The following is a 576,716-nucleotide window of genomic DNA, read 5'->3' as shown; positions in this document are numbered from 1 at the left end:
CAAAAAACTACCTTGACCAAAAACTTTAACCTAAAGCGGGACAAACGAACGAACGGACCCACAGACCAGAAAACATAATGCCTATCTACTATTGTAGGTGGGGGCATAAAAAATTTAATAAATAACACTCATAATGCTCAGATTTGGTTGTCATCGTGCAACATAGTTAATAACACCATATAGAAAAAACATAGAACTCATTTTGTCATAAGACACTGTCAAACATCCATACATACTATCCACACTCATCTGTGTCCACACTTGTTACTATACTATATATTTATTATATAAATAAATTCTATACATCTTATATGCCTCATGACTTGTGTTTACCTGTTAATTTGTGCAAATGAAGAAAATAAATTTGGCGCAAAGAAATAAAAAAAATAGGCGCTAATTAAGTGCAGATTGGCGCAAATGGCAAAAGCCGAAGCAAATATAAATAAATCTTTTCTCGTATCAAGATTTCAAGATTTTATTCATAACCTCAGACACATACTTGTGTACAAGAGGACAATAATATATACAACCATATTAAAATAATATATAGCGAGACAGGACAAACGAAACACAAATACATAGTATATTTTAAAAGACAATTGGTATAATTAGATTAAGTATTTTATGATTTTCTTCACGAAAATTGATAATTTCCTTTGAACTTGTACGTTACATATAGACAACAAGCCAGTGAATTTCTTCTTGCTTGGATTCATTACATAGTAATTTGGTACAAACTTTGATCTAAGAGCAGAAACATCAGCATTTTTACAGGTAAACAATATATGAAACTCATCCCCTATTCCCTCATTACATAATGTACATATTCTATTTTCCCTCGCGATCCCCGCCCATCTACCCGTCTCAATAGGTAACTTCAAATTCGAGCATCGAAGTTTAGATATGTAATATCTGTCCTTGGGTAATAATCGCAATAGATACGGTTCCAAACCAAACTCGAGTTTGAATAAAGAATAGAATTCACCCCTATCAGATCAAATTGGTGTTTTCTTTCTTTTTTTCGTTCAGTTTCATCTAGTCCATTTGTTCATTTGACTCTGTCTCCATCACGACTAGGATGCATTTTAATTTAAAATGTAAAGTCGTTCAGGTTTTTGTTTTATTATATAAAAAAAAGAAGATATGGCATGATTGCCAATGAGACAACTCTCTTAAAGAGACAAAGTGACACCGGAATTAACTATTAAAAAAAAACTTTAATAGATCACGGTACGCTGACGGTACAGATGTCTGTAAATTCAGAAATTAATGCGAGGTTTTTATTATTGCGACAATTATTAGGCTATAATGACACTCATCGCATTACATATTTAACAATTGCACGCAACATATTTACATTCAAAAATTTGATGTATATTTGACAAGATTAGTTCGTTGAAGTTGCCAAAGATTCTATAATTAGTGTATTATTCTCCCAAGTTTATTTGAAAAGGTATAATTCCTCTATACAAATGGCAAAATCTTTCATAAAATATCCAGTAAGTTGGATAAACGTTTACCAAATCATCCCAAACAGTTTGATTTATATATTCACTTTGCTATTCCGTTCTTGCACAGTGATATAGTTCATTTTGCGTCATCCCATATTCTAGCAAAGGGAGATTATCTAAGCATCACCGTTACATCAGTAATAGCTCTCGTACATAAAATAGTTAGCTCGAACTGTATGATCCTGTGTGAATATGATCTTTATATTAAAAGTGCATAAATGGTTCACATATGGGTCTTATTTAAAAATTAAACAGTATCAAAACAATTAGTGCATTATAATATAACCAAATAGGCATGCAAAAAAGAATCAATAGGCAAAATATGCTTGTCTACCGTCTAATTCTAATTGCTAATATTTACTGTATTGTACATAGCTCAATTCCATTCCATTCCATTCAATTTTATTTATTTTTTAATTTTCAGCAGAAAACAGTATTTCTAACAATTAAATTGAATTAATTTGATATGACGTTGACACACGGTAATCACTCTCATGTTTTTATTTACATCGCTGTCAATCATCCGGTAAAGATGAATATTCATTACTACCCTCGGTAGTTAACGTCCCTCGATGGTTAACTTTAAGTGCCTACCTCAAAATAGAAATAATAAAATATCTTTTGTTGTTTATTTCTAATACCCGTAACGTTGTTATGTACGTGACGTCTAAGAAAATACTTTTAAAATAAAATTGAGGATATGTAAAAGACCATAATGATAGGACATTCAGTATAATAAATTAAATAACACATAGATGAGATGGTTATAGAGCAGATTTGTACCCCTTCGCCGCGGTTGACAATGTTTTCTCGGGGTAACAATATGCTCTATCACCCTCGATCTCAGTTATGTTTTATTTATATAATGGTTTGACTGTGATATATAATAATAGTCTCCCATCCGACAAACAAAAATATTTAAGGCTATAGAGTCAATTTGAACGTACTGGATGTAGAAATACGCAGTCCCGTCCCGTTTAAACTAAGGGAGAATGTAGACATGCTCTCTGCACGTGAAAGAACACTTGCAACAACTATTTGATGGTTCATGGGAAGTCTATTATTTGAATGTAATATAATATTGGAAACACTCCACTCCTTGTCCAACATTTGTTTCTAGTTGTTTATCTATATTCTTCGTCCGTCACTGATCGCTGTTAATATACTTGTCAGAAAATATATCCTTTAAAATGTATCATCTAATTCCGGCACTCCGTGACTCATAAATGTATATGTTTGCATTAATCAAGCGCTATAGATTCGCTAATGAAAGAGACACGAACATCGTGTTAAAAATCTAAAAAAAAAATGTATCTGTTGTAGGCCCCTATCCTTACTTTTCCCCTTTTAATAATGAATTCGTTTTTGCCATTTCAGTTATGTTTCATATGACAGTTGTTGTCCATTCGTTTGGTGTGTTATATCTTTTGATTTTGTCATTTGATTAGGGACTTTCCGTTTTGAATTTTCCTCGGAGTTCAGTATTTTTGTGATTTTACTTTCCACTAATTTGTTTCCTTAACGGTATTGGAAACTCTTATAAAACTTATGTTTACCAATGACGTGTGTGGGCAAAGCGCCAATCGTTGTTTTAAATTTTTTAACATTTGCAAAGAAAGAAAAATGGATATGAAAATGACACAAGATAATCATTGTAAGCATTATCATTTAGATAAATCACCATTAAAATTATTTTCAGCGGAAAACAATCATGGACCCTAGCTATTCCATCCACTATGTGGACTTATTTTTTTCTAATTTTACACAAAAATTGTATGTGGGGACATAGTCAATTATTGGCTTGGTTAGTAGACATTAGAGGTAGCGTCTTCCTTATATTAGTTGTATCATATGTCTCTGGTAAAAACTATATTGAAAGAAAACCTTTAAAGTCCACGACTCCGTGATGCGGCGGCACATGATGGTGGTTGTTCGAGCTCAGTTTGATTACTTTTTACTTTTAATCACATATTTAAAAGCTGCTTTTGGAGCATTTTTCTTATTTTTATTTTTGTTATTATGATTATGATTATATACATATGATACAAATCCGCTTGTAAAACGGTTCCGTAAAAAGAAAAATAACAAAAATACCGAACTCCAAGGAAAATTTAAAACGGGAAGTCCTTTAAAGTTCAAAGTTCTTTATTTTCCAATTAAGGGCCCCTGACGGGACATAATGACAGCAATACACAATACAGTAACATTCTCATTCTTAACACATAAACATGTACAATGAAGATAAAATTAAAATTATAATTCACATGAAGAGGATGAGATAATACTCATAGAATATATATAATCATATAAAATATCCGTGACAACATAAAACAAATAGCAGTAGCAGGTGCAAGTGAAGTTTCACTACTCCTTAATCAGTATCACCATGTTCATGTTTGGCTATAACTTGAGACAACAAATTAAATAAAATTTCATGATCTTCATTATTCATCATCCAAATAAATTTTTCCAGATTTTTTAATTGGGTAAAATTAGGACTATTAAAATGGCAAAATCTAACGATTGGAAAACAACTGTTATATTCTTGACTTGGTAGCATTCCTTTTAAAAAAAAAGTGTTTAAAATGTGTTTTTTCCCCCCATTTTCTTTTTTTCCGGATTTTATCTGCTCTACAACCGGACTTGTTTAAACTTTATACCTGATTTCTTTGTCGCGTAAGTGTTTGAAAAAAGTTATCTTGAAAATGTAAAAACAAGATGTAAATTTACACTGAAGAAAAATAATATTGAAAAAAGCACGAGAGGTCATTCGTAAGTTCTAAACAAGACATTGGTAAATAAAAGCACATATTATGATACACATTGCATAAAGATAAATTGTTTTCTGATAATCGAAGATTCTATATTTTCCTCTTTTTCATCACGACATGAAATAGAATATTAGATAAGAAGATGTGGTAATATGAGCATATCCAGAAATCAACGCCACTTTGCTTATTTGAATATTATACTAAAGAATACGGAAAGTACATTAAAATGATAGGGAATTTTGAAAAAATGTCTGTTTTAATTTTAATTTAAGTGATACAGGGATCTCCATGGATGAAAATTGAACGATGGAGGATCTTTCACCATTACAAACCGTGTCTACGCTGTACAGTGTAGCGCGATCGGAAGTATTTTATCCCTCTATACAAGGAATGGTGAACATGCTAAATAATTGCTTATTTAAATTATATTTATTTGAATTTTCATTAGGGCTATTCCAGAAAAAAATGTATGGGGGGGTTGGAAGGCAGTTTTTGTCAGCACCTGCCACCCAGACAATTGTAATTGAGAATTATAGTGCATTATAGTGTGAAAAGTTGCTCTGATACCCATCACCCATGTATTATTAATACAATGTGCCTTCCAACCCCCCATACATTTTTTTCTGGAATAGCCCTTATAGAATTAGAAGTATCAATATTTTTATTTATTGTCGTTTTTAACCATTCAAATGCCAAGTCTTCATGGTCCCCCCTTAGTCGAGAATGACCAAAAGCTGTCATGAAGGTCCCCATGTAGTTTTCTTGTATTTTTGGTAATTGTTTATATGGGGGTTAAAAATCATATGATGTGGAGCTTATTTTTCATGGACAGTTGTCAAATTCAGAACCCATTACCGGTATTGGCTGATTTGCAACAACAACAAAACGATTCGTACGGGTTATGTGAAAGGTTAAAGAGATTTGTAAAGCAAACATTGACAAATGAAAACGTTTTTAATGACTTTATCTGGCAAATTGATGCTGTGCATCATGCATCTTTCGAGTCTGAATAGAAACCGGAAACGCGGATGTATCAATTTGATTGTAATATACGAAATGAATTCGGAATTACGATACGATATTTCTTTACAGGAAATATTTAAGTTTTTACTTTTTAACTTTTAAAGTAATTCTAAATTATCGTTACAGCAGTACTCCAGTTATTTGCAATGAAATAATATTTACTGTTTTGCGTCTTATTTTGCACTTCTTAAAAAAGGGGGATGCTGATTGCGTAAGTCAAAATAAAGCACGTGCGACTTGTTAAACTGTTTTCTTTGTAACTGGATTATTAATTTATTTATTTAATCTAAATTATCATAATCATTTGCTGAAACTTAGTTGATTAATTCGACAAATGGATCGTCTATCCTCAGATAGTATTCTCCTGTCTGGTTTGTTGATCTACCTGTACAAGCTCAGGTACGAGTGATTAGCGATCTTAATCCGGATATCCCTCGCACGTTAGAACTGTATTGGATTATAAAATAAAAAGCCTAAGGGTTATGCAATTACATGCATTTGATTATAATTGATAAAAAAATGGCGTCGGGCTGCAAAAAACGATGAAGTTTTGAACGATGGCGGAAGACAATTTAACAATGGCGCAAGACAATTTAACGATGGCGCAAGTCATTTAACGATGGCGCTACCCATTTGAACGATGGCGGGGCGCCATCGTTAATCAGGCCATGGAGATCCCTGGTGATAGACAGGTTGCCGGGGCAGAAAATGAATATACACAACAATATACACCATTTGAACAAAACATAATGACTGTTGTTGCAAAAATACAGGTTCCTGAGCTATTTTAAATATCGAAGCGAGAGGCTCTTAACATTGCAGTGTAAAATACAGGCTAAAATGGCTGAAACGTCAAAATTTGCAAACTTCGTGTTGAAAATTGGCTTACAAGGTCATAACAAAAACAGGTTGCCGGGGTGAAATTTGAAACTTGAATTTCCAAAGAATAAGCAAGTCCAAACCTGGTTTGTGTAGTCGTTGAACTTTAGGTTCCCACATAAAGTTAAAATGTCACTATTTCAAGAAGCATAAACTCACGAAAGCACGAAAAATTCACTAAATTCGCGATCATTGTTTTGATTTTGACCGCCTGACAACTTTACGGAAATATCAAAGTGATTGTAAATAAGGACTCTGTGACGGTCAACTTATAATATCCGTGTTTTAAAGATTTTAATGATATCAAGCCAGTCCAGTTCAAACTACTATCACGTGGTTCAATTCTCATTTACATATTATGAATATTAATTAGCAAAACCACTACTAATTTCTGGCTATGGGCAGGCATTACCTGTGAATGGGGACGAAGTCTATGATTATTTTATTTTTTTAATCAACAATGTTTAAAAGAGAAACGGAAATACCGTAACGTTTCCGATTTTGGTTCTGTTGTTAGGGATTTTAGTTGTGACGTTATTTAAGTTATGACGTCATATTCAATGTAAACAAAGAAACGCTGTCATCAGGTAACGTTTTTTTAATAACAAACATTTTTTTTTAAATGAATTAGTATTTAGTTCCTTTCTTAGATTGATAAATATACATTGTATTCAAAGTCTCATGTAAACAAGAACGGAAACAGAAGTAGATTTTTGCGCAGATCAGGAAATTCAAAAACGCGACAAAAAAAAAATAGAATGATTTTGAGTTTATTAGTACAATGAAAAATTCGGGAAATTTTCCCGATTTTTTTTTTTTTTTTTTTTATTGAATTTTCTACTGTAAAAGGGGACTTTGTCCCCATATTAGTCATGCTTATGATTTAATATTGCATTAAAAAAGCACTTACTTAAAATTATGATTCTCAAGTCTTACGAACATGTAATTTATTTATGTCGCTTGCCATTTTAACATTACGTTACTCAGTCTGCACGGTTAGCCACTAGTCCGATGCCCCAGACTAGTAAAATTTCACTCGGACTCGTAAGTTTTTGCAAAATTTTGTTTGGATCAATAAGAAAAATGTCAGGATATTGGTCTTCGGACTAGTAGTTGAAAAAGTTTATGTGCAGACTGGTTACTTTTAAAGTCCCTATATTAATGCTTATATATAAATTCACGACTTGTTGTACATACACTGGTTATTATGGTGGAGGATGTTGTTCATTCATATTTTACAAAAGATTTATTGTGTGTTTTAATGTACAGATATTGTTAACATTTATCAGTCTCATCCCAGTGCTCCTAAACAGGAGGGAATTACGAAAGAAGAAGATTGGCAATGAAACAACTCTGCAATGAGACCAAATGACACAGAAATTAGCAATAATAGGTCTCCATATGGCCTTCAACAGTAAAACCCATAACCGTGCTTAAGTGGATATTGTCAGTCTTGCCTAAATGTTTTAGGATAATATGAGGCAGGCATTACATGAAAGGGGATGAAGGCTGTATGAATCATTTGTTTTAATTCAAAATGGTTTAAAAAGACACGGAAATACCGTAACGTTTCTGATTTTGGTTCTGTTGTTAGGGATTTTAGTTGTGACGTTACAGGGATTGAAGTCCAGTGGGCCCCTGCAAATTTCCAACCCTGCGTTATTTATGTTATGACGTCATATTCAATGTAAACAAAGAAATGCTTACATCAGGTAATGTTTTTTCATATAAAAAAACTATTAAAAATGAAATTAGTATTGTGTTCCTTCTTATGTTTTACTAAACTGATAAATATATATTTTACTCAAAGTCTCCTGGCAAAGAGACCGTAAAAGGAAGTAGATTTCTGCACAAATGCAGGAATTTAAAACAGTGTGAAAACAAAAAAGTTAACGATTTTGAGTTCATTAGTAAAATGAAAATTTCGGGAAGTTTTTTTTTATCGATTTTTTTACCGTTCGTCCTCATATTACTAACATTCATATGAATTCAATTAAAACAAGATCAGTTACTTTTTTTACCGGGTTTAGACCCCTCTGTAAATTTTATTGGCCATTCAGCCATGCTACTGGAAACAATGGTGATGTACTAAATATTTGGACTGAAGAAAATATGAAAAGAAATCCAGAATAAGAACTGGTTCCCTAAATTAAGCGATCGAGACGTGAACAGAAATGTCTACAGGATAATTTGATAAGATAATAAAGGATTTTCTTAATAAAATTATTCAGGACTGACAGATATTTAAGTTGCAGGACCCAGGCTATCAAAACACCTGCCATTGATCTTGCACAAAAGCCCTATTTTCAGGACCTGCTCCAATTATGCACCCCTCAGGCCGTCAGGTTGGGACGATTAGCTGTAACTCTTGGCATAACTCTTTAAAAATGTCGACCATCCACCAATATATGTACATGTACATGTACTTGTCCAAAATATTAATGATTTAACCCATAGTGTAAGTTTAGTTTAATAAATATCTGACAAGAATTGTTCCCATGAAAGTGCTATCGAGACCATTTTCTATAAATTTAATATTTTCAAGGGACATACATGTAACTCTTTAAAAAAATTTTTAATCGTTCACCATTTAAGAACTTGACTTGTCCGACATATTGCTGATATTAACCTATAGTATAAGTTTTGTAAAAATCTGGCAAGAATTGTACCGATGAGAGCGCTCAAGAGGCCATTTTCTATATTTTAGGTCTTTTAAAAAAGTCTGACAAAAGAATTTTTTTTGAAGTGTTGTTTTCATTGTTTACAACACTAGCTATTGGTTGTGTTTAAGATTCATATGAATTATCATTTGACAAAGAATGTCTGTGTTTACACCACAAAATGTAATCTGAATACACACAATCCTTATGAACTTGAACTTGTTAAAGCTTGACAGCAATCCCACTCAAGTTAAAGGGAAATTCCGCGATTTTTTACTTATCATCTAATTATGTTCATCTTAACATAAAAAACACATTTGCAAAGTTTTAAATTTATATTCCTTCTAATAACGGAGAAAATCAAGTATTTTCAACTTTTTTGGTTAAATTCTCGAGTGGGTCGTGACGTATTAGCCCGATTTATTGAATTCTGGGAAAAAATAAAATCTGTTTAACTCTTATAGCTTATCGACAATATACGTAATTAAAAGCGCACAGCTGACGAATGGTCGTAGTTATTAACCGCAATATAAGAATGAACGAAAATGAATATGCATATACCGTTTTGTATTGATTGAATTAAACTCCTATAAAATTATCTCTAGTAAATGTTTTTGAATAAATTTAATTAATTATTGTTGAGATTTTTTTCATAAAATATTTATTGAACATTTTTACTGATATTGAACTGAAAATATTTCAGTTCTGTTTACCGTTATTGTTTTGATAATCATTTCAATGCAACTAATGTGTGAGCAGAGTGTGTATATTATTTTGTAAAGGTCACTGTATATTTCTCGGCTTGAGGTCAATTCGTTTACCTTGTAGCTATTTAGCCGCAGGTGTGAGTTCAAGCGTACACAGGTATAAATGTTGTTATTTGGAAAGGATAAACAGAAAGGATTAGGAAGAGTATGCTGTCACGATGTTAATACACTAAGATTTAATACACAATGAGAATAAAGATACAATAATTAAATTGTGTAAATTAATTGAAAATAAAATTCAGATTCGTAATTCCGAAAGTGTATAAAATAAAAGGAAACAATTTTTGATTACTTTCTTAGCGGCAATTGGCGTAAAGATTCAAATATGAAGCAAACAATAGTAGTTTTAATCTTTAATAAAAACTAAATGCAATATTACCCAATTTGATATACCATTGTACATCTGTTTGATATCATTGACTTTACCGGAATTTCTTAACTTGTATTCAAATCTGGCTGTGTTTAAATGCTAATAAAACTATTGCAATTTTAAAGTTTTTAATTGACAAAAAAATACAACATACAACATGCATGATTTTTTTTAGTTTCTTTTTAACATTTTATTCTTACATAATTAAATTCATTTGACAATCATTTACACGAACTTTTTGTGAAAAGAATACCAATTATCTAAGCTAAGGCATTATTTCTTTTGAGGATTTTTGAGGTTTTTTTTTTAAATTCTATGATAATATTTGTGCAATGTTGAACATGATAGCCGTCATTAAGTAATACAGTAGTTGTAATAAAAGTTATATTTTAGTCATGCATAACTGATATTGACGAATTTAGAATAGTTCGTCCATACATCGTTGTTCTTGAAACAATCATTATTAGTATACATGTAAGTTTATTGACGTATAAGAGCCATTGAGGATGAGCTCCAGAGAAAGCAGACTAGTAGCGTTTCGTTCGTTTGTTTGTTGGGAAAGGAGAGGAAATGCAACCGCTTGTACAGATAAACGACAGAATTACCATACAAGCATTTATAGTCAACACAATCAGAAAGAGTCCCCATCGTTAGACGGGGAATATGAAGCCTTCCAAGAATGAACAAGTGACATGTCTAACTCTGAACAGTTAGAAAACGTACTATCGACATCGACCGCTTGTTCTTGATATTTGAAACTGTATGCATATATATACGTATATGTTTATGATATAGTGATGAGTTCTTGCGTCTGACAAAAACTAAATCCCTTCATGGTTATATCTTGCCATACGTTTATATTGGTTTGTAAGGTGATTACTCAAAATCGTTATTTGAAAATCCTGTTTGTGAGATGTAAATTCATTTCAATACAGAAATTTCGTCTCAGATATATTTCACAAGTGTATAACACGGAGAAGCTCTGAAGGTCCATTACTCCCATTTTGTTTGGGTGTGAACCATCGATGTTTACAGCAATATCAAAGAATAAGATGATGATGGTAGAAAGAACTATGGGCGTCATGTGGCAAATATTACATGCATATCGGACAATGAGTTGTCAATCTGTATGAAAAGATTTCCAATACAACCATATTATTGAGAAGGAATGTTTACATGCTATACTCTCGTACTAGTATTACAGGGTTCTTGTTGCGTTCACCTTAGACACACATCTCAGTGTTTTAACGATGTTTAAAAAAAAAGACAGAACCAATTTAATGTCATATTTCCCTATTTTTTAAATATAACTAAAAGTCTTTTATCTGACAAGAATACCCCTATTTAGCGGACAAGTAATTTATTCTTTTTTCTGTTATTGAATACCAAGAAAGAAAATAAATCCCGAAATTAATTTGAAACTTTGATACTCAAAAGTTTCCCAGCAAAATATTCACATCCCCTGGGGATAATTAGTGTTCGTCCAGTGGCATATATAACAATTGTGATGACGAATTCCTTCCTTTGTTCGAGAACAATCTTATTGAAATATAAATCTGTGATTTTACTAGGTCCACAGCTTCAATGAACCAAAGCAAAAGTTATACACCGACCTGTATTTAAATCAAATTGGTTCTCTTCTTCTTCTGGTATACAATAGTATATCGACATTCGATGATTACATACTGTTGGCATACGTGGAGTAGTCTTTTTACAACACTTTTACACCTATTTATTCAAAATATATGTTTTTTTCTTATGTTCAATGTATACATGTATATATTTTAAATTGCGCTATAGTTCCGTAACTTTCTATCCAGTCGTATAAACGAATCGTCGGCAAGTGCGTACATTTTTTTAAATCAATATTTCTGGTTTGTTCCAATCTGTCCTTCACTATTGACAATGAGTATTTATTACATTTTCCCAAATTCACCCTTGGAAAAAATATTTAAATAGATTTTAATTTCATCAAATCTTATTTTTTGGATATTATTTATATTTTTATGAATATATTTCTTTACACCAGAAATGTTATTTATAAACAAGCGTATGAGTTTAGTAATGACAAGTAAGACAGAGTTGTATATTATACATCTGATAGTTCAAAATGGAAAGTTATAAGTTATAAGTTATCAGCCGTGTACACTGATCAATACCTGCAGAAGTGAAACGATGCATGAACTTGCAAGCCCGACAGGAAATCGCTTGAATACCTGGACGTGTCACCTCACACCCCTCACAATACCTTTGGAAGTAATACATGTACCTTTAGCCATGCTGGTGATCAGATGAGGGAAGATCAAAATATATTTGAAAAAAGTTTATTACTTTAAAGAATTATGAACAAATTAGATTTTCGAAACAATTTTCACGGAACACTTATTTATGATTTCAACTTTGACTTTTCACCTAATTCCAATATCAACAGTTTAAAAACAACAGACCATGGTAATTTGAAAAAAATAAGAATATTTTCCGTATCAAGTTAGTTAGTCGGATAAAACAACCGTACGATTGACAAGATATCGACACGCAATTACGACTACATCGGTTACTGTAGTTTTGTTTCTTTGTGGTTTATAGACATATCGTTTTTATTAATCGGGAAAGAACACAAAATGGCTGACCGCTGAGAATTGATACTCTAAATTTAAAATCGATGGTGATCGCTTATCTAGCGGAATAAAACTTTAATATCTATGAATTTGAGCATTTTTATACAGAATGAACATAATATCAATTTTTGATTTTTTTGCGAAGTTTCCCTTTAACCTTATTTATTATTATTCAGAAGATTATCAAATCAATCAAATCAAATATCTTTCTTCCTAAAAAAAAAAAAGGGCCCATAAAGTTCATACAATATCCACACAAATAACACATGCAATCTACCATACATAGGTATATATATATACTGATTGTTAATAATTAAATATGATTTAGAAAAAATATGGAAACATGATTATAAAAAAAATGTGTACATGATATGAGAGAGCCAGTACAAGAGGAATAACTCTATTAATTTATCTTAGCTTTTGTCTCTTTTTTTCCTGTCTGATCTGAATATTTTTATTTATGTATAGACTAAAATCTGTATTAAAAACAAAATCTTCATTTGTCATTATCCAGATAAAGAGATTTTCTAAATTTATGTTTTTCAGATTTAGAAATTTTTGAAATAAATTTTGTGAAAATTCTAATCGTGATGAGCTATATAGAGCCTAGAGGGCACTCTTAAACAAAATGAAGCTGATTTTCCATTAAATTAAGTGAATACCGGTAGTGTTGATAGAGCCTTTCAAATCAGGAAAAGATTTCATTTTCCTGAAATAATATTTAGTTTGCGTTCATGTCTGTCCCAGTTTCTATTCTCAAACTGTGGTTACTCAGTCTAAATTCTGTTAAGGTTTACTGCTATTTAAATTTTTTATATTTATAAGTAACTTTCGTCATTGAAAGCAAATTTGAATTTAAAATATGTGCTTAGTTGTCTAGTATCATTTGAATGGCTGTTTTTTATGCCTTAGTAGCCATGACTTAATAAAGTTCTACTGGAGACATTTTTGTGAATACAATTTAAATTGTATTTAGGTATAGATTAAATAATCGCAGCAGGTGTGTCAAATAAGCCTACTACATTTTACCAAGAGGATGGTTCACCATCTGGTAGAAAAACAAAGTATCCATCATTGACACAAAATCAGTATCTGCACAACAGAAAAACAAAGGATATGGGAGTATCTATCAATGACACAAAATCATCTAACAGAAAAATAAAGGATATGGGAGTATCCATCAATGACACAAAATCATCTAACAGAAAAATAAAGGATATGGGAGTATCCATCAATGACATTAAATCAGTATCTGCACAACAGAAAAACAAAGGATATGGGAGTATCTATCAATGACACAAAATCAGTATCTGCACAACAGAAAAATAAACCAAAAGCCAATGAACATTTTACTCTTCTTCAAGGACTCTTCTAGTACAGTTTTTGAATTTTGATGTAATCATAATAAAATTTATTTACGAAAATGACACTACACATAGTCATAATTTTAAAGATTACATACTGGTAAGATTAAACATTAATTTGATAACATTATAGTTCGTCTGATTCAAATAATTTAGGGAACAGCACAGTACATGTACTCAAAAAGATACATTATTTACAATGGATATACATGTATAATAATGATAATTTTCTATTCAGTTTTAGAGTATGCTGTAAAATTTGAAATCCACACTAGTTTAATGTGCTGATGCTGAAAAACAGTTGGTAATAGTTTTCACCTGTTCTTTCCAAAGGTATGGTAAACATTCATTTAATTTTTTCTTAGTATCTACATGTAATGCAGTCTTCAACATACCTCACTCTCCTTCTTTCTGTGCCTGTCCTTTATCAGGAGCCTGTAAATCAGTGGTTGTGGTTATTTTCTGTATGCTATACATGTATCTGTTTCATATGCCCACCAGGACGCATTATATGGTTTACACTTTGTACGATGACTCAAATTTGCTTTTCATATAAATTTAACACAACATTTTTAATTGACAGAGGTAAGCTTCTTTTTCGATTTGTCATTCCAGAGTTTTATGAAACCTGGCCCTTAGATTTGAGGCAACTTTTCACAAGTCCCACTCTGACTCCAATATTTCTGAATTGTTTTCCTCAAAACTTTACAGTATTCTGGCAATTGAAGAAAAGAAGCGTTCTCATGATTTTAGATTTTTTTTCTGTTTGTTGTTCCAGAGTTACTGAACTTTAATTGTTACATTTAAGTCAATTTTTATTTCAATTTAAGTAAATAAAATTAGTTGTACAGTGGAATTACAAACTCAGAAAAATCTTTCTCTTGGAAAACCATGATTTAAGGTGTTATGGGTGTCTTCCGCCATATTGGATTGTAAAAAACAGAGAACCTAAGGTCCAGATTTTCTATCAAGTTAGCAAAACTTGATGCAGGAATGCAGATATTTAATGTGAATTTTCATTTAAAAGAACCGGTCCTACTAAAAAGCGCCCGGGAGCGCCCGGGAAAAGAAAAAGCGCCCGGAGAAGGAAAATTAGCGCCCGGAGAAGAAAATTAGCGCCCGGGAGAAGAAAATAATAATATTTTATAACAATTTTTTTCCCCCTTAAAAAATAACTAATCATTGCTTGTTTTGTCCTTAATATAAATGGGGATATGTACGATGCTACATCTAAAGTGTTGTTGCACTTTTACATTTTAGATTTCTAAATTGTATATAAGTAAGTAAATAAATATAAATAAGAGTATATAGAAGAATCATGAAAGACATGGTCCTCGATCAAAATGTATATTTTGTTATTTAAAAATAATCGGTGCCTAAGGTCTAATATTTTCGTAACTGCATGGTGAACACTCTTTTATACAGATGCTGAGATAGATTTATTATATCATTTTATAAAACTAAAACTGCTTCAACATGTTCAATGGCTATGCTTATCAGGGTTTTAATGCTTAGACTTAAATTTTATAAATCTTTTGCATAAACTGTGATCCATTGTTATCAATCTTTCGAAAAGTATTCATATATTATTGTTAAAATTGAAATATTCATACTTGTTTTTGTGCTTTATTACAAATGTCTATTATCTGAATTTGCAAATTAATTGTCTAAAAAAAAAAAAAATCAATTTTCATATCTTAACAAATTTGTCTCATGCCAATAAAATATCTATATATTTTCCCCGGGCGCTTTTTCTGTTCCCCGGGCGCTATATTTTCTTCTCCGGGCGCTTTTTCTTTTCCCCGGGCGCTCCTGGGCGCATTTTAGTAGGACCCAAAAGAACCAATTTATAAGAATATAACTTATAATTATTAATATGTTTACAAGTGTAGATTATTTGTGGTTGTTTTTAAATGTTTTTCAGTTGGCATTTTAAGGGGAGGTACATTTAACTCTAAAACTGCATATTATGAAGGAATCTATATGAAATTTTCCTATTTTGTATTTTAGCCGGAAAAAAAGTACGGTGACCCTATCTTTTCTTTTGATATTTTCAAAGCATTGTCTGAAAGCTATCTTTTCCTAATTTATATTACAATTCTATCATTTTGTTTAGTTTCTAATCACCAAATGGTGTTTTTTCCTGTATAATCCATACAAAATGTGTCATTTTGTCACAACCTGTAGCTTAAAAAAATGCACAGTGACCTATAATTTTTATTATATTTTTCAACTAACATCAATAGATACCACGTTTTGGCAAAGTATGAACAAATTCTATCATTTTTTTTTTTGACTCCCATACCACCTTAAGAGATATGAATAAATGTTTTTATTGGTACTATTTCTTTGAAGCTTTAGGAACTCAATAATATTATTGCATTGCTTACATTCATCCCATATTTCTAAACATCAAAGTTTGAAAAATTAACTAATATAACCTCATGATCCTGTTAAAGTCTTTACTGCAATTATGCAATTTATGGAGTATGGGAACAAGACAACACAATGAAGGTCACATGATAAGTTTTTGCTGTCATCAATAGATATTTGTCTGAGTTCCATTTGATCAGCAATACTTAATTTCACTTGCTTATATGCAGCACCATGCTAAAGTTGGAATGGTACAAACATGTATACTAATTTACATTTATAAATTTTTAGATGCCAAGGATTGCAGATAGAAGTAAATTCAATATAATACGCCTAGCTCTGCATGGTTGTACAAACAGACCTTTCTACCAAATTGTAGTATGTAGAAACAGAAAACCAAGAGATGGACCCTGTATTGAGAGACTTGGAAGTTATGATCCAATGCCAAATAAGTTTGGAGAAAGACATGTAGCTTTAGATGTAGATCGATTTTTTTATAATCTTGCCAAGGGGACGAAGATGACTAAACCAGTAGAAAAACTGTTTGGTAAGTGTTGGTTTTAATTTGAATTTTAGTTATAAGCATTGGTAGGTTTTGTAGAGGTTTACCTTACCACCCATGAAATAATTATGACACTACTAACTATAGATAGAAATGACCAAACAGGACACTTTTAATACAATTCAAGAGGTATTGATAACATCTGTTTAAAAACTACAAGGTACATTTATAAATATAAATATATCTTACATTTAACACTGAAAGAAACATATTTGATATATTATTTTGTTTTTAAGATGTTAGCTCATAAATTGCATAAATGTAAATTTACACTATGTAGGTCCATATGATATATTTGAAAGAAAGTCTTACTTGACAATGGGAGACAACTCTAAGACATTAAAAATTTGCTATTCAAATATTATTTTACAAATTTATAGCCACACTGTAATTTAAACACTTGTCACTATAACACAAAAGAAAAAAAAATTGATGATTTTTTACACATTTAATAAATTTATCGATAGGTCAGTCATCACATGCTAAATTATTTCTTTTGTGACAGAAATGTTTCAGTTTTTTTCCCTTTTTCATTTCCAAAATATACATATAGAGGAAAAAAAATTATTTGGCTAATGATATGGAATCACAAAACAATATAGTTTAATAGTAAACAAATAAACAAATTTAAGAATTACAAAGGTAGAAATTAAAAATTATTTTCAGTACATAAAATTAAACGGCCAAGTCAAATGTCAGCCAAAAGATAAGACTGTATGTTGACTTGTAGATGTCTTTTAAAACAATTGTGTTTCTATCTCAGTGATGTTTACCCTACTTACACATGTACATCTTTTTTATTCATATCCATGGAGTAATTCATTGCTTTAGTTTAAGGTTGATGTTTTTTTTTAAGGTTTAAGTGGACTTTTACCAATACATCCTATGACATATATAGAAGCAGAAAGACTTAAACAAGGAAAGGATCAAAAACGTGCTGGTGTTCTCAGGCACTGGAATATGGATGTTTTTGAATATTATGAAGAACAAAAAAAGAAAGTAGAAAAAATAGAAGCTAGCAAAAAGGAAGCTGCTGAAAAAGCTAAAGAAAATGAAGAATCAGAAAATGACAAAGAGAGTGAAATTTCTTAGCATTAAAATTATCCAAATGAATTTATTGTTGAAGATGAAAAATTCTTATATTTCTGGTAAAATTAAAAAATGCAAAAGGGGGAGGGTTGAGCACTCACAAAAATGTTTAACCCTGCCACAGCCACATTCTTTATTTGCCTGTCCCAAGTCATGAGCCTGTAGTTCAGACTCAAATTCAGTGGTTGTTGTTGGTGGTTCATTTTACATGTAGCCATATTTGTTTTACTTTAAAACTGTTTTGTTATAAATTAGGCTGTTGGTTTTCTCATTTGAATTGTTTCATTATTTTTCATGTTGGACCTTTTATAGCCGACCATACATGATGTTTTTTCCCCCTCATTTTTGAAGGTTGAACATCTGCCTATAATGGCTTACATCAACTTTATTTTAACTTTGGTGAATACTAGTCTCATTGGTTATCATACAACATCTCCTTATACATGTATTTATATGAAGAGAAAATTCATGTAGATGAATTTTAATCAGTAAATTACGAAGAATCAGGGTTATTTAAACACATGAATGGATGTTGTAGTATTTGAAGAAATAAATCTGCTTCAGGGAGTAAGGCTTTTCTCGCACAAGGAGTAAAAGACAAGAGATTTATATACACAAAAAGAACGATGTTACAACCAACAAACCTATGCAAACACAAAATCAGGTCAATTGTAAATAGCATTTAGTAAAAGGACCATATGTAGTGTTAAAATTAGATTGTAATACCATGGAAATAAGATGTGCCAATAGTACTGCATACTATATATCATTAGCCGACTAAAAGTGGTTTCCCTTAGACTGACCTAATCACAATTTTTTAACAAATCAACAACAGAGAAGTTTTAAAGTCAATAGACCTTATTTTAGTGGGAGAGGCCAAATAGAGCTGCACCTTTGCTTTTAGTAATAGTAAAACTATATGAAAAACAGACATAACCATGAAAACTCAATGTTGACCAATGAATCATGACAATGGGGTCATGGAAAAATCAGCCTGAAAAAACATTTACAGATTGCAACCATTTCATCACAAAATATGTTGACTATTATCAAAGAAATGAAATTAACAGGAGAAATTTAATATTGACCTGGGAAAAGTATATATATGTTTCTGCATTGACAATGAAGTATGAATATAGGGGAAAAGTCTGATAAACCATGCCAGTCAAACATATACACCTTACAGTCTAAGTGCAAAATATAGTTATAGTATCTGAGAAACAAACACGAAAATGACCCATGAACTGTGAAAATGAGATGATAGTAAGATGATACACTCACATATCTTTCAATTATTCCTATACATGTATATATCAAATATATATAAAAAAAGAAGATATGGTATGGTTGCCAATGAGACAACTCTCCATAAGAGACCAAATGACACAGAAATTAACACTATATGTCACCATAAGGCCTTCAACAATGAGCACAGCCCATACCGTATAGTCCGCTATAAAAGTCTCCGAACCTGGGACAGTGGTATTCATACTCCATCCTTAATTAGATGTCATGAATATGCATATGTATATTTGATATTAAAACAACATCTGAGAGTATATTTTCATATGAAGGCAAAAATAATTTTAGGGGCAAAAAACGCATTTTTGTATTTTCTAGAAAATTTTCTCAAATTTTTTTAAGGGGTTTATAATTGTGTTTTTTTTCAAATTTTAAATATTTTGAAAAGTTTCAAAAAGAAATCTTTAAATGCACAGTATTATGCAATCGATTTTTAAGAAATTTGACCACATTTATTTTGAGTCAGAAACCTTTATTATGTGGTGTAACAGTACAACATAAAAACGAACTATAAAAATCAGTTGAAAAAGGCTTAACTCAATCAGATGGATAAAAATACAAATACAACGAATACATGTGGACGTATCCGGGTACTTGTACAACCCAATAACAATAAGACACTAAGTATAGATCTGAGAGTACTCGCAGTTACTGACAGCTTGTTCAAAGGCACTAACAACTAAAAAAAATCATGCATCTTAGACTTAATTATCAATCAGTACACATCCAACATCTAATGGATTTAGTGTAAAGACGTCATAAACAGTCAGAGAAAAACATAACCTTGTACAATGCCAAGATACAGGTATCGACAGATTTATAGATCCATGTATGAGTACTTGTATATACACCGTGTAGAACGCCACATGCGGGGTGTCGGCTATGTTTGACATGAGGTGGCAATTTTGAAGCGACGAAAAAGTAACAAGGTAAGTTCAAGCATCAAAATTTCTTATTTTTAGAACTTTCAGTACCATATAATGTATTGCACGGAAGGAACCGCAACATAAACTATTTCCTGAAAGCAGAAGCAGTCGTTTTCAGTGCTCAGTTTTCTCAAACACCTCGCCCTAGTTTTCCGTGTTGCAGATTTTGAGGCTTTATATGCCAATTTGGGTATAAAAACTACTTTACACAGCTAACCTCCGTATCACTTATATAGAATTGTATTCCTCTCATTGACTTATACCAAATACCAGTTTCTTAGTTAAAATCCATTGGTTTTAAAACTGTTATTCATCAAAATATAAAGTGTCGCTCGGGGTGTCAGATTTTGCGTCGCAAGGGGTAGAGGCTTGTCATAAAAAAGAATACATTTTCTTATAAATCGATCTCTGTCTGATACTTTTTAATTCAAACACACATACACTGTTATGATGAAAAATTACAAACTTAAGTTATGTAGTTCTAGCTGGGCGATTACGAACGAAATAACTGTCTTGAATCATATTTTCTTGTAAACCTGTTCCGTTGTATATTTGTGTACAAGTCGTTGTTTTCTCATTGACAATTGTAGTATCATCGTCTTCAGGATTACTTGAAGTTGTGTTGTCATTCGCTGAAAAAGATACCGGTGAGTGTTTCATTGGAGAGAGTGTTCTAATTCTTTTAGGAGTGATGGTTTTTGGCGGCGTGCACGAGTGCTTTTAGATGAACCTGGTGATGAACTATGATGCATTTTGGCTGGTGGAGGCTTCAGGCATAACTTATATTGAGGACTATTTTGTGATTTTCCACCATGTTTTGGTTTATTAAGCCATAGCCTTGCCTTTTTTTACCATGATAGTGACTGAAAAGGAAAAAATCGTTTACCAGCTTGGAAACTAAATATTTTGAGCCATTTTTACTATGAATGAAATCAAAAGCACATGTTTTGTAAGACCAAAAACAGGCAAAATGAAAAACCCTTATTTTGTCATGGTAAAGTAGATGTGAATGAAATCAAAAGCATATCTTTTATAAGACCAAAAACAGGCAAAATGAAAAATCCTTGTTTTGTCATGGTAAAGTAGATGTGTTTGAAATAAAATGTATCATATGAAGGCTAATTTACATGCAAATATGTATTTTTTTATGACAAGCCTCTACCCCTTGCGACGCAAAATCTGACACCCCGAGCGACACTTTATATTTTGATGAATAACAGTTTTAAAACCAATGGATTTTAACTAAGAAACTGGTATTTGGTATAAGTCAATGAGAGGAATACAATTCTATATAAATTATACGGAGGGTAGCTGTGTAAAGTAGTTTTTTTATACCGAAATTGGCATATAAAGCCTCAAAATCTGCAACTCGGAAAAGTAGGGCGAGGTGTTTGAGAAAACTGAGCACTGAAAACGACTGCTTCTGCTTTCAGGAAATAGATTGTGTTGCAGTTCCTTCCGTGCAATACATTATATGGTACTGAGAGTTCTAAAAATAAGAAATGTTGATGCTTGAACTTACCTTGTTACTTTTTCGTCGCTTCAAAATTGCCACCCATGTCAAACATAGCCGACACCCCGCATGTGGCGTTCTACACGGTGATATATAACAATAATATTTAGTAAGCTTTTAATTTACTGATAACAAAATCAATATTCATACCAATAAAAACAATTTTAAATGATCTAATTACAGTGTTGAATTGGTAACCTTTTATAATAAGTTTATTTAAAGGATCGATAAGTTTATCTGTATCGTTTCTACCTTTCCGGGCACGGTAAACAACATTTCCGTAAAAATGTGCTATCCCGTTTGAAATAAGTTTTCTACAGGTACAACCAAATTTTTATATCTATGGAAGAATTTAATAAAGGTTTTAAGTTATATGTGATAACGAAATCCCTGGTTTAATAATTTACCAGTAATACATTGATAGATTACGTTCGTTAAAATCAAAAACGTCACAACAGAAACAGGCATAGCGAACGAGTTGTGAAATATAAACACCGTAAGATGGTGCCAGAAGAAACATCACCATCCAAAAAGGGGGAAATAACCAATAGGGAACAAAAAGTAGTTCCTTTTGTCGTAAATTTTAGTGTGGAGTTTCTCGTTTTAAACCGAAATATATCTAGGAAGAGGACAGTTATTACCTTTTAAATTTGATTTATTTAAAATCAATTCCTTTGGGTAAATTTCGGTAGAAAATTCTTGATTATTTAACGAAAAAATATCATCAAGATAACGGTAAGTGTTGTTAAATTTATCAATAAATGCAATTTAGACTGGTCTTTACTGAGTTTGGTACCAGGACTATTTGTCCGGCCAATACAATGCGCATGTCATTATTTGTGTGTGCGTGTTATATTATCTTCAGCAGCACCAGGGGGTAGCACATATGTTTGTAATCTTTATTGTTAGGGCCTGATCTTGTTACTAGTAATTGAAATTGTTGTTTACTGCATACCAGAATATTGTCCAATCAATGACGAATAATGATAAAAAAAATCATGTATAATATATTCCAAATTTTCAAATAAGTAGAGAGAAAAAATTACTAGTAAAACAAACTTAAGTATTGTTTGACTCAGTAGAGAATTTTAAGTTAACGTAAAGGATTTTGCGTAGCTGAAAAGGGTACAAAATTATTATGCCTGTAGCTGTCAAATAGAATTATAGACCCCTTGACATAAAGTTATCCATATTTTGAGTGAGAGATGGGAGATTTTTCTATAATGCCCCCCCCCCCCCCCAAAAAAAAGAAAAAAAAAGTGAACAACACTGTTAAAATCGTGTTTAGACATTCTAGGTTGGATTTTATTTTATTTACGTGAGGGGTCGGGATGACACGGTGTGCTCCTTTTCCCAAATTACTCTTTTCTTTTTTTCTCCCAATCCCATCTTTGTTGTCCCCTGTATTTCATTATCCCACTTTTTATAATCCTATATCCAACATCCTTCAAGGTTGTAACCTCCCCCCCCCCCTTTCTTTAGTCCCTTTCATAAGATTATATCATTTTTTGAAGTTCATACTATCGTTTTTCATTGTTAAATTCCGATAAAATTGCAAGATTTATCACAAATATTGATATCGCCGTTTTCAGCCATGATCTTAAAATTGAAAATCAGTGATCGGATTACACGCGCCCCCTCGGTGCTACTGAAGATAATATTACACACACTTCCGAAAGCACATTATATGACATGCGCATTGCAATGGCCGGACAAATAGCCCTGGCACTATTCGTCCGGCTAGCCGGACAAATAGCCACTCCGTTAAGTGTATCTAGCATATATTTACCTTTCTCATTGGAGAAGAAGGCTTAAAATGAGTTGCAGCAAATATATTTGCATTCAGATTTACCAAACGACCATTTAATTAAATATATATATATAGGAAAACTTTTGTTTGATAAGATTGTGTGGAAGTGTAGTGTAAAGATAGAAAAGTCAAAACTGCAGATATAAAAAGTTTACCTCTAGCTTGTAGTACTTCCGATGGTCCATGAAATGAGGTAAAGATCTTGGACATGGTAAATCTTGTTTTACAGACATTTGGTAATGATGGTATGATGTTGTCTGCGTCGTTATCCGAAGACGCATTTGGTGTCCGGACAATAACTTTAGTTTAAGTGTATGGATCTCTATGTAAATAATTATAGTATAACTAATCGCCGTATTTGAATATCAAAAATAAGACAACGCGTGACCGAACGACGCATGGATTAAACGAGTGCGCAGCACGAGTTTAATCCATAGCGGCGTTCGGTCAAAAGTTGTCTTATTTTTGATATTCAAATACGGCGATTAGTTATTCTTTTTATTACATTGGCAAATGGCTTTTTTTATGAAATTAATGTAGAAAATGTAAGGAACTATATCTTTTTCCTACGCATTGACAATTTGTTTTTATCCGACGTTATCGACGTCTTGACAACGCCTATTGTTGTATGACGTCAGAGAGTGAAATAACCACGTTTATTTCACATGTGAAATTATCGGATTTTATCTACCTGGGAAATCAATGTAATTCATTGCAACCAATGTAATAAAAAAGTTTAATACCTCAAAAGGAAGGTTGGGATTGATTTTTGGGATAATGGTCCAAACCGTTTTGGAATTAGGGACCCCAAAGTATTTTTCGACTTTCAGGATATCAACTTCAAGTTGTGTAATAGTATTTCAATTGATCTGAAATTGTATCACAATGTTTAATACCACAGGTAAAAGGTTTGGATTAATTTTGGGGGTCATGGTCCCAAAGGTTTAGGATTTAGGGGCCAAAAAGGGGGCCAAAAATAAGCACTTTTGTTGTTTTCAAACAATAACTTGTGTTTAAGTGTAGGAATCTCTCCGAAATTATACCACAAGTTTCCATACCATGGAGGGATGGTTATTAATGACTTTGGGGGTTATGGCTCAAAATATTTTGGAATTAGGGGCAAAAAAAGGGGGGAAATTATGTTTTTGGTCAATGGACAATTAAGACAATTCAGTAAAAGCAGTGTAGGGAGGTAACTCAAAAAAATTTAACATACAATGTTGGGTATGTTCGGATTTACCTACCTTATACTATACTTGTATATTATGTATAAAGAAATGGACTAATTGCAAAAAAAAAAGGGTAGTAGTTTTTTATTTTTTTTCTCCCAAATTTGAAAAGTTTGAAGAAGAAATCTTTAATTGCACAATATTGCACAATAGATTTGTAGGATCTTGACATTTGTTTTGTGTCAGAAACTCAAATTATGTCAAAAATTTGATCACAATCCAAATGCAGAACTGTATCAAGCTTGAATGCTGTGTCCATACTTGCCCCAACTGATCAGGGTTCGACCTCTGCGGTCGTATAAAGCTGCGCCCTGCGGAGCACCTGGGTCTCATAAGTCAGACATTTATTTGACCAAAAAAAAGTAGTTTTAAGGTAGACTCGGTGTTTTTCGTCATTCTTGTATTGTAACAATAGCACTACACAATCAGTCTATTTTTTTTTACCTATATCTGAGAGTTTTGCGATATTTGTAATTTGTGATGTGTAAGGCTGTTTATTTGAATGAAGAAATATGAGTTATTTATATCGTAACAAATATAAAATATGTTGTTTTTTTAAGAATAAATTTTTCAAGTTAGCCATTTAGCTCCAATTGATTATACTGGATTTTCTTAAATATTAAAAAGAAGATGTGGTATGATTGTTCCATGAGACAACTCTCCTCAAGAGACCAAAATGACACAGAAATTAACAACTATAGGTCACCGTACAGCCTTCAACAATGAGCAAAGCCCATACCGCATAGTCAGCTATAAAAGGCCCCGAAATAACAATGTAAAACAATTCAAACGAGAAAACGAACGGCCTAATTGATGTACAAAAAATGAACGAAAAACAAAAATGTAACACATTTAACAAATGACAACCACTGAATTACAGGCTCCGGACTTGGGACAGGCACATATATAGAGAGAGAGAATGTGGCGGGGTTAAAGCATATTATAAACCTATCTTCTTATACATTATATCAAAATTATATCTAAAATATGTCTTTTTATTCACAAAAATGTGTTTTCATGAACAATGTATGCAAATTTGGACAATTTTGCACGACTTTTTGCTATTAAAAGGTGATCCATATACTGTTTGTTTAATTTTAAAAAAGAGCAAAGTAAATTCTTCATTTTTACAAAGTACAAGAAAAGACTAGCTGATGAGATATATACCGACGATCTACCTTAGCAGTCGCTGAACTGATAATGCTATAAGGGCCACATGAGGTCAATATGCCCCATTCATAACATAAGATCAACAGAAGGCATCTGTAGAAAAGGTATTTAGCATCTACCTTCTGAACCTAATACATATAATATAGTATTTTTTTGTAAGTATTAGTTTATGCTTGCTTGTGTTGTAAAATGTTTAAATTTTTCAGATTTCTGTGAATAGGCTTGAGTGTCCTTTAAGCACCTGCCCTTGGTGACTCCTGCATATGAACAACAGCTATTTGCTCATATGCATCAGCCACGAGGAAGGACTTAACTCGAAGTTATTTTTCTATAATGGATGTGATGCTGCTTCTTGTGCATGGTCAATAATCACTTAACATTCAGGTTTTGATATGGGACTACATTTATTATTAACTCAATTTATATTTCATGTTTTTTGTCAAACGTATTTCTATTTTTATTTTTGTTTCTTGTCTATCGCAATTGTGTGATAAAACAATCAATGTACTGATTATGCATGTAATGGATCCACTATTGGAAATAAAATATATCTCTCTCTCTCATATAACTTACATCATCGCCACATCCATATGTGGGTTGCATTCTGAAATTTTTGTCAAACCGTTTACTCATATTTTTCCGAAGTTAAAACAACTGTTCCAACTTCGCTTGCTGTCCGGTGGTGGCCCTAGCGTAATACTGAATGGAAGCTCGCCATTAACAGAGACATATAAAACAATTGTGTAAATTGTATTTGGTCTTTTTAGAAACTGTTCTATTTCGCCTTACTCAGTGCCCTTGTTTATTTTCACCGTTCTTTTCTACAAAAATACAACTTGAAACTGACAGAAATTATTGTACGTATGACTACTTATAGAGGTAATTAGCATGAAAATACTATTTTTACTTATATTTGCCTATGTTATCTCACTTGTAAAACTATGATAGTTGTGAAACAGAACTGAAAACTTTTCCAGTTGAACGAATCATGCTATTGTTTAAAGCAGAGACATATATATGTCTCTGTTTAAAGGAACATCCTATGAAGCACATATATATATGCTGGGGCTACTACGAACAGTCTAAATAGTGTGCCTCCAATGAGGGTCGGGATCATGAGGATCCTTCATTTCTTTTTAGACATTTTTTTCTATTCTTTATTTATCTTTATCCCTTTTCTCATTTCTGTATTTCAGTCTGACCCCTTTATTCTCTATTCTTTATTTTTCTCTCTTCTTTAATTTTTTTGCCATCTATTTCTCTATTTTTCTTCTTCTTTTTACACAGCTTTCTCTGTTCTCTATATTTTAGTCCTTCATTCTGCATTTGTGTCCATTATTCTATATTCTGTAAACCAGTTATATACTAAAATTGAGAATGGAAATGGGGAATGTGTCAAAGAGACAACAACCCGACCAAATAAAAAACAACAGCAGAGGGTCACCAACAGGTCTTCAATGTAGCGAGAAATTCCCGCACCTGGAGGCGTCCTTCAGCTGGCCCCTAAACAAATATATACTAGTCCAGTGATAATGAACGCCATACTAATTTCCAAATTGTACACAAGAAACTAAAACTAAAATAATACAAGACTAACAAAGGCCAGAGGCTCCTGACTTGGGACAGGCGCAAAAATGCGGCGGGGTTAAACATGTTTGTGAGATCTAGACCCTCCCCCTATACCTCTAACCAATGTAGAAAAGTAAACGCATAACAATACGCACATTAAAATTCAGTTCAAGAGAAGTCCGAGTCTGATGTCAGAAGATGTAACCAAAGAAAATAAACAAAATGACAATAATACATAAATATCAACAGACTACTAGCAGTTAACTGACATGCCAGCTCCAGACTTCAATTAAACTGACTGAAAGATTATGATTTCATCATATGAACATCAGGCACAATCCTTCCCGTTAGGGGTTAAGTATCTTACCATCATAACATATATGAGAAGAACATAACCCGTGTCATGCCAACAACTGTTTTTAGAATAATATGTTTAGTTCCGATGCAAAGACCTTATTAGTGACTCAATATTAACGCCAAAATATGCAATCTTTAATGACTTGACAACAGTATCGTAATTATATCCCTTCTTAAGAAGTCTATTCAAAGGTTTTGTAAGTTTCTGAGGTGAATACTGACACCTTTATTTTCCGGAAATAAAACGCATTCAATCCGAGATTGACAACAATTTATAGAAGGGAAAATTTTGGGAAAATCTTTGTTCCTATTTATAGTAACAACATTTTTTTCTGTTCCATGCATCAGGTAAGAATCTTACAATATATGTTTGAACGAATGAAATTGTCAAGCAAACAAAGGCAGTGCTATCAACCACGATCAATATAGAAATTCATTATTTAATTTAGGTGAAAGTAGATTATGAGATCACTCCTGACCTCCAATGATATATGCCGGCTATTTTCGGTTTATTATAAATTCATGATTATATAGATATTAATAGAAGATGTGGCATGGGTGCCAATGAGACAACTCTCTCATTCAAGTAACAATTCAAGTTGTAAAAGTAAACCATTATAAGTCAGACTTGGAACAGTATATTTACAATATATTTGTTCCTGGTCAGGAAGTGGGTACATGTGACAGAATGAGGTCTATTACAATCAATGACACGAGTTTAGACCAACAGTTATGGTGCTTAAGATCTCGGGTTCGGTTCTGACTTGGGGTCGCTGGAATTTCAGGACGAAGGGTGGTAGTTGTTTTCACCCTTGATTACCCTTCCACACAGATCTCTGATACCGCGGATAGAGTTGAAACAAGAATTGGTAATTGATAGCCTCAGACTGTTGAAAAGAATATCATTCTGCAGATGTCTCTTTTGGGTGTCTGTTCAGCTAAGCAGCATGGTGGTTCTCTCGGAGTACTTCAGCTTTCTCCACCTTAATAGCAGACTAACTTGTGTCCTAACACTGACGTCAACTATCCCTTTGTGTCTGGTTGGGAATTGTTTCAAACTGCATGTTGCACTTTTTCAAGTAAGACTGAGTCTGTAAGACTCTGTAAACATAACCAAATCAATTACACAATCACAATTTAAAAAATGTTTTAGAAGACCTTGAGCAATGGACCTAAAATATGTAAATACCAACAGTGTGGAAACTGTCTAAAATTGATTAATTGTTGTAAAACAATTCATAAACTGCGTCTAAAAATATCATATTTTAACAATCAAATAGCAGTGTATACAATATAATTAAAAAGGAAGTCATAAGTTCTTGTGGCAACTGCAAGATAAAAACACAGTTAGTGGCCTTTGAGTTAAATTGATGGTACATGTATTAAATATAGATGCATATGATTGTACCTACATTTATAATTCAAATATTTTCAGATATAATCGAGAATTACTACTGCATTAGTAGAATACACTTACTGGTAAACATACTCATGTTAATATTTTGATTGATGCTAGTTTGCACTGCATTATGAAAATCGCCATGAAACTGCATGCAATATTTGCCAGTGAGTGGACGTCAATCAACAAACAATCAATCAATCAATTAATCAATCGATAAATCAATCAATCAATCAAACAATTCGCAGTTAAATCAATTTGGTGTACATTGCATTAAGGTGGTACCTAACACTACAGGGAGATAACTCTATAAAATCCGCTAAACGTTTTAATCACATTGTGTTGTTTTAATAAGGGAATATTAAGCTTCTCAATGATCAAAATTAGTGTTTGTCAAATTGCTATATAACCAGTGTAATTTTTCTGACAAAACGGTTGGTTCAAATTTTTTCAAATTTTTATATTTTTGTTTATGTGTCAAAGTAAATACTTTGACAAAATTTTATGAAAATTAAACGAGCCAAATTAATTTTAGTGAAAGTGTTGGGTACCACCTTAATGCATGTTTTAAATCGTCTTGGGTTTCTGAAACAACTTTTCATATTCTCTTGAAAACAGAAGAACAAAGATGAGTAAGACAGCACAAAGTGTACATTTAACTTGCAATGATGTCCTTCCTGTAATAGTTTTTGTTCCAATCCTTCCAGTAATAGTTTTTGTTCCAGTCCTTCCTGTAATAGTTTTTGTTCCAATGATGTCCTTCCAGTAATAGTTTTTGTTCCAATGATATCCTTCCAGTAATAGTTTTTGTTCCAATTTTCATCATCAGTATTATCAGAAGTCCTTCACTAGGTCCCCGGTTATGGATTCTGGTATTATAATTAATGAGCAAGGTATCCCGTTTTCATTCTAGCATGACGTGTATTTCATTGTGTTATTTCTTCTCTGCTCTATCAAATTCTACCTTGTTTCAAATCTTTGAAAGTTTTTTTTATAACATGTAGGAAAAAAATTGAAAACAACACGTTTGTTGTATGAATTTTAATTCAATGCTTTACCTACTAAAATCAGCAATATTAATTTACGATGTTATTAAAATGATCATTAATTTTTATGTTAAGTTGAAAATGTAAACGATTAAATGAAACTAGCACTTTTGTGAGATTGAAGCTAACTTCTGTATTACTATAACCATATACGAGGGGGGGCAAGGGGGGTCCCAATAACAGCAAAACAGCAAATTGATTTGGCTCATAACAGATAACAAGGAATTAAAATGGACCAAAAACAGATAACAGTAAATGAAATATTAAAATTATTCGGTCTTTGACAAATCAGTATTTCTTATTACGGATATAATCCTTTGTAATGCATTCCATTTTTTATGACTATGTTTTTAGTATTAATTTATGTATCTAGAATGTGTTTAAATTACTACTCAATATATTATAATATTTTTTATACGCTCGTTTACGGAACGTATTATGGTATAATGTTGTCCGTCTGTTGTCAACATGTCGGACATTAATTCAAAAAACTCTTTAACCATTTGCATTAAACTTTGGGAAATTGTTTATATATATTGACGTGAGCTCCCTTTTTTTTTTTTTTTTTGTTGTTTTTTTTTTTTGTTTTTGTTTTTTTTTTTATAAATTTTAGATTTTAAGTTTCCGGGTAATGGGTTTTTATTCAATAAAATTGGTGTTTTTTTTCCTCAATTTTCTGATAATATCTCAAAAATGCTTTCACAAAGCAAGGAATTTGGGTGAATTGTTTATATCTATTAACATGAGGTAACTTTCAATTTCTATAAATTTTAGATTTTACGTTTCCGAGTGAACGGGTTTTATTAATTAAAAAGGGGTGATTTTCCAGTTTTCAGACATTAACACAAAAATGTTTTCAGCAGTTCTCATGAAACGTTGGTGTATTGTTTATATATATTGACTGAAGCTCCCTTTGTTGCTAATAAAAAAAAGTGACCTAAATCAGTTTGAATATTCTGACTTTTTCTAAATGACCATTTAATGAGGTGTGTGAATTTTTCTTAATAAAACTATGAGGCAAAGTGGTATATAGGGTAGAAAAATCAAAAGCACCAATTATAAGCATGCAATTTATCAAGTACTTTTTGACACTCTAAAAGCAATTTATTCCACTATTTTCAAAGGCCTTATTTGAACAATTTTTTAATCAGCTGAGGTTTTTGATTGTACCAAGTGTACTAGTAAGTAGAATACATAGTTTAGTAGGGAAACAATGGCTTGAAACGAAATAAATCTTTGTTTGTAATGAGTTATGTGCAGCTTCGGACCCAAGTACATGGTTGGAACTTTCATTGTACAATGCATTTGGTTCTGCTTTGAAAAGAATCACAGAGCTGAGTCTATGTACCATATTATATAAAAGGTTAAGTGGTTGTTAGGACCTAGTCCTTAATTGAGATCCTTGTCAGATATTCCTGGCCATATGTTTTCCTCTTTGTCATATTAAGAATTGTTTTAATTTAATATGTTCGTACGGAAAACAAGGAACATTATTCTCATACAAAAAATTAAGATAATTCTAAATACACATTCATAAAAAAAATGGAATTTATTACAAAGGATAATCATAAGATATACTTGAATTGTCCTGGACCACACTTCTGTGATGGGTATATGTTAATGGAATCCTTCTCTGAATACGGAACAAACATATCAGTAGTGGTAGACCCCAATGGCCAATGATCTTCAATTTATACCGAATATTGACTGTCAAAACAAATGCTAACATTCCAATTTCCAATAACAGTTAACAGCAAATACATTATCACAATAACAGATAACAAAAAAAATAAAAGCCCAATAACAGCTAACAAAGAATAAGACAATAACAGCTAACAGCAAATATATTTTCAAAATAACAGATAACAAAGAATTAAATTGCCCCATAACAGCATAACAGTTAAACCCCTTGCCCCCCCTCATATACTGGAACGCTCAAACCCGAATATATATATATATATAATTTTTGAAAGTCCAGGATGTACATTGATAACGCTAGAAGCTATTAGACCAATGGGTAAACATTTCAAATGTTTGTTATTCTGCATCAATGATGCTTTGGTATGTTACAATCTAAATAACTCAGATCTATCTTGGCATGATCACGATCGATTAATCGATTTTAATTTTGTTTTATTTCAGGGCATTTGATATGGAAATGAATTCAAGTGATGATGCACTAGATATTGACATTGAAAATGATGAACGACCGCCTTCAGTGTTACAATCTCTTATTAAAGACCCAACTGATGATCCACCATTTTGTGACATTCCGCCTTTACCAAAATTATTTTTAGAGAAAAACCTAGCTGATTGGGTAAGGTCAATAGATTCACTGTGGAATGAACGTGAAGACAGAATTCGATTCTGCGTTTTGATGTATGCTTTTGCTAACGGTGGCTCATTTTCCATAGATATGGTTCCAAAATCGTTCAAGTGGAGAGATCTTCCGAAAGAATTGGAAGAAGAGGCATGGATACGATCATTTCAATACGTTGCCAAGACTATGGATTTGGAAAGAATGTTTCTGTACCATGATCAGATTAAAACAGCAGCTGACAAACTAACAGAAGTGGATAGTGAAGGCCGTGGACCTTTTTTCTCAAAACCATCAACTGAAGGAGAAAAATATGCTTTCTTAAACGAATTCATCTTAGATGCAGTCACCCATTCTTACTGTGGTAAAAGACAGTATCGTGCGTTGGCTCTAGCAACACCTGTATTTCTGTACCGATATTGCCACACTCGTCCGCAAATCATGAAAATTGATGACTATGGTGATCGAAAAGTATCTGTTTCGATTGGTGAGCATGACGAAGATTCAGTATATGAGATTTTTATTGACGAGATATGTAAAGGCCACGTCTACAATACTCTAGCTAATAGAATGTGGACTGACGACACTTTCTGTAACAAATTCTTTAAGTATATAAGTCGATATGCGGATGAACTGGCAGAGGAGGACAAAGAAAGAAAAATGTTTACCGTTGTTGATTTAAAGTCCACAAAAAAAAGACCTAAATCTTTTCTTTATTGTCTTGTCACACACTCGCCCCCTAGACAAAATATGTTATCTCCGGTGTTGACGTTCATGACAAAATACTGTACTAAAGATTTTATGGAATTGCAGTATATATTGATATTAGAATATTCTTGTAGAAAATCGCTTATTGAGATCTACCTGCTTTTCGCTCCTAGAGTAAAGATATTTCCGTTTTCGTTCATTAGATCAGCCATAATGGGTGGTGATTCAATACTCCTTGACAGAGTGTTATCGCACCAATCATGGACTCAGAAACAACTGGATAAGACCATGCAATGGGTGGCTGCGACCGGGAAGTTTGACGATTATCTCCGACTGAAGCAAGCTGGGGCTGTGCCAGATAGTATCACATTATATGAAAGTGTCATTGGAAAAAATGCATCCATTTTTGAAGATCTGCTTCGCGATGGTATAGACTGCGATGCGGACGTGTATCAAGGGCGAAAGGTTATACATGCAGCCGCTAAAACTGGAAGTACTGAAATCGTCGACTTGTTGATACAGAGAGGTGCAGATGTAGAATCAAAGTCACAAAGTGGAGAATTGCCTTTACACATAGCAATTGACAATTATCATGAAGATTTAGCGGAACATCTTCTGATGCGCGGAGCCGATGCCAATGAACGTGACCACAGAGGTGCTACAGCGTTAATAAGAGCATGTGCAATAGGATTGTATAGGCTTGTCGAACGTTTGATGTATGTTGGGTCCGACACTAGCGATACTGATGAACAAGGTTGTAATATATTACATAAAGCCTATCTTAGTGGAGAAATAGAAATTATAGAATTTGCCAAATCACATGGCTTTAAAATCGAATCCACCGACAAGAACAATAACTCTGTCCTGCATTTTTCTGCACTTAGTGGCAACTTGAAACAATTTGAAGGACTTCTGAACCAGATGCCAGAAAAGATATCAGCATGCAACTCTTTCATGTGGAATCCGGCTAGCTGTGCTGCAGTATGTGGTCGATGGGATGTCTTTAATTTCCTCAAAAGGAATGGAGCAGACGTTCAACAAATAGCTAAAGATGGAAGTAGCATTTTAGACTTGGCTACCAGAGGAAAACAGCTACGACAGCTGAATAAAGTTGGTTATATAGATGAATTTCAAGAGACAATACGATTGGGTTCCATAGAAGATTATAACAATATAATTCAAAGTTTAACTGATTGAATCAATATATTATAAATGGATAGCTACGCGAAATGTTATCAGAAAAATCATATACTTTTACAATTATAACCCAAACCTAACTGAAAGGGCATTTATATAAATATAAAACTGCCTCCTATGCATTTTGTTTTATGAAATTATTGAAAACGCTTGGCATTAACCATTAATAAATTGTGAGACTTGGATTGATAATTCCTTATTTTGTTGTACCCTATAAGCCTTAAACACATTGTATCAAATCGAAAATTTGTTTTGACAAGGATTATTCTGATTTGAATCGTTTTAGTTGTGAGAAATATGTACAACCGTTACTTGTGAAATTTCATTGGCTACAAATTCTCCGAGATCGGACTGGCGTTTACTTTTGTCTTTATGATTATAGCTGTTCTTGTGCTTACTGTTTGTCTGATGACTCTATACATTTTTCAACTATTTTTTACAGTTTTTTCTTTCGTATGTTGAGTGGTTGTGTTGCTCTCATTGTTAAAATACCATACTATACAGTAACTTTAAGTACATCAAAGTAATCTGAACTCTTAAGGAATCAAGGATAGAAGACTCATAGTTAATCATAGAAATCTTCAAATTTTCAAAACACCGATCAAGTTTGAATTTTGGTGGCATTACTTTTTTTACCAAATGTTATGAAACTTATATAAATAATGCTTATTACCACAAACCACAGATCAAGTTTGAATTTTAGCCTTTCTAGAGTTATGCCTTTTACAAATGGAACTCAAAATGCTGATGTTTCGTTTCCGTTTTCTAACTAAAGTTTGCACTAACCAAATTTTATGAAACTTTTACAAAATGTTTATATCAAGAATGAATTTAGGTAAAGTCACTCTTATCGTTCTCGAGTTTTGTCCCTTTATAACGTTGTATGCAAATGTGTCAGAAGGACACAATCCCCATTTAATTTTCTTTCTTTCCAATATTGGCACTTGACAAGCTGAATGAATCGTAACATACGGATTTCAGTATGGGTTTGATCAATATCGACGAAATTCAATCGAATAGTTCAGGATGTTCACCAAACGTCAAATGCCATAATAGAGAAAGCTTCAAAGGGTGTACCTAATCTGACCAGTACTTATACATGTGGTTAGAAATATAAATTTCAGAGGCGGAGAGATGGACGTCAAAAATTGAACTGATGTAAATAGTAAACTGCAAAAACAAAAACCATGCCTAGTTATCTGAGATAGGTTTTTCAGATTCTTTCCCTTTAAACTTTTCTTTCCAAGTTTGATCACATTGTATGACACTTCGCTTTCTTGAGCTTTTTGTTTGTGTTTTGATTTACTTGTAAGTAAAAATTCTGCTATCATAATATATATCTATTTGTCTATTTTATTTACAAATTAAGTTAACTAACTGTGTGTAAATAGTAACTACAAAACAAAGTTGTCGGAAAAGGCGAAAAATAAGAATACAAAAAAAAAAGTTTGTTCCTGATGATCTCTCTTGAAGAAGTTGTCCAAATAATATTAAAATTCCTAGAAGATGTATTATAACCACCAACAGAACTGAGTTGTTGAATCCACGATTAAATTGCTATGCCTCGACTTTTCGACTTCGGTCTCGTGTTGGAATAAAATGCTTCGCTGGGCGCAGCCTGATATGATCGCAGAGGTCGAACCCTGAACAGTTGGGGCAAATTCGGACACAATATAAATTATTCAAGCTTGATACTGTCTGAATTTGGATTGTGATTCAATTTTTGGCATAATTCAGGTTTCTGATACAAAATAATTGTGGTCAAACATTTTTTCAAATCTATTGCGCTATACTGTGCAATTGAAGATTGCTTCTTGAAACTTTTCAGAACTTTGAAATTTGAAAAATTAAAAAAAAAAAAATACGAATCACTTTTAAAAATTGGGACCCCCCCCCCCCACACACACACACTTTTTGAAACGCCCTTGGAGCAATAACCCCAAAATTCAATCCCAGCCTTACGTTTGTAGTATGAAACCTTGGAGTACAATTTCAGAGAGAACCATACACTTAAACACAAGTTTTTTCTGGAAACTAGAACAATGCTGGTGTTTGCCCTTAATTCCTACATGCTTGTGGCAATAAACCCAAAACTCAATCCCAACCTTCCCTTTTGTTATATGGAAAAAGTAAAATCACAAAAATACTGAACTTAGAGGAAGATCAATTTGGAAAGTCCCTAATCACATGGCAAAATCAAATACCTTGTGGTCCAATGCCAGAGAGATCCATACAATTGCACACAAGTTATTGTGGAAATTAGAAAAAAATGCTTGTTTTTGGCCCCTTCTTTACCCTTAATTCCTAAACTGTTGGCCCCATAACCCCTAAAATGAATCCAAACTTTCTACGTGTGGTATCAAACATTGTGGTACAATTTCAGAGATATCAAAATATTTATACACAAGTTATTATCCTGAAACCAGAAAAATGCTTGTCAGTTTGGGACCCCAATTCCTAAACGGTTTGGACCATCATCCCCAACTTTCCTTTTGTGGTATTGAACCTTCTTTAAAAATTTCATGGAAAACCATTTACTTCAATTAAAGTTATTGTCCAGAAATCAAAGGATCTTCGGACGACGACGACATGATACTATTATACGATCCCAAAAGCAGTCGTATAAAAAAACTAATGATAAACCGAAGAAGACGAATTTGTAATCAATGCAGTTGCTCTATTTTACACATCTATAATTGACCAATATATAGTTGTAAATAGTTTTCGTTTGTCATCTACGAAAACTTAATATAAACGTTCATGGTCACTGAACCATGATAAGGAGGCTAATGTGAATGAACCTTGTCAGACAGCAATGTCTCGCCTGTTATTCATATCATTTCATGTTGAATGTCAGGAAAAGGAAAGTTTTTATACAAGCATCATATAAATTGAACTGTTTCAATGTTCTATGAAAATGAGGTCTGAGGAACCATGCCAGACAGACATGCACACCGAACAATCATTCCATAAATCCAAAAAGGCCCATCAAATAATGAATAGTCTTACCGCTTCTAGTAGTACCTGACAAACAGATCAAACTTCCCACTAACCAATGAACCACGAAAACGAGGTCAATGTCATGTAAACCTAGCCAGACAGACATGTAACATGAAAATCGTTAAACATAGTGGCCCTATTTTAAGTATTCGAGCGAATCTCTAAATCTAAACACGTGACCAAAGAACCTGGAAAATTAGTTCGAAGTCATATGAACCACCCAGACATTTTACAATCATTCCATACACCAACTATAAGTTAACCTTTCGCTTAAGTATCTGATAAACGCCAAAATGTCAAAACCTTATCATTGACCAATGAACCATGAAAATGAGGTAAGGGTCATATAAACTATGCCATACAAGACCAGTATTCACGACGAACTCTTAAATGAGGGGGGGCAAGGGGTTTAACTGTTATGCTGTTATGGGGCAATTTAATTCTTTGTTATCTGTTATTTTGAAAATATATTTGCTGTTAGCTGTTATTGTCTTATTCTTTGTTAGCTGTTATTGGGCTTTTATTTTTTTTGTTATCTGTTATTGTGATAATGTATTTGCTGTTAACTGTTATTGGAAATTGGAATGTTAGCATTTGTTTTGACAGTCAATATTCGGTATAAATTGAAGATCATTGGCCATTGGGGTCTACCACTACTGATATGTTTGTTCCGTATTCAGAGAAGGATTCCATTAACATATACCCATCACAGAAGTGTGGTCCAGGACAATTCAAGTATATCATATGATTATCCTTTGTAATAAATTCCATTTTTTTTATGAATGTGTATTTAGAATTATCTTAATTTTTTGTATGAGAATAATGTTCCTTGTTTTCCGTACGAACATATTAAATTAAAACAATTCTTAATATGACAAAGAGGAAAACATATGGCCAGGAATATCTGACAAGGATCTCAATTAAGGACTAGGTCCTAACAACCACTTAACCTTTTATATAATATGGTACATAGACTCAGCTCTGTGATTCTTTTCAAAGCAGAACCAAATGCATTGTACAATGAAAGTTCCAACCATGTACTTGGGTCCGAAGCTGCACATAACTCATTACAAACAAAGATTTATTTCGTTTCAAGCCATTGTTTCCCTACTAAACTATGTATTCTACTTACTAGTACACTTGGTACAATCAAAAACCTCAGCTGATTAAAAAATTGTTCAAATAAGGCCTTTGAAAATAGTGGAATAAATTGCTTTTAGAGTGTCAAAAAGTACTTGATAAATTGCATGCTTATAATTGGTGCTTTTGATTTTTCTACCCTATATACCACTTTGCCTCATAGTTTTATTAAGAAAAATTCACACACCTCATTAAATGGTCATTTAGAAAAAGTCAGAATATTCAAACTGATTTAGGTCACTTTTTTTTATTAGCAACAAAGGGAGCTTCAGTCAATATATATAAACAATACACCAACGTTTCATGAGAACTGCTGAAAACATTTTTGTGTTAATGTCTGAAAACTGGAAAATCACCCCTTTTTAATTAATAAAACCCGTTCACTCGGAAACGTAAAATCTAAAATTTATAGAAATTGAAAGTTACCTCATGTTAATAGATATAAACAATTCACCCAAATTCCTTGCTTTGTGAAAGCATTTTTGAGATATTATCAGAAAATTGAGGAAAAAAAACACCAATTTTATTGAATAAAAACCCATTACCCGGAAACTTAAAATCTAAAATTTATAAAAAAAAAAACAAAAACAAAAAAAAACAACAACAAAAAAAAAAAAAAAAAGGGAGCTCACGTCAATATATATAAACAATTTCCCAAAGTTTAATGCAAATGGTTAAAGAGTTTTTTGAATTAATGTCCGACATGTTGACAACAGACGGACAACATTATACCATAATACGTTCCGTAAACGAGCGTATAAAAAATATTATAATATATTGAGTAGTAATTTAAACACATTCTAGATACATAAATTAATACTAAAAACATAGTCATAAAAAATGGAATGCATTACAAAGGATTATATCCGTAATAAGAAATACTGATTTGTCAAAGACCGAATAATTTTAATATTTCATTTACTGTTATCTGTTTTTGGTCCATTTTAATTCCTTGTTATCTGTTATGAGCCAAATCAATTTGCTGTTTTGCTGTTATTGGGACCCCCCTTGCCCCCCCTCTTAAATCTACAGGCCCGGGGCTCAATTTTTAATTTTTTTTTAGTTAAGATTCTGTTGGCCTGTAGATATAATTTTTACAGGCCCTAGAGCAATTTTACCAGCCTGGGCTGCAACTCAGCGCGAAGACTGCAAGACCATAGAAACCGAAGAAGCGTTTCAATATACCAAACATAATTCACCTAGCTATTGTTTAAAATATCTGAGAAATAAAATAATTTCGAAATATAGTTCAATGAAGCCAGGGTCAGATTTCAACTGACAGATGGACATGAACACCTACAATCCCTTGTTAACCAATACACGAAATGATGTCGAGTTCAAGTGAAAACTGTCTGACAGTCATGAGGACCTGACAAGGTATGATCATACCAAATATAGTAATCATATTACTTTGGTATTCACACGGGAGAAGCTAACATGACAAAAACTTTAAACCTCCTTCCTTAAGTAGTTACGTGAACCTTTAAAATTAGGTCAATGAAAAAGGCCATGACAGATTAAAACTTCAGAATATAAGGCATCTATATACAAAGCATCCAGGTCATCTACATTTGGAAATATTCAGCTTAAAAGTTACTATGTAATGCCTCTTCAGTCGTCGAATCAATATCCCGATCTACCTTTTGTTGTTTTCTGCAACAGAAGTCACAGGCGAGACAAAAACCCAAAAGACGAAAGTGCAGATGAACCTCAATAAGCCGTTTAAAATTATTTCCATATTGAATAAGAATATCTAAGTAACTTGCCCCATATTTGTCCAGTCAACCATGACACATGGTAAGATTGCAACAAATGTAGTTGAATCTATCATTTATAGCTAATAAATAAAATCACTTGCTTAATACTGAAGTAGACATGCTGAAATTTCTTACCTACATACAGATTGCAATCGATTTCTTGGTTGTTGCTATAAATCATTTCAAGGGTTCAAGCGAAATATTTAAGACTTTTAGGCATCTTTAAGGACGACATGGAGTATCAGATCCAATCTAATCAAACTAAAGGTTCTGGTCTACAATATGCTGTAACCCAGTTCTCCTATCGTTTGAAGTAAAAGCTTCCTTATTTTCTAGATTGTAACTTTAATGAAAGCTACAAGTTAACTTGCTCGAGGAACACGACCAGTACCTCATGTGCTTTACCTTCCTGAGCCCCATGTTTTCGGTGGGGGTTTGTATTGATCATGCTTTAGTTTATTATGTGATATTTTGTAATGGTTGATTGTCTGTTAGTCACTATTTTTTTTTTACCATGGTGTAGTTTTTATTAGACTTATCTGAATGACCGCTTGGTATCTCATATGTTTCCAAGCAACAACTTTTTGTAGGGGTTCATCAGGGCAAACTACAAACATTTCCAGGCTAACAACTTGTAACCAAAATAACTTGCATTTTCTCTCCATCAGCCAACTTTTCAGAGCCTTCTTTCTGTATAGTTGAATGGTTCTCATACTAATTATTTTATTGACATATTTGCTACTGTACTGAAGTTCCAGCAATCATTCAATGAATCTTTTCATAACTGTTTAATGAACAGAAATATGGTTATCACAAGGTTTTCTTTAAACAGGCAGTAAAACCAGAGCTAAAGTGAGGTGTAAAATGTTTACTAGTACCTGTGAAACAGTCCAATCCATATACTCTAAACATTGACCAATGAACCTTGACAATGAGGTAAAGGTCATATTCAGTTAATAATTAACCCTGCCAGACTGACATGTACATCTTAAAATCTATATACCAACTATAGTTAACCTTTTTCATATAATATCTTAACTGCCAAAAAAATGAAAACTTATCATTTGAAAAATGCACCATGAAAATGAGGTCAAAATTATGAGAACCCTGCCATACATGAACACCCTATAAAGTTTAATACATATCAAATATAATAAACCTATTTTTTTATCTGAGAAATAGACCACAACCATAATAACTAATCATTATCCATTGAACAATGAAAATGCGGTGAAGGTCAGTTGACACCTGCCAATTTGACATATAAATTTTATAATCATTACATACATCAAATATAGTCAATGATAGTAGACCTATTGCTTATAGTATCTACCTTGATAACTGGTAAAATAAAGGAGGTTTAGGTCAAGTAACAACTATCCGACAAGCATGAGGACCTTGCAAGTCCAGCATCCTCAATTTCGTATCATAGAGATGTGGCGAAAATCTTTGGACAACAATATTTCAGTCAGAGAGGTCAATTTTTGTTATTGTGAGATAAAATTACATCCTGTCTAAAGACAACAAGCCAATCAATAACTTTTAGTCATAGTAAAAATGACAGGAACCTTAAATGTATATGTTTTTACTCTTAATATAGTAATTAAACAAGGTAAGTCCTAAAACAGAAATATTTGACCTTGTAAAAATTTTATGTTGAAACTGTTTATCCTGCTGTTGAAGAACAAAGTTTTACATGACAACATGATAAGTTTCAAGTAAGATGACAATGACATATTATCATACATGATTTAAAAGCACTATCAAACGATGGGAAATATACAACATGATTCTCTTATACAAACATACAATGTGTATATTACACACTTTTTCATGATTACAAACAGAATTCACCACATACATGTATATAATATACAATGTAACCTATGTAATTCACAAATATCAAGTAAACTTGCAAATTAGGCAATTTTACACCATTTTGAAATAAAATAACATGTGCTTCAGGTTTCGCATAAAATATATTACAACAAAATAATTCTCCACATGGATTGTGGAACTCAATAAACAAAAAGATGAAACAACCTAGCAACACAAAAATAAAAGCCACCTTTTTCTAAATATTTTTCCCCCGATTTAAACTTTTGGGCTGTTATTGCATGCGAGTCAAGAGGCACTTTTTACAAATTCAAACCAATTACCATATAAAACTCTAAATACATTTTAAAAGATTTCTTCAACTTTTTCTTACTATTAAGAGCCTTCTGAAATGCTTAAATAATTATTTCTAGACCAGTCCTTATCCAGATTTGTTGAAATCTGAAGCACAAGATATTTCATTTGTCTTCATAAATAAAGTATTTTGATGACTTGTTCTAGACAGTAAAAGAATTACAAGAAAAAAATCAAAGTGCAGTTGTATTATTTTCTACAATCTTTTTATGAAATATATTGAGATCTATATTTCAATACTGTAAATTCAGAATTTAATGCATGCCTTTATTATTGTAAATTGTAAAAAACCTATAAACCCTATAAAGCAAGTTCAATAAAATGTTTCCTGTATATGTCTGTATACTACCAGCAGAAATTAAATGGGAATGTCTATTTAAAGTCAATTTCAAGCGTTCACATTTATTTACAGACCCCCTCCCTTTTACATTGACAAAAACATTGCACAGATTTCTGATTTTACAAAACATTTTACCACATACATAAATTTAAATCCTATTATTGGGAACAAATGTGCAACAAAATGCATTTGACACTCTATGTTCTTTACATCTGTTATTTATAGCAATATTTTGTTTTGTTAACATGTTTATACTAAAAGAATTTTCCAGGCAAATTAAAAATTTGAGTTTGAGCTACCTCCCTTTGTTTGTGATTGTACATATGTAGTTGAATCTATTTTTTAACAGATAAATTTAACATATAAGAAAAAGCTAACCTTTTCTTTCACATCCAATTATTGTCAAATGGACCAGAATTGATTTTTCAAAATTAAGTGGGCTAATGCAAGCACATTTTTATAGAAAGTTTTTTGATTAAAATAATATTTTAGAGAATAGAAAAACTTTCTACATACAAGAAAAACAATAAATCACATATCTTACACACCACTAACATGATTTACATACCATCTCTCAACAATTTACTAACAAATTACAAATCAGAAAGATGGAAAGCATTCTGTTGGACTTCCTAGACTTTATGATCTCTGATGATTAAAAAATAATAACAAAAAAATAAAAATGAAAAAAATAAAAATTCTGACTTAAATGTAGGTAGAAGTATAAAATACCAGAACAAATAAAAATTATTTGATTTTATCAAAATTCAAAAAAGAATCTTTTGCTTTGCTTTGCTTTTCTTTTTTACTTTCCTTTGCAAGTCTGATTTAATGACATTAGCATTTCATAATTGAACAAAATACATGGTTCCTTTTAATAGTCCAAAGAAAATGTGGTGTTGGGTGCTTTTCATCTTTCCAAGTGTATTTAGTTAACAAGCAACAAAATATAACAATAACATTAATACCTATTGAAAGGTCGTCTGAAGGGACGATAATTATCATGATATGGCCTCTTTGGAGGAGGACCACCATAGGGGTCTCTAAAATCAGGAAAATTAGGCTCCCTTCCATACGGACGTTCAAACCTAGGAGGAAATCGTGGATGAAAGAAAGGTTCATGATGAGGAGGAGGTGGCCGAGGATGTCTGTGAAATGGCGGCCTAAAGTCCTGAGGGGGAGGATGATACGGCACTTCCTCATACTGTTCAGCTTCTTCAGGCTGCTGTTCATATTCATTAGCCTCCCCATCATATGCTTCCTCAATAACCTCTTCCATTCCTTCCTCTGGATCATACTCCTCCTCCTGATCAGTATAACCACTAATTGCATTTAATGAATCATTGTTTATTTCCTCTTCTGCGCCATTTTCATTTTCATTTAAGTGATTATGATCTGGTTCATCAAAGTCTACCGGAGTTATAGTTGTTAAATTAGGTCTTGATCTATTTGTAGCAAACATCTTGGGTTTATTGTTATTTTGTACCTCATCAATGACTGGCGGTGAAACAAGGTTTGGTCCTCCCGCTGTCTTTCGCTTTAGTTTCTCTAAAAATTCTCTGTGGTCATCAGCCACTTGACCAGCCGAGTCAGAACCTGGCTTCATAAATTTATTTCGACCTTCAATTGGACTTGGAGGTTCTGAAGGAGGCTCTGGATTAATTGCCATATTGTCATTTTCTACCAAAGAAATTTCCCTCAGACTAGAAGCCCGGTTTCTTAAAATGCTTTTCGGTTGAACTGGAGGAGACACCATCTGAGGTGGTGGCGACTGTAGATTTGTGTTATGCCGTTGATGTTGAAAATCTCCCCACACTTCATGTCCATCATGTGGTTGCAATGGTGGCCTCACAGGGCCCTGAGAATTTGGGGGAGGTGGTCTCCAAGGAGGGGGTGACAACATGTGGTCTCCAGTTCCCATTCGCACTGGGGGTTGTCCAGCAAATGAAGGAAATGGGGGTCTTTGTAGTGGGGCAAGAGTAGGAGGTCTCCAGGGTTCAGGAGGTCCGCCAGGGTTGGAATTAACCGGATTTCCATATGGGGTTGACACTGGACCATAAGGATGCTGCAACTGGGGTCGAGGGTTTGCAGTTGACAATATAGGAGGTGATGAAGGAACATGACTTTGAGATGATATTGGGATCTGGGAGTTGACCATAGGAGGTTGGGAGCGACTCAATGGAGGAGGTTGTGACATAGGAGGTTGAACCATCTGTGGGAACATCGGAGGTGGTAAAATTGGTGGAATAGCTCCTGGCGGCGGCTGTTGTGTTGTATTCTGAGCTTTCCATTCTGCCCATGAACCTGCAGATTGTTCCGACATGATTGGTTGATTGTTCATAGTTGTAGTGTCTTCCTTTTTATGTTGAAATTGTGTTTTGACAGTATTCGTTAATAATGACAAACTTGCCAGGAAATTTGACCCACTTGCTGTTGTTTTGGCTGTATTTGCCAAGATCTGTGTGAGAAAGTCAATAGGATTCTGATGTTGTTTAGCTGGCGGAGGAGAGTCCTGTTTTTCATCCATTACAGGAGTAGAACTGCCTTCATCTTTTACAGGCGTCCCTTCTCCTTCTTCTTTTGACTGTTTAGATAAAACCTTTATAGCACTAGCTTTTGGAGGAGGATTATAGACTGGAATTTCTACTCCATTAGTAGATTTTCTCGGATCATGTCCGTTGTAAGTGGATCCCTGGCTTGGAGCTACACTATGCTGCGATGTCATCATTGACGATATATTCTGTAAAGTATCTGTATCGGCTGTAAAGATAAAAATATTTGAATACTAGGTGCTTGAATTACATGTTATAAATTCAATTTAGCACTTGCTTCTGTAAGGATTCCAAAAGTTTCATTTAAAGTGATATGTGAAAATATGTGAAAATATTAAGCCAGCACAGCTTAAAATATACAACCAACAAAGGCTTGAACCTACAGTAAATGCTCTGTTTACCAGTGTCATGTACATGGATGTGCATCTTTCTATTCAATGTAAAATGTATTCCTTAATTAGCCAATATTAACAATGTCCTTTTTTTTTTGTACAGTAAAAATGTAAATGAAATTCTAAGTTCATGAAAATGCCTCTTATAGTTGGTCAAAACATTTTTAAAGTGTTTTTTCTTGGATTTAATTGGAGGGGAAAGCAATTATATCTTTAATATTTAGAAATAGAAATTTAAGTAGTCCAAAGGTCTGGAATCTAATTTTTACATTACTACTCAAATGAGTATACAACATACCAGTAAATGGTTGTGTGAATTGTGGCTGTGTTGGTAGGTATGGATCAGCTGCAGGATCATAACTCTCGTCAGCATCTTCTAATACCACAGAGGCAGTTTCTGTTATTGTCTTAGCTGTAGAAAAACAAAAAGAAACATCACAAACAACTCTTCTACACTTTATTCACATTTATAATTAATTCATAACTTTAATATGAACGGAACCTTTATAACAGTTATTAGTATACAATAGAAATTGTATTGCAAATGTGCAATGCTTCAAAGGGGAACAACTGTTTACCAAAAGTGCATAAGGACTTATACTTGGTAATTGTAAAATTTGCACAAAATGTAATTAAACTGAAATATTGAACTTTTCTACTTTTAATTCTGTGACACCCTAACAAACACTGCAAAACCTGTATAAAATTTTGGTGGGATGTAATTAATAAAACTTACGTATAATGCTGTTAGATGCTTCATCGTCCAGATCCATATCTACTGATTCAATATTATCGAGGGTATCCTCAGGGGGTGTATTCCCTGGGGAGGGAGCGTCTCTAGATGGTGAAGGTACAGGACTTGGCAAGGACTTGACTAAATCTTCTAATCTCTTTCTTAAATTGTTTATTCTTGTTCCAAAATTTTTGTATGCCTGTAATGTAAAATATATTTTTTTTGTAGAATCTTGTTTTGATCAGGATGTTACATATATTACATGTTCCTCTTCTATGTATAAACCTTGATAAGAAGAACAAAATTAGTACAGGTTATCATGATTACAGTGACAAGTAAGGTTGTCAATTAAAACATGAATAGTTCTAACAGCCTTTGCAATTGAGGTAACTACCTATAGATGAAAATTTAAATATTCCCTTTCAATATATTTTTACTGAACAAAAAGTATTTGAAACCTATCCTTAGATAAGATTTTACAGTGCCTTCCCTGTTTGGGAATGAATGCTTAATAGAACAGCCCTTAATAATGAATTTTCAGCAATGTATGCCTTGCCACTATGCATTAACTTAATAATTTTTTTTTAAATATTTTTATGGGATATAAGTTTCATAAAAATCTGTTAAGAATAGTAAACATAAGAGCACTAACAATGTAATTTTCCATAGAATTATTGTTTCCAAGTGGGCATAACTCTATACCAAATAATTGATCGCCTCTGTAATCAAATTCATCCAAGACATTGCTGAATAATATGATGGATATAAGTTTCATCAAAGCTGGCAAAAATTGTACTAGTGAGAGAGCTAACAAGACTTGACGGACAGATGCTTGGTTTTTCTATTTCCCTCTTCAAGGTATTCGCTGGGGACTACAAACACTCATTAACTGCACTCTTGGTCTGCATCATCAATTATTAGAATATTGGATCAGTCAATAAAACTTAAAAGGACACTAAAAAGTGTTTCCATGGACAGTACATTTATCGGAATACAACAAAGGTGGTTTTTCAACAGACAAAACTTTCATAAACAAGTGAAACTGTGAGTAGAAGCTCGCTGATAATACACCCATCCAAACATTTCAGTAAACAATAAGTTGTGTCATCACACAGTATAGCTGACTTATATAAACCCTGAAATCAAATTTCAGAAATCCTAACGGTATAGTTCCTGAGAAAGATGCCATGAAAATATTCATTGGATGGACTTACTGGTGGATGGAAGGACAGACAGACTGAGGTAAAACAGTATATCCCACTTTTTTTTTAAAGCTGGGGTATAATAAATATCCTCAAGTTACTTACATTAGCCACAATTTTAGCTTCTTTATACTGCTCTTCATAAAACAATTGACTAGTTTCTAACATCTCTATAAGTGCTGCTTTCTCTAGGAGGTCTTTATTGGCACTGGAGACATAATCTTCTAACTTGTTGCACGATTCTTCAAACTGCTTAGAAAACTGGTTACCATGAGCCTTGTCTATAAGTAATTTTAAGTTACAATTATTTTCAGATTTCTAAATATCTAACAAAATATATACAGATGCATACATTTTCTTTTTCAAGGAGAAAGAGATAAGCAAAGGCATTTCAATAGTTTCATGTGCATGATCAGAATTTTGATATGTTATCTAAATTTAGAACAGTTACATTCAAAATATTTCCAATATTTATATAAATTGACCTTTTAGATAAATGCACAGCCTAACTAATGTATGAGTGATGAAAAAAAAATTTTTTTTTTAGAGTGTTCATGGTGTTTGGTGTTTTGATATTTTGGGAATATTCAAAACCCATCCACCAATTGTTGTCTTGTCCAGTTATAGGATTTTAGAAAAAATAGATAAACATGCTGGAGAAACCAATTATCCCCCTAACTTACAATACATTTTTTTTCTTAATAGGTAAATTGTAGATTTATAAAAATCAAAATTATTTTTAACTCTTTCATCCAAAAAATAATCTTTTTTTTTTTTAACATTTTCTATGATGCTTGAGTATATTGTGTTCTCTAATTTCATGTTGCATATTTGTAAAACATGTCAATGTTCAAAAGGATACACAGGAAGTTTATACAAGACAAATCTAATCAATATGGGGTTTATCAAACTTAAAGGGGTACTAGCTACCAGATATATAAAAAATCGAAAAGTATGATTTTTTTTTGTTCAATCAATAATGAAAGTGAAATAGTGAAATAATAATATAATCACTTTTACCAGCCAAAATGGTTCAATTTTGTCAAATTAAGCTAAATAACATTGATAATGAATTATTGACTTGCAAGTAAATAATTCAGCCTCATTAAATTCGTATTCATGTGAACTTCAATTTGACCCCTTAAATAGAGATGGACAATGCATGCATTGTATGTGTACTTGTTATTTAAAGGAAAAGAATGTCAACATTGAAAGTGAAACAAAGGTAAATCGTTTGATGACTGATTCGATCCACAATTTTTTTTCTTATTCAGGTAAAAACGATGAGAAACATATATCATTAATCTATAAAATAAAATTAAAACAGATCTATAAAAGTCTAATAGACCACTTTCGAGTTCATCCGTCACCGGAAAAAACTCGTCAATTATGCGTGCCTTTATGACGTCATTTACCAGATAGAGGGGCTCGCCTGTATCCCTGCAATATTAACGTTCATCAAGCGTCTTAGTGATCGTGGTTGTGCAGGATAAACTAGAAATAATGGTTGTTCTGAAGGTACTTAATGACAATTCCCTAATGACAGCAGTGCTGATTGTCAATTTTGAGAATTCAATTTGCCGAATAATTCGTACAATATAGAATTATAGTTTTCCAACCACGCCCTCAACATTAGAATGGAAGTGACGACGCCCCTAAACACACAAATGACGTTCACTAAAACCAGAGTTTTTGACGGAAATGCACCGAACTCGAAAGTTGTCTATTGCACGAGTTGGCTTAATCTATTTATATCTATATTTATGTTTACATCACTTACAAGGTCATCTGAGGTCAATTTGATAGTTAATTAGAAGGTGTCTGAACTAAAATACACACAAAACGTCACTACATATTATCAACCCTATGCTCTGTAAATTGTTTACTTTAGACTTTTGATAGTTTGGATAAATGTTTAACATTGTTATAAATAAAATATGAGAATTTGAGTCAAATCGCTGACCATGAATTTGACAGCAAGTGCCCCTTTAAAGAAATAATTTTAGCCACCTTGCTGAGTGTTATATAATAAATTCCATCAATGGAAGAAATTACAGTTGTCAGTCTAAATCATCACCTTTTAATTGTTTGATTGCTTCTGTACTGGAGGCATCCAGTTTCATGTTAGACAATTGTTTTCTTTTCAGTTCTACCTCAGCTTCAAATCTCTTGTAGTTGTTGATCTTATCTATTAGACTCTGGGGCTGTAATAAGTCAACAATTTTGAAATTATCTTTATTCATGACAATATAAACAAACCATGACAACAGAAGCTAGCATAATGTGTTAAATAACACAACTTATTTAAAAATAATTGTCATATTACCGGAAGTTAAACTAGATCTATATCTGGAAGAAGAGCAATTAAAAAAAGGCAAGTACAATTTCGTGTCTTTAATTTTTTGAGTAAATGGTGTGCAATTCCAGAACAATAGATCCACAAAATAATTATAAATAAATTGCAACCCTAATTTGGCATGTATTTTTTAGTATAAGTCCACATCACAAAGAACATGTGTACTTCAATGGGTCAAAAACTTTAAACAGAAGGGATGGTAAGTTTCTGTATTGAAATTGTCATGGATACATCTTCAGGTAAATAAATTGTGCATCATTCTTTTTCTTTTCAGATAATTTGGAGACCATTTTTTCTGTTAAGGTTAAGCAGTTCTTTATTCATCAATGTTGTTTTTTCAGTACTCACCTTAAATTCTGCTATAAGCTGAGGATCTATATTGACTGGGTATGTAGCAACAGGTTTAGGAACAGCTACTGGCTGTTGGGTTGCTGTTACTGTGGGAGTACTAGAAGAACTATGATTAGCCACAGGTGTAGGTGTACTGTGTGTAGAACTTTCTTTTGATTCTGAAATGAAATGAGAATATCCATCAATTTTGCAATTCTCACATAATTTTTACTTTGAAATATAAAATTTTAGACTTTTTTAAAAATCTTCTTAATGCTAAGTTTATTCAAAAGATCCCAAAAATATTTTCTTTCAGGGAATTCAGTGTCTATGGCAGATCTTTATTATCTCTTTAAAATTTGTTTACTTCTTGTTTAAATAAAGGTTAACTTTGAGCTTGACACATTGTTGAGACATGTATCTTTTAGTGTAAGACTGTACATTCACATGAAGATGTCTCTTTCTGATGATTTTTTGTGTCTTTGGGTTACTGTAAAAAAAACTATTTTTTTATGACATGATCGGTTTCATAAAAACTAAATAACACATTTAAATAGTGACAGCATCATTTTTGTGAGCAGCATTTCCTGAAATTACAATAACATCAAATTTAAGTTCATAATTACAAAAATTACAATAATAAATGCACACACATTTGTTTTTTTTAGCTAACAGTATCTCATTGATGTTTCTCCCAACATCTTCTATTCCTGTAAGTCAATGTATGTGTGAAGTATTGACTACTAAGATTGATCTTTAACTGTCAGAATTTATACAGTCACAATTCAACAGATTTCTGTTTAAAACAAGTTTTATACAATACAAACCATAAAGTTCTGTAATCTCTGCTAAAAAGTCTTTAGGAAAAATATGTCTTTCTCTCCATATCTTCAATATCCTTGTTACATTTTTAGCAATTGATTCCTCTCTATAAAACACATAGCATATTCAAACATGACACATCTGGATTACTAATAATTACATGTTATTGATAATTTTTACATGGGATATGGGCTCATATTCCATCAAGACTTTATGTCCCTTAAGGGTCAGGCAAAGAGGATATGGGGCACTCACTGACAGGGAACATGAATTGGTTACATAATTTTTTTTTAATCTTTTTTAAATATGTAGTAAAAAAAAAAATCAAATTTCAAATTTTATATAGAGCTTTTGGGCATGCTTCAAGGTGTCTTTAAGTAATTGAAAGAGTTTCTCATTTCTTTCAAAATCAGCAATCTTTCAGGCAAACAATTTTTATATTCTATTGATCATTTTGATAATTTACAAATTTTTAAATGTATAAATGTGATTGCACAAATTGAAACAAGGTCAATAAATACAGCAAATCAATTTACTATAAACTATAAAATATACATAGCTAAAACCCAAATTGAGAAAGATCTTTCCTTAATTTGTCTACCTACTCATAAGCAATGCATGATAATCAGCTTAAGGCATGACATTTAGTTCCCAATTTTTCTGGAATATTCCTCTAGATCATATTAACCCAACTGATTAATCTCCTTCCCATGATGTGTCAAAGAATTCCTACAGTGTTACAAAACGGATATAACAAGTGGCGAAGGATCTCCTAAAACCTCCTGGTATACTGGCAGTCACCCCTGCTTTTAGTAGTTTTGTTTTAAATCTAGTTTTCTGCATAGTGTATTGTGGACTGACCATTCTTCTTTGGTTATAGGCCAAGGTGTCGTGTGCTATTCTTAATAGTTTCTTTTTTTTCTGTTTCTTCTATAAATCATTTTGTGATTGACTTTTTCCAAATAGTTGAAAGTGTTTAAATCTTTTTTGATAGTTGGTAAACAGGAGATTTGATGTTTATCATTGTTAGCATGTACAGTATTAATATTTTTACCACCATCTTTAGAAGGGAGTTAACTCATCTTTCATTTACAGAAAATACAGTAGTCTGTTATTCAGTAAGATCTGCTATAAATTTATCTAACTTTCAGAAAACTTCACAAGGTCATATAGATAAGTAATGAAGCAACCTTCTGCAAATTGATAAACAGCTTATTTATCATACTTATATTTACATCCACTTCATTTGAACTTTGGTACATAGTGTTGGCAATCATACAACATTTTCTTATTAACATCTTTGTAAAGGCATGAAAAAGGGACTTAAAATTAATTTATCCCCCCTTGAATACAACTTACTTGACTAGCACAATAGCATCTCTCAAAACATCCTTATAAACCTCAATGTATACTGAAGCCTTCTTGCGTTTTCCATTCTGGACAATGTCATTACAAAGATTAAATAATGCCAGTTTCTGCTTTGTTTTGGCTGAAAAAATAATAATTTGATGGTTCATTTTCATATATAACTTTGTATAATACAGACTTAGAGAAGACATTGTTGACCTTCAGCTTTTGTGTGTTCAACTGTAAAATCTTTAAAAAACATTTGTTTGTTGAATATGTATAGTTCCTGTTCGTCATGTCTTATTTAATAGGGAGACTATGAAAGTAGGAAGGTCTAATGTCAAACTGAAAAAAATCAAAGTGATGGATATCACTCATGGAAAGATTAGAAGAGTAGTTTGAATTATTTCATATTAAGGTATGGTGTGGAAAAATGAACATTAATAAAGCACTATTGCTGAAAATTGCATTATAACAGCAGGTCTTTAGAAGGAAAAGTGCTTTTACAGTAGGAGGATAAAATGAGCTCAAATCAAATAATATGTCTCTTAATTTGCACAATTTTATTTAAACTGCAGTTTATATCTTATCCAAATAATGTTGCCTGTTCTGAACATGTTTCAAAAAAACAAAAAATTGCAAATCAAAAATTCTTCTAGTAAATGTTACCAACTATACTTGTAAGACATAAAATCTAGACCAACAACTAAGAACTTTAAAGTGTCAACAAAAATAATCTAAATATGTTGTTTTGGGGCATTTTGTTAGTTGAAACAGAGGTTATATGACATTGAAGATTAAAAGTTGTAGAGTGCCTTTTGGTTATTTTTTTGTAAAAGTACTTTTCAACACAGGGCATTGAAAATGTACTTTTTCAACATAAACAAATTAAAAAACTTACTTATTGAAATGTGGATTCTTTCTTGATTGCAAAAATATATACTCACTTCTAATAAAAATTTAAATGACTAAAATAGACATACTGATTGATGGGGGATAACCTAATAAACAATGGTTTGCTATAACTAAAACTTTAAAAAATTTAAAACTGTTTCAAGCAGGGTTTCCCCTGGGTCAATTATTTTTTTTGCCACCTCTTTCGCCAAAGCAATATATTTTTCGCCACTTTATTATTTTTTTCGCCAAGTAACATAAATATATTTTTCCTGTTGTGCCCTTTTGTACTAAGAAGTAATTTTTACATCAAAAGAAAAGCTTTTATCACATGAAATTGATCCCTCATTTCATGTGTAGTCATTACATTGAAGGGTTACTCTCATTCGAGGGGTTGTTCCCAGCCTTTTGGATAGATTTTTTCATAACGACAGTTTTCTTTTCTTGACCATCGTAAATGAAATAGTTGAGACGTACAAATATGCTTGAAACACGTGCATGTGTCACTTAACAACTTTATTAAAGTCAAAGGATAAAAGAATTAAAGTTTTAAATCGGAGATTTTTCTTGCTTTTGAACAATTTTCGTCACAACAACAGCTTTCTTTTCAAAACTATCCTCCTAAAAAGGGAGAAATGTCAAAAGTTTGCTTCAAACACATGCGTCGCAAAGATGTAAATAAATTCTGTATGTGACATTTATAGTGGAAGCCATTTGACCATATCATTTTGTGAAACAATTCAATCAACACCTTTATTAATTAGTCCTTTGTTGTCGATAGCTATAAAATGCAATCAGCTGCTTATTGATTTTCTGTCTAAATCTTAATGAGGTCAAGGTGAATTCCGAGTATTGTCTGATCGGGTAAAGTCCGAGAAACTCGAAAAAAGTAAATAAACAAGATGGAGGAAAATAAATCGGTTTATATATTTCTTTCGCCAAATTCTTTCGCAAATGATGAATTTTTATCGCCACAATTATTATTTTTTCGCAAATTGCGAAAATGGCGACCGCCAGCGGAAACCCTGGTTTCAAGCCAATTCCTGATAAAAAAAAGTGTAAATTGTTCATTAATTATAGATAAATATTGGAAATTTATCAAGTAAATTATAGGCTTTACTTGAATGAATACCTTTTATATATATATATTCATATTTATATTTATATTCATATTTCATTTATTTTAAGAGATCTTGTTAATCCTTAATTAATCATTTATCTTTCAAATAAAATTTACAGAATCACTTTAAGGTGGTATGGGAGTCTAAAATAAAAATGATAGAATTTGTTCATACTTTGCCAAAACGTTGTATCTATTGATACATGTTGAAAAATATAATAAAAATGATAGGTCACCGCGCATTTTCTCAAGCTACAGGACGGGACAAAATGACACATTTTGTATGGATTATACAGGAAAAAACACCATTTTGTAATTAGAAACTAAACAAAATGATAGAATTGTTAAATACTTCAGGAAAAGATAGCTTTTAGACACTGCTTTGAGAATATCAAAAGAAAAGATAGGGTCACCGTACGTTTTTTCCGGCTAAAATACAAAATAGGAAAATTCCTTACAGAATCCTTCAGAAAATGCACTTTTTTAGAGTTACCTCCCATTAAAATGCCAATTTTAAAAAAAAATAGAAACAACCAAAAATAATTAACATTTGCAAAAATATCAATATTTAGAAGTTATATTCTTATAAATTGGTACTTTTAAATGAAAATGTACATTAAACATCTGCATTCCTGCATAAAATTTTGCTAACTTGATGGAAAATCTGGACCTTTGATTCTCTGTTTTTTACAATACAAGATGGAGGAAGACATTACCTTAAGTAATGTAGATCAAAAGTAATAGGCAATAAATAAATTTTCTTATATCAAACATCTAATATATACATTTGTGTATTCAATTATGAGGTCAAATATTTGTTTATTGAGATGTATATTGTACACTGTATATTGCATTGGGTCTGTATATTTATGTAAGACTTACGTTGATAGGTAATGTGGTCAATTTGATTGACAGTTTAGGAGGTGGGGCTTTATAATTAAAGGTGCACCTTGTCTCTGATTGTTTAGTGGTAATGACAGTTGTCAATCAAACTATTATTGTATCAATACTCAATTACTTAATCAAACTAATTAATAAACAGTCTGCAAATGAACACACCTTAATGACATACATTCTTTAAAAATGAACTGCTCCAATAATAAATCCATTTTTCAGTTTATATAAGTATTAGGTGCACATACATGAAAACCATAGGGAACTATATTTCAGTGTGAATACATTTAGTAACAGTAGCTAACCTGTCGTGTTGTTAGGGAGGTTGGTGCCTTAGTAAAGATTTAGAACAAGTTCTAATCTTTCCAAAAACCTGAAGACAATAGTAAGTGTGGTGTCTAAAAATGATTTCATTTTGTATGCTTCAAGTGCATACCTTTAAAGTCATTTTGATACTTTACAGCAATAACACACAGATTTTTTTTAACAAAACTTACTTCTGGATACTATCTTAAACTTCTTATGATCATAAACAATCTCCTGTCAAAGTTTGGTAGAAATCCAGGATAGGTTAAGAAAGTTATTAAAATTTCAAAAACTTAAACCACAGAGTGAATATTTGTGAACACAGTCGACGACGCCAGACTAGGATTGCTATGTCTTGCTTTTTTGACAAAACACTGTAACACAAATGAAATTGATCTTGTTATTGTTTTAGCATTCTGAAGGGATAAAAAAGAATATAATTGATAAGTTCCAGATTAAAATAATAACTGCAATCCCGTGATTTACAATATTTGGCCAATGGCCATTCAAAAAAAATCAGCATCAGATAAAATTTGTTATACTTAAGTCAATTTTTTATCAAATTGAAATAATTTTTGCTCTGCATCATTGGCAGTGTGCTTTGTTTGAATTTAGCTACCTTTTGTAGCAGCAAATCTTTCCTCTATTCAAAATAAGCTATTTTTGGAAAGCATGCACGAAATCACCGGACATTGCAGGAACTCTCAGAACAGGCCAGGGGTTTCCCCAATTTTGGAAACCCATTACACCAGGGTTTCCCCTGGGTCAATTATTCTTTTCGACACCTTTTTCGCCAAAACAATATATTTTTCGCCACTTTATTATTTTTTTCGCCAAGTAACATAAATATATTTTTCATTTAACATTTACCTTTTTCATAACCCCCCCTCCCCTTATATAAGATAATTTTGCCCCATTGTGTCTATGATGATTCTCTCAAACTTTTTGTAAAGTCTACATTTTAATGAATAAACACTAAACATTTAGGCCATAGTTTTTTTATTTTTAGTTTTACGAACCCTCCTACCCTAATTTTTGCCAAATAGGAAAAAAAATAAAATTAAAAATGTTGATTTTTATTTTTTTTTCTCCTCCGACCCAATGTTTTTCGTGCAAAAAAAATAAAATTTTTAGTTCATAACTGCATGAAAGAATCTAAATTTATGCTCTTGGTGATTTAGTAAGTTGTTGCACATTGATTTTCAATTCAAACCTTGTCAAGAAAAAAAAAAATAGTTGTTACACTAGTAGAAAATCTCCTGGTGAAATAAAAAAAAAATATTTTGATATTGACGGTTGGTATTAAAAAAAAAATCAGCAGCAGCAGCAGTTTTTTTTTTTGTTTTTTTTCGTCCTCCTACCCATTGGTTTTGTCAAAAAATTTCGTAAAACTAAAAATATAATAACTATGGCCTTAGTTAAAAACAACAGATTTTTTTAACTTAAAAGGGAAAAATATTCATTGTATTTTAAACAACTTTTCTAAATAAGGGGGCCACTATACTTTTATTAATAAAGAAGATATAAGTCCTGAAATATAACAAAATTAATGGACATGTTTTGATCATATAATACCAGTATATACAAGTTCGTAGGGAAAGTTTCTTTAAAAGAAAAATACTAATGTGCCCTTTTGTACTAAGAAGTGGTTTTTACAACAAAACAAAAGCTTTTATCACAGGGAAAAAAAATTGATCTCTCATTTCATGTGTAGTCATTACATTGAAGGGTAACTCTCAATTTTGAGGGGTTGTTCCCAACCTTTTTGATAGATTTCTTCATAACGACAGTTTTCTTTTCTTGACCATCATAAATGAAAAAGTTGAGACTTAAAACTACAAAAATGTATGTTTGAAACACGAGTGTCACTCAAACGACTTTAAAGAAGTCTCCCTAATCAATTACCTATATTAAAGTCAAAAGATAAGTAAAGTTTTAAGGAGGCTCGAGGGTATAAAAATTTCAGAAAAAAATTAAACATTTGTTTTTCATTACAAATTTTATTTTTACCTTTTGTAGTTGTTACTTTATCATATGGTACAAAAAACATTCAAAACAATTAATTTGTGTTGGCCCAAGATGACTTTTAAAATGTAAACATCATTGAAAAAGTTCCAAATTATCTCCCTTTGGTGGAAAAATGCCATTTTTTGGCTTTAAAATTGAAATATCTCTTTTAACTCATCGGTGACCTATATTTTTTAATATAATTTCGATATATGCTGTACTTAAACTAAATCATTGTAAAATTTGATCGATTTCTGTAATAAATTTCTTTTTTTTATTTCGATATTACCTTTATTTCTCCTATTAGTTCAACAGAAAAAAAAACACTTTTACAAAGATGTACGCTTCTTTCGAAGGCAGATTGTGAGTGTAAATGAACGGTGACCCCATTTTTTTATTTTATTTTTCTATTAACTATAAGATAAAGTTCATTTATAGAAAAATATAGAGAAATCCTATATAAATGATTTAGACCCGCGAACCCCCTTAAATCGGAGATTTTTCTTGCTTTTGAACATTTTTCGTTACAACAACAGCTTCTTTTTCTAAACTATCTTTTTTTAAAAAGGAGAGGAGATATCAAAAGTTGGCTTCAAACGCGTGCATCGCAAAGTGGGAAATAAATTCTGTATGTGACATTAAGCGGAAGCCATTAAACCATATCATTTTGTCAAACTATTCAATCAACACCTTCATTAATTAGTCCTTTGTTGTCTATAGCGATAAAATGTAATCAGCTGTTTATTGATTCTCTGCCCACATCTTAATGAGGTCAAGGTGAATTCCGAGTATTGTCTGATCCGGTTAAGTGCGAGAATCTCAAAAAAAAAGTAAATAAACAAAAGGAGGAAAATAAATCGTTATAAATATTTCTTTCGCCAAATTCTTTCGCACATAACGAATTTTTATCGCCACAATTATTATATTTTCGCAAATTGCGAAAATGGCGATCGCCAGCGGAAACCCTGCATTACACACAATCTTGAGGGTGAAACCCTACAAACTGAGAAGTTTATGAAATAAAAGTATGTTATGAATATATTCATACAATATTATCCAATTATTGGTTTTATCAGTTAAATGAAATGAATACATAAGTCTTAGGTGCGCAGATACACCGGACTGCACCGTATACATGTATGGTGTATGAATCAAAATAAGTTGATTTCTGATGTTGTAATTATTGATCATTTAAACCAGTTTATTGCCCCATACCTTTCTTGACAACCTTCAACCACATCTCCACGATATGTTTTGCATCTGTTTTGTGGTGAATAGCCCATAACGAGAGACTCTGTATGCTGTCTTGTGTATTTGATACACCCTGTAGCTTACGCTCAATATTTTCAACGTTCACGGACGCCATGTTGGCCTAAAATTTGCAAAGTGTTCTCTAAAACCTAGATTTTCTGCTTCAAATGAAGCTGTGGCAATTTAAGACGACAGCAAGGTTATTTTTTGCTTGTTCTTTAAGATGCATTAAGTAAACAAATGTTAAAACAGGTCATATTTTGCAGGAAATATAGGCGACCACATTTCAATGTTTGGCAGCCATTTTGGGACCTCACGTTGTCTCGGGTTTTTATTTTTTTTAATTTGATGTTGAATCATATTTTTAATCTAAGTGAGTAAATTGGTTTTTTTTAGATAAATAAAAACAAATCTTTAAAAAGGATAAATATATACGGTAAAAATTAAAATAATTTTGTCAGTTTAATGAAAACACGCGAAACATTCCGAAAAGTACGGCGGTTGTTGCTTCATCTATACCGGATTACACGTGGATACTTACTCAGTGGCCCGTTTATGTAAGATCAGCGGCAAATATATAATTTGATATACAAGGATCAGATTTATTTCCTCTTTTTTTTTTGGAATTCAATATAAATCTAAAGAAGAACCTTATATCTTATAGTAGGCATATAATTAGTTGCAATATTTAATTTTTTTTAATTTATACTTGGAGTATTTGGGGGAAAAAAGTACACTTGGAAATTTTTTACATATAGACATAACTTTACAAAATTCCGTATCAGTGCTCACGATTTGGAGATTGAGAGAGGAAGGTACAAAAATCTGACAGTATCAGAACGTATCTGTGAATTGTGTGGTACTGAGGTTGTGGATGACTGAATTCATTTTCTTCTTTTGGGCCATACATTTTCAAATATTTGTCTTAACTTTTTAAATGAAATAAAACAACGGTTTAAAAACTTAAGCAGTTTAGAAATCAAATACAATTTATTTGGCTTATGTCTTCTGAAGATATTTTCATGCACCAGAAACTAGGAGAATTATTGGAAACTGATCCTCTCATAGGAAGGTTTCCTTAAATGATAAATAGTTGTAGTAATGCCCAATGACACCCTTTCTTTACCTAGTTATATTATTAACAAGGACTACAATATCAATATCATGTATATCAATACTTTTATTTAAATAATTTCAACATGTATATGTTACAGGCATTTTCTAAATTTAGGCATTTTGTAAAATGACTGAAATTTTTAGGCATTTTCTAAAATGCCTGCATGATTTAGGCATTTTACAAATTGACTGTTTTTTTTCAGGCATTTCATAAAATGGATGAAAACAATTATAAGGCATTTTTCAAAATGCCTAAAAGACTAAAACTGAATGGAATGTACTCAAAATTTAACGACTGGAAATATCAAATAGATAATTTTATTCTACCCTTAAATATAGCATGCAATTTAAACAGTTACATTTACATTAACACTGAAGATGACAATTATTTGTTGCTACATGTAATGTGTGGATGACAGCGACTATTACACATTTGTCCTTACTTTTTGCAAAGACAACGTTTAGTGTTACATCTAGTCTTACCACAAGCACTACATCCACGTTTTGTGTAACCCTGACCATCACACAAAGAAACTTTACTGACAGCTTTTCTAAAGGATATTTCATTATCATAATTTACAGATATACAGATTGAATAGCAATAAAGTTACTGTCAGACAGTTCAAACTGATTCCTGGTGTAAAGTCCACGTAGTATAATATTCCATCTTTAATTCCCAGTTGATAACCATGTTCTTTCCAGTAACAACAGCCATAAAATCAACATGGGGAATATACAACTAACACATTCGCTCCTACATCCACCTCTGTCAAAATTCTTTCTGATAGATTTCTAATCCTGACAGCTTGTTTTGTCATTGAGTCTGATGCATGACTTCTTTCATTTCTGATAACCTCTTCATTTGAACACAGATGACAAGTACTAGTATCAGACATGTTTCCTTTTGAACACAGCTCATGTATGTATTATGCACAAGTCGAACACTGGATATTCGAAAAACATGGATTTTCACACACGGCACACACATGAACATCTAGTTCTGTTTCCTGAAATTCGGATAGATTCAATGCTGCATTAGGCTGACTAACCTCGTCATGCTCGTTTGGCTTATCAGAGCTTAACTCATTTGGCTTGTCATTGCTTATCTCATCTGGATTATCAGAGCTTTGAAGATGCTGAATCAGATCTTCCTCAGTCTGTAAAGACATAAGAATCTCTAGAGGTAGTGATGATGACAATAGTCCTATCTTACCATCACAGCCAAACATTGCCTTCATATATTTCATATTTACACAATTTGCCTGAAATTATTTAAAAGACCAGGCAATTTGTGAAATTTTCATTAAAAATTTCAGGCATTTTACAAAATGACTAGGGTTGTTAGGCCTTTTGTAAAATGCCTGTCAAGTTTAGGCATTTTAGAAAATGCCTAAACATTCAGTCATTTTACAAAATGCCTAAATTTAGAAAATGTCTGTAACATATTCATGTTAAAATCATTTAAATATAAGTATTGATATACATGTTAAAATTATCTAAATATAAGTATTGTCTGCGTTTTGTTAATGACTGTTCTAAGTATCGAGCTGTTTTTCGGACTAACTACTGTGCTTGTTGTATTCTTCTGCTTGCCTCAAAAAATATATTCTATAACATTGTGTCTTAATCATATTGAATCACTTGTAATCATTAGTATGAAATTAATGTTGATTATTCTGTTCCTTTTGGGCGCTGTGATTAACAATAAAATATTTGTTTGGTTTTGTTTGTTTGTTTGTTTATTTCTACTAAATTTAAGGTTTTCGTGTCACTTTAAGTTACAGTGGAGTTTTATAAAGTGTCAATCTGCCTAATAATCAGGCAGTGGTGAAAACATGACAAATGAGAACCTACTCAAGTTGACATTAAAGTATGTTCAAAATGTATAGTGGTTCATACAAGTGAGAGGTTAAGCGCTATAAAAAACAATTTCAATTTGAAAATGCCTGTACCAAATCAGGAATATGACAGTTGTTGTCCATTCGTTTGGTTGGTTTTATCATTTGATTTTGCCATTTGATAAGGCACTTTCCGTTTTGAATTTTCCTCGGAGTTCAGTACTTTTGTGATTTAACTTTTTTTCACGAATACCTTGTCCTTTTCTGAAAATCAGGGAGATTTCTCCAATTAACAGACACACATAAAAGAAAGTCATACCATTCCCATCTCAGGATCAGGGTATTAACTAACTTCAAAAAAGGATGGTTGGGTCGGGTCAGTGGTTGGGTTTTTATTTGTCATGGTTTTTTCTTTCGAAACTGCCGGATTCTTATAAAGAGTCACTAAATAAGAAAACAATAACCGTATACAACACGCTGTAAAATTCCCAAGGGGGGTTATATGGACTCACAAACTAGACTTTAACAGTCACAATTCGACTTTGTTTTCAAGGGGGGGTCGTCCAAACCCCCGACCCCCCATGAATCACACCAACCTTAAGTACTGGTCATTTGTAACATGAAACGGAGGACTTGAGCATTTATTTTTGGGAATGGAAATGGGATATATATATATTTTCTATATTTCAGATGAGATATCGAACAAAATTTACAAGATTTGTATTTCAAATATGCAAAAGTTATAGCTAATTTGACGATTGATTGCTTGTTGATGTTTTTACGCAACTAATGGGTTTAGTCTGTCTTGCTCTCTAGTAGATGTGCAAAACGAATGTTGATAGAACGGTATTATAGCATGGTTTAAACTTTTAAACAGCAATGATATAAAGTTACGTTAAAACTATATATATACTTATTTAAATAAAATTATCAGCGAAAATTGAAAAAAATATATGTATGAATAGTGAGCTTGATGATAAAAGAAGAGAAAAGCAGTATGGATTTAAGATCAAGCCGTACAATAGAAAGAAGGTATGGTATGAATGTCAATAAGACAACTCTTGATAAGCCTGAGACCAATGACACAGAAATTAACAACTGTATAGGTTACCGTATAGCCTCCAACAATGAGCAAAGTCCACACCGCATAGTCAGCTATAAAAGATCCCGAAATGGCAAATGTACAACTATTCAAACCAGAAAAATAACGGCTTAATTTCTGTACAAAATAAAGAACGAAAATAATATGTAACACAGCATCATACGACAACCACTGAACTACAGGATCCTGATTTTGTTCTTCGTTGAATAAAGCTGTATGTAGTAATTTAGAAACATATGACTCAGTGCGTATAATCACCAGACTTTTATGATAAACTTGCAACAACGGTTGCCACCAGTAAATCAGGAATTGTTTACTCCCCCAGAGATGAGTTAAACTCTCATCATTGATGGTGTCGAGTTGATCAATCTTAAGTTTATTATTTATAAAGTGTTTTATAAACTTTTGTTTGTCTCTCTTTTTCTTTTAGACATGGCATTTTCTGTCAGTTTTCGGCTTTTGTTTTTCACTGCCCTTTTTATGATCTTCGTCCTTCTTCTTTTTTTTTTTTTTTTAACTTGCATTAGAAAATTTCAACAAAGACCTATAGTACATAAATTTGGAATTGGTGTCCATGCATGTTTTATAGTTTGAGAAAAGACATATATGGGCGTTTTTCAATAAAAACGTGATTTCTTATCCCAGCCACTTAAAAAAATGTGTTTGGTCTTTACAAGTAATTTTTTTTGTGCAGTCAGTAAATTGAATTAGATTTAACATTTTTAAAGGGATTAATAAGATATTGATTCCAAAATGGTTAAAAATGACCAAAATGGCATGTCCCTAGACCTCCTGTTCAACATTCATACTGTAAAATATTGTAAAAAAAGGTAGAAATAAATGTTATTTTTACTTAATATAAGTTCTTTAATTATTCAAAAGTATGTTTAGAGCCAAAATATTTTAATAAAAGTATTATGACAAAGGATTTTTAAACTTCGAAGGTGTGTCCCTGACATTCCTGACGAAAATGTCCACTACGAAACGAAGTCATTAAATTTTGCTAATAAAAAGTTTTATTAAATCAATGTTTGCAAGAGATACAAACATTAGGGTCTTACAAAAGAAGTGATGCTTTTATAACAGCAGTTAAATTGTTGGCAAAAAAAATGAGCACAGCAAATGGACCAGACTGATATCGTATTTTTGTGAATGTCCATGCACTACGAAACGGGTCAAATCTCCTTCAGTATCTGGTTTTAAAATTATGAAAAAAATATCAGTGTATAGCTTAGTACGTGCTTTGATGAATAGAATAATTCTTGTAACTATTGCAATACATGGATTGTGGGGAAAAATAAAACATGTGAATATATCCACTACGAAACGATCACCTACGAAACAAGTATGGGAGAAAAAACGTTTAATTCGTAGTGGACACTACCACTACCATGCAGTCGTTTTTCCTCTTTTTTCAATTATATTCGTGCAAAACAAATAACAAGGGTTAGTCTCATGTAATTTTCAGTATGTTTTTATTTACATAGAATAGGGTTGATGTCAACTACGAACATTTTTGTCCACTACGAAAGGGTTTTGTCAACTACGATTTATATCCACATAGATTAAGCAGGTATTACTGTTTCCAAAAATATTAAAAATATTCTTTAACTTTTCATAATAGTTTCAAATAATGATACAAATATTACCAAAACGTCAAAAATATGCGTGTCAGACGTAACAAATCATTCGCAAAATCACCTGTGCGGGATTTTTTGTGGTCTAATAAAAAGTTTACAATCCGCGAAAATTCGCATGAATGATAAACGTCTAATATAATTTATGAAGCCATTGCTGTTTTTTGTGTTGATCGAACGGTAAAAATTTATTTTTTCAAAAATGAATAATCCTCGCCATGGTTAGGTTTCTGAAAATGGTAAGTTATCAAAATTTATCGCTTTTTAAAATATCAGATGATATAAAATTTTGTTTTTATAAATTATTCCTACAAATGTGCTTAGATAGACCATTTCAAATCCGGAATTTTACAGCACTCGCACCACAAATAAAAACGCATTGGCCTCGGGAAAATGTCTTGCAAGATTGTCCAATGTCGAATTTCGGCGCTTTTTACAAAAACACTGTCAGTTTCAACGTCATTTTATCAAATATTCAATTTGTAGCATATAAGACAGTGCTTTTTCGTAATTGTGCTTTCACCCCACAATACGATAACATACTTTTTGATAAGCTGTTAAGTCGAAATGACTTCGTTTTTTAACAAATCAAATGTCTTGCAAGTTTGTCCACTGAGCAATTTTCTTTTCGATTCGGGACGCTATACATATGTGTTTTCAAATTATTTCTAAAAGTTTGTTCTTTGTTTTTGTGTTAAACACCACATCATGTATAAGCGACATTTGTTGTATTTTATTGACCTGTCATCAAAGGTAGGAGAAGCCGGACATCAGGCGACCTTAAGTTAAAATAGTTGCAATAACTGTCGATTAGGATCGGAGTCGAACAAATCTCGCCACAAGCGTATCTTAAAATTACCATGCTTTTTATCACTTTATATGAACTCATTGGGCCCTTTTCTTCTTAGGCCATCGAATTTGGAAGCAATTCGTATTATCACATGATATATGAACGATAGTTCATTGTTTTTAAATAACAAGTACGGTTCGATTTTATGTTTTAAGATCAGAGGACAAAACAAAATAACCAAATTACAAATTTCGAAAATAGATAGAATCATAGAAACCACGATAAGAACTGCAATATATAAAAGTAGTTATAATCAAATAGAAAATGAATAATTATCTAAAATGAAAAAAAATTATGGTAATTTGTCAATAAAATAGGTAAAATATTAATTACAGAACAGAAGAATTTCATATCCGAGACAATCTAATTAAAAACCGATCTCTCATCGCTCCTGTTTCTGATATGTCGCGTGGGAGATCTAACGAAACCGGCTTTGAGGTCACATGTGAGTGAACTAAAAGTTATGAGTTTATAAAGATATGCAAATGAGTTGACGACCTATTAATAAGCCAATCAAAAAAGTTTATGAATTATTTTGACTGACGATTTCGTCGTAAATAAAATGAGTTACATCCCTTTGCCTTACGTTAAACTTCCAAGATCGTGGAAGACTCAATTTCATTGGTCGAAAAAGACACACCTACGAGGTCACTCACATGTGACCTCAAAGCGGGTTTCGTTAGATCTCCCACGCGACATATCAGAAACAGGAGCGATGAGAGATCGGTTTTTAATTAGATTGTATCCGAGACAGAGAGAATTAAATATTGTAAAGAGATAAAGAAACTAAAAAGAAAAGAGAAAAAAAAATAAAAGTTACAATAAATATAAAGAAAAATACAACACAAGCCGAATCAGAATTCCGAAAAGTTCATTTGCTTGCGTATCTACCAGTAGCAAATATTTCATACATATTCAAGACTTTGAAGTATCCATATCGGTCAAAAATGATTACAATCAAAACGAACAAAGTATACTCGATTACCGACGTAAAACGTCAAATTGACGTTACCAATTGGGACGCAATATCGTGCATAACGTCATGAGTTGTACCTGCATATGTGAAGTACTGTCTAATCTTTATCGATCAAAAAAATGGTTTACACCACTAAAACAGCACGTCGTTGATCTAGAAGCGGATTTAGAGGATCAGGGAGCCTCCCCTTTTATGAAAACAAATAATGATTGATTATATAGAGAAACACTGAAGCGTGACTGGAGCAGGCCATATTTTAGTCGGTTTGTGCCCCCCCCCCCTCTTATGAAAATTTCTGTATCCGCCACTGGTTGATCCACTACCATTTATTAACTAATTAACAGTCATTAACTAAATGGGATTTTTTTATTCCAAATAGTTGACTCTGCATGAAGCAAAATATCTATATATTTCCACTGTGAAGTTAGCGTTCAAGCAGTATATAACCAATTTGCCCTGAATTCATTTCAAGGAAAAGGGGGGGGGGGGCATTCACAAAAAAAATTACTGAAATTCGTACAACATCAGACAATCACATTCGTTCTACTCAATCAGATTATACTTGTAGAGTAATTTTTTTTAACAGTGTTCTAAATTATAATATATATAAGATGGCGCAAAAGATAAAAAAAAAAAATTCAAATATAGATAGAGTGTGTGATATTAAATCATTGGGATTTGTATAGAATATTTATAATTGTATATAGATGTGCTAAAAATAATGTTTATGTCTTATTTTAGTGACAGTAAATTATACGAAATTAAAGCTGTGGCCAAGAGATAAATTATAATATATATATAAGTGTCCAAGATTACGGTGACAAAATGACTGAAATTGATAGCCTCGTAAATTCTAAATCGATGGCAAAAAGGTTGTGGTGGATAGTTAATCAACTCAAGTTGACTTTGGATAGTTACATAAGCAAGGTAAGACATGACTGACGTTAATTATTCCATCATATAATTGCAGACATTTTAATATTATATGTATATTAGCACATGCAGAGACATATATGATGTGTCTCTGGCACATGTATATAAGTTACAACAAAGTGCAGACATGTACTTTGACGGCTCAGACTAAAACGTTTTTCTTTGTTTTTTTTCATTGCACTTAATGAAAGAAAGATATAAGAAGTTTTGGGAGGTGTAACGATATTTATCTGATGATTTTATTTGTATGCATGTGTTGTCCATTATTTGTACTTCAGACAAAGATATTTGAGACAATTGTTTCCACCCATGTTTTGCAGTACGTCATAGGCTGATCGCAAATCAAATGTTAGATGATAAGTATAGCACGATTGTGTAATTAGGGAAAGCAAATAGATTGGGTGGGATACTTTGGAACGACAGCAAAAGTATATCATCGTCATGGTTTTGGTCCTAACACAACTTATATCATTATCAAAAGGCATGTAGATGGTTGATTTGCATCGGAATGGGTGGTTTATTCAACATAATTTTTCATATCATGACTAGTACTATGATCTACTATTGTAACTAGAACTATTGATTTATAAAGGGACCAGTGCACATTTGGTGTATATATATATTGATAGATTGAGAGGACCTAGAAATTTCAAATTGTATTTTCCATGAATCTTTAAATTGGATACTTTAAAAATGATTTATAATGACACATAATTTATGTATTTAACTTGTTTAACACCATTTGGGTATCGGCGAGTATATTTATTATGTTTAACGCTGCTTTCAGCGATCATGGGTAGTCAATGCCACAGATAGTAGGCTACGTGGATAACCACCGACCTTCGACAGGAAAACTGGCTATTATTACTACATCGGTGTGCACTATATATATATACTCACTATATTCACTTTCATACTTCTTTGGTCTCTTAAGTGCAAGTATCACAGAAAACCATGCAAAATGTTCCGAAAGTACTTTTATCAAAATCAAATGAATTCTTTACCAGACAGTACATATAGAAAGGTTAAATGAAAACACAAAATATTTTTCTAAAATGTTATTCGAAAAAAAAAATGAGGAGGTGAAACTTTACATGTCATTTTACATGTCCAGAAAAAATACATTTAATGAGTCATTCCAACAACAAATTTTTTTATTATCTTGAACAACATTCTGTCAAAATAATTTCACAATATCTATATAAAGGCACTTTGCTCAGAAAGCTAAAATGGCATGAAATGAAACAAGCGTATCTCCATAAATGATGAAAATAAATCAAAATCAACAAACTTTCTATAAACCTTAACTTAAGTCTTATAACATATAAAAAATCAACCCACGGCAAATAATTATGAGATAAATAAAGGAAAACTTTCAAAATTTGGGTACATGTGCACTTAAACGATTTTCATCAAATTTACATAATAAGCTGTTATATCTGTAAAATGCATATACTTCACACATGTAATCCTGTAAAAGGTTTTAGTATATAAAACTATCTATTTTCCAAATGTACGAATGATTAAAATTTGCAGTGTATACCAAAAGGACATTCAGGCCATCAATGGTAAGGCCACTTTTTTGTTGTAGGATTATGTTTGCGTGCATCTATTTTTCTACATTTGAAAATGCCTGTACCAAGTCAAGAATACGACAGTTGTTGTCCATTCGTTTTTGATGTGTTTTGTCTTTTGATTTTTTCATGTAATTAGGGACTTTCCGATTTTATTTTCCTCTGAGTTCAGTATTTTTGTGATTTTACTTTTTTCTATGCTATACTAGTCAACAAAAGAAACGATACACGACTTTGAAATGAAATTTATCAAAAAGTATTAAATATAAAACAAAATGAAATACACTATTTTAAAAAGCTTTCATCTGAAATGTATGCACATGTGATAATGAAAATTAAAACTTGTCGGAAAGTATCTAAATTCCCTCACTGTAAATAAAAGTGTTAAGAATCTGAACACTTTTTGAACACCCTTTTGTAACACTTCTGGAACGCGTAACAGTGTTCTTAATATTAACATTGGTGTTCCAGTTTTTAATAGTATGTGTGCATCGTTCGAACGCTATGTGTGTTATTCTTGAACGGATAGTGTGTACTCCTTGAACGCCGAGTGTTTGAATCTGGAACGCGTAACAGTGTTCTAAATATTAACTTTGGTGTTCCAGTTTTTAATAGTATGTGTGCATCCTTCGAACGCTATGTGTGTTATTCTTGATCGGATAGTGTGTACTCCTTGAACGCCTAGTGTTTGAATCTGGAACATGACCTTGTGAGCAAAATTGTATGCCGTTACGCGTTCCAAGCCTTGTAACACTTCTGGAACGCTCGGACTGTGTTCCAGAAGTATGTGTTAATATCCAGAACACATAGTGTATACATATACATGTATTAGTGGAACACAATTTTACATGTTCCAGAAAAAAGTGTTTTATTCTCTGAAACATAATTGTGGTCTTCTAAAACAAATAATTAAATTGATTAAAGACATCTTTAATTTATTAAAAGAGGCAAAATTAAAAAAAAAAAAGTACAATACAATGTGAAATATTGAAGCAACTTTAAAATGACAAGTTAGACAAATTAAAAATATAACATTTGTAATTTGCAAAAATTAATGTGTCCAAATATTTAACCATAAACAAATTGTTCGTCATATTTAAAATTAGTATGTAACAACAAAGTTTAGTGACTTATGAACACAGTTTAACTCATCGTTTGCAACTTCTCAAGTCAAGCACTGTCCTGAATTACAAAATACTTATGTCAATGACTCGTTTATCACCAATATTTTCGATGATCCACAGCTTTCATAGCACTCAGATAGTCAATATCAAACATAAAATACCCTGTGTATATGCTGCTACTAGTCGAGTCGGTGTTCATGTAACACTGCTACCTTAGGTACTTTTGAACATGATTTGAGTCGTCTACAACTGATTTTGAGCTGCCATTTTTTAGAACATTCGTCTTTTGAGCTTCCATTTTTTAGAACATTCGTCTCCTTGGGTTATAACTACTCTTTAACCTTGTTATCCATCAACTGTGAGTTCTAAAATATGAAATATAAAGTGTATGAGTAAACAAATTATGGATCATGTCGATATTCATTAAGAATTAGAATTAAACTCTTATTTCGTTTTTTTAATTCCATTATACTTGTCAGCATTATTAGATAAGATACATTTGTTAAAGAGTGGTATACATGCATTTTCAAGTATATGGGCTCTCGTGTTCTATAGCTTTTAAAAAAAAGATGGTAGGAAGTGTCCAGCAAATGCTCATACAGTAGGTGTTTTAGGCAAAACTTTGTCGTTAGACTTGTCATTAAACTAACTGCTCACATTTCTAGAAACTAACTACCTTTTGCCTCTTTTTTTTTAAGATATGTAGTAATTTCACTTATGATCTGTATACGGTAATTCCAATTTAAATTGATGTTATTATATCGAATTTAGCTCAAATAGTTTTCTGATTATAATGTACACCAGTGAATGGTGCACATTTTATTGATAAATCTGCAATAACAAAACTTGTAAGAAGTCAATGGGCACTCCTAAAATTCTTAAAGTTACATATGAAAGTACTTTTATGGTGCAAGATAAGTAGTAATCTCTTGAACTGCGAAATTTTCTCTTCATTCTCGGCGAGGTATGCACGAACAATTACCCCTCAGTACTGTAGTTGTGTTTGTACCCTATAAAAGTAACATAAGAATACATAACAATACATGTATGAACGGTGGACATTTGCTAAAATGAATTACTAAGATTTAAGTATTTAAGAATGAGAAAGCTATTAATATAACATATACATAAGAAATTTAAAATTAGTGTTGCAGTATGCCTTTTTACAAACTTCTGTCTTGACATTGGAACACATGGTGTTCAGAGAAAACGATTAGCTGGAACGTTTCATGTTCGAAACTAGAACACATTTACAATAGCAACGATATCATTAAACATTTACGTATAAATTTACATTGGTTATTTTTTTTTTATAGCATGATCATCTAAATATATTCTCTCAACGAACCTCCTACTTTTTAAATCGAATTATGGCATAACAGCACCGTTATGTGTTGACACAAAATGTTCTACTTCCATTTATACTTCAGTGTGTCCTGTGAAAGTAGAAATTTGTTGATTTAATACTAAAAAAAAATGTGTGATAAATATAGATAATTAAACATACCTATTAAATCAAGCTTTGCTGTAATTTTCTTCAGTGAAGCTTCTTCAATCACGATCAAAAACCAAACTTCCGGTACATTAAATACGTCACGCGCTGTTATGTACGCGGGCATGTTTCGAACACATGGCGTTCGGGGGGAAATGGTAAATTTGAACGCATCATGTTCGACGCCAGAACGCTTTTACAATAGCAACGTTTTCATGAGCATTTACACATTTACATTGTAAAAAAATATACCCAAAGAACGTAAGTCCTTTAGAAAGAAGATTTATACTAAAAATCAATCATTTGCACGCTTATATAAATACGCTCTTTCATTTTGTTTTACCAAACTATAATTTGCTTATGTTGATACAGCTAAAATACATTTATCGTCAAATTATAGTGCGAATCATCCTTATTCATCGTCTGTTTGACTCTGAAGCGATGAAATATTTTTTCACTCCCCATTACAATATTAGAACATTTCTAGTGTTCAATTTAGAACACTTGTCTTGAACATGTGCGTTCAAAGACTGAACACAATGTGTTATATTCTTTAACGCTGGCGTTCAATGTGGAACACGAATGTTAATAACTGAACATATTGTGTTTAAAAATGGAACGCGTCTAGACGCGTCAGGCGTCCGCAATATTTGCAGTGAGCTGTAAACGACTATAGGGTGCAAATAAGTTTTGCGGAAAGTTGAATAAAAAATCGACACGTAATTTTCTAAGTACTAAATAAAATTTCAACTTTGTTTAAAAATATTCAATATGCTAATCAAGTTGTGTTTCATGTTGTAACTAATGGGTTGAAATATTGCTTTTTCAAATTTTTGGGAAAAAAAGTGTTTTTTTGAAATCTCAAAAAATGCAAAAAAAAATTTTTTATTTTTGTCTCAAATCAATGCTTTGGATATGAAAACAACACACAGTAAATTTGGAACATTTCGGATTAGTTTTAAGATTGTGACCGCTTTTTGAATATCACTTTACACATACTGTCTATGGTAAATCAGTTGATAATGTATACATTTTAACGCCGTGATTTCTCGTGGGGCCGAACTTTGGTAAACAAATAAACGAAGAAACTGTATGATTTTTAAAAACAAATTGATGGCAAACATTGTCTTTACCTTTAAATGAGAGGTTGGCATCATTAGTTGAAACTTCTGTTTTTCAAATTGTCGTTTTATGTAAATTTTGTAAAAAACAAAAAAAATCGTCAAAAAACATCACGAAAGCAAAAAAAATATTTTTTTTAAACGGATTTATATTTCCATAATGATTAAGTATTACTACCTTCTATATTGGTCCTATAAACGGAAAACTTTGTTATAAATTTGAAAAAAAAGTCTTGTATCGTTTCTTTTGTTGACTAGTATATATCCGGCAAGATCTCATGCAGTACTTTCTAAATTATTTAATAAGGATGTAATATACTCAGAAACTTATATTTAAGGTCCCTGCTATATCTAGAAATAAGTACGTACATGCCTCGTATGATGGATTTTTCATGATTTGCGTAACGTCCAGTGGCAAATAGTTCATTCCATGCCACGTACGCTTTAGTAGTCCTGACCTAATTTGATTTCAGTTTAAGCTGAAATTAATGTAACACTTTGAATTGAAATATATGAACAAATCAGGCAGTTAGTTTTCTCGTCTTAATTATTTTACATTTGTCATTTCAGGCCTTTTATAGTTTGTCTAGTTTAGCTCTCCCCCTTTTTCCAAAATTCGTTTTTTAACTTTTTTTTTTTAATTTCAATTATTTACATATTGTTATGTATATTTATTTAGAACAAATATAATCTTGTACAAAATATATATTATTGTCCCATATATAATATAATGAAAATCTCTGTGGATGGTAAAAAATTAAACTAAGAATTGAAAGTAAATAGCAAATATAGTCATACTATTTTTAGTATATTTAGTTATGTTGAAATTACCAACAAAAAACATGTTTTATGTCCGTCTTATTTAATTTATATTATTTATAATTCTTTCAAACATTTTTATTTTTATCATAAACGAAGGCATTCTAAAACTGGAAGATATAGAAAATTTAAAACAAGCAGACCCTTTTTGACTGGTACAAGATCTATAAATAAAGAAGGGGAAAGGTTTAACATTGATTATAGTACCAGTCTCAACTTTACAACTGGTACCAAAAACTAATATATTTTAAGAAACCAGATCAGAATAAAAATTCGGACGACCTTTGACTTTTAGCCTCCTCACCTATTTTCTCAACGGAAGTAAATGATTTCCATTCATAACGAAACATGTTACTCATTGAAGTGAAAAGCTTTGATATATTTACAGCTAGACAGAATAAGAATGGATAAAATTTACTTAACTTTCTCGTAATGATACGGTAATCTTAATTTTCTTCTTTCATTTTCTAAGTGAAAACTTTATAAGTACATTTATTTATTACAATTTCTCAAAGAACATGATTGTAAAAAGTTTTGCTTTGCATAGTAATGAATAAATAAAAAAAATGTTAAGCCGTCTGTGAACCTATCGACCTTTTAATCAGGCGATTAACGTATGATAACCACAACACAACAATGGGGTATTAGCTTTCTATTTTTTATCTAATGATTTATAACTATTTTGTTGATAAAGTGATTATACAAAGGTAAACAATGAATAAAGATGATTAAAAAACAAAGTTAATTATTTTATCTACTGAGAACATAATACATGATATAGGCCTATTTGAAATGTTTTTCTTGACAGACTTGGTCTTGGGGAATGTGGACCATGGGTAAAAAGAATGGACTGAGGAGACACCATTTTGCTGGAATTGTGTTAGGATTATGCTTTGGAATAATTTTGTCATCTTGGTGTAGACATAAGATATTACCTTGTGCACCATTGGCAGGTAGATGTTGTCGTACAATCCATGTAAACTATCATGTCAACATTGCTGTTGATCACCTTGAATTTCACAATAATCATGCTTTACCAGAAGTTGTAAAGAAATCAAACGAAGGCTTAGATTTAAACAGTTACATCAACAAAAATGACAAAAATTTCCTTCTTATTGGTGTGATTACTGCTAAAAAATATCTTGATACCCGAGCTGTTGCTGCTTTTAATACTTGGACCAATTCTTGTAGTGGAACCTGCAAAGTAATTTTTTTCTCCAGTGAAGGATCAACAACCAAAGAAGAAATTCCACTGGTTAGTTTAGACGGTACTGATGATTCTTATCCACCTCAGAGAAAGTCTCTTTTGATGTTGAAATACATGCATGATAACTATATCAACAACTTTGAGTGGTTCATGCGTGCTGATGATGATGTTTTTGTTAAAGGGGACAAAATTGAAAAATTTCTACGTTCTGTTAACAGCTCTGTTCCCCATTTCATTGGTCAAGCTGGTTTAGGAAAAAAGGAAGAAATAGGGAAACTTTTTTTGAACAGACATGAAAACTTTTGCATGGGAGGGCCTGGAATTCTGTTCAGCCACACTACCTTGAGGCATGTTGGCCCACATGTACACAGTTGTATTGACAACTTGCTGACAACTCATGAAGATGTTGAAGTTGGTAGATGTGTTCGCAGATATACTGGTTCATCCTGCACCTGGGCATTTGAGGTTAGTATAAATGTTACCCATATCTACATTGTAACCAAAACATTTGATACCCTTTGACCTGGCGTTATATGTACTGTGGATTCATTTGTTGGATTCTAATTTTTCATGGATTTCGTGGGTACAGTGGAAAAGCGAATTTATTCAATGAATTACAAACTTTCTAAAGGAATGTACAATGTATACAGACATTGCCAAAACTACAAAATTAAATATCCATGAATATGCAAGTTTTCATCAATGATGAAAATTGGTACCCACCAAAACCGATGAATCCACAGTATACATTCAGTAAATGTCTTATACATGGCCTGGTATTCCCTACATTATACTTTAATATCAATCCCTGTCACTATTTGGAATATTTAAGAGAGATATGCTACAAAGGAGTTATTCTTTTATAGTTTTTGATATCATGAAATGTCTGTTTAAGACCTTCATAATTAATTTTTATCTGACCAAAAACATTAAGAGTGGTTAATTTTCTGCATGTAAACGTAATAAAGAGATAGATATGACAGTACAAATGTACATGATCATTACATGTATAAGACACTAGCTGACTTCAGTACATGATCATTTCATGTATAAGACACTAGCTGACTTCAGTACATGATCATTACATGTATTAGACAAAAGCACCCATGCTTTTTATCTAATTAGTTGTCAAGATGTCTGTTAAATTGAAATTTTTATTACATATTTTGCATTCATTTGTATAAAATTTTGAATACACTGCTTAATCCCATTTCTTTTGAATGTACAATTTGTAAACAGGTCAAATTACACATTGTCCAGACACAATGCCAGAAGAACCATTTTAAATGAATAAAAAAATTAAAATTGTCCATATGGTAAGGGGAAATAACCTTTTATTTAATTTAAAACTTAAAGAATGACTTTAACAATTACATACATGAACAATGTACAAACATATGGTAGATAATTGACAGGTGCTTGTATGTATAAATGTATTTTTACATGTTTTCTAATTAGGAATACCAAAAATAGATTTCCAATTCTACATGTGTCCCGTGCAAATTAATCACCTGTATTGTGGTTTACATGTTGGACCCACTGATACTGTATCTTATTGTATCTACAATACATTGTAATGGGTTCGTTGTCCTGATTGATTCATGAGAAGATACAGAATGTTAATTACATAACTCATTGTAAAAATGTTTTCTTTATTACTACAAACAATAAGTCGCTAATTGATCATCATAACATCATCATTCATTAACATCTCAAACCATGATTCGGCACAATTTATTTTGAAATTTGCAGACCGACCCTATTTAGGCAGACTTCTCTAAAGAACATGTGTCTGACTAAGAGAGCTAGCTTTGCATGTTTTGTGGATAATATACTTTACAAACATTAAGTTAGACATGTATTTCCGTTGTAAGAATTCTGCGTGAATAAATCAAAATTTTATGTCCTTGAGTGAGAAAACTTCACTAAAACTGCCACAATACTCATACATGTTTCAAATTATTAACTTTTAAATTTTTCATAGTGATCTGATGTCCAGATTTTAGACAAAGCTTAGAATATGAACAGTAAAACTTGAATAAGTCAAAAGTGGGAAATACTTGTCTTTTTTGCATAATAACCTTATAGATACACTAACATGAAAGAAGTGGTGCTCAAATACATGTCTTTCCCAAAATTAAACATACATGTACTCTGGATTTCAACTAGTGAACTGCTATCCCATGATTTCAAAATAGTTAAATAGCCCACCAAGTATGATATTAAATTGAATGACTCAGCTCACTATCACTGTGGAAAATCACCACCAAGCTTAAGAGTGATATATTGTAATGACTGACCCACAATTACTGCAAAAATCACCATCAAGAGTGATATTTAATTGAATCACCCAGTCACTGCAATTGCAATGGCATTACGCTGTCAATTTGTCTTTGACTTATGAGTTTGAATATATCCTTGACTTAATGAGATTGAATATATATATCCTTTTGAGTTTTGATAACTTTCCCCTCTCTTTTAAGTTAACTGACTCACTGTCTGTCTGTTTGTACTGTACCTGCGATTACTCTTTGTTTGGATCAACTTTTTTGAACGATTATGTGCCTCATTAGAGTGAATAAGCCCTTCAAAAAAGCTAAGGCATATTTGATCAATGGAAAACCTGTAAATCACTTTTCACATGCACATGATGTACAGTTATTGTTATTTTTTCACTTTTTCTGCATATTAAATGTCAGTTTCTCATAAAATCATAAAGCTTTGTGCACTAATTTGAATTTGATCTATTATAATTCATTTGTATTTTATAAAACATCACACTAACATCTATAAAAAAGTGTAATTTTAACAATTTGGTATACAGCTAGGTTAAAATTATTTTATAATTTGTAAATGATACGTGTATAAGCATATAAATTTGAGTTACAATTAGGTCTGGTCTTGCAATGTGCATTGAAGAGATGAAATGTCAGACATCTATTTGTCTATGTCTCACTATCTTTCTCAGGCTTGAAAGTTCACGCTTTCAGTTTTGATCCGACAATTAAAATTTCCAACAGCACTTCTTATAGCATGTTTATATTTTAAAGGCTGGATCTACAAATTTATCTATATATATATATTGAGAAAGGTTCTCTTTATAAAATTAAGAAGATGTGATATGATGTCAGTGAGACAACTATCCTACAGAGTTTAAATGACGTGGATGTACATGTAGTTAAACAATAAGTCCACAATGGAAAGATTTTGCTCAAAGTGTATTTTCCTCGCGATAAACCATCTTTATATATATTTGAAATACATACATGTCTTGTTTTACAATGTTTTATGTGAAAATAACTTTGGACAATGATTTGTCCATCCCTAAGATTTGAATTGATAACGAAGTCTTAAAAATATCCTCAGGTTAAAGAAAATATTCATGAAAGTATTTATTTATTTTAAACATTGTTAAAAGTGTCATTTTGTCAGGGGGCATTAAGAGGTCATTAAGAATTGAGTGGATTTATGTTTGCTTGTACCAATAGACCATTTCCGAAGATAAATTAAATATAGTTTTTCATATTTCCATAAATATTAAAACCTTGACTTAAAAGAAGGGGTTAAATTATATTGCAAATTATTGCTAACTTGACACCTTTGTCTAGAAAAGGTCTGATTTCCAACTTTTTCAAATTTGAAAACTTAATGGATTGTTAAAGTTTTGGGAACAGATTGTTTCTTGAGTAATTTCAGGTTAAAAGTTTCGTATTTGATGTTGTAATTTGATGAACACTGCATTCATATGGTATTAAAGTTTAGAAATTTACGGAGTTCGAGTTAAAAAGTGGATCATAGAAAGAAATGGTTTGAAGTACATGTAAATTAAAGATGTTAATTTTGATATATGATAATTTTTGATGAGACAGCACTCTAACAACACAATTGAAAAACAACTGATTATCGTTGAATATGAATGAGTAAACAAATTTACTGAGTAATTACCTCTACAGCACATTAAGTAAGAAAACAGTGTCCAGGCAATAACTTCATTAAACTACAGAGTTCTTCATAACAAACCTTTTTAAAAAGATCTCTGATATGTTCGAATTCTGTCAAGAAGCCATTATGTCAACCCAACCCTTGAAACAGTTAAATAAGAATCAAATCCTGATAAGTCATTGGAAATATAAAGCTGCTGAAACAGTTCACTTTTCTTGTTCTTTGATTGTACATGTATTTAAAGACTGAGAAGAAAACAAAATATATAATAAGTTTTCCAGTCATTTATAAAATTATATTGTACAAAACTTTAATGCTGTTTTTACTTGATGTAAATTAAATATCCACAAACTAATCATATGTTGATATTTACTGAAACCTGTCATAACTGCTCACACACACCACCCCACACCAAGGTTTGATGATTCTTTCCATAACTACATCCCACATGGACACAGAAAACCATTTGGGATCAACTTGTGCTAGTGAGGTGGACTGGTTCCATGAATTATCTGAGAAGGGCAGTGATTCCTTTCAAAAATGATTTTATGATTTAAGTTAATCATAAGTTATCCTTAATTTTTCATAACTAAGGATTTTTTTTGCTTTTGATTTTTTTTGTGAAAAAGAGCCTGATTCCCTGCTTAGCACCTTTTGACCTATTATACTGATATACTGACTATCGAATGATCCAATAAAAAACAAGTAGAAACAAGTAGAAACAAGTACAATGTATAGTTACTGTTGATGTATCTCAATGATTCTGAGAAAGAGCCTGATTCCCTGCTAAGCACCCTTCCTATGACCTAATATATTGATATACTGACTATCGAATGATCCAATAAAAAACAAGTAGAAACAGGTACAATGTATAGTTACTGTTGATGTATCTCAATGATTCTGATAAAGAGCCTGATTCCCTGCTAAACACCCTTCCTATGACTTAATTTATATACATGTAGATATACTGACTATCGGATGATCCAATAAAAAACAAGTAGAAACAGGTACTATGTATATTCTCTGTAAGCATAATAAGAGATAAGAGAAGGAGAAGAGTCCCTACTAAGCACCCTATAACCTAATATACTAATCTGCTGACTATCGGATGATCTTATAAAAACAAGTAGAAACAGGTACAATGTTTATACCCTGTAGAGCCATCTCAATGATTCGTAGAAATGATCCAGTAAAAGCAAGTAGAAACAGTTACTATGTATATTCTCTGTAGAGCCATCTCAATGAGTCGTAGAAATAGAAGAGTCTCTGCTGAACACCCTTCCTATGACCTAATATATTGATATACTGACTATCGGATGATCCAATAAAAAAACAAGTAGAAATAGGTACTATGTTTATTCTCTTTAAGCATGGTAAGAGATAAGAGATTAGAGAAGGAGAAGAGTCTCTTCTTAGCACCCTATAACCTAATATACTAATCTGCTGACTATCGGATGATCCAATAAAAAACAAGTAGAAACAGGTACAATGTATATATTCTGTAAGCATGGTAAGAGATAAGAGAAGGAGAAGAGTCTCTGGTTATTAGCACCCTATAACCTAATAATACTAATCTGCTGACTATCGGATGATCCACTAAAAACAAGTAGAAACAGGTACAATGTATATACTCTGTAAGCATGGTAAGAGATAAGAGAAGGAGAAGAGTCTCTTCTTAGCACCCTATAACCTTATATACTAATCTGCTGACTATCGGATGATCCAATAAAAAACGAGTAGAAACAGGTACAATGTATATATTCTGTAAGCATGGTAAGAGATAAGAGAAGGAGAAGAGTCTCTGCTATTAGCACCCTATAACCTAATAATACTAATCTGCTGACTATCGGATGATCCACTAAAAACAAGTAGAAACAGGTACAATGTATATTCTCTGTAAGCATGGTAAGAGATAAGAGAAGGAGAAGAGTCTCTTCTTAGCACCCTATAACCTAATATACTAATCTGCTGACTATCGGATGATCCAATAAGAAACAAGTAGTGACTTGTCATGTACTATGTATATTCTCTGTATAGGTATCTCAATGATGTGATAAAAATCAAGAAAGATGATCATATAACATCCAAATGCCATAACTCTTTTGAAGATTAAGATCTAAGAATAAGATAGTCTGAGAATGTGGATTAACTAATCCTACACAGACCCATAAATCTGCTGTTGTGAGCTTGATGACTTTGCATTGTCTGGTAGGTTCATATAACCTGACAGCTGATTTACTGGAAGAAAAATTACCCAGGGTTCATGTTACTAATATTTTGAAAAAGCATCTGATATGCATGCACAATTTTTTTTAGCTTATCTGTCAATGTGAAAAAATATATATTTGTGACAATTATTAATTGTCAATGTGTTTTATAGTTTTGTTTCCTGCATCTAAATGTCGGATCAAATAAATCATCCTTTATGCATAAATATTTTTATGAATGTAGTCACTAGCAAAAATAGTGAAATTTTAAATTAAAAAATATATAGAAAGACGAAACTTTTTTTTTTTTTTTTTTTAAAGATTTATGCAATAAATCTACAATGTATGTTCTTACATTCTCTTGAAATTTGTGTTGTATAAAAATCCAAATAAAACAAATGTGGAAAAAAACCCTGTTGTGTTAGCCAGACCAGAAAGAAGCAAAGTTGAACATTTTTTTTCATTTTGAACCTGAAACAATTCATTTTTGTATCAAAACAGATCATTAGGATATTTCTGCTTCTCCTGCATCCCAATTTTTTTCAAAAAGCTGGATGAGGACAAGGAAATTTTGTTTTGAAGTTAATAAAAGTTGTATCCATTGAAAGAGTTATTTCAAATGTTAATTATTCAAAAAATTAAAGGAAAAATAATTTCATAATCAATAATAAAAAATGATGTGAAGAAAAGGAGATTATGGGTCTTAATTTCTAGAGACAGTAACTGAACAACACTGAAAATTTTAAGACATATATATAGACAGGCCCAGGTCTTCTTCTTGCTACACCAAAATTAATAGAACTGTTCAAAAGTAAACAAAGTTCCCAGATGGATAAGATCTTAGAAGAAATATTGTGCATGTAAGAACTAGATATGTTTTTAATTTGCTAAATTCTGGCAATTCATGCAGTTTTATCCATTCAAACATTAGGAAATTGATTTAGACTGGATTTAAAAAGTTGAGTCAGGTGTGCACATTTCAGTGGGGTATTGCAATAAGTAAAATCTATCATTTTTTCTTTGGTTTGTTATGTCATAATGACATTGGATTACAGTGTAACTGAGCAACCTCTACACAATAGGCAAACTTCATATTACTGTTAAATAGAACATAAATTTTATAGACATTGATCCACGTCTCACCTTTTCAATGTAAGATTAATGCACTGTAATTTGAATGTTTAATCAAGTTTTTTCCAAGGTTTACATTGCACTTTTTCCTGTTTGCTTTTCATCGTTACTCACCGAGTTTAATTTTATTTTTTAACTTTCACTGACCTATCCTTAAAGTCAGATTGTCCTCAAGAAGGAATACAGATTTTTTTTAAAGGATATATTGGTTCAGCCAGGAATAAAAGTCATCAAAGATACCAGGCTTACAATTAAAAATGTTCAGAGGAAAGCAGAGAATGAAAAACATTTAAAGGCCTTATGAGACATTTAGTAGCTGTAGGGATTGAGCCAAGGCTCTGTTTTCAAGACCGTACTTTGACATATAATGGTTTACTTTTACAAATAGTGACTCAGACTGAGAGTTGTCTCGTTAGCACTCATACCACATCTTCTTTTATCTTTAAAAAATGCAAGAATTCAGCAATGTCGAATATTTGCTGATGTATTTACTCGAATTAAGTCGTTCTATCAATATTACACTTAAAACATTGTAAAAAATGAGAAAATTTAACATCAAAGTATATTTTTAAAATTTTGGCAAAATTGGCTAATAAAACCTTATGTTATTTTAACTAGTGAATTAGTCGTGTTAATAGCTGTAAAAGTCCATTAGTCAGATAGATAAGGCAACCTTTAAGAAGGTATTACATACATGAAAAAGGGGGAGGGGTAAAATAAGAGGTGCATTACAACTGTGATTTACTTTGCTTGTAGCATTTAGTTGCAATGGACTTACATATATATATAATGCATTAGGGTGCATTGTTGCAATCTTAGTTAATTGACTATGTAACTTAATGTATACTTGTATATTTGTATTCTCCTGTATGGATAATTGGTTTGAGGGAAAGCTAAAAACAAAATAGACTTGCTCCTAAACTGGGACAATTTATTTTTCAAGTGTTAAATTGTTAAATAAATCTGAATTGGTTACATGTTTGTGTATGTACATTTGTATGCCTATTTAACATTTGATTGACAGTTAAGTGCATGTAGTTATGATATTTACCATAGAGTTATTGAAAGTGGGGGTTTTATTTTCTTGAATGTCTTTACAAGAAATCAAGGCACATTTTTAATGCCAATGAATCAAGTTTTAGGTATGATTAGTAATAGCTTTGTGTATTTGTGACAGGTTAAAAGAATTCTTATAGACAAAAGTTAAATGTAATTCTCAGGGATAGTATAGAACAGTCCATATATTGAATTGGAAATGTCACTGGTGTTTTCTCAAATTTTGAAAACATTTGTTTTGTTCTGAAAAAAACAACTTGTATTTTTGTCCATCTGATGAGTTAAGCCTTTTTCAACTGATTTTTATAGTTCGTTCTTATGTTGTACTGTTATACCAGTCCACTGTCCCAGGTTAGGGGAGGGTTGGGATCCCGCTAACATGTTTAACCCCGCCACATTATTTATGTATGTGCCTGTCCCAAGTCAGGAGCCTGTAATTCAGTGGCTGTTGTTTGTTTATGTGTTACATATTTGTTTTTCGTTCATTTTTTTTACATAAATTAATGCCATTAGTTTTCTCGTTTGAATTGTTTTACATTGTCTTATCTGGGCCTATTATAGCTGACTATGCGGTATGGGCTTTGCTCATTGTTGAAGGCCGTACGGTGACCTATAGTTGTTAATGTCTGTGTCATTTTGGTCTTTTGTGGATAGTTGTCTCATTGGCAATCATACCACATCTTCTTTTTTATATAACTTACATTTTATCCTAAATAGAAAGATTTTTTTGTGTTAACCTTGGCATTAATCATGTTAATACCCTCTATGCAATAAGCCGTTTTTTGTTTGCTATAAATTTTTGATATGTCCTCTAATATAATTTTAGTACAAGACTATGTTCAATCGAAGTTTTTTTCATTTTTTTTTACAGTGCTTATCCAGTGACCTTTGGGGTATCACAATAGCAATGGCCAAAACAGTTTACCAAATTGCAGTTAGATTTCTTCTTTAACTAACTGATCAACTGGTAAAATGTTTTAGCAGATTGCTCAGGTGAAATGTTGTTAGTATGAAGTGAGTGCTGTGAAATCAAAAGTAATACTTACCATCCAGATCCAGTTAGTTGATATCTTTGTCATTTGTTTAAAACACAAAAATGACTTACTATAGTATAAGTCACTGAATAAGAAGGTCTAATTTTGACATGGAAACTTCTATCATAAATAGATTTTATATTGTGATACCCCAAAGGTCACTGGATAAGCACAGTAATAAAATTGTCATTTAAAAAAATCCATTTTTTTTGTGGTTTTAGACACTTTTAACATAGCATGTTTTTTAAAGATTAATTTTCACAAGCACATAAACTGTGGGAAAATCCCCCCTAAGGAATAGTATTTACAAATCAACAATTTTAATGTAGAAAGTGCACTTTAGGTGATGGTACCTCAGTGCAAAACGTTTATACACTGCAAAAACTATTATCCAATGAAAAGAACCATGTTTATACAATATTTTTGTAAAAACTTCTCCTTTAATATGATGCTACATTTGGCTAAATGTCTTTAAAAATGACATAGCTACACATCTGCTATTAAAACACAACTGCCTCAAAATTTTCCTGAATTGGATTCAGATGTGCTCCTTTAAATTAGAACCTCAGACATAGAGAGGTCAATGCCCTATAATGTTCGTATTATCAGCCAGGACTCTCATCAGCCCTTATAACATTTCTCATTGTCAGTTGACTTTTAGCATGCTTAAAGATCTAGAAATAGCATACAAATTATGACATTATGCTTAAATTCCAGTGGCAAATATTTCATGAAAAAAAGTCGAAGGAACCAAAACATTGCTACTTGACTTAATTTTTATTTCTGAAATATTTTCTCTGATATATTATGTCCTGAAGTTTTGTGTTTATGATGCACTATTGATTATCATATGACATACATAGTAACCTTATATATATGTCTACTTCGTGATCTTCTTGAATGGTTGCAGATTTTAGATTTTTTTTCCCAGCTTCACAACTATTTGTTGTTGTAGTATATTTGGGAAAGTAATAACTAATTTATCATTAGAATCGACTGTAAATTAGGTCAGTAAGATACTTCAGATTAATATTCTTTTTGAAGTACATTTTAAACATTTGTTGTATTTGATCTCAAGTGTAATTATGTATTTTTAATAGATTTCACTATTTTTATTAATAATTCTCATATAAATGACGTAAGGAAAAGTCATAGAACTTATTACACTCTTTATAATTCGGTTGAGTTGTGCATGGAAAATTGATATTTTACTATTTTACTACGCAATTCAATTTTTATACCATTTGGTTTAATTAAGATGTCTTGGTTTGATTTAGATGTCTTCGTTTGTTCTTCTGTTCTCATTGCATGTCCCATAGTCATAAAGTTATTTGATATCTTTGAAGTCTGTTATTGTGTAATTTATTTAGTATTGTTTGCAGTTGAGATGTACTTTATGCTGTCTATACATATACAAATTTTGGGTTCATTCACAAATTGTTTTTAAAAAGAATAATTTGTTGTTGTATAGTTTTGTTTTGTTTGCAGATCTTTGTATGTACTCTAAGATTTGGTAACTGTAATATAATACCTGTACATACACATTGACAAATAAAATATATAAAACTCATTCACAAGTATTTTTTATAAAGAAAGCATATAAGTAAACTCTTGTTTTAAAACTTATTTGTAAACAAAACTTAAATATTAAAAGTATACAGATCATTTTGGTTACAGGTCATGTATACTTTATGAAGTCAAGATACAAAATGTATATAATGCTCATTCACATAATATTTTAATGAATTGTGGTTAATAATTAGTACAAATATCATGATGGTACATGTATATAAGTTCATTTCTCTTGAACCACTTGAATATCAAGATGATTCAACTGTCCAGTTTAGTGTGAACCTTTAATTCCTAGTATATACCAGTTTGTGACTGTCTGTTTATGTATATATATATATTTGTTTATATCTAAGTCAATACTAGAGTGGTTCTTTTTGACTGTTAAGGACTAAATGGATCTTGTCAGATTTTTGCCAGTCTCTATTGAATGCATTAACATATATTGTCTCTGGTTCGGGGTGATTTTAACATGTATGCATGTTTATTGTTGATAACCACATACTGAAATATTTTTGTTTGTCATATGGTGATATTGGGGTTGCTGTTCTACCGGTATATATATTTAACAAACTTGTTTACCAGAGGCAGATTTAGAGGGGGGCACAGTGGGTTGGGCCTCCCCTTTTCTGGGAAAAATTTGGTTGATTATATAGGGAATCACTGAAGCATGACCGGAGCTGGCCCCCTCTTCGGCAGACTAGATCCACTACTAATTTTTAGATCCACCACTGTTTACTGATAGGAAGGAATAGTGAGCAACTGACTTAGGCTCAGTAAGTCGATGATCAATGTCCCAGTTATCCTTCCTGTTAGTCGAATATAGTTGGGTTTTAGATTTTCAAATATTTGTGCCTCATCACCGATGAGACATTATTTACTTAAATATGCATTTGGTGCAGTAAAATCACTGCTGTTAATGTTAACTGAAATCTTCCCTCTGCTTTTACATTTAAAGGAAGTTTATAAAATTCCCACTGCTTTTAGATTGAAGGGAATTTAAAGAAGTCCCACTTCATTTGATTAAAGGGAAATTTAAGAAAAAGATAAACTCAACCTGTTAGCCTCAGGTAAGAGGTTAGGCTCAGGCTATGTTACTTGAATCAAATTCTACTGTGATTAGAATGTCAGTGCTGACTGTTGAGATATTGAAAATGAAATATTTATCAATCATATTGGTCACAAGGTTTACCTTTAAGAAGACCTTTAAGAAAGAGGTGTTAAAACCTTGAGTAGCCCCTGATCCTTCTACAACAATTTAACATTTGTACTTCCTGTCTGTAAGCTTTGTTCATTTCAGAAACATGCTTTTTTGACAATTCATTTTATTGAAACAGCTGAAAAAAGTGATCAGTTTGGATAAGGTGTACATTTTTGGCAGTAACAGATGGAATTTGCAAGCATACATCCTTACTTAGAAATTAAAACATTGAAATGTTTACATTCGTTCAAAAATAACAGGTTATACATTTAAACACACCTGTTTTAAATCTGTCTATTCTTAATTTTTTTATTTGATTATTCAGACCTATTGATAACTGAAGAAAAGGGTAATAATTGTAAATTTATCAAGAAAGCTATTAACCTACTTGATAAAATATTGGGTTAAATGTTTGTGAAGACACTTTCATCTAGTTATTGGCTATATGGTTTATAATAAGGGATTATAATTCACATATATCTAATAATTATGTACCATGGTACTTGAGGTCAAATGACCTGTCATAATGACCTCATTTTATTGGCCAATTTGCATAGTGGATAGAGTTATCTTAATATATTCACCAAATTAATATAAGTGAACCATAGATATAATAGCATATAAATATATCTATGAGTGAACGATAAAAAATATATATATTATAATTTTGTAATTCAATTATTTGTTCTAGTAAAGAAAAATTCAAGGAATCAAGTACCGGTAATGTTAATTAATTATGTAAACATACAGAACTTCAAGTTCTCGGAATATCTGTCAGTTTGTTTAATAGCTAGAAAGTTGACCATTTTACAGAATATATTTATTAGGATGAATGTAAACCAGGTCATAGTTTGATACCTTCCGACTTTATTTGTGGGTGTGTCTGCTTACTTTACGGATAAAAGTTCCTGAGAAAACATTATTTTTTTCATTTCTTCACTATGGCATCATAGCCTTAGACTCAGAAACACTCTTACCTATAGTTATCAAATGTTGATATTTTGATTTTTTGTTGCTTACGTTATGAAATTGTATAAGTAAGACTGCAAACTGTTTAGAGGTGGTTAAGATGTTCTACCATGTAGGTTATACGATGTAGAGAGTGATAACTATAGTAATGATTATGATTTCATTCATATGTTCCCTGCTTGCATCTACAACACCTGTTTAATCCATAAAGAGGTTGCTGTCCTCAGATGATTGATGTTTTCTGTGTCTGTACTGCTTACACAGGTCACTGATTTAACTTAGAGGTCAACTAAGGTGGTGTCTGTGATAATGCGGTCAGACTTCAAAGCATTGTGAACTGTATGGTATTCTTGACCTTTCCTTTTCCACTCTAAACCTCTCCAAAGGTACTAATTAAGTAGAAATACTTACACAATTATTTCACAATAAGGCAGTGATTAAATAAGATAAATCCTGAATTTGCTGAGAACTTATGAATACTTTGCAGTTTTTGACTGGAAGTAAAAAAATGTAGCTGAATCAATGAAAATAGTGTCTTGGATTTCTCTGGTGTTAGTATTGTTTAATGTTGTTGCCGTAAATAAAGTGGGCATAGGTTGAAGAGGGAAAACATTCTCTATGCGAATATTACTTACATAAATAAATTATCATTATAATTATGTTATACATGTATATTAATTTGCTTGTTACAAATTAAATGTATCCTGCAAACATACTTGCAGTTTAATACCCTACTTGAATCTTTAATCTTGCCTTCATTAAAGCTGTCATAACAAAGATCTTTTAATAATTTTTTGATGATTGTTTCTGTATAATGTCTGTATACCTTTATTTCCAATTTGTTTGATTTTGGTATACAAGTGGTGTAATCTGAACAAGTGTTTGTGGTATTGTTGCCAATGAGGCAATTATATATAACATATATAGACTATGATGTACCATAGAACGAAGGAAGGATAAGGATTACTAGATACCAAAGAATGAAGATGATGTATCGCTGCTTATTACATACCATAATTGTTTGTTTCATTTGGCTATTGAACATGTTGCTGCACCTGACTATCTTTTTAAGCCAAATAGATTACATAATGTTTTGTTGTGATGTGAATTTTAGTCTGAACATCTTGACATTAACATAATGAACAAAAAGGAATCTAGTAATTAAACTTGTTTGATCCTTGGCACACGGCCAGTAGATTAAGATTAAATCATTTGTCTGTTATAATGGACTCTGTAATATATGTTTATTTTCTCTCTTGTTTTAAAATTTCCTGTTTAAGTTAACTTTGAAAATAAGTGTATTGTCGCTTTCTTTTAGTTTGATGTAGTGTTCTTTTATGTGTCAGGAAGTAGCTAGTGATTATGTATGATTCCATTAGGATGTCTTTTATCTAGATGTAACAATCAGGGAACCTACCTATTAAGATCACCTAGTCCAAATAGCCTCCATAAACTTTTCAGTTTTACAAAATTCTTCTCCTCTGAAACTATGTATACTGGGCCATTTGACCCAAACTTTGCCATAATCATCCTTTGTGCATCTAGATTAAAAGATATGCCATGATCTCGCCAGTCAACCAGGATGGCATATTTACCTTTTATTTTGACAACTTTAAAATAGACACTATTGTCAGTTGTCTTTTTATAAGAGTTATTGCCCTTAAATGGGATTTTTGTTTACCCTTTTGAGTGGCGGATCCAGTAATTTTAAAAAGGGGGTGCCCACAGATTGCCTCCAGTCATGCTTCAGTGATTCCCTATGTAATCAACCAAAAAATCCTGGGCCTCCACTTATTTCACCTCTGCTTTTATGTGTTTTAGGAAAGGACCAAATAAGATATAGGAGAGGGTAAATAGAAAGAATGATCAGCAATACAAGATCAATAAACAAAGATTTTATTCATGAACTATAGTCTAGTCTACATTTTTAAGAGTGGTAATTGTAGAAGGTGCACCTAGACCTATAGGTAATTAACTCTGTCAAGCCTCTAATAGATAGTAAAGACTATCTTCAAAACTTCATTCCCATATCATATCTCTTTTTGGGTCTAGATGCACTTAGCTAGACCTAGTAAACCAACTCTTTAAAGCTTCTCATTTATAATTATGATTATCTACATCAGACTTCATCCCTATATCATATCTTTTGGGGGATTAAGTTAATGTTTTACTGCCAGAAAACGTTAAAGCAGTCAATTATCAAGTATTATGTAGTGGTACCAGTCAAATTAGAAAAAAAACTACTCCTGAAAATCCTGCATGTAAAAATTACCTTTCTCCACATGGTGAATTGTCACAGCTGGTTGCCATTTGTTCAAATTACCTGAACAAAATCATAACTTTTGAGAACAGTCTGGTAACTTATTCTCATGTTCCTATTGGAAACTGTGAGAGTCTGAAAGATGATGATCCAGATTGCTGTGCACACAGTTTTAGAAAAAGTTTGACATATGAGTAACACAAGTCAGTTACCTACATGATAAACAGCGTCATCATCATTAGGATAAGTAAGATGAGATGTGTTGTCATGGTCTGGTTAAACCATAGTCAGAAGCTGTACCCTTCACATGAACCCATAGTATTAAAAGTTCACAGACATGTAACCTTATATAAATCTTAACAATAATAACTCATTTCCTATAATCTACATAATTAGATGTCCAGGTGTATAATGACCATATCAGACCACTCAGACCACCAGCTGTCATGTGATAATGCCATTATCTATAGGGTTGACCCTATAGCTTTACTATCAGGTCGCTATTTAATGCTTGTTTAACATGTGTTCAGTTTGTCTGGGTGTTAATTGGTGCATTTACATCATAACAAATAAAGCTTGCTGGAATGTAAACACATTAAAAACAGAATATGTTGTGATCGGTGTTGGGTTTAGTTTCTATGATGATAGGAAGACAGGTTCCCATGTTTCTTGATAGACTTAGGATAGATGATCATACATCTAATATAATTCTACTTAACTTCTTTTGATGTACCCTTTGACATCTACCAAGAAAGATTTTTGTAGCTTTCATCTTGACATAGTGTTAGGTAATTTAATTTCAAGATTAAATGACATTTAGTCTTGATTTAATTAGTACAGTTTTTTTTAGACAAAGAAAACATTTAACCTGAAAGACATACATTCTAAACATCTGTCAAACGACCATGTACATTGACCTATAGTTGTTAATTTCTGTGTCATTTGGTCTCTTTTGGAGAGTTGTCTCATTGGCAATCATACCACATCTTCTTTTTTAAATGGGAAGAAAACACTAGAGAATGTAATCAAGATTCAGACCTTCCAATTTACTTTCCATAGCATTGGAAAAGAATGGATATGTGATATTAATTCTTGATACCAAATCCTATAATTTTACATGGGGTTTTCAACACAAAACAAAAGCTCAGCTCATTTAATCTCAAGATGACCCCTATGCACCAATTTTGACAATCATTGATGTCACTCTGACACATTTTATCTATATAATGAAGAAGCACATTATGATTATAGATTTTATTTAAAACCAAAAACTGTTGATTAAAAACGACCTGATCAATATTATTCAAAATTGCTGATATGACTTTCCTGGTATGTCACATACATGTATGACCCAATGCATTGTTGTACTAGAGTTATCTTTCTTGGGACTCACTTAACATTTATAAAATGATCAGCTTAGAAATTCAACAATCCATTCTTTTATATTGTATTGGTCAATCCACATCCTTCTAAAACAGTGCTTTCCCATATAATGTAACATTTTTCCTGAGTTAGTTGATATTGTACATTTTCACTTGTTTCTACATAAAAAATGTTGAAGTTTATGAAATATGACAGTGAAATTTTGGGTTTCAGTGTCAATTACATTACCAAAAGAGTCCCGCTTCAGGTTAAAGTTTTTGGTCGAGGTAGCTTTTGATGAAGTTGAAGTCCAATTAGCTTGAAACTTGGTACACATGTTCCTTATGATATGATCTTTCTAACATTAATGCCAAATTAGAGATCTTCCCCCATTTTCCCAGTCCATTGATTTGAACATAGAAAATGATAGTGAGGATGGGGCATCAGTGTACTATGAACACATTCTTGTTTGTCATGTATTTAATGACTGCGGCAACTCTTTAAAATAAGATTTATGCAACTCATGCTATGATTGCTTAGTAATCTCCTATAAGCCTCTAGTTTTTTAGCTCACCTGGCCCAAAGGGCCAAGTGAGCTTTTCCCATCACTTGGCGTCCGTCGTCCGTCGTCCGTCGTCTGTCGTCCGTCGTCTGTCGTCCGTCGTCGTCTGGCGTCGTTAACTTTTACAAAAATCTTCTCCTCTGAAACTACTGGGCCAAATTACACCAAACTTGGCCATAACCATCATTGGGGTATCTAGTTTAAAAAATGTGTTCGGTGACCCGGCCAACCATCCAAGATGGCCACCATGGCTAAAAATAGAACATAGGGGTAAAATGCAGTTTTTGGCTTATAACTCAAAAATCAAAGCATTTAGAGCAAATCTGACAAGGGGTTAAATTGTTAAACAGGTCAAAATCTATCTGCCCCGAAATTTTCAGATAAATCGGATATCCTGTTGTTGGGTTGCTGCCCCTGAATTAGTAATTTTAAGGAAATTTTGCTGTTTTTGGTTATTATCTTGAATATTATTATAGATAGAGATAAACTGTAAACAGCAATAATGTTCAGCAAAGTAAGATTTACAAATAAGTCAACATGACCGAAATGGTCAGTTGACCCCTTTAGGAGTTATTGCCCTTTATAGTCAATTTTTAACCATTTTTCGTAAATCTTAGTTATCTTTTACAAAAATCTTCTCCTCTGAAACTACTTGGTTAAATCAATCCAAACTTGGCCACAACCATCTTTGGGGTATGTAGTTTCAAAAATGTGTCCGGTGACCCGGCCATCCAATCAATATGGCTGCCATGGCTAAAAATAGAATCTGGGGTAAAATGCAGTTTTTGGCTTATAACTCAAAAACCAAAGCATTTATAGTAAATCTGACAGGGGTAAAATTGTTTATCAGGTCAAGATCTACCTGCCCTGAAATTTTCTGATGAATCTGACAACCCAGTTTTGGGATGCCGCCCCAGAATTAGTAATTTTAATGAAATTTTGCTGTTTTTGGTTATTATCTTGAATATTATTATAGATAGAGATAAACTGTACACAGCAATAATGTTCAGCAAAATAAGATTTACAAATAAGTCAAAATGACCACAATGGTCAGTTGACCCGTTTAGGAGTTATTGCCCTTTATAGTCAATTTTTAACCATTTTTTCGTAAATCTTAGTAATTTTTTTACAAAAATCTTCTCCTCTGAAACTGCTTGGCCAAATCAATCCAAACTTGGCCACAACCATCTTTGGGGTATGTAGTTTCAAAAATGTGTGCGGTGACCCGGCCATCCAACCAAAATGAAAAAAAAAAAATCTGGAGTAAAGGTGTTTATCAGGTCAAGATTTGTCTGCTCTGAAATTTTCGGATGAATCAGACAACCCGTTGTTGGGTTGCTGATCCTGAATTGTTAGTTTTAAGGAAATTTTGCTGTATTTGGTTATTATCTTGAATACTATTATAGATAGAGATAAACTGTAAACAGCAATAATGTTCAGCAAAGTAAGATTTACAAATAAGTCAACGTGACTGAAATGGTCAATTGACCCCCTATGGAGTTATTGTCCTTTATAGTCAATTTTTAACAATTTTCATAAAATTTGTAAATTTTTTCTAACATTTTTCACTGAAACTATTGGGCCAAGTTCATTATAGATAGAGATAATTTTCAGCAGCAAGAATGATCAGTAAAGTAAGATGTACAAACACATCACCATCACCAAAACACAATTTTGTCATGAATCCATCCTCTTCCTTTGTTTAATATTCATAAAGACCAAGGTGAGCGACACAGGCTCTTTAGAGCCTCTAGTTATTCATACAAATTCTGTTGAATGAAATAAATTAGACATTAAATCAAAGAAAATGCTTATATTAAGTTGTTGTGAAAAACCGTTACTTAATTATCTTTAAAAAAAAACATATCACCAGATCACATTAATGCTAAACTATATTTTTATTGCCTTTAATTTTGTCTGATCTGCACATGTTCACAGTAGTATTAGATCTAGATCTTTTCATCTTAAAACATTTGTGCTACTTTATTACTTATTGGGTTAATGCATATTCTGTCTGATTTATGTTATTAATATTCTGTACTTGACAATTATAGGACAAATTATTTTTATTTCCATTGCACTTAAATCAGTCTGATAAATGGTTTCTAAACAACATTTTTGTCTTGTATAATTTGTTAGGTATTCAGTAATGCTTTCTCCATCCTCCCCTGCAAATATCTGAAGATAAGGTTAATTTATTTATTCAATTTTATGTAAATATTTACTTTCATACAATTTATAGCAATTACCTGCATTCTTATTAAGAATAGACTGCAATAAAAGTGCAACTATTGTAGTCTGTGTCACTCTGACCAACTTATTTCCCTGTCAGGATTTTTACCTTGCTACTGGGTCACATGTCTAGCAACTGATCAGGCTCTGACACATTGGACATCTGAACAAAGACTTATCTTTAACTAATTTCTTATTTGACCCCAGTTAACTTTGTACAAACAAAATATTTCAGACTTTCTAAATTCTGCATTCTAAAATACAAGTCGATTTTGAACAGGTATTATTGATGTTCAGTTGAAAATCAATGATGTAAAAAAGGGGATGGGGTAGAAAGAGGGACACACTGAAAAACAAGTGAGGGGCTTAGCAGACTAAAACTAAGAAAATGCTTAAAAATAAATAAATGACCTGGGGCACCCTCCCTCCCCTTTGTCTCATTATCAATGCTATTTTAAGTCAGGCTCAGAAAGATGCTCTTAATGTTTGAAATTTCTTCTATTGAAATAATTTGACTTATATATATTTTCGGCATAAATGTCATGCTGAGCTATTTAAATTGAAATTAGTTATCTTAGATTAAGAGTCTTTTATCTTACAAGTTGTGGAAGAAGAATTAGTTTACTCGTGATTTCTAGCTTAAGAACTAATTTGTACTGTTATAAGTGGTAACACCTTACCAACTGCTAAATATGTATGAGTTAATGGTATTATACAGTCGTGCAGTAACAGTCTACCCTATTTACAGCACAATGCCCCAGATAATTTACTCAATATGTTTGGTAAAAGTTAAAAAACAATGTGGGTAGGGTGAGAATATCATACATACACCAAGTCAATTGACAAATTTTGCTTTAAAATAAAAAAATTAAAAGAATTACAAAGTCATTATGTTCTTCACCATATTCATGACATTACAATTCTCTAGACAAATTATATTTTTAACAAGACTTTTTAACATGGAATTGATATTAAACAACATATCTATGTAGCAGACACTTTTAACCCTGTGGTTTTCACACTTTGATGGTATGTGTTACAATGTGGTTAACAACTAATAAAACATTATGCATTGCAGTAACTTATCAACAATTAAACTGTTAACAGTTCCTTTCTTCTTAGCATTATTTATACTTTTATGGGCATGTAGTGCAGGAGATGATTAATTTATCTGTCTGAAACTATATTTAGGTTTTGTTCCAGACTTTATTGAAAAGACAAGTGAACAAAATTGACAAGATATTTATAGATATGGTAGAAAGGGAAAAAATATTTCTAATGAATTATAAATGCAATTTAAACCTCTTTTATCCTCAATTGGCATTACAGTTGTCTTAATAAACTGACATAAATAATATTTCTAGAAAGCAAAACAGTTAAGATAATTTTAAAAATATTTTTTTTAATGATTTTTTTTTTATTAAAACTTGCCCTCCTTCTAATAATCAGGTGTTTAAAAAAGATATATAGGAAAATAGTTTAGTATGATTTTTATACTGGTCAGATCAGAAGATGTTACAAAGTGATGATACAACAAGAAATATAGCCTACATTTGTCAATACAGCATATATATACACTAGTAAAAAGTGAAATAACAAAAATTCCAAACTCCAAGGAAAATGCAAAATGGAAAGTCCCTAAGCAAATGGGAAATTCAAAAATCAAACAAATGGATAACAACTGTCATATTCCTTACTTAGAACAGGCATTTTCTTATGTAGAAAATGGTGGATTAAACCTGTTTTCATCGCTAGTTAAACCTCTCACTTGTATGGCAAGTGAGAGGTTTAACTAGCATAAAGTTCTATTATATTGACAATGATGTGTGAACAAGACAAACTGACATAATAGGAAAAATGTAAAAAAATGGGAGCAAGTCAGTCAGCATATATATATTGAAGTTTTTCATGACCTTGACTGGCTATACAGCCCTTGTACAAATAGTAGCCTGTATTATTAATCCAAGGAGGTTAAATGACCTTCTTGATTAATTATAAACATTTAATTACATAGATGCAAAAATCACTTTTTTAATACCTTGTTACATTTACTTACAAACAAGTACCTTCACATTTTATGTATTTACTCATTGACAATATATTTATTATTAAAGGAGGTAAGTAAATTATGTATGGTCCTCATCCTCATCCTTTGTTTTCTGATGGATAGTTGTCACATTGTCAATCAAAACACATCACGTTTATTTCATGTACAGAAAAAAATGATGAAATTTTGTATTTATCTTTTTTAGATGCAGAGTTTATTTTATCAGAATTATAAAGAAGAGAAAGGATCATTTAAAACAACCCTTAAAGACAAATCAGTGAGGAAAGCATTAACTCTACACTCTATAAAGGATCCACAACAGCAGTACAGAATACAGAATTATCTTCATTCCTCACATATACAAGATCTCCATCAGAAAGAGCTTTATTTACAAAGAGAGATAACTCAAATTGAACAAAATTTGGGCATTTTGAAACCAACTGATAGTATCACAAGACAAGGGATGATGCCTTCATTGACTAAATATAAGCCAAAAGTAAGAGATGAGGTGTTGACATGGGACTTCCTGTCCAAATCTATTATGTCTCATCATAATCTAAATCCTAAACGTGGTATAAATAAACCATTAAAACATGCTTTAGAAGACAATATTAATCAAGTTTTACAAATCATGAACAAAAATGCACGACAGAAAGGGAGGACAATAGACTATAAAGATTTATGGTATGGATATCGTAGAGTTAGTCCTCTTTATGGCGCTGACTATATTTTAGATCTATTACTTACATACAGGAAGCATAAGGGTAGAAAAATGACAGTCCCAGTAAGAAGGCATGCATATCTTCATCAGACATTTGGAGAGGTAGAATTCATTGAGGATCCTACGACAGCTTCCTCAAACATTGAGCACAAAGCATCAAATTCACCATTTACATTCAGTAGTTTAGGTAAAGGTGGAAAATCATCAGAAATCATTCATTTCATTTTGCCACTGGCTGGCAAAGTTCCCGTATTTAAAAGATTTATGCAAAACTATGAGGAAGTATGTCTCAAAACCAAAGAAGCCACACAGCTTCACATTGTTGTGTTCAATAGTGAGTCAGATTCATCATCAATTAAATCACTGATCAGTATTGTTGGTCAATACCAAAAAAGGTACGGTGGTGCGGACATTGAAGTCATCTATGCTGATGGTCCCTTTGCCAGGGCGAGGGCTTTGGATCTTGGAATGTCTCAGTTGAATGAGGACTCTCTTCTTTTCTTCATAGATGTAGACATTTTATTTGGTAGAGAAGCGTTGTCAAGAATACGTTATAATACAATTAAAGATATACAAGTGTATTATCCTATAGTCTTTAGTCAATATGATCCATCGTTAATATGTTCAAATTCAAACTCATGTGACATTAAGTGGACCAATTTCACATCAGATCTTGGATATTGGAGAAGCTTCGGTTATGGCATTGTTAGTACCTACAAAAGAGATCTTATATCTGTTGGTGGGTTAGACACGTCAATCAAAGGATGGGGAAAAGAAGATGTTGACCTTTATACAAAGTTTGTTGAAAGTAATTTAACGTTATATCGTAGCATAGATCCCCGGTTAGTCCATGCATTCCATCAGGTCATCTGCGATGCTAAACTGAATGATGTACAGTATCAAATGTGTATAGGATCAAAAGCATCTAGTTTTGGATCGCAATGGCAGCTTTCTAATATTGTATATAGTTTACCAAACGTTTTAGACAAGAAAGATGGAAGGAGATAATATTGAGTTGTTTTATTAGAAATTTATTGTTATTTTTTTTAAGGATTTTTAGCAATTTTTATTTCATTGTCATTTTTCACACATGTATACATTCAATTAATATATTTTGTTATGTAAAAAAACATATATGTGAAAATGTGATGATGCATACAGGCTTATGTATTTTTGAAAAAGTAATTTTAAATAATATTGTTTATTTACCATCCAGCATTATCAGTATTTTATCCATCAAAATGTGTATAATAATGTTGTATGATATCACTTCTTTTGTAAATACATGTGTTTTTGTAAACATGGTAAATACATGTGTTTCTGTCATGGTTGATATTTTTATATCATAGCCAAATGTGGTGTATAATGGTTAGTATGCACGAAGCTGCCAAATTATTTTTATTATATTTATTTAATTGTTGAAATATTTTTTATAGTTTGTAGATGATAGTATGTCATTTATAAGAAGGCTTTAATACTATTTTTGATGCTGACACTATCCTTTTGAAATTAAAATTTGTGACTTTACAGATACAATTTACCAACCGTCTTCAAATTGTTCATAACTTAGAAAGCTGACTGACTGGCCTGATTCAGTCCCGCTTCAGTGATTCCCTATTTAATCAACCAAATTTTTTTCCCCTGGATCTGCCTATGCCAAATTTCACTGTAGGAGTAGGCAACTGTAAAGTGTAAGGCAAAGAGACATTTACATTGAGATGATTGACTTGTTTTCCATACTCATGATGGAGTTCAGTCAAACTTTTATCTAATATCAAAACTCTTATGAACAATATTATCAATTCACCAAGTATTTGATTTTCATTATATTTTATTTCTTTTCAACGTCATAATATTTTGGATGATATTCTCCTTACTATTTGATTGACTACACTATGATTGTGTGGTAATTATAAAGTTACATATTATTCACACCATCAGTTTTTATTTTCCATTTTGGGACCCTCAGTGCCTTTAATCTGTATATGTACAGTGAAGTTGGGATTTATTTAGATTGTGTAGTTGCTAGAGCTAGACCAGTTTACCATATGATAGTGTGCATCATGGGAAATAAGTAACTGTTAAATTTTAAATACTGTTCAATTTTATTAAGTTTTCTATTCTTTGACTCAGAAGACATACATGTAGTTAGTTTAAATTTTGAAATAATTGTTCATTTTAAATGTACACTGCTTGGCTTTTAAAAAAAACATTAGATGGATAAAGATAGCCATTTTATTTTTCCGAGAAATTGCAATGCAATATTGAATAATCAGGAAATATACTGGCTGCATGCTGTGATCAGTTTGATAGGACAAACAGTTTATGGATGACATACCAATTAAAACAGTTTATATTTATTTACAACCATATTCTAAAGAAACTGAGACTGGTTTTAAAACTGTCTTATTTAAAACCAAAAATTAGTTGTATACATAGCATCATGTCATGTCAGTGAAATGTCTTGAATAATTGTAATGATTATTTACCAAAAAACAATTGAATTTGATGTGAGAGATTTCTACAATGATCATGATGATTCAAAGCTTGTACATGTGTGTTTGTAAATACAATTGTTTTAATGTGTATGTGTATGTGTGTTTTAGTCAATGCTGTGCATTTGTGTCATGTATAGTATTGTATTGCATAAAGTTTTTTAATTTGTAGACCAAGTATGGTTGTATAAATTAGTAACATGACCTTTACAGAAAGTATATTTTTAATAACGTTTAATTTTTATGAATCAATTTTCTTTATTGTTAATTGTTCATGGTAGTGTTACTCTTCTAACCTGTTTATAAAATATGAATTGTTGAAATCATACTGAATATTCATGAAATATTTCCCATTGGATATAGGCAAATAACAATCAATTATTATTCATTGAAAATAATTCAAAGAATTAAAACAAAGTATCTGAAAGCATTGGTTGACATTTTGAGAACGTTGACTTTAATTTCTTATACATGTATTGTTTTTACCTTGTCACATAGGTTTTAGTCTTTTCTTCCTGAAGTCTTTTTTTTTTTTTTAATTGTTTTTCCTGTCCATGTAGTTGTGTGATAGCCTTTTAAATCAAAAGCTTCCAATTAAATCAAATAGATTTGTATGTATTGATAGCCTTATAGTGAGAACCAAAATTGGTATCAGCTTTATAAAATGAATTTATATACATTCACCTTGCATGAATTTTTGATAGTTTTTAACCATGCAAAAATTGTCTGTTTTTCAATTTGTTATTTTTTACATAAAGATTTTACTGCAATCTTCCAGCATATATCATTAACTAGCTAAATATATAGTGATCAGATGTTTCACCTTTTCAGTTTTCTTTTCAATTATATTTACAAATTTTTAAAAACATATGAGGTATTTTAGAAATGAGACTGAATGATTTGTTACAGGTCCCTTTATTTTCATTTGTAAATTTGACATAGGGTAAACAATATGTCTATTGTATAAGACTTTGTTAACCTTAAGATGATTTTTTGATTCTCTGTGTTTTTAGGTTGCTGTCTCATTGACATTTCCCACATCATCTTTTTATGCCACCAATGCTAAGTGAAAAAGGCTTTATTTTTTGCCCTAGTCTGTCTGTATGTCAATTTATATGCATGTCCCTAAAATTGGTTTCCCTTCTCCAACTTTACTTTGCCTCTACTTAATGTTATGAAATTTATACATAATGCTAAATTCCATCAAGCACAGATCAATTCATATGCAGGGCATATCACTTCTAAAGCAGGGCTTCCAAAAAATATTTGAGCCAGCCGGACATTTTATGTCTGATCCCGATTTTAATCCCTAAGACTAAGTCACAAAAGGCATTTTAAATAAATTATGGTAATCAGATGGCCATCCCAATGATTGACATTAGATTAAAAAAAACCGCTATTACACTTTACTTTGATATGAATTTGATGTTCTGATGTAAACTGTTAAATTGGCAGTGCATCATTCAAAGTGTGCACATCATTGTGCTTATATCTGCCTTTATAGACTTTTTATTTGTGCAAAATGATGTTGTCAAAAACTTTACTTTCGCTTTTAAACCGGATGTTGACATGACAATGGTAAAACATGGACCATACACAGATACGTAAAATCCGTGTACGTTTTTAAAGCATGACTGAGTGAAGAAGCTCTTTCCACATTATTATTTGAACAAAATACGTCAATTGAACTTAAGATACAGGTTTCAATGATGATATTAGCATTTTTGAAGAAATGTAGGATGCATAATTAAACTTTCTACCTGTGCACATGCGCACATGTGTTCTAGTTCATACTACGTAGTTCTGACGATTTTTAATTTAAAACCTCTTTAAATTTTTCATTAAATCATGTTTATAAATGTATTTCTTATAATTTTAATCTTTTAGACTAAATCAATTAGATACAAACAGCTGAAATGTTAAAAAATGATTCTTTATAGACCGATCAATTTATACGATGTCTTCTTCCAAAACAACAAAAAAGTGAAAAAGTATATTTAAACAAAACGCATTTGACTAACAGGTCAAACAACTGATGGTCTTTAACCCTGCTGTACGATGTCCGGTACTGAAAATAGTTTACCTGTTACCTGAACAGGTAGATTTCAGGGTTCACTGATTTCAGCTGTCCAACAACTAATTAGCCTTGATTAAAATTAGAAAATATTGAAGTAGGGGTTGTTTTGATAGTAATTAATCATCATGTCACTTTTATGACCGGAAATGTGTGGCTGTTAAAGTCAAAATATTGGGTCAAAAAGATGGTGAATTATATAAATTATGTAAAAATGACCGAAAAAGCCATGATATCTAAAAAGAAATTTAAGACCGTTTCATGCTTTTTCCAGCCGGACTTTTACCGGACATTATACAATTGTCCGGAATATATGACCGTTTTGGAAGCCTTGTTCTAAAGTTCTTGAGTTATGTCCCTTTATAATCGCTGAATTTACAGTAGATTTAATTACAGGATATCTTTAATTAGTAACGTAACGGTACCCAAATTGCACCTATTTAGCAAAACTAGCAGCGAAAATCTTACAAGATTTCATAGAGACTAAACCATTTGTATTTTTATGATTTGATACTAAGCACATCTTTCAACATAGGTAAAACTATTTAGATATGCACAAAACGTTCACAGTATTTATCAACAGATGAAGTATTTACTGAAAAAGCAAAATGTACTGAAACGTCGCCATGCGACGTCATCAAAACGTCATCTTTTTAAAATGAGCAAATACAATATGTTACAAGTATCCATTTAAAAAATAATGAAGAGTAAGCATGGACTAATATCCAATTGTTCAAAATATTTGAAGAAATTAAACAAAAGCTCTGTTATTATACTTTTGACGATGTGAATTTAAGCATGGATGCAATTTGGGTACTCCTCATTTCAGAATCACTGATGGTTTGGAGGTCAGTTTAGACCAATTTTTCTATGATTCCATATATAATAAAAATCAAATTGGTGTACCTTTATAATAAAGAAGGATACGGCTACAAAATAAACACAGAATGGACATTTTTGTCTTTATCATAAAAAAACGTAGATGAAAAAACTGTCAAAATTGGTGCAATTTGGGTACCGTCACGTTATATAAAAATACATCAAACACTTTTATGAGAGAGAAATCAAAAAATCTGTTTCATTGTTTATTCTAAGCCTGGTTGTTAGAACAAGTTGTATAGATGTTTCTATATAATTACAATTTTGAAGCTGTGTGCAATGCTCTATACCATTTTGTAGATTTTAAATTGAAATATCCCACCAAAGTATTTTTTAGATGATAATTCTTTAGACCCTCTCTGTGATAGATGAATTGCATGAATCTTATTTAATTGTATACATGAACTTACTAGTTTTTAAAAGTCTTTTATCATCCTCAATGTTTTCTACTGTAAAATTATGCTATCCTTCATTCATTGATCATCAATATGAACTTGTATACAAATATATGTACATGTATTTGATTCCTTTCTTTTTTTTACCAGAACAATCATTTAATGGACATTACATGAAGAAAAGGGCACAAAATCTGTTTGTTTTCCTCTTTTACTTGTCTTCTCAGTCTTAATAAGGTGAACATTCTGATTTGTAATATTGAAATAAAAATACTGCCATAAAAATTCAATCTGTTATCAGAAAGAATTGCTTATCATTTTTCATGCTCTTCAATATTATGCATTAAACGTTAACAAATTAATGTAACATCATTGTTTAATCATTATCCAGTGCTTTAGCTAGCTGACATGTTGTTTAAGCGAAAACGTAATTCATTAATAATTAGATTAATTTAAATATCGATTGTAAGAAATACAACATTATTAACTTAAATTTCTAAATGTAAGATCACATATTATGATAATCGATATGATTAGGTTCTATATAAGTATCTAATTAAAGGGAGATAACTTCTTCTTTAGAGGTTACAAAATTTGAAAACTAGGTGCATCTTATTTTAATTTAATTTTAGTGATGTCCATCATTATGATAATATTTAATTTTGCCATTATAGTTTTCAATATGGTATGGCATGTGTTTGAGTATGCTTACAATCAATTTTAGTCACAGGATTTTTTGTGAAATGTAGGCCTTATAAATTATGCATATTGTAAACTAAGATTCTTGATTAAACCAGTGCAATGATGTTTTATGTAAATTATAATTTAGCTAGTGTGAATCTCACTAAATGTTGGCATTATAAGTTATGTGATGACCATGGAATAATATTGCAAGTTTAACGGCTAACATATATTGCTGTTTTTATTTTATTTTTTACCACATGCTATTTATTACAATCTTCCACATGCTTCTTCATGTCAAGTTGTCCACCTCAGAAATAATCATCCTTAATTACTTTTATTTTTAGGTAAACCTTTTGCTTCAACAGTAATTTTAAACTCATGGTCAGCCTATATCATTTGATTACAACTAAAACACTTATACATCCAGACATTAGGTGGAAATTAAAACAACAAATGTTATTTTTAGATGTTTATCCATACAGAAGATGATAAATCAAACCTTATATAAATCACTGAATATTTACAAATGTCTTTAACTGTGTATAATGTTTACCATATTTCAGCAGTGTGAGATTCATATTTGTGATATTCTGCTGAATAAAGAATTTATTTTAGCAATTCATGTTAGTTTCATTTTCTAGTCTAACATTTTTTGTTTCAACTAACGATGAACTTAGGTGAGGTTCAGGAATTTTGTCAAATGTTCAGACTTCCTTGTTTTGTTCCTACAATACAGTGTAAAATATTTTCCTTCATAACACCTATTTTTTGTTTTTCTTAAAATAGTCAAAAAGCGAGACATAGGTATGCTGTTTCCGGCGTTGGCGGTAACGGCAAAGTCGACACTGTATTAGTTTGTGATTAGGTTTATTTTATAGTGAACCACTAGTGGTAGGTCAATGATATTTGGTATGCAGTTGTATTAGCATTGGCACATCTCAGTACCATAGAGATTATTTGACCCCTTTTTTATTGACTTTGAAATTTTGCCTTGTTTTCATGTATTAGTTTGTGTTTAGGTTTGTTTAAAGAGAACTACTTCTGATAAGTCAATGGTATTTGGTATGTAGTTGTATTAGCATTGGCACATCTCATTTCCATGGAGATTGTTTAGCCATGTTCCTTCAGTTATGGTTCATTGTCTTTGAATATTTGCAAAACTTTCATGTTAAAGTGTTGCTATTAAATTTCAACATTTGCATTATCTAAATTATAAAAATGCGAGACATATCTCTGTGATAACAGTTTATCTTTTCATATAAGACTTCAATAGCTCATAAAAGGTTTTTTACTTAAAGAGGGGCGAAAGATACCAGAGAAACAGTCCAATGCATAAATCGAAAATAAACTGACAACACCATGGCTAAATATGAAGAACACTAACAGATAACTAATAGTACACAAGAAACAACATAGAAAACTGAAAACTGAGCAACACGAACCCAACAAAAAACTGGGGGCGATCTCAGGTGCTCCGGAAGGGTAAGTAGATCTTGCTCGACATGTGGCACCAGTCGTGTTGCTCATGCTATGACAAACCCAGTAAATAGTCTAATTCGGAAGGTCACATTCAAGAAAAGGGAAGGGGGTTGTAGTTACGACGCAAGAAACATATCCGATATCATCTGTGAAACGGTTATTCCATAATAATTTTAAGCAGATTGCAGATTGTAGATTTCTTTCCTGTCAATTTGAGACCCATGTAATACCAATGCAAATATAAGGTTAAAGTCTTGAATCAGCCTATTCTTGCCATTTTTGAAAAAAAATATTTTTTCCTTTATAACTAATGCTCTTTTGTGGCTTTGTACTTTATTACTATTTTGGTCTGAGCGTCACTGTTGAGTCTTATGTAAACGAAACGCGCGTCTTGCGTATTAAATTATAATCCTGGTACCTTTTATAACAATTTACACCACTTGGTCGATGTCACTGGTGGTGGATGTTTCCCCCCCCCCCCCAGGGTATCACCAGACCTGTAGTCGCCACTTCAGTGTTGACATGAATATCAACTATATGGTCATTTTTATAAATTTCCTGTTTACAAAACTATGAATGTTTCGAAAACTAAGGATTTTCTTATCCCAGGCATAGAGTACCTTTACCTTGGCACAACTTTTTGGAATTTTGAGTCCACAATGCTCTTCAGCTTTGTACTTGTTTGGCTTGATTACTATTTCATTCTGAGCGTCACTGATGAGTCTAATGTACTGAGCAGAAACACGCGTCTGGCGTATTAAATTATAATCCTAGTACTTTTGATAACTATTTACGATCATTGACTGTTGGTATCAATTTAAAAAAAAAAAATTCACATAAGTACATTATTAATAATTATGTGATTGAATAACACCAAATTTGCAAAATAAAATCCAAAGAAAGAGGGATTCCTCTGTCCCCCCTCCTTGTAGATCTGCCTATGATAATCATATGAAAAACATGTGATATTAGTATAAATGGAAAAATTATATGCCAAGGCTATTACAAATTGAATTTCATTGAGAAGCTTTTTTTTAATTGACAAATTCGCAACCTAATAAATTGTTGACGCTGCTGACATCCAAAACACAACACCAGTCTTGCTTCAGTAATTTCGCATGCAATGCCAAAAAAACAAACAAATAGCATTATTCCTTGTTTTAGTGACTTGCACAAAATCCCTAGATGAACAACAGATCAGAAACAATCAAAAACCAAGAAACCTTCAAGGATGTTAATATCACATGTTTTTCATTATGATTATCATAGGCAGATCAGATACAATCAAAAACCAAGAAAACTTGAAGGATTCTTTGGATTTTATTTTGCAAATATAGTGTTATTCAATCACATATATATTAAAGTGTAATAATTGATATACCTGCCCTGAAATTTTCAGATGAATCGAACAACCCATTGGTTGCTACCCCTTTTAAAATTGGTAATTTTAATGAAATTTTGCCGTTTTTGGTTATTATCTTGAATATTATTATATATAAAGATAAACTGTAAAACAGCAATTTTGTTTCGCAAAGTAAGATCTACAAATAAGTCAATTGACCAAAATGGTCAGTTGACCCATTCATGAGTTATTGCCCTTTATAGTATATTTTACCAATTTTTCGTAAATTTTTGTAATCTTTTACAAAAATCTTCTCCTCTGAAACTTCTAGGATAAAATGTAACCAAACTTGTACACAATCATCATAAGAGTATCTAGTTTTAAAAATGTGTCCGATGACCCTACCCGCGAACCAAGATGGCAGACATGGTTAAAACAGTACATAGGGTAAAATGCATTTTTGGTTCATAAATATCTCTGAAACTGAAGCAAATCTTGTGACAAAAATGTGCACCAGATTTAGATATATCTGCCCTGAAATTTTCAGACAAATCTGACAACCAGTTGTTGGGTTGCTGCCCCTGAGTAAGTAATTATGGAAACTTTGCAGTTTTTTGCTATTATCTTAGATATTATTATAGTATCTAATGGTATCTTATACTATAAATTATGATTTTACATGATTTCCAAAGCATTAGTAAATAGAGGTGAGCGACACAGGCTCTTTAGAGCCTATAGTTTGTCTCGCTTGACGGAGTCAAAGAGCTAGATAAAGGTATGTTGTTTCCGGCGTCGGCGACGGCGACAGTGGCGGCGGCGTCAACGATGTATTAGTTTGTGATTAGGTCTACTTTTTGGTGAAGAACAAGTGGTAAGTCAAAAATATTCGGTATCCAGTTGTATAAGTATCGGCACATCTCACTACCTTGGATATTATTTGACCTTGCCCCATCAGTGTTGGTCTATTGACTTTGAAATTATTTCTATGTTTTCATGGATTAGTTTGTGATTAGGTCAGTTTATATGGAACCACTAGTGATAAAAGAGGGACGAAAGATACCGGAGGTACAGTCAAACTCATAAATCGAAAAGTGAAGATAGTTGTATAAGCATTAGGACACCTCATTTCCATTGAGATTATTTGACATCGCCCCCTCAGTCATGGTTTATTGACTTTGAGATTTTGCTTAGTTTACATATATTAGTTTGTGTTTAGGTTTGTTTAAAGGGAACAACTTATGACAAGTCAATATTATTTGGTATGCAGTGTTATCAGCATTTACACATCTCATTTCCATTGAGATAGTTTGGCCATGTCCTTTCAGTCATGGTTCATTGACTTTGAATATATGCAAAACTTGCATGTTAAAGTGTTTCTATTTTAATTTCAACATTTGCATTATCGAAATTACAAGAAAGCGAGACATATATCTGTGATAACAGTTTATGTTGCTATGTTGAAGGCCTATGTGCATACATCTGTTCATAAAACAGTAAAATTCAACATGAAATATTGATTATTAGACTTCAGATAACAGTTGTTTTGATCCAAATGCCGTAGCAGAGGGACCATTAGGTTTTACCCCCTTCTCACCTGTACGTCCGTCCATACGTTTTGTCCGTCCCAAATTGGTTTTAGCTCTCTCCTTTTAGTTTGACCGAACCAAATGTTATGACACTTATACACAATGATACCTACCACAAAACATAGATAATGTTTGATTTGGGTGGCGTCATTTTTACCTTTCTAGAGTTATGCCCTTTTACAAATACCTTCTGTTCTCTAACTTAAGTTTGACTCAACGAAATGCTATAAATCTCATACACAATGTTTATTACTGAAACACACAGATCAAGTTTGAGTTTGTGTGGCACCAGTTTTGCCTTGCTAGAGTTATACTCCTTTACAAATGAGGAAATTGCAGCATTTTTACGTTTCAGTTCTTCAACTTTAGTTTGCCTCAACCGAATGTAATGAATCTTTTACACTATGCTAATTACCACAAAAACAGATTCAGTCGGATTTCTTGTGGCGCATATATTTACCGTTCTAAAGTAATGCTCCTTTACAAATGGGAAAATTGGAGAATTTTTCGTTTCTGTTTTCTAACGTAAGTTAGTCAGTTATAAAAATCAAACCATTTTCCCTTCTAAAACGACAGCCAGGAGAAACTTATACTCAAATTATGTTCCTATTAGAGCTTTCTTACAAATTGACGAAAGGTACGAACGAACTTAAAGGGAGCACGTATTTCATTTCCACAATAACAGTTAAAAGAGTCTTTGTTTTATCCAGTAAAACAGCATTCTTTTCTAAACCAAGTTTATTTTTCAAAAATAATAATATTGCAAATAATACACGATTTTAATATAATCAAACAGAGAAAAATAGTGTCAAATACACTTACGTCCGATACGTTACTTCCGTAAACCACGAGTACACACATTTCAGCGGGAATTTTTTAAGCACGAGTTTCACGATTAACTTTTCAATGGCATTATTGAAGTACGTTAGATTCACATTTATTTTTATTTTGTATAGTCACTTTCAGCAAATTGTCAAAGTGGAATATCGAGATTTGATAAAAAAAAAAATGATGCTATAATGTTTTTAAAAAGTAATGTTGAATAAATCTAGAAAAACAGATTTTGTATATCAAGAAAATAAATCTACAATTTTGCACCATATACATTGTTGATTTGAATATAATGACGATTTAACAGTACACATATTTGGAAGATAGACGCGAAGTTGTCACTTATCGTCCAGTGGCTAATATTTCATGAATGTTCAGGACTATAGGCAAAACGCAATTATACGCTAAAATATTCGTTCCATTGGTGCGTTGTATCATATATACACATTTAGGGGGGGGGGGGGTTGAATATTACCAGAGGAGAGGCGATGATTCAAAAGTTATTAATCGAGCACCAGCATATGGCAAAGTATGAAGATAATCTTTTTTATTCATTTTCATTTTATTATTTTGAGCGTTGAAAATTTTGGATCTTTTTAGTCTTTTAGGGACATTTTATTCGTCTGACTACTAGATGTATTTAGGATATTTTGTAGTGTTACCTATTCCGACCGACCTGGTGGTATCCTTTTTTAACCTATTGTACGTCCCGAAATTCTAAATATATCTCAAGAAAAGTCCAATTTGATAAGTGTCGTTGCATGTAGGATAATTGTCCGAAATTCCACGACTATTATCTAAATATGTCAAAATAAAGGATCCCTAAAACGAGTTTTACGTATGATTCGTCAAGCATACGTACCTTTCGTCCATTTGTAAGAAAGCTCTAGTGAAACCGTACATCTAGTATATGTAATGACTGTAAGGGTTACATGTCTTTTGTCTGGTTTCATTTGACTGTAATCTTTTATTCATGTTTAATAAGTCAATGTTAAGTTTTCACGGTTTTGTTTGTTTCTCAGATAATATCAGCAAAAGGTCAGCTATTATTGGTGCAAGGAATGATTGTGAGATAGCAAAGTACATCTAAATAAAAAAATAAAAGAATGTAGGGCCATTAGTATTAAATTCCATTGTTAGAAAATATCTTTCACACAAAACTAATTACCTCAATTGACCAAATTGCCACATTAAGAATCATCATCGAGCAAACCATTGAATGGCAGACAGCCCTATACTTAACATTTGAAGATTTCGAGAGGGCCTTTGATAGTATAGACCATCAAAAACATCCTTAGACATTATGGAATACCCGAAAAAATCATAACCGTCATCCAACAGCTCTATGACGGTTTTACATGTCAAGTGAGCCATGCAGAGACTCTGAAAGATCCATTTCCTGTATCAACGGGTGTCAGACAAGGATGTTTACTTTCCCCTCTCCTTTTTCTAATAGTGATAGATTGGGTGAGTCGGAAATCGTACAACACTCCTTTAGGTATTAAATGGACATTACAGTCATGCCTTGAAGACCTGGACTTTGCAGACGATATCTGCCAGCTTTCCCATCGCCATGAAGACTCACAAAAGCAATCAACCAACCTTGAAACAACAGCAAAACAAGTAGGACTATACATAAATGCAAAAAAGACAAAATCAATGAGGGTAAACACAAACCAACTTAACAAAACCAATGTGAGAGATGCTAAAGTTGAAGATGTCAATGAGTTTACATATCTTGGAAGTGTCATAAGTACATCAGGAGGGACAGATAAAGACACCAAAGCGCTCAGAACAAACACCAAAATCAGGATCTTCAATTCAAATGTAAAATCTATTCTTCTTTATGGGTCAGAAACTTGGAGACTGACAGCTGCATCTACAAAAACATTACAAGTTTTCATGAACAGATTGCCTAAGAAACATCATTGGAATCAAGTGGCCAAACACAATCAGCAACAAAGAGTTATGGAAAAGGACAAGGCAAGAGCCAATAGAAAGAACGATAACAACACGAAGATGGAAATGGATTGGACACACTCTTCGTAAAAGCAACACAAATGTAACAAGACAGGCACTAGATTGGAATCCTCAGGGCCATCGTAAAAGAGGGCGACCAAAATCCACCTGGCGCAGAGATTTAACATCTGATCTTCAGAAAATTGGGAAAACATGGGGTGAAGCAAAGAAACTAGCAAAGGACAGGAAAAGATGGAAAGCTACAGTGGTCGCCCTATGTCCCCCATGGGACGAAGTGGATTAAGTCAAGTAAGTAATTACCCCAAAAACAGATCCAGTTGGATTTTTTGGGTGCACATTTACCGTTCTACAGTAATGCTCCTTTACAAATGGGAAAATTGGAGAATTTTTCGTTTCTGCTTTTAACGTAAGTTTATCTCAAACAAATTGTATGAAACATAAACACAATGCCTATAACCACAAAAATCAGATCAAGTAAATTTGGATAGCGTAATTTTTCGCGTCTTGAGTTTAGTCATTTTATAACATTATTAGCAGGGGTATTATCTTTTTTCCATTGCTTTTTTTCCTTATCTTACAAGGTGAAAGTCGGCTTGGTCGAGAAGAAGAAAACAGATTTCAATGTCATTTGTTAGATCTATTTGCAGATCAAGCCTCCATTTTCCACTCTTCATACAACAAAAGAAATGTGTGACAAAATTTAAGTTTTGGTTAAACCTATAATTGGTGATGAGGAACATCGTAACCGATGGATTTCAAATGTGCTGACACATGACAACTCATCACTGTCAAGCTGCAGACCAAACAAAATGTAATTCAGTTGTTGCGGAGAAAAGGATGACAAACATATTTTCAGTTCATTCAATGTATTGAAAACTGTTAAGCTTCATAAAATATTAGGAAAGGATAGGGTACTAATTGTTTTTTTGTTGTTGTTTGTAACTTTAATTAAATTGAAGTGTGTTTTTTTTATAACAGCTGTTTTTCATCATGCCTTTCTTCTATATTAATAAACCCTTAAGCATTTATAAAAATAATTATGTAGTATATCATTTTTCCATTAACAGGAACAAACCCTCTTTAAGGTGTTTTTACCCGCATAGAGGAATATATTAGTTTAGACTGGATTTAAAGCAGAAACTTGCGAAATGACATTTTTGTAGTTATATTTGAATTTTGAAAATAGGCTGTAACCTTTAAAGTTACCTAAATTAGCACATAAAAGAAATCGTGGCGACATGGCCCAAACATTCCAGAAATTGAAAGAATTCAATAAACAATTCCTGGGGCCATTCCTGTTTTGACTTCCGTTACTCATGAACACAGTTTTCAACTTGTAATTCATCAAGTCGTTTTGAACATTTGTCCTAACGAATTATAAACGATTGGAACGGTTAATCTGAAAATGTCGTGTCTGATAACTTCAAACTAATATCCCTGAGTTCTAGTTCTCTTCCAATGAAGAGGTAAACATCTTCAACTGTGGATACTGTGATATGTCTATCACTACTCAGAATTATTTAGATAGGGCATCGTTTATCTAGTGTTCGGAATCTCCCTGCCGAAAAAAACCCCAGCATTATACTCTATCATCAAAACACAATATATACATAGATACAATTATCCCACTTAGTGTGATACATATCTATGAAGATTTTTTTTTTTAAAACAAAACAATTTTCATTTGTAAAGGTCCTTTATTAGAACAGTCATTTTTCAGATCTCCTGTTTGATTGTAAAATACTGTATGTTTTTGTGGCTGAATCTTTGTTCACATGTCTACTATTTTCAAGTCATTTTAACTTAATTTTTTATCCTGAATATGCATGCAACACCTGCCACTGCATATTAAACAGCTATCAATCAATCAAATGAAAAAGTAAATAAATACCCGTATAAAGGCATAGCCATGAATCCTAAATGTATAGTATTTGTTCATGCATCAAACTTTTATATGTTTGCATTACTTGCCAATGGATATTAAACCAATCACTCAATCTTTTGAACTGCTGCACCCATATTTTTGACATATTATGTCTGTTTGTTTTGTTCACGCATCGTTGTCAATATAATGGAATTTGATGCGATTGTCATATAAGTGAGAGGTCTAGCTAGTTATAAAAGCAGGTTCAATCCATTATTTTCTAAATAAGAAAATGTCTGTATTAAGTCAGGAATATGACAGTTGTTATCTTTCGTTTGATGTGTTAAAGCTGTTGATTTTGCCATTTGATTAGGGAATTTCCGTTTTGAGTTTTCCTCCGAGTTCAGTATTTTTGTGATTTTACTTTTTGAAAAAGTAAACACTAATATATGGGTTAAGCAATGAATCCTCAATAAATACCATTTGTTTATAAAACGTACCTCTTCAAAGGCTAATTTTGGATCATGTTCTGGTCCTAGGATATATAAGTTCTCTCTGTTTACAACACCATGTTTACAACACCAATCATCACTCTGACAAAAGCTATAAACGTTTGATCTGGTTCAAGCTCTGTGTTAGAACCAACTGGAAACCTAAAATAATATAAACGTTTTAACACATTTGTTTTGTCATTCTTTCTTTGTCCAAATAAAGACTATTAAAACCTGTTAAAAGATTCTGAAGCTGATGTATAATCCTGTCTGATTAAATTTTTTCTATTCATTAGAATGCAATTTCAAATTCCAGTCAAATTTGCATTAAAATGTCTTCTGAATGGGATGTTACAATAAATTATAGACGAGATTCATATAATTCCAACTGCTATTTTTACATAAAAATATTTTGATACAGTTGGAAGACTCATAGAAGCTACACGACACCAGAAAATTTAAATTCATGAAAATTTAAAGTGGTTTTTGAAGAATATTAATTTTCATGTATAACTGAGGAGATGGGGGAGATAATCCATTTTTTAAAATGACAGCAGATGACATTTTTTTTCGATACCTCTCATTTGAAGTATTGAATTATTAAATACCTCCATTTTCCATTCCCAAATCTTTGGAGGCTTCCTTTTCAGGTTGCAAATTACCAGTAGCCCTTTTCACAAAAAATCTTAGGTGTAACATTTATCTTAAAAAGTCTAAAACATTCCTTAACAATTCAACTACACATTTTTATCTTAAGATTAATTTTACACTTAAGATTTTTTTTGGTGAAAAGGGCATCAGTCCCTTGGGATGGACAGATTTTCCACCTTAATTAAGCAAATCTGAATTCCGAATAATATTCTATCAATAAAGGCATTAGTAGTTTACCGCTGTTCAGTAGTCATAAACCGATTTGACAGCTGGTCACAAACCAAAACTGAGGGACAAACATCAAATATAAGAGAAAAAATAAACAATCCCCCGCCACAATAAAAACCTAACCCACGGAACAGTAGAAACAATGTACTGCTACAAAAACAAACGCCATCATACATAGAAAAGGAATGTTTGATAACAACTGCCATAATTCTGACTTGGAACAGGACATTTTGATAAAAATTATAAGTTGAACCTGTTTTTATGGCTAGCCAAACCTCCGTCTAATACGGCAATGTCTAATAAGTCGCTAAAATGACAAATATTACTTGCCAGGAATACAGTCCAAATAAATGCAGGAACCTCAAGGCAGAGAAATACATAAATTATAATATAATAGTACATTTGAACGTGTAAATCTCGTTTTAACAACGAACACGTAAATTTCTGGCTTTGGGCCTGTTACGATTTATAAATTTTAATCCTATCCTGTATGAACTTAATCATTACATCTCCTTATTTATGGTTTATATACATACTGAAATGTTGTTTTAAGTATGGATAGTGAAATAAGGGGTTGTAATAGAGTTGATATACATGTAGTAGAATAAGAGAAATCGCTGAACATGAATTTGCCAGCTTTGCCCATTGGACAAACAATTTGTATGTATGTATTTTGACATATAAAACAAGTTTCAAGTTCCTTGTTTCATCATACAGGTTAATGATCGTTAATGACTTCCTCGAATTCATTGAAAGGTAGGTGTAATACTGAATTGATATCCTGAAATCTGAGTTTTCAGTTGGTTAATAATAATAACTTTAATTATATTACGTTTATCTAGAATCTAAAAGTTTAAAAACATTGATTGTTTTCTACTGCCAAATTTATAATATAATATTTTGTCATTTTAAGTTTTATAAACATTTCTAATTCTATTGCCCTTTTCTATCAATTTTCTTAATCTGTGCGTTTTACATTGTTTTGCATTTATAACCCTTTGTCCGTCAGTAAACGCAACAAATACTCTCCTATTGCAGTACCAATGTCTAGTTTTAGATCCATCATTGATACTTGCGTTAATGGTCAGAAGTAGTATACCTAAAACGACAAAGTTATTTTTCATTTGCCTATATAATAAAAACCGGTTTTTTTTCAAAAGTAAGATGATAAATATTTCGCGGTAGTGTCTTGCCATGGCTTTGTTTGGACTTGTTTGTTTGCTTTTTGGCCTTGATATTTGTCCCTAATATTTTATTAACTATGAATTTGCATGCAGATATCGCAGATCAAATTTATTCGTTCATAGTGTGTTTATTTACGTTTTTTGATTGAGTTAACAGTTATCAAAGGTACCAGGATTATAATTTAGTACGCCAGACGCGCGTTTCGTCTACATAAGACTCATCAGTGACGCTCAAATCAAAAATATTTATAAACCCAAACTAGTACAAAGTTGAAGAGCATTGAGGATCCAAAATTCCAAAAAGTTGTGCCAAATACGGCTAAGGTAATCTATGCCTGGGATAAGAAAATCCTAAGTTTTTCAAAAAGTTCAAAGGTTTTTATACAGGAAATTTATAAAAATGACCACATTATTGATATTCATGTCAACACCGAAGTGTTGACTACTGGGCTGGTGATACCCTCGGGGACGTAACGTCCACCAGCAGTGGCATCGACCCAGTTAAGCCTTCCAATTGATATTTGATCAGGTGTTTTTCTATGTTGTGATGTTATGCTATTGTTTCAGAAAAAGGATGAAGGTTTGGTACCATTAAAACGTTTAATCCCGCTGCAAATGTTTGCACTTATCCTAAGTCAGTAATCTGATGTACAGTAGTTTTTGTAATTTATACGTATTTTTCGTTTTTCGTTTTTTATATAGATTATACCGTTGGTTTTCCCGTTTGAATGGTTTTACACTTGTAATTTTGGGGCCCTTTATAGCTTGTGGTTCAGTGTGAGCCAAGGTTCCGTGTTGAAGGCCGTACATTGACCTATAATGGTTTACTTTTATAAATTGTAATTTGGATAGAGAGTTGTCTCATTGGCACTCACATCACATCTTCCTATATCTATATATTATGATCTTGAAACAACCCTCGACATCCATATATGTATTAAAAGTAAAATCACAAAAATACTGAGCTAGAGGAAAATCAATTCGGAAAGTCCATAATCACATGGCAAAAACAAATAACAAAACGCATCAAAAACGAATGGACAAGAACTGTCATATTCCTGACTTGGTACAGGCATTTTAAAATGTAGAAAATGGTGGATTAAACCTGGTTTTATAGCGCTAACCCTCTCACTTTGATGACAGTCTCATCAATTTCCGTTATATTTACATTGATGCGTTAACTAAACAGACACAATAAATAAAATAGTCAGAATATGAGTACATTAGTCATCATCGTATTTTAAAAGGCACAATTCAACAATACACAAAAACATCTATCTACAAACACATTCATTGATTTGTGTGTCTGACGTCAGAAAATTTTATACGTCACAAAGATTTGTCGTTCAATGTGCATACAAACAATTTTAAAATTTACCTAGGCAATGTTAGCATACAGGGTTAAAAAATCAAAAGTATGTAAGAATAAATTTCAGAAATAGACCGAGATTTAAACTAGTCCAAAGTTATATATAGAATTGATAAGAATTGTCCTTGTTAAGCAAATAACACGTCAACTAACAATATACAATTACTAACTTTTGATGAGGTTGATACAATGATTTATCAACCCTAGAGATATGATATTCACATAGGCCAACGGCCGAAAGTGAATGTTATATTATATGACTTTTTATCCTTCTATAATTTTCTAGTATTTGCTTAATTGACTGTAAAAACTGCTCCCTGTTTTTATACTATATCTGTTATGTGCTTTTGCAGTTTCTAATTTTCATAAGTCGATAAAGATTACAAAACCATATGCACCAAAAACAAGAAGGAGAGAAAAATTCAGCGAAAACAAGACTACGTGCTACGTGTTCTAAAGAGAGGACGCGTTTTACTAGTTGTTTTTTAATTTTTCTATTTTTTTCTTTAGTGGAATACCTTTGTTCACGTAGTTTCCCATGATGCCAATTTGTCAAGATCTTTCTGTAATGTAGATGCATCAGAATGTTATTGTATTGCCAAATAAATTGTGTCGTCATCTAAAATTAATGCAATAAAGATGTTTTTTGACAGAAATCGAGAATGTTCAATTTATGTTTGGAATCCACTGTTACAAACCCTCATTCAAACCAATACAAAATTACAGCTATAATTTCGGATATTGCAAGTCACAGACTTTTCAAGCCAGTCCGCATTGGCAAAGATGAAAAAGAGAAAAGATCTTTCCTTAATCTTTCCTTTGCCAACAAAAGTATCGATGGCGTCAACTTAGGCAATGTCCTTCATCATAAATTAGTTCAATCGAAAATACCTCCTTATTTCAAAAACCAGTCTGTTCCAATCATTTCTTATACCTATACCAAACCTATTGCAACTAAAATTTTCAATTACAAACACGTTTTGCAGGATCTCGATATTGACGACTTCAAGTCTAAACCTCCTGATTGCACTTGTGCCTTTCCCAATTCACATATAATCCTGCTGGCCACGTTATTATCGGTGACCTCAACATTGTTAATAACACTTCTCTACGAAATGTGTTATCGAAAGGTCCGAAATATCGTGAGCTTAAATCCATCAATTGGAAATACAACTTTAAAATTTTGATGGACTCAGTTGAGGATTATGCCAGGCAATGGGCTAAGCGCGAGAAGGAAGACGTAGACACTCTTTCCGAATGGATTAAGGCAGTGAGGTCGTTGATACAAATCAGAATTAAGAAACTGAATGGGTCTATCAATGCCCATGCTACGTCAATCTTTAAAGACCTAAATGTTGCAAAGCACCTATCCTACCTCCATGACAAATATGTTGTTGTTCCCGCAGATAAAGCCCCAAACAACATCGTTTTTGTGTGTAAAATTCATTGCATTAACTGCTTGATAAACGAATTAGGTATTTACAATTCACTTGGAAACTCAACATATACCCTCACGACACTTACCAAAGAGGAAATCCTGGATAATCATAGGTCTGTTCTGTGTTCCTTTGGAATTTCAACCAAAGATGAAGAACTGGATCTGCCATCACTATATTGGATACCTAAACTACATAAGTGTCCTTACAAATAACGGTATATTGCTGGGTCTTCCAAGTGCTCCACGAAACCTCTTTCGAAATTATTAACATCTATTTTATCAGCAATCAAAGACGGGCTTCAAAGTTATTGTGAAACTGCCTATTCTAGAGGGGGCGTGAATCAGATGTGGATACTTGAAAATTCCAAAGATCTTTTACAGTACATACAATCTAACTCTCTTTCATCGTGTAACAGTATTAAAACATTTGACTTTTCTACTCTTTACACTAGTATTCCACATTCCAAACTAAAAGACAAATTGAAAGAGTTGGTATTGCTTTGCTTCGTAAAAAAGAATGGCCAACGTAGATACAAGTATCTTGTCTTAGGGAGGGATAAATCCTACTTTGTAAAGGATCAATCTGATTCGAACAAAAAATTCTCTGAAACTGAAATTATCAAGATGCTTGATTTCTTGATTGACAACATATTTGTTACGTTCAGAGGACGTGTTTTTCAACAGACTGTCGGCATTCCAATGGGAACAAACTGTGCCCCTCTACTTGCCGACTTGTTTCTTTATTATTATGAGGCTGACTTCTTGCAGGAACTTCTTAGGAAGAAAGATAAGAAGTTAGCAATATCCTTTAACTCTACTTTTCGCTACATAGATGATGTTCTTTCACTAAATAATTAAAAATTTGGTGACTATGTGGAACGCATCTATCCAATCGAGCTAGAGATAAAGGATACTACAGATACAGTTAAGTCGGCCTTATATCTTGACTTACATCTAGAAATTGACAATGAGGGTCGGTTGAAAACAAAACTTTACGACAAAAGAGATGATTTCAGCTTTCCAATTGTGAACTTTCCATTTCTAAGTAGCAACATTCCAGCAGCACCTGCATACGGGGTATATATCTCCCAACTGATACGGTATTCCCGTGCTTGCATTTCCTATCATGATTTTCTTAATAGAGGGTTGCTGCTCACAAGGAAGCTATTAACCAAGAGTTTCAAATGGTGAAGTTGAAATCATCCCTTCGTAAATTTTACGGACGCCATCACGAGTTGGTTGACCGTTATGGAATAACCGTTTCACAAATGATATCGGATATGTTCCTTACGTCGTAACTACAATCCCCTTCCCTTTCATGAATGTGACCTACCGAATTAGACTATTTACCGGATTTGATATCACATAATCAACACGACGGGTGCCACATTTGGAGCAGGATCTGCTTACCCTTCCAGAGCACCTGCGATCACCCTTAGTTTTTTGGTGGGGTTCGTGTTGTTTATTCTTTAGTTTTCTATGTTGTGTCGTGTGTGCTCTTGTTTATTTGTCCTTTTCATTTTTAGCATGGCGTTGTCAGTTTGTTTTACATTTATGAGTTTGACTGTCCCTTTGGTATCTTTCGTCCCTCTTTAAAAGAACAGCACGCTGAGTTGAAGCATAAAGTTTTATCTTCTACATAGTTATCCTGGCTACCAGCTACTCATGTATGTATTTAATTCCATTCATAAGTTCAGTGTATATAGCGGATACCATGGTACCAATAGGCGTATTCAAGATTTGCTTTAACCACGGGTAATAATTATACCTGAACTTCGACATTGAACCTTATAATCAGTTTGACTTTACCAAATGACAATACGACTTCTCAAAGTCCTGGCTAAGAGCAAGGCGTGTATTCTTTAATTCATGTACAGAACTACAAATTGGCGGATATGGTCTAGTCTCGATGACGACCTCCATAACCTATCAATATTTTTAGCTTATTTTGATTACTTTCCTATGCTCTTTCGACTTAAAGTATCAGTTTGAATGGTAGATTTTTTTTAAAATTCCACCTAGAAGCTGCATAATAGTTTTTAAAAGGTTTATATTTTTTTATAGATGCAAAATCTTAAGAAAATAATAAGGATACTGTTATTTTATGTGATGTCCAATTTGTTAAACATACCTTTTCTTAAAATCATTTATTTTGTAATTAAAAATTATTTGATACATTTCGTGTTTTTTTTTATTCGTAACTAAGAATGATTATAACCAGAGCTGTTTTTCTTGTTTTAAAATGATTTCTCCACTTTTGAGAAATGTATATTGTTATTGAATTTAACCGCTTGCAACTGTTTGCCTCTTATTTTTAGTAACCTGACTGTTCATTTCATTTTGTATTGGGTGTTTTTTTCCCGATTCGTTCCAATTTTTCCGTTTCGCACTTTACAGGTACCCCTCTCTTCATTCCTTCTAGTTTTTATCATTTGGTAAAATCAACTTCACAAATATTTCATATTATATAATATATTTTTTATAATAAAAGACACGTTAAAAACTCTTGATTTGCCTTCTTCGGTCTTATCTATAATACTAAAATAACGCGGTCCAATTTGTCAGCCGTCATGGGGTAAAAACGACAAATCAAAGAATTCAACTATATATATTGCTAATATAGGACAATGATGTTGATTAAAAAGTACATTTCCAGACCCTTTTGTTTTCCCAATAATTAATATTGCCAATAATTAACAAGTTCCGGGTCGAATCCGATACCGATACCAAAAGTATATTCACATGTTACCTATACCTTATCTGGACGTTCCGCATCTGACAGGCGCACCACCAAATGGTGTATTTAGGATTTGCTATATACACTGGTTATAATCACAGGGATGAAATAACTAACATCTATCATCGCCACATTGTTTCCTATTGTAGCATTTGAATCAGTATGAATTTAAAAGATGACAATACGAATACTAAAAATCTAGACTTAAAATAAGGCGTATAGGTACAGTTTCCAATTTGTTAGCCGGCATGACACAAAACAGAGAAACAAAGAAATTCAATTCAACTAATATTGGACAATGCTTTTGATAAAAAATTGCTCCATTCCAGGCCCTATTGTTTTTCAAATAATTAAGATTACCAATAATTGATAAGTTCCAGGTCGACGGTTTCAGACAGAAAGATTTTGGAAGTAGAGAAAACTGTGCATCTTATAATCAGCATGACTGTATCAGATGACAATATCAATACTAAATATCCAGGCTGAAATAAGGCTCACACATAGTTATATACTTTAATTTAGTGACGGACCAGCGATTTCACGGGTGTGTTCTAGTGTCTGTTAACTTTTAAAGCGAGAAGAAAATCAGGAGAGATAGAAATTTTCGAAATGTCAAGGTCTCTCTGCTTTCTATTTTGACATTATTATAGTTTATTTATGTAGCCGTTGCCCTTAAACGATTATTTTTACCATGTTTTCGACTTAATATTTACCTTTGCACATTTTAAGATTTTTTATACCAGATTACACGTTTGATCTGTTTTCTATTCCCTAATTTGACTGACTTCTGATTCGCCTAGCAGGTCATGCATGAATAGCAGGATATGATTACCATCGATCCATCTCTAGTATATGCGATACACTCAGATTTAATCTAAATTGCTTTGAATATTAAAAAATAGAACTAACAGCTGTGAACATTAGTAAACAACTGCATGTTTCCTCTTCCTAAGAAACCATTTTAATCAACAAATACATGTAAAATATATTTCAGGATTTACGTTTTCTTTGTTAATTTGTTTAAAAACAAAGAATTGACAATGCCCTTTGAAATCGCCGTATCATCATAATATATGAATTTTGCACCGAACTGTTGTTATTCCATGACGAATGGTAAGTAAGATTGGGAGATTTTTCCTTTTCGTTGACCTCCATACATTGCTATTAAACAGTGTCCATAATGCATCTAAGACGTGATATCAATATTGAAAACCTCTAGAGAGAAACCCAAGCCAAGGATTTAGAAGACGCACGAAACGTAAAAGCAATATTGATAGTATAAAAACATGTACGACGTACAAATGTAATGCCATTAACGGACCTGATGCATTTTTAATACCCATTCTTTTACAAATGAAGATATTCAACGTTTTGTATTTGTACAAGCTTATATATGCCGTCATTGGCTTTTATGTTTTGAAAGGGATTTCGACCAGTAATGTACAAAAGAAGGAAAAAGAACTGGTAAAAAAGGATACGTGAGAATGGAAGTAACTATAGGTCATCGTTAATACGGATAAACGATAGCAGTCCTCTCATAACACAAAACAAAGCAAAACAAACACAAAATTTTTGAAAATAATTTATTAATATACAATATAATGTTTGTCAATGCATGACAGATAGTCGATCGATTCGCTCTCACCCCATCTGAGATTTACTGACCCCACATATACCGTATTAGGTCACTAGCACACTATGTAACTAATAGCATTTTCTAACCATGTAGGTTTTAGTTCTAATTCAAACTGTGTAAAAGCAAATAAATCCTGTGCATTTAGTTATTTATTCTAAAAATCATATAACTGAACTAACTGATTAATTATCTTTACTTTTACATACATATAGAAAAAGAAAACAAAATAGAAAAGTAGAATTAAAACCATAAACGATAAGACAAAAAAATTTATCCAACCATGTTTAGTAAATTTTTTGTTATAAATTTATTTAATTATTTTTCTACGTTGAATGTAAAAAATCAAATATGAGAATTTGATTCAAATAGTTGAACATGAATTTGACAGTTTTGCCCATTGGACAAACACTTTGTTTGTAAGTATTTTGACATCTTAACCATAAATTTCAAGTTCCTAGTTTCATTCTACTAGTTAACGATCGTTAATGACTTCCTCGAAAGGTAAGTGTAATACTGAAGAGATATTCCGAAATCTAAGTTTTCAGTTGGTAAATTATAATAATTCAATTTATATTACGTTTATCTAAAATCTAAAAATTTAAATACATGATTGTTTTTCTACTGCCAAATTTATAATATAATATTTTGTAATTTTGAGTTTTGTAAACATTTCTAATTCTATGGCTCTTTTCTATCAATTTTTCTAAATTTTGGTGTTTTACATTGTTTTGCATTTTATAACCCTTTGTCCGCCAATGAACTCCTCTTCGAAATAAGTCCTTATTGTTTTATATTGTGCTCTATATGCGATTGACAATCAGGAACCCTAGTATAACACCACCACCTGAAATGGCACCCGTTAGGGTAAAGGGTGAAATTTTTGATTACGAAGAGAATGTAAAACTTGACCAAATGATTTTAAGATATCAATGACAAAAACAATATCCAATACGGAATTACGAATAAACATCATAACTTAATACACGAATTTTTATTGAATAAATACCGACATACGTCTAATAGCAATGCGAATTCACGCTCAACAATACAGTCATATTCGGAAGAACACAATCTAAGACGTGGTGAAAATGTCGTAAGTTAGTTTAGACAGAAACACATCGTATAGATCAACCAATCCATGATGGTGTCCATAAACAGTACAGAGTTTCATCTCTAAAATTTCCTTCTCATAAATTATATAATTTGCTTTATGCTATTGTGTGAAAAAAAAAATGGTATTTGATATACTCAGATTCAGTCCATCTAATCCCCTTGGAAATTCCTTGCTATGGGCCTGTTAGGACATATTACAATCCTATCCTGTCTCATTACATTTCCTAATTAGGTCAATGTGCTTGTTTTCTAGATATCAGCCATTGAAATTTTTACTGGAAAGTGTTCTATATTGATCTAGCTTTATCACTAAAAAAATGTTCTCAAAAACCATTAAAAAATAACAAAGATTTTATAAATCTTTACAGATGGCTTATAATTATACATGTAAAAGATTTATTAAAAGAAAAATGGGGGGGGGGGGACAATGGGCAAAAGTTTTTAAGGCATTCAAATGGATAAAACCAGAAAATTCTGAATATCGGTCAAAATATCCAAAACATGACAAACGAACATCCTTAAGTATGGATAGTGGAATAAGGGGTTATAATAGAGTTGGTAAATTCACTCGAAACTACGTGAAACATACGCAGTAGTGCTTGTTAAGTGTTATGAGCAGTGACAATTTAATATTTAAAGCAAAAGATAATTGATAAAAATCGATAAAAACAAAACCGAAAGTTCAACGTCATTGCATCCAAATACATTAAAAAAAATAATATGATTGAAAAGCTTTTTTAACTTACAACTACCGCTCCTATTACGTACGTTCGTCGATAATGTTCTTTTTTTTAATATTTGTTACGAATTTATTTAATTATTTGTGTACGTTTATGAATGTCAGAAATCAAATATGAGAATTAGAGTCAAATCGTTGAACATGACTATGACAGATTATGCCCATTGGACGAACAACTTGTATGTATGAAATTTGACATGTTCCTAGTTTTATCATATAGGTTAACGATCGATAATAACTTTTTCTTCAATTCTTTTGATGTGTAGGTGTGATACTGAAGAGATATTTCTTTATCCGAGTATTTAGTACGTAAATTATAATGTTTCTATTTACTAGTATATTACGTTCATCTTAATTCTAAAAAAATAAAATTGTATGGCATCTGTCATCGGCAATTGATGGTATTCTTCTGCAAAACATTTTTATTTTTATAAACGTTCTTAATCCTATGCACCTCTTTTATCAATTTTCTTCAAAATTTTAACGTTCTATCCGTCAGTAAACGCCATAAAAGATGGAGAAAACTACAAGAGGGACATTCAAACTCATCATGATAACAACAACAGAAACATTAATTATTAGTTTTCTATTTTTATCTAATGATTCATTTTATATGTTGTTGATTGAGTGATAAAAAGGATAAATAATAAAATAAAAAGATGATTAAAAAATGAGTTTAAAATTTTATTTTCTGATATTATTATATGATATAGGCCTATAGGGAATGGTTTTTGTTCACAGAGTTGGTTTCGGAGAAAGAGGACCATGGTTAGTAAGATAATAATAAAAAGAAAAACATTTGCTGAAATTGTGTTAGGATTATGCATTGGAATAATTTTATTATATTTATATAGACATCAGATACTACTTTGTGCGCCATTGGCAGGTACATGTTGCCATACAATCCACGTAAACTATCATGTCAATATTAGCGTTGATCATCTCAATTAAACAATAACCATGATGTACCAAAAGTTCAAGTTAAGAAATCAAATGGAGTATTAAATTTAAACAGTTACATAAACAAAAATGACAAAAAAATCCTTCTTGCTGGTGTGATGACAACAAAGAAATATCTTGATACCCGGTCTGTTGCTGCTTTTAATACTTGGACCAATTCTTGCAGTGGAACCTGCAAAGTAATCTTTTTCTCCAGTGGAGGATCAACAACTGAAAAACAAATTCCCCTAGTTAGTTTAGACAGATGATTCTTATCCACCCCAGAGAAAGTCTCTTTTGATGTTGAAATACATGCATGATAACTATATCAACAACTTTGTGTTTAATGCGTGCTGATGACGATATTTTTGTAATAGGAAACAAAATTGAAAAGTTTCTACGCTCTGTAAACAGTTCTGTTCCCCATTTCATTGGTCAAGCTGGTCTCGGAAAAAAAGAAGAAAAAGGGAAACTGAACAGACATGAAATCTATTGCATGGGAGGGCCTGGAATTCTATTCAGCCACACTACCTTGAGGCATGTTGGTCCACATATAAGCATTTGTATTGACAACATGCTGACAACTCATGAAGATGTTGAAGTTGGAAGATGTGTACGCAGATATACTGGTTTATCATGCACCTAGGCATTCGAGGTTGGTATATGGATTGTTAGCAAAGCCTATGATATCATTTGACCTGGTGTTATGTATTCATTACATTAATATCAATCACTCACGTCTCTATTTAGAATATTTAAGAGAAACTGCATTCTCAAGAGAGTTAATGTTTTTTTTTTTAAATATGTTTACAATAATTGCGCTTCGTGTCAGTTGTATACTCTAAAAGAGGGACGAAAGATACCAAAGGGACAGTCAAAGATATTGAAGTACTATACAAATTTAGCTATCTATTAGTTTATATTAAGACTGAAAATTACACCCAACAGTGTGGAAATTAAAATAATTTGCTGACAAATTTTTGTCCGTCCCTCAGCAGGATTCGAACTCACACCTTTGATGCACTACAGCACCAATCACTCACTATAGACTCTTGTGCACCGCTCTAAATCACTCGACCATAACGCTATATAAAAATATAACTTCAATAATCGTAGTGTTACCTTGTCACGGGAGGTGAATCTAGAGATAGACAAAAGATATAAGTCAATGCTCTTTTTTACGAGAGAACTGGATCGTAACGATTAACGATACATATTCACAATAAATATCATATAAACGCATTAAAAACGTACAAAGCAACACCAATATTAACAAAAGAAAACATTAAATGTAATAATGCATAAATATGTCGGATAATAGATATCCTTCATCAGTATGATTATGATGAAAAATGGATCATATCAATCTATTCTGAATCTACTATAACAGTCTTGAAATTTATACAATTAAACCAATAAAAACAAAACTCAAAATCGCCTAAACAGTTCTCAAATTAAAACAAATTTCGTAGATTATATAACTATTTTCCACAGAAACTGCATATTTATGTTCAAATAAAATAAGTTTTGTGTGATATAAACTGGTACACTTTCAAATTTGTTTGCAAAGTCAGACATCGTTTTTTTCCACATCCCTCGCAAGAATCCACTGACAAAGACCTGTGTTAAAGGCTAAATCAGCTCTCGCCAGCATGTTTTTATTGCTTTGCATCACTGTGCGGAGCTTTTAGTGACAATTGACATACACCCCATATTGAAATAATTACTTACGGTTAAGTAACCGTTTCACAGATGAATCCCCTTCCCAATTCACGAATGTGACCTACCGAATTATATTATTTACCAGATTTGTAATGACATGAGCAACAAGACTGGTGCCACATGTGTAGTTACCAAGTTTGTCTTCATCTCATGGTTTTCCTTCTCGACTGGATGTTGGGTTCCATTTTTGTTGGCTTTTATCTCTTATGAAAAATGAATTGGATGATCAAAATAAAAAAGATATAAAATTCATATTGTAGAAACTTTGAAGTCTAAGCATTGAACAAATATTTATATTGTAATGAAATTTTTGAAATTATGTTTCCTTTTTATGAATACATACTGAATTATAGTATTTATGTTAACTTCCATTCATGTCTATTCTATTAAATTGTCATAACTTTACAGTTACGCATTTTGTTTTATTACTACCAAATCATAGAATGTAACATCCGCTAGCATGCGAAATAGGGAATATTGATTTGACTTTGAAAAATGTAGAAATTAATCCTACATTTCATTACAGTAAAACATTTCTGAGTTATATGAAATTATCTTGTGGGTTTTAAAGTTCAATTCTTTTTTATTTAGTGTTTCTATAACATATTTTGTAAAATTGAGCTAACATAGTTTTCAAAGCTTGTTAACAGGAATGAAAGGGATGAAAATTGGTTAACTTCCAGCATTAATTGTTATTAAATATGCAAAGACATGCATGTGAACTTTGTCTGTAGTGCTGGACAGGATACACATTTAAAGACTAATAAGGGAAAATAATTGTGTTTTTACATGTAATCGATGATTATTAATGACATCAACTTAAAAAATCTGTTTAATTCCATTTGATTAGAGCTCATTTCAAGAATTTACTTTAAATTGACTTGTTATAATATAATGTCATCAATTTACACTAATTTCTATTGTATGGATATTTATATACGTTATTCATTAATTACTGTTTCATAAATGTCTACTACTCATATCTGATGTAATAAAAAAATAGCTTTTTTTTTTAGTAAAACAAAGATTTAATGCCATTTGTTATTCTGTATTTAATATGTGCCCTTTTTATGAATTATCAATTTACACTTGATGAACTTGTACTTTTTATTACAAATTAAACAACTGAAATCAAGAGAACCAAAAATGTCAGATTAATCCTCCTCTGCATGATGAACAGCAACAGACACCATCTGGCAAACTGAAAGGTACATTCAACATAAACGAGTAAATAAACAATGTCATTTATTATAAATTGAATATTAATATGAAACGAAAATATAGATTCCATACCTATAATTTATCTGTATATAGGATGAGGAACGATGATTAGCCAAAATGTCGACTTGAAATTGAAAATGTTACACAAATTAGTCCAAAGTTGTGTTTCCAAACCAATTTTAGTATAGTTAGTAATGTTCATCTTCTTAATTTTATAAACATATTACATTGATACTATTTTGTTGTTCTATTATGTTGTTTTATTTTAGATGCAGAGTTTGTTTTATAAAGAAGAGAACGGATCATTTGAAACAACACTTAAGGACAAATCATTAGATATACACCCCGTAAAGGATCCACAACATCAGTACAGAATTCAGACTTATCTTCATTCCTCTCATATACAAAGTCTACACCAGAAAGAGATACACTTACAAAGACAGATAATTTAAATGGAACAGAATTTGGGTATTTTGAAACCTGCAGATAGCATCACAAGACAAGTGATGTTACCTTCATTGAATAAATATAAACCAAAAGTAAGAGATGAGGTGTTGACATGGGACTTTTTGTCTAAATCTATCATTTCTAATCATAACTTAAATCCAAAACGTGATATAAATACACCATTAAATCATGCTTTAGAAGACAATATCAATCAAGTATTACAACTAATGAACAAAGATGCGCATCAGAAAGGGAAAATAATAGATTTTAAAGATTTGTGGTATGGATATCGTAGAGTTAGTCCTCTTCATGGTGCTGATTATAAATTAGATCTGTTAATTACGTACTGCAAGTATAACAGGGATAAAATGACAGCCCCTGTAAGAAGACAAGTATATCTTCATCAGACATTTAGGGAAGTAGAATTTATTGAAGATCCTTCGACAGCTTCCTCAAACATTGAGTACAAAGCATCAGATTCTCCGTTTACATTTATCAGTTTAGGTAAAGGTGGACAATCATTGGAAATCATTCATTTTATTGTTCCACTGGCTGGCAAAATTTCCGTATTTAAAAGATTTATGCAAAACTATGAGGAAGTATGTCTTACAAACAAGGAAATGACACAGCTTCACATTGCTGTGTTCAATAGTGAGTCGGATTCATCTTCAATTAAATCACTAATGAATATTGTTGGTCAGTACCAAAAAATGTACGGTGGTGCCGACATTGAAGTCATTTATGCAGATGGTACATTTAACAGGGCAAAGACATTGGATATTGGAATGTCCCGGTTGAGTGAGGATTCTCTACTTTTCTTTATAGATGTAGACATCTTATTTGATAAATTTGCGTTGTTTAGAATACGTTATAATACAATCAAAAATATACAAGTGTATTATCCTATATTCTTTAGTCAGTATAACCCATTATTAGTTTGTACCATTTCTGACTCATGTGAGATTAATTGGACCAATTTCACATCTGATCATGGATATTGGAGGAATACCAGTACTGGTATGGTAAGTACCTACAAACGAGATCTTAAATCTGTTGGTGGGTTAAACACTTCTTTCAAGGGATGGGGGAAAGAAGACGGTGCTCTCTATAACAAGTTTGTTGAAAGTAATTTAACAATATGTCGTAGCATAGATCCCGGGATGGTCCATGTTTTCCATCAAGTCATCTGTGATACTAGTCTGAAGAAAGACCAGTATAATATGTGTAAAGGAACAGAAAAAAATACATTTGGATCGCAACGGCAGATTTCTAATATTGTATTCAGTATACCGGATATTTCAAACAAGAATGATAAGGAGATAATGTTACATCAGTTTATTAGATATTTATTTTCTAAGACATAGATCATGCAAGCTATAGATTTGTTTAAACTTTTTACTTAACCTTTATTTGTGAAAATGTGGTGATGCATGCAGGCTGATTTTAAATTTTTTTAGATTTAGTCAAATGATTATGATTTTGTACACAACTATCCAGTCTTATCAGTATTATTTCAATCAAAATGTGAATGAAATGTCTGAAGTCATTGGTTGATATTTTATAACATAGCCGAATTTTCTAAGTGTTGAGGATATAATTAATATGCACAAAGCTGCCAATCATTTTAGTGTATTTATTTAATTGTTGAAGTATTTTATAGTTAGTGCATAAAAGAATACGAGTGAGGATTTCAAATTTACAGTTTACGACTTCTGGGGAGAATTATTTATGACTCAGTAAATTGTAGGCAAATACTTTGGATTTTTTATTTTTTTGTGGATTCCAATCTTCCTTGATTAAAGAGTTATGCCCCAAAAGCAGTTCGATTTTCTTGATTTTAATGATGTACAAGCTAAAATACTATATCTACCACTTTCTGATGATGGAGTTTATGGACAAGGTTTGGAAAACAAATTATGAAAAGTAAAGAGCAAATTGGAATAATTGGTTGATGTGTTACTCTGATTTCACAAAGGCAATAAAAGAAAGACAATGACTGTGATGATAGTTGTTCTAAAAAAATCAAAGATTGCATGTAACTCTGCTAATAGTTCAATAAGTATAAGAAACCGTATTTGATACTGATAAGTCTTTTAAGACAGGTGTCTTTGACAATAAAGGAAAAAAAGACAAATATGCCAATACATCAAACAGTAGTACAGGTTCTTTGGGGTTCTTATAGTATCCCAAATAAACAGTTCAACCGACTCAGAGATACAAGAAATTCTATTTCCAAGTCAAGACAAGATACCAGTTGGGGGTCGTCTCAATTTTTTTTTAGTTGCAATAAAATAAATAAACGGTCAATGGTTTTTGTTTGCAATATATAAGGGTTACAAATTTGATTTCATAAAAGCACTAATTTAGAGGGGGTATAAAACAAACAATATTATCTAAAATAAATTAGAAAGTTTATCGGATATCTTAAACAAAACATTCTAAAGTGAATGCACTGAGCAACGTGAGGAATATAGTAGAAAAAAACCAAGAAGATTGGGGAATAACGCTCCACATAAGAAAAGCGTATATACATGTCGACGTTTCTAAGTCATTTCCAGCATCAAAGATTTAACCTTCATAATCAAGCATTTGAACTCAAAGCTCTGTGTTTCAGTCCATATCTGCCCTAAGAGTCTTTACAAAAATAGTGTCTTGGTTGAACCCTACATGAGAATGAAAAATTTAAGATTAATAGTAAATCTAGACGATTGGTTCATAATAAAACAACAAAAGAACAGCTATGTTTAGATCGAGCAGAATGTCTTAATCTCTTTTTTATCACTAGGGTTTATAGTTAACAAAATAACTGGAACTAGTTCTGCATAAGGAATGATTAAAGAACGGTTTTTAACCTGGAACAGGATAGATATTCCTAACAAAGGAACGAATACATAATTTTAATCTAGCCATTCAAACTATAGTGAAAGAAACTCAAGCGACATCGTTAAATTTTCTTCATTTTCTGACTATAATGAACAAATGCCAAATGTTCATTTGTAAATGAGAAATATTGACCTCCATCACGTCAAGTGTTCAAAACAGAAATCCCAGTTAATCAGCACCTCAAATATCATCCGATATTCGGCTTAAGTGAGCAAACACTCTGAAAGGCCGCTCTTTGCATCCTCAACAGACTCGTTTAACCTGAACTACAGATACTTCAAAACCGAGGGAACATATCAATTATAACAGGAAAACAGCATAAAACAGAAAATTTGAAGTGCAACAACAAAACACTTCAGTAGGTCGTAATCCATATATTGACTTTGGTATTTTTCAAATTCTAGACCGGCAACCACAAAAGTATTACCTGAATGTGATTTGCAGTTACTAATTGGCCGTTTCAAAATCTAATGCATTCTGGGTAATATTTTCAAAAGCGTACACCAAAACGTTGTGATTGGTTTAAAACGTCCCAAACAATGATAATCCATCCAATGACGCGACGTTATTTTCGTTTTGGTGTACGAAAAAAATCCATATTCATGCAAAAACTGTTGTTCCTGCATTCACTACAATAATGAATAAGATCATGTTGCATGTTTGTTTTCAAAATTTGGAGAGGATCAAGGCACTTAGAAGTAGTTTAGATAATAAAAAAAAAGGGAAAACTAATTCTTTCTTTATGTGAAGACATTAAACCTCTTTCTTCACAAATTATATATAATTGATTAATAAGATTATATTTTTTCTTCTTTGCAAAATATCAAGACATATTCAACGAGAACAATTGAACCCTCATGGGAAGAACACAAAGGTGCATCTATACATTCTTTTCTAGAAGACGCTGATCAGACATCATAGTCAACATTTGGAAAAATCTTACTTTGTAAAGAATCACTCTGATTCAAACAAAAAATACTCTGAAACTGACATTATCAAGATGCTTGATTTCTTGATTGACATCATATTTGTTACGTGTGAAGGACTTTTTTTTCAACAGACTGTCGGGATACCAATGGGAATCAAATGTTCCCTCTTCTTGCCGACTTGTTTCTTTATTATTATGAGACTGACTTCATAGAGGACCTTTTTAGGAAGAAAGATAACAAGTTAGCAATATCCTTTAGCTTTACCTTCCGCTATATAGATGATGTTCTTCCAGTAAATTATACAAAATGTGTGACTATGTTGAACGAATCTATTAACTATCCCATCGAACTAGAGATAAATGATACTACATATATAGTTAGGTCTTCCTGCCTCATGTCTTGACTTACATCTAGAAATTGACAATGAAGGTCGGTTGAAAACAAAACTTTACGACAACAGAGATGATTTCAGCTTCACAATTGTAAACATTTCTATGTAGCAATATTTCAGCCGCGCCTGCATAAGGAGTATATATCTCCCAACTGATACGGTATTCCCTGACTCGTATTTCATATCATGATTTCCATGATATATGATTGCTACTCACAAGGAAGCTATTAAACCAAGAGTTCCAAGTAACGAGTTTGAAATCATCGCTTCGTAAATTTTACGGACGCCCTCATGAGTTTGTTGACCGTTATGAAATAACCGTTTTACAGATGATATCAGATATGTGCATGAGGTCGTAACTACAATACCCTTCCGTTTTCACGAATGTGACCTACCGAATTAGACTATTTATTGGATTTGTAATAACATAAGCAACACGACGGGTGCCAGATGTGGAGCAGGATCTGCTTACCCTTCCGGAGCACCTGAGACCAGCCTTAGTTTTTGGTGGGGTTCGTGTTGCTTAGTTGTGTTATCTGTACTATAAATTGTCTGTTTGTCTTTTTATTTTCAGCCATGGCGCTGTCAGTTTATTTTAAATCTATGAGTTTTGCTCTCCCTCTGGTATCTTTCGTTCCTCTTTTGGAAAATTCGTTCTTCAATATTTATCAGTCGACTCATTAGTCAATTAGTAAATTGATCAGATTTTTTCGACGAGAAACATTCCAGAATTTGTTAAAGGTGGAAGTATCTTAAATATGATGATTATATTGTAAACATTATTATAGTGTTGAACTATTTATGTGTTATATATAGATATTTGTTCATATAGTTGAATAGAACATGTTCATATTCGACATTTGACACCGGAATTTTCATTTTTTTCGACAGGTGACCTTTTATTATTAGATCGATAATCTTTTTTGAGAACATATATAGCACTTGTCCTTTCCCACTTATATAGAAATAAAATCTGATACCCCCCTCTCCTTAAATAATATTTAATAAATACAAAAGGAACAGAGGAGGTCAACCAAGCTTTTCCCTATAACCAGACTTCTGAATTTTAAGTTTTGCTAATAGATTCAAAACTTTAAAGCTACCTTCATTGGCACATAGAAGTCGTGTCGACATGATACAAACATTCAAGAATTTGATAGTATTTGATGATTCACCATATGAAAGATGTGCTCCTGTTGCGACTTCCATTACTCTTGGACAGTCTTCTACTTATAAAGCCTCGATGTAAATCATCATTTCTTTTAAGGATTTTTTCTTATCGAATTATAAACTATTCTAACGGGTTACCTGAAAAAATGTAAAATCACAAAAATAGTGAACTCCGAAGAAAATTCAAAGTGGAAAGTCCCTAATCAAATGATAAAATCAAAAGATAAAACACATCAAACGAATGGACAACAAATCCTGACTTGGTACAGGCATTTTTAAAATGCGTCTGCAAGAAGGCAACAGTAGTATACCGGTGTTAAAAGGTCGTAAATCGATTGAAAGAAAACAAATCCGTGTTACAAACTAAACATGAGAGAACACATCAAGTATATTAAGATATAAAAACAAAAGAACAACGGGAACACTGAGTGCAAAAAAAAACCCGCAAGCATATATAGAAATGAACTATTTGGTAACAACTGCTACATTCCTTACTTGGTACAGGAAATTTGAAGAAAAAAAGTGAGTTGAACCTGGTTTAATGGCTATACAAATTTCTCCATTAATGACAATATTAAAAAACGAACATGCTGGAATGACAAAATTTCGTGACAGGAATACAGCACAAACACACGAAGTACATTCATCACAGAGATACGTACAGTAAATAATATTATAGTCGACACAACATGCAAACTGCACAGAAACATCGAACATATTCCATGAATGACAAACACCACAGGATATAAAATGCAGTGACGTGTTTACGTTACTTACATGCAAACTCCAACTTTTTTACAATTGATTTCAGAATACTCGTCCACAGAATTTTGATCACAATAATGATATGGAAGCATTATTCGATATACATAGATTTACGAGTTTTGAACAGCGGTATACTACTGTTGCCTTTATATACAACTTGGTCATTATTGCAAAGATGGTATTGTAACGATAACCGAGCGGTCAAGCTTTGGTGTTAACTATAAATATTGGAACCCTTAGTGTGTTGCTATAAGACTGGAACATATGAACTAAAGTTATAACTGGCGACTCTTCTTTGGTAACGTGGTTCTCTGGTATCGTGGTATTCGGGTAGATCTACAGTTGGTTCTGTATAGGTTTTGTGGTACGTTGTTGTATTCTGATAGATCTTAGTTTGGTTCCGTTTAGGTTTTTGTAAGAATAACAGACTCGTTAAATAAAAATCAACTTGTATTGTATTTTATACGTGCAATACATATCAGCAATTCGTAGACATAATAAATAACTTAAGTAACAGTATTCTAGTTTAACAAATAAATACCTTACTTTATTAGAATATCGTAAAGAAAATGGATAGCGGAACTATAATACATAAATACCTAGAAAGTTTACGAACAAGATAGTTTGGTAATCGGCAAATGGTAACGGAAATTCAATGTCAAAACTGATAACGTTTCTCTCGAGAAGTAATTCTCTAAATACAACTTGTTATGGAACTAACAAGCCAACAATATACGGAAATAGTCTGGTTATTTCTGGTTATTCAATCGCTTGGAATTAGCGTGTGTCACTTGCCCAGGGTAAAGTCGTACTAAAGTCTTATCGGTTTTCTCCACCGTATTTATACTTAGGTAAACCATTTACCGAAATGGTTTACCATTTACCATTTCGGCTTACCATTTTTACCTAAATTACCAAACCAAGAGCCGACGTCATAACAAAAATAGGTTATGACGTCATTGGTGTACTTCATTTGAAGTAAACAATTCACAGCTGTTCCGATTGTAAAAACAAAGGAAAGAATAATAAAAAGTTAACAATGTTTACACAAAGTTGTACAATAAATATATAATAGGAACAGTAAATTTACGGTAAGGTTTTAACAACATCATCACACAATTCTAGGGAAAAACAAGTTCCATTCCAAGGGACCCCCATTTCGTTTCAGTATGTACCAGTTCTAGTGATAAATCATCTACATTAATACTGGTCTTTGAAGAGTATTGATTTTTATGAATTACTGAGGGGGATACTGGAAGATAATCTATGAGGGAAAATTACAGCAGGTGAAAAGTTTTGTATGCCCCTCATTTGAAGTATTGAAATATTGAAAACCTCCACTATCCATTCCCAAAACTTTTCGAGGCTCTCTTTTCAGGTTGCAAATGACAAGTCCCTTGGGATGGACAGATATATCCGGGTGTTCCACTTTAATTTGGTTAATCTGAATTCCGAAATAAACAAAATTTGATGGATCATTACCTATAGAATAGTATTCTATCAATAAAGGCAATAGTAGTACACCGCTGTTCAATAGTCATTAATTGATTTTACTAGCCACAAAAAAAACCTGACACATCAACTACAAGAGGAAAAATAAACAACAAAATAAACGAAACAACAGAAACACGTAACTGATTCAAAAACAAACACCAACATAGATACAAATCGAATGTTTAAGACAACTGCCATATTCCTGACTTGAAACAGAAAATGTTTAGAAAAATAAATAAACAAATAATATAACAGTACATTTCAACATGTAAACCACATAATAACAACGAACACATAAAATAAATTTACTACAGTACACAAATAGAGCACTTTGGAAATATGAACTGTACGTTACACGAATGTATCAACGCCACAGAAAGTGACGTCACAGGTAAATAAATAGAAAAAAAGAAAATAAAATTGGGAGAAAGTTTGTTAAGGTGTTATTTGATGCATTTTCTAACAATTTCAAGAATATTAATGTAGAATTGTGTAAGTAATGGTGTTACTATTTGTATTTTCTAACAATGTCGTTTTTTTCTTCTTCTAAATCAAACTGTGTAAACACAAATAAATCTTTTGCATATAGTTACTTTAAACTAAAAACCATATAAATGAACAAGGTGATTAATTATTTTTACTTTAACATACATATAAAAAAAAAAAAAGAACTAAAACCATAAACGATATGACATAAAACAATATCAACCAGAATTTTAAATGAGAACATTATAACTAAATACACGAATGTTGAATGTATTAATACCGAGACACATCTGATGGCAATGCGAATTCACGTTCATCAATACAGTCATATTCGGAAATATGTCATATTCGAAAGACGTGGTAAAATTCCGTTAGTAACTAGTAGTTCAGACACAGACACATCGGATAGATCAACCAATTCGTGATAGCGTCCATAAAATTTCGGAACTTTATCTTTAATCTTTCCTTCTCATAAATTATATTAATTCCTTGATGATCGATTTGTGAAATCAATAATATTTTAGAGAAATATTATGGGTTGTAATAGGGTTTGTAACTTAACTCGAAACAAGGATTCTTTGGTCATTTTGTACATACATCCTTTCTTATTATAAGTTGTAAGGCTATAAAGTCGTCTTTAATGTCTTTGTCTGCGGTTTTTGCCATCGACAGATGTTGACAGGTATTATAATAAACTCAATGCAATATAAATCCTTTTTTCCCTTTTATTTGTAAAGAAATGTATAGATTTTCCCTTTTTATTATAAGTTGATAGATTTGTTCGTCAGAAACTTGAATATCCATTTATAATATTAAATAGATATATGTTGAAAGATGTGGTATGAGTGCAAATGAGACAACTATCCATCCAAGTCATAATTTATAAGTAAATTATTATAGGTGAAGGTACGGTCTTCAGCCCACATACGATCCGACAACAATAATTTTACAAATTATTTCAACAAATCAAAATTCTGCTTTCATGTCTTTGAAATAGCAAAAGCTATCGGAGCACTCGAGTAAGCCGATGTATGATTTAAAAAAAAACAGCCACATGTGTGTCTTAGATATGTAACATTTTCGGAAAGTTTTAGACGTCTTTCATTTATTTTTGAAAACATTTTTAATATCGGTATATTTTACGCATTACTATCTTTTAAGCATAAGTTGATTGCATCCAATTACTATTTTAAAGTAACATCCAGAAGTTTTAAAAATGTTTGTAAACATACAACTACCGCACCGAATATTCGTTCGTCGAAAATGTTTTTGTTATATTATTACAAATTTATTTCACTTTTTTTGTACGTTGAATATACGTTTTAGAAAGTAATAAATCATATATGAGAATTTAATTCATATCGTTGAACATTATTTTGACAGCTTACTGACGTGTTATTTGATCCACAGGGTCGTTAAAATATGTTCTTTCCGAAATTGTTACATGTTTTAAGATACAACATTGGACGAACAACTTGTATGTTTGTGTTTTGACATCTTAACCAATAGTTAGAAGTCCCTTGCTTTACCAAACCGTTAATAACTTCCTCGATTCCATTGAAATGTAGATGTTATACTGAAGAGATATTCCTAAATCAGAGTTTACAGTAGGTAAATTATAATAACTTTAATTACGTTTATCTAAAATCTTAAAATTTAAATACTTGATTGTTTTTCTACTGCTCAAATTTCCAATATAATATTTTGTCGTTTTCGGTTTTAGAAACATTTTTAATCCTATGCACCTTTTCTATCAATTTTCAAAATTTTGGCTTTTACATTTTTTGCATTTTAAATAACGGCAACAGAAAAAAAAATGGTGGATTGAACCTGGTTTTGTGGCATACCCAACCTTTAACTTTTATGGCAATGTTATATATAACATTAAAATAACAACATTACATGACAGAACTACAATACAAATAAATAAGAGAACATACTGGACAGAGAAATACACGAATAATAGCTAACAAAAGGTACCAGGTTTAAAATTTGATACGTCCGACGTGCGTTTCGTCCACACAAGACTCAGCAGCGACGCTCAGATGAAAAAAGTTGGAAAGCCAAATCAAGAACAAACTTGAAGAGCACTGAGGACCAAACGTTCCCAAAAGTTGTGCCCAATACGGCTACGGTTTTCTGCTTGGGATAAGAGCATCTTTATTATTAAGAATAATTCAAACTTTTGCAAACAGTACATTTTATAAAATGACTATATAATAGATATACATAATAAAACCGAAGTGATGACTAACTACAGAAAAAAACCGAATACATTACATAAAACAAACTAATCCAGCATATAAAAATACATAGCCGAGTTAGCCAAAGCCTAAACGCACAAAGTGACGTCACATTTAAAATTCATAATTTACGTGATGAGCTTAAAGCGATCGTTGACATGCATATTTACACTCAGAAATCCTCAAAAAAAATATTTGGGGGTAATTTGTATTAGTCCTGTTTAATTATTTACTTTACTCGTTGTTATCTTAGGTCATTAATATGAAATAAATAAAATTTCATTCTAATAAAAGCGTAACAAACTTATGGATCGACCTCCAGCTAACCATCTTATTTCAATAGAATTAGCGATAATATTACACAGAAAACGCAAACATTATTGAAATAAAAAGAAAACAAGATAATAACGAATTCGGTGAAAAATAGGCGTAGAACTAACACAAGTTATGTACATGATGTATTGAAGTACAATAGTCTCAAGTACGATTAATGATAGTTTCAGTTCAATCATATATATATGGTGATGCTATCCAATATTTTGTGATCTTTAGTATAGTAAATTTTTAATCTGAAAAATAAATAATGTTTAAAACAATCACAACCTTTTTGACTTGTTCATCTTATATAGAAGATCTGTCAAGATCTGTTTGTAATGTTTCCTTGTATAGTAAAACATCATCAAATTCATTAATTAACATGACTGTGAAAGGTTTTGCTATCTGCCGTCTGTGAACCTTTCATCATTTCAACCAGGCGATTAACATATGATAGCCTCAACACAAAAATAGGGTTTTAGGGTGTTTTTTTTTGTCTCATGTTCATAAATATTTGTTGATTGACTGATAATATGAAGGTTAATAGTATAACAAAAAGATGATTTATTTTTTGATATTATCATACGATATAGGCCTAAACGGAATGTTTTTCTTGACAGACTTTGTCTTAGGAAAAGTGGACCATGGCTAGAAAGATAAGACTTAAAAGAAAACCATTTGCAAAATTTGTGTCAGGTTTATGCATTGGAATACTTTTATCATCTTTGTATAGACATAAGATATTATCTTGTGTGCTTTTGGCAGAGAAATGTTGCCGTACAGTCCATATAAACTATAAGGTCAATATTGGCATTGATCATCTCAAATTTAATGATAACCATACTGTACCAAAAGTAGTTAAGACATCAAATGAAGGTTTAGATTTGAACAGTTACATCCACAAAAATGACAAAAGATTCCTTCTTATTGGTGTGATGACAACAAAGAACTATCTAGATACCCGGGCTGTTGCTGCTTTTTATACTTGGACCAATTCTTGTAGCGGATCCTGCAAAGTAATCTTTTTCTCCAGTGAAGGATCAAAAACTGAAAAACAAATTCCACTGGTTAGTTTAGACGGTACAGATGATTCCTATCCACCCCAGAGAAAGTCTCTTTTGATGTTGAAATACATGCATGATAACTATATCAACAACTTTGAGTGGTTCATGCGTGTTGATGACGATATTTTTTTAAGAGGAAACAAAATTGAAAAGTTTCTACGCTCTGTAAACAGCTCTGTTCCCCTTTTCATTGGTCAAGCTGGTTTTGGAAAAAAAGAAGAAAAAGGGAAACTGTTTTTGCACAGAAATGAAAACTATTGCATGGGAGGCCCTGGATTTCTGTTCAGCTACAAAACATTGAGGCATGTTGGTCCACATGTACACAATTGTATTGACAACTTGCTGACAACTCATGAAGACGTTGAAGTTGGAAGATGTGTTCGCAGATATACTGGTTTATCATGCACCTGGGCAGTTGAGGTTCGTATATATATATTGTAAGCAAGGCATGTGATTTCCTTTGACCTGGTGTAATGTTTTCCTTACTTTAATATCAATTACTCTTGGTCTCTATCTGAAATATTAAGAGAAACTGCATTCCCAAGCGAGTTAATTTTTTAAAATTTGTTTTACAATTACGATTCATATCAGTTGGTCTACTCTTTGATATTGAAGTGCTATAAAAAAAATTTAGCAAACTTTAAGTTATAATTATATACGACGTCTGGATAATAGTCGCCGATCTTTTTTACGAGGGCACTTGATCGTTAGGAGTAACGATATATGTTCACAATACAAAAAAGTGTGAAAAGCAACACAAAAATAAATAAAAAAAGTAAATATTAAATGTAATTATCTATAAATATTTAAGATAACAGATATCCTTCATCAGTATGATTATTATGTAAAATCAAACATATTAATCTTTTCTGATTTAACTATAACAGACTTGAAATTTAAACAATCACAAAGACTGCATATATATGTTAAAAACAAAATAGTTATATGCGATATGAACTGGTACACTTTTAAAGGTGTTTGCATGTCAGACATCGTTTGTTTCTGCATCACTTGCAAAAATCCACTGACGAAGAGCCTGTTTTAGAGGATAAATCAGCTTTCGCAGACACGTTCAATTACCTAACCTTTGCTAAAATTAATTAGTATTATTTTTTATCATTATCAAACTTCTATTTATTTGGGAATTTTAAATAAGCAGTCTCTGTTGTTTTTACTTTACTGTTGTCAAATTGGCAATATTATAACAGCTTATAGACCGGTCAGTGCTGTTCATTTGGATTTTTTTTCCACGCAGTCTTTGTTTTAACATCTTAACTGTCGTCACTTTTGAAATTGTACCAGTTTAGATTGCACATTATTGCGTTTGTTCTTGTATTTGATGTGGTCCAGTCATTCTTTGGTGTGGTTATCACATTACTTAATAAGGTAAAGCTACATGGCCATTTAACAAATAAATAGTTCCATTATCTGACTGATTTCCATATGGATGTTGTTGATGTGATTCGAATGAGCTTCGCTATCTATTTGGTACAAGTTAGAATTAAAGTTCGAGTTATTATTTAGAGTTATTTGGTTTGGAAAAGGGATTGACAGAAAAAATATCTGAAACAAGTACACAAAAGATACAAAATATGTCAGACATACGGGGAATATATCACTTAGTACTGTCGTTTTTCCCCTTAGTTCTAAAATGGAAGTCGTATTATAGTTATTCGCAAAATATTCGACAGCCCTGTGTCCCGCCTGAGATTGCTGCTGTAATTCTAAAAGAGTAATGTTGACAGTAAAACGTCTATTAATTGGTATAACAACTTAATTGATTTTCTCTCGATATAGAAGATTAACTCCTATACATTTTTTTTAACAATTCATGGAGGTTCACAAATTTATCATGACAAAACAAATTGATTTGGTAATTATAAATAAGAAGATGTGGTATGATTGCCAACAAGACAACCCTTAATTACATACTAAATGGCGTAGCAGCTAACACATATATTTCACTGTATTGTCTTCAACAATGAGCAAAGCCCAAACCGTATACTAGTAGTAAGCTCTAACAGGTCCATGCAGATATGGCAATTGTCAAACAATGCAAACGAGCAACATAACGAACTTAATGATGAAGTCGCCGATGACGGAATATAACTTTGGTGTGTCTCACTTCCGAGACATTAATATCAAAGGCTTGACACACATCCCATTACTTATTCTCTATTGTCAACAAATGGGAGGTATCGGACTAAGCGACAAAGCCTCAGTTCTTTGAAAAAAGATATATGTTTTTTGGAATATCTGTTTCACAGTTGACGACAGATATGTTCCAGTGGTAGAAAATACGATTCCTTCCTATTTTCCGCGTAGGTGAATTACCGAATTAAACCAATATCACTGGGCCTGTACTTTTACGAATACGAAGACGAGTGTCACACGTTGAGCAGGATCTGCCTAGTCTTCCGGATCACCTGAGATCACCCCCGGATTTTTATGGATGTATATAGCCCAGTGATACCGATCTATAGAGTTAAGCCAATTACATCTGTTTTTTACTGTTTGTTCTTGTGTTGCGTTGCTTCACTATTCACCGATGTTAAGGTTAGGTTTAGCTCTGGCAGACCTGATTTTTCCCGCCAAGTGTACATTCTTTATGTGAATGTCCCAAGTAAGGAGCCTGTCATTCAACGGTTGTCGTTGTTTCATGTGTGTAATATTTGTTTTTCATAAGTTGTTTAGTTACTAGTAAAATTGTTTACATCTACTGCATTTAAACCCTGGTGAATAGTTGTCTTATTAGCAATAACAACTCTTAATTTCGATTTCTATGTGGTGTTTTTTAAACTGTAACATTGTTTATCTTTTGAACGCATACACCTTAAAAAAAAGTAAAATCACAAAAATACTGAACTTAGAGGAAAATCAATTCGGAAAGTCCATAATCACATGGCAAAATCAAATAACAAAACGCATCAAAAACGAATGGACATGAACTGTCATATTTCTGACTTGGTACAGGCATTTTCTAATGTAGAAAATGGTGGATTGAACCTGGTTCTATAGCGCTAAACCTCTCACTTTAATGACAGTCTCATCAATTTCCGATATATTTACATTGATGCGTTAAATAAACAGACACAATAAATAAAATAGTCAAAATATGGGTACATCAGTCATCATCGTATAACAATTTTAAAAGGAACAATTTAACAGAACACAAAAACATCTACTATCTACGAACACATTCATTGATTTGAGTGTCTGACGTCAGAAAATTTTATACGTCACATAAATTTGTCGTTCAATGTGCATACAAACAATTTTAAAATTTACATAGGAATGTTAGCATACAGGGTTAAAAAATCAAAAGTATGCAAGAATAAATTTCAGAAATAGATCCGAGATTTAAACTACTAGTAGTCCAAAAGTTATATATAGAATTTTTAACAATCCAAAAATAGTTCATTCCACAACGCGATTGAATGATTTTGACGTTTGTGGTTCAACGTATATTGTAATTCATAATAGAAATATATCATAATGACATATAATAGAACAATATCATACTGACTGGATCTTTTAAAGTACAGAGTCACGTTAAATGAAGAAAAGAAATACAAAAAGTCGCATATACAAAACAAACCACCAAAAAATGAAAGCCATGCAATACAAACACATTGACGAGATGTACCGAGCCACGTGAAACGGATATCACATAAAACCATTCAACAGTAAAAGTAATATTATTAATAGAACAAAGACAAATGAAAGAACTATAAAACACGTTGTTAAGATGATAAACAACATCAATACGCAGAATCTATACATCAAGACCATCGTGTATTATTTTTTTGGAAGCTCGAGCAAATGCCCTCAAATCGCGAAAGAATATTCAAGTTCAAACTCATTTTAGATAACTACTCCAAATTCATCACTTTCGAAATCTTAATCTGAATACCACTCAAATCGTACTCGAACTCTACCTCAAACAGTAACTCAAAATCGAAGTTCAACGCAATGCTTACTCGAAGTTTAATTCTAATTATGAACTGAATCTAACTCGAAAAATTACTCTGGGTTCAATTCGAACAGTAACACGAACTTAAATTTGAACTCTTAATCGGTGGATTGCCTTAACTATTCTAGGCAAAAAACTAGTTTTTCCCAAATCGTGTTTTCATCTCATCAAGTAATGTGATAACCACATAAAGAAATGATAGGACCACACCAAATACTGGAACGAACACATCATGTCGTGTAACAATTTGAAACATCATTATGTAATTTTAAAGCCGTATAAGAAATTGGCAAATTATCATTACGAAATAACAAAACCACATCATGAAATGGACCAACTACCTAACGTTAAGCCACAAACACATCAAGTAATGTTAAAACCACTTTAACTAATAGGACAGTCATATTCAATAATGATAAAAATCTATCGAAATATCGTTGAGTAATGACCATACCATATTGATTTATACCACAGCATCATTACATAATGTCAAAACCATTCAAGTAACGACTCGAATAAAGACAATTTCACTTGTATATCAGGTAGAGGGAAATACGTGGTGGATTATATGTGTGTTCCTCATTCCAGGTTATTACTACCCGATCTGTAATCAAGCATTACAATTTTTCCAACTTTTAGGTGAAAGGGGTAAATTCCTAGATCATTCTATTCTATTGGCAGAATTTAAAACATTAACTAACATTTCCGAATATAGTAGTTCGAAAATAGTTAAGTTCAAATGCTTCAGGCTTAAATCGATTCCTAATGACTTTTTTGGGTCTGATATTCGGAAAGCAGCTCTTCAAACTTTAACTCAACGTATTGAAACAACAAGAGAGACTCAAATTCGCGTGGCGGATAATATATATTCGGATCTTTGTACTTTGATAGTCGATGAAATGAACTACAAAATTCCAGTATATGATGCAAGTAGAAAGACAAGAAAACGACAGAAAAGTTCTAAACCTTTCTGGAATGAAGAGATCGGACAACTATGAAACGCAATGCGTCTTAAGGAAAAACAGTTTCTCAGTTTTAAAGGAATATCATCTACCAGAAGGAGATTTCGGGAGGAATTTCAACATGCGCAAAAATCATTTGATAGAAAATTAAGACAATGTGAACTTCATTACCGACAATCTTTTTGTTGGAAATCGATAATATGGTTACATCGAATCCTAATGATTTCTGGGACAAAATTAAAACAAGAGTGCACACGCTGAAATGTCTCGCCTTCTATACTAATCATTGATATTATGTTGATAGTCCTAAGTATAAAGCTAAGCTTTATTACAACTGTCACATAAACTTAACATTAACCAAGATAACTAAACAAAGACCAATGAACCTTGAAAAAGAGGTCCAGGTCAGATAAACCATGTCAGGCAGACAGGTACAGCTAACAATGCTTATATACAACATATATAGTTGACACATTACTTATAGTTTAAGAAAAATAGACCAAAACACAAAAACTTAACACTGTGCAATGAACCGTGAAAATTAGGTCACGGTTAAATAAAACCTGCTCGACTGACATAAAGATCATAAAATATTTCCATACACCAAATATAGTTGACCTATGGCATATAGCATTAGATAAAAAGACCAAAACTCAAAAGCTTAATTTTGACCACTGAACCATGAAAATGAGGTCAAGGTCACATGACATCTGCCCGCTAGACATGTACACTTAACAATCATTCCATACAACAAATATAGTAGACCTATTGCATATGGTATGAGAAAAACAGACCAAAACACAAAAATTTAACTATAACCACTGAACCATGAAAATGAGGTCAAGGTCAGATGACACCTGCCAGTTGGACATGTACACCTTACAGTCCTTCCATACACCGAATATACTAGCCCTATTGCTTATAGTATCTGAGATATGGACTTGACCACCAAAACTTAACCTTGTTCACTGATCCATGAAATGAGGTCGAGGTCAAGTGAAAACTGTCTGACAGACACGAGGACCTTGCAAGGTACGAACATATCAAATATAGTTATCCTATAACTTATAATAAGAGAGAATTCAACATTACAAAAAATTTGAACTTTTTTTTCAAGTGGTCACTGAACCATGAAAATGAGGTCAAGGACATTGGATATGTGACTGACGGAAACTTCGTAACAGGAAGCATCTATATACAAAGTATGAAGCATCCAGGTCTTCCACCTTCTAAAATATAAAGCTTTTAATAAGTGAGCTAACGCCACCGCCGTAGCCGCCGCCGCCGGATCACTATCCCTATGTCGAGCTTTCTGCAACAAAAGTTGCAGGCTCGACAAAAACTAGGACCCCGAAAAATACAAAACATTACCATGGAAGTATACGGTCCAAACTGCGAAATACTAACAGATGATGCTTCAGTGCTAAAGAGATAGAAAACAGATTTTCATAATATTGACAACATGGACAATAGTACGGCGGAGTTTAATGACAATTTTCATTGACCCTTTATATGATCAAAACCTGGAACTGAATACAAACATAACTATCGATGAGATCAGGAGTTAAATACATGGGGCAAAAAATGGCAAGGCTTGTGGAATCGATAGCATACCGTATGAAGTCTTGAAATTTGAATCTGTGATAAGCGTGCTTCATTATCTGTTTCAACTAATATTTGAAACTAGTATTATTTAATCAATCTGGCGACAGGCAATAATTTGTCCAATTCTTAAAGACAAAACATCCGATGAACGAAGTCCGCTTAACTATCGTGGAATAAGTCTGCTCTCTTGTATCTCAAAACTATTTAGTGCGTTTATAAACAGCCGAGTATCTGCTTATTTAGAAACAAACGACATGTTGGCAGACGAACAGAATGGATTCCGTGCGCATCGTTCATGTGAAGACCATATTTTCACATTAAATGCAATTGTGAGGAACTGTCCAAAACCTTTTTTTAAAAAAGGCATTTGACTTTGTTGATAGAGTTATGCTACTGTACTAGATTTTTAATAAAAAAAAATCGATGGGAAAATTTATAACTCTATCAAAAGCATACCGCTTGTATTCGTTTGAATGATACTTTGACGGATTGGTTTAGTCGTAATTCCGATATTCGACAAGGCGATAATCTTTCGCCGACAATTTTCTTCATTTTCATTAATGATTTAGTGCAGGAAGTTAAAGACCTTGACCTTGGTGTTAGCATAGGAAGCTCAAATGTGTCGATACTGTTGTATGCTGACGATAAAGTGTTAATTTCATCCAATGAAAATGACATGCAAGCGATGTTGAACAAAGTCCATGACTGGTGTAAGTGATGGCGAGTACTTATCCACACTGAGAAATCGAAAGTAATTAATTTCCGCCAATCTCGTATTAAACGATCAGAATACAAGTTTAAAATTGGAGGAAATTCATAACAGACTGTCGACAAGTACAAATATCTGGTTGTTATGTTCCATGAATTTAAAGACTATAAAGTGAATGCTGAGAAATTATCGGAAGCTGGTGGGCGAGCACTCAGTGGAATTATTTCAAACATTCATAATCTTAAGAATTTTGGAATAAAGACATTTGAAAAGCTGTTTACATCATGTGTCGTACCGATTTTAGACTATCACTCATCTGTCTGGGGTTTAAAAGACTATGCATGTGTTAACTTGGTACAAAACAAAGCCATTCGTTATTTCTTAGGTGTTCATAAATTCGACCCGAAAGTTGCTACAAATGGTGATGTTGGATGACTACCATGTAAAGGAAGACACTGGTACAATATAATTAGACTATGGAACAAGCTTATTCGAATGGACGATTCACGCGTACGTAAACAGGTGTTCAACTGGGACCTTGAACGGTGTTTATACAATTGGTCATCAGATATGAAACTTATTTTGTCACACATTGACTTGGAAGATTATTTCCACCAAAAACAAACTTGTGATATTTCTCTTGTAAAAGACAGACTTTTCATGTTGTGAACCACTGAATGGGAAAACTCTATTACAAACTTTCCGAAAATGCGGACATATAACACATTCAAATCAGAATAGAAATGTGAAACATATGTTGGATTGAAACTCACTCGTGCTGAACGTTCTATACTGGCACAATTTAGATGCGGCAAACTTCCTTTGAGGATCGAAACCGGACGGTTCGTCGGAGAAGCAGAAGCTGACCGCATTTGCAAATTGGTGACTCACGTGATGTTGAAAATAATCGCCACTTCCTGGTGTTCTGTGTTTTTTACCTAGATCTTAGAAATCAACATATATTGGATATAGAACACGTTTTTAAAGCCATTTCTAAAGATGTACAATTTAAACAGCTTATCAGCAAATATCCTAGAAAAACTGCTAAATTTTTTAACAATGCATTTAATAAGAGAAAACACTTTTGGTATAGGAACAATCAAACACGAATTCTAACTTTGTCCGCTGTGAAATGATTATTATTTTGTATGTATAAATGTTTAAAGTGACTTATAGGTCCAAAGGACCGGGTGTTGATACATGTAATTACAACTGCTTATTGAAATATTGTATATTGTCATAAACACATATCACTATGATAAACAATTTGGTATTGGTATTGGTATTGGTAAAGACAAAGTATCATCATGTAATAATAATAAAATATAACGTAATACCCCATGAGACAGCGTTGACGTTCCATAGTATAGGGTTATTTCATTTTGGACCCACGATTAGATTTTTTTAAGAATGGTGATTGACATTTGAATAAAGATTCAAAATGCATTGGTCTTACTTCAATGAAATAGGAAGAGAGCCACAGAGAAATCCTTTTTTTTTCGCTAAAAAGAGAAGCATTTCCAGAAGTTCTCACATGCATGTAATGGTGGGTTTTTTTTCGTTAACAAGTCTGTGTACATCTCATAGTTTTTCCTTCTTGACTGGATGTTTGGTTTTTTTTTGTTTTTTTTTGGTTTTTTATCTCTTTTAGAAAATGAATTGAGTGATAAAAGGAATAAAACATACAAAATTCATATTGTGGAACCTTTAAAGTCTTAACTTTAAACGAATATTTACATTTATATCTAAATTTTTGGGAATTTTTTTTCCTTTTTAATGAAATACATACTGAGTTATAGTATCTCTGTTTAAACTTTATTGTATGCCTGTTCGTTTGGATTTTCATTACTTTATCTTTACAAATTTTACTCTATAGGTGTAATACTACCCAATCATAGTGCGACACAACAGCGTATGAAAACGGGTCAACAAAATATTCATTTGACTTTGAAAAATATAGAAATTAATCCTACATTTCATTGCAGTAAAACATTTCTGAGTTATAAAGATATATCTTGGGGTTTTCAAAGCACAATTCTTGTTTATTTGGTGTTTCAACAACATATTTAGGAAAATTTAGGTTACATGGTTTCGAAAGCTTATAAACAGGAAAGAAAGGGATAGTAATTATGTTATATGCAAAGAGATTTATGTTAAAATGTTTCTGTAGTACTGGACAGGGTAAAAAAAAACAATAAGGCTAATAGGGGAATAATGGTAGTATTGCACCTATATGTTATCTATATATATAAATTGAACAATTCTGTATAATTCCATTTTTCGGGAGCTCATTTAATTAATTTACTTTAAATTGACTTGTTACACCACTATTCCAGATAAGGGGAGGGTTAAGATCCCGCTAACATGTCCAAACTGATTTTTTTTTTCCTTCAAAATATTTTTTCCTTCAAAATTTCCTAAAAAATGTTTTTTTCCCTCAAAATTTTTTTTCCTCAAATTTTTTTCCCCCTCAAAATTGTTTTTTCCTCAAAATTTGGTTTCCTCAAAAAAAAAATTTCCTCAAATTTTTTTTCCTCAATTTTTTTTCCTCAAATTTTTTTTTTTCTCAAAATATGTTTCCTCAAAAAGTTTTTCTTCAAATTTTTTTTTCGTTTCCTTATTCGTTTTTTTATTCCTTTTTCGATTATCATCCTTATTCGATTTCCATTTCCTTATTCGATTTTCATTTCCTTATTCAGTTTCTTTTTCCTTTTTCAATATTCATTTCCTTATTCGGTTTCTATTTCCTTATTCAGTTTCTATTTCCTTATTGGATTTTCATTTCCTTATTCGATTTCCATTTCCTTATTCGATTTTCATTTCCTTATTCGGTTTCTTTTTCCTTTTTCAATATTCATTTCCTTTTTCGGTTTCTATTTCCTTATTCAGTTTCTATTTCCTAATTGGATTTTCATTTCCTTATTCGATTTCCATTTCCTTATGCAATTTTCATTTCCTAATTAGGTTTCTTTTTCCTTTTTCAATATTCATTTCCTTTTTCGGTTTCTATTTCCTTTTTCGGTTTCTATTTCCTTATTCAGTTTCTATTTCCTTTTTCGATTTTCATTTCCTTATTCGGTTTCCATTTCCTTTTTCGATATTCAAATTTTGAAAAATATTACAAGTCCAAACTGAATTTTTTTTTCCTACAAAATTTTTTTTCCCCAAATTTTTTTTTCCTCAAATTTTTTTTTTCCACAAAATTTTTTTCCTCAAATTTTTTTTTTCCTCAAAATTTTTTTTCCTCAAATTTTTTTTCCCTCAAAATTTTGTTTTCCTCAAAAAAAATTTTCCTCCAAATTTTTTTTTCCTCAATTTTTTTTCCTCAAATTTTTTTTTCCCTCAAAATATTTTTCTTCGAAAAGTTTTTCTTCAAAATTTTTTTTCGTTTCATTATTCGTTTTCTTTTTCCATTTTCGATTATCATTCCTTATTCGGTTTCTTTTTCCTTTTTCGATTTTCATTTCCTTATTCGGTTTCTATTTCCTTATTCAGTTTCCATTTCCTTTTTCGATATTCAAATTTTAAAAAAAATATTACAATTCCAAACTGAATATTTTTTTCTTTCAAAATTTTTTTATCTCAAAATTTTTTTCACAAGACTTTTTTTCGTTTCCTTATTCGTTTTCTTTTTCCTTTTTCGATTTTCATTTCCTTATTCGGTTTCGATTTCGATTTTGAAGTGGCTGCTATTTTGATCGGCTTCTAATAGGCTTTAATTTGGTGTATAATATGAGCAGATGGGTTAAGGCAGTCCGTTCAATTATTCAAAATAAGCCATTTCTCAAAGTTCATGCGTATTTCGATATTTAAGTTCGTCGGTACTCTTCTACTAGAGGTTTCCCGATTTGCTACGTATCTGGTACGGTTGGTACGTAACTCAACGGTTGGTGCTGTTTTGGAGAAATCATTTAATGAATGAGGTCATTTCATTCATCATGATAACATCAAAAGAATTGAAATGCATATCAGCAAAAAACTAGCTTCACGTTTTATTTGATAACGATTTCAACGTTTCTAGAACACTTTGTTTATGATTCCCTATGAAATTATTTAGTGGTACATAAGAGAATGAATCAAACAGACCTTAAGGGGGTAGACCTTGGTTCAGGGAGATAACTCTTTAAATCAGTTGAGCGTTTTTAAAAGTCAAGTTCATCCATGTATTTTAAGCATTTACCTGAAACAGATTGAAAATAATCTATGTAACCTAGAAGCTTAGAATATATTCTTAAAAAATGGTTGACATAAACGTACTGATGATTTTAAGAGTTATTTCCCTTCACCTAGGTCTACCTCCTTAAACGAACTGAGTTGACATGACTTTGATATTCTAAATATAGATTTGCGTTTGTGATTGGTATTGGTATTATTCTTTTGTTTCTTATCTATATTCGTTAACGTGTCAAATTTGTGTTAATTTCATTGTATAATTATTTCTTGCATGATTTTGAAATTAGACATTAAATATTAAACAATAAATTTCAGTCGTTTCATCAAAAGATTTTGTTTTGATGATTGGAAACCTGAGATTTTGCATTGACTCAGTGAGAAAAGGACACTCTTCTCATGTTTTTATTTTATCAACAACTTGAGACTTTTTTTCTTGAAATGCATTCCAAATAAAGTAACTGACAATTTATTGATAAATAAGACATATTTGTCTATTCTGTCGTCGATGAAAAACACCAATATAAAAAGGAAGATATGACATAATTGCCAATGAGACAACTCTCCACCACAGGCACTTGTCTGAGGCAAGTGCATGTGTTCTCCACATGAGACCAAATGACACAGAAATAAACAACTATAATAGATCACCGTACGGCCTTCAACATTGAACAAAGCCCATCCCGCATAGTCCGCTTTAAAAGTCTCCGAAATGTCAAGTGCTAACAAATTTCAAACAAGAAAACTGACGGCCTAATTTATGTACAAAATATGAACGAAAAACAAATATTTAACATAGCAACAAACGAGAACCACTGAATTAATTTACAGTTTCCTGACTTGGGATAGGCATATATACATACATAATGTGGCGGCGTTAAACATGTAACTTTGACAGTGGTGTAACAGTACAACATAAGAGCGAACTATAAAAATCAGTTGAAAAAGACTTAAGCCTGACTTAACTCAGATCATGAGATACAAATAGAAATACACCTTGCTAAAACACAGAGTGTACGTGGCCTGGTACATATCTGAGAGTTTTTCCGGTTATTAACAGCTAGTTCAAAGCAAAAAACAAATAATAAACGAAATCATGCATCCTAGACTAAATAATTAATCATCATAGAATTAAAAAGACTAGAATAATTATTAATTAAATTATACTGACATTGTATTCTTTAAATATCTTATAAACGATCTTTTAATTGAAGCTTTCCTTCCACTTTTATTGGTAAAATATCGCATACGTGTGTATTACGATTTATTTTGAAAATGCTGAAAATATATTGATTGATTGATTGTTGGTTTCTCAACGTTCAGTGGCAAATATTTCATGAATATTCAGGACGAGAACAATTTAACAATAAATACAATAGGTAGGTCTCGTAATAATTGAGGCCAACCGGGATGATGATCAGGGAAATTTTGACTGCCACAGGAAGATGAGGGTATATTGGATAGGGACATGAATTTTGCCTTGCATCAGGTAACCTACGAACCTCTCAAAGAGTTGTTGTAAGGGTTCTTAACGTACAAAGAGCATGACTTTCTCTTAACACGAGGCATCGGACTTAATCTATCTTAAATATGTATTTGTTTCTAATAAAATGCATAGTTTCAGCTTTCGCGTATGCAGTACGCATGTGTTGTACTATGTTTAAGATGAAACTCACAATTGGTTAATGTAATAGACCTTCACAGTCCTTGTTTCACAGTTGTTAAACAACAACTAGAAGTTTTTAACGACCTTGATTGGCAATTAAAACATCCAATTGTTGTATTAGAATTGTGAATTTAAAAGACCTTCACAGTCCTTGTTACACATTTGTATAAAAGGTTTTGTATTTATGTTTATCATAATATACATTTTCAATAAGGCCGATTTTATATGTTAAAATAGCTCTTATTCTATCATGGTTTTGAAAGCCTACCCCAAAAAATTGCCAACTTATTCAATTTAAACTGTTGTATCTGTATAACAGGCGATTATTTGAAAAAAAATGAAAATATTTTATTTTTAGCTTGTTTATGTCTGTGCAATTTCAAGGGAAACAAATCTTAATCACAAACCGTTCGTTGCAACGGTTACTACTTGCAACGGTTGTTTGAAAGCATAATCGAGTACACACAATGTCGTTTGTTATGAACGTTGCGAAATATATTGATTATATACCTTTTGTTCCTCTCTTAATACGCTTTCGAATGGGGTATAAAGTTTATCTGTAAATACGGGCTGAAGGGTCACAGCAGTCCATTCAATTATTCAAAATATCCATTTCATTATTCAAAATTGGCTATTTCCTAATTTTCACGCGTGTTTTGGCATTTAGGTCCTCCGTAACCCCTCTAATGGTCATTGCCGCACATATTGTTTATTATCAGTGTATTTCTCTATCAATAAGCTTTTTATTGGTGTATAATTTTTATCGTAATTAGGAGCTGACGGGTTGCAGCAGTCCGTTCCATTATACAAAATAAGCTATTTCTCAATGTTCACGCGTATTTCGATATCAAGTCCGTCGGTACTCCTCTTATATGCGTTGCGGAACATATTGACTATATACCTTTTGCTCCTCTCTTAATAAGCTTACGAATGAGTTATAAGGTTTATCTATTATTCGGGGCTGAAGGGTAACAGCAGTCCATTCAATTATTCAAAATATCCATTTCATTATTCAAAATTGGCTATTCCTTAATTTTCACGCGTGTTTTGTCATTTAGGTCCTCCGTGACCCCTCTAATGGTCATTGCTGCACAATCAACTTGTTATATCTTTAATCAGAGGATGAAGAATAGCAAAGGTCCAGAGAAAATAAAAAAAGACAACGTAGAGTATTTTAATTTTGATATATATATATATATATGTTTTGGTATTCAGGTTGTCCATACATGGAATTTCTTTTAAAAATAGTTAAGAAAAAGCCATAAGTTTATATCCTCCGAAACTAAATAAATAAATGAAATTAAAGATTTACAGAGTGTTTTTTTATAATAATTTGAATGATCGTTTGATAACACTAAAATGACGAATTTAAAAATACGTAATTTAGCTACAGTGTCAGTTATTTTTATTTCACTATTCACCGCTCCAACTTGAAAAATGAAACCTAAACTATTTCATCATTCATTACTTAACATTGAATAGTGAATAGTGAACTAGTTCATTATTCATTATTGAATTTTGAATAATGAATAATGAATAATGGACGTACTTCAGCGCGGTAAAAATGACAAGTATGATGGTTTTTTTTCTGTGCCCGGTAAAAAGACCACCTACATAATGTAGTGTTCTAGTACTTCCCAGATCTATGGACAAACCGACAGGCAGGACGGAACACTCTTAGTTAATCATATGTACATACCACCTAAAACTTCATTTTTGAGGGATTATATATATACATACAACCTCTAGTAACTTACCCTGTATTTCACTTGAAATATGTCTCGTTTTATACTAATGTATAAGTGAAATAGTCGGGCAATCCATGACAGATTTTGCCAAGTAGCCTTTGCCAGCTGTTCATATTAAATTGTTCATATTGCCTCGCATATGTGTGTCTTCTATGCCACATACAACTGTGACGATATTGACTTTAGCAAACAATTCTGCTCAAACCGGTGCTAGGGACTGTCTTTCAACTTTCATTGAAACGAGAATGATTAAATTTTCTCTGTGTAAAAGATCTCAATGTATTTGTCAAGAGAACAGCAATAAAGACGCTGTTTCTTTACTGCAAATGTATTGTGTATATGTCTTGATTTTGATGTCGGGCAAACTTATGAAAGAAAACGGAAACACCAAAATCAGTATTTTTTTTTTAATTTGTTAAGGCGCATAACCCTAGACTGGTATAAATGACGCCACCAAAATTCAAATGTGATCTGTATTTTGTTGTAATACGGATTGTGTATAAGTTTCTTAACATTTTGTTGAGGCAAACTCAAGATAAAAGAACAAAAACTAATTTCTTGACGTACGGACATACACACAGACAAAGCTGGAAAAACTTAATGCCCCCTCCACTATAAGTCATATTTCATTGAATAACCCGATGTTTTCATCACTTAGTAACGATAATTGCTATCTATATCCTATTCTTTTTTATTTATATAAAGTTCCGGAAAAAATTTCCCTAACCGATATTAATTAGAGTCTTTTAAATAACTAGAAGGAATTCCGATCTATATATAGAAAATTATTGACCTGGCTACTGAGGTTGTCATTTGTCGCTTCTGTACAAGGAGTCAAAAACGGGGCATGTAATATCAAAATCGGGAATACGCTGGCATTTCATAATCTATCATGTATTGTTACGTAGGGACATTTGTTCTTACGAAACAGCTTATAAATGCACATCTTATACAGGGGCAGATCCAGCCATTTTAAAAAGGGAGCGGGTTCAAACTATATGTCCCTGTTCAAATGCATTGATCGGCCGAAAAAGGGAGGTTCCAGCCCCGGAACCCCCTTCTGGATCCGTCACTGTTACAACATTTTGATGTCTCATATAGACTTTCCAGTTCGTTTTTCATTGTATACTAGAAAGATCTAATTTTTGTCTGAATTGGTGAACCCTTTTTTTAACGATAAAGAGTAATAAGGAAATGAAAATTGAATAAGGAAATAGAAACTGAATAAAGAAATAGAAATAGAAACCCAATAAGGAAATGGAAATCTAATATTATAACAATGAAATAAAAACCCAATAAGGAAATAGAAACCGAACAAGGAATGAAAATCGAATAAGGAAAAAGTTACCGAATAAGGAAATGAAAATTGAATTAGGAAATAGAAACCGAATAAGGAAATGAAAATTGAATAAGGAAATAGACACCAAATAAGGAAATAGAAACCGAATAAGTAAAAAGTTACCGAATAAGGAAATGAAAATCGAATAAGGAAAAAGAAACCGAATAAGGAATGTTATTACATTGGTTGCAATGAATTACATTGATTTCCCAGTTAAATAAAAACCGATAATTTCACATGTGGTTATTTCACTCTCTGACATCATACAATAAGTACCGATTATCAGGTTATCTGCATGTTGATATCGTAAAATATCAGCTGCGAGACATAATATGAAGCTTTTTGTCGAGTGAGCGTAGCGAACGAGATCAACAAGCCTTTATATAATGTCATTGCGACAAGCAGCTGATATTTTACAATATCAATATGCAGATAATCTGATAATCGATTTATCGGGCTATATTTGCGTGTTTCGGAAGTGTTTTCTTTGTTTCACCAGCACACAAAAGATGACTTGATAAGTTCGGGTCAAAGTTATTAACGTCGGTTCAAACATTATGACGTCGCTGATATGTCAGGGTCAAAGTTATTAAGGCCGGGTCAACGTATTTGACGTCACAAAGACATGATACGGAATAATATTATTAATTTGTATATTTTAACAAATTTGATTCGTTAAGGGATAGTCACATGTTAAACTATATTTTCGAAGGTAGAGAGAAAACGGCGGATAGCAAAAAGCATATTGCACGGTTATTTTTAGAAAATATAAAAACCGATAAACTTTGTGACGTCATGTATTGAATTTCAGGATATTGTTAAACGATCTTAACGTTTTGAAACAGATGATATCTGTGATCGATTATTTGACGGAAAAAATCTTCAAATACTTAAGATGACAAAAACAAACAAAAAAAAAAGCAATTGAAATAACAACTAATATTTTGTATTGTTAAGGAGACAATATGATATCTATAAAATTCCAACAAAATCAAATGACGATTTTGATACAAATATGGTCGGAAATTAATAATATAACAAATATAGCCTTTGTATGAGGTCAATACAGGATATATCGACTCAAAGAAGTATATCGACCTCGGACTACGTTCTCAGTCAATATACTTCTTTCAGGTCAATATATCCTTGTATCGACCTCATACAAAGGCTATATTTGTATAATATTAAGAGCTAAATAGAGTGATATAGACAGTGGGACGACCGATAATGTGGCGTTGTCAAGACGTCGATAACGTCGGATCAAAACAAATTGTGAATGCGTAGGAAAAACATATAGTTCCTTACATTTCTAACTAACATTAATTTCTTAAAAAAAAGCCATTAGCCAATGTAATAAAAAGTATAACTAATCACCGTATTTGGATATAAAAAATAAGACAACTTGTGACCGAACGCCGCTATGGATCACTGGTGGTAAGCGGATGGTCGTAACTTAAAGTTACGACCATCCGAAGATGGGAGACAACTCTAGGGATACATTTTTCTTTTCCGATTTTCGTGCAGTAAAAAAATGTTTCAGTAATACCGCTTGTCTCATACATACTTATCGTCAGTGCGTTGAGATTGAAACAAAATTTGATACATAAAAACATTCCAATTTTCGTAAAATGATCATTCAATAATTCGAGCATGATGGTCGTAACTAAAAAAACAAAACTGTTCAGGATGGTCGTAACTTAAAATTGTGATGGTCGTAACTCTTTATTAAATAGGACCTAATAAGACAAGTCAATAGTTTTAAACGTGTCTTTTGTTATATGAATATATTATATGATATATTTGTGAAGTTGATTTCACTAAATGATAAAAACTAAAAGAGGTGAAGAGAGGGATACCTGTAAAGTGCGAAAGGAAAGAAAATTGGAACGAATCGAAAAAAAAACCAATACAAAATGAAATGCCCAGTCACTGTTACTTAAAATATAATGTATAAAATCAACCAAGAGGCAACTAAATATAAGCTGTTAAGTTTAATAACAATATAAATTCTCAAAAGTGGAGAATTCATTTTAACACACAGCTCTGGTTATGATCATTCTTAGTTACGAATTAAGAAAAGGCGATGTTAACAAATTTGACATCACATGAAATAACAGTATCCTGATTTATTTTCTTTATATTTTGCATGTATTGAAAAGATAAACTTTTTAAAAACTAGTATGTACCTACTAGGTGGAATTTAAAAGAAAAATCTACAATTTAAAATTGATTTTAAGTCGAAAGAGCATAAGTAAGGAGTCAAAATAATGTTATGAGGATCGTTATCGAGACAAGACCATTTTCGCGAATTCGCAGGTCCGTAATGGAATTAAACAACATACATCTTATTCTTAGCCTGGATTTTTAGAAGTCGTATTGTCATTTGGTATATAGTCAAGCTGAATGATTATAAGGTGCAAATTCGAAGTTCAGGTATAATTATTACCCGTGGTTTTAGAAAATTCTGTTTACGCCTATTGGTACCATGCTATCCGTTATACATCTTTGTCTTTCTTATGGAAAATACCATGAACCCTGGACCACACGTTTTTCATTCCCAATTCATAAAGGGAATGATGCATCCGATCTTAATAACAATCGAGGAATTACAATTACTGATTCATTGGGGAAGCCTTTTTAATAAGATACTTAATACACGTCTTTGTAAATCCTTAGATAAATATCATATCATTGATGAGAGCCAAATTTGGTTTACCGAAAGAAAAAAAAACACGACCATCTGACCATATGTTCATTCTAAAAACTATTATAAATAAGTATTGTAATACAAGAGAAGGTAGAATGTTTGCCTGCTTTGTTGATTTCCAGAAGGCTTTTGATACTGTCATTCACCCAGGGATAAAACTTAAAACTTAAGCTATTGAATATAGTTAGAGAGTATGATAAGAGATCTCTTTAGAACTAAAGTTGGAGTAAAACAGGGAGACAATTTGAGTCCAAACTTGTTTAAATTTTTTATAAATGAACCTCCTGATTGTGTTAAAAGTTCACCTGATCCAGCTGTTGTTTATTCACGACCAGCCTATTCTTTACTATACATATGCTGATGATCTTGCCATTTTTTCAACTACAGCAAAAAAATGTAGATCAGGCTTATCCTAAGATTCTTTCAGAAAGACTACGCATTAAATTTTGTCAATCTTTCTTAACTCGGTAGATTCACTCTGTATTTTGTCATTGCAAAGTCTATGATCAGATACTGGCACAGGCTTGACAATTTGGGATCTTCGTTCCACTACTAGAGGAGGCATATTTAGAGTCAAAATTACTACACGAGTTAAAAAAAATTCATTCACAGTATGGATCCTTAAACTTCTTTCTAAAGAATATGGGGGTCAGCAATTCACATTGTTTACTATATGCTGATGATAATGTATTTTTTTTGAATTTCAGCAAAAGGACTTCAGCAAACAGTATTCATACATAGCTTGTAGCCAGGATAATATTTAAAAGATAGATCTTTATGCTTCAACTCAGCGTGCTGGTCTTTTAAATCTGAGTACATTCATACAATATAAACATATAACATAAATATTATTTTCAGTCTTTTAAATAACTAGAAGGAATTCCGATCTATATATAGAAAATTATTGACCTGGCTACTGAGGTTGTCATTTGTCGCTTCTGTACAAGGAGTCAAAAACGGGGCATGTAATATCAAAATCGGGAATACGCTGGCATTTCATAATCTATCATGTATTGTTACGTAGGGACATTTGTTCTTACGAAACAGCTTATAAATGCACATCTTATACAGGGGCAGATCCAGCCATTTTAAAAAGGGAGCGGGTTCAAACTATATGTCCCTGTTCAAATGCATTGATCGGCCGAAAAAGGGAGGTTCCAGCCCCGGAACCCCCTTCTGGATCCGTCACTGTTACAACATTTTGATGTCTCATATAGACTTTCCAGTTCGTTTTTCATTGTATACTAGAAAGATCTAATTTTTGTCTGAATTGGTGAACCCTTTTTTTAACGATAAAGAGTAATAAGGAAATGAAAATTGAATAAGGAAATAGAAACTGAATAAAGAAATAGAAATAGAAACCCAATAAGGAAATGGAAATCTAATATTATAACAATGAAATAAAAACCCAATAAGGAAATAGAAACCGAACAAGGAATGAAAATCGAATAAGGAAAAAGTTACCGAATAAGGAAATGAAAATTGAATTAGGAAATAGAAACCGAATAAGGAAATGAAAATTGAATAAGGAAATAGACACCAAATAAGGAAATAGAAACCGAATAAGTAAAAAGTTACCGAATAAGGAAATGAAAATCGAATAAGGAAAAAGAAACCGAATAAGGAATGTTATTACATTGGTTGCAATGAATTACATTGATTTCCCAGTTAAATAAAAACCGATAATTTCACATGTGGTTATTTCACTCTCTGACATCATACAATAAGTACCGATTATCAGGTTATCTGCATGTTGATATCGTAAAATATCAGCTGCGAGACATAATATGAAGCTTTTTGTCGAGTGAGCGTAGCGAACGAGATCAACAAGCCTTTATATAATGTCATTGCGACAAGCAGCTGATATTTTACAATATCAATATGCAGATAATCTGATAATCGATTTATCGGGCTATATTTGCGTGTTTCGGAAGTGTTTTCTTTGTTTCACCAGCACACAAAAGATGACTTGATAAGTTCGGGTCAAAGTTATTAACGTCGGTTCAAACATTATGACGTCGCTGATATGTCAGGGTCAAAGTTATTAAGGCCGGGTCAACGTATTTGACGTCACAAAGACATGATACGGAATAATATTATTAATTTGTATATTTTAACAAATTTGATTCGTTAAGGGATAGTCACATGTTAAACTATATTTTCGAAGGTAGAGAGAAAACGGCGGATAGCAAAAAGCATATTGCACGGTTATTTTTAGAAAATATAAAAGCCGATAAACTTTGTGACGTCATGTATTGAATTTCAGGATATTGTTAAACGATCTTAACGTTTTGAAACAGATGATATCTGTGATCGATTATTTGACGGAAAAAATCTTCAAATACTTAAGATGACAAAAACAAACAAAAAAAAAAGCAATTGAAATAACAACTAATATTTTGTATTGTTAAGGAGACAATATGATATCTATAAAATTCCAACAAAATCAAATGACGATTTTGATACAAATATGGTCGGAAATTAATAATATAACAAATATAGCCTTTGTATGAGGTCAATACAGGATATATCGACTCAAAGAAGTATATCGACCTCGGACTACGTTCTCAGTCAATATACTTCTTTCAGGTCAATATATCCTTGTATCGACCTCATACAAAGGCTATATTTGTATAATATTAAGAGCTAAATAGAGTGATATAGACAGTGGGACGACCGATAATGTGGCGTTGTCAAGACGTCGATAACGTCGGATCAAAACAAATTGTGAATGCGTAGGAAAAACATATAGTTCCTTACATTTCTAACTAACATTAATTTCTTAAAAAAAAGCCATTAGCCAATGTAATAAAAAGTATAACTAATCACCGTATTTGGATATAAAAAATAAGACAACTTGTGACCGAACGCCGCTATGGATCACTGGTGGTAAGCGGATGGTCGTAACTTAAAGTTACGACCATCCGAAGATGGGAGACAACTCTAGGGATACATTTTTCTTTTCCGATTTTCGTGCAGTAAAAAAATGTTTCAGTAATACCGCTTGTCTCATACATACTTATCGTCAGTGCGTTGAGATTGAAACAAAATTTGATACATAAAAACATTCCAATTTTCGTAAAATGATCATTCAATAATTCGAGCATGATGGTCGTAACTAAAAAAACAAAACTGTTCAGGATGGTCGTAACTTAAAATTGTGATGGTCGTAACTCTTTATTAAATAGGACCTAATAAGACAAGTCAATAGTTTTAAACGTGTCTTTTGTTATATGAATATATTATATGATATATTTGTGAAGTTGATTTCACTAAATGATAAAAACTAAAAGAGGTGAAGAGAGGGATACCTGTAAAGTGCGAAAGGAAAGAAAATTGGAACGAATCGAAAAAAAAACCAATACAAAATGAAATGCCCAGTCACTGTTACTTAAAATATAATGTATAAAATCAACCAAGAGGCAACTAAATATAAGCTGTTAAGTTTAATAACAATATAAATTCTCAAAAGTGGAGAATTCATTTTAACACACAGCTCTGGTTATGATCATTCTTAGTTACGAATTAAGAAAAGGCGATGTTAACAAATTTGACATCACATGAAATAACAGTATCCTGATTTATTTTCTTTATATTTTGCATGTATTGAAAAGATAAACTTTTTAAAAACTAGTATGTACCTACTAGGTGGAATTTAAAAGAAAAATCTACAATTTAAAATTGATTTTAAGTCGAAAGAGCATAAGTAAGGAGTCAAAATAATGTTATGAGGATCGTTATCGAGACAAGACCATATCCGCGAATTCGCAGGTCCGTAATGGAATTAAACAACATACATCTTATTCTTAGCCTGGATTTTTAGAAGTCGTATTGTCATTTGGTATATAGTCAAGCTGAATGATTATAAGGTGCAAATTCGAAGTTCAGGTATAATTATTACCCGTGGTTTTAGAAAATTCTGTTTACGCCTATTGGTACCATGCTATCCGTTATACATCTTTGTCTTTCTTATGGAAAATACCATGAACCCTGGACCACACGTTTTTCATTCCCAATTCATAAAGGGAATGATGCATCCGATCTTAATAACAATCGAGGAATTACAATTACTGATTCATTGGGGAAGCCTTTTTAATAAGATACTTAATACACGTCTTTGTAAATCCTTAGATAAATATCATATCATTGATGAGAGCCAAATTTGGTTTACCGAAAGAAAAAAAAACACGACCATCTGACCATATGTTCATTCTAAAAACTATTATAAATAAGTATTGTAATACAAGAGAAGGTAGAATGTTTGCCTGCTTTGTTGATTTCCAGAAGGCTTTTGATACTGTCATTCACCCAGGGATAAAACTTAAAACTTAAGCTATTGAATATAGTTAGAGAGTATGATAAGAGATCTCTTTAGAACTAAAGTTGGAGTAAAACAGGGAGACAATTTGAGTCCAAACTTGTTTAAATTTTTTATAAATGAACCTCCTGATTGTGTTAAAAGTTCACCTGATCCAGCTGTTGTTTATTCACGACCAGCCTATTCTTTACTATACATATGCTGATGATCTTGCCATTTTTTCAACTACAGCAAAAAAATGTAGATCAGGCTTATCCTAAGATTCTTTCAGAAAGACTACGCATTAAATTTTGTCAATCTTTCTTAACTCGGTAGATTCACTCTGTATTTTGTCATTGCAAAGTCTATGATCAGATACTGGCACAGGCTTGACAATTTGGGATCTTCGTTCCACTACTAGAGGAGGCATATTTAGAGTCAAAATTACTACACGAGTTAAAAAAAATTCATTCACAGTATGGATCCTTAAACTTCTTTCTAAAGAATATGGGGGTCAGCAATTCACATTGTTTACTATATGCTGATGATAATGTATTTTTTTTGAATTTCAGCAAAAGGACTTCAGCAAACAGTATTCATACATAGCTTGTAGCCAGGATAATATTTAAAAGATAGATCTTTATGCTTCAACTCAGCGTGCTGGTCTTTCAAATCTGAGTACATTCATACAATATAAACATATAACATAAATATTATTTTCAACCTGCATATGTATGTGATAGTTGCCGCAGTACATTTAGTTCTACCTTGTTATATTATCTTAGCTACAAGGCTGGCTATAAACTACTAATATTTGATCTTACTCTTAAATTCAAAGCGTGTATCATTGTAAAATATATACCTGCATATATGTATGCAATATTTGCCACAGTACATTTAGTTCTACCTTATAATATTATCCTGGCTACAAGCCTGTCTACAAACTACTGATATTTGATCTTACTCTTAAATTCAACGCGTGTAGCATTGTAAAATATCTCAACCTTATTCATACTTTCTAGGTTAACACAATGTTCATTGCGACACCATGGATTAAGTTTTTATTCTGAACCGATACTTAGAACAATTATCAATGATATACCGCAAGATCGTCATGTAATCAATAAAAAATAAAGACAACACGATAAAAACACCAGGCATTTGTGGATTTTCATTAATCATGATTCACCAAAAGCCGAATATTTGAAAGCCAATGGTTTATAAAAACTGCAATAGCTGATTAAAAATTAAAGAAGATTGTTCAAAATTGTACGTTCAATAAGGAGACGACCATTTGATATTCTGGGGGGGGGGGGGGGGCAGGGCCAGGAGGATTTTGAAAATAGATAACTCAGCCTTGATAATCAAAAAAATAAATGGTTTGTTCTGTGGTAGTTTGAAAATAAATTACCTGACTTGCAATGTATAGAAAATAAATAACTCAGCAGGTCTAATCGAAAGTATGAGATGGCACCAGATTCTTCATAAATTCATCTTTTTTCCCCAAAAAAATCGGGAAACACTTCCCAATTTTTTTAATAAAAAAAGTATAAATATTATTTAAATATACTTGAAATGTCTGAAAATTGGTTTCATTTAACTTGAAGTATATTGTCTCAGGAAACCTTACCTCACCTTTATTTTAACAGGGCCGTAACTCCATGTAGGACATTTCAAAACCAAATGCTGGTCTCCATATCAAATTGTGTTCACGGCCTTGCAAGAAGAAAGTTCTGTTTTCCCTCAGACTTATAGCCCTGATTTTTCGGGATCAATGTTTCTTATTTTATTTGTCTTTTGTTCATTGATTGCCCTTCTGTATTCTGTTAGTGTTGCATTCCTTTTGTAATCTAGTAATTTTGTTATGAACTTGATCATGAGTTTAAAAAAAAAACCAGCAGCCACAGGCTTAACTATGTGAATTCCATTTTTGCTTTATCATGCACATTGGTCTATTGATGTTTTCCCTAGAATCTTCAGTCTTACACTGAATTTATACATTTTGCTTTGAGACCAAAATATTGTCAAAAAATTATTAAAACAAAACTTCATTTTCAGATTATGAAAGGGTCTTCCGAACACCCAGAAAGCATGATTTTGCATCATTTGTTTTATAGCTTCTTGGGCCTTCAGTGGCTCCAAAACCCTTCAAAAAAATGTTTGCCTCACTCCGCTCGGCGTAGTAGCTTTGCCAATACATTTAAAAGTGCCTAGTTATTACTAAACTTAACACTATGTGTATATGCAATTGGGAATTTAAAAGATTCATTTCTGCAGAGGGGGGTGATTAATCTAATTAAATGGTACATAATGACTTGACTGTACTATATGTATTATTTATAAACATAGTTGTGAAAATGAATAATCAGTCCCTTTCTTTAATGAAAATGAAAAATCTTGCTTCAATAGTGCAGAAAATAAATAATCTGTTCTCTTAGTTTGCAAAAATAAATAACCGATCAAAAACAAATCCTCCTGCCCCCCCCCCCCCCCCCTCCCCAGAATATCAAATGGTCGTCCCCTAATTTCATCTGCCGACATGATTGCAGGAAATAAAAAGTCGTAAATAAAAAAATATCTGAAAGCAAATATTCAACAATTTATGCCTTAACGTACAGTAAAAATATATTAAGGGCATACGATACAGTTACAGGGAAGGTAATGACGTTGTTAACGTAAAATGTTATTTTCGCGACGTCAAACTGTGACATATCGGGAAAAGATGCATTTTCGACTGATTTTTATCCTTCAAACTGATTTAATTTGAAAACTAGTTCATGGACCCCTATTTTTTAAAACAGCAATTTGTTTCATTTTGCAAGGAGATTATGTGACCCAAATTTTATAAAACTGTAAATAGCGTAATTTTTTCAATTTTGATAAACATGCAGCAAAAAATGACGTTTTTTCCTCTATCCATGAACATTTGATAAATATAGAGTTATTTCGGAATAAAAATTGCATAATTTTTAATGATACTTATAAAATACAGAAATTACCGATTATTTAACAAAAACCATTTTGTGTTTATCTTTTAAAACAAAAAAGTTATGTCTTTCTTTCGAAAAAGAAAATACGGACATAAATCTGAATTTTGAGCAAATATACAAAATTTCAAACTCATTTTACTCAAAAAGTAGCCCATGACGGTATATTTTTTATTACATATTTGATTTAAGGAGGTAAAAAATAGCCTATACGCAAATGTTCATCAACTTGTAAATACAGGTTCAAAACTGTATCGTATGCCCTTAATACTCAACCCTAACATACTATTTGGCTTAATACGAGTTGATTAGTTTTCAGTTTCTCCTAAATGATGGTCGTTTAGAACATATCAAAAATGTATGATTGATAAGTTTATTAACATGGTTATGCATGTGCACAGTACTTTTGAAATAGCTTGATAAAAGTTCGTCTAAATACTTGAGTTACGGTCATCTTTCAAAGTTACGACCATCTTCTGTCGGTTACGACCATCATCCAAAATACTATAGTTGACATTACGACCATCACAAGTTAAAGTTACGACCATCATGCTCGAATTTTTGAATGACTATTTTAAGACAATTGGAATGATTTTATGTGTCAAATTTGATTTCAATGAGAATGCACTCACGATATGTGTATATGAGACAAGCGGTTTGACTCAAATGAACCTTTTACTGCACGAAAATCGGAAAAGAAAAACTTATCCCTAGAGTTGTCTCCCATATTCAGATGGTCGTAACTTTTAGTTACGACCATCCGCTTACCACCAGTGATGGATTAAACTCGTGCTGCACACTCGTTTAATCCATGCGTCGTTCGGTCACGCGTTGTCTTATTTTTGATATACAAATACGGCGATTAGTTATACTATAAATAATCGAAAAAGGAAAAAGAAAACGAATAAGGAAACGAAAAAAACTTTTTGAGGAAAAAAATATTTTGAGGAAAAAAAATTTTGAGGAAAAAAAAATTGAGGAAAAAAAATTTTGAGGAAAAAAAAATTTGAGGAAAAAAAAAATTTGAGGAAAAAAAATTTTGAGGAAAAAAAATTTTGAAGGAGAAAAAAAAAATCAGTTTGGATTTGTAAAATTTTTCAAAATTTGAATATCGAAAAAGGAAATGGAAACTGAATAAGGAAATGAAAATCGATAAAGGAAATAGAAACCAAAAAAGAAAATGAATATTGGAAAAGGAAAAAGAAACCAAATAAGGAAATGAAAATCGTATAAGGAAATGAAAATCGAATAAGGAAACGAAAATCCAATAATGAAATAGAAACCAAATAGGGAAATAGAAACCGAAAAAGGAAATAGAAACCGAATAAGGAAACAGAAACCGAAAAAGGAAATGAATATTGAAAAAGGAAAAAGAAACCGAATAAGGAAAAAGAAACCGAATAAGGAAATGGAAATTGAATAAGGAAATGAAAATCCAATAAGGAAACAGAAACCGAATAAGGAAACAGAAACCGAATAAGGAACTAGAAACCGAAAAAGGAAATGAGTATTGAAAAAGGAAAAAAAAACTGAATTAGGAAATGAAAATCGAATAAGGAAATGGAAATCGAATAAGAAAACGAAAATCCAATTTGGAAATAGAAACCGAATAAGGAAATAGAAACCGAAAAAGGAAATGAATATTGAAAAAGGAAAAAGAAACCGAATAAGGAAATGAAAATCGAATAAGGAAATGGAAATCCAATAAGGAAATGAAAATCCAATAAGGAAATAGAAACTGAATAAGGAAATAGAAACCAAATAAGGAAATGAATATTGAAAAAGGAAAAAGAAACCGAATAAGGAAATGAAAATTGAATAAGGAAATGGAAATCGAATAAGGAAATGAAAATCCAATAAGGAAATAGAAACCGAATAAGGAAATAGAAACTGAAAAAGGAAATGAATATTGAAAAAGGAAGAAGAAACCGAATAAGGAAAAGAAAATCGAATAAGGAAATGAAAATCGAATAAGGAAATGGAAATCAAATAAGGATGATAATCGAAAAGGGAAAAAGAAAACGAATAAGGAAATGACAAAAAAAATTGAAGAAAAACTTTTTGAGGAAAAATATTTTGAGGAAAAAAAAAATTGAGGAAAAAAAATTGATGAAAAAAAAAATTGAGGAAAAAAAATTTGAGGAAAAAAAAATTTTGAGGAAAAAAAATTTTGAAGGAAAAAAAAAAATTCAATTTGGACTTGTAATATTTTTCAAAATTTGAATATCGAAAAAGGAAATGGAAACCCAATAAGGAAATGAAAATCGAAAAAGGAAATAGAAACAGAATAAGGAAATAGAAACCAAATAAGGAAATGAATATTGAAAAAGGAAAAAGAAACTGAATAAGGAAATGAAAATTGAATAAGGAAATGGAAATCGAATAAGGAAATGAAAATCCAATAAGGAAATAGAAACCGAATAAGGAACTAGAAACCGAAAAAGGAAATGAATATTGAAAAAGGAAAAAGAAACCGAATTAGGAAATGATAATCGAATAAGGAAATGGAAATCAAATAAGGAAACGAAAATCCAATTAGAAAATAGAAACCGAATAAGGAAATAGAAACTGAAAAAGGAAATGAATATTGAAAAAGGAAAAAGAAACCGAATAAGGAAATGAAAATCGAATAAGGAAATGGAAATCGAATAAGGAAATGAAAATCCAATAAGGAAATAGAAACTGAATAAGGAACTAGAAACTGAAAAAGGAAATGAATATTGAAAAAGGAAAAAGAAACTGAATAAGGAAATGAAAATGGAATAAGGAAATGAAAATCGAATAAGGAAATGAAAATCCAATAAGGAAATAGAAACCGAATAAGGAACTAGAAACCGAAAAAGGAAATGAATATTGAAAAAGGAAAAAGAAACCGAATTAGGAAATGATAATCGAATAAGGAAATGGAAATCAAATAAGGAAACGAAAATCCAATTAGGAAATAGAAACCGAATAAGGAAATAGAAACTGAAAAAGGAAATGAATATTGAAAAAGGAAGAAGAAACCGAATAAGGAAATGAAAATCGAATAAGGAAATGGAAATCGAATAAGGAAATGAAAATCTAATAAGGAAATAGAAACTGAATAAGGAAATAGAAACCAAATAAGGAAAAAGAAACTGAATAAGGAAATGAAAATTGAATAAGGAAATGGAAATCGAATAAGGAAATGAAAATCCAATAAGGAAATAGAAACCGAATAAGGAAATAGAAACCGAAAAAGGAAATGAATATTGAAAAAGGAAGAAGAAACCGAATAAGGCAAAGAAATTCGAATAAGGAAATGAAAATTGAATAAGGAAATAGAAACTGAAAAAGGAAATGAATATTGAAAAAGGAAAAAGAAAACGAATAAGGAAATGACAAAAAAAATTGAAGAAAAACTTTTTGAGGAAAAATATTTTGAGGAAAAAAAAAAATTTGAGGAAAAAAATTTTGAGGAAAAAAAATTGATGAAAAAAAAATTGAGGAAAAAAAATTTTGAGGAAAAAAATATTTTGAGGAAAAAAAAATTGAGGAAAAAAAAATTTGAGGAAAAAAAAAATTTTGAGGAAAAAAAATTTTGAAGGAAAAAAAAATTCAGTTTGGACTTGTAATATTTTTCAAAATTTGAATATCGAAAAAGGAAAAAGGAAAAAGGAACCAACTTGTGTCTGGTTCATTAATAACTGTTTTATAAAAGTCTACTACACATATCTGATGTAATCAAACAAAGATTTAATGCAATATTTTTGTTTGTTCTTTATATTCAGCCCTTTCTATGAATTATTGATTTACAAATTGATGAACTTGTACTTTTATATAACAAATTAAACAACTGAAATCCAAAGAAACCAAAAATTTAAGATTAATCTACCTGAGCATGATGAACAGGAGCTGACACAAACTAGCAATCTGAAAGGTGCATCCATAATAAACATTTAAAAAAATGTCATTTATTACAAGTTGAATATTGATATGCAACGAAAATGTAGATGTGATACCTATTATGCATCTGTATATATGACTAGAATTGAGAACCGGCCTAAATGTCGACTTGAAATTGAACCAAAGATATCATATTGTTAGCCAAATTGTTACACAAAGTAGCCCAAACGTGCATTTCAAAACCCATTTTTTTATAATTAGTTTATTAACGGTAATCGGTAGTCGGTAGAGGTTAGAAATGTATCACGTCATATAATTGTCCTCATGTTTATTCTTTTGTCTCTTGTGAATATTTGTATCCTACCTCATGCCACGTCTTCTTAATTTTATAAAAAGATTACATGCATAATGTTATGTTGTTTTATTTTAGATGCAGAGTTTGTTTTACCATAATTATAAAGAAGAGAAAGGATCATTTAAAACACTTACGGACAAAATTGTCAGGAAGGCATTAACTTTACACCCAATAAAGGATCAACGACATCTGTATAGAATACAGAATTATCTTCTTTCCTCTCATATACAAGATCTACACAAGAAAAAGCGTAATTTACAAAGGGAGCTAACTCAAATTGAATATAATTTAGGCATTTTGAAACAAGCAGATAGTATCACAAGACAAAATATAATACCTTCATGGACTAAATTTAAACCAAGAGTAAGAGGTGAAGTCTTGGCATGGAATTTCCTGTCTAAATCTTTTATTTCTGATCATGATTTATATGATTTAGATTTTTCTAAAAGTGATATAAATACACCATTAAAACATGCTTTAGCAGATAGTATCAATCATGTTTTACAAGTCATGAACAAAAATGCACGTCAGAAAGGGAAAAGAATAGATTTTAAAGATTTATCGTATGGATATCGTAGAGTCAGTCCTCTTCATGGTGCTGATTATAAATTAGATCTGTTATTCACGTTCTTCAAGGATAACGGGGAAGAGATGACAGCCCCAGTTAGGAGACATGTATATCTTCAGCAGACATTTGGGGAAGTAGAATTCATTGAGGATCCTTCGACAGCTTCCGCGAACATTGAATACAAAAAATCAAATTCGCCATTTACATTTAGCAGTTTAGGTCAAGGTCGACAATCATTGGAAATCATTCATTTTATTGTTCCACTTGCAGGCAAAGTTCCTGTATTTAAAAGATTTATGCAAAACTATGAGGAAGTATGTCTAAAAGACAAGGAAATGACACAGCTTCACATTGTTGTGTTCAATAGTGATTCAGATTTATCATCAGTCAAATCTCTAATCGGTATTGTTCGTCAATACCAAAAACGGTACGCTGGTGCCGACATTGAAATCATTTATGCTGATGGTCCATTTAACAGGGCGAGGGCTTTGGATCTTGGAATGTTTCAGTTAAGTGAGGACTCTCTACTTTTCTTTATAGATGTAGACATTATATTTGATAGAGATGTGTTGTTAAGAATACGTTATAATACAATCAAAAATATACAAGTGTATTATCCTATAGTCTTTAGTCAGTATAATCCATCATTAATTTGTTCCATTTCGGACTCATGTGACATTAAATGGACCAATTTAACATCTGATCATGGATATTGGAGAAGCTACGGTTATGGCATGGTTAGTACCTTCAAACGAGATCTCATATCTGTCGGTGGGTTAGACACGTCCATTAAGGGATGGGGAAAAGAAGACGTTGCTCTCAATACAAAGTTTGTTGGAAGTAATTTAACGATATTTCGTAGCATAGATCCACGGTTAGTCCATGTTTTCCATCAAGTCATCTGTGATACTAAATTGAACAATGACCAGTACCAGATGTGTAAAATAACAGAAAAATCGACCTTTGGATCGCAACGGCAGATTTCTAATATTGTATTTAGTATACCAGATATTTTAAACAAGAATGATAAGAAGATAATGTTCAATCAGTTTATAAGATATTTGTTATTTAAGAAATAATTCATGCAAGCTATAAATGTGTTGAAACATTTTGTACAAGTACAGAGTCACGTTAAACGGATATCACCAAAATCAGTCTAGACAGTAAAAACAATATTCATAAAACAAATAAAAGAATGCTATAACACGTTATTAAAATACGTCAGTACCCAGAATCTTACTTCCAGACAGTCGTGTATAATTTGTGAAAATGATACGAAGTACTCATCAACAAGGTCTTGGTACTTTCCGATGAATTTTTTTTTAGAAAAAGGACGATACGTTCTTTGACATACCCAGGGTTCATCAACTTTCTTCTCAGACACTGATTATTTAATTAAGCATATATTTTACTAACAAAGGTTTTTGATTAGCCCAGTATAAATGCACAAGTTGTTGGTAACATGTAATGTGATGTCTTTGGAATCATATTTTTATTTACGAAATCGGATTGTAAAGTTATTGTACGCTACATGTGATTTAAATGCTTACAATCATACAAAAGACTTTTTTCGTTTTGTATTTTTGCCGATTGCATGACACAGAATTAGTCATCCTTAATTACTTTTCTCTGATTATACAAAACTTTAGCTTTAAATTCAGGGTTTATCTATATGATTTCAATACTGATGAAAATCCTGGCTTATTTAGACATTAGAAAGGAATTTATAACAAATGATGTATTTTGTATATCAAAATCTATGTAAAAATGAGTTATTAAACTTTTTATTCACTTCACTTTCGTAATGTTTTATTGTATTGTTTATTTGTGTATTGTCTGTCCTGAATAAGCTTCTATTTATTTGTATTGTAGTCCTGTCATGTTATGTTGCCATTTTAGTGTTAGTTTTAACATTGCCATAAAAGCGGGATGTTTGGCTATCCACAAAACCAGGTTCAACCCACCATTTTTTCTTAAAATGTCCTGAAACAAGTCAGGAAAATGTCAATTGTTATCTTATAGTTCGTATATATGTGTGTTGCATTGTCGTTTGGGTTTTTGTTGGACTTAGTGTTTCTGTTGTTTCGTTGTTTTCCTCTTATATTTATGTGTTTCCCTCAGATTTAGTTTGTTACCCGGAATTATTTTTCTCAATCGTTTTATGACTTTCGAACAGCGGTATACTACTGTTGGCCTTATTTACTTACAAAATGTTTTTTTTTATTTACTGCATAATGTTTACAATGTTTCAGCAGTGAAATAAAGAATTTATTTTTATCAATCCATGTTAGTTCAAGGAACTAAGAATTTGTTCCCTTAAAATTCTACTATTCCTCGTATTTTCTGAAAGATACCACCCTTTACAGTTCCAACTTGCAATTTCTTAATTCTATTTTGAAGACTGGCAATTTTCCTTTTTTTTAATGACGCTACCACCACGAATTTCTAGACTAGGAATAGTCTTAATAATTTTGCGAATGTTAGCTTCTTGCATACGTTCGTGTCTCGTTTTGTAAGGTTCGACGTAAACGTGGCTGTACATTGGATTGTCTTTACGTTTTCTTTTTTTCTTTAGAACGTTTACACGTTGAGTTTCATTATCACAGTGAACAAGAACCGTTTTGTTCTGTTGATTGGTGTTAGATCCTACGCATTGTATGGTTGTCACATTAAAATCCAGTTCGAGGTATGTAATAATACCGTTAATATATGCCTTGAGGGAATCTTCACTTTCACCCGTGTCGGTATTTGGTACATTTTTAAACACTAGCTTAGAGTGAGTAATGGTCTGTGACCCTTGAGTAAATTTAAACCAAGAGTAAGAGATGAAGTCTTGGCATGGAATTTCCTGTCTAAATCTTTTATTTCTGATTATGATTTATATTCTAAAAGTGATATAAATACACCATTAAAACATGCGTTAGCAGATAGTATCAATCATGTTTTACAAATCATGAACAAAAATGCACGTCAGAAAGGGAAAAAAATAGATTTTAAAGATTTATCGTATGGATATCGTAGAGTCAGTCCTCTTCATGGTGCTGATTATAAATTAGATCTGTTATTCACGTTCTTCAAGGATAACGGGGAAGAGATGACAGCCCCAGTTAGAAGACATGTTTATCTTCAGCAGACATTTGGGGAAGTAGAATTCATTGAGGATCCTTCGACAGCTTCCTCGAACATTGAATACAAAAAATCAAATTCGCCATTTACATTTAGCAGTTTAGGTCAAGGTCGACAATCATTGGAAATCATTCATTTTATTGTTCCACTTGCAGACAAAGTTCCTGTATTTAAAAGATTTATGCAAAACTATGAGGAAGTATGTCTAAAAGACAAGGAAATGACACAGCTTCACATTGTTGTGTTCAATAATGATTCAGACTCATCATCAGTCAAATCTCTAATCGGTATTGTTCGTCAATACCAAAAACGGTACGCTGGTGCCGACATTGAAATCATTTATGCTGATGGTCCATTCAACAGGGCGAGGGCTTTGCATCTTGGAATGTTTCAGTTAAGTGAGGACTCTCTACTTTTTTTTTATAGATGTAGACATTTTATTTGATAAAGACACGTTGTTAAGAATACGTTATAATACAATTAAAAATATACAAGTGTATTATCCTATAGTCTTTAGTCAGTATAATCCATCATTAATTTGTTCCATTTCGGACTCATGTGACATTAAATGGACCAATTTAACATCTGATCATGGATATTGGAGAAGCTACGGTTATGGCATGGTTAGTACCTTCAAACGAGATCTTATATCTGTTGGTGGGTTTGACACGTCCATTAAGGGATGGGGAAAAGAAGACGTTGCTCTCAATACAAAGTTTGTTGGAAGTAATTTAACGATATTTCGTAGCATAGATCCACGGTTAGTTCATGTTTTCCATCAAGTCATCTGTGATACTAAATTGAACAATGACCAGTACCAGATGTGTAAAATAACAGAAAAATCGACCTTTGGATCGCTACGGCAGATTTCTAATATTGTATTTAGTATACCAGATATTTTAAACAAGAATGATAAGAAGATAATGTTCAATCAGTTTATAAGATATTTGTTATTTAAGAAATAATTCATGCAAGCTATAAATGTGTTGAAACATTTCGTACAAGTACAGAGCCATGTTAAACGGATATCACCAAAATCAGTCTAGACAGTAAAAACAATATTCATAAAACAAATAAAAGAATGCTATAACACGTTATTAAAATACGTCAGTACCCAGAATCTTACTTCAAGACAGTCGTGTATAATTTGTGAAAATGATACGAAGTACTCATCAACAAGGTCTTGGTAATTTCCGATGAAATCTTTTTTTAGAAAAAGGACGATACGTTCTTTGACATACCCAGGGTTCATCAACTTTCTGCTCAGACACTGATTATTTAATTAAGCATATATTTTACTAACAAAGGTTTTTGATTACCCCAGTATAAATTCACAAGTTGTTGGTAACATAAGTAATGTCTTTGGAATCATATTTTTATTTACGAAATCGGATTGTAAAATTATTGTACGCTACATGTGATTTAAATGCTTACAATCATACAAAAGACTTTTTTCGTTTTGTATTTTTGCCGATTGCATGACACAGAATTAGTCATCCTTAATTACTTTTCTCTGATTATACAAAACTTAAGCTTTAAATTCATGGTTTATCTATATGATTTCATTACTGATGAAAATCCTGGCTTATTTAGACATTAGAAAGGAATTTATAACAAATGATGTATTTTTTTATATCAAAATCTATCTATAAATGATTTATTAAACTTTTAATTCACTTCACTTTTGTAATATTCTATTGTATTGTTTATTTGTGTATTGTCTGTCCTGAAGGATCTTCCATTTATTTGTATTGTAGTCCTGTCATGTTATGTTGCCATTTTAGTGTTATATTTAACATTGCCATAAAAGCGGGATGATTGGCTATCCACAAAACCAGGTTCAACCCACCATTTTTTCTTAAAATGTCCTGAAACAAGTCAGGAAAATGTCAATTGTTATCTTATAGTTCGTATATATGTGTGTTGCATTGTCGTTTGGGTTTTTGTTGGACTTAGTGTTTCTGTTGTTTCGTTGTTTTCCTCTTATATTTATGTGTTTCCCTCAGATTTAGTTTGTTACCCGAAATTATTTTTTCTCAATCGTTTTATGACTTTCGAACAGCGGTATACTACTGTTGCCCTTATTTACTTACAAAATGCTTTTTTTATTATTTACTGTGCATAATGTTTACAATGTTTCAGCAGTGAAATAAAGAATTTATTTTTATCAATCCATGTTAGTTCAAGGAACTAAGAATTTGTTCCCTTAAAATTCTACTATTCCTCGTATTTTCTGAAAAATACCACCCTTTACAGTTCCAACTTGCAATTTCTTAATTCTATTTTGAAGACTGGCAATTTTCCTTTTTTTTAATAACCCTACCACCACGAATTTCTAGACTAGGAATAGTCTTTATAATTTTGCGAATGTTAGCTTCATGCATACGTTCGTGTCTCGTTTTGTCAGGTTCGACGTAAACGTGGCTGTACATTGGATTGTCTTTACGTTTTCTTTTTTTCTTTAGAACGTTTACACGTTGAGTTTCATTATCACAGTGAACAAGAACCGTTTTGTTCTGTTGATTGGTATTAGATCCTACGCATTGTATGGTTGTCACATTAAAATCCAGTTCGAGGTATGTAATAATACCGTTAATATATGCCTTGAGGGAATCTTCACTTTCACCCGTGTCGGTATTTGGTACATTTTTAAACACTAGTTTAGAGTGAGTAATGGTCTGTGACCCTTGAGTATTGGTTGAGCTTCACCTTCAGACTTTGTATTTTTTTTTATCAAACTTAGCAAACTCTATGTTAATTTCGTCTTTCAACGATTTCATTTTACTTGATATTTCTATTTTAAAACTAACTTCTAAATTCGTGATTCGCTGCTCCATGGATTGTCCAAGGGATTCTTGGTTATTACTAACTTTCGTCAATAAATCATAAATGTCATTTACTGACCTTGTACTAGCGGGATTGTCTTGTCCGGGTTCCTTTGCATTAGACAGGTGGGCTAACTGTTCTGAGCTAGACATTTTGTTGGATCGTTTTGCTATTGGTAAAGTCTGTTCCACTTCTGTATCTGACGAAGTACGACGAGCTTTTCGTCATGGTTCTCTAGTATTCAATATCTAGATTGTACACTTGAACATTTTGCAATAGTTTTTGATACTTTTATAACCCAATGATCAATATAATCCTATTACATCACAAGATTTGGTAAGAGCAATTTTTCATACGTCCATTACATGTAACCTCGATTTCATATATGATTCCTTCGTTTGCATACGTTATAAAAGGACAAAACTCAATAACAGTAAAGGTGACGTTACCCTGTGTACTTGATTTGAGTTTTGTAGTAATAAGCACTGTGAATAAGTTTTATAACATTTGATTTTGATTTTGGCACAATGGAATTGGAAACGGAAACGAAAAATGCAACCGGTTTTCATTTGTAAGGGAACCCAACTCTAGAACGGTAAAAGTGACAGTACCAAAATTCAAACTTGATCTGTGTTTTGTTTTAATAAGCATTCTGCAAACGGTGCAAACGGTTGAGGCAGACTTACGGTAGAGATTGGAAACAAATTTTGGGACAAACCTACTTACATGTACATACTGACGAACAAGGGTAAAACTTAAAGCCCCTCCACTATGGCGGTGACATAAAAATGGATTACTGATACAATACCAGATGATTGACAACTGTCGTCATCAACAAGCTAAAACACACCAAGATGAAGTTTTAGTAAGAATAATTATTATGGTCTATCCTCTCTAATGTCAATATTGATTTTATTAACTGTTTTGGCTTACATTTATGTATCTATTTATGTACTTACAAATAGTTGTATAAAACATTTTTTTTCATTAAGAATTTTACTTTTATCGTTCAGTTTAGAGGGATGCCGCCTCCCCAGACCCACTAAATTTATCATCACTGATGATTGTGAGAAAGTGTCAATAAATTGTAATAAAGGGTTAAAGAGGAGTTACAGATTAAAAAACATGAGAACCCCCAAATGTGTATTAAGTGGTCAATATTGTCAAACGAAAGTGAACACCAAAAATCAACAAGAGTCCTCACACTGAAATGTCTCACCTGTTTTACTTTTAATTGAATTCATGTTGAAAGTATGTAACACAAGGTTTTACTACAAGTATCACATAAACTAAACATTATCAATGATTCATGGAAATATGCAGTCACGGTCATTTAAAATTGGAAGAACCCTGCCTCACAGATATGAACACCTTACAATCAATCATTACACCAAATATAGTGCATTATTCCTTATTAGTACCTGAAAAACTGATCAAACCACTACATCTCAACATTGACCAATGAACCAAAAATATGAGGTCAAGGTCATATGAACCATGCAAGACAAAGATGTACACCTAACAATCATTCTATACACCAAACATAGTTGACCTACTGTTTTTTAGTACTAGTAACTAATAAACTGAAAAAGCCAAAAAATAACTATCATTGACCAATGAACCATGAAAATGAGGTCACAGTCATATTAAACCTCTCAGAGACACATTAAAAACAATTATTCCATATACCAAATATACATGACCTATAACTTTAGTGTATCAGATATATAGATCAAACCATAAAAATGAAGTCAAGGTCATATGAAACTCACAATTTTTTCCAGCTTTCATTTTCAACAATCAACATTTGATTTCAATATTTAACATTCAAATAATTTTCTTGTGAAACATTTTTTTTTCAACATTCGTTTCTTTTCTTAGCTGCGGAACCGTAGCTCTTAGGTCCTTATGCTATTTTTTGATTATTTGCGGACCATAGAGCTACGGATTTTTCCTATTTCAAAACGTTCGGAATTGCGACCCAGGTGCAGGTCGCACTTATTTCCCAAAAATTTATTGTTTATAATCAATGCAAAACTTGTCAATATATATAGTTCGTTTCGTCAGATATTTTTCTAGGATATGACGTACCTATTTATGTTTGAATATTCATTTCCTTAACACTATTATCTAATTATTTCCATTTGTATACATTCTCCGCCTATTTTATTCGGCCATATTGAATCTCGTGGTGACGTCAAAAAAATTTCAAAGCAAACGGTCAAATATTATGGGTGATTGAAATAACTGTTAGCTGTAAATGTCCTTCTGATAGATTTCCACCGGGAAACCACCGGCTGATTGTTTAATGCAATCCCTAAAATTTGGCAAAAAATATTTTTCTCTGGCAATTTTATGTAAGACAACCATTGAAACCTCTGATTGCATTCAAATATATAACAAGGATATGTTAGTAAACTAGAGACTCTAAAGAGCCTGTGTCGCTCACCTTGGTCTATGTGCATATTAACAATAAACACAGATAAATTCATGACAAAATTGAGTTTTGGTGATGGTGATGTGTTTGTAGATCTTTCTTTACTGAATATTCTTGTTGCTACAATTATCTCTATCTATAATGAACTTGGCCCAGTAATTACAGTGGAAAATATTTCCTAAAAATTAACAAAAATTAACAAAAATTTATGAAAATTGTTAACAATTGACTATAAAGAGCAATAACTCCTTAAGGGGTCCATTGACAATTTTGGTCTTGTGACTTATTTGTAGATCTTATTTTGCTGAACATTATTGCTGTTTACAGTTTATCTCTATCTATAAGTATATTCAAGATAATAACCAAAATCTGCAAAATTTCCTTAAAATTACTAATCAGGGGCAGCAACCCCACAACAGGTTGTCCGATTTGTCTGAAAATTTCAGGGCAGATAGATCTTGACCTGATAATTAATTTCATCCAATGTCAGATTGCTCTAAATGCTTTGGTTTTTGAGTTATAAGCCAAAAACTGCATTTTACCCCTATGTTCTATTTTTAGCCATGGCAGCCATCTTGGTTGGTTGGCGGGGTCACGCTACAAATTTTTTTACAATATACCCCAATGATGATTGTGATCAAGTTTGGTTTAATTTGGCCCAGTTGTTTCAGAGGAGAAGATTTTTGTAAAAGATTACAAAAATTTACGAAAAATTGGTCAAAATTAACTATAAAGGGCAATAACTCCTTAAGGGGTCAACTGACCATTTTAGTCATTTTAACTTATTTGTAGATCTTACTTTGCTGAACATTATTGCTGATTACATTTGATCTTTTTCTATAATAATATTCAAGATAACCAAAATCTGCAATATTTCCTTCCAATTACTGATTTCGGGGCAGCAACCCAACAACCTGTTGTCCGATTCATTTGAAAATTTCGGGGCAGATAGATTTTCACTTGATGAACAATTTTACTCCATGTCAGATTTGATCTAAATGCATTGGTTTCAGAGATATAAGTCAAAATCTACATTTCACCCCTTTGTTCTATTTTTAGCCATGGCAGCCATCTTGGTTGGTTGGCTGGGTCACGCCACACATTTTTTAAACTAGATACCCCAAAGATGATTGTGGCCAAGTTTGGATTAATTTGGCCCAATAGTATCAGAGGAGAAGATTTTTGTAATAGATTACTAAGATTTACGAAAAATGGTTAAAAATTGACTATAAAGGGCAATTACTCCTAAAGGGGTCAACTGACCATTTCGGTCATGTTGACTTATTTGTAAATCTTACTTTTTTTAACATTATTGCTGTTTACAGTTAATCTCTATCTGTAATAATATTCAGAATAATAACCAAAAACAGCAAAATTTCCTTAAAATTACCAATTCAGGGGCAGCAACCCAACAACCGGTTGTCCGATTCATCTGAAAAGGAGTAGGTCCGGTAAGGTCCGATTTTGGTTCAATTGACGAAAGATTTTGACCACTTTTTAAACACTCAAGTGTCTATTTTAGTTAAATTAATTAGTTTATGTGAAAGATTTTAACAGATTTAGTCATTAAAAACAATCCGATTGAAGCTCAAATATGAAAAATCTACCTAATATGCCGGAAAATGTCACTTTTTAGATGGTTTTTGGTAAAAATGAAAGTGGCCGCATCCGTGTCCATCCTCAACCTTTATATATGTTATGTATTATCATAAAATACAACTTACATTTCAATATTAAGGATGAACACGAATGCGGCCACTTTCGTTTTACACGAAAACTGTCTTAAATTTAACTAAAATACTAGAATTATGAGGATTTCAGTAATTTAGCTTGACTTAATGGTGCTAGTACCGGATATATGTGCATTGTATTGTCAAAAACAGCCCATATTTATGTAGCAGAAGCATTCTACTGTCCAATAAATAACTAAAGGTTTACATTTAAACAATTTTGTAAAACTGCTATATTTTGGGGCCAAAAAGGGGTCTTACTGAACCTACTCCTTTCAGGGCAGAGAGATCTTGACCTGATAATTAATTTCATCCAATGTCAGATTTGCTCTAAATGCTTTGGTTTTTGAGTTATAAGCCAAAAACTGCATTTTACCCCTATGTTCTATTTTTAGCCATGGCAGCCATCTTGGTTGGTTGGCGGGGTCACGCCACACATTTTTTAAACTAGATACCCCAATGATGATTGTGGCCAAGTTTGGTTATATTTGGCCCGGTAGTTTCAGAGGAGAAGATTTTTGTAAAAGTTAACAACGACGACGGACGCAAAGTGATGGGAAAAGCTCACTTGGCCCTTCGGGCCAGGTGAGCTAAAAATTAGAAATCTACAAGATAATAAACTGTCAACATAAAACCTCTATAATCAGAAGTTTTTCCAACAATATAATAACCTAAATCTTAAAAGAATAGTCGTAAATAAAATTTTAATAAGTTACAAAATAAAAATTTAGTACATGAATTTCAAGATCTAAATATTAAATTGTTTGTAATAAGTGAGATCATTTTAAAAGTGAGTCCTCTGTTTTCTGTATACATAAAGTCTTCTATTTAGCGTAGAGTATTTCAATCCTGTGTCATAGCCTGAAGTATTTGTGTGAAGATGTTCACTTATTCTTAGTTAATGTCCGCTGTTTCTCAGCATGTTCCACAATTTTCTTGTCCAGTTTTAGTCCTTTCCTTTTACGTACAGTATTCATGTAGTGATGTGCTCTGTTTTCTGAGTCTGCTTTCTCTCCGTAATGAAGATATTCCTCCTCAGTTGTAGGTATCCAGAATGGATCAATATCTACCACCTGGAATAGATTGATAGATTGATTGTTAGCTGTTTAACAACATGTTATTATTAGTGAGATATTTATATACACTGGTTTGAACTGGATTCTTAACTTTGTTAACAAAAGCACAAATCAGTGCTTGTAAGCATTGAAAGGTAAAGATTGCTTTAATTTGCCAGTGGGAATTTAAATTAAATATTGTTTTGTATAAAGCAATTGGTTGTAGTTGATTCTACTACAATTCTGGAACCAGATGCTCCGCAGGGCGTAGCTTTATACGACCGCAGAGGTTGAACCCTGAACGGTTGGGGCAAGTATGGACACAACATTCAAGCTGGATTCAGCTCTAAATTTGGATTGTGATTAAATAGTTGACACAGCATAGGTTTCTGACACAGAATGAATGTGTTCTAATGAACTTAAAATTTTTTGTTTCTCTTAGAGCAATTCACTATGCTGTTGAATATTAATCCTCTCAAAAAAATGTTTGAAGAAATTTTCTTTTTTATTTATGAAATTTCAAATGAGAAAAATTGAACCCAATTTTTTTAATCACATCCCCCTTTCCCTTATTCCAAAACTAATCTCAATTAAAATTTCTAATGGAGTTTGCAACAATAACTACTCATTTAAATACATCATAAAATATTAAGATGTAAAAAAACTGCTTGTTATCACTGAATGGTAAAGATTATTTTAATTTATCAGTTGGTAGTAAAAAGTGAATATACATTGTATATTGTATATAACAAAGATTTAAGTTGATTCTGGACAAAGAAAGATAACTCCAATTAAAAAAAAATCTTGCTATTGCACAATATTTTGCAATTAGATATTTCTTGCTTACTATTCTGGACAAAGAAAGATAACTCTAATTAAAAAAAAATTTGCTATTTCACAATATTGTGCAATTAGATATTTCTTGCCATTGTGCAATACTGTGCAATTGAAAAGACTTGCTATTGCACAATACTTAATATAATAATTTTAGATCCTGATTTGGACCAACTTGAAAACTGGGCCCATAATAAAAAATCTAAGTACATTTTTGGATTCAGCATATCAAAGAACTTCAAGATTTCAATTTTTGTTAAAATCAGACTAAGTTTAATTTTGGACCCTTTGGACTTCAGTGTAGACCAATTTGAAAACAGGACCAAAAATGAAGAATCTACATACACAGTTAGATTTGGTATATCAAAGAACCCCATTTATTCAATTTTTGATGAAATCAAACAAAGTTTAATTTTGGACCCCGATTTGGACCAACTTGAAAACTGGGCCAATAATCAAAAATCTAAGTACATTTTTAGATTCAGCATATCAAAGAACCTAACTGATTCATTTTTTGTCAAAATCAAACTAAGTTTAATTTTGGACCCTTTGGACCTTAATGTAGACCAATTTGAAAACGGGACCAAAAGTTAAGAATCTACATACACAGTCATGACAGTTAGATTCAGCATATCAAAGAACCCCAATTATTCAATTTTGATGAAATCAAACAAAAGTTTAATTTTGGACCCTTTGGGCCCCTTATTATGTTGGGACCAAAACTCCCAAAATCAAACCCAACCTTTCTTTTATGGTCATAAACCTTGTGTTTAAATTTCATAGATTTCTATTTACTTATACTAACGTTATGGTGCGAAAACCAAGAAAAATGCTTATTTGGGTCCCTTTTTGGCCCCTAATTCCTAAACTGTTGGGACCTAAACTCCCAAAATCAATACCAACCTTCCTTTTGTAGTCATTAACATTGTGTTTAAATTTCATTGATTTCTATTTACTTAAACTAATGCTATTGTGCGAAAACCAAGAATAATGCTTATTTTGGCCCTTTTTTGGCCCCTAATTCCTAAACTGTTGAGACCAAAACTCCCAAAATCAATCCCAACCGTTCTTTTGTGGTCATAAACCTTGTGTCAAAATTTCATAGATTTCTATTAACTTAAACTAAAGTTATAGTGCGAAAACCAAGAAAATGCTTATTTGGGCCCTTTTTGGCCCCTAATTCCTAAAATGTTGGGACCAAAACTCCCAAAATCAATACCAACCTTCCTTTTGTGGTCATAAACCTTGTGTTAAAATTTCATAGATTTCCATTCACTTTTACTAAAGTTAGAGTGCGAAAACTAAAAGTATTCGGACGCCGGACGACGACGACGACGACGACGCCGACGACGACGACGACGACGACGACGACGCCGACGCCAACGTGATAGCAATATACGACGAAAATTTTTTCAAAATTTGCGGTCGTATAAAAAGGAAGATAACTTCAATTTTTAAAGATGACTTTAACAATGGCAACATTCCTACAGCTTGCAAAAGCTATGTAATTTCTTGACAAGTACAACATCACTCTACTACTTATTATTAGTTATTATTTTGTTTGAAATTCATGACAAAGACATCAACTTTCTGAAGCTGGATGGTAATTATTACTTTATATTTCACTACAATCACTTTATAATAACAACCCTTCACTAAAGTAAATTGTAAATTATTTTATTAGTTGATCAGTGTGTGAGAGAAGAATTAAAACTGCAATTTGGTCAACTGTTTGAGACATCATTGCTATTGTGATTCCTCAAAGCCTACTGAATAAGCACAATAACAGCCTAATGATACCAAAGACAACTACTTAGACAATTCAGGCCCTCAGGTCACACCAGCTGTGGACACTGAGTGGACCCACTTTTATCACAATAACAGCCTAATGATACCAAAGACAACTACTTAGACCACTCAGGCCCTGAGGTCACACCAGCTGTGGACACTGAGTGGACCCACAATAACAGCCTAATGATACCAAAGACAACTACTTAGACCACTCAGGCCCTGAGGTCACACCAGCTGTGAACACTGAGTGGAACCACTTTTATCACAATAACAGCCTAATGATACCAAAGACAACTACTTAGACCACTCAGGCCCTGAGGTCACACCAGCTGTGGACACTGAGTGGACCCACAATAACAGCCTAATGATACCAAAGACAACTACTTAGACCACTCAGGCCCTGAGGTCACACCAGCTGTGGACACTGAATGAACCCACTTTTATCACAATAACAGCCTAATGATACCAAAGACAACTACTTAGACCACTCAGGCCCTGAGGTCACACCAGCTGTGGACACTGAGTGGACCCACAATAACAGCCTAATGATACCAAAGACAACTACTTAGACCACTCAGGCCCTGAGGTCACACCAGCTGTGGACACTGAGTGGACCCACTTTTATCACAATAACAGCCTAATGATACCAAAGACAACTACTTAGACCACTCAGGCCCTGAGGTCACACCAGCTGTGGACACTGAGTGGACCCACTTTTATCACAATAACAGCCTAATGATACCAAAGACAACTACTTAGACCACTCAGGCCCTGAGGTCACACCAGCTGTGGACACTGAGTGGACCCACAATAACAGCCTAATGATACCAAAGACAACTACTTAGACCACTCAGGCCCTGAGGTCACACCAGCTGTGAACACTGAGTGGAACCACTTTTATCACAATAACAGCCTAATGATACCAAAGACAACTACTTAGACCACTCAGGCCCTGAGGTCACACCAGCTGTGGACACTGAGTGGACCCACAATAACAGCCTAATGATACCAAAGACAACTACTTATACCACTCAGGCCCTGAGGTCACACCAGCTGTGGACACTGAATGAACCCACTTTTATCACAATAACAGCCTAATGATACCAAAGACAACTACTTAGACCACTCAGGCCCTGAGGTCACACCAGCTGTGGACACTGAGTGGACCCACAATAACAGCCTAATGATACCAAAGACAACTACTTAGACCACTCAGGCCCTGAGGTCACACCAGCTGTGGACACTGAGTGGACCCACTTTTATCACAATAACAGCCTAATGATACCAAAGACAACTACTTAGACCACTCAGGCCCTGAGGTCACACCAGCTGTGGACACTGAGTGGACCCACTTTTATCACAATAACAGCCTAATGATACCAAAGACAACTACTTAGACCACTCAGGCCCTGAGGTCACACCAGCTGTGGACACTGAGTGGACCCACTTTTATCCTAGATCCTACCAATGACTAAATACCACCTTTGGACTAGCTTAACTTCCATCGTAGGTCATACATACCTCCCAGTGACTAAATACCAACTGTGGACTAGCTAACCCACTTGTTTTCTTCCTAATATCATCAGCAAATCCAAAACTTTCTACTACAGGTAGTGCAGCAATGATGTTAAATATTTGTGACCCTTCCCTCATTTCATCTTCAATGACTCGTCCATTTCTTTTACCAAGAACAGCAAACAGTTTACCTGTTAATAAATGTACACATACTTATAGTCAGTAAACATGGTAAAACAGTTTAACAATTACAAATATTACATTTTGTAAGAATAACTAAAGAAGTGTTGACAATACTATAGTAAAATTTATTTTAACATGAAATACATGTGAATGTTGTGCTATGGCTTTTTTTCAAGATCAATTAAAATCTTTTGACAAGTCACATACAAGACACTTTTGATTTCAATTTTGAAGAAAAGTATTCTGCATTAATTTAACTCTCAGGTTTGATACCCGAGATTTTGTCTCTCACATCACTCATTCTCAACATTCATTATTTTATTTCATAAAAGAGGGTCGTAAAAATTCTTGTCAAATGACATGAACGTGTAAAAAATAAATGTACACTTTCTTTTAGACGATGAAAAAATTCCAAATAATTATTTGAGACCTCTGACAAATCACAATAAGCATAATAAGGATATTTTGACAATTAAGGTAAATGCCAGTCTGACAACTGATGGTAAAGGGCATTTCTAACCTCATAAAGGGTATCATACAGATTCGACTATCATCAATATCACAAACTAGTCAAAACATTTACTAAATTTTATCATCGGTATAAGGAAATATTTCGTAAATATAACTCAACATGCAGACATCTTATACGTTCAGGTATTCACATCCAATCTTTCATGGTAATATTCTTTACAAAGCACAAACATGTCAGTATTCACCTCAAAAACTTACAAAACCTTTAAACAGACTTATTAAGAAGGGATATAGTTACAATACTGTTATTAAGATAGTTTTTTAGGTTGTTAATAACTGATAATCAACCTATATACCATTATAAGACTATAATTATTTTCCAATCTCATAAAACACTTCTTATTTGAAAATCAGTTAAAATTATTATAGATCTACTTTTTGTTAACTGATACACTTTCCATTCTTTTGAGAGAAAAAAATTCACAAAGTAACTCTGTCAAACAATGAACTATTAATTTTTACCTACCTAAAACTTCAGCTGTAGCCTGTATATTACATTTATACATTGCCACCACTAATCTTTGAGACTGGGTTTGGAATGCTTTACGGCAGCCATCTTTGATACAAGATATTAACTGTCCAGAGAATTGACCATATGTCTCATTTTTCTTTCTAGATACAGAATCTTCTATTTTATCACAAGATGCTTCATTTTCACTGTTACATTTATTTCCAAAATCTATCTTAGATGGTAACTTTTGTATATTATCTATATCACAATCGTTCACAGAAGTTTTAGAACATTCAGATCTACTTTCTTTTTCAAAGCTATATTTAGATTTTTCTGTCTCATTCATCATTTCCCATTTTTCAATAACAAAACAAACTCCTCTCATTGGTTCCTCACAAAGAGGTCCAGACAATGTTGCTATTTGAAATCCACTAACAAAACTATTATCAAGGTCCCACAATTCACCACTCCCTTCAGACTCATTATCTAAACATGTCCACACAGTCTGTCTTTTGTATTCTGGAATTCTATTTAATAATAAATTTGGTCCAACCCTCCTTGGACCAAAAGCCCATATCTGGTCAATAGCACCTTTCCAAAATTTTCCAGATTCATCAAAAATTTTGCTAAGTTTAGATTTGAAGTCTCTGATGCCTTCCTGTATTGTCAGATTTAAACTAACTATGTCTGATGTTTTGTTTAAATGATCTAAAACTTTCAATAAGTCAATGCTGTCTTCTAACAGTTTGGTAATATCATCAGGAAGAGGCTGAGCTCTGATAACAACACAACATTTCTTATTAGCTGTATAAGTCTGAATAAGTCCAGCCTTTAAAACCTAAAAAAATTAAAAGGAGATTTCTAAATAGGTATCCATAAGTGTTACTATAAATTCAGTAATTATTAATTGCATTTATTATTGAGATTTAAGAAGAATGGACAATAATGTCAGATTGATTATTGCAATTTCAAGAAATTCTGCAAAAAGATGCATATATATATCAGATATCAGAATGGGAGTTCTAATTATTGTGATACTAACCAAGTCGCACTATTTGCATTAATAAAAATCTCTCAATAATTTCTGAATTTACAGTGATCATTTTTTTAGCGTGAAAAAGTTTCAAAACTTACATTTTTTCTGACACCTTACCCTCTATTAGCCATTTTCAATAGAAAACAAATATCATTAAAAAAAGAAAAAAATTTGAAGAAATGTGTGCAAGACAGTTGTCATCAATTTAACCCTTCTTCCCTATAGCATGCACTTAGCATATTTTTGAAACGGTTGGTTATTATTGACGACCCCTTTAATACTACATTCTACTTGTAAACATTTATTTCTAGGTATACTTGTATCTACTTGTGAACTGTTTCTTTTCTCTTCAAGATGTTCATGATTTGTCTACATTAAATACTTTTTATATGTGTAGCTCCAGTTCAATTTTTGTAAAAGACTTTTTTTATAAGCAAAACAGATTGTCTAGGTTTCATGATTTTAACCTCAGTTTTCTATAAAACTATTTTTCTTTCTTTAATAATAGAATAACTAATCGTAGAATTCAAATAGAGAAAAATATTCAATATGTGAGCAAACAACACATTAATTAATGAATGCGCTCAGCACATTACCTTATTATCAGTGTTGTTTCGGTCACAAGTGTAATATTTTTCTCTATTTGAATTCTTTGCTTATTTATTCTTTTTATTACATTGACAATGGGATTTTTGAGGAACTAAAGTAGAAAATGTAATTAGGAACTATATCTTTTTCTACACATTTACAGTTTCTAGTATGCAAAGTCATCGACAACATCTTGACAACACCTATTGTTGTATGACATCAGAGGGGTGACAACATCTTGACAACACCTATTGTTATATGACATCAGAGGGGTGACAACATCTTGACAACACCTATTGTTATATGACATCAGAGGGGTGACAACATCTTGACAACACCTATTGTTATATGACATCAGAGGGATGACAACAAACATCTTGACAACACCTATTGTTATATGACACCAGAGGGGTGACAACATCTTGACAACACCTATTGTTATATGACATCAGAGGGGTGAAACAACAGAGTTTATTTCACATGTGAAATTATTGGTTTTTATTTCACTGAGAAATCATGGTAATTCATTGCAAGCAATGTAATAATTGTAAATTGATATTAATAAACTCTTAAGCATGAATAAAAACTTTGATATATCCATCTTTTGCGGTTTAATATTGTAGACAAAAGTCAAACCTCATCATCATCTTCAAATTCCTTCATCCTGCTAGTCTTAATAACAACATTGGTATCCTGTATAACTTCATTAACCATGTCAACCTTTGGTGGAATTATAATTGTCTCTCGAAATGGTACAATAGCTTCTGATACATTCAACTCTATCTTGGCATACCTTTAAAAAATAAATATTTCTTATATTTATATTATTAGATAAGGATATTCTATATACTCGGAAATTTATAACATGATGTAGTTTATACACTACTTGTGTTCTTGGCTTATGACTTTTGAACATAAAAAACATACAGATTTGTCAAAAGAAACTCATTTAAATAAGATAAACACTTCCCTTGATGATTTGTCCAGTTTTAATAATCACTGATAGACTATGGAAAACAAGAATATGTGGTATCATGAGACAACTAGCTTACAGAGTCCAAAGAACATGACTTACACAACTATAACTAGCTTACAGAGTCCAAAGAACATGACTTACACAACTATAACTAGCTTACAGAGTCCAAAGAACATGACTTACACAACTATAACTGGCTTACAGAGTTCAAAGAACATGACTTACACAACTATATCTAGCTTACAGAGTCCAAAGAACATGACTTACACAACTATAACTAGCTTACAGAGTCCAAAGAACATGACTTACACAACTATAACTAGCTTACAGAGTCCAAAGAACTTACACAACTATAACTAGCTTACAGAGTCCAAAGAACTTACACAACTATAACTAGCTTACAGAGTCCAAAGAACTTACACAACTATAACTAGCTTACAGAGTCCAAAGAACTTACACAACTATAACTAGCTTACAGAGTCCAAAGAACATGACTTAAACAACTATATCTAGCTTACAGAGTCCAAAGAACATGACTTACACAACTATATCTAGCTTACAGAGTCCAAAGAACATGACTTACACAACTATATCTAGCTTACAGAGTCCAAAGAACATGACTTACACAACTATATCTAGCTTACAGAGTTCAAAGAACATGACTTACACAACTATATCTAGCTTACAGAGTTCAAAGAACATGACTTACACAACTATAACTAGCTTACAGAGTCCAAAGAACATGACTTAAACAACTATAACTAGCTTACAGAGTCCAAAGAACATGACTTACACAACTATAACTAGCTTACAGAGTCCAAAGAACTTACACAACTATAACTAGCTTACAGAGTCCAAAGAACTTACACAACTATAACTAGCTTACAGAGTCCAAAGAACATGACTTAAACAACTATATCTAGCTTACAGAGTCCAAAGAACATGACTTACACAACTATATCTAGCTTACAGAGTCCAAAGAACATGACTTACACAACTATATCTAGCTTACAGAGTCCAAAGAACATGACTTACACAACTATATCTAGCTTACAGAGTTCAAAGAACATGACTTACACAACTATAACTAGCTTACAGAGTTCAAAGAACATGACTTACACAACTATAACTAGCTTACAGAGTCCAAAGAACATGACTTACACAACTATAACTAGCTTACAGAGTCCAAAGAACATGACTTACACAACTATATCTAGCTTACAGAGTCCAAAGAACATGACTTACACAACTATAACTAGCTTACAGAGTCCAAAGAACATGACTTACACAACTATAACTAGCTTACAGAGTCCAAAGAACATGACTTACACAACTATAACTAGCTTACAGAGTCCAAAGAACATGACTTCCACAACTATAACTAGCTTACAGAGTCCAAAGAACATGACTTACACAACTATATCTAGCTTACAGAGTCCAAAGAACATGACTTACACAACTATAACTAGCTTACAGAGTCCAAAGAACATGACTTACACAACTATATCTAGCTTACAGAGTCCAAAGAACATGACTTACACAACTATAACTAGCTTACAGAGTCCAAAGAACATGACTTAAACAACTATAACTAGCTTACAGAGTCCAAAGAACATGACTTAAACAACTATAACTAGCTTACAGAGTCCAAAGAACATGACTTACACAACTATATCTAGCTTACAGAGTCCAAAGAATATGACTTACACAACTATAACTAGCTTAAAGAGTCCAAAGAATATGACTTACACAACTATGTCACTTTTCATCCTTCAACAATTAGTCAACATTAAAGTCTCTTACATGACAACTGATTTATGACAAAACAATAAAACAGATATGACAGGCTGGTAAACTGGTGTATTTACCTCTCTCTCAGGTCATCTACACATCTTTGTAGATGGACCTCTCCAGCTGTGACAATCACATGTTCTCCAGTTTCTTGTACCATCACTTGGACACAAGGATCAGCCTGGTTCAATAATTTTAATCCTTGTACAAGTTTCTTCATATCAACTGTAATCATATGAATATCTTTGATATGGGGTGATAAAGGCTTATTGGGGTGATAAAGGCTTATTTTTTAGTATATGTTTGCAATTGTATTTCACATCTTTACTTAATAAATCATATTAAATTTTCCGTTTTCTCTAGAAAAGGCTTATTCCAAAATTAACAGTATTTCTAAAGATTTTTTGTCTCTTTAACTTTTTAATAATTGTGTGAACTTATAAAGGCTGTAATATCTTCTTTCTTCTAATAAGTAACATAATTACCAGCATGTTTTGGCTCTAGAGCCACTCTTACAATGGGTGAGGCATCAAAGTATAAGTCTGTAAAGGCAGGACAGGCTACAGTACTGGATACTGTACCAGACTTCAGGATGTGGTCCTCTAATCCACCTATACCTATAACATTATTTTAAACATATATATAAAGCAATCATCTTCTATAGTTTACTTTTACATTTTCGTCTGTAAATCTTTTTATATTAGCTTCTTAAGCATAAGGGATAAACAACAGTTGATTAAAAAATATGCATATATACATGTACATGCATAACAGTTATTGAGAAGCCTATCAACTATACTGAAGAAATCTTGATAAATATGAATTAAAAGAAATACATCAAATACTGTTTGTTCAGATGATGTTTAACACTAATTTCAGTGCCTTTTGCTATATCATGGGGTTGGTTTTTACTCGTGGGGAAGCCTAAGTACCTAGTGAGTACTACTGCCTTTTGCTATATCATGGGGTTGGTTTTTACTTGTGGAGAAGCCTAAGTACCTAGTGAGTACTACTGCCTTTTGCTATATCATGGGGTTGGTTTTTACTCGTGGGGAAGCCTAAGTACGTAGTGAGTACTACTGCCTTTTGCTATATCATGGGGTTGGTTTTTACTTGTGGAGAAGCCTAAGTACCCAGTGAGTACTACTGCCTTTTGCTATATCATGGGGTTGGTTTTTACATGTGGAGAAGCCTAAGTACCTAGTGAGTACTAATGCCTTTTGCTATATCATGGGGTTGGTTTTTACATGTGGAGAAGCCTAAGTATCTAGTGAGTACTACTGCCTTTTGCTATATCATGGGGTTTGTTTTTACTCGTGGGGAAGCCTAAGTACCTAGTGAGTACTACTACCTTTTGCTATATCATGGGGTTGGTTTTTACATGTGGAGAAGCCTAAGTACCTAGTGAGTACTACTGCCTTTTGCTATATCATGGGGTTGGTTTTTACTCGTGGGGAAGCCTAAGTACCTAGTGAGTACTACTACCTTTTGCTATATCATGGGGTTGGTTTTTACTTGTGGAGAAGCCTAAGTACCTAGTGAGTACTACTACCTTTTGCTATATCATGGGGTTGGTTTTTACTTGTGGAGAAGCCTAAGTACCTAGTGAGTACTACTACCTTTTGCTATATCATGGGGTTGGTTTTTACATGTGGGGAAGCCTAAGTACCTAGTGAGTACTACTACCTTTTGCTATATCATGGGGTTGGTTTTTACTTGTGGAGAAGCCTAAGTACCTAGTGAGTACTACTGCCTTTTGCTATATCATGGGGTTGGTTTTTACTTGTGGAGAAGCCTAAGTACCTAGTGAGTACTACTACCTTTGCTATATCATGGGGTTGGTTTTTACTTGTGGAGAAGCCTAAGTACCTAGTGAGTACTACTACCTTTTGCTATATCATGGGGTTGGTTTTTACTTGTGGAGAAGCCTAAGTACCTAGTGAGTACTATTACCTTTTGCTATATCATGGGGTTGGTTTTTACTTGTGGAGAAGCCTAAGTACGTAGTGAGTACTACTGCCTTTTGCTATATCATGGGGTTGGTTTTTACTTGTGGAGAAGCCTAAGTACCTAGTGAGTACTACTGCCTTTTGCTATATCATGGGGTTGGTTTTTACTTGTGGAGAAGCCTAAGTACCTAGTGAGTACTACTGCCTTTTGCTATATCATGGGGTTGGTTTTTACATGTGGAGAAGCCTAAGTACCTAGTGAGTACTACTACCTTTGCTATATCATGGGGTTGGTTTTTACATGTGGAGAAGCCTAAGTACCTAGTGAGTACTACTACCTTTTGCTATATCATGGGGTTGGTTTTTACTTGTGGAGAAGCCTAAGTACCTAGTGAGTACTACTGCCTTTTGCTATATCATGGGGTTGGTTTTTACATGTGGAGAAGCCTAAGTACCTTGTGAGTACTACTACCTTTTGCTATATCATGGGGTTGGTTTTTACTTGTGGAGAAGCCTAAGTACCTAGTGAGTACTACTACCTTTGCTATATCATGGGGTTGGTTTTTACATGTGGAGAAGCCTAAGTACCTAGTGAGTACTACTACCTTTTGCTATATCATGGGGTTGGTTTTTACTTGTGGAGAAGCCTAAGTACCTAGTGAGTACTACTACCTTTTGCTATATCATGGGGTTGGTTTTTACTTGTGGAGAAGCCTAAGTACCTAGTGAGTACTACTGCCTTTTGCTATATCATGGGGTTGGTTTTTACTTGTGGAGAAGCCTAAGTACCTAGTGAGTACTACTACCTTTTGCTATATCATGGGGTTGGTTTTTACTTGTGGAGAAGCCTAAGTACCTAGTGAGTACTACTACCTTTTGCTATATCATGGGGTTGGTTTTTACTTGTGGAGAAGCCTAAGTACCTAGTGAGTACTACTACCTTTTGCTATATCATGGGGTTGGTTTTTACATGTGGAGAAGCCTAAGTACCTAGTGAGTACTACTGCCTTTTGCTATATCATGGGGTTGGTTTGTACTCGTGGGGAAGCCTAAGTACCTAGTGAGTACTACTACCTTTTGCTATATCATGGGGTTGGTTTTTACATGTGGAGAAGCCTAAGTACCTAGTTAGTACTACTGCCTTTTGCTATATCATGGGGTTGGTTTTTACTTGTGGAGAAGCCTAAGTACCTAGTGAGTACTACTACCTTTTGCTATATCATGGGGTTGGTTTTTACTTGTGGAGAAGCCTAAGTACCTAGTGAGTACTACTGCCTTTTGCTATATCATGGGGTTGGTTTTTACTTGTGGAGAAGCCTAAGTACCTAGTGAGTACTACTACCTTTTGCTATATCATGGGGTTGGTTTTTACTTGTGGAGAAGCCTAAGTACCTAGTGAGTACTACTACCTTTTGCTATATCATGGGGTTGGTTTTTACTTGTGGAGAAGCCTAAGTACCTAGTGAGTACTACTACCTTTTGCTATATCATGGGGTTGGTTTTTACATGTGGAGAAGCCTAAGTACCTAGTGAGTACTACTGCCTTTTGCTATATCATGGGGTTGGTTTTTACTCGTGGGGAAGCCTAAGTACCTAGTGAGTACTACTACCTTTTGCTATATCATGGGGTTGGTTTTTACATGTGGAGAAGCCTAAGTACCTAGTTAGTACTACTGCCTTTTGCTATATCATGGGGTTGGTTTTTACATGTGGAGAAGCCTAAGTACCTAGTGAGTACTACTGCCTTTGCTATATCATGGGGTTGGTTTTTACATGTGGAGAAGCCTAGGTACCTAGTGAGTACTACTGCCTTTTGCTATATCATGGGGTTGGTTTTTACATGTGGAGAAGCCTAAGTACCTAGTGAGTACTACTGCCTTTGCTATATCATGGGGTTGGTTTTTACATGTGGAGAAGCCTAGGTACCTAGTGAGTACTACTACCTTTTGCTATATCATGGGGTTGGTTTTTACTTGTGGAGAAGCCTAGGTACCTAGTGAGTACTACTGCCTTTGCTATATCATGGGGTTGGTTTTTACATGTGGAGAAGCCTAGGTACCTAGTGAGTACTACTGCCTTTTGCTATATCATGGGGTTGGTTTTTACATGTGGAGAAGCCTAAGTACCTAGTGAGTACTACTGCCTTTGCTATATCATGGGGTTGGTTTTTACATGTGGAGAAGCCTAGGTACCTAGTGAGTACTACTGCCTTTTGCTATATCATGGGGTTGGTTTTTACATGTGGAAAAGCCTAAGTACCTAGTGAGTACTACTGCCTTTGCTATATCATGGGGTTGGTTTTTACTTGTGGAGAAGCCTAAGTACCTAGTGAGTACTACTGCCTTTAGCAGAAAAAGGACAATCTTTATTAATTAAGATCAATGTAAAAATACACCTCATCAAGAGCATGATTCAAACTCACAAAATCATTGCTGACTTCTGATAACCAATTATACAACTTGGCCACTGAGAGCCTTGATACATGAATTGGACAAGCAATCCAACAACCAATAAAACAAAAGATGTCTTAATTTCACATCTGAAACCCAATTCTATTTGAAGATTCAAAATTACAGACAATAAATAATGTCATATCTTTTCAAAAAAGTTTAAATTTTATCAATCATGTTCTAAATTCAACTTATGCAAATAAACATTTGAACTATACCAAGTACATTCCCTGCAGGAACACTATCCATCAGTTCTAGTTCTCTTCCCATGAAGAGGTAAACATCTCTAACTGTGGCTACTGTTATATGTCTGTCACTACTCAGATCTTTTATTGACAGGCTATCATCTATCTGATGACCTGAAGTTTCCTGCCAAAAATAAAACAAATTATTGTTAGATGCTTTCATCATAAAAAAACTTATAAATCCTATCATCATTTTGAGTATCATACAATAAATCAACACAATTAAACTTATTTACATTTAAAACTCATCTGGTTTTTTTTTTTTAATTTTTAACATTTTTTGGAAAAATATTGTATTTAGAACACCATAATAAAATTAAAATAAAGCATGAAAAGTTAACATCATAATTGAGTTGTTCATGATGACTTATATGACACATGGTTCGTAATGAATAATCAACTTCTTGGGGAAAGATTAAATCAATTTAAAAATTAGAGAAATAAAGACATCAGATAATACATGGGTTATTGTAATTAGTGTTCTGTATTAGCAGCACATATTGACCTAAGCAACACAAATCATTATTTCTTTTCCATTTAAATTTGCTTGGTTTTAAATAATTCAGAATTCTCCAGTTTACCAGTACACAAATTTTTAAAAGAAAAACTTTTGGAGAAATTTTCTTAAAAATATTGATTTTCTTACAAAGCATATTTTCCTTTTCACATCTTCTTTTTGATAGAATAACTAGAGGCTCTCAAGAGCCTGTATCGCTCACCTGATTCTACTTGGGTTTTTGAAATCATATGAAAAAATATAAAATTTGGCTAAAAGTGACAACACAACCTCATTGATAAGGAAAGGAACATGTTTAATATCATTCAAAAGTCCCCCACTGGCAGCCATCTTGGATGGCGGATCGGCTACAAAGTAACAACACTTGGTCAGCACCTCATAAGGAACATTCATGCCATGTTGGTTTTATTCCATTCAGTGGTTCTCTAAAAGAAGTCATTTGTATGCATTTCCCATAGGGTCCTATGTTAAACTAAGTCCCCTGCTGGCGGCCATCTTGGATGATGGATCTGCTACAAAGTAACAACACTTGGTCAGCACCTCATAAGGAACATTCATGCAATGTTTAGTTTTATTCAATTCAGTGGTTCTCTAAAAGAAGTCATTTGTATGCATTTCCAATAGGGTCCTATGTTAAACTAAGTCCCTGCTGGCGGCCATCTTGGATAATGGATCGGCTACAAAGTAACAACACTTGGTCAGCACCACATTAGGAACATTCATGCCATGTTTGATTTCATTCCATTCAGTGGTTCTCTAAAAGAAGTCATTTGTATGCATTTCCCATAGGGTCCTATGTTAAACTAAGTCCCCGGCTAGCAGCCATCTTGGATGATGGATCGGCAACAAAGTAACAACACTTGGTCAGTACCTCATAAGGAACATTCATGCCATGTTTGGTTTCATTCCATTCAGTGGTTCTCTAAAAGAAGTCATTTGTATGCATTTCCCATAGGGTCCTATGTTAAACTAAGTCCCCCGCTGGCGGCCATCTTGGATGATGGATCGGCTACAAAGTAACAACACTTGGTCAGCACCTCATAAGGAACATTCATGCCATGTTTGGTTCCATTCCATTCAGTGGTTCTCTAGAAGAAGTTCAAAATGTAAATTGTTAACGACGACGACGACGGACGACGACGACGGACGACGGACGCCAAGTGGTGAGAAAAGCTCACTTGGCCCTTCGGGCCAGGTGAGCTAAAAATACTGCATGACTTTGTAGTTTTTTTTTTTCTTTTGTCCTGAATGTGCATTATTACTTGCTATTTGATATAAAACATCAATCAAGCAATCTATTTATCAATCTTTTGAATGAGTAAACACTAGTTCAAGAGAAAAGCCATGAATCCTCAATAAATACCATTTGTTTATAAACCATACCTCATTCAAAGCTACTTCAGGATCATGTTTAGGTCCCAGGACATATAACTTCTGACCTTTCTTCACAACACCACTCATCACTCTGGCAAAAGCTATAAATGTTTGGTCTGCTTCAGGCTCAGTGTCTGAACCAACTGGAGATTCTTTATCTAAAACAAAAAAAGATTATACAAATAACAACCAAATTTTCTATTTGTTCTTAATTTATCCAAAATGAAGAGATTAAATACATGTGTAAAGAGATGATCAAAATATAGATATGTTATGAATGAAATTTTTTAAAGCAAATATATGTATCCTGACTGATTTCAGATTTGACCTTCATCCCAATGTATTTCTAAAGTGCCCGTCAATTTTGCATCTTTTAAAGTGTCTGGCAAATGTGATTATGCACTATGTATTAGAGGAGTTTCATTAAGTTTATCTACTGATTTTACTGATTAACAAATATCAGGTACTGATAGAAGCACTTTAATACATGTGTATTCATACTTCTCTAATTCTATGGAAATTTATCCCTTTCCTAACCCATTGTATAAAAAAATTTAATCAACATGTGGTTGCCGGTGATCTCAAAAGATCATAGGATGATTTTAAGGGTCATAACCTTTTTAGCTAACTCGATGAATCAAAATATGCTAACAGGTGTTAATGAAATTGACAATTTCGTGGAATATGAAAGGCACTTGAAGGGGATTTTCATTTAACAAAAAAAGAAAATTTATTTTTTAATCATTAGAGAAACAGATTCTTACATAGTTACTTGTGGATTATCGGCTTTATCCAATCTCGATAGTTTAATTATAAATTTCAAAGTCCTCACCAAGGCTCGGACTTTAAAATTGATCATTTAAATATCTTGATGGGATAAATCCGATAATTCACTGGTATCAATGTAAGAATCTATATTTATTTTCTCAGCATATTAATATTTTTTTATTTTTTAGGGTGAGATATCCTGTTTGTAAAATTAACAGAAGAAAACACCAGAGGATCTTAAGAGCCTGTGTTGCTCACCTTGGTCTATGTGCATATTAAACAAAGGACACAGATGGATTCATGACAAAATTGTGCTTTGGTGATGGTGATGTGTTTGTAGATCTTACTTTACTGAACATTCTTGCTACTTACAATTTTCTCTATCTATAATGAACTTGGCCAGGAAGTGACAGACGGAAATATTTTGTAAAAATTTACAAAAATTTACCAAATTAATGAAAATTGTTAAAAATTGACTATAAAGTCAATAACTCCTTAAGAGATCAACTGAACATTTTGATCATGTTGACTTATTTGTAGATCTTACTTTGCTGAACATTATTGCTGTTTTCAGTTTATCTCTATCTATAATAATATTCAAGATAATAACCAAAAACTGCAAAATTTCCTTAAAATTACTAATTCCGGGGCAGCAACCCAACAATGGATTGTCTGATTTGTCTGAAAATTTGAGGGCAGATAGATCTTGACCTGATAAATAATTTTACTCCTGTGAGATTTGCTCTAAATGCTTTTGTTTCAGAGATATAAGCCAAAATCTACATTTTACCCCTATGTTCTATTTTTAGCCATGGTGGCCATCTTGGTTGGTTGGCCGGGTCACAGGACACATTTTTTAAACTAGATATCCTAGTGATGATTGTGGCCAAGTTTGGTTAAATTTGGCCCAGTAGTTTCAGAGGAGAAGATTTTTGTAAAATTAACAACGACGGACGACAACTGACGCCAGACGCCAGACGCCAAGTAATGAGAAAAGCCCACTTGGGCAGGTGAGCTAAACAGTAAAACCAGATGCTCCACAGGGCGCAGCTTTATACGACCGCAGTGGTCGAATCCTGAACGGTTGGGGCAAGTATGGACACAACATTCAAGCTGGATACAGCTCTGAATTTGGATTGTGATTAAAGAGTTGACACAGCATAGGTTTCTGACACAGAATGAATGTGGTCTAATGAACTTAAAATTTTTGTTTTGCTTTTGAGAAATTCACTATGCTGTTGAATATTAATCCTCTCAAAAAAAAAATATTTTGAAGAAATTTTCTTTTTAAATTCTGAAATCTGAAATGAAAAAAAAAATTGAACCCTATTCTTTTTTCACCTCCCCCATTCCCTTATTCCAAAAATGATCTTAATTCAAATTTCTAATGGAGTTTGCAACAATAACTACATCATAAAATATTAAAATATAAAATGTCATACAGTCATGGTTAAAATTAATATTAATTAATAGTAACTTCTAAAACAAGTGAAACTGCTAGCTACTGCTCACTGATGATACCCCCGCCGCAAGTGGATAATATTAATTGTGTAAAAATATGCAAGTGTTCGGTAAACAGGAAGTTGTCGAGCGATGAATCTGAAAACGCATCACACGGTATAGTTGACTTATATTAACCCTTAAACCAAATTTCAGAAATCCTTGTATTGTATTTCATGAGAAAAATGTGACGAAAAATTTTCAACTTGGCTAGCATGTGTAAAATCAAACAAGTGTTCGGTAAACAGGAAGTTGTTGAGTGATGAATCTGAAAACACATCACATGGTATAGCTGACTTATATCAAGCCTGAAACCAAATTTCAGAAATCCTGGTAGTGTAGTTCCTGAGAAAAATGTGATGAAAAATATTCATGGGACGGACGGACGGACTGACAGACTGACGGACTGATGGACTGACCGACTGACGGAAGGACAGACAGAGGTAAAACAGTATACACCCCTTTTTTCAAAGCGGTTTCAAAGCGGGGGTATAAAAATAAATGGGGAATGTGTCCAAAGGGACACAGATGATGCCCACGCTAGCATTTAACGTTATAAAAGGACATAACTCAAGAACTGTAAAAGTGAAGCTACCAAAAATTGAACTTAAACTGAGTTTAGAGGTAATAAGTATTATATACACATTTCATTAAATTTAGTTGAAACAAACTTAAGTTAGGAGAACAGAAACTAAAAAAATCTTCAATTTTTTCACTTGTAAAGGGGCATAACCCTAGAATGGTAATCAATGTGCTTGTAATCACTGAATGGTAAAGATTGGTATAATTTATCAGTTGGTAGTAAAGTGAATATTGCATTGTATATTGTATATAGCATTGATTTAAGTTGAATCAACTACTATTCTGGACAAAGAAAGATAACTCCAATTTTTAAAGAAGATTTCATAAAGCATTGGTTTTTGGTGATTCAACAACCATTCTGGACAAAGAAAGATAACTCCAATTTATTGACTTGAAACTACAACCAGATGCTCCGCAGGGCGTAGCTTTATACGACCGCAGAGGTTGAACCCTGAACGGTTAGGGCAAGTATGGACACAACATTCAAGCTGGATTCAGCTCTAAATTTGGATTGTGATTAAATAGTTGACACAGCATAGGTTTCTGACACAGAATGAATGTGTTCTAATGAACTTAAAATTTTTGTTTCTCTTAGAGCAATTCACTATGCTGTTGAATATTAATCCTCTCAAAAAAATGTTTGAAGAAATTTTCTTTTTTATTTATGAAATTTCAAATGAGAAAAATTGAACCCAATTTTTTTAATCACATCCCCCTTTCCCTTATTCCAAAACTAATCTCAATTAAAATTTCTAATGGAGTTTGCAACAATAACTACTCATTTAAATACATCATAAAATATTAAGATGTAAAAAAACTGCTTGTTATCACTGAATGGTAAAGATTATTTTAATTTATCAGTTGGTAGTAAAAAGTGAATATACATTGTATATTGTATATAACAAAGATTTAAGTTGATTCTGGACAAAGAAAGATAACTCCAATTAAAAAAAAATCTTGCTATTGCACAATATTTTGCAATTAGATATTTCTTGCTTACTATTCTGGACAAAGAAAGATAACTCTAATTAAATTTTTTTTTGATATTTCACAATATTGTGCAATTAGATATTTCTTGTCATTGCGCAATACTGTGCAATTGAAAAGACTTGCTATTGCACAATACTTAATATAATAATTTTAGATCCTGATTTGGACCAACTTGAAAACTGGGCCCATAATAAAAAATCTAAGTACATTTTTGAATTCAGCATATCAAAGAACTTCAAGATTTCAATTTTTGTTAAAATCAGACTAAGTTTAATTTTGGACCCTTTGGACTTTAGTGTAGACCAATTTGAAAACAGGACCAAAAATGAAGAATCTACATACACAGTTAGATTTGGTATATCAAAGAACCCCATTTATTCAATTTTTGATGAAATCAAACAAAGTTTAATTTTGGACCCCGATTTGGACCAACTTGAAAACTGGGCCAATAATCAAGAATCTAAGTACATTTTTAGATTCAGCATATCAAAGAACCTAACTGATTCATTTTTTGTCAAAATCAAACTAAGTTTAATTTTGGACCCTTTGGACCTTAATGTAGACCAATTTGAAAACGGGACCAAAAGTTAAGAATCTACATACACAGTCATGACAGTTAGATTCAGCATATCAAAGAACCCCAATTATTCAATTTTGATGAAATCAAACAAAAGTTTAATTTTGGACCCTTTGGGCCCCTTATTATGTTGGGACCAAAACTCCCAAAATCAAACCCAACCTTTCTTTTATGGTCATAAACCTTGTGTTTAAATTTCATAGATTTCTATTTACTTATACTAACGTTATGGTGCGAAAACCAAGAAAAATGCTTATTTGGGTCCCTTTTTGGCCCCTAATTCCTAAACTGTTGGGACCTAAACTCCCAAAATCAATACCAACCTTCCTTTTGTAGTCATTAACATTGTGTTTAAATTTCATTGATTTCTATTTACTTAAACTAATGTTATTGTGTGAAAACCAAGAATAATGCTTATTTGGGCCCTTTTTTGGCCCCTAATTCCTAAACTGTTGAGACCAAAACTCCCAAAATCAATCCCAACCGTTCTTTTGTGGTCATAAACCTTGTGTCAAAATTTCATAGATTTCTATTAACTTAAACTAAAGTTATAGTGCGAAAACCAAGAAAATGCTTATTTAGGCCCTTTTTGGCCCCTAATTCCTAAAATGTTAGGACCAAAACTCCCAAAATCAATACCAACCTTCCTTTTGTGGTCATAAACCTTGTGTTAAAATTTCATAGATTTCCTTTCACTTTTACTAAAGTTAGAGTGCGAAAACTAAAAGTATTCGGACGCCGGACGACGACGACGACGACGCCGACGCCAACGTGATAGCAATATACGACGAAAATTTTTTCAAAATTTGCGGTCGTATAAAAATGCTTGTTTTTGGTTCCTTTTTTGGCTCTTTATTCCATAGCCCTTAAAATATATCCCAACCTTCTACTTATGGTATTAAACATTGTGGTACAATTTCAGAACAATTAAAATACACAACTTATTGTCCTGACACTAGATAAATGCTTGTTTTGGGTCCCTTTGAGCCCCTAATTCCTAAACCTTAGGAACCATAACCCGCAAAATCAATCCCAAGCTTTCTTTTGTGGTTATAAACATTGTGTTAAAATTTTTTGATTTCTGTTTACTTATACTAAAGTTATTATCCGGAAACCATCCATCTTCGGACGACGCTGATGCTGACGACGACAATGTGATACCAATATACGACTTCAAAAATTTTTGCGGTTGTATAAAAAGGGTATATGTTGATATTTAAACAAGCTTGTATTAAATTTTGGCAGCCTTGTGTTCTTCACAAGAGTTTGTTAGTAGGATCTATAGTCGCAATTAACTGATGACTTTAAAAATTTATTTAAGTAGTAAGAACAAAAACTATTCAGCTCTAATTCAAAATAATGTGAGACAAGTTTTCTTGCTTATTGTTATCTTCAACCTTTCACTTTAATTTATCAAACATGGCTTCCAAAATGGTCATTTATTCCAGACATGACCAATATTAATATATTTATATGCACTCAGCCTCAAACGATCAAATAGCGTAGGATTGCCACTTTTTGCTATGCAAGGCAGTTTCATAAAAGTCTTTTCTATATTTACCAACTATTGATTAAGCATTATACTTTATAATTATGGCAATCTATAATAATTACCTGATACATCCTCCTCTTCAATAATCTTTGACCCAGTAGGTTGTTCTAACTTATCTCCACTTTCTGACGAGGTTGTCTGTCCCATGTCAGATGTAGCCATTCTCTGTGCATGTCTTAGTCTTGCTTGCTCTCTCCTTTTTTGTATGTCTTCATCTGTAAGGGGTCTAACATATAAAAAAAATCAAATTCAATTAAACTCCCTTCCTAAAATTATTTTTTACCACAGGTAAATTATTGTTTCAACATAGTAATAAATGGGGAATGTGTCCATGGGACACAGATGATGTCACCGCTTGCCATATCATATAAAGTTATAAAGGGACAAAACTATAGAACAGTAAAAGTGGATGCTACCTAAATTTGTACTTCATCTGAGTATTGTGGTATTAAGTGTATGAGTTTCATTTGGTTAAGGCAAATTTAAAAGGTAGAATACAGAAATTTTCTGAAACGATGATTTTAATCCATTTGTAAGGGGCATAACTCTAGAACAGTACAAGGGACACCACTAAAATTTAAAACTAGATCTGTATTTTGTGGTAATAAGCATTGTGTATAATTTCATAATATTTGAATAAGGCTAACTTAAGTAAGATAAGGGAAACTACAATTTAGCATTTTTTTCAATTGTAAAGGGGCATATCTGTAGAATTGTTAAAGTGACACAACCTAAATTCAAATTTGATCAGTATTTTGTTGTAATAAATATTGTGTATAATTTTAATAATATTTGGTTGAAACAAACTAAAGTTAGAGAACGGAGCAGAAACGAAAAAATTCAGCACTTTTTCCATTTCTAAAGGGTCATAACTATAGAACGGTGTAATTGACTTTACCAAAATTCAAACTTGATACAAATTTTAAGATATTTTACACTGATCTGATATTTAATTCCAACGTACAATATGTGCAGCTTTTTTTAAGGTCAATTATTTTCACTTATGTTATTGATTTCATAAATTGAAAAAGACCTAACAAATTTAAAAGGAAAAATTATCTTCTTTGAATGTACTTTTTTCTTCATATTCTACAATTTTTTTAACCTAGGTGTTTTACATTTCTACTTTTCCTAATAGTTTATTATGATAATATGTAGAATTAGATTTAGATCTCTTTTTAACTTTTTATGTTCATATCATGAAAAAAAAAACTAGAGGCTCTAAAGAGCCTGTGTCGCTCACCTTGGTCTATGTGCATATTAAACAAAGGACACAAATGGATTCATGACAAAATTCTATTTTGGTGATGGTGATGTGTTTGAAGTTCTTACTTTACTGAACGATTTTGCTTCTTACAATTATATCTATAATGAACTTTGCCCATTAGTAACAGCGAACTATATTTGGTAAAAATTTACATAAATTTACCAAATTAATGAAAATTGTTAAAAATTGACTATAAAGGACAATAACTCCTTAAGGGGTCAATTGACCATTTAGGTCATGTTGACTTATTTGTAGATCTTACTTTGCTGAACATTATTGCTGTTCACAGTTTATCGCTATCTATAATAGTATTCAAGATAACCAAAAACGGCAAAATTTCTTTAAAAATTACCAATTGGAGGGCAGCAACCCAACAACCAGTTGTCCAATTCATCTGAAAAATTCAGGGCAGATAGATATTGACTTGATTAACAATTTAACTTCTTGTCAGATTTGCTCTAGATGCTTTGGTTTCATAGTTATAAGCCAAAAACTGCATTTTACCCCTATGTTCTATTTTTAGCCGTGGCGGCCATCTTGGTTGAATGGCCAGGTCATCGGACACATTTTTCAAACTAGATACCCCAAAGATGATTGTGGCCTAGTAGTTTCAGTGGAGATTTTGTAAAAGATTACTTAGATTTATGAAAAATGGTTAAAGATTGACTATAAAGGGCAATAACTCCTAAAGGGGTCAACTGACCATTTTGGTCATGTTGACTTATTTGTAGATCTTACTTTGCTTAACATTATTGCTGTTTACAATTTATCTCTATCTATAATAATATTCAAGATAATAACCAAAAACAGCAAAATTTCCTCAAAATTACCAATTCAGGGGCAGCAACCCAACAACCGATTGACCGATTCATCTGAAAATTTCAGGGCAGATAGATCTTGACCTGATAAACATTTTTATCCCATGTCAGATTTCCTCAAAATGCTTTGGTTTTTGAGTTATAAGCCAAAAACTGCATTTTACCCCTATGTTCTATTTTTAGCGGTGGTGGCCATCTTGGTTGGTTGACCAGGTCACGCCACACATTTTTTAAACTAGATACCCCAAAGATGATTGTGGCCAAGTTTGGATTAATTTGGCCCAGTAGTTTCAGAGGAGAAGATTTTTGTAAAAGATTACTTTAATTTACGAAAAATGGTTAAAAATTGACTATAAAGGGCAATAACTCCTAAACGGGTCAACTGACCATTTTGGTCATATTGACTTATTTGTAGATCTTACTTTGCTGAACATTATTGCTGTTTACAGTTTATCTCTATCTATAATAATATTCAAGATAATAACCAAAAACAGCAAAATTTCCTCAAAATTACCAATTCAGGGGCAGCAACCCAACAACCGATTGACCGATTCATCTGAAAATTTCAGGGCAGATAGATCTTGACCTGATAAACATATTTACCCCATGTCAGATTTGCTCTAAATGCTTTGGTTTTTTAGTTATAAGCCAAAAACTGCATTTTACCCCTATGTTCTATTTTTAGCCGTGGCGGCCATCTTGGTTGGTTGACCGGGTCACGCCACACATTTTTTAAACTAGATACCACAATGATGATTGTGGCCAAGTTTGGTTTGATTTGGGCCAGTAGTTTCAGAGGAGAAGATTTTTGTAAAAGTTAACGACGACGGACGACGACGGACGACGACGGACGACGGACGCCGGACGCCGGACGCCAAGTGATGAGAAAAGCTCACTTGGCCCTTCGGGCCAGGTGAGCTAAAAAAAAGGGAATTGTCAACTGAATTATAAAATATTTTTGTATGCTATATGTATTGTTATATAACCTTATTTCTTCTATGATAGAGATTTGATGTACATGAAATATATAAAACAGTAAATAAAGGACCTTACATGTGTTAACCAATAATCTTACAAATATTCTGTTCCAATTTTTTACAGCTTCATATAATTGCTATACATGCATGTTTAAATGAAAATTGCTCTTCACAAAATCTTAAATCATCCACTAAACAGCTCTTTAAAAACAGAACTAACACTTTAAACAGTTTTAGTCAGCATACATAATTTTGGCTGTAACAATTATTAAAGAAAACATTCTGTTATATGAAAGTTTGAGGTAGATATTAAAATGTTCACCTCTGTTTGTTTTGTGGCAAATCTGTTCTTTCTACTGGAACCATTTTAGATACAAATACTATCACTGGGGCCTCCTCTGTGGCTATGCACTTCATAAAATCTGAAAACATAACACCTATGTTAATTAAACATTTTATACACAAGGAGATCAATTCTGATTCCAACATTTCTTACACATAGATTTGGTAATGGATGAAACTTTTTCAGATGCTATTTCTTAACTGTTGAGTTTCCTAAGGGTGTTAATCAAATATTTACCTCTTAGTATATATTAATACTTGCCTTCCTTTAGCTGTTGAGTTTTCTGAGGAAGTTTATCAAATCTTTTGCCATGAGGACACATTAATTTTTCTATCCTGTCTCCTGTTATCTGAAGAGGAGATGGTAGTTTTTCTACAACAGCTCCTATAATGGAAAATGTTTCTTTACAATGCTAGCTTCACAGTTACAACATGAGTTCTGCAATAACAACAGTACTCAGAAGTAGCAAATTGTCACAGAAATTATTCTTATAATACATGTAAATACAGGTAAACATTAAACCTGGACTATACAGCTAATCATATGGTTGCATGAGGATGCTCCTTATTCTATGACAACTATTGAGGGGTTTTTATTCAGAGGTTCTCATTTTGATATTACATCATCATTGAAAATTTACCTTGATCAGTTGTTTTCTGATTCATTTTAATTTGCTGAAAACTCATACATATACCTGAACCCCAGTTTTTGGTGGGTTCGTGTTGCTTAGTTTTTAGTTTTCTATGTTGTGTCTTGTGCACTATTATTTGTCTGTTTGTCTTTTTCTTTTTTAACCATGGCGTTGTCAGTTTATTTTCTATCTAAGAGTTTGAATGTCCCTCTGGTATTTTTCACCCTTCTCTTATAGTTCTATGCAACATCAATTACAAAAATATTGACCATCAATGAATAGGAAAGAATCAAAGTATATTCATGATAGGGGACATCTTGACAATGTAAAAAGGTATCCCTTCAGCTCCTGTCTGAAGTCCCTCCAACACTGTCAAGAGAAAGAACAACAATAAAAGAAATACGACTTTAATTTATTGTTTTTTCATTTCCTTTTCTAATTTTCATTATTTAACTGCTGAAGGTCCTTGGCCTTGATTAATATACCAACCTAAGACAGCTTCTGATAGAGGGAGCCACTGTGTAGTGATTGCTTTAATCTGTACTTTAGGATCATTGTGTTTTATGTCTCGTGGCGACACCTTCAAATCAAGAGAGTTAACTATCTTCTCTATCATGTCTTTATCTCTGTAAAACATAATAAAAATTCAACAACAGAATATTAACTAAAATTATGAAATACAATTTATACCCCTACATAAAACAGTCTTTGATAAATTAATTAACTATACTAATGTATGCTATGTTTCATGATATCATGTCTTACTGTAACATTCTGTAAATTTCTGTAAATGTACGGGTATATTATTTTTTCTTCGTTAAATAAAACACAGGCAAACATAAAGTAAAATAATAAGTGACAATAACATGGTTGTTTCCTTACAAAACAAAATTCAACAACTCTTGAAACCAAGATGATTTATTTTGAGTCTGGAAAATATCACTGTTTTGAAGAACTTGATTCAGCTTATGATTACAAAAGAATTTTAAATTTATTTTATCATAAATATTTCTCAAATCCCTGCAAATACTTTCCAATACCACAGAATTTAACTTTATAAAATAAACCTACTTTCTGACATAAACAGCTTCGTACACAGACCAGATATTCTCCAAAACTACCTGTACAAACAATGGTTTCTTTCCTTTGGCCTACAAAAATATAAAAAGTTCAATATTTTCATTTTTTACAAAAAAATTTGCATGTGCTACATATACAAATTTTTTTTTAACATTAATTAATCAAGAAATTCTTGTCAAACTGCATATTGGTATTACATTTTTAATATGTATGTTAATACTCCTACAAGCACATTTCCTGTGCAAATATATTGTGTTGTAGCATTTTGATTTATTTTTTATGGTCAGTAATGTGTCTTCAATTAAACTAGGCATTATATACAAATAATTAAAGTAAAAGAGAAAACTGACAACAAGAGGTCTCTAAACAGAATAATTAATCTTTTGTAAAGGTATGACATATTTTAAATTATATGTATCAGTGGGGAAAAAATTATGACAGATAAAAAATAGAAGTTGCAAAAATAAATCATTAATATAGCGTGAAGATGATTCATAACCTGGCCAGCTTCAGTTCTTCATGGACCTTTGCAGAGGCAAAATGATGGATTAATGTGAGCACACTATCTATACAGTGTATGAAAGTTATCTGCTACCAGATGCAGGGTCAACGTATTTGATATCACAAAGCTGTGATTATGCAATTTTATTAGGAGCTGAGCAGAATGATATAGATAGTGGGACCACCAATAATTATCTGTTACAGTAAAACCACATCTTCGTAAGCCAATGATGACCAAACATGTTGAAAACAAACCTATGGTGTTTGAACAACACTTAAATGACAATTTTGTCTTCAGATAGATATGTACCTGTGCCCCTTTCATGATTCTTTTAGTTTTTGAATTCAAGAAGTAATCTCCCCACAGCGTCTTTAACAGGACATCCTTATTGATACCCGTTTTCTTGGAAAATAACTTGGCAAACTGTCCACATCTGTCAATATAACAAGACAAAAATATGGTATTAACCTCTTTATATATATATGTTCTCATGTTTCTGAAATAAATGTTTATTTCAAATTTAAGATTTAAGAGGTTTGATGCAAAACAAGGGAGATAAATTTTGCTTTGTACAGGCTGCACATTATCTCAATCGAAATTAACTTTCCTATAAAGGGATTAAAAGCTATCAAAATAATATTTAGCTCTAGATCTAAAATAACTGAAAAGTAAATAAAGATAGCATTTATATTATAATCAATAATAAAAGAGAGCTAACTATTTTTGTACAATGTTTAGTATGTATGAAGGAAGCTTACTTGATCACTAGGTGTTGTATTTTGAACAATATACCATGGTTTGAATTGTATTTCTTGAAATCGGTTGTCTCCGAAAATTACATGATTTAGCATATTATATTAAATGGCAGTAACTTCCTATGATAAGAAGTAGTATGTCTGAGTATAACAGTCTTACGTGAATCCCCAACCATCTACTGCACTGGCAAAGATTACATTTCCTTGGTCTGGTGAGAAGAAAATGTTTCTTTCTTTCTCAGTGTCGTCAAATGTACTTGTAGTGTCATGTGACTAAAATAGTAAAACAGAACAGAATATTCAAAACTTCATAAAAGTCAGTATGATGTGATATTGAGATCTGATTGGGCAAACTCTTTAATTTTCATTTTTTCTCTTGAGTATTAAAGAGGTACATTCATTCATGTGTAAGAGTAAATGATTTTTATGTATTATTCATTCTAATCTTTTTATTAACTATACATATAAATTTATATCAATGAATATTTTAGATCATTTTGATTTTCAAGATTTTGAATTATATCATGTATATTTCATGTCATAAGGTTTTCTTTTTGTTTGGAATGCTAACCATTTATGATCATAAGGTTTTCTTTATGGACATAATCTTGAGCAGCAAAGTTTTTGATAAGGATGTACTTTCCAAAAGTCCTGTTTGAACTATCATTTGTCCTCAAAATTTAAGTATGTTCGCCACTCTGTTTCAAAGCAACAAGAATTTTTTAAAGACAGTTATAAAATGAAAGAATATGAATAATGGAACTTACAAAGCAGAAATAAATTATGGGTGCCTGCAAGGGTCCGGAAATGGTCATATTTGCCAGTCTTGTCCTAAACTGAAAGTATTATGTCCTTAATGTTTAATTGGGATTTAGGTAAAATTGTATTTTTCAACAGAAATAATTTCGGTCATTTCGTTGAGATCGAGTTTCACAATCGCCATTTTGGACATATTTTTGTTTTGTTATTGATTTTATGTAATTAAACTGCCACTTCAGTAAAGTGTTATAATCCTGAGGGGATCATGAAGTAAATGCTATGCAACAGTGAAACAAGGTTGTTGATGCTACGAGTATGAGCATACTCATGCAGTAATGAGATTTTGACAATCTTTTCTTGAAAAGGGGCACCAACTTTTAAGTTATATGAAAATGACCGAAATTAGGTGAAAAAATTTCCGGATCCTTGGGTGCGTGTGTTTGTTTCAGAGATATAAGCCATTGAAAATTAGGTGGGAAATGATTGGCATCTTAAAAAATCTTTGAAAAAATAGCAAGGATTTTTTAAGATTTTTAAATATTGCTTTTGAAACTATAGGTAATAAGATTATGAGAAGAAACGTAGGGCATAGTCACAATAGTGGCAAAAAATGTTTAATGGCAATAAATGGATAAAACCAGAGGATTCCAAATATCTGACAAAAAATCCGAAATAGGAGGAGCAATCATCTTTCAGTACAATTTCTCTTTCTTTTTTTTATATATCTTTAACAAAGAATCATTTTAGACTGACCTGAAATTCTTCAATGTTAACATTACCATTGCTTTGCTAAAATAGAAAAAAAATACATGATTATTGCTGTTTGGTCCACAACAAACTATTATGTAATTGAGACATACTTAGATTAAGATTTAGATGATGATGATATTAAATTGAATCATGCTTAATACTAGAACATGCTGAATCATAGTTAAACGAGCTAGTTCACCATCCAGGCCAAAGTTCAAAGTTCATTCATTGTTCTAAATGCAAAAATGTTGTGTTCTTAGCAAAAAAACAACAAATTCCAAATTGCTGAGTCTTTTGTTTGACCAAGCCAGGGATGGAAACTCTGCACAATCCCATCACTCAGATACATTTCCATTATAGGCTTTTTTTATCTTTATATCATTGTAAATATGCTGCAATTATTCCATGAGGAATAGTTCAATTAACATTATTTTTAAATCCTTTACTACAGATAGAAAAGCTGTGATATGTCAAGTAAATATCTAATAAAGTTTCAATATATTTTTAAACAAATTGCTTTACTTACATTTGAAGATTTCTCCATTATTTCAGATGTAAACAACTCACTAGTCACTAGGTTAACCTGTTGAAAATAAAAATAACATACATGTGAATAATATTTTACTATATATATATATGAAATGCATCATTCACATTTAAATAAACTTTCCTTGTGTTATTTACCTCAATATAAGAACTATCGGTAAAGTTCTTTGTCTCTTTGTTTTTCATGTTGTTAAGTTGTTGTCTCATTTTCATAAACCACACATCTCCTTTATTTATATTCAAATAAATGATTAAATTAAAATTCATTTTTAAAAATATTTTATCTTTCACAATGGATTCTGTTTCACTTAAATTTGGACAAATTGGCAATCATACCACATCTCATTCATGAAATGTCAGGATACTTGAACACTATAATCAAGAAATATCATCTGAAAAAATTTCATACAATAGTCTAATTGACTGTATAATTTATATCCATTTTTTAGTTGTCTCCCTTAGGATGGATATTTTTTTTTTATTGACAATGAAGAGTTAGTAGAAAGTGCATAAAGAAAGATTCCTTTAAGCTTTTTAAATCTTTTAATTACATTTAATTTGTTTTTATGCTAAATGCTTTAATACCATGAGTTATTTTTCACAAAAAAAATGGTTAAAACACTGATAAATCACTCTCAACTCATCATGCTTTGCATGCCCAGAAGCCAATTTTGACTGGTTGAAAACCAGTCTATGATTTACAAAGGGAAGCTATTTATTTAAAAGTGTGTAAATAGACTATTATTTTCCTGTATTTTACAGATAAATAATTATTTTTTTGGCATGATTCTGGACTTCATATTTTCAGAGGGAGGGACTGACTTATTGTAACTCTTTTTAGAAGTTGTTTCTTCCATTATATCTGTAGATTGGTATCAACAAACTATTCAGGTTTTACCAAGTTTTAATTTATAGTGAATTTACCTGTTCCAATGTTTGTTGTAATTGATAAAACGCTTCAAGTGGGTCCATCTTTAATTCAGCTATTAATCTGTCTATCTTATTCAATACAAGAATAGGTTTGATGTTTTCCAACCAAGCCTGTCTTAGTACTGCATGTGTCTGCAAACCAAAGGATTTCTCAATAAAATTAGTAGATAGGGTACTAAAACTAGAGGCTCTAAAGAGCATGTGTCACTCACCTTGGTCTATGTGCATATTAAACAAAGGACACAGATGGATTCATGACAAAATTGTGTTAAGATGGTGATGTTTTTGTAGATCTTATTTTGCTATACATTATTGCTGTTTACAGTTTATCTCCATCTATAATAATATTCAAGATAATAACCAAAAATATTTCCTTAAAATTACCAATTCTGGGCCAGATACCTAACAACAGGTTGTCTGATTCATCTGAAAATATCAGGGCAGATGGATCTTGACCTGATGACAATGTTACCATATGTCAGATTTGCTCTAAATGCTTTGGTTTCAGAGTTATAAGCCAAAATCTACATTTAAACCCTATGTTCTATTTTAGCCATGGTGGCCATCTTGGTTGGTTGGCCGGGTCACTGGACACATTTTTTAAACTAGATACCCTTATAATGATTGTGGCCAAGTTTGGTCAAATTTGGCCTAGTAGTTTCAGAGGAGAAGATTTTTATAAAAGATTATGGACAACAGACGACTAGTGATGAGAAAAGCTCACTTGCCCCTTTGGGCCAGGTGAGCTAAAAACGCTTTGTAACAGTGAGACATGCAAAAATATAAAGTATCCCTTAGAAATAAAATATATACATATATATAAAAATTTCAAATCTGCGACTTCATTGATCATGCTTTTATTGAAAGGTTTCAGTTTTTCCTATTTTTTTATACATCTAATTAAGTGAGGAAAAGTTAGTTAAATAGATAAAGACATGTGCTTAGCAATACTTTGATGAGGCTAGCCTTTCTAAATCAAAATTTAAAGCATAATCTTATGTTGTGTGCGATACTGTCCCAGGTTAGGAGAGGTGGAGCACACCTAAAGATGCTAATTCCTGCCAGATTCTTGACAAGTCAGGAGCATGTGATTCAGTGTTTGTCGTTTGTTCCTGTATATCATATTTGTTTTTCTTTTTTAGTTTTGTACATACACATAAGTTTTATCATTTGAATTGTTCACAATTGTCTCTCCTGTGTTTTATAAGGTGCTATATAATATGAATTTTGCTCATGGTTAAAGGCCTTACAGCGACCTTTAGTTTCTTACTTCTACTTCATTTGGTCATCATACCACATTTTCTTATCTTCATAATAAAAAAAATACTTACTTGAGGACACACACCTTCCACAACATCAACTACAACAATAGCTCCATCACAGAGTCTGACAGCTGTGGAAACTTCACTGGAGAAATCTACATGTCCAGGTGAGTCAATCAGATTAATGAGATAATCATTTTCACCTGTAATTATAAATACCACAGGTTTCCATTTACATGTTTTAAAATGAAAGTATTAAAAGCAAATGTGATGCAATTGCTTAAAAAAGTCCTCAACGGTTTATTTATTTGACTAATGGTGAAAGATACTTATCATTTCATGTACCAATTATGAAATTACCCATAGTCCTTTAGATCTAGAAACAGTTAATTGCCATATACTAATAGCAATCCTCTGAATCACTGGTAAGAAGGCACCTATATTATTTTGCCTTCAAATCATTTCAAGTAGTGTCTTCGTGTAGATATCTTATCAGTAACATATAATTAAAACAATGTTGACCATTTTATTTTGACTCCACCAGTTCCAATGGTATATTTTATACTCACTGTGTTTATACATCAGAGATATTGCACTTGACTTCATTGTAATTCCTCGTATCTGTTCATCCTCTCTACTGTCCATGTATCTCAGCTGAAATCATCATAGTTAATATATAATATTGTTAGATCATAGAAAACATGTTGTGATTAATGCTCTTACATATTGTTTCAAATGTCCAAAACTTAAAAGTTACCTCTTGATGATATAAATGAGAAAACAAGCAAAATAGCAAGCTACTGCTCACTGATGATACCCTTGTTGCCAATGTTAGTTTTTTCGGTAAACAGAAAGCTGTTAAGTGATGAATCTGAAAACACATCACTCGGTATAGATGACTTATAAAAACCATGAAACTAAATTTCAGAAATCCTTCTAATGTAGTTCCTTACGAAAATGTGACGAAAATATTCATGGGACAGATAGACAGACTGACGGACAGAGGTAAAACAGTATACCCTAACTTTTTTAAATAAAGGGTATAATCAAAAACTTATTTCATAACGTATGAATTTAATTTCTGGTTAGTGCTCCTCAATATTACTCAGATTTTGTAACAGTAATTTTCCAAATGGTTCTGGATACTGACAAAATGAAGTTAAAACTTATCATTCAATGAACTTATCAAATTTTTCACCATCCAACACATCAATTGCAAATGATCAAAAGAAAATTCATATTGGAGTAACAGGCTGGCATGTTTTCTACAGAGAGATCTCAACTAAATAATGAGTTAAGTCTTGATATTAATGCTCATGAGCCTAGAACATGTATGTAAATATCACCAATATGCACCTTTCCAGCCATTCTTTGAGAGATAATTCCATTACTAGCAACCAAACTGTCAGCAAGTGTTGTTTTCCCTGAAAAATAAAATGTGATTTATGTGTATGTTTAGGCTGGAAATAAGCATTGTGTCAAATAAAATATATGACAGGTTTGTCTGTTTTAATTCTTTGTCCAAAGCTACTTGAAATTTAATAAAACCTTCATTATCTGATGGTTAGAAAAAGTAATTAACATTTAAAATATAAATACAAAATGATGTTTCATATCCAACATTTGAATTTATAGTTGATTTTAATATCTGTTATCAAATAATGAATAAAGGGAATTAATAAACAAAAATATTATTAAATAAATATCTCCCCTATCAACATTCCCCGTTCCATGTGAATGTACTGACTATTCATTAATCTATATTGTTGTAATGTTTTCTCTCTTTATAATCATTGAAATATTGTATGAAATTTTAGGCATACAAGTGTCCATGATTGGTTAACTTAAATAATATTAAAAGAATTTATGTTTCTATTAATCATACATGTATCTAAAATAAATTATATATATAACAACAGTGTTCTTTTGATTTGGTAGTATAGTAATTTCACTTGTATCTTACCATGATCAACATGTGCTAAAATGCAAATGTTTCTTATACAGGAAGGCTTCTTCTGTAATGCAGACAGGGCTTTAGTATCCAAGGTCTTCATCTTTTATTCTGAGTAGATAAACAACTAAAGATTAACATTTAAATAGATTTCATTGTGTTACAACAATTGTAGGTCCCACTGACAATAGAATTAAAATCCATCTAGCAAGTGTTGCAAGATTACTTGGGGGGGGAATCCTTTAGAATGATGCTAACTGACATTAACACTATTAAGTTCTCTCCCATTACTTCACTTATTATCCAATTAAAAATTTCAATCAAAGAGCAGATTGCTCTGAGGGATATGATTGCCATTGTTTTCATTGACACATGTATACATGTAGCTGGATAATATTATTTTCAAAACTAATTCAACTGCACATGTAAAATGTAATTTATGTAATCTTAATACATGTAGTTACAAAATAGCCAATCCCGGCTACAAGTGTATGAACAATGTACTTAGGCCTATTGTGTTTTATTTTTGTAGTATCAATTCCAAGTTTACTTTCCACAGCAGTCACTGAGAGTCAGAGTGAGAGAGGGAAATTCGCTTCGTATCTTATCACCTATTTTCCTACGTTAATTCTAGGAGAAACCCCATTTCTAACTCTTTAAATATTTAATTTCCTTCGGGTCAGTGGTCATGACTCCTTTCCATACACATTCCTCGGTTAAAATTGAGATTGATTTTAACATAATACGATGTTTATCGACAGAACGAGTTAATTTTTCTCGACGTATTGTATCGAATTTAGAATTGACAGTAGTTACTTCTGGAAGGGAGACAACTTGAAATGATAATATGGAAGACTCCATTTCGCCTGAAGGGGTGTTGTAGTTACACCTTTACGATGTACAAAATGTAGACTACATTTATTTTAATTTGAATGATGCATATGATTTTAAATTATGCAACAACAATAACCCTCAATAGCAGACATACATAGAAAGGATCCCATGAGTTTTAAATTAGTTAATTGCGTGGGGAATCCAGAGCAACCATTCAATCTAATACCCCTTGAAGTCAAGAAAACAATATACGCATGCACATAATTACCTAAACAAACCCTGGAGAAAGAACATATATTAAATGTTAATTAAACGACCTAGATGGTTCATTATTTCTTTATGGAAGTACAATATCAAATATCAGTTTCATAACGGTGACATATTAGAAAAACTTCACTTCAGTTCTTATATGACAGAAATAGATTTATCAGAATTCAGAGAACTCTCGCATTTTTATCAAAACTAGGGAATTCCCTCTGACATGTTTCTAAATTTACAAAAACACTAAATATAAATACTGCTTAATTCTGATTTTCCGTGTTGTTAAAAACATACATATAAGTCAAGGGAAATATGAAGATTATGAAAAGAACATTATAGAAAAGTTGTTTAAGTAAAGTTCAATCCCTTTGTTTGTTTTTACCTTTTAAAGCAAGACAATCATAAGAATCTGAGATGTTCCTTAATGTTTAGAATAAAACGGTTGACGTGAGGGCATGGCCCTGAGCCAATGGTATAAGTCTACAGATTGCTTGAAAGCAATGGTATCCCAAAAACGAGTATTCAATTTATTATTTCAATTCACATATCAACATGATCATAGGTAAATTCTTTTTGATAAATCTAAATATATAAAAGTAAGTTGAACATCAAACAACAAACACTGTAGCAGCTATAGCATGTAGCGTTTGTATACGGTTTAATTTGCTTAATATTATAAGTAAACAAAATAACACAAATGTGCATCACAGGTTGGAGTAATCAAGAAAAAAAAACTTTTCTGAGAGTACTGAAAAAATTACTGGATTTGACTAAAAATATATATTATGATACAAGTAACTTACCTCCTTATAAGATAGTTGTACTAATTTACTGTGATGTGGAGCTGTAATGAGATATAAATAAATCACACTAATAAAAATAAATCAAAGAGCAGATTGCTCTGAGGGATACGATTGCCATGATTTTCATTGACACATGTATACATGTAGCTGGATAAAATTATTTTCAAAACTAATTCAACTGCACATGTAAAATATAATTTACATAATCTGAATAATTACAAAATAGCAAATCCTGGATACAAGTGTATGAACAATGTACTTAGGCCTGTTGTGTTTTAATTTTGTACTATCAATTCCAAGTTTACTTTCCACAGCAGTCACTGAGACTCAGAGTGAGAGAAGGTATTTCACCTCGTATCTTATCACCTATTTTCCTATGTTAATTTTAGGAGGAACCCCATTTCTAACTCTTTAAATATTTAATTTCCTTGGGTCAGTGGTAATGACTCCTTTCCGTACACATTCCTCGGTTTAAATTGCGATCGTTTTTAATATAATATGACGTTTATCAACAGAACGAGTTAATTTTTCTCCACGTGTTGTATAGTATATTTTGATTCAGAATTCACAGAAGTTACTTCCGGAAGGGAGACAACTGGAAACTATAAAATGGAAGACTCCATTTCGCCTGAAGGGGTGTTGTAGTGACACCTTTACCATGTGGACTACATTTATTTTAATTTAAATGATGCATATGATTTTAAATTATGCAACAACAATAACCCTCAATAGCAAACATACATAGAAAGGATTCCATGAGTTTTAAATTCATCAATTGAGTGGGAAATCCAGAGCAACCATTCAATCTAATACCCCTTGAAGTCAAGAAAACTATATGCATGCGCATAATTATCTAATTAACAAACCCTGGAGCAAGAGCGTACATTAAATGTTAATTAAACAACCTAGATGGTTCTCTATCTCTTTATGGAAGTACAATATCAAATATCAGTTTCATAACGGTGACATATTAGAAAAACTTCACTTCAGTTCTAATATGACAGAAATAGATTTATCGGAATTCAGAGAACTGTCGCATTTTAATCAAAACTAGGGAATTCCCTCTGACGTGTTTCTAAATTTATATAAACCCTTAATATAACATTATAGGAAAGTTGTTTAAGTTCAATCCCTTTGTTTGTTTTTACCTTTTAAAGCAAGACAATCATAAGAATCTGAGATGTTCCTTAATGTTTAGAATAAAACGGTTGACGTGAGGGCATGGCCCTGAGCCAATGGTATAAGTCTACAGATTGCTTGAAAGCAATCGTATCCCAAAAATATTAACAGATTGATGTGATTAAAGCCAAGCTGTATAGATGAAGTTAAATACTGGTCAGGAGTCAGAACTAATATAAGATGATAAACTTCGACTAATATAATGTTCAATGTCATAATTAATATTTATTTTTGATTACTACAACATTATTTGAGTAATCATTTAGTAGTGCTTAAAAAAAATAATTCTTTACTGAGTCTTTTTTCTTTATACATGTACATGTTATATGGCACATATTCATGAAAATTTCTGCAAATTTTCCAAAAGATGAATAGCCATATCTTGATTGACCGAGAAGTTACAAGCCTATGAAAACTTTAATGTAGTTGTCAAAAAAAATCCAGAAAAGACTTATTGTAAGGGTTTGATAAGGGATTCTGTAGCGAGCCAAATCAGAATATCATACTGGACACAGAAACCATAGGGATTGATATATATCATCAGGGATCTCCATGGCCTGTTTAACGATGGCGCCCTGCCATCGTTCAAATGTCTTGCGCCATCGTCAAATGACTCGCGCCATCGTTAAATTCTCTTGCGCCATCGTTAAATTGTCTTCCGCCATCGTTAAAAACTTCATCGTTTCTTGTAGCCCGACGCCATTTTTTTTTATCAATTATAATCAAATGCATGTAATTGTATATCCCTTAGGCTTTTTATGTTATAATCCAATACAGTTCTAACACCTGAGGGATATCTGGATTAAGATCGCTAATCACTTGTACCTGAGCTTGTACAGGTAGATCAACAAACCAGACATGAGAAATACTATCTGAGGATAGACGATCCATTTGTTGAATTAATCAACTAAGTTTCAACAAATGATTATGATAATTTAGATTAAATAAATAAATTAATAATCCAGTTACAAAGAAAACAGGTTAACAAGTCGAACACGTGCTTTATTTTGACTTACGCATTCAGCATCCCCCTTTTTTAAGAAGTACAAAATAAGACGCAAAACAGTAAATATTATTTCATTGAAATAAGTCGAGTACTGCTGTAACGATAATTTAGAATTACTTTAACAGTTTAAAAGTAAAAACTTAAATATTTCCTGTAAAGAAATATCGTATCGTAATTCCGAATTCATTTCGTATATTACAATCAAACTGATACATCCGCGTTTCCGGTTTCTATTCAGACTCGAAAGATGCATGTTGCACAGCATCAATTTCCAGATAAAGTCATTAAAAACCTTTTCGTTTGTCAACGTTTGCTTTACAAATCTCTTTAACCTTTTACATAACCCGTACGAATCGTTTTGTTGTTGCTGCAAATCAGCCATATTGGTAATGGGTTCCGAACTTGACGGTGTCCATGAAAAATAAGCTCCACATCATATAATTTTTAACCCCCATAACAATTACCAAAAATACAAGAAACCTACATGGGGACCTTCATGACAGCTTTTGGTCATTCTCGACTAAGGGGGACCATGGAGACTTGGCATTTGAATGGTTAAAAGCGGCAATAAATGAAAATATTGATACTTCTAATTCTATAATGAAAATTCAAAAAAATATAATTTAAATAAGCAATGAATTAGCATGTTCACCATTCCTTGTATGGAGGGATAAAATACTTCCGATATTAATGCTACACTATACAGCGTAGACACGGTTTGTAATGGTGAAAGTTCCTCCATCGTTCAATTTTCATCCATGGAGATCCCTGTATCATCTCATGCATTGTTGTGTTAATTTAATATGGTTATGTGTCATATGAAACTCTTTACCATCCTTGCTTGTTACATAGAAATCAATTATCCCATTCTTATCAGGAAAATGCGACCTGTACTTCAATAAATCAAGAGTCTAACTCAGACAGACTACCTATCTAGTAGTCATTATCTACAGACGTTAAAGAGGGACGAAAGATACTAAAGGGACAGTCAAACTCATAAATCGAAAATAAACTGACAACACCATGGCTAAAAATGAAAAAGACAAACAGACAAACAATAGTACACATGACACAACATATATATATATATAGAAAACTAAAGAATAAACAACACGAACCCCACCAAAAACTAGGGGTGATCTCAAGTGCTCCAGGAGGGTAAGCAGATCCTGCTCCACATGTGGCACCCGTCGTGTGATAACAAATCCGGTAAATAGTCTAATTCGATAGGTCACATTCATGAAAGGGAAGGGGATTGTAGTTAGGACGTAAGGAACATATCCGATATCATTTGTGAAACGGTTATTCCATAACGTAATTGTGCAGAATTTATAAGATCTGTTCGACTGTTGGCAGTGTTGTTCAGTGTTGTTCTGTTGTTACTACGATTTATATTATTTGAATCCGACTGTGCAAAATAAAATGAATAAAACTGCTTTTACTAGTCATCACTTGTGTGTATGTTTGGGTATAATTCGCAAAAATACACTTACAAAGCTAATCTACATTTCAATATGTTAAAATGTTTACACAAAACGTGGAGAAATCGGTTGCGAAATCCTATTTTTTTTTAATTCAATGTAAGCAAGAAGCATACGAGTGACACCGATATTACCTCCCTATAAACACATTAATGACCCAATAACAGGTAAAACAAAGTACCAAATAATAAATTTGTACAGAAACGCACAACAATATATCCGATTACAAGACTTAGAGCGATAGAAAAAAATGAATATATACCAGTACCAGAGACAAATTATTAATCTTAATCTACCATATACATGTATAGACCGCTTTCAAAAAATTAAAAATTATTAATATGTCACAGAAAGATAACTAACAACAAAACATAGACCCGGGCCGAATAAAATATATATATCATATATATGTGTTGTTCCAGTCTGAGACTACTGTGTTATAGTAGGCTCAGTTCCAGTTAGCCTACCTACCCTTCTTTATAGTCTCATAATAACCTACCCTAAATATTTTATTGCCATTTTTTCATTAAGCACTGTTAAAGTCAGAATGTTGCTCCATGGACTCAATGTAAAAAAAAACATAAAATAAAAAATCCATATCCTAACTTTTTTAAATTATACTGGAACCACACATACTATTCTATTTTGGCCTGAATAATTTTATACAAAAGTTGATAAAGAACAGATATAGAAATAAATACAAAAGATAGTGTACAAAAAGTTTAATGTGACTAGTTGAATTTAATATTGACCGGCACGGTCCGGTTTGAGATGAATAATATGAAAGACCCTACTCAGGATGTTCAATTTATGATTTTGTAATGTCAGATATTTTGTTCCTGTCAGTTATATGTTCAATTGTGTTGGGGAACAAATAGATTCTTTTTTTTAACTGTGTTTTGCATTTACTATGGAAACTGTTCGAATTTAAATGTCTTGTTTGTCTTTTTCGTGTGTGGTGGTCCGTTGATGAGATTAAATTTTATTTCTCCATGCATATGGTTAATAGATGTGAAAATTCTACTTCAATTTTCGAACATTTATCATTCCATAAATTCATATATTTGTTTCAATAAAAATCAATGAACTGATGGATATTGCTGCTTTAAAAACAAATTCAGCACTATTTACAATTGATTTATTATTACATATATATATATAGAAATTTAGTAAAAACTGTCGAGGTAACACCCATGAAACGTTGGTTTTCCTGGTTGAATTGTTTTACTCTTCTATATATAGCTTTCTTTTTTTTAGTTCTTTATAGCTTGCTGTTCGGTGTAAGCGAATACTGTTCTTGACCAATACTTGATTACGTTTTACACATGGAAAGATGTCTGATTGGCATGTGTGGTATAAATCTTATTTCTAAATAACATAAGGATAAAAAAAAGGTGGAAAAATTTGGTATAACATCTTTAAAAAATCCAAAAGGGGTCATGTTCCAAGCGTCTGTGTATAAAATAATGTAACTGTGCATGGGCGTGGATTCAAGTAAAACTAGAAAACTTGTCAAACTGTTCATTTCATGTTGCATAAACTTTTAATTTAAAAAAAAACAATACTTTATATGACGACCAAAAATTAATTTTGAAATCTTTACTCTTAGATGTAAGTAAAACGCGTGAGTGCCAAAGCTAGGCATATTATTTGATTTATATTGATTGATTGTTTGTTGGTTGCTTAACGTCCAGTAGCAAATAGTTAATGCATGTTCAGGACGAGAACAAGTTAACAATAAATACAATAGGTAGTCTTGTAATAGAGACCATCCGGGATGATGTTCGGGGAAATTTGGACTGCCACTGAAAAATGAGGATATATTGGATAGGGACAGAATTTTTTCCTTGCAACAGGCCACATACGGACCCCTCAAAGAGTTGTTGCAAGGGTTCTTAATGTTCAAAGAGCGTGGCAGTCTCTTTATACGAAGCATCGGATTTAACGTCCCCATTCTGACCGGACGTGGCTGCAAACTTGATACATCCCGCACAGCCAAACGGACACCCCACTTTGGCAAGCGTTTTACTGCCGGTCGGAAGAAGACCAATTGACCATATTTCGTTTCCCTAGTTACCCTTGGGGTTTATTTGATTTATAGACTGAGACGTAGAAATTTTATTTATTGTATAAATGAAACTTAATTGAAATTGTTAAATAAAATAAAGCGATGGATTTTAATCGTATCTTATTAATCTGCAGAGAATGGTTCTCATTTTATGTAGTATTGTTTTACAATTTATAAATATCGATTTTGTTTTTGTTTAGCGATGAGACTTTCACAAAACATTGAATTGAATTGAATTAAATTTGATTGAATTGTAATAGTAATTAACCACGAAGGTAATCAATAGGATTTTAAAAGCGAAATTGTTGCCAAGGGCACTATTCCATTCAGTGAACTTACCATGGGAAATGACCGAATCAAGGACTTATATCATTTTTATTTTCTTTTATTAAATAGTATTAAATAATGGATGTTGAACATCATCTAGGGGGGATACTCTTTCAAGTATCTTCAGGATGAGAATATCTCGAAAGGTCATGGAACCATACATAGGATATCTTTGTTAGATTTGGCATTGATTTGAGTTGATTTTGTTATAGAATCTAATGCCTCGTTCACACTTATATTTAATGCGAATCGAATTCGCTAATCGCGTTCACACACTCTTCTTTTTTGATTCGAATTCGCTAAATCGCATTATCCAACTCGCATTAGAAATGAGTTTTTTTTTTCAAGTAATACGAATTAAAAGTTAACGTCGTTCGGACAGTAAACATTGTAAAGCGACTTTGACGCGCATTGCAATTCGAATTAGAATTTTACATTTAGACGTAAAACGTTTTAAATGTGAATTAACTGACTAATTCGAACTAGTTAATCCGAATCGAATTCGAATTAAGTGTGAACGCAGCATCACCAAAAATCCTGTTTATTTGCTTATTCAAATTTAAGAATTCCTTAGACAAATTCGCGTAAATTTTGGAAATTTCTGTTTTTACTTCATGCTCTTCAACCTCGATCTCGTATTTGATTTTGCTTTCAACTCAGTCTTATATACAGTCAGTGTGTCAATATCAATAAGCATTTCTAAGTAAGTAAAGCAGGATTAACTGCCGAATATGTCATCCTAATAAATATACCCACTCAATTCTTCAAGGCATTGCAATTCGCGTCTGAAACACAATTATAAGCCTTTAACCAGGATCAGAATTATACTTACTTAGTTTTAAGTGACTAATTTCTGTACCTATTCGTCCTGTTTAAAAATAATAAACTAGGGATACAAACTAAACAGATATAATATAGTAAGTATACATGTGTTAGCCGGAGAGCATAGTCACTATGCTGTAACGTCACTGTAGTTGAACTAGAAACGTCGTCGCTACATGAAGATGGGTGGACGCTAAGGTAAGAACGAAGCTGAACATTTATTCTTTCTCCACTTTCAATGTGCGCAGTTGCTGCCTCACGCCCGATAAATTTGAATCAACTCCAAATACTCGCCTGGTCCCGTCTTTCCAGTTGTTTTCTCTCACTCCTTAATCTCTTTAACAAATTTCGTCTTATCAATTTCTCTAGGTTGTCAGATTGTCTGTAAGTGTTTTATTCTATTAATGCAATGCATTTGATTCATTTATATTGTCCACATGCTTTCAATCTCTCGGTGTATGAAGTAAAGGAGTAGGTCCGGTAAAGGCCGATTTTGGCCCCAAATTTCAGTTTCATCTAACGAGATATTTAGGACACTTTTTAAACACTTAAGTGTCTATTTCAATTGATTCGATTAGTTTATGTAAAAGATTTTAACTGATTCAGTCATTAAAAACGCTCCGATTGAAGCTTAAATATGAAAAATTTATCAAATATGCCAAAAAACGTCACTTTTCAGCTGGTTTTCGTCAAAAATGAAAGTGGCCGCATCCGTGTTCATCCTCAACCTTTATATATGTTATGTATTATCATCAAATACAATTTACATTTCAATATTATGAATGAACACGAATGCGGCCACTTTCATTTAAGACGGAAACCGTCTAAAATTTAACTAAAATGCTATAATTGTGAAGATTTCAGTAATTAAGCATGACTTTATGATGCTAGTACACGATATATGTACATTGTATTGTCAAAAACAGCACATATTTATGTAGCAGAAGCATTTACTTTCCAAAAAATAGCTAAAAGATTACATTTTCACAATTTTGCAAAACTGCCTAATTTTGGGGCCAAAAAGGGGTCTTACTGAACCTACTCCTTTCTTTTTGCCGAAAAAATATAAACCTTTATTTTATATATATCCTCATTCCATAACGATTATTACCGATCCAATTGCATTAGTTTAGTTAGTGTCAAGTTGATAGTTTTGCTTTAATTGCGATGGCCCTTTTAAATCGTTTAAGTTCCCATGGTGCAGGAGGTTCTTAAAAGTTCGTCGAACCGAAAGAACATGCAGGTTGAATATATAGAAGGATTCTCAATACGTACAGCGATCAAGGCACCCGAGTTTGAGTTTGGATGGATATTAAAGGTCATTATTAGTCCTTTGAGTCTACAATGCACCTATACTATAGATATGTTAAAAAAAACCAACTATATGAATAATCTGTATTGATCTGTATCAACTGTAGAATATTATTACAAAATAACCGAACTGACAAAGCAATACGACAACTGCATGCAAAATAACCATCCTAGAAACACCGATCTATTCCATTTACCACTGGAACTGTCATCAAAAACAAAAATCACCAGAACAATATTTGGACAAGGACAAAGTACTAGCAGACCAAATCATCAAACTTAACTTTAAAGTCAAAGAATTCATTGACAGCATAATCAGGTATTCACTTAAATTCTAAAATGACCTTCAGATAAAATCAAAATATAAAAAAGAGACAACCGAACATCAGGTTCAAGAAAACACTACAACTTTACAAAATATACGCAGTCACCATCCGCCCAGATAATTTGTTGGCTAAAACCTGGTTAATGAAAATCACTGACCAGACACAAACAAATTATTGAAACTAAGATCAACTAACAACTGTCGTTGTTTTCAGTCAGCCCCAGCAGTCAGCACGGGCTCATCCGAGTGAGTTTAAACCAACAGCAGCTTGATATTTATATGATGAAGACATAACCTTTGAAAGAGTTTAATTGAGCTCTTGAGCTGGCATTGTCAACGTGTATTTGTTCCACCTAACAGAGGTTCCAGTGGAAAATTTGTCATAATACCTGTACCTGATGGAACACATATACTATACTATTTATTGCGTTAGGAACATCTACTGTAATATTTATTCCTCTGGAAATAATTTTCCAGAATATTTTTTCCATTTGGAACTTATATTATATATGAAGGAACTTCTATTCCGTGACAGCATGACAGTAACTGCTAGTAGTCTGTTAATTTATGAATCATTAATTTGTCATTTTGTTATTTTCTTTTGTTACCTATTCTGACATCAGAATCGGACTTCTCTGAAACTGAGTTTTACTGTCAGTGTGCGTATTGCAGTGTGTTTGGTTTTTCTACCTTGGCTAGAGGTATAGTGGAAAGGTAGATATCTCGAGTTAACCCAGCATTTCTTCTTCTTCTTCTTTAGGTTTCTAGCGATCCTTCAATTATTGAAGATTATTCGCCGGGCGTCGACTATAAAATTTATAATTTACATTTTAGCAGGGGAAAAAAATCAAAAATAACAATATCAAGAAAAAACAAAATAACGTATGTACATTCAAAAAAATAAATTTTGATAAAACTATATACATTTGATAACAGAATAGTTAGGGATAGAATATGGGGATGAGAGCAGATTCTGTGATCATACTCTTAAATCCCTCTACTGTACTGCATGATACTATTTGTTGTGGCAGATAGTTCCAATTTATAATTGTTCGTGGATAAAAAGAATATTTATAACTGTCTTTAGATGTTTGTATTTGCCTAAATGAGTGCGGATTGCTATGTCTGGTTCTATTGTCTAGTGGTATCAAAAGGTTATGTGCATGCGCGTAGCTACGTTTACGTCAAAACGCCCGGGCGTACACTTGAATTTTGAAAATGAAAACAAAAATAAAATAAAATCAGAAAATCTGGTTAAAAGCACATCAGCCGTGTGATTCTTTTTGCAGAGGATTGTAATTGTGAATAAAAAAGGGACTGAATTTACTTTAATCAACTAGATCCTATTATAGATTTCTTCCAATTTACTGTAAAAGTCTGAATCTACTATGAATTCTGCTTACTTTTCTTATATTTATGCAATTCATTATCTGCTGAGATTCGATATGCGGTTTGCATTTTTTGTCGAGCCTGTGATTTATGTCTTAAAAGCGAGTCAAAGCGTCGTCGGCGGCGTCAATATTAAGATTTCGAATTGATAAAGTGTTTTGAATGGCTCTCCGTGAAATTTTACGAAAGTTGGAAGAAAAATGTTCATGATCAAAAGAGTATCCAGAGCAATATAATAATGCTTTAATTTTCCCGCATTTAACGGATAAAAGGTATTCTTTTTGCAATTAATAAGTGGTCACAGTTTGAGCTTAAAGTTTGTTTATTCTTAATTAAACATTTTACTACTTTGTCAAACCTTTATCGAATTTGATAAAAGTTTGAAAGAGGTTTTTAAAATTTTGAAAGCATTTGTTTACGTTTATTTTCTTTACGCAATTAATTGTTTTTTAATGATCAATTTATAAAACATCATAGATTGTCATGAAATATTAACACACTTAAATATTCTAGATCAAGAAAAAATATAAAAAGAGAATTTTAGTTTTTTTTTTAAACAATTTAAGGGACTGATAAACTGATTCACTTTTTGTGGGAAGAAATCATAGGTGTTCCAGGGAATTTTTATATTGCACCTGTTAGAATTAAATGTGCATGTCCATTAAAAGGTGCTTTTGTCGATTGTATGCTCACTCACGGCTCTCTTTAAACATATTTGAAAGTGATATTGGTTTGGACGTTTTCTCTAAAACCAATGACCACTAGCTTCCAGTTTAACACGATGAATAAGTTAAACATATTTCAAAATTAAACATAAAAATAAACCAATTAGATTCAAAGGTATGTTGCTATTAATGAATTTTTGCTGACAGGAATGGTAGATCTCATTCTCGATAACTCGATAGCTTTCGGGGACTTCGTCCCCTCGAAACCACTACCAGCAGGTGCTTTGACATTGAACGGTTGGCACCCCTTAGACCCTCGCCAAAGCTCGGGAGTACACGTAAAAATGACCCAGCTACGCCACTGATGTGTAGGGACTGCAACAATTTCATGAATAATTTTGTAGAAGAAAACAAGTCTGTAACGTAAGCGCCTAATTTCGAGTGGGTACCAATTTAGGTCTGTCATCATTTCAATAACGGCCGGGGCCGCGCTACCGCTCTCTTTGTATACGACGTCACTGACGTTACCTACTTTTCACTGAGTTCCAATACAAGTAACATATTGCAGTCAGACATCTTTCTTACTTCTCCTTCATGTGTGTCAGATACTACCAATCTACGTTTATTGTGTTTAATGACGGGAACAGCAAATGTAACGGTAAAGTTCTAAAGATTTTTTCAACAGATACTGTATACATCTTAAAAAGGGGGAGGGTATGGTTATTTTCTGAAAAATAATACTACTAGATGTGCGAGACGATATTTTTTTATATACATGTATGTACCATTTGGGAGCCACTGTCGTAAATTGTCTGCTCAAGATAATTGTTTGTTTTTAACAATGGCTGAGCCATAAGAGTTAATGTGTTTGGGCTAATCATCATTGTCATATATTGTATAAACTCGAACAACTTCGTAGAAGTGGAATTTGAACAAGCGATCCTCAGTTTAATAATTTTATTATGTTCAAAATATGCCACTTTTAATATTCTGCAGTGTATTTTTCAGACGGTTATATGTGACAAACTTATTAATATACAAGTGCGTATTAGTTTTACCTTTTCTAAGCAATCTATGTTTTAATTCTGCTATCATTGCTTTGCTTGCATGGCATGTGTATATGTGTGAATGTTGAACCGTATGTGTTCTTGCATGTTTGTCCGGTGTTTAAAGTCAGGGAAAAGTAAGAGTAAGAGGGTTAACTACCTTTTGTTATATATGTACTTTTATTGTGTCGGGATTTTTGTTAACTCGAAAGAGATTATCTTTAATTAAGTGACGGTTTGACCGAGACCACAATAGAAAATGAAGGGCAAAACATATGAAAGAATAGGCCAAAAACGGAAGGAAAAACAAAGAACAGAGGTGCTAATACATATATAAACTGATAAAGAATAGGTTATAGTAGGCTGGCAACACTGAGTATAAAAATTAGAGAACTTCTTTAATTACTCTAAGTTTCATGGTTCATTCATGGTTATAGTTAGGTTAGGGGATGTTTTAGGTTAGGGTCATGTTTTGGGGTTAGGGCTAGTCAACGGTTAGGAATGGGTTAGGGTAAGATTTGGGGTTATGAATAGTTTAGTGTAGCCGTTTATGGTTGGGACCCCTAAAGTAAAAGGAGCCTTTTGGCATATAAAATAAATGAATAAAGAAATGAAAGAATCCGCTCCATCCATGATCCGGCAGACCCTTTTGTATCCTTTTTACAGACTTTTGAATAGACACTCATTTGTTTTTGAATTTGAATTTGAATTTGAATTTGAATTTGAATTTGAATTTGAATTTGAATTTGAATTTGAATTTGAATTTGAATTTGAATTCATTACTTCAGTCTTGCCACTTAATGTCTTGTTTTACAATCATTGTGTATTGTAAATATAATCATTTATTTATCATTGTTTTTCTAACAAGGACGTATTTTTTGCCCTTTTCTACGGCCTGGTTTTCTCAAATAAAATATTGTATTTAGTAATCTTTTATTATAAATCCTTGGCTGATCTTGGTCATGCTATTAAGCAACTTTTTTTCTTTTTTTTTTGGGGGGGGGGGGGTCTCGTCTCATATCTGTGAACTTTGGTTGGATGAAATAACTCAGCGTGGACAGAAAAAATCTTTAAAAAAAAAAGCAAGATTTTAAAATTTCCCGCCAGTCTGTCTTTATATTATATCCCTTTAATATTTTTTCCCTTCCCGACAGGTTTGTCAACAGTTGCCATCCACCATTTTGATAAACACCTGTCAGGTGCGCTTAACGACGTTTGATTGAGGAGGAATACAACTGTGAGGAAGAGAGTCATACGAGTGCAATTCACAAGAAAAAAGTTATAAAAATGACGTCAAAATGTAACGAATGCATATGTGGGTAAGTCATCTGTCAAAAATAATCACCTGACTGTAAATGATATAAACCGTATACAGATCCATACACGTTAAAATTTACAGTTTTTTACATTAGAAAATCACCATGGTTTGTCAATTGTTTATAATACGATAGAGTCCTTATACCCTGCATGAATTCGTGTTTTGAATTATACTTATTTACACAGGAACCAATGAGATATATAAATATCTATATATTATAATATATATATGCGCAAACTAGAACATGTAATTTTATGCCAAATACATGTGTACATGGTGGGCTAAAAAGAATCCGTCCCTGCCAACCCAAAAATTATCCTACTGGTTTACATGCATCAATAAAAAATCTGACTCAGTCTGCAGTGGCGAACCTAGGGAGATCTAGGTGGTGGGTCGGTTAGAACCCCCCCTTTTTTTTTTACATCAACGGTTTTGAAAGGGTATATGGTTAGGACCCCCATTTTGAACTTGAACTATGGTATAACTGTGTGTTGTCATCATAGAATTATTGCTGTGATCAAGTTTTTAAACATTAATAGGCTATTTGCCAATTCCTGTAATTGACCCTGTAATTAGAGATCCCTCTTTCAGTTGTCTCCCTTATGAGGGACATTAATTTTCATTTATATTGGAGAGCTAGCAGAACGAGCAAATTAACCTGTGCGTAATGTAAGTAATCTTTAACGGTTTTCAAATCATTTAATTACATTAATTTGTTGTTAATATGAATACTTTTGACATCAGAAATTAATTTTTTATGAAAAATTAGTTAAACCGCTGATACATCACTTTCAATTCACCCTACTTTGCATTGGCAAAAGCCAATTTTGTCCAGTATTGTCTACGATTGACAAAGAGAAGTAATTTGTTAAAAAAGTGTGTAATAACACAATCAAATCGGTAATTGGCAAATTGACTCTTTGTGGGGGGCAAGACCTTTTTCGAGGCTTCAGGATCAGGCGTTTTTAAGCTCTGAATTTCGGGATGTCAGGATTTAAATTTCTTTAAAATCAGGACCTCAGGATTTCATATTTTAAAGCCAGGGATTTCGGGATCTGGACCCCTCTGACCACCCCCCCCCCCTCCCCATTAATGTACATGTACATCCATTTCAATACAAATATATATATTAGGCTATTTCTGAAATCATGTTTCCATCAGAAAAGATCGTCAATTTTGCATGCCTTTTATTGCATCATTTTCCAGATAGAAGGCGTGCCTGTATCCCTGCTCTATAAAGTATCAAACACTTTCAGAATCATCATTCTGCAGGGTAGTAAAGAAGTAATTTGGGTTTTGTGTAGTACTTAATCTGAATTCCCGTACAACTGAAGGAAGGGAGACCAACTTATTAGATTTTTTTTAAATTTCCAAAATATTTTTTGTAGTATAAAATGAAACTTTTTCACCCATTTGCTCAACATGTGTTGAAAGTGAAAATGCCTACATTTTGGTCATGTGGTGATGCCCATGTTGGAAGTCACATGCCAGATTCAACTAACTACTGTATCCTGCAACTGGTGTATTAATAGATGTCAAATGTATGCGACTTAGGCCAGGAAAATCATGTTGGTTTTCAGGTTTATATACTGAATGAGAAAAAATACACTTTCTTTAAATTTTTTTTACTATCCCCAGAGACTCTGCATGAACATAGCTTGGATAAATGTCAGGGATCTCCATGGCCTGTTTAACGATGGCGCCCCGCCATCGTTCAAATGTCTTGCGCCATCTTATCAAATGTCTTGCGCCATCGTCAAATGACTTGCGCCATCGTTAAATTGTCTTGCGCCATCGTTAAATTGTCTTCCGCCATCTTTCAAAACTTCATCGTTTTTTGCAGCCCGACGCCATTATTTTTATCAATTATAATCAAATGCATGTAATTGCATAACCCTTAGGCTTTTTATGTTATAATCCAATACAGTTCTAACGAATTAATCAACTAAGTTTCAGCAAATGATTATGATAATTTAGATTAAATAAATAAATTAATAATCCAGTTACAAAGAAAACAGTTTAACAAGTCGAACACGTGCTTTATTTTGACTTACGCAATCAGAATCCCCCTTTTTTAAGAAATACAAAATAAGACGCAAAACAGTAAATATTATTTCATTGCAAATAACTCGAGTACTGCTGTAACGATAATTTAGAATTACTTTAAAAGTTTAAAAGTAAAAACTTAAAAATATTTCCTGTAAAGAAATATCGTATCGTAATTCCGAATTCATTTCGTATACATGTATTACCAGATTACATTCAAATTGTTACATCCGCGTTTCGGGTTTCTATTCAGACTCAAAAGATGCATGTTGCACAGCATCAATTTGCCAGATAAAGTCATTAAAAACCTTTTCATTTGTCAATGTTTGCTTTACAAATCTCTTTAACATTTTACATAACCCGTACGAATCGTTTTGGCATTGATATCATAAAACATTTAGATATATACAAACATAATGTTTGGCACAAACCTGTTTGGTCTTTATGGTAACTTTTATCTTTATTATTGACATTAAACACTTGAAGTAATCTAGTGGATGTTTTGATCACCATTTATTACCCAGTGCGGCAGTAGAGTATGAAGCATCATTTAAATTTTTTCTCATCAGTTTGCCAATTATTTGGGTATGATTTACTTTCTTATGGCTAGTTTTACTAGCTTTTATTCATATGTTATATTCAGGAAGCTGCTAACCCAAATCAAAGGTTATATATATCTCTCAGTCTTTCCTAAAGAGTAATATTATAGGACTGAAGTCCCTGGTTGAAGATATGACATCTGACTAGTGGGTTAGCTCCCATTTCACAATTCTTTTAAAAAATTTATTCTTTTAAAAAGATAAAGCTGACTAATTTTCATTACTATATTTAATTTTGACTTTGCCTTTTGATAGGTGGTTATGATTGCAGAGTCCTGCTTGAATTTCACATGTCCTATTTCATATCCACTGGTTTTATTTATTGTTAGTTAAGTGGTTGAGACCTTGACATTGCTTTATACTTGGGCATTTGGCGACTTTGTGGCATGATTTAGAGTTCTATTTTATTTTTTTGGTAAGCAATATATTTATGTAGACAGAATACCAGGCATTGTATGAATAACAATAATTTTAGAATTGTTCTTAAACAGGATGTGTTAGATGCTGGATATATATACAGATGTAGGTTAACTTTGGTATCTTGACCAAAACGGTAAAATTACTCCTGGCATTCCATTTGCCATATTAAAATTGTCTATATTTTATTGACAGATTGTCTTTCTAGGTAGAATTAAGATTTCACAGGGCCAAATAAAAATTCTGGAAATCTGGAAATTGAAACCCATTGTTTTAGTGAGCACTGATCTTGGCTGTGTCACACATGAATTATTTTATTCAAATTATAGGTATCATCATCAGATTGATTTTTTGAATGAGTAAGTAGTTGTGTCCCATGTAAATTGTTTGCTTCAGCAAATGATCAACACACCTCTAACGAATTATTTTAACGTTTAATGTCATGTCAATATATTTGTTTATCCAATATATGATTTGTATATTTTAAACATGTATCTAATGTCAAGAATCATACCCGTAGCCAGGGGGGTTTGGGGGGTTGGGACGAACCCCGCCTTGAAAACAAATAAGGACTGTTAAAGTCATCATTCTGTTCGAATTGTGACATTTAAAGTCGAGTTTTTGAGGCCAAATAACCCCCCTTTGGAAATTTCTGAGCTACGGGCCTGAGAATGCATGACATGTGGATATACATGTACATGTCACTGGCTTTTTTTTCATCTACTTGTAACGTACACATTTGTGGCTCATCTGTTTTATTTATTTATTCATTATATTGTATATTAAGAGTTCAAGTCAGCATTATTCAAACATGTTAAACAAATATCTTTCATAAAAATTATTCAAATATTTATTCATGTTGTTTCAGTTTCATTTTCTTCATCAAAGTAATTTTATAATAATGTACTATATAGAGTAATGTACTTGACTACTACAATGATTATGTACAAATGTACCAATTAAATTTAGATACGTGTAACTGAAATAAAGCCAAATTTAAAATGTTTACAAATATTTGAGAAAAAAATACGGACATAAATGATCAGAAATGGACTTTTTGGTCTCCCTGGCATAATTTTACTAGCTGCAATCATTAGCAAGTAGTCAGTTCAGCTACATTTGGTCATAGAACATGTAGAAGGGTTATTTTCTTAACTTGGCAAAAACTCCTAATAAAAAAAATAATAAACAGAATAATACACACTGGAGTAGGTCTTCTTGCTTCGTTAACTGTAAAAAGTTGTATTTATTTTACGATTTGATTTGAATGTTCTGAGTAAACACTTTGTTTTAAAGTGTGGTCTAAATGACTCTTTTACACCTGATCTTGTAAAACCAATGATCCAAAGCCCTGATTAACATTTAAGGATTTAAATATGTTCCATATATTTAAATAGATATTAACTAGTAGATTAACCTGAATAGAATTTGTTTTGGTTGTATAACTGGAGTTGTTATTAATAAAGAGCTGTATGTGCAGTATTTATATATACATGTATATGCTGTTTGATAAAACATTTTCATTTTTTAAAACTATTGCTGTATTTTAAAATTTGAATTATCTCCCTTTAGTAGGAATGTGAGATTTTTGATAATTCACTTTATTTTAAATATTATCATTCATAATTCATCAGAAATATTTTTACAATTAAAATTATTTGGTTATCAATATTTTTTTCAGTACAATGTATTCCTCATTATCATTACAGGAAAAACTGATCATTACACACATTTTTAGAATTCTGATCTTGTTCCAGTTAATTATACTGTTGTACTTTATGCGATTCTGAATTAGGGATATTTTTTGTTTTTTAGGAAGCATACCAGGCCACATGTACACACAGATGTTATTGGTCGTGGAGACCCCTCCCAGAAATCAACAGAATACAATCAGACATACAAACAGCACCCACTTACGATGAGGGAAAGCTTCAAACCAAATGCAGAGGCTATGCAGGGTGGAAGTTTTGAGGATAGAACCACAAATAGGTATGTATTATATACCACCTCTGGAAGACTTTATTTATATTATATGTACAAAAAGGTACATGATGTAGAACACTATATGTACTCAGCAACTTTCAATTAACTAATGAATTTATAGTGTGAAACTTAGAGTGTGTAGTGATACAAATGTACATGTAGTGCTTTATAAGCTTTTAATGGCGAAGCTTGTAGGGACTATATCACTGCTGTCAATGGACTATAGTTTTTTAATTATGTTTTCCTGTATTTTCCACAAATTTTCTAAATATTAAATTCATTTTCATTGGGCTTGCATACATGTAGCTTGAAAAAAGGAATAAGATTACAGAAAGTTTCAAATATTAATATTTTTTTCATTTTACAAGATTTCAAAATGTTATTGACTTCATTTTCATTTCAAATATCAGGAATACTTATCCCCATCTCTGCAAGTTTTAACAGGTCAATTTAAAAGTAATTTGTCAAGAATATCATAGGTCAATGTTTTTATTCACACTTAATGTATACATATACAGACAAAAGGCCTGACGGTCATTAGTTTGGACATGGTAAGAAAATTAAATGTTAAACAATAGAATGATTTGTTGTTGTCTTTTGGATGTTTATTTAATGTTACTTTTAAAGTTGGAAATATGTAAATACAAAAAAAATCCATTTTTATGGAGTCTAAGTGGCCAAAACAAAACTTAAGAATTTTAAGATTTTAGATTGAGTAGTAAAATTTTAACAACTTTGTGACTGAACACTCTTCTTTAACATTCACATTTTTCAAATTATTAATATTTTTTTTCTTTCTCTTAAATTGAGTTTTATTGATATTTTAAATACAAATTAAAAAAGAGCTGTTATATTACTTTTTGTGAATAGTTTAGTTTGATTTCTAGACAAAATAAAAACAAGTTAGTTAGAGAATCAGCTATATGATAATATGATTTAATTTGCAGACAAGATTACATCAAGCATCCAATGGAGAAACCATTTGTAAGGGTACCAGATCAGTACCAAAGACCTGATGGTGCAATGGATGGAATGACATCTTATAATAAAGATTTCACAAGTAAGTTTTGGTTAAAATAATCATTTATACAATACTCCCAGGGGGGTTACTGACTATCCTTTTGGGTATAACTGTGCAGACAGCACTTGCCAAATCATACCCTGTTCTAACCAGAAACATGGAAAAATATACCCTGTTCTAAACAGAAATATTGAAAAACATACTCTGTTCTATACACTCAGAAAATGTATACCCTGTTCTGGACGGTATAAAATAGAAGCAGTTCTAGACCCGTGTTCTAGACTGTATCTTAAACAGTTAAATAAGCAATCCTGTTCTAGACAATTAATTTGTTTAAAAAAAAAGACCGTTATCACCAGCAAGGCATGAACAAACAACCCTGTTCTAACCAGCAGGACATGAAAAAGTGACCTTGTTCTAACCAGCAGGGCATAAAAAAAGTGACACTGTTTTGCGGCACACACATACCACTAAAAATATAGGAAGTTCCTTTTTTGCTAGTTTTTCTTGTTCACCATTTGATCTAATTAGTACATGTGTCATATCTACTTAGCTTTTATTTTGAACCATAAATTAATTGTTCTAAGCATTTTTAACACAACTTAAAATTTTCAAATTCACATCTTTGATATTTTTTTACAGAGAAAATGGCACCACCTGCCACACAGATTCGACATGATGGTCAGAAGATGCAAGGTGGAAAATTTGAAGGGGAACCAACATATAAATGTAAGTGTATGATTGATTTTAGAAAAAGTTATCTGAATTATTTACCAATCAAACTCTATATCTTATTTATGGATTTGATCTTACAAAAATACAGATTGAAACTACAATAACATATAAAACTTAAAAGTATGTTTTCAATGTTGTATCATAAAATTTGTCAAAATAAATTTTTAAGTAATCAGTAGTTGATTGCAAATTTTGTCTCCAAACAGTTATAGACAATGCATGCAATGGGAACATTTGTATTATTCAATCTATCATAGTAATGAACTTTACATTGTGTTTTATATTATGTCTGTCTGTCCAATGAATTTAAAGAAAACACCAGCATGTTACTTTTTTTTGTATCTAATTTACTTTTTTGATTTCAGCTGATTATAAGAAATGGGATATGTCTGGTCGTCCAGGACCTTATGTTAGTAAAGATGCATGGGTACAACCAACCGCCAGATTTGAAGGACAGACAACTATGAATCATGATTATCGTAAATATGCCCAGCTTCCTCGCCAATCAATGAAACCCCAAGAGGCATCAAAATTATCTGATGCACCATTTGCTGACAATACTGATTACAGGCAATCCTATCAACCACATGCTCTAGGGCCAAAGTTTGTACGGGAAAGAGAGCAGTACAAAGCACCAGGTGTACCCTTTGATGGTGTCACCACATTTAAAAGAGACTACAGGGGACCGGTTGGTGAACTTACAAAAAGTTTCAAGCCAGATAATCAAGCATTCTCGTCAGGTCAGCCATTAGAAGATTTAACAACCAACCGTAAAGATTATATCAAATATCCAGCATCCAAGCCATATGTTCACGTTCAAGACGGTTACAAGAAACCAGAAGGTGATATGTTCATGCAAACTACCCATAATTCAACCTATAGAGAATTGCCATTGGCTAGAAATGCCTTAATGAGACCAACAGATGCTGGAAAAGTTTCCAATGCACCTTTCGATGGTACAACAAATTATGCACAGAACTACAAACAGTGGCAGGTGAGGAGAGTGGAACAGCCTGCTAGAGATGGGTACCATCCCAACAATGCCCCATTTGAAGGCATGTCAACACAGAAAGCCCACTACATTCCACATGGAATGGTACCAAATCGATCCTTCAAACCAGATAACACAGCCCTCCAAAGTGATGCTCCGTTTGAAGATAGTACCATGTACCGTCAAGATTATGTTCCCAAACCACGTCCATTATGCCCATGTTACGACTCCAGTGCTCCTAATGTAACATGCGCTAGACATAATGTAATTCAAACAGTTACTAAATTACCTCAAGGAATGGCTGTCAGAGTAGCATAGACTAGCTTTATTGTACAATGTCTTCATGTTAAAGAATAATAGTAGGTTCAGTTCAAGTAAAAGATGCTTTCTGCTTATATTTGAGATGTTTTTGGGGTACAAGTAGGGTACAAGAATGGATAATATATATATGATATGTGAACCTAACTCATATTTCATAGCTTTGTATTTTCATTAGAAAAAGAAGAATAAATATTTTTGTAGATGAAAAAGGTTTTCTGGGAAAAAAGTGATAATTTTTTGATAATTACTAACATTAAAAACATACGCATATCTTGGGATAGTACTTCAGTCAAAATACTCTTCCTCAAAATGACTGTGTTTTACTTTTAAATTACATTATCACCAGTTTGCAATAAATAGTGCTGCAGTGTATATTAATTGTCATACACCCAAATCATATATTCACTGTCTAATCACAGCTCATAACTTTTTTTTATCTCATCAATTAAAATAATGTTATGATTTGAAGTACACCCATTATGTTTTTTTCTGGGGGAAAAAAAAATCATGGGAAAAATTGTTTGTGTTGAAATCCTTTAGAATAGGTGTTGTATATATAGAGTAGAAAAATAAAGCTCTACAATGCTGAGTCTGTGATATAAATCTGATGAAACATTTTGTATTCAGTTAATACAAACAGAAATGAGACATCGATTTTTGACTTTTTTTGTAAATAATATTAATGATTCATATTAAGAATTTTGTTGTACTTTGCAATTGTTTGTTATACACATAAGATCTATTTTTATTCTTTTAAATCAGAATTCCTGCCAACATTTCAGGTTTTCATTTTATACATGTAAATCCTATTTGTTACAGAGAGCTTTAAGTGTTTTGTATTTGTTTTGTTTTTGTTGAAGCATTATAAACAGATATAGTTTAGTACACACATAATGTGCCAAACTTGTTGTTGTGTTTGTAGATATATATTCTGGATATATGACATTTTGTTGTGATTTCTTTTAAAAACAAAGAAATTTCAACCTCTACAACATTGGCAATAATCTCCTCTTCATTTCATATATATGTAAAGAGAATGTTTGTTATACAAATGAATTAATTAAACTGATTAAAATTCAAATTATCTCCCTTAAATGTTTTTTTGTTTTTGTTTTTGTCAAACTCCTCAGTTACCAGACTAAATATGTAAATTGATGGACATAAAAGTCCTCTGTAATTATTTTTTATGTGCTTATTTATTTCAAAGGACTTAACAGTTGTGATATAATACAACAAGAAACAATCTTCTGCCATATTTTCTTACATATGTGTTTCTCTTTTTGTGAAGCGAAAAATGTAATGTCTTTGTTTTAAATGTATAAGTTATTTGGCCTTATTGTAGATATAATGATTAATATATATATTCAGGTAGTATAATTTATGTTGATTTTTTTTTGTCATTTATTTTAACATTCCATGTGTCTTATTTTTATTCATTAAATCCTTACAGTTCTGTTATGAACAGTATTATATTTATTTGGTTCACAAATTTTTAATAATTCTACAAAATAGTACAATTACAGTTCAAATCTGCTGACCATGCTGACAGTATTCAATGCACAATGACAGTATTGATAGCTAGATTGTTAAGATAAGCTAATCATGAGGAAAACAATGAAATTATCTCAGAAATTTATCACTGGGATAATCATTAAACCATTTTTTACAAATAATTGATGCTGATAACTTGAATTGAAAATTAAAGAATATAAAATTTTCTATGAGTATAAAATGTTAGAATTTTAAAGTATCACCAATTTCATTTAAGCTCATAAGTATTTAAGTGCTATGATATCTTTTCATTATAAGTTTTTTTTTAAGAAACAAAAAGAGTTTAATAAGTCATTTAACATGATGCATTTAATACCACATCTTCACCTGCTAAGTTCTGCTGTGAAAAAGTTTATTTTTGTGGTTTGTTGATCTTATAAACATTCCTCATGTTCAAGTTGTTGCATTTAGCAAAAAAGATGACATCAATTCGAGATAGTGATATATTTTAAGATTATTACAAAAACATTCCTGAATTTCAAAATGATTATTGCTGCATTTTTTTACATACAAGCTGCTTTTTCTAAGTCATTCGCTATATTATTTTTAGATAATATTTATATATTATTTTTGTGATAATTTTACAAGATAAAGCATTTGTATATTTTTTTTATTAACAATCTGTCTAGATTAATTTTAATTAACACCTATGTATTTTTACAACCTATTGATTTTATGATCCTTTACAAATAAAATGTCAGTATATATATCATATGTAGATATTAAACTCTTAAAAAAATGCACTGCTGTTTTTGTTCCTTTAAGATCAATGAACTTTCTAGTTTTTACATAGAACATCTGTATATTGTAGGAAACTCCCATTTTGAAATTATATTTTTAGAATAATCACCCTTTAAACAGCTGCTTGAACCCATTTATGTGGGATAACTAATGCAGAAAGTCAGTGACATTTACATCTAGACCTTAGCTCTGCCTAGTTGATCCTAGTTGCTAGTAATTGTTGTCTCATCTGCACCACAAGACAAGGATATCAATTCATCAGCAGTTTATTGGGCAGTGTTTACTTTCTATAGCTTGGTCTGTTTCTCATATACTATTAACAATAGGATGACCAATGGACTATGAAACCATGGCCATAATCAGATGAACCTTGTCAAACAGACATGTACTCATTCAATTTGTTCAGGGTTTCAGAGAATCAAGAGCTGAAGAGAGATGTCAACAATTCAGAAGATATTGCAATACTTAATATAGCTAACCTTTTGCTTATATTAAATGAACTAAACCCTACACAATTATAAAAAAACCGTTGATCAATGGAGGTCAAGCCATCAAGGTCAAATGAACCATGTCAGAAACATTGCTAGCCTACTAATAATAGTATCTGAGAAATGGACATTATGATGAAACCTTTCTTTGAACAAACCTACAATGCACATTAGGTCAATTTCAGCGAATTGTGGCAAACCAACATGTACATGGGCCTTAAAATCATTATGCATACTCAATAAAGTTTACCTTTTGCCATTGCATTGAGCAATGAACTCAGAAAAACCTTATAGATGGGTCTCAGTTTCAGCTGATATAATTCATGACATTGATGACTGCTTGGATTCTAGTTACTAGTTGTCCACTACACACACAATAAAAAAACCAAGCATATTAACCTATATGAAAAGGCCATACATGATAATTACAAATTGCACACAAGTAAAAAAAAGTTATTTTGTATCTATGTGCTGGATACCAAACTATATATGTGAACTTTGCCATTTGAGTAGGGACTTTCCGTTTAGAATTTTCCTCAGAGTTTTTATTTTTACTATATTTTTTTCGAAAAATGTATGACTAAAATCCTCATATGGTGTGATCAATATTGGAGGTTAGAGAATTGAATGTACATTGGATAACATTCTACAAAGATTGTACCGATTTCTTAACTGATGATGATGAAGTTTCTTTATGGCAAATGTCGCACTACAGACATCATTTTACACATCGGTGATCAGAGAAAACAAATTCAAGGTCAAATGAAACTTTCTTGCCAGCCATGAACAAATCATAATCATTTTATATGTTATGTGGCTGACCCATTGATTATAGTATCTTAGAAATTGATACAATAGGAATGAACTACGAAAAAAAACCCGAGAGAAACCCACCAACTATAAGAGGAAAACAAAGGAACAACAGGATCACCGAAGTGCAACAAAAACAAACGCCAACACCCATAAAAACTTTGAGACGAACATACGCGCATGCTATTAGTCTTAATACCAACTAAATACATACCATAGCAGTTGAATGTCGCTGATTGTATCCGAAAAAAAAACCCCGTTGAGACCACTAAATCATGAGATGAGTTATGTCTTTATGTTACTTTCAGTTTCGTATGAGAAATGAGTATGTACTCACTGACTTACACAGGGGAAACTCTACCAGATTTCTTAGACGGAAACAGCTTATTTTAAGACATTTCCTTTGGTGTCTCCTTTTAAATAGGCGCAAATTAAAATTACTGTGTTTTTAAAAACAATTGGTCCAAATGCATTTGTTCAGTTCATTGTGCAACTTGCTGGTTGTCTATACGAATCAAACGTGGATTAAAACAATATGCTCATATGGTGAAAACAAAATGAAAGTCTTACCTAAAATTGCACACACTGATTTTTTGTTATGTTCATCTTTACCCGTTGGATAATGCGTTATTTCTTATCGTTTTTAGTCTAAATAACTACTAGTATAACAAAAAAATACGATCCCTGTGATGAAAATTGTTCGAAATGGTTTTGTGAAAATAGTTGTATAAAGTTCGAGATTGCATGTTCGTTACGTTACTGTTTATGACGTCATGTGGTGTCTGGCGTTGATAGAAGATTTTGCATTGGTTGTTCTGCGGTTTGCATGTTGTGTCGACTATTATGTTATTTTATAACATTGAGACTGTTTTCTGTTTCTGTAATGAGTGTTCTTACGTGTGTTTGTGCTTTATGTCACGTAGTTAATTTTTTTAACATTGCCATATGAGTGGTTTTAGTTTGTAACGCGGATTTGTTTTCTCTCAATCAATTTATGAATTTTGAATTCCGATATACTACTGTTGCCTTTATTGTACACCTTTAACTTTTCTGTTATAGATTCGAGAGTTTGAAACGTTCACACAAAAATGCAAAACTAAAACACAGTTAAAATCGATATTTCATTGGTATTAAATATGTAAAAAGTTATGCTGAGAATGTTTGCAATGTATACCATTAATCTTACTCCTATAATGTTCAAGATAATTATAGTTTAACGGATTATGGTGATCCTTTTCTTTCGATGATTGTACTGGTAAAAAGAGCCTGTTTAACTGGTGATTTTCGCAATTCGCAATTCACACTTTTAAACTAGCTACTATATCTTTCGAGATACCGATGTAGCAATTAAAGAACTGCAAAAAAGTTCAGAAAACTAAATCAAGCAATTTCTCAAAATGGGTCTACACATTTTTTTTTCAATGTTCAAGGTACATAATACTTGTCTTGATGAAAATTCCTACCCAGTTAGGGATTTTCGCTATGTTCTAAAATATACAAGACATAAAACCAAAACACTTAGATGTATGCGTTTTCCAGAGTGGCCATCAGTTGTTCAATATAATTTGGATGCAAATCAGACAGTTTATATCTGATATCATAAAGATGAAGCAGCTTAACCTTGGTTTCAATCCGCGTTGTGAAATTTCAGACGAAAATATTTTTGAAGAAGAGTTTACCGATGAAGGAAACAAAGTGATGACAAAAGTTCACATCGTCAGTCGGGCAAAAATGGACCTTTGTCTTAAAATATATCGTTAAATACAAACAAAAAACTTCATTCTGAAGTTTTAATAAATGTGCAGTCATTTTGTTGTCAGAATTTACTCTGTCTGAGAACTATTTGAAAGATGAATTATCTTTTTGTTTTATTTTTGATTGTATCATGCATACAATTTTTGTTCACAAATTCTCATGCATACGGGCGTCATCTCCTCAGACAACTGCGTTCATCTTTAAACATGTATTTGCATTTACAAACAATATTTGTGTGTAACAAAGTTTTAAATAACCCAGAACAGATGGTGAATTGTCTTCCTATTCTATAATAGAAATGATGACAGACACAAATAGTGGCAATGTGAACGAACTATTAACAATGCTCTGAAGATTGTTTCTGGTAATTATTTATCAAATGTACCAGGCGTATAATTTAAGACACCATACGCGCGTGTTGTCTACATACGACTCATCAGTGACGCTCAGATAAAAAAAAAGTAATTGTTCAACACACGTGGAACGGCTTAAGCCTTTATGGCGACGAGTTGCCATTATTTCATTTCAATAGACGCATCACTGAAAAGTGCTGCAATGTGATTCCTGATTTCAAACTTATTAACATTGTTCTCCTGCTGTCTGTTTTCTTATATTCAGTCGACAGTCGTGTGGTTCATTTCTTTCCATCTAATGCACATCGATAAACAAATGGTAATTTGACTATCTTGTTATAAGTGAAAACGAAAGACACAAAATTAAAAGCTGGTTGGAACTAAATGTGCTGTGCTTAAATAGCTCTTTCTGTTGATATTAAACTCATCTTTCTGATTGTTGTTTCTTTACATTTATACTTTTCGTTACCGTATCAACAGAATTTACAGATGGGTCCTCGTCAAATAGATTGAATGGTATCAGGCTGAAATGCTGGTTATTATCTGTTGTTGATGTTAGAGGATAGTTTTCTCGGTGCGGTATATGCGTTGCACTAAGGGTTACCCAAGCAACCAGATCCTAAAATAGAAACATTGGTAGAACTGAACCATTTTATTTCAAAAGTTTATGAAGTCACCTAATTACCGGTTATCGATACTACACTGTGAATACAAAATGATCTGCATTCCCGAATGCAAATAAAAACATAAAAATTATCAATTGTTTTACTTTATTGTTCAACTGAGTTTTTCTGCGTTTCAAAACCCTATTGCGACAATGGATTCTGTAATCGGTGTACATCATAATTTGAACTGTGTGACGTATTGCATTTGTCGTACCGATAACCGGTAATAGGTTGTAATTCATGGTCTTACATGGTCAAAATTATTAGTGGTCATCTTGTCAAGCATGTTATGAGTATTATTTTTTATGTTGTCTTTTTAAAATCAGTGGTCAATCTTAAAGAAAGACTAATTCTCCGAATATGTTTTCAAATTTAAAACCAACCAACACAACAAATTGAAACACATGTTTTTTCTTTCAGACACAAATTTAAAAGATATGTTATGTCAGTTGTTATCTTATAGTTCGTTTCTGTGTGAGTTGCATTGTCGTTTGTTTTTTTGTTGCACTTCAGTGTTTCTGTTGTTTCGTTGTTTTCCTCTTAAAGTTGATGTGTTTCCCTCGGTCTTAGTTTGTAACCTGGATTTGTTTTCTCTCAATCGATAAATGAGCGGTATACTATTGTTGCCTTTATTTATGTTATATTTTTGTCGCAACTTTACACCCTTAGAAGATTTTCACATGTAATTTAACGAACATAGCCCTTTTTGATCATATTGTGAGGGAAACAGTTTTAATGAATATAAAAATAAGAAGATATGGTTTGGTTGCCAATGGGACTCAACTAGAGACCAACCTGAGGTAGAATTTATAAACTATAGGCAACCGTACGGCCTTCAACAATGAGCAAAATCTATAACGAATTCGCAACTATATTGAGGGCTCTGAAAATATGTTCATCGATTAAATGCGTTTTGTTCAAGCAAAGTTGAAGTAATGGCCCTTGTTAAAAAAAAGTGGCACAATTGCCAAATGACGTAGGTATACATATATGCACAAAGTGAAAATGCATTTGAATTTTGTGTTTGTCTTAAAAGGAAATCTACTCTTTTGGGGGACCCATTCTTATGGAATAAATATTTCATAACCATCAAAAATGCATTCTAAGTATTCAAATAAGTAATATAAATTATGAGTTAATTCACTTGTAGAGGAACATCCAATAAGTGCCTACCTGGTCAATAATACTTTCATTGTCGTCAATGTAACTTTGGAAATTAACAGTGGTTTCTTTAGCATCCCACGTGGAGTAAATAGAACTACTGCTACGCTCATCTTCGTGTATTTTTGAAACTACCAACATATACCGTTTCCAAGAAACAGAAGCTTCGTTACCAATGTTCTCTGATACAAAATTTGTTTCTTGGCTCCTAACTTGCAATCTAATCGCTTTTGGATCCTTATACAAGGTTAAATGTTCTCTATCATAAAATATGAAAAAGCTGTCCGATTTAGAACAACTTTTAAAAAGTGCTTGGTTTTCAGTCATTTTTAAGGTTCTTGTAAACTTAATCTGTTCATATTTTTCAAATGCTTTTATAACCCAATCACTGTTTTGAATTTTTGGTCCTATATCAAAGGTTTCAAAACGGTTTGTTTGACTAAATACGTCTATGTCCACTTTGAAGTGGTAAGAATGTTGGTGAATATTTGCTACTAGATGTTCATTCAATCTGAACCCATACCGGGTTTCCTCTGGACTATATATTGTCGGAAGAGGATAGCCCGAATACGAAGTTCTGACGTCCATTATACCATTTTTATGGAAGACAAAATCGATAACATGGTCATAATTAAATATTGCCAGGATTGTTCGTAAAACCAAAATGGTATCCTCTGATCCAGAATACGTAGAAGACGAGTAATGCCTCCTCAAAACCATGCCTGTTGGCTGCTCGAACACACAGAACGAATTAGGAAAGACCTTTAAGTCAAATCTTCCTGCAAACACATGTGCACTGTCTACAAAGGTAGACATCTCGGGACAGTCAGCACCGGGGACTAGTTCTCTAGCTTTTGTCCCTAGGAGAAATCCACTATATGTCATGTCAGAATATCTCATCCAACGTTTATAGCCATTATGAAAAATAGAAATTTCTTGAAGACTTACTTCGTAAGCATATGTTACATCACGAAACTTTATATTAAACAATGATGGTCCTCTACTTGTTGACATGTGTATGTCAAATTTCCAACTATCATATTCGATATGATTGTTTCTGACGTTAAATGTTAATAATGGTTGTAATACGTTTGTTTTGTAAATATTATGTCTATTAGCATACATAGCATTTTTGTTCTTTGTCCTTTTTGTGTATGGAATGTAAGATTTTTGCGTTTTTCCTGCTAAATACTCGGCGGCTAGCTGCTCTGAAGAATCATACAGTTTACCCCCATACCAAATATTTTCTAATTTATAAGCGGAACTGTCACTTCCAGTCATATTGACCAACAAAAATAAATCAACTGGATACAATAAATAATCCTCAACATCATGATGAGTCCAGTACCAAACTAATCTGACATCTTTTCCGGAAACAGATGGCGCCATCGGAGAAAAATATTCTGCTTTGAGACAATGGTGTTGGCAATCGTAAAAACTGGCTTCGTAGCTGTTTTGTAGTATAAATCTGATATTGTATTCAACTATTTTCAAAATGTTGTTCATTATGGAATGGTCAAGCTCTGAGAATGGTCTGAATAGAAATGGAACACTTTTTTGGTAATGTTTCGAAACTAGAATTCGATGGAATGTAATATTTCTGAGAGGACCAATTATGTACTCCTCTACACGCGGTGGTTGAAGATCGCCTCGGAACAGCACAGTTCTAGCATACCTGCATGGAGGAGGGTTTTGGTTTGTCTCTATGAACGTTAAAATATCCGATTTATTTGGAAGATAAACTTCGGTAAGGAAAACATAGCACTTGCCCAGAGAAAAGTTTGTATCATTAGTAATATTAAATGCAGGTTGGTTTAATATGTAGTTTCTAATTGCAGTAACTTCATCAGTATTGAGATCACGGAAAAGGGAATGTTGTCCAGATTGTAAAGGAAGGAAATTAGGAGAGTTTTGTTCGTCGCTGGATTGATGTTGAATAATCTCATAATAAATGACAACAGTAGCCATTCCAGCAATCACAAAGAAAGTAAACAACAACAGAAACAAAGCAAAACATCGCCATTTTCTTGTTGGGTCTTCCTCCCTTTTCTGTGGAACTTTGTCCATCCTAAAAAGGATAGAAAATGAAATAATAAACTTCCAGCATAGTTTGACATAACTTGGTATAAGGAATGTTATTAGCTTAATGTAACACAAGAAATACATATAAGGACGAAATTTCAAAACAATTAAGCATGATAACCATGCAACTATATATAAATTGTCAACATACTGATATCACTGTGAGCTTGTTTATTCTGATTTACAGTACAGTAACATTTTTGGTAGTCGATGTATCATAAAAACATTATAAGTGGCTATCAATGAAAAAAATGTTTCTCTGATACAATATACGTGCACTGCTGCGGTGGCAGAACAAAGCATACATGCATAAATTATTTTGGCATTTTACTGGAAATACGTCCTCTTGTATAAAGAAAATGAAAAAATTCCTTAAAACCCAACGAATAAGTAAACAGAGTGCGAATCACTTGCAAATGAAATGAATAGAAATGAGTGCTTACCTTCAAATTGTCTTCAAGATTCACCTCGTTACAAAAAGATAATAAGATGTTATGTAGTGAGACGCATTTGTAACATAATAACATTATTTCATCAAAAGATACAATATTATCTGTTCACGGTTGTAATGTGTCTAAATCAACTGCCACCTGTTTAGTTTCACGATTTATTATTTATATCTGGAATATAAAGATAGTTTTGAAAATTAAATTACTGATTTCACAAAAGATTAACTGTTTTTACTTTTCCTTAGGTTCTATATCATCTCCTCGAAAAGGTTAATAATCTTCATGCAAAAGAACATAAGTTATTCCTGTTTGCACAGTTTGTGGTTTAAAGGTTACACCCTTGATTTAGAGCTAATTTTGTTAAAACAGAATGCAACATAAACCATCGTGAATGTCCGTATTGTTCTACTGATATCCAAACAACAGTTGTTGTAATATTTCAAGTTTATACAAGAAAGCTTTATTATTTTTCACGAAAATGCCATTGCAAAACATGTAAAATGCTGATTTTTTAAAGACTGTAACAGTTGTGTTAAGGAATCTGTTAGGTCAAGTCAAATATAAGCTTGACAACGATCGTACCCTGGTCTAAAGTGTTAAAAACGTATAACATGTATATATATATATAATGATCACCTCAGTCTGACTTTACTGTCTGTGTTTAATACTTAAGTATAGAAATGCTGTATCTACTAAAAATCAACTTGAACTGCCAATTATTGAAAATTACACGATTCACATGATTCATAACTTACCTTTCTTAATTGTTGATTAATTAAGAAATTATCAAGAAACTATAATAAGATTCCGCCGTTCACGCAGGCAAATTGAAATTGCCTTTCTAGGTAGCGTTGTTTTTTCCTTCTAGGTCCCTTTTTGGGAAAAATAGCTGCTCAATTTACCTTGGCTTCACATTTTTGGTTTTAGCGTTAATTCCTGTGCTGACGATATATTCAGAAAAGCACATTAGACGCATCAAGTTAATAAAGTGCTATTTCCACTGATCTTCCGTATTTTACTTTTCCCATAATTTAGACATTGAATCAATAATAAACTAAAAATATAACTACATGTATAAAAGCTTTGATGACATAATTTCACCATCTAGATATTTGCATTCATTAACTATCATATTTTCTGCAATTAAGAACACTAGTTGTATTTAATTTGATTTATACATAGGTTTCCTATCACCCTCTAACTAAAAATAAACGAGACAGTCTCTGTATCTGTCTAGAGGACACGAGTACAAAACAAATGCCAGCTGTTGTTGTAGAAGACCTAACAAAACATAATGTAACATTTCTTCTAGCATATAAAGCTACTTAATGTTTGTACACAGAAGTAAAACGGTGGTACATTTTGTATACTTCGGTATCGTTGCTACAAGCAATGTAGCGACTTTTTCGAAAACATTTAGAATTTGCGCTATTTATAATTCCAATGTCCAATAACTTTTTGTACTAATAACTAATATATGTTCTTTTCCTGGTTTTTGATGTTACAGTTTTACATGGGGGGTCAACATACCAAATTTCGACCAAAGATAGGAGATTATGTTCCTAGGCTATTGTTAATTCTCTCTTATTGCACGGGGACATTATCTTGGTCCCATTTTAATATTCTTGTTTCAGACTCGTTCACAATGCTCGTGTATTAGTGGCGTCAGTTTATATTCCAATAAACGTAAATATGTATGTTACTGTATAACTGCATGGTAATTTCATTTACCGCCAATTACTCAATACTTACATTTTTACTAAATTATTTCAAAGACACAAAGATGTGTTTGAGAAGTTTGACTAGAAACCTTATTGCAAACGGATTATCAAATCCAAATATTTAAAATGGATATTATAGAACCCGTCATATGTATCATCCATGTAAACGTATGGCTCCTTTAAATAATGGTTCTCAAGGGTAAGTAAGATCTTTGAATATGGCTTAAATGGTCCTAATCTCGAACATATTTGATTTTACCTAGCTTTCATTAAGAGTGATCACTCTTAAGATTTGGTACTTGGTATTTTCCCACCTTTTTGCAGTTTACATGGGGAATCACCATACCAAATTCTTTCAAAGACATAGAAAGCTGTCTATACGAGAGTGCAACCCTGCTGGTTGCTTTTAATTGTGCTTCGTGCCAATCTGATTGGTATAGCCTTTTCAGATGTTTCTTACAGTTTGCCTTTGTGTTGAAATGTTAAACCAATATACCAGTTTAGGGCTGAAATTTCTATAACGCATGTGTTATATAGTTCTTAGATTATGAAAAGGGTTAAGCAATTAATCGCAAACACGTTAAATCCTCGCCACATTCTTTATTTGCTTGTCCGAAGTTAGGAGCCTGTAAGCTGGGACAGTATATACTAACTACTATTGAATGTCCCTGCTATAAACCAGTAGTTGTTATTGGTTCCAGTCTGTCATATTTGGTTTCATTTATAGTGTTAGCATGAGTTAGGTCGTCAGTTTGTTTTTTCGTTTAAATCAATTCACATTTTGTCACGCCAGATGCCTTTTATACCTTTCTTTATGGTATTAGCCTTTACATCTATTGAATGCCGTACGATGACCAGAGTTGTGGGACGTCCTTTATAAAGTTGTATCATTTGGAATCGACCCCAGTGCCTTGTCCTTTTATGTTACAGCAAAAGCAGCTACATATATATGTACAGAAACTTTTAAAAGATCAAGAATATTTTAGTTAGTCAAAAACCAACTGTGTATGTGTTACAGTTTTGGTATTGGTGTTACTTGCAAAAAGGAGATTGATCTTATCTTTTAACCTACATGTCTACGCGAATATTCAGAAATGAATCAACTAACAGCTGATCTCCAATTGTGTAGGAATAGTCTCAGCTTTGATAATTTTGATGCATTAACTTCTAAATGGTCTATTGTATAGCATTGCTTTGCTGTATATATATCCAATTAAAGAGATCTATGATATTCTAGACAAGGGAGGTGTTAGGGGCCTTCTTAAACTTGCAGTGAAGTGAGAGTATTTTATCTGTGCTGGACTTTGTGATGAAGAACAGCAATCAAAGCGCTGTTCCTTTGCTTGATGTGTTTTTCTGCTGTGCATGTAGTGATTTTTTGTCATGGATCATTTGTTTTTCTCCATTTTCTTATGTAATGCATTATTCTTTCTACAGATACGATTCAAACCCCATATTTAAATTTTAATGTGCAAGTTAACATCATTGATTGATTGCACACTTTCAACATACTTAGTTTTATCATAGCAGCAAGTTTTTAATTACATTGATTAGTGCAGGAAGCTGCAATACCAGGAGAAAATTACCAACCTTCAGTTTGGGAAATCAGGCATTCCACCTCAAGACAGATATAGGTAAGACAATTTTTGCTACTAGCAGTATTGAACTCACAACCTCATTACTGTAGATGAAATACTAAGACAACTCTTCCACCATGGTTACACCATTCAAGGTAACAGTCTAAAGGAAGACTTGTCAATTTAACCATACACATAATTTTTTCCAAGTGCAATACCCATTGCTGCTGCTTAGTCTTTAGCATGACCTTCTGAATTTGAGATGAGCACTCTACCACAAAATCGTCAAGGTGGTTTTGGAACTGACCATTAAATAAAAAACAATTGTGTACATGTATATTTTTTTTTTTTATTTATGTTCTACTCATACATAATATCCATTTTTCTCCATATTGTGAAATATATAGAATCTGTCTTACAAAGACAATGTCTGATTTATTTACAGTGAGTTACAAAAATTTCTAAAAAGCAATGTTGATGTATTTAATACATGATTTATGAATTGTGGCGTGAATGTATGAATAACTTATATCAAATACCAAGGCTTTGAATAAATTTTACCTACTAATCCATTATTTTCCCAATTCATGTTAAAATTTATGAAGGAGGATTTTCAAATTGCACTTTAAGAGGTTTTCTGCTCAAAAGAAGATTTCATATTTAAGTTAAGACGTACCATTTATCATGATCACTGTCAAAATTAAATTAACTGCTAACTGACGTTGTAATCTGTTAGAGACATTTAAATGATAAAATTAAATCCTTTATCAATCAGAAATAGGAATACACATTTTGTAAAAAAATATCACATAAAAATCTTTACTTTTAAAAAAGTTTCGAAACATTAAAAGTAAAGATTAAGTTTACCAAAGCTACAATTTCAATTATAGCTGAATTTGTTTAAATAAAGAATAAAACAAATAACAGAAGCATAAAAAGAATTTCTAATAACAGTAACATTTGTAAAATAACAAAGTGGAACACATCTGGAAAAATTAGTATGGTTTAGTATAATTTAATTTTGGAGAGGAAATTAAGACAAATTAGCTCCCCTTATAATAATTTTGAAGGTCATAGCAAAAAAAGTTAGACATGAATCAACATAGTTATTTAGGGTAAAAGTCATCAGTTGTTTAAGTTAATCAATTTTAATCAGAGTATGAATGCACTTAGTCTTAGATAAGAAAATAAAGAAGAGAGTTCTTCTTTGGCCTAGTAAACAGTATAAGCCTTAATTGAAAATATTTAAGAAAGTTCAAATTCATACTAGCAAGAGAAGACTATTTATTAACAGGTATATGACCTTGTCTTCAATCTTTTTCAATCATTTTTTTGTTGGAGAAAATGTTTTTGCATAATGCTATAGATACTAAGTATCTATCAATCTTATTGACAACTTATCTTGTAGGTAAAGTTATAAATCTGTACATAAGGATGCTCCAAAATAAAACCAAATAATCAAACAGACCTAAATATGGCAACAGTGAATAAATAAGGCATTTGTTTCTTAACTACCAAAGAATGAAATATAACAAAATGACACTAAAACATACTAACAATATATAAAATATAACTCATAACAGCTGCAGTAAATAATAAAGTGGTGCAATAACAACTCTTATAAATAACAACGGTGAATAGATTAATAAGTAAAAAATCACAGACAACATGAAAAGGACGGATTATATCTTTGTTTAGAAAGCACTATTTCTTTACACTCATTTTTCACATGTCGTGATTGACAGGTAATAATTAAATATTAAAAAGCACTTTTTGAGATATAAATCTTTGAGGCACTGTTTTCAAAACTTAATGGCAGCATAGACCTAAATGAAAAATCATCTAGTCATTTGCTATATATAGTCATTATCAAATAAAATCAAAATCAAGAAAGATAAAGCCCTGTTATAATAAAACAAATATTAATTTCTCAAAACATTGAAATATCAAAATAGAAAAAGAGCTTAAGTTTTTATATATTATCAATGATGTTGAAAGAAATAATAATGAATAAACTCTGTTGAATGCATAATTTTCTAAAAATAGAAATCTTTTGCAAATCTCTGTTTTCCCATGGCAAGTTTATCTACATGTATCACAATTATTTACATCATAAATCAATGTGCTTTATTAAAGCATAAATATGTTGGCACATCACTACCTAAAACTCTAAATCCATTTAGCAAATATTTTCCAGATAAATAATCTACAATTAAAGTCATATGAAATTTCATTCATAGCGGAATTGTTTTTTACCAACTTAGCACAGTCTGTGTCTCGTGCATGATATCTGGACAGATAAGAATGGCCAAAGCTGTGACCTTTCAACAGGGATAAGCAATATTGATTGGTCAAATATGTAAAGTCTCATAGTTAGATGGGGGAGGAGGGGTATACAAATTACTTGCACCATTCTATAAAATTATTTGAAAACTTGCATATCATGCCTTACTAGTGCCATTTAACAGTGCTACTCTAAGTGAGCAAAAACAAATCCAGTAATTATTTTCCACACAATAGGCCTGACTTAAAGGGGCACTAGCTGCCAAATTCATGTTCACTGATTTGACTCAAATTCTCATATTTTATTTATAACAATGTAAAACATTTTTCGAAACTATCAAAAATATCAAATAAACAATTTACAGGACATGGTCTCAATAAGATGTTGCTTTGTTTCGTGTGATATTTAGCCAAGACTCCATCTAATTAACTATCCAGTTGACCTTCTATGACCATATAAGCGATGTAAACATAAACACAGATATAAATAGATTAAGCAACTTGCCCAATTGGATTTTTATAGGTCTGTTAAATTTGGTATTATAGATTAAAAAATTTATGTTTATTGTCGTTTTTACTTTTATAAGAATGATTTCGTGTGGATCGAATCAGTTAATCAAATTATTTACCTTTGTTTCACTTTCAATGTTGACATTCTTTTCCTTTAAATACCCGTACACGGACAATGCATGCGTTATTCTTTCACTTTCTACAGGGTTAAATTGGAGTTCACATGAATATGGATTTAATGAGGTAGAATTATTCACTTGCAAGTGAATAACTCATTATCAATGTTTATTAGCTTAATTTGACAAAATAGAACCATTTTAGCTGATAAAAGCAAATTATTATTTCACCTTTTCAATTCCATTAATGATTGAACAAAAAAAATCATACTTTTGATTTTTTATATATCTCGTAGCTAGTGCCCCTTTAATCAAAACTTACAGTGTCAGGTTAAAGGAAACGACTCAATACATAAAACAGAGGAATATTGCAAAAATTAACAATGGCACTACAAGAATAAATAAACAATAGCAAAAGAGTATTATAGTATAATAAAGGACACTTCTATACCCAAGAAATCTTCAAGACAATTATCACTCTATTAGTGGTATTATACCAAGTACAACCCACAACATCTTTAAATTTTCACTTAATAAGATATGACAAAAACTGCACTTTTGTTTTTATAACTTATTTAAACATTGGCAGAAATCTTAACCAAGCCCTGATGTTTTTCTAACATATTTAAAAAAATCTTTCATAAAATACCATAAATCATGATTTTTTTCAGTGATAATAATTTAAACAACCTGAGTGAAGTTAATTAAAAAATCTAAAGTATACAATATGGAACATGTATTCCGATACAGGACAACATCTTCCCATCCAGAAAATGTCTTTATCACTATAAATTCTTTTCATGTAGATATCATATTATGTAATAGGGTTCAGCAGCATTTCTTTATAAAAATATAGTATATATCACAGACATAAGAAAGATATAAGAATGTTATGCGACAGCCATTGGTGTACGTGCCGACATGGGTAATTTCTGTATCGTTGACATGACAGGTACGTTATGCCTTTCACACATGATCACTCTGTTAGCTGGTAATTGTGGATCATGGCATGGACAAAGTGGCATTTGTTTTTTGGTATAATCAGTTCTGTACATTGTACCATCTTCAAATCTAGCATTGCTCTGGAATGCTGTGTTATCTGGACGGAATGACTGGGTAGGATGAACACCATGAGGTACATAGTGAGCCTTGTATGTGGGCATGCCTTCAAATGGAGCATTATTAGGTTGATATTCATCTCTTTGGTGTGGTTGATTTTTTTGTAATGCCCATTTCTTATAATCTTGAGAATAATTAGTAGTACCATCAAATGGAGCATTTCTTGCTTTGCCAGCAGATGTTGGTCTCATTGCCAAATTTTTTGTTAATGGTAGTTGTTTGTATGTAGCATTATGAGTTGTTTGTGTGTACATTTCACCTTCAGGTTTTTGGTATGCGTCATGTTGATGCACATATGGTCTATCCATTGGCCACTTGATATAATCTTTACGATTGGTTGTTGTATCTTCCAATGGTTGTCCAGATGAGAAAGCAGCATTATCAGGTTTAAAGCTTCTGGTTGGTTGTCCATGTTGACCTTTGTAGTCTCGTCTAAAGGTTGTAAGGTCATCCAGAGGTGCTGATGATGGTTTGTATCCCTCTTGTTGATGAAGGTGTTTAGCGGGGAGAGCATGTTTCTTGTATTCAGCACGATAATCTGTCATGTCAGCAAAAGGTTGGTCTGATCCAATAGCAGCTTCCATTGGTCTTAATGGTTCACGTTTGGCCTGGTTATATTTACGGAAATCATGATGCATGGTACTCTCCCCTCCAAATGGTTGTGTTGGAGCCTGATAGGAATCTCTTAAGCCATAAGGTTCTTGTCGGCTGGTTTCCCATTTTTTGTAGTCAGCTTATAAAATAGAAGATGATATTTTTTTCACATTTTATGAAAGATATAAATTTATTAGATTTATGCCATTACAAAAAAACATGTTGTTAGACCCTTCTAAATGCAAAACCCAGAGTTCAGAAAGTAAACCTCACTATATAGTTCAAATCAATAACTTTTAATAATTTTTATCATTTATGTTCTTTGCAAATTGTATTGTTTTATCTTGCTGTTTTCACATTTGAATTGTTTCATAATAATCATGTTCATGCCTTTTATAGCAGACTTTTGGGTATGGGTTTTTCTAATTGTTGAAGGCCATACAGTTACCTATAGTTACTTGTATCCACTTCATTTAAACTCTGGTAAATATAGTTGCCTCATTGGTAATTATATAACACATCTCCTGATTCTTATAATATATTGGTTTTTTTTTTATTACTTATCTGAATATAAATATGTACCTCTATATGTAGGTTCTCCTTCAAATCTTCCTCCTGGTAGTCTCTGTCCATCATGTTTTATAGCATGCACTCTTTCTGGGTGCTTTTCTGAAAATACAAATATAGAATATAGTTTTTAGTAGTCCTTACAGTTATCTCAGTCTTCCTGAAGATCACAGAAATCATATAAAAACAATGCAAATTTATTTAAATCTAACGCAGAATAAGGACTGTCAGTAGATACAAAAGTTGATATCCAACCATACTCCTCCTCCACCCAAATACACAAAATCTCAGTTAATTTAGATTATACCTTAATTATACCTATAAAAATTACAGGTCTATAGATGATAGAGTATACTGGTTTCCTTAAGCTTTACACAACACATAATTATTACTTTACTTTATTGAATAATGCTTCCCTTTACTAAATTAAAGAGTTTTTTTTAAAACCATAATCTAAATCAAATACATGTATTGTTTTTACTGTTTTCTATCTTTTAAAAGAAATTAAAACAGTAGGATATTATCAATAGCAACTTTTTATAATATTTTATTTTATCATTTTGAGTTACATGTATCTCCCCTTTTCACCAATAGCAACATCATCAATATATCAATATTTACCCAAATCTGATCAACAAAGTAACATTGTTAAGTGCAAGTTAGTCTTTTCTATTCAGCCTTTTAAATTTATAAATCAGTTAAAATTTGTTGTGTCAATATAAATCCATATATCATTTATCAAAAAATCATGAAGTGTATACGGAAAAAGAGAAGTTCAAATATAAACAACAATGATCTTAAGAAAACGTTGAGTAAATCAATTCTAATGGAATTTCTTTGTACCTTTTATCATTAGTCTATGATCAGCATTGAAGAGTTTGACCTCGGACATTGATAACTACTTGTCATATTTTATAAATGAACAAAAGTCATACTCGATATACAGTTCAATGAAAATTAATGAGGAATATTTAATCTTCAAAATTCTGTCATATCTCAATATCTATGTAGAAATATCCACTGACGACACCAGGAGAGATTTCCACAATAATTTAAGCTAACGAGTAAATATATTAAAGGAAAGGCTTTATTTTGCATGATCCAAGAACAAACAGAGATACAAAATTAACAATTTAATTTCAATCTAAGGAAACGAATTGCAATTTCAACACAAGTTTACATAGTCCCTGGATGTTTTAAAACATACCCTTGTTATTTACAATTTGGATTAAGGGAACTGAACTATATAACATAGTGGCTAGAAATTTAGAAGTAATAATTTGCTACCATTCACTCCATATGGACAATAACACCTATTGGTTTAATTATTAAAATTATTAAAGTCAGACCCTAAAATAAAGAGTTACAATGGCCTGTGAGGTAGAAAGCATCGGAACAAGATTAAAAACATATCAATTGTAATGGAATATATTTAACAAAACTGTTAGATTTATCTTTTTAGACTATCGTTAATATCTAACTGAAAGATGTTTAATTCAATTTTTCTTTTAAATTTGAAAATATAAAGGAAATCAAAAATCACACATCACCATCTAACATATATATTCATATGAACTTAAAGTATAAGTATACTTCTAGAACAAAAAGCTTGCAGCACATATAGAGTTATTTCAACAATAAAGAGCTCCCACATATAAGATATATATTCAGAGTTAAATATAAATAGTTACTCAAAGGAGAGGACCAATAAGTATAAGCATATTTATTGAATAATCAATAAAAAGAAAATAATTTCAACCAAAGCTGCAATGCTTTATAAAAGTAAAAAAAAATCAGTTTTAAATTCTACATATATCTCAGAAGATATTATAGTAATTATTTGATTCTAAGGCCAATTTCATACCAACTTCTTTGTTTTTTTCAATCTAAAAGTATCATGTTAAATAGACATTAAAATTTGAATTTAAACCTGTAATCATTGTGAAAAATTTAAGGAACGTGAAATTTCTCAATAAGGTATTCAGCTTGTAACAAAAACTTTGTATAAGTAAAAGTTTAAACAATATCTAATGTATCAAGATAAAGTTATAATGGTGGCTGTTGACAAAGACATACATGTTTATTGAACTTCAAAACAATGTCTATACTAATATCCCTGTTTCTTGCACGTTCTCACGATATCTTTCTTGTTAACGTTAAGATTGTTGTATCGGGTTGAAGTATTTTCCTGTCTTAATAGCACTTAAGGAAAAAAACATACTTGATATTACTAGGATATATAACACAACAGATTGTGAAATCAATTCTTCTTACTTTGGCCCAGATTACAAGCATTGATGATTTAATTTATAAGGATACCTGATTCCTATTTTATTGATTGCACTATAGGATTTCATCAAACATACATATTAAAATTTTAAAATCAGTTGAAAATGAGCATATCAGTAAAAAAACATCTTTTTATTTTATATGACAATGATTTGTCAAAGCAATAGAAACTGAAGCGTAATATTAAAGAACTTAGATATTAAAAAGATAAAAAAAAATGATGGTTTTAATATAAAATATGAATTAAAATTCTTTAAATTTTTAATAACCATAACAAAATACAGGTTCTAAGGAGAAACATCATATCAATTGAAATAAAATCCCAGCAATATCAAAACCAGTTTATTGATAGAAAGACAAAAGTGCAAAACAACAAACAATTATATACATCTAACTAGCAATGGTCATGTGTTAAGAGGAAGACATGTGAATGATTGACAATTCCTTATTGTCCCAAACTTTGTATTGTTTCAATTTACATGTATACCGTAATACAGTTTCTTTTCATGAGAAAAAATCAGAACAGTGAAAACACGAATATCTAAAATAATAATCATATATTTTGGGGAAAAATAAAGATTATTGGAACAGAGCCATTAAACCAACCTACATTTCTTGTACTGATGAAAACTTCCAGGTTTGTAAGTTAGACAATACATACACTCAGAAACCTCTTATATATCAAACATCATTTATAATGAGGATAATTACAAATCATTTGCTTATTGGCTTGTGTGTAATTACATTTTGTTTGCTTGTCTCAATAGATGCTGCAATTACTAAAGATTCAGGTCTTAAGGGAGACAAAAATAATTAGAAAACTTTTCTGTATCAGTTTTATACTAAAACTATCTCAATTTTATAATATTTCGTTGTGCAAGACTAAGCAACTTTTCTGTAATTAAATCCTAAACATTGCTTAATCCAAGTTACTTAAAGATTTTTAAAATGTTACTGATACTACATTTGCATGAAAGCATTTTTTTTATATATACTACATTTGCATGAAAGCATTTTTTTTACATACTACATTTGCATGAAAGCATTTTTTTTATATATATATCAAAATCCAAACATTTGACAAAGAAATAGTTGAGTGTTTCAATTTGGAATAAAATTTGTTGGGATCTCTTGTTTCCAAGTAATGTTTTTTTTTGATTTTGTTGGACACAAATTTAAAAGCATTGAAATCCTCAAAGTGTTTTAATTTTAATTATAGTAAAAATGAAAAATTTGAATTTATTTAGTATTAAACCTAAAATTAACAATGAACTTTGTAGTTGGAAGAAGTAAAATCAAAACAGACTTAATGACAGATATATTTAAAAGCATAATTAAACTAAGGAAACAGTAACAGTTTTTTCAGTTTCAAAAGTTAGAACCAACCAACCTGTATATTCTTTCTTGTAAGACGTCATGCCATCCATATTTCCTTCTGGTCTTTTATATTGCTCAGCCTGTCTGACATATGGCTTCTCAATAGGATGTGGCACATAATCTTGTCTGTAAAGGAAAGGATTAATAATTCATGAGATAAAAAAGGGGGAGGGTTGAGTACACAATACACTATTCATATCCTCCCATTAGTTTATATGTATGTCCAATATACATAGTTTCATCAGTAGATTGTTCTATCTCTTTATGACTTTAGTTCTTAAGAATTTTGTATTGAAGTTGTCATTGTATATTTGGTCAGCCTATTAAGAGGGGGGTCAGAGGGGTCCCGAGGTCCAGAATTAAAAAAAAATAAAATCTGGATATCCTGAATTTCCCGAAAGGGTCAATCCCAAAATCATGAGCTTAAAAACATACAGACATCCCAAAAAAGGTCCTGCCCCCTCGCAATTAACAAAAGTTCCCTGGAAACTGTGCTATAAACAATCAGATAATATCTGTTCCTTTTAGAACAAGTATTCTGTACCCTTTATTCCGTAAGGAACAAAATTTGTAACAATGTCAAATCTTTTGTCATTCCTACCAGAGAAATATAATATAAATTTACCTAAATGTCTCTGTTTCTACTGAATTAATAAACAACTTGACCAGGCTCTTTGTGATTAAGAGGTTTCCATATACTCTGGGTTCATTATTATTCATTAGGAACCAATTGTCCTGGATTTGTAGGTTTCTTGGGGAAAATTTCTCATAGGAAAGGATTTTATGCAAAGTTTTCAACTTTTGGCAAAACCACAAAATCAAGTATACAAGAATATTTACATTTTTCATTTGGGACATGAAAATTGGTACCACTCAATTAATTGAAAAGCAGCCTGGAAGCATTACTATAAGTATAAAATTATATTGGTGCCAAATTTTGATAACTATAGTGTTATGATGCTTTTTAAACACTTTTTTTAAAATACTTTGGCTGCCAATAAAGGGGTCTGAATTCAGCATCATCAAAAATTTCCACTGCACTATCATTTTCTATGTTTTATTGACCATGAAAATGTGAAAAAATCTTTAATTTGAAATTAAAATTAGAAAGATCATATCATAGGGAACATGTGTACTAAGTTTCAAGTTGATTGGACTTCAACTTCATCAAAAACTACCTTGATCAAAACCTTTAACCTGAAGCGGGACAGAGGGACGAACAGATGGACAAACGAATGGACTGACAAACGAACAGACAGACAAACAAACAGACAAGATGGATGAACAGAAGCACAGACCAGAAAACATAATGCCCATAAATGGGTCATAAAAACTATATGTATTATATCAAAGAAGATGGCAGAACACAATGAATCAATGAGAGGACAATCAAATAACAGAGAAAGATTTAACCCAAAGAAATCCAGAGGTCCTTAAACAGCCTTCAATAATAATAAACAGGGATCAAAACAATATGTCTATTTCAAAGCTCTATAGTGTATACCTATGAAATTAAATCGTTCTAAATAAATGGGAATTAATTAAAACCTTGCCACCAACTCCAAGTTCTTATAACTTTGAAGAACTTATAGCAGCCTCAAAAAAGAATTTTTTGAATGATTGTTCAAACGTTTATCTTATGTCATAAAAATAGTCAGATGAACAATTTTATTGATATAGGAGGGAGTTACAAGTGGTCAATTTAAAAAGGAATAAACAAAGCCAGATAATAAAAGCAGCTTTTATATGGGGACGAAGTCCCCTTTTACAGTAGAAAATTCAATAAAAAAAAAAAAAAAAAAAAATTTCCCGAATTTTTCATTGTACTAATGAACTCAAAATCGTTCAATTTTTTTTTGTCGCGTTTTTTAATTTCCGGATCTGAGCAGAACACATAACTCTACCTCCTTCTTCCGGTCTTGTTGTCGTGAGACTTTGATTAGTCTAGTAAAATATAGGAACTCAAGGAACACAATACCAATATATTTCATTTTTAATCATTCTTTGTCTTTGGTATGAATAAACGTTACCTAATGCATTGCGTTTCTTTGTTTACATTGAACATGACGTCATAACTTAAATAACATCACAAGTAAAATCCCTTACAACAGAACCAAAATCGGAAACGTTACGGTATTTCCGTTTCTTTTTTTAACAAATATTTAAGTTACAAAAATTAATTTAAACAAACTTCGTCCCCATTCACAGGTAATGCCTGCCTCATATTAAAGGGTGTAAAAAGATAAAATCTTGTAGGGAAATAAATAACAAACAAGGTATGTTAAGCAAATTAGTTTTTCTCATGAGCATTGTCTTTTCTGACATAAAGGTATAGCTAGTCTTAGATCTCTTGAATGCTGAGATTATTTTGTCTGGAATGATGACAGATAATCAATAAAGTACCAAAACAAAGAAGAATGTACAAAAAAATCAAGATAATTGAAAAACTACAAAATAAAAATGAAATCTACATTTTACAATAAACTACATAGATCAACAGGTACAATGTATAATGAGTCTCATTGGGGTCTAAGCATGATGCTGGATTGACTTATTTTTTTTGTAAGCTTGACTCAACAAAGTCAAATTATTGTGCATAATACAGGAAACAAAGTCGGGCTGACACATGAAATTACAAGCGTTATTATTAAATTGATAAGCGGGATACAGGAATCAGACTAAATAGTCATCAAGACCCCTCCCCATGAGACCCTCTATCCAAAAAGACATTTGAACTGACTAAAAAACATTTTATCTGGTAAAAGTATGACATTACAAGAGTTTAAACTGTCTCATCCTTTTAATAATCATTTTTAATGGCATACTTTAAAATACATCACTTTTCCATGTGAGATGTTGTGTAACTGTATTCTGTAAGCTAGCACATATAATTAAGTTTTTTTTCCTAAAGATCTATTCAAATTTCAAAAAATTAAATGACTTTAAATGTAGCCAAAAATCTCTACTGTATATAAATGTTGTTGTTTAAATCAAAACTTGTATAATTGACTTCTACAAATTTTATTTAAATATTTGACTTAGTAATTTGCAGCCTTAAAGTTTTACATTTAATTGCCTTATTTATTTCAAAATTGTAGTTACATTTAATAGTATGGTAGACCGGATCTGACATAGATATAAAGGACTATTCTGAATAGCACAATTTGTCCAACTGAACGAAGAAACATTCTCTTCATGTACATTAGTAAATAAAACATTGACTTGAGTAACTTTTTTTAATAATGCAAATACAGAAACAAGTTGATGATGATACCTTCCCTGCTTGGCAAGGACTGTAAAATCAGGAATCAATACATTACCCTTCAGTCTTTTGGTCCTTCAAAAACAGGAATAGTGAATAGATCATACTTACCCTTTTATGGTACAAATTTTGAAACATGGAACAGTTTTATCATACTTACCATGCATCTAGATTTGTCATACAACTTATTTTCATGAATAAATACCAAAATGTACCATAATCGTGATATTTTTATGCCCAAAGTAAACTAAAGCCACAATCTAGGTTTTTTTTGTATAAAAATTAGCAAGATCTAGGATTTTATAACAAAACTTAACCATGAAATTACTAAGCTTAGTTTTCAACTTTCATAAAAAGAAGAATAAATTACAGCGAGTCTAGAACATGAGAAACAGAGACAAATTAACATGAAGTAGACATGTTTTCTATGTCTTTCATGAATTTATCTTTTTATTTCTTACAAATAGGGACCTACAACATTGTACTAACCCTCGCCTAGGACTTTTACCAATTACAGGAACTGCTTTATCATAGGCAACTTTATCATAAACCATCCATTTAGCAGCCTCTTGACGTTTATTTTCCCTGTCACGAATCCTAGTGACACTTTCCTCATCAAGTTTTGTATAAAATTCATGATCTCGAGGCGAATTTTGTGCCATATCTTCCTGTGTATATCCAATATTATTTTGCCTACTAACAGGCATTGCTCTATCATCACCTCTTTTATCATAAATCATCCATTTAGCATCCTCTTTACGTCTACTTTCACGGTCATCTATTCTCTGAATATTTTGCTCATCCAGTTTTGTAAAGAATTCTGGATCATGCTGCCTTACATTTGTATCCCTGGGAGTATTTCTTGGAGTCATTGCCTCCTTACTGTGTCCAGGGATACCCCCGTCTTTATCCAACAGAATATAAGCCATGTTCACTGATGTGGGTATTCCAAGATAATGTCTTCTTAATTGATTTTTCACCTTTTATATCATGTGAGCTTAAATAGGCATGTTTACATTATAGATGGGGTATATAAATTCCTAAAACTTGTATGGACGGTTAGTCCCCCGAATTAAATACCAAATAATAAGTTGCTTTCAAGGGTGTGAACTATAATTACAGAGTATGAGGGTAAATATATATTGGCTTAAATAGATTTTTATACATTGTTATCAAATAGAGGTACGATTTCTCTAATATATTCATAAGACCCTTTAATACATGGTTATCAATAGTTTTTGATAACGGTTACCCTAAATGAGCCTTCATGTTGATGCATTTCGATATTGAATTTTTATTGGTACCCTGTAGCTAGTAACACAGTTTAAGTTTAATATTATGTATGCAAGCAGATAGGCTCAATAAATCACCATGGTTCTGGCCGACTGTTTATTATTTTTAATACTTGATTTGACAAATTGAGATTTTATTGTATGAATTATACTAAAAATTTAAGCTATGAATACATATTATTTAATTATAAAATGAGATCGGGGAATATCAGTGCATTCATAGAACTTATCACCGTGAGTTAAAACATAATCTACAGAATAATTAAAATCAAAACTGGCAAGTTTATTTATTAGCTTTCTGTCTTTTTTATGTTTTGTGTTAAAAAACTATTTACTTTCAACATTTCTGTCACCACTATCAGTAATTATAATCAAGAACCAAAAATAAACTTTAATGAAAAATCTTATTGATCTTTTTCATGCAAACTATTTTTTCTTCATTCAAATACAAAAGTTGTATTTTTGTTTACTGTTAGTAAAACTAGTACAGTATTACTATTTATTCTCAAATTAAAATCAAAATAAAAAGACCAAATAACTCATACCAAGGTTTCCTTTCCAAAAATGACATACCAGTAGATGTGAAATGGCAATAATGGCATGTTATACTGGTATATTTTAAGTTGTTTTACATTTTCTTCAAAATAATTCCCATTTATGATGTAGCTATATAATATCACTTTTATTTTCTCAGTTTTTATGAAAATTAAAGGATGTGCATGTAACTGAAAAATCTTAACTTTGACTAAAAAGTGGAAAATTATTTTCACAAAATACATGTACAATGTAGTTTGATAAAACCCACATAAAATTGAATGAACAGACATTGAAACCAATTCCAATCAAAGGACAGACATCTAACAGTCCATATTGTTGTTGGTTTTTCTTTTAAAGTTTTAAGATAAAGGTCAGATAAGACCACAACGGCTTGAGACTGGCATTTTGAGGCAGAATTTTAGTAAATGGGGTCTAATTATAAAAATGCACAAAAAATAGTTTGATGAGTTATCCCCCTTTTCAGAATAACATATCAGGAAAGATCACTTTGGAACAATTTTTAAAAACATCTCCACAATTGAAAGTTTGTACCAAGAAGAACTCAATATTGAATTGCAACTTGACCTTTGAACTAGTGAGTTTGTAAGTTATCAAGTCTCTCCTTCTCAGTTTGGTATAAAATTTGAAAATATGATTTAAAATATACCAACAAAACAATATTCCCACAAATGTCAGTCTTTTTATAGCACCTTTAACATAGAATAATTTGCAAAAACATCCTCTTTTACATGGACTTTTGTGTATGCAACTTACAATGTAGCTGACAAAAGGGATTGAAAGGGCAAAGAAGATAGCCTTACTTTAACATGATCAATTGCAATTCACAACCATGGTAGTTTATTTTGGTTAATACAACACTAAAATGTGTTGTATATGTATCATGTCTTGCATGCATACCCTAGTAATGTCTATTTTCCCCCATGAACTCGTCTTATATCATGCATATTCTGTGAGAAATGTTACTTTTTGGTAGTATTTACAATTACTATATTTAAAATAATGTTGATATTTTGTTATACAAACCTTTATGTCTATGATATTTAGTACATAGGATTAGGAGCATGGGTTCAATAACACATAATCCATGTTTTGCTTAAATATGAAACACAGTAATTATTGTTGTTTTCTGTTTCTTTTCAAAGAATTTTAAGTATTGATGGTATTAGAAATCCTTGTGGTAAGTATTAGCTTGTTTAACTCATAAATGAGTTTATCTGATAGATTAATAAAATTTCAAGGTTTTTATGCATTGAATGCTTATGTTTATAAAATATGTTTACTTTGATATTGTGTTTATTCCCTTTTATAATTCTCAACCTTGAAGATCTCCCTCAGACATAATGATGTCATGTTTAGAATTATTTTACCTACACATTATTTTATATTTAAATCTTAAATTTCAAATATCCAAAACACAGTTATAATGTTTACTAAATCAGCTTTGGATTTTTGTTGGAATGGAAGCTTAGTAATTTGTTTGAAAGGTGAAATGATGTAATGGGTTATATATGTACAAGTTCCTACAACTTTTTATGTCTCTTTCCAATTTCTACCAAAAAGAGATTGATATTTCATTCTGAAGTTTTGATTAGATCTGTAAGAAGAAATCCTTTAACAAAAAACCTACAACATTATTGTGGACTGTAATATTTTTCTTCATTAGTTTCAAATCAACATCAACATAGTGTTAATTCTTATAACCTACCTGTACCTTAATGTCAATTTGGGCCAAAACATAAAAGGGCCTGATGGATTTTTTTTCAATTATACCTCCATACATGCCTAATTTATGTGTGTCAAGTATCAATAAAAAGAGGTATGGCCAATAATTCAGGTTCTGAAATCGTTTCTGTATTCATTTTACTGTAGGTTTTTATCAACATATGATGTATTTGCTAACCTGTGACCGAATAGTAAATGCAAAATATGCTCAAAATTGCAACTTTGACACTTATACAAAACATGTATAGGAAGGATCATCAAAAGCTACCTTCATGAACTTTGTAGCCTTCAAGTTGTAAGGCCTCATCATGTTGGAATATATATATATATAAAATTGAGGTATTAAGACCTACCTTTGAGTAATTCTATTTTGGAAGTAACCGCCTTGCAAAGCCTCGTAGTTGGGTTTAAGACTAGACCTCCCTTCGGGTAGTACGGCTATCTTAGAAGTCACCACCTTGTATAGCCTTATGGTTTGGTTAAGACTAGAAGTGGAGTATTAAGACCTACCCTTGAGTTGTTCTATCTTTGAAATCTACACGTAACATAGCCTTATGGTTGGGTTAAGACTTAAGACGTGAGGTATTAAGACCTACCTTTGTGTAGTTCTATCTTGGAAGTCACCACCATGCATAGCCTCATGGTTGGGTTTAAAGTTTTCCCGTGGACAGAGAGGATGTTGCCTATAGACATTGGAATATTCAGTAGTTTTATATGATGGATCACCTTGGCCGATAATATCTTTGTGAACATGTGGAACCATATGCTTTCTGAAAGGAAAAATGAATTTAAGAATACTGTATATAACCTTGAGATCAAATTATCATGCTACCTATATATATTTACATGAACAAAATTGTCATGGATTACATTAAACTTAGGGACTCTCCTGTAATTTGATTTTTTTTTTATATATATACATGTACATGTAGACATATTATTATGATTAATGTATTCAGAAATATAAATTTTATCAATTTATCAAGTTGATTCATCAGTAATTAGTTTAAAATTTCAGAATTTGTTCAATTTTGAAATATCTATAGGCTTTTTCAAACCTACATAATTTTTATGATGATAAAGATATTCTAGTTACAAATACTTTAATTTTGTTGTTTAAACTGAAACTTGTGTTTCAAAAATTATCATAAAAGTTTTTTACATGCATGTATCAAATAGAATTAAGCTAAATTTTACACAATGACAATATCTTTAGGAGGATAAGTGACTGATAACAGCTGTAATTGTATCAAATCTGTTTTCAGTTCAAAGGGAAGTAACTTTATTTCAAATAGGAACAATTTAGATGAAAACAGTTATAAAATGAATACATGATTTTACAGAGTTATGGTGCAAACAATAAGATTTTGCAAAAGTCTTGCAATAATAAAAATGAAGAAAATAGTGTTTTTTTTTATATTCTGAGGAAGCTTATTCATGATAACAAACAGAGCTGGTAGTATTTTCCAAAAAACTTCACATATCCAGAAATCAACGCCACTTTGCTTATTTGAATATTATACTAAAGATATCGGATACGGGTCACGGAAATTACATTAAAATGATAGGGAATTTTGAAAAAATGTCTGTTTTAATTTTAATTTAAGTGATAGACAGGTTGCCGGGGCAGAAAATGAATATACACAACAATATACACCATTTAAACGAAACATAATGACTGTTGTTGCAAAAATACAGGTTCCTGAGCTATTTTAAAAATCGAAGCGAGAGGCTTTTAATATAACAGTGTAAAATACAGGCTAAAATGGCTGAAACGTCAAATTCGCAGACTTCGTGTTGAAAATTGGCTACTAAGGTCATTACAGGTTGCCGGGGTGAAATTTGAAACTTGCATTTCCAAAGAATAAGCAAGTCCAAACCTAGTATGTGTAGTCGTTGAACTCTAGGTTCCCACGTAAAGTTAAAATGTCACTATTTCAAGAAGAATAAACTCACGAAAGCACGAAAAATTCACTAAATTCGCGTTCATTGTTTTGATTTTGACCGCCTGACAACTTTACGGAAATATCAAAGTGATTGTAAATAAGGACTCTGTGACGGGCAACTTATAATATCCGTGTTTTAAAGATTTTAATGATTTTAATGATATCAAGCCAGTCCAGTTCAAACTACTATCACGTGGTACAATTCTCATTTACATATTATGAATATTAATTAGCAAAACCACTACTAATTTCTGGCTATGATCAAAGTATGCAGTGCACTGCTTTTAAAAATGACATAACTAATAAAAATATAGATGTTATAGCAATAATTAATATTATGAAAACTAAATTAACAAAATTATAATGTTATTTTAAAAGATTGGCATGTTCTGCCAATACAATGAATTAAAATTGGGGAAATATGTTAATGTAAACATTGGGAAAATCAGAAGTTATTGTACTTTAATAAAGACTTATGATAATATATTTCATTTGTTTTCATTCATCCTAGGCTTCTTGATTGGTTTGACAGGCAAACCTGAACTTGGTAAATTTTACAAATTCATCATTCTCAACATTACAATATCATCTGTTCATAACTTAGAATAAAAACTGGAGATGAAGACATCAGGACATCTACAAGAAAATCTTAATTTCAGTTCTTTTATTGCCTGCAATTTCAATTCATTTTGTAGTTCTCCACAAGAATAATATGTTTCATAATACATGAATCATTAAATTACACTCATAAACTATATTCTATATATGATAAAAAAAAATTAAAGAGATACTGTATGATTGCCAAGGAGTGATTGATTGTTGATTGCTTAATGTCCAGTGGCAAATATTTCATGCATGTTCGGGACGAGAACAAGTTAGCAATAAATACAATAGGTAGGTCTAGTAATAACAGAGGCCATCCAGGATGGTTGTAGGGGAAATTTGGACAGCCACTGGAAAATGAGGATATATTGGATAGGGACAGACTTCTTGCCTTGCAACACAGTGATATTGTTTGCCTTAAATTAGTGGAGAATAGAGGCTTTTTCCCCTGGAGAAAAATCCCAATTTGAAAAAAAATTGGCTTAAAATTATTCCCAAAAAGACAACTTTTTTCCCAAACAGTGCAGTCTCAGTAGTAATTGTGCATGAATACAAACTGTAAAACACTCATTTAAACATTTTTCATGCCTAAAAATAACTATATGTACACATTTGAGGGTCTGTTTATGTATCATCACTGACAAAATGGACTTTTATTGTAAAGCAGGGTTTGACTCTTGAAAATGGGACTGTAAATTGAAGTTTCAGCCAAATTCATGGTTTATTGTAAATTTCCCAATTTGATGAAAATGACGCATATTTTCCCAATAAAAAAGGGTAGAGGTAGTTTTGAAAAAAGCCAACAATATCACTGCAACAGGCCACCTACGGACCCCTCAAAGAGTTGTTGCAAAGGTTTTTCTCATGCAAAGAGTGTGGCACTCTCTTTACAGTAGGCATCAGATTTAACGTCCCCATTCTGATCAGAGGTGGCTGCAAACTAGACACATCTCACACAGCCAAACTGATGATCCACTTGGCAAGCTTTGTACTGTCTGTTAGAACCATATTTCTATTCCCCAGTCACCCTTGGGGGGATGATTGCCAATGAGACAACAATCAAGCAAAGAATAAATACTCTAGGATGTAAAAGTTAATAACAAAAATACAGAATTCAAGGCATATCAAAACAGATTAATTGAAAAAAACTGTAATATCCCGGTCTTGGTACAGGCCTTTTCTGAAAAAATATGTTAGGTTAAACCTGGTTTTATAGCTAGCTTAACCTACCACTTGTATGAGTTGTTTATAGCTCTGCTTAATTGACACAAGAGTGCACATGCTGAAATGTCTAGCCTTTTTTTTACTAATTATTGATATTATGTTGATAGTCCAAAATATAAAGCTTTATTACAACTGTCACATCAACTTCACATTAACCAGAAAACTAAACATTGACCAATGAACCATGAAAATGAGGTCAAGGTCAGATGAACCACACCAGGCAGGCATGTATGTACAGCTAACAATTCTTGCATACAACAAATATAGTTGATCTATTGATTATAGTTTAAGAAAAACAGACCAAAACACAAAAACTTATCACTGTGCAATGAACCATGAACATGAGGTCAAGGGCAAATGACACCTGCCAGCTAGACATGAACACCTTACAATCATTCCATCAACCAAATATGGTTGACCTATTGCATACAGTAAAAGGAAAACAGACTAAAACACAAAAACTTAACTTTGACCTCTGAACCATGAAAATGAGGTCAAGGTCAAATGGCACCTGCCAGCTAGACATGTACAACGGGTGCCACATGTGGAGCTGGATTTGCTTACTCTTCTGGAGCACCTGAGATCGTCCCTAGTTTTTGGTAGGGTTCGAGTTATTTATTCTTTAAGTTTTCTATGTCGTGTCATGTGTACTATTGTTTGTTTGTTTGTCCTTTTTATTTTTAGCCATGGCGTTGTCAGTTTATTTTCGATTTATGAGTTTGACTGTCACTCTGGTATCTGTCATCCCTCTTTTACAGTCATTTCATACACCAAATATAGTTGACCAATTCATACAGTATAAGAAAAACAGACCAAAACACAAAAACTTAACTATAATCACTGAACCATGAAAATGTGGTCAAGGTCAGATGACACCTGCCAGTTGGACATGTACACCTTTACAGTCCTTCCATACACCAAATATACTAGATCTATTGCTTATAGTATCTGAGATATGAACTTTACCACCAAAACTTAGCCTTGCTCACTGATCCAATAAATGAGGTCGAGGTCAAGTGAAAACTGTCTGACGGTCATGAGGACCTTGCAAGGTACGCACGTACCAAATATAGTTATCCTATTACTTATAATAAGAGAGAATTTAAGATTACAAAAAATCTTAACTTTTTTTTTCAAGTAGTCACTGAACCATGAAAATGAGGTCAAGGACATTGGACATGTGACAGACAGAAACTTCATTACATGAGGCATCCATATACAAAGTATGAAGCATCCAGGTCTTCCACTTTCTAAAATATAAAGCTTTTAAGAAGTTAGCTCCTCACCTATAGCCTCTGCCACCGGATCACTATCCCTATGTCGAGCTTTCTGCAACAAAAGTCGCAGACTCGACAAAAATTAAACATAGGTAAATGTGACTATTAGGGATCAAGCAGCCAAATTGTGTAAACATACATCACAACTAACTCTAAATTTCAAACAAACATACAGATAATTAATTCGAACAAAAATGACAACAAAAATGTGTTGCAGTTGATTAGAATTTGAAAAAGAAGCCAACTAAAAGGTTTTTTCAGTATCTGTATTTTTTTTTAATAGTTTTCCTGAAATTGTTTTACATTTCACAGCGATATAATACTGTTACTTTAATTATTCATCCCTTATTTTATTGATTTTGTTTTTACATTGTATCGGTCATAGATCAAATTTCTTCTTACAGTGTATGTCCACTTGTGTTAAATTAAGATGTCTTTTGATTGAGTTAAACCATTTCAATTGATATTTTATAGTGTGTTTTTCTATGTTGTGATGTTACACTATTGTTTCAGATAAGGGTGAAGGTTTGGTACCATCAAAATGTTTGAATGGTTTTCACTAGTAATTTTTTGGGGCCCCTTTATAGTTAGCTGTTTGGTTTGAGCCAAGGCTCTGTGTTGGAGACTGAACTTTGACCTATAATGATTTATTTTTTATTAATTGTGACTTGGATGGAGAGTTGTCTCATTGGCACTTATACCACATCTTATATCCTTTTATTGGAATTTCTGACTGCTTCCTTACAAACAGCCTTCCATTTAGAAATTATCGGAGATTATACATAACGTAGATAATATATTTATTCAAACTTTAAGGCTTTAGGTATAATTATACCAAGTAAATCTTGTAAAATTATCAAGAAAGATAATATTTGAATACTTTAAATTGGAGTGTCAATTTGATGAAAAATAGTTGAACGGACAGGTACATAGTATGTATAAAGTTGGTAATCAATTTTAACCATGGGATCAATACATAACTGACACCTTTAACATACATACTAATTTACCTGTCCAAGTAATATATACTGGTTCTTATCTGAAACAATGATCAAACTTGGAATACTAACTACATGTATTTGTGTTCAGGTGATCACCTAGGTATTAACTTGGAATACTAACTACATGAATTTAGTTCAGGTGATCACCTAGGTATTAACTTGGAATACTAACTACATGTATTTGTGTTCAGGTGATCACCTAGGTATTAACTTGGAATACTAACTACATGTATTTGTGTTCAGGTGATCACCTAGGTATTAACTTGGAATACTAACTACATGTGTTTGTGTTCAGGTGATCACCTAGGTATTATTAAGTGTCTTCAGATCAAGTACACTTTAAAGTGACTAGTAAGGTACTTGTACTTCACTTTCAAACTGGAATTTTTGCTCTTTTTTCACAATTTAACTAAAATTTTAAAATTTAAAATAAAAACATTGAAAAGTGAAAATAAAAGGACTTTATAATGAATATTGTATTCCATAAATTTATTTTTGGAAGCATATTTGTCCAAAGTTCAAAGATTGTATTGTTCATAAAGGGGCTTTTATTCAGTGGCAATTATTACAATTTTTTAAAGAAAAGGAGAAAATCAAGATTGCAAATCACAAAATATATTAATGATGAAGTAAAAAAACGACAACGAAAATGGTCCAGATGGAAAGACGAAAGAACGGACAAACAGAAGCACTGAGAGTCAAGGGTTACACTTAAATTATTGCCCTAACCGCCAATGGGGGGATATAAATACTGTTTTTTTTTTATCACAAAAACATTTCCATCAAGATTCAAAGTTATTGATGTCTAAAAAGGAACTCAGGATCACTATCACAGGTTAAACAAAAATAGGTCACACTTTATCTTTACACAGGAATACCCTTTGAGTGGCCTCAAAGTGTATCTAAAAAAGTTTAATATTTATTTCAACTTATACTCAAAAACCACCTCATATATAATTTTTTTCCATTTCAAAATACCTTTTGATGAAAGGGAAAAACAACAAAAAGAAATAAATATATATATTGAAATATTAATCAAATATATTTTGTCATATCCTTTCAATTATATTTTCTACTCAAACATTTGCAATATATGGTGGTACCTTCATAATGAATAACAGTTAAAAATCTTGCCAAATGATGTTAACAGTGATTTTTGCCGCATGACGATAAAATGTACACTTTTTTTAAGATGATAAAAAAAATCTTCTGATTTTTACAAATCACTTTTTTTTTTTAAATATCGATAAAATTAATAATTTGGGACCCCTGGCCAATCTGAATCATGGTAAGGATATTTTGACAAATCACAGTAAATTTTAACCAATTTTACATTAATAGTAGTCGAAGATGACTGTTAGAAGTCTGACGGTAAAGGGCATTCCTACCCTCATTTACATGTATCTGTCTTATAATAAGTTAAAACTAGAGGCTCTAAAGAGCCTGTGTCGCTCACCTTGGTCTATGTGAATATTAAACAAAGGAAGCAGATGGATTCATGACAAAATTGTGTTTTGGTGATGGTGATGTGTTTGTACATCTTACTTTACTAAACAGTCTTGCTGCTTACAATTATCTCTGTCTATAATGAACTTGGCCCAGTAGAATTTCAGTGGAAAATGTTAATTAAATTTACAAATTTTATGAAAATTGTTAAAAATTGACTATAAAGAACAATAACTCCTTAGGGGGTCAATTGACCACTTCGGTCATGTTGACTTATTTGTAAATCTTACTTTGCTGAACATTATTACTGTCTACAGTTTATCTCTATCTATAATAATATTCAAGATAATAACCCAAAACAGCAAAATTTCCTTAAAATTACCGATTCAGGGGCAGCAACCCAACAATGGGTTGTCCGATTCATCTGAAAATTTCAGGGGAGACAGATCTTGACCTGATAAATAATTTTTCCCTGTCAGATTTGCTCTAAATGCTTTGGTTTTTGAGTTGTAAGCCAAAAACTGCATTTTACCCCTATGTTCTATTTTTAGCCATGGCGGCCATCTTGGTTAGTTGGCCGGATCACGGGACACATTTCTTAAACTAGATACCTCAATGATGATTGTGGCCAAGTTTGGTTTAATTTGGCCCAGTAGTTTCAGAGGAGAAGATTTAAAAAAAAAAAGGACGACGCCGGACGCTAAGTGATGGGAAAAGCTCACTTGGCCCTTTGGGCCAGGTGAGCTAAAAATGGAAGTTTTGTTTTTCAACATGGACTAACAATTTATACAGTTTACATGTACATGTATAATTGTGTCTTCTATACTCTGTATTGCCATAGGAATCATTTGTCTACATCTATCTTACATCATATTCAAGAGTATTGATGTTCATGCTAATAGTATTACCCTTCTAAAATATCTATAATAATGATTAAGGAGTTGATATTTCAATCTATTCAATTGAATAATTTCAATAAGTTTTCCATTTTTAATGAACACTCAATAAAGTTAGCCTAATGTTTAGAAATTTCACAGCTTTCCTGCAACAGTATATTTGAAAGGTTTACTATAACATTTAAAATATTCTTTTCTGTCATATTCCATGGCTCAACAGTTTGAAAAGTGTATTCTCATATAGAACTATTGATTATATTCATTTTGAAACTGATATGGTCATATTTAATGTAAAGTTAAGTATAATACAGAGTTCTCTTTGTCCATATGAAAACATATCAGTTAAAAATTTGACAGCTAAAAATAAACATTTCTTTGTTTTTATGCTTTCAGTTGTTCATATATCATGTATATATAAAATTTTATTATTCAATAATTCTGAAAAGTTTATTTGTTTGAATATCAACTTTAAATATGTTTTGAAGATAAAAAGATAAAAAGGCTACTGAGGAAGGATTTTTTTAAAATAATTTAAAAAATGTACAGTACATTTCATTTTTGTTCATGAATATAAGTGTCAATTTGTGCATTTAAGTGCATCTTATTTCATATGAAGATCTATTCAATAATAAGAAATGCTCACTTATCATAAATATTTAATTTTATGCTAGACACTGCCAAACTTAAGTCATAATAACTATACAAATTAACAATAGTATTTTTAAATGCAAAGCAAGATTCATTCATTTGAACAGAGAGAAAAACAGTAGTACAAAGAAGCTTTTACATCATTTTTTGTGTTATTGAAATCAAAATGTAAGTAAAGTATAATCTTACATGTAGTTGAACAAACCAATTAGGCATGTATACACATATAAATGACAATCTTACTTTATTTGGTAAAGGATTATACAAATGGATTGAAATGTCTGGGCATTTATAAAAGCAGATTATGTTTGTATGCAGGTGTAGAAGAATGGATATGCTGAATTCCTTGATTCATGATCACCATGAGCAATTTGAAGGTATTCCAGCAATTGAGAGTCTGAGAGATTATTACTGTAATTGGAAGGTATTCCAGCAATTGAGAGTCTGAGAGATTATTACTGTAATTGGAAGGTATTCCAGCAATTGAGAGTCTGAGAGATTATTACTGTAATTGGAAGGTATTCCAGCAATAGAGAGTCTGAGAGATTATTACTGTAATTGGAAGGTATTCCAGCAATAGAGAGTCTGAGAGATTATTACTGTAATTGGAAGGTATTCCAGCAATAGAGAGTCTGAGAGATTATTACTGTAATTGGAAGGTATTCCAGCAACAATTGAGAGTCTGAGAGATTATTACTGTAATTGGAAGGTATTCCAGCAATAGAGAGTCTGAGAGATTATTACTGTAATTGGAAGGTATTCCAGCAATAGAGAGTCTGAGAGATTATTACTGTAATTGGAAGGTATTCCAGCAATTGAGAGTCTGAGAGATTATTACTGTAATTGGAAGGTATTCCAGCAATAGAGAGTCTGAGAGATTATTACTGTAATTGGAAGGTATTCCAGCAATAGAGAGTCTGAGAGATTATTACTGTAATTGGAAGGTATTCCAGCAATAGAGAGTCTGAGAGATTATTACTGTAATTGGAAGGTATTCCAGCAATTGAGAGTCTGAGAGATTATTACTGTAATTGGAAGGTATTCCAGCAATTGAGAGTCTGAGAGATTATTACTGTAATTGGAAGGTATTCCAGCAATTGAGAGTCTGAGAGATTATTACTGTAATTGGAAGGTATTCCAGCAATTGAGAGTCTGAGAGATTATTACTGTAATTGGAAGGTATTCCAGCAATTGAGAGTCTGAGAGATTATTACTGTAATTGGAAGGTATTCCAGCAATTGAGAGTCTGAGAGATTATTACTGTAATTGGAAGGTATTCCAGCAATTGAGAGTCTGAGAGATTATTACTGTAATTGGAAGGTATTCCAGCAATTGAGAGTCTGAGAGATTATTACTGTAATTGGAAGGTATTCCAGCAATTGAGAGTCTGAGAGATTATTACTGTAATTGGAAGGTATTCCAGCGATTGGAAGGTACATGTAATCACAACTGCTGTTCATCATCTCAGTGACATATACATTTTTATATCATATCAAATATATTATATAATTGCTTTGAATATGCAGTAGAAGATCCCACTATACTACAAGATAGATGGAACTTTTGTGCCAATTTGAATGGTCCTTAGCATTTAATTGGTAATGATTCCCCCATGAAAATCCATGATGAAAATGATTTACGTCTTAAAACATATATATGAATTTTGAAATCATTGGTTGAACAATTAACAAAAGGAATTGATGCAAACATACATGTATATAGAGCTAACATTTTTGGTCAAATAACATAATAAATGTAAATTTATATCTTAGCATTGATATACATCAACTGTAGAATACGACAAATACCTAAGATACTTGATATAAGGACCTGTTAGGCCATAGGGGCAGATAAATATAGCTATACAGAATTGTTTTAGTGGAATCTTTTGATAAGTGGTCTTTAGATGTAAAATAAAATCCATTATTATTTGAAAAAGGGTAATATTTCCCCCAAATATGTCTTGTATGTGCCATTTACAATAGAGTAACAATGATGTTAGTCTCAAAATATATAAATTGAGCACAGCATTCAGGTTTATTCTATTTCTGAGACCAATACATGTACATTTACGTGTTGGTCCAAGATGATTTCAAAGGCATATCTGTCAATGATTTATTGACACAGTTCAGATCCATCATTTCATTGTAACCTTTAAGTCCTAAATAAAGATGATTGTAGTTCATTAGCCAACTATATTTTAGTGTAGAGTTATCCCCCATGCTACAGAAATTAGACTTGTTGAATATCATAATAAACAGCATTTTAATTTGACTTTACTATTGAATCTCAGCAACTTCTTTGTCTTCAATACAATGTCCAATAACAAGTTTAAGAGATTACTGTAATCCGATACGTTAATTAAATCACCGGTAATACGACCAACAAGTGCCCGTTGCCCTTTAAATTTGAATTATAAATTGTAACAGATATCTTATTAAAATTACTTACCCACATATACATAATGTACACAAATTCGACATTTTTGTATTTTAAACTGCAATTTGAAAATTTCTCCTTTACTTTTCTAAATTTCAGAACATTAGATGCACGTTGCTAAGTATACATGCATTCAAATGTTTATCAAAGATGGTGGGTGACAACAGACGAGTCGACTTAGACTGTAGGGAGACGTAGTTTATTTTTTTTTATAAATGTCTTGTAAAAAAAGATTGTTTTAAACAAAATGTCATTTATTGACACTTCAACATTCAAATCATAAGGTTTCATCAGCATCATGTCCATATAAAATAACATGTGTTTAAAATTATTTGATTCTTTTAAACCTGTCTACCCTAAAATATAATAACTTTCTCTTTCAGCCAACTGTAACATTTTAGGTATTTAAAACTGTATAAAGTGATGTGAAATAAACAGGAACAAACGCATATCATAATCGCATATGATCTTAAATAGCGAAATGATCTTTCTTGTTATATTTAAAGATTACCACACTAAATAATGCAGTTTACATTGGAGCAAAATACTTTTTATACGCCCGTCAAAATTTTGACGGGACGTATTATGGTATACAAATGTCCTGTGTCCGTCCGTCTGTCTGTCTGTCCGTCTAGCTGTCTGTCTGTCTGTCTGTCCGGCGTAAATATGTCGCACCGTAACTTGAGAACGACTTATCCAAATTTCATGAAACTTAACATAGTTGTTTCTTATGATGGTCAAATGATCTGTATACTTTTTGGTGAAAATAAGATTAAAACTTTTTGAGTTACGGCACTTTGTAACTAAAACAGGGGTGTGTTTTTTTCACATGTCGCACCGTATCTCAAAAACGATTCTTGATTATGGCTTAAAACTTTAAACACTTCTTAATTATATTAATCTTAATATCTGTATACTTTTTGGTGATGATTCAAAATTTTATTTTTGAGTTATTGAGTATTTTGTAAAAAAGGGGAGGTTTTTTTTTTTTTACATGTCGCACCATATCTCAAAAACGATTTATGATTATTGCTCATCTACGTTGGTTTTGGTACTTCAGCAGTTCAAATTCATCCCTTTTCATGAAGCTGGTAAGTCAGATGGTAAAGATAATGACCTATCCAAACTTGAAAGCAGTTGTGAGCGATGTGTAGGATTATACGATGTGCAGTATGGACCTTACAGTGGCCAAAGTATTTTAGCTAATTAACTATGTACTTATTTCATTCATTTTTGTTGAGTCTGTCTGCGACTTTGGTCGCAACAGCGAGAAATACAAAATGTAGCAAAAGAGGGACGAAAGATACCAAAGGGACAGTCAAACTCATAAATCTAAAACAAACTGACAACTCCATGGCTAAAAATGAAAAAGACAAACAGAAAAGCAATAGTAAACATGACACAACATAGAAAACTAAGAATAAACAACACGAACCCCACCAAAAACTAGGGGTGATCTCAGGTGCTCCGGAAGGGTAAGCAGATCCTGCTCCACATGTGGCACCCGTCGTGTTAACTGTCCTGTATTTCTACCCGACAAACTTGGACAGAAGCTTGTTCATGATCAAAAGCAAGTATCTAGAAGGACATTCTGTAAAATTCATTTCCTGTTTTCCGTATATTCCTTATAAACGGACTTTTCTTCAGTTAACATTGCACACAGTCTGTTGTTTTTAAAACATACATTAAATTCATAAACCATCCTGGATTTTTACCAAACTGGGACATAAGCTTCTTACAATCAAAAGATAGTATCTAGAGGAAAATATAAAAAATATCTTCTTTTATCATTTGTTCATTCAATAAAGTTATGTTTCAACTCTTTTATAAATCTATAGATTTGATTGCATACTGTATTCATTTTTTAAAAGCATTACTTTTCCCATACATCTCAAACGTTTTATTTCATGCGGCGGGGTTAAACATGTTTTTTGAGATCTCAACACTCCCACTATAGTCCGGACGATCGGTGTAAAAATTGCTCAAATATTGAGGAAAGCACCAAATTTTGCATGATGGTACATTTTTGTGTACTGAGCAAATATAGCTATGGACCCACCCTCAACTTTCAATATGGCGGCTTATTTCAAGATGGCCGCCACACATTCAAAAATATTTTCCTGTATTGCACAATTCACAATGGATTTGAACCTGGAAGCTCAATATTCAACATATTTGAATGACTTGGTGTACCTAGCAAGATTTTCTTTTGATCTATCTTTGCAATTCATAATTGCGGCTATTTTTAAAATGGTCGTCCGGAAAAATAAGCAAATATTCATTATTGAGAATAGACCTGAATTTAAGCATTTTAATAAAGCATAGTGTCATGCATTTTATGATTTAGTTTCTGTTCCAGTTCTGTCAATTTGATTTAGCCTGGCTTGCCGTTTCATATACAAAGTAGTAGCTTTCTTAAAAAGCTGCAGTAGAAGCTTTCCATATCCAACTAAGTCCTTGATTAAATTAATTTTTTTATGTAGAATCTTTAATGTTTCTGTTATTTTCTTTGGTGATATTTTGATATGATTGATTTCAAAATTTCTTGATAAAAACTATTATATTAAGAGTGACACGGGAACATTTTATTTTGACCGCCGATATCCAAGATATATACTGTTACCAGAAAATAGTAAACAATAAAATTTTCTCTGCTTTTTTTAAAAGCGTTTTTCCTGTATTCTGTATAATTTATCTTTTTTTTAGAAATATATTTATACTTTCCTTTTAGAACCAAAAAATATTTACGTCCCAAGACAGAAAAAAATCCAAACAATTATAATAGATAAATATTCTATACCTTCAAAATCCCATCACTTGACGACCAGGTGAACTCTGACTTGGGTTGTAATGTTACATAACAATATATTGTCAGGTAGACGTGCAAACCAAAAGCAACCAGGTGACATTAAACATCCTGTGTATACATGCATGTATTACCAGAGTTTGAATTTTGTGATATACAAAAGTTTTCATACAAATATATCTTCTCTTCCCCGTGTCAAATCAGAAGACGAATGTATCATAATAAACTTTAAGAAAATATGAACAATATAAAACAATTTCTAAAAATATTTTTGCTTTAAAAGATAATCAAATTAATATTTATGTAACTATAATTATATATTTTAAAGAAATATTTTGATTCAAACTCTAATTTAAATGGATTTGTTTTATTTCGTAGAAAATTAAAAAAGATTTCATTGAATATGATTTTATTATTTTTTTTATTAATCAAATATTTTAAGGAAAATCCAGACATTCAATAAATTAATATAAAGTTAAACTTGTGTAAAAAAATAATATTGTATACATTTCAGCATAGACATATATACTAGTATACAATTGCTCTGATTTCAACAACATTGTATACACGACAATATGTATCGACAGAGTTATCGGTCCTAAATATAGGACTGATATAGTTGGGTATGATTAAAAAAGCTGCAATATTTTTTGTCTTGGGTCACACATAAAAGCTGTGATTTTAAATTTATCTGCCCTAAGATATTATTCAGTGCCTATCTTATTTCTTGATTGAAGTATTTTGCAATTTGAGATATTATACTGTGATTTGAGAATTGAATAAACACAAATCCGTAAAATTGCAGGAATTGAGGACAACAAGGACAAGAACAACGAAATGGCAGAAACTCAATCACTTGGGGATATGGAGAAACCCACAACTGAAGACACTTTAACAGTGGACAACTCAGAAATGACTATTCAACAATTGTACGAAGAATTTTTAGCAGATAGGCAATCTAATGTTCAAAGAACAGCTGAGATTGACCGCAATATAAACCAGAGCAGAGGTACTTTCCAACAAATGGTATCTGTTGTTAGTGAATTAGTGGACAAGTGAAATAAAGAGGTAAAATTCCTTCAATGGACACATTATCTAAGCCAAAATTTGACCTCTGCCAGTATAACGCAAGTACACCAAAAGTACATAACGAATTCCATGCCTTGGGTCTTTCCCCAATTAGTTCGCATGAACCATCAACCACACCAACTCTGTTTATATTTTTATAAATTTCCTGTTTACAAAACTTTGAATTTTCGAAAAAAAACTAAGGATTTTCTTATACCAGGCATAGATTACCTTAGCCGTATTTGGCACAACTTTTTGGAATTTTGGATCCTCAATGCTCTTCAACTTTTTACTTGTTTGGCTTTATAAATATTTTGATATGAGCGTCGCTGATGAGTCTTATATAGACGAAACGCGCGTCTGGCGTACTAAATTATAATCCCGGTACCTTTGATAACTATTTACACCGCTGGGTCGATGCCACTGCTGGTGGCCGTTTCGTCCCCGAGGGTATCACCAGCCCAGTAGTTAACACTTAAGCGGTTAAGTGTTGACATGAATATCATTATGTGGTCATTTTTATAAATTTCCTGTTTACAAAACTTTGAATTTTCGAAAAAACTAAGGATTTTCTTATACCAGGCATAGATTACCTTAGCCGTATTTGGCACAACTTTTTGGAATTTTGAATCCTCAATGCTCTTCAACTTTGTACTTGTTTGGCTTTATAAATATTTTGATATGAGCGTCGCTGATGAGTCTTATATAGACGAAACGCGCGTCTGGTGTACTAAATTATAATCCTGGTACCTTTGATAACTATTGGAAGGTGTTCATTTACCAATTTGAACGAACTGTCGGGAAAACAGGGAAAAAGGTGTGTAGGCTTCTAGATTGCCTGGCCGATGTTGCCTTGGAGTATGCTCGCAAGGTAAACACAGATGATAATCCCAAGGCCTTAAGAAAAGCATTGAACCAGCGCTTCACCAAGAAAGACGATCAGACCAGATAGGAACCGAAGCATTTTCCGAGGATGTAAAGGTTAAGATTCTACAAGGCATGCATTAGAGAGGAACCCAGAAACGATCAACAAGGCGTTAACACAATTGAAAACCTCAATAGCCAACCAGATGGCGATATATTGATCAAAAAGTGCCAATAATGACCATTGACAAGTCTTTTTTGCTGATGGCGCAGTATCACCGACCGATAAAGGAAATATGAGCAGTCCTTTGGAAAATGAGTTGCGTTACCTCACTGAAATTGTCACAAAACTATGCTTTCAACTAATCAGCGTAACCGTGGATTGGCCAATCAATATAACTTTGGGCCTTCTGATCAATATTATCGTGGAAGATCACCAGATCAATGGAAGATCACCTGATAAATATACACGTCGTGGAAGATCCCCTGAGCAATATGACGGCGGTAGATCGCCAGATAAAAATACATCCAAGTTTAATGCCTATCGACCAGCAACACTCCCACCAAGCCAGAGATCATATAGTCCCTAAGCACAACGGCCAGCATCGCCACGGAAAAACTCCAGAAATCCCGGTTATTTCAGGCAACGGTCATCTCCACCAGGATACAGAGCAAATCAAAGCGCAACCCTAACAATGTAGTCTTTAAACACCAACGGGTCGGGCCATCAGGCCAAAGCTCGAGTCTTTTGACCATGAAACATCACCACATGACAAAACCGAACAGAGGCCAAATGGTTCGTCCGATATTGTCATCAGACGAACCATTGGAAAAAGCCTAGCAGTACGAGGTACTATATATGACCAGAATGTGAGCATGATTATGGACACTGCTCGATGGTAACATTACTAAATGAGAAATTACGTCCAGCAGATTATGAAGATTCGGAGACCGTAACGCTACGTGGTTTAGGTGAACAGCTGGTTACATGGCAGATTATAAAGAACACCTCACTCGACATTAATAGAGTAAACATACAATGGGATGTGTGCAAAGCGCCGTTAACAGACGATGTTCTACTTGGGCAAGGTATTTTGGACACACTGGGCGCATCAAGTTAGCAATTCTGGACTATATCTGCACCAATCAGCCAGACTACTATACCTCTAGCCAATGTAGAAAAACCAAACACACATCAATACGCACAGTAAAACTCAGTTTAAGAGACTAAGAATTTAATCTACCGTTAACTTTCCAACAAAGTTCATTTAGCATTAGCCTAAATATGGCTAGCTGATGTTCGGAACCTTTGTATTTGCATCAATATTCTAACATTATGCATCGATTCGAATGTAAAATTTGCACCTTGCATTTATACTAAATCATAAGGTAACCAAACATGTCTAAAATATTAACATAATCAATGCCATGTACTCCAAGAGCTCCGGGGGTACATTGTTACATAATCATTGAAATAAAGGTGTACCGATACCCACGATTGGTCTTTGGTTACAGTCCTGCTAAGCAAATGGCATCTTTGTTTAAAGATCATTATATAAAGGCACTGAACTAATGGAGCGTTTTCTCTACTCGGTCGTTTTGTTTAACACAGCTCAAATGTAAAGCAGTATTCAGTTATATCCTTTAATATTATGCAAGGAAAAAAGAAATTTCGGGAGACACTTGCAAAAAGTAATATAACAAAAATATCGAACTCCAATGGAAATTCAAAACGGAGAGTCCTTTATAAAATGGCAAAATCAAATGATAAACCACACCAAACGAATGGAAAACACCTGTCATATTCGAATCCTGACTTTGTACAGGCATTTCCTGATTTAGAAAATGTTTTTATTTATATTTTTCACAATTGCCTGTTAACGGGATGTCATGTGCAATTTTAAATACGATTTCTCTGCAGCACCCTGTCAGAGTAAGTTGTACCTATTTGTATACTGTATCTGCTTTCTTGTTGGGGTTGTATTTTTGAACAACAAGCCATTTTTAATGATGAAGTAGGTTTCCTCGCTGTCCTTTACTTTGTTTTTTTATCATTTTTTTTAAAACGTCTATTTCTTTTCATATCATTAAGAGAAAAAGAAAGTCATGCCAAAAGTTATATTTTCATCGCTATCTCCAGATTATGTGTCAATTATGTGTTCGAATATCACGACATCTGTTTCCTGATCTAAAATTTAACTTAAGTTCTTTTTTTTAATTTCTTATACAATATATGCCTGTTCAAATCATCTTTTCAACATGACAGACCTCGGATAACATTCTCTTAACCAATAGTTATCAAAGGTACCAGGATTATAATTTAGTACGCCAGACGCGCGTTTCGTCTACATAAGACTCATCAGTGACGCTCAGATCAAAATAGTTATAAAGCCAAACAAGGACAAAGTTGAAGAGCATTGAGGACGAAGTGCGAAGATGACTATGACAACTTTCCAAACGTTATACATCTTTGGGGGTCTGATTTGCTCTTCCTAATTGATTTACGAAATTTGAACATCTGTTAACTACTACTGCCTTTATTTACTTTACCAGACATAACAACCATCTCGATTGAATTCTCTGCATCCCACCATTGATCTGAATATCAGATCAGCGTTCGTCACAGTGCAGCAAATATTTTATTTTGTTTGCGTCTTGAAGTACTAAGTCTCTTACGATTAGCCTTGCTTCTCACATGATAGCTGCAGAGAAGTGCCTTTTTTGTTTTGAGTAGTCCATTAACTTTAAGTGATTTATTCTTGCAAAAAATATCAGTCTTTTGTCCGACAGAAGTGCTACTTATCGTGGTGCTTATGTTCTTTATGGTTCCATTTAAATGCCTCCGCATTCTTTTCAAATACTTATAGGTATATGTATCTGTGTCATCGTCGTCATTTAGGTTGGGTTCTTATTTCTTAATGACCTTAATATCTTATGCCAATTCAATGCTCGAATTCAATATCTATGGAAAGTAAGCAGTTAATGTTTCACTAATGGCACTGCTTCGTTCAAAGGAAGAATTCATGTTCTAGGATATAACTAATCGATTATATCCGCATATAAGATCTATAACATACTTAAACGTATATCAAAATTCAAAACATTCTAAAACAATTAACAATGCATATGCTTGATAATACTAATATGTATTCTCATATCGTTGATATTCCTGTTTGGACGCCATTAAGTCAACCATCGAGGTGACATCCGAAGACTGTCGGTCGACGTTCATATAACCCGATCTACACATCGATATAGATATAAACAGAGAGCGAACTCGTGCATTTGTATTTTTCTAGGTCTGTTTGATTTTATGTTAATCATCGTTTTAAAGAATGCGATTTTGTGAATTGAATCAGTCAATCAAATGTTTTAACCTTGTTTAACTTTCAATATTGACATTCTTGTCCTTTTGATAACTAAACACGCCTAATTAATGCGTAATTTATCTCTATGTAAGGGATTGAATTGAAGGTCAAATGAATATAGATTCAATAAGGTAGAATTATTCACTTACAAGTGAATAATTCATCACCAATGTTTCTTATCGTTTTTATTTTTATAAAATTGAACCATACTGGCTGCTTAAAGAAAATTATTTTTTCACTGACTTAACAAAACAAAACTGAATTCATTTTTTTTCTCGTAGCTTGTGTCAATTTAAAGATATACGGCACAATGTTGTAAGTACTTCAAAATAAACGCACGTTTCAAATTTTAGTAAATTTTAAATAACTTTTTCTTTCAAGATAAATGAAGATTTTAAGTGTTATGAGAATCTGCCTCTTGGACAAAAAATGGATTTTTGGAAATATAATGAGATTATGAAAAATAATTTATAGCCATATAAACCTATAGATATAATACATAATTTTAATTTGAAATGGTGAAGTTATTTTGGTTTAGGGTGAATCCTATACAATCAAGGTAATATTTTACTTCCTTTTTTTCAACGTTTTTACAAAATGAAAAACCAAAAACGTTGAAAGGACTTTATAGAATTACATGAGGAAATAATACATTGTGTGCTCTTTATGACACATGACACATGATGGTACCATTTTAAGTTAGTTCAATAACGAGATCGTTCGGAAGGAAGTAAAAATATTATATAATATTTAATGACCGAAATTAATTATCATATTTTTTTGTGTCGGTAAATTAGTACTAACAGGAATGGAATTAATTACTTTATACTATCTCTGCTTTATTTGTTTCATTTATGTTCTGAGAGGAAAGAGCGATTTACCGTGTTTGAAAAGATCTTGCAAATTGAGTAAAGATAAAACTATCGCAAAATGTTCTGGTTTAGAGTATATTCCGAAAATACCAAGTTCTGTAGTTAAATTGATATTGGAAAAGAACAATCTATTTCATATCAGCATGGACACATTTCATAATGTTTCGGACAATAACTTAACCAGTTTAGAATTCATTGATAATTCCATAAAAGTATTGACTTCAGACGCTTTTCATAATATGAAATATCTGAAATATTTAGAAATATCACATGAAAAGAAATTAAATATTTCTTACTTGAAGATGTCGTTCAAAAGTTTAAATAAGCAAGTGATGGAAACTGTGAATTTTATAAACAATGGATGGACCATGCTTCCAATGGATTTATTCTCCGATTTCAGAAATTACACGTTGAAAAAAATAATGTTTAATGATAACACATTTATCACTTTTAATGGCAGTCTGATGTCGGAATTCTCAGAGATTCATCAACTTTCTATTGAAAGAAATGAACTGGTATTCTTAAATGCAAGTGGTTTACACTCAGTTATTAAACTTATTCTATCTGCGAATAACATGTTTGAAATTCCAAATTTCTGTGCGGATGAGGCAGGACAGTCGTTAGTACCCAAGTTATCTCGCTTGGATATGACAGATAATGCAATTCGGAAACTGCGCCCATCGTCTTTTAAGTGTCTTCATAATCTGAAAAAACTAACACTGGATAAAAACCGTCTAATGATTTTAGAAAATAGAATTTTTTCCAGTCTTACAAACTTAGAATCACTTTCGATTAGTCGGATACCTCATCTGTCAGTAATTAAACCAGGAGCGTTTAATTGTTCTTCTTTGCAAGTTTTAATATTTGTTCACAATGGATTCCGTTTTGACAAGGAGAAAAATAATAAGGGAAAACATTTATATAACTCTAGCGAACTGTTCAATAGCATACAAAGTCTGATGAAACTAGATTTGACAAATAATTATATGCCGAAAGATCCTGATATATTTAGGCAAATGTTTAATCCACTATCAAATTTAACTGATTTGATTTTACAGGCATCATATATAGCGTCATTGCCTGAAGGATTATTTCAAAAGATGCCATTTTTAAAATTCCTCAATCTAAAAGGCAATAGAATTACTACATGGAATCAACGTGTGTTCGAAAATCTGAATTCTTTAAGAAATCTATTTTTGGATGGAAATTACATTCGAGTTATTAATGAATCATCATTTCCGATCCAGTTGCTACATTCTTTGAAAGAGCTAGATATATCACATAATGAATTCTGGTGTACATGTGCTCAGAAATGGTTTGTTGATTATTGTCGATCCTCAAACATTTCTAAAATACTGACACACTGGCCAAAATACTTCGCGTGCATATACCCAGAGGACAAGAAACACAGTCTTCTCGTGGACTATAAGCCCACAGACGCCGACTGTTCAACATGGAGTCCGATCTTAACAATAATAATTGTAATTGTTGTATCACTTTTTCTCGTGACTGTTGTATTAATTCTAATGTTAAACTGTCAAGCCAACATTCGGAATTTGATTTATCTTTTTCGAGTAAGTAAATGGAAAAGAAAAGGATACATCAGATTAAATTCCTCCGAAAGCTTTGAATACGATGCTTTCATCATATACTGTGAATCAGATCGGCAATGGGTCCATTCGGAACTCCTTACACGTCTTGAAGAAATTGACATTAAAGTCTGCGTTCATTATCGAGATTTTGATGTTGGAGAATCGATCACAGACAATATAACAAATTATGTAGGCAAAAGTTGGAAAGTTATTGTTGTTATGTCGAACAACTTTACAAAAAGTGAATGGTGCCAATGGGAACTTGACCTTGTACAAGAAAGAAGGCGACGACATGGCAAAGAAGCCCTAATTCTTATAATGCAGAGTGAAATAGATTCAAGTCACATGACTAATTCTATCAGGTCTTTACTTGACACGACACCACATTTGCAGTATCAACCAGGGTTAGGCGAAGATCTGTTCTGGTCTGTGATTACGAAAGCTGTCATGAAACCATTCAAGGATCCTCCAACAGCTGTTCTCTAGAGTCAACAATCATAAGCCGCTTTGTAAAATCCTCATCAATACTGCTGGGATTGTAGTTGTGGTCTGTGATTACGAAAGCTGTCATGAAACCATTCAAGGATCCTCCAACAGCTGTTCTCTAGAGTCAACAATCATATGCCGCTTTGTAAAATCCTCATCAATACTGCTGGGATTGTAGTTGTGGTATGGCATACGCGATTTTCGTCAACATTTTACGAATTAATCATATATATACAAAGTTGAAAAGCATTGAAAACATAAAATTTCGAAAAGTTGATCTAAATGCGACTAATATATTTTCAACAAAATTGTAAATAAATTTTGATAAAACCCATTTGTTCATTTATTGGAGGTTGTAAATATATTTGTCATGGTTAACCATGTTAAACATTTTAATTAGATTGACAGCCAATGCAAAAATACCAGTAAACATGGCTATTTTTGTGTTCATTAGTTTTGAAATCTTTTTGGTTTTTCATCTGATATATTATCAAATAATTTATAGTATGTTTTGTAGATTAATATTTTTCAAGATGTATCAATAAAACTGCATTAAGATTGCTTAACAGCCGTGTTTCAATTTCAAATGTTCTTATTATAATTCAGGAGGCATATCATCTACAGTATCTTTAAAAGTGATGGATTAAGTATTATATGTGTTGACTTAAAAAAAAAAAAAAGGGGGCGAAAGATACCAGAGGGACAGTCAAACCCCGGGAGTCAAACTCATAGATCGAAAATAAACTGACAACGCCATGGCTGAAAAAGAAAAAGACGAACAGACGAATAATACTACACAAAACACAACATAGAAAACTAAAGACTAAGCAACACGAACACCACCAAAAACTTGGGTTATCTCAGGTGCTCTTGAAGTGTTAGTAGATCTTGCTTCACATGTGGCTCCTGTAGTGTTGCTCATGTTATTAAACACCCTGTAAATTGTCTAGTTCGGTTTGTCACATTCGTGAAAAGGGTATGGGTCGTAGTTACGACAATCTGAACATATCGGTTTTCATCTGTGAAACAGAAATTTCATAATTGTCAACCAACTCGCAATGGCGTCCGTAGAATTTTAGAAGAGATGACGGATATGCAATTTCGACATGATTTATTAAAACAAACCGAATCAGACAAAATTTAACAGACAATTTTTAATATTCTATATTTGTTTCATTTTTGTTTAAAAGGTCTATTGGATACTGTACAGTATCCTGCTTTTGGAATGTTTAGCAAATTCATAAAAAAAAACCAACAAGATAATAGTCTGAACGACATCTTTAGTCGTACCTTCACCATACATTTTAATTTATTTCAAATGATCACATAAATCAAGGATTTGTATAGTAGTACTATCTTGGTTCGAAAAAATAAACAGCAAATTTTTAAGAAAATTCATTATTCGTTGAACAATTAAATTCGTGGTTCCCATGTTCCAAGGAAATCCATGAAAATTGGTATCCAACGAATAATACTGAATTCACAGAACTTAACGCTTATTGTACCAAGTACAGCACCTATATCCACAGATATTTATAATTGGAAACTATACTTTATTCCAAATGATCGCATCAATATATACTAGTCAACAAAAGAAACGATACACCAGAGTCTAATCCCAGGCTTATATTACCTTAGCCGTATTTGGCAAAACATTTTGGAATTTTGGATCCTCGATGCTCTTCAACTTTGTACTTGTTTGGCTTTATAAATATTTTGAAATGAGCGTCACTGACGAGTTTTATGTAGACGAAACGCGCGTCTGGCGTACTTAATTATAATCCTAGTACCTTTGGTAACTATTGAACTCCAATTTATCATATAATATAATAATTTAATTTTGGATGTAACGCGTCTTCTGATTGGCTGACGTTATTTTGTTATAAGCCCATATACATAATTTAGTCATTTGACAGTGACGTCATCAACGTTTTTTCATGGTTTTCTACGGTTTAAAATGGAATTTAGAATTAAATTATAAGAAATTACTGTAATATTATTTCTGTCTATTCGAAATAACATAAAAAATGTGGTGCACACTGTTAAATAACCCGCTACGCGCGTTATTCAGTGTGCACCAAATTTGTTATGTTATTTCTTCATAGACAGAAAAAATGTTACAGTAATTCCTTTTAAAAATAAATAAGAGATCTTGATTATTTATCCAATGGAAAACATTCATTTCCAAGGCAAATGCAAATGATTAATTAATCTGATCAAATTGGAAAAGATGAAATACTAATTTATTGAACACAGGGGTCACATTTATTTTGAGGAAAATGATGACAAAAGCCGTCACTTAATTTTGAAGATGAAAATTAAGTATTCAAATATTTGCAAAGGCATTTACAATTTGAGCAGACCATGTTTTAGTTTTAAATTTAAAAGTTCTAATATCAATTTTTAAATTTTTTGGTAAAAAAAAAATACAATTGCACATGGTCACTGTCTGTTAATATTTATGTTTATATCAGGGTATATGACCGTCGGGATATTTTAATGATGGTGAATATACAAAGATACACACAAAACATTTATAGATATTATCGAATACATGCATAACAATTTTTTTAATTCTTTTTGTAATTTAGATATATGTTTAAGTATGTCATAAATCAAATATGAGCATTTGAGGCATATCAGTAAACATGAATTTGTCAGCGAAGGCTTCTTTAAAAGCACATATTAATTTATTGTTATTAATATATATTTATATTGAAATATTATTATATTTTGAAATATCAATATATTAATATTAATATAAGGGCATGTAGGAGGAACTTATCATTTAATCATCTGTTGATACTAAGTGTCAATTTTTTTAAACTTTTTTTTTTATCTCTGTTTGAAATCTTATCCCAATGTATTGTTATCAAAACTAAAAAGTAATTTATATAAAAGAGTGGCGAAAGATAACAGAGGGACATTCAAAATCATAGATAAAAAATAAAATGACAACGCCATGGCTAAAAAAGAAAAAGACAAACAGATAAATAAAAAGTAAAATCACATAATTACGGAACTCCCGAAGAAAATTAAAAAAGGAAAGTTCCTAATCAAATGTCGAAAACAAAAGCCTAAACACATCAAACGAATGAATATCAACTGTCATATCCCTGTACAGGTATTTTTTTATTTAGACAAAACTAAAGACTAAGTAACACGAACCCGGCCAACTATAGCAGTTTTTCAAAATTGTTAAAATGTATTCTTTTAGCAATTTATTGGAAAGTAGAATACTTCTGTTACATTATATGGACTGTTTTTGACAATTCAATGCACATGTATTGAATACTAGTATCATTAAGCCAAATTACTGAAATCTTTGAAAGTTTAGCATTTTGGTTAAATTTTTTAGACGGTTTCCGTCTGAAATGGAAGTGGCCGCATTTGTGTTCATTCTTAATATTTAAATGTAAGTTTTATTTGATGACAATACTTAACATATATAATGGTTGAGAGTGAACACGAATGTGGCCACTTTCATCTTTGACAGAAACCATCTGAAAAGTAACATATTATGGCATATTTGATAGATTTTTCATATTTAAGATTGAATTTTTGCGTATTTAATGACTAAACCAGTTCAAATCGTTCACATAAACAAATTGAATCGACGGAAGTAGACACTTAAGTGTTTAAAAAGTGGGCATATTTTTTTCATCAGATGAACCTGAACTTTGTGGCCAAAATCGGCTCTACCGGACCTCTTGTTTTAATAGATTTCCTTGTGAGTATGTAATAACTTTGTTGGTCAATAAAAAATAAAATAAATAAAAGAAAGACTATAACAATCAAAACCAAGGAGTAAGATTTAAACAGAAATAATCTAAAGTCAAGAAAATTATGGATGAAATGTTTAGAATATCTTTGAAAGGCTGATATTTTAAGCCGTAAAAATTGTACTTTAGCTTTTTACTAAACGCAATTAGAATTTGTGTTTAAATTAATATTGGCACTAATAACTCAGAATGATGTTTAATATAGATTATATTAAGCTGGGACTCCTATTGTTTCATTACCAAACTTTTTGTTTATTTGGACCAAAGAAATATATACAACGCTTTTTCTGGACAGAAGGGGAAAGGGGGGCTTTGTCTATAAATAATTACTACATAACAATGATGGTAAAAGCGTTGACTTTAAACTATGGCCAATTGCCGAAAAACTGTTTTGGGAGATAGATATACTGCACAAGACAATAACAATCAAAACCAAGGAGTAAACAAAGACTAAAAAAAACAAAGCACATTTACATCAACAGTTATAAATAATAAATAAGAAACAACTCGAACTCCACTAAAAACCGGAAGTGAAATTAGGTACTCCGGAAGGTTAAGCATTTCCTGCATCGTATACGGCACCCGTCGTGTTATTTCGTTGTTCATTTCGGTAATGATGGAAGGTTATTATGACTGAGGAAGAATATCAGATATGATTTCTGACACACTTTTGTCATAATGGCCAATCAGCTCATGATGGCGACCGTAAAATTTCTTCAGCGATGACTTTAATTTGATTGATTCATAGCCCTGTCTTAGCAACTTTTGAGAAAGCAGTATTCCACTTTCAACAAAATCAACGTACTTTGAGCTAGCTCTAGAGTAACGTATCAATTGAGACACATATACTCCATATGTTGGTGCCGTAGGGATGTTGCTACACAGAAATGGAAAGTTGACTATAGGAAAATTCAAATCATCGCGTTTGTCATAAATTTTGGTATTCAACCTACCATCAGTAGTCATTTCTAGAAAAAGGTCTAAATATGAAGCAGATTTATCTGTGTCGGTAGTATCTTAAATTTCAAGTTCACTTGAATATATTAAATGTAAATTATCACTGAATCTATTATTATTAAGAGACAGTACATCATTAATATACCGAAATAATACAAGATTTACTGTCAAAGTGTATGGAAGAGACAAATAGAGGCAACATTCGTATACCGCTGTTCGAAATAAAAAAAATCGATTAAGAAAAAAAAAAAAAATCCGGGGGAAACACATCAAATATAAGAGGAGAACTACGACACAACAGAATCACAACATTAAATGTAACACACACAAAAACGAACTATAATATTACAATGGCCATTTTCGTGACTTGGTACAGGACATTTAAAGAAAAAAAAGGTGGGTTTGAACCTGGTTTTGTGGAATGCCAATCTACCGTTTTTATGGCAATGTTAAATATAACATTATTATGACAACATTACATGACAGGACTACAATACAAAATAAATCGTAGAAAATAAAGGACAGAGAAACACACGGATAATAACGAGCAAAAGGTACCAGGTTTAACATTCTAATATGCCAAACGCGCGTTTCATCCACACAAGACTAATTACCAGTGACGCTCAGATAAAAAAAGTTCGAAAGCCAAAACAAGTACAAAGTTTAAGAGCATTGAGGACCAAAAGTTCCAAAAAGTCGTGACTTATACGGCTAGGGTTTTCTTCAAACTATGCACCGGCGCTTTGGGTATGCATTCCCCTTTTGTTTTGTTTAAATTGATTTTGAGTAATATTTTAACTAATTTCCACCTGTTAGGTGTGTTCTAGCTCTTTTCCATACAATATACCAATAGTTCATCAATTTCTACCCTCGATTTATATTTTCCACAAAATAGCTATAGGAACAATCGAAAATTCAAATATCGTTATTTGCTTGCTTATCTCTGGCATATTTTAGGACCGATATTTCAATCAAGTCATAAAATTTGGGCATGTATCATCTCAAAACAGATTTACCTTTTCGTTTCTGGTGGTGGTTTGTTAGTACAATAACTCTGTTATACACAAATAACAATGTTCCAATCTTCGGTATCTTTAATTACACATGTCAATTCAGATACTGATGACGAAAGTTAATGTATTTTTTTACTAGCTGTATGACTCAAAATAAAAGGATAACAATTTCGATTACGCATGGCATTACTAAAATATTTAAGACCTCGGATTAATCACAATGATAAATACTAAAATTGATATCTTGAAAAGTAAGTATTGTTTTTTTTTTATCTAATTCAACTCGGGTTTACGAAAAGTATTTTGAATAGCAAATTTCGTCATGAAGTCTAAAAGCTGTTTAAAGTCGCCATAATGTTAAACAAAAACGGGAAACTTTTCTAACGTGTACTTCTTGATTCAAAACGATTAACTATTTACTTTCGTGAAATTTTTAACCGAAGCTGAAAATTGTTATTGGAAGACAGCTGGGATAAGCATCTGAAGAAAAATGTCATCATGAGAAATATGAATGCTATCAAAACATATTAATATGAATTCTAAACAAGTTTTTATTTTATGTCCTGGTTTGACACTATTTTGTACAATAAAAGAACAAGAAAATATAATAAAAAAAGTTTGTCAAAATGATATCAAAGTCCTTTTATTTTCATGAGAACTACTAATGTTTTACTCTCGGGGTATATGACACAAGATGGTATTATGGTACGTGAGTTCAATAAAGCGATGGTTCGGAAGGAAGTTGTTATAATAAATTTCATGACCAAACATAAATATCGAGAGCATTTTCGTCGAAGTGTCAGAACAAGTTAGAATGGAAATCTTACATTCATATTTTCTTTCCTTGGTGTGGATAATTTATGTTGAAGTTTGGTCAGAAAAGAGCGATGCACCATGTTTGAAAATATTCTGCAACTGTAGTAGAAAAAGGGGTAGCGCAAGATGTCAACGTTTAATGTATATTCCAAAAGTACCGAGTTATGTAGTGAACTTAGAATTGGAAAACAACTTCTTATCTCATATCAGTATGGACACATTTCGAAATGTGTCGAATAATAAGTTGACAAGTTTAAAGTTCATGAACAATTCAATAGAAGTAATGGCTGTAGATGCATTTCACGACCTGAAATATCTCACACATTTACAAATATCACGTGAAAACATATTGAATGTGTCTTCCCTGAAAATGTCGTTCCAAAGTTTAAACAAACAACTAATGAAAAAAATGGATTTTATACAAAATGGATGGACCATGCTTCCGATGGATTTTTTCTATAGTTTCAAAAACATTACTGTGAGAAACCTAGAATTTACGGACAACACATTCTTGTATTTCAATTGCAAACTGCTGTCGCAATTTTCAAAGATACAAACACTTACGGTCAAAAACAATGAAATCGTATTCTTAAATGCAAGTGGTTTACACTCTGTTAAAGAACTTTTTTTAACTGCTAATAACTTATTTGAGATTCCTTATTTCTGTTCCAATGAAACAGGACAGTCTTTAGTCCCTAGGTTATATAAGCTGGATCTGACAGAAAACGCGATTCGTAAATTGCATCCCACGTCCTTTATGTGTCTTGAAAATCTACGATATCTTATACTTGACAAAAACCGTCTAGCAGTTTTGGAAAATGACATTTTGTCACGTCTTACAAGACTAAACAAACTTTCCATTAGTTGGATTCCCCAGCTGTCAATAATCAAACCAAAAGCATTTAGATGCCATTCTTTGAAAGTATTGAGATTTGTTAACAATCGCTTCCATTTTGACAAGGAGAAGAATAACCAGAAAAAGTATTTATATGACTCTAGTAAACTTTTCAAATACACACCTAGTCTGAGAGAACTAAATTTCGAAAATAATCATATGCCGAAAGATCCTGCAATATTTCGGAAAATATTTTTCCCACTCTCGAATTTGACTAAATTGATTTTACAAGCAACATATATAGCGACATTGCCAGAAAGAGTGTTTCAACAGATGCCTTTTTTAACATTCCTTAACCTGAAAGGTAATAGAATAACAACATGGAATCGCAGTGTGTTCGAAAATCTGACGTCTTTGAAAACTTTGTTATTGGATGGCAACTACATTCGAGTTATAAATGAATCATCTTTTCCGATCCAGTTATTTCAATCGTTGAATAAGTTAGACATATCACATAATGACTTTTGGTGTACATGTGCTCAGAAATGGTTTGTTGATTATTGTCGATCGTCGAATATTTCCAAAATCCTGGCAAATTGGCCAAATTTGTACTCGTGCAGATACCCAGAGGACAAGAAACACCTTCTTCTTGTGAACTATAGGCCAACAGACGCCGACTGCTCAGCATGGAGTCAAATTTTAACAATAATGATTGTTATTGTTGTTTCACTTTTTCTCGTTACTGTCGTGTTAATTCTAATGTTAAACTGTCAAGCCAACATTCGGAATTTGATTTATCTGTTTCGAGTTAGTAGATGGAAGAGAAAAGGATACATCAGATTAAATTCCTCCGAAAGCTTTGAATACGATGCTTTTATTATTTACTGTGATTCAGACCGGAAGTGGGTCCATTTGGAACTCCTTAAACGTCTGGAGAAAATTGACATAAAAGTCTGCGTACATTATCGAGATTTTGATGTTGGAGAATCCATCACAGACAATATCACAAATTATGTAGGCAAAAGTTGGAAAGTTATTGTTGTAATGTCGAACAACTTTACAAAAAGTGAATGGTGCCAATGGGAACTAGACCTTGTACAAGAAAGAAGAAGACGCCATGGAAAAGATGCACTAATTCTTATAATGCAGAGTGAAATAGATTCAAGTCACATGACCAATTCTATCAGGTCTTTACTTGACACGACACCACATTTGCAGTATCAACAAGGGTTAGGAGAAGATCTGTTTTGGTCTGTGATTACGAAAGCTGTTAGGAAACCATTCAAAGATCCCCCTACAGCTATTCTCTAGAGTCAACAATCGTATGCAGGTCTGTAGAAACTCATCAATGCTGCCGGGATTTTAATTTGGTACACAGCTGTGCGTTTCTTCTACATAAGACCCAGAAATGTTGAACATATCAAAGCAGTTAAAAGATCAAACCTGATACGAAACTAAGAAAACTTAAAATCAAACTTGTGTTAAATACGACAAAGCTGTATATTATGTCTGGGGTAGTAAAACCCATACTCGAAAACTGTTTATGTTCAGCAACTTTGTTAATAACTAAGTTTGTTAAAGCCAAGTCGACTCATATCTGGCATGTTGTAAATATTTTTGTCTTGGTCTACCAAGCTAAACATACATTGTACTGAAAGTGATGTGAATAAACTCTCGAGGTTTCATAACTTTATATTCTTTGTGAGGCACTTTCGTCTGATTAAATCAGAATTACGAATTACTACTTTCATCTGTGTACATATACACACTTTTTTATGTTACATTTCATTTTACAATAAATTTAAAGATCAGCTTTTTTGCAATTTAATTTTTTTTTATTAATATATTTTTTTATCGAAACAGTTTCTTTGAAGGTTTGTTCGTAAAAGGGAATACCAAGAAATAAATGATAAAAGCAGTCTAGATGTTTTCTCTCAATTTAATTTTGCTCAATGAAGGCAGCCCTATCTGTCGAGCTTACTTGATTTTTATGTCTGAAATAATAAAATTATTAAAACGTACCAATTATTTACATGTGAACCAAGTCTTATCAGGATGAATCTTTGCGAGAGTTCCACTTGCTAAATGTTATTTGTTTATATTCTATGTTTTATTTACTCTTAGCTTAGTTATATTTTCATTTTGTAAATAATGTGTATTTCTTATGTAAGATGTCTTATTTTGTAATGCACCAATTTTCGACTCTGAAAATATATATATATTCTAACGTGTTTGTATATATCCATTGCATATGCTCTTAGATGCATTTTTTTTATCCCTCGTCAGCAATTGTCCCCGTTGTAAAGATGTAATTTCGAAATATATAAGTATATATAAGACTGCAACCTGTTTTGTTTTTGATTCTTATATCAAGATAGACAACTCTGTTATATCTAAGATCTAAGTTATATATCAACTTTTAAGTATAATATATTCTCATTATAAGAGGCAGTCACCAAATCAGCAGTATATGGCGTTTAATTATCGGCTAAGCATTATCAACGTATTTCATCAGGAGGAACACTGAAGACCCTTCCGTCTGAACTTGGGTCAACTAATGCTGAGTTCACACGTAATTTGAATTCGATTCGCATTAACTAATTCGAATTAGTTTAATTCGCATTCGAAACGTTTTACGTCCTAACGTCAATTCGAATTGCAATGCGCGTCAAATTCGCTTTACTGTACAAACGACGTTAGCTTTTTATTCGTATTAACAAAAACGTATTTCTAATGCGAATTGACTAATTCGAATTAGTTAATTCGAATCAATTCGAATTAAAAAAGAAGAGTGTGTGAACGCGATAAGCGAATTCGATTCGCATTCGATTCGAATTCAGTTCGAATTAAATGTCCGTGTGAACGAGGCATCAGTGTTTTTAGTTTATTTAGTGGTGCTCAATGTTGCATGTGTGTATATATAGGCAATGCAATTTATCATAGGACTCCTTTTACGGCTAAAAATGTACCACATTTACTATGAAGTTTCGAAAAATAATATATCCTAGAAAGGGAAGCTCATATGCACTACTACTGTTTTCAAAGATAAAATCTGAAAAAGAGCTGTGCGGCATATATTCAACATTTGTATGCACCAAACTGCTACGAGTTTAATATTTTACTAAAATTATGTACTACCCCTACTTTCACTTTAGGTCTTCCTTAGAATTCAAAGTGGCCGTTATTTGTAAAATTGAGAATGGAAATTGGGAATGTGCCAAAGAGACAACAACCCGACCATAGAAAAAAACAACAGCAGAAGGTCACCAACAGGTCTTCAATGTAGCGAGAAATTCCCGAATCCCGGATGCGTCCTTCAACTGGCCCCTAAACAAATATATATTAGTTCAGTGATAATGAACGCCATACTAATTTCCAAATTGTACACAAGAAACTAAAATTAAAATAATACAAGACTAACAAAGGCCAGAGGCTCCTGACTTGGGACAGGCGCAACAATGCGGCGTAGTTAAACATGTTTGTGAGATCTCAACCCTCCCCCTATACCTCTAGCCAATGTAGAAAAGTAAACGCATAACAATACGCACATTAAAATTCAGTTCAAGAGAAGTCCGAGTCTGATGTCAGAAGATGTAACCAAAGAAAATAAACAAAATGACAATAATACATAAATAACAACAGACTACTAGCAGTTAACTGACATGCCAGCTCCAGACGTTATTTGTGTTCATTTATATAGATAACACTCCTAAATCATGTCACAATGAGATGAAACTGGGAACCAGTACGTTAACAAAACAAAGTATCTATGAATGTCTTATATCTCCCCAAAAGGGGCGTGGTTTGAGAAACAGTTGTATTTACAAAGTTCAACCTTAACGTGTCTTTTTAATATTGTAATCTATTTCGTATAATGTATTATGTATAAAGTGCTCTTAAATTTATGTATATTTTAATGCGACTTTATTGTATTTTCTCATACTTTTTCTTTTCAATGAAATTATTACCATAATTAGATAACTATCTTTTTCATTTAAAAGTTTAAGCTAATGCTGACACAGGTTGAATTCTGCAACACAGCCGAAAACATTTTGAAACATTTTTTTTATACAAATAAGACCGCATTTAAAATATTTGAACTTGCTTGTTGTGACTGCGGCAAACTAAGATCGACACTTTGAGTCGTATGCTTACCCATTTTGAAAATGTTAAAAGGAAAATAACAAAATATACCGAACTCCGAGGAAAATTCGTAATCAAATGGCAAAATCAAAAGCACGAATAAAAAACAACTGTCAGATTCATTGAAATGACAGAAAAACAAAACTTAATAGTACTGAACCATTCTTGAAAGCAAGTGAAACTACAAATAGATAGATGTACATAACAAATTCCATTTGAAGCTTTAAAATTTGAACTTTAATAGCAGCAAAGATAAGGAAAAAAAAAATGCTCTGAGAGGGTTATGGTATTAAGTTACCAATGTCTTATATTTAAAAAAAAAAAAAAAGCCAGTAAGGGAAAGGAATGTATCTAGCGGGAAAGTAAACATTAAGTTACTTGTGAGACACGGGCGACCGCTTCAATCAATCATGTGTGCATGTAGCCTTGACATTTGTTTTGAAGACGTTATGATAAATTAAGAAATAATTGATGCAAGCTATACTTTATTGTAGTTTTAACATTGGTAGGCATTATATTCGTGATTATTCTTTCCCGAGCGATAGTGAGGGCTAAAATAACACGAATATAATGCATACCCATGATAAAACTACAATAAAGTATAGCTTGCATCAATTATTTCGATTCTGAATAGGACAATTAAGGTAATATCTATGCCCGATAAGTATAAGTGTAAAAGCGTTTGTGTAGGCTCTTCCATGAACCTCCCTTTTTTGTTTGTAAAGAAGCACACGGCTGACACTGTGATTTTCTGAGGGAGGAGTTTAAACAGCAAGCATGAACGGTTGTTGTATCTAGGTCAAATATGCCAATTTCGGAATGCAAACACATTATAGAGGGGGGATAGGACCTTTATCAGGACTCCGGATCGGGTGTTTTTAAGCTCGGGATTTCGGGATTGACCCTTTCGGGATCCGGGAATTCTTTTTTCTAATTTCGGGACCTCGGGATTCGTGTTTTTAAGGCCCGGGATTTCGGGATATCGTGTTTCTAAGTCCGGGATTTCGGGATCAGGACCCCTCCTATAGTCATAATAATTAAATGAATTAGTAAGTTTACATCATCTGCACCATTTAAGAGTTTGAAAGTGTTTAAAATTAAGGAAATATATTAAGTGCATGATAATTTGATAAAATTCATTATGCTGAAGAAGTCAATATACGCATGTGCAAACAAATTTTATTGGATTTAGAGCATGGGTTTGTTCACAAAGCGAAAGAAGCACGTCATATTAGAATATACTGTAAGTTTATATATTATGTCGGTTGCTTTTAATGTTCGTAGTTTGGTGAATGTTATTTTCGAATTTCCTTATTTTCTAATTTTTCTTTCTATTAAATTAGAGAAAGTAAAATTTGTATCTCGTCCAGTGCTTTATTCGTAATTTCCGACTGCTCATGCCATCATCGAAATGGGCAATTCACGAATATTAATGAACCAGCAGACGCAGATGTTACAGTGATTGAACTTCAAAATACAAGGAAACGTAATTTGTGACGGTGTCTAAAACCTTTTTTTTTTCACAAATATTCATTCACATTCAATAACTTGAAGTAAGTCACAAAGTAGTTCTCATGGTGTAGTTTTGGTGACATTAATTTTTTCAAGTAATTAAGATGGAACTAATATTATGTCCTTCATCATCAACATAGTGGATGCTGAAAATTAAAACCATTAATTTGTAATTCTTGCTCTTAAGTATAAACCAGTTGAATAGCGTTATACGTGTGAAGACAAACAATTCGAGCGGTAGGAATTAATTTATCGTTTCATGCCAAGAAATACTGTCTAAAAATTCCGGTAGACCTCCTACGGCACCCATTAGTAGTTAAATATTTTATTTCATTCAACAAATTAATTTAGGACCTTCATATACATGTACGTGTCGCTTAGAACACGGCCATATACCAAATGGTCAATATAAATCATGCATGTAATTTGCTCTATGGGGTGTTTGCAGAATCCCAAGATACTATTATACGTGATTATTACCACGTGGAGCTTACATTAGAATAAAAACCGAATATGGAAAGTGAAACTACAATTCAAAACCTAACGTCCGAAGTTACATAGAAGAAAAGAAGGATTTTGTTGGCAAAAGTGCTGGGATAATCCTCTCTGTGTTAAAAATATACATGAAATATTTGCCACTGACCCTTGACTGTTCTATGAATTCTAACACTGAGGTTTTTTGCTGTAACATGCCAAGAAATACTGTCTAAAAATTCCGGTAGACCTCCTACGGCACCCATTAGTAGTTAAAGATTTTATTTCATTCAACAAACTAATTTATGACCTTCATGTACTTGTCGCTTAGAACACGGCCATATACCAAATGGTCAGTATTAATCATCCATGTAATTTGCTCTATGGAGTGGTTGCAGAATTTCAACGGAGGCAATTTCTTGGCATGAGACGTGTCTATCGTACGTTGGAAATCTCTCCGTTCGAAGAAATATTTTTCGTATCCTCTAACTTCTAACAAACTAATCTCCAAGGAATTTTTGTTTGATGTTTAGTTTAGTTTAAACAATATTTTATTTAAATAGATTGAATTGGATTGGGCAACAGGCATAGCCTATGTAAGCCCTCTCCACAAAACAAGGTACAATATATATTACATTCAAACAAAGCAACACATACACAAACATAATGACAAAAAAGAAATAATTTTTCAAAAATACCTCTTAGCTGACTGGAATGATGTTTCAAATAGTTAGTTTGTTTGATGTTTGTTTATTTTCGAAGAAACACGTCTCAGAAAAAGCATGATTGCATTACAAAGATAGAATAAGATGTGGTATGAGTGCCAATGAGACAACTCTTCATCCAAGTCGCAACTTGAAAAAGTAAACCATTATAATATATCAAAATACGGCCTTCATCACGGAGACTTTGTTCACACCGAACAGCAAGCTATATAGGCTCACACCAAAAAGCAAGTTACATACACATTTGTAACAGGCCTTCGATATAATCACGAGAAAAATTTATACTGGAGAAATCTATATTTTCTATATATATTGTCGTTGTTTTTTTTTTTCATATTCAACAGTTCAACTATCGACCTAAAAAAACCAAAGAGAAAACACAATGCCCTATATAAATGTCTTCTTTTAGCTTTAAAAAATTGTGATGATTCCTGAAAAAGAATTACTCGTGTTTTGTCATTGTTTTAGACAATACAATATGTTAAGACTAAAAATAAACACCAATTCGATTTATCTCGGGAGGCATATAGTTCGAATACAAAAAAAATTGAATAAAATAGTCTATTGTTGAAATAAGCAATTCTCTGTCACAGAACGAAGCATATTCACGGTGTCAATATCAGAATATTCCTTAAAATATGCAATTTGTTCTCAACATAACCAGGTTAACTCTATATATTTCCAAGGCAGACAAAGACATATTTCAAATGAAAAAACAATTAGAACCTGAAGTCACCCACTTGTTGTTTGAGAAATGTACTCACCTTCGTCTGAAAGTCAATACATAAATAATAAAACAGATTTTTTTATACTAGAAAGTTCAAGTACAGTTCAGCACATACTATATATTACATAGTTTTGACACGTGTTTTTTAAACTAAAAAAAAGTAGTCGATCACAATGGATAAATTCTCCGAGGTTCTTTGGTGTTAAAATCAAGTTTTATAGTGGTTGTATCTTAGTTCAAAAAGTTTTCACAACTCTATATCAATGCATTATGATAAGAACCATATATTACTGAAATAATAGTTACGAATTTTATAAATTTTATATTACATTTTTTTTGTTCAGTAAAGGATATCTGATAGAGAAAGGTGTCGATTCCTGTGGTGGATAAGATAACATAGACCATTTCAGAAATCCAGAAAACGAATCCCTTCCCTTACAAACAATGCCGTCTTCAAAAAAGAAACGAACATTTCTCCAGGATGGTCCATTTGAAGTCATAAAAACTGCCATTTTGGTTCAATGCATATTTTCCTCGATCGGAGCTCAGTATTTTTGTGATTTTACTTTTTACAAAATCAAAGTTTTAGGGAACATTTCAAAATAAGAAAAATATGAGCTACAAAAGAAATAAATGCCACATCTCCTTTCATTCATATTGAAAACCAATACCATACGTTAGTGGAAGTGAAATTTTATTGGATAGCCTACACGTCTTTTGTTTAAATCATAAAGATACCTTTCGATATAAAGGTTCGTAATTTGGACATTTATTTCTTTAACTGGAATGATAAATGATTACCCATATATAATATGACGAGGAAAATAACCCAGTTCGAATCTTAAGTAGGTCATTCTTCAATTCTTATCTCAACACTTATAGACTATTTAGAGAATGCATAGTGTATATAGATATTTTAACACTTGTTTATTGTTGAAGAATGTATATTGGTCGCCTTCCGTTGTTTTTCCTCTTTGGTCGGGTTGTTGTCTCTTTGACACATCCCCAATTTCCATTCTCTATTTTATATATGTCATTTTGTTATTTTCGTCCTTTTGTTGCCATGCAATGGACGTTTTATACCACCACACTTCAGAGTTTTGAATGAAACTGCATGTGATGTTAACCATCAGAAATAAAACTCATTGGTGGTCTATGATATGTATTCATATAATATTTAAATAAAAAGTAAAAATATCATATTTCTTCCAAACCTTTCCTTGTTAATTATTTGGGTTATCCAATTGGTTGTTGTTGTATCAACTTATATATAGTTGACAATATATTTAGGAGTGTTGGGTAAGTGAACAACTAACTGATTTTCAAGATGATGTTGATCAAGTAAATTATTTTTGAATCCCTATATCATTTTTTTTTAATAATAAAAAAAATGGTAAATAAGTAAATGAATATTAACTAAAAACAAAAACATTACAGAAACTGCAAACTATCGTTTGTGCATGCATACTATCACATAATTTTTAAAGAGTCACAAATACATTAAAAGAAAACATTGATACAAAAACGAACTATTTAACCTATTTTCAAGAATGCAAAAACTGGCTTTTTAGAAAAACTCATAACATATATTTCAAACATGATATATATTTTTGTAATGTAAATAAAGATTTAAATGTTCTATACTGATTTTATTTTAGCAATATAGTTACTTATATATATATATATATATATATATATACAACTCGTCTAAACATCAACCCAACAATGTTAGATCTGTAAATTTGCTTTCGCAAATTTTTGGTTCTTCCCTCGCCGGGATTCGAACTCATGCTACTGTGATATCGTGACACCAAATCGCCTGCACTGCAGCCGTCCCGCTAGACCACACGACCACCTGGGCTCTAAAAAAAAAAGAGCTTTCGCTGGCCATGTGTTGCCTTTCCTCGTCAGTTTTAATCTAGCGGCGTACTACAGTACATGATATATAAGGCATGAAGATGTTATTGTTACAGATCAGCTAAATTATCTATAGTAATATATGCATACCGATTACGATAAATGATTTTATTCTATAAGAGGCGGTTCCTGTTGTAAGTAATAACATACCTACATCATTTGCATTTGTTTTGTCAGAGTTCGTTTTATTAAATATGATTTACAAATACCACGATATTTAGCTCTCATGATATATTGACTTGTGGTGTGTAACGTCATGCTGACCATTCTTGTTCTGACACTTATATGACGTAACCGTAATGAATCTTATTTTATAATTAAGACTAATGGCCTTCGTTTAAAGTTCTGCGGATATATAGAAATGGAGGTTTAAGTGATGTTTACAGGTTTCATTGTGACTTGGTTAAGTTCTAAATCAATTCATTCACTCACTAAGTTAGTCACGCTCCTAACTCTTTCAGAAGTTCTGCAGTAAACTCCTTGTTATCAGTATAGGATGGACAAAATCAAGATTTCTGTGAAACGACCAAACACATGGCGCAGCTGAAAAACAAAAATACAAAAGTGAAGTTGATATGCCCCGGACGACGAAATGTCATTGTTTTCAGAAACGTTAAACGCATGTGCATGTAAAAAATAAATAATCATTAATGTTAATTTCTAAAACTAATGAAAAATACGAGAAGGTCGAAACGCTTTTATCATTTGATTCTATATATTTATTTTAACTCAAAGCTAGAAAATGTACAAACGCATTTATCAAATACTAGGCGACTCTCTTTTCTGAAGCTTCGAGAATCACTAAAAGTTGCATTAAAATTCATATCGTTACATATTATTATTACTGTTAGTCAATAACTATGCTTAATAACTTTTATTTTCACAAGTCATTCAAGATGCTTTGATTGTGTTGTGAAAAATTGGAATATATTTTAAAAGAAATGTTGTGACACATATTAAAGTAAAAAAAATAGTATTAAAGTAACTGATTCCATTGCTGAATTTGCGTCTTTTTATTAATTCAGTATTTTTTGTTTGTTTCTTTTGGCACTTTTAATATTAGTTTTAATTTTTAAATATCTTTTCTTCGCGTATATATACTCTTTTTTGTTTTGTATTATTTAATTGTAGAGAAGCATACGATTTGAAAAACTGAAAAAGTCATTTCAAATTAAATTATAAATAACTCTCCACAAATGACCAAAATGACACAGAAATTAACTATGACAGGTCACCGTACGGCCTTCAACAATGAGCAAAGCCCATACCGCATAGTCAACTAGTCCTAATTATTTGCACATAAACTACATGTAATAATATAAGATTTCATTACACAAATCACATTTAGTTACAAATTAATTAATATGTCATGAGTTTGAAAAATAATATTGAGGTGTATGGATCGATATAATCATCATATTTAAATAAAAGTTCAAGTTTGACATCACGTCATTATCTGAAAATATAATGTAGTTGGATACTGGGTACTAGGGACACCCAATGGTAAAATGCGTCATCCTAGTGTTACCATTTCATTTTATGTTGGTAGGAACATAAACTATTGTTCGATTACATTTGACGTAGTATCTTAAAATTGAGAATGCAAATAGGGAATGTGCCAAAGAGTCAATAACCCGACCAAAGATAAATAACAGCCGAAGTCCACCAAGTGGTCTTTTGGATTATTTGATAAATTGTGACTTGGATGGATAGCTGTCTCATTGGCACTCATACCACATCTTCTTATAAATATCTTCAATACAGCGAAAAAATCCCGCACCCGATGCGTGCTTCAGCTAGCCCCTAAACAAAAATGAGTACTAGTTCGGTGATAATGGACGGCATACTTAATTCCGAATACGTAAATGAACTAAAATTAAAAATAATGCAAGACCAACTAAGGACAAAGGCTCCAGACTAAGGACAGGCTACGCAACTTGAAGATCTACCTCTATTTTTTGAAAGACTGACAGAGTTAGAGAATCTCGAAAAGCTTTAAAAATATTTCCCCAGAATTGGAAGTGTGTTGGTATAGATAAAAAAAAGAGTCAATGTTATGAGCTTAGACTTTTCTCTTAGGTAATGATCGTGGCCAAAATAATCAACTGTCGTAAAAAGCATACTGTGGATTCATTAATATTCGTTCAATCGATATTATTTTTTTATGGACTTCGTTGGTACTTGGGAAACACGAATTTAAATGTTTAACGAATTACAATTCAAACATACTTTACAAAAGCCACGAAATTCAATATCCACGAAAATATTAGTCTTCATCAATCCACGAAAATTGGTACCCACGAAAATAAATGAATCCACATAATGCATAAACATTAATACCGTTTGATGTAAACAAGTGATACATTATTCGTTTCATTGATATTCGGTTAACATCTGTGCTATAGATAACTGAAGAATGCCAGACACTACCACTTTTAATATGAATAATCACCACATAAATGTATATAATTTTTATAATCTCATGATCTTGGAACTGCAATATTTTTATTGGAACTGGGACTCTTTTAGAATGGAACCAAATTCTTTGCGCACGCATGTGTAACTGCAATAACTATCACCGATTTCACGTTTGATCCTAAAAGTGTTGATGAACCAAATACAACTACAAGCATTAAATGATAAAACTTGGACAGCAAAGGTCGTCCGATTATTAATTTTTCTTGATAGCAATTGAGCCTTAATTTTAAAGTACTTACATAATTGCAAAGTGAAATACCAAAATATATCATTTAATATAAGCAGAGCTTGTTTAATGTTGTTTCTCGATAATAATATCCTGAATTAACTGTTCTAGCTGTTCTCTGATTAATGTTTATGCTGAATGTATTGCGTAATATCGACAATATTGAAATATTCTCTTTTATATCTCCCAACTAATGTACAGTTTAAAAAAAAGTATAATGAAATCGTTACAATAAATATTATTGTTCAACAATCCAACGGACTTAACGACCGAAAGGTCGAAAATAAAATATACGAATCAAACTGATAAAGTGACACTTTATCTTTAATTTGCATATTGCTAGTAATATTTCCTTGACAGAAATTATAAGAAAGGTACAAATAAATAAGACTGTAAAACATTGGTAGTACAACTGTTTGTACCGAAATCTGTGTAATAAAAAAAAAATGCTAATTTGATCGGAAACTGTTCTACAGATTACTAATCTTATTATTTGAAAGACGATCTCTTTTATCTAGATTATTTCAATAAAAAACAACGACACTCATAATCAAAACGCTGCAATCAAGCTTTAATTGAAACCTTATTAGGAATAAATCCATCAATAGAAAGGTACAACCCATATATAATCATACACGCACTACGTTCAATTGTTTTTTTCTCTCTTCTAAATCGTCTATTAATTTAGCTAGTTTGTTGAATTGATAATTCCTCTATTAACTATATAAGCAACCTGCAATTTCCGAGCTATCTATTTGTCAAATAATATGGTGATAATAGGCGTATATAGAGGTACCTGCAGGATTTCTGTGATAAGTTCGCCAATTGTCAAACAGCTGTTGACATAGGTATATTTCACAGTAAAGTTTATCAATTTCGTCATGACAAATTCGAAAAATTATAATGTGTATTCGAAGTGAACTTTCCTTTTCGGAACAGTTGAAATTGAGAACGGACTATCTGTCAGAGATAAACTTTTGACAGAACGGAGTAACAGGAAACGTAATTTTGGTTTTGGATACTATGAAAACTGTGATATTTTCTCTTTTCGTTTTTCTTTCTATCAGTTATGCTGTTAGCGAAAATCATTATGTAAATCAATGGGCAGTAGAAATTCAGGGTGGACACGAAGAAGCTAAAAGAGTTGCAAAGGAACATGGCTATGACATTGTAAAAGAGGTTTGTTTGATTGCGTTTTATTTATTTTTTGGAGGTATACCTTTAACTTAAAAAAATCTTGCGGTACACTTTTTATAGTTATAATAAGAATTACAGCGGTTTTTTTTTAACTATATATGAAGAACTTTTTGAATTAACTGATACGTTTTCATGTACCTTTAAAAAGCTAGTTTACGTACACCCTGTTCGTAATACTAATAATTACTACTGAATCAACCATTAGGGTAACTAATAAAAGGAAAGCATCATTTGAAGGGAAATATTGCTTATTAAAGTTCATATATCGACAAACGTTAACTTTCTGTTCTGCCGTATTCACCCATTCTCGATATTCAATTCTTTTGATATTTGATTTTGTTTAATTTGTTCTTTTGTCGTGTTATTGATATACCTGACCTTTTATTACACATATAAATGGAACTGAGTTTGTTTTTACTAGTAAATCTCAAAATCTCGATTCCTATTTTGATATCATATTTACCTGCGACAGGTGTGAATCTGTAAACGTATAGATCATCAATAAAATGTATTACATATGTATGCCTGCAGCTTTATTTTAAATATTTTGAATTACAACTTCAGCAGTCTGGCAATGCACAGTTTATTGTTATTCATCTATATAATTAGTTTAATGATTATATAGATAAACGATACGTATTTGGTTCGTACATATGACATATCGGTGGCTAGCTCTACCATGTCCTCATGTGTGAGAGAAATTACACACTAAGAAATCATAAAAAAAAAACCCGGTACATGATAAGATAAAAATCGTAAGTCAAACAAATGAAAGGCAACGCTTTGAAGTCAAATGGACAAACAGTTGTCTACAAAAAGTAACTGGTAGAAATACAAACTCACAAAGAACCGCAGAAGAACTCGTGCACTTCATTAGCTCGACAAAACCCAAATTCTGATGTTGTAGCGTGATTGTAAAAAAGAAAGCTATCAATGTGTAATTTTTTAAACAGCCAAAAGTTTTTTTTAATCTAATTTTAAATTTTGATTAAGCAATGGTTTATCTCTTGATACACTACGTGAGATAAATATTACTGTGGGATCTAACGTGATAGTAGGTTTTAAAATACTTCGTTGATCACGTATTATGTGTATTTATCTCCTCTTCCAATACAATATGTAAACGACAGAAAATGAGACCAAATTACTTGTAAATTATACATCATTACTGGGTTATAACGTCACTCTCAGTTGAAGTCAATTTATTAACATTACCACTAAAAAAATAGAAAAACAATTCATACACACATTTAAATGTTTTAAAAATTCCGAGAATAAAGAATACTATTCTAGGCTTGTCAATCTCTTCAATTTTCATGCCGAAATATAAAAGGCGTTTTGCTTGTTAACGATGTATTGTTACAAACATAAATGTATAAGTAAGGAAATATGGTAAAAAAATAAGATTACCAATGAGACATCTTTCCAACATAATTCAAATAAGTGGATATCAGCATTTATATGTTACCTTACGGCCATTTACAATGATAAATACCATAACCGTATAGTCGGCATTAAGGCCACGACATAAAACAATTCAAATGAGAAAACTAACGACATAATTCAAATTAAAAAAAAAAAAAAACCCAACCAAAAACATAATGATGATAGACACAAACAAACAACAACCATCAAACTGCAGGCACCGGACTTGGGACGGACACCACAGGCACTTGTATCAGAAAAAAAATCCTATATACAGGGGGGGGGGGATTCTGAGACAAGTGCCTGTGACGGACACGTGCAGACTAACCTGTAACTCTTGACGTAACTAGCAGATCAGTAAAACAAACAAACATAACGAACACAAAACAATACTGATATAAGAGTACTCGCAGTTACTGAAAGCCAGTTCTAACTCATAACTAAATCATGTTCTATCATACTAATGTAACAATTAGTAGATCTATACATCCAACGGATTTATTGTAAAGACATCATAAACAGTCTATGAAATTCACGACATTGTTTGACAATAGATATACGAAGATGTGGTATGAGTGCCAATGAGACAACTCTCCATCCAAGTCACAATTTGTAAAAGAAAAACCATTATAGGTCAAAGTACGGTCTTCAAGTTTGTTTCTAAATTTTTATCTTTCACGATTTTTATCATATCAAATATTGGAAAAATCTTATTCTAGAACTAACATAATTCACCTGTCATAAAATTGAGTACTTCGATATGTCTGACGAAATTCATACACTCAATTTTAAAAACATGCTGGCCAAAATTGTACCAGATGGTGCAGTTAAATACTTAGGATTTGTTTTATTTCACTCTGAGCATTGTTTTTGAAATAGTATAATATTCTGTATGACTGTTTTGGCATTTATTAAAAAAAAATTGAGATCTTATAATAACTAGTTTCAACCCGTCATAGATAATGAGTTTGTTTGTGAGCCAGTGTGTGTGTGTAGTTTTTTGGGGTAATTTAGAAAATTAGAAATTGATGGCAGATCTTCGATAGTTGCTGATATTAAACTCGGGGAGATTAAAATTTTGACATTAATCTTGATTAAACATATGTAAAGTGTAGATTGTATGTTGACCACCTCTAGATAATCAATGTGTTAATCTTTTGTAAGAAAAAGTGCAGAAAGTGTGACATACTCACGGATTCAGTAAAATGGTCCTTTTGTCTGATGGGCTTACCTTATTTTTGACATCTCACAAATTCTGTCGATTTCAAATATAAGTTCATTTGATACTTCATAAATTCCTTGATGTTTCTTAGTTTGTTCTTTTCTTTAGCACCAGTACCCAAAAATGAGCAACTACTTGATCTAGTTTTCTGTAGTAACGAGCACATTTTGACCATGTTTTTGATCCTGGCATCTGGTGTTAGTTGATACTGTGGTGTGATGTATCGGCCAGTATTGTTAGTGTCCCCTGTTATCTATTTTATGTATTACCAACAATTATCCCCCAAAAAATAAAATAGCAACTCTGGACATCTGCTTATAAATGTGATGTAAATAAAAACTAAACAAGATAATTTTCTAGATATACTGAAGTCAAAATTTCCGACGTAATTGCTTTTATTTGGTGTTTGATCACGGAATATTGTCTCAGATCGGTATTCCCTTTACCCGCGTACCTAAGCCAACTATTTACACCATTTATGAGTGGTCGTTGCTGGCTGCTGAACTTGTTGTAAAACATTATACATGTAAAATGGAAACTCAAACGAAAAAATATGTAAATTTCATCTGGAAAAATTCTGCTGTGTACTCAACCACCAGGTGGAATTTATTTTTTAACGTGATAAGTACCGAAGTGGTGGTGCGCATTCATCTGACACCTAGCCCACACGTCTTTGCTTTCTCTAGTATACTTACTTGGTAGCTATTTTATTTATCGTCAATCCACAATTTTCTTGTAGTTTTCTATTGGTCTATTAATTGTCTTTTCGTCGTTTTAAAACATTCTACTATTCTGTCGTTTGCCCTTTGTTTTTGGTGGTCCTAGTGGTATCTTCTCCTTTATTTGTATACCAATTTGAAGGTATCTGGTTGTGATTCTATACCGGTTCAAAATCAGGACAACGAAGCTAAGGTATTGATTGCATTTTATGTTAAGATTGAGCATGGAAATGGGGAATATGTCAACGAGACAAAAGCCCGACCAAAAAAGGCCACCGATGGGTCTTTAATCTTGTTTTCTGTTTCTGTGAATTGAATTTCATTTGGGATAATATTTGCTATTTTATAAATATAACGCCCACTTTTTTGTGCAAAAAATGTTTTTCATTCCTTTCTAATTTAAAGTTTAAAGCAAAATTATTACTCTACAAAATCTAACTTTCACTTTTGTAATTCACCGTAGACTTGAATGAGAATATGAGATCATAGTCTTTAAATTGTATGACACAAAAAAAAAAAAAAATAAACACTTAACTTTCTCCACTGTGAACTTGATACGATATTTAAGGATTTGGGAATAAATATTTCTATCATGATTTTTATTTAAAGATTGCTGCGTAAAGAAAGCTTTTAAAATTTACTTAATGATTACACTGAAATCAGCTCTTTATCTTTTGCTGATTCTGTAGTTGGTTGACAAGTTTTGAATATCTGAATAACACCTGACCACGGATGTGTTCCATTTGTCGAAAACAACATCATATTCCCCTTTCTTAGAAGTATTATAGTACCATATGACTCTTATCGCCGAATTCTATTTGCAACGATAAACATCTCTAAAGCAGGATATGCCATTCCTTCCGGAGCACCAAAGTTCATCCGAGTGTTTGTCAGGTTTCGTCTTGACACATGCATACGCATAGTGTACTTGGACCGTTGTTTCTCTTTGAGTAATGGTGAAGTCTAGATCTGTTTCTTCGAATGTCGGGTTTTGATTACATGCCTGGCTAGCTTCTTCGTTTGTCATTTAATAATGATAACATATGTCCATAAAAATCCCTTGATTTTGTCTACTTTTAAAGTCAAATATTGTGTTTAGCACATTAACACAGATTTCTCGTTTCTTATATAGATTAGACCGTTTGTTTTACCATTTATATGGTTTGACTCCAGTCAGTTTTGGGGCCCTTAAAAGCTTGCTTTTGGTGTGTGCCGAAGCTCCGTGTTGAAGGCCGTACTTTGACCTATAATGGTTTACCTTTACAAAGTGGGACTTGGATGGAGAGTTGTTTCTTTGGCACTCATACCACATCTACTTATATCTTTATAACCTCAGTTTGATGATTATGTAGTCGATTAAGAGAAGATAAGACATGATATACAGTAGACAAGACATGTGTGATTAATTTAAAAGCTGTAAGGTCCTACAGCTCAAACATTTTAGCCAAACTAAGAAAAGTTGCCCATTGACCACAACATGACCCTTGGTTATGTGTATCACCAATTTAATATTGAGAATAACTAAGTGCACATGTAAGGAGAATTCCTTTAATTAAACAAAAGAAGTACACGCAAACTCGTTTGCTACAACATCTTATAGTGTTTGGAACTTGTAAAATTGTGATTATAATTGAAAACATTGATTCAATGTTAAAACTTTTGTGTTCAAAATGAAATATAATCTGGTTGGTTAGAACTATATCCATACCATTTAAAACTATATTCAGTCTTGGAGTTGTTGCTGATCTGCATGTATTTGATTTCAAAGTCTTTGTTATTATTTTTAGATTTGTTTATAATTATCATACTGCTTTTCATATATATTCATTAACTAAATGTGTTAGCTTATTAGAAAAGCTTAGTTCTTATTTTAAAACTTTTCGACTACTGACATGCTGTCAGGAGCTAAACACATGAGCTGTTGGTGGTTTTTGTTAAACAGTTCTATTTGAATTTTTCAAAATTTCTAACTTTTTTTTATAAGATTGATAGCCATCTGACATTTTGGTTGTTGTTTGGTTATTCAGGTGTATGTGTTATATGTGCACAATGCTTTTTCTTTACTTTTTGTTTACCGAGAAGAAATTATGTATTTGGCAAACTTTTAGGAATTTTTGGTCCCCAATGCTCTTCAGCTTCGTACATTTTTTACCTTTAAACTATTTTTTATATACGAGCGTCACTGATGAGTATTTTGTAGACGAAACGCGCGTCTGGCACAAATACAAAATTTCAATCCTCGAATCTTTGACGAATTTATTTATGTAACAATTAAATTGAGAAAATTAATGTTCTAAATTTAAACAAAGCAATTTACGAAAAACAAATATATTTAGGCGACCATACATAAAACGAAGTTTTAACCATCTATCTAATTTTTAAATATTTATAAACTTTTCTAAATACAATGTTAAAAGATATTTGGTTAAGTAGCAAGACAAAATATTTAGTGATTAAATATATGATTAAAAAGATGGTTTTTAACATGAATATCATATTAAATTATCGATTCAACAGATACTTAAACCATCAAGGGAATATTTACATCGTTATAAATATCCCTCGTTTAGCTAAACCAATCATTATATTATGATTTTAGAACAAAAAGATACAAAAGGCAATCTATTAATGAAGAATTCAGGTAGATGTATTAAACCTGAATCGTTTCTTTTGACTCCTAATCAATTTGGAGATTAGTAGAATGAGCGGCCATTCTACAGGGAAACAATATATCGTGACAATGGCTAATCTGGTTATTGATTGTTACATGCATATTAGAAAGTGTTTCCTTTATAGTAGTACTGATGAACAACTTAAAAAGATAGACTTTTATCGCTTTCTACGACCTTTTGTCTTTTATTAATTGCCTTTTAATGGTAAAATGAGCCTGATTTGTACGTAACTGTATCGGCATTGACCATCAGCGTGAAAAACAAAAGCTATTTCTGTTAATTTACCGTAAGAACATGTAATAAAAGTTTGTGATAGGAAGTTATAGCAGATCAAACATCTTAAATTTTATCGTAAGATTAAGAAGAAAAAAAAAGAACATTTCTTGAAGTGTTATTTTTAGAAGTACCTATTGTGATTAGTGGTTGATATCTACGTTTTCCCACGTAATCTACAAGACATTCAAATGGTTTTACTTTACGATACATAAATCTGTACTTTACATTCCGAAATCTTTTAAAATCTTTGATAACACTTTTTAGTATATGCCATGGGTGATCTATTTTATATGTATAATATATTTATAACTAAATTAATATTTAATAATAATTATAAAACAATTAATACATAACTAATTATGAATGCAATTTGGTTATGATTTAGGTATTTTTTTGTTATATAGCTCTTCATCTGTTTCGGTTTTATTCATCCTTGGCTTCCAAATATTCGATTTTGAGCAAGTCTAACGAAGGAAATAAATAAAAGCTCTTCGGGTGCATTACATGTAGAACGTGTTGTTTTCATCTTTTACAGCACTTGGTCGATATCTCTCCTAGTGGACTATCATTTTAAAGTCCCTGAGGGTGTCATCAGTTCAATACTGACATGACTAATAACAAACCTTTCTAAATTTGCCCGTTTATGAATTTTGAAATTATAATGAAAATAAGGTTTCAACTCCCTCAGGTATGGTTGGCCGTAGGAGAATTTAGGTATCATTTTAAGTACTAGTATTTTGTTTTATTATATAGCTTTTCAACTGTTTTGTTTAACACATCCTTGGCCTTCAATTATACGTCTATTGCTGACGACTGCAGATGAAATTGGATATTCTGTGTTAATGTAAGCACAACGTCAGTTTCAATCTTCTTTTTTTTGTTTGTAAATTAATCAAAGCGTTTAAGTCATCAACAAGAATAAAACTTGGTGATGCCAGGGCTTTGATAGGCTATTTACTTGTATAATGTTTGGGAAATATTTGTACTGTTTAAATTATTTCCTAAACGACAAGTATAAACGAAATGTCATCAAGTCATAAAAACCATCATAGATTTATATAATTATACATTTGTATTTTAAGGGGGCTCCTGGGTATAAATCAATTTTTTTTTCTAATATAGGATTTGTCTATATTTTTTTATAAATGAACTTTATCATATACTTAAAAGAAAAAAAAAGAAAAAAAAAAGGGGTCACCGTTCATTTAAGCTCACAATCTGCCTCCGGAAGAAGCATACATTTTTGTTAATGTCCTTTTTTTCTGTTGAACTAATAGGAGAAATAGGTAATATCAAAATAAAAAAAATACCCTAATTACAGAAATCGCTTAAATTTTACAATTATTTAGTTTATGTACAGCTTATATGAAAACAATAATAAAAAATATAGGTCACCGATTAGTTAAAAAAGATATCTCAAATTTAATGCCAAAAAATGGCATTTTTGCACCAAAGGGAGATAATTTGGAGCTTTTTCAATGATATAAACATTTTAAAAGTCATCTGGAGCCAAACCGAATCGATTTTTTGGGTTGATTTTTTTACCATATCATAAAGTAATAACTAATAGTGTTATAAATAAAATTTGTAATGAAAAATAAAGGTTCAATTTTTTGCTGAAATTTTTGTACCCACGAGCCACCTTAAGGCTGTCAATATCTCGCACTTTTATGAACTTAACACTGTTAATTTTTGTGTAGCAACGTTTCTACTGCTTGATTTTAAACTAGTAAACTATTAATTTCGAAGTTGTATAGCTACTTTTGCAAACTCCTTTCTCAATAAATGTGTATATATGCTGGTCTTATTAATTCGTACACTGTTCCTTCTTTCAAAAGAGGGACAAAAGATACCAAAAGGGACAGTCAAACTCATAAATCTAAAACAAACTGACAACGCCATGGCTAAAAATGAAAAAGACAAACAGAAAAACAATAGTACACATGACACACCATAGAAAACTAAAGAATAAACAACACGAATCCCACCAAAAACTAGGGGTGAGCTTCAAATGTGTTGTCGGTTTATTTGAGTTAGTAATTAGACGATAGGGATTACCATTCTGACTCTTTTTTTTTAACCAGAAAGTGATAAACGTTGCCAGTTTATCAAGTTCACTAATTATTTTTGATATCTAAATACTTATAAAATCATTTAGATAGTTATAAAAACACATATTGTTCTTATATAAACATCAATTGAAATATTTTGTTGGCGTTCAAGGAATAGGTAACATATAAAATATTGGCATTCGAGGAAGACACCTTCTGAAGGATATAAGGGTTACTTCCTTGATATTAAAAGCAGGGTTTATAATAGATATATACTTCTTTGATATTAAAAGCAGGGTTTATAATAAATATATACTTCCTTGATATTAAAAGCAGGGTTTATAATAAATACTAGAACACACCCGTGATATCACGGGTCCGTGACTGAATTAAAGTATATAACTATGCGCAAGCCTTATTTTAGTATTAGTATTGTCATCTGTTAAAGTCATGCCGATTATAAAAAAACACAGTTTTTCTCTGCTTTCAAGTCTTTCTGTTTGAACCCATCGAACTGTATCTTATCAATTAATTGGTAATATTAATTATTTGGAAAGCAAAAGGTCCTGGAATGGAGTATTTTCTAATCAACAGCATTGTCCTATATAAGTTATAAGTAAAGTTGAATTATTTGCTTCGCTGTTTTACGTCATGCCCACTAACAAATTGAAAACTGTACCTATACGCCTTATTTTTAGTCCAGATTTTTAGTATTCGTATTGTTATCTTAGAAAGTCTAACTGATTAAAATACTACAATAGGTAACAATTTGACAATTTAGTAGTGTCAACCCTGTGGTTATGACCCGTGTATATAGCATATTAATCCTGAATACAACGTTTTGTGGTGCGCCTGTCAGATGCGGAACGTACAGATAAGGTAATAGGTAAAAGGTGAATATACTATTGGTATCGGTAGCGGACTCGACCCGGAACTTCTTCATTATTGGCAATATTAATTACGTGGAAAACAAAAGGGCCTGGAGTGGTGTAATTTTTAATCTACACCTTTGTACTATATTAGTTATATATAAAGTTGAATACTGTGATTCGTCGTTTTTACGTGATGACGGCTGACAAATTGGACCTCGTAATTTTAGTATTATAGATATATATAATGGTGATCTTTAAAGTAGTTTATATATTCAATAAATAGTCTTTGATACAGTTTTCTCCTATTCCATCTTTGATACAGTTTTCTCCTATTCCATCTTTGATACAGTTTTCTCCTATTCCATCTTTGGTGCAGTTTTTTCCTATTCCATCTTTGATGCAGTTTTCTCCTATTCCATCTTTGATACAGTTTTCTCCTATTCCATCTTTGATACAGTTTTCTCCTATTCCATCTTTAATACAGTTTTCTCCTATTCCATCTTTGATACAGTTTTCTCCTATTCCATCTTTGATACAGTTTTCTCCTATTCCATCTTTGATACAGTTTTCTCCTATTCCATCTTTGATGCAGTTTTCTCCTATTCTATCTTTGATGCAGTTTTCTCCTATTCCATCTTTGATACAGTTTTCTCCTATTCCATCTTTGATACAGTTTTCTCCTATTCCATCTTTGATGCAGTTTTATTCCATCTTTGATGCAGTTTTCTCCTATTCCATCTTTGATACAGTTTTCTCCTATTCCATCTTTGATGCAGTTTTCTCCTATTCCATCTTTGATACAGTTTTTTCCTATTCCATCTTTAATACAGTTTTCTCCTATTCCATCTTTAATACAGTTTTCTCCTATTCCATCTTTAATACAGTTTTCTCCTATTCCATCTTTGATACAGTTTTCTCCTATTCCATCTTTAATACAGTTTTCTCCTATTCCATCTTTAATACAGTTTTCTCCTATTCCATCTTTAATACAGTTTACTCCTATTCCATCTTAGATACAGTTTTCTCCTATTCCATCTTTGATACAGTTTACTCCTATTCCATCTTTAATGACTGTTTACTTCAGTACAACAATTTTGTTCACACAATTTCATCATAAATGTGTTCTCTGAAACAGTTTCCAGTTTACAGTTTTGGTTTGAGGTTAGTTCTGCCTCCCTTCTTTCTTTTTATCATTGTTAGAATTGCTTTTGACACGACAAAAACAAAAGGTTTGCATTGCTTTCAATTTGTTAGCGCACATTGTTTTTATTCAGGATCAACCACACAGCAATTTATATTGCTACAGATTCCTTCCTTCAGTCGAAACAATAAAAAACCTGCGTTTATGGTAGATAAACCGCCTCAATATGCACTATTGACAATAAATCTAATTGTGAAAATCTTAATATTCAATATAAAAAGAGTGCTAGTTAGTCAACTAGCTGTGGGAACTGAATTATGCTTATAAGATATTACATAAAACAATCTGTACTATCACAGTAATAGAAACCATTGTCGTCGTTTATTGAATATACTACGTAAATTCATGTGTGACATGTTACAGAGAACAATAAAGCAGTGCTAGTAATAAAGAGTACATTAATTCATTTACATAATAGTTAACCTTTATATAATTGTCATTGGATATGCGAGGCTTTCAAGTGTCAGAGAGACACACGTTTATATCAGTTTTGTATTTGAGAATAATTAATCTGACAAGTAAGAATAGTGATTTGTTTTTATTATTCTCTTTGACTGATCAATGACGGGTTATAGATTTGAACCTTGCAATAAGTATGCTAGCTTTAACTACGGTATAAGATACTAATGTTTAAAGCAGATAATTGTTGACACTGATAAACAAATACCAAAACTTTTGCATATTGCTGTAAATTGATAATATACTTCTATATTTATATCGGCAATTGATATTTGAATAATACATTATGCTTTTTAAACATGTTAAAGATATTCATTTTCCAAGTTGCACGAATGTCCATATAAAAGCAGCAGGAGGGCTCTCTATATGTATTACAAAAAAATCACAGTAAAAATCCGCACCAAACTTGCAGCTGGGTATGAACTTGCTCCATGTTGAAAGCATAACTAATAGACGAAGAACAGTATTTGGCGTGCTATTCTCATGCATTCTCTTTGTTGATTACATATTCTGACTTTTGCATAAATGCCTTTCCTCTTGTAATTTCTAAAACTTATTGTACATCATAGACAGGATGTTTTTTTTAATTCACTCGAAATTAAAGCGATTGACAATGACAAATAAAAGTGATCGTCACTTTTTTAATTTCGAAAAAAATCCAGCATCAAGCAAAGTACGGAGAGAGAGAGAGAGCATTGTGAACTTCTTAAATGTTTGCCAAATACAGCATCAGCAATATATTCCTATATCTTACATCATTTATATCAGATTGTTTTAAAGAAGACTAACTTATTATAATCATCTTACTATTTATATGTTTACATTGCAGCTTAAACCATTCGACAACCATTACTTACTAACACATAGAAGTGTACCAAGCCGTTCGAAACGTCATGCACACCACCATACAAGGAAACTAGTTACAGATAAAAGGGTGAAATTCATTAATACTTAAATTTGAACAGTTTTTCATCATTTACAAAAAATAAAATAAAATCAGACTTTGCAAGATGTTTTTAAAAAGAAATTACAAGGAAACGGTACAACAAAGCAGTACGTGTAATTTGCCTGGAAAGAAGAATTGCATTGTTTAAACGCACGTTTAAAAGATAAAGATAGAAAGAAAGAAAAAAGAAATATCAAAGACAGCATAAAGCAACCGTAAAGCGAATACCTCATTATTGAAAGTTTTATAAAGTTTCAAATACTATTAACTTTAATGACAAAAGTTCAAAACATGCGTGTTATATCAAATAAAATTTCAACTGTAATTCTTGTTATCCCTTCTCTTCATTCATGTTTATGTATATTATGACGCGAGTACCAAAATGGTCTTAGAATAAAGCTTTTAAAGTGACACGAATGATAGCATAACGTAAATAAGATTTATTTAAATGAAAAAAATGGCGTAAACATACAACTATTTCGATATCACTTGTTAATCTTAAGTCTAAAGATCAGACATTATAAGTGGTTAAATCCAGTACATGATTTCTCGAAGGAGCTGTGCAATAGAATTGTGTTGTTTGATATTATTTATTACTAAAACGTACTTTTGTAAGGAAATATTTTACATGTTCAATTGACAACTAATATTCTATGAATACAAATCTAGTACAGCTTAGTATTTCTTAATAAAATGACATTCTTTAATTGTATGCACGGAAATCGAATCTAATAAACAGCAATAGCTTGATTTATGAGAGCTTGTATTGTCACGTGGGATTACTAGACTTCCGTTGCGCTTAGCCGAAAGAGCAATCAAAATCTGAATCTTTAATATGCTTTAATGTCCTAAGACGTGATGTCCATTAGAATAAAATCATTTGTAAATTGCGATGGCGATAATTGACAGTATAATACAAAATCCTATTGTAAAAGACGGGATATAAATCCGTAAAAATACTTTTAAATCGTAACTTATCCTGTTTGATTGATTTGCAGAGGCCTGTATTACACGTTAAGATAAGTTATACACTAAAAAAGGAGGAAGAAAAAAAGAGAAAAAAACCTCTCTTACTTTTCTTTTTGTTAAAGGTTAACTGGGTAGAACAACAGGAACACAAGACAAGAACAAAAAGAGGTTTGATAGACCGTGAGACATTTGAAAGGTCCTACCACGAAGTCAAATTTAATGACCCTTTATGGGATAAAGAATGGTATTTGGTGAGTTTGTTAAGTAGGTGTATGTTTTTGTTTTAATGTATACAGTGTCCGGCATCACATAATGATTGATCTACGTCGTGCCTTTCCTTACTCCTACTCTTACAGCAAGAATTGCAAAACAAAGTTATTGTAAAATATTGTAGTTTACCATTGTCATTTATACCCCGAGTGTATCACCAGCCCAGTAGTCAACATTTCGGTGTTGACATGAATATCAATAATGTGGTAATTTTATAAATTTCCTGTTTACAAAACTTTGAATATTTCGAAATACAAAGGATTTTCTTATTCCACGCATAGATTACCTTAGCCGTATTTGGCACAACTTTTTTGGATTTTGGATCCTCAATGCTCTTCAACTTTGTACTTGTTTGGTTTTATAAATATTTCGATATGAGCGTCACTGATGAGTCTTATGTAGACGAAACGCGCGTCTGGCGTACTAAATGATAATTTTGGTACCTTTGATAACTAATTATACATTAACCAATTAAAAAAACTTCCTATTCAAGAATATTGAAGATAATGAAAAGACATAACAGCTCCAATCATCTTGATCGAAGCCTGCTTAATTAAAAAGGAATTTACAGAAAATTACAGAAAAATGTGTATGTGGTCAATCATATGTATACTACTACTACTACTACTACTACTGCTACTACTATAAAAGCTTTTAAAATATTGTTACCTAATGAAATCAAAACAACTTGATTCACGTAAATTAACCTGAGTTAACATTTAATTTTTCTATTTGAGCGATTTTTATTTCATCAACTTGAAATTTGGTTGCAACTCTCGTAACAATTTAAACGAAACTGCTCACTTACAAGAAAGTTGGATAACTAATAACTGATTTTGTTTGCAAAAATTGATATATGGAATTTGTAGATTATGAAAAATATAAATTAAGAAGCAGATACACGAAACATACTTATGCTTTGAGTATATAACATACCGATAGAGTATGCAATTATACAGGGAAATGCGAATATTAAATTTAAAGTCATAAGCATATACAATTTACTAAACTGATAGAATTTATTTTGTCTTTGTTGTGATTGTATACTACGAAATACACTTTACTTATTTGGTACGTCCAAGTCGCTTTAACCTTGGATTAACCTTCATGAGAAACACTCATCCCAAAAACACTCGATTGTCAAGAATGTCAAAATACATTAACACGACAGATGCCAAATGACCTAAAGGGACATCGCAAAAATAGCCTAATTCTTTTAATGTCAACTTTACATGACGTTCAAATTTCTTTGAGATGTAAAAAGGTTGACTATCAGAACAAAATTACATGGTTTAAATAGTTATTATCCAAGATTGCGTGAAATGTTAAACTGTTAATCCGATTAATACTCAGATTTTAGTTGTGTGTAGACTGACTGATAAAGAAATGATATCGGGAAAATTGAACAAGGTAAATAAAAGTCGTTCTTTATGAGATATATTTGTTATTGCAGACAGACACGAGAACTGAAGTTAGCTTGCCAAAACTAGACTTGCACGTCATACCAGTATGGAATAAAGGCATTACAGGAAAGGGGGTTGTGGTTACAGTTCTTGATGATGGTATGTTCATTCAAAGACATTATATACGATCCGATGGTCTATATAAACGTATGCCATCATTTATGCACGCACAACACAATGTTCTGGAATAGTCTTATGTACGATGGAATTTTTTTTTTATGAAATACCAATTTAAAGTATAAAAACATGAAAAAAGGGAAACAAAGCAACCAAATCGACTAAGACAGAAAAGGCGACATACTTTTGTGTGTGAATTTCAATTCTTAAATTCTGTAAAAAGTAAGATAGAAAGGTCACAAAAACTCCAAGGAAAATTCAAGGACAAAGACACGAAAATCCTAATACATCAAATCCAAATTACTTAACAGAAATCTAGTGCACTTACTTACCGAAACCCTTTACAATTATTTCAAGTCATCAGGGCTTTGTAACAGCCTATTTATTTCCGATTATCGTCATCATCTTATTCATGATTTGAGCTGTTATTTATCTAAACACAATCAGGAATATAAAGAGGACATATTATTGAAAAGGTTGTTAATCTGATTATCAACATCGCCTATTCCATCATCATACATTGAGACAAGTGTAATAAAAACATATGTGTTATAAAGAATTACTTAAAATGACTAATACCAGTATAAAGTAAAATCACAAAAAAAACTGAACTCCGAGAAAATTCGAAACGGAAATTCCCTAATCAAAAGGCAAAATCTAAAGCTCAAAACATCAACGAATGGATAACAACTGTCATATTTCTGACATTGTACAGGTATTTTCTTATGTAGAAAATGGTGGCTTGAACCTGGTTTTAAAGCTAGTTAAACCTCTCACGTGTATAACAGTCGCATCAAATTCCATTATATTGACAACGATTCGTGTTATACAAAAATTCAAATATCATACCAATCTTATATTTACCTGTAAATAGAATTAGTGAAAACAAAACCGTTAAAAGAGATATTTTTGAAGTAAGTAAAATTAAAATCAGGAATAATGACACTGACACATCATTCTATCACCTTTATTTACAGGTTTAGAGAAGAACCACACAGATATCGCAGCTAACTATGTAAGAGTCCGTAATCTATAATAAGTAATCTATTTAGGTGTATTGTGGGGGTTAACTTTTCATAACGTCTTTAGTTTCTAGTTAAACATGACCTGATATCATGATTTTGTACATTATTGCTAGCGGTAATAATACTTTTGTGTATAATTTGCTTTTTGAAAAAGCCACAACTGGTTGTAAAGAACGTTACATGTTGTATGGACGAATGGTGCATATCGTGTAATAAATTTAATTGTATACATGTACACATTCAACTGTTTTTGAAAAACTCTTCACGAAGATAGGAATGTAATTTTCATATTACATAACAGTCTATAGTATATAAATCAAGGCAACAATAGTATACCGCTGTTTAAAAATCACAATTCGATTGAGAGAAAACAAATCAGAGTTACAAACCAAATTTGAAGGAAACACATCAACTTTAAGAGGAAAACAAAGAAATAACAGGAACACTGAAGTGTAACAAAAACAAACGCCAAAATAAAAACGAACTTAAAGTGTACGAAACTGACGATTCATCAAGAGTTATTAGTTGTACTGACCTTCAAGACAAATTTAATAGTTATTATTTGGAAACGGTATTAATATTGATCAACATTCCATCCAGGTTTACTTGAACCTTTGTAGCAAAAGTTATGTGGCCCTTAAATACATTTGACATTTGCATCTATATTGGACATTCCTTTTTTAAAGCAAAAAATGGACTAAATGGTTATTAGTAGATCAATTGAGATTGATATGTAGTAATGCAAGTGGCAAGAATACATGCAATCTGTCTTCAAATGTTGAACGAAGGATACATGTATACAAAATACGATTGCTGCATATCATTTTTGTCAGTCACTTTTATATAAAATTACAAAGCTTTTACATTTAGGTTGAACTCACCAGATAAGTTAAAACAATTTACATATATAATAAAGGAATGAAAAATAAAACAGGATGACTATGCAGTTCTCGAAGTAATTTATTAGCGAAAAAATGTTGCAAAAAATTTCTTTGAGTTTTGATGGTGCATATTTGTGAATGTTTGTAGGACCCAAAGGCCAGCACTGATTTAAATGACAACGACGATGATCCACAGCCTCGATATGATCCCACAAATGAAAACAAGTATGTTATCTCTTGGAAAATCTATCATTTTGCAATTTTATACTTTTATTTTAAATTATCAGTATATGTCATATAAGATCGTTATTAATATATATATATGACATTTTTAACCGTTCGAAAATAAGTTAATAATGGTTTGTAAATCGGTTGTTATAGATAACCTTTGAAATAATTAGTAATATTTTTGAAACATTTTTTTTCTATTTTAGTGAAGCTTAGCCGGTGGCGTGCATGTTGAAATTATCACTTATCATTTTTGGTGCGTGTCATTGAACAGAAGAAACAACCCGGTCCATTTTGTATTTGAAAAAGTTATCCTCATACATTAAACAGCGTCTTAAAAGCGATGAATTAAAAAAGAAATACACAACAACAATTGTATTTTTTAAATTTAATAATGGAAATGCATAGATAGATCGATAGACCAAATACAAAGAAAATGATAAGATATAGAAACAAAACAAAAAACGGGTTCAGGTTTGCCTAGATTCGAAAAAAAACCCAAAACATAGAGCTTAGGTAGCTTAAAAGAAATAAATTGTCAAGTTTCAAATTATCAAAATCTAGATGTTTAAAAGGTAGGACCATCTTCTGCATTTCATTCACCAAAAAACAAAACCTATCGGTTTTGAAAAGGTAACAAAATTTTAAAAACAGACTCTAACTCAAATATTTCAGTGAACAGGGATAAAGAAATCAATGGGGTAAAAGATTTGCCTACATTAATAAAACCAAAGAATCAAAATGTTATTTAGTACTAGACTTTGCTATATTGATTTACACATAGTTGGTTATGCATGCACATTTCCCATGTCTACCCCCTGTAAGTACTTTTGCAAACCGAAAGTGTTATTTTCCTAGCTAGTATGGATACAGATTTTCGATTTTGTTTTATATTACTCCTTGGTAGAGATGAAATAACCAAGAACACCAATAAACGACTATTGTCTTTAATTGATTCATCCATTGATATACTTTCAAAAATGTTATGGCAAACATTTGAATCAAAGAACTTTCAAAATGAAATATTGTATGAATGAAATGATGATGAATTGTCATCTTATTCAATTTGAGATTTTACTCCAAATTTGAAAAACAGTATAAAAAACCTGTTTTATGATGTAAAATTCAAATATAAGTAGTAGCTTTATTGAAACCTCTAATTCTATCATCAAGCTGTAGACCGATAGTTATCTTACCTCCTATACATTTCAAGGAATATTATTGGTTAAAAGCGTCATCGTGGAGACCGTGTATATTTGATATTAGGTTAGTAGGGAGGCGGGGCTTATTTTATACACGGTTAGTAGTGGTGTTACGTCCCTTTATATTCCATATTAGGTAAAAGGGAGGCGGGGCTTATTTCATACACAGTTAGTATGGGTTGTTACCTCCCTTTATAAAAACAAAACGGTACTGAGAAAAAAAATCTTAAAGGTGTCAACAGACGAAGAAATTGATGATTAAGATGGAAATAAATTCATAAAACGCAATTAAACATAACAAATTGTTATTGTTAACATCTGTTTTTGTAGGATCAACGAAAGTAGCTAGTTTCTTAATGCTAACAGTATCGAAGACTTGCTCATTTTGATAGGTTACTAGTTTAAATGTCACATGTTAAGACGGTATATATGGGCTCAGTAAATTCCATATGCGGATTCGAGCTTCGCTCTCACCCCATATAGAATTTACTGACCCCATATATACCGTATTAGGTCACTAGCACACTATGTAACTAATAATATTCTCTAGACCAAACTGTGTTTAGGTGTTGATTCATATCGTTTTCTGGGATTTCATCTTACAGTTATGTTGTAATTGTATGGAATAATATTATGAATTATTTTTAACAAATTTGATTCTTTATGGGATAGTCACATTTTAAACCATGTTTTCGATGGTGGTTAGAAAACGGCGGATAGCAAAAAGCATATTACACAACAAAAAGCATATTGCACGGTTAGTTTTAGAATATCTAAAAACCGATATACTTTGTGACGTCATGTAAGAATTTCACTGATATTGTTAATAGTTTTATAAAAAATATCTTTGATCGATTATTTGAAGAAAAAAATCTTCAAATACATAAGAAATAAAAACAAAAAGAGCAAAAAAGTAAATGGAATAACAACTAATATGTTGTTATTGTCTAGAAGACAATATGATACCTATAAAACTCCAACAAAATCAAATGACTATTTTGATACAAATATGGTCGGAAAATTAATAATACAAAAATTATAGCCTATTTATGAGGTCAATACAGGATATATCGAACCATAGAAGTATATCGACCTCGGTCTTCCTCCTCAGTCAATATACTTCTTTAGGGTCAATATATCATGGTATCGACCTTATACAAAGGCTATAATTGTATATTGCATCAATGTAAATATGTCGTAAATTGATGTGACTGTCATTAAGTGAGAGGGTTAGCGCTATAGAACCAGGTTTAATTCATAAAATTGAGAATGGAAATGGGGAATGTGTCAAAGAGACAACAACCCGACCAAATAAAAAACAACAGCAGAGGGTCACCAACAGGTCTTCAATGTAGCGAGAAATTCCCGCACCCGGAGGCGTCCCTCAGCTGGCCCCTAAACAAATATATACTAGTCCAGTGATAATGAACGCCATACTAATTTCCAAATTGTACACAAGAAACTAAAATTAAAATAATACAAGACTAACAAAGGCCAGAGGCTCCTGACTTGGGACAGGCGCAAAAATGCGGCGGGGTTAAACATGTTTGTGAGATCTCAACCCTCCCCCTATACCTCTAACCAATGTAGAAAAGTAAACGCATAACAATACGCACATTAAAATTCAGTTCAAGAGAAGTCCGAGTCTGATGTCAGAAGATGTAACCAAAGAAAATAAACAAAATGACAATAATACATAAATAACAACAGACTACTAGCAGTTAACTGACATACCAGCTCCAGACTTCAATTAAACTGACTGAAAGATTATGATTTCATCATATGAACATCAGGCACAATCCTTCCCGTTAGGGGTTTAGTATCATACCCTCATAACATATATGAGAAGAACATAACCCGTGTCATGCCAATAACTGTTTTTAGAATAAATGTGTTTAGTTCCGATGCAAAGACCTTACCAGTGACTCAATATTAACGCCAAAATATGCAATCTTTAATGACTTGACAACAGTATCGTAATTATATCCCTTCTTAATAAGTCTATTCAAAGGTTTTGTAAGTTTCTGAGGTGAATACTGACACCTTTGTGCTTTATAAAGAATATTTCCATAAAAAATTGGATGTGAAATACCTGAACGTATTAGAAGTCTGCATGTTGAGCTATATTTACGAATGATGTCTTTATACCGATGATAAAATTTAGTAAATGTTTTGACTAGTTTGTGATATCGAAAACCCTGGTGTAATAATTTTTCAGTAATACATAAATTTCTCTCGTTAAAATCTAAAACATTGTTACATACACGAGCGAATCCTACACGTTGAGATATATAAACACCGTAAGATGGTGACAAGGGAACGTCACCATCTATAACGGATAATTAACGATAGGAAATGAAAAATCATCCCTTTTATCATAAATTTTAGTATTCAGCTTTCCATTAGTGATATAGATATCAAGATCGAGAAAAGGACAGTGGTCATTGTTAGTATTAGCTTTATTTAAAGTAAGTTCAACAGGATAAATTTCATTAATATACATACTGAAGTCGTCATTATTGAGAGCCAAAATATCATCCAAATATCTAAAAGTATTATTAAATTTGTTTATCAGATGTTGTTTCGATGGGTCTTTGCTTATTTTTGTCATAAATTGTAACTCATAACAATACAAAAACAGGTCCGCAATAAGTGGTGCACAGTTAGTCCCCATTGGAATTCCGATAATCTGACGATATACGGAATCCCCAAAGCGAACAAAAATGTTATCTAGTAAAAATTCAAGGGCATATATAGTATCAAAGCATGTCCAATTAACATAGTTTTTTTGTTTATTGCTACTAAAAAATGACCTAAAAGAGTTTGAACATATATATTCACATTCTGATTTTTTGAATGCCCATTTAATTAGGTGTGTGATTTTTTTCTTAATGAGAATGTGAGGCAATGTGGTATACAGGGTAAAAAAAATCAAAACTTTGAACAGATTCAAAATCACCAATATAAGCATGCAATTTATCAAGTACTTCCAACGAGTTCTTGACACTCCAAAAGTAATTTATTCCACTATTTTCGAAGGCCTTATTTGAACAATTTATTATCAGGTTTTTAATTGTACCAAGTGTGCTGGTAAGAAGAATAGACAATTTAGTAGTTGAACAATGGCTTGAAGACGAAATAAATCTATATTTGTATGGGGTTTTGTGTAGCTTTGGAAGCCAATACATAGTTGGGACTTTCATTGTATTTGGCTCTGCTTGTAAGGCGGTGGCTAAAAGGTTATGTTTGTTACAGATTTCGTTTTCTGAAAATGGAGTCAGTTGGAATGTTGGTGAATTGGTGATTTCCTTTTTCAGAACCTCAATGTAAAATTTACGTCAAACAATAATAATATTATTAGCAGCTTTATCGGCCGGGACAAAAACAAATTTCTTGGCTAGTTCTTTTAGTTTATGTTTGATACGAGAAATAGGTTTATTGTGGTTATTGTTTATAGTAAAATGTTCTTTAAAATGTTGAATACGTATATCAACTATCTTCATTACTGAATTAAAAAAAGAGTCCAAAGATTTTTTGTCAGCTTTTTCCCGTTTTATCCATTTCATACAGTAAGTATGGAGTGAGTCGTGGATGATATTACGACACTCATTCCTGTTAATAATTGACGGGGGACGATATTTATGTCCTTTACTGAGGAATGATTTTAACTCTCGGTCTTGAACGATGTTAAGATCTCCTGTTATAACATGGGAAATGGGTCCATAAATATATTCGGAATTACTGCAATTACATGAAGTAGGTGTATTTTCACTGATACTACATTTGAAAATGCCTGTACCAAGTCAGGAATATGACAGTTCTTGTCCATTCGTTTTTGATGCGTTTTGTTGTTTGATTTTGCCATGTGATTATGGACTTTCCGAATTGATTTTCCTCTAAGTTCAGTATTTTTTTGTGATTTTACTTTTTGCAAGTAAACCACTAAACTACACTAACATCCAATTTATCTTTGATAACTATACCCATCTATCTTTACAGACATGGAACTCGCTGTGCTGGTGAAATCGCCATGGTAGCTAATAATTCAATGTGTGGTGTAGGAATAGCATACAATGCTAACATAGGAGGTAAACATATTTTTAAATCTTGTTGATTTAGGTGTAATACCACCAAATCATGGTACATCACATCCGGTTGTACACGAAAGTAGGTCGAAAAAAATATTCCCTTGAATTTGACCGTTGTAGGTAATTAATCCTACATTTTATTGCAGCAAAACCATATCTGTGTCATAAACATATGTCTTTGGTATTTCAAAACACCATTATTTTTTATTTGAGATTTCTATAGAAAATTTTGTAATCTTGAGGTTACATGGTGACAAAACCTTGTACACAGATAAAATAAGGTGAGAAATTTGATTGGTTTACTTCCAATGATGGTTATTTGTTTTATATGCAATGAAATGTTATTTGCAATTTTTTCTATAGAACTGGATAGGATAAAACTTTACTCATGCCAAGTATTTCTTTATTTGAAACAAAGATAAATTCTGCACAATTTTTTGAATAGTGCAAAGACTAATAGGTGAAAAATCAATGGTGGTATTACACCTAATATGGGAAGCTGTACATACACCTATGACCTTGTGAGTAATCTCATGTGTTAAAATTTCTTGCTATTTAAGTGAAATATTACAAAAAATTAAATATTCTGAGTGGATTGAGTCTCCAAAACACATTTTATGAGAAAATTGTATTGAAAAAGGACTGTACCATGAATATTCAGTTGACAGAACAAGCCATACTAAGTGTATATTATTTTATTTATTTATTTATTTATTTTTTGGGGGAGGGGCGGGGGGGGGGGGGGGTCTCCTTATTTCTTATATTTTGCTATAATATAACGTTTTTCTAGCAAAACTTTAATAAATATATAGTTATAAGTAGAGGAAATTATTTTTAATGCTGTAACGACAAATTTTTCACTAAAAGAGAAGCCTTTTATGTCCCTCTTTGGAACCCGGCGTAAATTTAATTTATACGCAAGAACTTATTGAAACCTCCTTGGAGACAGTAAACTTTTATATGGATTATTCATTCTGCTAAAATGCTTCAATAACTTATTTCTTATAACATTTCTGCCATAAATGAGTGAAAGTTACCCCATAAATTTTTATTTATTGGCCTGAAAAGTTGAAATTTTGAGGAAATGAGAGGTATAAATTGACCAAAAGAGACCTTATAAAGAAGACAAAAAGGTCCATTAGTGGTATTTATCTTCCTAAAATCATCTTGTGTATCATATACAATTGTTTGTAGGCAGATAAGATAGATATTTGATCATTTATTGGTCCACACTCTATTCTATCTTGATGCGGCTTGGTTTGGATTTGTCGAAGAAATTTTGCTCGAATCGCTGTAGATGTCGTCTTTCATTATACTAGATTTTTCTCAAACTATTGAACTGATTATGATAAAACTTCACAGAAATGCTTGAAATAACCAGTATTACAAAGGAAAAAAGTCACATTCAGTTTATTGAACAAAAATGTCTTCTTTAGTATAAACTAAATGTGTTTTATTTGTAATGTCAGACATATGTCTATGAGACATGTATTATTATTTTGTTTTGCTTTGTGTGATGGAAAATTTAATAATCATTGTAGTTTTTCGATTGGTCCCCTTTTTCAGTTAGAGTTGACAATGAAAAGAGTATATAGTGTACTTATATAAAAGTTATTCTATGGTACTATCTTGGGTAAAAGTGACGATTGAAACAAAAACGTTACAAGATTAAAGAAGTTTTCGACTTCGCCTTTTCGCGATTTTGCGTTTTCGACTTCGCGATTTCGCCTTTTCGCGTTTTCGCCCTATAGAATATGAAGGCGAAAACGCAAAAACGCGAAAACGCGAAATGGCCTTAACCGGCCACCATACTTTCATGATATTATTTTATTGTATTGCACTTTAAACACTTTTCATATAAACTCTTTTAGAATATCATCTGATGATGTTTGTCTCTAACGATTTTGTATTTTGTTACATATCAGGTGTAATAACAATCATCATTTTATAAAAATTATTAGCAAGTTGTAACTTCAATTGATCTACAATAAGTTCTAATGTAAATTCTTGGAATTCATGTTAATATTTTAGATAAATTCTTTCAAATTATTGTCATAATGGTGTTTGTCTCTCATGCGTTTGTATTTTGATCTATTTCAAGCGTCAAAATAATACTTATTTTAAATACTTTATTAAACTAATTAAACAACAAATGTGATATGGCGAGAGTAAAATACGTGAGCGGCAAAATTTGACACACACAAAATAACAACTATTATTTTGGTAAAACTGTCATAATACCAATCACTATATATAATAGCTATTTATAAGCCTGGTGTCTTCTATTGGATTTTACTGTACACAGAAACGTTACAACCTTTATGACCAAAAGAATTAATGTGAGGTCAACTTTTCCTGAGGAAGTTCCTTAATTAACAAACGCTTAATTTGAGAAAATAAGAGACTAACACTCGATAAGCACCGTTACCGACTAAGTGCTAGAAAATAAAATAATTCTTTATAAAGTTGTACCTTAGAAGTTTACATGATTCGTTTATGGCACTCTCAGTTCATGTTTTTTAATGATTTCATAATGTTGATCTTGAGGGAACATTTGTACCTTCGAAAAACTATTACAGAACCATCCAATTGGAGTACAGAAAATTATATCGTACCGTTATATTCTTTTATGGGCACGGATAGGTTCAATATTGACGTTTTTATCGCAATATTTTGTACTTGTGATATTTAAACGGTATTAAGAGCATACCCATACAGTCTTTATAATTATGTATATGTAGGTGTAAGAATGTTAGACGGCAGAGTAACCGATAGTGTCGAGGCCGAAGCCATCGCTTTCAACCACAAATATGTAGATATTTATAGCGCTAGCTGGGGACCAAACGACGATGGACAAACAGTAGAAGGTCCCGGAAAACTTGCTCAGAAAGCTTTTGAAATGGGAATTAAAGAGGTGAGAACGAAGAATGCCTATAAAGTTACAGAGTTAGAAATATTAAAACACATTGAAAAACTTGAGAACATATCGTATACATATTACGAATTATTGGGAATATAATTTTAATCCCGGTATCTATATTGAGTTTATTTACAATTGTAATAACTGGTAATATCATTTTTAGTTATACATTTTTTTTACATACTATACTATGTTTTAGCGTCTATAATAAAAATAATTATTAATTAAACCCATCCAATTCATTATTTAATACAAATGATTCTGACAGATAGGATTGAATTTATATCCCAAAAATCATCGCAACCAATGTCTTTTGATACAATTACTGAAAACTATTTCATATTTCTATTAGAATTAACGCATTAATATAATACACAACAAATTCATATAAATTGTAAAGCTGTACAGCAACTTCTACATTTTACTATATATGTCTTTTATATTCTTTAATTTCTATATAGGGTAGAGGTGGTAAGGGTGTCATTTATGTATGGGCATCCGGAAATGGTGGTCGTCTTGGTGACAACTGTGACTGTGATGGTTATACCGGAAGTATATACACCCTATCAATAAGCAGTGCCTCTCAAGCTCAACAAACCCCATGGTATGCTGAAAAATGTGCTTCAACCATGGCTACAACTTACTCCAGTGGTGCCTATAGTGATCAAAGAATTGTAAGCCCATTTGATGTGACTTTATGTCTGTATTTCAAAATGAAGCAACACCCATTTCACTTTTTTTAATACATTGCACTGTAATTATCCATTATGGAATTCAGTTTTTCTGTCTTACAGTGTACTATGCATAAAATCGGTGAGTTCTCATTTGTCAATTGTGTCTTTGTTTGATAAACAGTTATACCAATATTCTTTTTATAATTGGTTTTAAAGCCTAATTCGACTACCTTGTCTATTATGTTTTTATCTGTAGATCTTTTATTTGTTATATAGATCGGAGTGACAAAATCATCTGATCTCAATCCAGAACCAAAGCCAAAACTTTCATCCCATTGTAATAAATAAAGTGCGGTGTGATAAAATTTACGTAGAAAACATACCTTATAAAATAAATTCCGTAAATAATCTTGATTTGCTTGTGGGTACAGAAATATAAATATGCATCAGATATTGACTGATATAATACTTGTTACAGGCCTCAACAGATTTAAGAGGAACATGTACTACGTCTCATACAGGAACTTCAGCGGCTGCCCCTCTAGCTGCTGGAATATTTGCTCTTCTTTTAGAAACTAAGTATGTAATATATATCATTTGTAAACACATAGTCAAACAAACTATACATTTTGGTATGCGTTAGTTAAAATATAAAATACAAATTATGGGTTCTCCGAAAAATAATTCTTCACAATAAAGATTTAGTAATACTCTGTACACTGGTTTTTGAACATGTAAAACATGTTGCGACCTGTACCCTATACTGTTATATCAAAATAAACTAGAAATAATAACTATTATATTTGACATCAGGACATTGTCATTATTTATGTTTATAGTGAGGTAAATTATTTTTCTGCATCCGCAATAGAATAAATTTTTTATATCCTCAGAAAATTAAAGTTACCATGCTTCACTTAAACACACCAACAACATGTTTTTGTGACATCAAAAGTAATCAACTATGTTTAATGTTTATCATTATATCAAAATAATCCATTGATAAATCTAATTCGAAATTTTTCATTCAAACTTTAAACAAATTTAGTTTCTTACAAACACTATGAATGTCATTGCAAAATATATATCTAAATTGAATTGGAGTACTATGAAAAGTCAGTTTTTAATATAGCGGATTAGTATATTTCATTGTATTTTCACATATTCTTTTACCTTTAATGTTTATTTTGTTCACACATTGTTGTCAATATAATGGATTTGTATGCAACTGTCATACAAGTTAGAGGTTAATTTAGCTATAAATCTAAGTTTTATTCACAATTTGCTACATAAGGAAATGTATGTACCAAATCAGGAATATGATATTTGTTTTCATTAGTTTGGTGTGTTTGATCTTTTGATTTTGCCATTATGATAAGAGACTTTCTGATTTTAATTTTCATTGGATTTTTTTTTTGTTGGTACTCATCATTTACCATAGAGGATGAAAAGTTGAGAACCAGCATAATCCCCTGTTTAGAAAAAAACTGGTTCTATGTTTGAAATGTCTTTAGATTTGTGATCTGTAATTGTTTTCTTCCTGAATATAATACCGAATAAAATTTCTTATTTAGTTATTTACCTAATCATAACCAAATTTATTTATATTCCAGCCCCAACTTGACGTGGAGAGATGTTCAACATTTAGTTGCATGGACATCAGAATATTCAGCCTTGAAAAATAATGGTGGTTGGAAAAAAAATGGTGCTGGATTTTGGATTAACAGTGCGTTTGGATTTGGTTTGTTAAATGCAGCTAGAATGATAAATGCTGCAGATCCTAATGAATGGAAGCATGTACCAGAAAAATACATATGTTACGTTACATCCAATGATTTATCAAATCTACCTCAGTAAGACTTCGTTGTTATACTACTTTTTTTTCTTTTTCTGCAATTAAGTATTTTTGTTTATCGTTTGCCTTTAGATTGATTATTTTGAAAGATAAAGAGAACAATTTTGCTTACATTAGGTACTTCAGTTGAACCTCTCAAATCAATTTATAATTTTTAAAATATAGTTTTTTTATATTCTATGCTCGCAGGAATTAGTGCTGTTAGTGATTTTCTTTTTTCGTTTTCTTTTTGCTGTTAAAGACATATTGTCTAAAAAAGTATTTCATTTTATCTATAAAAAGTGTATTTTATTTGTATTTTTTAGAGATTTCCATAGTAAACAGGAAATAGAAATTGCACTAAAAACTGATGGTTGTAAAGGACAACCAAATGAAATCCGTTATTTAGAACATGTACAGTTAACTTTAACCATGGAATATTCAAAGAGAGGAGATCTGTCAATTAATATAACATCTGCAATGAGTAAGTCTTAGTTTGAAAAAGTCCTGGATTAAAGTCAAATCTAATGACATCATTAGCAAACATTGATTGGTTAAAGAAATGACTGTAGATTAAAATTAAATCCATGAAAAGTGAGGTGCAGACATTAGCACCATTAATATAATCCTATTTTCCATTATAAAAAATAAAATAATAATTAAACACACACAGCGTGTGTTACGTTTTCTATATGTCAGCAGATGAGATACGCTGTTCGCTTATTCCATTTTATATAACCTTCTTTTAGATACTGAAACAATGCTTTTATCTGAGAGACCACTCGATTCATCAGTGAAAGGTTTCAAAAATTGGAACTTTATGTCAGTGCACAATTGGGGAGAAAGACCGGATGGTGTGTGGAAACTAAAAATTAGAGACGGAGTATGTACTATATACCTTAAGGACTAATATTTCCTAAATTGAAGGTCGTACCTTAAACTATAATAGTTTACTTTTATAAATTGTTACTTGGGTGGAGATTTGTCTCATTGGCACTGATACCACATCTTCCTATATCTACCTACATTTATTGTTGAAATACACATAGACAAAAATCATCATCTTCCTTGCTTACGATTTCTGACACTTTTGCATGAAGTATTCTGTATCATCACTAATGATAATGATCAATATTTGTTTACAGTGGGTATCCGTAAAGATAATAATTTTGACAAAAAAAGTTCCTTCTTAAAGACCTGTTTCGATATAAACAGACAAATTGGTGCTGTTAATGTTAGTAAATAATGTACTACCTTGAGAATGTGTGTTACTCTTGTTTGTCAGTGAGTTTGTTATGAATTTTATACGTCTTTCATCCACTTTCATTCCTAAAGTCGTGGTCTTTTCGTTCATCTTTTTAAGTTGAAGGGTTGGAACCAATTATAAAAGTTAAAGAATTTGAAATTTCATATATGTTGGTTGATAATAACTTCTTAGACTTATACACTTCCATAATAATTTCTGATTTTGTTCCGTTATTCTTACTCGAATATCATGCATTTTAGTAGAACAATTGTCCTATTTTTACTAAAAATTTTTAATTAATATTTACCTCATAAAGGAAGATAAGGTAGAAAACAGTTGGGCAAAAATATAAAGGGAAGAAAATGAAATTTCCTGTAATAATGAGTTAACAGTGTTACAAGTAAATTGACTCATACATGATATAGATGTTGATAAATTTTATTATTGTATAGCAATATAATATTTCCAACAGAAAGTAACCAAAAGTAAGCGTGCAATAAATTCTAATATTGCACTAGTGCAATAATTCTTCCAAATTCATGACGTCATCAATGACAAAGTCTAATTTAAACCAATTTTTACTTTCAAATATTACATTGCTATACAATAAAAGGGTTATTGCATGAATATTGGGGGAATATTGTCCCTCGTAGAACATATATTGCACTCGCAAGCTCGTGCAATATAAAATTCTACTCGGGACAATATTCCCCAATATTCATGCAATAACCCTATATTATTGCAGAATTGACAACGTCGGTTACGTTTTGTTAACCTTTTTATTTTTGGCATATGCAAAGATATGACACTATTTTGGAAGCAGTTATATATTTTGCTCTACTTTCTTTTTAGAAAGGAGCAAAAAACACAGGAGTTATAAAAGCAGTTAAATTAGTTTTACATGGTACCAAAGAATTACCTGATCACGTGCACAGAGCAGGAGGTGCACGTATTTATGACAACAACTACAACAAAGTTATTGATGAACGAGAGGTAATATTATCTGAAAAAACATTCTTACGACCAAAACTGTTTTTTTTTTAAATACTAAACTAAACAACTAGAAACTAAGATATCCAAAACATGATTATAAAAATTGTAATATGTCCATGCCTTCTATTCCACATCTACTGAAGAAAGAATCATGGGATAGGAGTATCTAACAACGATAGTGCTGGCAGCTACTACTAAACACAATGTGTTCACAATGTTTCAGATACTTAAATACTACTAAAAACCTTACATTTCGTATTATTTCTGAAAGCAGTAAATGTTAAACAAAAAAACGTTCTGTTTATTAGTGCGCTTTAAATAGTTGGAATTTTTGTTTCCTTATGATTTTTTTAAAAAATGTTTGATAATTTACGTTCCTATAAGGTAGTCTCTGCAATAAGATATAACGTTCCCTTCTCTATTATAAACATCATTATAACGTTATCGTATCAGTCTGAAATTTTCCTAATAAATGAAATTGAGATAGACCAGTATAACAGTATCTAGTATAGTCAATACAATGTGTGTGTTTTTAATTCAAACACATGTATAATAAAGCATAAACGTTATCAAAATCATTAGTTTGTTAAAGTTTCTAGCAAAATTCTCTTCTGGCGCTAAGGAGATAAGGTAAAGTGACATAAACTAAAGAGAAACAACGAAAGATTGGATATAGAAGTATCAATTCTCCAAAAAAGGAATAATTTACATTACATATTTTCTGTGATAATTCAGATTAAAATATGCAAATGAGATTTATTCAACTCATTCTTACTTCACCTAACTTTAACAATGATCGTTGTTCCTCCTAAAACCTTCCATTAGAGTTTTTTCTTTACATATTAATTCTTTGACAGTTTCCGTTTAATTTCGTCACATATTTAAACTAAACTGAAGTTTAAAGGTTGACATAATGTTCAGACATTATAGATTTTTGTAGATCGTATGTTGACTTAAAGATGCCTTTTGATTCTTTGTTATGTATAGCTGCTGTCTCATTGACGTATAATACACATCTCATTTTACTCAAATTAAATTAGTTTAGCGTTCTTCAATAGTATAATTAATCAGTTAATAAGTGTCACCATTAAAACAAGTTTTTGTGTATCTTTTGTGAAGAAGTTGATTCGAAGAAGAGTTAAGATAGTTAAATCTTATCAGGCAATATCTATCATAGAGAATATTCAATAAAGAATCTTTTTTTGTTGATACTGAGTTGTAAAGAAAAATTACAGTTATCTTGATTGAGAAAATACTTTGACACATTAAAGCTAAAAAATAAAAGTCGAAACTAGTTTGTTTTTATTTTCCTCTCTTATATAGTAAATGTTAAATGCTCTTCAACTCTGTACTTGTTTGGCTTTATAACCTTTTTTATCTGAGCGTCACTGATGAGTCTTATGTAGATTATAATCCTGGTACCTTTAATAACAATAGAGATATATTTGTAGAGTTCTGTTGAAGAGTAATCAAATGTAAACCACATATTCACATCATTGTACAAAAATCTTGTAACAAGCTAGCTTTCCAGTCAATATTGGTTGTCAATTGTAAAATTATAGTAGCAATTAAAAAATACATAATGGCGAGAGTAGGGACATATTTCTATGATATCATATTATTTTAGTTGCTACATCCAGAAATGGTAAGAATACCAAGCTCTTAGAGGCTTTTCTTTAAGCTTTTGATCTTCTTGCATGTAAAATGATTGGAATGACATATATATTATTTTTATTATGAATGTTAGACATTCCGTCAAATTGAAACTGTTTATATAACATGTACAATAATTCAGACATCATTGCAAATGCAAAGGATTGACTTTAACGCTTATCATTAATTACCGTAGTTAATCTCAAAGTTATTTCAGTTCAATAATAATCTTTACAAAAGTAAATTTGAAGAATTAGGAGAATAGAAAACCCCTCTTATTCTAATGTGGACAATCAGACATAAAACACTTGATATTTAATGGCGGGTAACAGTTAGAGACATCAACTGATATCACTTTCGATGTTAATGGAGAATAGAGCTTTCAATTTTGAAGGAGCTGAGATTCAAATGTTTGGTTATGAGCGTTTTTGAAGTTTAATCCATTAAAGCGGCTCTGAAACATGAACTTTATTAACTGCAATTTAATATAAACTTCAAATAAAGGTACATTTCTATCATGAACTATACGAACAATCTGTTTCACGGTTAATATAAAAAAAAATTGAAGTGTAAAATTTAAATTAAGCTATTAACAGCCATAAGATATCAAGTCTTTCATGTCTTAATTAAAGGTTACAGTGGTTTACCGATGTTTTGAACTCGTGAATCAATTAAAAGAAATATACAATCCAAGATACTTAAAAATAAGAACAGAGGGAAATATCAAGAATTATTAACGGAGTCGAGCCGGTCAGAATATTATTTATGTGAAATCGTTTGACTAATCGCATGTTCATAACAAGAATTGAAACCTTGATATCTTAATCTATAGCTGTCTTCTGTGTTTCTGGTTTATACTATTCCCTTGACTTGCATTGATCTTTTATGCTTGAAATAAAAAAAATAATCAAGGATTTAAAACAATTATTGTTTTGAAATTAGGTGAATCATAATTTTTAGTAAACAAATCAGTAACGAACCGAGATCTTTGGCCGTGTTCACACCAAACGCCGTGTAGAGTAAACATGTTTACAATTAGTTTAGTGAAGTGTGCACTGGTTTCACATTATATTTGTTCACATCTATACACATTGTTTAGCTACCTGTACATAAGATTTGTTCTCACTTGTAAACTATGTGTCATTTAAATGTTCATTACGTAGAACTGAATTCAAAATTTTGGAACAATTTTTCTAGCGGTAAGGGAACAACCATTTGACTTCAAAAGGGTGGGTGGGGTGGGAATGGAAATATTCCGATCCCCAATTTGATAAAAAAAAAAATGATCATACAGATGATAAAAGAAATATTCTGAATCAAAGAGTTTCCCCATACATTATAGTGTTAAATATTGAAAAAAAATGTATTTGATCACCAGCATCGAAAAAAAAGGAATAAAAACGTACGCGCGAAAAAAAAATCTTACTCAGATAAAAAAAAATAACCCTCCCCCTTTTTAAGTTAAGTGGTTACTACTTTATTAAAGCCATTTTTGTAATTTGCAGTAGTTTGAATATACTAGAGATGTCTCGATTACGCAGTAGAAAACGTTAGCTGCAGCAGCGTGCTTACAGCCGAAAAAAAGGATTGAGTTATTAGGGATCTCTAAATTTTTATCTTTTCTGTTTGTTTCAAATGGTATTTCTTCTCCAAGGAGTATTTGGTAAAAGAATAGGGTCACGTTTTTTTAAATTTATTTTAAGTGTTATTTAACGGATTTGAGATACTAGACAAACATATCATTTACCCCACACTTTTTTTAGTCATGCATTTATGCGTGAACCGTTGTTTGAGTAAAGACCAGTGGCAAATATTTCTATGTACGTCAAGTCGATTCGGGAAGACCTTTTCAAATGAATTAGGCAGCAACTATTTACTTCATTTTTTAGGGAGGGAAAAGGAGGGGGGGTAGAGGGGCGTGGGCTATTGATTTTTCCAGGACAAATTTTGGTGACAAGTCGAAATCAATTTTAGCATTATATATATATAGTGGCAGCTGAGGGTGAAACAAACAAATTTTTTTTCAGGGCCAAAAACTGGAAACATTTTTTGTTTCCAAAACAAAATCCATAGCTCACCCCCACCCCCTTGCCTTTATGTTTTATACTCAACTATAATAGCCCCACTCCCATGCCTTTATGTTTTATACTCAACTATAATAGCCCCCCCCCCATGCCTTTATGTTTTATACTCAACTATAATAGCCCCCCTTCCCGAAAATCAATTGGTTCCTGCCTTATGGGTTCGGCAATGATGCTGCTTTGAGTCTTAATCAGGGGTTAATAAAGTACGCGAATTTGTTTTTAACAAAAAAAATCTGTAAAATTTAGACAACAATTTCTGTAAAGAACTATACTAATAATTATCAAAAATATCAATTTTACTCAAAAATAGTTTCCTCCTTAAATATATACACGGTAAAACTAATGTCCTAAATGCCTAGTTTTGTGTACACTTAACCTACACAAGGCCTACATTGACTATCGACTGTGTGTAGATAAAACATGATTTAAACTACATGTAAACATTGAGTTTTATCAATGGGAACGCAATTGTGTTTAGTTTACGTGTGAGTTACACTAACACAACACCGAATTTAGGTCAATGTGAACACGGCCTAAGTCGCATTTAATTACTCCTAACATGTACATGGTTTACTAGGTTTTGGATTAGAACCTGTTCTGTATTGAAATGCATTAGAATTAACTTAATTATTTATGGTTAAAACTGTTCAACAAAAACAGCAAAGGTTCAGTCTTACCATGAATAAACAGTTTAATTTTAGAGGCATTTATCTGAAATGCCTCAACACAACTTCAAACACTTGAATGCATTGTATTGTATGAAAACTACTTTTTTTTATTATTATCTTAGAATACATTATTATTCGTAAGTCAGTTTCCTATTTTAAACTCGCGTACAGCATATATTCAAATGTAGTAATAAGGGAGTAGTAGTTTAAATCACAAATCTCATGAATTGATTAAGACGACAATTTAAAGTATTAAACACTGAGGAAATATGATAATACATTAAAAAGTCATTTGATCTTTTAAAGAAAAAGAAATCACACATGTTACAAACTTGCTGTAGATTCATTTATAATCGTGGGCACACATTTTTGTAGATTGAGTAAAACTTGAGATTTTGTGGATATTTGAGTTCGTGGTTTTGCTAAATTCCACCTACAAGCCTTAACAAAATTTATATTTCATTGAACATTTAAATTCGATGTTCACATCTACCAACGAAATCAACTAAATTCGGTATCCCACGAATAAAATTAAATTCGCCTTAAAAAACATAGTAAAATATACTTTATTTAACAAACATGATAGCAGAACATTACACAAATAATGAAACTATTTCCTTTCATTTTTTCCGGTTAGATTGTTTAGTAGACTTTACAACTGAAATATTGATTTGTTTTTCAGAGAACAGGTTCTGTAGAATCCATTCTTCATGAGTTCCGTGATATGATGCACATTAAGGACACACGGGAGGTTTGGTGATCCTACCACTATGAATACGGTCAATAAAAAGACTAAAAGTGTTTTTGTTATTTATCACTTTATGATTCACTGAAAAATTCAGCAATTAAAGAAAAAATTCCCGAAAGGTACCAAGGGGGCCTTTAAAACACAAGTCAAACAATTACAGACTACACTATGGATAAAGACACACACCGAAAGTACACATAGCAATGGCAAGGCACAGCATACTAAACATTTGAAAACGCAAAACCAATTTAAAATAACTGCATTGGCTTTTGTGCCCTTGGACGATATTTTTAACTTTCGTCGCCATTAAACACGAACTTCATAAAAAACTGAGTGCGCTCTTGTGCTCCTGAATGATATGCCATTTCTGTTATAAAAGTGAAATTTGTCGCCATATAGGCTTCAGTAGTATACCGCTGTTAAAAATTTATAAATCGATTAAGCGAAAACAATCTGGTCAAAATCCGAATCCCTATACATCAACTATTAAAGTACTAATACAAAAACAAACGACAGCATACATAGAAACAGACAATTTGATAACAACTGCCATATTCCTGACTTGGTATAGGAAAATTTTAAGAAACAAAAAATGGTGAGATGAACCTGGTTTTAATGGCTAGTCAAACTTCCCACTTATATGGAAATGTTAATATACCGTTCAAATGACAAGTTTACTTGACGGGAATACAGTACAAATTAACACAAAAACACACGGGACAGGGAAATGCATAGATAGATAATATGATAGCACATTGCAATAAGTAAACCACAGAATAACAATGGACACATTCAATAAATTTACGACAATACACTGGTATACCCCATAGAATTATGAACTGTGCGTTATACGAATGTATCAGTGCCACACAAAGTGACGTTACAGGTAAAGTTTTAAATATAGAATCGTGTTAGTAATCATGTAATTATTTGTATTTTCTAACCATGTCGGCTTTTCCCTCTTTATCAAAACTGTGTGAAATACTGTGCATATAATTGCTTTAAACTAAAAATAATATAAATGAGCTAGCTGACCAATCATGCTTTTTTTCACATACACATAGAAAATGGAAATAGAATTCAAACCACAAACGATGAGACATAACACAATATCCAACCAGACTTACAAAAAAAACCATTATAACTAAATGAATGTTGGATGTATAAATACCGATACATGTCTAATAGCTATGCTAATTCAAACACGGCAAAACAGTTCTATTCGGGAATAGGTCGCGATTCAAGCTTCATGGAAATAGTTTTGTAATTGCTTTTTTTTGCAATCAGTCATATGGAAAAGATATACCTACATGTTTCCAAGTAATGCTCAACACAAATTGACGTTAACAGGTAACAAGTGTTTACGTTTTGTTAAAGCTTATTTCGTCCGGAAATAGGCTTACAGTCATACCACATCTTCATTTTTATATTACAGTAGATTATGAACGCAGTCTTAATTATCAACTGTACGGTCGAATAAGTTCCAAGATCTATATAACATTTGCTCAAATCATTAGATGTATCTGATACATAAAAAAGGAACGTCTATCAAGTAAGGTTTAACACTAAAGACATTATCCGCAATATCGAAATGTTATCTTTATGTTCCGTTAATGTACTTTTAAGCTGTTAAAGAGAATTTTAAAAGAATTAAAGATTATCTCTCGTGGCCCAATAGGAATAGTTTGCCATTACTAACCTTATCGTATATGATTATTGTCCAGTTTGGTGTTAAATTGAGCATATAGTTTCAGATAGGAATATAAAAAAGGAAAAGGTCACGGACGACGGCTATCTCCAATTAATTGCAAAAAGCCCACCTGACATTTAAGAAAAATACATCCAGCATGAAAAAAAGAATTTCATATAATAAAAAATTGCTTGATTGCCTGACGACTGATTCTAGAAACAATTGGATCTGTTTGAGATAATTTAACAGTTCTTTTAAATGAGAGAACACTAATTGCTATGAGGTTCTTTGCTAAAACCATAACACATTTTCGTGGCTACTTTTATATTGGTTAAAAGTTAAAACATCATTGATTGATGGATACCCGACATAGAATAAAAGATAGACGAAAGATACCAAAGGAACAGTCAAACTCATAAATCTAAAACAAACTGACAACGCCATGGCTAAAAATAAAAAAAAAAACCCAAACAACAGCACACATGAAACAAAATAGAAAACCATAGAATAAACCCGTCGTGTTGCTTATGTGATAACAAATCCGATAAATAGTCTAATTCGGTAGGTCACATTCATGAAAGGGAAGGGGATTGTAGTTACGACGTAAGGAACATATCCGATATCATTTGTGAAACGGTTATTCCATAACGGTCAACCAACTCGTGATGGCGTCCGTAAAATTTACGATGGGATGATTTCATAATAAATAAGTCATTTATCAGGCAACGCAAATCCCAATCGATCATTTCATGTCCTGTATTGCCATACTGGAATGATAGCTGATCACATACCATGCCCTTCATGGCATTTAAGTGTTGGTTCGAAAATAAAAATATTTCAATTTTGTATTCTGATATTCAAAATTCATCTTTGAAATATTTTCAAGAACTTTTTATGAACATTTTGTTACAAGTGTCAATGAAAGCCATAACAAATGACATCAACACAAAATAGTCAAGCAAATCAAGGCGACAGTCGTTTACCAATGTTCAAATCTCGTAACGTCAGTATCAAATCAAAATAACAAAACCTTGTATAGAAAACAATTGAATCGGAATTCTTTACTCATCCGATCCATGCAAGTTTGTTTTCTCACCAAAGGCAACTACTGAAAACAAACATGTACGTTATGTGAAATTATTTCAGCCAACAACTTTTAAGATACAGATAATATATATGGAAAGATTTCTTATATATAATGGGATTAGATGTTATTTCCACAATAAAAGTGCTCAACAACAAACTTTTAACATTAGATAGGTTTAAAACTGGGCATTTTGATGAGTGTGGCAGTTTTGTTTAAATGAGCCAAGTGGTTTCAAATATAACATTTTCAAAAATTTAAAATGAATGATGAGTTATATCAATAGCTCACTGACACTTCGTTCCAGATGATGTAAAGCATTGTGTTTTCAAACGTCCAAATGAAACATTTTGTGACAACCTGATCTTAATATTCTTATGATTGTGACAGTTAAGTTGAAATTATAATCCAAGTGGTTTCAGAGAATAACATTTTTGAAAGTTTATAAATGGATGATGAGTTATGATCATTAGCTCACTCTGACTCTTTGTGTCAGATAATGTAAAACAAGTCCAAATGAAACATTCTGGAACAACCCCATTTAAATTTTCTGATAACTCAACTATATGAAAAACAAGGGCATGTGTCCAATTGAAACGATGTCTAAATAAAGGCAACAGTAGTATACCGCTGTAAATCGATGGAAAAAAAACAAAATCGGGGTAACAAACTAAAACTGAAGGAAACGCAATAAATATAAGAGGAGAACAACGACACAACATTAAAATGTAACACACACAGAAACGGACTAAGCATTAGACATAATCCGAAGAGAATAACAAATAAAACATCAAAACCAAATACATGAATTTGGGATAGAAAAGTACCATGACACGTCTTATAGTAATCTCAAATATACAGATTTCAGAGAAAACAAACGACACAACGGAAACACAAGGTTAAAATGTAACACACACAGAACGAACTATAATATAACAATGGCCATATTCCTGACTTGGTACAGGACATTTTTTTAAAAAGAAAAAAATGGTGGGTTGAACCTGGTTTTGTGGCATGCCAAACCTCCCGCTTTAATGGCAATGTTAAATATAACATTAAAATGACAACATAACATTACAGGACTACAATACAAATAACAAGAACATATTAGACAAAGACAAAGGCAAAAAATAGTCACACCCGACTTAGTCAAGGCCTCAACGAAAAAAGTGAAAAAAAGTGACAACACATACAAAGTGGTAAAAAGGCACATAAAATGAAGTCACATTTGAAATTCTAAAACAGCACACAAAAAATGACGTCACATTTGAATGACTAAAATTATTTCTCAAAAATAAGATAGAATTAGGATTGATTTAAGATTATATTTGAACTAAATACTGATATTACATTTAATAACAATGAAAATTGCAATACTTATTAATAGCAAACTGAGGTAGCAATTAACTGTATTATATAGCTATGTCCGGTTTGTTTTAAATCTAACTGAAAACGTAAAACATTGTACAAATTACGTTGAACCAAATCAAATCTAACTAGATATCATTGAGATGGGAGCCATCTCTGTGGGCCTCGCTGTGAATAATGTGCATTAAAAAATTGTATCTTTACCATAGGACATGGGTTTGTCAACTGAAATCAAAGTTTTTGACCTTGACCTTTGACCTATGAAGTTGTAAATAAATTATGACACACCCTTTGGTGTTGGTTTATAAACATGTCAAGTATAAACTTTGAAATGATAAAGGTTCTCAAGATATAGAGCGGACACGATCTTTACCATAGGACATGGGGTTGTCAACTGAAACCAAAGTTTTTGACCTTGACCTTTGACCTAGGAAGTTGCACATAAATTATGACACACCCTTTGGTGTTGGTTTATATACATGTCAAGTATAAACTTTGAAATGATGACGGTTCTCAAGATATAGAGCGGACACAATCTTTACCATAGGACATGGGGTTGTCAACTGAAACCAAAGATTTTTTACCTTGACCTTTGACCTAGGAAGTTGTACATACATCATGACACGCCCTCTGGTGGTGGTTAATAAACATGTAAAGTATAAAGTATGAAATCATAATGGTTCTCTAGATATGGAGCGGACACAAAGTGTTACGGACGGACGGACGGACAGACGGACGGACGGACAGACTGATCACTATAGGGGAACGCCTTTGGCGGGACCCTAATAAATGAAGGCGGTGATTAAATTTCTTTACCATAACACATGAATATAATAGAAAAGACGTTAAGAAATTTGACAAAATCCGATGAGAATTACAAAGACAACATTAAAACTAAATACATGAATTTGGGATAGAAAAGTACCGTAACACGTCTTATAGTAATGCGAATTCACACTCAGCAAAACAGTCACAATCCTTAATAAGTCATGTTCGGTTACTAAAAGTTAAATCATACTATAGTATTTCAAGCTCATTAAATCATGATATCGTGGATAGAGAGTTGTCTCATTGGCACTCATACCACATTTTTTTTATATATCTATAAACAAATTTATTTGTCATATAACTGCAAAGTTCACTCCATAACGACCATATGTACAAAGCATAAAGCTGATGTGACCCTTTAATACCTTAAACACAAATTTAACAGACCTTAGTCCAAAACTTCAGCCTACCTCAAGCTTAAACTTGCAACCCTTAAACCTGTGGCTGGACAGACAGGCAAATGAACAGAACAGCCTATACTATGACATATGAGATGACATATGAACCTTTACTATCAAAGCAGGGTATACAAACATGTTATAACCTCCACATATCCAAGTAGAAAATCTTAAAATCAAAACATATGAAGATCTTTTACTAACATGACCACAATTAAAACAAATATTAACTAGAATTTCCAGAATGCACTGATTTCTACCATACATTAAATTGATATCTAAAGTGGTACCAAAAAATTACAGAACACTCATATGTAAAGGACTGACTTTAGTAACTACCAAAACAAACCTAGCATTCCATTCAACTTTTCCATTATAAGATTTATAACCATGCCTTCAATAATTACAGGCAAAAATCTTTTATACTTACTGCTGCTATAGGCTCAATAATAAGTATGTCACTTACACTGCCTGTAAGTTTTAATAGTAAATAGTCTTAAATATCCATCAATTGTTTACATACAGCAATTAAAATATATTTTAAAGGCAATGGTATAAAAATATAATTTATTACAACTATAAAAAGAAACAGAACATAAGACATGTATTGATAAGAGATTAATGATACATAAGTCAATTAACCAAATGTTAAGATAACTAACCTTTCATATCTACTAAGATTTAGAGAAGAAAACAAACAAGCACTCAGTAAATGTACAAATATATTTTAAATGAAAAATGAGACACTAACATACAGATGTAGATATTATCAAAATTGCACATGTATATCTTATCTTATCAAAGGAAAATGTCTATAGAACTTCAACTTATCTGTTAGGAGAAACTATTCCATTTCATTCTTTTAGTTGATGAAAGGACATAAGCTACTGTATAGCTATCTAACAAACTAAGTAAAAGAAATTTGAAATCTAGATGGTGCAATATAATCTTCAACAATAGACTAACCAGAAAAATTGTGTATTAGAACGGAACAGTCCATCCTGCTGTCTAAAAATAGCTTTCTAAAAAATATTCTCTACTTCATTTGGTTCAATTCACCAACAGATCAAAACCTTACATTTAAGTTTGAAACAAAATTAAAATTTTTTGAACATTTTGACAAAAAAATCTAATTAAAAATAATAACGAAAGAGTGATTTTATTCTTTAAACTTTGGTCAATATGAAACATCAAATTTTAGGAATCAAAATTGTTTTTGTTTAGGACAGGGAAAAAAGGTTAACATTAGAGATCCAACAGCAGTAGAAAAAGCAATTGTAAAGTGTCAGTATATAGACACAATTAACTGGTTTGTCCATACTCATATAAAAAAACCACTTTAACAATACCACATCATGTCAACATTCACCCACAAATATACTGGATTTCACAATACCCTTCCAACAAATCATTACACTTACAGTAGCTTTTCCTTTTTCAGCTACACTTTCTTTACCAAAAACTGAATTCAGCTGCACTATCTTTGCAAAACAACAAGGTTAAAATACCTTTGATAACTATTAGCTAGACTTTTGCTTTACAAAATACTGAGTTATGGAATTCACTTTCAATCAGAATACACATCACACTTCAAAATAAGTCCTCTATTAAAAAAAACTTATTGTAAAATATCATTTTCCAATAAATTACTTAAAAAAATCAGATTGTATAGTTAAATCTGCACTATTATCAGGTCTTTTCACATCATAGCTATATATATAAATATCAATATGTAACAAAATTGTGTCACACAAAAAAATAGTCAAATCTGTATAAATTTACTTTTACATGAAAAAATAATTTCTACTAATGTTTTAATGCAAAAATATTTAAATGAATCATTAGCTTATTCTTGTTCAAGGTGAAAAGTCTGTTTATTGAACAAATATATCGCTTGCAATTTCATTTTAAAACAAATTAAGTATATGATGTTATTATTTATTGCAATGCCAGCAGTCAATCATCTCCTCAAACATTTTATGATGCTAACAGTACAATTACTCTACTTTGTAACTTTAAAGGACTCCCTAGAAATCGTACCTTTTATACAGTCAGTGGGCAGTGCATGGTAGTAAAATATGATGAGCTAAGAACAAGTGCTTCCTGCAGATGATTTAAATTGATATATGTATACATAAATATATATTATAAACATTTGAAACAATTTGAAACCTGTAATTTGATGAACAAAATTTTTATAAGAAATTAAAAGGCATAAGTGTTTTTTTGCAAATTTTCTGTTTTTGTATTTCAAACAAAATAGTAAATACTATTTTTCTTAGTTTAGAATCAAGACTTGCAAATATAAAACATATGCCTCAATCATATAAATGAGTTATCACGTCTTGATGAAACACAATTCCTTACACATGTTCACTTGGATCTCTTATACATGTTTTAGGTATTTCCCACTCACAAAAAGATATGTTCACACTATGCAGTTTTGTCATTTAACAAAAAACAAATAACTAATGTCATCTTTCTATTTAAAATATGTGTTAATATTCATCATGTTCATACTATTTTAGAGAATTTACATCCAATACTTTGCATATACCTATCAATCATAACAACACAGAATTCACAATTATTATGAAAGTTGAACTTTTATAACAAAAAGTCATTTAAGGCACCACCTAATTTCATTAACAACATTCTATTTGTCAACAAATAAAAAGAATCACAATGCTTATTACAATTAACAAACATGAACCATACCCTTGATTTCTTAGTCAAAACGGCAATATCACATATCAAAGTTATTGAAAAGGCAATATAATCATGCTGTAAATTCTATAATTCTAAAATAAACGTCATCTTTTTGATAACAAAAATTATGAATTTAAATTATAGTATATTTCACCACCCCTTAATTTTTACCTTTATATTAGTTTTGTGTAAATATACAATAAAAGACAGAGTTTTACCTACATCAATTAAAACATACATTTGGTTATCAGTACTGATCCCCTTTGTAATATCATATTCATAATATAATTGATCACTAATAAAAACATTCTTTATAATTTCAGTTGTAACAAGTTAGGAAAAGGCATTTTTAACATTTAGAACTTTTAAATACATAAACAATTCTTTTTTAGAAATATATCCAAAAATATATATTTCAACATCATACACATAGAAATGTTTGTAGTCTCTAAATAACTCAATAATTTAAAAAAAAGTTTTTCTAAGAAAGACTATCATCAAAGCTCTTCTTTCATAGTTGAATCTTTTGTTTCGTTTGATATTTCATCCTCGTCCGCTTTTTGTCCTTCGTTATCTTTATCATTGCCATCTTCATCATCGTCATCATCATCATCGTTGTCTTGATCCTTATCCTGAATATAAGCAGAAGCTTCATTTGCTGGCATTGGTACTTGTAAATCTTCCTCTGTACACACCTCTGATAAAGACAAGGAGAAAAATTCAGTTACAGCATGAGAATAAACTAAGGTGTTCCAAAATTAATCTTCTATTAACATAAAAAAAGGTTTAAACGTTGCTTCATTTTTGTTGTACTAAGCTTTTGATTTTGCTATTTGATTCAGGACTTTCCGTTTTGAATTTTCAGTTCAGTATTTTTGTGATGTTACTTTTAAGTCTAATCTACATCTATAAAGGATAGTCTTGAGTTCCCATTGTTTACATGCCACAAAATCAAACATCAGAAATAATAAAGATACTTTGAATTTTGATTAAGAAAATACCTAGTACATGTATCATAATTCATATCAAATTCATTTTTTTGTCTTCAAATGTTGAAAAATAGGAAATGGTGGTTATTTTAACCCTTGTTCTAGGTGCCAATATCACCTTCAGTGGTCAGACACAATTTTTTTAGACTAATAAATATCTTAAATAAATCAATTTCAGAAAATGACTGTTGATGAAATTACTATATATACTGAGGATTCGTTATTATACTTGGATATCAATTTTGTAAATTTTGTGGGTAAAGGTGATTCACGAATTTAAATGTTCAAAAAATGACAAATTTCCTATAGGCTTGTATGCAAATTTTGACAGAACTACGAATGTAAATATCCACTAATAAGTAAGTTTTCCTTAAAGGGGCACAGACTATGAGATATATACAAAATCAAAAATATAATATTTTTTGTTAAATCATTAGTGAAAGTGAAATAGTCAAAATAACAGCTTTTAACAGCCAGTATGTGTTAATTTTGTCAAAATAAGTGAAGAAACATTAATAATGTATTATTCACTTGCAAGTGACGGTAGACCTCATTAAATCCGTATTCATGTGAACTTTAATTTTAACCCTTAGCTAGTGATGAATAACACGTAAATTGTGTGTGTATAGTTATTTGAAAGAAAAGAATGTCTTGAACATTTAAAGTGAAACAAAGGTAAATCATTTAATTGTCCTATTTCATCCACAAAAACTCATTCTTTTACAGGTAAAAACAATGATTAACATATATTTGTAATCTATAGTTTAAAATTAAACAGACATAGAAAAAAATCCAATTACATGAGTTTGCTTTTTCTATTTATATCTTTATTTATGTTTATATCCCTTATATGGTCGTCAGAAGTATTCGGAGGCCAACTCAATAATTTATTAGATGGCACCTAGACTAAAAAACACACAACACAAAGCTACATAATCTCGACACTATGCCATGTTAATTGCTTATTTTGTACTTTTTATGATTTGGATAAATGTTTTACATTGTTATTAATCAAATATTAGAATTTGAGTCAAATCGGTGACCATGAATTTGACAGCTAGAGCCCCTTTAATCCTTGAAAATCGGTATCCACAAAAATAAGTGAATCCATAGAAGACAAGTTTCCTTTAATTTCTACACACCTGCTATATCTCCACAAATTTGCTTTTCTGCAACTTCTAAACTAGTTTTTGGTGTGCCTAACACTTTTATCATATCTTCTTCATAATCTTCTACTAAAGTTTCACACTGAAAAATAAAGATATTTGGTAAAAAATAGCAAATTTATATCACATTAATACTATTACTTAAATTGAAAATAGAAGTGAAATGGCTCAAAGAGACCAAAGTGAAGAAAACAACCCAAAGCCCTAAAAACATGTGTAGGTCTTCAACACAGCAAGAATATTCTGCACATATAGGAAGGCATCAGCTGGCTCCAAAACAATAATCTATACTAGTTCAGTGAAAATGGACATCACACTAAACTATTGAACATATTAATGAACCATAATGAAAAAACAAGACTAACAAAGGCCATACTTTCCTGACTTGGGAAAGGTACAAAAATGTGACAGGCTTAAACATGTTTTGTGGGATCTCGTCCCTCCCCTATCCCACTATTATTATACTTTTATACTAATATTGTAAACTTTGGACCCCTCCCTTGGATACAATAATGACATACCGGTGAGTGGTGTGAAATCTTAAAGACAGCCAATTAATCAAACTTAAAATTCAAAAACATCAAAAGAAGCAGTTTTAATTGTAGATGTGTCATTTATGAAAATAATGTTCATTTGTAAAGATAAGCATAAGAGGAGATTGGAGAATTGCAAAGCAGACAAAAAACAAGAATGTGTCCAAAGTACACGAAAGCCCCACTCGCACTATCATTTTCCATGTTCAATGGACCATGAAATTTGGTAAAAAAATCTGATTTGGCATTAAAATTAGAAAGATCATACCATAGGTAACATGCTTACTAAGTTTCAAGTTGATTGGACTTCAACTTCATCAAAAACTACCTTGACCATGTTGACCAAAAACTTTAACCTGAAACTCACACTTTCATTTTCTATGTTCATTGGACTATGAAATTGGGGTCAAAAGTCTAATTTGGCTATAAAATAAGAAAGATCATATCATAAGGAACATGTGCACTAAGTTTCAAGTTCATTGGACATCAGCTTCATCAAAAACTACCTTGGCCAAAAACTTTAACATGAAGCAGGACAGGACGGACGAACGAAAAGAACGAACGAATGGACGAACGAACGAACGCACAGACCAGAAAACATAATGCCCCAACATAATGCCCACCTACTATTGTAGGTGGGGCATAATAAAGGTAATCCAAAACAGACTCAGCTAGCAGGCCTCAACCATGACATTCACTATTGACCTTAAGTTGTAATCAGTCGAGCATCAATTAAACAAAGACTACTCATATGAGGTTTTTTCTTCTTTAACTGGAACCAATTTAATACATGGACGACCGAAACTGATTCAATAAGCCCCTTTGGTCAAATACCTTACAAATCATAAACCCAATCTTGATGAAAATATCTGTTCCATATGACAGTTGTTTTTGACTCCTCCCTTTGATTGATAACATTTTATTAACTTCAGTTTCTAAGGACTACTGCTATTTTGAATTTCCCTTGGAATTCTGTAATTTTGTTATTAATACTATTTTTCCAGCAAATGTTATTGAAAATTGCTAATGTACAAGTACAAAGAATTCTATAAAATATGCTTGACTTGAGAAACAAACATATTCTTTGAATGGCCTTTCATGACAATCTTTTATACTTACAGTATATTTCATTTGTTTAGTAGCATCACTGCTAATAGTTACATCTTTCAATGCTATACCCTTGCCATCTCTGGATGCTGTTGGTACTACACTTTTCCCTCCTTTTGAGTTCTTTGTTAATGCATATTGACTAAATTTTTCACAGATTGATTCAAAAAGTTCTGTTAAATGTATTTCTGATCTGGCATAAGGTTTCTGCAAATGGAAAATAATAAAAACATTTATTTGTTTCAAGCTAAAAGTAAAAGAACAGCAGATTAAAAAAAAAATTAAAGCTCAATTTAGAGATACAACAACCTTAAATAATGAAAATTCTCAAATGCTGCTATGGCATGATTCAGTTAAGATAGTCATCACTATGAAGATAATATATGCCTTATTTTGTATGAAATCCTTAAGAAGATTGGAACAAACATAGTTTGTTATGTTACCCTATGGTGGATTGAATTTCATATGTATACAGTAAATTGTCAGGTTTTTATTATTGCAAATGTTTTGACTAGGTTAGTATCGCAATGGTAAGAACTCACATTCTGATATCTACTATATATATATTATATATACATGATATATATATCTGTATACTGAAATCTTAAAAATTAATCTCACATTTTTGTCCATTCTTAAAAAATAGCAATAAACATGTTAAATGCATGCAATATTTTCTTAATTTACAGTACATGTAAATAATAATGTTGAAAGCAATATTTAGCCATACTCAGAACTATGAAAATTTCCATGCAACCATGAAGTCTTTGCTTATAAATGTTGTATATTTTGGAGTTAATATTATTGAGTCACTGATAAGGTCTTTGCATCGGAACTAAACACATTTATTCTAAAAACAGTTGTTGGCATGACACTGGTTATGTTCTTCTCATATATTTTATGATGGTATGATACTAAACCCCTAACGGGAAGGATTGTGCCTGATGTTCATATGATGAAATCATAATCTTTCAGTCAGTTTAATTGAAGTCTGGAGCTGGCATGTCAGTTAACTGCTAGTAGTCTGTTGTTATTTATGTATTATTGTCATTTTGTTTATTTTCTTTGGTTACATCTTCTGACATCAGACTCGGACTTCTCTTGAACTGAATTTTAATGTGCGTATTGTTATGCGTTTACTTTTCTACATTGGTTAGAGGTATAGGGGGAGGGTTGAGATCTCACAAACATGTTTAACCCCGTCGCATTTTTGCGCCTGTCCCAAGTCAGGAGCCTCTGGCCTTTGTTAGTCTTGTATTATTTTAATTTTAGTTTCTTGTGTACAATTTGGAAATTAGTATGGCGTTCATTATCACTGGACTAGTATATATTTGTTTAGGGGCCAGCTGAAGGACGCTTCCGGGTGCAGGAATTTCTCGCTACATTGAAGACCTGTTGGTGACCTTCTGCTGTTGTTTTTTATTTGGTCGGGTTGTTGTCTCTTTGACACATTCCCCATTTCCATTCTCAATTTTTTTATATAAAAAGAAGATGTGGTGTGATTGCCAATAAGACAACTCTCCACAAGAGACCAAAATGACACAGAAATTAACAACTACAGATCACTGTACGGCCTTCAACAATGAGCAAAGCCCATACTGCATAGTTAGCTATAAAATGCCCCGAAATGACAATGTAAAACAATTTTATGTAAAACATAGTTGTTTCATAGGTGGACTGCAAAAAAAAACCCCAAACACTCTTAATGTCTCTGATTTGACAAGAAGACAAAAAAAATGTAATACATGTACCACCCAAGCAACCCTCCTAACCAGTACTTTATCAAAGGGGGACATCCAATACACAATAAAACAAGATAGTTCCTGGCTTATCAAAACATAAAAACAATAAAAAATATGTTTTCCTTTACATGTAATGTTGGTATACATATATCTCAGAATAAAAATCTTATTCAAATAAAACCAGATGCTCCGCACGGCACAGCTTTATACGACCGCAGAGTTCAAACCCTGAACAGTTGGGGCAAGTATGGACACAACATTCAAGCTTGATACAGCTCTGAATTTGGATTGTGATTAAATAGTTGATGCAACATAGGTTTCTGACACAGAATAAATGTGGTCTTAGAACTTAAACTTAAAAACTTAAAAATTTTAAATTGGACATTTACCTACATGTATTATGGTCCAATATCCAAAATCTAAATACATGGTTAGATTCAACATATCAAAGAACCTCAAGAATTCAATTTTTTATGAAATCAAATTAAGTTCAATTTTGGACTCTTTAGACCTCAATGTAGACCAATTTGATAACCGGGCCCAAATATCAAAATTCTAAATACATGGTTAGATTCAGCATATATCAAAGAACCCCATATATTAAATTTTTGTTGAAAATCAAAGAATGTTTAATTTGGGACCCTGATTTGGACCAACTTGAAAACTGGGCCTATAATCAAAAATTTAAATACATGTTTAGATTCAGCATATCAAAGAATCCCAAGAATTCAATTTTATTAACCGGATTTTTGTGACAAAAATGTCGGTTATTGATTTGGGGATATATGGCGGTCGGGCGGGCGGCAACCAAATGTTGTCCGTGCATTTACTCATGAACTGTTCCACTAAAGCTTTTCAAATTTAAATATGTTGTTACTGATGACAAAATGGAGGTCAAGTTCAATAATGACAATTTTGAATTTTACTGTTCAGGAGTTAAGGTTCTTGAAAGATTGAAAAATGTTGTTTCCAGTCGTGTCCGTGCATTTACTCGTGAACTGTTCCACCAAAGCTTTTCAAATTTTAATATGTTGTTACTGATGACAAAATGGAGGTCAAGTTCAATAATGACGATTTTGAATTTTACTGTTCAGGAGTTAAGGTTCTTGAAAGATTGAAAAATGTTGTTTCCAGTCGTGTCTGTGCATTTACTCGTGAACTGTTCCACCAAAGCTTTTCAAATTTTAATATGTTGTTACTGATGACAAAATGGAGGTCAAGTTCAATAATGTTGATTTTGACTTTTACCGTTCAGGAGTTATGGTTCTTGAAAGATCGAAAAATGGCGTTTCAATTCATGTTGTTGCATTTACTCATGAACCATTAAACCAAAGCTTTTCAAATTTTAATATGTTGGTACTGATGACAAAATGGAGTTCAAATTTGATATTGACAATTTTCACTTTCACCGTTCATCAGTTATGGTTTTTGTGATATTGCCAGGACAAAAATAAATGTTTATAAATCCAGTTTGCTGTCGTTGTGACAGCCTCTTCTTTGATATCAAACAAAGTTTAATTTTGGACCCCAATTTGGACCAACTTGAAAACTGGCCCCATAAGCAAAAATCTTAATACATGTTTAGATTCAGCATATCAAAGAACCCCAAGAATTCAATTTTTGTTGAAATAAAACAAAGTTTAATTTTGGACCCCGATTTGGACCAACTTGAAAACTGGGCCCATAATCAAAAATCTAAGTACATGTTTAGATTCAGCATATCAAAGAACCCCAAGAATTCAATTTTTGTTCAAATCAAACTAAGTTTAATTTTGGACCCTTTGGACCTTAATGTAGACCAATTTGAAAACGGGACCAAAAATTAAGAATCTACATACACAGTTAGATTCGGCATATCAAAGAACCCCAATAATTCAATTTTTGATGAAATGAAACAAAGTTTAATTATGGACCCTTTGGGCCCCTAATTCCTAAACTGTTGGGACAAAAACTCCAAAAATCAATCCCAACCTTTCTTTTATGGTCATAAACCTTGTGTTTAAGGCCTAAAAAAAAATGTTGTGTTTCCGGTCAACCGACTGACCGTCCTTCAGACCCCCGACTCAAAAGTTTTTAAAGCTGATGTGGGAAAAAAAATAATTTGTATACCTACCGACCGTTTTTTCTGAAAGAAAATAAAAAATTCTAAGTCCCTCGATCTCTTTATCGCCCCAAAAGGAAACAACGCTAATTTTAAACTCGAGGCTTATTTTTAGAATGTACTGGAAAGTGGAATCTTCTTGGCTAATTATATATGCGGGAGCATGCCCAGTAGTTATTTTCGTTTGTCAGTGTTTCAACATGGCAACACAACGCGTCCTATTCAATGTTCAACGCAGAAAGTGCAACCATTTCGCAGAGAAAAAAATATTTCTAAATTTTACAGAAAGTAACACCTTTTTTGACATTAGCAATGAAATTCATCCAATGTCTAACATCGATGAAAAAAAATACACAACACAAATTTTGTGCTCCGCCACCGGCAAAAATGACTGGACCGAGATTGATGACAATAACACAACTGTTGGAACAATGCAATCTTTTGGAATTAAATTTATCAAATTTTCATGCCAGACCCTTCTTCAAAATGAACCTGATATTAATCCATCTGAAACTGGTCAGCCAATCAACGCTTTAGACATTCCGATGAAAAGTCACAGATGCTTTGCCAAATGAAAGTGTCCTGCCAGGGAACAGTGTATATAATATATTTGTCTATCTGTAGGTTTGGGATGATGTTTGGTTCATGTTTCTATAAATGAATCTGCCCCACATCTTCTCAATTTCTTTCTCTGACAATTCCAAACTTTTGGTCCTGAAATAGGGGAATTGGGTTTAAAAAGCTAATTTCCTAGGGGAAGTGCTGCCCAATTTTTTTTTTAGGTTTGGACTTAGTTTTTTTTCAGGGGTATTTTAAAAGGGGGTAAACTAAAAGTTATTTCAGGGGGATTTTAAAAGGGGTAAACTAAAAGTTATCTCAGGGAGATTTTTAAAGTGGGTAATCAATCTCTTTCTATTAAATCCCAAACTTTTGTCTGGTAACTGGAAATTGAGTTTTATATAACTTAAGCTTATTTCATAATATTATAAAAAAAAAAAAAAAAAAAAAAATCCCTACCTACCGTCCCTTCAAAATTTCAAGGGGGTGATCGGAAACACAACATTATTTTTTTTAGGCCTAAATTTCATATTCTATTTACTTAAACTAAAGTTATTATGCGAAAACCAAGAAAAATGCTTATTTGGGCCCTTTTTTGGCCCCAAATTTGTAAACTGTTGGGACCATCACTCCCAAACTCAATCCCAACCTTCCTTTTGTGGTCATAAACCTTGTGTTTAAATTTCATATTCTATTTACTGAAACTAAAGTTATTGTGCGAAAACCAATGTGTCTTCAGAAGACGACAACACCAACGTCATACCAATATAAGACCGCAAAAATTTTAATTTTTGTATAAAAATTGTTATTTAAAATATTTCTTCTGTGCATGCATTCATTTATCTTACCTTGTATGTATTTTGGTCTCCTTTCCCATCAACTCTAAAACTCCCTACTTGTACTGTTTTCTTTGGGTCAACTAGACTAATTCCATAGTTCACTTCATCAACCAAAGCTCTGCATACTGATATAAAAATAAAGTTTAAAAGGGATCATTTTTGTAAAATTCATATTTTCTATTTAACATGTATTTTCAACTTATAGTGTATTACATACATGTTTTAAATGTTAAAATAGATACTCCTCATGTTTCTATAACACCATCAGAAATTTAAGCAGTTGTTGTCTAAGTGGTTTATATTTTAATGTTTATGCATTTTCAGAAGTTAGTGTTAATTACAATCTTTGAAAGGTGTCTTACACAATTTTATACATGAGACAATTTGAAGTTTGGCGTTACATAATATAAACACTTGAGAATTGTCTTTTTTGGAGACAGTATGCATGGTATGTGTGACTTTTAAAATTCTATACATGTATGTCGTATTGCCAGTTATTGGTATGTATCCACCATTTCCTTCACCATGTTCATACTCAGTTTTATTGTGGGCTTGTGGCTAAGTTAGAAGAAAGTAGGTTTACCAAGTTTGAATACATACATCTGAACCTTCAAATTATCATTTTTAATTACTGTAATTTCATTTTTTGGAATTATTAAAGACCATGGAATGTCAGAGCTGACTATTTTTGTTTGTTTTCCAGTAGGTTTTAAGACTAACCAGCACATTGCAGCTCTATGTCTTTTTTCCCTTCACTGAGGAAAAACAGAAATCCAATCAACACAGTAAGAACATAGTACACTTCCATAGTATAACCTTAGTCTGTAAAAAAAGATAAAAATAGTTATTATAAGCAATCTTTTAGTTAAAGGGGCACTAGTAACAAGATATATAAAAATCTAAACTATCATTAAGTATGACTTTTTTGTTCAATATTTAAATAATAATTCACTTTTAGCAGCCAGTATGATTCAATTTTTTCAAATTAAACTAAGAAATATTGATGATGAATTATTCACTTGCAAGTGCATAATCAAACATCATTGAATCAGTAATCATGTGAACTTAAATTTCAACCTCTAAGTTAGAGATAGATAACACATTCCTGTTTGCTTATTTAAAGGAAAAGAATATAAACATCGAAAGTGAAACAAAGGTAAATCATTTGATTGACTGATTTGAGTTTGCACTCTATGAATATCTATATTTATGTGGATGTACAACATGTAGCTTATATGACCATCAGAGGTCTTGGAGATCAACTTGATAGTTAATTTGATGGTGTCAAGACTAAAATACACATGAAATGAAGCTACATATTATCAAGCCTATGCCATGTAATTGTGTTTTTTTTCTTAAACTTTTTATAATTTGTATAAAAGTTTTACATGGTTGTAAATCAAATACATGAAATATGAGAATTTGTATCAAATTGATTTTCAAGAATTTACAGCAGTGCCCCTAATAATAAGATAGACCATGGGAGGTGACACTGAAATTTCGTTTTTACCAAAAATAGCCTTCAAAATGTCATAATTATTTGGATGACTTAAATGTACATAGATTTACAATTTTTGTTTAGAGTGACGTCTATAGACACCTATAGATAAATGAAGTCCAATAATTATGAAGTCTTGAAAGGCTATTATATTTTTTTTATTTGATGTTTTACAGCATTATGAGGTCTTGAACATGTTGAATGACTATTAAGGGGGCTCGCGGGTCTAAATGATTTTTTTTATTTAATATAGGATTTCTCTATATTTTTCTATAAATGAACTTTATTTTATACTTAATAGAAAAATGAAATAAAAAATGGGCTCACCGTTCATTTACACTCACAATCTGCTTTTGAAAGAAGCATACATTTTTGTTAATGTCCTTTTTTTCTGTTGAACTAATAGGAGAAATAGCGGTAATATCGAAATAAAAAAAGAACTAAATTACATAAATCGCTAACATTTTACAATTATTTAGTTTATGTACAGCTTATTCGAAAACAACAATAAAAAATATAGGTCACCGATGAGTTAAAAAAGATATTTTAATTTTATTGCCAAAAAATGGCATTTTTGCACCAAAGGGAGATAATTTGGAGCTTTTTAAGTGATATCTACATTTTAAAAGTCCGCTGGGTTCAACATGAGTTGATTTTTTTTAATGATATTTGTACCACATGATAAAATAACAACTACTTAAGGTAATAAATAAAATCTGTAATGAAAAATTAATGTTTAATTTTTTTCTAAAAATCTTATACCCGCGAACCTCCTTAAACGAGGGTATCAATACCCTTCACTGTCAGCGGAGTCAGTGTCAAAATCTCATTTTGAGCAACCGTTAATTATATTGTTAAATTGTTGTTCATTTTTGGAAAATTGAACGTGAATCGTCAAAATCAGTTAAAAAAATTATCATCTAAAAAAATTAAGTGTATACATGTTCCGGACCATATGAGTATTTGGACCATACGCGTATAGTCATGACCATATGCGTATACTCATATGGTCCAACCATACGCGTATGGTCACACCATATGAGTATAATACTCGTTTGGTTATTAACGGGCCGGACCATATGAGTATTTGGACCATATAGGTATATTTATTTTTCCAAATTACATTATAAACGTTTCAATAATACAAGAACTTTATCTAAAAAAAACAGTGATGGTTTAAAACATGACAATTTTTTAATTTTATAATAAAAAAAACTACGTAAAAATTTAATATTGATGCCATAGTTAGTTTTCATCGCTAGTTACATTAGTGCATGTAGGCTTGGATGACATTCACTTCCACACGGTATCATAGCTTTTTTGCATTTGCAAGTTTTGTGCACGATCTTTTTCATTTACACATTTTGTTTGCGAGTGAAAAACAAGCCTTTTTTGCAGCTGCGTACAGTGATACCGAGGTCTTTGGCAATTCTGATGTCTACAGTGTTTTTAAGAAGCTCTAGATCTCAAATATCATAAAATGGTTGACTGCAATACACCATCTTCACAACACAACTTAAATAAACTAATAGTATGCTACTTTCCAGTGACTTCTTATGTAACAGTTCATTAAGAAATTTTTGGAATTTAATTTTTTAGTCAACATATTGCCATTTACTCGTAATAACAAATCGGTTATGACCATCGGTAATGACCATCGGTATAAAATGTGTTTACTTTAAATTTGACAATTAAGTAAAATTAACAATGTGAAACTTCTTATTTTTATTTAGCTTATCTTTTTATTTAATATAACGATAAAATTACCTATATGATAGCGTCTTTTGAATGAACGGTCATACCATATGAAGAGTTTAGAAGTATTAAAAGTAAACTGTAACAGAGTGTTAATTACCCATATACTCCAAATACTCATATGGTCCGGAACATACACATGGCATACATATGTTATATTTTATCATCATGCACCGAAATTTTTAAGTTATAAAGGTACCCTCATTAGGGCCCTGTGTATTTTTTTTTGCTTTGAGGCCTTACAGCATCATACATGACATAAGGGTCAAAGCAAAAAATATAATAGCCTTTCAAGTTTCAAGACATAAAAGTTACTTGCACTATATATTATAGTAATATAGATAACCAATACATGACCAAGAATCATAATGATAATGGATATTTGATAATTTAAATTAAAAATTTGCTCAGTTTATAATGTATTTTTACCATAAAAACAAGTTAAATCAGTTAAGAAAGATAATTCAATAAACTAAAGAACTCTGAAAGAAATCAGTTTTTTGAGATGTGGTCATTTCTGATTGGTTATTTTAAAAAGTATGTATAAACTAAGAATTTGATGAGAAAAAAATCCTAAATTGTGGATTTAAAATTAGGTATTTATCACTGCTATGCAGAATTTTCATACTTTGTGAAATAAATGTTTTAAATCAACAAAAATGAGAAATTTCACTTTCATCAACTACCTGCAGATGATTTTGTACTGAAATTAAGGCCGCTCATATCATTAGCTAAAAACGTAAATTTGGAATACATGGGAATGAATATAATATCAATATACTTTTTCTAAATTTTCCTGTAAAAGCTATGAATTGATTTAGATTGCTTTTTCTTTAAAAATCGAATCATTAGTATATTTTTAAAGAAAGTTCTTTGCTTTATCATAAGCGGTAGTTTGAGGCAAAATAAGGAATAAAGACGGACACAGACATGATTAAAAGTAACTAAAAGAAATATTTATTTTAAAGTCTGTTTTAAAAGCATAAAACATGACAAATAAAAGTTTTTTTATAAGTTCTATAAATATATTATACTTCAAAGAAAGGTGTCAAATGCGGTACTGTTTGGTGACAAATATCATAGAGTTTTCGCAGTCCAACTCCAAGTAAATCAAATGCAAGCATAGACGCACTGCATAACCTCAAAACATCAGTACTAAATGTGAGTGAAAACAGCAAAGATAAACCTATTATACTTGCAGGAGACTTTAATCTTCCGCATATTGACTGGAACAACAACACAGTCAAAACTGGAAAAGCACAAGTAAAACATCAGCAAGAACTACTTGAATTTATTGAAGAGTTTGGTATGGAACAACTACAACTAAAACCAAGCCGGGAAAACAACATCCTTGACCTATTTCTCACAAACCATCCAAGTTTTGTAAAGTCATGTAACACACTACCTGGAATATCAGACCACAACATGATTGTTCTTGATACTGACCTAAAACCGCAGTATAATAAACCAAAACCAAGAGAAATATATGTTTATAAGAAAGCAAAATGGGAGGAGATCAAAGCTGACATTATAAAATTTGGCGCTGACATCATCAATAGTAACACCTCTGTTGAAGATAAATGGACCAACCTTAAAAACGGTATAGAAACAACACTCAACCTTAATGTACCAAGGAAAATAACAAATAGAATAGAATAGAATAGAATAGAATATTTTATTTACCAAATTAGGGCCCCAGGAGGGCATATGATACAGACAATATTATTATAAACAATAACATATGCAATACACACACAGTAAAGATATGTAACAAGTGTTATAAAAATAATAAAATAAAATAATATAACACAGAAAATACACTCAACGAAATAGTAGCAATGTATTATTATTCAATGAATACTATGTTGAAAATGACTCAAGTGCACCCGGTAAGTGTATCTTCACTTTGAGAAGACAAACATGAGGCATTAGTAGTTTGTGCGGAGAAATGTCAATATATAAAAATACAAAAAAATACAAAAAGAACCCAATAAAAAACAAAGCAATTAAGCACTCCCACATTTGACTATGAGGTATACTGCAAATAACAAAGTTTATTTAATAAAGGATATTTAATATGACTTATCTGCAGAAAGCACCAAGAGTCGGTGCTTAAAGGGGAGTCCCTACTTGTACTTAATGCAGATGAGTCAAGCTCCTTAATTATTGAAAATATATTTTTAAAACATATTTCTAAGATTATAGATTCTGTGTCAAATAAGAGACATAGTCTACCTTGGCTATCAAACAGCGTAAAAAAGAAAATTAGGAGAAAACACAAACTATTTCAGAAAGCTAAACACACAGGAAAGCCAGACGACTGGGCAAAATTCAAACAACATAAAAGAGCTACACAAAAAGCTGTACGACAAGCTCACTGGCAGTATGTCAACACAATCCTAGATGCAGCTTTGGCGGAAGGCAATAGTAAACCTTTTTGGCGATACATAAAGTCCAAACGTACTGACAATATAGGTGTAGCTGGAATTAAAAAAAATAGAATTTTACATCAGGACAGCAAATCCAAGGCAGAATTACTAAACGACCAATTTAAGTCGGTCTTCACCAAGGAAAACGCATCAGATCAACTACCACAGACCCATGAATCAAAATACCCAAGTATGAAAAACATCAACATCGAAGTACAAGGAGTAGAAAAACTATTGAGAAACTTAAACATCAGCAAAGCTAGTGGACCAGACGGCATCGCAAATAAAGTATTAAAACTGTGCTCAATTGAATTAGCACCAGTAATGAGTCACATATTCCAGCTCAGTCTAGACTCAGGTACTCTTCCATCTGACTGGAGAAACGCTAACATCAGTCCAATATTTAAAAAAGGAGATAGACATACAGCGGCAAATTACCGACCTGTATCATTTACCTGTGTTTGCTGCAAACTCCTTGAACACATAGTTTGCAAGCACATCCTGAAACACCTGGAAGCACACAATATACTTACCTCACTTCAACATGGTTTCCGTAGTGGCCATTCCTGCGAAAGTCAACTTCTAATTACTATGCATGACATCATGAAATCCTTTGATGCCAAGAAGCAAATTGATTTAACCATACTGGACTTTAGTAAGGCATTTGACACTGTGCCTCATCGAAAACTCCTACACAAATTAAAGAACTATGGAATTGATGGTAATACAAATTTATGCATGGATTAAATCATTCCTAATGCAACGCCAACAGCGAGTTATCGTCGAGGGGAGAATTTTCTTCATCTTGTTCCGTCGACTCAGGGGTGCCCCAAGGAACTGTCCTCGGTCCCCTTCTTTTTCTATGTCATATTAATGACTTACCGCTATGTGTAAAATCACAAGTACGTCTGTTTGCCGACGACTGTCTTCTGTATAATACCATTGAGACACCACAGGACCAACTCCAAATACAGAAAGATCTAGATTCACTTGACAACTGGGCAAAGGACTGGGGTATGCGTTTTAATGCCAGTAAATGCTATGTCATGTCAATTCACCGTAGCAGGTCCCCTCTCACATACAGTTATACACTAAGTAACCACATATTAGAGCAGGTCAATGAAAATCCATACTTAGGTGTAATTATTAGCGATAATTTGAAATGGTCATCACACATAAACAAATTCTGCAACAAAGCCAATTCTACACTTGGATTCATCAGACGGAACCTTAAACACTGCAACAAACATTTTAAGGAAACTGCCTACATCTCGCTAGTTCGATCAGTCTTAGATTACTCAGGCACTGTATGGGACCCATACCTACAAAAAGACATAAATCGCATAGAGAACATACAAAGAAGAGCAGCTAGATTTGTTTTCAAAGACTATAGACGTACTAGTAGTGTCACCTCCATGATGAAAGACCTTGGTTGGAAACCTCTTGTGGAACGAAGACGAGAACAACGACTGGTACTACTGTATAAAATAGTGAACGACCTGGTAGCCATCCCCACTGAACATCACATAGAATTTAATACTAGACCATCCAAAACTTCTAACGTCAAACAAATAAAACTTTTATCAGCAAATACTGACATTTATAAACATTCTTTTTTTCCACAAACTATCATTGATTGGAACTTACTACCAAATGCTGCCGTGAACTGTAAAACTGTGGAAAGTTTTAAGGCAGTTATATCGCGCGACTAGACATCAGTGGCGCACACACATTTCCTGGATAAGTTTTACTCAGTATTTTGAGTTCATTTCCAGTATTATACAGATACAGATACAGATAATCAATTGTGACAGGGTAGTTGCGGATTTTATAAACAATTTCTTTGATAATGATAATCGAAGTTCAAAAACATCCCTACCTCACTTTCCCAGGAAGAAGGAGAAAGTGCCCTACCCTCGGTTTGGTTGGCTATTTCATCATGGCACGGCCAAGAAAAATAGTCCAGGTTAGACTCTTTCTTAATGAAAGATAGAAATACTGGTTCAAGGATTTGTATTACTATACAAATCCTTGACTGGTTCAAGCAAAAGGTTTATTAATTTGTATCATTATTTAATATCTCTGTATCAATATATGTTTTTCACTTGCAACCTGTAAAGTTTGCCAATGCATGCAGACAGTCAAGGCCCCAACCTTTACTACCGTATTACATAGGAGGCCTTAAAAAAAACCATATCTTCGTAAGGATCTCATTCTGATTTTACTGGTTTGCGGTAAAAAATGTATATAAAAAGTTTGGCACGACCTCCGAAAACAAAACAAACCAAAACAAACAAAAGTTATGAAAAGAAAATTAAAAATCGCTGGCTTAAGTAGAAATTTTTGTTTTCAAAATCTAATATTGGTCAGGTGAGCTATTGTTGAGTCAATGAATAGAAGCCCACAGATTTCTTGTTAATCATGGTGATTGTAGATTGTAGGGGTGGATTTATGGGGTTTTAGCTTGAAACTCTAACATGTCTAATTTCTCCCTAATTTTACCACAAAATATTTATTTCTCGCCATGCTTTGCTTGACAAGATATCTATACATTGCACCCTCTCTACTCTAGAACATGTAGAAGAATATTTCAATAATTTCAATAATTTTACCACAAAATATTTATATCTTGCCACGCTTTGCTTGGCAAGATATCTACATAATTTGCACCCTCTCTAGAAGAATATTTCAATAATTTCGATAATTTAACTTCAATTTTTTTTTTTATAATCAATTAAATCCGTAGTTAACTGTAGTTTGATTGGTGTTATCTTTCTTTGCATGATCATGAACATAATTTTTATTTTATGAACTTCCAACAGACAAAAATTATGTAAATTTATACAAATGAAAACCAGTATGTAGTTTTTCAGAAAGAAAGTCTATTCTGTCTTATCTGATAACTTAAATTCTAGTAGGAGGAAATTCATATTTAATCAAGAACTTTAATCATACATTTCATAAACTGGAAAAATTAAGATTTCTGTAAAGATGAAAAAACAGAACATCTGTAATTTCTTTGGCTACTGGTAATGAGATATATTAATGCAAGGAGATGAAGATACTAGGCTTATAAAAAAGAAAATGTGGTATGATTGCCAATGAGACAACTCTCTGCTAGAGACATAAATGGCACAGAAATTAACAGCTATAGGTCATATATATTGCCTTCAACAATGAGCAAAGCCTATTCCACATAGTCAGCTATTAAGCCCATAAATCACAATTTTATGTCAATCAATTCAAATGAGAAAAATAATGGCCTAGTTAATGTACAAAAAAATGAACGAAAAACAAATATGTACACAGCAGCAAATGATTATCACTGAATTACAGACTCCTGACTTGGGACAGTTCATTGGTAAATATGATAAGTAAACTTAATTTTGGAGTCAATTTTATTTCTGCCATCCCTGTTATAGCACGAGTCTCACAGTACTTCTTTGTTGCAAGTACAATACATTTGAGTACTGTGTCCATGTATACAACATTTTTTTGTACAAGGTATTCCTTTAATACCAAGACTAGCTACATTTTACAAACCTAAGTTTAATACTTAGTGGAATAAAAGAAAATGGACACTATTTGTCTAGAAGAAAGTAACATACCACTGAGATAAGACAAGACAATGGCATGATATTCTTGCATCAGCATCTTGAACCAGTTACAAATGTGAACACCATCTGTGAAGCTCTCATAAAACTTTTATTTTTACAAATTGTTAACAAATCTAACAGAAATGACAGATTTTTTAATACTAAGTTATTACACAAACACGATTGCTTTGTTAAGGTTGAAGATATAAAATATATTTTACCCTTTGGCAGGTGTGGCATGGAAAAGATCTGCCATAGTCTGTAAACAATATTGACTATAAGTTTCTTGTGTAAATGTATTTTTCAGAGCTCAGTTACAGTGTATATAGAAGTCTCAGAACAAGGTTTGATATTAGTTCTGCCTACAATGCTGCTGTAACCAAAGCCTTAGACAGAAAATTTTCTTTGGTCTTACCTCAAGAAACAACACCTTTTAGGACAATACCCAGTTATATACAGAAACCACCATACGCTGTAACTGGACATGTGGCACCAAAGAAAATTGGAGAGGATGTTGAAGTCAAGAATAAACATCAGATAAAAGGAATGAGAAAGGCTGGAAAAATTGCAAGAAAAATATTAAACCAGACAGCAGAATGTTTAAAGGTGAGAACAGTTAGAATAATAAGTTTAAAAAACTATACCAGATAGCTGATTGATTTTGACAAATAAAATATATTATTAAATTTTGGTTTGTTGAAAAAAATGGTAAATAATTTTGATTTCAAATATTTTTATTAACACAAATTGATTGAAATCAGAGTCATCATGGTCGTTCTGTTAACTCATCAATAAAGTCCTCCAAAATAATCTTCATTTCTTCAATCACATGTTAATGGACAAACTCTAATTTACTGTACAGAAGTTATTTTCAATATTTCAGTTCAGTTTTTGTACATAAAATATTTTACCCAATTATCATCCTAGTCTTGAGATTATGATTATTTTTCATTGTAATTGCAGATTGGGATAACAACAGATGAAATAGATGCAAAAGTACATCAGCTGTGTATAGAAAATGATGTCTACCCATCACCATTAAATTACAAACATTTTCCCAAATCTGTGTGTACCTCTATCAACAATGTCGCTTGTCATGGTATACCTGACCTTCGACCCCTCGGAGATGGAGATATAATCAATGTTGATATAACAGTAAGTTAGAACAACTTTTGAAAAACTAATATTCACCTTAGCAGTTGGCCTTAGTGAATATCAGTTTTTTTAAAAGTCAATAAAACCACACATTTCCCTCATCAAAAGACAGTAATTGTATAATATTGTTTGATGTGTTTTACTCACTGTTTGCTTTGGAGAAAAGTAGAAAAGATTACTTAATAATTTATTTATTCAACATACTATATATATATTAAAATTGACTCTTATAACAACTAAATTATTTAAATATTCATGACTAAGTGCACAAAATGCATGTTGTTTTCTTGCATAACGTCAAACATTCATATTTTCAGGTATTTTGTGATGGTTTTCATGGTGATTTATCAGAAACCTATTTGATTGGTAATGTAGATGAGAAAGGGAGAAAACTTGTTCATGCTACAGAACTGGCCAGAGATGCAGCAATATCTGTGTGCAAACCTGGAGTTGAATACTGTCAAATTGGTAAAACAATTAGGTAAGAAAGATAAATCTTTTTATCTGCATGTTACATAAAAGAAGGGTCATTATGTGCAGGTAGATGTAGTAAGATATGGTTAAGATATTTGCTGTTATATTCAGTGCTACAATTTAGAAGGAGAGAACATGTTGCAACCCATGGCATTGATGTAAAGCATATTGGAATACATTTTGTTATTTTAGATAATAATCAAATTCACAAATAGAATTTATTATTAACTAAAAGATTTAATTACTCACAACCTTTCAGAAAAGTATTTGATCAGGAAATCACAGTTACCAAATCATTTCTCAGTTATAAGTTATACATGAATGGATAAACATTATCACTCTATTTACACAGGTGCCACATGTGGAGCAGGATATACTTACCCTTTTGAATCACTTGATATAATAATTTAACTTTAGAAAACAGTAAACATGGTAAACAGTGATACATATTATATTTATTGAATATGTAATATATACTTCTTAATTTACATTTTTTTTCTTTTTTTAATTTTAAGCTCTGTAGCAGAAGCTCATGGATTTTCAGTAGTTCCAGCATTTATTGGACATGGGATAGGAGAACGTTTTCATTGTCCACCAGATATATTTCACTTTGGTATGTTGCTATAATTTTTACATTGAAGTGTATGTGGCTAATGTTTTTATCTCAGTTTGTTGTGAGTCTTATCTTTTTGTCATTTTGTGCTACCTTCATTTTGTAATTCAAATGACAGCACTTATCCTCACAGAAGTATGGTAGTCTTCTTTTAATATGCTTACCTCAAACAAATTAAGCTTATTGGTTTCATATACAGCCAGATCGAACCAATGGACCATGTTTATTGTTGTTAGTCTTTATTTTTGTATGTCAGATTATTTGGAAGAAGAGGTGTTGCTGGTTGATATAATCTTATGTATTCTGCAGTTTTTTGGGCAATCCCAGTTTTCCCTGTGATTTATTACTTTAAAATGAATATTTTGCTTCTCAATTTTGAGTCAACATAGTGTGTAAGCTTTACAATGAAAATTTAGTGTGAAATATATATATGTTTCACACTTAGCAATGTTTATATATAAACATTGCTAAGTTTGTGATATCAGATTTCCAGCAATAAGAGTTACACAAAATGTCAAAATGTTGTGTAGCTACTTAACTGACATAAAGAAAAAACTATATCAAATTAAATATTATTTATTTCAGCCTATGAATCCCCTGAAGTAATGACAGAAGGAGTAACATTTACAATAGGTATGTATATTGTATTTGTAATTTTAGAAGATTATATGGACATATTTTTTGGCATGCTGCAAGCTCATGCTTAATGATTTACATGTTAGCAGCTTTCTGAGTTATTTTTATGCCCCACCTACGATAGTAAAGGGGCATTATGTTTTCTAGTCTGTGGGTCTGTCGGTTTGTCCATCCGTGTGTCGTACAGTCCGTCCATTCGTCCTGCTTCAAGTTAAGGTTTTTGGTCAAGGTAGTTTTTGATGAAGCTGAAGTCCAATCAACTTAAAACTCAGTACACTTGGTTGCTTATGATATGATCTTTTTAATTTTAAAGCCAAATTAGACTTTTGACCCCAATTTCACGGTCCACTGAACATAGAAAATGAAAGTGGGAGTTTCAGGTTAAAGTTTTTGGTCAAGGTAGTTTTTGATGAAGTTGAAGTCCAATCAACTTGAAACTTAGTACACATGTTCCCAAGGTATGATCTTTCTAATTTTAAGGCCAAATTAGATTTTTTACCCAATTTCGCAGTCCATTGAACATGAAAAATGATAGTGCGAGTGGGGCATCTGTGTACTTTGGACACATTCTTGTATAGTATCTTTTTCATAAGCTATACTAAATGGCATTTTTTTTTGTGATAACATTCATTTATTTTTTTCAAAACCTTTTGTCATATGTTGGGGACTGGCTGATTAAAATAGGTCTGAGTATATAGACATAGAATCATCCTTTCAGCTAAAATCAATTGACTGTTCACATTTTCAAAGGTAACTGAATGAAAGGGGACTTTGGATGGTATGTTGAATTTTGAATATTCAATGACTAGTATTAAATTGAAACTTTTTTTTTTAAGGTCATAACTTTTTGAATGACTGAATGAAACTTCTGAATGGCAAGAAGGGGATTTAGAGATCAACGGTTTTTTTTAATTTGTGTATTGTTCACTGTTAACACACATTTTAATTTTGTCCAATGAAAAGGTTACTCATTACAATGTGTTCCAAATCGTATGAAAAATTGATGTTATACCTTCTACCTTCTTCAGAGTGGTAATGATCTTTTTAGACAGGCTGATAATTTTTGTTAAATGAAAAATTGAATTGAGATTGTATACTTTTTCAGAGCCATTCTTGTCATGAAGTATATATATTTCTCAATTGAAAGAGATATTGTTTGTTTACAAAGAAATAACAATATATTATTTCATACTTTCTTGTGATCAGACCAGGAGGCTACTAATGACTAAGGGGACTAAAATGTCAATATGAGGTCCATGTCAGCCTTTAGTTTAAATCTGTATCAGTTACATCTAAAATATCATGTACTGGTACTCATTGATCTGATACTGACCCTGCCGTAAAAATGTCGGAGCAACACAGTGGTCAAGCAAATTAGTTTCATCTATTATTTTAAATAAAGGCAACAGGCAACAGCAGTATACCACTGTTCAATAGTCATAAATAAATTAATTGAAAACAAATCTAGGTTACAAACTAAAACCTATGGAAAACACATCAACTAAAAGAGGAGAACAATGGATCAACACAAATGCTGAACTTCAACAAAAAAACAACTCGGCCAACACATAGAGGACTATTTGATAACAACCTATTCCTGAGTTAGTACATGACATTTTAAGGAAAAATCGTGGGTTGAACCTGGTATTATGGCTAGCAAAAACCCTGCGAATATGGCAATGTTACAAATACTCATAAAAATGACAAGTCTCAGAATAAAAAAAGGCTGATATTGAAATGATAGAATTGTTAATTTAGGATATTGATACTTAAGCAGTGTGACTGTTTATGTTGTTATTTTTATCTTTTTCAGAGCCTATTTTATCAGAAGGTAACGATGAAGTAGAGATATTATCTGATGGTTGGACAGCTGTGATGTGTGACGGGAGTAGAACGGCTCAGTTTGAACATACAGTATTAGTAACAAAAGATGGAGTAGAAATACTTACAGAGTAGACAATTTATAATTTGACACATGACTCTCAACAAATATAAATAAAAGATTTTTGAATATTCTTTTTTTAAATTATTCAGCAACAGTAACCTGAATGCTAAATTATGGCTGCAGATATGTGAAGAGAAGCCAACTTTATGCAAACAATGCTATGCTCATATTGCATAAGATCTGACTAAACTTTATATAAACTCTCACTTATTACCATCAATATGTTCCAAAAGTCATTTATATATACCACTGCATCAAGTGTGATACAATATTTATCCACTCAAGACAGTTCAATTTTAATTATTTAAAAGATTTAACTGTCGAGAGTGGACACATATCTTTTTGCATGAGAATTGGTCGTGGAATCTGTTTCCCTAATGGTTTTTAGACAATATGCAGACAATCAAAATTTGAACCAATGGTAAACTGAGATCAATGAACAACACTTTGATTAAATAGAAATAATCAACAGGTCAGGAAAAGTATAAATCGAGTAAGAATTAGAGAAATGATTATGCCCTCTCCCATGATCAATGCTTATCCCCAAATATTACTGGTCTCTGGAAAAGTACATTTCCTGAGGGCCCTTGTTGATCGTGTGGTATTAGTAGTACCACTATAATTCCCTTACTTCTCACAAATGAGGCTTTGAGTTCAAAACCATGCTAGTGGAAGGTGCATTTGGCTATCATTTTATTCTCTGTTTTCCTGTCGAAAGTTGGTTCTCTTTTCAAATTATTTTGGTTTGATGCGATTGAGCTTTTTGATTTTACCATTTGATTACGGACTTCCCGTTTGATCTTTCCCCAGAGTACAGTTTTTTTGTTATTCAACTTTTTATGGCTTCCTCCATCAATAACAACTGGCCCCACCAATATACACAAGAGTGTTGAAAATGGTGACAAACACAAACAATCTATCAATCATTTAGATATCATGAGCAAAACAACAGATGGTGCAAAAAATTGAAAAAAAAACGTAAGAAGTGCCTTTGTTCCCCTTTTCCCTGTAATGGAGATACCAATTGATTTTAATGAGAGGGGGTGCTAGGATGTTATGTATTTTAGTTGTGATCTCTGTCCTGCCTTTTTTTTTACATAAATTGTCATTCTGCATTATGCCTTTTTTTGCCCAGTTCATCCTGTCTATTTTTGTACTTAAAACTCTTGTCCTGTCTTTTTATAAATTTCATCCTAGCCTAGTTTCATGAATTTTTTCTATCAACAAGCATCAAACTGTAAAACATTATATTAATGGTGTATTAGTTGACATATATAAATATAACAACCCTGAACTGATTTCAAACTTGCTGTTTATTTCGTTTATGATTTTAAGACTTTATTCAACTCGGCTTTCAATATAAGTACATCTGTTGTCTTTGTTCATCAGGTCAAACAGATATGAGACAACACCTGAAAAGTATAATTTCCCGGTTCCATCTATCACCAGCAATTAATTTTTTTATTCAACCATCTTTTTTGGAAAATTTTAAGTTTCAGTATTAACAAGAAACAAGAGTATTTATTGCACCAAATATTGCCAATTAAACACTCCTTCTTATATTTCTTCTAATAAAATATTATAATTTGAATGTTCAACCCTCCCCCCCCCAAAAAAAAAAAAATCATGTTGTCCCTTGTTGTTTTTTGAACACTAAATCATTCAAAGAATATCCAAATTTAGTAAACAGGTTTCCGATTTTCACAAATATGATAGATCATATAAGAAACTTATCCCTTACTGGTCTGTTTTTATTATAACTAAAGCATAAAATACAATTTTGCAAATTAAAGAAAAAATAAATTAGGTCCCAAGGGGTAATTCCCCTCCTGTTACTACTGTCTTATTTTCACCTGTGGAAACGTCTAAAAGATCAAGATTTGATTTCTTATAATGCAATGAGAAGAGCAACTTTTTCTGAATGTATGACTCGACATGTATAGTTTGAATTACAGCCCGTTTGACAAATCCGAGCTCAACCAAGTTAAAACTTTAGTGACCAATAATTTTGTTGTTCTCTCCTGTTACAGCCTTTTTGTGTACCTTCTGAGAATGTTTGATTGTCAGCACTATAATATTAAATGTGTTTTTATAATTTCTTATTGAATTGATAAGTAGATGGGAGTAAACTTCCACATAATTCAAATCAAAGGATAAAAAGAACTGTGTAATTCTTTTCTGTAACGTTCTATCATTTTACCTGATAAAAACTAACAGCATAGCCATAAGCAATCACAGGAAGGATGTCTTGCGAATAAAGTTTTAAAAGATAAATGACATTGTTTGCTGTTATTAATCAATTGTAAACAATTTGTAATGATGTATTTGTCTTAAAATATGAAATAAAGGATTTAAAAAAAACCAGATTCCTGCCTGTTACCAACTCTGTCCTGTTACCCAAGATTTTTTTTATGTAACCAACATATCGAACAATATTTTAGTACATTTCTTAACTTGTTGCATTGCACATGCTAAAATAAATAATTGGCATTCGATAAAATATTGTAGGATATACTAGTAAACCAGATATAATATCCTTAACTAAATTTTTGTTAAATTGATTCACATTGGTAACAGGAAAAAACTTGAATTTTCAGATTCGTTTTTGAAATTACCCTTGTTACCACATTTAACAATTGTTTGAATTACAGACCGCTGTTCCTGAATCCTCGATGTTTTTTCTTCGATTTGTGCTATTAAAATAGAGGTTCTAAAGAAATTTTTTTGTGGTTTTTCCTATTGCCAAAAATTAGATATTTTCAGATATTGTCTCATGATCACAAATTGTATTGGTATATTGATTTATTGGTATGGACTTTGAAAAAAATCTATAATTTACTTTTTTGAATTCGAGCGCCACTGATGAATCTTTTGTAGACGAAACGCGCGTCTGGCGTAAATACAAAATTTGATTAACTGGTATCAATGATAAGTTTATTTACAATATTTCTGAGTATGTACAGTTTCCGGGTATCTTTTTGACGGAACAGCAAAATATATTGGACTCTACAGGATGGCCGTAGGAGGATCTTCAAATGGTTTCCTGACGGCATTCGTGAAGGCAGACCAAAATAGGTCTTCGCCTAACCCTTTTTGATATCGTAGATGTGGCGTCGTGTCAAGTAAAGATCTGATAGAGTTAGTCATATGACTTGAATCTATTTGACTGTACATTATTAGAACTAACGCATCTTTCCCATGCCGTCGTCTCCTTTCCTGTACAAGGTCAAGTTCCCATTGGCACCATTCACTTTTTGTAAAGTTATTCGACATAACTATAACTACTTTCCAGCTTTTGCCTACATACTTGGTAATATTGTCTATGATATGTTCTCCAACCTCAAAATCACGATGGTGAATGCAAACTTTTAAGTCCATTCCTTCTAGGTGTTTAAGAAGTTCCAAATGAACCCATTGTCGATCTGAATCACAGTATATCACAAACGCGTCATATTCAAAGCTTTCAGAGGTATTGATTCTGATATATCCTTTTCTTTTGCGTTTGATAACTCGAAATAGATAAATCAAATTGCGAATATTTGCCTGACAATTAAACATTAGAAATAACACAACAATTACAAGAAAAATTGATACAACAATAACAATGATTACTGTAAAAATCGGACTCCATGTTGCGCACTCGGCGTCTGTTGGTTTGTATTTTATGAGAAGAACACCTCTTTTATAATCTGGGTAATCGCACCTGTAAAATTGTGGCCAATTCTTCAGTATTTTAGAAATGTTTGAGGAACGTAAATAATCAACAAACCATTTCTGAGCACATGTACACCAGAATTTATTAAACGATATATCGAATGCCTCTAACGATCGTAATAACTTTATCGGAAATGATGATTCATTAATAACTCGAATGTGGTTTCCATCCATGTATAAATTTCTCAATGACGTTAGATTTTCGAACACTTTTCGATTCCAAGTTGTAATTCTATTACCCTTAAGATGCAGAGATTTTAAAAATGGCATCCTTTGAAATACTCTTTCTGGCAACATCCTAATATATGTAGCTTGTAAATTCAGTTCAGTCAAATTTGTAAGCGGATAAAATATTTTCTGAAATAGACCAGGGTTGTTTGTCATATGATTTCTCGTTAAATCTACTTTTTTTAGACTTCGGGCGTGTTTGAAAAGATTACTAGGATCAAAGGAAAACGTTTTATTTTTTGTCGAACTCACAAAATAGAACTCATTTTGAACAAATTTTAGTACTTCCAACGAAGGGCATCTGAATGCTGTTGGTTCAATTGTTGACAGATGAGGCATCCGATTGATCAATAGCGTTTTTAAATTTGTCAGACGGGAAAAAGTATCATTTTTTAAAACCAAAACACGGTTTTCATCAAGAATAAGCTCTCGCAGATTTTCAAGACACTTGAAAGATGACGAACCTAGCTTACGAATAGCGTTGTCCTTTAGATTCAGTTGAGATAACTTGGGCACTAAAGACTGTCCTGTTTCATTGGAACAGAAATTTGGAATTTCGAACAGGTTATTCGAAATTAGAACTAGATGATGAACTGTGTGTAAACCACTTGCATTAAAAATTACAAGTTCATTTCTTTCAACACTAAGTGTATGTATCTCTGAAAATTCCAACAGCTGACTGCCATTAAAATTCCTCAATATGTTGTCGTCCAATGATAGTTTTACCAAGGTGTGATTTCTAAAATCAGAGAAGAAGTCCAAAGGAAGCATAGTCCATCCATTGTTTATGAAATACATTGTTTGCATTCGTACTTTGTTTAGATTTTTGAATGACATTTTCAGAGAAGAAACATTTAAAAAGAATTCATGTGATATTTTCAAATGTCTGAGGTTATTCATTTCCTTAAAGGCATCTACCGTCAATACTTCTATTGAATTGTTTATGAAGGTTAAACCTGTTAAGTTATTGTTCGACACATTTCGAAATGTGCCCATACTGATATGAGACAAGAAGTTGTTTTCCATTTCTAAGATCACTACATAACTCGGTACTCTTGGAATATACATTAAACGGTTACATCTTGCGCGACTATGTTTTCTACTACAGCTGCAGAATTTTTTCAAACAAGGTACATCGCTCTTTTCTGTCCGAACTTGAATATAATTGTACCAAATAAAGCAAAAAAAATATAGCTTTAGAAATTCCATTCCAACTAGAGCTAATGCATTGACATAAATGATATTGATATTTTTATTTGTTTATGAAAAAAATCTATTTTAGATGCTGCTTCCTTCCGAACCATCTCTTGATTGAACGCACTCACAGTCATAACGTCCTGTTTTTTCTCTAACGCAAATGAATAATATATAACTTCCTTATATTGCTATTGTTAACAGCACAAACCGTCATTTTTTTTCTTCAAATGAATGTAAAAAAGTGTTTAAAAAGAGTAAAATCACCAAAATACCGAACTTCGAGATAAATTCAAAACGCAAAGCCCCCCATCGAATGGCAAAACCAAAATCCCATAAACATCAAAGATATCAAACGAATGGATAGCAATGACATATTCCTGAACAGGTACAGGCAAGTTTTAATGAAGACAAATTGTGAATTAAACCTGGTTTTATAGCTAGCTAAACATCTCACATGTATGACAGTCGCATCAAATTCCATTATATTGACGATATAACGATGTGTGAACAAAACAAACACACATAACAGGTAAAAAGGACAAAAATGTGTACTACAGTCAACACTCTGTCATAATCTTGATCACTACAAATACAAACAAATATGTAATAAAGATACACAAAGGGCCATATAGACAAAAATAAAAGCACATAGGCAAAAATGAAAGACAAAAATACAAAATTTTACCATACACAATGACGGAATGTACATCAAATGGATGTCACAAAAAACAAAAATACAATAAACAATGAAAATATATTCAAAAAGACGAATTAAACAATACTATAACATGTTATTACGATATAGCAACGTCAGTACACAGAATCTATACTTCAAGACCATCGTATAGTCATTGTAAAGTTGATACGGTATATGTATCAACAAGGTCTTGATATCTCCAGGTGAACTATTTAAGAAAAAGAACCAGATGTTCTTTGACATACTAGTACCCCTGGTTTGTCAACTTTCTGCTCAGAAACGGGTGACGTTTTACAAAATCGGAGTAGCAGCTGCAAGCTCTTAAATACCGAATATATAAGTTGGGATATGCAGGTGAAGTTGGTATATTGGTATTTTTGGTACGGGAAATTTTTTTTTTTTAATTAATTGATAATTTCAAAACTGATTTCGTCTCTTGTATGTCAAATCTAGGTATAAGTCTAAATATGATGCAGAGGAAGACGTGTCTGTTGCTTCGTTCATGTCTATCTCCGGAGATATATAAATGCAACCCAATCAGAAAAGTTAGGATTGTTAATGGAAAGAACATAATCAATATATCTGGATGGTAATTTAAATAACCTGGCTCCTTTGATCTTCTTGCTTTTGACAAGTGTCTGAAAGAACACCGACTCATATAAAGATAACATGAAGTCGACAAGGAAAGGCGCACAGTTCGTTCCCATGGGAATGCCGACATGTTGTTGAAAAAGAACACCTCCAAATTCAACAAATATGTTGTCAATTAGAAACTCCAGCATACTAATCACTTGTTCCTTTGTGTAGCATGTTTTATCGTTTCGTTAATTCTTAACAAAATATGCCGTATGGTATTAAAAAGTAATAGATTAAAAGGGTATGTTACCATTTTTATGTTAAAAATAATTGTGGATTTTTTCTTACAGACGATTATTTTTTCAATTTGTTATGGGGATACAGGGTCGAAAAATCAAAAGTTTTGATAAAAAATTATTTTCAGAAAAAAGATCGAGATTTCAAATTATCCAGAATCCATATAGGGTTAATACCATGACGCGAGTAAACAGTTTCACAATATTTCCGAAGAACTCTTTTACTGCGGATAAAAATTTTTATCAATCTAGCGGACAATTATTTAGTGGAACATGCATATGAGCCGGCAATGTACATTTTACCGTTGTGTGTATGGAATTTTGGAAAGCATATGTTTCCAATAGACACAAGGTAAATCCTCATTCATTCCTTATTTCTAAAAAAAAAGGGACATATAAAAGTTTGTGTTATCGATCATTAAACTAATTAACTAGTAAGTTATATATTCAAACGTATTACTTAATGTTTCTTCTCTCTCAAAAGTCTTCTCTAAAACTTAATGATACACATATGAATCTGCTGGCAGTAGTTATCTTTGGCACGTCCTCTTCAAACGATCCCAATTTGTTCATATCGAATAAAAACATGACTACAACGGCTGATATTGGATAAACCGATAAAACTGTTTTCCCCCTTGTATATTATCCCTAGGTTAATTCTATGTACTAGTATGAAATATAACAAGAAAGGTATTGGCTACTAATTATAATTATTGTTTAAAATTATAATAGATCAAGAAAAACTTTGTTTAGTCACAATAAAGAAAAATTACAGACAATACCATGTCTACGAATAAATCACCATATCCGGAAGTTTTTTTAAACTCTCCTCTTCTGAACCACACATTCAAATCTTTGAAACATAACAGTATTGATTTGTGGCATGTCGTCTACAAACGATCACGCTTTCGGGTGGAAAACATGACCGAAAGGCTATATATAGCTAAAATATGATATATAGGTGTAAACTGCTTTTTTGTTTGCTTATATCACGAAAAACTAAAGTGGAAGGAGCAAAATTAAAAGATATGACAACAATGCGAAGATCTATCTATTGTGCAACTTTCCACCCAAATAATGATAAAAGGATATTGGAGATATTTACTCGGAAAGTTTCATATTGGAGTAATTGTCATTCAGTTGGGATTTTCACCATTTTTGCGTTATTGGGTAAACTTGTTATCGTTGATGATTCTATATATAGTTGATGTGATTTCCTTGGTTTTAGTTTGTTACCCGGATTTGTTTTCTCTTTATCAATTTATGACTTTTGAACAGCGGTATACTACTGTTGCCTTCATTGACAAGAAGGATTAATTAAAGATCTGGAAATGTTAAATTACAATCAATTCAAATACACAATTAGATACGGGTTGGCACTGAGTATGAATATATGTGACGTTCACCACTATTCAATCTACGATTGTTTGGAGAATAAAAACTTGATTACAAAACTGCATGATAAATTTTGCATTTACAAATCAAAAAAATTTAATTCGAGATTACATGAAAATCTGGCAAATTGGAACCTTTGATTGTATACTTTGTAAGTGGATCGACGTTTTTCTTACTTGAGAGTTTGCTGTCACTACTGTTAATGAATATATTTCAGTAGGTGAACATTTAATGTTTCTTGGAGTCTCATATCACTTTAAAATTCAACATAGCAGAACGTATTATATGCTAACATACAGGTATCTGATGTACAGTAGTTGTCGTTTCTTTATGTAATTTAAACCTGTTTTTTGTTTCTCTTTTTTTATATATAAATTAGACCGTTGGTTTTCCCGTTTGAATGGTTTAACACTAGTAATTTTGGGGCCCTTTATAGCTTTTTGTTCGGTGTGAGCCAAGGCTCCGTGTTGAAGGCCGTACATTGACCTATAATGGTTTACTTTTATAAATTGTTATTTGGATGGAGAGTTGTCTAATTGGCACTCACACCACATCCTGCTTTGGTATGTCATTGTCGCACTTAACTACAATAATAATAATACACTGACGAGTGCCGTCCCCTGGCTTGATACCTACACTCAATCGATCAGATTTAAGACATCTTTATCAGTCTATAATAATAATAGATGAATAAATGCAACAGCAGTATATCGCTGTTCGAAAGTCATCAATCGATGGAGAGAAAACAAATCCGGGTTAAAAATTAAACCCGAGGAAAACACATCAATTATAAGAAGAAAACAACGTAACAATGGAAACACTAAAGTGCAACAAAAGGCCAAACAACGATGAAACAAACACAAAAACGAACTTTAAGATAACAACTGCCATTTTCCTTACTTTAACAGAGTTGCATACGTTAACATAAAAGTAAACATGTGAATAGTTGTCTCATTGACAATTATACCACTCCTTCTTTTTAGTATATAGTACGGGGTAATCTGGTGTGTTTTTGCCTGCTAGAGTAGACTAGTAAGGTGCCACCGAGACATTTGGTAACTCACCAAAAAAAATAAAAAAAATCTGTCTATTTCTATAAATGTGCATATCATTGACGTCCAAGTTTAGGGGATTATCTCAAACATATTGACATCCAGGCAGCACAGTTCTATTTAGGTTCATTCTATAATTACGTTTCATTTTGTCAGTTTCTATGGATTACCCCTTTTTGAATTTTCCGTGAAGTTCACTATTTTTGTTATACATTTCTTTGGATGGACAGTCCATAATATTTTAAAACTCTTGAAAAACTTCAGTTGTAATTAAAATGCTAGGTATATATAATATGTATATATGTAACTTATTAACATAATTTTGATATTAACAATTTTGCATTATTCTGTCATATGGTTGGGAAGTTGTACGCCGCTAATCCTTACGTCAGATTTAATGTTAATTCAATCATTTGGTTCCAGTCCTTAATGGGTGGATTGAACATACATACATAAAATACAAAAATAAGAAAGCAATGGTTGTTTAATTTGATATATGCTTTTTTGTGTTTTCTTGTTAAATATTGGTTTGTTTTTATTGTGATTAAGATTATAACACAATGGTGACTACTTTACCCCTATTTTAGACATGTTTACCTATTTTATCTGTTTGCATTGTTTACGCATCGTTTTTCATTAATATGATTGAATTTGCTGTTACTGTCATATAGTACGGTGACCAGACCGAATATTTTTTAGATTTAATCGTCAAGCATACTATATTGCTATATTATATATCATTAGATTCGGGAAAATGAGTACTTTTGAAATATCGATGTCGTCAAAAAGAAATGTGGTAACAGTTTTGCATAAAATAAGGTCAAAGATCAAATTATGTTTTTCTTATGTTTCTTCCATACTTTCAAAATTTGAAAATATACAACAATTTAGGTTAAAAAATTTCTAATACAGACATTTTTTTTCAAATCAATTAGCAATGAATTATCTCTAAAATGTAATAAAGGATAAGTATTATTATTTTACCTGAAGCCTATTATCATGAATGCGTATTTTGCATAAGCTCATTAATGTAATTAAAGAGCACTCAATACCTCGAAAACAGTTACTTTTCAAAAATCCAATCAAAGAGATCCACACAACAGAATTATGCTAGGAGTATCTTCTGGTTCATCTGTCAAGGAACATGATTTGAAGATTCTACATAATTCTGACCCTTTACAGCTAGGAGCAAAGCTCCGGACATGTAAGGTTTTGTTGTGAACAAACACATGACTTTTTAACATAGAGATTTTCCCTTCAATGAAAACACAAGATCCTACAAATTTTTTTCTGACATATGCCCTTTGAAATACACGGGGTGTAATGCACCATTTAACTTTCGCTGACAGTATTGTAAAATTGACGGAATAGGGAGTTTAGCAATGTGTTATACGGTCCAAATTTTTAGTGTAAAACGAATTACGTAAAACATGTTGTTTCAGTGACGCCTCACAGGGAGGAAGGAACGTGACTAAACTTACATCTTTACTGGTGGCAAGCTTGACGCGCATTGGATAATTATCATAATGGAATGGTTTTAAAGAGATATTTTTTTCATAAAGCTTTGAAATTGACTTTCATGCCCAAACAAGGGCTTCATCTTTGTCAATATTACCAAAACTCTAAAAACCACTGAAATAGTCGTACATGTCCTTAAATGTCTTGTAGACAGTTTGTTTATACCTACTCCAAACAGAGACGAAATTGTGTCGCATCCTGTAAGTGCATGTACAGCAGGCAATGGTTTACAAATTGTTGGGGAAAGACAGACACATAGTTAGTGAATGAGTGAAAATTTTCGCCCAATTCTTTACACTGCTAATGTTTTCCATCTGCACCCACAACTTGCTTGTATGTGTCATATATTCATATAGTAGTGAACACACAGAACAATCAAATTTGTATTAGAGGTCCGTATGATTGTTCTTCTGCTCTTTTCCTTCGTGTTAAAGTTTGAGGCACTGAGGATCGGCCTCCTTTTGAGTGCTAAACAAGTTACTACAGCCATTAACAGTGTTCGTATAAATAACTTTGACAATTTCGGAATTAACAAACGTTCTGGTTATGTAAAGCTCACATCAGGTGGAATCATAGGGTATTTGTCAAATTTTTCCAGTCAGGAATACTTCTCCCCTCAATAATCTGATACACGTTGGTGGAAGCTGTAGTCTTTGTGCGGCGTTCCCTTTCGGCAGACTTTATAGAGTTGTTCATGTCGTAGCGGTCAAAAGCATCTGCCACTGTGTGCGCTATAGAAATTCATTGGGACATATGTTTTTAATAGTCAGCTGCAAGGTCACAGAATGTTTTACCTTTCTTAACATCAATACATTAAACAAATGTCATACCATCTCTGATGCAAGTTGTGAGTGATGGTACAAAGGAGGATACGGAAATTGCACTAGAGACTTCAGATTCTAATTGCCTCACCAAATCAGACTTGTATGATTTTCTCATGGTGCCGTCATCTTGAAAAAGGGAAATTGGAATGGAACCTACAGGGTGCGACATCACATGTTCTATATATGGTAACGTCATCTCTACATTTTGCCAAAATCAGTGCACGTCTAAATACAAGTTATGGATTTATGTGACCTGAAAGTATCTCCCAATTTAAATTTAGGATTTGTTTTTGTGGTCATGTTTTCAAAAGTTTTTAGTTTTGACTTTGATATTTGACTATAAAAATCCTTGACTGATCTAAAGAAGGAGCATGAGTGATAAAGTGTTTAGACATGTTTAATCCCCTTCGACAGCTGTGACCAAAGAATCTCGAATATCTTTTGTAGCATGCATTCTAGAAGAGATATTGATAAGACATGAAGGATGGAATTCTACATCAAAGGGATCAGTCATGGATCATTCAGATGGTTCACAATGGCAATAACATGTTAATCATCTCTTTTCATTGCTGTTTTTTTTTCCGTTTGTGAATTTGCATTATTTGCAGCAATTTGAGCCCTATTCAGCATTACACGACTTAGTGATTCTAGGAAATGTATAAGGGTCCATCTAACAGACGCAGACTTTTGATTTATTATGCCTACAGTGCCACCTGATCCCCTTGAGGCTTTTATAACGGTCTTTGCTGTTGCCATGTTGGTCCACGTACCGTTAAAATGGCCAGGAGTATGTCTAGAAGCAAAGTAGCCATCTATAAAAGGAGATCAAATATTCTCAGAAAGTTGAAGCATATTGAGTATGTAAACTGGCATCCGCCTTCAGTAATTGGTTTGTTACAAAAACATAAGGTTACATTTGAGATGACGATAAAAAAAACGTGACCAATTTCCCTCTCGTTCTGCTCTACCATTTGACAGGAAAATGTCTACAGCTGCAAGGAACATCCCAGTATTTGAATGTAAGTAATACAGCACATCCCAATTGCCTGTATGTATCTATAAGAGGCTGTTTATGAACTTCGAATAGCTCCGTCATATGAGCGTTAGGACTTGTATCTGGCTTGAATTGCTGAAATATTGCTTCTGAGAAAAATCAATTTGATATCATTGATTACTAAAGATATGAAATATCATATAAATGTTAATTATTTTACATTTTGCGTTAAAAAAATGATGAAATTGAATTGAAACGTACTCTATTAAATGCAAATATTCGTAGTGTTAATCTCTTGTATAACCTCTTTAATAACGGACTTATTTTGCTAAACTTTCTTTGAAATCGTTAAAATAAGGTGTAACAACAATGTATATAACAACAGAAATCAAATCTATCACGGTTGTTATTTTACAATGTAGACCTCAAAACTTTTCAAAGTTGATTTTTCGTTCACATAAACTAACGTACTTCAAAGCCCATTTTACAAAAATTGCAACGTATGATTTTTTGACGACAAGTCAAAATGTTAAGTTTAACCTTTGAACTACCAATACTGTGATTTATAGCCGTATAGTCCGAATGAAAATTAAACTCCTTAAATAAAAAGTAAAATCACAAAAATACTAAACTTAGAGGAAAATCAATTCGGAAAGTCCATAATCACATGGCAAAATCAAATAACAAAACGTATCAAAAACGAATGGACAAGAACTGTCATATTCCTGACTTGGTACAGGCATTTTCAAATGTAGAAAATGGTGGATTAAACCTGGTTCTATAGCGCTAACCCTCTCACTTTAATGACAGTCTCATCAAATTCCGTTATATTTACATTGATGCGTTAAATAAATAGACACAAAAAATAAAATAGTCAAACTATGGGTACATCAGTCATCATCGTATAACAATTTTAAAAGGAACAATTTAACAGAACACAAAAACATCTACTATCTACGAACACATTCATTGATTAGAGTGTCTGACGTCAGAACATTTTATACGTCACATAAATTTGTTGTTCAATATGCACACAAACGATTTTAAAATTTTACATAGGCAATGTTAGCATACAGGGTTAAAAAATCAAAAGTATGCAAGAATAAATTTCAGAAATAGACCGAGATTTAAACTAGTCCAAAAGTTATATATAGAATTTAAAAGAATCCACAAATAGTTAATTCCACTACGCGATTGAATGATTCTGACGTTTGTGGTTCAACGTATGTAGTAATTCATATAGAAATATATCATAATGACATATAATAGAACAATATCATACTGACGGGATCTTTTAAAGTACAGAGTCACGTTATAAGAACAAAAGAAATACAAAAAGTTGCATATACAAAACAAACCACCAAAAAACGAAAGCCAATACAAACACATTGACGAGATGTATAAGTACCGAGCCACGTCAAACGAATACAACATAAAACCATTCAACAGTAATAGTAATATTAACAATAGAACAAAGACAAATGAGCGACTTTTCCTTACTCGGTCACCGTACTAATACATGTGAGAGGTTTGACTAAGTATAAAATTAGGTTCAATCCACTATTTTCTACATAATAAAATGCCTGTACCGACTCAGGAGTATGAGAGTTGTTATCCGTTCGTTTGATAATGATTTTGCCATTTGAGTATGGACTTTTCGTTTTGATTTTCCCTCGGAGTTCATGTTTTTGTAATTTAATTCGTATTCCCAAGGATGAAGAACTTTGAGGAAGTAAAATGGCTTTAATAATTCAATGTACACAATATGAAGACACGATAGTTAGTTAAAATGAGCACGAATGATCTCAAATTATCAACGATAGTATTGGAAAAAATAAAAAAAAGTCCACAACTTATTTTAACACCAAGACATGAACTCAAATACAAAACAAATACTTTGTAAAGTAAACAACAGAAAAATGGTATGTAAACTTCTCTGAAAAAAAACCAACAATCCACAGTAAATATGATGTATTGATCAGATTAGCTAATGTCAGTTAGTTAATATTGTGAAAAATGACATATGTAAGAACTGCTATTTGACTTTCAACAGGTTCAATCGATGTGTGTAAGAAATCGACTGAAATCAATCAATTGCTTTATTCAAACTAATATGTTTGTCTATTTGAACCCTTTACACCAATATTAGTTTAAATTTACAGAAACACAGACATAATTGTCAAAGGTAAGATAATGATACAATATAATGATAATAGTGATAATAATAGTAAAAATAAAACATTTAATGTACAGTAGTGTTGTGTCATGTGTACTACTGTTTTTCTGTTTGTCTTTTTCATTTTTAGCCAGGGCGTTGTCAGTTTATTTTCCACGCCTGGTAAACCATCTAATCTCAACCAAATGTTGAGACGGTAAAAAGTATTCTGGCACTTCCTGTTGAGCTTTTCTGGTTCAAAATATCCAAAATAAACATAGGGTAGGTCGACTTTTCGTCAATTTACTGAAAATCAATGATTGTTTTGTAAAATAGGAGAATGTCATGCCATAGATAAATGATAATTGTAACTAATATGTCTCTTTTTGGTTCAAAATTTCTGAAATTGAAGTCACAATCACTTTTCTCCTACGGATTATCATGTTTACGTTCTTTGAATCCGATAGAACTGCCATGATATTAATGATTTAATAATGAAATATGTCAATTATTTGTGTTTTTTTAATGCTTTACGATGACCACTTCTGTAAATTGCAAGACTATTTGATTGTCAAGCCTAGTCTTAGCACAGAAATGAAAAATTCTAAATGGTTGAGATATAAAGGTATTGGTTGAGTCTTTCTGTCACAATGTTGAGACTTTCTGGTTACTTTGTGTCATGAAATATATTACTGTTAAAAACATTGGCACTTAGGTTTCAAAGTTTAAATTAACTATGAATGGCAACCCAACACGCGTGCATTATTATTATATATAAAGATAAAAACTATTAAAATAGCTATGCTAGAGTTTATTTCAACTAATCAAAATGTAATTTCTATTGTAAAAATATAGTTATTTCCCAAAATGAACAAAGAAACTTTATAAGTGCGCGGTACTATTCGAGTTAACCTTTTTAACGATTAACTTGATTTATGTTTTCTGTCTGTGGTAAGTTAACATCTGAATACAGATACAATTGTAAGAATTGCCGATAGAAAAATGCATGACTTTCAAGTATAAATAAGATTAGTTTATAATATATAAATATCAATATGATTTGGAAGAATTCGATTTCTCACAGACATTGTTCAATGCCGAAAATGCGCACCTTTATAAAGAAATAAAATTATTAAAAACTAAACAATAGAACAGGACCCCCTTCTCTAGGTTTGTTTTTTCATGCACATTATCTCAGGATGAGTTCTCACTCTAAAAGGTGGTGATCATTTATTTGTGAAAACTTAGATATGATTCGAATTTACAACTGCTAAATGCAAGTACTATAAGTGACCTCCAACTTAGTGTAACCACACGTGTTGTATTGAAATAATTATAACTTAGATTGATTGTTCACAACTGCATTCAGGGCACATCCTTAATATTTGGTAATATTCAGCAACATTAATATTATACCCCGGACCCTGTCACACTAAGCCAAGATTGCACCACGATCTCTAAAAAAATGATTTTGACGATCGTAGTGCAATCGTGTAGATCGCAATATCAGGCGGAAACCCGGTTGAAATAGAACAAAAGCACTGAAGCTCTTTGTTAGAGAAGGCGATAAATGCTTACTGAATTGTTTACTATAGTAACAAAAAATTTGTTAATAGAAACAAATAAAATGACAATTTTCTTCTCTATTACGAAGTGGGTTTTTTTTTAAACACCATTTGCATAAGTTTTCAATTTACCTTTAACATAGGGAGGGGGGTTAGTGGAAAAACTATATGAATTATGTTTTGTTTTTTTTATTCTACATTGAACTTTTGATGTCTAGTGAAATACCACAGGCAATTGTCTCAGAAAAAATCCTATATACCTTAGTATAAGACAAATAACGGATACAAAACGGACACATAACGGACGAGTATTGTAAAAAACGGACGCTTACCGGATCTTTCATCCGTTGAACGTCCGTTCAAAGTTTTGAACATGCTCAATTTTTTCCATGGGACAAAACGGACGTCGACTGATAAAGCGGACAGTCCGACACTGAGCGAAATGAAACAGATATCGACCGACGTCTAACGGATAACAACATGCGGCTTACGGACATGAACGAATAAAAAAAAAGTTATCGGTTCGGCGTCCGTTCGCGCTATCTGGTGAGGTGTTACCGGAGTTGTAAGCACCAGTCACACCTTATTGGATAGCGCAAACGGACGCCGAACGGATAACTTTTTTTCAATCCGTTCATATCCGTTAGACATCCCTTAGTTTTCGTTTTATGTCCGTTCAGCCTCCGTTTTATCCATCAATGTCCCTTCTGTCCGGTGGAAAATTTTGAGCATGTTCAAAACTTTGAATTAAGGGACGTTCAACGGATGAAGTGTCCGTTGTACATCCGGTAGGCGTCCATTTTTACAGTATGTGTCCGTTCCGTTTCCGTTTTTAATCCGTATCTTCATCAACGGACTCCCAACGGATATTAATTTTGTCAACGGAAACCCTTTTCTTTTATCCGTTAGGCGTCCGTTCGTGCTATTCGGTACGGTGTGATCACAGCTGAAGTGAGAAGTAAACACTTCTAGGCTTAGATTTAGAATAATGTTTTAAAAAGGGCCAAATATTAACTGCGGGACAATACCTTGTGTATACTATAAATATAGATATAAAAGAAGATGTGGTATGAAAGCTATAAAAGGCCCTAAAATGACAATGAAAAACAATTGTAGCGAGAAAACTTACGGCCTTATTTATTTTTAAAAAAAGAACGAAAACAAATATGTAACACATAAACAAACGACAACCACTGAAATACATGGTCCCAACTTAGGACAGGCACATACATACATAATGTGGCGGGGTTAATACAAAAAAGAAGATGTGGTATGATTGCCAATGAGACAACTATCCACAAAAGACCAAAATGACGCAGACATTAACAACTATAAGTCACCGTACGGCCTTCAACAATGAGTAAAGCCCATACCGCATAGTCAGCTATAAAAGACCCCGATAAGACAATGTAAAACAATTCAAACGAGAAAACTAACGGCCTTATTTATGTTAAAAAAATGAACGAAAAACAAATATGTAACATATAAACAAACGACAACCACTGAATTACAGGCTCCTGACTTGGGGCAGGCACGTACATAAATAATGTGGCTGGGTTAAACATGTTAGCGGGATCCCAACCCTCCCCTAACCTGGGACAGTGGTATAACAGTACAACATAAGAACGAACTATAAAATCAGTTGAAAAAGGCTTAACTCATCAGATGGACAAAATACAAGTGGACGTGGCCCGGTAATTATACATCCCGACACAAAAAGACACAATGAACAGATCTGAGAGTACTCGCAGTTATCTGACAGCTAGTTCAAAGCCACTAACAACTTATAAAAAATCATGCAACTAAGACTAAACAATCAATCCGTACACATCCAACATCCAATGGCTTTAGTGTAAAGACGTCATAAACAGCCAGAGAAAAACATAACCTTGTTAAACATGTTATAGCGGGATCCCAACCCTCTCCTAACCTGGGACATTGGAATAACAGTACAACATAAGAACGAATAAAAAAAATCAGTTGAAAAAGGCAACTCATCAGAAGTACACAAATACAAGTGGACGTGTATATCAATTTCATTTCAAAAGCACACACGACGTGTCAATCTAGTACATAGGTGGGTTTATATTCGTGCAACATTTTCATGTACTCGTCTTGAATATGCATGTAGTTAAACAAAGGGCGTTAATGACTCATTCAAACACCAATACTACAATCTTTGCAGTTTCACTCCTGTTCATATTGATTATAAACATAGAAAACAACGTTATAGAAAATAACTGACCCACTGACATTTACTTTGGTGAAATTGCTACCCGTTGATTTATAATTTGACGATGAAAAAGAGACCCATTCCTGTGGCACGTCTATGTATTCTTTATAAAGAAGGAACCACATACCACGATATGAGGCTGTCAGAATAAATGTCGAGTGTTGAAGATTCACAGTTAAGCAATGTATATGTAAATATAGCGCAGGGGATGCAAATTGTCCCGTGCTAACGATTTTTAACACCAAGTTCTGTAGATAAAATGTTATGTTGATGTTAACACCAGCACTGCAGATGTAAAGTATAGCGATGTAGATATCTAAAAGCTACCTATTGAGATGTCAAGATAAGCGATGTAGGAATAAATTTTAGCTTTTGAAGATGTCAATTACACCATTAGTGACTTTATAGCTTCATTGCAAAACTGCATCTCAAACACTAGACTATTGATCTCCAGCGCTAGAACTTTAATACTTTAAAAAACACACAGTTGTTTATTATTTAGACTCTATTACAACCAAAGATCTCTGTAGAGGCTGCTGTCATAACTACAGACAAGATTTAAATGACAGTTGGAACGTTTTGACAATTATATATGTAATTAATACTAAGCTATAGTTGAAAGTTTCATTCACCAGAAGATCTCAACATTGTTCCGGAATATCTCAACCGATACCAGAAAATCTCAACATGACATACTTTATAGCATATTTCGCTTAATGCAATTATATAAGTAAAGAAAAAGAGCAAACTGTAATTTTATGTTTATAAGGTTTTAGAAAAATACTTATTCACTGATATATACGTGAGCTTATCAATGATATCGCTGTCATTTTGTCAATAGCCGACTGCACTTGCCACATTTACCTGCTGGAGAAAAGTCATTCCGATGTCATTTGAAATCAGATTAGTCCATTTTATACACTGGAGAAACCCTAATTCAATTATCTATGGCATGACATTCTCCTATTTTACAAAAAACGCATTGATTTTCAGTAAATTGACGAAAAGTCGACCTACCCTATGTTTATTTTGGATAATTGGAACCAGAAAAGCTCAACAGGAAGTGCCAGAATACTTTTTTCCGTCTCAACCATTTGATTAAGATTAGATGGTTTACCAAGCGTGTTTTCGATTTATGAGTTTGACTGTCCCTCTGGTATCTTTCTTCCCTCTTTAAGTAACAAATGTAAAACATATCAAAGGTGAACACCAACAACCTGAAAACCATCACAACAACAAACTAACCAAAACCAACCACAAATTTATCAGACAGCAACAGATGACAATCACTAAAAGATACTTCTGTATTACCAGGAAATTACATTCGAAATATATCAGTTGTCGACTGATTAATATAATTTGTTTTTATTAAGATTTCTATTCATTCGATATTTTTTTACAGATCAAATTACATTTATGAAACTACTAGAAGTCGTCATAGCAGCTTCATCAATATCATAAATTACAGATATCATCTAGATATCTTTGCAATCAACATATTGAAAGTATGTGGTTTAACATTTTAAAGTTTTAATGATTTCAAGTGATGCATTGCCATTGTTTTCGACTCACTGATTTAGGAAACGGCTGTTAAGAATGAATTAAACCATGACAATCTGGCGGCTGCGACGACGGTGTAAACTATTTGTCCAAAGCGTTATTTTTCAAAATCTAGAAGATCTGGATACTTCAATTTGTATGCATATACCTTATGTGACAAAGTTTTCGTCCGTCATATTTCATTTTTCCTTGACCTCATTTTCATGGATCAGTGATCATGGATAGAGTTACGTGGTCACGTTTGGACATCAGATACTATAATCAGTAGGTCAACTATATTTTGAGTATGGAATGATTGTCAGGTGTACATGTCCGACTGTCAGGCTTCATCTAAACTTTATCTCATTTTCCTGGTTAATTTAAATATGTATGTTTGTTTTGGATATCTTTCTCAGATTCGATAAGAAATAGGGCCATTATATGGGAGCAGTTACATTATAAACTGCAATGCAATATTACATGAGTGTACTTCTAAAAATGAAAAGCGAACGGTTGTCTCATTGCCACTAATACCACAACTTCGTCTATCTATAAATAAATAAGTATAATATACAAATAAAAGTATTCATATAAAACAATACAAAAGATTCACATACAAATAAATTAAATGAAGCAAGCCCAAATGAAATAACAAAATACACCAACTTTACATTTTTAATAAATATACATAGTAAACTTCATTTTGTGTCTCGACTTGTGGATTACTATTCGGTAACGGTATATCTAGAAGACATTGATGCTTCATACATTGTCTTCAAATACCTAATGTTACGAAGTTTCTGTCTATAATTTTTCATTTGTGCTTAAACTCATTTTCATAGATCAGTGTTCGTGAATAAAAAAAAATATGGTCAAGTCCGTCTCTCAGATACTATAAGCAGTAGGTCAACTATATTATGTGTATCGAATTATTGTTAGGTGTACATACCTGACTGTTAGGTTTCATCTGAACTTGATCTAATTTTTCATGGTTAATTGAAATAGATGTAAGCTTTTTTCCCTGTTCTCTGATGCTTAATGCAATAGGGTCACTATATTTGTTATATGGACTGATTGTAAAGATGTGCTGGCTTACCAATTGATGTTTAAAACAACATCAAATGCAGTTTTGTGAGTTTATATATTGTATTTTTATCTACTAAGAAAATACTTTTTTTTTATGTTTAGTAAGAAATGAAGGATTGATTTCTCTCAGAAAAAAGGTCCATGTGAGTAAACTATAGAGATAATAATAGCTTTTGTATTTACTCAATGAGACAAGTGAACTGACAAAAGTTTAAATATATTGAACAAAAGGAAATTATTCTTTAGAAAAGTTTCATTTATTTTGCAATAAAGTATTCCGTCAACAGCATGTTGGTGACGGACGGACGAGTATATATATAACACTTGTTATAAAAACAGATTTTCAGAACAAGAGTGCCCGCCCGACCTAGACGAATTTAACATGTTAAAGTGGTTTTCTACACTAAAATATAGAATTCTAATAAAAACGCGCACATTTCGTGAGTGTCAAAGTAAACTGCCATATATATTACCCAACTTCTGAAAATGAAAAACGCGCGTTTAGCATTCATTGATATATTTGTTTATCGAAAATGCGTTCTATCAACATGTATCGAGTTTAATCCTTAAAAGAGTACAAAGTTACATTTTTTATGACTTTGATAACTTGGTTGTCAATCTAAGTACATCAAGTTAGAAATTTTATATATTGAGATGAACTTTCATTTTTGGATAAATACATAATCTATAATTTACAATGTTGCTGAATATGATCAGTTTCCGAGTATTTTTTTTACTTTTATACTACTTCCTGGTATCTATGATGAGTTTATTTAGGCTCTACGGGGTAGTTGTAGGAGGATCTTCAAATGGTTTCCCGACGGCTTTCGTAAAGGCAGACCAAAACAAATCCTCGCCTAACCCTTTTTTGTATCGTAGATGTGGGGTCGTGTCAAGTAAAGACTTGATAGAGTTAGTCATATGACTTGAATCTATTTGACTGTACATTATAAGAACTAACGCATCTTTCCCATGGCTTTGTCTTCTTTCCTGTATAAAGTCTAGTTCCCATTGGAACCCTAAACCTTCTGTTAAGTTATTCGATATAACAACAACTACTTTCCAGCTTTTGCCACCATACTTAGTAATATTGTCTATGATACGTTCTCCAACATCAAAGTCTCGCTGGGGAATGCAAACTTTTAAGTCCTTTTCTTCTAAGTGTTTCAGGAGTTCTGAGTGAACCCATTGCCTATCCAAATCACTGTATATAATGAAAGCGTCGAATTCAAAACTTGTAGAGGAATTTACTCTGATATATCCTTTCCTTTCCTGTTTGGTAACTCGAAATAGATAAATCAAATTACGAATGTTTGCATGACAATAAAACATTAAAACTAATAAAACAAGAACAATTGATACAATAACGCTAATTATTGTACAAATCGGACTCCATGATAAACAGTCGGCATCTGTTGGCTTATAGTCCATGAGAAGGAAGTGTTTCTTGTCCTCAGGGTATTCGCACCTGTAAAATTTTGGCCAATGTTTAAGTATTTTAGAAATATTTGATGAACGTAAATAATCAACAAACCATTTCTGAGCACATGTACAACAGAATTTATTTTGCGATATATCAAATGAGTCCAACGACTGCAATAACTGGATCGGAAATGATGATTCGTTAATAACTCGAATGTGGTTTCCATTCATGTATAGATTTCGTAAGGACGTTAGATTTTCGAACACGTTTCGATTCCAATATGTGATTCTATTACCCCTTAGATGAAGGGTGTTTAAAAATGGCATTCTTTGAAATAATCTTTCTGGTAATTTCCTAATAAACGATGCTTGTAATCTGACTTCAGTCAAATTCGACAGTGGATAAAATATTTTCCGAAATACAACAGGATCGTTTGTCATATAATTATTCGATAAATCTACTTCTTTTAAACTCGGGACATATTTGAAAAGTTCACTAGGGTTGTAGGAAAACGTTTTCTTTGTATTTGAACTCTCAAAGTTGAAATTATTTTGAACAAATTTTAATGCTTTCAAAGAGGGACATCTAAATGCTGTTGATTTAATTTTTGAAAGATTATACATCCGATTGATCGATAGCATTTCTAAATTTGTAAGACGATAGAAAATTTCATTTTCTAAAACCAAAATACGGTTTTCATCCAGTATAAGCTGATGCAAATTTTCTAAACACACAAAAGACGCTGGGTGGAGATTTCGAATTGCGTTATCTGTCATATCAAGTCGAGATAACTTGGGTACTAACGACCGTCCTGTTTTATCTGCACAGAAATTTGGAATCTCAAATATATTATTCGAAATTAGAACTAGATTTATAACCGAGTGTAAACCACGTGCATTTAGAAATGCAAGTTCATTTCTTTCAACACTCAGTGTGTGCAACTCTGACAATTCGGACAGCTGACTGCTATTAAAATTCTTCAATATGTTGTCGCCAAATGATAGTTTCTCCAAGGTGTGATTTCTGAAATCAGAGAGGAAGTCCAAAGGAAGCATACTCCATCCATTGTTTATGAAATACATTGTTTGCATTCGTACTTTGTTTAGATTTTGGAATGACATTTTCAGAGAAGAAACATTTAAAAAAGTTTCATGTGATATTTTCAAATGTCTGAGGTTATTCATTTCCTTAAAGGCATCTACCGTCAATACTTCTATTGAATTGTTTATGAAGGTTAAACCTGTTAAGTTATTGTTCGACACATTTCGAAATGTGTCCATACTGATATGAGACAAGAAGTTATTTTCCATTTCTAAGATCACTACATAACTCGGTACTCTTGGAATATACATTAAACGGTTACATCTTGCGCGACTATGTTTTCTACTACAGCTGCAGAATTTTTTCAAACAAGGTGCATCGCTCTTTTCTGTCCGAACTTGAATATAATTGTACCAAATAAAGCAAAAAAAATATAGCTTTAGAAATTCCATTTCAACCAGAGCTAATGCATTGACATAAATGATATTTATTTGTTTTTGTCATGAAATAGTCTATTATAGATGCAGCTTCCTTCCGAACCATCCCTTGATTGAAACCACTCAAAGTCATAACGTCATGTTTGTTTTTCTCACACCGATGACAAATATATTACTTCCTTATGTAACTAAAATCACAAAACATTATTCAATGAATGTGAAAGGGGTTAAAAAGGAGTAAAAGATAAACGTTTGTGTCATCGACCATTTAATAAATTACCACGATAACTTAAATAAAATATTCGAACGTAAACGTTTCTTCTCTCTCGCAAATATTTTCTAAAACCACATGATACACAAATGTTTTCAAATTGTAACTGGCAATAATAATGTTTGGCACGTCCTCTTCAAACGATCCATTTTATTCCAATCGAATGAAAAAATATTGTTACATCGGCTAAAATAAAATAAATCAGTAAAACTGTTTTTCCCTTGCAATATAAGCAAATAAGAGAAGCAGCTAGAGCAAACTCACATTTTGGTTAATATAATCACGTGGTCAATTCTATGTAGTATGCAGTACAAGTAAACATTGCAGGTTTTGGTTATTAAGTACTGTTGAAAATGTTATAGGATCTTATAGATTAAGAGAAACTTTAATAATTCACAATAAACAAAAAATACAAACAATACCAGGTCCACGAATAAATCACCATATCCGGAACATTTTATTCTAAACTGTCCTCATTTGAATCCACATATTCAAGTTTTTTAAACATAGCAGTACTGATATATGGCATTTCTTTTGTATAAATCCTTTATTCCCAAGGGTGAAGAGGTTTGTGGAAGTGTAATGGATTAACATGATTTTCAATGAATAAAGTATCAAGGCGAGATAGTAAAAGTGAGAACGATTTATCTCTAATTATCAACGATAATATTGAAATAATTAAATAAAGTACACAATCGTATTTCAACACCAAGACATGAAATCAAATACAACACAAATACTTTGTAAAGTAAACAACAGAAAAATGGTATGTAAACTTCTCTGAAACAAACCAACAATCCACCTGTAGTAAATATTCATGTATTGATCATATTAGCTAATGTCAGTAAGTTAATATTGAGAAAAATGACATATGTAAGAACTGCTATTTGGCTTTTAACAGGTTCAATCAATGTGTGTAAGAAATCGACTGAAATCAATCAATTGCTTTATTCAAACTAATAGGTTTGTCTATCTTAACCCTTTACACCAATATTTGTTTGAATTTTCAAGACAACACGGACATAATTGTCAAAGGTAAGATAAAAATAATGATAAAAATGATAATGAATATAGATACAGTAGTAATATGGAAATCTATAGAAAGGCCCAGTAGATATACTGTTTGCTTACTTTTTTATTTTGTACTGAGAAACATAATTCAATAAATTCAATATTTACACCTGGTACAAATAAAAGTAGATGTAACATGGTTACTTATTTACAGCTCATTAAAGACCGAAAAACAAGCATGTGAGCAGTTACAGGTTAGTATACTGTCTTCAACAACAAACCAAACTTATACCGTATAACAGTGAGGTTATATGAGATCATATAAAAATATTTGCGTATTATAGTTTGCTGTAAAAGGTATGACAAAATGTGAAACAATTCAAAGGAGAACACTAACGACCTGACAAAAACCACCACAACAAAAAAATGTGTTTTATGAGACAGTAATTGACGACAATCACTTAAAGGAGAACTAGCTACGAGATATATAAAAAGTCTAAAATATGATTGTTTTTGTTCAATAATTAATGACAGTGAAATAGTGAAATAATTATTCGCTTTTAGCAGCCAGTATGCTTCAATTTCGTCAAAATAAGCCAAGACACGTTGATGATAAATTATTCACTTGCAAGTGAATAATTCTATCTCAATGAATCTGTATTCATGTGAACTTCAATTTAACCTCTTAGCTAGAGATGTATAACACTTGAATTAATTGTGTATAAAGTTATTTAAAGGAAACAAATGTGAACATTGAAAGTGAAACAAAGGTAACTCATTTAATTGACTGATTCGGTCAACAAAAAATATTCTTATACAGGTAAAAACAATGATGCACATGTATTTTTAATCTATAATATAAAATTAAACTGACATAGAACAATCCAATAGCATCCAATAGCACGAGTTCCCTTAATCTATCTATATCTATAATTATGTTTACATCGCTTATATGGTCATCGGATGACTATGGAGGTCAACTCGATAGTTAATTAGATGGCGTCTAGACTAAACTACACACTTAACGAAGCCACGAATGTTCATTCCCGTGCCCAGTTAATTGTTTATTTTAGACTTTTAATAGTTTGGATAAATGTTCTACATTGTTTAAAATCAAATATGAGGATTTGAGTCAAATCGGTGAACATGAATGTGACAGCTAGTGCCCCTTTTTATGAAGCTTCTGTATGACCACGAAATTTCACCGGATGAAAGATATTCAAATTCTGTATTCGTTTTTGTTTGAGCTAATATCTATGTTCAGTCTACAGCAAAGTTTTTAAAAGACGTCAAGTTACTTTTTCTAAAATTTATTGAATTACTAGAAGTTGTCACAGTAGCTTCTTCATTATCATATGTTACAGATATCATCTAGAGTGCACGTTTGACTTATCAACTTTTACATTATTGAACTTATATAGATAAGAAAATGATACTTTCTAACGAATCAACATATCCGAAGTATGTGGTCAAATATTTTGAAGTTTACATAATGAATTATTTGAGCCTTCATTGTCATAATATTCTACTCACTGATTTTTAAAACAGCTGTTTAATAGAAGAAAAAAAACCATCTTCTTACAATCTATTAATGTTTGTTGGCAGGTTTCCCTTTTTCATTCATTTCTTTTCATTTCTATCTATAATTCATTTTGATACAGTATCTCCAAGTAAGTGTTAGACAAATATCTTAATATCTAAATAGAATTAAATGAAAAGCTTCCTGAATTTTTCACACAGTACGTTTTCCTATAAGTCTCATTAAAACATACGAATTTTATCTCCAATATGGTGTAAATAGTTATCAAAGGTACCAGGATAATAATTTAATACGCCAGACGCGCGCTTCGTCTTCATAAGACGCATCAGGGACGCTCAGATCTAAATAGTTATAAAGCCAAACAAGTTACAAAGTTGAAGAGAGCATTGAGGACCCAAAATGTGTGCCAAATACGACAAAGGTTATCTAATATTAGGTAACCCATATGCTGCGAAGAAAAAAAACCAGACTACACTATATTTTTTCTAATCGATTTTGACACAAAACAACATGATAAAAAAATGTTCTTTCATCATACTTCCGAAAGAGTTAATTAAAGTGAAAGTACATAGCAACAATACAAAACATCGGATATCAAGTGCATAACTCGAAGAACGACAGATACGCCAAGGTAAAAACAAAACAAAAACAAACAACTGTCAAACCTATACATAATAAAACTAACGACTGAGCAAGACGAATTCAACCAATAAAACATAGATAGACTCAAATGATGGAGATGACACACATGAACTATCTTACCCTTAAATATATATAACTTACATAAAAGTTTGAAATGAAAACGCAATTCAGGATATAAACAAAGTTTTTCCGAGAGAAAACACATTTAAGAATACATTGGAAAAAAAATCACAAAATAATAGACAGAAAAAAACAACTTGATTAACAAACTCAATAATTTCAAAAAGACTGCCGAACAACTTTTTATCATAGACTTTAGTAATGTCTAACTGATCTGATAGAATTTGTGTGCATACTAAGCATTAGTATTTGGCATCAATTATTTTTTTTCATTTGTCAAAGAACACAATTTCTATAATATTAAAGTTTTAGCTCATTTTGAAATTATTTTAATAGCATTTCAAACATGTTGTTGAGTTTACAAGAGTTTTATATATAACTGTCTTTTTTGTAAAGTCATTGTTGTGTAAAGGTATGGCAGTATTTCTTTTCCCACGTCAAAAGTCTGTTAGGAGTTCATATTGAAGGTGAATTATTGGTTTATTACAAATTAATAAATGAATCAATTGGCTTTTACTTGGATTTCACATTTTCTTCACTGTGATTACTCAGTGCGAAAGACGTTTAATTACATATACTGTTTACACAAGAATTATACGTTTTATTCAAATCAAGATGAATAAGATCGTTGTAACTTGTTTAATCAATTAATCATTATTGAAAAATAATATGTTTGAAGGTTCGTTAAACATAATTCTGGTTTTCTGTTTTGTACAAGGTCTGCTTAATTAGAAAAAAAAACATAACTCAAGTGCTCTGGTGCTGATATATATATATATATATATATGGTTCTTAGCAAAATTTTCTTGAATTCTCCGAACTTGGTACTATTTCAGGAATAACTAAACAAGAAGACAAGGGGGCCGTAGATGAAATTGTCTAATCTTTTAGGTTTCTTTTGGTCAAAATACACTTCACGTTTTTATGTCTTATACTTCTTTGGCTTTTAAATTTCAATGACATTCTAATCTTTGAAAATGTTTTTACTGATCAAACAACCTTCAGAAATGGGTAAGGTTGTCATGTTCTAATTTAACCATATGAGGTGTGGGCTAAAAAAATGATACAAAAAACAAATTTAGAGAACAACAGCAAAAAAGAAAGGATCTAAAATGTCTATGTCATTTGGACTTAGGCGGAGAGTTGTCTTATAGGCAATCATATACCACATCTTATTTTTTTTTATCAAACCACTATTCATTTATGACTGTTGAATATTTGGGCCTTTCGATGTACTAAAAATATGCAGTGCAATATAATTTCCTGCATTTAGACATACCATAATGTCCTTTTATCCTTTTCTATAAGTACTGTAAAATTTAAAGTAGTGCGTTATTATGCTGAAATTGGGAATATGTATCAAGCAATGTTTTACAAGGAATACACACTAGTAAACTATATCATGAAAAAGCATTAAAAATTATTGATCATAAAATCGCTTCATTAATTTATAAAAAACGAATCAATTCTATATTTCTTCACAGTATGAAGTTGTTCATTTGATCGAGTAAAGCCATCAGTTTATTTCTGACAGCTATTGGTTGCTTATGTTTGTTGAGGATGGCAACAAAGCGTACTTGCATTACGATAATCTCCATACTCATTACAGGATTGGCATTTCACCGAGGTAAGGTTACATTATATGTTAGATTTAAAAATATAAATGGTTTAAACGTAAAATTATCTAACATTACCAAAATTGGTTATGAAAACTTTAGAATTTAAAATGTTTGTAGTACAGATTCTTTTGAGAAAGTGCATTGCAGGCCATATTTTTGGGAATGTTTAATGAAGGTGGTTACTCGGTCGAAGCTCCGAGAAAAAAACGGACAAAAAACACGAATTTAACAGTCTAGTTTGAAAAGACTATTTATAGAATCAGTGATATAGGCAGAAGTTTATGGCATTAAACGCCCGCTTGATGAAAATTTTCCTTATTTCAATTCTAAAATGGAAGAATTACAATACGAGCTCGGAACTAAACACATTTATTCAAAAACCAGTTGTTGGCATGACACGGGTTATGTTCTTCTCATATATGTTATGATGGTATGATACTAAACCCCTAACGGGAAGGATTGTGCCTGATGTTCATATGATGAAATCATAATCTTTCAGTCAGTTTAATTGAAGTCTGGAGCTGGCATGTCAGTTAACTGCTAGTAGTCTGTTGTTATTTATGTATTATTGTCATTTTGTTTATTTTCTTTGGTTACATCTTCTGACATCAGACTCGGACTTCTCTTGAACTGAATTTTAATGTGCGTATTGTTATGCGTTTACTTTTCTTCATGGGCTAGAGGTATAGGGGGAGGGTTGAGATCTCACAAACATGTTTAACCCCGCCGCATTTTTGCGCCTGTCCCAAGTCAGGAGCCTCTGGCCTTTGTAAGTCTTGTATTATTTTAATTTTAGTTTCTTGTGTACAATTTGGAAATTAGTATGGCGTTCATTATCACTGAACTAGTATATATTTGTTTAGGGGCCAGCTGAAGGACGCCTCCGGGTGCGGGAATTTTTCGCTACATTGAAGACCTGTTGGTGACCTTCTGCTGTTGTTTTTTTCTATGGTCGGGTTGTTGTCTCTTTGGCACATTCCCCATTTCCATTCTCAATTTTATTAATAAAAGCAGTTTGTAATGACCAATTACTTTGGTTGAAATTTAATTTATTGTGTACTAACAAATCAATGAACAAGACATTTGTGTACTGTTTAATGACAAAGAGCTTTGTGAAATGACTAATGTTATGAGCTAGACAATTTTGTACTCACTTATGTTATGAGCAAGATAATTTTGCACTCTCTTATGTTATGAGCAAGATAATTTTGTACTCACTTATGTTATGAGCAAGATAATTTTGTACTCACTTATGTTATGAGCAAGATAATTTTGTACTCACTTTATGTAATAAGTTGGACAATCTTGTACTGAGTAATGTTATGAGCAAGACAATTGTGTACTGACTAATGTTATGAGCAAGACAATTGTGTACTGACTATTATTTAATGTTATAGGCAATTTTGTGCTGCCTTATGTAGTAAGTAATTCGAATTAGTACGTACTAATTGGTACCGCTTATGAATAATGTATGGACTGGAACAAATAACAATACAAGATTCCTCAGTAAAGAATTTCATTGTAAAAATATTTTTTTAAGATATCATGAATCAAATCTATTGTTTAGACTTTTTTTCTATTGGTGATACACATGGGTTAAACGATAAAACGATAAAACTAAAACTGAGAATGGAAATTGGGAATGTGCCAAAGAGACAGCAACCCGATTAAAGATTACAAAACAGCCTTATGCCTCCAATGGGTCTTCAACACAGGAAGAATATCCTGCACCCAGAGACGGTCTTTAGCTGGCACATAAGCAAAATGTATACAAGTTCAGTGAAAGTGGTCGTAAACTCAAACACATATATTAATGAAAGAAAATTTAAAAAAAAAAAAAGACAGACAAGACTAACAAATGATAGAGGTTCCTGACTTGGGACAGTCGCAAAAACGCGGCTTAGTTAAACATGTTTTGTGAGATCTCACCCCCCCCTTTTATACCTCTAGTCAATGTAGAATAAACAAACACACAGTAAGGCTCAGTTCATCAGAAGTCAGAGTCCGATGTCAGCTGGGAAAGGTAAATTGAAAACTAAGCAAAATGACAATGATACAAATAGACAATAATAGTGCATTGACTTGACATATCAACGATATAAGGATGAGGCTTAGAAACGGGGAAATGCGAGGCTGTGCCGAGCATTTTCCCCGTTTCGGGCCTCATCCTTATATCGTTGATATGTCAAGTCAATGCACTATTATTGTCTTTATACTGCAATCTAAAAAAACATTTTCAATTGTTGTTTATTGTGTTAATGTTATTTATTTGATTTAAATATTGGGAAAAATCCCCCTTTAAAAAGGCCCCATATCACACAGACGGAGAAATATAAAACACGATGAAATGTACATCATTACCGCAATCAATGATGAACGAATTCGTTGCAGACTAAAATATCATCAATAAACATAAAACACAATGATTTATAGGTTGCAAACAAAAAAATATTAATAAGTGAAATATGTTTTCCCAAAAATTGCAAAAGAAACAAGTTTGAGTCGTTAAACGCATCGTTACAGGTTGAAGAGGTCGTATGAATAATTAAATATAATTTCGACAATTTCTATTTAAATATTCATGAGGAAAAGTGATATCAGGTCAGTGACCGTATATGGCATAGAAATATACAGTCAACGCATTTTGACTGCTCAAATAGAACGAGTGCAGTATAAATAAAATTAACAGTGAACTACAAGCAGTTACTGACATGCCAGCTCCAGACCTCAACCAAACACATAATTGTTTAAATTGAGATATAAGATCAAATCAAATGAATCAAAACCAGCTGATATGATTACGCACACTATCAAACCAAGGCTGCAAAACAAAGAATACATATATTTCTTTTTATAAAAGCTTTATTTTAATAATCCAAAATGAATAATTCGCTGTATTTGATAGGTCAACTTTATTCTTCTCTTAATGGCTCATTGCTGACACTGTTATTATAAACTTGGCACTTAAAGACAAAATCATTCTATTCAGATCTACCAATAATATCTTCTCTATATTTTATTTTAATTTTATGCTAGGTATGACTTTTATGACACAGACCTTCAAAAACAAATAATAATAAAGAAAATGACCCAAATCCGCGAATCAAATTAATTGTTTTGGTAAAGCAGCAAGAAATATCAAGAGAGCGTTGACCGTGCCCACATGTTTAGGTGGAAACGCTTCCGCTTCATACACAATGAACTACGGTCAACGCTTTTACAACCAATTAAATTAACAGAAAGAAGCATTCACGATTCTTAGATATTCCGAGTAAAAGCAACAATATGAATATGTATCAAAATATTAAAATGATTATATTGACATTTATTTTAAGGCTACTCTCAAGCAACGAATTCAAGTGAAAGCTGGTTAACATTGCAATTAACGCTTCAAACAGAGTCAAAGATAGCATCTGAGATAATAGCCACACCAGAGACAGAATCTGAGGTTACACCTGAAACCGATCCGGAGTCAGAAGTTACAGCTGAACCAGAGATAGAACCTGAGGTTACACCTGAACCAGAGACAGAATCTGAAGTGGCACCTGAACCAGAGACGGAATCTGAAGTAACATCTGAACCAGAGTCTGAATCAGAAGTTTCACCGGAACCAGAGATAGAATCCGAAGTTTCAACGGAACCAGAGTCTGAATCTGAAGTAACACCTGAAACTGAACCTGGGTCAGAGGTTACAGCTGAACCAGAGACAGAATCTGAAGTTACACCTGAACCAGAGTCTGAATCTGAAGTAACACCTGAACCAGAGACAATATCTGAAGTAACACCTGAACCAAAGACAGAATCTGAGGTAACGCCTGAACCAGAGACAGAATCTGAAGTTACATCTAAAGCAGAGACAGAATCTGAAGTGACACCTGAACCAGAGACAGAATCTGAAGTTACACCTGAACCAGAGTCTGAATCTGAAGTAACACCTGAAACTGAACCTGGGTCAGAGGTAACAGCTGAACCAGAGACAGAATCTGAAGTAACACCTGAACCAGAGACAGAATCTGAAGTAACACTAGAACCAGAGTCTGAATCTGAAGTAACACCTGAACCAGAGACTGAAACTGAAGTTACACCTGAACCAGAGTCGGAATCTGAAGTAACATCTGAACCAGAGTCTGAATCTGAAGTTACACCTGAACCAGAATCTGAATCTGAAGTTTCGCCAGAACCAGAAACAGAATCTGAAGTGACACTTGAACCAGAATCAGAATCTGAAGTTACACCTGCACCAAAGTCTGAAACTGAAGCGACACCGAAACCAGAGTCAGAATCTGAAGTCACAGCTGAACCAGAGATAGAATCTGAAGTTACACCGGAACCAGAGTCTGAATCTAAAGTAACTTCTGAAACCAAACCGGAGTCAAAGGTAACAGCTGAACCAGAGACAGAATCAGAGGTAACCCCTGAACCAGAGACGGAATCTGAAGTAACAGCTGAACCAGAGTCTGAATCTGAAGTTACACAGGAACCAGAATCTGAATCTGAAGTTTCACCGGAACCAGAGACAGAGTCTGAAGTGACACCTGAACCAGAGACAGAATCTGAAGTGACACCTAAACCAGAGTCTGAATCTGAAGTAACACCTGAACCAGAGACAGAATCTGAAGTAACACCTGAACCAGAGACAGAATCTGAAGTGACACCTGAACCAGAGACAGAATCTGAAGTGACACCTAAACCAGAGTCTGAATCTGAAGTAACACCTGAACCAGAGACAGAATCTGAAGTAACACCTGAACCAGAGACAGAATCTAAAGTTACACCTGAACCAGAGACAGAATCTGACGTTACAACTGAACCAGAGACAAAATCTGAAGTTACACCTGAACCAGAGACAGAATCTGAAGTAACACCTGAACCAGAGACAGAATCTGAAGTAACACCTGAACCAGAGACAGAGTCTGAAGTAACACCTGAACCAGAGACAAACTCTGAAGTAACACCTGAACCAGAGTCTGAATCTGAAGTTACACCTGAACCAGAGACAGAATCTGAAGTGACAGCTGAACCAGAGACAGAATCTGAAGTAAGTCCTGAACCAGAGACAGAACCTGAAGTTACATCTGAACCAGAGACAGAACCTGAAGTTACATCTGAAGTGACAGCTGAACCAGAGACAGAGTCTGAAGTAACAGCTGAACCAGAGACAAACTCTGAAGTAACACCTGAACCAGAGTCTGAATCTGAAGTTACACCTGAACCAGAGACAGAATCTGAAGTGACAGCTGAACCAGAGACAGAATCTGAAGTAACACCTGAACCAGAGACAGAACCTGAAGTTACATCTGAACCAGAGACAGAATCTGAAGTTACACCTGAACCAGAGACAGAATCTGAAGTAACACCTGAACCAGAGACAGAATCTGAAGTAACACCTGAACCAGAGACAGAATCTGAAGTGACAGCTGAACCAAAGTCTGAATCTGAAGTTACACCTGAACCAGAGACAGAATCTGAAGTTACACCTGAATCAGAGTCAGAATCTGAAGTAACACCTGAACCAGAGACAGAACCTGAAGTTACACCTGAACCAGAGACAGAATCTGAAGTAACACCTGAACCAGAGACAGAATCTGAAGTTACACCTGAACCAGAGACAGAATCTGAAGTAACACCTGAACCAGAGACAGAGTCTGAAGTAACACCTGAACCAGAAACAAACTCTGAAGTAACACCTGAACCAGAGTCTCAATCTAAAGTTACACCTGAACCAGAGACAGAATCTGAAGTTACACCTGAACCAGAGACAGAATCTGAAGTGACAGCTGAACCAGAGACAGAATCTGAAGTTTCACCGGAACCAGAGTCTGAATCTGAGGTCACACCCGATATCGAACCAGAATCTGAGATTACGTCTGAACCAGAAGCAGAGGGAGAAATGTCGTCAGAGCCTGAAGCAACAGCGGAACAATTAGTTGAGCCCGAAGCTACCGCAGAAACAACTTCCGCTGAACCATCCGCTGTTGAAATAATGGTCCCACCCTTTGTATTGGTAGTTTTGGTGGTTTTTGGTGAGTACGTTTTATTCATTTATATATATAAAAAAGAAAATATAACAGACTGGTCGATTATTTACTTCAAGATAAATGATAGATTTTATTATATTGTAAGTTCCCAAATGTGGCGGCCTAAAATCTTACTTTGGAGACATATTCATTGAAATCTGATGGAAATCAATGACATGATAGGGTATATGTATGGTCACACAAGATAATCTAACAAGACAAGTGATACACCCCAAAGCAAAGGAACAGGGGTTTTAGTAAGTATTCTTCGTTTAGTCTGTAGTTAATTGTTCAACTTTTGTAACAATGATTGTTCAACTTTTGTAACAATGATTGTTCAACTTTTGTAACAATGATTGTTCAACTTCTATAGCAATAAAAAAGACTAGTATAGGAATCCGGCAGCCGAAAACTGTGTAAACATATGTAGCTCAAACATGCAACACAAAAGACTTAAAATATTCAAACAAACTAAAAATACTACTAGTATATCGCCCAGAGTCTGACTTAAATAGTCTTAGACTATCAAGTTCTACAATTAACGTTTTATTAAAATCCATTTAAGTAAAAACTTTTATTTTAAGATATCTTTCAACAATTTAAAAGCTTCTCAATAGAGATGGTAGTTTCTGTTCAATACAAACCTTTCGTTAGTACGGATAAATAATCTAGGATCAGTACAATATTATTTATCAATGCTTACATGTAATACATTTTGTAGCTTTCCTTTTTATGTTTCTATTCAGCAATGATTGGATTATATGCATATAGTAACTGTAGGAAACACGCAGTGGGAGTCGCAAAGAAGCGAAAAATGGAATCTGAAATTAATATAATTGATTTGGAAGAATACAATGATCTCTCTAAAGAAGAACCACCCTTTCTTTCGCCGTTTGACAATGAAGTCATTGAAGCATTCCAAACACATCGTAACAGACCACTTGACTTGCTGAAGATAGCCTTTCCTGCATTGTTATCCCTGGCGTTATGTCCATTCACTTTGTACTTATATTCGCCATTAACAACATTCATTTGGCCTAAAGCTGAGTTCCCGAACGCACCGGATATAAATGATGCCATAGCTTGTTTTCTAGCACCTGCTGGACTGGTCTATGCTACTTCCTTTGGGTTTGCATTTCAGCAAGCATTGTCGAAACAAACCCATATCATGGACAAAGTTACGAAGGAAATTAGCATGATCGATCAGATAGCTACGTTCTGTACAAGAATCAACTTACCAAAGCCCAGTATGCGCCGGAGTGTGTACAGATGTGTCAAATCAGAGATCATTTTCATGATTTTACAGATCTTGGACAGACGACCAGATTCATTTCAACAAAAACCTGACGAAAATGTGAAAAGTAAGTTTGTATAGAAATACACAAGTATAAAGTATATTGGTTCATTGTTAAATTCTCCTCTACAAATATATAACTGTTTCATAACGTTGGGGTCGCGGCCACCAAAGATCTTCCCAAATTTAAAAACGAACGCACTGATAAGCTAATAACATAAAAAGAACAAAAGAATCGGGACGAAGACAATAAAGAAGCCTTATTCTTTTCTTGCAAAATTGGTTTCATTAAGCCGAGAATACGTAATTCATTTTAACCGCATTTATCCAAAAATGTACAGTTTTTAGTCTTAGGTATATTTCGTGAGATTTTAGTTCTGTTGTAATCGTCTTTGAACTGCGATTTTTCTCAGATCTTTTAAATTTCATTTTATCTTTTTTGTTGTGAGTGAAGTATACATCCCTACTACGACCTTTTTGTTCGTTGCGTTTCTGCTTAATTTTGTATTGATTTGAAGCAAACACAACTATAAAAACAAATTACAAACTTAAACCACGTTCACCAGTTTTGATTTTCTGTCATCTCTTCTTTCCAGTTAAAATTTGGTCTATAATTGATGTTCTTAGAGAAGTAAAGACTGACGTAGACGACAGTAAAACACAAGTTGATCGAGTATTGTGTGAAAAAATCATGGCACACATCTTGCAGCTAAACAGCATTTGTTCTGATAGACTTAGTATTCTACATACAAAAATACACCCGGTCAAGTAAGTATTTACAATTATACTAATATGCATGTACTTGTATGTTGATAACAGAGAGATATAGTGTGGTAGCTTTATTTTACATAACAAGTTTTTAGTTAAGAAAAATATTTAAAAAAAAAAACAAGCTCACGAAACTTACAAAAGAGTAACAAGAACCTCATCAAAAACCGGTTGTAGACTGAGGTAAAAAGATGTTGTGATGGGCTCTGATGTAAATTCAAAACTCAGTGGTAGCAGCAATCCATCATATACCGGACTGTGTATGAACTTCTAATGCTAATACACTACATTTTATTCATAATTTATATTTAATAATTTAACTGCGTCTGTATTTTGACCTCAACATTACACTTAATTTACCACATTGCTTTTGGGGGGTCACATTTGTATCTACATATAAAGGGTTTCAAAACAATAATTCAAGCCCCGAAAAGTCCATGCAGTCTTAAATGTTTTGAATTAAAAGAACGCTCAGATAGTATAATTAAAATTACCGTCTTCCCCTAGGCGCACAAAAATAAATGAACTTTTTTCAAGGAACATAATAAAATCATCATAGATACCAGGATTGAATCAATCAAAGAGCTGAAAGCTCTGAAGAAAAATGACGCCACTGTCTCTAATATTGGGATAGTTTTTATGCAAGTCTTGATTTTCACATACCGTAATTAGTTTAACAATGCAACATGTCTCGTAAGCATATAATTGATATTCGTATATGTGTGTGTGTGAAGTGAAGGTGCCAACTGGCTGGGTTTTTTTTTAAGACAAATGAATAGGTCAAGACTACCTGAATTGTACAAATAAATACCGTATAAAGGCTTCTATATTTCTCACTGGTACATAGGCTGAATCCGGGTCCGTTCGCGCCCATTCACGTTTGCACCAACTCATGTTCGCCCCCTTTCACTTTATCACCCTACATGTTCGCAACTAATCTTAATTGGTTTTGTGTTTAATAACTCTGTAAGCAAGTGTTTTCTTATAAGTATAATTGTTGTCATTGTCTCAAAATAAAGTGAGACAGCATTTTTTTTTTTGTGTTGAATAAATCTTAATCATGTTTTGGATAGCGTATTGTTAAAGATAATAATAATCCTTTCTAAATAAAGTGGTATTTTGTCAACGTTTTATTTAGCGTTGAATAACTCTTAATCATGTTTTGGTTAGTGTATTGCTATACTTTGTTTCATTGACCTCTTTCATAATGAAGTGAGATTCTGACTATTTCTTTTCTGTGTGTTGAATAAATTTTATCATGTTTTGGTTATAATAGTGGATTGCTATATTTTGGTTCCTATATTTTATTGTTTCGTTGTTTCAGATCAAAGGGCTTAAAAACAATTATCTTTTGTGTTTTTCCTTTAAAATCTTCAATGTTTTACTCATACCAAGCTAAAAATACATTCAGTATTTACACCAAAGCAATTTAAAACAACAATCATGATTTTCCAATTATTCAACTTGAATTTGAATTAAAATTGGGCGCGAATGAGTAGAGTGCGAATGGACCTTGGGTGTGAACGTGCGAGGTGCGAAAGTGTATTGGGCGCAAACAGACCTGATACCACATAGTCTGAACCCCCTTCTCCCACAAAATATGATGTAAATTAAAAACAAATTGTTCAGAGAATAATTGAAGTCTTTCCACTAGAAAAGATCTATTTTTATATTGAAATATGAAAAATCAGTTTAAAATGTTAGTTCCTATGGCTTTATGACGTCCTATTAACCTATGACCTTGACCTCAATTTCAAGGTCACAAACCATGGACCTTGAATCAAAATATCCTAGGTCTTTAATATGTTTGGTTAATGAGAACTACCACTTGACGCGTAATTTTAAATGTAAGATGGACAAAAACTCCCTTTTATTGTATGCGCAGCCTTTCAACCAAAATATACAAGTAAGGACATGTCGCAACTAATAATTTATGAAAAATTATTTGTCAAAATGTCATACAGTATTTGAAAAGAAGTGAAAATAAGCCAAAATCAAAATTTATAATATGACCTTGACCTTTGACATTGACCTCATTTTCATTTTTAGTACCAATGACCTCATGAAGACCCTAGGTCTCTATCAGTTATGGTTTACCAGTTGAAAATGCATATCGCTTGAATCAAATGAAAAAGGGGGAATAACTCTCATATGGAGTCCCCATAGAGCTATGGTTCAAACGAATATTCTTATCCTAAATATGTAACGAGCAATTTGGTAAAATAAAATCTTTTACGGTTACGAAGGAGAGGTGGCCACAAGAAAAACAGTGTTTGGGGAGATAACTCTTACAACGTAATGTATTTTGTTATAATTACATTTGATATATGTTTCATTATAATACTTTATTCTGATTGGCTAACTGCACATCACATGTTATTCCTCAAGCAATTGCATCACTCAATAAAACTTTTCATTCATGATAACACGTGGTCCCACAATAAAGTGCACAGATGAATTGAATAAAAAAGTTATAAAATTCGTGTTTTCATGATCCTAGCTAAAAAAAGTAATTATAAGTATTGAATGTTTCTTTTTGTAACCTCATAGGGTTGCAAAAGCGTTGACCGTGTGCACATTTTTAGAATGAAGCGCTTATGCGCTTCATACAAAAAGTACTTCGGTCAACGCTTTTACACCTCAATGAATTTACAAAAAAAAGCATTCAATACTTATATGCAGTTGTAAATTTTTAAAGCAAAAAGAGTTAATACTAACTTTCACTTTTTTGGATGTTCATGTACATTTTGAATGTATTTATTTTTCTCAACTACATGAATTTTTTGGTGTATTTTTAATGATATATATGAGTAGTCCAAATAATTATTACGTCTGGCAAGGCTTTTTAAATTCTATTCTGGGACACCTTCCTATGACCACAAGGCTATGTTAATTTTTTTCTGGGACGCCTTCTTAGGAAGCCTTCCTACGAACGTCTTAGGAAGGCGTCCCAGAAAAAAATAAAATAGCCTTATTGGATATTTTTATGCATTATTTAACCAGTTGAGTCTTTTACAGGATTGTTTGTTTAATGCTGTTTAAACATTACTGAAAAAAAAACCACCTTAAATTTGCTAATTATTTGGCATGAAAGTTTGATTTATTGAAAGGGACTCATAGTTTTCCATTTAATTTTAATAATTGTCTAATGGTTAAAACAATAGCTTCGTTGTTTACTTTTATACACAACAACATATTCACTTTGGTCTCGTTGTTTACCTAATATTCACTATGTACTTGGTAACAGTTATTAATTAATTGAATAGAAAATATTATAATAAATATTATTGGAAGCCGAATTGACGTCAAATAGGTGCCGATTTGACTAGATGCCAATTTAACCAGGTGCCGACTTGACTTGTACGTTTCAATTCCTCTGCGATCGTTTGCGGTATTTTCTTGAGAAAACCTATTTTCCATCATCAAAGAGAAGAAGAAACTGCTTGAAATGATTCCCGAACGCTTCGTGATTGTTAAAATAAGTTTAATTCACTCAAAAAACAATTTTAAAACTTGCGATGTTTAAACAGGAAGTTTCAAAAGCACGTGTAAAAGAAGAAATTAACCGGTGAGAGTGGAAATCCGTACATAACATATATCACTATAGTACGACTTTTAAAGCAAAACAGTTTCATCCTTTTGTAAAACAGTCTTTAATATACCTATCACATTAATGTTTGAAGGGTCTTAAGCTTATTCAAACCATATAAGTCGGTATGAAACACCAAAACGGAATGATAATAACCGATTACGTTTTGTAGTTTACAAAATTCTGGACTGGTTCCTGTCAAACTACAACACTTTCTTCGACTGTAGTGGAATACAAACAGAAACCAGTTAGTTTGTAAACTGGTTCCTGGCTGATTACTACACAATGCTCATGCATAATGATAACACAAGCACATTCCTCCAGTTTGTTTTTGAAATTAGTAAATACGAAACCAAGCGCGGTAGGCAGAGAAATCAGGTCGGCAGTTATGGAACAATGACTGCGTCATTTTCCAAAAATTATAAGTCATCCTAATAAGTAAGTACATGTATATTTGTCAACCTTAAAGTTCAAAGTATCGTGTAAGACATAACTTATGTTTTTTTTTATATTTACAGATGGGCGTTTTTAGAAACACTTGGTTTCTTCTCGTTTGTTGGTATACTTCTATTAAAGGCATTATCCTATCGTATGGAACTAGTAATGTGTATATTAACTGTATTCTCTATCAGTATGTTGTGTTTTGTGGTGTCAGACCTGGACGCACCTTTTAGTGGATTCTTTCGTGTAGATCTCTCGGTCTTGGTCGATGTCGTCCGACGAATAGAAGGACTGCATTCCGATTCTCAAAATGAAGAGTTTAAATGTTCAACAGAGACCTCTAGCTTAGCTGACTCTATGTTTGATCCAGTATCACCTGACTTACGAAAAAGTAGATGCTAGTAAAATACTACGTATACATGTATGATAGCATATGATTGACGGACAGGATAATTAGAAACTATGAGAATGTTTCTATAGAAAGACAAAAAAAGATATGTTGGAGGGAGAAAGAGAATAAAAAAGCGAGATAGACAAGAAAAGGTGGATGAGAAGGAGAGGAAGGATCATTGTAAAAAGAAATACATTTCTATCTACCTGTATGATACATTACATAAAACATAAGTTGGATCGTTGGTAAACACAATTCAGTCTATTTGCTTAAATCAAATATTATATGTAAATTTTAAATGTCAGTTTCATGTAGTAACACTTAAAGCACAAACATTAATTACACAATTGACGACAAAACTAAGATTTTGAAATAAAAAACAACAACAAAACAAGTACTTTTTTTTTTTTTTAACTATATAGCCCTATGGGAATATTAGTCACTATGCCAAGCTGCCATACGATGTCCGTACAGTGACGACTACATATGATTATCATGTGTTGGTACATGTATATATCTATTATCTTTTTTTTCATTTAGAACTATGGAAGTCACAGTATTTCAATTTCAACATAACTGACACTTTTCTCTTCCGCGTTTCCTTTTATGAGAAGTTACATTTGTAATTAGTTTTAGAGAAAGACAGTGGATTTCACACACAAACTGGTCAACGAAGGAAACGAGGAAGAGACTAAATACAGATGTGACTTCGAGATGAAGAACAGGAATAAAAGAGCTATTACTGGGTTGTTTGTGTTTTTGCTGTGCATGCACTGCAGGGGCGGATCCAGCCATCTTAAAAAAAGGGGCGGGGGGATCCTAACCCAGGACAAAAGGGGGGGGTTCCAATTACACGTCCCTATTCAAATGCATTGATCGTCCAAAAAAGGGGGGGTTCCAACCCCCGGAACCCCCCCCTCTGGATCTGCGCCTGCACTGATTTGTTTATTGATTGGATATCCCATATCGATCATTTCTTTACCACTAAAGTTAAATTTGGTGATTCGAATCACAGTTCGATCCATCGTTCAAATTAAGGCATCTTTATAAAGGTCGTACAAAATATGATAATGCAAAAGAACGATTACAAAACAAGCCACACATACATTTAACAGATAATTTCTTGATTGTAAAACGGTGCATAGCTATACATAGGGGCAATACAATAAATCATAAGTCGAAGAGAAACAAACAATATGGCCAGCTATAACTTGCTGTTTGGTGTGACACAGCAAAGGCTCTGTGTCCGAATTTCGACCTATTATGGTGTATGACTTGGATGGAGGGTTGTCTAATACCACACCTTCTTATATCTAATAACACTGCCAATAGAAAAATACAGAAAATACCTCTAGGAAAACTAGACTAAGCAACACGAACCATGCCATACAATTGATTGGATATCAATTTGACTAAACAATGGAAGTACATTTAAAAATGACAAAGAACCATCCATTTAGACAAGTTTATTTACTTTTTAATAGGCCCATTTTGATTGTTTTGTATGTTTTGCAGTTTAATGTTACGTCTATTTCGATGAAATAGTATACATTGTGTATTGGCCAGCTGAAGCCCCTCTCTGTATGCGGGAATTTGTGGCCTTGGACTTTTTCTGCACTTTGCTCGGTTTATTGTCTTTTTAAAACATTCCCCGATTCTGATCTTTATTATACCTGTATACTAGTATTAGGACGAGAACACGTGAATGAAATATGAATATGATACCTCCTGTGTACTTGACGGACTAAAAATGAGTTTTACATACTATTCGTTTATACGATAGCAGTCCACAGGAAGACATGTCATTCTACCAAAATACATTGGTCTGGCTCCGACCCTATCGGTCTTTGCTCTTACTATATATAAATGCCTTGTGCTTGGCAGAGAAGCTGAGAATACTTTTTTCCGTCAGTTTAACCCGGGTGTGATCAAAACCAGCAACTTCCGCCCTCGTTTTAAATGATACTAGTTCAGCGAAATAGACGCAACACAAAACTGCTAAACAAACAAATAACCTAGACAGGACAAATGCACGATGTTTTGAAATTGATTCAATGAATTATACTCTGTATAAGTATAATCTGAACCACCAGTCCTGTTAGACCCACTACTTTAACAGACAACAAATGAAACATATTATACTGTATTGAAACAGTGCTATTTTTAATATTTTATCTTAATAATAAAATTAAAATTGGAAATATGGAATGTGTCAAAGAGACAACAACCCGACCAAAGAGCAGAAAATAACCGAAGGTATCACTATACCAATGGGTCTTCAACACAGCGAGAAAATCCCGAACCTGGAGGCGTGCTTCAGTTGGTCCCTAAACATAAATGTGTACGATTTCAGTGCCGGATTATGGGCGTCATACTAAACTCCGAAATAAATGATTGAACTAAAATTAAAAATCATCCCAAGACTAACCCCAAAGACAAGAGCCAACCGACATGAGCCAGGTGAAAAAATGCGCCGGGTTAACTATGTTTCGTGAGATCTCAACCCTCCCCCTTTACCTCTAGAAAATGTAGAAAAAACAAACACACAGCAATACGCCCCGTAAAACATGTATATAACATGTGTAACCCCGCCACATTCTGTATGTATGTGCCTGTCCCAAGTCAGGAGCCTGTAATTTAGTGTTTGTCGTTTGTTTATGTGTTACATATTTGTTTTTCGTTCATTTTTTGTACACAGTTCTACTTTTGTTTTGTTTAAAAAGCTTCTGAAGAACTCCCCAATTACTTATCCGAAGCAACTGTGTTACCTTACAATTTGTATGCTGTTGTTTTAAGGATATTTTGCTTATTGTATTTTTTTGTGTGTTTTTTTATGGTATTTCATCGAGTTCTTTTTTATAGCTGCATTAATTATATTTCGTTTGTCAGAAATATGAAAACTCGACGTTTGTGACGTCACATGCCATACAATGACGTCATTCAATAAATTGCGTCACGCCCGAATGACAGTTCATTTTGAACATATTCTGGGGGAAATATTTCTATTAAGCTTACATAAACTAAAACGATTACATATATAGAAGTGATGTACAATGCATGTACAGTACGCTGCCTTTAACCAGATCCATACCTATTGATAGTTCATATGGTAAGTCTGTATGGAGACACATCATCATTGTTCTGACTTGGTGCAATCAAGTTCTTTTTGTTATAACTCATAAATGCTGTATGTTTGGTGGGGAGAAAAAAATAGAAGTTTGAAATTGATTGATTTCAACAAGCTAATCAGAGTTCGCGAAAATTGGTGGTCCTCAGGATTTTACCACCAAAATTTAGCATAGGACTGACACAATTTTAGTATATTTCAATAGAACTAATAGTGGGGACCAGCAGATTTTCTTCAAGGACCACAAGGGGAAAAAAGATTTCGCGCACTCTGAAGCTTAGGATAAAAATATCATGAATTTGCTTGGGCACATGCTACCATGACATCTGAGTTAAATACATTTTTAATATAAAAAGAAGATGTGGTATGATTGCCAATCAGACAACTCTCCATAAGAGACAAAATGACACAGAAAATAACAATTATAGGTCACTGTACTGCCTTCAACAATGAGCAAAATCTATACCACATAGTAAGCTATAAAAGGCCCCGAAATGACCATGTAAAACAATTCAATGTTGTTTAAAAAGATACATTGAAGACCCATTGGTGGCCTCGGCTGTTGTCTGCTCTATGATCAGATTGTTGTCGCTTTGACACATTCCCCGTTTCCTTTCTCAATTTTACAAGTTTAACTTGTAGTATTTACATGAGAACAAAACAATTAAGCAAGTAAATTACAGTTACAATTGGTAAACAGACATGTAAAGGGGAACAATAACATGATTAACAGCAATTCAAAATACACAGATGTAATTTTAAATTATTTTACAATACATACACAGCTACTTTTGCATAGGTACTATTTCTGTACTAAAAAAAGCAGTACTGGAAATTTACTTTTAATATTTAGTACTATTTCTTTACTTTAAAACTAATGTAATATTTAGGTACTTGTAATTTACAGCATGTACAGTACTCGATTTGTACTAAATATTTTGGTACAGAAATAATACAATATTCCATGTTTGAAAATCATTACTTTAAGAGATTTGAAATAGAAATACTTTCAAAATGCTGAAAATGTAACGGTAGTAACCAAAAATCTGTAGTACCTAAATTTCAAGTACAAATATATAAAGTACTGTAAAATACAGGCACCTAAATATTACAATAATTTTAGAGTAACAAAATAGTACTGAATTTTGAAAGTAGATTTCCAGTACTACAAATTTTTAGTGCAGAAATAGTACCTATGCAAAAGTAGCAGTGTATGGGATATGTCTATGCTTAACGCATGTCTAGAGAAATCAGAATTCTGATCATATTCAAACTGGATGCACATACTAAAACAATATCAAGGTATACTTGGAATTAAACATAAAATGAAATAAATTTTGAGAAGATGTGGTATGAGTGCCAATGAGACATCCTCCATCCAAGTCACAATATGTCAAAGTAAACCATTTCAGGTCAAAGTAGTCTTCAACACATAGCATTGGAAGGGTCTTTAACTGTACTTTACACCCTTGACTCGATAAATGCTCTTTATTTTTCACTGATCACTGATACCAATAATCTTGATGGCACATTTGCTTGAATTACTATACATTAATTGCAAATTATTCATTATTTAAGTAAGAAAAGACTTCTGTAAACTTTAATTATGAATATTTATTTAATTAAAAATGTTTTAATTTACATGATTTCTTAATATATATATACTGTACAATGCTAAGCATTTTCTTCTGCTAAACATGATCAATCTGTTCATATTAATCATATATTTGTTAACAAATCCATGCATGAATACAAGGGCACTTGACCTAAGTGATGGTCATTGTTCCATTTTAGCCCTGGTTTATCTGTATCACTATTACTGTTAGCACTCTTTCATTTGACTTTTATCTATACTTTGAAAGTTTACCATATATATAGTTTTAAAAATTCACTGCATGTAAATTCCTGGATGGGATTTCATTTCTTCACCTATTCTTTTTTCTATCAATGGAAGCATCAGTTGATTATAATTCATGTTGCCACCAACAAATACTTGTTTACTTGTTTTCTTTGCTGGAAAAATAAATGCTTTTAAAATGTATTTTCTGTAAGATTACCCACTCAATAACATGCAATGGTACTGATTCAACTGTACATTTATAATTATATATATGACAAACAATATCTCTCCAGTGATGCTTGAGCAAAAATATTTGTAAATCCAAATCATGTGAGAAATGTTGAACATGTTTAATAAGGGGCACAATAATTATAAATAAACAGAACCTTGAAAAGTTAAACACAGATAAACAAAATTGTAGATTCTTTTTATAAATATAATGCACATACACACACATTTGTAAATTTATAACAAATAAAACGTTAAAAGGGAAATACTTTTGATACCAGGCATTTGATTGGTCAAGCTGTCAAATTGTCAATACATTTATAGATTCAAATTTTCACTGCATTTCTTTAGTTTTTTTAAAGGCAGTGCTTTAAGGCCTGACTTTCAAGTCATGAGGTTAATCTTTTCATACGCAATCTATGCAGGGGGTCTTTTGGCCAGAAAAAGATCCGGAAATGTTCGAATTTCTCCTCTTCTTTTTATGGTATGATATGGTTTTTGTTTCTTTCATTTACATTGGGGACTAAAGAAACGATCAGTGTGTATTGTTCGTTTTATAGAACTTGTTATTAATGTGTATTTTGCATTATAAGCAGTCAACCTGACTACAAACTATCATTATTTGTATTCCGTGTGGAAAGAGGTCGGGTCAATTTCGAGTGTTATCTGAGATCTAAAGATTTTTTAATTAGTTCAGACGTTGATATAACAATGAAAAGTCGACTGAACATGATTAATATTGCATTTTCTATAATTCAAAGCGGAATTCAGTTTATAAACGAGAAACCGTAAAGCTTTTTCAATTTCGGTATTAGTTATGTATGTTGTCTACGTATTATCCTGGTTCCCGGTACTACGTTCCGGGTATTAGCTATTTGATATATCTGATGTGTAACATTACGATCAGGTACCAGCCAATCTACGTGTGTATGTGTACATGATTTCCCGCCAAAATGACCGACTTACAGCTATGGAAAAATAGTCCATAAACGTTCCGTATAATGATATGCAAATTCATAATTAATCGTAACTTTTTTTATCTTTATATAATAAATATAACAAAATGGATTCCACAAAATTGAAAATAACATTATTTTACGAGGATTTCTAATATTTTTTTCACTTCCGGGCGCAGTAATACGTATGTTTTGAAGGAGCTCGAAGAAATTGACAAAGTGAATTGAGAAGGAAACGGATAGATATACGTCCTTGCTATCAGGTAAAACAATTTAAATGTACAGAAAAAACACATTTACTTCACACAAATAGTACAGGCTTAAGCATTTTATTGTCTTATACACGACTGTAGTCTAGTGTTTAAACGACGGCGGTGACCTACAAGGTACGGGTCATACTGGGTCAAGTCTAAATATGTAAACATATCCACGTGCTATTAGGTAGAAAGCATCGTAATGCAATATCTGCAATTTTTTCCTCCTTTATACATCGTTTAACCAGATATATTTCTCTTTCACTTAAACACGGGTTGTATGTACGTATCTTTTCTAGTGTTTTCTTGTCCTTATTAAAGTTCATTTGTTGATGTTTAAATATTTTTGAACGACTGAACACAGGAGTGAATGAATGCAACAATGATATATACTGAAGACTTAGGCTGTACAATGATAGTGTACGTATATCATACTGATAATTATTCTAGCAGTAATTATGTTAATTTAGGATGTAATGACAGGAATTCATGAGCTATGCCTCAGGCTTTCTGAAAAAATATCAATGACAATGTAAACAGGAACAAAACATTGACACGAATGATGCTCTCTTCTATGTTATAGTTATTTAGGTACAATGTATGTGTGTTGCACAAGTTTCAAAAAAACTTAAGTTATAAAACTGTTTTTCAGGGCACAAACCCACTTTAACGAGACTTGTCTACTGCCATACCAATCCTATTTTCATGCACCATTTGCAAGCAAGAGACTGAATGGTTTGCAATATTAAAAATCAGGACGGTGTCCAATTAAACCAAAAGAACTAAACTGGATGAATATTGTAGAAGAAATCTAGAGGAAAGTTTTGATTTGTGAAATTGGTTTTCCTGAAAAGTCATTCATCCTAGCCTGCAGAAAGGAACTATAACTGTCCACCACCAACTGACGAGCTAATGTTGAGCTTCACATATGGAATTACTCAAATACCATCAATGTCTATGTTTTCAGCACAGATTTCACAAGTTATGACACAGCTGTGCTTTTTTTTTTATACCTGTTAAAGAGTTGTATACTAAATTTTATTTTTTTTATCAATAAATATATCTTGTGTCATTTAAGAACTTGTATTTTGCCAAAAGATGCATACTAGTGAATGAAAGTGGTGCAGTTCATTTTGCTTTGGTATATAGAATTGAATTACAATTGTTCATGTTATTGGAATGCATATAAAAATAAGGAGATGTGGTACAATGTATATATACATGATATTTAGTGAGTTTATCAAGCAAAAGTGAATAAGAAATAGGTATAAGCAGTTACAGGTACTACTGTACAATCTCAAACAATGAGAAAAACTCATACCGTAAAGAGAATTTCATATTTACAAGTAAGTTTTGTTTTTGCGTTGAATAATTTTCTTCTATTGTTTTAATTGCAAATATTGGAAGTGGTTAAAATGCTAATGAGACAGCTGTTATGGCCACAGAGCCTTAATTGAAAACTTCTTTTTCATTCATACCGGTAGATTTTGCCTGGAGTTAGAAACATATCTGCCAACTTTTCAAAATGCACATGGGGGTTTTACGTGAAAGATGGTTCATATAGTCATACAAAACCTTCAAGGGGGCCTTCAAATGGAAGCAGGACAAGTCGCCCCACTGGCTAATCGCCCACTTTTTAAAAAACCGCCACAAACTGATTTATCAAATCGCCCCACATGTGAAATTGATTGAATCATGTTAAATATTACTCCTGCCAACCCGCTCTACTTATAAAAAAACGGTAATATTTAGATTAATATATATATATATAATTAAAAATAAAAACTCGCACCACTTTAATGAAAACTAATCTACACAGAATACAAACAAACCGAAAATTTATTTAATTACTATTATTGATATACTGAAATTATAATTCTAAAAAAAAAATATATTGTTGAAGAATAACTAAGTTTTGAAGCTTAGTTATTTGCATAACAATTGAAAAGAAACCTGTTAATTGTATCATAATGCAATATAAGGAATTTAACTTATATTCAACGGGATAACATCTTTTTCCATAAGTGGGGAGAGTGGCAAGACCTTTTCAGCTTTTGGTCTTCGTTGCTGTGCGGCTTTGTGCCTTTTTCACTTTTCGATCTTTTATATCTGGGCGTTATGTATTCGGGTTTAGTTTTTTGTAATTAGTTATACTTCAGTTTCTTTATGTATATCTCTTTCATATTCATTTGATAAAATTTACTGTTTGCAATAGCATGAATTGTTCTATATAATAAGAATGTTCTTATCCCGGGCATAAAAACAATGCCTTATTTGGCGAAACCTTTTCAACTTTTTATCTCCAGTGCTGTACAACTTTGTACTTTTTTCTCTTTCGATCTTTTATATCTGGGCGTCACTTGTAAGTCCTGTGTGTTTTTGGCGTATTGAATTTTAAACCTGATGCTTTTTGTTATCTATTAATCATGTTTTTCTTTGTCTAATATGTTCTCCTATTTATTTGTATTGTATTCCTGTAATATGTTGTCATTTCAATGTTATATTTAACTTTGCCATTCAAGTGCGAGGTTTGGCATGCCACAAAACCAGGTTCAACCCACCACTTTTATTCCCTTTAAAAGTGTCCTGTACCAAGTCAGGAAGATGGCCATTGTTATATTATTGTTCGTTTCTGTGTGTACATGTGTTGCATTTTAACGTTGAGTCGTTTGTGTTTTCTCTTATTTTTGAGATATTGAGATCAGACGTGGCACGGTACTTGTCTATCCCTAATTCATGTATTTGGTTTTCATGTTATATTTGTTATTCTCGTGGTGTTTTGTCTGATGCTTGGTCCGTTTCTGTGTGTGTTACGTTTCGGTGTTATGTCGTTGTTCTCCTCTTATATTTAATGCGTTTCCCTCGGTTTTAGTTTGTTACCCCGATTTTGTTTTTTGTCCCTGGATTTATGAGTTTTGAACAGCGGTATACTACTGTTGCCTTTATTTGGCATTACTAAATTCATCCTGGTTAATAATATATTTATCTAGATTTCACTGATTTCCATTAGGTGGGACCAGTTAGCAGGAGTAATATTAACGGAATTTAACTTATATACAACGGGATAACATCTTTTTACATGAGTGGGGCGAGTTGGCATTAGTAAATTCTTCCTGGTTAATAATATATTTATCTAGATATTATCGTTTTCTATAAGTTGGAGTTGGCAGGAGTAATATTAAGGGATATAACACATTTCACAAGTGGGGCGATTTGGTTATCCAGGTTGGGGCAGTTTTTTTTTTTTTAAAGTGGGGCGAGTTAGTGAAAAAGTGGGGCTATTTGCTAATGGGGCGATTTGTCATGGATTCCCTTCAAATATATTCTAATGTGGTTTTTGGCTTCTTCGTGCATAAACAAGCTCATTGTCATTGTTGAATTAATTGTTTTCTTTAAAATAGTCGACAAAATTGCTCTTACAAAATTTCCAATTTGGAGCCTCGAGCTCGATGGGGGAAATACTCTGCAATACTGACAGTTGGCAGGTATGGTCATCAAAAAAGTTGATGTGTTACTATGTACATTTACCATTATGTTACTTGATGTTCTTGTTATACACACAGTACAGAGACTAGTCAATCTTTGTGAACTTCTTTTTATGGGAGTCATAGAATATGCGTATACAATCAATAATTAAAAATAGTCTATTTATATTGAAAAGGAAAAGTTCTTATATGTCTAAAGAAGAGGGACGAAAGACACATAAGGGACAGTCAAACTCATAAATTTAAAGCAAACTGACAAGGCCATGGCTAAAAATGCATTTCATGGCGAGGCACAGAAAATATACTGTAAACAGTAGACTAGAGATATAGGTGAACTAGGTACAAAAGAACTCTAAATCTTAAATTCTACAAACCACCTCTGTTCTATGGAAGATAATGATATAACTGGACTAGAAATACACACAACCTGTAATTAACTGCCTTTACAGCGCTTTCGCGCTTTGATTAAAATATTTTTTCAACATAAACTGCCATGAAATTATACAATGCATATACAAGTTACACTGTAAATATATAAATAAAAAAAAATATCTTGTGTCAATCTTTATTCCAATCCAACACACATGGCTTTATAATTGACATTTACAATCCTTAAAAATGTTAAACATAAGTCAAAGTTTAAATATATAATACATGTATACATGTACATATATTAGTAGGGTGCCCAATCAACAAATTTGATCGATTTGCCTTAATAACGGAATAACACACGGCTATATTTTATATCATTGGGAAGAGGAGAACAAGCCTGGTCGAAATACAGTTGTTGTCATTGTCTGTCGTGGTCACCTTTTTGATAAATCCGGGTTAACATGGTTAAAGGTCAAAGCAAAAATTCCAGAAAAATGCAGTCATATTTAGATAGCTTGTTTCTCCTATATACATGTATATACGTTTGGAGCAAAATAAAAACAACTAATTTCTAGAAAAATATCTTTTGGATCTACATTTAGATCTTATTTTATATTTTTATCGCCAAAAATGATTTTAGATTGACTTTTTTGCATATAGGGTGCAAATTTAAAAAATTCAAACAGCTGTTAAATAACAGTGACCTTGACCTATTTCAATTTCTAAATTTGAAATTTTTGTATTCAATTCATTACAAGTAAGATCTAAAGATGTTTTTTAGAACTTAACTTTAATAATATGTCGAAACAAAATGTGTTTTTCACGTCTTTTGAAAGTAAGGTGTTCGTCAATTTCTAGGTAAATATCAAACTTCTGGTATTATGTGTGAAAGATTACATTGTGTATATATAAAAGATTTGTTTCGAAATTTTTGTAACATTAATGTTGAATTTGGTTGAATATAAAGCTTTGTGTATAGCTTTGCTTAACAGAAGTAAAAATTACAGCAAACGGAGAAAAAGGGGGGTTAAAGTTATTAAAACAAAACGTCTATTAGAAACAGGTAAAACACCCCATCCTACAGATGACTAAATGAGCAACAATTGGCTATAATGTTTACAAGTATTCCAAAAATATAATAAGGGAGAGGATTTTGTACAGCACCAATGTATTTTACAAACAATTGCAAACAAAAAAGGTGTGAGAAACCAAAGGGACATTAACATGATTAAAAACTTATAAAATGAAGACAAGTTGACAACAGCATGGCAAAAACACGAAAAAAAAGAACAAATGCAAATAGAAAATTATGATCGAAGCTTGTATTACCTACTACATTCTATGGTCTCCTGTAGTTTAAGCCCACCAATCACGTCAAGGTCAGAGACCATATGGCAGGGCTTTTTTTTTTTTTACTTACAATGTATCTCTCCCCCATTATATAGATTATTACTTTATTTCTGACAATTTCAAAATTGAGTAGATGTTTTATTTATTGTTTAGAAAATATCATGGACTACACAATTTTCATTCGAAAGCTAACAATGATTCATAAGGTACAAACAGAAAAATGAAATCTTATACAAATGCAACCCTTTGAAAACACAGATTTCCCCTTACAAGTACAAACTAAATTTTTCAGAAATGCATATGACATCTGACCTTTGAGATAGACAGGAACAAGTCATTCTTCTTTTCCCATCCGAACTGAAGAGGAGAATGTTAGGGTAGTTTTTCTATATTGGAAGACATCAAATGTATGTCTGGAGTAAAGCTCTTATTACATGTACATATTGTTTTAAAATAGATTCACAAGAGGGAAGATAGACAAGACAGAAATTTTAAATTGTAGCCAATTTTACACTCAATTTGTTTAGACCTGTCACAATGATCTATTTTGAGTGTTGACTTGAGATCATTCAACCTAACAACTAGACCTGGAGCTGCCTCTATAAATTCATTGATGTCACAAGTTACATATCCTAAACAGGAATGACGTTGTATCGCATCATGTTACAGCATGTGCGGCTGGTAGAATGTTACAGATGGCAAACCTGGGACTTTTACATATTTCATGGACAGGTATACAGCGTACAGCGGCGCAAATCTTGTGTGCAAGTTAAAGTGCCTGTTTGAAACCATAACTCATGCGTATGCTGCATGGAGGGGAAGTAATGAACGCATAAGATCAGAACATCTGTATCTTGTTACTTTATTATTATCCTACCCTTATAGCTGTGTGTTATCCTTTAACTTAAACTCGTTAACTAGACGTCTCTTTCGATACTGGGCACCCTACTATATGTACAATAGATACCTTTGTAATGATAAGTTAAAATTGAGTTATCCATCTTTGGCTTACCTAATCTTTGTGCTAGTGCAGTGGTTGGAGAATCTGAGGTTCCAAATAGTGTTGATGTGCTCGGTTCTTGGCTCTGAAATGATATACAAAATTGTCACGACTCGTGATATAATTTGATTTATTCGTTCCTTTTAGAATTGAAGGTTTGCATTGGAAATTTATAGACAAAACAAATGGATATTAAAGTGTCGACTGTCGTACACGTTGCACATACTCATTTTTTACAAATAAAATCATTTTAGCAAATTAAAGAAACCAGATATCTGATGTTAAATTAAACTTTCAAATACTCAACTTACATATTTGGTCTTCATGGCAAGTGAGAGGTCCCCAAGTGCGGCTGGAGATGTACCAATCCACAAGAAAAAGCCATGGTCAAATAAAATAGTTTGAAAGAAAACTTGAGTGTCCATTAGTTTTTCAGAAAACGTATGAACCTGAAAACCGATAGACTTTTCCTTTTCATGATCGTTTGTTGCCATAATTTAATGAGGATAAGGTTATTTCATAGTTGCAAGATTTTTCAAAAGACACATGGGTTAGTTTCTTGTAAACAAACAATAAACTTCCGGTTAAAAAAAGACTAAATGAATGACGGTGTAAGAACGAATTCATTCCGGAAAGGAACGATGTTGAATGACATTCTACTAGATTATAAGGGTGTTGGTAAAGCAGTAGACTCCAGTGACCCAATTACTCCATGGAGAATGCCAAGAGGCTATGGTGGGACGGCTATACTTTGGGAGAAAAATCTTGACTCCATAGTCACTCCACTGTCAATATGGAATAATCGAATACAATGCATTGAGATCAACCGGGTGACCCAAATTTAATAGTCATTTCTGTATATTTACCAGGTACAGTATTCGACAATCGATTGAATAGACAGTTTACAAAAATTACTATCTATTGTATATCAATTCAAATCAATTGACTACTGCTGTAGGATCAATCAATTGTTGTCGGTTTATTACTATCATTTGTAGTCAATTCAGTGAATCTATTCAACCAACCCTTTATTTTTAAAGTTAATTGTATTCAATCGTTACGATCGATTAAGAGTTGATCAACTCAAGTCAACTATATCTTTTGTATTTCAAGGGTCACGATCGTATCGATCGTGTTCAATCGTTACGATTGATTAAGAGTTGATCAACTCAATCAACTCTATCTTTTGTATTTCAAGTGTCACGATCGTATCGATCGTGTTCAATCGTTACGATCGATTAAGAGTTGATCAACTCAATCAACTCTATCTTTTGTATTTCAAGTGTCACGATCGTATCGATCGTGTTCAATCGTTACGATCGATTAAGAGTTGATCAAGTCAATCAACTCTATCTTTTTTTAATTTCAAGGCTCACAATCGTATCGATCGTGTTCAATCGTTACGATCGATTAAGAGTTGATCAACTCAATCAACTCTATTTTTTTTTAATTTCAAGGCTCACGATCGTATCGATCGTGTTCAATCGTTACGATCGATTAAGAGTTGATCAACTCAATTAACTCTATCTTTTATATATCAAGGGTCACAATCGTATCGATCGTGTTCAATCGTTACGATCGATTAAGAGTTGATCAACTCAATCAACTCTATTTTTTTTTAATTTCAAGGCTCACGATCGTATCGATCGTGTTCAATCGTTGCGATCGATTAAGAGTTGATCAACTCAATCAACTCTTTCTTTTGTATTTCAAGGGTCACGATCGTATCGATCGTGTTCAATCGTTACGATCGATTAAGAGTTGATCAACTCAATCAACTCTATCTTTTGTATTTCAAGGGTCACGATCGTATCGATCGTGTTCAATCGTTACGATCGATTAAGAGTTGATCAACTCAATCAACTCTATCTTTTTTATTTCAAGGGTCACATTCGTCTCGATCGTGTTTAATCGTTACGATCGATTAAGAGTTGATCAACTCAATCAACTCTATCTTTTGTATTTCAAGGGTCACGATCGTATCGATCGTGTTCAATCGTTACGATCGATTAAGAGTTGATCAACTCAATCAACTCTATCTTTTGTATTTCAAGTGTCACGATCGTATCGATCGTGTTCAATCGTTACGATCGATTAAGAGTTGATCAACTCAATCAACTCTATCTTTTGTATTTCAAGGGTCACGATCGTATCGATCGTGTTCAATTATTACGATCGATTAAGAGTTGATCAACTCAATCAACTCTATCTTTTTTATTTCAAGGGTCACATTCGTCTCGATCGTGTTTAATCGTTACGATCGATTAAGAGTTGATCAACTCAGTCAACTCTATCTTTTGTATTTCAAGGGTCACGATCGTATCGATCGTGTTCAATCGTTACGATCGATTAAGAGTTGATCAACTCAATTAACTCTATCTTTTGTATTTCAAGTGTCACGATCGTATCGATCGTGTTCAATCGTTACGATCGATTAAGAGTTGATCAACTCAATCAACTCTATCTTTTTTATTTCAAGGGTCACATTCGTCTCGATCGTGTTTAATCATTACGATCGATTAAGAGTTGATCAACTCAATCAACTCTATCTTTTGTATTTCAAGGGTCACAATCGTATCGATCGTGTTCAATCGTTACGATCGATTAAGAGTTGATTAACTCAGTCAACTCTATCTTTTGTATTTCAAGTGTCACGATCGTATAGATCGTGTTCAATCGTTACGATCGATTAAGAGTTGATCAACTCAATCAACTCTATTTTTTATATTTCAAGGGTCACAATCGTATCGATCGTGTTCAATCGTTACGACCGATTAAAAGTTGATCAACTCAATCAACTCTATCTTTTTTTTAATTTCAAGGCTCACGATCGTATCGATCGTATTCAATCGTTACGATCGATTAAGAGTTGATCAACTCTATCTTTTTTAATTTCAAGGCTCACGATCGTATCGATCGTATTCAATCGTTACGATCGATTAAGAGTTGATCAACTCAATCAACTCTATCTTTTGTTTTTCAAGGATATGCCTTTACACAACAATCCCAAATGTGAATTCCACCCAAAACTAGAAAAGTTGTAGATATACATGGTTCGAACACAGACAGTTGTGGACAAGCATTCAAGAGACTAAACAGATTTAAGCATTCAACAAGGATGATGACACGGAAAAAAAAGAAAATTTTCTTCATTATCATAAACAATGACTTTAATGAAAGGACAGAAGAAAAAAGTAGTTAAGCTATACAAATTTATAATACGAAAAAAACTGTTAATATTGAAATTATATGTTAACTATGTTTGTTATGTTCTATTTGCGATTCAAACAAATGATATAATGTGGCATTCCCAACTACAAAAAATGTATGGTTTATACTCTTCCAGATGGAAGCAAAGGTCATATAACAGGCCAAAGCCGAGCTTGTAACTGTGTATACCTTGTATAAAACGGGAACTACATTTATATTCTAGTCAGCAGAAGTAGCCATACACACCTTTCAACTGAAATATATCACAAAATGTAATATATAAGACAAAGTGAGGAATACCATTAAAAGCAGAATTAATTTTCAAAGTATTTGCATATAATTAAAATAATCTTAATTTTTCGGAAAATTACCAGATCCTCTTTAAAAGGTCATAGGTATCAAATTATGTTTCTAGAATAGAGACCCCATTTAAAAAATACTAGTTAAATGTTAATTTTTTCAAAGATATGAAACATTTTAACCAAGCTATATGCTACTGTAAAACATTTTGCGTTAAAGTAAGTATTTGTTTTTAATTTTAGTTAAAAAAATACATTTTTAAAATCTGACATATTGCAAAAACATTTTTTTTGTGTGTTTATGTCTGAAATCATTGCTTTTAAATCGAAAATTGAACATTGGACCATTTGGTCCGAAACCACCATTGTCGTCCCTTGATTTTCGTTGTTCACAAATATAGCCCCTAGTGTTGACAGTGGGTTACTTGCCATTAAGTTTTATACCCCTTCCAAATTTATTTCTCCATGTTTAATGCCTCAAATTGCAAGTAGGGGGTGAAATTACACTGTAAAACGATTTGGGTCCAGAATTTTAAAGGAAAATAGTGATTTGGTCCAGCTGAAAAGGGTTAAAAATTAGCACTTCGGAAGCTGTCAAAAGATTTCAAGACGCCCCAAACATAAAATCGTCCATATTTTGAGTTAGAGACGATGAAGTTTTCTATAATTTTGATATAATTTGTCCCAAAAGTAGTACAACACACTGTAAAAGTTTCTTTGAAGCGCAGGTGGGATTTTTTTATTTTCATTTATGTTCTAAAAGAAATGCACTACGAAATAATTGTGGTCTCGGACCATTCGGGCCATTTCTAAGATTAAAACCGTGTATATTGAAGACACATTGTATTGTATCGTTTCTTTTGTTGACTAGTATATTTACTAATTAAACGATTTCGTGTACTTCACTTTATTAATTATTGTATTTCTTTTAAACTGAATGATTTTTTTCAGTTTTTTCAGTTTTTGATTTTTTAATAGTTAATTTGTTGCATTTTTTTTCACTAGAAATACTCACAAGTTTCCTAAATATATGTACAAGTACGTAATTTTTTTTTAGTAATATTAGCAGTCAAAATAATTTTATCAAGTAAACAACTCTTTAAAACCATACATTATTATTATTCATTGTTTTTTGTTAATATTAATCGTTTTAAGTCAAAAACGTAATAGTAAATGTAACTCATATCTTTTGATTTTTTTAGGGAGAATAAAAGTGTAAATTAAGCGCTTATAATCCCCATAATTTTTCAAAATTACACCTAAATCTGTGTAAAGTTATTAAATCTCATATTTGTGGTACATGTAATAGTAATATATAATTGAAACAAATCTGCACATAAATAACTAAATTATTTTTGTACTACTGTTAAAAAATATGTGCAGGAATCCTGCATTTGCCATTTACTATTATTTGTTTAAAATTGGTAATCATTCTTCACTTAGTATATTTTTACTAAATTCATTAATTTGTGCATTTATTCTTTATATTTTGCACTCCATTATTGTCAAGTGTTAATTAAATCGTTATTTTTTCTATATTTTCTATGTGTTAACCTATATTCCAGCATTCCGTATTGTTTCTAACCTGTAAACCCCATCCACACCATGCTGTGATAATTATAATTAATAAAACATTTTAATTCGTTTTCAAGTACATTTATTTATAAGTACATCACAAAATCAAATGTTATGACAAGTTGAAACATTACTGAGTATAGGTGCATACAAGTACTAATTACGCATACATATTCATGTATTAAAACACAATATTAATCATGTATAATTATCCATTGGTGCTGTAAAAAATGTAATTTTCCCCAAAAATCATTACAATAACTTGTTTATATGCATTTATTATGAAATATGTTTCTGTCTGTATTTCTGTAAACAATTAATAAAAAATGGCTTAATATTGAAATTTGTATATGCATGTACAAACAATGTTGTTTTCATTCATAAAAAACCTATGTATATTGTTCATAGTTACATTGATGATCAGTTGCATTAATGTTTAGTGCATTAAACAGTAACAGATAATGGCGTAGACAAGTGATAATATCTTATCTTTTACACTAATCAAAATATCATTTGCATAAATTAATGAAATGGAATTAATTTTTAGTGAATCATACATTTACAAAATATATAATTTCTTTCATTGCTATAATAAGTACAAACATCCAATCTAATAAAATTCATATGCAACTTATTTGTTTAACTATTTTTAATATAAAAGTTTAGTAACGTCATTATTTATACAACATCAACAATTATGAAAAACTTTTATTCCAACATATTGTAATAAAAAATTCACAAAAATAATAACCAGTATAAATACAATTGTATGTAAATGTCCTTGGTCAGAAGTCTGCTGTTCAGTAGTTGTCGTTTGTTGTTATGGTTCATAAGTGTTTCTCGTTTCTCATTTTGTATACAAATTAGGCTGCTGCTTTTCCTGTTTAAATTGTTTTTCACTAGTCATTTTGAAACCCTTGATAGCTTGCAGTTCGGTGTGAGCCAAATTATGAATGCGTGTTGAAGTCCGTACTTTAACCTGTAATTGTTAACTTTATATATATGCATTGTTATTTCGATAGAGAGTTGTCTCAATGGCACTAATACCACATCTTCTTATTTATATGTATATATAAAAACTAACAAATCCTTGCAAAAAATACATACTCAGTATACTATTTGCAGTTATAATTATATAAAACCGTTTTATAATATTCATTTCCACCTATGTTGTCGAATGCACAAGTCTTTTTGGATTACGCTTCACCAAAGCCTTCCATTGGTAACGATCAAGTTGTTGCATTTCTTATTCAGTTGATTGAGTTGAAATTTGATAATCAATTGTGATCAATAGTATCGATCGTTACGATCAAATGTTTGTAATTTCGTATTGAGTTGATTGAGTTGATTTTTGGTAATCAATCGTGATCAATCGTATCGGTCGTTACGATTGAGTGTTTGTATTTCGTATTGAGTTGATTGAGTTGACTTTTGGTAATCAATCGTGATCAATCGTATCGATCGTTACGATCGAGTGTTTGTATTTCGTATTAAGTTGATTGAGTTGATTTTTGGTAATCAATCGTGATCAATCGTATCGATCGTTACGATCGAGTTGTTGTATTTCGTATTGAGTTGAGTGAGTTGATTTTTGGTAATCAATCGTGATCAATCGTATCGATCGTTACGATAGAGTCGTTGTATTTCGTATTGAGTTGATTGAGTTGATTTTTGGTAATCAATCGTGATCAATCGTATCGATCGTTACGATCGAGTGTTTGTATTTAGTATTGAGTTGACTGAGTTGATTTCTGGTAATCAATCGTGATCAATCGTATCGATCGTTACGATCGAGTGTTTGTATTTAGTATTGAGTTGATTGAGTTGATTTTTGGTAATCAATCGTGATCAATTGTATCGATCGTTACGATCAAGTGTTTGTATTTCGTATTAAGTTGATTGAGTTGATATTTGGTAATCAATCGTTATCAATCATATTGATCATTACTATCGAGTGTTTGTATTTCGTATAGAGTTGATTGAGTTGATATTATATAATCAATCGTATCTATCGTAACGATCTATGACTTGTACTTTTTAGTTAGTTGATAGAATTGAAAACTGGTTATCAATCGTGATCAATCGTATCAATCGATTTTTTAAAGTCAATTGTTATTGTATCAATCGATTGTCGAATACTGTACCTTAATGTGTAAAGGTTCAACAAATAGTCAAACAGAATTTCAAGAATGTATAGATCTATTGAATGAAATATTGACAACCTATGAACTAACACACCAAATAATAATAGGTGGTGACTTTAATGAGGAAATCTTTGGATCCAATGATTCGATAAGACAGAAATATATAGTGTCATTTATGGACGAACACTGTCTAAGTACAAAAGATATTGGAAAAACATTCATTAGCGCTAATGGGAGTGATTGTACTGCAATCGACTATATACTCTTTCAAGAAACTTTTAAGGAATCAATCATTAATATTAAGAAATGTGAATTTACTGGGAATGTTTCTGACCATTATCCTCTTCTTTTGTCTCTAGATTTCGAAATAACTAAGAGTTCAAATACAAAAACAGAATTTAACCATAAAATGAAAGTTAAATGGGATAAAGCAGACCTGTCCAAGTACACTGAGATAATTAATGAGGGACTTATTACATCTCTACAAGACATAAATACAAAAGTTGATATAGAAACAGGTTTTCATGATATAACTGCTGTAATAGCTAAAGCCACCAATGAGATCGCACAAAAACCAAAAACTCGAAAGAATAAACCTAAATTAAAAGTAATGTCTGACGAAATATTGAAAGCTATTAGGAACAAGAAATCAGCATTTTATTATTGGAAAGCAAAAGGACGGGCAACTGATAGTTTAGATCCTTTTCTTCTTGAAAAGAAAATTACGACACAGGAATTGAGAAAGATTTGTAGACTAGAAGTTGCACAAAAACGCATACAAGAAAGAAATGAAATTATTGAAGCAAGATCATCAAACAAAACTCTCTTCTATAAACTTATCAACAAGCAACGTGGAAAATTATCCAGACGTATAGATGAGCTTAATGTAGGAGACAACATTTATAACACGCCAGAGCAAATAATGGAGGGTTGGAAAATACATTTTGGACAATTAGCAAAAAACACTCTTGATGGAAATTTTGATTCAAATTATTTAAAGACTACAGAAAAGGAATATAAAAACATCATTGAACTCTGCAGTGAGCAATTTATACATGTTGATGTAACACAGGAAGAAATTCTAAAAGCTATAAACAGTTTGAACCGAAATAAAGCAGCAGATTTCTATGGCATTACAGCTGAAAATATTATCCATGGAGGTGTCAATCTTTTAACATATTTACAAACTTTAATCAACAAGTCTTTTGAAAAACATTTTATTCCTGATTCACTCAAAATTGGAACCCTCTTTCCGGTATTTAAAAATAAAGGCGACTGTAAAAATGCGAAAAACTACAGAGGAATTACTGTAACACCAACATTCTCAAAAGTAATCGAGAAGATACTAAAAATTAGAGAGAACTGTAAAATAATAATATGTCAAAATCCTTTACAAAGAGGTTTCACAGAAAATTCATCACCATTACTTTGTGAACTTATAGTAGAAGAATTTGAAAGGGAGAATAAAGATCTTAAACGCCCAACATATATAGGCCTTCTGGATGCAAAATCTGCCTTCGATGTCGTGGTTCATGCAAACTTAATTAAAAGACTTCATCAATATGGTTTTTCCAATCAATCAATCTTATTGATTGACAATCTATACCAAAATGCAGTTTCATATGTCAAATGGGACAATAGCTTTTCAGAAGATTACTTTAAAATAGAACAAGGTGTTCGGCAAGGCGGAACTCTCAGTGCCGACTTATACAAACTTTATATAAATCCTCTTTTGAATTTTCTATGCGACTCTGGACTAGGTGGAAAAATTGGAAACATTATTTGCTGTGCACCGACCTGTGCAGACGATGTTGCACTTCTTGCCTGTAACCCATGATTGGATATACAAACAATGGTAGATATTGCCGTCGATTTCAGTAAGCGCGAAGGATACCATCTACAACCTTCAAAAAGCGTAATTTTACCTGTAAAAAGCAAAGCTAAATCTATGGAAACTAATTTAGGATTTTGGAAATTGAACGATACTGTAATGCCAGTAGTAGACAAAGCTTCACATATTGGAATAACGAGATCTCAAAACAATTCTGCACAAACAACTGTTGAAGAAAATTTGAAAAAAAACCAGAAGAGCTATCTACAGTCTAATGGGAACTGGTCTGCATGGGGAGAATGGTCTTGATCCCGAAACATCAATTGCAATGTTGAGAACCTATATTCTTCCAATACTTACATATTGGCTTGAAATTGTGATACCAAAAGGCAAAATTCTTGACAATTTACAGATCCAATACAAAAAATTACTTAAGCAGATTCTTTCGCTAAGTATTAATGTTGCTGATCCTGCTGTGTACTTTTAAAATATCTGGTTTATTACCCATAGAAGCAGAAATACATTTAAAAATCCTTTCAATGTTTGGAAATATTGCAAGAGCAAATAAAAACTCACCTGAGTGGAGGCTAGCAGAAAGACAACTACAGATTAAGAGCTTTGACAGTAACAGCTGGTTTATAGATATGAAAAAGATCTGTATCAAGTATACTCTAGAAAACCCATTATCACTACTTTATAATGAAATGTCAAAAGGAAAATGGAAGAACATGACTACAACAGCAGTACATAAATATTGGACGACAAGAATTAATGAAGAAATAATGTATTACTCCAGCTTGAAATACATCCCAACATCATCATTTAAAGTTGGGAAAATTCATCCTTTGGCTTTAGCGAATAGTGCTAATCAAAGAGACTTTAACAGAATCCCAATAAGAATAAAAATTGCAACTGGATCCTACATTCTACAGACGAATAGAGCAGCTTACAATCAAAACAACGTTGATCCAACTTGTAAATTATGTGACCAGGCAGAAGAATCTTTATTGCGTAAATCAGGGGTTTACGCAGTATATATTGGACGAGTGATGTAGTCTTTCGGAACACCGGTGTTAGTCGGAACACTTCTGGTCTTTCTATGACCACCTTTCAAATACATGCGCAATAGCTATGACCACCTTTCAAATGCATGCGCATTAGCTTACAAATCTGTTGAATATGCATTAGCATCTTAAGTTGCTATAGAGATATTTTACGTATGATCTGAAATTTATTATGATATAATATTTTCTTGCACACGATTACAAGCTGCTAATATTAACCTACATGCGTAGTATTTTAATTAGTCAAACGATGTAACCAGCTGTGTTTAGATATGAGATAAGATTTCATGTAAACAATGCGCTTTATATTCTGAACGAGAATAATTAAAAATAAAATCTTTTGAAAGAGTTTTAGTAGCATTTTATTTTAGATTTTACGTTTAGTGAAGATGTACATGTTGTAAAAAGCAAGCTATTTATTTTTTTTATACTGAAATTAAAGGGAAGTCTTTCTTGCATATGATTAAATTACAGTTATTTTTTTTGGTTAAATATTGCAACTTTAATTAAAAAAAAATGGTTATTAAAAATAAAATTAAATAGATATTGAATATGAAAAAATAAAATATTTTGAACGAGAACAATTAAAAATAATATCTTTAAAAAAAGTATTAGCACTTTTTGAAATTTCACGTCTAGGATAGACCAAGGACATGGAAATATAATCATAAATACGTGCCTCAAATAGGTGTAAAAACGAGGATTTTAAAAAAAATCGTTTATTGAAAATAACGTTAAAATTAATTATGAAAGTTATGTCCGTATTTATTTTCATTAATATTGCAAATTTAAAGTTATTTTCTTTGTTTAAATATTGCAACATTATTTACTTTTTTTAATAACCTCTGAATCCTTTTCGTCATTAAAATGCGACTGATAAGTATAGATATTCAATATGAAGGGGGAAAAAATAACCGTGACTGAAATCTAAATCTGAAATTTATTTAAAAAAAAATACACATTTGACCATGCAGATGTAAGAAATGATACTTCAAACAATGAAACAACGAATTAAATGTGCCACTTTAATTACGACTGATAACCTAAAAATGAATCATGCATGCATTTTTAGCAGACTTAACCAGGTCGGCGATAAGATATCGAATATAAAAAAGAAGATATCGGGTTTGGTGTCAATGAGACAACTATCTGCAAGAAACCAAAATAACACAGAAATACAAACTATGGGTCACCGTACGGCCTTCAACAACAGGCAAAGCACGTACCGCATAGTCGGCTATAAAAGGCCCCGAAATGACAATGTAAAACAATCAGTCAAAAAAGAAAATTAACAAAGTCCGTATCATCGTATGCGTAACTTAGTTGCTCACCAGAGGAACTTTACGCAAGCGTTTAAACACGCGTTCCATAAGTTTGAAGTACGTCGAAATGCAAAGGTATACGCTTGGTGAACGCTTTTACTGCAGGAAAATTTTAATGGAACATAAAAAAAATCATTCAGCTCAAGCGTTTGTCAAACGTATATACATGTACCTGTAAACTGCACGCACATAATATACACGCTACACGAGCGTTGAAAACGCTACAGATAAGTTTTAGACACGTTAACTTAAGGGCACATTGCATACAAAAATACTCGTCGCCTTAAAGCTTTCATTTAGGAAAAGAAGTCCGATACGGGTGAAACTTCATCAAACCTACAGAAGATATTACACCCTCTCTAACCATGCAACATGGGACTAGACATAGAAGTACAGGAACTACTCACATTAGTTTGAGCTGTACAAGATCTACAAAAATATCCCGCCTGCCTCAAAGGTGCATATAGGATCGACCATGGTCCAGCAATAATGATACAAATACCAACCAGAGTTACAATGACGTGGTAGTAAGTCTTTAAAGGCCACCGAGCGGCCTCCAAAAATGAAAAAAAAAACAAACTATTTAGTCGGCTATTAAATGCCCCGACCATTAAGATTTAAAAACAAAAAGCAAACAAAACTAAACAGCCTTATTGATAACAAAATAATTTACGAAAACAACTTGACCGACATGAATTATGAACAACAACCACTGTACTACATGTTTCTGGCTTTAGAATGGACATTGGCACATAAACAATGTGGTGGCCATAAACCCAACCCTCCCAAAATGAACCAAACCTTAAGGACAACACATCGCAAGAAAAAACTGTAAAATATCAGTTGCAATTCGCGTCCCTAAAATTATGGGTACGGTGCACAATAATCACTTACATAAAAACAATAGACACAAATCACTGAAATAATCGCACTTACCGAAAGCTATTTCAAAGCTAGTGAACATGTAGACGAACCAGTGGACATAGACGGACTGGTAAACATGTAAACAGACGGGCGAATGTGACAGACTTATTGACAAACATTCACATATAGACAGACCTGCAGTTGGGAATGTAGGAAGACCAGGATAAACGCTAAGGTACGCTTTACGCACACCCAATACACGCTTTAAGCTCGTTGTGCACACGATACAGATATGATTGACAGGTTGAATGCATCAAAATTACTAGCGTTTTGGTAGCGTGCATGATTTTTTTTACCTCGGCCGACGTACGTCGGATCTATACGTTGATGTGTGAAGCCGGTATTACATTATTTAAACCACTAAACAGGCAATTCAGTTTCTAATTCTTATGCACAACAAAAGTAATATAAGACAATACATCTTTATTAAACAATTATTTAATATATATATAATGCCAAACAAGCATTTGGGTTTACGATTGCATTTCTTTTTTTAAAGAAAGCAACTTGTCACACTTTTTGCTGTGTTGTAGAGCACTAGATCAAATTCGTACACCAATATTGAAAAACATTATATGTAAATGTAGTGAGCTTCTTGCTTTGCAACATTCTAATATTCAGCTAGACATTATGCAACTAATTATTAATCCATTCCACTATGCTGGCAGTGTTGAGTCAGAAAATGATATAAGCTGTAGAATTGAACCTCTGTGTAGACAATTAATATATAATTTACACAATAAGAGATATGAAATACTTTCAAAAATGGACTTGATAAGTAGTAGGAGGAAGATGAACTTTAAAGTCAGTTAGAAAGGTCAAATAGGGTTTTTGCAGATCGCCTAGGCTAAATTTTAATATAAAATAGAATTATTATATTCCTATTTTAATAGTATACAGACAATTTTTATCTTTTACATATAAAAGGATAAATAAATATCGTAATTTGAACTGTGAACTGTGTACATAGTGCTCATAGTGTAAATATATTGATGGATTAATATTCTATACTATTGCGGTGGTGGAACTACTTTTGTTTTACTCCATATAACGGAGGTGTGCCTATATTGGCAGAAATTCATTGGATACAGATACAGATACAGATCGTGTGATAGAATAACATTAAAAAAGGTTCTTCCACTTTTATAAATCAGTTATGCGAAATATAAATAAACAATTTACACTATTTATTTGTGTGCAAACACATTAACATTAAATGGTTATGGCATTATAAATGAAAAAAATAATGTAATTTATTTTGCCATCGAATTTTCAATTAAACTGGCGACATTTTAGCGGGTAACTGGGGATATAGTACTATAAAATGTGTCCATATCATATTGATTTTAATCTGCATGTTGCTTTAAGTTGAAAATGAATTAAAAAAAAATATGACCCCCCCCCCCCCCCCCCCCCGAAAAAAAAAAACAAACCAAAACAACGGCACAATATTATGAATAAAAATATTTCTAAAAGACCCTGAAAGTTAATTATTGAAAAAAAATAATCAATAATTATTCTATATAATGCGGGATATTTAAAAAAAAAAAACAACAAAAAAACCCAAACCAAATCAACTTAAGCAAAGTTAGTTTGAGGTGTTATTTATATAATTGTTGAAAAATCGAAAGAATTTATGATTATATTTAAAATACAAAAAAAATATTAATAATACAAGCAAGCACACTTTAAGGTAACTGGTGATAAAGGACCTTCGCGACATCGTTAAATAAATTATGTAAAATTCGTCGTAAAATCACTTATTTTTTGTAATCCCGATTCGATCGTTAAGGTGTGGATGTAAGCTTGTCGGTAAAAAGTATATACATATAGGTGGACCTTTTAGTACAAAAAATGAATTTCGTGACTTGTTATTTATGAGTTCAGCCTGGTCATATATTTTCTTGTTTACTTTTTTGTAAGATGTTTCTCGAAAAAGGCTCTACGTATATCACTCCCACGGGAATAATAAAGTTGGACACTGGCTTATATTTTGTTAATTGAAAATTAACCATTCATCTCACGAAGGTGGAATTTGAATAGAACCGGAATCCTTGGACATCGATAAAAACTTGGTTTCTTGAAGATCTGTAGCAGTGGGAATTAAACATTGACAAGCATACAATAGGGTTGTCACTGGCAGTTAAAGTCAGTGTTCACGAAATGAAACTATAGAACACACTTGAATAGCAATAAATTCAATCGTTTTCTTAATTATGAAGTTAGAGTATCATGGGACTTGTGGTAAAGCGAAGAAAAGTATGCATTAATACAAATAATCAAATCCAATTGGTATCTTCCTGCAATAAACATTCATTCGACCAAATTATTTCAACCTTGTGTTCCGGAAAATTACTTTGAATCACGCCAAACGAATCTGATTGTGTTTACTATATTTGAGAACTTTTTTTAACGGCCAAATCAAATAATTTTATCAAGTGGAGAAATATTTCATATTAGCGTTTAACAGTTATATAATATGTAGCCTTTAAACTCGGACACAAGAGGGCTTATTCCCCCCTGTGCGAGGTGGAATAATAGAAAGGAGGAAGACACAATCAATATTATTTGTCAGCGTTTACCTTGATGGTAATATTGCACTTGCTCAACAACAAACTGCACAGGCCGAGGTCAAGCCAAGTTTCTCTAAAATTATGATGTTTGTTTACTGAAGATGAACCTCAGAGATGAACAGTTCAAATGATAATAGAAGTTATTGGATCTTGATTAAGATTATTCTCACAACAATTAGAATTCTGAAGCCATAATTATGCAATGTTTTGCTCATATATATATGACGATTAAATCTCAATGCCAATATCTAACGGAAGCACTAAATTAAAGTAGCGATTGACATATACATTCACTCCACTATGCAATCTGTCGATACTTATATTCTGGCATTGCACAACATCATATTTTTCCTGACTTATTGAAGTCATTAAAATGACAAAATCCATTGAATGTTGGATGTGTCCTGATTCTAGTCTTAGATAAAAAAAATAAAATTAGTTGTTATTGGCTTTGAACTAGTTGTCATTAACTGCTAGTGTTATCAGATCTTTACTTAGCGTCCTTTGTTGATATGCTACGTCCGGTCTGTGTTTCGTTAGTTGTTTTCTTATTTGTATCGTTCTGGCGAGTTAAGCCAACTTTACACTTGATAACTTTTATTCATACAACAGTAATGATTCTAGATCTTACATCATAGACAACATTCCGTTGGAAAAATTTGGTTGATTATATAGGGAATCATTGAATCATTGAAGCATGACTGGAGCGGGCCCCCTTTAAGGTCAGTCAGCGCCCCCCCCCCCCCCCCCCCCTTGGGAAAAGTTCTGGATCCGCCACTGATTCATGGGTATTGTTTGAACTGAAGGGAATGAATAAAACAGTCTAGACGAAAAAGCAACCGACAAACGTTTGATTTACACCTGTAATTATTCTGGTTCTGTAGACATACAGTAATCATTTTAACATGTAACATCAGGTAATAAACCAAACTTTAACATTTATCTACGAGAACATTGATGGACTCTGCCAATCATTGATAACAATTGGTTACTAAAGATTTTACTTTTGGCACACAGTGACACATATTTTACAACCTTTTGATTAGGTAAACACATGGTAGTAAATAAATAACTACAACATGATGTATGCAGAGCCGAATGTTATTTTGGAACACTTTGATCACTTTCTTGATTGCTTTAAATAAAAACAAATTAAAAGTAATCTTTGCTTGCTTCACAATGAAATAATATAGCGACCACCAGCGTACACCAATAACTCCAAACTTAATGCTAATTTAGATTATAAACCGTACAAGGAACCAATGTCACATGGTTGGATATATTGTTTTTATGTTGATGATGCCCTATGGTTGATTCATTTTGTTTGTAGTTTTTATGATGATATTTAAGTTCTTTGTCGGATAACGAATAGTAGAATGTGTGGGAAATTTCTCCATTTTCATAAGTAATGTAAATTACTATATTTGATTACTTGAGCATGTATTATTTTACGGATATCTGAGATTGAGTTTAGGAATAGTGTTTAAGGCAAGTGACCATTGATCTTACTTTTAGTTCTTCCTGCGCTTCTGTACCATGTGAACTAGCACGTTAAAAATACAACACAGCAAAGCAGATTTCATTTTTATAGTATTTAAAAAGAGATACACAAGATACTGTTCGGACAGCCAAACTCATATATGAGTAGATAAGGAACTGACAGTGCCATGGCGAAAAACAAAAAAGACCAAAAGACAATCAATAATCTACAAATCACTACGTAAAAACTCAAGACCTAGCAAATTACGAGCCTAGCCAAAAATACAGGGAAGATCCCAGGTGCTCCGGAAGTGTAAGCCGATGCTGCTCCACACGCAGATGGCAGTTAGGTCCGCTGCTGTATGCCCTATGGTAATCGGTGCCCTCAGGTAATCGTGGCAATAGTGCCCGTGACATCAGTCGGGCTCTCATGGAAGAACAAATTAAATGATAAAACTAATGCGATAGGTTTCATTTGACAAAAAAGAGGACGATATTAAATATATGTTCTCGTTCTTTTATTCAATATTAAGATATATATTGCCATGATACTTTGCACTTACATCTATCAACATCATCTGTGTAAGGCCACACCAATGTAATTTCTTGTTCTACGGATTTTTGGACTCCAAAGTTTGGGGCGAGCGAGCGATTTGAAAATTTTAATAAAAAATATTTAATTTGCAAATTTTTGAGGCGAAGCTTGAAAAGTAAAGGCGAGCGATTATAATTTTTTTGTAAACATAAAATAATAGGTTTTGTCAATATTAAAACTTGATTTATCACTTGTACTTTTACATTTCTTTAATTTCTAAAGTATTTTTTCCCTGTTCACCAAGAAATAATTAAATCTGGTCTATGTATGTGTGACTGACAATGAGACAATTCTCCATCCAAATCATAATCAGTTTGGGGGCAACCCCTTAATGTTATAAATATCCCTTTCACATGTTTTATGAGGGATCAATATAAGTTATAATATATTTGTTTGTACAAAAGGGCTCATATTTTCTCATAGAACTATATATCTATCTGATATTAAATGGTCAAAACATGTCCAAGAATTTAGTAATATTCCTGGACTTTACCCATGTTAACACATTTACTTTAACAGTTTAATATTATTCAAAATAAGTGGACCACTCTTTTAGAAAAAATTGTTTAAAATATGATGTAACTCTCCTCTTTTTGAGTACAAAATTCTAAGTGTTCAAAGGTTTTGTATAGAAGAACTATACAAATCCTTGGTATTTCTATTTTCTTTACATCAGTAAAATGACCCCTTGTCTGAGGGAGGGTTGTTCTCAACCTGATAATAACAAACACAGGTCAAAGTACGGCCTTTTACACAGGGCTTTGATACAGACCAAACAGCAAACTATAAAGCACCCCAAAATTATTAGCGTACACAATTCGAACAGGAAAACCAACGATCTAATTTATATATCCAAACGGGAAAATACCAATGAACAACATCAACAAACGATAACTGCTGAACGACATGCTCCTGAATCAATCAGGACAGGTGCATAAACATGCAGCGGCTATGGATAGTTTTGTTTCGCCAGCATACAATAAAATATTGCAGTTGAAGAAAAATCCTTCAGAAGTTCTTTGTACTTTATTCTAACAACGAACATTTTTTGATAGGGAATATAAGTAAGGGTGAAAGAAACCAATTTTTTGTTCTTCACGGCTGAGACTACTATATAACGTGTTATAGTAGTCTCAGTTCACGGAAATACCCGCTGTTATAACTTTTTATTGGAGCACTCCAGGTTTCATGCTGGAACAAATATTCTCACAGATATTTACACAGTGTGGTAGGGTGCTTTTATGTTTAAATCGTATATAGGCTATATACAGGTTAGACTGTGATTTAAGGTGGCACGGTAGTATTTGCATTCCAGAATTTAGGTTGCTCTTTTGTGTACCCTACTTAGGTTAATGTATCTAAACAGTGTGATTGGACAAAAAATACAGTATCAACTGAACATACTTTCCCAAACTGAGGGATGAATCAGGTATAGAAAAATATGAAATAATTTTACATACAGATGAAAATGAATTTTTTTAAAAAAAAATAATTTTTTTATTCACTGCACCATAAAAGACCTAAAAGTTCTTGTGGCCTTAGGTTTAAAATAGCAAAAAAGTAAACGGTCATGATACATATTCAATTTCATTTCTGAATAGTAAAATGAAAGTACTTCAGTTAACTGTGAATGTAGAATTTTTTGCAGTGTTAGAAAGTGGTGAAAATTCTAAAAAGGCTATCATTATCCCTTATGGGCCAGGAATAAAAAAAAAAAAAAAGAAAACGGTGCGGGAAATGGACATGATTACAATTCCGGATGCGGGAAGCGGGAATATAAAAAAAATAAAAAAATTCTGTTTTGAAAAAAATAGGTGCGGGCGGGTCCGTCGAACAAGGGATCAAATTGGTGTGGCCTAAACTGTTTATTTCTATTTTAAATAGATGCCAAACAGAAAACAATATACATTGTAGTAGCATGCATGTTGATGTATATTATTAACACATCCTTTCTTAATTTCATTTACAAACAAAAATGTGAAGTGCCTATATTAATTGCCTTGATATATGTAAAAAGAGAAGATGTGGTTTGCTTGCCAATGAGACAACTTGCCAACATGGACAAAATGACGTAGAAGTTAGCAACTACAAGTCATTCTACAGCCTTCACCAATGAGAGAAACCCAAAAACTCAACCTTTCAAAGGTCCCTACATGCAAATGTAAAACGAGAAAATTGACGGCCTGATTTATGTTCAAATCGATAAACTAAAAGCAAGTATGATATACCGCAAAAACGACAACTACTGAATTATACGCTCCTAACTTTGCAATATATGATGGGGTAAAACATGTTTGCTCAAATTATATCGCTATGTATCATAATGCTTAGCCTTGAATAAAATGCATTTAGCTAAATAAATGGTATCTTTTGGCATTCTGAAGAAGTGGAAGTTGTTTAAAAATAACTAAATTCACATGTTTAATACTTGAAAAGATATATATAAATATGAATGAATATCTTTTTGTCACATCATTTGAAATATGATTTTTATTTTTACAGAGTCTTGTTTCACAGCCAAATTATTTATTCAACTCTTTTTCATGAAAAGGGACAATAACACATGTCTCAGATATGTTCACGAGGGATAAAGAACAAATACTGAGATATAAAAAAAATTGGAGAAATTCCATGATTTACTACCGAAATCCATTAGTTAAATACTACGGATAAGTACAATAAATTTGTGAATTGCGTAATTTTCTATGATATCACTTTATGTGTTAAATGGTTGAATTATAAACCCATTACCATTTATTTTAGCTATCTGAATGATAAAACGCTTATGATTTTGTCCCAAATGATCAATCAAATGCCTTGTACGTTTTGTTTCAAGTCGTTAAATGAGCGTATCTGTATATTATCAAATTAAAGCAACTAAATGCGTTAGAATAAAGTACCTAAATCGCAATTCATAGCGGTATTGCGATGCAGTCTTCATTCCTTCTTTTCAAGAGAAATAAATTACAATGAATACGATGCTGACATCACAAATAAACAAGTCTTAGAATTCAAATAAAAGTAAGAATTTACAATGCAGATTATCTAAAATCGTGCTTGCGACATTAAAAAAAAGATGTATATTATGTTTATTACTGTACTTACCAACTTTTATGTACTATTGATATAATACGTACAGTATATAATCATACTTTTATTGAATCCACTACCGAGCCAATAAGATTTGATGAAATACAAACTTTCATCTTCTGAACGTAAACAATTATACATTAACTATATTTTTTTTCCTTCCAGATCTTGTTAATTTGTCTGACTCTTATTATAAATACACCTACATTAAACTAATTTGACATTTGTTTTTAACACGAAGTAAGAAATGTGCTAAATTTTATGTTATTTGAAAGGCAAATGTCCCATTGTGGCTATGGCGCTTGTTTCATCCTGCATATTACGAATGTCTCCTAATTACAAGATAGTTTTTACAGTTTACATTAAAAGATACCAATTCCATATATTCCAGTCAAAACTATTTTTCCTTATCGTAAAATAGCAACCCCTTTTTCTAAAATAGTGCTCTACCGCAACCATTTCACCCCATTAATCAACCCTAGTGATGCCTAGAGTGATTCTGCCGATCAGGTTGCTGTATAACATATTCTCAAATGACCATTGATTGAAATTACTGCATAGAATCCTTATCTGCAGCAAAGAGCTTTGAGATTGCTTTCGGTCAATGCAAGTATCTTTAATACGATACTGTTTATGATTTTCGTGTTTGTGTTTTTTCCTACCGGTAACACGCATGCGATTGCTTGTATTTGATTGTATGCGATTTGACGTCCCTTTGTTTAACCCATTTATCCAGTGTAACCGAGAAGGGTCTAGATCTATCAAAGTTGTTTAACCATGTCATATTTTCTTTTTACTTCTAAGAACCTAGTCAGCGGTTGTCTCTAATGATATCATATTAATCTTACTAATTAAGTAATTTGGTGTCGATGGTATATTTTTTCTTATAATCTTTCTCAAATTAATTAACGATGATTGTGTACAGAGGGACACAGTTAAAGCTTGCAACATCATAAAGACACTCAACCTTGAGCTAACCCATTTTTTTTTGTCTCACCAGAATATTATCAAGAAGATAAATTCTTCCTAATAATGTGAATAGATTGTCAATTTCTTGGTTTGTATCTTTATAAACCCGAATATGTTTCCTTTCGTTCCTTTTCGTTTGGAGCCTAAGCAACAGTGTACATTTCGTTACCAAGCACAATAGTTAGTAGGAGAAAAGGCAAACACTCGTATGCGAACTGCTGCCAAAAGTAAAGTTATCAACTATGGCCTGGAAATACTGACAACTCCTATAAATGAATATTCATTATAAAAAATATTTGTACGACCACTTTGAGTTTTATTTGTTAAACTATGCATTTTCAGACAAACCGAAATCGGTTTTCAAATTAACAACAGTAAATTGACCTCATCAATTATAATCTTGAACCCTTGAAATCTTTGAAATCGTCTAAATCGATTCATTATGAGGAACGTCGTGTAACTCTAAGTAGTACAAAAATCGTGCTCAACGTCACACAATACATGACGGGATTTACATGGTTTCCCGGTTCCTTTAGGAGTGAAAATTTGACATCACTCTCGAAGAAAATTAAACTTGAAAGACATAATATAAAATTTCAAAAAGTCAATATTCCTTTATGTTTTGTCGAATCAATCTAATAACAAGGGTTTGTTTTCTAAATCTTCGGTCGCCGCAGGTGATTCATTCACTGATGAAGCAATCTGTACAAGGATGACAACACATTGGATCTTGTCCTTCGTTAAAGACTTCATTTAATGAGTTATTGGTTCTCTGGTTAACCTATAATTGAAGGTTAACAAACAATGTATTATGCAAGTTTTTCATGTTCAAGATCTTATAGAAGCTTTATTCAACAGCAGTCAAATCGGTGTCTTAATTCTCCGGACAATGCAATGATTAATAGCACACACACGCACACACATTCGAGATTCTCGAATGTGTGTGTGTGTGTGTGTGCTATTAATCATTGCATTGTTATTTGACTAATGACATGTGTACATGTAAAATGAAAGCTATATGACTTGAATATGATAGTTGTTTTCCGTTCAATTGATTTGTTTGAGTTTTGATTTTGAAATTTGATAAGGAACTTTCCGATTTGAATTTTGAGTTTGTTATTTTTAAATATGTAATATTTTACTTATTATATCAAGTTTAAATATTCAATATAGCTCTAACCAACTGTACATGTAGATCTTCCATGAAGCACAAAAGTTCATCATCACAACTTCAATGTCGACTCTTTTCGAATGTCATTCTGTCCTAAAAGTATTCTTGCAACAGGAAGGGTATACAAACACATATAATGATATGCAAAATAATATAAAGTGAAATCACAGCACATTATATTTTTTTGAATCATTTTATATTCGCCATTAACACGAAAACGAGGATTGCAGCAGTTAAGTACAAGACACAAACAAGACCTGCATGATGACACAGAACATAGCTATCACAGTGGGCTGTAGGGATAAGCTAACGGAAAGAGACAAAGAAAAACATTTGCAGCAGCAATCATTACAAGAGAAAGCTAAGGATGACACATATGATAACAACATCAAAAGTCACTTGTGATTATGGGAGGAAGAAAATGATCATAAATAGAGCGGACAAAGAAGAGATACGGCGTGCAGTATTTTAATCTAAGAAAAAACATCATAACTGCACAATGACCCAAAACATGAACCATCGTATTTTCATCTTTCCATTTAGGATAGAATGACATTCGAAAAGAGTCGACGGAATCAAAGAAACCAGGATTATTTTTTGGCGCGAGTTCCGTCTTCATAACACAAGCAAATGAAACGCTTTGAAGAGGATTGAAAAAAATAAAATCAATCCATAAACTGCATCTAATCGTTGTCGTCTTTATTTCCGAATTGATTAAAATCTTGAAAGCCAGCTGGTAATTCAAGATCTTCACATATAGTGTGCAGAATACCCGTAGAAACGATCACATCTATTGCTGTCTCTATGTACTTTCTTTATGATCCATCTACAGGAGATTTTTTTTTTTTATAATGATTGGATTCTTATATTGTCGTTTTAAACAGCCATAAACTTCCAACAAAAAATACCTGTATAACTCTTTGTAGTCATGTATATTTCCTTGAATCATGAAACGACTCTAAAATTACAATTTACAAATACTTTTCTGGGTTAATTTGTTAATTTAGTGTTAGTTTGACATTTACCATATTTTTGAAAACACGTTCATCTGCTCTTATCTACTATATTCTCTTTTTAACCTTTTTGTATGCTGAATTTGGACCTCGTTCATCTCTTTTCTGATAATTAACGGGGTCAACAAGTAAGGTGAAAGAAAAATACGGGACCAATACTCTTCCCCACCCAACAGTACAGTGTTATTCTTAAGGTTACATATATATATATGAACTGGCTAATTTCTTGTGGTCTAACATTAAAATGCACGAAAATGTTCATGTATAGACATGATCTCCTCTTTACAGGTTTCTTTTCTGTAAATATTGACAATGCAATTTCCCATAGGAACTCTTTTTACGGCTAAATCTGTAAAACTTTTACTATGAAGTTTTGAATTATCTTAGAATTGAAAGTTCATATGCACCACAATTTTTTTCAAAGGTCAAAATATAGGGCTGTGCGGCATATTTTCAACGTTTATATGCCCTAAACTTTTCAGAGTTTAAACTAACACTAATTTTCTTAATTACCCCTACCTCGAATGAAGGGTTACCACAGATTGCAATGTAAACAATATGCACATGTATATTTACTGGTAACATTCCAAAGTTATGTCTCTATGACATGGAACACAGAGAGCATAACTGGGAACCAGTATGTAAACAAAATTAATTTGCTATGAATATTCTAAATCTCTCCAAAAGAGGCGTGGTTTGAGAAACAGTTGTATTTATGAAGTGCAACCCACAAGGGTTGTTTTATGGTTTTGAGTAGTAGTGTAAACATATTTATTTATAGTGGATTGGGAAACAAGTTATAACAACTTGTATATTAATCTCTTTCCACTTTGCGGGTGCGAGTGCTGCCTTGTAGCGGCATTAACCTTCCGACAGACTATCCCTTGATCAATTCAATAATACTAGTAAAATTGAGAATGGAAATGGGGAATGTGTCAAAGAGACAACAACCCGCCCAAATAAAAAACAACAGCAGAGGGTCACCAACAGGTCTTCAATGTAGCGAGAAATTCTCGCACCCGGAGGCGTCCTTCAGCTGGCCCCTAAACAAATATATACTAGTCCAGTGATAATGAACGCCATACTAATTTCCAAATTGTACACAAGAAACTAAAATTAAAATAATACAAGACTAACAAAGGCCTGAGGCTCCTGACTTGGGACAGGCGCAAAAATGCGGCGGGGTTAAACATGTTTGTGAGATCTCAACCCTCCCCCTATACCTCTAACCAATGTAGTAAAGTAAACGCATAACAATACGCACATTAAAATTCAGTTCAAGAGAAATCCGAGTCTGATGTCAGAAGATGTAACCAAAGAAAATAAACAAAATGACAATAATACATAAATAACAACAGACTACTAGCAGTTAACTGACATGCCAGCTCCAGACTTCGACTAAACTGACTGAAAGATTATGATTTCATCATATGAACATCAGGCACAATCCTTCCCGTTAGGGGTTTAGTATCATACCATCATAACATATATGAGAAGAACATAACCCGTGTCAAGCCAACAACTGTTTTTAGAATAAATGTGTATAGTTCCGATGACTTGACTACAAGCTGTTTTTGTAATCTTTGTGGAAACTTGTTATCGACGACTTTTGCAATAACGTATGAAATCTCACAATGTTACCTGTACCAAGTCATGATTATGACAGTTGTTATCCATTCGTTTGTTGTGTTTGAGCTTTATATTTTGCCATTTGATAAGGGACTTTCAGTTTTGAATTTTCCTCGGAATTCAGCATTTTTTGGTTTTTACTATTTTCATTACTTCCTGAACGTTTTTTTTTATTACTAAAACTTTACAACACCATTGGGAATATATATGGATATAATGTGTATGAGTATGTTTCAACTTACATGACATGGATTTTCATACAACTCGTTAATGATGATATGAACTTTTAGACATGACTAAGCTCTGTGATTCTAGGCATAGTCACATGTAATTGTGTGAGTTAAAGCCAATCCAATTAAAGTACAGAACTCTGATTTCGATATACTTTACTTGTATGAATTATAACGAAATCAGCGTTCTATATTTTAATAAGATTTAGTTTAAGTATAGTTACTATTTTAGTTCGTATAAGAAAGAAGTGTACCGTTTGACGTCTTCAAAAATATAGAGAGGAGTCATGACTTATTATAAGATCTTCTGATTCAGAAATAAGTCAAACATGAAAAAAACACGACACTTTACTTAACATCTTTAATCAATAAGGAACTACATAAATTTAAAATTATATCTTAAGGTTTTTATGAGAGCTTTTGTTGTCTCAGAAGACAAGAAAAATCTATGCATCATACAGTTTTGACATTTTAATTATTGATTAAAAATAAAACATTACCTAAGTTTTGATGTGCTAATCGCATCATACATTTTCTTGGAGCACTTTTACACGATCGTATCTTTTATCGTAAATAAGTTAAAGTTAGACAGACAAATAAAGCAGCTATAGCTTATAAATATGACGTGCTAGCACTTTATCAAATTTATATTCAAAGATTATTAAGTAAACAATCTCAATGTCAATAACCAAATATAGTCTAACAAAAAGTATAAGCTCCCAAGTCAGGAGCCTCTGGCCTTTGTTAGTCTTGTATTATTTTTATTTTAGTTTCTTGTGTACAATTTGGAAATTAGTATGGCGTTCATTATCACTGAACTAGTATATATTTGTTTAGGGGCCAGTTGATGGACGCCTCCGGGTGCGGGAATTTTTCGCTACATTGAAGACCTGTTGGTGACCTTCTGCTGTTGTTTTTTTCTATGGTCGGGTTGTTGTCTCTATGGCACGTTCCCCATTTCCATTCTCAATTTTATAGCTTCAATGAAAATAAATCGGTTTGAAAAAACATCCTTAAATAAAGGCACAGCGATACAATTAACATATTTTATACAAAGAAATTGGTAATAATAGAATAAATGGTATTGTGATATCACAATACAACGAAACATAAAAAAGTCTGCAAACTTAACCTATTTCTGAAAGAGCAGCCTAAGGATGTCACAAAACTGAATTACTGAACAGATATTTTTTTTGAGTAATTGTAAAAAACAGTTGAAAAGGACATTCTGACTAATCATAATTACATAAGTTTTAATGCTGTTTAGTCTAACAAATACAAATCAAATCATGTTTGTTAAGGATGTCCTGTGATGCAGAATTTGTTCAAATTTTAAATCCTTTAAAGTACTGTTTCAAAAATGTCTTCAACAACAAAGGTGAAATAACAAAACACCGAACCTGTAGTAAAATCTAAAACGGAAAGTCCGTTATCAAATGGCAAAATTAAAACTAAAACTCACCAAACGAACGGATAATATGCCATATCGGGCATTTTCTTATGTAGAACATTGTGTATAAAACCTGGTTTTAGAGCTAGCTAAACCTCTCAATCGAATGACAGTCGCATAAAATTCCATTTATTAATATTGAAAACGATGTGTGAACAACACACACAGACATAAGAGGTAAAAATGTAAAAAAATAGGGGTACAGCAGTCAACATTGTGTTAATAACTATAAATGCATAGATACTGCTGAATGAGTTAAGGAACATGTGTTAACATTTTGTTAAATAATGAAGTTTAATTTTATACACTGTTTGATATGCAGATTTCAAATTACAGAATTTTGACATTTATCTTGGTCTTTTTATAGCGACAACATAGCCAGTAATGTCAGGGTTTCCTTGAGGCTTTGATTTGAGTCCCACTTAATAAGCCTCAATAGACGAAATGTGTGTTCGGTGCACTAGCTAATAAGCCTAGGTTCTTTGAAGATTTGTTTTGTTAAACTGCGTCACGAAAGTTAAATCTAGTGATCATTTTAAAAAAAAACTAAGATTCCAACTCGAACACTGTTAGAGGTTGCTTATTATATTTTGATCTTTTGTCGTCATAAGCATTGCAACTATTTTCGGTACTGGCATGAAAATACGGATTTTTTGTGTTATTAAAATTTACTGTTACAAAATGATAGAAATTATTATAAATTAAGGAATGTATCTCCCTCATGCAAAGCTCTGATTCCTTTCACGGATTTGGCTATACTTTTTGGACCTTTTGGATTATAGCTCTTCATCTTTTATATAAGTTTTGGATTTCAAATATTTTGGCCACGAGCATCACTGAAGAGACATGTATTGTCGAAATGCGCATCTGGTGCAAGAAAATTAGTACCGTTAATTTTATTATTTATATATTAAAGGTTTTGTACATCCATGGCTATCTTAGTTTTGAGTTTAGTTTCAGGGTTCCTGAAGACGTTAAACCAATACAATAGCTGCAATAATTTATATATATCTATTTGTAGGGTCTCACCATGTTTGCCACTTTTATGGGCGTTATGCAGTTCGATTCCTGACATTAATTCGGATGTGCAAATAATTAAAAAAAATCAAAAGATATACTTAAAAGAACATTTCCACTATAATTGCCAACTGTTATAGAAAAATATTAGGCGATATGTATGTATTTTTGGGAAACAAAAACATTATTTTCCACTGACGTTTCAGAATAGTGACTAAATGATTTCAGAGCACTAAAAAAAACACCCCGAAAATATATATTTTTAGTTAATAGTTATCCCTTGTAAGATATTATGAAAATATGGTGTATAAAATTTATTTATTTCCTGGCGTGTTGAAAGTAAATGTAGTGATCAGCACGTTTTCCCTTTCTCTATTCTCAAATCCAAAATATTGATACATTGCAGTGTCTTAAAAGACAATAACATTCAAAACCAAGGAGAAAATCAGGACTCATAAAACCAAAGGACATTTACAATAACAGTTATAAATAATAAGTAAGAAACAACACGAACTTCACTAAAAACCGGGAGTTTAAAAGTTAAACAAATCAATGATTTGTTGCGGTGATTAAGATTAAGCCGTAAAATTGGTACATGACATAAATATATCCGAACTAGATAAAGACAGAATTGTGACCCTATTCTATTCTTTTTCGAAAATAAATAAAAATTAAGTAAAATAACAAAAGTACCAAACTCTGGGGAAAATTCAAAAGGGAAAGCCCGTAATCAAATGGCAAAATCAAGTCGGTGTCTTCAACATATATTATAATGGAGATACAACTGCCCTGGCTGAACTGACAAAAACACCAGCTGCAACTAAGAAAGTTCTAACATATAATTACATAATTCATCAGCCTAACCACTTTTAAATAGGAATGTTTCATTAAAAATTATGTCATTAGATAAGAATAAGATGTAACTAGCGTAAATGCTATGAAATTGTGCAAACATACCATCTCATTAACAAATATCATATCATATCATCATATATACTATATATGGATATCATAGCTAGAAAATTAATCCAGAACATTTTATGGCGTCTGCAAACCGACCACAATTGTAATTTCTGCTTCTTCTGCTTGTTCTGAATTTTGATTTTTAAATTCATTTAATGAATCTAATATCGTTTAACTGTTTTAAAACTCCTGTGGGCAATAAACCATTTCGTTAGATCTGTACAGTATTCAACTGTATTAACGAGGCTTCCTCTACAAATAATGAATTTACAACATGAAATCAATACTTAAAACGATAAATTGAGAGTAAATTAATTACTGTTTGAAAAACACCCAGTGGCTAATGATTCTTACATTAAGGATGAGGACAAGTTAAACAGTACATTAAAGGTAGATAGTGCAAAGTAAGTAAACCAAGCTGAAAGGAGGGACTTCTTTGTTCGTATGTGTACCCGTCATGTTGTTAATTTGGAATTACTTTGATAGCAATCAATTTCATTCACGAGTGTTCATCAAAATCTGTATCAAGATTTTGCAATAACTGTTAGAATTTTTTTTAAGTTTTCTAGACAAAGGTCTATTTTGAAAACAGCATCTTTAATCTCAAACATAGAAGAAATAGAAAACTCAAACTTGGCGAAGAACGATGTACATGCATATCTAAATGATGGTATAATAATAACTGATGTTTTGAAACACAAAATTTACTGCATCCCTTAACGGATGGTTAAATAAAAACTAAAGTGTACAAAAACAGTTTATTTGCATGCATTACCTTAGGATACATGGTTGGATAACAGTTCATCTGTACAAAGTTGGTTTCACATGTATGACACAGATGATGATGAGTTACAATTTATATGTATCTAGCTTCTCTTGACTAGCCTTTAAAAAACCCGGAAAAAACCAAAATGAAGCATCAAAATTGACAGTTCGAATTGATTGACAAGAATTAGAATAAGACAACAAAGACTAGAAAAACACTACATAAAAACAAACGACTGAGAAACACGAACCGCTACTTAAGACCACCCTCAATAAGAAGTCTTTTTCTATGATATAACAACCGATGAAAAGATGATAATGTTGTTGATTAGACAATTGAAAAACCATAATTGATAATTTATCGTTATAATTCCGTAATAGTCAAACAATTCATGACGGCGTCTTAAAACTTTCGAAGGGATGACCGATACCACTAGGTAACCTGTCATGAAAGCAATGACAGAAAACGCAAATTCTGGAATCTCGTATCAACTGGAAGATGTCATGATGTTGCTGCATAGAAATGGAAAGTCAACATTTTGAAATCTAAATCAGCTCTTTTGTCGTTAAATTTTGTTCTTAAATTACCCTAATGGTCAATTTAGAGGTAAGACCTGATATGAGGCAGACGTTACTGTTTCTGTGGAAATCCTTTAATTTAAGTTCGATGGGGTATTTACATTAATTATAGTCCCCAAACATAACATTATTCAGTAAGACATTATCATCTGTTACAGTATAGCGAAATGTGAAGTTCAGATAATGTTAGCTGCCGTTCATCCTTCATGAGAATCTTATGTATGAAGTTTGCTTCATATCAATACAGAAACAATTCGACAAGAGTAGGGGCCCATTTATAGTTCCCATAAGAATACCGTTTGTCTGCTGAATAAATGCTTTCCAAATGTTACATAACATATGGTGTCAATAAAAAATAATCAAACATCTATATGTCAGTTTCGGAATATTCTTGCTTTGAAATAGAGTAATTGTACTTTATGATTATTTCTTACCTAAAACAATATCTGTCTCAAAGGATTGCGAATTAACAAATCATCTGAACGAAAGTAATTTTACACGGATGTCCTAAAGGATGGTTAAGTAACAGTTCATCTGTACCTCGTCAGTTTAACATACACATTGCATAGGAATGATAGCTGTTTATCTGTTTAAGTATTACAATAAAAATATGTAGTATGATTGCCAATCAGACAACTCTCCCTCAGAGACCAAAATGACATAGAAGATAGCAACTATAAGTCATCGTTGGTCTTTACCAATGATTAGAATCAAACCAGAAAACTTACGACTTGACGTATGTACAAAACAATAAACAAAAACAAATATGTATAGCAACAAATCATTAGTAGATAAATACAATTTCATGACTTAGGAAAAGAACATAGTATTACATCATTTGGCAATATTTTAACACCCACCGTCCAAAACAGGAAAATAAACAATAGAAAACAACGTCTATTTCTTTTTGTAATTAATGTGTCTGTTCTAAACTGAAATATCTTAATCTCGCAAAGGTCACTCAAATTAAAGTAAGCATATATTGGTTAATTTCGACATTATGTTTAGATAATTCTTGATTATAAAAAAATAAAATAACGTCAAGTGTTGTTAAATTTTTCAATCAGATGTAATTTAGACATACAAATATGATTTATAACAATGCAAGTCGGTTACTAAAAGGTCTAAATGTATGAAATGTCCTAGGGAATGTTAAAATGCAGTTCATATGTACAAAGTTGGTTCAAAGTTGGTGAACTAAAATCATTAAAATCAGCAACACATAAATTCGAAATGAAGCAAATAAACATCGCCCCAGAAGGAACATCTAAATTACTATAAAACTTAAACCAATCAAAAGAAATTGGACCAGACAAAATATCACCTCATTTTCTAAAAGAAGTTCATCATAAAATCTCACCTATAATATCTGACTTGTTTAACTCATCAGTAAATACAGGCAAAGTACCAAACGACTGGAGATAGGCCTTGGTTACACCAGTTTTCAAAAAGGAAGAAAAATCTAAACCTGAAAACTATAGGCCCATCTCTCTAACCTGTATTCTTAGTAAATCACTAGAACATATAATTGTATCATCCATAATGAAACATCTAGACATTCACGATTTACTATGATAGTTGTCCTGTATTGTCAGGCGTTTCCCAAGGCTCTGTTCCCGGGCCATGTCGGTTCTTAATTTACATCAATGACATGCCAGACAACCTCAAAAGTAATGTTCGCCTCTTTGCAGATGACACTATTGTGTATCTAAGAATTTCATCATTAGATGACTGTCACACCCTTCAATCAGACCTACATAAACCGGAACAATGGGAGCAAGAATGGCTTATGTCCTTTAACCCAGACAAATGCGAAATCATCCACATAACAAGAAAACATAAACCAATCATCTATAAATACACATTACATAATCATATTCTAAAATCAACAAACAAAGCAAAATATCTTGGCGTTTCCATCACAAAAGACCTGACATGGAACTCTCATATAAATGACATCAAAAACAAAGCAAACGCATCACTGAGATTTATTAAAAGAAATGTTAAAACAAACAGCATAAAAACAAAAGAACTGGCTTACAAAACATACGTAAGACCAAAAATTGAATACTGTAGTGTCGTCTGGGATCCGTGGCAGAAACAACAAATACATAAAATTGAAATGGTACAGAGAAGAGCTGCCAGGTATACACTCAACCAATACAGCTATCAAAGCAGTGTAACAGCCATACTTGAACATCTAAGATGGCCAACATTACAACAAAGAAGAAATCTTGCATCCGTCACCATGCTATATAAAATCCAACACCAATTAGTCTCCATCCCAGTAAATACATACCTAATACCATCTAAGGAACATAAATTTATACGGCCACTCTCTCCCACAAACTATCATTTATATTCATTTTTTCCTAGAACAATAAGGTTGTGGAATTCCCTACCATACCAAGTAGCCTGTAGCCCAGAATTAGAAGCTTTTAAGTCTGGTGCAAAACCACATATGTACTGCTAAACCAAACCATGTTTTTATCTATATACAAAAAACAAATTAAAAAAAAAAGAAGTTTTTTTGCAATTAGTGTAAATATGTTTAGTTTAATTTGTTTCCCTAGTATGTGCCTTCTTGTAATCTTCAATATATTGAAGTTAAGAAGTATTATGTAGATGTAGATGTCATGCCTGAAGGATGTACTAGTACTAGTAATTAATTTAAACAAATTATCTTCTTGAAGACATTCTTTTCATCTTGATATGTATCGAAAAGGATGGATAAATATTGATCAGTAATTAGTCGGTTTTACAAACATATGCCATGCTGGTCAAGTTATAGTTTATTTTCGATCTATGAGTTGACCGTTTCTCTGGTATCTTTTGCCCCTCTATTACAATTTACCTGAAGGAAGGGGATTTCACAGTTTTTACAGAGGTAGTAAAAATGTCTTTGTATCGTTCTCGTTTTGAATACGTATGCGAGTATTTGCCACTTGAAGTTGAATTGCCAGAATAAATGTCTTATATATACATGTAGCTATGCTCACATATGTTAAAAGTTAAATAACGATATACTGTGTAAGAAACATTGGTCTTCTTACCTTCGAATAGTTAGTTTGCCCGTTTTTATTATTATAAGAGAATGGAGGGTTGAGGGTATTTAAGGTACAATAATGATATGTAATAGATAAATGTATCATCTGATTTCAAACAACGGTGCTGTCATATATTTGTATTGACCTTCTCTACATCTAAATCTTATCGAAATGAATACCCACATGTAATTATAATCAAGTCACTTATATGTTTAATCATCGCAGTTTTAACCAAAGTTTGTAGTTTTTGCCTTTTCTGTCTTGCAAAGTTCAGACGTTTTATGTAGTGAAGATTATTACGAATGGCATATTATAAAACTGTAATTCTAAGATGACAGAATAAGTTTCTTAAATTAAACAAATTTCATGTAAAATTGTATCTCAATTACTAATCCTTGTTTATAGTGACAATCTAATCATTTTTCTTGTGACATTTACTCGTACCCTTATAACAAAGATAACATCCACATAATAACTAAACACTACCCCCGGGATTATCTTGACATATTACTCTTAACATTGCCGCAATGTGCCAATAACATGTTCTTATAGCTAAATGATATTTGTTTCCCAGGATTTACGAATTCTAACTTATTGACATTATGAAAACTATACAGGAAGCCAGGTCACGAAAAGTGTTATTCGGTTTCTCCAACTTGCACTGACTAGATTTAATCGATAATTTTAATGGATTTATATCTCAGATTTTTATTGGAAAGTACAATGAAAGGTTCCCTTACCAAATTGTCGAATATAAACTAAGGAAAAAAAAGATCGATCTTTTTATAACTTCGATACGCAATGGTTTGGCCCATTATTTAAGAGTTTGATAAAGCATTATACGTATATGGTATAGGAAGTTCACTATTGTTGAACAGACACATTTTCGGTCAATCGGCATTTATCAGTCATTAACCAAAATCAACTAATTAAAAAAATAAGCTATATAGATATTAGGGTTATAGTTTTGTACACTAGATGTGCGTTTTATCTCCATAACATCAATCAATACTAGATTAGGTACAATAAGAGCTAACTATTCCGCAAGGTTTTGCCAGACACAGCTAAGGTAATTTATTCCAAGGATATATACGTATTTGTATTCCAAACAATTTTAAATTGTAAACGGTTAGTTTATTAGATTTGATTATAAGGATTTAAATTTCTCTAAGTGATAACAATAAAAAATGGAGAATTGATGTATCATACTCCTTTGTTTGTATTATTAACAAAGTATACTCGTTTTGACGTTTTTTTCATAAAATGGTTAGGTATATAAGGGATCATAGCTTGACTGTGTAATTAAGTTTTACATAATTCAAATAAAAATCGTAAACTTATCATATATTATGCACATAATTTGTTGAGAATAAGATTTTAATGGAATTAACCTTTTTCTTTTTAAACAAAACTGCTTGTATTCTAAAATTTGAAATATATGTTTTGCTATTGTATTTTATTAAGATTGCAAATATATACAAAATATTACTATTTGACGACTTTTGAAGATCTGTTCGTGTCATAAGGTATTTGTGTTTGTAAACATTATACTATTTTGGAATGCAAGCATTAATATTGAAATTTATCGTAGGAAGTCCTATAATCAGGTTAATTACAATTAATATATATCGTCAACAACTCAAGATAATTATTTATTACTAAATGTGTTATTTAAACACAACACGCATATCTTCTTCCACGATAACATAAGTGTCAACAGGTAAATAAGAATAAAAACTGTACTCATAACTAACAATAAACAGAATAACAAACGCCTTTTTGCTTTTTGAATGACGTCAACAATTGCAAACCTACAAGAACACAAACCATAACATGTTTTCTGCCATTTCTTTACGACTTATTGCATTCAATCTAGATATTTCTCCTATATTTGACACCATGTTATATATGATTAAGATTAGAATTTGATGGTGATCATATAAATAGTGAAAAAGGACACATTTACATGTACCTTAATCAAATAACACATATATCATTATTTGAATTTTGTTAGACGGCAAAATTATCATGTGATTCAATCGTACAAAACTTTTTCAATATAAAAAAAATCAAATAAATTTATGATGAGGAAATATAGTGAGAGAAAAATCAACAAGAATGAGAGATCGTGCTCGAATTCCGAGAATACTTAGAGATTATAAGGTCAGACGGAATTTACTGATAGGTTCAATCGCCTCCTTATTGGTAGACCGATTTGATAATACATATGTTCTGCGGTAAAATGATTCACTTAAGTTTGCCTAATATTAATGAGTGAAATTGTCTGTCAACTGCAAACGGACAATAGTGACTTATACTCATTCCCGACTGACGTTTCTAAGCATCTTAACATCACATAAGACTGTCACACAACGTTAGTTTAACACAAAATATCACATTGGATAACATTGTTCAGTATCTGTAATAATATGTTTCTTCTGTTAGATAACAGTATTTGAAATCTTAACTAAACATGAGCTATACAATTGAGCAAAGGACAAATTTAAAGATGAATACCAGTATCTACTGATCTTGATAAATAAAGACTAATTATTAAAGTTTTGATTATGACCTTCATTTCCGAGCATCTCTTTGCTGTTGAATAAGGAGTCTTTGACCTCATTTTGTTTATGAAACAAATTTGATTCAATAACGGAATTGAAATCCAATAGAAATAAGAAATCATGCAATTGTTCTCATGAGAAGTGCTCGTACTTTAAATCTTACAAATTGAACGGATTATCACAAACGATATTCTCGAAGTATAATGATATACCGCAATTTATAGATTGAAAAAACATTTTTGAAGGAACCAGGTAATAGTTGTTCCCCGTTGTATACGTCCGTGTTGAAGAAAGTATAATATCATGATAATAAAGATGACGCACTTTACAGACGAGATTCAAATCACAATAATGTACTAAGCCATAAGAAATCACATTATGAAGAAAATGATAATAATAAGTCCCCACTATTGTTTTATAACTGTATTCTCCCCCTTGTGGATGCATCTTTCGACGTTTCAGTCTCGTTGAAATCTCGTCCTGAAATTATTTCCTTTACTTGTGATACCAGTGGAATATATCACTGATTAAAAAAATCTATAATCAAACTTAAATAAGGCCGTTAGTTTTCTCGTTTGAATTGTTTTACATTATCTTTTCGGGGACTTTTATAGCTGACTATGCGGTATGGGCTTTGCTCATTGTTAAAGGCCGTAAGTTGGCATATAGCTGTTCATTTTGGTCTCTTATGGAGGGTAGTCTCATTGGCAATCATACCACATCTTCTTTTTTTATATTAACTCCGTGAAAAAAATGTATATTTATAAACCATAGGTAGTGTTTGAAAATTTTGAAATCTTATGACTTATCAAATCAGTCTTTTTAGCCAAAATGACGAGAAAATGGATGAGGGGTATAAGAAATGATATAACCATAAGCATGTACGCCAAATATCAAGGTTTTTTTTTCAAATTTCTTAGATATGCATTTTCCATATATATTTATAACAAGGAACTTGAAATAATATGCCTTTTCTTCTCACAGAAGGGAAAAATCACAAAGGACTAGGTCCGGTAAGGGCCGCTTTTGGCCTCAAATTTCAGGTTCATCTAACGAAACATTTTGGACACCTTTTTTTTAAAAACACTTGATTATCTATTGCAATTGATCCAATTAGTATTTGTGAAAATTTTAACTGATGTAGTCTTTAAAAACGCTCCGATTCAAGCTGAAATATGAAAAATTTATTAAATATGCAAAAAAACGTCACTTTTCGGATGTTTTTTGTCAAAAATGAAAGTGACCGCATCCGTGTTTATCCTCAACCTTTATATATGTTATCTATTATCATCAAATACAACTAACATTTCAATATTATGAATGAACACGAATGCGGCCACTTTCATGTAAGACGGAAACCGTCTAAAATTTAACTAAAATGCTTAAATTGTGAAGATTTTAGTAATTTAGCATGACTTAATGATGCTAGTACCCGATATATGTGCATTATATTGTCAAAAACCGCCCATATTTATGTAGCAGAACTATTCTACTTTCCAGTAAATAGCTAAAAGATAACATTATCACAATTTTGTAAAACTGCTATATTTTGGGACCAAAAATGGGTTTACTGAACCTTCTCCTTTACCACACTTACAGCATAGGGAACGTGACACGTAAAAGCAATTAAATTTAATAAAACTTTCTTATATCAACACCTTCGACTATTTTCTTTTAGTTAAATTTATTCAGATAGGTCTATTTTATCTTTAATGAAAAATGAAAATATGTTTACTTGTGATTTTTTTTACAATAGCGATGAGTAAAAATTGATGTGAAATGAGAATATCATCAACATCGCCTATTTTAAAAAGGCCGTAGCATCTTTATAGATTACCTCACTCTTGTCTCGCCGAAAGTGCCTATCTGTGTGTTTGTTTTCTGGGTTTTAGTATGAACCGAAAAGACAATGATCGATATTCTTAAAGGATTCAACAATAAACCTACTAACCCCTTGGTCAAAAACATAATATTTGTATTGTTTGAATATTCTGAGTCTAAACGATATTAATTAAAGACAGGGAACTATCTATTATGCATATTGGATTATAAAACAATGAGTATTATCCTAAGTTACTACCATTCGAACAATTTAATACCGTTTTAGAACGATTTTAGTTGTGAGACCAAGATGGTTTTATTTTGTCTATGCAGAGCAATTAGTTACACAAATTTACTCTACTCAATCGCTGTCTGTCCTGGTTTATTTCCAGTGTTGCGAGCTTGAAGGATGACGGTGTCTGTCCTGGTCTATTTCCAGTGTTGCGAGGTTGAAGGATGACGGTGTCTGTCCTGGTTTATTTCCAGTGTTGCCAGCTTGAAGGATGACGGTGTCTGTCCTGGTTTATTTCCAGTGTTGCGAGCTTGAAGGTAGACTGACACTTTAGTCTTTAACGATTTGTCGCTTTTAGAGCTTATATAAATTGTTTAGTACACATATTATCAATGTCCCGTTTACAAAAAACATATAAAAGCTGACAAAACGTCAACAGCATCTGCTGAAATCATAATTTGGGTGAAAAGGATTACGTCCTGGTAAGTAATTTTGTACGAGTTCTTTTCATTTCATAAGATTTGCTCTTGAAAAATTATTATTTTTTGTCATACGAATGTCACCGACACAAATATTCCAATGACATTTCCTCTATCTACAATGTATTTGTTTCATAGTTACCTTCACCTGAAACCCCTTTCAGCCTTTCTGATAACCCAATGTCGTTACAACAACTTCCATTCATTTGTTGTGTCAAATGCAGATATTTGTGTATTGTTGTGTCGATTTTATCAAACTATAATTATACAACCTAAAGGTAAATGAAGAATTTTGCACATTTGGAACAAAACAGACATTTTATATTTTGCCTTACCATTTTATTAAATTACACGCAAAGGGGAGAATATTAAAAAGTCAGGATCTAATTATACAAATAGAATATTCATCAACTTTTGCGGTCATATACCTCGATTGTTTTCTTCTTCTGAGATCTGTTTCCTAGTTAGCTGATTACAGTTTGTTGTTTTAGTCGCGATATATCCTATTTGTTGTACAGATGAACGAACAATTCAGACGACAAGAGTCTATATGTTAGTCTGATTGGAGTAAAAACAATATCAACGCTTCCTTTTAACACTATCTTTTTGTTCGGTGTATTTAACTTAACAGCCGGCAATAATGATGTTAAAAAAGCAACATAATTAATTTAATCTGTAGCACTTTCACCTTAATCTGTTAGAAAAACAATATCTTTATTTGTAAAATAAATAAAATTGAGAAAGAACATACAGCAGACAACAGCCGAAGGCCACCAATGGGTCTTCAATGTTGCGAGAACTCCCGCACCCGTAGGTGTCCTTCAGCTGGCCCGTAAAATATGTATACTAGTACAGTGATAATGGACGTCATACTAAACTCCGAATTATACACAAGAAACTAAAATTAAAAATCATACAAGACGAACAAAGGCCAAAGGCTCCTGACTTGGGACAGGCGCAAAATTGCGGCGGGGTTAAACATATTTATGAGATCTCAACCCTCCCCTATACCTCTAGGCAATGCAGAACAGTAAACGCATAACAATACGCACGTTAAAATTCAGTTCAAGAGAAGTCCGAGTCCGAGGTCAAAAGATGTAACAAAAGAAAATAAATAAAATGACAATTATACATAAATAACAACAGATTAATAGCAGTTAACTGAAATGCCAGCTCCAGACCTCATGCAAAGCTCTGATTCCTTTCACGGATTTGGCTATACTTTTTGGACCTTTTGTATTATAGCTCTTTATCTTTTATATAAGCTTTGGAATTCAAATATTTTGGCCACGAGCATCACTGAAGAGACATGTATTGTCGAAATGCGCATCTGGTGCAAGAAAATTGGTACCATTAATTTTATTACTACCACTGGGTCGATGCCTCTACTGGTGGACTATTAGTCCCCGAGGGTATCACCAGCCCAGTAGCCAGTACTTCGGTACTGGCATGAACATACGGATTTTTTGTGTTATTAAAATTTGCTGTTACAAAATATTAGAAATTATTTTAAATTAAGGAATGCATCTCCCTCATGCAAAGCTCTGATTCCTTTCACGGATTTGGCTATACTTTTTCGACCTTTTGAATTATAGCTCTTCATTTTTTATATAAGCTTTGGAATTCAAATATTTTGGCCACGAGCATCACTGAAGAGACATGCATTGTCGAAATGCGCATCTGGTGCAAGAAAATTGGTACCGTTAATTTTATTAAAGCATAGCAACGATCACAAGACACAAATTATGCTGTAATTTTTCAAATATTTTTAATCATGATGTTCACATTATATTTGTTTTAAATTATCGATAATTAAATACTAAAAACTAAAATCATCTTTCTGATGAGATCTTGTTAACATTTCGACATGCCTTACCCTAATAAAGGCGACAGTAGTATACTGCTGTTCATCAGTCATATTTCAAGTATAGCGAATCTAACATAAAATTATAGATAATGATTGTGGTCTGACACGTTTTAAAATTTTGATTTAAAAAAAACATTTAAAAATTTATAAAAAACCCGCATTTTTATTTTTATGCAGAATTTCATCATTGCTTAAACGTAAATCAGGTTATAACATGCAAATGGTCATGTTATCTATTGTTATCTAATTTGCCTTTTCTCAGTTGAACTATTAACTTATCTGTTAACGTCTGTGTTGAGAAGTCAAAGCATTTCCACTACATTACTAAATTGCCTAAGGACACAAATTATTATATTACTTCCTTGTTTGAATTCCATACAAAGACGCTAAAAACCAAAAAACTAAAATAAATCAATGATCAACAAATCGTTAGGAATATCAGGCCAATACTAGTCAGTAGAATACCAGATTTACAATGTAGGTGTTCAGAAGTGTGTTATTCGTATTTAGGAAAAATTGTCCTTAAGTGAATTCTTATATGATTTCAGTATTTTATAGTAGCAAACTGTTAAATCAAATGAAACTTTGTTTTGTGCTTTTTGCAGTAAAACTGCTACATCAGAGTTATGTGGAATAAAATCTGTAACCGACCCGATAAGTGTTTTTGTTACCATTACCAAAGGTTGGTCCATATGATTTAAAAGTGTCTCAACGTTAACTCACTAGATACATGTTTTCGCAATCTTCTGTCATAAGATACCAGAAAGTATGTGGCTCTGTAACTTCACCTATTGTGTTCCTTTCCCAATTGAAACGCAACCTGTTTCTATCCTTACTGTTGCCTCAATATATGTACATTTGATATCTCAAAATGAACCCGTTATTTTTCCCTTTCCAATTAAACTAATCCATTCAACCAATCCAGTATCGCTGCGGAATAGGTTATATATGTAGCATAATTCTCTGTTAAGAAACAATCAAAATAAATAGATATGAAACATAAGAAGTGAGAAATTGAATAAATTGGTCCTTTTCAGAATAATATCTGTAAATGTTTTAGTTATGAAGCTACTAAGCCTATTATTGCAGTTATAAAGCTTTTATCATTTGATGGTAACACTCTTCTTGCCGACTTGTTTTTTTTATTATTATGGAGCTGACTTCATACAGGAGTTTCTTAGAAAGAAAGATAAGAAGTTAGCAATATTCTTTAACTTTACTTTCCGCTATAAAGATGATGTTCTCTCACTAAATAATTCAAAATTTGGTGACTATGTTGAACGCATCTATCCCATCGAACAAGAGATACAGGATACAACAGATACAGTTAAGTCTCCCACATATTTCGACTAACATCTAGAAATTGACAATGAGGGTCGATTGAAAACAAACTTTACAACATAAGAGATGATTTCAGTTTCCCATTTGTGAACTTTCCATTTCTATGGAACAACATTCCAACAGAGCCTGCATACGGAGTAAATATCTCCGTATCGATACGATATTCACGGGCATGTTTTTCCTATCATGATTTCATTGAATGAAAGTTGCTGCGCACAATGAAACTATTAAAACAAAAGTTCCAAATGGTAAAGTTGAAATCACCCCCTCGTAAATGTTAAGGACGCCATCAAGAGTTGCTTGACCGTTATTGAAAAAGCGTTTCACAGATGAGATCGGATATGTTCCTTATGTCGTAATAACAATCCACTCCCCTTTTCAACATGAATGTAACCTACCGAATTATACTATTTACAGGGTTTGTAATACCATTAGCAATACGACTGGTGCCACATGTGGTGCAGGATCTGCTTACCCTTCCGGAACACCTGAATTTGTTGGGGTTCGTGTTGTTTTGTCTTTAGGTTTCTGTTTTGTGTCTTCTGTACTATTGAATGTCTGTTTGTCTTTTTATTTTTTAGCCATGGCGTTGTCAGTTTATCTTCGATCTTTGACTGTCCCCGTGGTATCTTTTGACCCTTTACTCTAATAATTATGTTTTCTGGTTGACCATGACTTTCAACCCAGACAGCTTACGATTTTAATACTAGATTATTGTATAATCAAATAAGCATTCTTTGTGTAAGGGCATTGTTCGCTTTATCAAATTGTTCCATCGGTCGTTCATTGCATTATTGTGTGCCTGTCAATAAACAAAAAGTTACTGCTTTTATCAAAACAACCCATTGTCCTTTTTGTATGCCAATATGATTGCCTTGATAACTTCGTGTAACTAGAATATACTCTATTCATGTATACAGTCAATAATTAAATTATGTCCTCAGTAATTATAAAAGAACATCTTTCCCAAATTACATGTTTTCTTGCTGCTGATTTTCATATTAGATGGGTCGTGACTGCTTCAGAAAATTAGATCTGCAATACCATGATATATATGCTTGACACAAACAAATGACAAATGAAGCATTGTGTGACACAAATATTATTTCCTTTCTACCTTTATGAATAAATTGTTGTTTTACTCTTCTATAACCACTCACAATAGTAACTATATATCAAGAAATAAAATTGGTTCCATCGAAATAAAGGCGAAAGATACTAAAAGGAACATTGAAATTAATAAGTCAAAACAAAATGTCAACGCCATGTTTAGAGACTACTTTTCAAGATGTAAGCAAGTATCGTTGGTAGTACATGCATGAGAAGAAAATAATTTACCTAAACTACATAAGTGTCCTTACAAACAACGGTATATTGCTGGGTCTTCCAAGTGCTCCACGAAACCTCTTTCTAAATTATTAACATCTATTTTATCAGCAATCAAAGACGGGCTTCAAAGTTATTGTGAAACTGCCTATTCTAGAGGTGGCGTAAATCAGATGTGGATACTTAAAAATTCCAAAGATCTTTTAGAGTACATACAATCTAACTCTCTTTCATCTTGTAACAGTATTAAAACATTTGACTTTTCTACTCTTTACACAAGTATTCCACATTCCAAACTAAAAGACAAATTGAAAGAGTTGGTATTACTTTGCTTCATAAAAAAGAATGGCCAACGTAGATACAAGTATCTTGTCTTAGGGAGGGATAAATCATACTTTGTAAAGAATCACTCTGATTCAAACAAAAAATTCTCTGAAACCGATATTATCAAGATGCTTGATTTCTTGATGGACAACATATTTGTAACGTTCGGAGGACGTGTTTTTCAACAGACTGTCGGCATCCCAATGGGAACAAACTGTTCCCCTCTACTTGCCGACTTGTTTCTTTATTATCATGAGGCTGACTTCATGCAGGAACTTATAAGGAAGAATAAAGGCAACAGTAGTATACCGCTGTTCAAAACTCATAAATCCATGGACAAAAAACAAAATCGGGATAACAAACTAAAACCGAGGGAAACGCATCAAATACAAGAGGAGAACAACGACACAACACTAAAATGTAACACACATAGACAAAATCCCACGAGAATAACAAATATAACATATATATATAACATCAAAACCAAATACATGAATTTGGGATAGACAAGTACCGTGACACGTCTTATCGCAATGTGAATTTACACTCAAAAATAAGAGAAAACAAACGACACAACGTTATAATGTAATACAAGATAAGAAGTTAGCAATATCCTTTAACTCTACTTTCCGCTATATAGATGACGTTCTTTCACTAAACAATTCAAAATTTGGTGACTATGTGGAACGCATCTATCCCATCGAATTGGAGATAAAGGATACTACAGATACAGTTAAGTCGGCTTCATATCTTGACTTACATCTAGAAATTGACAATGAGGGTCGGTTGAAAACAAAACTTTACGACAAAAGGGATGATTTCAGTTTTCCAATTTTGAACTTACCATTTCTAAGTAGCAACATTCCAGCAGCACCTGCATACGGGGTATATATCTCCCAATTGATACGATATTCCCGTGCTTGCATTTCCTATCATGATTTTCTTAATAGAGGGTTACTGCTCACAAGGAAGCTATTAAACCAAGAGTTCCAAATGGTGAAGTTGAAATCATCCCTTCGTAAATTTTACGGACGCCATCACGAGTTGGTTGACCGTTATAGAATAAGCGTTTCACAAATGATATCAGATATGTTCCTTACGTCGTAACTACAATCCTCTTCCCTTTCATGAATGTGACCTACCGAATTAGACTATTTACCGGATTTGTAATCACATAAGCAACACGACGGGTGCCAAATGTGGAGCAGGATCTGCTTACCCTTCCGGAGCACCTGAGATCACCCCTAGTTTTTTGGTGGGGTTCGTGTTGTTTATTCTTTAGTTTTCTATGTTGTGTCATGTGTACTATTGTTTTTCTGTTTTTCTGTTTGTCTTTTTCATTTTTAGCCACGGCGTTGTCAGTTTGTTTTAGATTTATGAGTTTGACTGTCCCTTTGGTATCTTTCGTCCCTCTTTTACACCAAAACATATTCTAAACAGAGAGTCTATAGTTTTATAGAGAAAATAAAATATTTCAACGATATATCTTAGATCTTTTATTAATTCTTTCGAGTGTCAAATGAACATTTGAAATGAAAATATCAGGAAAAGAACAAATAAAACAAAAACCATGGGAGGAAATACTGTTAAAAACGCATACCCGTCGGTGCTGTAAGCATCTCCTTGAATACATGTCATTAGTGACTTTAGACAATGATATATACATCGTATCGTTCATCCAATTATTGACGATGACCGTAAAATTTAAGTTGTGTCTAATTCTTTCTCCATTCGCTGATGAAAAAGTGTGTATGTTAGTGACCAGCAATGTCAGTTAATTGAACATGCAAGCGCGTAAAATATTATGTTAATCCTTGGTGTGAAGGTCATGCAATGGAAAAGGTTTATAATTTTCAGTACATCATTTGAGTATATTTTGTACATAGTTTGGCAAATTGAAATCTCAAGTATTCTGTTCAAATAATAGATACTAGTAATAAATTCAACTGGTTTTTACAAATTCTGCAAACCGGAAAGTGATTTGAATTTCATTTTGGTATACCATTGCTTTTGTATTAGTCGTTATTGGGCGTTAATCTATATTTTTGCCACTACATATATGTGTCAAGCCCTTTCAAGCCGATTTGTTAAGTTTGTATTTTGGTATATTGTGTTGTGAAATAATCGTAAACAAGTTTAATCAGGTCATTTTTCATGTGTTGTGTCTTGTGATTTAACGTGCATAATAGACTTAAGCAACGTTATTTTTTTTTAAATAATGAATACGTTTAATCAGTACATGTGGGTTTATGAAATAAAAAGAATATTCTACTCCAGAAAAAAATTGTTTAAGGGGGTGTATTTTTCTAAATATTTCAAAGTCTAAACGCTCATCGAATTTGTTCACTTTTTTGGGGGTCATTTTAGAGGTTTTATTCGAGTGTCACTGATCTAGTCCTTTGTAGACCGGCATTAAATGTAAAAATGTTCATCGAAAAGACCGAAGTTTTTTTCCACTATTATTTGATTTATAACACACAAAAAAGAATATCCAAATTACAAACAATTATCCTTAAAAATACTTAAGAATGGACTCCATGTTTTCGAGCTTATTTTAACAAATTCTTACTAAACTACTGATAACATTACATCATTGTTTTTTTAAATTTTGTTGTCTTAATCGTAGCTGGATCCCCTTTAAAACAATTGTAGATCTCATTCCTTAAATGAATGTAAAAAGTAAATTCACAAAAATACTGAACTTAGAGGAAGATCAATAGGGAATGTCCATAATCACATGGCAAAATCAAATAACAAAACGCATCAAAAACGAATGGACAAGACATGTCATATTCCTGACTTGGTACAGGCATTTTCAAATGTAGAAAATGGTGGATTAAACCTGGTTCTATAGCGCTAACCCTCTCACTTTAATGACAGTCTCATCAATTTCTGATATTTTTACATTGATGCGTTAAATAAGCAGACACAATAAATAAAATAGTCAAAATATGGGTACATCAGTCATCATCGTTTAACAATTTTAAAAGGAACAATTTAACAGAACACAAAAACATCTACTATCTACGAACACATTTATTGATTTGAGTGTCTGACGTCAGAAAATTTTAAACGTCACATAAATTTGTCGTTCAATGTGCGTACAAACAATTTTAAAATTTTCATGGGAATGTTAGCATACAGGGTTAAAAAATCAAAAGTATGTAAGAATAAATTAAGAAATAGACCGAGATTTAAACTAGTCTAAAAGTTATATATAGAATTTATAAGAATCCAAAAATAGTTAATTCCACTACGCGATTGAATGATTTTGACGTATGTTGTAATTCATAATAGAAATATATCATAATGACATATATTAGAACAATATCATATTGACGGGATCTTTTAAAATACAGAGTCACGTTATAAGAACAAAAGAAATACAAAAAGTCGCAAATACAAAACAAACCACAAAAAAATGAAAGCCAATACAAACAAAATTGACGAAATGTATAAGTACCGAGCCACGTGAAACGGATATCACATGAAACCGTTCAACAGTAAAAGTAATATTAATAATAGAACAAAGACAAATGAAAGAACTATAAAAAACGTTGTTAAGATGATAAACAACATCAGTACGCAGAATCTATACATCAAGACCATCGTGTATTATTTGAGAAGTTGATACGATATACAATTATTGAAACGTACTACTTGCAAACATTTTTTTTTACATCATACTGTAAACGTTTTGTCGTGGATACTTAAGTTTGCGTTTCTTCCTTTTTACTCCACTTCGAAGCGATTTAATTTCCCGATTTTCAAAAATCCTTTGGGTATATCGACGTTTTAATATATATTGTATGTATTTATATATTCGCGACAATTTATATTGGCGCTATTTTTTCCCTGTTGAAAATTAGTTGGTTTATAGTAATATTTTGGGTAAATAAATAAGAATCTTTCATTGCCTGTATTAAACATTTTTGAAAAATATCTATAAAGAAGTGCTGTCATACTAATTTTTAAAACAGTAATTTTTTTTGAGAGTTGAAGCTGTCAAAAACCAGTATGATAAATCGTTAGTGTAGTTTAGACAAACCAGTTTTATCCTAACATGATAAATGAGAACTTTCTATGGTTTACTGTAGTAAGTCTAAGTTGTAAAATCGTTATCAGTGAGCATAAATAGTATTTAAATGTGTTTTTTTTATTCCTATTAAAACATTCTTAAAGGATAATTGAAAGTGTTCAAGTAACTTAATACAGCAAAGGAGGTATTTAGATAAAATCATTCTAACCATTCTGCTATACCGAGACGTGTTTTGCAGTTGTAAATTGTGTTTATCTGACATTCATTATACAAAAATGCCAATGTTATAATACTTAAAATTGATGTGTTTTATTTTTAAACGTAATACATTTTTTCTTCAAAACGACATATTATTCTACGTGTGTGAAAAAAATAGAAAGAAGCTTTAAAAACAAATATATATTTTGTTATCGCTATTATACTTTTGAAAAGTATGATTATTTTTATTTATTTAAAATCTTCTTTTTGTTCTTTTCTCGAAGGTGACATTATGTCTGAGTGTGGATTTGCATTTCAATTGAAGCTTATCATGCCAATGTAACCGGTCTCGTTCATGCAATTTCAAAGTTTTTGTATGTTACCTGATATTGCATCTTCTTACTCAATTTACAAAATTTTAAAATCAATTATCTACTGGTACTGTCGCCTCAATGTTTCACTTAATGCCGATGATTCGATTGCCTTGTTTGGTGTTATCCTCTTTTCTGAAAAACTTACCGTATAGTCGGCTGTAAAAGGCCAAGACATGCAAATTAGGAAACAGTTGAATTCAGAAAACTAACAGCCTAAATTATAACAAAATAAAATATACGAAAAACAAACTTGACGGACATAAACCAACGACAACCTCTGAACTACATATATTTGACAAGCAACTAAAACATACTGCGGAGCATGCTTGCGAGCGCTCATTTCTCCTCGCTGAATAGAATAGTGGTGTAACAGCTCAACAAAAGAAAAAAAACTGTTTAAAATGAGTTGCAAAACAGCTTATCTCTTCGGAGCGATACAATTGAGATAAAATAAAAACAGACGGGAAGTAACAGGGTCTTTAATCGTCCATAATTTTATACGCTTTTTTGAAAACAGTGAAAATTTTGCCCAACACACATTGATAACTTGTTAGTCAGAAAAATCATTTGCATTATTTTTATGTGAAATGTGATTTGTTGGTGTTTTTCGGCAAATGATTTAAAAATTCGAAAATTAGAAATTGAAAGTGTCAAGAAATTTACTCAATTACGAAAGTAATTGAAATGAGGATTATGTGATTTCAACAAAAACACCTCTTGCATTCAGTTTTGATATAAAAGTGTCAATTAAATCTAATTTTAAATTAAAAGTAACAATTTTGATGCACGCGGAACATAATTTCGACAACTTATGTAAATTTGAGAATGGAAACAAAGAATGAGTCAAAGAGAGAACAAACCGACCAAAGAGAGAACAAACCGACCAAAGAGAGAGCAAACCGACCAAAGAGAGAACAAACCGACCAAAGAGCAGAACAATATTGTCTTTTATGTTGTTTTCGAAGTTTTTTATATATATTAAATATTTGAAAATCCAAAATAAATATATAAATATATACATTGATAAGTTGATTAAATCGAAACAACTCAAAACTATTACCAGACCCTAATAAGACTTCAGAGCTATGTATGATATGGGTAATACATTCCTTATATTCTACGACGAAAGAAGCATGTGCAACTGAGGAATATGACAGTTGTTTCCAGATTCTACCTTTTTGTGTTTATCTTAGCGTTTATAGATATAGGAAAATGTGGTATGAGTGCCAATGAGACAACTCTCCATTCAAGTCACAATTTTAAAAAGGAAACCATTATAGGTCAAGGAACGGCCTTCAACACGGAGCCTAGGCTCACAACGAACAGCAAGATATAAAGGACCCCAAAAATTACTAGTGTAAAACCATTCAAACGGGAAAACCAACGATTTTATCAATAAAAAAAAAATCGAGAAACGACACACACTTATGAACCTTTAGCATTTTTAGTAATACATGTTTTGAAACTACATACCGTGCTGAGGTTTTGAAAAGTGTATTTGGAACATAATTATGTTCTGCAAGACACTGTTTACATTCAAACTGTGAATTTATTATCTATTGCGTGCTTTTATTATCATATTTTTATTTGAAAAATTAACAAAATGGAAATTAATTTATTACGTTTTTGGAAAAGCACCTTGCAGATATATGTATCAGGTATCAGAATGGGATTTTGTATTATTGCGATACTCAAAAAGTCGCATTATTAAATTAGATTTGACAGTAATTAACAAGTTATTTTAAAATTTCATATTCATTAAATCTCATTTCGTTGAATATCACACCTAAAGTATTACATGTAGGATGAACATCAGTAATTAAGTGTCTAACTAAGATAAAGAAACTTCAAGGGTGTTTATTGTATTTCTAAAATGTTCGACAATATTTAAACCGTAATAATTCAAAATTCAAAATTCCGCACAACAACTATATTGTCTATAACTTAAGTGTGGGTGTCTTTTTCTGAATATGGTTTCTGGGAATGGTGAAAAAACTTGATGTATGATTCAAAATATATAAAATTAATCATCTAAAGCTTGAAATTTAAAGATTGAATTAACAAAACATTAAGTGTACTTAAATTTTTTTAGAAAAACATCATTTTTTTAAACGAAGAGTAGATAGTGATACTGAAGTTGATATGGACAATTTGTGCGTGTTTTTTTTCAACTTTTCAAGAACAGTGACACCCTTATTTTATTTTATATTTTCTAAAGTTTAAATATATGAAAATCAATTCTTTTATTGAATTTTAACCAATTCCAACATGTAATTTTTCTATACGTTCAAAATAACTGTGATTTTGGTAACAAATAAAACAAGACCCATGCCCCCTGTTTTCGATATTGAAGTTTTAAAGCCCATCGACAAAAAAGTCATACATAGAAGTTTAAGAAATATCTATAGTTAAAATTTAGACACCCTAGATACCATATATTAAGAGCAATTCTCTGTAACCACCAAAGAAGTTCTATTAGGGTCTGGCACACATGGTCTCAGATTTTTATGAAACTTATATGTAATAGTCAGTACCTTACTTTAAGGCAATTACAGGCAATAAATTGTTCCGGAATTTTCCGGTTGCCATGGAAACCACATAAGTTGATTTTAGCAAAAAAAGGTCATATTTTAACTCTAAAAAAAGTGAAAAAACGACATTTTTAAAAATGATAAGTATTCTGTTGATGAATCTGGTTTCAACCACAAGAAAGGGCACCGAAAGATAATCGCATATCATTAAATAAAACAAGTCCTCTATGCTATTTGTTATTTAAAATAAACTATTAAAAAAAACGTGTTGTAATATCACGCGCATCATTTCCCGGTTCGCAAATCAAATATTAATATGGAATGTGACATTGAATTTGCTAAAGAACTTCAATTAAAGAATGCTGATGATCAACATTTCTAAAAAAGATTTAATCATTATATTTAGATTCATTGCACTGAGGGTTAAACAAAATTCGTATTTTTAATGTTAATATTGAATAGAGCTTTATCATTTACTGACTGTTACGTACTTCTATATCAAATCATACTAACATTCTTCTTCAAATCCATCTATCAAGTTACATACGTACAAAGTGGAATCAAATAATCTTTGATGACCAATACTCTTTCCGACGAAGATTATCATTTGATAAGTACTTAATTATAAAAGTAAGTAAATACATTAAACGATACAAAGTCGTTTGATATAAAAGGTTAAAGCCGTTTACCTTTTGTAAATAAGACTCCATAAAACAAAGACCTTCAATTAAAAAGAATAACAACAACAAAAAATGAGAAACAAGAAACATGAACAAATAATCGTCTAGACATAATATTCATGGACAAGTTTATGTCTAAAAACCTTTTTTTTTTTAAATATTAGAGTTGAAAAAAGAATATCAACTTTTTGCACGATAATAGAATTGAAAAATGTAAAAAATCTATTGAACTTCTCGTCATGGTTTCATCGAAAAAGAGGGACGAAAAATACCAGAGGGACAGTCAAACTCACAGATTGAAAACAAACTGATGACGCCATGGCTAAAAATAAAACGACAAACAGACAAATAATAGAACAGAAGACACAAAATAGAAAACTAAAGACTAAACAACACAAACCCAACCAAAAACTGGGGCTGATCTCAGGGGATCCGGAAGGGTAAGCAGATCCTGCTCCACACATGGCACCCGTCCTGTTGATTATGTTATTACAAATCCGGTAAATAGTCTAATTCGGTTAGTCACATTCGTGAAAAGGGAAGGGGATTGTAGTTACGACATAAGGAACATATCCGATATCATCTGTGCAACGGTTATTCAATAACGGTTAACCAACTCGTGATGGCGTTCGTAAAATTTACGAAGGGGTGATTTCAACTTCACAATTTGGAACTCTTTATTCAATAGTTTCCTTGTAAGCAGCAATCCTCTATCAAGGAAATCATGATAGGAAATACAAGCCTGGGAATATCGTATCAATTGGGAGATATATACCGTATGCAGGCGCTGCTGGAATGTTGCTACATAGAAATGGCCAGTTCACAATTGGGAAGCTAAAATCCTCTCCTTTGTCGTAGCGTTTTGTTTTCAACCGAACTAAACAATATATATTTGACGCATGAAGGTATCTTGTTATGATAAACAGAAGTGAAAGACAACTCAAATCTGATTGCCGAAAATGTAAAAAGACCCAAAACACGCAACATAAAAACTACATTGTGAACTGTTTCTGCCTCATAACTTGGACAAGTCGTGGTACTCAACACAAGTAAAATCAGACCAATGATATCATTAGATAATTAAATCATCTTAGGTCTGGGGATTACAATTTTGTACTCCAGAAACGCGTTTTGTTCACAAAAGACTCATTCATCGGTGACTCTCGAAATTAAAAAGTTTAAAAAGCCAAATAAAGAACGGTCTATTCAAGAATCCGTTGAAACAGTCATGTAATTGACTTACACAAGTTGTCATTATAAATGAAACCAAATAATACGATGACTACGACATCTGGAGTATTTCAATAAGAATGAACAGTAGTTATATCTTCCATGTATATTTTCAGACTGCATTTATTTTATTTTCCTATAGTTTAAAATATCTGCCATATCTTTTATTATCTGTGAAATTTATATATATCCAAGATACCTTCAACTTTTTCTTTTGATTTATGATATATATTCAGAATTTTCTCAAAGATCTAAGAACGTTATTCCCTTTTGAAATTCTTCATGTAGTCCTTATGTTCTAAAAGTTTTATTACTTCATTATACCTTGTAATAAAAAAAAAGTATAATTATTTTCCGTGTGATTAAATTAATTCTTGGTTAAAAGGTAAGAATATGGATTAAACAATAAAGTTGTTTGAGAGAAAATATATAAATCATGTAAAACCTATTCATTTTGTAAGTATGATACAGTAAAACAATGGCCTTCAATGAAATAATATAACAAATTCAGTAAACAAATATTTGTTATTTATATAGCTCAAACATATAATTACGGATAGTTTGATCTCTAAAAGATATCGAAAAAATATACTTTTGATTAACAATATTATTTGATATGAAAAGCATAAGCCAGTAGTTACCAAAGATAGAAGTAAAACTGATAACTATAAAACGTACAAAAAAACCCCACCACCAATAAGCAAAGGCAAAAGTATTTTACTTTTTTTCAAATCTGTAAAATCCATTTGGAACATACAGATCGGGGAATAAACGAAAACCTTGTGATATAACAATGTTTCTAATATAAGCAAGATCAGGTGTTGACAATGTAAGTGTCTCTTGCTATGCATTGACCACATCCCACTAGATAAACAGGGTACAGTCGGTTGATTAACTGATCAGACTATATTCTAGTATCTGACAATAAAAAACACCGTTAACGGATTCAGCATAGTGTCAACAGAAAGTAATAACCACAATATCGAGCTCAAAGGTAAATTCAAGCAAAGGTACGTCCATAAAAACTGACAAAATTAGATTTAACACCATACCAAACAAGAACGAATCTATACTTCAAATCCATATTGTAATATTTGTTAATTTGATACAGATTATTTATCAACAGGGTCTCAATGTCCTCGATGAACTATTTTAGAAAAAAGGAAAAGACGTATTTTGATATATAATCCTGACAGAGGTTATGTCATTCCCTGAAAATGGGAACTTGATAATATAGATGATGCATCCACGTGTCATTAATTTAAGTTGCAAGTCGATCAATTGAGTTAAAATTAACGGAAGAACTAAATATGAAGATATCCTTCTAGATTTTGTAGTATAATTAAATCAAATTTTATGTATCTAACGTAATCACTCATTGGAATAGGGGTTATTGGGTGACAGGTAATAATTGATAAATCTGATAAAAATATAAAAAACTTGGCATGTCTTCTTATAGTTTATAAGATTTTGTATAAATTTCACTTGATAAGTTTACAAAACAAAGTCAACAAGCTTTGGATGCAGAATAAGTACCAATTTTAATGCCAACATTTATTTTAAATAGTAATCATCCAAACTCAACGAATAAGTTGGAGATAAAAAAGATCAGCATTTTGCGCTGTGTATTCTTTTTTGATTTAGGTGCATCACAATTTAAAGCATTTAATCTTTTAGTAGAAAAGTAACATTTTTGATAAACATTTTCTATCTGAAAAAGAATACTTTTTTTAATCAATAAATTATAAGAAAATAGTCTTTTTGGAAGTGTTTATGCAATTAACACGTGACACGCATATATCGAACTCACTGTTAGTAGTAATGCTTTTAGCAGAGCAATATTTATACAAGAAACAAAAGTTTGACAGCTTAATGAATCACGCTGTTATATCTTGCAATGAATCTTAACTTAAACATACAAAAAAAATTAAGTTTGTTAATGAATATTGATTTAAAATGACTAACATTGTACACTTGCATTACAAAAATACAAAGCCATGATTCTAAAGGCAACCAGTCAAAGATGGGTATGAAATCATTTTGCCTCAACAATAAAAACAGAAAACATCTTCCAACGTCTACACAGAAAACATCTTCCAACTTCTACACATAAAACATCTTCCAACTTCTACACGGAAAACATCTTCCAACTTCTACACGGAAAACATCTTCCAACTTCTACACAGAAAACGTATACTCACAATCAAATGATTTGGATAAAGTCGGATTCTCAGGAAGTTAAACAATCTAAAGTGGCACCCATACTTATGGAAGCGCATATGGTACACCCCTTGTAAAGTTATTTTGTTGCTAATAAGTCGGAATTATTAGTCAAGTTGTGTGTTATAAGCTGGAATCTTATCATCAAGTTGAAGTCAAGTTGTCGGAATGATGTAGAAAAATTGTTTTACAATGTCGACTTGCTGATATAAATATAATGGCATAGTAATAAGAAGTCGACACGTTGAATTCAACTTATTAATTGATTAAGTCGACAACTTGTTTATTTGATATTAAATCATCATGTTGAAGTCAACTTGTCGGAATGATGTAGATAAAGTTTTTATTACAATGTCGACTTGCTAATATAAATGTAAATGACATAAAATAAGAAGTCGACTTGTTGATTAATTAAGTCAACTTGCTTATTTGATGTTAACTTTATTCGTTCTCACGGTCAGATTCCCACGGTCCGTATTTTACTTCCTGTGCTGACACATTAAAGATGGAGATCGACAGCAACAACATCAGCGGGAGCAGTGGAAACGAGTCATAAGTAAGTTTATATTTGTTTTCTTTGGAGACTTAGCGTTATATTTTAATATGAAGCAATACTGAACACAAAATGAAAAAGATCATAGGGAGAAAAAACGTTATTGTTTGAATGAAAGGGCATTGAAAAGTTACAGTTTAACGTGACCTGTGATAAGATCTAGAGTAAGACGTCTGCTATTATTAAAGATATATTCTACTTAAAGGGTTTCACCCCTCTCCCCACCGTCCCATCACAAGTACACTACCCGTTCTGTACGACTGTCAATGAAAAATGGAAAAAAAAAACTGAATGGTCCCTCCCTTTCGCCTTTCAGAGTCCTTTGTAGATCAATCTCCATGACTCATTTAATTCATAACAGCTAAGCAAAAAAAAAATTAGTAATCTAAACAAATAATTTGATTCACAACTAGCAGGGTGGATCTTGTCATTTATAAGGGTTGGGTATGGGGATCCTAGCCCACGATAAAGGGGAGTTCCAACTATATGTCCCCATTCAATTGCATTGATCTTCCAAATAAATGTAAAAAAGGGTTCCAACCCCGGACCCCCTGGATTCGCCACTAATGCCAGGTAGAAAAGCATGATGCGAAACGAAATATGTGTTCACTTTATTTTGATATTGACCGATTAGAAGATTTTGCTATTCATTAAACATTTCAATTGAAGAAATATCGTCTATTTCAGCTGCTTGGTCACCTGCCCGTCTAATAAATGGTCAAAGACTATGGAATCAAGCAATATTTTAAAGGTAATGTTGAAAGTAAAACAAAGAAATATGTTGCTGACATCGAACATCAAATCAACACACTTTGGCTTAAAAACAAACAAAATTTGTCAAAACTTTCTTGTATAGTTTTTATAATGTTTTTCTTCATTTAGACTAATCAGCTCCATCTTCGTGGAAAGTATGAAAAAGGTTTAATACTGTATTGTGATTTATTTTTTGTAAAAACTGCACCTTAAACGGCCAAAAATTACAAAAAATAAAGGATTACCAAAATAGGAAAAATGAGCACACAATTACACGGCTCTAGCGAAAAATATAGTGAACCATGATATAAAGTTTTCTTCATATTTTGTCTAGCATGCGCAGTAAAAGCGAGACATGTAGGTACGGTTTTACAGGCGACGGTGAATATATGGCGTTAACATTGCAACCAAGTTTGCTGTTCATGTCTTTATCTCGTGAAGCATAACGAGTAAGGTTCTTATATTTAGGATGCAGATTTCCTACATATTGTTCTTGCCAGTCAGTCATGTGCCATTTATCTTTGACCTATTTTAAATGCTTGAATGACCATGAAGAACTCTAATAGTCAATTTTGCAACCGAGTTTACTGCTTAAGTTTATATCTCAAGAAATAGAAGTCTAAGGTTGATAATAATTGGCATTAACGTCTCCAACTACAAGGGGATGATAGTCTGAAGTGTAATTTTAGCTTTGACTTAGGTTGATGATATTAGACAAGGAGGTTCCCCACTACCAGGGGATGTCATTTTGATACCTGTAATTTGATCTTGGCCTTGTTTTTATGGTTGATTGACTTTGACAATATGCGACCAAATTTTATAAATTAGTCAATGATTGATAAAGAACTAGATATCATGTTTAAGGAGGCATGATGTTACAACAAATTTAGCAAAAATTGAAACATATTTTTTTCATAACAAATTTTATTCATTAGGTACACTATTCGTTGTTTCTTTAAGATATGGTACAAAAATCAACCAAACAAAATAAATTCGTTTAGGCATCAGATGACTTTTAAAATGTTTATTCGATTGCAATATGCTGGAAGAAGATATGTCCTCTTGTTTGAAAATGAAAACATGTTCAAATGTAAAAATATCATATGCTTATACCTGATACCTATAACGGGTAAATTTAAAAATGAAATATGTTATAAATATCGCCATAAAGATTTATTTTGGATTGTCAAAACTTACTGTGTATTTTTCCATTTCGTATTCCATTAAATGTGAAGGCGCAGCGCATTTCCTAGTACATTTAGTTTTATAGTAAGCTGATGACGTCACAGTGAACACCCTATTTAGATATCAAGCCAATCGGATTTTTCATTTTATCATTACATCATACGTGTAATTTCTATCTTTATGTTTCAGTTACTCTGTTGTCTCCTTTGTGTTGCTGATCATGACGTTACAGGAATACCTTACCCAGGCGATGATGCTTCTGTGCCTGAACTAGTCCAATACTATCATCAATTATGCTACACGTCCCTTCAAATATGTGGATTTCTCTTGTTTGTTCACGGAACATTCATGAGTTGTTCCATGTTAAAAAGACTTAAGAGAAGATTAAATATCAGACGGCGTAACAACCAGTCGCCATTACCTACAGTTGTAAGGACAATCCTGGCTTTACACCGTAATGGCCTGTCTAATGTTGGATACAGGTATATGTGGAGGACTCTGAACATAGGCTTTGGACTTTGCGTCACACAATCAAGAGCAAGGCTTTGCTTAAGAACAATAGACCAACAGGGTGTACTTAACAGATCGCATCGAGTTCTTCGAAGGAGAGTGTACTACAATAGAGGACCAAACTATCTGATTCATGTCGATGGTTACGATAAATTAAAACCCTACGGCATAGCTATACATGGGGCAATCGATGGATACTCTCGTAAACTTTTATGGTTGATAGCAAGTCCCTCCAACAATAACCCCAGATATGTCGGTTACTGGTATCTTAATTGGATCAAACAAAGAAAGATGCTTCCAAGGGTTGTTCGATCGGATGCAGGAACAGAAAACGTCATAATGAGGGATTTACAAAGATCGTTGCGACATAATCAAAACGATGAAATGTCGGGACAAAATTCTTTTCTCGTCGGCAGATCTGTTGCAAATCAAAGAATAGAAAGGCTTTGGGGTACACTAAAAACGAGTTTCACCCAGTTTTGGAGAAACCGTTTCCAGGATTTCAAAGACACTGGACTTCTTAATGTATCGTGTCCAGTACATAAAGAATGTGTTCGATTTTGTTTCCTCTCCGTTATCCAACATCAATTGGACATGTTTGCTGAGAACTGGAACTCACATAGAATAAGAAGACAACGTGCTGAAGTTGTAACACCAAGTGGTATTCCAAATATGTTATACTATCAGCCAGAGATCTTTGGTGGAAGAGACTGTTCATTTCCTTTACCATGTAACTTACAAACAATTGACAATCTCATAGAGGAATATACAGAGAACTTTCCAGAGCATGGCTGTAGCAATGAATTTATTAACATTGTCGAGTTGCTTACTGGAAACAGACGAGATCAGTTTCCCATCATCACATCATACGATGACGCAGAGCTATTGTTTCGGACATTGATTGCTGCCTTACCGAATTGAACATTTGCTATACATTTTTTATACAATAATGATTTTGCATAAACATTTTTTCAGAAATTAATTATATATATAATATAAATAGGTTTGATATTTGGTTTTACCATACAAGAATTAAATCAAACAAAATTACTAGGAGTTACTATATACTGTTTCTTGGTCTAGATTTTTTGTTGTTGATTATGGTAAATATAAAAGAAAATACTCTCTACGCCTAGTGCAGCATGATACGATCACATTTATCAAGGGAACAAACAGTAGGGCAAGTGTTGACCCAAAGCTTATGCCTGATTTGTAACGCCTGGTCTCGGCACAAAAAAGTTTGCCAATGGGATATGATATTCCTATGTTGATCGCATTCGTTTGAATGGTTTTGTTTCTACTTTCTTGTACTCAAGGATCTAGTTTAATGACAAACTTTTTGCGCCAATACTTTAGGATATGAAACAAAAGACTATTAAGAGGCTGTATCGCTCACATCAACCGTGGCTACATAAGCCAGCCCAATTTAGACCCCGATATAATAGGTATGTTCCCCGTTATTGCCCATCAAGAATGGATATAGCACTGCTTGAAAAGTGTTCATACAAAAACAAATGTTATCAAGTTTGGTCTCAGTAGTTTTGTTTAAGATCTTTGATCCCCCTGGCCCTCAGCTCAGGGTCCAATGTTTAACTATGTTGTTAGTAATTCCTGCAATCTTGGGTTATAGTCTTGAACCTACCAGACATAGTTTGCCTGTGCATTTTAAAAGATCATTGTGACCAAGTTTCATTGTAATTTGCACTGTACTTTAAGAAAATATCTTTCAATAAATTTCGCCATATGGTATAATCTCAGCTACGTTCGTCACTGGCAATCAAGTTGGATTGTACCCTGTCCTGCCGAACACAATTTTGCTAGAAGGCCATCCAATGATAAGTTTTGCTTCAATTTGCTTAGTAGTTTCTAAGTAGAAGATCTGTCTATGCATTTCCAAATAAGATGCACTTACACTACGTTTTCCGCGGGCGGCCATCTACGATTGGAGACATACCTGACAGATATATTTATTGTAAGGATTTACTAGTAGTTTGTTTGCAATTAGTTCTATAAATTCTGTGTAAAAATGTGCTCCGTAGAGCGTAGCAAGTAACGACCGTATAAAGGGTACATTCGGGTAAGTGTTGACACAAAGTAAATGTAGACATATTAAATTGCTAGACTCCATCCAATTCAATCGCCCCGAAAGGGCCAATCACATCTCTAGACCCGATTTGGGCCTCTTGTTTGTTGGAAACGATAAACAAAAAACTTAAAAAATTAAGTAAAACACAATGTATGAAATCTACAAAATAAAAATATAAATCTATAAAGTATACACATGTCCAACAACATTTTTCGTTTCATCAAGTTGAAGCATTTTCAGTCTAGATCCTTTTTGGTACTCTTCTTTTTCAAAACCGCCAACAAATTACATAATCCATTAAAATACCTTCATATGATTTCTGTTCCAAACATCTTCATCAAAATCGGACAAAAAAAAAATTGATTTCCAATTTGTTCTTGGTTCACCCCTTTTGGCCTTGTGTTTCTCAAAAACGGTAAATTCAACATCAAATATTTAAAACTATCTCCTACAGGGTGCAATGTGAAATCGTTGTTCCCCTCGGAGGCCTTGGATCAAACCAAAACCGGCCGGAAACAATTTGCAAAGGGAACTAGGTTTTGTTCCAATTGGTTGTTTTGAGCAACTGTTTAACTATGTTCCCGCTATGCCAGATCGTTTAAAAAGAATCAATACAAGAACCAATGTAAACAAGTTTGGTTCCAATTGACCTATAATTGTTAATGTTTGTGTCATTTTGGTCTTTTGTGGACAGTTGTCTCATTGGCAATCATACCACATCTTCTTTTTTATAAGTAAGTTCAGAGAAGATATTTGAATGCATTTCATACAAGTGTGGCAGTTAGTAGATAGATATAGGAAGATGTGGTGTGAGTGCCAATGAGACAACTCTCCATCCAAATAACAATTTAAAAAGTAAACCATTATAGGTTAAAGTACGGCCTTCAACACGGAGCCTTGGCTCACACCGAACAACAAGCTATAAAGGGCCCCAAAATTACTAGTGTAAAACCATTCAAACGGGAAAACCAACGGTCTAATCTATATAAACAAAATTTATTATGTCATCATTATTTCCCTTGTTTAAAACTATAAATTTCATATTTCTTTATTTGATGATTTAGATGAAGCTTATTCGCTCTATATTTGTTAAATAGCATAGCTTTTGCTATTTGAATTCATTGGTAAAGGATATCTATTTATATTGTAAAGTTTAATATTTGCACCGTCGCAAAACCTTTGAGAAACTTATATATTTTATAGAACTCGTTAACCGGATTTTAGGGACAAAAATGTCGGTTATTGATTGGGGATGTACGGCGACCGGGCGGGCGGCAATCAAATGTTGTCCGTGCATTAACTCATGAACCGTTCAACCAAAGCTTTTAAAATACTAATAACTAAATGAAGGTCAAGTTCAATAATGGCGAATTTGACTTTTACCGTTCAGGAGTTATGGTTCTTAAATGATGGAAAAATGGAGTTTCCAGTCGTGTCCGTGCATTAACTCATGAACAGTTCAACCAAAGCTTTTAAAATTTTAATATGTTGTTACTGACAACTAAATGAAGGTCAAGTTCAATAATGGCGATTTTGACTTTTACTGTTCAGGAGTTATGGTTCTTGAAAGATAGAATATTGAAGTTTCCAGTCGTGTCCATGCATTTACACATGAACTGTTCTACCAAATCTTCCCAAATTTTAATATGTTATTATTGATGACAAAATGAAGGTCAAGTTCAATAATGACGATTTTGACTTTTACCGTTTAGGAGTTATGGTTCATGAAAGAATGTGAAATGGCATTTCCATTCAAGTGGTTGCATTTACTCATGAACCATTCCATCTAAGCTTTTCAAATTTTAATATGTTGATACTGATGACAAAGTGGAGGTCAAATTTGATACTGACAATTTTCACTTTCACCGTCCATCAGTTATGGTTCTTGTGATATTGGCAGGACAAAAATAAATGATAATAAATCCGGTTTGCTGTCGTTGTGACAGCCAGCCTCTTGTTTTAGATTATTATCTTGAATTCTCTAAGGATTGATATTCAGTCCAACCAAGGAAAGCCAAGCTCTCAAAACAGAATTTAGGTTAGTGCATTTGCTACATGCCTCCATAGTACATTAGTGCATTTGCTACATGCTTTCTAAGTACGAGTTTGAAGATATTGAATGCTCCATTTCTGATTACCTTTGGCATGTGATAATAAAAGTTGTACTTTGTTAATTAAATTATATATTGTTTTCAGTTTTTGGTTTTCATTCACTTAGATATATTTTAGCGCATCACATTTGGCATCAGTCATTTCTATTACATCAGTTTACAAACTAGAACTAGTATCTCAATTGTTTGTAAAACAATTGAAAGGTCTTTCCTGTTAAAGTGATGTTTTCGTAATGTACTTTGTACGACCTTTCGTTTGATATACGACAAGCATACCTTCTAAAACTTTTCGCTTATAACACTTAATGGTCTCATCCGCCTAATTTTTTTTTAGATCGGAAGTATGATATATGTAACATAGAGTATATGAGCTTTCATTTTATATGCGACAACTCCATGTTCTAGAAAGTTTGATTTTTGCACTTAATAACCCTATTCAACTTATTTTTGGAGGTCGGGAATTTGATATTTCATATGTTCATATCATGACCTTTCATTTGATATACAACAACCCTATCTTAAAAGAAAATGTATTGTTTGCACTCAATAACCCCATTGGCCAAGTAATTTCAGAGGAAAAGATTCTTCAATGTTAAGGTCCTGTTATGTTTTGATATGTTACATGTATGTTGTCAACAATTTTTGTTTAGAAACGAACTTACTGGACTAACATTTTAAAGCAAGTGATCCAAGGACCATTGTGACTAAGTTTCAGAAAAGATCTTTGAAGTATTTTTCCTTATTAAAGGTCCATTGTTAAACTAAGTTCCATGATGTATGATATGTACTGGAACGGACCTTGGCCTGTCGAACACAATTTTCAAAGGGTACCATTTAAGAGTCGTTGAGACCAAGTATGGTTCTAATTGACCATTTTAATAGTTCCAGAGGGAAACAATTGTGAAAGTTTTACCATAGGTTTAAATGTTAAACTCTGTTAACAGCTGTTGGTCATCTTGGAAAATATCTTTGAATGTTTCCTATAGGGTCGAATGTTTTAATGTTTCCCTCTTGCGGTAATCTTGGATGGTACCATAAACTGCTGACATAATTTAATCAAAGCACCGTAAGCGCTGTAGGCAGTTAACCAAAAACCAAGCCAAACATAATTATAAAAACTGTGGCAATGTTGCTTCAATTTTTTTAAAGATTTTTTTAAAATGAACAAACATTAGACAGTCATATATTGTACATTTATGTTCATTTAATGAATTAATCATTAAGGCAAATAATTCATATTTTGTCAAAGTTTTAAAAGCATCGCATATATCAAGTATATTTTTTTCATGGTAATGAGTCTGCAGTGGTACAAGTTTGCAATGATTGTAGTTCTTCTAGTTGATAGTTAACGTTGGTATAAGTTGACTGTTAGTAGTTCAAGTTGCCTTTAGTAAGAGCTTGTAAAAGTATGAATGGACTTGCTTCCCTGGAAAGAAAACTGAGTTTGTGTTCAACAGTACAAAAGTTATGAGACACAAATCAGACAAATGTTTACTACTACAAGGATCAAAGGTGAGGTCTGACTAACCTGTCCATAGTAAATGTTAATGTCCCCCACCTTCACCCCAAGTTTATGATGTCTGAGTTTGGAATAAAATGGCAGGTAATTATAAAAACAGTTGGTCAAACATTCTTGGGCTTGAAAGATGTTTTCTTTATAATGAGCCATATGAAAATGCAAATTTTTATAGGACCAGTAATAATTCAAATTATAATTAAGGGAAATTCTTTAAACCTACTAATTATTTTCCATCAATAAAATTTTACAATTATCAAAAAAAAATATTGTTACATAATGCTGTTATGAAGTCTTTCAAACAAAACTTCAATAATTATTCATTCCTATGGTCACCGAAAATTGGGCAAGATCTAGTACACGTTGGTTAGGTCTATCAACGTGACATAGATATAGGACGATATGGTGTGACTGCTAATGAGACAACGCTCCATCCAAATAACAATTTCAAAAAAGTAAATCAGTATAGGTCAATGTACGGCCTTCAACACGGATCCTTGGCTCACACCAAACAACAAGCTATAAAGGGCCCCAAAATTACTAGTGTTAAACCATTCAAACGGGAAAACCAATGGTCTAACCTATAAAAAAAACGAGAAACGAGAAACACGTATAAATTACATAAACAAACGGCAACTACTGTACATCAGATTCCTGACTTAGAACAGGTGCAAACATTTGCAGCGGGATTAAACGTTTTAATGGATCCAAACCTTCTCCCTTTTACAGAAACAATAGCATAACATCACAACATAGAAAGACATGCATATGTGACGCCTATGAGATTGACATTGTATGTCATTCAATCTTTTTGAAATGACAAACAGGAATGAATATGATTTAGTTTAGGAGTTGGTTTTTCAATCTTTTACAAGTTCTCAAAACACACACAAGAGGGGATGGGGTGACCCTAGGGACTGCCCTAATATTTCATTTAATGTTTTTGTATCTTGTCCCATACATGCATATATATGGTTTGGGGTGGGGATCTCTATCGTTATCAAGTTTTCAAACAGGAGGGGTGGGATGATCCTAGTATATTTCATTTGATTTGTTATGTCGTCCAATACATGGATATATATGGTTGAGGAAGCATTATTTGAAACATCAGTGACTAGCAGACTTATAATCCAGATGAAATAAAGTGGAAAATTTTGGATATAAATTTCTGTTTCTAAGTTATCAAACAGGAGTTTGTAGGGTGACCCTATGGACTCTCCCTATATTTCATTTGATTAGTTCTCAATCATGAATATATATGGTTTAATTTAAAGGTGGGGATCTCGACTGTTTCGACTCGGGGGATTATAAACAACATAAGGAATCTTAATGTGCTCTACTTCCTATGTGCAACTTCAAAACTTTTGGGAAAATCGATCATTTAAGGTTTTTCTGGTCATATCTTTTGTAATCCAGAACGAAAAGTATGAAAAAACTATCCTTTAAGTTATAAAAAGCAAAGTTACCAGCTAGATAAGGACAATGGCAAGTATTTCAGCATTTATTGGGTAGAACACAAATCCAGGGTGCTTGCATAAAGCAGCTTAACTGCATAAAAAGGTTACATTCCAAGGACCACCATGATCAATTTTGATCCTTATTGGCCAAATACTTTCAGCTATCTTAGATTGTGTTTCCCTTTTAAGTTTAAATGTTCAATTAAGATCTGTGGCATGTTGTTAACCATCTTGGATCGGACCCGAACCTTCTGGATACCCATTTTGACCATGTTTGGTTACAATTTGGCAAGTAGTTTCAAAGACTTTCCTTATGGTCCAATGTTTAACTATGTTCCATGCTGGCAGTAATCTTATAGATTGAACCTACCAGACACAATTTTTAAAGGACGCCATCCGTGAATACTTGTGATAGAGTTTGGTTCTAATTGGCATAGGAAGGAACAGATCTCACAATTCATGCCATACCAATATGCAACCACAAAAACTGTTTGAGGCCATATAAAATGAAGTCCACGATAAAGAGGAAGTGAATGTTTAATTGCTCTCTGATTGCACCCAGGGTATGGCATTAATACATAATGAATTGTCCATCAGGATTCAAAGATGGGTAGTTGCTGAGAAAAATGTGATTAATATTCGGTGAAGTCATCACTTTATTAATTCCACCCAAACTATGAATTTACCAAGTCAAACTGAACTGCTATCGTTAGCTAATAGCTGTTATTTACCAGTTCTTCATATTTTTGGCATTATTTTAGCTGTTCTTAGCATTCCACATAATACCAGTTTGAAAAAACTGTCTAATTTGACCATTTCTTAGCAGTCATGGTACCTTTTAAAGTGTTGTCAATTGGACAACAGTTATGACAGCAGTTCCATAGCAGTTAGATAGCTGATTGGATTTTAATCTTTGTTATAAAAATGCTTGGACCTGACTTGTGTTTTCAGCTTGAAAGTAAACCTTCGTTTGAATGATCAAATGTTCATTTTTGGCTCCAAACTGTGTGTAAATTCTTGCTAGTGAAAAACTATTTTTGTCAATTATAAATTATAATTTAGGCTAAATGGAATGCATTCACAAACCTACAGTACAGTAAGTTGAAGTTACAGTTAATGCATGTGTATATTCTGACATAAATTTGTAGGGGAAAACAGAAATCACACAGACAGCCCAAAAAGGGGGGATACTGGTTTATTCAAATAGAATAGTTGATGTTGGCAGGAATGCAATAAACTAATATCATATACTTGCAGTGCAAGATGTTATTTGAAAATGAAGATACGACTATTTTAATATGATTTTGTTAAAAAACAAAAATACATCATATTCATTATTCAAGACTTGAAAAACGGGGAGGGAGTATTAGGTAAACATAGGCTGCAAATAGCCGATTGGTTATGGTTAATATTGACCAAACAATCCATTTTATGAGTTTGACTGTCCCTCTGGTATCTTTCGTCCCTCTTTTAATGAAGTTGATGTATGTTACTGAAGTTTGTTTCCAAAATTGGAAACATAATTTTGGAAACATAATACAATGTTTTACATATTACATAACATTATTATTACGTGTATTATTTTTTTTTTGTTTAAATCCAAAAGAGAAAGAGAATTAATATAGTTTCACCACTGCAACAAGTGTGTTGCAATATTTCTCCACTGGAGACAGTCAATTTTCAATATTTTAAGTGCTAGGCTTTCTTAGTTTTTTTAAATTTTACTGTGGAGAATGGAGAAATATTGTAATACACGAGTTATTAGTGGTGAAATCTGTTTCTCTGATGTACAGCTTAGAAAATCAACTTAGCACTTTGTATGAATATGCATTATTGATAGCTGTTAGTATACCAGTTCTCATGAATATTCAGTGCTGACATCAGTTTTTTTGGGTACATGTATCTCATTTAAAATTTTCGTCACAAAAACCTGCTAATAATTGTGAAGGCTAAATAAACTGCTATGAAATGCCTATTATGCAAACTAGCCATTGCCTTGAATTTGTCAACTGTGAATGCTAATGAACTGCTGTCATTAGTTAGAACTGTGAATGCTAATAAACTGCTGTCCACTTTGACTTGGGTTATCAAAACATTCAAGTATTCATTTTAAAAAGTTGAATATACTTGACTTTATACTTCATCTGGGCACTGATTGAGTCAAAATTAACAATGAAACAGATGTTATTAGTATCTGTTATTCTTGTATCTTTCTTTGTAAACGCATTTTGTATGTTCAGTTATGTATTGGTTTATTAGGACCCAGCTACAAAATGTGGCTGATGCCTTATAGTGATCAGGTCGTCCAGACATAACACAGTGTCCAGGCTGTGCCTCTTTATATAATTAGCATTACAGTACTGCAACTGATCTCAAAAGAGACGCTTAGTTAACAGTTTAATAGATATAGGAAGATGTGGTGTGAGTGCCAATGAGACAACTCTCCATACAAATAACAATTTAAAAAGTAAACCATTATAGGTTAAAGTACGGCCTTCAACACGGAGCCTTAGCTCACACCGAACAACAAGCTATAAAGGGCCCCAAAATTACTAGTGTAAAACCATTCAAACGGGAAAACCAACGCGGTCTAATCTATATAAACAAAACGAGAAACGAGAAACACGTATATATTACATAAACAAACGACAACTACTGTACATCAGATTCCTGACTTAGGACAGGTGCAAACATTTGCAGCGGGATTAAACGTTTTAATGGATCCAAACCTTCTCCTAATGTTCATTTTTTTTACATAAATAAGGCCGTTAGTTTTCTCGTTTGAATTGTTTTACCGGTCTTATCGTGGCCTTTTATAGCTGACTATGCGGTATGGGCTTTGCTCATTGTTGAAGGCCGTACGATGACCTATAGTTGTTAATGTTTGGGTCATTTTTGTGGATATTTATAGTTGCCTCATTGGCAATCATACCACATCTTCTTTTTTATAATATAACAGTTCCGGAATAAAACACGGCTGCAAATTGTTTTAAATGATAGACTAGTATATAGATTTAAATTTCTTTCTGTTCATAAAAAGTTTTGTGGTCACATTTTTGTATTTTAGCACTTTTAATTGGGTATACACCTCAATTTACGGTGTTAGTAGTCACCTTTAAATCCCAAAACCAAAATCATTTTGTTATTTATTGACTCTTTTTATTAAAATTTTCGATGCACATATAATCAAGGATCATTGGACTGATGAAGACATAAATTTAATACCATCCTCGAGTAAAACTCTCAAACTTAAAGTTGGCAGTTTCTAAGATGGAAATTTAACGCATTTGTTTTTGGAAAACAAGAAAATATATGATTCAAAAGTAATATTTGACGTTTCAGAGGACAAATCATTATTATTGCCATACTGCATGCAAAATTTGTTGGGCAAATTCCAAAGTTTTGTAAAAAAAAAAAAAAAAAAAAATAATAAATTAAAACATCATTTAAAGGGAAACCGGTACTACAATATATTACATTTCCCCAACATTAGGTTGGCCTTTTGTGTACCCAAGGCAGATGAAGGAAGTCAACTTAGAAACGCCGTGATTGGATGCAAGAGTACAATATATGTTTTTTACTGATCTATGAATATTAAACTGCAGTGTGTATATTTACAATAAAAATTAAAAAACCCATTGAAGATTTTCTAGAGAATATTCGAAAAGACTTCCAAAATTTCATAAATTTGGTGTAAAATGACGGCGGGCATGTATAACACTCAGCAATGATGATCTAGTTTTAAAATTGTTTTCATCCTACTTTCCAGATATGCCAGACCTAAATCAGAAACTCGCTGCAAATGTTTGCACCTGTCCTAAGTCAGGAATCTGATGTACAGTAGTTGTCGTTTGTTTATGTAATATATACGTGTTTCTCGTTTTGTTTATATAGATTAGACCGTTGGTTTTCCCGTTTGAATGGTTTTACACTAGTAATTTTGGGGCCCTTTATAGCTTGTTGTTCGGTGTGAGCCAAGGCTCCGTGTTGAAGGCCGTACTTTAACCTATAATGGTTTACTTTTTAAATTGTTATTTGGATGGAGAGTTGTCTCATTGGCACTCACACCACATCTTCCTATATCTATCTACTAACTGCCACACTTGTATGAAATGCATTCAAATATCTTCTCTGAACTTACTTATAAAAAAGAAGATGTGGTATGATTGCCAATGAGACAACTGTCCACAAAAGACCAAAATGACACAAACATTAACAATTATAGGTCAATTGGAACCAAACTTGTTTACATTGGTTCTTGTATTGATTCTTTTTAAACGATCTGGCATAGCGGGAACATAGTTAAACAGTTGCTCAAAACAACCAATTGGAACAAAACCTAGTTCCCTTTGCAAATTGTTTCCGGCCGGTTTTGGTTTGATCCAAGGCCTCCGAGGGGAACAACGATTTCACATTGCACCCTGTAGGAGATAGTTTTAAATATTTGATGTTGAATTTACCGTTTTTGAGAAACACAAGGCCAAAAGGGGTGAACCAAGAACAAATTGGAAATCATTTTTTTTTTTGTCCGATTTTGATGAAGATGTTTGGAACAGAAATCATATGAAGGTATTTTAATGGATTATGTAATTTGATGGCGGTTTTGAAAAAGAAGAGTACCAAAAAGGATCTAGACTGAAAATGCTTCAACTTGATGAAACGAAAAATGTTGTTGGACATGTGTATACTTTATAGATTTATATTTTTATTTTGTAGATTTCATACAATGTGTTTTACTTAATTTTTTAAGTTTTTTGTTTATCGTTTCCAACAAACAAGAGGCCCAAATCGGGTCTAGAGATGTGATTGGCCCTTTCGGGGCGATTGAATTGGATGGAGTCTAGCAATTTAATATGTCTACATTTACTTTGTGTCAACACTTACCCGAATGTACCCTTTATACGGTCGTTACTTGCTACGCTCTACGGAGCACATTTTTACACAGAATTTATAGAACTAATTGCAAACAAACTACTAGTAAATCCTTACAATAAATATATCTGTCAGGTATGTCTTCAATCGTAGATGGCCGCCCGCGGAAAACGTAGTGTAAGTGCATCTTATTTGGAAATGCATAGACAGATCTTCTACTTAGAAACTACTAAGCAAATTGAAGCAAAACTTATCATTGGATGGCCTTCTAGCAAAATTGTGTTCGGCAGGACAGGGTACAATCCAACTTGATTGCCAGTGACGAAGGTAGCTGAGATTATACCATATGGCGAAATTTATTGAAAGATATTTTCTTAAAATACAGTGCAAATTACAATGAAACTTGGTCACAATGATCTTTTAAAATGCACAGGCAAACTATGTCTGGTAGGTTCAAGACTATAACCCAAGATTGCAGGAATTACTAACAACATAGTTAAACATTGGACCCTGAGCTGAGGGCCAGGGGGATCAAAGATCTTAAACAAAACTACTGAGACCAAACTTGATAATATTTGTTTTTGTATGAACACTTTTCAAGCAGTGCTATATCCATCCTTGATGGGCAATAACGGGGAACATACCTATTATATCGGGGTCTAAATTGGGCTGGCTTATGTAGCCACGGTTGATGTGAGCGATACAGCCTCTTAATAGTCTTTTGTTTCATATCCTAAAGTATTGGCGCAAAAAGTTTGTCATTAAACTAGATCCTTGAGTACAAGAAAGTAGAAACAAAACCATTCAAACGAATGCGATCAACATAGGAATATCATATCCCATTGGCAAACTTTTTTGTGCCGAGACCAGGCGTTACAAATCAGGCAACACTTGCCCTACTGTTTGTTCCCTTGATAAATGTGATCGTATCATGCTGCACTAGGCGTAGAGAGTATTTTCTTTTATATTTACCATAATCAACAACAAAAAATCTAGACCAAGAAACAGTATATAGTAACTCCTAGTAATTTTGTTTGATTTAATTCTTGTATGGTAAAACCAAACATCAAACCTATTTATATTATATATATAATTAATTTCTGAAAAAATGTTTATGCAAAATCATTATTGTATAAAAAATGTATAGCAAATGTTCAATTCGGTAAGGCAGCAATCAATGTCCGAAACAATAGCTCTGCGTCATCGTATGATGTGATGATGGGAAACTGATCTCGTCTGTTTCCAGTAAGCAACTCGACAATGTTAATAAATTCATTGCTACAGCCATGCTCTGGAAAGTTCTCTGTATATTCCTCTATGAGATTGTCAACTGTTTGTAAGTTACATGGTAAAGGAAATGAACAGTCTCTTCCACCAAAGATCTCTGGCTGATAGTATAACATATTTGGAATACCACTTGGTGTTACAACTTCAGCACGTTGTCTTCTTATTCTATGTGAGTTCCAGTTCTCAGCAAACATGTCCAATTGATGTTGGATAACGGAGAGGAAACAAAATCGAACACATTCTTTATGTACTGGACACGATACATTAAGAAGTCCAGTGTCTTGGAAATCCTGGAAACGGTTTCTCCAAAACTGGGTGAAACTCGTTTTTAGTGTACCCCAAAGCCTTTCTATTCTTTGATTTGCAACAGATCTGCCGACGAGAAAAGAATTTTGTCCCGACATTTCATCGTTTTGATTATGTCGCAACGATCTTTGTAAATCCCTCATTATGACGTTTTCTGTTCCTGCATCCGATCGAACAACCCTTGGAAGCATCTTTCTTTGTTTGATCCAATTAAGATACCAGTAACCGACATATCTGGGGTTATTGTTGGAGGGACTTGCTATCAACCATAAAAGTTTACGAGAGTATCCATCGATTGCCCCATGTATAGCTATGCCGTAGGGTTTTAATTTATCGTAACCATCGACATGAATCAGATAGTTTGGTCCTTTATTGTAGTACACTCTCCTTCGAAGAACTCGATGCGATCTGTTAAGTACACCCTGTTGGTCTATTGTTCTTAAGCAAAGCCTTGCTCTTGATTGTGTGACGCAAAGTCCAAAGCCTATGTTCAGAGTCCTCCACATATACCTGTATCCAACATTAGACAGGCCATTACGGTGTAAAGCCAGGATTGTCCTTACAACTGTAGGTAATGGCGACTGGTTGTTACGCCGTCTGATATTTAATCTTCTCTTAAGTCTTTTTAACATGGAACAACTCATGAATGTTCCGTGAACAAACAAGAGAAATCCACATATTTGAAGGGACGTGTAGCATAATTGATGATAGTATTGGACTAGTTCAGGCACAGAAGCATCATCGCCTGGGTAAGGTATTCCTGTAACGTCATGATCAGCAACACAAAGGAGACAACAGAGTAACTGAAACATAAAGATAGAAATTACACGTATGATGTAATGATAAAATGAAAAATCCGATTGGCTTGATATCTAAATAGGGTGTTCACTGTGACGTCATCAGCTTACTATAAAACTAAATGTACTAGGAAATGCGCTGCGCCTTCACATTTAATGGAATACGAAATGGAAAAATACACAGTAAGTTTTGACAATCCAAAATAAATCTTTATGGCGATATTTATAACATATTTCATTTTTAAATTTACCCGTTATAGGTATCAGGTATAAGCATATGATATTTTTACATTTGAACATGTTTTCATTTTCAAACAAGAGGACATATCTTCTTCCAGCATATTGCAATCGAATAAACATTTTAAAAGTCATCTGATGCCTAAACGAATTTATTTTGTTTGGTTGATTTTTGTACCATATCTTAAAGAAACAACGAATAGTGTACCTAATGAATAAAATTTGTTATGAAAAAAATATGTTTCAATTTTTGCTAAATTTGTTGTAACATCATGCCTCCTTAAACATGATATCTAGTTCTTTATCAATCATTGACTAATTTATAAAATTTGGTCGCATATTGTCAAAGTCAATCAACCATAAAAACAAGACCAAGATCAAATTACAGGTATCAAAATGACATCCCCTGGTAGTGGGGAACCTCCTTGTCTAATATCATCAACCTAAGTCAAAGCTAAAATTACACTTCAGACTATCATCCCCTTGTAGTTGGAGACGTTAATGCCAATTATTATCAACCTTAGACTTCTATTTCTTGAGATATGGACTTAAGCAGTAAACTCGGTTGCAAAATTGACTATTAGAGTTCTTCAGGGTCATTCAAGCATTTAAAATAGGTCAAAGATAAATGGCACATGACTGACTGGCAAGAACAATATGTAGGAAATCTGCATCCTAAATATAAGAACCTTACTCGTTATGCTTCACGAGATAAAGACATGAACAGCAAACTTGGTTGCAATGTTAACGCCATATATTCACCGTCGCCTGTAAAACCGTACCTACATGTCTCGCTTTTACTGCGCATGCTAGACAAAATATGAAGAAAACTTTATATCATGGTTCACTATATTTTTCGCTAGAGCCGTGTAATTGTGTGCTCATTTTTCCTATTTTGGTAATCCTTTATTTTTTGTAATTTTTGGCCGTTTAAGGTGCAGTTTTTACAAAAAATAAATCACAATACAGTATTAAACCTTTTTCATACTTTCCACGAAGATGGAGCTGATTAGTCTAAATGAAGAAAAACATTATAAAAACTATACAAGAAAGTTTTGACAAATTTTGTTTGTTTTTAAGCCAAAGTGTGTTGATTTGATGTTCGATGTCAGCAACATATTTCTTTGTTTTACTTTCAACATTACCTTTAAAATATTGCTTGATTCCATAGTCTTTGACCATTTATTAGACGGGCAGGTGACCAAGCAGCTGAAATAGACGATATTTCTTCAATTGAAATGTTTAATGAATAGCAAAATCTTCTAATCGGTCAATATCAAAATAAAGTGAACACATATTTCGTTTCGCATCATGCTTTTCTACCTGGCATTAGTGGCGAATCCAGGGGGTCCGGGGTTGGAACCCTTTTTTACATTTATTTGGAAGATCAATGCAATTGAATGGGGACATATAGTTGGAACTCCCCTTTATCGTGGGCTAGGATCCCCATACCCAACCCTTATAAATGACAAGATCCACCCTGCTAGTTGTGAATCAAATTATTTGTTTAGATTACTAATTTTTTTTTTGCTTAGCTGTTATGAATTAAATGAGTCATGGAGATTGATCTACAAAGGACTCTGAAAGGCGAAAGGGAGGGACCATTCAGTTTTTTTTTCCATTTTTCATTGACAGTCGTACAGAACGGGTAGTGTACTTGTGATGGGACGGTGGGGAGAGGGGTGAAACCCTTTAAGTAGAATATATCTTTAATAATAGCAGACGTCTTACTCTAGATCTTATCACAGGTCACGTTAAACTGTAACTTTTCAATGCCCTTTCATTCAAACAATAACGTTTTTTCTCCCTATGATCTTTTTCATTTTGTGTTCAGTATTGCTTCATATTAAAATATAACGCTAAGTCTCCAAAGAAAACAAATATAAACTTACTTATGACTCGTTTCCACTGCTCCCGCTGATGTTGTTGCTGTCGATCTCCATCTTTAATGTGTCAGCACAGGAAGTAAAATACGGACCGTGGGAATCTGACCGTGAGAACGAATAAAGTTAACATCAAATAAGCAAGTTGACTTAATTAATCAACAAGTCGACTTCTTATTTTATGTCATTTACATTTATATTAGCAAGTCGACATTGTAATAAAAACTTTATCTACATCATTCCGACAAGTTGACTTCAACATGATGATTTAATATCAAATAAACAAGTTGTCGACTTAATCAATTAATAAGTTGAATTCAACGTGTCGACTTCTTATTACTATGCCATTATATTTATATCAGCAAGTCGACATTGTAAAACAATTTTTCTACATCATTCCGACAACTTGACTTCAACTTGATGATAAGATTCCAGCTTATAACACACAACTTGACTAATAATTCCGACTTATTAGCAACAAAATAACTTTACAAGGGGTGTACCATATGCGCTTCCATACATACTTATAATAAATAAAAATCTGGTAATGTGTCTCATTGATGATAGTAAAACATGTGTTTAATAAAGTTTTAAAAAGATAACTTGATCGTCAATTTGAAGATTCCAATGGTTAAGTATCTATATTGTTAGTTGGAAACTTCTTTCGATCAAACACAAGCTCTCAATATTCAAAACACTGGTATACTCAGTAATTTCAAACGCTGTTAAAATGTTGCAAAATAGATATGGAAAGCTTACACGTGGAATATTGAATGTATCTTTCTGAGCGTAGCTTAATTTCCAAATGTGCCCTTACTGTTGAACTCTATGTGTAATTCGAGCTATGACTGAGTCTAAAAAAGTTTAAAACAATTTGTTGGGCGACTCTTGCAACCCAAAGGAGACCGCAGAATGTTTTCAGTTGGCCCTTTATTCAGCCTTTTCGGGTTTCAGGCTTCTGAACATTTTATTTAGGATAAAAGGTTTAAAATACAATTGGTCCCAATCGTATTTATAAAAAAAACTGAAGTTGCATGCGTCATGCACACTAAAATTGTTATCAGGCGTTTCAATTTTAATATCACTAATTGAACAATTTCAGTGTCTTTATTAAAGACGTCAAAAAGTAAAATCACAAAATACTGAACTTAGAGGAAAATCAATTCGGAAAGTCCATAATCACATGGCAAAATCAAATAACAAAACTAAATAAATGCATTGTTTAGAGTCGTTATCATTAGCTAACTCTATTACAGAAGTGAAATGCTGAACCTAGAAAATATGTATCCTAACTAAACAATAATGAATATGTATAATTGTTTCATAGCTAAAGATCCTTGAATTAAGTAAAAAATAATTTCAATTATTTCGGAACCCAACAGATCTAATGTTTCAGCTACAGATCCGTACAGGTTTTTATCGTTTACGGTATTGTCAATCACAAATCACAGAATTACAAGATTTTTAGCTTAAAATCTCTTAGCCGTGTTAGATTCTTTCTCTGATTTAATGTAGCAAGACTTTACTGAGTTGACCTTATGTTCAAGAATAAAAGAAGATACAACGGAATTCTATGTTATAACAAACATAATTGATCAGCATAAACAAAAAGCATTGTTGTTAAATAATCTGTAAAAACATAGAACACATGACATTATACAAAATAGAATTTTGAATAAAACAAAATCAAGTTAAATTGGTAGTAAAAAACACGATTACCCGGAAGAGTAAGTAAAGCAGTTATCGTCACTAGGCGGTAAACAACCGCATTTTATTCTAAGGATTTAATTAAAAATGGTACGGAGCTGTGACTATCACATTGTAATATTTCATAACGGTCATTTCATTTAAAATAGAAACCTATGCTTTTGATTTCATGACTTAAAATTTACAATTTGAAACCTATATTTCACAAGCGTCTTTCTAATAATATAAAAATAAAAAGGGATGGAAGGAATGTAAAAAAAAATCCACCAAAAAAAAAAGAACGTTGATGTCAACAACAATAGAACAACGAATACATTTCAACAAAGGACAAAGACCATTCCGTATAATAAAAATGACCAAAGTATTACCAAATGTGAAACAATTCAAAAGAAAAACCAACGGCCTGACTTATACTTATAAGAACAATGAAAATAAAAATGGCAGAAATAAGTTGATGATTACGTCTTGCATTGAAATTGTAAAATGATGTGTGATTGTTGAATTTTGTTTAAAGATACGTCTTGTATTCGTAAAATGATGTGTGATCGTTGATTCTAGTTGATGAATTTGTCTTGCATTTGTTACATGATGTGTGATTGTTGATTTTAGATGAAAGATACGTCTTGCATTCGTAAAATGATGTGTTCGTAAAATTATGTGTGATCGTTAAGCTTAGTTGATAGAAACGTATAGTGAAAGATTTTTGTGAACAAAGTGGTTTTCATGCAAAGTTATTCTTTTGAATGTTATTCTTTGGATAACGTGTCTGTTCAAGTAATCTTCGTTTTTTTTTTTATGTTTAATTCTATTTGGTCCGCAAGCATGTTGGTCTTCAGTCTACTAGAGGAAAGTTAGAGATTCAAAAACATTTGTCGTGCACAATTCAAAATCAATATCATGCTTGTCAACCGTTTAGCAAGACAAAGACCGTTTATAAAACAAGTAATTACATGGTAATGACATCACGTAAACCTGTATTAACAACACAACTTTCTAAACACGTATTACCGAGTATTTTTTCTTAAAGGTGTTAAAATGGTGCTTTTAATCAATTCCCCGAAGGAACAATTATCAGATACAACTGTAATGATGTGTTGATCAAAACATTGTTTTCTTGAACAATCATTATAAAGGATAGTACAAATTAAAAAAATTACGTCGCATCTGCCGGAAATACTTAGTAAACACGTGTTTCTTTTATAACGCTCCAGAAGTTGTTGTTGTTACAGAAATGATTAAATAATGCTTTTATTAAAGTGTTCATTTATTGACGATGCTCTCTATTACTTTACCAAATAAGTTATTGTTGATGTTACGCGCGTCTGGCGTACTAAATTATAATCCTGGTACCTGTGATAACTATTTACAGAAATGATTAAATAATGCTTTTGTTAAAGTGTTCCTTTATTGACGATGCTCTCTATTAACTTACCAAATACGCTATTGTTGAATATGTTTCTTGTTTTCAATTGAAGTATGCATAAACTATTTGCTTTTGAACGATAAGTCATGTACTAATAATAAGAAAAAATTAAGCAAACTGTTCACAGTTTTAAAATGAAGTAATATGAGGTTGTACAACACATTACAGGTGTTTCTAGAATTACAGTATTTGTATTTAAGACAGACAGCTAGCTACCATAAATATACTTTGTATACACATGCCAGAGTCTGAGCTTGATTTGCTATATGATATAAAAACTAAACTGACGAAAAAAGGTCATTTATTCAAAATCATAAAATGCAAAACATTCATTTTGCAATTAAAAGTTCATATTTAATATGAAATAATATTACATAATTAATACGAAATTACATCAACTAATATCATATCAATTGAATAAATGACAAAGAATAGCAAAGATGGGGAGAAAAATCTGCCCCCATAAATAAACATATATACATATCTACTTCAAAAGATAACATTAAGGGAGTTATGTGGTGGGAATTTTGAACAAATTGTTTGATAAGAATCACAAGTTAACACATCAAATGCTGATGATAAAAGGAAGTGACCACAGTGCCCTTACACGTGAACTCGTGCTGACCCGCAAGATCATTGACCAATAAAAAAGATGAAATCCAATCATGCATAGGTCATAAGTGAAATTTCTCTGCACGTGAAAACATGTTATCTAATTTCAACAATTTATCGTTTAATTAAGTAGGACACTCTGACCCTTTGACCAGACTAGAGACATCATACATTTAAAGTATTAATAGCTCACTCTTTTATTTAAGTCGGTTAGTAATAACCAATTAAAACAGAATTATCTTCTCTGCTGTCTTAAATTATTTTATTCCGCTTAATTTTCAATTAGCAAATAAAATTGGTTTTAAGACAGACAGCTAGATACCATAAGTCATGTACTATTAATAAGAAATATTTAAGCAAACTGTTCACAGTTTTAAAATGAAGTAATATGAGGTTGTACAACACATTACACGTGTTTCTAGAATTACAGTATTTGTATCGTCACGACACAAGACACACATTTCTTGATTTACAGTATGTATATATAAATCCATTGATTTGATTTGATTGATGTTATGTTTGCACTGATAAAGGAAAGCTACATAAAAAATAACTTTAAGAAAGTAAACTGGGATATTCGTGACAATGTCATATGTTGGTGGGTGCACAAAATGGGATATGAATTATCCGTGAAATTAATAGTAACTAAAAAATATCTATGTTGTCAGATTGCAAAGTAGAAATATTAAATTGTACGTGACAGCGCGAGAATAGAAAAGATTTGAGATCTGCGACGGAGATGCCCATAAATGGTTTCAAGGTACATATTAGTATCATTAAAAACACATCTCAGGGAATGTCAATGATTCCATCTAGTATAATGTTATTCTGTTACTGATAATTTGAAACGTGTTTACATTTTTTCTTTTGTAATTTAATCATTTTCTCAAGACATTTCCTGGATAATTTTGATCACTGAGTCTCTTGAGAAGACATAAGAGTGTATTTCTGTAAACCATATATTGACTATTTGCTCAAAGAAGGTTAAATTTCTGTCGTAAAATAATTACTATGATGTCTTTTGGTGTTTTATTTTAATTTTTTTTTAGACATATAATCTTGAAAAATCACACTCCCACGAGATCAGTTTGATCATATGAGCAATGATTTTGATTCTAGAATTAACAGCTTTTGTGTGGTTATAATTTGACAGGTATTTGTAAAAAGAAATTCGAACTGATTAAATTACAATAGACAAATGATTCTAGCTTCAATCCGTGCTTTTATGGATATCGTACGATAAAAACTTTTAACACTCTCTTTGTTAATTCCAGACATACTTCCGAATTAAACTATTGCTGTGACGTCTTAACATTTGCAAACCTTTATTTACAGTTATTATGGTACTTCAGTATTTTGTATTAGATTAAGACTAAATAATGGGGTATAGAAAAATAAAGGTCACCATACGTCCCTCCACAGCAGGAAAGCAATACCGTATAGTTAAGTATACTACTACTAGGAACTGGTATGACAATATAGTAAAATTTCAAAACGAAAACAAGAATGGCTGACAGGAAGCAACGACGAAAACATCTGCCATCATAACTGAAATACACATAGTTTACTAAGACGAATACATTTTTACAGACCATGCAGTTCTGTCAGTACGGGAAAAGTTTAACAACTAGACTTAAAGTACTTTCATTATTTCAACTAATTCAAAGGATAAAAATGTATCTGATTTAGTTTTTTTTTAATGTGTCTAACAGCAATAAGATTTACGGTAGATTTATAAGCAACATAAAACGTCTCACATTGACAGAAACATCGGCAAATGAATAACATCAAAGAATAATACAATTTGCCCAAGCTTCCAACAGTTAGTGAAGAATGGCATGTTATGTAGGTATGAAGACTATACAAATTTAAAAGTTAACTTCGTGTTAGACAATTCAATTAAAGTAATGATTAAATGGTATAAAAAGAGAAAGTCAATGTATGACATTAATATAACCAACATATAGAATAATATTCTCTTACAGCCTAACAATAGTACTTTTATTTTACTGCACATTCATATTTGTAAATATATACGGTCACCACTGCTTCACATATTCGAGAGATATGTAGTATTAACACACGAGAAAGTCAAACTTTAACTATTATCCCAAATGTTTAAGTGGTTAATGACTTTGTATCTAATTTCAGATCATTTTGTCAGGTATCGTTTAACTAAATGTCTTGTTTGATTTCAAATTACAAATATAAATAACTCTAAAACAGGAAAGCTACCAATCATTTCAAAATAAATGTCATGTTTTTTTTACTTAAAATTAAATCTAAAGGACGACGAACAAACGAACCAAAGAGGAACAGGATTTCAAGAGCACTAGGATCGCAAAAATATATGAACGTTTGTAATTTCAATTAGTGAGAACAAAATACAGCTTTTTTTTTGTTTTTGGAATATATTTCATTCCCAAGGAGTGTGAACACTATACAAAAAGGAAAGAACTGAAATTCATGAAGAATATATCAGAATCTGAAAAAATATACTCGTAGTACATTAACCAGCTTTCACAGTTTTCAAATAAAACTTTTTAAATACCTTTGGTTCCTAAGAACATGACCGGTGAAGAAGTGCTAATCGTAAACTACATGCATTTTATGAGTTTTAGGCTACTTATATTTATAATACCTTGGTTTTATCATATCGCCATTATGTAGCTGAAACAATCCAAAAGGAAAACATTACATAAAAAATCAATATAAACAAAAAAATAATTTCAGGGTAAACTCCACAAGAGGTGAATTTTAAAATATCGAAAACGTTAGACGTCATTGAACAAGAAATTGACAACAACTGTAATAAACCTGAAGCGATTTTAACTTGGTTTTTAAGTAAGCTTAATCTCCAACCTGTATGCAAGTTATAATTTCCTCCCACGTAAATCCACATGTACTTGAACCTATTTGCAAACGCTTTGCGATTTTATCGTATAAGAAATTGTAAAAAAACGAAAGACATTTTTTTTTTAATTCTTATTCGAATGCATAATAAAAAAAAAGATAATATACTGCAACTAGTTGTGTTTATTTCCTAAAACCAGTAACACAACTATGTTGTGCAAGGTCAATTTCATCATGGAACACTTTCTCCCAAATCAGGGGTTCATTAAGGGATGAAAATAAGCTTGATATTTATGTTACGATTTTAAAAGCTTTGACGGTAGCTTACGAGAAAACATGTTAATTAAAAATAGCACTTTAATATTGGGTTTGAGAATTAAACATATTTTTTCTAGCGGAATAATCAATTCAATTTGAAGATTTATGAGAATATTTGAGCTTTATCTAAGAAGGAGTAAACCAGAACAGCTACACACACGGCATACCCAGCCTCGTTTCAGTATTTGAATGAACTTACATGTCCTATTAGAATCGAAATAATTCATGGAAGCCATAGATTTGTCGTAAATTTACACATGACCTGGGCCTTGATATTCGTTAATTTTATCCCTCTCTAACGCTCAGGATAAAATTGGAATATCACGGCCCAGGCCATTTGTAAATTTCCAACAAATCTATGGCGTTCATGAATTATTTCTTAAACAATAATCATGGTTCTTATATTATGAATTATATGAAACAACGGTCATAAGAAAATGCCTGTACCAAGTCAGGAATATGACAGCTATTATCCATTCGTTTGATTTGTTTGAGCCTTTTATTTTGACATTTGATAAAGGACTTTCCGTTTTTAATTTTCCTCGGAGTTTAGTATTTTGTGAATTTATTTGTCACGGTGAAATAGCATTACATGACAATAACGTATAAACATTTAAATAACTATGAGTGACCCGTTTTTACAGTCTGAAAGTTAAATATTTAATTTATCTTTGGTTTGTTATAACTTGACAAATTAAGTTCCAACCGTACGCGTAGACTACATGTATGGTATGTTGATGAGACTTCTTATATTCATCATACCTTGGTTTTATCATATCGCCATAATAAATCTGAAAGACATTTCATAGAATATTGTATAAACAAAAACAAAATGCCAGGGTAAACTCAACAAGAGGTGAATTTCATAATATAAAACATGTTAGACGTTTCGGAACGACAAGTTGACAAAAACGTACAATCCTAAAGTAGATTTAACTTGGTTTTGTAAGCTTGCTAAATCTCCAACCTGTACATAAGGTATAGTTTTGTCATACTGACAGTTTGAGTGAACAACCCATGTCAAACATACAGTAAAGGTTAAGGTGAAAGTCTTGGAGAAATATTAGGCGGACTACATCTTATCAATACACATTGGTACTGAATGCAATATATCTGGGTGTTTTACGAATTTACCTGAAACAGTTGTGATATTTCACAATCACGTGTGACCTTGATTTACATTCTTCACTTTCGTTCCGTGTTTTGTTTAACTCTATGAAGCAATTGTTCAACTGTGTTCGCTTCTAAATATCCATGCAACTGACAGGGACCATTTTGTAGTCCAGTTCTCCATTCGCCTTCTATTAGCCCTCATATACATATCTAATGCACTAATAAGACAGGGCATATACTAAACATATAGGTCATCTCCCACGCATGATTAGTCGTTCAGCTATACTTATATTCTTTTTCCGGTATATGTTTGTATTTCTTGAAAACAGGTCTACATTAATGGTTTCATGGCATATGTATTTAGTAATATTCTAAAAATATTTCTTAATGAATTTAAATGATGACACCATTTTCAATGTGTGGTGATACAAATTATAACGTAAAGTAATTACATAATTTATTGTAACATGATAATTTCAATGATTCCATCTAGTTTAATGCCCTTCTGTTACTTATAATTTTGAAACGTGTTTACATTATGTTTTTTGTAGCCAAATTATTTTCTTAAGACAATTGTCGGAAAATTTTGATTATCGAATCTCTAAAGCAGACATAAGAGTGTATTTCTATAACCCATATATTATCTTTTGTGCACAAATATAACTAATATAGTGTCTTTTAGTGTTTTATTTTATTTTTGTGTCATATAATCTTGAAAAATCCCACCCCCACGAAATCAGCTTGGTCCTATAAGCAAATATTTTGATTCTAGAGTTAAAAGTTTTCGCGTGGTATTAATTTGACAGGCATTTTAAAAAGAAATTCGAACTAATTAAAAAAACAAAACACAGCTGACTAAAGCTCCTATTTGTGATATCGTACGATAGAGACTTTTAACTCTCTCTCTCTGTTAATTCCAGATGTACTTTCTAATTAAACTATTGCAGTGACGTCTTACCAATCCGGGTGTTTGTAAACCTTTTTTGACTACGTTGATACAGTTATTATGGTGCTTAATTATTTAGTATTAGGAGAGAACCACAGTGTGGGAATATAGAAAATAAAGCTGGCCGTTATTCCGTCCACAATAGGGAACCAATACCGTATAGTAATGTATACTAGGTACAAGTATGACAATATGGTAAGCATTTCGAAAAGAAAACCAAGATAATGCTTAAACAATAGGCGAAAACAATTATGTCTGACAAAAAGTAACGACAAAATCTCTGCCATCGAAACTGAAATACAAAGATACTAACACGAACACATTTTTAAAGACAAGGCCGTTTCAGACAGTACGAAAACAGTTTAACAACAAGAATTAAGGTACTTTCGTTATATGATACTTGATCTCCTATATATAATACAAACGACATAAATAAATCGGATGTAGATGTTTAATTTCGCTTTACAGCAATAAGAATTATATTATGCAACATATAACGTCTCACAATTACAGAAACGTCGGCAATTGAATCACATTAAAGAATAATAAAATTTGTTGAAAAGCTTCCGACAGTTAGTGAAGAATGGCATGTTATGTAGGTAGGAAGACTATACAAATTTATAAGTAAATTTCGTGTTAGACAATGCGATTAAATTAATGATGAAAACGATTAAAAGATTAATGTCAATTTAAAGCATTACTTTAGCCAATGTATAGACAGAAATCATGATATCATAGAGCCTAACAATAGTACTTTTATTTTACTGCCCATACATATTTTTAAATAAATCTTACCTCTTTTGCTTTAAATATTTAGGTAATAGGAAGTATTGACAAACGAGAAAGTCAAACTAACTCTTATCACAAATGTTTAAGTGGTCATTTTGTCAGGTATCGTTTAACTTAATGTCTTGTTTGATTTCAAATTACAAACTTAAATAACTTTAAAACAGGAAAACTGCCAATCATTTGAAAATAAATGTTTTGTAACAATTAACGAAAGAAGAACAAGATTCAAAGAGAACTAGGATTGCAAAGTTATATGAACGTCTGTTATTTCAGTTAATAAGAAAAGATTGACAAATGTTCAGTTTTTGGAATAAATTTCATCTCCAAGAAATGTGAACATTATGAAAAAGGGAAGAACTGAAGTTAATGGGGAAAACACCAGAATCTGAAAATATATAGTACATTAACAAGTCAAAAGTAGACATAGTCTAACAGCAGTAAATCATTGTATAATTTCTTTTATTTTGTATTCGATTATCAAAACAAGACACCATAACCAGTGTTCTAATATTATGAACCATATGAAAAACCAGTATGCACATAGAATATTTTAAACGGTCAAATATAAAAGCATTACAGAGTAATTACGTAAATACATTTAAATGAAATAAGCAATTAATATCCTAAAGATAACACCAAAAGACTTTCAGTTCGATGTGTCTTTACCTCTCTAGATCTGCTGAACATGAAGTTGTATACACAATAAGCCCCGTGTAGCGATTTTATTTTTTCTATAAGGCGTTGATGAGATGAACTATGATGTGGAGTTAAGGTGCTTAGTAAGCTTCCAATACATACTATTAGTGACCCGTTTTTCACAGTTTTCAAGTAAAATATTTCAATTATCTTTAGTTCGTTGGAACCTGACAATTGAAGAAGTGCCAACCATAAACTACATGTATAATATGTTTTAGAGACGACATATATTAATCATATCTCAATTTTGTCATATCGCCATTATATAGCCAAAAATCCCAAAGACAAACATTAACTTAAACATTGTATTATCAAAAACAAAATTCCATGGTAAACTTAAAAAGAGGAGAATTCCTAATATCGAAATTAGACTATTACCTAATTAGACTTTACTGGATTTGTTATAACATAAGCAACACGACGGGTGCCACCTGTGGAGTATGATCTGCATACCCTTCCGGAGCACTCAAGATCACCTCTAGTGTTTTGGCGGGTTCGTGTTGCTTATTCTTTAGTTTTCTATGTTGTGTCATGTGTACTATTGTTTGTCTGTTTGTCTTTTTAATATTCAGCCATGTCGTTATCAGTTATTTCCGATTAATGAGTTTGACTGTTCCTCTGGTATCTTTCGTCTCTCTGTTAGAGGTCACGGAACGACAAGTTTACAACAACAATCCTGGAGTTGATTTAACCTGTTTTTTTTAGACGAATCTTAGGCGAACTACATCTAATCAATAAATATTGGTACTGAATGCAATTCATCTGTTTTTGATTGAATTTACCTGAAATATTTGTGACATTTCACGACGTTGTGAGACCTTGATTTACATTCGTTACTTTCGTTCCGTATTGGCTTTAGACAAAGCAAATGCACCACTTTTTGGGCTTTCCAATATGCGTGTATCTGATAGTGACTCATAAAACAAATTATGTTGTAAAAGTATAAAGAATAATTAAGTTAGTATACAAAGAGCCTGTTTGTAGTTTAGTTGTCCATTTGCTGTTAATAGCTTTCGTACACATATTCAATGTACTATGACAGGACATGTACGGATCAGATATAATATCTCCCACGCTGGTTTAATCCTTTAGTTATACCTTTATCCCAGTTCCGTTATATTTCTGTATTTCTTAAAACAGATGAACATTAATGGTTTCAAGGCATATGTATTTAGTAACATTCTGAAAATATTTCCTGAAGGAACTGTATGAATGTATTTTTGTGCTATTAATACATTTTCTTTTTGTTCGTAGAAGGTAAATTTGTATCGTAATATAATAACTGCAATGTTTATAGTGTTTTTGGGGATTAATTTTTCAAATAATTTTGAAAAATCATATTCCTACGACAACAATTGTTTCAAGCGAAAAAAGAATTGGTTTCTTAAATTTGCTACTTTTGAAATAATTATAAAATTATCGTCATATAAAATGCTTGCAATATATTTGAAACATGTTGTCGAAATGTCAAAATCCCAGTTATATATAGATTTATTAGATGTAAACAGTCAAAGGTACCAGGCTTATAACTAAATACACAAGACTCGATGTGTTTCGGCTACACAAGACTCATCAGTGACGCTCAGATCAAAATATTTATAACGTCAAACAAGTACAAAGTTGAAGAGCATTGAAGACCGAAATTCAAAAAGGTTTTGTATTACAAAAGGTACATGAGTACCACCTTTGATTTTCCCCTAGTAGTCTTTGTTAAATAATTTACAAAAAATTATACAGAAATTAACTTTGTTTAAATAAAGAAATACTTGGCATGAGTGTAGTTTTATCCTGTATAGTACTTTAGAAAATAAATTCACATAACATTTCATTGCATATACGAAAATAATCATCACTGAAAATTTCACCTCTTTTATAGCTGTGTACAAGCTTAAATAAGTTCCAAAAACCCTTTTTTTGTCATATATAAATACTTAAATACTTAGAACCCACGATTTATTTAAGGTAATAATACTCGCCATAAGACAACTATTGATCTAAAATAATGCATACTTGAAAATATTACAGGTAATGCATGTTATTATAATATGTCTTATTCTGTAACTAGCACAAGATCCACACCACTTATCTTTTGACATTCAAAGCAAAGAAGAGTACAAATTTCTTAGACATAAAACAACTAAAAAACTAATAAACAAAATAGAATCAGTCTGTAAAAAACAATGTTAACAAGAGAAAATAAAGTACTTTTGTATTTCTACTTTAGCTAATAATTTAAATGACTGAAACGTATTAGATATAGATGTTTTTAATTTGTATTATAGCAATAAGATTAAGGTATGCAACATATAACGTCTCACAGTGGCAGAAACGTCGGGAAATGAATTACATTAAGTGATAATACAAGTTTTTCAAATGCTTCCGATAGTTAGTGAAGAATGGCATGTTATGTAGGTATGTAGACTAAACAGGTTTAAAAGATGACTTCGTGTTAGACAATTCAATTAAAGTAATGATGAAAAGGAATAAAAGAGAATGTCAATTTAAAGCATTAATATATCCAATACATAGCAAGATGATCTCATAGTGCCTATCAATATTACTTTTATTTTACTGCGCATACATAATTGTAAATATATACCGCCACCACTGCTTTAAATATTCGAGAAAAAGGAAGTATTTACAATCTAGAAAATCCAATTTTAACTGTTACATGTATCACGAATGTTTAATAGGACCATTACTTTATAATTTATTTCAGATCATTTTGTTAGGTATCGTTTAACAAAATGTATTGTTTGATTTCAAATTATTACTTAAATAACTCTAAAACAGGAAAACTGCCAATTATGTGATGAAAAAAACCCATGTCATTCTTCTTATGATTCTTTTATTTTAACTTCCTTCACTTTAACTAAGATCTGAAGTACGACGAAAAAACTGGCAAAAGAAGACAAGTATTCCAAGAGTACTAGTATCGCAAACAAAAAGTAACGATTGTAATTTTAGTTTAAGAGAAAAAATTGAAAAATGTTTAGTTTTTGGAATAAATTTCATTCCCAAGTATTGGAAACATTATGCAAAAAAGGAAAGAACTGAAATTCATGGAGAATATCTCAGAATCGGAAATTGTATATTACATGAACAAGTCAATAGTAAACATAGTATAACAACTATTCAGCTTTGCTTAATTCTCTTATTTGTATTCAACTATAATAACAAGGAAATATAACCAGTGATCATATATTATAAACCATATAAAACGATGGCATGAACATTAAACACTTTAAACGGTGACATAAAATAGTGTAAAATGGGAACGAAGTCTCCAATAACAGTTGAAAAATCAAAAAAAAAAAATCGGGAAAATTTCCAGAAATTTTCATTGAACTAATAAACTCAAAATCGTAATCTTTTTATTTTTGTCGCTTTTTTAATTCCCGGATCTGCGCAGATATTGTTTCCAGTAATGAAGCATTTGCGCAGAAATCTTTTCCGGTATCGTTTAGTGCTCGGGATTTAAGTTAAATGTTATGGGGACGTACTTTATAACAGTAAGCACAAACAAAAGTCATATTTTACCAGACGTTACGATGATCTGAATTGTAAATCGATTAATGTCGTCTACGGATTAAAGTGCAACCATTGCGGATTGGTATACGTCGGTGAAACGAAAGAAAGGCTAAACAAACGTAAGTGTGGTCATAGATCAGACATTAACTTTTATGCTATCGACATTCTTTACCAGCATTTCAATCAGCCCGATCATTCCATCGTTTCTATGACAGTTCGCATTATCGAAAAGATATACCATAGCTCTAACAATCCTAATCTTTCAACGACTCCTCGCAGACAAAAAGAGGACTACTGGATTAGACACTTATCTTACTTATATCTTGCTTATATCTTGACTTACATCTAGAAATTTACAATGAGGGTCGGTTGAAAACAAAACTTTACGACAAAAGAGATGATTTCAGCTTTCCAATTGTGAACTTTCCATTTAGCAACATTCCAGCAGAGTCTGCATACGGTGTATATATCTCCCAATTGATACGATATTCCCGTGCTTGCATTTCCTATCATGATTTCCTTGATAGAGGGTTGCTGCTCACAAGGAAGCTATTAAACCAAGAGTTGCAAATGGTGAATCTTACGGACGCCATCACGAGTTGGTTAACCGTTTCACAAATGATATCGGATAAATAAAGGCAACAGTAGTATACCGCTGTTCAAAACTCATAAATCCATGGACAAAAAACAAAATCGGGATAACAAACTAAAACCGAGGGAAACGCATTAAATATAAGAGGAGAACAACGACATAACACTAAAATGTAACACATATAGACAAAATCCCACGAGAATAACAAATATAACATATATATAACATCAAAACCAAATACATGAATTTGGGATAGACAAGTACCGTGACACGTCTTATCGCAATGTGAATTTACACTCAAAAATAAGAGAAAACAAACGACACAACGTTATAATGTAATACACACAGAAACAAACTATAATATAACAATGACCATATTCCTGACTTGGTACAGGGCATTTTTAAAGGAAAAAATGGTGGGTTGAACCTGGTTTTGTGGCATGCCAAACCTCGCACTTTTATGGCCATGTGAAATATAACATCAAAATGACAACACAGGACTACAATATAAATAAATTGGAGAACACAATAGACAAAGAATCACACGAACAACAGCCAACAAAAGGCAACAAGTTCAAAATTTTAATACGCCAGAAGTGTATTTTGTCCACACAAGACCTATGTGTGACGCACAGATACAAAAGTTTGAAAGCCGAAACGAGTACAAAGTTGAACAGCATCGAGGACCAAAAGATCAAAAAGGTTGTGCCAAAAACGGCAAGGGTTTTCCGTTAAGTTACCAGAAAATCCCTATAATTTAGAGTAATTTATACTTTTGCAAACAGTAAATTTAATAAAATTTAAATAATCCTTACGTCGTAACTACAAACCCCTTCCCTTTCATGAATGTGATCTACCGAATTAGGCTCTTTACCGGATTTGTAATCACATAAGCAACACGACGGGTGCCACATGTGGAGCAGGATCTGCTTACCCTTCGGAGCACCTGATATCACCCCTAGTGTTTGGTGGGGTTCGTGTTGTTTATTCTTTGGTTGTCTATGTTGTGTCATGTGTACTATTGTTTGTCTGTTTGTCTTTTTAATTTTTAGCCATGGCGTTGTCAGTTTATTTGCGATTTATGATTTTCACTGTCCCTTTGGTCTCTTTCGTCCCTCTTTTAAACGACTTAAAATTAAAATAAAAAATAATTGTTCTAAAAAAAAATCAATCGTAAAAATGTTTTCTAACTTTTTTAAACAGTTGAATTTGCCCCTGGCGGACGCTGCAATGCAAGTCATACGAATTCCCGCAAATTCCTATGTATGACTACCAACGAGAATATGGACGACAACACCATTTCAATAAAATGTGAAAACTGACGATTCTAATATGATAAAAAAGAACTTTTTTTTTATATCACCTGATAAAAGCGTTTCCGTTTGTTTACATTGCAAATGTCGAAATGACGTCACAACTTAATTTCTAAACAGTTGAACCAACATCGGAAACGTTGCATTATTTCCGTTTCTCTTTTAAATGTTTCTGTTCAGTTAAATTATTCCTTGAGTTCTCTTGGTAAACTCGGTGCTTGTCGGTTTTGTTTAACCTAGTGCATGATCTCACTTTTTTAGTTTTTAAGAGTAATTGTGAAGAACGGACGAAATGTGCACAATAGATGACAAAAACATTACAGTTAAGCAAAAAATGTTAATGAGATGTTAAAAGGGAATACAGGTATACATCATCAATTTTAATAGTAAGAAGTGAGAAATGGTTATTGTGCAATGAATTACACGGTGAAGAAACAATGAATATCATGTATATATTGATCGGTTTAAGTAAGCCCTTTTCAACTGACTTTTAATGGGGTTTTCGTGCCACGTTATGCATGTTCTCGTTCTAAATTGGAGCCCTTAATTTTGCAATTTTGATTTTTAGCTGTTGTGTATATCATAATTGTTTTTTTTAATTGATTTGTACCGAAATTTAGCTGATACTTTTTCTCTTTTGAACTGTTCTTGTTAATATAGTCTATTCATTGAAGACCAAAAATATTTACTGCATGAGCAGAGAATGTTGCATTCAGACTACATGTATAATAAGCACAGATCTGTTAAAGTTTTAACTAATTTCTATCCGCCAACTTCAATTGTGTTATTGTCTATTGTATTGGCATGTCAGTCATGTCTGGCATCAAGATTTTAAAGTACCACATATCACCTCTCACATTACATATAACTTCAGACGATTATATTAGTGGTTCTAGAAATATCAGATGAAACCATGCAGTTTGGGAATTATACCTTCATGTTGACTTTGCAAGTGTTAGTGCAAATAGCATAACTCATAACTGTTCCAGTAAGTCATAATGTAACTGATGCCAAGTAATCTGCACAGGAGTTAGATACATGACGTAGGCCTAAAGTAGGTATCATTTTATTGCCTTGTGTTACATTCAGTTCTTCCCCAGTGCTTATCATTGTGTGCAGGTACATGATTTATGTACTAATTCTGACACAACAAGGTCTTTGTGTAACCCCGTTTTGTGTTTTTAACCATCTAAATCTGATCAAATCTTTTTGTCAAATTATATAAGACCTCTTTAATTGAGAATGTGTTATATGATCTTATATCTTTTAAAAATTAAGTTAAATCAAGGACATATAACTAACATCTAATTAATATGCGCCCTTGTTTCATGAAAATGCAGACACATATATTTTGTAATTGTACATTAAATGTCTTTCTTTAACTGAGACATCCGAAGTCATTTGAAAGATTTTAACAAATGCATGACAAATACAGTTTTACTTCTACAGGAATAAACATGATGAAAAGCATATAGGTTCTCTAATTCTTTTTTTACATGTCACCAATTAACTATTTTACCTTACTACAGGGGGACCAACCCAGCAGTGCTACAGTGATTCCATATATGATTAACCCAATTTTTCAAACAAAAGTACACCCCCTTCCCTGGATCCGCTTATTCCAGCTATGGTATGAACAAATTTTATGTATATTTTTTTAAATGTATACTCCCATACTACGGGATGAAGTGAAGTATTATTCTTATGGATTTCTAACTTCGTCCCTATTCACAGGTAACACCTGCCTCATATGGTTATAACGTATAGAAATTTAAATGAAATAAGTAATAAATGGAAAACAGTACAGCAACAGACTTTTAGTTCGACATGTCCTTACCTCTCTAGTTCTGCTAAACATTGTATACACAGTTGGATCCGGGTAGCGAAAAGATATAGTCACAAAAATACTGAGCTCCGAGGAAAATTCAAAACAGAAAGTCCCTAGTCAAAAAGCAAAATTAAAAGCTCAAACACATCAAATGAATGGATAACAACTGTCATATTCCTGAATTGTACAGTCATTTTTGTATGTAGAAAATTGTGGATTGAACCTGGTTTTATAGCACTTATATGACAGTCGCATCAAATTTCATTTTATATTGACAACGATGCGTGAACAAAACAAACAAACATAAAAGGTAAAAATGTAGCAAATGTAAAAAAAGGGGTATAGCAGTCAATATTGTAATATAATCTCAATCACTATAAAAAAAAAAGCATGTAACAAAGAAGCACAAGAAGGCATATATCAAATTTAACAACCTCATTCATTGCATTTTATTTTACGATTTAATATATATTTTCTATTAGAAGTTAATGAGATGATCTATGATGTTGTATAAAGGTACACAGTTAGCTTTTAACACTATCAGTGACCCTTTATTCCAGTTTTCAAGTAAATCATTTATAAATTATCTTCGGTTCGTTAGAACCTATCGAGTAAAACAGTGCCGACCGTAGACCTCGTGTATGGTATGTTTTTGATGCTACTTACTTTTAGCATACCTCGGTTGTATCATATCACCATTCTAAAGCTGAAAATCTTATTGGCAAACAATACTTAAAACATTGTTGTGACGTCATTCTATTGTTTTACCTGTTCTTTATTTCAGTGATTGGACTATCATTTACCTGTAAGAAACCATTATGTTACCTTTAGCTGTCCAATATTTTTAACAAAAACCCTCTTCTTTCTTTCAAAAATTGGACAGCTAAAGGTAGCATAACTAATTCTTACAGGTAAATGATAGTTCAATCACTGAAATAAAAAAAAATATATTAGTTACCCAAATTGTTTTCATCATTTAAACAAAATTACTAGCAAAGAACAAATGACAATTAAACAAAATATTTTATTAAAGTCACCTTCAAATACAATCATTTTATCACTCATCAAAACGGTTTCTTGAGGGAAAAAAAATCACTATCAAATTGATTTTTAACACTACCAATTTCTTATATCACAGCCATTTTTTTTCGTGTTGTTGGATTTGTACCTTTTAGCACTAATTCATAAAGTTGATTATGCTTGTTGTAAGTCTTGTTTTTGTCTCCTTGATGAATTTCTTTTTTCAAAAAGATTTTTCTCGTCCGTCTTTAGGTTATCAAAAAACCTGTAGTATTGCTCTTATTCTTCCTAACATTATTTTCAACTTCAACTAAAATGATTAAAAGCAATAAAGTTATGCTTATACAATTTTATAGATAATGCCGCAATACAAGGGCCATGAACAACCTAAAACTTATCCTGTGTACAAAGTGCGAATCGACATATTCAGTCATATACTAAGGGACTATAATAGTTTTTATAATTTTGGGTTTCGGTGTTGATTATATCTGAAATACAAATAAACGAAAAAAAGTGCGACACGACCTTTCAAAAAGAAAAAAAAAACAGAAAAAAGGGGGAGAAGGGGGGATTCAGGTGGTACCGTTTGGGTAAACAATAGCAGTCTTTTGAAAATTCCAACAAAAGAATAAAATTGATTGCATGTTGTTATCTCTTCGTTTGTTCCTATTAATTATATCTGAAATAAAATCGACTGCGGTGCACTCAAAATGGTTCAAATAGAGCCTGTCTTCATATGCGATTCTTTGTTTCTCATTCATCTAGTAAAAATTAAACCCGAGAAGAAACAAGAAACTAATAGGAGAGGACTACATTTTACAATATTATGTATATAAAACTAGCCATTATTAGCTGCTTTGACTGTACTCTCCTTGTAATCCACCCTGAAATAATGTATTTGATTAGATTCAGAATACACATTTAAAAACAACACAATCACTAATAGCGACATATCCTTCTTCGTTTTTGCACTAACAATATACTTTCATCACTTTATCCATTTTGAAACACAAAACACATGTAAAGGTATTCACGGAAACTATGAGCAGAAATTATGAGTAGTACTGGCGCACGCAAAAATCATGATACGCATACCCTTTGTCTTATTCTTCATGAAGCAACACATGTTTACCTTCAGCTATACTTTCTTTTTGTCTATTTTTTGAAGTTGAGCTACTGTTCAAAGGGGCCAACATTTTGGATATATTTTAATGTAAGAAAAGTTATTCAGAAAACAATTTTCATACTTGATGAAAATACATCTTTGCTTGCTTTTCCTTTTGCTTTACCTTTTTCGACGTGTATAACAATGTTTTATGTAAGATATAAGCCTCTGACAGTCCATTCTGTAAAATATTGAACAGGTCCAATATATTACAGAATGAACTGTTATCGGCTTATATCCCTTACATACAAAAGTGTACAAACAAAATCAAAATTTCAGGGTAAACTCAAAAAGAGGAGAATTCCATAATATCAAACATTTTAAACGTCACGGAACGACAAGTTGACAACAGCTGTTATAATCCTGAAGTGGATTCAACCTGATTTTTAAGCTAGCTTTATCTCCAATCCGGATGAAAGTTATCGTTTCGCCATACTGACAACTTGTGTTTACAACCCATGCCGAACTTACAGTATCAACTAAACGGACAATCTTAGACGAATACGAGGAGCACTACATCTTATCAACAGCATTGGTACTGAATGCACTATTACTGTTTTTGATCGTATCTAGCTAAAATAACTGTGACATTTGAAAACGATGTGTGACCTTGGTTTACATTCTTTACTTTGGTTCCTATTTGTTTTAGACTCTATGAAGCAAATGCACAACGTTGTGGGCTTTTAAACGTGCTTTCAACTGATAGGGACTCAGAAAGAAAGAAATATTATGTTAAAAAATACAAATCATAATAAAATTTTGTAGTGCAGTTGTCCCTTCGTTTTTTAATACCCTTCATATACACATTCAATGCACTATGACAGGACATGTACGGATCAGATATATAATATCTCCCACATAGGTTTATTCGTTCAGCTACACTTTTATTCTTTTCCCGCTATATTTCCGTATTTCTTAAAAAAAGAGATTAACATTAATGGTTTCAAGGCATATGTATTAAGTAACCTTCTAAAAATATTTCCTAATGAATATAAATGATGCCACCTAGTTTGAATGCGTTGTGATACCAATTATATCGGAAAGGTTTTACATTAATTTTATTGTAAGACGATTATTTTTAAGATATTCGAGGAATAATTCTGATATTTGATTCTCTAGAGGAAATGTAAGATTGTATCTGTGTACTATTAATACATTTTCTTTGTGTTCTTAGAAGGTAAATTTGTATCGTAATATAATTACTGCAATGTCTTAAAAAGTTTCTTTTGGGAATTAATTTTTCAAACAACTGTTTCAGGCGATAAAAAGGATTGGTTTCTTAAATTTGCTGCTATATAATAATATTCATATAACATGCTTGCAATATATTTGAAACGTGTTGACGTAATAGAAACAATAAAATACCACATATATATATACATAGCTATTATAGATGTAAATAGTTATCAAAGGTACCATGCTTATACCTCAATACACAAAACGCGATGTTTCGTCTACATAAGACTCATCAATGACGCTCAGATCAAAATAGTTATAACGCCATACAAGTTGAAGAGCATTGATGACCCAAATTTCAAAAAGGGGTGTATTGTAAAAGGTAGATAAATACCACCATCGATTTTCCCGTAGTATTATTTGTTAAATAATTTTCAATGTACATTATGCATAATTTTTCTTTGTTTCAAATTAAGAAATACTTGGCATGAGTATTGTTTTATCCTGTGCAGTTATATAGAAAAAAAGTACATATCATTTTATTGCATATAAGAAAGTAACGATCACCGAAAGTTAACCAATCAAAGGAGTAGGTTCAGTAAGACCCCCTTTCGGCCCCAAAATATAGCAGTTTTACAAAATTGTGAAAATGTAATCTTTTATCTATTTACTTGAAAGTAGAATGCTTCTGCTACATGAATATGGGCTGTTTTTGACAATACAATGCACATATATCGATTACTAGCATCATTAAGTCATGCTAAATTACTGACATCTTCACAATTTGAGTATTTTAGTTAAATTTTAGATGGTGTCCGTCTAAAATGAAAGTGACCGCATTCGTGTTCATTCACTATATTGAAATGTAAGTTGTATTTGATGATAATACATATCATATATAAAGGTTGAGGATGAACACGGATGCGGCCACTTTCATTTTTGATAAAAAACCATCTGAAAAGTGACGTTTTTTGGCATATTTGAAAGATTTTTCATATTTAAGCTTGAATCGGAGCGTTTTTAATGACTAAAGCATTTAATTTCTCTCACATAAACCAATTGAATCAATTGAAATAGACACTTGAGTGTTTAAAAGTGTCCAAAATCTTTCGTTAAATGAACCTGAAATTTGAGGCCAAAATAGGCCCTTACCGGACCTACTCCTTTTCAAGCTTAACGTAGCAATACACAGTTAGGAGTTTAGTTTCGCATTTTGGCCCCGGTGGATTTTTCAAATAGGAAAGTTATTGTGTAATAAAATTCATTTTTAGAAAGCTGAGTGCTAACTTAGCCTTCAAAGATGGTTTATAAGAGCATCAAGATTATTTTTGACATGTTTTATGGGCTATTTTCTGTTTGACAATCCGTATTTTCATAGCTAGACCGGCTATCGGTCCAGAAATTAATGTAATGTTTACAAACACTTTTTTTCTACACGAACTTTTTGACACAATTTTACAAAAAAATGAGACGAAAGACATATGATTTTCATTAGATTTGCTGAATGATGTATGTACACAGTTTCAGAAAAGGTATTACTTCAAGCGATTGAAATTCTACTTTTAGCCAAATTTTGGGAAAATATGTGACATCTTTTCCCCTCTTTTTGAAATATTTTATAACAAATAAATGCAGATTGTTGCCATGGATACACCCAAAAGAAATTATATTTTACCATTTTATGTACTGGATATAAAATCTATGGAAGATTCTGATTACATACATATGCACATATATGACACAAACAGTAAGCTTGATATTGCAAGAAAGCAATGAAAAGGGGATGGTAAAATCTATAAGGGCAAATTTTAATATTTTTTCCTAACTGTTTATTGCTACCTAAACCCTTTTTTGGGGTCATATATCAATTCTAAAATACTTAGAAACCAGGAGTAACTTACCGTTATAACACTCATCATAAGAAAACTATTGATCTTAAACTAATCATACTTAAAATAAAAAAGGTAATGCATGCTAATATAATACGTCTTATTCTTTATCTAGCACAAGATTCACACCACTTATCTTTTCATATGCAGAGGAAAGAAGAGCACAAATTTTTAAGACATAAATCAATGTTAGCAAAAGATTCAACTAAAAAACTAATAAACAAAAAACAATTAGTTTGTCCGTAAAACACAATGTTAACAACAGAAAATAAAGTACTTTTGAATTTCTACTTGAGCTACTAATTCAAATGACTGAAACGTATTAGATGTTTTAATTTGTCTTATGGCAATAAGATAAACGATTTGCAACATATAACGTCTCACAGTGACAGAAACTTCGGCAACTGAATTACATTAAAGAATAATACAATTTGTTCAAAAGCTTCCGACAGTTAGTGAGGAATGCCATGTTATGTAGGTAGGAAGACTATACAAATTTAACAGATAACTTCGTGTTAGACAATCCAATTAAAGTAATGATGAAAAGGAATAAAAGAGAATGTCAATTTAAAGCATTCCCATAATTGAAATAAAGCAATATGATCCGATAGAGCCTTGCATTGGTACATTAATTTATTCAACTGCGCATAATTGTTTATAACCGCCACTGCTTTTAACATTCGGAAACAGAAAGTCTTTACAAGCGAGAAGAATCAAACTTTACTAATCACAAATGTTAAAGTGATCCATTACTTTATATTTGATTTCGGATTATTTTGTCAGGTATCGTTTAACTCAATGATTTGTTTGATTTAAAATTACAAACATACATAACTATGAAACGTGAAATGCCAATCATTTGAAAATAAATTCCATGCTTCTAATGTTTCTTTAATTATCAGTTCTTAGATTTAAACTAAAGTACGACGTACAAATTGTCAGATTACAAAACAAAAACAGGATTCATAGCGGAATAAGATCGCAAAAGAGTAACAATGTGTAAAAGTTGAGGAGAAAGATATGACAAAGATTTTGTTTTAGCAGTAAAAGTCATTCGGAAAAAAGAGAGACGAAATATACCGAAAAAAAAAGTAAAAACACAAAAATACTGAACTCCGAGGAAAATTCAAAAAGGAAAATCCAAAATCAAAAGGCAAAATCAAAAGTCCAAACACATCCAACGAATGGATAACAACTGTCATATTCCTGACTTGGTACAGGCATTCTCTAATGTAGAAAATGGTGGATTGAACCTGGTTTTATAGCTAGCTAAACCTCTCACTTGTATGACAGTCGCATCAAATTCCATTACATTGTAAAAGATACACAGAGGAACGCGTACAAAATACAAACTAGAGGTTATCTCAGGTGCTCCGGAAGGGTATGCATACTTCGGGCAAATAGATACGAAATGGGGATTATATATATATCAGAAAAATGAATGGTTTTTATATACTCAAACGTCCACATTGTATACCAACCATTAAGAACGGTTTCATTTTGACTACCACAATAAGTTAAGTTAATCAGTATTCTACTAATATGAATCACATGCAATAGTGGTATATATGTTGTGAACAAGATGTAAGTTTGTACAAATTATAATTTGTACAGGGTTTTTGTACAAGTTATAAGTTTTTTGACACCTACCTTCTTGCAACAGGTGATACAGGTTTAACTTATAAAATGTACCAGTGTAATGTTTTAAATTCAAACAAATATACGTCAACCTAACATTAAGTGCTATTCTCCTTGCCTTCAAACTGGAAATGAGGATACATGAATGGTTTAAATTCTAATTTTAATTTTTTCCTTATACCATATTCATATCTATACAAAATCCTTGTGAGGTCTTATAATGTTTTTGTATCAAAGCAAAGTATGAGACTGTATCATGAAGTTGTGAAAAATTGACAGAAATATGCGGAGCAAAAGACTGGGTGCTTGCATCATCCATTTTTGTTCAGCAGGTCATAAAACACTGATAACTTGTACAAAAATTCTGTACAAATTATAATTTGTACAACATTACAATTTGTACACAACATATACATAGAAAATTTGCAATTAAATTGCTCGGTCACATAGAATTGCATGACATGGTTCTTAATACAACCTCATAATGTTTTAACCAGTCATTGTTAAAAAACAATAGCATTGAAAGGGTCATAAATTGTAGCTTAAAATTATCCTATCTCACTGCTAATATTAAGTTTAATACATAATTAAGTTGTTGAAGCGATTTTAAATATCTTATATTAGAAGTTAATAAGGTAGCGTATAATACTAAGTGATAAACAAATATGACTCTGAGTGAATCGTTATCACGGTTTTCAACTAAAACATTTACATTATCTTTGGTTAATTAGTAGCTGCAAAAAACCAATCGTAGACTATCTTATTTTATTGTACGCTATATATATTTGTAATATCAGGATTTTCTCATTTCGACATTTAATTGCTCAGAAACCCGGAAAGCTAAAAAAAAATTAATCAACATTCTTAGACGAATATATGTCTGAATGCATTGTAATAATGGAACGTTACAACCGAATGCAATTTAAAACCTATATATATATTTCTTTAGAATGTTTTACCTTTGATTGTGATCGATTTTACCAGGAATATGTGAACATTAATAAAGCTGCGTAATTTTGGTTTACATTCTTTACTTTCTATAAAAGTTTATTTTTGACGCTTAATAAATTTGTATATTTGATTATTCACCTCATTTAAAAAATATTATTCAGATTATTGCTGTAAGTACTTTATCTTTGTAAACGGGCTAAGTATCGGTTACTACTGTACAATGACACTTAGTAGCATGTTAATCTATTGTAATGAAAATTCATAATATCTAATAAAATTTGTAGATTTAGCTAACAAAGTATTTGTATAAAGTAACATTCATTTATAGTGGAACATTGTTTTAACGTTAAATAAGCAACAGTTAAACATTGCTTGCTAGTCCCTCTCTATGATTACATGTAATATTAAATAGATCTGGTTAATTTCCCAATCAATCTATCATATGAAAGGGAGATGAATAATTCTATATTCATTGATAGTCGTTTTCAAAAATAATGAACGGTTCTTTATATTGGTATGTTATCATTTTAAACGTTTCAAATTTATGAAATCATATTCGTACATCAATGTTTTTGATAAACTAATAACAAAAACTGAAATATATTGAATTGATACATTTTGTAATTATTCAAAATTATATCAGAAACCTATACTTAATTATAAAATAATGAACCTGATTAAGGGAAACAATACTCGCATAACTTTTTTTGGAATCGGCACATAATACAAAGGAATGTCACTCTTGCATACAAATGGCACATCAATATGATTAATTAACTGTGCATACGTGCTGCACCTTCAATGAAGTTTCAAAATTATAAATATAACCAAAAGTTGTTGATCTATAGGATAGTGAAGATTAATGAAAGCTAAACTACTGTAAAAAATATTTCTTTAAAATTTTTTAAAACTTCCTCAGAAAAATGCTTGAGCCACTTGACTTTCATAGCTCATAATTAACGTTTTTACACCATATTTTAGTTAAGTAATTAAAGATTATTTGCTTCTCAAAGTGTACGACGCAATAAAAATCGGATTCTTAATCATCTTACACAAATACAGATTCTGAACATTTCGACATTTGTTTGTTTATTTTTATCAATACCGGTTTGTAAACAAATCACAAGGACATGTTAAGATCTGGCTAAATACCTATATCCCGATATCGTCAGGTAAATATGCTACACTTAGTAGATAATATAATTGTATTTGGAGATGTGCGGGCATCTCAAATTGAGTTAACTGGCCAACAATACCGCAGCAACTATTAAATACATATACTTTACATCAGCTTATAAGAAAAATAATACAAAGACATCTTCAAAAATAAGAATCACCCAAACGAAAGAAAGCATCGTTAAGTAAATTTTTAAAAATCCTTTACAAAACATTTGCAAAAACTCATCATAAATTGAGTGACGATATTCACTAACGATTAACGTTCCTCCCGTATCACATTAAGCAAGAATAGTTTTGGATACCTAACAGTGACGTCTACATTTCACATCGTTACTATGTTTATACTTACTTAAGGTGTACATTTAGCTACCTTTTTTTTTTTTTTAAATGTAACTGTTTTGATAAATACAAATTCAATATATATCTTTAGTCTTCTTGGATATAAGTGAAATTAAGAAATGTAAGTCTTCATCAACTCAAATTTTCTAAAAATTAGTCTGGCGAGATATACAACATTTTTTACTTCGTTTCTTGCATGATTTATAACAGACATTTCTAAAAGTGTCCGTTTATAGTTTTTTGTGATTATAAAGAGACTGAGGTTTCAACTACTCAGACAAATTGGACCTTAAATAAATTTGGCTATCGGTGTAGGTACTTTTGGTCATATTGCACTTCAACTGTTTTAGTTCTTGTACACCATTTGCCTTCTAAATTCTACTTGAAGCGTTAACGTTGCAGTTGTTGGTTAATTTTGAAAGCGCTTCGGACGTATAAAGGTGGTACCTAACACTACAGAATATAACTCTGTAAAATCAGCAAAACGTGTTAATCCCATTGAATTGTTTAGGAAATATTTAGTTTCTCAATGATCAAAATTAGTTTTCGTCAAACTGTTATGTATCCAATGAAAATTTTCTGAGAAAGTGTGTAGTTCAAGTTTTTTGAAAGTTTGATTATAAGTCAAAATGTCAGAATATATATTTTAATTTTTTGTTTAAATTAAACCAGTCAAATTAATTGTAGTCAAGGTGTTTTGTACCACCTTAAATTTATACCGTGTTGTTATTCGGGTTTTGTTTAGCACTGAGTCTATATCTCTGCTGGTGGGATTTTAATGTTTATTTATGAATTTTATAATTATAAAGAAACTGAGATTTCAACTACCTCTGGGCAATTTAAACTTATATGGGTTTTCCTATTTTAAGGTTCATTTGGTAATATAGATCTTTAATTGTTTGAGTTCTTATAAATCATTTTATAAATATTCCAAATATTCGGCTTTGGGCTGTCATGATGGAGTAGAATAAAACAAAGAGCTTCGGACGCATTAAATTTCTGACGTGCTGTTTTCAATTTGTTTTACGAACATATAAACATTTTTGCAAAATGGACGACGTTTTTTTTTTAATATTTCAAAAGTTTCAAAACAATTTCAAAATCGGCATATAACACAAAAAAAAGCAACACTGCAATGATCACCACTAAGAACATATTTATGACAGACATATGTATGCAAAGCAATCTACAGGGTTCACGAAAAAATATATTTCTAAAATACGAAAACTGTTTTGTTAATGTTTAAAGATTATGAACGTTCGAGGTATACACTGCTTGACTTCAATTCAGTATCACAGTAAAATAAATAATAAGTTATTGAGACTAAATATCGTAGTAATTATCAAACCAAGTCCAATTGTTTCGGGAAAATGTACCGACAGTGCTCATTAAATATAAATCATGAAGACCTGGGGCACATACATCATTTAAACTAATTGTCTGAATTTGATTGCGATCAGAAGACTAAGCACACTTTCGCTTGGTAGGATAAAACCCTAGTGATCTTCATGCAAGTTTGCAATTAGGGACATTATTCTCTCTTAACTATAGTATTTAAGCTTGTTAAAGAATAGCCAGAACGTCAAAAATAAAGTTGTTGAAAATCAGTTACCATTAAGCGAACTGCTATGTAGATACAATGAATGTTAAAACTCATCAAATATTTTTGTAATTTAATACACCAACCGTGCGTGTTGTCTTCATAGGACTCACTAATGGCGCTTGCATCAAAACAGTAGAAAGGCCAAATGAAAAATGAAGTTGGAGAAGACCAAACAAAAACAATTTTCAAATAAAATCGTTCCAAATGAACTTTTGCCATCAATTCCTTGAGGGTAGAAACACTTTAGTGTGCTTAATTATTTGGAAGAAAAACATTCAAGATAAGATGCAAAATAATGAACAGAAATATAATGCAGGAAAGGGCATCGTCCTATATGTTGTTTCGGTTGATTTCTAATAGTTTCCAACGAGTTATACTGAATAGTTTACAAATAGAGGAATCCTGTAAAGAAATATTTCCATATACTAAGTATGAATGGTAGCATAATCTTTACCTTTAAAATATCAACTTGATAACAAAACTTTTAACCTTATGCACTGATCCATTTGCTGGTCGTAGTTTTGCATACAAGGCAAATTTCACTATTTAGGTAAATTATCAACACATCTGAATTGAAACAATTTTTTACCCAAAATCAAGATGTTGAATGTCAAAAACAATTCACAACCTAATACAATGATACTAGACACATTAATTTACTTTGTATATATAAACAAATATGAAAATGTGTTTTTCACAAATCATGTTTGAAAAAGTTTATTTTTTTTAGGCTCATTTCTTTTATATATTGGCAGCCTAAATGTAAACTTTCGATCTTAGGAACACAAAACAAAAGGAATCTTACCGTGTTGTTGCTTTGGAAAACATACTTCACCTGTTTTCTAACAATATTCTTTTTATCTTATGATATAAACTTATGATCCGCATGGGCCTGGGTTTCGAAAGTATCATAAGATATGTCATAAGACATATCTTAATACATATTTAATGATAATCTTATGACTATCATATGATATGCCTTAGGATGTTAATCAAAGTTGTTTTAAGAGAGTCATAGCTATGATGCTCTTATGACTTTCATAAGTGAACATTATTTTCTATTATTTCAAATAATGATTAAAAAGTGATAAATATGAAAATTGAAATAAAAAAGTATGAACATATTAATTATTACCATTCTTAATATTTACGAATATTTAATTTTTTTCATTATCATGAAAATGAAATTTTATGCAAAAAGGAATTGAAATATGAGTTGATAATTTGTTTAAATTTAGTTTGTAATATATGATAAGTCCTTGAACTTCCCTTTCGTGTTTTATCATACAAGCATTGTTATTTAACTGTGAATACTTTTAAGATTCGGTACATCGAGAACCCGCTCAACAAGATGCCCGTGCACATACGTTTATATACTATAGTGCTATTGAATATACTAGCAACGAAATAATATGTGTATTTATAAAACAAGAACATGAGTTAGAAAAAAATTAATTCACGTAGTTGAGGAAAATAAAATCTTTACTATTTAGCTAACTGAGATACACAACAAATATTTTTATTGCCATTAACCTGAAATTATACATGAAAAATATTAAAATTTTAGTTGACAATCATAAGACCATCATAATGTAAGTCATGTCGCGAGGGGTCTTACGTTTACGACAAAAATTATGACAAATCGTAACTTGGGACACTTTCGAAAACATATCTAATGACTATGACATGTCCTAAGACCATCATAAGACATGTCTTAGTCATAAGATACTTTCGAAAAGCAGACCCCATGTTTCACTACCTATAATGATTATCTTATAATACAAATAAAAGAAATGACCTGTTTATTTCTCGTTCCAAATTGAAACGGCTATGAGGTTAGTGAACATATTGACAAAAGTGCGTTCACTTAATATCAGGAAAATCTTTAAAAGTTTAAGTGAACTCTAATAGTGGAATAATTTGAATTACTTTCAACATCAATCAGCTATATATCCCTCTTGCTTTGATGTTTGATTGTTGATTTATTCCTATGTTAATACGTTAATTTAATATTATCAAAATTCGAATTATTGGCGGACAGAGTCTGCTTTATAAATTTCAACAGGAAATAAGACAACGTAAAATTCCTTTTAAATTTGTTTTTCTGCTTGGTGACAACGCATATTGAATAGGGCTTTGATTGACTTCCAAATTCAATAGTTGCACGGTAATTGGTTAGGCACGTCCGTTACGGAACCAGTTTCCGATGTCTTTGATTAGCTCACAGCATTAGACGACTTTTTGTCAATACATATCAAATATTAGAAGGATAAATCTTTGGGAATATTACATGACTACTCTGCAGAAAATTACTTTAATCAGTCCCCGATGTAGTGGAACACATTTTCTTGTTAGGTTTAATGACGGGAAAAGCTTTATATGCCTCCAGAAATAAATATCACACTAAATATTAAAGGTTGAAAATATATTTATATCAGAGACCTAATTCGAATTATTACCGGTACAAAGAGTATATTACCAGAATAAAGAAAGAAAAAAACAGTTCGATTTGAATGATGTAATTTCGTTGCCTGTGGAAAATATCAATGCGAAGAAAACAAAAGTGTGATGAAACAAATGCACAAATGATACATTGACCAATAAAAAGAAGACACGCTTTTACAGCAGAGTATATAAAATATATGAAAAAAATTTATGCAGAAGCGGTAAATTTGCAAATGAAATAATTCTCAACAGCGATCAACTAACACCGAAATAAACAACTATAGATCACCGTACGATCTCGTCATAATGAGAAAGACAAAGTTATGGGCTCTATAAGTTATATGAAGAAAAATCCGTTGATTACCATGTTGATTTTGAGATAGGTATTTGAGTCAAGACAATGGGAATTCCAAACTCTTATTTACGGTTTAGGACTTTAGGTGCATGTATTGACAAACGCATCTAACATTTAAATGTATTTGGTAACGAGTATTGTAAATTCAGAAATTATTGTGTACAATTATCATTCCAATTTTCGAAAAATGTACAAAAATCCAAGATTATTAATTGCGATTATATGACAATTTGCATACGTATATTTGATAGAAACCTTATAATAATTTCTGAATTTGCGGTATTTCATCAAACGATTTTGATGTAACGTATGACTTCATTTTTATAATAATTAATTTTAGCTATGGAAACATAATTCTATTTTTGCTTTGCATCAAAGGATAGCAGAAATATGATAAGCTTAACATCTTCTACTTTAAGTGTTTATATCGGAAACTCTTGTTTCTTGAAAACGTTAAACTGCAAATGTTGAAATATCCCTTTGCTTAACTATTAAAGAAGACTGCAAAATTTACATGATCTAAAGGGTACGACGAACTTATCGTTAACTTTCTTAAATGGATGGAATGCCATCATCAACTATATTTCGTCTTGCTATAAGAATCGTTGTTGAAGGAGAAGATGGATAAAAAAACTTATTGGAGTCTTTCTTATATACAAATGCAAGTATTTTATAGTTTTGAAATCATTCGAAAGCATTTTGGTATTTCAATTCTCAAACATTAAAAGTCTGAAAACCAAAATAAATACTGTCGGAAAAACGTTTAATTCTTGTATCAGCTAACAAGAAAAAAACACTGCTTTGTTTTGCTCGACATGAATACTAGCCTGAGACTCTAAAATGGCAAAAAATATAGTTCATTCAAAACTTATAGATCAATTAACTTAATAAATGAAGACTAAGTGTTCCTTATGTCTTAACTGCCTTGAAATTCTTGGCTCACAAATATACTGAACTCCGCGGAAAATTCAAACAGGAAAGTCTCTATTCAAATGGCAAACTCAAATGCTCCAAAACATCAAACGATATGCGCATTTCACAATATCGCGTCGTCATTTTTTTTTTTTTACTTTTCGAACATACATGGTGTTGATGACCATTTGACTGTGTGTATCTTTTAGAATAGTACATATATAGGTGAGGCTTGACTGTTATCATACAATGATTTTATAACATAGAAGCTTTATACGATTTCGTTATTTAAATTGACCGAGACATTCTAAAATTATATTTGATATCCTGAAAAACATGGAACAATAATGCCTGAGTTTTACGGTTACAACGTTAAAACAATCCATAGAAATTCAAACTGAAGGCTTGTTTTAACTCTTAGTTCAGGACATTTTAAGAAAAATGGTGGATTGAACCGTTCTTGTTCAAACCTCGTGCTTTTATATTAATGCTAGATATTACACTAAAATGACAACATTACATGACAGGACTACAGTAAATAAATGCCAGAACATTAAGACAGAGACAAACACAAATAAACAGTAAATTAGTAAAGGAGTAGGTCCGGTAAGGGCCGATTTTGGCCTCAAATTTCAGGTTAATCTAACGAAAGTTTTTGGACACTTTTTAAACACTTAAGTGTCTATTTCAATTGATTCGATTAGTTTATGTGAATGATTTAGTCATTAAAAACGCTCTGATTCAAGCTTAAATATGAATAATCTATCAATTATGCCAAAAAAACTCACTTTTCAGATGGTTTTTGTCAAAAATGAAAGTGGCCGCTTCCGTGTTCAATCTCAACCTTTATATATGTTTTGTATTATCATCAAATACAACTTATATTTCAATATTATGAATGAACACGAATGCGGCCACTTTCATTTCAGACGGAAACCATCTACAAATTAACCAAAATTCTAAAATGTTGAAGATTTCAGTAATTTAGCATGACTTAATGATGCTAGAACACGATCTGAATGCATTGTATTGTCATCAACAGCTCATATTTATGTAGCAGAAGCATTTTACTTTCCAAAATATAGCTTAAAGATTACATTTTCACAATTTTCTAAAACTGCTATATTTTGGTGCAAAAAAGGGGTCTTACTGAACCTACTCCTTTCAACATGCTAAAAGTTATCAAAGACACCGGACTTATTATTTATTGCGCCAGACGCGCGTTTCGTCTACATACGACTCATTAGTAACGCTCAGATCAAAATATTAAAAAAATCCAAATAAGTACAAAGTTTGAGAACGTTGATGACATAATATTCCAAAATGTTGTACCAAATACGCTTCAGATTATCTATGCCTGGGATAAGAAAATCCTTAGTATTTCGAATAATTTATACTTTTGCGATCAGTACATTTATTAAACAAAAAGACCATATAATTTATATTCATGTCAACACTGAAGCGCCGATCACTATGCTTGTGATACCCTCGGCGACCAAACGTTCACCAGCACGCTTCGACACAATAACGTAAAACGTTATCAAAGGTAATTTAATACGCCAGATGTGCGTTTTGTCTACACAAGACTCATTAGTGACGCTCAGAACAAAATAGATAGAAAACCAAACGAGTACAAAGTTGAAGAGCATTAATGACCCTAAATTCCATAAAAAATTGTACAAAAACGGCTAAAGTAATCTATGTGCCTGGGATAAGAAAATCCTTAGTTTTCGAAGAATTTAAATGTTTGCAAGCGTCAACACTGAGGAGCTGACTACTGGGCCAATGTTACCCTCGGGGACGAATCGCCCACCAGCAAAAGCATTAACCCAGTGATGTACCAGGATCGATATTTTGTATTTGCGCCAGAAGCGTGTCTACAAAAGATTCATTAGTGACGCTTTAATAAAAAAAATATATAAAAAGGCCAAATAAAGCACGAAGTTGAATAGCATAGAGGATAAACAAAAATCCTGAATGTTTTGCTAAATACAGCTAAGGTAATCTATTCTAGAGGTAGAAAAGTTAATTGATAATTACAACCAATTATAATTCATGTCAAAAGAAGTGCTGAATACTGGGCTGATGATAACCTCGGGGGGTAAAAACAATACCATGCAGCATTCGCATCCCACCACAAACGTGTCTTTTGGTAGAATTTAAAAGTTCTGTTTAGCTTGTAAAGCATACGTGTGTATAAAGAGCACCTTTTCATCTATAAAATTAATTTGTATTAATAAGTTTTATTCAAGGAGTAAAAAGAGTTATTTTAATTTTGTTTAATGTATCCATAACAAACATAACAAAAAGTGCAATACATATGGTGCAGAACATTTCTTACCGTTAATGTTATAATGGTAGTCTTTTTATTATGAAACAATAATGTTAAATTTGTAACGACGGAAATCAGAAACCATAATTTATAAGAACACGAATCTCTTCACGTTCTTCAAAACTATAGCTTTGGTCAAGAATTACTGTTTCGTAAATTTTTCGATTTAAAATATTCTATTAGAATTATCGATTCAAACCTTTGTTAGGAATTCGAAATTTGGCTACATATCCAGAAAACACGACATAATTGGGTTTTAAAATTAAAGAAGTTCATATTCATCCATAAAGGCATATCAAATATTAAAACACATACGCAGCCTCGATACTGAATATTTCAAATTGGTCGTACATGTATTTTTCGCAAATACCCCTCAAGAACATGCTATATCTGTTTAATTACACCGAAAGTTAATGTTCAAAAACTCATTGATGATCGTGGCGTTACAATCGTCCAGTCGGATAGAGGATTTTTTGGCGAATAACACGACAGAGAGGGTAAAAAAGCATATCCTATTGGCAAATACCCCGGCGGCGTTAAAAAATGAACGATATTCATTGATAACAGTAAATTTATGAAAAATACACAAGCTATCAACCAATCAAAATACAGGATTCTTACATAAGGTGTTATTAACATTAAATCATCATAGAAAATAAGAAGTAGCGTCTGACGTAAAAAGATGGTTAAATTAATGTCGACGATCACATTTAAATAAATTCTACTTCGTCTATAGAGATATCATGTTACCATGGCAATATATTTAAAAGTTACTATAATAATGACAATTTACAAAAGATTTAATTCCAGGATAATTTCGAGAAAAATTCCAAATTATTTTCGTTTTTTCAATCATTGCTATAACGAGAAATTTAACAAGTGTTCAGAAGGTTAATCTGTTTTATGCAACTGTTTACTTTATACCAATAATGTTAGCTTCTATTCTTTAATCATGTGTTGCAACATTTTCTTTGCCAATTTAAAAAAGAGGATTGTGTCATTTCTTCATTAGCAAATATTTATTTACCCTTACTTGTCAAACATGTAATTTGTGTTTGCTAACGATGAATATTTTTTAACAATAAGAATTGAGTAGCAGCTAAGAACTAGGTAAGCTGATTATACATTTCCCTGACATGTTATAAATAATAAAATATCATAACTGAAGTTGTGTGCAAAATCGCCCTCATTAAAATAATATGCATATTATGTTTTCTATTTCAAGTTTAATTGATTCTTATCGTCAACGCTATCGGCATACAGAAAGTGGCAGAACGGCAGATTTGACAATGTTGCAATTAGAACAACTCAACATTATCAATATCTAACACACATGAAACCTCCATGCCGAACTTTAGAAATAATAAAGGCAACAGTAGTATACCGCTGTTCAAAACTCATAAATCCATGGACAAAAATAAAATCGGGGTAACAAACTAAAACCGAGGGAAACGCATTAAATATAAGAGGAGAACAACGACATAACACTAAAATGTTACACACATAGACAAAATCCCACGAGAATAACAAATATAACATATATATATAACGGACGAATATTTAAGCTCAGACCTTTAGTATTTAAAATAAACATTAGTAGTCTTGTGATGGTAGTTAGATAACTAAGTATAAAATTTTGAAGGCTATAGTAGTATTTGCTAGATTTCATTTCCAGGCATAATTAAAGATTTGTCGCAATTTACCCCTTAGTCAATTCACATATGGAGCGACGTCGACATCTAGAAAATATTTCCACTTAGACCGGTGCTAAGGGGCTTGAACTCCCAACGAAATGGTTATTTTTCTCTTTATTGGAGGACTTATTTTGACTTTGGACTAGGATAGAAATATATACGCTGGTTCTTTGCGTTTGGAATTGTGTTGGCGTATAGTGTTGCTATGTCATGAATTGGTACACCATTATCTATCTATTTCTTCAAATTCAGACTCCTAAACCTATGTTACCTTAATAAATTCTGCTCGAAAATATTCATCTGTGGAGTATTCTTATCAGGCCATCTTGCTATTAGCGATAGTTTAACTGTAGATTATAAAAGAAATACGAAGCTGTGTTATGACGCAAACAATTATTGGTCAAAGTAGGGCCTTCAATAGGGATCATTGACCCACACCAAGCAGCAAGCTATAAAGGGCCCCAACATGACTAGTGTAAAACATTTCAAACTGGATAACCAACGGTCTAATCTATAAGAATAAACGTGAAACACTTATGAACCACATCAACAAACGACTACCACTGAACACAAAGCACAAATTTAAGACCAGTACAATTTAAGTAGAATACTGCACGATCTATAGTAGTGTTTAGTTGGAACTGATCAACGATTACATAAAGACAAACACACAGTTCAACGACAACCCACTATATGCAAAACTTTGAGTTGCTAATAGTTTAGACAACTTGTCAATATATATTACCGAGATAAACACAAATCCTCATTCAACACATTAATCCTGTTGCTGAGCATTAAATCCACTTTCTCCTATTATCTCGGTCGAGGAAATAATACCATGCAAAGAGAAAACATAGAATAAATTCTTCTGTATTTGTCCTTGAAATTAAAGATGACGTTAAATGTGATTTTCAAACTTGAACTTTAAAGTGAGATGACAGAAAACTTACATATGTTCGACCTTTAGAATATCCTATATTGAAAGCATATTAAAACAGATTATTATTTATTTGGTGCCAATGAAGTGCTTTACGTCATTTAATGATAATCATATATAAAATAACTTTGAACCGAAATATCATAAAGTATTATTTTTCAAAACTATGCAGTGCCTGAATCTTGTGTCGGATCTTAATACGCCATAGCGAAAATGACTTTTGATGATGTTATATAATTTTAATTAGTTGTGTGGGTTTTGTAATGGATCTCAATGGTTTTAACTTTACAATAATGTGTTAACTTGGTATGAATTATCAATTTTTATGAAATATTTCAAAACTAAAAACCGATAATCAAATTTACTGTGAATGTAGTCAACAGTAGTATATTGATATTAAAATCTAATAAATCATGGTAACAACCAAAAACTGCCTGAATCAAATGAATTTTTAAAAGGAGCGAGACAGGGTGCGTCGCCAGTGATGTTATTGTCTCCAGCTGACTGTATAGATAAAGACTCTTATTCAATGATAAGATACTTCCGGAAGAAATAATTCGCCGTTTCAGATATAATGCATCCTGGGTAATATTTTCAAAAGTCTACACCAAAACGTCCTGATTGGTTAAAAATGTCTTTAACAATGAAAATTTAACCAATGAAGTGACGTTATTTTCATTTTGGGGTACGAACAATGAAATTACCCATGATGCTTTAGTTTCTGAAACGGACAATTCCTAACTGCAATTATTTTATGTTATACGTACATGTGAATATATCAACAGTAAACGTGATCAATACAAACTCCTCAATGAAAACAAAACGATCATAGTTTGCTGTGTCTAGCGTTTTCCTGAAATTACTCGTCATATCATGATTACATGAATATGAATTACCAAAGTTGTTTAAAAAGTAAAAGCACAAAAATACTGAACTCAGAGGAAAATCTAATCGGAAAGTTCATAATTACATGGCAAATCAAATGACATAACACATAAAAAACGAAAGAACAACCATATTCCTGACTTGGTACAGGCATTTTCAAAAGTAGAAAATTGTGGATTAAACCTGGTTTTATAGCGCTAAACCTCTCACTTTCTTAACAGTTTCATCAATTTCCGTTATATTTACAAAGATGCGTGAACTAAACAGACATAATAAATAAAATAGTCAAAATATGGTTAAAGCAGTCATCATCGTGTAACAATTTTAAAAGGAACAATTTAACAGAACACAAACACATTTATCTACAAAAACATTCATTGATTCACGTGTCTGACGTCAGAAAATTTTATACGTCACAAAAGGGAGCTACAAAAATGTATGTATATTCAACAGTGGATAATATAGAAAAATACATATGCTTAGGATCAAAACCAACGCTGGGAGTTGATACCCTTGTTAGTTTACTTAAATTTAGGATATTGAAAATGTCTGTATGAAATGTTTAAATGCATTACTAAATAAACAGTTGGCAAAGTATTGTATGGATTCTGGTTTGTGGAATAAGTTCCTAGCATACCGCTTTTACCAAATGATAAGTGATTTTTCTTTTATAGCACGCGAAGAGTAAAAACAGTGTATGTGTTGGATAGCTGGATTCGGTACTGACATGTCACTGAAACTTCCGAATAACTAATCTAAACATCGTTTAAAATCGTTAACACATATACTTTTGAATTAGTCTAAGATGTTTTTTATATACAAGTTTCAACGCCAATAAAAGTATTCATCCTATTACCTATGATGAGTTTATTTTCAACGACAAAAACGTTATTCATTTGATTATAATGCAATTAAATTTATTTCGTATTTGACCTGTATTCTACTTTCATATGTTTCGTCGATGCCGTTTAGTGCTAATTGAATCCAATACCCTTCTGGAGCAAAGCGATAATAAAGTGTTGTTTTCAGTCGATGACACATTTATTGCAGCAAGAAATGAAGAAATGTGGGATTTTATGTTTGCGTATAGACATGATAAGACAAGCATTTAATAAAACAACTTATTTTATTGTCTGTTCATGCACAAGTCCATTCGACCAAAGACACTAACACATTAGTCTATCACATATCGTATAAAGCAGACCTGTGGTTATCTTTGATTAATGATTTTGGGGAATCAAAGCCTTAATTCGTTTTGATTAATGGTAAAATACAAAAATTTTAAAACTCAATATAACTTATCTGGAAAACACAGATACAATTTCAAAGCAATTTGAAGCAATTAAGCATTTATTAAAAATGGGTTCCTTGTTATAAAGAACGGAGTGGGAAGTTTTCTTATTAATTATCCGGCAATGTGCATTTAGTTTATTTTGAGATATCAAAATAATTATTTCATATGCACCCTAAATACAAGACCGGAGTGGGAAGTTTTCTTATTAATTATCCGGCAATGTGCATTTGTTTATTTTGAGATATCAAAATAATTAATTCATATGCACCCTAAATACAATTTTAAATAAAAATAAAATATCCCACACAAGTCTTCAGCATAACTACGTCATAGGATCTTCAGACAGAATAAATTTATTAAGTATTATTCAAATGTTTTCAACCAGATGATCTGACCATATAAAGATGGTTGAAAGTAATTAATTGTCCATCATAAAAATATACTAGTAGCTTATATTCGTTTTCTTTTAACTGTATTATATTCATATACTCTTACTCTTTAAGCTGGTCGGACGTAAATTTTATATCCCTTCTTTTGTGTGTACAGTGTACCTCCATCAAATATCTCCAATATACTTCTTTCTTCATCCAACCTTCAATCATGTTAGGATTGTCGGATTTACCAAATTATGTCCTGTTTATTTATCACGATTCAAATGTCATCTTATCAGATAACATGGCATTAAATGATAGTTATTTAATCCAGTTATATATTCGACGACAATCAGTTAACCAACAATTGTTGAAGCTGTTCATTTTGCATCTATTGACAAATATTTATGTATAAATGTTACAGGCATCTTCTTTGTCATGTTTTCTCAAACGATCCAAAGTAACATCAGATTTCCTAGGTCGACTTACACCCTATGAACGATTCAAAGTAACATCAGATTTTTTAGGGCGGCTTGCACCCTATGAAATAGGCATTCAACAGATATTTGCACGATTAGAGTGTATGCATAGCAGGAGACACGACGTTCTCGACGCACTCGGTATCTTTTTATCGGGAGTTCATGCAATTACATCAGGACTTTATTATTTGGTTACCTTGATGTATCTCATCTTGATTAATATTTATGATTGAAACATCTTTTATTAAACTACTGTCACTTTTATCACCAAATTGTAAGACCAAAGTGTTCCCTTTATGCAGCGAATATAAATTCATTGACTAGCATCACAACATAACATGACCTTATATAGTGAAATAGTTTATTAAAAATACCGAACTTAAAGGAAAAATCAAAAATGGGTAGTCCCCAAAAATCTTGTATACTTTTAACAAATTGTCGGCATTCGTATGACAATGAAAAGTTCACCTCGCTTTGTCAATCTCTTCGTATTTGTATACGAGTCCCTTCAGACACATGTCAATAACAAGAACGTCAAAGATACCAGATAATTTTATCTCACATTCAGATAAATTGGTGATGTATTTTCTATTAACAAAACTTTTCTAATTGGGTTCCATTAATATATCCCCAAGAACTTTGAGATTAAAAAAACAACGGCCAGGGCTTTCTTTCCATCATTTTGAATCTTCAAGTCAAGTATGACATAAGCATTCATCGCAGTATCAAAATGTATGACAAACGAGATGATTATGATTTACAAATTATAAATATTTCCCAACTAAGTCTTGTAAAAAAAGAAGTTTAACATAAAAACCCTTTTCAATACAAATCTTGGAATGATAAGAAGTTCTTACGGAAGTATTCTATTAAATTGAATTAGTTTCTTATTCAGTTAATGAACTGAAAGTTTATCATTCCTGTTAGGATGGACATACAGGATTATCTGAATTGAAGGACATATTGGAAAACGTTGATTTATTCTGTTGTGACCGGAAATATGTTATCGAACTATTGATATACAACAATACTTAACTTAATAAGGACACACTTTTCGGAAGAGGAAAATGTATAGCAATAATTACATTTTTGCATCGTAATTGAGAATTGGCCAAATATCTTATAATTGCGTGTCATACGAACGAATTGACATTTTTCATTGTTATCGCAGTCTGTTTCATTGAAATATTAACTTAATCGGTCAGAATACTTACAAGTTAAAACCGTAATCATCAGCCAATTGCCTCATTATGACATTCTTAAATGCTATGAAAAAGTGTCTAAAGAAACAAAGAGATTAAAAGCCATCTTGTATCTGTAATTATATTATACTACTGTGTCGATGCCTCTGCTGGTTGACGTTTCGTCTAAGTGGATTACACTATTCCAGTAGCCTTTTGTATTGACGTATTTCATTAATATTATATTTCCTAGATATTCACTGTTCACAATTATTGCATTGTTTGAAAAAATGAGGTTGGACTACTCTCATACATTATAGATTGTCTTCATCGTATTTGGCACATCTTTTTCGGAATTCTTTTTTTATTTTTATTGATTTTCGATTTCTCTTTTAATTTGGATCGCAATCTTTTCTGAACTGGGGACCTCTGATGAATCATGTGCAGAAAATGTGCGCGTCTGACCTATGCAAATGCATGATCTTAATCTGATATCTTTAGAAAGGTACGTTACCTAACCATGGACATTTAGCAAAGTTTTGTTTTAACATAAATAGTTCAGCATTTTTAGAAACATGGAAGAAGGTAATTTTCATTTTACACTTTACCAGTTTTCTTTAACACGTATCTCTTTGTGTATATATGGCTTATTTTGGTTTGTTTTTTTTACATTTTTGTTCGTTAGGATTCTGATACAAATGTAAACGAGCACTACGTGTCGTCAAAACGAAAAATCTAGCAAAGGGTCAAAGATTTAGTTCATACTTATCATATCAGCAAGTTGCACTATAACGCATTTTTTTATTATGATTTAGTAAGATTGGTGGGAGTGATCTGTATCTTTTTACCATCCTTTATATAACTTAATTTTAACAGTATATTGTTTGTTGAAGAGAATTGTAAAGGTTTATAACGTGCAACATAATTTCATTTTTTTCAAAACAAATGTAGTCACCAGCTTTATCTAATAAAGAGTAGCGAAATATACCATGAAGGCATTAAAACTGAAATGATCAGAATGATCTTGATTATTTAGCCTAAAAAATCACAAAAAAATAGTTAATTTTTTTCAAGTCTTTCAAAATCATGTGAACTTAATTGATAAATGAACTAATTGACATTTAAGTACAGGAAAGTTGCTTGTGTCACTATAGAGTGTGAGTATTGACTTAAATGTAGTCAAACTGCCATTTTAGACATACTAGGAAAAAATATATGTGAGCAAGGTCAAACAAATTGTACACACATAAATATATATTTTGTATAAGCAATTTATTCAAAAATATAAATACTGAAACCTATAGACGTATGTCTAAGACACAACTGAAGAAGTAATTTGATAGACTTATTATATTACTAGGTTAAGATCTTTATCGTGGTCTGGTATATTCTTCCTGATTTGAGCAAATTTCAACAAAAGGAAGTATAAAACTTGTTTTTCTAAATGAAACAATCGATCTTTTTTTACTCTCTGATCACACGCCTACATAGTAATAATGTTTACCACCCATAGCATTCCCCATGGAACACTTACGGTTCATATAAGTAATCAAGTAATCCCGCTGCAATTGTTTGCACCTGTCCTAAGTCAGTAATCTGATGCTCAGTTGTTGTCGTTTGTTTATGTAGTTCATAAGTGTTTCTCGTTTGTTTCTCTTTTTTATATAGATTATACCGTTTGTTTTCCCGTTTGAATGGTTTTACATTTGTTATTTTTGTGGCCTTTTGTAGCTTGATGTTCGGTGTGAGCCAAGTATTGAAGGCCGTTCCTTGACCTATAATGGTTTACTTTTATAAATTGTTACTTGGATGGAGAGTAGTCTAATTGGCACTCATATTAAATCTTCCTATATCTATCATAGATCGAAAACAAATTGACAACGCCATCGCTGAAAAAGAAAAAAAGACAAACAGACAAATAATACTACACTAGACACAACATAGAAAATTAAAGACTAATCAACACGAACCCCACCAAAAACTGGGGGTGATCTCCGGCACTCCGGAATGATAAGCAGATCCAGCTCAAATACTATTTTTCGTGAAATTGCTCTCTCATCTTGTAACAGAATAAAACAAAATGACTTTTCTACACTTTACACAAGTATTCCACATTCCAAACTACAAGAAATTGAAAGAGTTGGTATTGCTTTGTTTCATAAAAAAGGATGGCCAACTTAGATACAAGTATCTTGTCTTAAGGAGGGATAAATCCTACTTTGTAAAGGATCCCTCTGAAACTGACATTATCAAGATGCTTGATTTCCTGATTGGCAACATATTTGTTACGTTCGAAGGACGTGTTTTTCAACAGACCGTCGGCATTCCAATGGAAACAAAATGTGACCCTCTTCTTACCGACTTGTTTTTTTTTAATTATGATAAAATTGAGAATGGAAATGGGGAATGTGCCAAAGAGACAACAACCCGAACATAGAAAACAAAAACAACAGCAGAAGGTCACCAACAGGTCTTCAATGTAGCGAGAAATTCCCGCACCCGGAGGCGTCCTTCAACTGGCCCCTAAACAAATATATACTAGTTCAGTGATAATGAACGCCATACAAATTTCCAAATTGTACACAAGAAACTAAAATTAAAATAATACAAGACTAACAAAGGCCAGAGGCTCCTGACAGGCGCAAAAATGCGGCGGGGTTAAACATGTTTGTGAGATCTCAACCCTCCCCTTATACCTCTAGCCAATGTAGAAAAGTAAACGCATAACAATACGTACATTAAAATTCAGTTCAAGAGCAGTCCGAGTCTGATGTCAGAAGATGTAACCAAAGAAAATAAACAAAATGACAATAATACATAAATAACAACAGACTACTAGCAGTCAACTGACATGCCAGCTCCAGACTTCAATTAAACGGAATGAAAGATTATGATTTCATCATATGAACATCAGGCACATTCCTTCCCGTTAGGGGTTTAGTATTATACCATCATAACATATATGAGAAGAATATAACCCGTGTCATGCCAACAACTGGTTTTTGAATAAATGTGTTTAGTTCCGGTGCAAAGACCCTATAAGTGAATCAATATTAACGCCAAAATATGCAATCTTTAATGAGGCTGAATTCATACAGGAACTTCTTAGGAAGAAAGATAAGAAGTTAGTAATATCCTTTAACTCCACTTTCCGCTATATAGATGATGTTATTTCACTAAATAATTTAAAATTTGGTGACTATGTTGAACGCATCCATCCCATCGAACTATAGATAAAGGATACTACAGATACAATTAAGTCGGCTTCATATCTTGACTTACGTCTAGAAATTTACAATGAAGGTCGGTTGAAAACAAAACTTTACGACTAAAGAGATGATTTCAGCTTTCCAATTGTGAACTTTCCATTTTAAAGTAGCAACATTCCAGCATCACCTGCATGCGGGGTGTATATCTCCCAATTGATACGATATTCCCGTGCTTGCATTTCCCATCATGATTTTCTTGATAGAAGGTTGTTGCTCACAAGGAAGTTATTAAACCAAGAGTTCCAAATGGTGAAGTTGAGATCATCCCTTCGTCAAATTTACAGCTGCCATCACGAGTTGGTTGACAGTTATGGAATAACAGTTTCAAAATGATATCGAATATGTTCCTTACGTCGTAATTACAATCCACTTCCCTTTCATGAATGTGACCTACGGAAATAGACTATTTACCGGATTTGTTATCACATAAGCAGCATGACGGGTGCAACATGTCGAGCAGGATCTGCTTACCCTTCCGGAGCACCTGAGATCACTCTTAGTTTTTGGTGGGGTTCGTGTCGCTTATTCTTTAGTTTTCTATCTTGTGTCATGTGTACTATTGTCTGTCTGTTTGTCTTTTTCCTTTTTAGCCATGGCTTTGTCAGTTTATTTCGATTTTTGAGTTTGACTGTCCTTTTGGTATCTTTAGTCCCTGTTTTAGACGTATAACAAACTACATGAAGTTACATGTATTCAAACTCCTTTCTTATGATAATCATTTAAGTCATTTACACTGACCTGAAGTTTTCAATCTTTTATCTTCTTTCCTATGCCTGTTCACCTGTGGATACCTGGTTTTACAACTTCTATGATCTTCTTTTCATATCCTATAAGTATGTGCAATTAAAAATATCAAATACTTTCGGTTCTGATTTAGAAGAAGGATTGTATTGATTGTCAGCACCAAGAATGAGAAAGCGTGGACATTTTTAAAACTGAAAGATTCAAACTTAACAATTAAAATGTGTTAAAAGACTACTTGAATGAATCTTGACGCTTTGTGTTAGTCTCCCTGTCGTTGACATAAAGTTAAAATCTATACCATCTGACAGCAACAAAAATGTTTCCCAAACCAACCCCTTAATCGAGCCGCCATATTCCTCCTAAACTGACCCCAAACATCTCTGCACCTCATAGATTGCTCAATATTTCGCATAACGCTTGATTCGTTTTTTCCACTTTCTGAATGTCTTTGCGTTTTAACTATTTGGACTTTACCACAACTAATGAAGGCTTTGTTTGTATTTCTACACATGTTATGTTATCTAAATGATTAGGTTGGAATTTATATGAATTTTTACTCTATGTAAACACACTGTTCTGTGACTTACCTTGCGATCACCACAGTGAAACATCAAATATAGAATTGTAAGGGATTTTCACGCAACTTCTTACGGTGATAAGCAATTGTGTTTGATTTTATGAGTTTCCCATTGCGTGACTGTTCTGAATATCATTAAGACCTTACCTCACTTAAAGATGATGAATATGAATTTAGTTGTTTTTGTTTACTTTTACGCCTACCAAATGTATTTATCAGGAAATGACATTTCATTATTTTCAAAAAATATGTTTTTGCAATTTCACTCAGAGTAGAATGCAACATATGAAAAGCGATTATTGTTCAAAAAGCAATTTACTAATGCTTTATAGGGAGATATGACATAGTAAACTCCACTTGTTGTGTGTTTTTTTACTTCCAACTTCTAAAATTCTACTTTGAAATTCGCTTTAAAATTTTGATCCATTTTGTTTTATCAAGAACGTAGGAAAATTTGAAGGTAATATCTATATATGCCAGAAAAAGAGATACATTTGCATTTAATTGTATTATGTATTTAGTTATATTATGGCACAACTGTTTATTGGTTGAGAGAATGCAAATACCCGATCAGAGCCATCATCCTTCGGCTAAAACCCTGGCTACTCTTGTCAATTAAGATCACAATCGATCACATCTCACTATCAGCGTGGTATAAACTAACATATCATCAGTTATCCCTGTAGATTGATTACTTAGATCTCTTTCCTTTTGGTATCTGACAAAGTTGTTAATGTGGGTTATTTTCCAAATTCTTATCCTTGTTTTTCTAAATGCAAATGCATACTGCAAACATGTTTGGTATTGTTGTTTTTATTTGTTTTCTTTTGTATGTTTTTGTCTTGATTCCCCTTTGTATACCCTTTTCAATTACAGTCTAAATTAACAATCAACTTTATAAGCCTGGTGCATATTTCTTTGATAAATTGTTTTTATAAAATAAAGAAAATGTTTAAAAAAATCATTTAGACTCTAAAATTAAAAAAAATTGTTAATGAATTCAAGTCTTTCACATTTATGCTAACTTAATTGATAAATGCACTAATTGATATAACCTTGACATTTTAGTTCTTTTTTGTACTGGTGTCACTACGCAAAAACAAACTTAAAAAGATCTTAAATTGCCATTATACACATACTAGGGAAACAAAATATGATATGAGCAAGTTCAAACAAATTGTACACACATGAATATATTTTGTTTAAGTAATTTATTCAAAAATATAACTACTGAAATCTTACAGACTTTTGTCTAAGACACAACTGAAGGAAGTAATTTGATAGATGTATTATAGTATTACGTGGAGATCTGTCCGTGGTTTGTTATATTCTTCTTGATTTGAGCGTAGTTCAACAAACAAAAAGTATAAATCATGTATTTCTAAATGAAACAATCGACCTGTCTCTACCCTCTGGTCACACGCCTATATAGTAATAATTACTCCTCAAATTTTTACCACTCATTGCATTCCCAATGGAACACTTACTGTTCATATAAGTAATCAAGTAACTTCAATACTTTTCGATCTTGTCTCTAAAGTAGAAACAAATGGACGTCGCAGCTGGTTGAATAGAAGGAATTTCCCAAATTCCAAGCTACATATTTGTTAAACTCTGTTTTGGTTGTTTCATCAGATTGAATATAGGATAATAAGTCGTGATGAAAGTTCATAAACTGCAATCAGACTATGTTTGATCGTGATAATTTGATATCTTGAGAAAAATACCTAAATTAACATGTAACATATCCTTGCCATTCAAAAACAAAAGAAACGTCTCGTGTGAGCACGAACGACTTACTTCTAGTACGAAAAACATACTGTTTGATAACGTATATGCATGTAAATTACCACACTCAAAATGATATCATTATTCGTGTATGGTCTGCATTTCAAAAATGTAAGATTGTTTAGATAAAAATGACACCTTCCATTGTATATATTCATTGGCTACAATACACAACAGCAATATTTGTTTAACAAACTCTTAGTGTTTGATTACATTAAGGAACAATAAAAGCACCTAAATAAAAGTAATGCATATGATATTAAGTATGTCAGAATGCGCTCCGGACGCATGACATTTATAACATTATTTTATAATTTTTAACAATTTAAATGTTAGCTGAGTTTTTTTATGTGCATGATCGCATATAGATCATCAGAAACAGTTGCTGAGTAGCCTTTAGTGACTTGAATTGATACTTTGTGCACTTCCAGCGAATCTTCGAGGTAAATCTTACAAAATATGTCACTCTAACGTATGCGTATTTAGAGATCTTCACGTTAATCTTCGAAACGCATTTTATGTGATGGAAACTGAGGTAAAACAGGAAAACCAATCCTACAGAAGGTTTTACAGTTACCTATTAATATGTGTTTAGTTCAAGCTTGGTTGAATGAATATCGTATTCTCATTTAAGTACAAATGGTTTTGAAGTCCAAGTGACGCGAGATATCATTCAACAGATCAAGCAAAGATAAATTTTCACTTTAAGCATCTAATAAAGCATGTCATCTCAAACGTTATTGACAACAGAACAGTATGAAGATATTTAAGGCTTAATTGGTGATTTGAAGGTCGCTAATGCAGTAAAAGAGAATAAATATCCGTCTTTTTTTTGGTAACTCGAACAAACTTAATTGCATATAAAGGACACAAATTGTTGAAAATAAAACACAGGAATGAAAAAAGATAACCAGAAGAGCTTAACTCATAGTGGAATGGGATAAATGTAATATTGACAGATCCAATCTACTTATGGAAAAGAGAATTATCCCCAATATTTCAAGCATGGTTGATTAGTTTCAAGTGTTCAATAAAATTAATGAGAAAAAAAGAAATAGCACAGGTTATTGACAATTGTTGCCAGAACGAATTATCATTGGTATGAATATAAAGTATTCAGTCAGATATATAGGTCAACTTGATGGTCACTCAACTTTCATCACGAACTAAGTACAGTGTATTGCTGTATTGGATATTCTGGTCTAATGTTATTTATTGGTGTATGTCGCTCTCATCTTTCAAGTTGCTATGCCTATGATCAATATGGGAAATCAACGTGACATCTCGACTTCCAGTCGGTTTCTCCAATGTTCTACTCATTTACAAAATAATATTTACAAGAAAATACCACTTTCAATTAGACAATAGAAAATGCGACAACATTTATAAACTTAACAGCAAAACTAGGACTGTCAAAATAAAAAAACAGTTTGTAAATTCTTAACGTTTAAATAAGATAATCAAATGTATACGAAAATAGAATTGAAAATGGAAATAAGAAATTTTTCAAAGAGAAAACAACCCGAACAGAGGGCAGAAAACAGCCACCAATGGGTCATTATTTCACCGAGAAAATTCCAAAGGCGTGCGTCAACTGGATCCTGAATGAAAATGTTTACTATAGTTCAGTGATAATGGATGTCGTACTCAACTCCCAAACATATAAATGAATTAAAACTCTGGAAATAACGAAAAATTGGGATAAAAAATATAAAAATGTAATTCTTTTGAAAAAAAATACAGAATGCTGATGAGTTAGAATATCTGTAAAAATTGAAACTTTTAGGGTTAGTTATTAAAGATAGGACATTTCTTTATTATCAATAAATTGTCTTGTCATCTGCCGTTATTGGGAAACTGAAAATCATTTAATAACACTGTTTCAACATCAAAGGTTTCAAAGCAGTTACAAATGGTTGATGTGCTGCAATGGAAAATGGAATATCAATTGCATTCATTCATTTTTATCTCTTCGTTGTCTTTTTTGTAAAAAAAAACTAATTAAATTTGCTTTCAAAACAGTAATTAAAGATTTTATACACATATAAAGCATGAACATATAGCACTACATTCCTTGCATATAATACGTGCTTTTGAAGTTATCTCCATCGTAAGCTTGGTGCATATTAAAAAACAAAAAAACATAAATCTTATGAGCATCACTACCAAATAGGACATAAGGAACTGATTTCAAAATATTTAAACAATTTGCTAAGCATATTTTCACGAATATAATGCAAATGAACCATCAAATAGTGAGAGATTTAGCTAGCTATAAACCTAGATAAATCCACCATTTTCTACATAAGTAATACCTGTACACGACAGGAGTATGACCGTTGTTATCCATTCGTTTGATGTGTTTTAACTTTTGAATTTGCCATTTGTTTAAGGGCTTTTCGTTTTGTATTTTCTTCCGAGTTCGGTATTTAAAAAAAAGTGTTTTACTTTTCACAGGGGAGGCTCGAAACAAAAAGTTTAAAAAAGCTGAACGAATAAAACTTTCAGTGACTTATAAACATAAAAAGGGAAAAAATTATACGGGTAATTCAAAAATAAAAAAAATATAAATTGAAACAGTCGGCGTCAAACGTTCAATTCGATGTCTGCTTTTCTACTGTAATAATGAAACAACGATCGATTCTGTGGATGCTTTCAGTAAAAATTGCAAAATAAAACACGAGTATCACCATGACATATTAAATCATTTTCTTCCATCTGAATACATCACAGTGCGGTAATGCAGCGTCAATTTCCGTAAAATGCTTTTTCTTTAACAGCAACATTAACTTCCTATAAACTTAATTATTTCACTCATTTTGGCGACTATCATGATCAAAATAAGAATTACAATCAATTTCCCAGCAAATTGGAAATGAACTACATTTCAAATTTAATCCATTGAGTACGCATCTCGCTGTTGGAGATAAAATTGATGCACAGTTTCATAAAAACAAACCCTTTGACAATGAAAAACAACAAAGTAAATATGTACACATTAACTTTGGGAACAACTTATTCATGCTGCTAATGTTGCATAAAAGGTTGTTTTTTCTATATGCTAGAATTAACGTTGATTACCTATAACTATTTTTCTGTGTGAAGATAAGTACGAGTTACATTCTTAAAGTGTTGCTTTTTGATGGCTTAATGACCACTATACCGTGGAATAGCTCAGCGTTATTATCCAATCAGTATTGTATTTACCTAATAGATGTAGTGGTAATTTGTACGTGATAGGTTTTATTATTGTACAGCTTAATCTTTATATAAGGTCGGTCGGTCGCGACAGTGTCAATGCTATCAATTTGTACGAAGCATAAAACACCACTTAGTGTATTGCCATCGCCAATGCTTTGGTATTATGATGCATTGTAGTATTAAACAAAAAACTGTCTGAAATAATAGTACAAGAAATTACTTACTATAGAGTTGATTGACATTAAGATAGGGAAGCTGTTGCATTGAATGGAGTGTCTCTATACATAAACACCATTATAAAATCTCATATGCGTTTAATTTGTCGCATCAGCATTCTTTGGTTCTTTCCTTTATCATGACAACAGTTTAAACTGAAACTCTTAAAAAAGTTTTTCTATCATAGTCAAATAACGTTAATTGTATCGATGTCATTAACAAGTCAACTATAAATAAGTATAATTGATATCAATATCAACAGTGGGGAATATATGAAAAATAGTCTGCACATCTTGCAAAAATCTTATGATGTATATAGATGATCTGAAAGACGCAGTTAAACAAAAACACTTAAAATATATTTTTAAATGCCATCAAACTTGCAATCATTTTGAAATATGTTCTAGACGTGCAATTGAATCAGATAATTTATTGTTATCAATATATCATTTTACACTTGCTTAGCTTTCATTTACTCCACTTATTGTAGTGATTACTAACAATTGGGTTAATATGTTCAATCTATCGTCTTTTATTAAGCTGTTAATGGGCATTAGCTTATGCTTGACTCAGGTATAAGATCAACAGCTAAATAATAAAACAGTCAGGAATCTCCTTCAGACATGGGTTAAAAAGTACAAAATACTAATTGACTTTGACTTTTTTTCTCTACTCTAGTTCGTTTTAATATCATAAACATTCTAAAGAAAGATGCATCGTTAGATAAGGTGATTATTCAGAATTTTCAATAGAACAAGTTAAAACAGTACAAACTAGCCGATTGGTTATTACTTATTCTTTTCAAAATGGCGGAAGATGCCACGAAGACTTTCAAAACGCATAAGACGAAGAGAAACTGACAAAGCCATCACAATAAAAACGAAAAGACAACCAAGTCCATTAATCTCTACGTAGAAAACTTTACACCAACTCCCCCGAAAATCAGAAACAATTCCACTAGTAAGACATTAGTTGTTTGACGTGCAGGATATACAAAATAGACACAGCCTAATCGAAATGTGTATATCTCAGATGACCAGTGTTGAATAAGTTTCACATTTTCAGCCCTTCCAAGAACATTTAGAAGGACTGCATAGTTTTTCGGCTGGCAAGGCAAAATTATAACACTCCTCGATAAAACTTTCTTCTTAGGACAATAACTCTTCAAAACTAATTTATTTAACACAGGTTCTAGTCCTGAATTGACGACATAATTGACACTGGACCTAAGGTACTCTATTCCTAATAAAGATGGAACTATACCGGGTACATTTTTGTACATATATTCTAAAAGACCTTAAGTCGTTTTATTCTGCGCTAGGATTAGGCAAGGAAAAGGAACAATCGTTCGTTGGAGGTATACCCTATTCTGCCTTTTCAAATATATATTTTTTTATATAACTACATTAAATAATTATTCTAAGAAGAATAAAGAATACTACTGGAGTGTCTTTTGATTTGATTTTTTATCTTATTGTGATTTTTCCTGTTTATACATAAGACATGATAGATAAATCAAAGGCTATGGACACAACGTTAGATATTGATACTACCACGAAAAATAGCGCTAAGTAAATATTTGATAAGGAAATTTTCTTAAAAAAGATTAAATGATTATTTCAAATTATAAATTTTCACATGATGATAGAGAAAGAATAAAAATATAATATTCATAGTCTTCGGAAGACACAGATTATCAGGAAAAATGATCAATTGGCGTTGTCCAATGTAACAAACTCGAAACATTAAACTCAAACAATTCGCGAAATGTTCACGCAACTCTTCGAAATTTTGCACGAAATTTCTATGACGTGATATATGTCAGTACTGGTTTATATGGCCGCCTCAATATAAAATGAGCATAAATATTTTGATAAGAATATGTATAAATGACTGTCCCAGGGGAAATTTAGTTTGGAAACTTAAAACATTTCAGTTAAAAAAAATTGACATATAATTTATTAAATTGTAAGCACGATCGTTTTGTACTAAGTGTAAGCTCCAAAAGTTCAAATTAATAAATGAATTTAGTTACATATTCAATTCAAACAATAGGTTTGCAATGTCTTGCGGTAATGTCCGAGTTAAACTGTCTTGCCTTCACAAAACTTTTACTGCCAAAAAACACAGATTTGATTTCATGAAGATTATTTTTCGGCTTTGATTACTATACCAATAAAAGTACTTTAAAAGTCGAAATTGTTACACCAAATTGTATTTAGATTACAGGGTTACCTATAAAATACGGATTAATGAAAATGTCTTGCAAGGTTGTCCGTTAACATTATTTGACGTCGCCACAAGCGTAATATGGGACGGCATGAACTGCATTCGCGGGTTCCTTCCTCCACTAAATATAAATGTCCTACTTTCAACAAAACGAAATGATGCACATATTACGAAAATACACATCTATGAAACGATCAAAAAGTTAAGAAAACTTCAGTGTCATAAGCCATTAATTGTCTCTTGTTCCACTGCCTGAATAAAATCATATTCGGGTTGTTTATATAATGCAGCAATATTCCCCCGTAAAACACAATATTACTATAAGTCAAATGTAATATCCTATGTAAATTGTAAAATCATATTGGAATGGAATATCTCGGCATTTCTACTTGTGTGTTATATTTTGTATTTACCCAACAAGGAAAGCTGGAAAAACTTGATAGTGCGCGTTTCTAATTTAACGTTATTTTTCTGTTACACTAAATGGTAGCAATATCTGACGTTGCGTCTATGACTATTTATCTGCCATTTACTCTATGAATTGGATTACTAGATTATATTAAACATCACAGGGTTTCCATTTTGTGATGGCTTCCTACATTACACAAGAAACCATAAAATGTCATCTCATATCAGCATTCATTATGTCCTTTGCTACTTATACTCTTCCGTCAGGCTAGTACACGCTCTTCAATTTGTCCAGAAACTAGGCAACATTTTTAGTTTTTTAAAGGTATTTTATTAACTATATCTATTGTTGGGTTGTAGCCTTCCTATTGATTTTGCTGCTTTTGTTTTCCCTTATACCGGTAAAAAAGAGATGCTTTTGGTTGTACATGTTCTAGATAATGGCAGGTTTTCGGTATTCTCTGTCAAACTTAACATAAATAAAATCAATAGTAGTATACCGCTGGTCAAAAGTTCTTTCAAATTTGTTGTTGGTTAACTGTCTCAATGACGTTTATTATAATTCTCATTTACATTGCAGTTTTGACCCACGGTGCACATTTTGGTTTACAGTCCACATAATATTGAAGAAGTCTACCAAAGGAAGACAATTTTTATCAACGGATGCATATTTTTTTGTGTGTAAATAGTACCCCTTTACAATGTGAATATATGTCTTTAAATATATAATTGATTCATCACAAATTGTAGAAACAGTCATCCATTTTTGATTATCACTCCGTCAGATTGTATTTTGAAAACATTAAATTTAATCTCATATAGAAAAAATCATCTCTCACAGCAACAAATTTACTAGGTTAGAACCACTGAATATAATTATGATCAAATTTTGACAATTATTCAAACGGCTCTTTAATGTGTAGATTTCAGTGTATTGTACTCTGTACTTGCAATCAGTATAGGGTCGTAACAATCTAATTAAATTTAAATCAGCGACCTAGCATAAAAAAATGGGCGAGTGATAGATTTAATTTTAATTAGATTGGGGTCGTAAGGCTAACTTCTTAAAACCTTTTTTCATTTTAGTGTTTCCTTTAACATGACATTGCATGAATTTCTTATATATATATATATATACATGTGTGTGTGTTGCCGACATTATTTCTATGAATATTCAAACAGTCTAATAATTTGAGTCTTTTTAGCTTGCAATGTACTGTCAATGAGCCTTTTCATACTAACTGTGAAGTTTTCACCCTACATTTTGCTAATTTAAATCTTTTTAATGTTTTCGATAGTTAAGGTTAAAAAAACGTCATTTACAACCTTCCCTTTTACTTTTAAATTAAAGGTTTAAGGAAAGCTTTCTAAACTAATGGTTTGTGGTATGCTCTCCAGTTGTGGCTCTGAGGAAGCTTTCTAAACTAATGGTTTGTGATATGCTCTCCAGTTGTAGCTCTGAGGAAGCTTTCTAAACTAATGGTTTGTGGTATGCTCTCCAGTTGTAGCTCTGAGGAAGCTTTCTAAACTAATGGTTTGTGGTATGCTCTCGAGTTGTAGCTCTGAGGTTCATTGACTAATGGTTTGTGGTATGTTCTCCAGTTGTAGCTCTGAGGAAGCTTTCTAAACTAATGGTTTGTGGTATGCTCTACAGTTGTAGCTCTGAGGAAGCTTTCTAAACTAATGGTTTGTGGTATGCTCTCCAGTTGTAGATCTGAGGAAGCTTTCTAAACTAATGGTTTGTGGTATGCTCTCCAGTTGTAGCTCTGAGGAAGCTTTCTAAACTAATGGTTTGTGGTATGCTCTCCAGTTGTAGCTCTGAGGTTCATTGACTAATAGTTTGTGGTATGTTCTCCAGTTGTAGCTCTGAGGTTCATTGACTAATGGTTTGTGGTATGTTCTCCAGTTGTAGCTCTGCGGTTCATTGACTAATGGTTTGTGGTATGTTCTCCAGTTGTAGCTCTGAGGTTTATTGACTAATGGTTTGTGGTATGTTCTCCAGTTGTAGCTCTGAGGTTCATTGACTAATGGTTTGTGGTATGTTCTCCAGTTGTAGCTCTGAGGAAGTTTTCTAAACTAATGGTTTGTGGTATGCTCTCCAGTTGTAGCTCTGAGGAAGCTTTCTAAACGAATGGTTTGTGGTATGCTCTCCAGATGTAGCTCTGAGGAAGCTTTCTAAACTAATGGATTGTGGTATGCTCTCCAGTTGTAGCTCTGAGGTTCATTGACTAATAGTTTGTGGTATGTTCTCCAGTTGTAGCTCTGAGGTTCATTGACTAATGGTTTGTGGTATGTTCTCCAGTTGTAGCTATGCGGTTCATTGACTAATGGTTTGTGGTATGTTCTCCAGTTGTAGCTCTGCGGTTCATTGACTAATGGTTTGTGGTATGCTCTCCAGTTGTAGCTCTGAGGAAGCTTTCTAAACTAATGGTTTGTGGTATGCTCTCCAGTTGTACCTCTGAGGTTCATTGATACAAAGCATTGTTTAATTCAACCCTATTTAAGGAATGACTGTTAAATTTTTTCTGTCTATGAAGAAATAACATCAAAAATATGGTGCACACTGAATAACGCGCGTAGCGGGTTATTTAACAGTGTGCACCACATACATTTTTTATGTTATTTCGAATAGACAGAAAAAATATTACTGTCATTTCTTATAATTTAATTCTAAATTCCATTTTAAACCGTATAAAACCATGAAAAAACGTTGATGACGTCACGGTCACATGACTAAATTATTTATTGTTTATTGGCTTATAAAAAAATAACGTCACCCAATCAGAAGACGCGTTACATCCAAAATTAAATTATTAAGTTATAGACGTAAACAGATGAATTTCTAAAAAAAATATGTAATAAGAAAGAAAGAAGATGAGTATATATATGAATGCTTTAATTCATTCTCTTTTTTTTTCTAGAATTCGCAGATAAAAGGCTTTATAAACAGGTATGAAACAACGAGAAATAAAATTAAAAAACTAACAACATAGAATAAGGAGATGTGGTATATAAAAGCAACAGTAGTATGCCGCTGTTCTAATGTTATAAATCGATTGATAGAAAAGAAAAAAAATCCGGGTTACAAACTAAAACCAAGGGAAACATATCAACTATAATATGTATAAGAGGAAAACAACGACAAAATAGAACACATCAGTGCAAAAAAAAAACAAAAAACAACAATGCAACATTCATAGACACGACCTATTAGATAACAACTGCCATGTACCTGACTAGTTACGGGACTTTTTAAGAAAAATAGCAACAATGTATCCGTACAATTTGTTACAAATAGTAAGGCATTATGTAGTTATAAAAAAGAAAGAATGTCCCTATTTTTTTACTTTATGTCATATTCTAACGTCGAAACATTTTCTGATATTTTTAGCGACATTATAACCGCAACTTCTTCTGTATCGTTTGTCCTTCAAAGTCTGAATTTGAGGAGTTCTCCTGAACGATTCACGTGACATAGTTGTTTTCCCTTCATTGCTTTTTCGAATGAGGTTGCCAAAAGCTGTCTACGTAGCAGCTTATCAAGAGATTAATTAACTGTTTCAGTAGTTTTTAAATAGCTTGCCATATATATAGAACTTTTAAGAGTAATATATTTAAAAAAAAAAAAAAAAAAAAGCTACATACGGCTGAATTTTTTTGTTAATTTGTAGTATTGAAAACATACGGAAATCTATTAAAATTTGTGTGTCTTATGTTATTGTAAAACAGATTGCATAACCCTGAAAGTTACCTGTCTTTGTTAATTATTAAGAGTATTACTAATATTATACATCAAGATAAATAAAAAAATATATTTCTCAATCATCAAACTCAAATTTCCTTTTCATCTTACATCTTCATAGGTGGGATAAAAGAAAGAAAAACATTTTAGTTGCGTCAATTTTGAAGAGGTTACCTGACACTTACTTATCTGTTGTGATGTTTTGATGATGGATCGAATCCTTGTCTGTTTATTTATCATTACGTCATGGCAGCCATCGATCATATTCCCTAAAATTAATATGATTTTAATTATTTCTAACTTGTTATGGGTTATTTTGGATAACTGATAATTGACAATCTGTCAAGATTGCTTGTGTTAAATTTCACTGTGGATAAAATAAACAAAGAATATATCTTCAGAGAGAAAATGACTTCGGCGTGAGGCTCTTTATTTGCTTTTACATTAGATTAACTACTGTCAAAATTTGATCAGTCTAGTCAAAATCACAACTCCAAATCTAGAATGTCAGTTTTATCTGATGTTTCTATATCAAACTCTTTTTTCCAATTTAAATTTTTAAATCGGTTCCCTCGAGGTGGTTCCTTAGTGATATTTGAATCAAATCTCCGTCCAAGTGATCATGTTGATAAAAGTTTGTAGAAACTTATCTTTATGTACAGTATTTCTTCTGAGACTGGACTTAATTTGTTCAAATTTGTAGAACAAGGAGCAGTCTACCTTACATGTATGCCCGATCTAAACAATTAACGATTTATTCTCTTAATGACTTTCTGGAACTTAAACGAATTTATCATCTTGGCTACGCATACCGATGGGTGACGAGTGATGTCCCCTGATCTTATATTTTAATTTTTGTCAGAACGATATTCATAATCCTCTTGGCTCTATCCATATAGTGCCAATGCTAACTTGCTCGTTTACCTCTAATTATTTGCATATAGTTTTATGAAGCGCCATTTTTGAAAATCTCATTTTTTTTTCCGCTTTTATAGTTCCGGCCGTCACTTGTATATCTATACTAGATTTTTAACAGTCTTTTGAAAATATTGTTATTTGTAACAGTGCAGTCATCATCCATAAGTTAAGCTCACAATATTATAAGTGTTGCGCTATTATAAAGAATACCCACCGACGACAATTTTTCTCTTGAAACACAATAATATTGAAATCGTAACATCATATGTTTGCATAGATAGTGGAAATCTTTGTTGCTGAAAGATTTGCGCTGTAATTTTAAATACATTATCAAAAGGAAGATATAGATTTCATTAAATTTACATTTCGCTATGAATATTTAACACACAAACAACTTTGCATGTGGAAAACTAAACGAAACGAGAATTGTTTGAAGGTCTTTAAAACACCTGGAAAAAACAATAGAATTGAAAGAAAATGTTATAAAGTTTAACATACTTTAAGATATAAAGATGTCTTTCCATAAAATCAGCGCTTAAGAGGCTGTCCAAGTTAACATCAGGCAAATCTTATGATATGGGTGGCACAACATAATTTTTTTCCCACTGATTTTTTGGTTCCAATGCAATTTGAATATCATACAAAGGATATATATGTCAAAGATATTTTTGAATCAACAGTGGATGGCTCAGAAAATGATTTTAAAGATCACTAACAACGCAACAAAATTTTGTACAAAATGAAGAGGTATCTCTCCTTTTCAATGAATTTTCAGTGCTTTTTATGTATTTTTTTTTCTCTTTATTTGTCGCAGTTAATAAAAAAAACAAAACCTGATTTTGAGAAAGAATGCATTTGTGATATGAAATAGATGAAAAAAAATTGAAAACAAAATATGTCATGTGCCATCCACTGCCTGGTTTTTCAATGGACACCCTCTTAATCACTTCTCCTTTTAAATCTAATAGAAAATGCAACATATCTAATGTGTCTAATATCTAATGTGTGTGTGTGTGTGTTATGTTGTAAGTCACACTATATCCTCAAAACATATGAATATGTTGGATCAAGTCCTGGAAATTAAAGAGTGACTCATCCAACTATGTCCGGTGACTTCCAGATTGTAGTTAGCCTAAAGATTTGAATAAACACCAAGGGGATATTTTTTCCCCATCTTTGACACTTTTATTGCCTCGATGAATGCAACGAAAGTATGCTAAATGGATAAGTAAAGCTGTAATGATTGCTTGTTGTTAAATGAACGTCAAGGGACAAAATGTCATATGAATTTTGGACGGGACTACTATTAGTAGGTTCTGTTTCGACAGAAATAAAGGATGGATTTTTTATTTCAACTTAACAATTAGGATATACATGAAAAAGACGGAATTTCAGTGCACTTGCCTACAAAGAGTGTATAAATTATTCTTTAACACTCAGGCAGCGTAACTGTCACTCAGTCCACACAGGGGATTGGATTTATTTTTCTTACTTCGCCAGAAATTATGCATTTCACACAACCAAACGAAAATCACGTAGTCGTCAGTTTTGAAAAGTTCACTGATATTCATATTTCTAAATCTTGTAATGATAATGTCTTCTACCGATTTATTTGTGTTTGTTGCATTGCAATATATTGTATTACGAGTCATATTTGTTACTAATTTGCAATAATTCTGGCTAACTCCAATTTGAAAGCGTAGACTTTCAAGACTTTCAGCAAATTAAGATTGGAAAATCATTCTCCTCATTCTGCTATTTAACACATCGGAAACACATTTCATTGATAAAAACATAATATTTTTTAATGGTACGAGGTTCCTTCGTAACCACCTTAACGCAAATATAACTTTAACACATAAAAAATTATTGATAAAAACAATTGCTTAATCAACAGATATCTGAAGCATTACACGAAACATACGTTTTACAACATGGGGTTTTACGCTAATTGTTTGTACTGATAAATAGTACCACCCGAATAGAGCTTTTTTCTCTAAAGATCAATGTTTCTTTTAGATTGATCTATATTCTGATTTCAAACATACAATATATATTTACATTAAATTAACTCAATCAGTTCTTTAACGAAGCAGAAATATTTCTCTTGTAAGAATTTAAAACAGGCAGATGGCATATAGATAAATTACTGTTACGTCTTGATGACAGAAACAGGTGTTCTTATAATGATAAACAGAAGAATTACGATAATGGGACAAATATTATCACTGAATGAAAGAGAAAAAATTTGATATATAGAGTACATAACCAATTCCACCATTTTTAATTTTTGAAATGAAAAAAACCTGAACGCAAAATGAATTCATTAAGCATGAATCATAACATGTGATTTGCTGAAAATAAACCCCCAAAAACATTAATTTAACGTTAATAGTTAGCTATGACTGTCAATGAAATATCATATAAGAGAACATCCGATCAACACTATCCAAAGAAAAAGAAGACTGAACTAACACAAATTTGATAATAACAAGTAAAACTATCAAAATGTATGTCTATGTAAAAATGCTTTTGTTTTGATAAATAAACAATGACCGAAATATTTATAAAAAGTAACAGTTAATCAATATAGAAGATAATTAAACAAGACAGATTTTCTTCGTAAACAGTTCACGTATGTAGAAATGAATACTAAAAATACCAACTTTTTGTACATTCTTTCATCACCTTAATTAGAGTTATACTCTGTCGGAAAGCAACAAGGAAACAGCTATATATACAATTCCTGACTTTGTGTATTTTTATTTTACGAATTGCCGACTTAGACAGCAGCTGATACATGTTCAGAAAGACTACAAATAACTAACACTTTCTAATTTTGCTTGAAGAATTTAAAGAGAAACAGAGCTTTAATTAGACTACAAATAACTAACACTTTCTTATTTTGCTTGGAGAATTTGAAGAGAAACAGAGCTTTTATTTGAAATTACCCTATTTCCAGCTGGTAAACAATAGATGAATTGATTAATTTCAGACAAACTTTAATGTATCAACATGAATCGTCAGTTGTAACGAAGGTGCTGGTTTTCTTTCACAATTAGGTAGTAAAGGACGAATGAAAAACAGTCGAAAAATGTGCAAACATTACAAATTAGTAGCATGCTATTTGTCAGTTGCATGACTTCTTGTTTTTTGCTCCTGACATGATGACAGTTGTTTTACTGTTTCCATTAATTGTAGTTTCTCATCGGAAATGAATCCCACTATAATTTAAGAATAATGTAATATATACACATTACAGTATTATTCGACAATTCTTAATGGGTCTATCTATCATAGTTTATAACTGACAAGTTAAGTATATAAAATAACGTACACATTGACACACTATGTGGGCGCTTGTCTAATGTTTTAGTATGTAAGGTGACCGTTAGATGTATACTAAACAAGTTTACTCCTTTGTTCAATTCTTATTATCCATTACACTTTCCTGGCAAATACAGCTGCAGAAAATGTCTGTTAAAAATAGGTGTCCTTATATGTTAAAGGGGCACTAGCTGTCAAATTCATGATCACCGATTTGACTCAAATTCGCATACTTGATTAAAACCATGTGAAACATTTATCCAAATTATAAAAAATCTAAAATAAGCAATTTACAAGGCATGGGCTCAATAATATGAAGCTTTGTTTCGTATGTGTTTTAGTCTTGACGCCATCCAATTTACTATTTAATTGACCTCCGAAGACCCCTTATGATCATATAAGCGGTATACACAAACATATAGATATAAATAACTAGAGGCTCTCAAGAGCCTGTATCGCTCACCTGATTCTACTTGGGTTTTTGAAATCATATAAAAAAATATAAAATTTGGCTAAAAGTGACAACACAACCTCATTTATAAGGAAAGGAACATGTTTAATTTCATTCAAAAGTCCCCCCACTGGTGGCCATCTTGGATGACGGATCGGCTACAAAGTAACAACACTTGGTCAGCACCTCATAAGGACTATTCATGCCATGTTTGGTTTTATTCCATTCAGTGGTTCTCTAAAAGAAGTTATTTGTATGCATTTCCCATAGGGTCCTATGTTAAACTAAGTCCCCTGCTGGCGGCCATCTTGGATGATGGATCGGCTACAAAGTAACAACACTTGGTCAGCACCTCATAAGGAACATTCATGCAATGTTTGGTTTTATTCCATTCAGTGGTTCTCTAAAAGAAGTCATTTGTATGCATTTCCCGTAGGGTCCTATGTTAAACTAAGTTCCCCCGCTGGCGGCAATCTTGGATAATGGATCGGCTACAAAGTAACAACACTTGGTCAGCACCACATTAGGAACATTCATGCCATGTTTGATTTCATTCCATTCAGTGGTTCTCTAAAAGAATTCATTTGTATGCATTTCCCATAGGGTCCTATGTTAAACTAAGTCCCACGCTGGCGGCCATCTTGGATGATGGATCGGCTACAAAGTAACAACACTTGGTCAGCACCACATAAGGAACATTCAAGCCATGTTTGGTTTCATTCCATTCAGTGATTCACTAGAAGAAGTGATTTGTATGCATTTCCAATAGGGTCCTATGTTAAACTAAGTCCCCCGCTGGTGGCCATCTTGGATAATGGATCAGCTACAAAGTAACAACACTTGGTCAGCACTCCATAAGGAACATTCATGCTATGTTTGGTTTAATTCCATTTAGTGGTTCTCTAGAAGAAGTCATTTGTATGCATTTCCCATAGGGTCCTATGTTAAACTAAGTCCCCCGCTGGCGGCCATCTTGGATGATGGATCCGCTACAAAGTAACAACACTTGGTCAGAACCCCATAAGGAACATTCATGCTATGTTTGGTTTTATTCCATTCAGTGGTTCTCTAAAAGAAGTCATTTGTATGCATTTCCCATAGGGTCCTATGTTAAACTAAGTCCCCGGCTGGCGGCCATCTTGGATGATGGATCAGCAACAAAGTAACAACACTTGGTCAGCACCTCATAAGGAACATTCATGCCATGTTTGGTTTCATTCCATTCAGTGGTTCTCTAAAAGAAGTCATTTGTATGCATTTCCCATAGGGTCCTATGTTAAACTAAGTCCCCCCACTGGCGGCCATCTTGGATGATGGATCGGCTACAAAGTAACAACACTTGGTCAGCACCTCATAAGGAACATTCATGCAATGTTTGGTTTTATTCCATTCAGTGGTTCACTAGAGGAAGTCATTTGTATGCATTTCCAATAGGGTCCTATGTTAAACTAAGTCCCCGCTGGCGGCCATCTTGGATAATGGATCGGCTACAAAGTAACAACAATTGGTCAACACTCCATAAGGAACATTCATGCAATGTTTGGTTTCATTCCATTTAGTGGTTCTCTAGAAGAAGTCATTTGTATGCATTTCCCATAGGGTCCTATGTTAAACTAAGTCCCGGCTGGCGGCCATCTTGGATGATGGATCAGCAACAAAGTAACAACACTTGGTCAGCACCTCATAAGGAACATTCATGCCATGTTTGGTTTCATTCCATTCAGTGGTTCTCTAAAAGAAGTCATTTGTATGCATTTCCCATAGGGTCCTTTGTTAAACTAAGTCCCCTAATGGGGGCCATCTTTGATGATGGATCGGCTACAAAGTAACAACACTTGGTTAGCACCACATAAGGAACATTCATGCCATGTTTGGTTTCATTCCATTCAGTGGTTCACTAGAAGAAGTCATTTGTATGCATTTCCAATAGGGTCCTATGTTAAACTAAGTCCCCGCTGGCGGCCATCTTGGATAATGGATCGGCTACAAAGTAACAACAATTGGTCAACACTCCATAAGGAACATTCATGCAATGTTTGGTTTCATTCCATTTAGTGGTTCTCTAGAAGAAGTCATTTGTATGCATTTCCCATAGGGTCCTATGTTAAACTAAGTCCCCCGCTGGCGGCCATCTTGGATGATGGATCGGCTACAAAGTAACAACACTTGGTCAGCACCTCATAAGGAACATTCATGCAATGTTTGGTTTCATTCCATTTAGTCGTTCTCTAGAAGAAGTCATTTGTATGCATTTCCCATAGGGTCCTATGTTAAACTAAGTCCCCCGCTGGCGGCCATCTTGGATGATGGATCGGCTACAAAGTAACAACACTTGGTCAGCACCCCATAAGGATAATTCATGCTATGTTTGGTTTTATTCCATTCAGTGGTTCTCTAAAAGAAGTCATTTGTATGCATTTCCCATAGGGTCCTATGTTAAACTAAGTCCCCGGCTGGCGGCCATCTTGGATGATGGATCGGCAACAAAGTAACAACACTTGATCAGCACCTCATCAGGAACATTCATGCCATGTTTGGTTTCATTCCATTCAGTGGTTCTCTAAAAGAAGTCATTTGTATGCATTTCCCATAGCGTCCTATGTTAAACTAAGTCCCCCGCTGGCGGCCATCTTGGATGATGGATCGGCTACAAAGTAACAACACTTGGTCAGCACCTCATAAGGAACATTCATGACATGTTTGGTTCCATTCCATTCAGTGGTTCTCTAGAAGAAGTTCAAAATGTAAATTATTAACGACGACGACGACGGACGACGACGGACGACGCCGGACGACGACGACGGACGACGGACGCCAAGTGGTGAGAAAAGCTCACTTGGCCCTTCGGGCCAGGTGAGCTAAAAAGCGGACTCATGCAAATGGATTTTTCTAGATTTGTTTAATCGCATATTATAGATTAGCAATATATGTTAATATCATCGTTTTAACCTGTATACTTTATTATAATGATGTTTTGGTAATCGAATCAGTCAATCGTATGATTTGCATTTGTTTCACTTTCAATGTTGCCATTCTCTTTCTTTAAATAACCGAACACGCACAGTTATTGCGTTATCCATCTCTAGCTAAGGAGTTAAATTGTAATTCACATGAATATGGATTCAATGGGGTTGAATTATTCACTTGAAAGTGAATTATTCATCATCAGTGTTTCTTAGCTTAATATGATAAAATTGACCAAAACTGGCTGCTAAAAGCGAATTATTTCATTTTCAATAATGATTGAACAAAAAGGATCATTCTTAGGATTTTTTAAAATATCTCGTAGCTAGTGTCCTTTTAATGCAACACTTTTATAATCAATAATAAGAATCTTTATTTCCCCTATCATCTATCTAGCTATCAACCAGTAGCAAAGCTGTAAATGTTCAAACAGGGTTTTATTGTAAATGCATTAAAATTACATGCCGAAAAAAAGTCAACTCATATTTACAATTCACAATGCATCAGTTTTATATTGATTGATTGTTTTGTTAAAAATCTTAGTATATTTTTTAGAGTTCATAAGATCATGAGGTTTCATTGTTATAATCAAAGGAAATTATTTGATCAGAATTATTAAATATAGATATTTTGATATGTATCTTTTTTCTTTTTACGTTTAGTTTTAGTTTGATAAAGACATATTTGCATAGAATTCCATTTTTTCTATGTTAATCAAAATTTATAATTCGACGATTTTCTTAGAATATTTCAGTAACTTCATGAATATGTTTCTCATTTTTATAAATACCATAACATTTCCACTAAATTACAAACTTAGTAGTAATTAACCTACATAAGAAAAGCCAAATCACTTGTAATGTAATAGGAAAAGCACATTAAGCTTCTTGAAACAGACAAGAGCAGGTCAAAGGTCATTTTTACAATTGCATAAGCAAATAAAACATGGATGCACTTTAAACAATTAATTGATAAAACACTTCATTTTATATGTGATTCATCTCTTTTATGTTATAAAATTGGCTTCATACGTGTTACAGATCCTCTTTTTTTTTTTGATGAATGACCTCAGTAAATCTGTGTTTTCCATTATATCTTTAAAATGATTACAGTGATTGCGTAACAATCAGTGTAAACCAGACTGTGCTTTTAAAACAACAATGATACTAATAAAATTAATGTTAAAGAGTTGTGCAACTAGGACTACAGACTGTTTAGAGTATGTGAACAATGTAATAAATGATACTTTTTACATACGGCTTCATGTAGTTTATACTCTCATCGCATTATTATGTGCTGCTTAGATCATAATACACTGAAAAATGTCTTGTCTTCAATAAATAAAGCAATAAAACATTTGTTAATTATTCTTCACGTTAATGTGCCGAATCATGGCAAACTCACACTGACTTTAAAGTCCTGAATTACCAAAAGAAAATAATCAAGCCTTTCCAAACCCTATGTATACCAAGATCATTTGAATTAAAAGATGTGGTATGATTGCCAAAGAAACACCAATCCACCAAATTTAAAATGACATGGGTGTGAGCAATGAGATGATACTATTTTCGACTTCAACAATAATCAAACCCAAGTGGTATAATTGTCAATGAGACCACTATCACACAGGGTCAAAATGAAACTTTACGACTTGAGCAGCTACACTTCAACAATTAGCAACACATATTCCGTATAGTCAGCAATGAGAGGTCTGGTCATGACAAGAGTGAAAATCAAAAGCTTTCTTTATGTCAAGACATCTAATCAAAAAGTAATACGACAGGCAGCATGCCAACCAACGACTACTGTGAGTAACATGCTTCTTCTATACCAAACTGCATAATCAGTTTTAGATACTAAAATAAAGGGTATGATGACCAGGAGAAAATATAATAAGGTAAAAATTATTTAAGGAAACTATGAAGGTACAAGAATGTTCCAGGCACTAGAAAACGTACGCATTATTTCAATCTATGTAGGTTCTACTTCCCACCAGATGCGATTTAGGACATCAAAGTAAAACAATATGTATCTTCTACCAAGTTCTTTTACTGTGTAATTGTGCTATGGTATTTTTGGTTTGTGTTTCTCTGCTACATATATTTGCTTGCCTTAATAACACAATGTTGACTGCTGTACCCCCCCCTTTTTTTTTAGATTTTTGCTTATTATGTCGGTTTGTTTTGTTTGCAAATCGCTGTCAATATGATGGATTTGTTTGCGACTGTCATACAAGTGAGAGGTTTAGCGCTATAAAACCAGGTTCAATCCACCATTTTCTACATAGGAGAATGCCTGTTCTAAGTTAGGAATGTGACAGTCGTTATCCACTTGTTTTATTTGTTTGAGCTTTTGATTTTGCCATTTGATTATAATTAGGAACATTTCGTCAGAAAATTTTACAAGGCGTTCGGTATTTTTGTGATTTTATTTAAACCACGTGTGAAATTAATTGAGAATTTATTGGATGTTTTTGGACCACTATTAAGACAGAATGTGTACATTTAAATAATTAAAATCATACTTTAAGTGAATACATTTTTTTATCCTGTCACCGAAGAAAAAGAATATTGGCCTTAATCTAACCTATAAAGCTTTTTTACAAATAATAAATAATAAATTAGGCATAATTTGCAAAATAAGCGATCCAGACTCTTTATGCAACGTAGAGGTTTCTTTTTTGGGCTTATTCAGTTATATTAATAGATGTTTTTGTAAAATCATAACTTAGCTGAGGTCGGTGAGGTCAACAAATATATATAATGAAACTTTTAAAAGCCGTGAAGAGAATTGAAAAAATGTAAATTAAAAAGTGTTAAAACTACACTTCGTTGTAACTTTTGTGGTGTTATATCAGATTTTAATAGTTTAGTTATCTAAAGTTACATAAATACTTTATTATAGTAATTTAGAACATCTTCAGAAACAACATGGATATTCTGTCATGGTATCTCTAGTTTATTCAATTGCTACAAGGAGTCCTACGGTGCTGTTATATTTACGACTTAATAATTTTTAAAATATTAGAAAATAGATGTTATCAACAAAGTCTATTCTATAATAACCTGCAGGAATGAAAGTGATAAAATGCCCAGATAAATCTTATATATCGGGAATTAGGTTAATGTGCCCTCTATAACTTTTGTACCCTTTTTATCCTGATGCAGGTTTCAATTGGCTTTTATTATCATTTACTTGTAAAGTTATGGCCGTTTTTAGAGGGTTTGAATTAGTGTTTTATTTCAGTAGCAATTGCATTTTTTTTTTAAATCAAATAATAAGATAAATTCAACAATTAGCAACACATATTCCGTATAGTCAGCAATGAGAGGTCTGGTCATGACAAGAGTGAAAATCAAAAGCTTTCTTTATGTCAAGACATCTAATCAAAAAGTAATACGACAGGCAGCATGCCAACCAACGACTACTGTGAGTAACATGCTTCTTCTATACCAAACTGCATAATCAGTTTTAGATACTAAAATAAAGGGTATGATGACCAGGAGAAAATATAATAAGGTAAAAATTATTTAAGGAAACTATGAAGGTACAAGAATGTTCCAGGCACTAGAAAACGTACGCATTATTTCAATCTATGTAGGTTCTACTTCCCACCAGATGCGATTTAGGACATCAAAGTAAAACAATATGTATCTTCTACCAAGTTCTTTTACTGTGTAATTGTGCTATGGTATTTTTGGTTTGTGTTTCTCTGCTACAAATATTTGCTTGCCTTAATAACACAATGTTGACTGCTGTACCCCCCCTTTTTTTTTTAGATTTTTGCTTATTATGTCGGTTTGTTTTGTTTGCAAATCGCTGTCAATATGATGGATTTGTTTGCGACTGTCATACAAGTGAGAGGTTTAGCGCTATAAAACCAGGTTCAATCCACCATTTTCTACATAGGAGAATGCCTGTTCTAAGTTAGGAATGTGACAGTCGTTATCCACTTGTTTTATTTGTTTGAGCTTTTGATTTTGCCATTTGATTATAATTAGGAACATTTCGTCAGAAAATTTTACAAGGCGTTCGGTATTTTTGTGATTTTATTTAAACCACGTGTGAAATTAATTGAGAATTTATTGGATGTTTTTGGACCACTATTAAGACAGAATGTGTACATTTAAATAATTAAAATCATACTTTAAGTGAATACATTTTTTTATCCTGTCACCGAAGAAAAAGAATATTGGCCTTAATCTAACCTATAAAGCTTTTTTACAAATAATAAATAATAAATTAGGCATAATTTGCAAAATAAGCGATCCAGACTCTTTATGCAACGTAGAGGTTTCTTTTTTGGGCTTATTCAGTTATATTAATAGATGTTTTTGTAAAATCATAACTTAGCTGAGGTCGGTGAGGTCAACAAATATATATAATGAAACTTTTAAAAGCCGTGAAGAGAATTGAAAAAATGTAAATTAAAAAGTGTTAAAACTACACTTCGTTGTAA

The 576,716-nt window shown here is 32.2% G+C and overlaps 19 protein-coding genes, 1 long non-coding RNA gene and 2 pseudogenes across 37 annotated transcripts; 12 read left to right on the top strand and 10 right to left on the bottom strand.

The window, feature by feature from the left end:
* The first annotated feature begins 4,174 nt into the window (after positions 1-4,174).
* On the top strand, positions 4,175-18,011 carry LOC139518925 (small ribosomal subunit protein bS16m-like). Of its 2 annotated transcripts, none has more exons than XM_071310618.1 (4): positions 4,175-4,283; positions 14,202-14,296; positions 16,628-16,883; positions 17,755-18,011. In XM_071310618.1, exons 3-4 carry the CDS (start codon positions 16,628-16,630, stop codon positions 17,988-17,990), a joined length of 492 nt encoding a protein of 163 aa, XP_071166719.1. In that variant the 5' UTR covers positions 4,175-4,283; positions 14,202-14,296; the 3' UTR covers positions 17,991-18,011. The 2 variants fall into 2 exon arrangements, with proteins under 2 accessions (XP_071166719.1, XP_071166718.1); XM_071310617.1 differs by having other exon boundaries at positions 4,190-4,305.
* A 7,362-nt stretch (positions 18,012-25,373) lies between these two features.
* On the top strand, positions 25,374-34,715 carry LOC139518924 (uncharacterized). 4 transcript variants are annotated; one of them, XM_071310616.1, is made up of 2 exons: positions 25,374-26,041; positions 32,451-34,715. In XM_071310616.1, the coding sequence occupies exon 2, from the start codon at positions 32,461-32,463 to the stop codon at positions 34,528-34,530; it is 2,070 nt and encodes a 689-aa protein (XP_071166717.1). In that variant the 5' UTR covers positions 25,374-26,041; positions 32,451-32,460; the 3' UTR covers positions 34,531-34,715. The 4 variants fall into 4 exon arrangements, with proteins under 4 accessions (XP_071166717.1, XP_071166715.1, XP_071166714.1 ...); XM_071310614.1 differs by lacking the exon at positions 25,374-26,041 and adding an exon at positions 28,119-28,211; XM_071310613.1 differs by lacking the exon at positions 25,374-26,041 and adding an exon at positions 28,324-28,370.
* A 7,281-nt stretch (positions 34,716-41,996) lies between these two features.
* LOC139518921 (regulation of nuclear pre-mRNA domain-containing protein 2-like) lies at positions 41,997-59,496 on the bottom strand. The gene is made up of 9 exons (XM_071310609.1): positions 59,128-59,496; positions 52,704-52,833; positions 51,350-51,450; positions 50,541-50,701; positions 49,914-50,040; positions 47,942-48,117; positions 46,638-46,833; positions 46,200-46,313; positions 41,997-45,717 (listed from the first exon to the last, which is right to left on the bottom strand). The coding sequence occupies exons 1-9, from the start codon at positions 59,276-59,278 to the stop codon at positions 43,919-43,921; spliced, it is 2,955 nt and encodes a 984-aa protein (XP_071166710.1). The 5' UTR covers positions 59,279-59,496; the 3' UTR covers positions 41,997-43,918.
* A 10,609-nt stretch (positions 59,497-70,105) lies between these two features.
* LOC139518368 (uncharacterized) lies at positions 70,106-72,084 on the bottom strand. Its single transcript, XR_011663322.1, has 3 exons — positions 71,821-72,084; positions 71,202-71,323; positions 70,106-70,678 (listed from the first exon to the last, which is right to left on the bottom strand). It is a non-coding gene; the product is annotated as an uncharacterized lncRNA (long non-coding RNA).
* Positions 72,085-74,059: 1,975 nt separating this feature from the next.
* LOC139518922 (chondroitin sulfate synthase 1-like) lies at positions 74,060-104,390 on the top strand. Its single transcript, XM_071310610.1, has 3 exons — positions 74,060-74,185; positions 74,554-75,417; positions 96,730-104,390. The coding sequence occupies exons 2-3, from the start codon at positions 74,569-74,571 to the stop codon at positions 98,251-98,253; spliced, it is 2,373 nt and encodes a 790-aa protein (XP_071166711.1). The 5' UTR covers positions 74,060-74,185; positions 74,554-74,568; the 3' UTR covers positions 98,254-104,390.
* Positions 104,391-111,221: 6,831 nt separating this feature from the next.
* LOC139518664 (chondroitin sulfate synthase 1-like) lies at positions 111,222-130,133 on the top strand (annotated as a pseudogene).
* Positions 130,134-140,089: 9,956 nt separating this feature from the next.
* On the top strand, positions 140,090-172,541 carry LOC139518662 (chondroitin sulfate synthase 1-like). Its single transcript, XM_071310136.1, has 2 exons — positions 140,090-140,929; positions 170,970-172,541. Exons 1-2 carry the CDS (start codon positions 140,090-140,092, stop codon positions 172,539-172,541), a joined length of 2,412 nt encoding a protein of 803 aa, XP_071166237.1.
* Positions 172,542-174,119: 1,578 nt separating this feature from the next.
* LOC139518661 (chondroitin sulfate synthase 1-like) lies at positions 174,120-175,553 on the top strand (annotated as a pseudogene).
* A 6,717-nt stretch (positions 175,554-182,270) lies between these two features.
* On the bottom strand, positions 182,271-244,464 carry LOC139518909 (elongation factor-like GTPase 1). 8 transcript variants are annotated; one of them, XM_071310588.1, is made up of 25 exons: positions 223,007-223,067; positions 222,805-222,952; positions 219,306-219,346; positions 217,420-217,518; positions 216,813-216,880; positions 216,026-216,110; positions 215,526-215,659; positions 214,189-214,326; positions 213,245-213,301; positions 212,722-212,757; positions 211,370-211,482; positions 210,764-210,887; positions 209,944-210,023; positions 209,362-209,498; positions 208,503-208,625; positions 208,221-208,320; positions 204,899-205,062; positions 198,877-199,025; positions 196,950-197,100; positions 192,818-192,949; positions 192,410-192,557; positions 190,202-190,358; positions 187,957-188,779; positions 186,783-186,967; positions 182,271-182,654 (listed from the first exon to the last, which is right to left on the bottom strand). In XM_071310588.1, exons 4-25 carry the CDS (start codon positions 217,508-217,510, stop codon positions 182,466-182,468), a joined length of 3,384 nt encoding a protein of 1,127 aa, XP_071166689.1. In that variant the 5' UTR covers positions 217,511-217,518; positions 219,306-219,346; positions 222,805-222,952; positions 223,007-223,067; the 3' UTR covers positions 182,271-182,465. The 8 variants fall into 8 exon arrangements, with proteins under 8 accessions (XP_071166689.1, XP_071166687.1, XP_071166692.1 ...); XM_071310586.1 differs by lacking the exons at positions 222,805-222,952; positions 223,007-223,067 and adding an exon at positions 244,160-244,464 and having other exon boundaries at positions 217,420-217,534; XM_071310591.1 differs by lacking the exons at positions 222,805-222,952; positions 223,007-223,067 and adding an exon at positions 244,160-244,320.
* On the top strand, positions 226,304-242,649 carry LOC139518910 (stabilizer of axonemal microtubules 2-like). 2 transcript variants are annotated; one of them, XM_071310592.1, is made up of 6 exons: positions 226,304-226,386; positions 232,079-232,243; positions 237,120-237,293; positions 238,235-238,347; positions 238,951-239,037; positions 239,409-242,649. In XM_071310592.1, exons 2-6 carry the CDS (start codon positions 232,212-232,214, stop codon positions 240,350-240,352), a joined length of 1,350 nt encoding a protein of 449 aa, XP_071166693.1. In that variant the 5' UTR covers positions 226,304-226,386; positions 232,079-232,211; the 3' UTR covers positions 240,353-242,649. The 2 variants fall into 2 exon arrangements, with proteins under 2 accessions (XP_071166693.1, XP_071166694.1); XM_071310593.1 differs by lacking the exon at positions 226,304-226,386 and adding an exon at positions 230,411-230,536.
* A 1,323-nt stretch (positions 244,465-245,787) lies between the features above and the next one.
* LOC139518906 (putative amine oxidase [copper-containing]) lies at positions 245,788-251,640 on the bottom strand. 2 transcript variants are annotated; one of them, XM_071310582.1, is made up of 4 exons: positions 251,166-251,640; positions 250,405-250,428; positions 247,892-249,947; positions 245,788-246,672 (listed from the first exon to the last, which is right to left on the bottom strand). In XM_071310582.1, the coding sequence occupies exons 3-4, from the start codon at positions 249,944-249,946 to the stop codon at positions 246,478-246,480; spliced, it is 2,250 nt and encodes a 749-aa protein (XP_071166683.1). In that variant the 5' UTR covers position 249,947; positions 250,405-250,428; positions 251,166-251,640; the 3' UTR covers positions 245,788-246,477. The 2 variants fall into 2 exon arrangements, with proteins under 2 accessions (XP_071166683.1, XP_071166682.1); XM_071310581.1 differs by having other exon boundaries at positions 250,405-250,581; positions 251,166-251,639.
* Positions 251,641-254,088: 2,448 nt separating this feature from the next.
* On the bottom strand, positions 254,089-281,051 carry LOC139518923 (stabilizer of axonemal microtubules 2-like). 2 transcript variants are annotated; one of them, XM_071310612.1, is made up of 5 exons: positions 280,890-281,051; positions 269,994-270,167; positions 262,577-262,689; positions 258,913-258,999; positions 254,089-258,469 (listed from the first exon to the last, which is right to left on the bottom strand). In XM_071310612.1, exons 1-5 carry the CDS (start codon positions 280,919-280,921, stop codon positions 257,508-257,510), a joined length of 1,368 nt encoding a protein of 455 aa, XP_071166713.1. In that variant the 5' UTR covers positions 280,922-281,051; the 3' UTR covers positions 254,089-257,507. The 2 variants fall into 2 exon arrangements, with proteins under 2 accessions (XP_071166713.1, XP_071166712.1); XM_071310611.1 differs by lacking the exons at positions 269,994-270,167; positions 280,890-281,051 and adding an exon at positions 266,315-266,937.
* Positions 281,052-298,496: 17,445 nt separating this feature from the next.
* LOC139518920 (toll-like receptor 13) lies at positions 298,497-301,141 on the top strand. The gene has a single exon (XM_071310608.1). The coding sequence runs from the start codon at positions 298,500-298,502 to the stop codon at positions 300,645-300,647; it is 2,148 nt and encodes a 715-aa protein (XP_071166709.1). The 5' UTR covers positions 298,497-298,499; the 3' UTR covers positions 300,648-301,141.
* An 11,095-nt stretch (positions 301,142-312,236) lies between these two features.
* LOC139518919 (neuroendocrine convertase 1-like) lies at positions 312,237-347,695 on the top strand. 2 transcript variants are annotated; one of them, XM_071310606.1, is made up of 16 exons: positions 312,237-312,717; positions 324,462-324,566; positions 325,670-325,798; positions 327,271-327,379; positions 328,375-328,412; positions 329,452-329,528; positions 334,733-334,821; positions 337,563-337,735; positions 338,203-338,415; positions 338,894-338,994; positions 340,029-340,268; positions 340,576-340,733; positions 340,999-341,132; positions 342,348-342,488; positions 344,116-344,133; positions 347,576-347,695. In XM_071310606.1, the coding sequence occupies exons 1-16, from the start codon at positions 312,562-312,564 to the stop codon at positions 347,651-347,653; spliced, it is 1,959 nt and encodes a 652-aa protein (XP_071166707.1). In that variant the 5' UTR covers positions 312,237-312,561; the 3' UTR covers positions 347,654-347,695. The 2 variants fall into 2 exon arrangements, with proteins under 2 accessions (XP_071166707.1, XP_071166708.1); XM_071310607.1 differs by lacking the exon at positions 344,116-344,133 and having other exon boundaries at positions 312,350-312,717.
* Positions 347,696-353,562: 5,867 nt separating this feature from the next.
* On the bottom strand, positions 353,563-369,096 carry LOC139518917 (protein canopy homolog 2-like). 3 transcript variants are annotated; one of them, XM_071310605.1, is made up of 6 exons: positions 369,041-369,096; positions 365,474-365,575; positions 364,763-364,878; positions 359,526-359,720; positions 357,850-357,955; positions 353,563-356,415 (listed from the first exon to the last, which is right to left on the bottom strand). In XM_071310605.1, the coding sequence occupies exons 2-6, from the start codon at positions 365,559-365,561 to the stop codon at positions 356,216-356,218; spliced, it is 705 nt and encodes a 234-aa protein (XP_071166706.1). In that variant the 5' UTR covers positions 365,562-365,575; positions 369,041-369,096; the 3' UTR covers positions 353,563-356,215. The 3 variants fall into 3 exon arrangements, with proteins under 3 accessions (XP_071166706.1, XP_071166705.1, XP_071166704.1); XM_071310604.1 differs by lacking the exon at positions 369,041-369,096 and adding an exon at positions 368,693-368,732; XM_071310603.1 differs by lacking the exon at positions 369,041-369,096 and adding an exon at positions 368,635-368,715.
* LOC139518916 (methionine aminopeptidase 1D, mitochondrial-like) lies at positions 368,863-378,922 on the top strand. Its single transcript, XM_071310602.1, has 7 exons — positions 368,863-368,946; positions 374,339-374,637; positions 374,995-375,186; positions 375,504-375,667; positions 376,176-376,273; positions 376,859-376,906; positions 378,723-378,922. The coding sequence occupies exons 1-7, from the start codon at positions 368,937-368,939 to the stop codon at positions 378,863-378,865; spliced, it is 954 nt and encodes a 317-aa protein (XP_071166703.1). The 5' UTR covers positions 368,863-368,936; the 3' UTR covers positions 378,866-378,922.
* Positions 378,923-381,766: 2,844 nt separating this feature from the next.
* LOC139518905 (toll-like receptor 13) lies at positions 381,767-384,037 on the bottom strand. Its single transcript, XM_071310580.1, has one exon. It carries the CDS (start codon positions 384,003-384,005, stop codon positions 381,861-381,863), a length of 2,145 nt encoding a protein of 714 aa, XP_071166681.1. The 5' UTR covers positions 384,006-384,037; the 3' UTR covers positions 381,767-381,860.
* Positions 384,038-399,499: 15,462 nt separating this feature from the next.
* Positions 399,500-402,896, bottom strand: LOC139518904 (toll-like receptor 13). Its single transcript, XM_071310579.1, has one exon. It carries the CDS (start codon positions 402,837-402,839, stop codon positions 400,704-400,706), a length of 2,136 nt encoding a protein of 711 aa, XP_071166680.1. The 5' UTR covers positions 402,840-402,896; the 3' UTR covers positions 399,500-400,703.
* A 7,138-nt stretch (positions 402,897-410,034) lies between these two features.
* On the top strand, positions 410,035-420,915 carry LOC139518660 (uro-adherence factor A-like). The gene is made up of 5 exons (XM_071310135.1): positions 410,035-410,050; positions 411,363-414,050; positions 414,791-415,405; positions 415,935-416,106; positions 420,214-420,915. Exons 1-5 carry the CDS (start codon positions 410,035-410,037, stop codon positions 420,536-420,538), a joined length of 3,816 nt encoding a protein of 1,271 aa, XP_071166236.1. The 3' UTR covers positions 420,539-420,915.
* A 4,328-nt stretch (positions 420,916-425,243) lies between these two features.
* Positions 425,244-433,729, bottom strand: LOC139518903 (proteasome assembly chaperone 4-like). Its single transcript, XM_071310578.1, has 3 exons — positions 433,451-433,729; positions 433,152-433,224; positions 425,244-425,667 (listed from the first exon to the last, which is right to left on the bottom strand). Exons 1-3 carry the CDS (start codon positions 433,631-433,633, stop codon positions 425,543-425,545), a joined length of 381 nt encoding a protein of 126 aa, XP_071166679.1. The 5' UTR covers positions 433,634-433,729; the 3' UTR covers positions 425,244-425,542.
* A 53,989-nt stretch (positions 433,730-487,718) lies between these two features.
* Positions 487,719-491,260, top strand: LOC139518902 (uncharacterized). Its single transcript, XM_071310577.1, has 3 exons — positions 487,719-487,860; positions 488,545-488,608; positions 489,985-491,260. Exons 2-3 carry the CDS (start codon positions 488,585-488,587, stop codon positions 491,224-491,226), a joined length of 1,266 nt encoding a protein of 421 aa, XP_071166678.1. The 5' UTR covers positions 487,719-487,860; positions 488,545-488,584; the 3' UTR covers positions 491,227-491,260.
* Positions 491,261-503,467: 12,207 nt separating this feature from the next.
* LOC139518901 (uncharacterized) lies at positions 503,468-507,374 on the bottom strand. Its single transcript, XM_071310576.1, has 3 exons — positions 506,867-507,374; positions 506,120-506,183; positions 503,468-504,743 (listed from the first exon to the last, which is right to left on the bottom strand). Exons 2-3 carry the CDS (start codon positions 506,141-506,143, stop codon positions 503,502-503,504), a joined length of 1,266 nt encoding a protein of 421 aa, XP_071166677.1. The 5' UTR covers positions 506,144-506,183; positions 506,867-507,374; the 3' UTR covers positions 503,468-503,501.
* Between the last annotated feature and the right edge of the window lie 69,342 nt (positions 507,375-576,716).

Source organism: Mytilus edulis, chromosome 4, assembly GCF_963676685.1.
Source record: "Mytilus edulis chromosome 4, xbMytEdul2.2, whole genome shotgun sequence".
NCBI classification, from domain to species: Eukaryota; Metazoa; Mollusca; class Bivalvia; order Mytilida; family Mytilidae; genus Mytilus; species Mytilus edulis.
This window is presented reverse-complemented; position numbering and strand designations above follow the sequence as displayed.

Bases quoted from the DNA above. Each gene is read 5' to 3' on its own strand.
- LOC139518662 (XM_071310136.1), top strand. From the start codon at position 140,090: ATGGCTAGAAAGATAAGACTTAAAAGAAAACCATTTGCAAAATTTGTG. The intron at 140,930-170,969 runs GTTCGTATATAT...GTTTTATTTTAG, and splicing joins CATGCACCTGGGCAGTTGAG to ATGCAGAGTTTGTTTTACCA.
- LOC139518902 (XM_071310577.1), top strand. From the start codon at position 488,585: ATGGAATCAAGCAATATTTTAAAG. The intron at 488,609-489,984 runs GTAATGTTGAAA...TTTATGTTTCAG, and splicing joins AATCAAGCAATATTTTAAAG to TTACTCTGTTGTCTCCTTTG.
- LOC139518903 (XM_071310578.1), bottom strand. From the start codon at position 433,633: ATGGCAACAAACGATCATGAAAAGGAAAAGTCTATCGGTTTTCAGGTT. The intron at 433,225-433,450 runs GTAAGTTGAGTA...ATATCATTTCAG, and splicing joins TTGCCATGAAGACCAAATAT to AGCCAAGAACCGAGCACATC. The intron at 425,668-433,151 runs GTAAGCCAAAGA...TTATTTTTCCAG, and splicing joins TGCACTAGCACAAAGATTAG to CAAAGAAAACAAGTAAACAA.
- LOC139518901 (XM_071310576.1), bottom strand. From the start codon at position 506,143: ATGGAATCAAGCAATATTTTAAAG. The intron at 504,744-506,119 runs GTAATGTTGAAA...TTTATGTTTCAG, and splicing joins AATCAAGCAATATTTTAAAG to TTACTCTGTTGTCTCCTTTG.
- LOC139518905 (XM_071310580.1), bottom strand. From the start codon at position 384,005: ATGGAATTTCTAAAGCTATATTTTTTTTGCTTTATTTGGTACAATTAT.
- LOC139518920 (XM_071310608.1), top strand. From the start codon at position 298,500: ATGGAAATCTTACATTCATATTTTCTTTCCTTGGTGTGGATAATTTAT.
- LOC139518925 (XM_071310618.1), top strand. From the start codon at position 16,628: ATGCCAAGGATTGCAGATAGAAGTAAATTCAATATAATACGCCTAGCT. The intron at 16,884-17,754 runs GTAAGTGTTGGT...TTTTTTTTTAAG, and splicing joins ACCAGTAGAAAAACTGTTTG to GTTTAAGTGGACTTTTACCA.
- LOC139518917 (XM_071310605.1), bottom strand. From the start codon at position 365,561: ATGGAAGTGTACTATGTTCTTACTGTGTTGATTGGATTTCTGTTTTTC. The intron at 359,721-364,762 runs GTAAGATAAATG...TTCCATTTGCAG, and splicing joins GAGACCAAAATACATACAAG to AAACCTTATGCCAGATCAGA. The intron at 356,416-357,849 runs GTGTGTAGAAAT...TGTCTTTATCAG, and splicing joins AATTTGTGGAGATATAGCAG to AGGTGTGTACAGAGGAAGAT.
- LOC139518922 (XM_071310610.1), top strand. From the start codon at position 74,569: ATGTGGACCATGGGTAAAAAGAATGGACTGAGGAGACACCATTTTGCT. The intron at 75,418-96,729 runs GTTAGTATAAAT...TATCTTTTTTAG, and splicing joins CCTGCACCTGGGCATTTGAG to ATGCAGAGTTTATTTTATCA.
- LOC139518921 (XM_071310609.1), bottom strand. From the start codon at position 59,278: ATGGCGTCCGTGAACGTTGAAAATATTGAGCGTAAGCTACAGGGTGTA. The intron at 50,041-50,540 runs GTGAGTACTGAA...GACTTATTACAG, and splicing joins AGCTTATAGCAGAATTTAAG to CCCCAGAGTCTAATAGATAA. The intron at 48,118-49,913 runs GTGATGATTTAG...AATTACTTATAG, and splicing joins AGCAATCAAACAATTAAAAG to ACAAGGCTCATGGTAACCAG.
- LOC139518919 (XM_071310606.1), top strand. From the start codon at position 312,562: ATGAAAACTGTGATATTTTCTCTTTTCGTTTTTCTTTCTATCAGTTAT. The intron at 325,799-327,270 runs GTGAGTTTGTTA...TTGTTATTGCAG, and splicing joins GGGATAAAGAATGGTATTTG to ACAGACACGAGAACTGAAGT. The intron at 327,380-328,374 runs GTATGTTCATTC...CTTTATTTACAG, and splicing joins GGTTACAGTTCTTGATGATG to GTTTAGAGAAGAACCACACA.
- LOC139518923 (XM_071310611.1), bottom strand. From the start codon at position 266,754: ATGGCTTATATTCTGTTGGATAAAGACGGGGGTATCCCTGGACACAGT. The intron at 262,690-266,314 runs GTTAGTACAATG...TTTCCTTTACAG, and splicing joins GGTAAAAGTCCTAGGCGAGG to ACAAGATTATGTGCCACATC. The intron at 259,000-262,576 runs GTTGGTTGGTTC...TTGTATTTTCAG, and splicing joins TTACAAGAAAGAATATACAG to AAAAGCACCCAGAAAGAGTG.
- LOC139518916 (XM_071310602.1), top strand. The intron at 374,638-374,994 runs GTGAGAACAGTT...TTGTAATTGCAG, and splicing joins AGACAGCAGAATGTTTAAAG to ATTGGGATAACAACAGATGA. The intron at 375,187-375,503 runs GTAAGTTAGAAC...TCATATTTTCAG, and splicing joins TAATCAATGTTGATATAACA to GTATTTTGTGATGGTTTTCA.
- LOC139518909 (XM_071310586.1), bottom strand. From the start codon at position 217,510: ATGAAGACCTTGGATACTAAAGCCCTGTCTGCATTACAGAAGAAGCCT. The intron at 216,881-217,419 runs GTAAGATACAAG...TTTATTTTTCAG, and splicing joins TTTAGCACATGTTGATCATG to GGAAAACAACACTTGCTGAC. The intron at 190,359-192,409 runs GTAAATACACCA...TATTTTTTAAAG, and splicing joins GTAGATGACCTGAGAGAGAG to GTATGCCAAGATAGAGTTGA.
- LOC139518660 (XM_071310135.1), top strand. The intron at 414,051-414,790 runs GTGAGTACGTTT...GTTTCTATTCAG, and splicing joins GGTAGTTTTGGTGGTTTTTG to CAATGATTGGATTATATGCA. The intron at 415,406-415,934 runs GTAAGTTTGTAT...TCTTCTTTCCAG, and splicing joins ACCTGACGAAAATGTGAAAA to TTAAAATTTGGTCTATAATT.
- LOC139518924 (XM_071310613.1), top strand. From the start codon at position 28,348: ATGATATATGCCGGCTATTTTCG. The intron at 28,371-32,450 runs GTTTATTATAAA...GTTTTATTTCAG, and splicing joins ATATATGCCGGCTATTTTCG to GGCATTTGATATGGAAATGA.
- LOC139518910 (XM_071310592.1), top strand. From the start codon at position 232,212: ATGACGTCAAAATGTAACGAATGCATATGTGG. The intron at 232,244-237,119 runs GTAAGTCATCTG...TTTGTTTTTTAG, and splicing joins TGTAACGAATGCATATGTGG to GAAGCATACCAGGCCACATG. The intron at 237,294-238,234 runs GTATGTATTATA...TTTAATTTGCAG, and splicing joins GAGGATAGAACCACAAATAG to ACAAGATTACATCAAGCATC.
- LOC139518904 (XM_071310579.1), bottom strand. From the start codon at position 402,839: ATGGAATTTCTAAAGCTATATTTTTTTTGCTTTATTTGGTACAATTAT.
- LOC139518906 (XM_071310582.1), bottom strand. From the start codon at position 249,946: ATGGACAAAGTTCCACAGAAAAGGGAGGAAGACCCAACAAGAAAATGG. The intron at 246,673-247,891 runs GTAGGCACTTAT...TTTCTATTTTAG, and splicing joins ATGAAAGTATTATTGACCAG to GATCTGGTTGCTTGGGTAAC.